Raw genomic sequence first — 576,716 nt, 5'->3', positions numbered from 1 at the left:
CTCATAAGTGTAATGCATTCCCGCCCTTTCGAATTAGCGTATGGCAGTTCAGCAACGCAGCGCAGAGTGCTAGTTATTTTCACAAAGCTGTGCAAGGTGATACAAATCAGTTTTATGTGGTTTTGTAAATCTTGACTAGCATTTTGCATCATGGCTGTTCCAAAAAAATGACACAACTAGCAACAACAGCGCAGCATGTTAGTAAATGTGGGCTTATGCTTTTTTCCTGAGTGTTCTGTTTTACTTAATTGTCTAATCTTCTGAGTGGTAAAAGTTTTTGGTCGACTTATCCAGAAGTCAGACAAGTGCCAATTTAAGTGGCAGCTGTTTAATATGCATCTCACTCCATTTAACGACATGCAGAAATCTATATAATACCTCTGATGTCGAAAATGTAAATTGCTGTAATTACAGTGACTCTAGTGACAACTGCTTAAGCTGAATAATGGCATCAAATAATATGTAAGTGTGAAAAAGCACAACAAAACAGAAATTCATTTATCGACTTCAGAATCATGAACGTCTAAGATTGTGCTTCAATGTAAAGCTGTGACCTACTGCTCAGTTGGGAGTGCTCAGCCCACTAATGCTTTTGTCTTGTTGAGTTAGATAAGAAATGCAATTATTAGTTATTACTAAAACATGCTGAGAGTGATGAATAGTTTGTTCTGTAGACTATTAAATAATCAGATCAATCAAATGATTGGTATATTGACCAACCATGCCAGCTTGATGTGCAGCGGTTTCACCAGCAGTACCTGGCTGATGCTTATGCCAGATGTACCTCCATTTGTTTTGCAACTCACAATTTGTGATTTCTTTGCAATCACAAATTGTGAGTCACAAAGCAAAATATACAACAGTGTCTGAGACGCTGTTAGCGAATCCCAGATGGGTCGCACAAGACCTGTGGCATTAATCTTCATGAGGCAAGTCGCCATTTGCGACCCATTTGGGAATGGATGCACTCACAGGGATGGTGGCCTGCTGAATCAGCTTTTGAAATAAAGCATTTTTTTTTTTTTAAATGCAGCCTGTTGTCCTTAAAGAAATACGGGCTACATTTCAAAAATAAAAATGAAACGTTTCAGTTTGAATTTTTCAGGGTAGGCAGTGGCCCGTGAGACCACTGTGTGCTCTGAAATAATGTTTGTGCCCCCATTCACAAAAGGGGAGGAGGTCCATAACCCCTTCCCATTTGTGAATGGGTTAACGCCATTTTGAAATTGGCGTTAACTGTGATTTCTTTGGTGACCGTATTCACGGTTACAAAACAATCATACATCACCTTGCGAGTCGCAATTAGGAAGGGACGCCCCTTTCTAATTGTGATTCGCAAACCCTGTTTTGCGAGTCAGAAACTGCACAGCAAAATAATGATTTGTACATAGGGAAATGCTAGCAAGGGGGATGATTCGCAACCTACAAAAAGCTACGAACCACATGTGGCCACTGTGTCTACAGTCCAACACCCTACCTTCTCCCTCCCTCTGAGATCTGAGGTGACATCACTTGCAGCGCAGTGAGAATCTTCAAAGTGTGCAGAACATAAGCTACAGAAGACTGGATTCCATCAGGGATCAATAACCTTCCCAGCAATTCAAGTCATTTGTCTAATCCCAGTCCTCCCCAAAGGTTCACAATCTGATGCCATCACATTCACGTTAAAGAAGTTCTCTAAGAAAAGGTGTTCTTTTTTTTTTTAAAGAGAAAAAATGTTACAACATTGCCATCTTGTGGCATAATGGATAACTACTTTGGCAAAATACTCATCCACGATAGATACCGGACAGTTACTCGGACGAGTTAACAGAAAACTGCAAAAAAGAAACCCTAGGTACGAAGGAATTTATTTTGTTTGACGTTCGCGGGCTCAGGCAATGAATTTATATAACATAGATGTGGGCCCTGTTAAATTAGAAGAGAGGCTCTGTTGTGTAACAATGAGTGGGAGTCGCCTGTTTTTGTGAGAAGCCCAGATGCGTGCACAAATGGCTTGAATGTGCACTCATTGAAAAGAGAACATGGTCCTCAACAAAAATTGAGAATTGCTGACACCCATTAACATAGAAGTGTTGGGGCACACAAATCTACAGTCAACATCAGTATTTTAAGCAGTGCTTATTTTGAGCCGGTGGTTGCCGGTGGGATGGGGGGTTTAAGGGGGAGAGCACCAGCACTTATTTTTGTGGGCCTGCACTTATTTTTCTGCATCAGGCAATTACTGCGAGCAAAAGACACATGGCAAAGACAGAGGAAGAGAAAGACGGAAAAGTGTCACAAAGTGAGAAAGCAGGAAGCTGAAAGCAAGAGCTGAAGGGGCAGGGAGTGGCCATAAAATGTAAATGGATTAAAGAGGTCCTAGATTGTTTTAGGATTTCGTTGCCTTAGTATTCTTTGCTCGTACATTTAAATGCAGCAGCTATGTGTTTCAAAGGAGAGCTTTTGACACTGGCACGTTTTTATTTACCAATTAACAACTGATTTAAAGGGCACAAAGTCAGCACTTTCTCAAGTTACCCAATTCCACGTGTAGTAGCTAATCGAGTCCAGGTTTTTTTTCCACAGGGGCGTAGCACCAGGGGGGGTGTTTTGGATGTTACACCCCCCTAAAAAATGTATTCCGTACTAAATAGTTGGGTACAAGTGCTTTCAGTTAGGTAATGTAAAGTGTTTGTAGAATTTTATCTGTGATTTTTTATTTGCCCTCTCTGACAAAAAAACACATACACTCTCTCCTCTGTGTTTTGAAGGCCTTAAAAATGTTGATTAGTTTAAAAAATATTGGGCCTCATTTACTACAAACTGGTGCATCGCCCACAACAGTTTACTTGCGCCTCCCTGTGCCCCCCCTAATGACACCATGGTAGCGCTGTATTTACAATACAGCGCACCATGGCACTCGTTAGCACAGCTGCGTCAGAATTTCTGATGCAGTTGTGGCACTTTGCTGGACTAGTGTCAAAAAGTTTGATGCTAGTCCAGTAAAGCATAGGGAGGCCCTTTGAACAAAGCACAGCTTCACTGTTTGCCTGCCCTGAGCAGGCGTTAAAAAATGACGCTAGAATGACACAGCGAAATCTTGTAGATTTCACTGCGTTTTTCCTACAGGCCTCCTTGCAGGGAATGCCTCCCTTGCATACATTATATCTGGCGCAGGTATATTGTGCCACAGTGCTTTACAAACTGGCACAATGATACCATTGCGCCAGTTTGTAAATACGCCACAGGGTGAGGGACTGTTCTGCACTGCCGTAGCGTCAGAAAAATCCTCTGATGCAGAAAGCAGTTGGGATACTAAGTGGCATTAATTTACGATATTCAGGGGAATATTTAGGAGCTGTAAGACAGATGTTTGCTTCCTGGTCAGAGGCTATTCAAAAGCAAAAGATCTTATCAGGACCACTTATATAGTTGGGAGCACAGAGACCCACATACGGTTTCATACTTTCCTCTAGGGCAGTGTGGAATTCCTGTAAACTGTTTTTATGAAATTTCAGAAAATGTATGCAAAATGCAAAATAAGCACAGTGACCTATAACTATGAGGGATTATGTCAGCGTAATAGGAATTTTATCTAGCTTTCTCATGCTGTGAAAGTGTTGTCTGCAAATGCTGAAATAAAACTTAAGACCAACAACTGTCTAAACGAAGAATCATCAAAAAGTGATACAGGGCCCAGGAGCTCTATGGCGCGTCATGCTCAGCCTCCATTAAATGATAAACGTTGCTATTTGTAAGCAAAGACGACTTTCACCAAATATGCTCCACTCCAGAACAGAAAAGAAGTTCCTCAGGCCATTACTGCCACCTGCATTAGCGATATGAGGGGCATAAAGTGCCTGATTCTGAACACATTAGGTCTGTGTGCATTTTTTTTTCACGTCTCAAATCTTGATGAATCCCCAGTTATGAGAGTATGGGGGTCATTACGACCTTGGCGGGCGGCATCAGCCGCCCGCCAAGATCTGACCGCCATGCGGCCGCACCCCCGGCACGGCCATTTGGAGATCCCTGCTGGGCCGGCGGGCGGAAACCTGGTTTCCGCCCGCTGGCCCAGTGGGGATCACGGCTGCAACATAGGAGCCGGCTCCAAATGGAGCCGGTGGTGTTGCGGCCGTGCGACGGGTGCAGTTGCACCCGTCGCGCTTTTCACTGTCTGCATAGTGGACAGTGAAAAGCCGCATGGGGCCCCCAGGGGCCCCACGACTCCCCCTACCGCCAGCCTTTTCCTGGCGGTTCAGACCGCCAGAAAAAGGCTGGCGGTCGGGGACTCGTAATCCCCTGGGAAGCGCTGCAAGCAGCGCTGCCCTGGCGGATTACATCCGCCGGGGCCATTGTGCCGGTAAACCGCCGGCCCCGGCGGTGCGACCGCAGCACTACCGCTGCGGTCAAAATACACCGGGAGGCACCGCCAGCCTGTTGGCGATGCTCCCGTTGTTTTGGCCCTGCGGTTATAATACCGCCAGGGTCATAATGACCACCTATGTGTATCCAATATTTATTACCTGCGCAGCCGATTACGCCAATTGCATAACACAAGGTTTGGTTCAAGGGAACTGTGAAACCCGGTGCGTGACAACACAAATGTACATTTACCATGTGATTTACAGAAACTGCGATTTAAGTGTACGTTTTGTGATTTCACTGTGTCTGCATCGTTTGGGGAAAGCGTCTTTTGACTGGGTTCAACAGACAGCATCTATGTGAGAAACTTTAGGTGGGGCCAGATCAGTACCACTGCCAGTAGCAGGGAGGAGAGGTGGGCTGCCTGTGCATTTGTTTAAAGTGTGCATGTCTTTTTGGCCGGCTATCTTGAGTACTGGACAGCTAGGTTGAGAACAAGCACAGGTCTCCAGTGCCCTTGGGAGCACCAAGAGAGACCGCTACCTCTAATCCTGGTGCTTCTGCCATGCTGGTTAACAGCATGATATACATAAAAAACATTGCTTTGTGTCCAACAATAATTGTATGTTCAATGAAGTGACAATAGATACCTAATAATCATGACCTTTAGGATGACAGACGAAAGATCAATCACACTCAGAAAAAGACAACCTGGAGTAATTATATGAAAATGATTTATATTTATGTTCAATCATATTAAAAACACCTAAGTGTAATAATCTTAAAATATTCAAAATGTTGTCTCAAAACCAGAAACCCAAGACTTACACCATATTATAAAACAATTTTGTTAACTACAATCACATTAAAAGGTTTCCAAAATCCTATACATAAGTGACCTAAAACCGTCAATTGTCCATTTCTTATATATAACTCAATTCGTATCAAAGGGTTATTTTGTTAGGTTCACCAGTAAAAGTCAACAATGTTTCAACCCTCTTAAAGATAAGGGGTCTCATCAGGATCAACAATAATACGGTGGAAACCAGCACCCAGGTGAAAATACTACAAACGTGGTCCTCACAGGGGTCTTACCACCCCAATTAAGGTTGTTTGAAAGTAAGGAGTTGTATTGTTACAAGTATACACATGAAGCCCTGTAACATCTCACAATACTATTGTAAGGTGTGGGGGTGTATTGGGTTGCTGAGGTCACAGAACAGTGCCAGAGAATAATTAAAACTAACACCTGGCTTGATGGTCATATCATGTCAGGTTAGTCCTGGATTGGTACCAGAAGTTTCCAATACATTAAGGAATGGCTATGCAGGAGAGGAATCCACCTGAGTGAGCACCCTGATGTGCAGAATGGGACAATACATGCCTCCTACTCCATCGAGGATGCTCTCAGCATGAGAGCAGTGCCAGGATTGGTTAAGGGAGTTGAAGTCTGGAGAGAAGAGGGAAACTGGAGGGAGGATGAAGTGTCAGTCACCTTACAAACAAGGTGAGTTATTTTTTTTGTTTCATTTATCCCCTCCCTAAATGTAGCATGCACATGAGTGGATGCACCCACCCCCACTCATTTACCCATCCTACCACTCTTGGTAGTTGTCAGCTGCCCCTGCGCTGTAGTATTGTCCTGTACACAAAATGAATTGCACAGGAATCTTCACAGCTTTGAGAGCTACTACCACCACAAGGACCTGCACATCAACATCCAAAAAACAAAAATAATGTCAATGAGGACATCCTAATCCCTAAAAAAATCCCCAAGGATCATGGCGAGGTAGTCAAAACTGTTAAGAATGATAACTTTTGGATTTGCGTCAAGAGTAAACTGACTTGGCAAGACCATGTTGATAAGGCAGCCAGTATTTTTGCAGCAGTGACTCAATGCTATTCTGAGTGTCAATTATAAAACAGATGTCAGTCACTGAATATCATCCTTCAAGTTTGTATGTCAAGGGCAGTGGCAGCAGCAGTTTATATCACAGAGCTATGGGTATATAGTGACTGTAAATATCTTCAAAAGAGAGAAAATTATTTTCGGAGATAGCTATTGAACCTGGGCCGACATTGCTGCCCCGCCTCTGGTCCTGTACTTGTTACATTTAAACCGAAATCGCCACAGTGTGTCCTATATGCGAGTAATACCGAGGTAATATCAGTCCTAGGAATAATTCATTACAATCCCTGGCCTGACCATTGGCTGAATTGTTAGCATAATGTGTCAAATTAGGTTGAAATTATTGATCCTTTAGGCTGACTTACGTGATGTATCAAAATGAGCCTAAAGGTTCACTTTGATTTGCATTTGATAGTGAAATAATCTCGTGTTGACCCAAAAAAGTTTCTGTTTCCTACAAAGTAATTTTTTATTAGCATATGTAAGGAAAATTAAAATTATTTGGCAAAGAGGGAGCTGAAGAGAGTGAAAATGAGAAGATGATGGCATATGTGCCTATGTCTGTCTTGGAAATTATTACGGTTACATTTTATTTCAATAGCTATGATTCGTCTAGAAAAAGGCAAATAATGTGTTGGCTCTTCCCTGCTTCAGCACTTTGTAGCACTTCAAAGAAATACTAGAGCATATTTATAAAAACTGATGCATCACTGTAGGAAGGCAGTGATGCATAAGAAAAAGTTGTGCTGTGTTACTAACTCCATGGATGCACCTTGAGTTCCCAAGATGCATACCAAAACATTATGCATCCACGGGACGGACGCCTCAGCGAAAACTGGCACATGTGCTGGAAAAGTGACATAAAGCTGATTTGCGGGTTGTAAACCAATGCTTATGTGCCACAAATTACCTTTGTCTCTGTTGTAAAGTGTCACTTTTTGGATGGTCACCCTCCACTTTTTGCTGTCAGATGCTGTTGTTTTTGACCTGTCAGCGTACTGAGGCCTGATAACCAGGCCCGGTACCAATGCTCTTTCTCTTAAATTGTATGTCAAATTGCATAGGCCAATTAGCAAGGAACTTACACCCCCCATGGGACCCTAGTAATCGGTACCCAGGATACCCAGGACAAGGGTGGTAAAGGATATCCCCAAGGCTGAAGCACTAAAAGAGAGTCTGCAGAGCTGCCATGTAAGCCTGCACAAGCAGCCTACTACTACTCGAGTGAGACTCTGCCCACCCCAGGTGCAGGCAGAGTCCCTGTTACTGCCCATGGACAGGCCGCTCACTCCCTAAGGCAGGCCCCCTCTAGCACAAGAGACAGGGTGCACTGTTGAATGAGTGGGGGTATATATGCAGGAGTACATATGCCCCTGTGCTGGCATCTAAAACACAAAGCCGGCCCAAGTAACCAGCGGTCCCTTGGATAACATGGGCTGGCATCTGACCACTGCTCAGATGCCCAGCTCTGCAATGTCCCAGCTGAATTCTGTTGTGTTTGGTATCAAACACTGTGCTTTTTAACCCTCAACATGATGCCCATGTTTAGGATTGAAAAGCAGATGCCCAAGTGGCACCCTTATAGGGTGCCCACCAAGTTACTGAGTCCTGAGCCTCTGCCACCACAGACAAGAGTCTGACCTCCTGCTGATGGTGCTAGCACCTTGGCAGGATGTTAGAAAAAGGACCTGAGCAGGAAGAAGGTCACACCTCCTCCCACCCTGGCTAGCTAGTGAGAAAATCATCAGGGCGGTGAGCCTGAAAGGCTTCACCTGCCTTTGATGTGTAAGTAGCGGCCCCCCAGTGGAGGACACAGCCCTTCCCTGCCCTGCCTGGCGAGGCAGGTGGGAAATTAGTTATGCAAGAGGTGTGCACCCCCAAAGGACTAGCCATGCACTGAGGGTGGGCTAGGAGTCCTGCACGGCCAAGCGAGGGTTCTGCCATCTTGGCAGACCCCAAGAATAGTGCATTATGGGTAGAAAGTGATTTAGTCCCCCAGGAAGTTGGCACTCCAGGGATGGATTAGCCACAGGAACTATTAGCCCATTGGCCACTGTCCCTCACACCTTTAAATGTCCCTAAGCCAGGTTTTAAGGGGCTCCCCTGGCACCAGAACTGGAAAAGAAGGAAGAAGTACAAAGAACCACAAAGAGATGTGTGCACCAACAACAGGACCTGGACTCCAGCGCCATCACAAAGAAGAGGACTCAGAGTGACCTAAGAAGACCCATGATGATCGATGTGTGCCCGAGGTGAAGACTCGTTGGTCCCAGCAAGAGGGGTCCTAGTGGACACCAAAACTCCAAGGAAGACTTCCCTGACTGGTGGTACCAGTACCCTGTAAAATACAGGAGTAAAGGTGGGCTGAGATCGAAGAACTGTGACACGACAGGCTCTGCATATCTGAGCCTAAGGAAACTTGATGCCCAGCATCCTAGGAGTGGGAGTGAGGCCTGTGCCAAGTTTCAAGCCTCTACTCCCCACCAAACGACCTCCAGCTGCCAGAGCCCGTGGACCACCCTTGGAGCTACCAAAGCTTGTCTGTCGCCTGACCGGAAACTGACAGCCACACAATGTTCACCAAATCCATGGCACCACTGCCCCCCCCCCCCCAGCATAGAGACCGACATCGCCAGCGGCCCCTCCCCTGTGGGACTGCAGCCTGAAGGACATGACTGACTAGAGCAGTAAAGCATCATGGGCAGGACCAGCCTGGTGATTGACAGCTACCTCTGCACCTGGAGCCACCAGACAAGATAGTGATGATCCAAGTGTTGATTCTTAGCCCCCAAAGACCTCTACATCCGAAGGGTAGAGTGTGAGTCCACCCCTAAGTCTAGTTTTGCTACAGAGTGCACAATGCACCAGCCACTGCAGACCGTTCAGCACCAAGGACAGCCACATCACCTCTGCAACCTGACTCCCTGGGTAAGGTAACAAAAGTCTGCCTGTTGAATCTTGGTCTAGGTCCCTGCAGGGAACATTAAGTTCCTGTGAGTTCATTGGAACCCACCCTACAAGTGCCCAAGTGTACACTGCTATTTTCCACATTGACTTCAATTGATGCCCTTTAAATCTACAATCTACAAAGTACTGTATTTTCTAAATTCACAACTCTGGTTGTACAAAAGCTACAAAGTTTGTCTTGGTGTCTAAATTAATATTAAAATCTAATCTATTTTTCTAAATTGGTGTTGGATTTCCATAGAGTCATGTCATTTACTTATTGCCCATGTTAGTTATGTGAAATGCTTTGCACATGTTCCTCTAAGTAGCCTGACTGCTCTTTGTCACAATACCAGGACTGAGCTAGGGGTTCCTGAGAGTAAATGGTAGGTCTAGTACTTGGTTTTGTGTTGGTATTCCATGGTAAGGCTACCTAGCCATACCATATAATACCTTCACCTTTCTAAAGTCTCGTAATTGATTACAGTCTCAACAACCCCACCTCCAACCAGGATGTCCAAACAGAACGCCAGTAGAAGACGAAGATTAATTTCAGTGAGGAAGAAAACAAAATGCTACACAAGCAAAGCGGCATAGAAAACAAAAAACACATTCAGACCTTTGGACACAGACTACACAAAATGGCCCCTGGTCACATGGCATGCAGAACAAAGTCAGATGGTGGCCTATCTTAAGCACACTCACACACAATGTCCAGACAAAGAAGGCATGGTAACACCGAAGAAAACCACTACTATTAATTCAGCAAAGCCAAACTTGAAAATTAACTGAGCTATAAAAAAATCATAATAACACACATCTTCCTATGGCACCAAATGTTACCCCACATATACACATTTTGCAGACAAAAATGAAATACAAAGAATAACCAACATTTCTTTTTAATCCAATGCCATCCCTGCCCTAAACCGTGTTTTAATTAAAACAACATATACCACAGAAACAGTTCTTTCATGCGCTGTTGACTAGTACTGGGCCTACTAGCTGGATGGTCCATTGGGAGACTAGGCCACATGGTAAAAACAATGAATATTGCAAATGTAACAAACATGGAGAAAAAGTACTGAACTGTGCAACATTTTTCCCTTTACAAAAGGTGAAAAATGAAATGCAAAAAAATAACTACCCCCACTGAAACGTTCAGTGATTTAAAAATCAATAAAAAATACAAAGTAAAGCTGGTGCAACCCCAAGCAAAAAACACCACCCCTATACAATAGCTTTTTAACTTACTTGTGTGATATCACAAAAACAAAGGGACAGATTTAAGTGCAGCACCACTTTCCTTGCATCCCTTAGCGCCCCCTACCGCCACCATGTGTACGCCGTATTTAAAATACGGCACACCATGGGGCAGGGTAGGGGGCAACAGCATCATTTTTTTCCCGCTATTGATGTACTCTGCAGGAGTACATGGGGGCCCATTATAAATAATGGTATGCCCCCTTTTAACACCAGCGCTGAGCAGGTGTTAAAAGTGCCAAAAACAATGGCGCCCCCCTTGCATACAATATGGCTTGCGCAGGCATAATGGGGCACAAGGGTTTACAAAGTGGCACAATGCATGCATTGCACTACTTTGTGAATATGTCGTGAGGAAAATGCCACTTTAACGCAACCTTAGCAAGAAAAAATAAATTATGCTATGGTGGAGCTAGGGTAGTTCTAGGGGCTCTTAAATATGCCCCAAATTCCTTAAATCCAAAGGTGTATCTTGAGCAGACAAAGAGAGTGATCCTTCCACCTCAAAATCCAAGTGCAAAGTTACCAGGAGATGGACAGAGCACTGCTAGACAGAAACAAAAAAAAATAAGTCTCTGGGGCACTTCCTGTTCCTGGGCTTTTCACAGTCAAAAAAAGTGAACTGTCTATTGGAGTAGAAATTCTACTCCAAAATATATTTTCAAGTAGATTTAGCTACTTCTCAAGTAAAGAATCTGCTTTAACTGCACCCACGTTTGCTCGTTGACTGCGCTACAAAGGTGCCATTGCGGCTGGAATCTCTTGTGCACTCACAAGCAGCCTGAGAATATCGTGGCGCGAGCACCAAAAACAACTCTCACACATGTTGACAGTAAAAAAAGTACACCAGGTGCCAAATGGCAGAACTTTGGGAACTCTGCGTTACTCAGTGTAGAGAGGAGTGCCTGAACTCTGTGCATGATCGGAGCAGATTTTAACACCCAGGCCTACTCACCTGAGGGTGGTTTCGGCTATGGTGTTTGTGAAGTTTCATCAAGTAGGCTCATGTGAATAGCTGTGAGTACTGTCACTAGCATGAAATTACATTGTATGCAACTGTCATGATCTGTAGGGTGAGAGCACACAGGTGCTGTCTGAAATGTTGAGACCACATTACCTCCTGTTATCCACAAATTTAGACTTGGGGTGGTGGTGAATGTAAGTGAGGCACACCTGAGAACCATGGGTGTTAAGTGAGAAAGTGAAAGAATAAATGATCTGTGAGTCTGGTGTGCCCCTGGTAGTGTACTGCAATGTAGGTGTCGCTGAGCACATTAATTTGGCACTATGTCTGAATGGGGAGACATTGCATTTCAAGGAGATGAGTTATTACATTGTGATGTGTGTACTGCAAGGTATCCTGAGACATACTCATACACTGCTGTGTCTAATTACTGTCACACGTGTTGTAGCAGCTGTGAAGGGATGCCATTGAAGAGGGCATGGGTGTCCTACATCCTACGTGGACTGTGGACCTGGGTTAATATTTATCATGTGTGGGAGCTAGACAAAGAAATGTCTGACTGATGACTGACACATATGTGAAAAACAGAAGGAAATTAAACATCTTATAGACTTGAATATAGTTACCTTTTTTGTTGTGTTGAAATGAGAGTCCATTTCTGACCCAGGTGGCTCCAGTGTGAGACAGTAAGTTGAGTCCCTGCGTCTAAATAAGGAGTGCCAGAGGACACATGCACAAGTACAAATGTGCGGGTCTTAGTTAAAAAAAGGGTAATACTCTGCAGATAAACAACTCTTGCAGATAAAACATGGGTTGAGTGTCAGTGTCTGAAAAATTCTTAGATAGATTGGGCATATCCCCTCAGAGGTTTGACACAGTGCCTGCTCTTATGAACTATGGTGACAACTGACAACTGTGTATAATGATTTTACGTGTTCACACATATACTTAAATCTTTTGTATATACATGTCCATACACATTCCTGCACTGCTGCCAGGTTGCTAGCTAGGTAGAGATATGTGGATGTGTGTCAAATATGAGCCCTTGGCCACATGAATTGACAATGTTAATGTAAAATAGGACAACATGGCACCCTGGCATGGTATACAATATGTAAGGCAAATGCAGGATCCAACCTATTGCAAGAACAAACCAGAGATGTGGGCTGAGTAGTGGCTAGAGGGGGTGCAAGCACCCTGCTGAACCTGTGCAATTTGCACAGTAGGTGTGTCAAGAAGTGAAACAATAATGATTATAGACCTTCATGTAAAAAAAAAAGATGAAAATCCCCAAGGCAGATGTGTACTTTACCTCACCTCACCCTCAGAGGCAAGGAATGCCAGAAGCCTGTGTAATTGTGTTGCCATGGATGTTATGACATGGAAAGTCACCCTTATCACACATTGGTTGTGTAAACAATGGAAATATATTGGCAGTGAAAAGGCAACTACAATGCAACTTTGCCTTATTTTCTATAAGTAACATGCCTTTCACTTCAATATTGAAATGAAAGTGAACGAGAATAAACTTTGGATCTCAGAAACATTACTCATGTCAACGTCTAGTGTAGATTACCAGTAGCACATTGCCATTACATTGGAGAGGGAGAAACAACAACTCCTGACCAGCGGCCTGTCCTGGTTGACCAACCTGTTCGGGAGGTCATCATGGCCCTCATTGACGATGACACCTTCTAGCAGCTCATGGACTCCTTTGGAACACTTTAACTGGTCATGGCAAAGGATGACAGTATTGCTGGGATGTTGTAGAGGATCCACCTACCCCAGGACCCATGTTACCTCTAAGCTGCGCACCTGGGCGGCCGAGCACATTATAATTTCTCTACACAAGGAGGCCTTAAAACCCACGCAAAACAAAGCAATCTCCCGCTGACAGGCGAAGAGCTCTTGATGACTTGTTAATGAACATAAAGGGTGATATTTTTTTCCTGACTCTGGATTGTTCAAGGTGCAACTCCCCCACCTCACTACCACCATTCTTAGAAGAAAACAAATCAAATCACTGTATTTGAAACTGCAAAAGAAGACACAATATTTACACACTTTGCAAGTGTGAAAATGAGGAAATGTTGTTTGTGCGAGTGCTGCAATTTTTACAATAAATGCATTCCAAACAACAAAAGCTGTTTTATTTCCATGCTTGTACTTAAAAGATGTTCCTACTGCAAAAGCCCCTCTGTTCCAAAACAATGTGTTATGATAAACCTGATTTAATTGGCGAGGTAGAGAAATGCCACGCTGAAAAAAATGAACCCAGTTGAAAATAACTGCCATACAATAATCTGCATCTCAGATATGCTGTTCTGCACAATGTGGAGGGACATTTCCCTACTTACATTCTTAAGCTAAATTGAATGGACCAACTTAGTCGAAAATGTTGAAATATTATATTGTTCTCCCTGCCCACATTTGAAAGCTGCTCTCCTGATCTTTTACACACCTATGTGGCAAGTTGCTCTTAATAATTATTGTTCCTGTCTGGAACTGTCAGGAGTGCCACAGTTGGTACTACAAGCCCTTCATGAAAACAAATCTTATAAAACAAATACTCAAAAGACAGTTATCAAGACCAGGATTGATGAATGGGAGCAAAAGTAAATCCAAGATGTAGTTAAAAATTAGACCTCTAATGAAAATGAATAACGTGACCAGAGTATGATAACCATTGAGTTAGGTAATAAGCATTTGTGATATGGTGCCAACAAACCATTGGATGAACGTTTTTTTCACAAATATATGTATGATTCCCTATCTGGTACACATTTTGTCCCAAACAGTGGCATACTTGTCTGATGTGCTTTGAATCAGCATTCTGCCAATTCCTTCTTCCCAGTGGTTTCCCTGCTTCCCCTGCTTCATGGAGGATACCATCACTCTCCTGAGTGGCAGAGTGACCTTGGTCTAGGAATAGGATTCTTCACTGGACTAAAGTGCCGGTGCTTAAGGAGTGGTGGGTCTTCTTTGCACAAGTCATGAGGCAAAGAGGTTATTATTCAATTATATTAGTAGTCAGGAAATGAGAAGAGGGAGGACTAGCTTCAGGTTGGCAAATTCAGTGTCACCAGAAAGGAGAAGAAGTCCTAAATTGCTTTATACCAAAACAAATGCTAGCTGTGTGTGAAACACTACTCTGAGAAGCCATATTAGTAATTCAAGCACCTATTTCTCTACAGTACAATGTAGAAAAATATACATTTTTAAAATATGAGGAACACCAGTGTTGATCACGAGCGGACAATCAAGTTAATTGACATATGTTTTACCTTCGTATATGTTTCAGTGACAGGGGGGTGGGGTGCTAATACCACAGGGAGGATCTGAGGCTTACTGCCTAGCCTGCTCTCTCTGACTTCATTCACGCGATCTTCCAAGCAGTGCTTGAACTGTAATCACATAGGCATTACAATTTCATGCTATCTCTCTTTTCCTCTCAATGAGATCAGGCAGTTTTCAAGCTGAAGGGTCACATGAATAACCCCCAAACAACCCTCAGCATTCGGTGCAGCTCAGGGTGAACGTGTCTGCCATTGCCTGGGCACAAGCCTAACAATATGCTGGAGCAGCTAGGAATTCATCAGAACCTGAAAAAACACCTTTAGCCTTCTCTGAAAAGATGCTTCAAAGTTATCATAAGGTAACAGTTGGTACTTTACAGAACACACAAACAAATAAAAACACAAATAGGCACCTGCTCCACATATTTACTCAATATTGTTCCATGCTAATTGTTGTGGGGTAAATTGTGGGATACATTCTTAAATTTCTGATGTGGCACAGCAGTCTCTCTTAATAAATACTGTCTTAAACCAGTTATTTTGCTGTCAACTGCTGTCTTTCATAGTCACCTACTCTGAGCAGTATTTTCTTCTTTGCACAGCTGTGTTCCATAGTTACAGCTATCTCAGCTTTTGTTCCCTCTCTCTCACTGTTACTTCCCTGGCACTGTTCCTTTCCCTGCTGTCTCATTGTCTTTGTGCAATAGTCTCTAACAATTATCGCTCTCTTATAGTCTGTTCCCTCATCACTGCAATCTTCTGTGACAGTTATATATCCTGGGCAGTCTCTTTTCTTCTCTGCACTGCTTTCTCAGCCCCAATTCCCTCTGTTAGCAGTGTCCCACCAGGACATCCTCCTACCTGCACAGTCTCTTTTTTTGTAATGTTATCTTTTTTTTAAGGTTTGCTTCAAATTAGCTGCTTGACTCACTGATGTTGTCCTTTGGCCTACAATATCAAAGATGCTCTATACTTTCATTTACTTACAAAGGATTTCATTATATCTCCTAATCTCTAATCTCCTGCATTCGTCTAAGTCTAACAAGGATGGTGAAAGGGTTGGGTTCTGCAGGACCTGATATGTGCCTGTCCTGTGTCTAGTCCTCCCCAATGTCTCTGACTGGGTGCAATGTATGTTGTGTGCCTCTGTTAATACAAGGGTATGGGTATGTCTGGATTAGTGTATTTTGAGCTCAGGTTGAACAGTGTGTATTGTGAGTGAAGTGTTGGAGGGTACCCTCGTGACTATGCAATGAGTGGCTTGGCTGAATGAGTGCAATGTGAGTAATGTGGGTGCAGTATGTGGCTGCTGGGTGAGTGCTGTAAGTAGGGAGTTCAGGGTGACAGGATTGCTTGCAGGTGTAGAATGAGTGGTGTGCCTGTGTGAGTGTATAATGAGTCCTGTATCTGTGCGAGTGTAGAAAATGTGGTGTGTCTGAGTGTGTCACAGTGAATATGGTACCTGAATGTAGAATTCCTGTGTGTTTATGAGTGCATCTGAATGAGAGGTAAGGTAGGTGAGAAATGTGACTGTGAGTGTAGGGTAAGCAGTGAGTTTTTGTAAGTCTAGGGTAAATAGTATGCTTTGTGGGTATGTGCCTGAGTGTAAATTCTCAGCGTGTATTGTGAATGCAGGATGGGGAGTATGCCTGTGTAAGTGTAGGGTGCAGCACAATAAAGCCAGACCTATTGGCTTTGCCAATACTCATTAGACAATTTAGCAGGGAAATGTACTTTCCAGTAACCCTCTAACATTTAAATGTTTGGGGAGGTATCCTTTCTAATCTCACTAGAAAGTAGAATATTTTTGCTAGTATTTCTCAGTTGAGCACAAAAAAAAGAAATGTGTGGACAAAACAGGTCACTGCCGCACAGAGACAAAAATATTTAGAGGGAAAACTGCTCAGGACATGCCTCAAACTGCCAGCTCAAACTCATTTTTGGACTCTGAAGATCCCCAAGTTGTCTTCCAATGGTAAGCAGTAGGAGTGAAGTGGCAGGGGAAGGAGACCATTGTGGGAATCCGTAGGCACCTCAGACACAAAAAGGACACCTCTGAGGCTATTAAAGGCACCTACCTTTTACTCCATAGAATGGAACTGTCCCAGGCTGACATTGCTAGTGTCATGATGCAGAGCAAACAACAACAGCTTTGCCAATAGGACACCAGTGAGGTTGCCACACAGCTGGGGTCCATTTTCAAAATCCTCCAATCTATGTAGTGCAAGTAGAACTCTGATATTGCAACTATGGGTGCCTTCCACAGTGACCTTGTTGGCATGCCATGAGGCCCTTGTCAGTGCTGTGCTGCCTTCCCTGCACAGACAAATGCAGCCAGAGACAGGAGAACCACAGGAGAACCACATCTTTTGCCCCTGATGTGTGTGCATCTCAGTAGTAGTAGTAAGTCTTTATTTGCATGATTAAATAAAATCGTGGCAAAAGAGGGAGGGAAGACGGGGGGAAGCAACCAGAATACATAATGCATAGTCTCATTGAAAATACACACTTAAAACACATATACTTTACACTTTACATAAAACTGTTAAAACTATTGTAAACTATTGTAAACATCAAGACCTTTTAAAAGTGCTATAAGTTTTTAGTTCATTAGGATATTAGGTTCAAATAGAGGGGGGACAGGACTGCATAAACTCTCCTCATAGTACTTTACGTAAATCCATTAACACTATTATAAATATATAATCATTTTAACGTGCCACAAGATTTAGGCCCATCGAAAAATGAGGTGCCAGTAAAGGAAGAGCAGAAATAAGTGCATAATTCTGATGGGAACCTCTGGCCCTGCATACAGTACCAATGCTTATTGCATGACTCACATCTATTGACACTGTAAAGCTGTACAGCTGGAATTCATTTAGGCATAAAATTCTCATAGCTTCTTTAAAATGGTGAAATTTATGCAGAGGAGATCATTAAGTCTTCATAATGTACTAAAATACTTTAAAATTTAACGTTGTTGAGTTCATACCGAGCTTCCGTGACAGACATTAACAGCATTGTAAAGCCCTATGGAATCTAAAAGAAGCGGCTAGAAAAATCATGTGCAGCCAGTTAGATATTTCGCATGCAGGCTTAAAAATGTCACCAGTCTACAAATTATCTGTGGTTCAGACGGATTAAACACTTTCATAACTGCCAGACGACAGAAGCAGATCCCACTCATAACAAAAACAGGTTTTAACAAGTGGAGATGTGCTTCTCTTAAAGCGGGACCTATGCAAATCAGATGTAACATATCCTCTGTTGTGGTGTCGCACAGCCTGCATAACGTCCCACCCCCATTCTTCTATGTTGGTTGGTCAGCTAGAGACAGCAAGGAGCCCAATTGCATGGTAAGCAACTGGCATTTCAAGTGCACTGGAAACACTGAGAATAAATACTGTCACTAGATTGGTATAATTATGCATAACGATCCAAGCATGCGATCAGCCCACAAACTTATGCATCATCAACCAAGGATTGCAGCCTCACTTCTCTATTTAATACACAGCAGAATGGGGGGGTGCGATATATTTAGAGTCTCATAATTGTGTTGTTTGAATCTCTTGCAGGGAGTGTTGCAGATACCCATTGTATACTGACTTTGGGCCTTTAGCTACAGAGCGGCATATTTATACTTTTTGGTGCAAAACTGCACAAACGCAGTTTTGCACCAAAAGGTTTAGCACCGGCTTGTGCCATTTCTGAGCACCTGCTGGACGCCTTATTTATAGGATGGCGCAAGCCAGGGTAAAGGGTGGGCTTGTGTAAAAAAAAAAATGATAGTAGCCGGGTGGGGCTGACGGTATGGGAGAAGGATGTTTTGCACCAAAAAATTATGTTAGGCTGGTTAGAGGAAAAAGAAAATGCCCCTAACCACCCTAGCACCTTTCTCTGATGCAAAACCATTCACACCACAGGACTCCTGTCTTACAAAAGACAGGAGTCATGCCCACCACCCCCAATGGCCATCACAGGGGACCATTGTCTCCTGGGCATGGCCATTGACCCTGTGCCATGCAGGGGGCACCAAGTTGGGCCCGATGGCACTTTAATTGAAAAATAAAATTACTTACCTATACTTTCCCTAATTACCTGGGATGGGGTCCCCCTTCCTCCAGTGTCCCTCTGGTGTGGGTGGGGTGTCCCTGGGGCTTGAGGAGGGCACCTGTGGACCCATTCCATGGTGTTTACCATGGAAATGGTTCCTGAGGTCCCCTAATGCTTGGTCTGATCCAGGCATTAAATAATGGTGCAAAGCCCCTCCTCCCACCCGTGCGTCGTTTTAGCACGGGTGATAAATATGGGGCTAGCACCATTTTTTAGACGGGAACGCCTACCTTGCATCTCATTGACGCAAGGTATGTTTATGCATCTGGAAAATGGTGCAAACTCCAATATTTTGACGTGAGACGGGTCTAACGTCAAAATATACATATGGAATTAGTTTTGCGCCAAATTTGCATAAAATAAAATGATACAAATTCAGCACAAATAAATATGCCACAGAGTTCCATAAGGCTGCAACTAGTGGGCTTGTTTTATTTCCCCTGATTTTGTGCCGGATCTCAATCATATGGACTTTTCTGTCTAGCTGCTGCTGTTTGAGACCAAATTCTAGCCTAACTTGTGAAGGAGAAGTGGGGAGACAAAAAACTTGTTTATACACTTTTATTTGTTAGCAGTCAAGAATTAAAGCGTCTTTTCCATATAATGTCGCACTTCCATAAGTTATGGCTGGTAAAGGTTTCGAAGACATGACAGACAATACAGGTTTGTACGTAGGCCCATTCAGCTTCCTAGCCAGAGCACAAAAGGCAAATGTCAATGCTTTGCATCTCTGTGTGAAATGTTGTTTTTGCACTGCAAAGTTCAGTTTGTTGTCTATGTTAATGCCTAGATATTTGTAATGACTGATCTCTTCCAATACTGTGTTGTCTAGTTTAAGATTGAGTGCAGTGCTGAAGGTGCACCCCATGGACAAAGTTCTCGACTTACTGTTATTGATTTCCTATTTGTTTGTTGTTGTAAAATTGGCCCAGATGTTAACTAAACATTGTGACCCAATTTTGTGTGGCTCAATAAGACTATGTCATCTGCGTATGAAAGATGTGATTTAGACAAAATTCCCAACTTCAGGGATTGCGAGTTAATCACATCCAGCTTAGGGGAAAGGTCAGCCATGAAGAGATTAAACCGGTAAAGGGCAAAACACACCCTTGTTTCAAACCAATATGAGTTGGAATCCTCCTCTAAAGTTTTGTACAGTCGGCTAATCATCAGTCTGGCCATTAGCATCTGAATGTTGTCAGTGCATACATTATATTAGTACATATGAGATTTCTTCAGTGTAAGCTCTGAGGGAGACATATGTGTGTGTGATCAATTTGTGTTGATCAATGAGCAAGATATCTGCTGTTGTGTGTAACTGTGGTAGTGGCTCACATGCCTCACACAACCCATTGTGTGCATGTAGGCATGTCGTTCAATAGTTAAAAGGGACTTTCAACATAATGCCCTGTCAGTGGATGTACATAATGCTTGGCCATGTCCACCCAGAGCATATGATAGGGACTGTGGAAGTTACCTTGAGAAGGAAAGAAGTGGCTTTTATAGTGAAACATCCACCGTGATCTAGTTATTCCTATCTGTCACAGACAAACAACACACTGGTTTATGATAGTGCATTTATTTACAGGTGTGTACAATGTCAATTCAAAAGTAGGAGTTCTTGGGACAACAACACCAGCTTGATTGAAGTCCAAAGAATGTCGAGACAGGGACCACAGGGGCTATATGCCATGTGACATATTGAGTAGAAGAGTATTCCAATGAGGAGGAGGTCCAAATTGAAGTTATGGAGGGTAGGCCACATCAATAGTTCACAAATGGATCCTATTAACAAGTGGGAACACAAAAAGGGTACAGAGCCAGGTGACAAGGGAGGAGGAATGATCATACATGCAGGTACAATCGGAAACTGGCCAAGCACAGGCACATGTTAAAGGGAAGTTTCACCCTGGAAAGTGGTGGAGCCCACATCTTCATCCTCTGATGTATGTTGAGCCTCCCCAGAGGGTGGTGGTGTTTGTGCAGGAGTCATCTGAGACTCACACACAAACAAGATATTCCCATCCAACTTGGGATAGTCTAGTGACGGGTGACTTCAACACGCATTTAATCCATACACCAGAGCACAACGAGCAGCTGGCCGCAGAAAATGCTTTATGGTCAGACCTGCCCCAAGCTTCTCAGCCACAGAAGAAATCAGACGTCATGGGGAGGAAACTGGCTGGTACATTGGAGCATCAGGGCATGAGGGTCCTTAATGAGTGAACCATAGATAATACACCACCAGGTTTCACCCATTATAGCTCAATGGTAGGCTCAACAATAGACTACACAGCTGTGAACCTTGCTTTGTGGCCTCGACTGAAGAAATACAAAATAGAAACCACCCTCCAAAGTGATCACTCATTTCAACATGTAGAGCTGAACCTGGATGCCCCAAGATACATGCCAGTCTTGGTAGCTCCTGGTAGTCTTGGATCCATCAACCTAAAGCCTCTGTCCTGGTCGCCAAACTCACTACCCAGGATAAGTACCACGATACAAGCCCTGTACCTTAGTAACCTAGTAGTTGCACAAAGACACATGCATGAAGTACCCCACTCAGCAAGTACTCAATGCCAATGATGCTTGACATTTCCAGGCAAATGTTGGACACATTCATGGCAAAAAAACAGCTAACAAGTTACTTTGTAGTATAATGGTTCAAGGGTGAGTGTGTAAGTGGCAGGCACCAGTGTGTGTCCCAGCAGAGCCAGGAATGGAGACTTTGGAGTCACAGAACCATCCCTACTATGCCTGCAGCATCTTCAAAACACAATACTACAGCAGGTAGCAATCCATGTTGGTCTGTGTGTCAAGTCACATGAAGAGGAGCACTGACAGTGGTTAAAGACTTGTGAAGCCTCCTCAAGCTACTCAATTGTGAGTATTGCCCATATGCCTCTCACTAAGTAACACATCTACTAACACTGCAGGCAAGTCCTGCCTCATGTGCTCAACTCATATTATGCCAGGGTAGCAAATCCAAATTAAAAATTGATGATGAAGTAGTGAAATTTGCAAATATATTTATGTATGTAACAATCCCATCTAACTATAACTATCTAGCCTATGTTAAATTACCTAAGTTTTAAACTACACTACCTAACATAGCCTAAACTATCTTAACTGTTAAACACGTCCTTTAATACACATACATCAGTACAACACAGAAGACAACAACATCAAAAACATACTTTTTTCCACTACTAACACACACTACACATCAACCGCCACCCACTTAAAAACATACAAATATCTAAACACAACTAAAAACTACTACTTAATTAAACTCAAATGCAACACTAATGGCAGGGGGTGCTGTAACTCCTGTGTGTCCGGCACCTGTAACTCAGCTGATGGGCCTGGAATGGCCTGACCCAGATATACTTGTGGCATTCGATAGTCCTTGCTGTCCATGCCTACCTGCATTCAATGTCCGAGCTTCCTTTTTTTCCTAATAACGGACCTGCATCTTCCTGTAGACCTTGGCAACCTTACGTATGTGGTGGTAGTGCCTCAGACGGATTTGGACATTTCTGGCCTCTTCATCTGTCATCTTGACTAGGGAGGTAAAGGAATAATGCACCAGCTACATTTTGAAACAAACAGGAACGAAGATTGTGAAAGAGATAAGAACAATGTACCACCTGTACAAGGACATTTCCTAATCACACAAGGCCAAATGACTCAAGTGTGGCAGTGTAGCCATATATTTTGGTACTGGATTGATACATTCACCCATAAGCACATAAATCCTAACATTGATTTGCAAGCATGATGATGTTTCCATATCAAACAGGACACACGGTTAACATGCAGATACTTTGTTTGCTGTGTAGCCTCATGCAACAGGTGTTGTCATTTGCTTTGCCACATAGATGAAATGTTAAGAAACGTTAGTCCAATCAGTGTGCCTCTGCATTGCATTACTCATATGTAAAAACAGAAGCAAACATGAAAACATGCATTACATGCTTAACTGACTCAGTGTCAGGTAGTCCAATCATAGATGGAGTCTGGATAGCTAAGTTCATGAAGACCTAAATGTTAAACACTTCACCAATCAGCCCAAATCCTTGGAAATGAACAAAAAGTGTCAAGTATACAACTGCAGCACAACCATGTTCTCTTACACATATATAAATGTGTGTACACATATATAGCCAAGGCTGCTTTCGTCCCTGCACAAAATAAATTAGGCAATGCAGGTGAGAAGTGTAGGCATGCGTGCTGGTAGGTTCATCTGTACAAGTAATTTGTTATGTATGATGCAGGGAACTTTGCACCATGAGTCAGGGGTAACGGCATTGGTGCTGGGCTGTATAAATCATACACCAGTAAGGGATCAGAATAATTGCAAGAATGCTGCTGACACCAAACTTCTCTGCATGTAGCATCCATGCAATTTTTTCCCTCCCTCTCCATTTCACATATGGATGACAAGGACTACTCTGTGGGTTGCCCAAGTATGCTTGAGGCCAGTATATAGCAGCCATAACTCATGGTTAAGTCATGCACATGATGAATCCAAAAGACTACAGATAAGGTTAAAACACCCTTACAGCTCCAGATTGTGACATACCATATGGCCTCATGCATGAGCCAAACCAACGTTCACCAATATGTTTGCACACTCACAACAGCCTTATTAGCATCCATCATAGGAAGAATGGTTTGCCAGGGATTGCTACCCTGCTGATCCAGTCACACAAGTGTTGACATTTTTGCACTTTAACATCCAGCATTGCAACATGTAATTGTAAGGGCAAATAATCATCCTAAGTTTTGATCACTAGTAATGCCTGACCCTGCCTAATTTCTTAAACATTAATCTTCAGTTGCAGGAGCGGCTGACTGTATGTAACATGTATCTGCACTGGCTGGTGCTAAATGAAGACATATCTGTGGCATTTGTACACACACTTACTTTATATCCAAATACATGAGACTGTTGTGTCTTCATTCATTACTGCTGTCTGGACAGTATGTAACACCTCCTCTGCACCAGGGTCCAAGTCAGATATGGACATAGCTAAACATGCCCTGTCCAGACAAGTTAAACCAGGTTATTCCACTTGGCTTAAACATTTGGTAAACCTATGTTTATTAAGTCTGTGTGATGTATTAGATGTCACAATTTTCTTTGTGGGACAATCAGCAGATTTAGTGCCAGATGATGGAACGTATGCAATAGGCAACGAAACTGGTGCAGCGCCATCATCAGCACTGCAGGGAAAGAGCATTTAACCTAGTGTCCTTGAATACTTTGTCATTACATAGACATTGACAGGAATCCTGGCCATCTGACTCCATTCTGTGTACAAATTCTGACAAACATGTACACTGAGGGTGAAATGGTTTCATGTGAGTGAAACATCCACATCAACAACATAATGATACTGCTATCATGGACTACACACAAATCCTAAAAATATCCAAACGTATTCAGAACACTTACTGGTAGCATTGGGATTCTGGAAGGTTTCTATTTTACCCCTGGTGTATGGTGCAGGTCCACCTACAAGACAACAAGTAGAACATTGCATTGTAAATATTGCAAATACACCCTGTACATATATCATGAACAGTACTATGGCATCCAGATGATTTTGCGTTCTCTAAACATTGGACACACACACATATAAACTGTCTGTAGTTATGAGTTGCAAATAGTCACCTTACATGACAGAGGTGGCTGTATGTTAATGCTCAGACATATATCCCAAAACATGGCTGCAGCATGCCTTAGGCATGTGACTGTTTTGTGTACTGCTGTGTACCTCCATCTCAGAGCCACTTGCACTGTGTCACAGAGTGGCAAAACCATTGGCCCGAGGCAGGGAAAAGTACTGCTGGGATGGAAATGGACAGGTATACCGCTTATACAACATCATAAGTACCTGATAAGACTATTCATGTCAGAGCTACACAGAGTGCTGTCTAGCTGCAAAGCATGCAACATGGTGCAAGGGTGCTTGTGTTGGCACAATGCAGCCCCTTGTGTGGCATCACTGGTGGAAAGGACATGAATGCAGTTTTGCATAAATACAGTGCATTCCTGCCCTTTCACATTGGAGTAGTGCAGCACAGCAGCAATACGTGGTTCTGCCCTCTGACAATTCCCCATAGATAAGGCCCCATAGATATTAAAAAGAAATAAAACCATGAGTGTTACACAACTACCTGAAGCTGGTACAGACATACATCCTAATGGGTCCGCCAATCTCTAGTCCTAGGTGGTGTACCAAATCTGCATCTCATGACATCATATCCACCCATCAACGCTTCAGTTGATGTACGCTGCATTCCACGCCAAACAGCCTGGCCATGTTCCAACGCACCCCCTTCCAGTGCTGCTTAAGTTCTTGGTGGGGGGATGGGTTGACCCTTGATCACTCTACCCACAGATGCCATCATCTGCGGTACATAATGGGCCAGCAGCCATAGCGGGTTTCCTAACTCTCCCTTTGACATGTGCTGTTCCGTTCTGTTTCCTGAAATGCCCTCACCTAAAAAACAAAAAGACAAAAACAAATACTCTTTAACAAAACCCCTAACCTGAAAATCTAAAATACCTAAATGGACAAACACCCGACAATACATTGACAAAGCCCAGACAATTTACTACAATTCGACATAATAAACAAAAAGGGACTGAGCAGACACACAATACAATATTTCAACATGTGTGAGAAGTTTGCCTCGTTTGTAGTGGGTACTAGAGGTACTTACACCTTATACCAGGTCGAGTGATCCAACCTAGTGAAATCTAGGCAGTGTCTAGCAGCTTAGGCTGTCTAGGGGTAGCTGCAGCAGACCAGCCAAGGCTGAACTAGGAGACATGCCAAGCTCCTACAATACCACTATAGTCACACAGTACTGATGCACAAGAAAGACAATACTCAGTGTTACCAAAAATAAAGGTACTTTATTTTAGTGACACAAGACCAAAAATATCTTAGAGGCAATACTCCTACTGGAGGTAAGTATTATACACATTTTATACACTAGTAACCAAAATCAGGTAAGTACACAGCCAGAAAATAGTGCAAACAGTGAAAAATACAATAGATTGCAGGGGCCTAGGGGCAACACAAACCATATACTAAAATAGTGGAATGAAAATGTTGGATTCCCTCCTAGGCAAGTGTAGTGTGTAGAGGGGCTCTGGGAGTGTAAGAAAACACCAAAGGTAAGTAAAATACCCCATACCAGAGCCCAGGAAAACAGGAGTAAAGTACAGCAAGTTTCTTCAGAACACACTAGAAGTTATGGTAAAGGATTATGCAAAAACCAAGCAAGACTGCAAGAAACCAACAATGGATTCCTGGACCTGAAGACCTGTGGAGAGACGAGACCAAGTCCAGAAGTCGATGAAGACTCCAGAAAGAACAGGAGCCCCTGCCAACCTGGATGATAATTCTCCGGTTAGAGGAAAGTACAGAAATGCACCAAAGAAGACAGTTGCAGGTTCCTGCTAGGAGCAAGAGAAGTCGCATGTTGAGTCATTGGTTGCAGTCTGTTTTCGTCACTGAATTCCGCCAACAAGCCTTGGTTCATGCAAGGGAGCATGTTGCATCAAAGAGGCGCTGCTCAGGCCCAGGAGGGACCTGGGGGTCTAGACTCAGACTTAGGAGACAGAGGGAGCTCTCAGCACTTCAGAGAGTCCTCGGAAGACCAGGTAGCACCCACACGAGTCCCAGGACACGGGGACAAAGGAGTTGCAAAGTGCAGTTATCGCAGCACTACACAAAGTGATTCCACAATGCCGGAGAACAACTCAGGGAGCTGAGCATTGCAGGATAGAGTTCTGGGGACCTGAGCTACACTGTGCATGAAGAACTTTTGGAAGAAGTGCACAGAAGCCCAAGGAGGTACAGAAGATGTGTTGCACAGGGATACTGTCTGGCACGGTGAGGCAAGCTCTTACCTCCACCAAATTTGGACAGCTAGACCTTTGGACAGTCAGGATCACTTCGGTCCACCACCTGTGTTCCAGGGATCATGCTTGTCGACAGGAGAGGACTCCCAGAATACCAGTCGTCATTGCAGAGTGGTGCCTGCTGAAGCAGGGAAGTGACTCCATCTCTCCATGGGAGATTCCTTCTGTTCTTCTGGTGCAGAATGAAGACAGGAAGTCCTCAGAGTATGCACAACCTGGAAACTGTCGCAGTTGCTGGTTGGACCTGAAGTTGCATGATCACAGTAACCTTCCTGGATACTTTGTTGCACTTATAGCGATCCTGGGGCAGTCTCCAGTTGATCCGATGGTCAGAAGCTGAAGCAGAGGATGCAGAGGAGTCCTGATGGAGTCTTGCAAACCGAATCTGAGGAAACACCCGGAGGAGACACCCTAAATAGCCCTAAGAGGGGTATTGACTTCCCACCCAGGTATGCACCTATCAGGAGGGGTCTCTGACATCACCTGCTGGAATTGGACACTCAAACACTCCCAGAGGGTCCCCACACCTTGGAATCCAAGATAACACCAGGATTACTTTGGAGGAGCTCTGGGAACCACCCTTGGGTTGGTGACGGACAGGGGAGTGGTCACTCCCCTTTCTTTTGTCCAGTCTCATGCCAGAGCAGGGACTGGTGGTCCCTGAACCATTTTAGACTGGATTATGCAAGGAGGGCACAGGGTGTGTGCCCTTTACAGCATTTCCAGAGGCTGCGGGAGGCTACCCCCCCATGTCTGTAACACCTATTTCCAATGGGAGAGGGTGTAACACCCCGCTCCTAAAGGCAATGCATTGTTCTGCCTTACTGGGATTGAGCTGCTGAATCCCCGGGAGGGCAGAAACCTGCCTGTGAGATGGCAGTAGCTGGGGCTGCAGTGGAAACCTCAGAGAGCTGGTCTGGCAGTACTTGGGGTCCATGGTGGAGCCCCCAGGGTGCATGGAATTGGCCCCCCAATACCAGAATTAGATTGGGGGTACAATTTCACAATCTGGGACACCTCACACAGCCATTTTCGGGGTTACCATTGTAAAGCTACATATATGTATTGACATATATGTAGTGCACACTTATGATGGTGTCCCCGCACTCACAAAGTGTGGGAAATTGGTCCTGGACAATGTGGAGGCACCTTTGCTAGTGCAATGGTGCCCTCACACACAGTAACTTTGCACTTAGCCTTCAGGAACTGAAGGTTAGACATATAGGTGACTTATAAGTTACCTGGTGCAGTGAAAATGGCTATGAAATAGTGCTTACACTATTTCACTCAGGCTGTAATGGCAGCCCTGAAGAAAGGTTTGTATCAGCTCCTTATGGGTGGCAAAAGAAATGCTGCAGCCCAGAAATCCTGGAATCCCAATGCCCTGGGTACCTTGGTGCCATATACTAGGAACTTATATGGGGTATCCAGTATGCAAATCTGGAGTAGAATATGAAGTCAATTAATTAATCAATCAGGAATTTGTAAAGAACACTACTCACCCGTGTGGGTCTCAAGGCCCTGAGGAGCGGGGGGAAATGAGGGGGAGGTGCTGCTACTGCTCGAACACACAGGTCTTGAAAAGTTTCCTGAAAGAAGGGAGGTCTTTGGTCTGGCACAGGTGGGTGGGAAGAGTCTTCCACGTTTTGGCGGCAAGTTGCGAGAATGATCTACCGGCGGTTGTAGCTCTGCGGACACCTGGGACGGTTTCGAGGGTGAGGACAGAGCTGAGCGGATATGCCAGGGGGGATGTAGAAGGAGAGCCGTCTGTTGAGGTATTCTGGTCCGGTGTTGTGCAGTGCTTTCTGAGTGTGGGTGAGGAGTTTGAAGGTGATTCTCTTGTTGACTGGGAGCCAGTGCAGGTTTCTCAGGTGGTCTGTGATGGGGCAGTGGCGGGGATGTCCAGGATGAGGTTTGCGGAGGTGTTCTGGATGCGTTGCAGCCTCTTCTGGAGTTTGGCCCTGGTTCCTGCGTAGAGGGCATTGCCGTAGCCGTTTGCTGCTTACATGGGCTTTGGTGACTGTTCTTCTGGTTTCGGTGGGTATCCATTTGTAGATCTTTCAGAGCATGTGGAGGGTGTTGAAACAGGAGGAGGAGATGGCGTTCACTTGCTGGGTCATGGATAATGAGGAGTCCAAGATGAATCCTAGGTTGCGGGCATAGTCGGTGGGAGTCGGAGCAGCTCAGAGAGTGGCAGGCCACCAGGAGTCCTCCAATGGGGAGGGAGTGGAGCCGAAGATGAGGACTTCTGTCTTGTCGGAACTGAGTTTGAGGTAGCTGCTCTTCATCAATTCGGCGATGGCCTTCATTTCTTTGTGGAGGTTGGTCTTGGCAGAGTCCTTGGTGACGGAAAGGATCAGCTGGGTGTCGTCAGCGTATGAGATGATGTTGAGGTTGTGGGATCGGGTGATGTTAACGGGGGGCCATGTAGACATTGAAGAGGTTCGGGCTGTGGGACGTACCCTGGGGTATGCCGCAGATGATCTAGGTGGCCTCCGAGCGGAATGGTGGGAGGCGGACTCTCTGGGTTCTGTCGGTGAGATAGGTGGTGACCCAGGCCGGGGCTCTGTCACAGATTCCTGCATTACTGAGGCGTGAGCGTAGGGTGTGGTGGCAGACTGTGTCGAACACAGCCGAGAGGTCCAGGAGGATGAGGGACGCGGTTTCACCATTGTCCAGTATGGTTCTGATGTCATCGGTGGCGGCGATGAGGGCGGTTTCGGTACTGTGGTTGCTGCGGAATTCAGATTGGGAAGGGTCCAGGGTGGCGTTCTCCTTGAGGAGGCAGGTTAGTTGTCTGTTGACAGCCTTCTCGATTACTTTTGCTGGGAAGAGGAGAAGGGAGATAGGCCAGGAGTTCTTGAGGTCCTTTGAGTCCGCCTTGGGTTTTTTGAGGAGCGCGTTGATCTCAGCGCATTTCAAGCTCTCCGGGAAGGTGGCGGACTCGAAGGAGCTGTTGATGATCCTCCTTAGTTGGGGTCCGATGACGGAGCTTGCTTAGTTGAGGATGTGTGAGGACAGGGGTCAGATGGAGAGCCGGAGTGGATAGTGTTCATGATTTTGATGTGTCTTTGTCATTGACGGGGGTCCAGGAGAGCAGGAGGTTGGTCGGAGGTGAAGTGGTGGCGTTGGTGGTTGCCAGGGGGGTTCTGGGTGCTGAAGCTGTCATGGATGTCTGCAATCTTGCGGTGGAAGTAGGAGGCTAGGGAGTCGCATAGGTCTTGGAATGGCTGGGACTAGACTATAGTGACAAATTTAACAACAGAAAGAGCATAAGCACTGGAGTTCTGGTTAGCAGAACTCCAGTGACACAGTAAAGCATACTGACAACACAATAATACATACTGACATATAGGCCACAACTCTAAGCACTGGGGTCCTGACTAGCAGGATCCCAGTGAGACAGTAAAAACGCACTGACAAATAGGCCAACAATGGGGGTACCCATGTTAGAAGAAAGCCACCTTCCTACAACATGAAACACCAGCTGATCTCTAATACGCCTCCAACAACCAGCACAATCCACCAGACTGTAAGAAAAAGGGAAAGTAACACTTACCAGTTTGCAGGCTGACTCACCCACTGTGTCACTTCCTGGGTCGAGTATGCACACTTCTGACTTTTGTGTCATTTAGATGCATTGCAAGTAAAATGAGCAATGTGTGGGGCGTGAACAATACATTTGCACTTCTACAGCCACATTTACACATTGGGCACGTTGCGTGGCTTTCAACCGACACAAGTGGTGCCATGCGATGTGCAACAGGTATGAAGCATGGGTTCTGGCCCGCACAACTGTCCTAATATGTGGGACCTACTGTGGAGGACTGTGCAATGCATGAGTTATCAACTGGCCCACACTTCCATTTGTCCAGGAGTCATAGCTGCCAAGTATTGATGTGACTCATGGCCGACATTTCTGTCATGGTGTGCTAATGTATGGCATTTCAATATTGTACTTGGTGTGACTCTTTGAGTGCCTTTTTATTTGGAGAGTGACAAAGTAATAATTGTCAAGATATGTTACTTATTTCAAGATTTACAAATGTTTGTGATTTTAAGTAGTCTTGGGTGTACTTAGGTAGAAGTGGTGATGCAGGTACATTTACTTTTATTTGCTAGTAAAGCCAGTGTTGCATGCAACTCTTAAGATCTGGGGAAAAGGGTGACACCACTTGGCATGAGGCCAGTTTCTAGGTGGTGACTCAGGTGGACTGACATCTTTTCATGTCCCAGACATTTGATAATAGGTGGCCCAGAGCATGGCCTGTGGAGTCAGTCTGGGTTCAAGTTATACATATGCATTCCTCCTCAGGACGCCAGGGGAACAACAGGCAACATGGCAGTACAGCAATGCAGTAATAATGAGCTTTGTACACACACATCTGTTGTGACAGCCGTTGCCAGGTTACACACTTGAAAGGCCCCCACAGTTATAAATGCATGGGAAGATTGTTCCTGGGGCATGTGGTCATCAACATATATGTGCAAATTCTATACTCATCCTATATGTCAAGTATCCTTCCATATGATGGGTTACCTATGTAGCACACACTGCTTGGGGATTAGTGAGAGGCTGAATCTAAAAAAAAAAAACATTTGGAGTGCCACCCTGCTTGACACAGTTGTGCATTTGTTTGTGAAAATATAGCGTCATTGTAATGTAGAACATGTGATCATCAGCCAGCCATGTCTTTGCACCATGCAGCTAGGCAAGGTCTAGGCAAGGTAATGTGGTGGCAAAGACACTTCTGCATTCAGGGCGGTATATCTGATCAAATATGTGTGGTGATTGCACAACACACCATGGTAACTGTGCTATGCAAGTCTAAAAGTATGGGTTTTGTGCCACACAAGGCCAGCCTCTGCAGCCCTGAGTAGTGTCATTGATTGCATGTGACACAAAATATTGCAAACTACTGCATTGCCTTACTCCAGACCCACACTACCAGATAAACGGGGAGATGCACCAGGAAGTATCACATTTCCAGGGGGTCCATTACAATGAGGATAAGCTTGGAACCTCCTTGTTACTGAATTGTGAAATGTGTGCTGCATTCAACAGCACACAAAGATGGTGGGCTATGCTTCACAGGATATTGTTGTTTACAGATAGACAAACATTCATGGACAAATTCATTCCTATATGCAATACTAGAATCCTTGCTCCAGAGTGCATGTGGCCCAGCCTTGGACATAGACAGCCAAGATAGCTCCACTGCTGGCAAAATGGCATGTATGATCTGTATCATATTCTGTCCAGCATGTTACTTGCCTTCCGCTTTAACAACTAGCTGTGCTGTGGTGACACTATCTGTGCTGCACTGTGTCCATGCTCAATATATCCCTCCGTTCACAATCACAGGACAGTAAAATAACTATTCTGTGTTCCACAAGTCTCAGCCAGAAACAAATCTCATGTTGTACAATACTCACACTCAGTCACTGCACAGTGTTTAGATAGACACCCCATTTGTATTGTGGTAGAATGTCTGACAATCAGTACACTCTAGTAGCACACATACTCTCAACATGTTCACACTGTTCCACATTGTTATCTTTGTTTGGTGAATGTCTTGCCCAAGCACAGGTTTTTTGCACATGGTATTGATCTGTTTAAAAAAAAAAAAAATTCTACCTGTATTGCTTCTGACATTTTGAACAACATATAAGTATACTGACATGTGACATGCGTACTCATTTCCACAATTCCTGTTCTCACTCCCCACGAAATGTTAAGCCTTAATCAATAACGAGAATAGGTACGCCACTGAGGGTAAACTTATCTCACACCTCTCTCTTGTGTTGCCTTTGAATCATATTGGTGTTTATTTCATACCACATGGTTTAACAGTGATTTTGTTACCCAGTGCAGATGATGTGGTTCCATTCATTTACACATAGTGAAATGACACATTGCTACTCACTGCTGTTCTGTAGCTACTGTCATTGACAGAATAGTGAGTGCATGTCATTTTGGGACATCATTGTGTGTACATTGCAGTGTGTTGGGCCCACTATGTGCAGATGACACAATAGGCCAAACGTATTGTAATCTACCACTTTACAGTGCAACAAGTCATCTATCAGCACTGCACAGCGCCACTGGGAAGGTGCAGAGGTGGACAGTATTGCCATATAGCACATTCCTGACTTTTAAACCTGAAGTGGCACACAATGAGCTGCCTAGCACAGAGGCAGACACACGTGCAACATGGTGCTTGTGTGCCTGTATTTAATGCGGGATTGACTTTGTGCAGGAGGAGCCACCTACTTAAACAGGATGTACCCTCATAGGCCTAATAGTCTATGTATATGTGCATTGGATTGCAAAACACATTGGGGGTCATTCCGACCCTGGCGGTCATGGACCTCCAGGGCCGGGGACCGCGGATGCACCGCCAACAGGCTGGCGTTGCATCCAGGCCAATTCTGACCGCGGCGGTAAAGCCGCGGTCAGAAAAGGGAAACCAGCGGTTTCCCGCCGGTTTTTCCCTGGCCTGAGGAATCCTCCATGGCGGCGCTGGGTTCTGGCGGTTTTGACCGCCAGAACCTGGCTGGCGGTAACGGGTGTCGTGGGGCCCCCTAACAGGGCCCCACCAAGATTTTCAGTGTCTGCATAGCAGACACTGAAAATCGCGAAGGGTGCAACTGCACCCGTCGCACCCTTTCCACTCCGCCGGCTCCATTCGGAGCCGGCATCCTCGTGGAAGGGGGTTTCCCGCTGGGCAGGCGGGCGGCCTTCTGGCGGTCGCCCGCCCGCCCAGCTGGAAACTCAGAATTACCGCAGCGGTCTTTTGACCGTGCAGCGGTATTCTGACGGCGGGATGACCCCCATAGTTTGCCAGAGTGTCATGTGTGGCCTAACTTATTACATGACCTGGGAGGATACATTGATTTGACCCATTTCACATTTTACCTGGTGTGGGTTACATGACCCACATTATGAACCATGGGAGTTGCATGTAGACACAGAAAACAGCCATGTATCACCTCCTTTGCGCGCAGTGATGAAACACTGGATTTTGCATAGTGCTGCATTGCTCTTGATACTTACACCATCCAAAGGCACACACTGTAGCTTTTCCTATCTTAACGTGTGTGACTTGGGGATTAGCATTGCACGTGTACCATGATGTATGTGGCAAGTATGAGGCACAACCCTTGTACATATGGCACTATCTCGGTCAATAGACACATATATGGCTATATTGTTATACTTTATTTATTGTTAATAGGTCTGTTATGTCCTTCAGATGTACTTACTTACAAGTTGACCATTCCCATATCTCCCATTCTGGAAGCACTCATTGATGATAGAGTGCCTGAAGATGTAGGCATCATGGCACTCCCAGGGTACTTGTACATTTCTGAACATCCCTAGACAGTCCACAATTACATGGAAGTGGATGGGGTATGTGTGCTTTCTATTGCACAACAGATGTGATGTTGCTGCAGGTGGGACCAGTTGCACATGTGTGCAGTCCATAGTCCCCAAGACATGTGGAAACTCAACAATGACATAGAAGCCTTGCTCAGTGTGCAGCTGCTGTTGTTGCGTCATGGGGGAAAGGAGTTAATGGGTTGTGACTCTGATGATGGCATTCAAGACAGAGGGTAGGAAGGCAGAAAAAGATGCCTGTGAAATTCCTGACAGTCTGGATGTTGTGCTCTAGAATGAACCAGATGCCAGGAAGTTTAGAACTGCCATCAGCGTGAGCTGCAGAGAGATGTTCATTGGCCTGTCAGTTGGTGGCTGCAGCATTGGCACAATCTGGTTGAGCAGTTGAATGATGGGCTCCCTCTTGTGTCTACAATATGTGATGACCTCTTCCTCCCTGAGGTCCATGAGGGAAATCCATTGGAAAAACAAAACACAATCCTTCTCCTGCACTGCCTATGTGGTGGTGGAGATGGTGAAGGCAGTGGTCTCCTCGCAACTCCCAGGTGAAGAACGAGCACCTCTATGAAGTATTTGACGATGGAAAACTGCTTTGTGTGTGTTCTCTTTATGTCCATTTATCATGCCTGGGTTGCTGATGTGCAGGAATTTTTCATTTCAAGCAGATGATGTGTCACATATTCCAAAACTCGTAAATATCACTGTGTCAGTTTTATGTTCATATTTTACGAGGGAACGGCTACCTTGCATATTTTAAGTTCTGCGAAGCGCAGCCTATTCGGGCGCAGATATTTTCTGATGCAGGCATACAAAAACTGACACATTGGCCCAAGTACGTTGCCTTGTAAATATGGAGTTCTGACTGCGTCACCGTCACATCAAAAATATTGAAGCAACAACAGTGCAAGGCTCTCATAATTCTTCCTCCCCGTTTTTATTTAGAAACGAAACCTGCTGCATAGATTATAAAGCTTCTCTGTCCCGCAGCATAGGATGCAGTGATGGCTGCTTGTGATAGGAAGGTTAGTCCTGTAGTTCTTTATTAGAATTCTTTGATTCAAGTTTTGAGTTCAAACCAGGTCAATCAAGAAATGCACTTATATCATTCAGCTGCTTGAAACAGTTTTAAATCTGACACACCTTTTAAAGCTGATGTTCCAAGTGATCAAACTACCATTATATAGATAAGGATTATTAGACCTGGCGGCTCTTGGCATGTTTTCCCCTGTGTTTTGCTTCTGACCTCCTGTATTTGATCCTGTGCTGAATTTCTTTTTTGCTGGTTTTAGGACTCTGGGCACTCTATCACTTCTGACTGGTGCTAAAGTTTAAATGCTCCCTGTCTAAAGTGTATTGGTGATTGGTTTATACATGATTGGTATATTTGATTTTCAAGTAAGTCCAAAGTAAAGTGCACTATGTGTGCCCAGGGCCTGCAGATCAAATGCTACTAGTGGGCCTGCAGCACTGATTGTGCCACCTACATGAGTAGCCCTGCAAACATGTCCCAGGCCTGCCATTGTAATGTCTGTGTTCAGTTTTAAAATGCCTTGTCGACCTGGCAAGCGCACCCACTTGCCAAGCCCAAACCTTTCCTTTTATTACCTGTACGTCACCCCTAAGGTAGGCTCCAGGCATCCCCAGGGGCAGGGTGTAGAGTATTTAAAAGATAGGACATGTAATGATGTGTTTTACATGTCCTGATAGTGAAATACTGCTAATTTCAGTTTTCACTATCTCAAGACCTATCTCTCTCATAGGGTAACATGGGGATTGCCTTGAAATATTTTTTAAGTGTAATTTCCCATTGGGACCAGGTAGTGATACTGGGTTTGGGATCTGTGAACTCACAATTTTAAAAAACTACATCTTTTGGTAAAGTTGGTTTTGGAATTGTAAATTTGAAAATGCCACTTTTAGAAAGTTGGCATTTTCTTGCTTAACCATTCTGTGCCTCTGCCTGTCTGCTAAATACATGTCTGGCTCAGGAAGACAGTTGGGCAGTTTGTGCATTCACTCTAGACAGTCTCACACAAAGGGAGCTGTGGTGTACCCTTCATATCATGATGGCTCATCACTGGGCTGATGGGTCTTCCTGAGCTAGAGTGGTGAGAGGAGCTGACACTTGCACCTGAATAGGGCTGTGCCTGTCCCCACACAAAGCAGTCTCCAACCCCCTTGAGTGTGTCTGAGATCATGGGAGGGAATAGAAGGGTCTTGTGCACTACAAAGACCTATCTTTGAAGTTTGCCTACTACTAAATGGGTATAAGTACTGGACCTCTGACACCACATAGTTGGAACACTTCTGGACTGAAGACATTTGGCCAGGAAGAAGGGGTGGATGCTGTAGAAGGGACTGCCACTCTGCCTGTTGATTTGTTGTGCTGGCCTGCTGCTCACTGCTTCTATCCTGGGAGTGAAAGGACTGGACTTTGCTTTTTACATCATGCTTTCCAATGATCTCTAAGGGTTTGAACTGAGCTTGCCGCCTGTTAAGAAGTTTTAGGGCCATTAAAGATGTCATCTGCCAGCACCTGGGCTCTTTTGCTGAGAATCCTGACTTGCGCAGTGGTGCCAAATCAAGTTCCTGGCCCTTTGGGAGTGAGTTCTGATGCAACCAGGAAGAATCTGGTACATATACTTCGAAAGGGACTTCGGAATCAGCACCGCTCCCTGACCCAGCGCCGCTACCTGCACTGGAGCCATGGTCCCCGCTGAGTGCAACAACCATGTCACTGACATCCATGACACAAGACTTCAACTCTTCCTCAGCTCCTGTGGCCCCAGGTGTAATTATGACACCATGAAGTCGACTCCTGACCTACTGGATTTATCAATCCTGCCTTGTCGTAAGAGACTTACATCTTGCTGCCAATGCCGCATCACCTACTCTGCAACTATGAGGAACCGACGACTCAACTCCCCTACCTAGTAGTAAGGAACCAACATTGCACCTCCCCGATGGCAATAAGGAACCAATGCCACACAGGCTCCAGCGGTATCTCACCTCCCCGACTCTGTGTAATGTCTTTGTTTACTCATAATTTCCCAAGGTACTGTAACCGGGGACTATACAACTCGGTAGCTGGCCTGCGCTCCCTCGCTGTTGGTACTGCACTATTAGAAGCAACTCTGTCAAGCCCCAACTGGAGCTATTGTGTTTGTAGGAGCTATACTACATTTAATCTTTGAAAAATCGTATCTTTACTTGTGTATGTTGGATTTTTTGTCGTTTTGGTCTTGTTTTACTCAGATAAATATTGGCTATTTTTCTAAATTGGTGTGAAGTCCTTTTGTAGTGTTTTCACAGTGTTGCTGTGTGTGTGTGCAAACACTTCACACATTGGCCCAGATGTAAGAAGCATTTTGCACGTCGCAAACAGCAAAAATGCACAAAACCCGTTTTGCGATTCGGTAACCTGGTTACCGAATCGCAAAACAGGTTTGCGACTCGCAATTAGGAAGCAGAGTCCCCTTCCTAATTGCAAGTCGCAGTGCAATGCAGGATTGCTTTGTGACCGCGAATGCAGTCGCAAAGCAATGGCAGTTTGCACCCATTTGAAATGGGTAGTTACCCATTCGCAAAAGCGAGGGGGTGCCCATGGAACTGCAAACATTTTTCCCCATTGTGAATGGAACCCCATTGTGAATGGAACTGCAAACATTTTTTCAGAGCAGGCAGTGGTCCTATGGATCACTGCCTGCTCTGAAAAAATGAAACAAAAACGTTTCATTTTTCGTTTTTGTAATGCATCTTGTTTTCCTTTAAGGAAAACGAGTTGCCTTACAAAACAAAAACTGCTTTATTAAAAAGCAGTCACAGACATGGGGGGCTGCTGTCCACAGCAGGCCACCATCCCTGTGAACTCTGCCACTCGCAAGCGGGTCGCAAATTGCGACCCATCTCATGAATATTAATCAGGTGGGCCTTTGCGACCCCCTTGCGAGTCGCAGATGGTGTCAGGGACACCATCCAACATTCCGAATTGCGACTCGCAAATTGCGAGTCGCTCTGACTTACAATTTGCGGGTTACAATTCAGAAGTTTACTACATCTGGCCCATTGTCTCTGAGATAAGCTGGACTGCTTGTGCCAAGCTTACAAGGGGGTGAGCAGGGATTATCTTAGCTGCGTGACTCCCTTACCCTGACCCTGAGCAAGGGTCCCTGCTTGGACAGGGTGCAAACCACTGCCAACTAGAGACTCCATTTCTAACAAGGATGAATCATATTCAAGCCTCTGCTTCTGCCTAATGTCAATGATTATGCTTTCATGCAACAAAAAGCATGAAAAATTGTTCAATAGGTGACAAACATTGAGTACCATCAGCATTAAAATGCAGTCAGGGGTGCAATAACACCAAAACACATTCATACTTGTTCCAATCTCACTCTCACCGAGTAGAAATCAATCTCAGGACTAAACATACGTTGGAACCTAGTTCAACATTTGAAAAGAGGAACTGTACCACGTGGACATGCAATCACACATTGCTCATATTTTCATTAGAGTTTGAAAAAAGAGTGGGAGGGAATACTCACAGGGTCAGACTCACTTATAACAACACTCTATGAAGTAAACTATGAAGAAATATAGGCCATCATTACAACCCTGGTGGTCGGTGATAAAGCGGCGGTAGCACCGGCAACAAGCCGGCGGTAAAAAAAATGGAACTATAACCATGGCAGAAACTGCTCACACAGACAGACACTTTAACACACCGACTGCCACGTCGGTAGCAACAAGCACAGGCGGAAGACAATGTACTGCCCACCATATTACAACAGGCCTATCCGCCACCTTTTCCGGGGCGGTACCAATGACATCAAAAGCATGGCGGAAACAGAACACAAAAGGGAAACAACTCACCTCTGGACACTCAGGGAAGAACCACGCCGCCATGGAGCCCGAACTGCAGGTGTTCCCCATGCTGGTCTACCTCCTCCTACACCATGAATACCAACGCCGACGAAGACGACCACGGCGAGTACTGCCGCCTAGCACACAAGGGAGGGGGGAGGAAAAAGAGAGTGACACACACATGCAACACTCCCTCCCCCAACACCATAACCAGATGCAACAACATTACATATCTACCCAGTACTCCTCAGGAAAAATGCAGTGACAAAAGGAAGTGATTAAAGTGAGTGTAATAAGATAAAATATTAGAAATACGTCCTCAAAAATCAAAACAGTATATACATATATACAAACGGAGGGACACTGCCGAATCCACAATGTCCGTGGGCCACAGGGCCATATCACATAGGCCAAGGCTCCACTTGACTCCGGCATCAACACGGAGAGAACACTGCAGGGGCATCAGGTCGAAAATACACAGGCACCTCAGGGGGACGGGGAATGGGGGCACCTCAGCTGGAAGATGGTACAACACCACTGGTCCTGGAGGGGGCAACATGCCCTGTGCAATGTCCTGGGGGGGTGCAAAGCCACAGTCTCTCAAGTGGGTGGTTTGCCCAGTGCTTGGTCCTGGGGAGTGCAAAGCCACAGTATCTCACATGGGTGGTTTGCCCACTGCTTGGTCCTGGGGAGTGCAAAGCCACAGTCTCTCATATGGATGGTCTGCCCACTGCTTAGTCCTGTTGAGTGCAAAGCCACAGTCTCTGAAGTGGGTGGTCAGCCCACTGCTTGGTCCTGGGGAGTGCAAGGTCACAGTCTCTGAAGTGGGTGGTCTGCCCACTGCTTGGTCCTGGGGAGTGCAAGGCCACAGTCTCTCAAGTGGGTGGTCTACCCACTGCTGTGTCCTGGGGAGTGCAAGGCCACAGTCTCTCAAGTGGGAGGTTTGCCCACTGCTTGGTCGTGGGGAGTGCAAAGCCACAGTCTCTCAAGTGGATGGTTCTCACTGGTTCTGGAGGGGGCTTTGTGCCCAGTATGCTTCATCCTGGAAAGGAGGGGGTGAGTAGATGGCTTCTTCCACTGGTTCTGGATGGGGCTTTGTCCCCAGTGTGCTTCATCCTGGCAAGGAAGGGGTGAGTGGATGCCTTCTTCCACTGGTTCTGGAGGGGGCTTTGTGCCTTGTGATGCAGATCTTGGGGAGTTCAAGGTCACAGTCTCTCACCTGGGTGTCAGACCCACACGATTTGCAGGGGTCAGGTTGCGTTACAGTCCATGGAGGCAGGACTACACACTGCCCGCCGGCGGCGATGGCTGCTCAGTAGTGGCAGTGGCGGTGCTGGTGTCGGGGCTGACAGTGGTGGGGGGAGGCATACGACTTTGTCGTAAATGGAGTACAACATTTGGGGCTAGATGCTGGGGGACAGTCACCCATACAGTCCTACATGTACATTACAATACAGGGATGCACTATTTTGTGTGGAAAACTGATGCATCACTGTCTAGTGTAAATTAGGATATGACTTGCTGTCAATACTTTGAAACTGGACCACCTCCAAATCAAATGTGGGCCTACATGTGGCCACCAATCACCTTGTTCACCTGATGCTGCCTATTGCACAGCACAAGACTCCCAAGATATGACTCTCTGCCAGTGAATGTCTAACCCTCGCATGGATCACTATGTCAACCTCCAGTCAAGTCATATATCAGATCATGTGCCAGCTCGTCATATTTTGCAATGAGTCTAACACACAAGAGTCAATCACAAAACAGCTGCCATCACCGCACAGGACAGACATTTTCACACTTACTGGATACATCTGGGTCCTCGAATCGAGCCACTTTCCCGATGGTATAGGGGGCCGGTCCACCTGTAAGACATGGAAAGGAGATATATGCTCAATGTCTGATTACTGTACAAACATGGGAACAACATATCACAGTGTGTGACATTTTATATGATTGAGCTGCAGATCAGGCATGTAGACACTCAAACAGACATACCACTGCAAACTTGCATTGACACTGACACTCCAGTGAGTGATAGACACACATATGCACACATGCACTGGCCCTAACAATCATGTGGTGCTAAACCTGACTACAAAGTTTTGTGGCAAATCCATTTCAGATGGTACTCCATTTCATGATTTGTAATTGGGTGACAATTGCAATGGCACTTCCCTGGTGCACTGCAATACAAGTGACTCAGGTATTGTGGCTTGTGCATCAAGGGACAATGAGTAACTGTGTGATGGACATGTGGGTCAATTTCAATTCAGCAAATATCGTGCTTTCAGTGGTCCATAACGGATGTGGCGCAGTTGTATGTAGGTAAAAAATGCCCTATTGGCAGTGTCCCCTAAGCCGTATATTCCCCCATGACAGCATGATGGCAGGGATTGTGTGTGTGTAGTGATGACAATGTAGCGCTAAACATAGATTGCCCACTGCTGTCCCAAAACTGTGAAATATGGTATACTGACAGTGTCTTAGCTGATCACCATTGACAGAATGCATTGGCACATGTGTAGTCATTGCAGGGCCATATGTACCTATATAAGGTATTGTGATTCACACATTGCGAGACTTAGCAACTAGCAATTACCATTTGGAGGATCAGATGTAGAACACTCAAAATGACACTGTTTGCAATTCAAAAATGGGTTAGCAAATGACCTACCTCTTGAATAATGATGAGGTAGGTCTCATTTTGCAAACCCCATGGGAATGTTGGCCCTCACGGGGATGCTGGTCTGCTAGGTTCAGCAGACCACCATGTCTGTGACTGTTTTCATATTGGGATGTAAATATTTGTTCAAATGTAGCCTTATTTCAGCAGGGGTGAACAGAAAGTATTTTTAAAAACTATTTTATTACTGAAAGACATTTTTGGAAGTGGTCAGTGGCAAAACGTCATGCTCAGAAAAAGTTTTTGCCCATGCATTCACAAAGAGGAAGGGATCCCATGGGGACCCCTCCCATTTTGAAAATGGGTTAGCACCAAGTTGAAACGGATTGTAACTGGAATTGCTTAGTGCCAGCATTTGAGCCCAAGAATATAACAAATAGCCGCCTGTGACTCAATGTTAGGATTGGAACGCCTATTCTTAAATGCCACTAGAAAACCCTGTTTTGTGATTGTGCAATATAATAGCAGAATAACAAATTTAGGTTTGTGCATTTTAATTACTATTGGTCCTGACATAAACTCAAAAAATTCAGTAAACTATGCAGTTTGTGAAAGTTATACATAGCTTGGTACATATGGCCCTGACTAATAGTCTGACATGGCTCAACAAAACACTGGACTTTATTGTTAACATGCATAAACATGTGTAATACATCTCATTACTGGTACACTAACAGTTTGTTCAACTTGCATTCCGCATGGCCACAAACATTGCATGTAAAGACTTCTGCTACTGTCACTCAAGTGCATTCTACTGAACACATTTGTCAATGTGATACTCACCAACAGTGCCACCGATCACCACACACAGGTGGTCCAGCAGGTCCTGCTCTTGGGCCACCAGGTCATACCAGCGATGCTTCAACTGGTGCTCGTTCCATGAGGTGTTGAATACTCATTTAAGGTGGAAGAGCACCTTCGCCCAACGCAGCCGTCTTGCCTCCGCATGATACCCCTGTATCACACGGCCCCCTGCCTCCAGCATCATTGGAAGGAAGTGGCACACCAGCCAAACAAATGCCCCAAACTCTTCCTCACCCATGCGCCCCAGCCTCGCCCTTCCCGACATAGTACAGTACAGTATTTTAAGAAAAAAATGAAAAATAAAGGACAAGAAAGTAGAGAAAATTAAACTTATAAACCCCAATGACCGACCCAAACTACCCCAACTAATCTAACCCCCAAACAGACACCCGACAGTACAAATACAATTCAGACAACAATAAAATACACAAAAACACTTACACAGGTACAAAATACAATAAGGATACACCAAAAGACAAAAGATAGCTCACACAAGAGACAATATACACAATCGACAAGAGAGCAACACCAACACACAGCCACACAGTCAAGAAAAATCAGACTGCAAAGTGAAAGTGAAAGTACACCCACTGTACTGTGTATATAAATAGGATTTCCTATTACATCACTTGCTGTCCCCTTTGTGCCCCGTTTTCTGTCTTGTGTGTATTTTTTTATGCATATGTAGTTTGCGTGAATATTTTTGACGCATCATCTACATATGTGGCAAAATTCCACGCATTACCAGGAAACTACTATTTTTATGGATATCCGCATGCGTGGGGTGCACTGGTGGAATTAATGCAAGGGACCCATTGATGTTTAGTATGCGTTTGTGTGTTTTTTCAATGTATTTGCATAAAAATGTCTGACTCAAACTGTGTTTGCATGATTTTTCATTATTTAACATGCATGCAGCCTTTATCTAGACGAAGATAGGATGGTATGGCCTGCAGTGTGTGTTCTAGTGCTTGGCCACATGTGGTAGACCATGCAACTGCAGCCCACATATTTACTATCTTTACGCAGGATTTTCCTTTATGTTACTGACGCAAAAGCAGCTCAAACTTAGGAAATTCAAATGGAATTTGTAAGTTTGCACAGATTTTGCATCAATATATGATGGCAAGGCTGCGCTACAAAAATATAAATCATGGCCTGTGTGTTTTGTGTGTGAATTGACTGTTACAAATTATATGTGTGCATCTGATGGAACGGCATGAATACATTTGGCGTGATGTTCATGTATGAAGGAGTTACAAATGGGTATCAACATCAGATGGCAATCAATGAATTACAACAGTCATGATATGTGTTTGTAATATGTGTAGACTCATTTGCTGTGTGTAGTTGTTTGACTTTGGGGACATTACATTTCCCACCACAAACAATGCACAGGGAAGATCGAGGATGGCTGATGAGGGCTATGTCGGATATGTTACCCCTAAAATGTAATTAATTGTTGGCTATGACTTCATGGTGACTTGTGTGTAAACTACCCATAAGTCAGGCATTTTAACATGTTTGGTAGGTACAGTGTTTGCGACACAGAGCCTCATTTCCTATCATAAGATTGTTATGTACACGTCAGTTTGACTAATGTAAATACCTATGTTCCTCCTGTGGCTGTGGTGGACCAGCATCCCTGGCCGCATGTGTTCACGTATTTTCAGAGGTGCATTGCACAAAAGTGTCCAGTACAAGTGTGTGGGCATGTGTACCCTGTGTCATTATTGGGCTCCATGGTGTTATGGTTTTGTGCAGGTCTAGTTAGGAGTCTGTTGGGGCAAACCTTGAGTTCAGAGATCTTTCAAAGCAGATTTGTCCTAAAGCCGAAGATCAGCTAAAGGGATACAAGGGGATGGGGCAGCTATGGTACAGCAGATAATACAGAAGAGTGAAGACAGAGCAACCTTAGTGTGGACAAATATATAACGGATCAGTAATGGACAAACACGCAGGGCTCATCACTCCATTTGTACTCAGGGTAGGACTCAGAACTTCCCACAGCAACAGGGAACGTCAGTGCCTCTGTGCAGATTAATCTCACAGCTAGTCACCACGCAAGCCCCATCGAAAGGTGGTGGCAGAAGTGAATCTGTGCCTACACCCTTAGGTAACAAACATGGATTGTCCTTACATACACAAGACTAGCCTTTGTTTGTTGGGCTGGAGACACAGTAACAAATCCAGGAATACAGCCATAACACACTGTCACTGTTAGGCACTAATGAATACATGCAAAACTAAACAAAGGATGGGGGCTGTATTAGCCTTCTAGAAACCATGTGTCAGTACAAATACAAAATTAAACAATTCTATACAGTTGAAGACTGATAGTACACTTACCAGACACAATACCCCAAGAGGAAACGGATGGCAAGGGAACCAACTAGGAGGCAAATGCAGGCACAGGGAACAGGCTCTGGTTGATGCAAAGACTGGAACAGGCCTGGCTAACAGAAAGCAGGCTCTGTCAGGAACAAACATTACCAAGGCTGAAAAACAGGGAGCAGAGCCCGACTGGAACAAGCAGGAACAATACTGTGGAAACAGAGAGCAGTTTCAGGTGTAATCAGGACTATAACACAAACCAACAAGGGCTCTGGTACACAAATGAATTGTATTCCAATGCACGACGAGGAGCTTCAGGGGATGGCAGATTCTAAGCAGTTCCAGGCAGCAGCAAGGCCAGGGCAGAGTCACATGTGTGTGCAGCTTGAGTCTCTCACAAGTCCTGGAGGAGAGAATCCAGTATAAGGGGACTACCAGACTTTTCCCATGGAAAGCTATGGACAGAAGATTACAGGTCTTACCGACTACCAAGCAGTGCATTATGGGACCTGACGTCCATGCAGGCTGATGTAGTTGTTCTATGGCATGCCATATAGAAAAGGAAAGCAAACAGGAGTCAGAATGGGAGTCTTGGTGAATGTTAATGATGATTCCCAGCGTACAGATAGTCAATTTACAGCGCCCCCTAGAGAAGGGAGGGCAGATATTTAACACATGGCAGGACTTATTACCAGGGATGGATTGTGCAGGGCAAATGTTGTGACCATTGCTTGTCATACCTGGGACACTCATGCTATCCATTTTCAGGATTGATGCACCACTTGTCACCCATGCTACTCTCAGGTGTGTGCAACTTCAGACTCTCTCAAGTCCTGGAGGAGATAATCCAGTGTAAGGGAACAACTAGAATTTTCCCATGGGAAGTTATGGACAAGAGATTACAGGTCTTACCTACTACCAGGCAGTGCATTATGGGCTAATCTAGTTGTTCTATAGCAGGCCATATAGAAAAGGGAAGCATACAGGAGTCAGAATGGGAGTCTGGGTGAGTGTTAATGATGATTCCCAGGGTACAGATAGTCCATTTACAGCGCCCCCTAGAGAAGGGAGGGCAGAGACTTAGCACATAGCAGTGGCAGGACTTATTACCAGGGATGGATTGTGCAGGGCATGTGTTGTGGCCATTGCTTGTCATACCTGGGACACTCATGCTATCCATTTTCAGGATTGATGGACCTCTTGTCACACAAGTTCCTTGCAGAGATAGCAAATGTCATACTTACTAATGTCAGGGGTCTGTTCATACATTCCTGTTACCAATGATATTTCACATCCCCTGCCTCATGTATGATGCACTTATTTACCTTATGACTGAAGATGTCATAGTTGTGTGTCATGTGCTACAGTAGACCATGTTGACAACGTGGATGTCTGTCACATGCTGTGGTCCTATAATTTTGCCCTTCATATGTGAAATAGAAAAGATGCGTTTTTTACAAACTGTGTGGGATGTTTACTGTACAATCAGATGCATCACATGTGATGTGACATAAGAAGTAGTCAGATTTGACTGCATGGCTGTCTGTTATCTGTGGCTCAATTTGGTGAAAAAGCTGCTGTATGGCTTGCCAGTTGAGTTTGTACCTCGAGATGAGATCCTGTTCCCTGAGGCCCAGGAGGGTTGTCCTGGTCCTGAAGAGCCTCTCCTGCCTTCTGCATTGCCTTTTGGGTCCACATTTGTGTGGTGGTAGCTGCTGCTATTGGTCCTGTGCTCTGCGTCATCAGGCATGCTGCATGAGTAGCCCCTCCATGTTGTCCTTCTGGAGAAATGATGTTGCTTGTGTGTGTTTTCCTTAAGTAGTGGTGTGTTTGCCCTATTGTAATGCCTGCCCTGACCCAGGTGTTAAAATTGGATGGAAATCGGGCTTTGCGTCATTTTTTGGGTCCGCCTCACAGCCATGCGTCATTTTTGCCCTGTTGGATAAAGATGGCGCACGGGTGTTTGAGTCATTTTTGGGACGGGAACACCTATTATGCATCCCATTGACGCAAGGCGGTTTCACACATCCAGAAAATTATGCAAACTCGGATATTTTGATGCTAGACGGTCTAGCATCAAAATATAAATATGGTGTTAAGTTTGCGCCGGATTAGTGTAAAACAAATTACGCAAATCTGGCGCAAACAGAGTATAAATATGGGCCATACTGGTTGGATTTGGCATGAGAGTGAGTGATGGTTCACAAAAATGAAATGCACTATTAATAACTGAAAGGCCAAAAAACTGAACCAATGACTCACAGCTCGTTAGCTGTAAAGCCGTGTCAAAGCACGAGCCGCTTTACAGTCCATTCATACACCTTTCATACATGACACGCACAAGACCATCCACACCGCAAGCCGCGGGCCATGCACATTACAACACTTGCATCAATAGACCGCGCCATTCAAGGGCCCATCACTTTCAAACACCCACATGCCTGATATAGCAATCACACCAGCTGATGGGAGTGTGTGGACTGGTGTTTGGCTGGCAGTGTGTTGCAGTGGTCAACAGCAAGTCACTATTTACACTCCCAGCCAATCGGCACTCCACGCACGCCGCCAGCCAAGTGTCACTCCACGCACACCTCCAGCCAAGCGCCACATCACACACACCCCCAGCCAAGCTGTACTCCACGCACACCGTCAGCCAAGCACCACTCCACGCACACCGCCATCACTTTTTTTTAAACACCAAAGAAACCACTAACTAATTATGCGTAAGTACAAAACTACAAAAACAAAAGCTGTAACTAAATACATAACATTAATGCCAACCGTGAAACTGAACATATGAAACAGGCAGTTTACGCTCACGGTATTTCCCAAAATTTATTTTTTGTGTGGTAACCTCTGAAACCGCTTGCCACACACAGCCCAGGCTTTGAAGGGCAATCAGGACAGTACATCCAAGTCTCTCTCTGGATACCTCTTCGGGCACAGACTCTACATTTCTTAGCAAGAAAGTCTTTTTTGGGAGTTAGAGGAATCTGATTAGGAAAGTGGCGATCTTTCAATCTAGCCACATCCTCCACCACTGCTACTCTAGGAACTCTTGCATGATACACCAAAACAAGGCTCTCTATCACTGATTCCTGAAATCTAATAAATTTCATCCTTGACTCAGGGGATCAATCCTTGAACACAATAAAAGCATTAAAAGTTGCTAGATTAAACGAATGAATCACCAACTTTTTATACCAAACGTAAGTCTTAGGAACAGCAGTGTAAGGCTTCAGCCTCTGATCTACTCTATCAACACCACTCATGCTTATTGAAGTCTAAAATGCACACAGGTTTGCCCACTTAAGCAACTTATCATCATGGATGGTAGTTAGCATGTACACATCCCTCCTGTCTGCACATTTCAGAGCTAGCAGCTCATCATTCCGCAAGGCACTGCACTGTCCCCTCTCAAGTGTTTTACAGACAAGCTCCCTTAGATAGCCTTTGCGGTTAAAGCGGATAGTGCCACAAGCAACAGTGTCTATTCCTTGAACAACTGCACTCCAGTGTAGACGTTATCTACATACAAATGATGACCTTTGTTAAACAGTTGTCTACTGAGTTCCCACACAATTTTCTCACTAACTCCTAAATTGGGCAGACAACCAGGGGGGTCAATACTGGAATCCCTACCAGTGTAGACCCAGAAATTATAAACATATCCTGCACTACTTTCAGACAGCATTTACAATTTATTTCCATACTGTGCCCTCTTGCTAGGAATGTACTGCATAAAAACAAAACAACCGTTGAACAGGACCAAAGACTCATCCACACTTAGGGGGTGATTCTAATTCTGGCGGGCGGCGGAGGCCGCCCGCAAGAATTCCGCCCCCATAATACCGCTCCGCGGTCCGAAGACCGCGGAGGGTATTATGAGTTTTTCCCTGGGCTGGCGGGCGGTCTCCAAAAGACCGCCCGCCAGCCCAGGGAAAAACTCCCTTCCCACGAGGATGCTGGCTCGTAATCGAGCCGGCGAAGTGGGAAGGTGCGACGGGTGCAGTAGCACCCGTCGCGTATTTCAGTGTCTGCAAGGCAGACACTGAAATACCTTGCGGGGCCCTCTTACGGGGGCCCCTGCCGTGCCCCTGCCGTGCCCATGCCGTGCCCAGGGGCCCCGCGGCACCCCCTACCGCCTACCGCCATCCTGTTCCTGGCGGGCGAACCGCTAGGAACAGGATGGCGGTAGGGGGTGTCAGAATCCCCCATGGCGGCGCAGCAAGCTGCGCCGCCATGGGGGATTCTAAGGGCAGCGGTAAACCGGCGGGAGACCGCCGGTTTACCCTTTCTGACCGCGGCCAAAGCGCCGCGGTCAGAATGCCCTGCGGGGCACCGCCGGCCGGTCGGCGGTGCTCCCGCCGACCCTCGCCCCGGCGGTCAAAGACCGCCGGGGTTAGAATCAGGGCCTTATTTCCTTGCCTGGAACATACACCTCTGAAAACCGATCTACAAATTCATCAAGGATAAGCCTAATCTTAAAAAGACAGTCATAATCAGGGTGAACTTGTGGCAAGGCTAAAGCATTGTCAACAAAATGCAGAATCCAAAGAACAAGCAAATACCAATTACAAATCATGGTTGCAGGAAATATAGCCATTGCCATCAAGGGGCTAGTAGACCAATAAGAAGCCAGTGACGGCTTTCTTATCAAGCCCATCAAAATAGTCAAAATCAAGAACTTTTTCATCTCTTTCAGATTTGTGGGAATCCACTGGGTAGCTCTAGGCTGAGGCATAGGTCTGGCAGCGTTGTCCCTCAAATACTGCTCTGCATCCAAATTAGTCTGCTCAACAATCTCTTCCAAAAATATATTGTCTATTAACAACTCAAAGAAATTGACAGCCAAAAAGTTTTCCTTATTTACTCTACACCCTGGGAGACCAGTAAAGACAGGCAACTGTGGCTACTCGATGTTTGGAGCAACCCAGGTGTCAGGTCTTCCGGTCTGAAACATTTCAGCCCCAGGCTGCTGCACTATTGGCACATCAGTGTCCTCCTCTAAAACAGGCTTTCATCTGCACTAAGAGTGGCATCCTCATCAGAAGATTCCTTTTGGACAGAAAACTCACTGCCAGAATCTCTCACTTCCTCTTCTGTCTCAGATGCAGTCAGTCTCATAATCATGGTCAGAAGACGACTCAAAAAGCATGCCAAAAACCTGCTGAGCGGTCACTTTGCGGCTAGCCATGATCCCTTCTAAGAAGTGTAACTTCACAAATGTGCATATGGGCCAAAACAAAATAGGCCAATCTTGCCCCAAGGGGAGCAGAAATGGCATAAAATACATTGCCTCTTTTGGGGGTGACCCTTGCCCAAGGGGCACCCCCCACACAAAACACACACACACACGCAAGATCCCTGGCGCTAAGTGGATTCTGCTTCCCTTAGGGGCAGATAGGCCTAAAATAAATAGGGCGATCTGCCCCCAAGAGGGGCAGAACTGCCCAACAGTGCGCTGCCCCCTTTTGGGGGGCGAGTCTTGTCCAAGGGGTCGCCCCCACACAAAAAAACAAAGAGCAAAACATCCCTTGCATCGCTGTGGCTCATGCCCTCCTTGGGGGCAGATCGGCCCCAAAAATAATCGGACGATCTGCCCCAAGAGGAGGCAGAAGCGGCGAAAAACATTATGCCCCCTTAGGGGAGCGACCCTTGACCAAGGGGCAGCTCCCCGACACATAAAACATTACATAAAACAACATAAACAATAATTCCTGGTGTCTAGTGGGCATAGGAAGACTAAAAGAGGCATCAAGGGAAAGTAAAACCCTTTCCTTTGCCTTGATGCCTCTTTTAGAGGAATTACCCTCCCTGCCCCCTGGCCGGAGAAGAAATGTACCTTCTTCTCCCTCAACATGCTGGAAGCAAATGGCTTCCACCGTGTCGGGCAGCCTCTAATGATGTCAGCGCGCGATCATGCGATTCCCCTTCTGCCCTGGGGGTGTGGGAGGGAGGCCTTCGAGGGGTGCTCTAGCGCTTCCCCCGAGGGCCTGGTGCAGGATGTAACAGTTATGTCCTGGGCACCCAAGCTATGCTGTCCAGGACGTAACCGTTATGTCCAAGGCACCCAACGGGTTAACTGTTGTCAATGGATAAAAGAAAAGCTAGTGATAGTTGTGTTTGCAGTGTATCTGAAACTCTACAAAAATGTTTCCTTTACTCCTAGATGGCACCAGAGAGCTAAGATTTGAAGTTAAGTTTAAGGCATCTGCTAATCTACCAGGATGCAATGGGGTGAACTGTGCTGGGGTGAGAGGAAGTGTGCTCCCTCCCCCCTTGTGCTAATCTTCGGTTGAGAACACTTTGAGGTACATGCACAAAAGCATCCAAGGGAATGGGAAGTAGTACTATCAAACACTCCTTTACCTACCTTACATGTCCTTGTGAATCAGCACAAAGACCGTCAACTCTCAACTGGTAAATGTGCAAAGATGGAACATTCCTTTCTATTTGTACTGATTGTATGTGGAATAGTGCTTGAATATTCCATTATTATTTTCATTTTTAGATGTTTTGGGGTAAATTCACAAAGACAGGTAAGTAAAAGAGTACCACTGGAGTACTACATTACAAACTCCAAAGTGCCTTTGTGGATGGGCCCCCTAACTTACCAAACCTTGCAACCTGGAAGCTAGACACTCTTCGGATAACTACCAGTAGATCTAAATCAGTCTGAACTTTCGTTCAACCATCTATAAGAGAACATGCGGCGAAACACTGTCCATGAATCCAAGCCAAACAGAAAGCATGACTCGCCATCTTTTAAGAAAGAAGAAGGTGAAGTCAGATCTTGGTTTTGGATGAACCCATTGCAGATAAAAGACTTAAGAAAATTCTTAGAGAATGAGGGAAGTTCGCAGAGAGTCTGGGTGGGATTTCCAGGATATGTTGGAGGTGAAATCTGTTCCATAGTGGGTCACACTCCACAAAAGATGGTGAGTTGAAAGTATGAATGACTAACTGGACAGTGTATTTAGAACACAAGACACAATGCAGCGAAGGATTTCAGTGCCCGTGCGATATTGCAGCTAAATCAATTGCAGCACAACTACGGTTCACCACAAGATGGCGCCAGACAGCAAAAAATGGAATTACTGCTAAATGAAGGGGGATGCCCAAAAACCAAGTCCCATATTTATACTTTTTTTTGTGCAGCCATTTTAGACACAAAAGCGGCGCAAACTTACAAAATATAATTGTATTGCCTTGGGTGCTGCTTCCTCATTTTTTGGAAGCACAGTGGCACAGTGGCACTACAGGTTATATATTCATGGCTCCAAGAGCTGTGGCTGTAGCTTGTTATCATTGGAGAAACAGAAAAAAGTCTGGCATCTCGCGTTTACAAAAGAGGCATTGAAGACAACAAGCATGCCACAAAACTTGCAGGAACTATGAAGAGACTTCCCTGTTTCTGGCCCCTAACTTAATACATAAATAACAGGTGGGGATTAGTGGGGGTTATTGTAGCTTATCCTAGTATAGAAAATATGAATTGGAAACATCATGGTTATAATGCAAACAGTAGCAAAGGAAAGCAAAATCAGAGAAAAATAAATAAAAGCAGCAAAGCGGGGCCATTGGATTATTAATGGGAAATATCCTTGCAGTGGACAAGGCTTCCAGGCACGTAAATTCTCCCTTCCCTTCTTATTGAACAGATAGGATTATATTGCTTTGGCATGGATATGGTGACTGCCTATGTAAGAATGGTATGGTAAACCATCGCTAAATGCATAGTAACTAGTTGTTGGATTTGGGAACCCATTACTAGGCTCTATGGATAAGATGCCTGCTGCTAAGAAAGCTGGCAGCACATCAACAAATCATAGGAAGCTCTGACATAAACTCAATGCAGGAGCCATTGGTGACTTTCATGTTAGTAGCTAAGAATATTATGGTTGTGAAATATCTGAATAGGTACATCTCTGCGAGACAGCATTACAGTAGTTGCATCATTCAGTTACAACAATATACATACAAAGATTGTTAGACCATATAGGTTTGTACTTAAAAATGTGATTGTTGAGGAAATTCATGAGAGGCTATACTCTATAATGTATATAACAATGTGTAAGTATGTTACATGTATTTGCAAAGTGATTATTACCTGTGAGGGTATCTGTTCACTGTGCAGGTGTGCCATGATAGCCCTGGCATTAGGAGAGGAGTTACTCGAAGAGCAGGGTCTTCAGCTTCTTGTAGAATTCAAGAACGGAGGGGAAAGCTTTGATGTGTAGTGTGAGATCATTCCACTTCGCTATGCATGAGAAGGCTTGACCTCATGTTCTGCTTCTGTGTGTGCATGGTACCTGTGCGAGTAGGAGTCCAGCTGAGTGGAGGTGCCTGGGTGTTGGTGAAAGTGTACCTGGCTGTTGAGGAAGGCTGGGACTGTGCTGTGTACTACTTTATATGTGTGGATGAGGAACTTGAACTCCACACACTTTTATATCAGTTGCTAGTAGAGCTCCTTCTGGTTTTATGAGGTCTGTGTCTTGGTCGAGGGAAAGTCTGGCTGCTGGGATCTGGATGGTTTGTAGTCATCCAGTGAGATGTTTGTTGTTTGCTGGTTAGCTCTCCATCTTCATTCCAGTTGCTTGAATGAATGGATGATACCATAAGTATTTCCCCAGAACATGTAACTCCACCATCCTGGTCTTGTTAATGCACCATAACATGTCTTATATTCCATGTGACTCACCTGAAGAAGAAATCATCTGGAATCATCTCACCATAAAGAACAACTAGGTGATCTGTGATGACAATTGCCCACTGCTGTACATCTAGTCATTCATCAATAGAATGTATGGGGCATACTAGTTTAGTAACACATCCGGTACTCCTAAGCCCCTTGTATAAACCCCCTTTCGGCCCCCTCTTTAACCACTGTAAGAAATGTGGGTATTATTTGAGAAGGGTATAAAGCCTTCTCAAGCAACAACCACAATCCTTGGTAGGGTGAAACACAAAAGTCACTAATTTTTGTTTAACCCTTTGTTTAACCCTTGGCACAAAACCAGTCATTTAACTTAGAGGCAATGTGTTAAGTATTTACCCAGCACAGAAACAGAGAAAACACAAGAAAAAGTCCATCCCAATCTAGGAACAATAGAGTAAAATGTAATAAAATGAGACCAAAATGCCAAAAACCCAAGCAGTAGTACTGAAGATATGCAATTTCAAAGATTTAGGTAAGTATAGACCATAAAACATGAAGGCCCAGATTTGCAAAAAAGTAGTGTGGCGCTGCGACAAAATTTGCAGTGCCAGGCTGTGCCACTTTTGAAATGCAGGGATGTGCCGTATTTACAAAAATACGGCGCACCTCTGTGTTTCCTCCTGCACCGGCACTAAATTTAGCTGCCAACGCAGGCGTCCTTGCACCATAGTCCAAGGATGTCTGCATTGAGGGGTGTGATTGTTTATGTGCAGGAAGATGTTCCTTCCTGCACATAAACGAACTACAATGGCGATTTGGCACTTATATGTGTGCTGCAGGATGCAGCAGACATAGTAGTACCACATAATCATTTTTAGGTTTCGCTGCGCAGCGCTTGTGTTGTGCGTGTGAAATCTATTGTATTAAATATAAATCCTAAAAGGGACTTACATCCCGTCCCAATTGCTTTCCTTGGTTCAAGTGCCTGCCACTTACTTTACTCAGTTTCTATTGGCTGTGCACTATTCCCTGCATTTACCAATGCTTGTTCCTCATGTGTTTGCTCTTATTAGTTTCCCATAGCCCAAGTGCTGTGTTAATCCGTTTTGGTTTCCTCTACCTACCTGTACACTGTCCCTGCTGGGACTCTACCTGCCTGCCTTTCATTATCTTGCCCTGGCTACACACATTTAAAGCGTGCTTTCTAAATGCATTTGTATGGTTTTGTCAGATGACTGCACGCATTTAAAGCGTGCTCTGCAAACATATTTTTCTGGCTTTGTCCGACGACTGCACGCATTTAATGCGTGCTTTCTAACAGCATTTTCTGAACGACTGCACGCATTTAAAGCATACTTTCTGACAGCTTTTTTTTTTTTTGCTTTCTCCCACAACTTTTTTTTAATTCATTTCCTAGTTTTGTTTGACTAACACATTTTTAAATGTAATGTTGTTCTATCAGCATGCAGCAAATTAGATTTCACTGGAATTAGATGTGAAAACAGCCTGGAAATCTTATAGATGTTTACATCTTTTTATATCTGAATAAAAAGGAGCTTCTCAGGTCAGTAAATGTATTAATAATAACGTTATCAGCCACAGTGAGAACATACTGTCCGAAGAAGCAACTAAAGAATATTACCAGAAGATGGCGGCATAGACTTATCTATATTTTCTCTACAAATATTTAGTTATTTACTGCTTTGCGTGTGCCACGCTTTAAAGTAATATGCTGTGTCATTGGCATGATACACCTCACTGGGCGAAATAATATTTGACTATGATATTTTTATTCCAACTTTTTTAACCTGCTGCTTTGCAGCAAGCTACAATTACACGCTGGAAGAGTCTTTGTGCAAGGTTTCTTATTTAAAAAACTACTGTAGTGATATGAAATGTATGAGCCTGATTGTATTGGACAATCTTCTCGTGGCACCACTTTGGGCCCTCTTCTTCAAAAATCTTCACTGCCACAGGCTTGCAACACTCTAAAAAATCAGGCTGGTTTTTATATTCTGATGCATTTCAAGGGATAATAGGTGATGACAGCAGGACACATATAACCTAGCTCAGGAAATAAAAGCTTCTATAAAAATAGACGAGTAATTAGTGTTCTAACAAGGATAGAAGCGTGATGTGCTCACAGAGCACCACTCAGGTTCTCTTTTCATGCACTAACATGAAATAATTGCCCCCTTTATGGGGCAAGCAACATCTTATTTGTGATGTTTTTTCCTGATTGTTTGATCCAGAAGCTTCAATTAAAACATAAGCAATATCTGCCTTTCTTGCTCCTTGTTTACCTGTGCCTCTTTATGCATCCTTAGAGAATATTTCCAGCTCACATGCAAAAAAGCTCTTTGATGTGAGAAAGGCCAAAGTTCAGTCGCTAAGATAACAGAATGCTGAATGGAATCTGACAGGAAATGGGACATATGAACCCTGTGATGCGAGATAAGGAACCCATGGAGGGTGTTCGCCTTTACTTCCTGCAGTGTGGCACTGGGTAGCAATGAAGAGGTAAGAGTAGTATTCGGCGCAAAAGGAAACTTCTCTCCGTTACTTGGTCACCATCTGTATGTAAATATTATCAGCAAGTTCAATATGCGCATTTATGTTGCCTAGCACTCTAATATTGCATTTTCCATGTACCCTGCTTATTTTTGTACTTTTCAGTGAAATAACCATGGTTCCTAACCTGTACAGATGTTGTAATTATTTTAATGTATTTATTGCAAGTTACTTAATTGCGATGGACAGCCTGATATTGTGATTTCTATGCCCAACTTGAAAATGGCAGGGTTTACATTTGTAAAAATGTCAAGTTACAAAAAAAATCTTTACTTAGGTTCTACTATGTATTGTTGTTAATGACAGCTTGAAGGGTTGTCAGAGCCTTTGAAGTCAATACATCAGATGTTATAATTCAGCTCTCTTAACTCATTACTTCATCCAGCTATACACCTTCTGATTAAGCCGACATTTATCGTTTGTAAACTTCGGAAATACATGTCAGCCTTGTTCAGTTGTTGCTTTACTGGCAGTACCTCTGGCATGTTTGGATCAACTCATACATCAGTCAATGGGGACTTGGGAGGGCAGCGGACCATAAGGGTGTGTTTGATTTAATAGGCTATAAAGTTGCTCTATCTATACCAATCTGGCCCACATACAGGGTTCTAATGACAACTGTCTGTCTTGTCCCTTAGTTCACTAATGGCACTGTCACCAGAGTGGAGCAGGAATGGTTCTAACTTCATGTTTACACTATCACTTTTAGTACATTCTTTATGGTACCACCAGTAACAGCACAATATATTGCCTTTCTCAATAAAGAAGTCATAACACTTTAACAGAGTTTCAGCAACTTATATTGCACAACTGCTCACCAAGTTACAACTTACAACAAAAAACAGCTGATTATTAGTCTCATAAGCGAAACCTAATGCATTTACAAATGCCTGTTGAATGATTTTTTAATATGCAGTAAGGGGCAACTTCCCGTTCACATAAACAATCATTCATGGCCTTTGCGGATCTTAGATATATTTGGACATTGTTCAAAAGCTCTATGTTCCTCACCGCCATACAGTACTATAAAAAAAGAAAATGAGAGCCAGATATACTAACATTTCCACTCAAAGCAGTGTGGCAAGGAAACTTGGGGGCATATTTATAGGCCCCTAGCGCCAACTTGCACCACATTAACGTCATTTATTCTGATGTTAATGTGGCCCAACGAGACCAAAATCCCCACGCCTTATTTACAGGGTTGCGCAATGCATGCATTGCGTCACCCTGTAACTCTTTCCGCTACATTATGCCTGTGCCAGGCGTTAGGGGAGCCAGAAAAATGGTGTAAGGAAATCTATAAGATTTCCTTACGCCATTTTTACGGCACTTTTAATGCCTGCTCAAAAGCAGGCGTTAAAAGGGGCCTTCCATTCTTTAGAATGAGGCCCTATGAACTCTGCAGGAGTAGCGCCAATATTTTGGCACTACTTCTGCAGAGTACATCAATGGCGTCATAAAAGATGACGCTATTGTCCCCTACCCAGCGCCATGGTGCACCATATTTTAAATATGGTGCAGTGCCACTTTCCATAAATATGCCCCTTGATGTGCTGCTTTGCATGAAAGGAGAGATGAGAATAGTGTCACTATGGCGTGCTTCTGCTCTATCATAGTGCTGCCGCTCTCCAAAGCAGCCTAGCGCCAATGCAGGCACAACCTGCTTGCTTTACAAGGAGAATTGTTTTTGTGCAGAAAGGGATAACTTCCTTCACAAAACAATCCCCTGAGACATTTCTTCTTTCTTTGTGTGTTGCAGAAAGCAATCCAAGAATTAACAACCTTTGTAATTCTCGGATTGCATGAAATCAATGGATGGCTACAAGCAAACACCCATGCTTCACCCATGCAACGCAAATGTGATGCAAGCCTCTGTGTTGTGTTAGATATCTTTATAAAGCCCCTCAAGGTGGCACAAATCGTCCAATGTGTGGCTTTGTAAACATCTACTAGCACTTTGCCTCTTGGTTGCTCCCCAAAAGTGACACAACCACATAACAAATTGTTCATAAATATGGCCCTCAGTGTTTTATTTTATTAACTTGTGCGCTTTATGCTGGTCAATGAGACATTCAGTGCAGGAAAATAGAGGCAGGCCTGAACTTCTCACTCTCTTCAGCAATGGCTCCAGCAGGAAGGAGAAACAGGCCAAGGCATTTTCTATGTTGCTGCCAGAACTGTGGCTCTGCGAGGCCACAAGAGCAAGTAAAGCAGAGGTTGCTTTGCAGAACTTAGAAGGTAAGAGAAAAGGGGGCTGTCAGCACTATGCTAAAGGGGAGCTGCATGGGCATGTCCCCAAGAAACTACAGCAACAACACAATATACTGGTTCTCAGGCAGGTCGCTCCCCTCACCGCCTCACAGCCTCCAGCGTGACCGCTCTCGCTCCTGTGCCCTGTGCTCCTGTGCCCTGACTGCCTTCCCGCCTCCAGTGACCTAGCACCAGCGCCCTCTTCGTTGTGCCCGAGTGCCTGTGTCCGCTCTTTCTTCTGTACCCCGAGTGCCTGTGCCCCTGGTATTGTTCCACTGTATTGTATTGTTTTTACCTTGTTTGCCCTTACCGTGTTCTTCTCTCTTCCAGCCTCGTCGCGTCACCCCATCGCCGCCCGTTCGTTTCCCGCCGCTACACTCCGGTAGGTCCGCCCCCTTGCTCCCCATTGGCCGCCCCGCTCCCACCTCCCAGCTGCTCCTCCCTCCCTCTTCCCCTCATATGGAGGCCGCGCAGCGATAGAGAGAGCGACCTCTGACCCTGGTTCTCAGGCAGGTCGCTCCCCTCACCGCCTCACAGCCTCCAGCGTGACCGCTCTCGCTCCTGTGCCCTGTGCTCCTGTGCCCTGACTGCCTTCCCGCCTCCAGTGACCTAGCACCAGCACCCTCTTCGTTGTGCCCGGGTGCCTGTGTCCGCTCTTTCTTCTGTACCCCGAGTGCCTGTGCCCCTGGTATTGTTCCACTGTATTGTATTGTTTTTACCTTGTTTGCCCTTACCGTGTTCTTCTCTCTTCCAGCCTCGTCGCGTCACCCCATCGCCGCCCGTTCGTTTCCCGCCGCTACACTCCGGTAGCTCCGCCCCCTTGCTCCCCATTGGCCGCCCCGCTCCCACCTCCCAGCTGCTCCTCCCTCCCTCTTCCCCTCATATGGAGGCCGCGCAGCGATAGAGAGAGCGACCTCTGACCCTGGTTCTCAGGCAGGTCGCTCCCCTCACCGCCTCACAGCCTCCAGCGTGACCGCTCTCGCTCCTGTGCCCTGTGCTCCTGTGCCCTGACTGCCTTCCCGCCTCCAGTGACCTAGCACCAGCGCCCTCTTCGTTGTGCCCGAGTGCCTGTGTCCGCTCTTTCTTCTGTACCCCGAGTGCCTGTGCCCCTGGTATTGTTCCACTGTATTGTATTGTTTTTACCTTGTTTGCCCTTACCGTGTTCTTCTCTCTTCCAGCCTCGTCGCGTCACCCCATCGCCGCCCGTTCGTTTCCCGCCGCTACACTCCGGTAGCTCCGCCCCCTTGCTCCCCATTGGCCGCCCCGCTCCCACCTCCCAGCTGCTCCTCCCTCCCTCTTCCCCTCATATGGAGGCCGCGCAGCGGGCGCGCCGCTGGCGCGCCGAAGTCGCACCAAAGGCAAGCCCGTCTGCGACCGTCCGCGCCTGGACCGCGCCCAGCGCCAGACCCCCTGGCCCCCAACGCTGCGAGCCTACACGCCGGACCTACGAAGCCGCCACCCTCATCGCACTCAACACCGGCCGGATCCCCGGGTGCTGCCGTGCCGCCCCAAGACGCACCCACGGACCCTTCACCTGCCAATCCTGCAAGTTCTCCTGCATCCAGACCCGCACCGCGCCCGCCAAACCAAGCACCAACAGCAACCACCTGAAGTGCATCCTGCTTAACACCCGCTCCATCCACAGACACGCCGTGGAACTCTGGAACCTGCTCGACACCACATCTCCAGACGTCGCCTTCCTCACAGAAACCTGGATGAACGCCTCCTCAGCGCCCGACATCGCCATCGCCATCCCGGACGGATACAAGATCACCCGGAGGGACCGCATCAACCAGACAGGAGGAGGCATCGCCATTGTCCACAAGAACACCATCCGCATCACGACCAACTCCGACGACACCCTCACAGCTGCCGAACATCTCCACTTCCAGATTCACACCGACCCCAAGACCACACTCAGAGGCACCCTCATCTATAGACCCCCAGGACCCCGCACACAATTCAGCGAAGACAAAGCAGACTTCATCAGCCCTCACGCCCTCTCCTCCGCCGACTACATCCTCCTAGGGGACCTCAACTTCCACCTGGAGAACAACAACGACAACAACACCACCACCCTGCTGGACAACCTCGCCAACCTCGGACTCAAGCAACTGGTGAACACCCCCACCCACTACGCCGGACACACGCTTGACCAAGTCTTCTCCTCCAGCAAGTACATCTCCTTCAGCCACTCCACCGGACTCCACTGGACAGACCACAGCTGCGTCCACTTCAGCTTCAGAAAAACCACGACTCACCACCACCCACAACAGGCTCCACGCAGGAGCTGGAACAAGATCACCGCCGACCAGCTCTCCACATCACTGAGCCAGAACCCTCCCGCCAGCTCAGCGGACCCCAACCAAGCAGCCAACAACCTTACACAGTGGATCACCAACTGCGCTGACAACCTCGCACCTCTGAAAACCCATCCCATCAGGCCCAACAGCAAGAAAGCCTCCTGGTTCAACAACGACCTCAAGAACTCCAAGAAGAACTGCCGCACCCTCGAGAGAGCCTGCCGAAAAAACCCGACTACAGACAACATGACCGCCCTCAAGTACGCGTCCCATAAACACCACCAGCTGATCCACACCACCAAGAAGACAGCATTCAAAGAACGACTAGACAACAACGCACACAACAGCAAGGATCCGCGCAGCGATAGAGAGAGCGACCTCTGACCCTGGTTCTCAGGCAGGTCGCTCCCCTCACCGCCTCACAGCCTCCAGCGTGACCGCTCTCGCTCCTGTGCCCTGTGCTCCTGTGCCCTGACTGCCTTCCCGCCTCCAGTGACCTAGCACCAGCGCCCTCTTCGTTGTGCCCGAGTGCCTGTGTCCGCTCTTTCTTCTGTACCCCGAGTGCCTGTGCCCCTGGTATTGTTCCACTGTATTGTATTGTTTTTACCTTGTTTGCCCTTACCGTGTTCTTCTCTCTTCCAGCCTCGTCGCGTCACCCCATCGCCGCCCGTTCGTTTCCCGCCGCTACACTCCGGTAGCTCCGCCCCCTTGCTCCCCATTGGCCGCCCCGCTCCCACCTCCCAGCTGCTCCTCCCTCCCTCTTCCCCTCATATGGAGGCCGCGCAGCGGGCGCGCCGCTGGCGCGCCGAAGTCACGCCAAAGGCAAGCCCGTCTGCGACCGTCCGCGCCTGGACCGCGCCCAGCGCCAGACCCCCTGGCCCCCACCGCTGCGAGCCTACACGCCGGACCTACGAAGCCGCCACCCTCATCGCACTCAACACCGGCCGGATCCCCGGGTGCTGCCGTGCCGCCCCAAGACGCACCCACGGACCCTTCACCTGCCAATCCTGCAAGTTCTCCTGCATCCAGACCCGCACCGCGCCCGCCAAACCAAGCACCAACAGCAACCACCTGAAGTGCATCCTGCTTAACACCCGCTCCATCCACAGACACGCCGTGGAACTCTGGAACCTGCTCGACACCACATCTCCAGACGTCGCCTTCCTCACAGAAACCTGGATGAACGCCTCCTCAGCGCCCGACATCGCCATCGCCATCCCGGACGGATACAAGATCACCCGGAGGGACCGCATCAACCAGACAGGAGGAGGCATCGCCATTGTCCACAAGAACACCATCCGCATCACGACCAACTCCGACGACACCCTCACAGCTGCCGAACATCTCCACTTCCAGATTCACACCGACCCCAAGACCACACTCAGAGGCACCCTCATCTATAGACCCCCAGGACCCCGCACACAATTCAGCGAAGACAAAGCAGACTTCATCAGCCCTCACGCCCTCTCCTCCGCCGACTACATCCTCCTAGGGGACCTCAACTTCCACCTGGAGAACAACAACGACAACAACACCACCACCCTGCTGGACAACCTCGCCAACCTCGGACTCAAGCAACTGGTGAACACCCCCACCCACTACGCCGGACACACGCTTGACCCAGTCTTCTCCTCCAGCAAGTACATCTCCTTCAGCCACTCCACCGGACTCCACTGGACAGACCACAGCTGCGTCCACTTCAGCTTCAGAAAAACCACGACTCACCACCACCCACAACAGGCTCCACGCAGGAGCTGGAACAAGATCACCGCCGACCAGCTCTCCACATCACTGAGCCAGAACCCTCCCGCCAGCTCAGCGGACCCCAACCAAGCAGCCAACAACCTTACACAGTGGATCACCAACTGCGCTGACAACCTCGCACCTCTGAAAACCCATCCCATCAGGCCCAACAGCAAGAAAGCCTCCTGGTTCAACAACGACCTCAAGAACTCCAAGAAGAACTGCCGCACCCTCGAGAGAGCCTGGCGAAAAAACCCGACTACAGACAACATGACCGCCCTCAAGTACGCGTCCCATAAACACCACCAGCTGATCCACACCACCAAGAAGACAGCATTCAAAGAACGACTAGACAACAACGCACACAACAGCAAGGAACTCTTCAGCATCGTCAAAGAGCTCTCCAACCCCAGCGCCGGAAACAACGACATCACCCCCTCACAAGACCTCTGCGACTCACTCGCCTCGTTCTTTCACCGCAAGATCGCCGACATACACAACAGCTTCGGCGCACAGACCACGCAACCAACCACCAAACAGACGCCCCCCAACACCACCCTCCGCGCCTGGACCCCGGTCAGCACCGAAGACACCATCCATACGATGAAAACTATCCATTCCGGATCACCAACCGACCCATGCCCCCACCACGTCTTCAACAAGGCCGACTCCGTCATCGCACCCCATCTCCGGGACATCATCAATTGCTCCTTCAACACCGCCACCTACCCGGAGAGCTGGAAGCATGCCGAACTCAGCGCCCTCCTGAAGAAACCATCAGCAGACCCCACCGACCTCAAGAACTACCGCCCCATCTCGCTCCTCCCGTTTCCTGCCAAAGTCATCGAGAAGACCGTCAACAGACAGCTGGCCGCCTTCCTCGAGACTAATGGATCCCTCGACCACTCACAGTCCGGCTTCCGAGCCAACCACAGCACCGAGACCGCCCTTATCGCAGCCACTGACGACATCCGAGCCCTGCTCGACAATGGGGAAACAGCGGCCCTCATCCTCCTGGACCTCTCCGCAGCGTTCGACACGGTCTGCCACCGCACCCTAGTGCAGCGCCTCAGCAACATCGGAATTCAAGAGAAGGCTCTAGAGTGGATCATCTCGTTCCTCACCGGAAGAACCCAGAGAGTCCGCCTCCCCCGTTCAGATCCGAGGCCACCGAAGTCATCTGCGGCGTACCACAAGGATCTTCACTCAGCCCCACCCTCTTCAACGTCTACATGAGCCCCCTCGCAGCCATCGCACGCCATCACAACCTCAACATCATCTCCTACGCCGACGACACTCAGCTGATCCTCTCTCTCACCAACGACCCAGCCACCGCCAGAACCAACCTGCACGAAGGGATGAAAGACGTAGCCGAGTGGATGATGAACAGCCGCCTGAAACTAAACTCAGACAAGACGGAAGTCCTCATCCTTGGATCATCACCATCTGCCTGGGACGACTCCTGGTGGCCCCCTGCCCTGGGCAGCGCACCCAAACCAACGGACCACGCATGCAACCTGGGCTTCATCCTGGACTCCTCCCTCTCGATGACCAGACAAGTCAACGCCGTCTCTTCATCATGCTTCAACATCTTACGCATGCTCCGAAAGATCTTCCGATGGATCCCCACCGAAACCAGGAAGACGGTCACCCAGGCACTCGTCACCAGCCAACTGGACTACGGTAACACCCTCTACACCGGAACCACGGTCAAACTACAGAAAAGACTCGAACGCATCCAGAACGCCTCCGCACGCCTCATCCTTGACATCCCCCGACACAGCCACATCTCCGGACACCTGAGAGACTTGCACTGGCTCCCCATCAGCAAGAGAATCACGTTCCGCCTCTTCACCCACGCACACAAGGCCCTCCACGACCTGGGCCCCAGGTACCTCAACAACCGCCTGACCTTCTACACTCCCACCCGCCAGCTACGATCGACCAGCCACGCCCTCGCCGCCGTGCCACGCATTAGAAAAGCCACCATGGGAGGAAGATCCTTCTCCTACCTGGCAGCCAAGACTTGGAACTCCCTCCCCATCCACCTCCGTCTGACCCACGACCACCTCTCCTTCAGGAAGCAACTCAAGATCTGGCTGTTTGAGCAGTAGCGGTCCCCCCTCCCCCCCAGCGCCTTGAGACCCTCCGGGTGAGTAGCGCGCTATACAAATTTTTTTTGATTGATTGATTGATTGATAGGGAAACTCAAGATGGAAGAATGCTTTTTTCTATGTACCAAAGGAAAATATGACTCGGTAACTTGTTTACCGAATCGTATTTTGCGATTCGGTATTAGCTAGGGTTGTATTTAGATCGTCCGTTCCTAATACCCAATCACACTGGCATGTAGCAATGTTTTGTGACCATGAACGCGGTTGGAAAACATTCACAGTTGCCGCCAAGTTCAAGTTGGTGTTAACCCATTCATGAATGGAATCGTAAATATTTTTATCAGAGCAGGTAGTGGTCCCAGAGACCTTTTCATTTTTTTATTTGAAATGCATCCTGTTTTCCTTTAAGGAAAATGGGTGGCATTTAAAAAAATAACTGCTTTATTTAAAAGTAGTCACGGGCATGGTGCTCTGCTGTCCCCAGCAGGCCACCATCCCTGTGAGTGCGGCCATTCCCAATGGGGGTCACAAACTGAGACCTACCTCATGAAAAATGATGCGGTAGGTCTTTGCGCTGCCATTGGAAAATGCAAAGGCCCATATTTATACTTTTTTAGCGATGCATTTGTGTCATTTTTTGCTGCAAAAGCGACGCAAACGTTAAAAATACAATTGTATTTTGTAAGTTTGCACCACTTTTGCGTCAAAAAATGCCGCAAATGCAGCGCTAGAAATGTATAAATATGGACCTAAATGTGTCTGAGACATGTGTGCATTTTATTTTGCGAGTGTCTAATTGCGAATCGCAAAAAATCGCAGAGACTCGCAAAATGAATGGACATACATCTGTCCTCAAGTGACTCTTGTCAAATAAGCAAACAATAAGCAGCCAAAAGTGGTTACTCAAAAATAACAGTATAAATCCTAAGACCAGAAGTGTTCATTGTCAACTAAGCACCCAAAGCCATAAAGCTAACATTCAAATTCATTTGTGGATATAACTCCTCCGATAAAACCTTGGAGGTGAGGAGATGCCACCATATCGTTGATCACAATTACAACAAGGTTCTGATAGTTTCGGCATGTTGAAAGGTTAACAGATATATTCACAGCAAACCACAAGTAAAAAATATTCATTTTTTTTTCCTCCTTCGGGGGATCCCTTTTGCGTGTCCAAGAAACTACATGTATGTTCTGTATATGCCCGTAACATCAAGAATAAACTTAAAATACATAACAATCGATTTCTCTCACTCACAATGCACAAATTAACCACATTTACTTTTCATCTGTCCATTAGATGGCACCAGAGCGTCACTTTACTGTTTATCAAGTCATTAATGCTGCACTAATGTCCCTTTTCAATTTAAAATGTGGTTTTCAGGTGTATTCGTATCCGGTTACCTCTATTTATTGTTGCAGAGAAAAACAAAAAGATAAAGCAGAACACAGTCAGCAGTCACTTCGTGCCAAATTCCCTATAATTCTGGAGATTGCTCGCCACACACCGACATACAGTTAACAGTATTGTTCACTGACGTCCTGTAAAACTGTCAAAACGGCAGCAAATCCTTTCAAATTGTGCAGCAAAAGCAAGAATAGCATATTTCAAAACGTAAACCTACTTCTTGGAGAAGTAATCTGTAATAATTCTTGAGAAGGCTTCAGTTTTGTTTCACATTAATGTGAACGAGAAATTATACACATGTCTTCCCATATGTAAGAACCACTTGTGATTTCAGATTAGCATATAACGTCACAGCAGTGCCAAAACAAAGTTTAAATGTGAAAAGTAAATAAACTCAATAATGCAAACCACGAATTCCCAACTACTTCCTAAATTCCCCTTTTTCGGTAAACAATACCTAAAAAATATTCATACAACTTAACACTATGAGGTTATTTATACTCTGTTTGTGCAGGATTTGCGTCAGTTTTTTTACGCAAATCCGACGCAAACTTAACTTCATATTTATATTTTGATGCTAGACACGTCTAGCGTCAAAATATTGCAGTTAACGTCATTTTTTTTTACAGTGAAAACCTACTTTGCGTCAATTAGATGAAAGGTAGGCATTCTCGGGCAAAAAATGACTCTGAGGCCTTAGCGCCTTATTTATCCTCCCGTGCAAAAATAACTCACAGGAGGAGGAGGGCCTTAAATAATGCCACTAAGCTTGCTTAGCGCCATTGTTGGACCTGCCTCCCTCCACTTTTTAGATATTGTTTTTGCTGGTTTTAGGACACTGCACACTTTACCACTGCTAACCAGTTCTAAAGTGCATATGCTCTCTCCCTTTAAAGATGATGACATTAGATTATACCCAATTGGATTATTTAATTTACTTATAAGTCCCTAGTAAAGTGGAATATACGTGTCCAGGGCCTGTAGATTAAATGATACAAGTGGGCCTGCGGCACTGATTGTGCCCCCCACTTAAGTAGCCCCTTAACCATGTCTCAGGCCTGCCTTTGCAAGGCCTGTGTGTGCTGTTTCACTGCCAAGTCGACTTGGCATTTAAAAGTACTTGCCAAGCCTAAAACTCCCCTTTTTGCTACATATAAGTCACTCCTAAGGTAGGCCATAGGCAGGGCAGGGTGCTGTGTAGATAAAAGGCAGGACATGTACCTGGGTAGTTTACATGTCCTGGTAGTGTAAAAATCCTTAATTCGTTATTGAACTGCTGTGTGGCCTGCTCCTTCATAGGCTAACATTAGGGCTACCCTCATATACTGTTTCAGTGGTAGCTGCTGATCTGATAGGAGTAGGAAGGTCATATTTAGTATGGCCAGAATCGCAATACAAAATCCTGCTAACTGGTGAAGTTGGATTTAATATTACTATCTTAGCAATGCCACTTTTAGAAAGTGAGCATTTATCTGCAATTAAATTGTTCTGTGCTTTACAATCCACATCTGGCTAGGTTCAGTTGACAGCTCTGTTGTGCATTTACTCAGACAAACCCCAAACACAGGATGCTCAGCATCACTTGCACACATCTGCATTTTGAATTGGGCTACCTCGCCTGGGAGGGTGGAGGGCCTGACACTTACATGTCAAAGGACAGTAGTTTGCCTTCACACAAAGGATTGCCACACCCCCTACTGGGTCCCTAGCATACAGGATTGAACTGAAAGGGGACCTTGTGCAGTTCTAAGCCACTCTTTGAAGTCTCCCCCACTTCAAAGGCACATTTGGGTATTTAAACAGGGCCTCTGCCCCCACAAACTCAGACACTTCCTGGAGAAGAACCTGAACCAGAACCTGCAACCTGCCAAGAAGAACTGTCTGGCTGCCCAAAGGACTCACCTGACTGCTTTCTGAGAAGGACTGCTGCCTTGCCGTTGCCCTGCTGCCTTGCTGCTCTCTGGCTGTGCTGAAGAAGTGCTCTACAAGGGCTTGGATAGAGCTTGTCTCCTGTTCCCTGAAGTCTTAGGACCAAAAATAGTTCATTTCTACAAGAAGAACTCCCTCTGCGGCGGAAATCGACGCACAGCCGGCAGAAAATGATGCACAGCCTGCAAATGGGTGAAAAATTCACCGCACGCTGAACCGGAACGATGCAGCCCGACTTCACAAGGAGAAGATTGACGCAGCACCAGCATAGCGACCAGAAAATTGACACATGGCCCACTGGATTGACACACAGCCGAGCCAGAACAATTCAGCCTGACTTCCTGAGAGGAATCGACGCAGCATCTGCCGTGCTGTAGAAATGTCCACGCAATGCCCACTGGATCGACGCAGCCCCCGTGACTTCCTCCTGCCAGCTCTGGATTTCAACGCATCGTCCCCGGGGCATCCGAAAGCCCCGCAGCCCAAAAAGGATCCAAGATCGAGCGCCGGAAATCGATGCAAAGCCTTCTCTGCGTGGAAAATAAACAACACATCGCTGTGTGCAGCCCAAAAAATCAACGCACACAACCCTGTTTTCCCCGCATCTCCTCCTCTGCGGTTCCTTGCAGAGATTTTGAACGCAAACCAGGTACTTTGTGCTTGTTTTTGAGAGACTAAAGACACTTTATATCATTTTTACAGTGATATTCCCAAAATATACTTATTGCATTTTAATCGTTTTGACATGCATTTATCCAGATATATATCATATATTTTTCTAACCACTGTGTGGTGTATGTTTGTGGTGTTCTACTGTCTTATTGCATGACTTATTGCCAAATACTTTACACATTGCCTTCTAAGTTAAGCCTGACTGCTCAGTGCCAAGCTACCAGAGGGAGGGCAGAGGATAATTTAGATTGTGTGTGACTTACCCTGACTAGAGTGAGGGTCCTTGCTTGGACAGGGGGTAACCTGACTGCCAACCAAAGACCCCATTTCTAAAAGCCATTATTGAACTCCTGGGTCAGGGCAGGCGTTAGGGGACATGTGGGCTCATTTTCATGGTCAGAGACCATCGAAACAGCCCACAGGTGCCCTTCCCTGCCCCCAGGGACACCCCGACTCACCCCCACCCACACCTGGAGGACACCCAAGGATAGGGGGACCCATCCCAGGTATGTCCAGGTAAGTTTTTATTTTATTTTTTTAAAGTGCCATAGGGGGGTCTAACTTGGGCCCCCCTACATAGCACTGTCCCAATGGCCATGCCCAGGGGACATAAGCCCCCTGGGCATGGCCATTGAGCAGGGGGGCATGACTCCTGTCATTATTAAGACAGGAGTCATGTCCATGGGGGTTGTGTGTCAAAAAATGACTCTAGTCAGTTTAGAGTTATTTTTCTGACTCTAATCTGACTAGCGCAATTCTTTGACGCACAACCTCCTGTTTCCCCTACGCCTCCCCCACCCAGGTAGCATTATTTATTTTGACTCTAATCGGGCCTTACCGTCGGCTAGCGGCATTCTTTAAATATGACACCCGGCTGGCGTACAGGAATGGCACTAGCCAGCGGTAAACTTTTTGACGCAAACCTGTGCTAACGCAGGTTTGCGTCAAAAAGTATAAATCAGGGCCTAAGTGAGAGGTGAATTCGGCTCCACTGGCAGAGTTGGCAGAATTTTGGTCACTCTGCATTACACTTGTAATGTGGAGTCCAGGCCAAATTCCGCCAACCATAGTGTGGCAGAGTCTTTTCTCGCATGGGGCTTGCCAATGGTATGTTGCGAGTATGAGCGTCCCTGCTGTGATTTTTTGGTGCTAGCAGGGCACCTAGCAAGATTTTCCCAGCGTGGTGAGAAAGCTGCAGCTTGAGCAGATAGTCTACTTGAGCGGCAGCCTAACCATCTTGAGACGAAGCACCCTCTAGAGCGTTGCATGGTGCCATTCACACTGATTTTTCAGAGAGGAATGATGTCCTGGTGTTAAAAATGAGGAGGAGGACCATGACGTGCCAATTTCCACCCGTTCAAAAAACTCTGAGGAATCTCATGCATTTTTCATGTCACTCCGTGGAATTCCACAGAGGGAAAATCCACAAGTTCTGCCCACCCCTACCAAACACAAGAGGTTCCAGAAACTCGTACCACCAGTAAATGGCAATTCTAAATCATCCAGTAATGTGCCCTAGTGAATTCCTTCCTGCATCTAGGTTATTCATTCATGCTAAATGGCGATTGAGTCTTAAATAATATTCATGAATAGCAATCACAATAAATGCAACCATTTCTCTACACTCCAAATGATTAAAAGTACATGACACACACAGAGATTTGCCCAGGATCACACAATTCAGACAAATGAAGGGGCAGATTTATCATTACTTCATGCAAGCAAGCCAACTTGCTGCTCTGTACTGTGAGAAACGGAAAGGGCAGGAATGCACCGTGTTTATCATGATATGGAGCATTCCTGTTCTTTCCTTGGACTGGTGCACAGTGCGCTGCCTTGCACCAATGCAGGCAGGAGGATTGTTTTTATACAGGAAGGAGCACCTACCCACACAAATAATCCTCAGAGGCTTTCTTCTCTTTGTAAGTGTGCTGCAGAATGCTGCATTCTTAGAAAGAGGAAACAACAATGAGAAATAAGGATATTTCTCCTTGTTGCGCCTCCTTTGGAAGGCGTAGCATTTTGATGCATTCCAAGGTTTACCATTGTTGGTAAATCAGGAAATGCCCCAAAATTCAATAGTGGATGTGTGGGAGCACCCACGCTCCACCCATGGAATATCACCCTGGGACAGAGTAACTCAAGGTAGTGATTTGCACTGCCTTGCGATAAATCTTATTTAGGTCTTGCGCCATCCTTGCACTCCCTTGTGTGGGACAAGGGCAACACAAAACCATGATAAATAGACCCTGAAGATGCTGGGATTCAAAGTACATCTACTTTGCTAAAGTTTGCAACTCACCGCTAGGCAGCTTCTCTTCTCACATTCCTTTCCCTGTTGTGTTTTAATTCAAAGAATGTTCGGTTAAAAATGTAAGCAGAGAGAAATTCCAGGGACAGACAGTTGATGCTCTCTCCTCGGGGTGGATAGACGCCAGGTCGTGTTCCTGAAATAAACTTAGTGTGATTAACACTACAACGGTGTTGATAATGCCTACAACAATTTGGTGACAAGTTCCAGTTCACACACGACCTGGGTCATCCTTGTGACCACTGAATTTTCCGGCCTGCGGATGTTCTGTACTCGGTGTAGTAGGAGAGATTCGGCATTGCTGTCTGGGTGATTGTTTCCGATCCTCTGCAGAGACCTGTCGGAGCATTGGGGGACAGAGTATGGATCGTTTGTGCTGCAAGGGGTCATTTGGGGGCACTGGATTTTACAGCCTGCATGGACGTCCTGAATTCAGTTTGGAGGAGAGATTTGGCGTTGCTGTCTGGGTGTATTTCCACGTCCCTGTCGAGACCTATCAGACTGTAGGGGAACAGAGTGCAGATCGCGTTTGGAGGCGCATGCAACTTCATAGAGGAGGAGAAGCTACGTGTCACTGACAAGCAGCGCATTAGGGAGGTCAGCTGCATGTCAGCTGCATGTCTGTACTCACATCACACTGTGAGCATCAAATAAACACGCAGCATGTGAAACAACACGGCAAAGTGCAGGCAGTGTGGTGATCTGCACACCAACAAAGGAACAGAGTGAAAATTAAACAAAGTGCTGGCAGTTTGGTGATCTGCGCACCAACAAGGAATGTGGTAGAAATTGAAAATACAATGAGATCTGTTTTTTGGGTGAACATTTAAAAAGAAAAAACATATTTTATTTATCAAATTTTATTTTACCTTGTGGCTGTCATTAGCTGTGTTAGTGTGTTCCATTCATGCTCATGGCGGCTCCACGTAATATTTTGCCACCACCCTTGTGTTTATCTCAACCTTAGAAACGTTAGAAAAGTATATATTAGCTGTTGATGGCCAAAAAATGTCTTCATTACACAAACAACTATTTTATTGAATGAATTGGGCTGTGAGGGTCAACGTGTTTTCAAATATTTACCCACTGTTTTAGGTCCCAATGGTCAACCAATGGATGATGTATTCAAAGCGGCCATCAAAAGGTTGGAGAATAGATTTGCTAAATAAACTAATTTAGTAATGGCCAGATGTAGGTTTTACACCATGAAACTATTGATGAATTTGTAGCGAGATTAAGAGAGTTATCTGTCAAATGTCAGTTTGGGACTATGACGGAGGAGTGATACATGATCAACTTATGGTACAGTGTCTGCATTGAAAAATTCAGGAGAGGTTATGGGCAGCCAAAGATAGTACACTAAGAGAGGCTATAGAAATGATGAAAGTTATTAAGGAATCACAGCGTTGTATTAAGGAACTTGAAAGGAAAGATAAGTTAAGTGATGTGATGGCAATGATTGATAACAATCCCTTTGTTGAACAAGAAGTTAATGTATTATCCAAAAGGCAGTCTTATCCAAGTCTAAAGGAAGAGAATCTACCCAGTGTGGAAGTATGTATCATTTGGCTGATTCAAAGAAGTGTTTTGAAACAAATAAAGAGTGTCGGAAATGTGGCCGCAGGGGTCATTATGCGCGAACATGTAAGGAAAACAGCAAAATTAGCAAAGATGTTAGATCCAGTGTCAACATGGTTGAGGAGGTTAACAACAATTCTAGTGATAATGTGATATTAGTTGTTAATCAAGAGGAATTAGCAGCTGCAGCAGGAGAGGAGGAGAAAACTAGTAGGCCTACAGCTGTCTTCAAAATAAATGATCACGAAGTCAAGCTTATGGTTGATTCTGGTTCGTTGTACACAATAATCCCTGAAACATTATTAAAAAATCATTGGAAAGATGTATCTTTGTTTCCAAAATATTTCACTCCAGGTGGATACCAAGGAGAAAAGATTCACTTACTAGGGTATATGCTATGACATATACAATTTTGGAACAGGTGTATTGAAGGGAAAGTTTATGTGGCGTCAGAATGGCCACCTATTTTGGGGTGGATACATCAATTTGATCTAAACATTGTAATCCATCCCAGGGCAACTAATCAAATATTAATATTGGAAGATCCACAACTACAAGATATTATAAGGGGTGCCCAAAATGTGTTTAAGGAGACATTGGGATGCTTGAAGGGATATGTGCACATAATTGTACTTAAAGAGGATGCTTTGCCAAAGACATAAATTGCGAAAGGTTCCCTTTGTGGTGAGAGATGAAGTTAAAAAAATAATTCAGAATATGTTGTCTGAAGGTATCATTGAACTGGTGGAGGTGTCTTCATGGATATCTCCAGTGGTGATTACTCAGAAATCCAATGGTCGTGTTGATTTGAGATCATTAAACCAGAACATAGTGGTTAACACCTATCCTCTTCCTAACATCAATGAATTACTTTGTTCTGTTAAACGGAGAAGGTATTTCTAAAAACTTGACTTGAGAAGTGCCTACCATCAGGTTAAGTTACATGTAGATTCTAAACATTTGACGGCATTTGTGACCTCTGAGGGCACTTTTCAGTTCACTCACATGCCGTTTGGACTAGCGTCAGCTGCGAGTGTATTTCAACAAATGATGACAAATATTTTCGGCAATATGAAGAATGTAATATTTTTTCAGGATGTCATTTTGATCATGGTAAAACTGTACAGAAGCATAATGTTATCTTAAAAGATGTACTAAAAGTTCTAGGAGAAGCTGGTTTGTTCTTAAATCAGGAAAAACTTACATTTTTAACAGAGGAAATTGAGCACTTGGGGTATACTGTATCCAAAGGAAATTATAAACCAAAGAGACGTTTGTTGGAGGCGATTAGATTGGCTCCTTCACCTACTGATAAGGATCAGTTAAGATCATTCCTTGGCTTAATAGGATATTACTCTAAATTTGTTAACAGATTTGCTGACAAAACTGAGAATTTAAGAAAACTATTGCAGCGGGGGAGTAAATTTATATGGGAAAAGGAACAACTGGATTGTTTTGTTAATATCAAGGAAGAAATTTGTAACTCAGACAGTCTTACTGCTTTTGACATTAAGTTACAATCTGTATTAACAGTTGACACTGGTTTGACTGGATTGGGAGCCTTTCTGTCTCAAATGCATGAAAGCACAGAAAGTACGGTAGAGTTTGCATCTCGCACTTTGACTCAAGCCGAGCAAAACTATTCAGTAATAGAGAGTGAAGCTTTAGTTGCGGTTTGGGGTGCTGAGTATTTCAGGGTATATTTGTGGGGGTTGAAATTTGTTTAACACAGTGATCACAAACCTTTGTCCAGGATTTTATCATCGGGGGCAGGCAAGGGGTTGGCCAGATTTGCTATGTTGGCAGCAAGATAACAAGAGTATCTTTACAGAGTTGAGTTTGTTCAAGGTTGAAAGAATGTACAAGTGGACTGTTTGTCCAGGCTATCTCTTGATTGGGAATCCATTGATTCACAATCTGTTAAAAATTGTGACACAGAAGGAGCCGTAGCTTCGGTCATAGATGTTGTTGAAGGAGGTTTGGGTGCCTTTACAAGGGATGAGTGGGAAGAAGAGATGAATACTGATAATTGTCTTAAGGAAGTTATTAAATTAATTTATAGGAGAACTAGGAGAGAGAGCGCATTACCTGTGTCAATGAGGCCTTATTTGAATGTTTTGGATGAGTTGTCGGTTTGTGGTGAGAATGTAATAATGAGGGGTGACCAGTATGTTCCACCTGTTGAATTAAGGTTTAGATTGTTCAAATATTGCAATGAGGGTCATTGAGGTCAAGGTCTAACTAGTAGGAGGTTAAAGGAGGTGTTTTGGTGGCCGTGTTTGGATGGACATGTCAAAGATTTGGCAGAGAGATGCAGTTTATGCAAGGAGAGTGAAAAGAGATTAAAGGTAGGTGACAAGAGAAGTTGTGGTCATCTAGAGGATCCCGGAAAACCATGGCATACTATTTGTCTTGATTTTATTGGACCTATTTCTAAAGTACCATTTGAACTGAGGTTTGCTGCAGCAATTGTTGATGTACGTTCAAGGTGGCTCATATTAAAGTGAATGCGAGATATCACTACTAATATAGCAATAAAGGCGTTCGAGGAAGTCTTTGAGGAAGAGAGTCTACCTTTGGTACTGATTACAGATAATGGGACTCAGTTGACCTCAAATGAAATGGTTTCTTTTTTGAGGCAGTGTGGTATGAGACATTCTCATACTTCTTTATACAACCCACAAGGAAATGGTATTGTGGAGAGGGCCAACAGATTGGTCAAGGGGACTATTCAATAGACTTTGAGCAATCATTGTAATGTAAAAAAAACAATCTCTGAAATGATTTGGGCCTATCGTAATAATATACATAGTACCTCTAATAAATGTCCCTTTCAGTTGATGAGAGGGCGTTCTCCAGGCTCCAAGTTAGTCCATTCTTGGCTTAGAGAGTGGATTGTGTCTGGTGGAGAGAAGGTAGTGGAACCAACAGAAGTGTCTAGAATAAGACTGGGTGACTGGGTTAAAATAAAATAGGGAAGAATAAGAGGAGGTATTTCTAAATTTAGAGGTCGTGTTTTGAAAGTTAGTAAGTACTATGTGGTGGTGGAAGGTGGTGAGAGGTGGAGTGTTAGAAACGTGGCTCTGTATCAGAGGGTTGATGAATGTGAAAAGAAAGATGATGAGGGATGTTCTTGAGCAATGTTGGTTGCGAATGAGAGAGACAAGGCGGTGACACCTGCTACAAGTTTAGGTGAACATGAGAGACATTTGGAGGGTGCTCAGAACATTCCGGGAAAGGGTATAGGTGTGGATGTTTTCAGGTTTAACAGAAGTTCAAGAATACATAGACCACCGGCGTATTTAAATGATTATGTTAGGTCTTGAAGTTTTATTTTCTGCTTATTAAGTTTTTGTATTTCTCTTTTCATTCCTCTCTTACAGAGTTCTTCAATGTAGTTTTGTTCTTATGCTTTTATTAGGTTTTGGAAAACATCTGCGTTTTATTTCACATGAGGAAGGGGAAAGGATGCGTTGTGTTTTAATTAAAAGAGTTTTTGGTTAAGAATGTGAGCGGAGAGAAATTCCAGGGAGAGACAGTTGCTGTTCTCCTCGGAGTGGATCGACGCCAGGTCATGTTCCTGAAATAAAATTAGTGTGATTAACACTACAATGGTGTTGATTATGCTTACAACAGCACCAAAGGAGGTAAAAGATGAACAACCTGTATGGAGTGTATGGTGGAATGAAAGTTGCTAATCGACCTGTGGACATCCCTTTCAAATGTTTTACTAAGTACTTCCTGGGGTAGACATACGCAGGGCCCTTATAAAATTGTATTTAAAGTGCATACAGTTCTTACTAGCATCTTGAGTCTATTGTGCGCCAGTGTTTTCAAACCTTGATTGAGAGGAACAGCAAATAGTAACTTTGCAACCTGCTGAGGGTGTTTGCAATGCTGCTTTATTATAACTCTTATGTTTTACAGCTTGGTTGACAGCTGTGCATTGAACTCAAATGACTACCAGGATATTTTTTAAATCTCAACCTCCATGAGTCACACTGATTTAGTTACCTTAATAGAATTCATATTCTCCAGTACCCCCAACTTCCTTTTTCTGTCTCGCCTACCAGCAGCTCTTGCTGTTTGTTAGCCAGACCAATTATTTCCTGTATGCACAGCATGGGCCTGTGTCAGCCCCTTGGTCGTTATTGGATGGCCTTGTCTTCTGTCTCACTTGACTGCTCCTGATTTGATGGCTTTCCTCCCTATTCATTTGTTTGCCCCACCTAGGACAGTCTGGTTGACTTGTAGCTTTTCTATACTAAAGTTGCTTCCACTGAGGGGACTAAAAGCCAGAAGTACAAAGCCCTTTTGCAGTCACAAATGGTCTGAATCACTTTTTTGCATCTATCAAAAGCACATTGAAATTTGGTAACACATTACCAAATTACAATTTGGGTTTGCGACCAAATACTGATTCGATATTCGGAAGCAGCGTGTTTAGGGTGTCCCTTTAAATTCTATAGTGGGCGGAATAGGTGGAGTTTCATACCATCCAATTCTGTGGAACTACATTAAAATTCTGCAAGATTCCATAGTATTCTGCACAGGGACAGAGTATGCACCACTATGTGCAGTGCGTACCCTAGGTGTCCTTACCTAACTATGTAAGGGCTCTGAGAGGTATCCACTCCAGCGCAAACCACTCAGATCGCTTACACTACACATACTTATGTAAGATGCACCAACGGGTATGTACTGCAGTGCAGTGTGGTGCATACTCCTTGGTGCCCTTAAATAACTTTGTAAGGGCACGGAGGGGTATCCACTCCAGTGCAGTGCATATCCCTCAGTGCCCTTATATACTTATTTAATGGCAACGAGGGGTATGCGTTGTACTGCAAGCAGTGCATTACCCTCAGCACCATCACATAAGAATGTAAGGGCACTGAGGGGTATGCACTGCACTGCAGTGGGTTAAACAGGGCTGTAAGAGGAAGGAGTCCCCCTCTGTTTATATCACTGCATTTGTAGTGTTTTTTAAACATAGAGGGACGCCTGCCCCTTTCAGCTCCGTTCAAAAACCAATTAAAATGCTGATTAATTCCACTGGTGGAGCAGTAAAATGTATTAGCAATTCCACCATATATGAGTAAAGTGAATTGACTAAATTCCTCTAAATCTGCCAGCGGAATTGAAACTTCAGCTCACCCCAACCAAATACTGAATTGGAATAGTATGTATTGATGCTTTGAGACTGAATTCTGATTGACGATTATACTGGGAACCCCCTTCTGAAACTTGCTGTAATCGAGCCCAGCTTTGCATCTGCCCTGCGAACAACTTACCAATGACCACATTTTCTCCATAAAAAATTCTAAGTCAGAAGGCAGTCTTTCCACCAGGTCAAACCTGGCCCCTGTATGCAACCTGTGCTCCATTGCAGTGGGCCTTACCTTTTAAATTTGTCCTGGTATGGCATGGCCAGATAACTGCAATTGGTGCTTTTTTTAACTCAAACTTTAAAAATTCATGTCTCTGGTTCTACTTATTGGATTTTTAGTGTAATTTGATTTATGAAAATATTCTCAAATTGTCTAAATTGGTTTGAGATTTTCTTGTGTTGTGCTTTTTTTGTTGAAAAAACATTAGCATTGGAACCATAGATCAGTTCACATCCAGGGATACCTAATTCCAAAGTGTGATAAAGCAGGAGAGACCAAACATAAATGGAAAAAAAACTGCAGTACAATAGTGGGAGAAAATACCCCTGCCTCATAAAGAAAAAACTGTTACATAAGGAAAGCCGTCTCTGCTGGAGGAGAGGTTAAATAATAGCACCATAGATTAGAAACAGTCAGTAATGTCCATTTGTATGCCTTCTGCACAGTAGACCTTGTCTATGGCATTTCTACTGTTAGTCGGCCTGTCACAATCCATGCATGAAAAAAGAGAAAAAAAGTGACGGGGGACTAAGAGAGGGAGGGTAAGATGGGGTGATGGAGGCAGCATATTCTTGTTGGCTGAGGTGAGACCCTAGCAAGGTAGAACCTTCCATTGCCGTCAGGGGTGGATGATTACACTCACTGTATAGCCTGTGCTCACCCATGGGTAGCTTGGCATTGAGCAGTCAGGCTTATCACAGGAGCAATGTATAAAGCATTGGCACAGCACACACAATAAATACACTGAGCATCACCAAAGAGACTTCACACATTGTGTGTGTAAAGAAGATTTGTATTTAACATATACCTTAATTAAAACACAAAGAACATCATGTAAATCTGTGCATAAATCACATTAAAAAATATCACTAGCAGTACTAGGCCCAACAGTGTCAAAAACAATATAAGCAATATGTACACTTGGGAAAAATCCTACATTCCCTCCCAGCGCCCTCATGCATAAAAACCGTTGTCAGCACTAGACCCACCCCAGCAATGGTCCCAACTCAGTATCACACAGCTATAGGGTGCACCCTGGTTCACAATGTTAGCAGCAATGTGTACACACAGATAATTTCAGCACTTTTTAATAGCTCCGCGGCCTAGGCAGCACGGGTAAAAAACAATGTTCACTGTGTTAGTCTTTTGGCAAGGAAGTAACATGTGGTGTAGTCAATCACAGGCAGTCATTTCTACATACTCACTACACACTGCTATACAATGCCACGGGTATCAGGCAGACTTGAATAGCACACACTTGCACACACTCGCCCCAGCACCCTAATGCAGTGCACTGATATCAGACAGGTCAGTTGTAACTGCGCTTGTAGCCCTCCTGGGCCCAAACCTTCCTCAGCCGTTCAACCCAATCCCTACTACCCTGTCCCCATGGGTTGGTGATGAAAGCAACTTTCCCCTGGATATTAGGCCAATCGTGGCTGGAGTCACACTTACTCAGGGTCCCGGGGGGGGGGAAGGTCGGGCTATGAAAGTAGATAACAGGATGATCAGGCAACAATCAACAAATGGAAGTTGAGCCGCCACTCAGGAAGTTCACTCACAGGACCCCGCACCATGCCTTCCAATGCGGGCCCCAGTCTGCAAAGCATGGAGAGGGTCACCCTAGGGCACTCACTGTTCACAATAGTACCCAACCAGGCCAGGTACTCCAGTACATAAATAGTTACCAATTCTGCACCTCCTGGAATGAGACACAATGTCTAGTGCGTGTTGACTTGAGTCACACCAGATGATTCCGATCACCCACAAAAAGTTACCAATTTCTGTCCCTCCTTGGAATGAGACACAGAGGCCCTCATTATGAGTATGGCGGTTTTCGGGCAAGACAGCCATGCAAAATGGCGCCACCATACCGGCAGTGGTGGCGTTAAAGCGACCGCCGTATTACTAAACACAAAACACAAACAGCCCAAATACAGACACAAAACTAACACCGTCAGGTAAACCCACGGTGAAAGAGTGAGTGATCAACCACCAGCCCCCCCATGCCAACACCATACCGACCGTCATATTATGAGGCAACCTCCAGCACAGCAGAACATGCACAGCAGAAAACGTTGGCGTTTTGCACCGCGGCGGAACAAAAAGGCACTGCGGTTAGTAGCCAACACCACATTGGCCAGTTCAAATATCCCACAACTGATAACCATACACACCTGACCATGCTCCCATATAACACCCCCCACCAACAATCCCTTGCGCCAGATCTGAGCAGCCACAGCCACACTCAAGACAAAGCAAACCCCAAAACACAGCAAACGAACATCACACAACATACATTGCACAAATCAACACCCCAGCCCACCAGCACACACAGCCAAACATCCCCACATCACCACACACCTCACACTGCACCCGACATGCACAACACATACCCACAACATGTCACAGCAGAAGCTCCCACGGTTCACAGTGAGTTGCAATTCATGATGGGTGAGATTATCAGACTAGAGCCACAGCTCATAGGAGTCCAGGTACAGCAAACACCCATAGCCAAAAAGACTGAGTTGTGGCAGAGGATCGTCGACAGGGTTAATGCAGTAAGCACATATCCACACACAATGAAGGACATCAGAAAGCGGTGGAACGACCTCAGGGGGAAGGCCCGATCTATTGCTTCCAGGCAGACGATAGCCAGCAACAAGACCGGCGTGGGCCCCCTCCTCCCCTTCAGTTGACAACCTGGGAGGAGAAGGTCCCAGACATCATGCACCCCAAGGGCCTCACTGGCATCAGCAGAGGGCCTGATTCTGGTAAGTCAGCAATACCCACAAGCACCAACCACCCATGCCCAGCATGCCTCCCCACCACTCTCCAACCCACAGCAACCCACCCCACTGCCCCCGTCCCAAACACCCATCACCCCATCTCCTCATATCACCCCACCCCACTCCCACCATCCCTACACACACACACCTAATGCATGGATGTCAACCACACTGTGAAGAACTACAGCACCCACAATCCTAACCAGATCAATGTTCTGCAGTGCAGCAGCTGTCTTTGCCAGCACTGGGAAGCCAGTCAAGCCAATGCATGCATCACAACAGGGAACATAACAACTACAGTCACACAACTTACATCTACCGTATCCATCCACAGGTACCCCTGCCATTGACACCCTGCAGAGAATGCCAGGCTTAGAGAGCCCTCCCCAGGATGAAGGCCCCACTGGATTTCTGGATGAGGACAACTAGCCTGGGCCATCTGAGGCCACTGGACAGTCCACCAATGGCACACCCTGGCCACACCGGATGCCCCTACCCATGTGGCAACCACACCACACCACACCACAGCCAGACTCTGAACCCATACCTCTGCCCCAGGGACCCATCAATCAGATGTGTGCTCCATAGTACAGAGGCCAGAGTCAAGGGCACCCAATGGCGGCCCTGCTACTACTTGGCGTGGGCACACTGTGCCAAGGGTACAGGGGGCCAGGGGTAGTAGGAGGGGAACCATGAGCCAAGAGTCAAGACAGCCACACCAACTGACTGCCCAGGAGGGCTTCAACCAAGTCCCGGAGGTATACCAGCACACCCAGGACACAGTGGCCCAAATCCTCGCTACTGTGCAGGAGACCCAGCGGCTGCAGGGGCAATACCAACAGACGGCCATGCAGCAGTGGCAGGACCACAACACCACCATAACCTCCATAGCAGGGGTGCTCAGGGACCTGGCCACTGTCATTCGTGCGTCCACCACCCACCCACGGGCCCCTACCACTGACCACATCCCATCACAGCCCTCCACGTCAGCGGCAGCCAGCGGCATGGAAGCTCTGCCGCAGGACTCGCAGGCCACCAGTACCCCGACCCCTGTAGCTGAGGAACCCCGACTCAAGCGACGACGTCCAACTAGACATACAGCCGGATATGATGGCCAGACCAAAACCACCGCCAGGAAGTGATCCTCTCCTGAATATTCTATCTTGTGTGTGACTGTGACACCTTGTCAACTGTCCACTCTCATATCACCATCTACCCATAGCCAGCACACTGGACCCGGACTAACTACAGCTGAATTCACCTCTCTGATGAACTCCACCGCCATGACCCCACTCATCACCCCTTACACTTGTACATATGAAATAAACAACTATTGAGCACAGTTCATGTCTGCCTATTTATTTGTCATGAATACACATGGAACTGGCAATATGTGTACACCTGCATAGACATGGGAGGGTGTCAGAGATGGGAACAAAATCCTGGGAGGATGGACGTATAGAAGGCAGTGGCTGGACATAATGTGTCAATAGAGGCAACAGGCCAAGCAGGAATCACAGAACACCACAACATTGTCCTGAAAGTAGAGCAAGACAGGGACAACAACCACTGTAGGTGTCACAGATGCCAACTCCACACAAATGTACTGTAGAAACAGGAATACCTTGCAGATATGTCAGCCAGGTTCACAACCACATGGCCAGTACTCACACACAATAACAACACTTCCCAACCCATTGGTCCAACCCGAGCCACACCCACACAAGACCTGACCCCATACCCACTGCCACCAACACCAATGTAGCACTGCCACCCAATGTCAAATCCCAGGATAGATGCTGCACACATGCAACAACCCTGTGTGGCAAACACATGGCACCTGCACTGGCAGCTCAGCGAACATATTACATACACATTGATGGCACCAGTGCACCAGCACAACAGCAGCCTAACTATGAGCTTGATCTGTACAGTGTGACTACCTAAGTCATGGGTACATGTGACACCTCCCCAACCCACTCGCGCCTGAGCTGCAACCAATAGCGTCAGTGGTCACAGACAACAGGTGTCATCAGGCAGACAGTTGTAGAGGACACATACTACACAGTTTACACATACCTGCATCTCAGCCAAAGTAATGTTGAATCAGCTCCACCCTGGAGTCAGCTGCATCCTCATCATCCTCCTCTTCATAACTCCCTATGTCTTCTTCATCAGCCACTGGCACAGCTACCCCCTCCTCTGCATCCAGCAATGTGATGCCTCAGGGCCAGATTGTGCAACATGCAGCAGGCCACAATGATCTGGCAAACCTTCTGTGGGTTGTAGAGCAGGGAACCCCCGGAGATATGCAAACACCGGAACCTGTCCTTCAGCAGCCCGAAGGATCTCTCAATGACCCGTCAGGTATGACCGTGGGCCTCATTGTACAGGTCCTCTGCAGCTGAGGTTGGATGCCTCGCAGGTGTCAGGAGCCAGGGCAGGTTGGGATAGCCAGAGTCACCTGTGTGTATAGAGAAAAAAGGCATGTCAAGACTGGGGTGGGGGGGAATGGGGCAGGGACACAAGAGTCCAGAGAGCTAAGGGCCACACTTATGCTGGGGTACATACCAACGGGCCATGCCCGGTCCCTCAGGAGTGGTGCCATCATGTGTGGGACGCTGCTGTTCCACAGCATGTTGGAATCATGCACAGAGCCTGGGTACCTGCCCGTCTCCTGGCAGATGTATTGGTCCGACAGACACACCACCTGCACACTGACCGAATTAAAGTTTTTGTGGTTTCTGTACACCTGTTCATTCCTCCTGGGTGGCACCAGGGCAATGTGGGTGCCATCAACGGCCTCAATCACATTTGGGATGTGTGCCACAAGGTAGAAGCAGTTTCGACAGTGGGCAATTCTGAACAATAGGAGAAACGGATATAGCTGGACATATGTTTCATCAGGGCAGACAGTACATCCCTCAGGATGTTGCTGAACATGGGCTGTGATACCCCAGCTGCGAAGCCCACTGTGACCTGGAAGGAACCTGAGGCAAGGTAGTGGAGGAATGACAACACCTGCACTGTGGGAGGGACGGCATTGGGATGACCAAAGAAATATATCTGCTCCAACTGGGCCACCAGTTCCATGATGGTTACACGGTTCAGGCGATAGGTCTGGATAATGTGAAGCTCCTCCAGGATGGCAAGGTTGACTAGGGGCCTGTACACCGGTGCATTCCTCATCCTCAACCATGCATAGTACCAAGGAACAGGAGAGAGGAGGTAAAATGTTGTGCAGCACAGATGTATGATGCAGTAGATTTCACACACATCACACATTGTAGATGTTAAACGGTTGCCGCTGTCTGCATGCATGGGACAGGTGGAAGTGAGATCATCCCACAGGCGTAACATGTCATGGCAGTAGGAGGTCACTACCTCCGTGCAACTCACCATCGGCTCACACTGTTGCCAGTGGGAGGCAGGAGCCATTGGTGATTGCCGCCAGCGGTGACAGTGATCTCCACGGTGGGCGTGACCCCCATTTAATGTACCCATGCTCACTTGACTCCTGAACCTGGTGCACTGAAGACCTACACTACGTGTGCTGCTGTGTTCTGACTCTGGTAGCCAAGATGTCGTGTCCTGCACGGGACAGGGCGCCAGCCTTCACCCAGGAAGAGTTGGAGCGGCTTGTGGACGGGGTCCTGTCCCTGTATGGACAGCTGTACGGGGCATCAGAGCAGCAGGTGAGTTCATTGTCATTGTCCTGTATGTGAGTTTTGCGCATGGGAATGGGGACCTTGGTAGGTGGCAGTATGAATGGAGCAAGGGTGCGTGAGGGCAGCACAGCAGCCACATGGGAGTAAGTACTCACTCTCACTTGTGACATATGTTGGCATGGTAGCTCTGGGTTGACACCAATGGTTAGCTGTGGATGTGCACTATGGGTTGTGTCCATCTGGGCAGGATTGACATCACGATGTAAGTAATGCCATGCAATCAGTGGTAGCGGGGCAGAGTCCTCTAATGAATAACTGTGTGGCCTCTTACTTGCTAGATCTGGTTGGCAGCACATGCCAACAGGATCTCCAGAGCTGGGGTGTCAGGGCATTGTGTTTGGTCCTGGCCTAGGGTGTATCCATGACCTCAATAAGGTGTCAGACACTGCATGTATGGTGGGGTGGCTGCACCAAGTGGTGACAGTGCTTCTTGACAATGGCCAAGGGGGGCTGCCAACCAGTGCTTCTTGACAATAGCCAAGGGGGCCTGCCAACTAGGAGTGCAGGATCCTGTTGGGTGTGCAGTCCTTTTTATGCTTGTCTCAACGGCCATAGGTAGTGGTGGGTATGACAATCCTTATGTACACTTTTGCATCTGTCATACCATCAGCTGCTGACATGTGCATTGTTGCGGTTTCCCCCATGGTGTTCCCAAGTTGTAGGATGTTCAGAGGTGGGCGTACGGTATCATGGCATTGCATCAAATGCAGATGTTCTACCCTGTGTGACTGTTATGCTGGCATTGACCGATTGCACCCTGTCGCTCTCTCTCTCTCTCTGGCTCTCTGTCCTCCTCTGTCTTTGTGTACATCAACATCATCTGGCAAAGGGGAAGGGGCACCGGTGAGTGGGGAAGCTGCAGTCCATGGGACCCAGGAGGCTGACATCAGCGGAGCCAAGGGGACCAGTGGGACGGAGGGTGGGGGGAGTGCCACGGGGTAGACAGGATCGACCACTACATCTTCAAATTCCTCCTCCGATGGAGGCTCCCTGGCGGTGGCAAACCCATCTGGGTCCACCCCAGCACCATCCTTGTCTGCCACCCTCCTTACCAGCACCACCCTCCCTTTAGCTCCCCACCCAGTTGCCCATGCCCGCTCACGCAAGAGGGTGGGCATCTCCTTCATCGCAGGCACCTTTGCCCCTGCCCTAGTCAGCCCTGCTGCCTTCAATGAGGAGGCTATTGACCTCCTGAGGTCCATCTCTGTGGGGCAGACAACTATTGTGAATTCCATCCAGGCATGGTATGCAAGGACAGACATAAGCACCACAGAAACCACCAACGCCATGCACACACTCAACACACACATGCAGACATGCCAACATACACAGCCTGCACCGACTCCCCAACCACCTACCCTCTTACAGTTGACACACCACTCACACCTGCAGTCAGCATCACATCAGTCACTGTTCCTGCCACATGTGCCCTCACTGCTCCTGTCACCACATCTCCTAGCCCCCATTCATGCACCCCATACACCACTGGCACAGACACCACGACTGTCAACACACCCACATGCAGCACATCCACCATACCTGCAGGCACAACCCCAACATACACTCACACTTCCCCCATGCCACCTCCCTACATCTCCTCCACACCTCCTCTCAGTATGTATAAAGGCACACACTCACCCACCCAACAGTCTCCAAGCACATACATTTCATACATCCATGCACCTGCACCCATGGCACATCCACGTACCCACCTCACAACCATACCCACTGACCTCCCATGTGTCCCCAAGAAACGTTTCCTCAGAGTGTTTTCCCTATTCCCCACCACTGACCCAATCACTGTTCACCCCAAGCACCCTTCTACCCTTCCTAAGCCCCTGCCTTCAGCATCACAGTCTGCCATTGCCCCTGCCCATGCACCTCCACCACCTGCCACTTTCCCCCCTGTCACGTCCATTGCGCCTGCTGCCAAACCCAAACCCACTCTCTCCTCTTCCCAGGCCAAGCCAACTCCCTCCTCTTCTCAGGCCAAGCGGACTCCCTCCGCAACCAAGGCCAAGTCCACTCCTTCTACTTCCAAGGCAAAGCACAACCCCCCTTGCTAAGTCCCCCATTCAAGGGCAAGCCCAGGGACCCCCCATCTAAAGGCACACCTAAGGGCCCCCCATCCAGGCCCAGATGGAAGGACCACTCTCCAAGCACAAGAACCCCCCACCCCGTCACCCCTCACCCCCAGAGGTGCCTGCATTCCCCATTGATGCCCCTGTCCTGTGGAGGCCTGCACTTTGCAGTCAGGAGTCAACTTGGGACGTCATCTTGTGCCCAGTGTGCTCGGGCACTATGGATTTTGGACTGCCCCTTGGACCTGTATGTACATTGGTTATTGCACATTTTTGCTATATATTGTACTTATGCGGCACTACACCGTTGGTGTCATTGTTACCTAGTCCTGGCTTTCATTCACCATGATTGTGTGGTATTTACGTGTATGCATGTGTTTATGTGTGTGTGTTGATATAGATGTTTGCGTGTGTGTGTGCGGGCATGGCTTCCCGCTACATGTGTGTGTTGTGTGTGTGTGTGTGTACTAACGTCGCTCCCTCCAGTGTATGCTAGGCTGGTGTACTTATGGTTGGTGTCGTGGTTGCCATCGCTGGTCCGGGAATTGCAGGGTCAGGTAGAGGATTGGAAGAAGTTGCAATTTGCGTGGCATGCCGCCTACAGAGGTGCCTGTGTTCCTGAAGGTAGGTGTTCCCTTTTATATTGTTCGTTTCCACCAGGCTTTTGGTGGCGGTGGCTCTGCCCCGGAAATCCTGGCAGTGTGCAACCTCGTAATATGGTTGTGGGATGCTGACTGACCGCCAGGCTGGAGATGGTTGCTGCCTGGTGCGCAAGCCCTTCTGCTGTGGCGGGCCGAACGGTGACTTGGCTGTGTTCTGCAGGTACCTTTCAAGGACTTGTGATATGGTGGTCTTCACCGCCGGGCCCATGGCGGTGCTGCCGCCAACTCCACTGCGGCGGTACGCTGACTGCCAGACCTGTAATAAGGGCCAGTATCTGGTGAGTGGTGACGTGAGTCACATCAGACAATTCCAATTGCACAGGGACAGTTACCAATGCTGTACCTCCCTGAATTGAGGCACAATGTTGGGTGTGAGATGACTTGAGTCACCCCAGACCAATCAGATTACACACGAAGAGTTACCAATTCCTGAAATGAGGCACACCGTCTGGTGCGCGATTACTTGAGTAGCACCAGATAAATCTGATTACTCATGAAGAATTACCATATCAGTACCTCCCTGGAATGAGGAACAATGTGTTCTGTGCGATGACGTGAGTCACACCGTGCAACTCTGTTCACACACACAGTGACGCAAGTTCAGCGGTACCACATGATGTAGAATGCAGCACTGCTATGTGTACACCTCCACCTACGAGGGTCGTAACCTGTGAATCGGACACTCCAAACAATGAATGTGCAGTCGGGATGTTGCATGAGAGAAATGCAACATGTTCAACTAAGCTGGCCATGCGGGGTCCCGCAACCAGTAAATCTGCTCACCACCAGCAAGACGCATATGCGTGACAAGGCTCCACGATGAAGGGCCAAACTCCTTGAATGCAGGCAATACTTTGCAGGCACTGCTCCAGGCAATCTGGTTTCTAGGCACAATACTTGGTTCCACACTCACACTACTGCTACCAAATGGGAACCAGCAGACAATGGGGCACTTATGCGGGGAATACTCTCCAGATGTCATGGGTGGAAGGTGCAGGCCGCCCGAGGGAGGTCTTTGATATCCCTGAGACCTCTACCAAAGAACAGGGGGAAAGCCAACAAGCACACTCCGGGGTGCCACACAGCCACAGACAATCCATCCAGGCCAGCCATGATTTAGGAAGAATGTATGGTCCCTTGCCAGGGCAGTAGTTTTTCCTGGTGCAACACAAAATCCTCTTGTGGGCCGGTAACTCCGGTCCTGCATCTCCTCAAGCATATCTTTGAATTGCTTCAGTGTGGCAAAAGTAGTTATACTGTAGTGTGCCTTTGAAGTTGGGGGAGGTTCACAGGGTTCCCCTTTGAACCACAGATGTCTCCCCTAAATGTCAGCTCTGACTGCTCTGGGGCTCTGGAATGCAGATCTTATTCTTTAGGAGGGCCATGATCCAGCCCCGAGAGGCCAAGTGTCAAAACCTCTACCGCCAATCTATCCTGCCCGCCCCTCAAATGTCAGAGGTCTGTCATTCCAGTTGTGTGCCCAAGGTTTATAGCTGTCTCTGCGAAATGCACAGATGAGTTCCCACACTTGCAAAGTGGACTGAAGTCAAATTTAAAAAGGCACACAAAGCGTTTTTAGAGCATAGAAATGCCCACTTTCTAAAAGTCACATTTTCTAAGATATTCCTGACACAACCACCTTTGCCATTGAAAGAGGTTTGTCAGGACGAATTTAATAATAGCAAACATTGTGAGGCTGCTCCACTGCAACCCACTATTACAGCTAAGAGTAATTGTACTTTCCTCTTGTTAATCTATGAGCAGAGAAACTCCCATGTGTAGTGAAAACACACATGGGTATTGTTCACTCTGTGGGCATACGTGTCCTTGCACATATATAAGCCAAAGAAGCCCGCATTGGGGGGCTGGGCACATGTTTAAGAGCACCATAGGTGCCAATGCGCACACACATGCCTGCGATGGCAGGCTGGATACATGTTTAAGAATGCCAAAGGTGCAAGTGCACACACACAAGCCTGCTATAGCAGGCTGGATACACATTTATGCACACTAAGGGGGAACACCAGTGGACACGTGTGCACACACTGGCGAGCACCACACAGGTAGCAGAGGCGCACACACTTTCACACTGCACTCACAGTGGGAAAGGGCCAAGGTCCCTAATGCCACTGGGTAGGGAATTGGGAAAACCTATGGGAAGAGCCGATCCCCTAGGTAGGGAAAACTCACGTGGGTGTTCTTCACTACCAGTGCATGGGAAACCCATGTGTTCCTGCCCAGTCTTCTGTCTACCACCTGCTTCCTCCTTCGGGGTGGGCTAGAGGTAACAGAGTGCTCACTCAGGATTGGCTATGGAGTTAGACGTCCCAACCAGAGCCCTGGCACAACTGCACCTCCACAGACCTGCACGGTCAGGCCAGATACATGCTTGACAAGCTATTTTAGGGGTTGGCACAGTCAGGGCAACATCCCACTAGTAGCCAGGGCCGTACCTGCCCCTGGTATGTGATGTACCTTTTTACAGGGAACTCCTGAGTACAGCACCTGATCTAATCAAATAAGCACCCCTTCCTGGCAAGTGCAGGGAGGGTGCATGCACTTTTCCACTGCTGTACAGTGGGAAAGTGCTCAGAGTCCTAAGGTCACGCAACAAGAGTGAAAAAAACAAGGGAGGAAAAAGCTAAAAGTTTCAGGAAAATCCCCTAAGAAGGGCCATCTCCAACATGGGGGAAGGGGAGAGTTGTCCTCACTTGATTCAGTGTTAGACAGCTTGTTAGACCTGGCATCCTTGGCATGGCTTCTCCTAACTTTTTGCCTTCAGACCTGTTTTTACTGACTTTATTTTTGCTGGCCTTAGGATTCTGCACACTACCACTGCTAACCAGTTCTAAAGTGCTTGTGCTCTTTCCCTAAAATATAATTATATCAGCATAGACCAAATGGGCATATTTAATCTACCTATGAGTAGTGGTGGGCAGGGCTCACAGAGTTTCACTCTGCAGAATTCCGCGGAGTAACCAAAAACCTCCACAAGATTCCAGGACTTCCATGAGTGGGCGGAGTATTATATTAGTATAGTATTGACAACACTGTAATAACATAAGATATTTGTATCAGGGTTTTCACCATCCTTACAAAGATTTCTAGTAAATGCAATGTATATTATAAGATCACACAGCTGGCACTTTCCCGTGTTTAGCAGATCTAATGCTAGTTATCCGGGGCCACCAATGCACTCTAGAGAACAGTCCTGTGACCGAGGCCTTATGCTTGAGGCAGGAGCATTCAGCCACTAACATGCGGATAAACAGGGTCCTACTACTTTGCAGTTCAGCACAGACTTTCCCCATGCAGCATTGCAACATCTTCTCAGATGGAAACCCCTGAACCCGATGCCCTCACCCCATCGCGGCTTGTAGCGCTACTGTTCTGATGACAGGCGTGGCGCTATGCACTTGCTAATCACCAACAACAATGACTACATTTAAAGGCGCTGTTGGAATGCTGTCATAGTCTTAGTCGTCAGACTTTCCCAGGACCTTTTTGTTACATTTTTGATTCACTTTTACACTTTCAAAAGGCTACGGCACAACTTGGATTTACAGGCAGCAGGACTTGATTGGCAGAGCGGATATGTTAACATTCAAGAGCCACTCTTCAGAACAGTCTACTTAAACAAAATGTTCATTTTAGCTTAAATCCTGTATTTTAAGAGCCGCGATTTAGCCTTGCTGAAATCTTCAAGAGTGAACCAATGGAACGCAATGGCGTATCGCCTGCCCCGCCCAAAACAACTTACCTATAGAGATCATACATATTAAGGTCACATGACGATGACAGTAAACAGTCCTGAACTCACTTGTGGGCAATAAATAAGTATACTGCAAGTGAAATAAACATAAAACAACAGACAAGTTCCATTCAAACTGGAATTGCACGCGTGATCATGCCAAGCGGAACAACATGGATAAGCACTATGAAATATCCCCAACACAAAAATACACATGCAGTTCATCGTGGTAAATGCCTTCAGATTTTTGTGTGCATCGGCCATTTTCACAGGCACTGTAAGTGTGTGGGGTTGGGGAGTCGGAATTTAAATTTTGACAGTGTCCTGACTCTGGTCGGGTGCAGAGGGTGCACTGTTGGGCCCTGTCAAGTTTGCGCATTCATTTAGAATAACTTGTCAGGACAGAGACGCCTGCTTTTACCTGAGGCCCAAGAATCCAGGCAGTCTGTCCAAACGAGCAGCCACTTCCTTCCCAGCTGTCGCAAAGGCCCATTACACATACCATGTGCAGTAGAGGCGCTCAGCCACCTCTGAAGTTGCTGTATGCCAAATCCCCTGGGGCCAAAGATGAACACAGAAGTTGAAGCACGCCAGAAATCCCTTCATCCAGCGCTTCCGGACAGGCGCTCTGCACCCCGGAGCGTGACCCCACCTTCATCTGAATGGAGCACATGCTCAAGCCGACTCTGTGTGCAGCAGGATGAAGAGCATTTCTGGGTGGGATGGGCGGTAACTCCTCCACGTGGTGGATGACTGAGTTTTTGCCAAACTCCGTGTTCCAGGCAGAGTGGCAAAGCTTTGAAAACTCCGCTGGAGGAGCAGAGTTTTCGTCCCACCCCTACCTATAAGTCCCTGGAAAAGTGCACTACCCGTGCCCAGGGCCTGTAGATTAAATGCTACCATGGGCCTGCAGCACTAATTGTGCAACTGAAGTAGCCCTTTAAACATTATTCAGGCCTGCCATGGCAAAGCCTGTCTGTGCAGTTTTGAACTGCCATGTCCACCAGGCAAAATAATCCTTTTGCCAGGCCAAAAACATCCTTTTTAATACAGACAAGTTACCCCTATGGTAGGCGCTAGCCAGCCGTAAGGGCAGGGTATAGCATATTTAAAAAGTTTAGCATGTAATTTTAACCCCATCCGTGCGTGCGTCGGCCACTCTCTCCGCGCTCTCGAGAAGGCCTGGCGCAAGGACCACACCGCTGACAACATGACCGCCCTCAAGAACGCTACCCGCGAACACCACCACCTGATCCGCGCTGCTAAAAGGAACTTTTTCACCGACAGACTGGACAAAAACAGCCACAACAGCAGAGAACTCTTCAGCATCGTCAAGGAGTTCTCCAACCCCAACGCCAACGCCAACGCCGTCACGCCCTCACAGGATTTGTGCGAATCCCTCGCCACCTTCTTCCACCGCAAGATCAGCGACCTCCACGACAGCTTCGGACACCAGACCCAACCAAACACCACCGAACCCGCACCCCCGACCATCACCCTCAACAACTGGACCCACATCAACACTGAAGAAACCAAATCCACCATGAACGCTATCCACTCCGGCGCCCCTTCGGACCCCTGCCCTCACTTCATCTTTAACAAAGCCGACGACATCATCGCCCCGCACCTCCAGGCCGTCATCAACTCTTCTTTCTCTTCTGCTACCTTCCCCGAATGCTGGAAACACGCTGAAGTCAACGCCCTACTAAAGAAACCTACGGCTGACCCGAGCGACCTGAAAAACTTCCGCCCCATCTCTCTCCTGCCTTTCCCAGCCAAGGTAATAGAGAAGACCGTCAACAAACAGCTGAATACCTTCCTGGAAAACAACAACCTGCTCGACCCTTCACAAACCGGATTCCGAACCAACCACAGCACGGAAACCGCCCTCATCTCAGTCACAGACGACATCAGAACCCTGATGGACAACGGTGAAACAGTCTCCCTCATTCTCCTCGACCTTTCGGCTGCCTTCGACACCGTCTGTCACCGCACCCTAATCACCCGCCTCCGCTCCACCGGGATCCAAGGCCAGGCCCTGGACTGGATCGCCTCCTTCCTCTCAAACCGTTCCCAAAGAGTTTACCTCCCACCGTTTCGCTCAGTACCCACCGAGATCATCTGCGGCGTACCTCAAGGCTCATCACTCAGCCCGACACTCTTCAATGTCTACATGAGCCCCCTCGCCAACATCGTACGCAAGCACGACATCATCATCACCTCCTACGCCGACGGCACCCAACTTATACTCTCCCTCACTAAGGACCCCGCCAGCGCCAAGACCAACCTACAAGAGGGTATGAAGGACGTCGCAGATTGGATGAGGCTCAGCCGCCTAAAGCTGAACTCTGAAAAAACAGAAGTCCTCATCCTCGGCAACACCCCGTCCGCCTGGGACGACTCCTGGTGGCCCACGGCCCTCGGCACCGCACCGTCCCCCACAGACCACGCCCGCAACCTCGGCTTCATCTTGGACCCTCTTCTCACCATGACCAAGCAAGTCAACGCCGTGTCCTCCGCCTGCTTCCTCACCCTCCGCATGCTCCGCAAGATCTTCCACTGGATCCCCGCCAACACTAGAAAAACCGTGACCCACGCCCTCGTCACGAGCCGCCTGGACTACGGCAACACCCTCTACGCTGGGACCACAGCCAAACTCCAAAATCGCCTGCAACGCATTCAAAACGCCTCAGCCCGCCTCATCCTCGACGTACCCTGCAACAGCCACATCTCCACACACCTGAGACACCTGCATTGGCTCCCAGTCAGCAAAAGGATCACCTTTCGACTTCTCACCCACGCACACAAAGCCCTCCACGACAAGGGACCGGAATACCTCAACCGACGCCTCAGCTTCTACGTCCCCACCCGCCTCCTCCATTCCTCTGGACTCGCACTCGCTTCCGTCCCTCGCATCCGCCGCTCCACGACGGGTGGGAGATCTTTCTCCTTCCTGGCGGCCAGGACCTGGAACTCCCTCCCCACCAGCCTCAGGACCACCCAGGACCACTCCGCTTTCCGGAGACTCCTAAATACCTGGCTTTTCGAGCAGCAGTAACCCCCTCTTTCCCCTAGCGCCTTGAGACCCGCACGGGTGAGTAGCGCGCTTTATAAATGTTAATGATTTGATTTGATTTGATTTGGCTAACGCTAGCGAATGGTTTTAAAAATCCTCTGGTGCATCACACTGGAGGATTTTTTTACATTTGAAAATCCCTCTGGAGTTACGGAAGAGCTTCGGTGTCTTCCTCTCGCCCCCCTACCCACCCCACTGTGATATCAGCGCGCTGTGATGCGCTCTGACGTTGCCGTTTGTTTTCCCCAACGGAGCAGGAAGCAAAGGTAAGGACGCTTTCTGCTCCGGTGGGGGAAAATGGACCCGAAAGGGCCTCCCCAGCCCCAGGCCTCGTTTGACTGGGGAGATTCTTCCCTTTCAAACAAGGGTTTCCTGAAAGTGTTTCCTGCTCATGCATCGCAGCTGTGCTCCGATCCATGCTCGGGAAACCCCACTAAACACCAGGGATGTCATCTGGGAGGGTCGGCCCCCTTGAAAATGGGCCAACCCCCTGAGGGCCATATTTTTTTTAAAAAGAAACTGTTTACCGCTGGGGGGGGGGGCGCATTCGCCTCCCCAAGTTGTTAAATATATATTTTTTTTAAAGAGGATATTGACTGGGGGGTCGGCTCTTTAGAAAATGGCCCAACCCCCCCCCCCCCCCCCCCCCTCCCCCAAATCTGGGATTTTTTTTTTTTTTTTTTAGTGTGTGTTTACCAATCACGCCACCCCCAGGGGCTAAAAAATAAAATAAAAATCACATTTAAAAAAACTTAGATGAAATTGACAGGAGGTGGCCCATAACCAGGGTTGATCCCCTTGGGGGGGGGGGGCATTTTTGTTTTTTATAGATGTGTGGTTTCCCTGGGGGCCATGATCGTCCCCAAAGAAACCACACAGCTATTAAATAATATATATTGATCGTCCCCAAAGAAACCACACAGCTATTAAATTATATATATATATATGTATATGAATTTATATATATAGAGATCACTTTTGTCATTGCATGTGTGGTTTCCCTTGGGGCTGTGATCGGCCCTCAGGGAAACCGCACACACAAAGTGATCTCTTTATATATACATATAGAGAGAGACATTCTCTCCCTACATATGTGTGTGTGTGTGTATATATATATAAATATATAATATAGCTTTTAGGTAGCAATAAAAGTAACTCTTGTGATTATGTTCCTGCTAGATAAAGAGATTGGACTTTTGTCTAGTGGAGGTTTTGACTCCATAAAGTAGCGCAGAAGGTTTATATACCTCCTGCAAAGAACAGATCTGCATTTTATTTATGTGAGTTGCTGTGTGGATTAGTAAAGCCAGCCGTTACCTGCACTTTAAAACAAATTAAATATATGTGCAAGGTGTCTATGGATAGATGAAGGACAATTCTGTTGGGTGGTAGTGAGGGAATCCAAGGAGTAAGTCATAGGAGGGGGAGGGGGAGCGGCAAAAAAGCTTGTTGCACTGGGCACCACCAGCTCTAAAGGCTGTGATTATGGGTATGTCTCAAGGTGAAGCAATAGTGTGTCTTTTTTGTTTTTTTCAGTGTCTTCAGAGAACCTGCTCATGGAGGGAACAAACAAAGGTAAGGTGACTGACATTTACTGTTGCACACATCACACACACACACACACACACCCACTAGCAATTTTGTCACCATATCTGCCACCTAGTTAAGCTAGTCTTTTAGAGGAACAGTTTAGCCAGTAGCAGAGATGGAATCTTGTTAGATGACTGCTGCTGAAGCTGGGTTATGGCAGTCAGCCTTGAGGCAGGATCAGAGACTGAGACAGCAGACACCGAGACAGCATCTAAGGAAGAGGACAATGGAGAAGAATCTGGGAGTGATTTTTTAGTCGGCGGAGTCCCATTCGACGACACGTCTTCCGCTTATTCTGAGAGAGACTATTAGGACAGTTGTGCTGTCCCTTCGCAAGCACAGTCTGTGCAGCGGGACAATAGCATGTTAGCCCAAACCAGAGAGCAGGTGCATGCGGAGGCAAGCACAGAGAGTGCTCTCTTGGCGGCCCCCAACTTAGTTCAGCCCAAAATTCCACCTTTTACTGGTGATGCTGGATGTAAAGTAGATACAGCAAACTTTTTGCCAATTGACTCCGTCCATCTCTTTTTGGATATTGACTTCCTTCAGCAAATTGTGCAGTAAACCAATTTGCATTCTGAACAACTTCTGAGGGAGCATGGAGGCACTCCAGGGCCCCGTTGTAGGGCAAGCCAGTGGACTCCCAGTTCGCTGGTGGGGTTGAAGATAATTTTTGGCCTTCCGCTCAAAATGAGGTTAGTGCAGAAACTCACCTTGCAGTCCTACTGGATGACTATCATGGTTTGGGTAACCCCTATCGTTGCACAGGGCCGCAACACAGAAGACCCTAATCGTGTTGTGGAGTCATCAAAATTATCTTTCACAAACAATCTGGTTTTGTACGGCGGGCGCTTGCGTTTTGGGTCCTGGAATCGGGGGACATATGGGGATGCCTATCAAACCCAGACATTTCTAAAAAGTAGACACCCGGGGGAGTCCACAGAGGTGTGGCCAAAGTTTTCTTACCCAGAACACCCTGCGAAGGAGAAACATTGAATAAAAACTCTAATTTTCCTTGCACTTCTGTCACACAAACTAAGGAATTTGCAGGGATCCACAAAATTCCTACTAGCTGGAGTTTCCCCACTTGTCCTGATATAAATGCCTTTACAACTTGTGTGCCTGTGCCTAGTGCCTGTGTCAGGAGTGGATCACCCCAGGGTCAACAGTAGCCCTCATGAAGGACTACCATTGACTATTGTGTGATCCATTCCTGTCACGGGCAGTAAGCCCAGGCCCACCAGAGGGGTAGCCTTTTGTATTGGGACAAGTTGGGGAATGGTTGGTGGTAAGCAGTTTGTGGATCCCTGCATATTCTGTAGTTTATGTCACAGAAATGCAGGGGAAATAGTGTTTGTATTCAATGGTTTACCTCTACAGGGCATTCTGAGGGAAAAACAACTTTGGGAAATCCTCACAAGTGATACCTCCCTGTACTCCCCTTGATGTCTACTTTATAGAAATGTCTGGGTTTGATAGGTTTCCTTAAATGGTTCCGGATCCCAGGACTGATTAGTACACTCACCTTAGTTATCATTATCACCGCAATACATTTTGGGACCTTTCCTATTGCGCGTACTTGGGCTAACCATGCAAGTGAGGTAACATTTTAAATGGGGGACCTGGGGGAATGCTGGGTGGAAGGAAGTTTGTGGAACCCCTTAGATTCCAGAACTTTCTGTCACTGAAATGCGCAGAAAAGTGTTTTTTACCCACAGTTTGAGGTTTGCAAAGGATTCTGGGTGACAGAACCCAGTGAGAGCCTCACAAGCCAACCTAATCTGTATTCCACCAGGCATCTTGTTGTAAAACATATATAGGTTTGCTAGGTTTCCCTGTGTACCAGCTGAGCAAGAGCCCAAAATCCACAGGTAGGCACTTTGCAAAAAAAATGTCCATTTTCATTGGAAAAATGTGATGTGTCCATGTAGTGTTTTGGGGCATTTGCTGTCATGTGCACTGGGCCTACCCAAACAAGTGAGGTACCATATTTATTGTATTTATGCAGTAATACTTTACACTTTTCCTCTAGGTTACGCCTTACTGCCAAGCTACCAGTGGGTTAAGCATGGGTTTAGTTAGAGGCTTTAGTGGTTTATCATCACAAGGATTGTGATTTTTATTTGAGGTGGGTTCACACCTGTAAGAAATTAAGTTACTGGTCGAGAGGGGTGAAACCCTACTCAAATAGCAGTCATAGACCTTGTCAGGGTGATGTCACAAGCAAACCCCAAACTAACCCGTTGTCACCCTCTGGTAGCATGCCACTGAGCAGTCAGGCCCCACTTACAGGCAATGTGTAATGTATTTATGAAGCACTTCAAACAGTAATAAAATAAAAACATTACCCAAAAAGGATCCCACACCAAATAAAAAATAGAATATATTTTTGTAAAGAAATCAAGACTAAAAAGACAAAAATCTAAACAGTAAAACTAGAAATATGCCGTTTTAAGGATTTAAGTGAAAATAGCACCCAAAATACCAAAGCACCAGCTGTGGTTATCTGGTTGTGCGAGACCAGGAGAAAGTCACAATGTCAAGCCGACTGCATTGGAGTGCAGGTAGTGAACAGGGACCAGGTTAGTCCTGCTGAAAAGTTACCTTCTTAGTCCAGTGAAAAGAGCCCCTATAGCGGTGGAAGGTCCATGAGGAGCAGGGAAGGGACTTGGAGGGTCGTTGATGTAGTGCACAGTGCAGACCTGATGTCACAGATGGCCGCCACTGTAACACAAAGATCCTGAGCAAGTAGGTGGGCCAGAGCTTCGCGGCGGTGCTCCGCACAAGCGGTTGATGCTATAGCGCAAAGAGTTGGGCCGACTGAACTTCTCATTGGTGGGCTGTGCGGGAGGCAAGTTTTTTGGCACAAACAGACCCATTTGCAGTTGTTAAGGGCCTAAAAACTTACATTCAGCTTCTCTGAGGCCACACCAAGGGATCAGAGCCAAAGGGTCACAACTTTGGGGTCAAGGGGTTGCTCCTGCTTGTTATGACATTGGTGCAGGTGGTCGGGAGCCTGTTATGCCCACGTGGTTCTGAACAGGAGGCAACCAGACTAGCCCTTGGAGTCACTCTGAGAGTCCTGAGTTCAAGTGCAGGTCCAAATCCCTCTGATGAGGGCAACAGGGCAGCAACCCAGCAAGGCAGAAGTCCAGCAGGGCAGCAGTCCAGAAGAGTGGCTATAGTTTCAGAAGTACAGCAGTACTTTTTCATGGGAGAGTCTCCACAGGTCCTAGAGTGTATTCAAAAGTTAGTGTCTGAGTTCAACATTTATATGTGGCTCTTACTTTGAAGAAGGAGACCCTTCTAGAGGTTTCCCTTTGAAGTATACCAGCCTCCTGCCTTCCCTGGCCCAAGACTAACTACAAGGGGTATGCATCCCTTTGTGTGGAGATAGGACACAGTCTATTCAAATCTAAGTATGGCTATGCTCAGCTTCGTGTCCCCCCCCCCCCATCCTGCCAGTGATGGACCATCAAGGCACACTGAAACACTCTATTGTGTGTGGCTGTCTAGGAAGAATTCATAAAGCCCAACTGTCAGCTACACCCAGTCATGTGATCCAGAGACAGGTTGCAGTCATTACATGGCTAAGGTAGGAAACTGCCAAAGTGGCAATTTTAAAACTGAAATTCAAAATCTGACCTTATTATAAGATAGAATGTCTCCTTACAATTCTAGCCGGAAGTTCTTACCCGTTCCTATTTGGGATTTACAGTTTATTAAATGTAATAGAATAAGCCCAGTGCTATCCTGTGGGAGAGGCAAGCCTTACTTAAAAGTACATATTAAACTTTTTAAATACACTGCATCTGCCCTCCGTTCAGGGCCTACCTATGATGTGACCTATATATATGAAAAAGGAAGGTTTGGGACTGCAAAGTGGGTGCACTTGCCAGGGCGAAACAGCAGTTTAAAACTGCACACACAGGCTACTGTGGCAGGCCTGAGACATGGTTCGAGGGCTACTTAAGTGGGGGGCATAATCAGTGCTACAGGCCCACTAGTAGCATTGACTTTACAGGGCCTGGGTACGCATAGTAACAAATTACAAGGGACTTAAAAGTAAATCAAATGTGCCACCATGTTTGAGGACATGTACTTTGGCACTAGTTAGCCGTGCTAAAGTGTGCAAAGTTCTAAGGTCAGCGAAAACAATGTCAGCAAAGATGGAAGAGGAAGGCAAAACGTTTGGGGGAAGCCCACCCTAAGGTTAACAGGTCTAAAAGCATCCCCCATCAACTAATACTTCAGTTTCTTTCAGTACCTGATTGGAAGGCTGTAGTCACTCCAATTTGTAGCTGCATAGGTGTTAACCAGGGCAATGAAAATCCAATTGCAGAGAGCTGCTCAGAATGACCTTGGTTGCTGGTGAAACACAAAGGGAGATAAATTGGCTTGTGCCACCGGTGCATCATTTTTAGGGTTGAGCGCGCAAAGCGCTCTGTCCCTGGTGTTATCTTTCTGTGGGCTTTTAACCATGCCCATGTCGCACCCATAAGTTTGGTTGGTTCATGGTCTTTCCTTTTAAAATTCACTTGAATTCATCAGTGAAAGTCATGCATGTGTCATGCCTGTTCTTGTGTTTAGCCCTCCTCGAGCGCACTGGCTAGCTACTGAAAACATAGAGGGCTCCATGTTTTCCATATGGTTTCTGGACTACTTTTTCTCTTTATTTCGTAGGCAGCGTGATCTCGCTGGGCAGTAGTCGAGCACTTTGCATGACATCGACCCTGTTACAAAGATAGTTGCACTTTTGTCAGTTATATGGATAATTGCACTTTTGCAGGTTACATGGATAATTACACTTTTGCCGATATGTTTCACTGCAAGCGAACTTCTGTTTCCCTTTGTGTGTCTGCTTCGCGCTCATGGCATCCGTCAGCTCGCTTATGTCAAACTGTTTTACTTTTCATTTTTATTTTTTTGCAGTGCCTCCCAGTGGGCAGTGAGGGCTTTTGTCTGCCTGCTAATCATGAGCAGGTATTTGCCATTAGGAGGCTCCAGGTGTGCTTTTCTACAGCCCCCCTTTCTCCAGGGTAGGGTTGAAAGCCTAGAAGGGTGCATGCAAAGACGATGGTATTTTATTGTATTTTGTTGTGTATTTTTTGTTGACTAGCAGCCAGCTTAGCCGGTTAAAAGTTCTGTTATAGAACCACCTGCAAGCCCTACCTTGTCCCCAGCATCAATTTCAGTGCACTTTAGTCAATCTAGAAGAATTCACACTTTATGCCTATATTGTTTAGAATGGCATGCACTCCTCACTTTCTAGGATAACACACTTTCCTCTTTCTAGAGCATATCACGTGTAGCCAAGGGTTCTCGATGTAGAAAAGCGCACACCAGTCAGGATAGGGTTGATTCTCTTTCTAGAACAGCGTAAACTTCTGTCTAGCGTAGCTCACGTTTCCATCTTTTTAGATTAGTGTTAGACGTGACAGCCTTAGGGTGGTCACCCCTAACTTTCTGCCTGCCTCCCTCCCTCCACTTTTTGGACACTGTTTTTGCTGGCTTTTAGACTCTGCACACTTTATCACTTCTAACCAGTGCTAAAGTGCATATGCTCTCTCCCTTTAAACATGGTAACCTTGGATCCTACCTGATTGGACTATTTAATTTAGTTATAAGTCCCTAGTAATGTGCACTATATGTGCCCAGGGCCTGTAGATTAAATGCTACTAGTGGGCCTGCAGCACTGGTTGTGCCACCCACTTAAGTAGCCCCTTTACCTTGTCTCAGACTTGCCATTGCAAGGCCTGTGTGTGCAGTTTCACTGTCACCTCGACTTGGCATTTAAAAGTACTTGCCAAGCCTAAACCTCCCCTTTCTCCACATATGAGTCACCTCTAATGTGTGCCCTAGGTAACCTCTAGAGCAGGGTGCTGTGTGGGTGAAAGGCAGGACATGTACCTGTGTAGTTTACATGTCCTGGTAGTGTAAAACTCCTAAATTCGTTTTTACACTACTGTGTGGCCTGCTCCCTTCATAGGCTAACATTGGGGCTGCCCTCATACAGTATTTAAGTGGTAGCTGCTGATCTGAAGGGAGTAGGAAGGTCATATTTAGTATGGCCAGAATGGTAATACCAAATCCTGCTGACTGGTGAAGTTGGATTTAATATTACTATTCTAGAAATGCCACTTTTAGAAAGTGAGCATTTCTTTGCACTTAAATCTATCTATGCCTTACAATCCACGTCTGGCTGGGCTTAGTTGACAGCTCCTTGTTCATTCACTCAGACACACCCCAAACACAGGGTACTCAGCCTCACTTGCATACATCTGCATTTTGAATGAGTCTTCCTGTGCTGGGAGAGTGGAGAGCCTGCTCTCACACAAAGGACTGCCACACCCCCTACTGGAACCCTGGCAGACAGGATTGAACTGGAAGGGGACCTGGTGCACTTCTTAGCCACTCTTTGAAGTCTCCCCCACTTCAAAGGTACATTTGGGTATAAAACAGTGCCTCTGTCCTACCTCATCGGACACTTGCTGGAGAAGAAACCTGAACCAGAACCTGCATCCTGCCAAGAAGAACTGCTTGGCAGCCTAAAGGACTTACCCTACTGCTTTCTACAAAGGACTGCTGCTTGCTGTTGCCCTGCTGCCCTGCTGAACTCTTGCCTTGCTGCTGAAGTGCTCTCCAAGGGCTTGGATAGAGCTTGCCTCCTGTTCCCTGAAGTCTCAGGACCAAAAAGAGTTCTCTTTTTCATTTGGACGCCTTGTGCGCCGAAAAATTCGACGCACAGCTTGCTCCGCGGTGAAAATGTCACCGCACGCCGATCCGGAACGATGCTGCTCGACGCGACGCCTGCGGTGCGACCGGAACTTTGACGCACGGCCTCGCCTGGGCAACGCCGCCTGACTCCAGAAAGGAAATCGACGCGACGCCTGCTGTGAGGGAGAAGATTCCACGCACAGCCCACCGGAATGACGCGCAGCCGGAAAACAAGCCTAGGATTCCACGCACAGACCCCGGGACATCTGGTAATCCCGCGAACCACAGAAAGAGACTGTCCGCGCGCCGGAAAATGACGCCCGACTTCCCCACGTGAAAAATAACGACGCAAGTCCGTGTGTGCAGGGGAGAAATCGACGCACATACCATTTTTCCACGTATCTCTTCTTCTGTGGCCCCTTTGCAGAGATTTTCCACTTTAAACCAGGTACTTTGTGCTTGAAAGAGACTTTGGGGGTCATTCTAACTTCGGCGGGCGGCGGAGGCCGCCCGCCAAAGTTCCCCCGCCAGAACACCGCAGCGCGGTCAAATGACCGCCGCGGTGATTCTGACTTTCCCGCTGGGCGGGCGGGCGACTGCCAAAAGGCCGCCCGCCCGCCCAGCGGGAAAGCACCAGCAACGAGGAAGCCGGCTCCGAATGGAGCCGGCGGAGTTGCTGGTGTGCGATGGGTGCAGTTGCACCCGTCGCGATTTTCAGTGTCTGCCACGCAGACACTGAAAATCAATGTGGGGCCCTGTTAGGGGGCCCCTGCAGTGCCCATGCCAGTGGCATGGGCACTGCAGGGGCGCCCAGGGGCCCCACGACAACCGTTCCCGCCAGCCAGGTTCTGGCGGTGAAAACCGCCAGAACCAGGCTGGCGGGAAGGGGGTCGGAATCCCCATGGCGGCGCTGCTTGCAGCGCCTCCATGGGGGATTCCCTGGGGCAGCGGGAAGCCGGCGGGAAACCGCCGGCTTCCCTTTTCTGACCGCGGCTTTACCGCCGCGGTCAGAATAGCCCCAGAAGCACCGCCAGCCTGTTGGCGGTGCTTCCGCGGCACTCTGCCCTGGCGGTTTTAAACCGCCAGGGTCAGAATGACCGCATTTGTTTGCTTTTTAAAGACTTAAGACACTTTATATCACTTTTCAGTGATATCTCTACAATTTCACATTGCATCTTTATTCTTTTTGACCTGCAATTATCCAGATAAATATTATATATTTTTCTAAACACTGTGTGGTGTATTTTTGTGGTGCTATATTGTGTTATTGTATGATTTATTGCACAAATACTTTACACATTGCCTTCTAAGTTAAGCCTGACTGCTCGTGCCAAGCTACCAGAGGGTGGGCACAGGATAATTTTGGACTGTGTGTGACTTACCCTGACTAGAGTGAGGGTTCTTGCTTGGACAGGGGGTAACCTGACTGCCAACCAAAAACCCAATTTCTAACAATTAGAATATCACAAACTATTTAGTCGAGAATAGCAGTTACTTCTTTCTACTGAAGCACACATTTCTCTGTTTATAGCGTCACACACTTATGTTTAGAATAGGATAGTGGCATTGTCTTTATGGCTATATATAATAGTGTGCAAATCAGAGGTGTAAAAAAGAGCAAAGCACACACTCCTGTATGGAACTGCGCACATTTCTCACAGTATACACTTCAGTCTTTGTAGAATAGCCACCAGTAAATCCTTCCGAGCCCATGCTGGACCGACAGAAGCCCAAACCCTGGAGGCATTGTAAGGTCATTAGTAAACAGTGCATGGGTCCAGCTGGGAGAGAAACAAACATCTCAACAGTAGATCTGCAGGTAACTTAGTTGCCATTAAGGTGCAACCAAGGAGTATTAAAATATTCAAGACTTAAGCACTTTAAAGGCCGACGCACCATCTCGCAGCCAAACATCTTACATCTAATCATCAGTGAAGGCCATCTTTAGTTGATGTCTCTTTCTCAAATTTCCAATCTAACACCCGCGATCCTGATTCCTTAATCATCTCACCTGTGCACTCACATGTTGTCATCTCACGTGCACTTCCATCTCGCATCTCTTTCTGGCAACTCCCTGATCACATACAACCAAGTGACCTGCACCACATCCTTTTACAAGTTCATCGGCATTGCTTGACAATGCCCCATCATACAGGTTTGTTTAAGAAAAACCGGACTTGAATAGAATTTGTCTGGTGACAAGGAGTTGCTATAGGTCTTACTTTTTTTTTATTTCTAAAACGGCAAATGCTAATTAAAAGAAAGTGAAAGGTCCTGTGTGCTCGTGGTATGTATTGTTCCTGGGAGTGCAGCTACTGCCTTTCCAACACGCAAAGTGTGCACATTGTGGAAAGGTGCATCCTTTCTTTGTCATCGGCTCAAGTATTTACATCCTGTCTTTGGCACCGAGCAGCTGAAAGAACTCTGTTCACGCTGAAATCAAACAATATCAAACGTTATGTATGAATAGATGCACGTAGGCCCATTCCTGCCACATCAGTGCTTGCCCAAACTTAATGTGAGTCCATGGAAATATTTAAGTGATTATTACATTTGTTTAGAAATAGGTATTCAATGTTTTAATCATCATCATCCAATTTTTTATAATATATGTTTGTCGTTTGAGAAAGGATACTTATTTTCTGAAATACATTTCAGAGGTATTGCAAATTACTTTTTTTCTGAAAGGGTATAACTCACCCAGAAAAGTCGTACGAACTACCAGTTTCACTAGAAATTGTCTCTTTGCATGACATTGTCTACCTAAAACAATCTCCTTCAGGTTAAGAAGCAAGTGAAAATTCAGAATATGCAAAATGATGAAAATATTATTAAATTAACTAGACTTGCATTTGGACAGAGCTCTAAATTACCTATTGAGGTCCAGGTGAAAAGTAGACTGTAAAGATAAATAATCCATAGTCGTCCTATGTTGATCATATGTTTCTGTTTTTTTAATATCCTACTGCAAGGACATACAGACTCACAGATTTAATTTAAGCAGCCTAAATGTGAACCATACTTGTACATCACCCTTATAAAATAACATCTTGTTTTAGATTTCTCAAGCCAGCCAAGCACTCTTGACACCTAATGTTGGACAGTGAGTAGTTGCCATGCAGACATCAGACCTATCATATTTGGGGGCAAATGCTTTGTTAGTGGTGTTTATTTGCATGGTAGCATTTTTCAGAAGGAGATTTATATGCAGGGTACCTATTATGGGAGTCCTTTTTAGGGTCGAGCGTGCAAGCGCTCTGGCCTGTTGTAATCTCTCTGTGTGCTTTTAACCACGCTCACTCTTGCTATTCATTCTTTATTGTGCTTGTTGTAAATGCTTAATTTTTACTGGTGTATTTTGTAAAATGTCCCTTATTTGTGTGCTCAATTCCCTCCCAGGCGATTTCACAAAGTGAACATTTTTGTTGGCCATCACACTACATCACGCTTCCTCCTGTCACAGCCTGTGATGGCCACTCCTCCAGTTTCGGTTTGCCTTTCATCCCAGCCACGATCCGCCGTGGCGCTTTGAATTGCCTTGCTTATGTCAAATGTTTCACTTTTCATTTTCAATTTATGTGGCAAGAAAAATCCAGTTAGGAAATTACAACGCTAATAGCTCTAACTCGAGCAAACGCGAGGCCCATTGCATTGCAAATGCTTGTCTTTGATGCACCGGCTGCAGGCTCTTATCTACAAGGCCACGCAAAGCCACTTTGTGTGGCTTTTCATGGCCTTGTAGATATGGAATAAGGCAACGCAGCACAAGTCGCTATGTTACCTTAGTCTGTGTGAAAGAGGCATTCCATGGGCAATGTGGTGGGTTTTCCCACTCAACACCCTTGGATTTTGATGCATTCCCAGATTTACAAGGACTTGTAAACCTGGGAATGCAACAATAGCCTATGCCTCCCCAAGGAAGGCGTAACAAGGAAAAATAGCTTGATTTTTCCTAGTTTTTCCTCTTTCTATGTGTCCTGAAGCATACATAGAAGGAGGAAAACAACTCCATTGATTGTTTTTGTGGTGGAAGATGTCCCTTCCTGCACAAAAACAATAATTCCTGCATCACAGACATTCTTGCACAATGATGCAAGGGTGTCTGCACTGGCACATGACAGACAATTTTGAGCCTCAGAGAAGGGTCCTGCCAGGGGCCTGGTACCATGAGCTATCAACCCGAATGAACTAGACAGATCGATGCAGCTGAAAAGATGATTTATGCTCAGTAGTGATTGGTATTAATTCTCCAGACCTGTGTGTGCTGTGATTTGTTGAGCTCTGTTAGGCTTTGGCAAACAAAATCTTTTAAAATGTTTGATACATAAGCATCTCTCAAGATGTCCAGAAATGACTGTCTTTACATTCCACGAAAATATGTTATGTTAATCAGATGTTGGATCGTAGCCTTATCGCCTGATTTTAAATGCTCTTTAGTGTGTTCTCGAGGAAACGTCGTATGTCTTGAAAAAATAGATATTTTCTTGTCTGAATAGAGGGGTGATGGTTCGAGATCCTGATCATTTAATCATTTTATTTTATGTTTTTTTTGTACAGCCACTACTACCAATTTGCAGTAATTTCGAAGTGCTATTTTTCGAGGCAAGAGGGACTTCCGAAACTATGGGTGGGAAAAAAAAATGAATAGATACTTTTAACCAGAATTTGGTGATACAATCTACTTAGTGAGGTAGGCTTGAATATTTTTTTTTGAATTTCAAGACACCTAGTTAAAGTCTGAGGTGAATGATCCGGTTGTTCCATGAGGTGTATATCCTTGACACCTGGGATATCTCCTGCCAAACTGCTTGTAGCTGGTGGAATGGCTGGGTGATTTGTTTACATGTGATAATTGAAATGATTAGTAAAATATGGAACTCTTAAGAAAAAAATAGGGAGCATCAGCATTAAAAACGGTGTTAATAAAAAGATTTTGAGGACCCTAGGCAGAACGTATTTTGGGGTAACCTGTACAAAATAAATTTGATTTTTAATACACATTTTAAGCTCATGTGACGCTCAAAAATCCTGCCTTATTTATTAAACTTGGACAAGGTCATAAATAGTTCAAATCTGTCTTGTCTGAGACCCCACATATCTAGTTTTTAGCGACAGAGTTGGAGATAGCAATAGGCAATGAGGTTTAACTGGATAAGTGGAATAGTCAAATAGGGAGAAATATCATTTTCCAGAGGAGCCCTTTGGAAAGTGGGGGCCCCGGGCAATTGCCCATCTGCCCATTCCTTAAAACGCCCCCAACTAAAAAGTTGTAAACATTATAAGGCTTTATAGACTGTTATACCACCTCTATAGCATATGCGTTAAGCTGTACAAAACACTCTTTATGTATACATGGATCAATATAAAAAAGAACATTAGCAAAGCTCCGGTCCTGAAACCTATTGGTCTAGGCAAAGATTTTTTCCCTAATATTAAGTCACAAAAATGTCGTGAAAAACGGGGTGATTTGGGTCGCTTTCATATTCTGAAGCAGTTAATTTTATCCTAGCAGCCAGGACATAAGTAGTTGAGATCGCTTAAAGTAATGCCTTTGCAACAATCCTGGATTTCAGATCATTCATGTGGGAACTTCTAGAAAGGCTGCTGCAGCTGGGATCCCTGTTATGTCCATATTTCTAATTGCTACCTGTTAAGATATAATTTTTGTGAACTGAATATCATTGGCAAAATGGAAACATCCTTATATATTTCTCCAAGAAGAGTTCAGAAATTGACAACCAAGTGTCCACCCAACAGGAATTCTTTTTTATTGTTGGATTGGTAAAAGCTTCCACAGCGGTTGACTATGCATACCATACACTACAGCTGTGTGAAAGATTACAGGGGCCAGGGTCAGACTGACCTATATGGAAATCAGGCAATGACCAAAGGACTGGTCTGACAGGTCAGTGCGTTGGCCGTTTTGATTTGCTGATTGTGGGCTTGTCTTATTCGATAATGGACTGGTCGTTTCTGTTGTTTTTCCGAAAGATTGTTATGTGTGTACTAAAATTCCTTCATCTGTGCAGGAGGGAGTTACCTATCATAGCCTCCCTCTTACTTATGGAATTAGCTGCAGCTTGCTATTAACAAGATTCTATGATCAAGAGCATGTGCAATACTTTTATTCAAATTTGGATGTTGTGTTTTCTTTTGTGCCTGTGATTGAATTCTTAAATAAGTTAGCTAAAGAGCATGATATTAAAATAGTTAGAGGATTCTTTGAGCCAACACTTACATTTGGAACTGCTTATGCACATCGCAATAATTTGACTTGCTTACTGTCTCCTGTAGAGAAAAGCTTTTTAGATCACACAGATGATAGACGCAAAGCACTGAAAGAAAGGTTAGAAAAAGGCTTAGAAAAACGTACTTATGCAAATGATTATGCTTACACGGCAATTAAAACACAAGGCAAATTAGCTATAGATGCATTACACGTAGGCAGACTGTGTATATATAGGCCGAAATCTGATCAAGACAATTTGTTTGTAGGTACGAGTGAATGTAGACATGTGTTTCTGTTTCAGAGTAAATGGACCTTTATGTTAAATGGCCAAGACCCAGCGATTCCTGGAATCTATTACATCTGTGGGTTAAATGCATATTACCGTCTCCCTAAGGGATGGTATGGGACATGTTATTTGGGAATAGTATTCCCAAAGATATACCAGATTGATGACTTAAAACAAATACCTAAAATGTCTGAATTACAACATACTAGACAAAAGTGAGAATCAGTGGCGGCTGTCATTGGTGACATATTTGGAGCTATAATCCCATCAGTAGGGGTTATCTTAAATTCTATGAAAATTCAAAAGTTGTCTACTATTGTGGATAACATGCTGACAAATTTTACAGGAGCTATACTTCTGATGGATACTGAACTTGCTGCAGAAAGAGCAATGACTCTTCAAAATCGGCTTGCTTTAGACATTCTTTTAGCAAAGAGTGGAGGTGTGTGCAAAATGCTTAATGAACGACATTGTTGTTCATTTATTCCAGATAACAGTAAGAAAATTAGAAGCATGCTTACTAACCTTACTAGAGATAGTACAGATTTGAAGGATCTAAAAGAACCTGGTGTTTGGGAAAAATTTGGGAAAGGAATTGCCCGAGTGGGAAGCTGGTTTACCAACATTTGGAATGGGGTACTTGCAAAAATTATGATGGGTCTATTAATTGTTTTGATTTGCCTATTAGGATTATGGGGGGCATGCAAAATTAATGACAAAGTAAAAAGAAATTGGTCTAAAAGAGCCCGACAAAATGAAGAAAGTGAAAGAGAGAAAATGTTCAATGAAATATGGGAAAGCTCACATAAAGGGCAAGATGTTGAAATGCGTATCATGCGCAAGGTGAAAAATTAAGATCAAAAGATTGTGTGATGACGAGCGTCATCAGAGGAGGGACTGAGAGAGCGTAGTTTAAATATTACATATTATAGACATGAAATGCTTATGTTAAACAATGCTGCATTAATAATATTATTCATTGAAACGTATTCATAAACGTGGAGAATTGTTCACATGTGCAAACTAATGTCAACTACAGGGAGTGCAGAATTATTAGGCAAATGAGTATTTTGACCACATCATCCTCTTTATGCATGTTGTCTTACTCCAAGCTGTATAGGCTCGAAAGCCTACTACCAATTAAGCATATTAGGTGATGTGCATCTCTGTAATGAGAAGGGGTGTGGTCTAATGACATCAACTCCCTATATCAGGTGTGCATAATTATTAGGCAACTTCCTTTCCTTTGGCAAAATGGGTCAAAAGAAGGACTTGACAGGCTCAGAAAAGTCAAAAATAGTGAGATATCTTGCAGAGGGATGCAGCACTCTTAAAATTGCAAAGCTTCTGAAGCGTGATCATCGAACAATCAAGCGTTTCATTCAAAATAGTCAACAGGGTCGCAAGAAGCGTGTGGAAAAACCAAGGCGCAAAATAACTGCCCATGAACTGAGAAAAGTCAAGCGTGCAGCTGCCACGATGCCACTTGCCACCAGTTTGGCCATATTTCAGAGCTGCAACATCACTGGAGTGCCCAAAAGCACAAGGTGTGCAATACTCAGAGACATGGCCAAGGTAAGAAAGGCTGAAAGACGACCACCACTGAACAAGACACACAAGCTGAAACGTCAAGACTGGGCCAAGAAATATCTCAAGACTGATTTTTCTAAGGTTTTATGGACTGATGAAATGAGAGTGAGTCTTGATGGGCCAGATGGATGGGCCCGTGGCTGGATTGGTAAAGGGCAGAGAGCTCCAGTCCGACTCAGACGCCAGCAAGGTGGAGGTGGAGTACTAGTTTGGGCTGGTATCATCAAAGATGAGCTTGTGGGGCCTTTTCGGGTTGAGGATGGAGTCAAGCTCAACTCCCAGTCCTACTGCCAGTTCCTGGAAGACACCTTCTTCAAGCAGTGGTACAGGAAGAAGTCTGCATCCTTCAAGAAAAACATGATTTTCATGCAGGACAATGCTCCATCACACGCGTCCAAGTACTCCACAGCGTGGCTGGCAAGAAAGGGTATAAAAGAAGGAAATCTAATGACATGGCCTCCTTGTTCACCTGATCTGAACCCCATTGAGAACCTGTGGTCCATCATCAAATGTGAGATTTACAAGGAGGGAAAACAGTACACCTCTCTGAACAGTGTCTGGGAGGCTGTGGTTGCTGCTGCACGCAATGTTGATGGTGAACAGATCAAAACACTGACAGAATCCATGGATGGCAGGCTTTTGAGTGTCCTTGCAAAGAAAGGTGGCTATATTGGTCACTGATTTGTTTTTGTTTTGTTTTTGAATGTCAGAAATGTATATTTGTGAATGTTGAGATGTTATATTGGTTTCACTGGTAATAATAAATAATTGAAATGGGTATATATTTTTTTTTGTTAATTTGCCTAATAATTATGCACAGTGATAGTCACCTGCACACACAGATATCCCCCTAACATAGCTAAAACTAAAAACAAACTAAAAACTACTTCCAAAAATATTCAGCTTTGATATTAATGAGTTTTTTGGGTTCATTGAGAACATGGTTGTTGTTCAATAATAAAATTAATCCTCAAAAATACAACTTGCCTAATAATTCTGCACTCCCTGTATAAGAAATAATCATTTATATTATGCCTAACTGAGCACATTAACACGTATAAAACTGCATTCATTAGAACTCGTATATCTTAAGTTAGCGTGAGTCGAGAACTAGCTGTGTAACTCTCATATTAAAGTGTATTTTTCTGTTTCTCCAGTGTGCTGATTTGCAAAAGACCATGACCCAGCGATTGTTCTTTTCCTTACTTGTTTGCAACAATGCTAGATTTTCTCATCCGCATGCTAGCAGCTTTTAGTATAAATTATGAACTTCGAAACAATTATGGACACTTCCAAGGACGATAAAGCGTGGAGAAGAGAACTTTTGACCTGATGTGTGCCAAGGAAATGAAGTAACCCCGGATGTGCCACCTACGAAAAACGTCAATTATGAAGACCAATTAGGAATTAGAGAAATATCGTGAAATGACAAATGCATTACTTAATGTATAATTTGATAGGTTACCTATAGTGGGGTGTAGTGACTGACCAATAAAATTTTGGGGGAATGTATTTTGGGAAAAGGGATAAAAACCCATGACACAAGAGACAAAGTGCATTAGGTAGGGAATGATATCAATTGCATCCAGAAACTCTGTCACTCTATTTGGTGACTTGAGACTTAGACAAAACCATCCTTGCCCATAGACTGCCCATTACACTTTCCTCCTTATGGGGAGAGTGTCCCTTGCCTTTAACTTAGATAGACTGACGGTGATCTAACTGATGTCCTGAAGACGAAGACTGATCCTGTATGCTGACCTATCTCGAGGAGGGTAATTATTGCTAATGAAATCTATTTTGTCTTTTCTTTCTAGGTACCAACTGCTGTATGTTTTGATTAGAGATCTTAGTTAGATGTTTTCCAAATTAATGTTCTAAATTGTTTTGCATGAAGCCCAACATGCTAATGCTAATTTGAGGATAGATGAGGTATTCATTATGACTGACGAAACTGACGTGACTGACGTAGTGCTATGCTGAACTAAGACCTTTAGGAGGTATTATGTATCGCGATCTGTTCTTATTCGCATGATTATCTTATGTTCCTGATCTTTGCATTATTGAAAGCTCATCATAGTTGTCGCCTTGTGATTATGTTTATTTGCTTCTTGGTTTCGAGATTAATGCATTTGCTATTAGATTGTAATCAATAGGGAATAAAATTCACTAAAACTCCATTAAGGTGTGGTTATTCGTGACTGAAAGGTCATGATTGCGCCGAAGGTTTATTAATGACTAAAGTGAAATATATTTTGGTGTTAACTGTTGACAATGTTATTGACATATTGATTGACATATTGATCAGTTATCTCGTCTTACGGTGTCTCACCACTGGGTCCAATGATTCATCGGCCTAAAACGAGTCCTGATGTGTATAAATTAACATAGACGGACGCGTTAACAGTTCTGGTAGCAGAGCGACGGTTTGGCCCTTGGGGGCCCTAGGACAGAGTTTCATTGTTTAATTTGTTTTTCTGTGATAATGCAATTTGGAGAGATGATGAGTTGCTAGGTTCGCCAAGGCTTTCCCGGGATCTCGGAGCCTGCCTAAATGAGTTGGGAATGTTCTCGGCGCCATAGTATGTGTGGTTAGGGTCTTTGCGCTTACTAAATCTTATGCATCTTGCAGGTGGTTGTGAAAATGTGCGTGTGTTTAGGCCAAATTAAGTGTTTTTTTAGAAGGAGTGGGTGTACTCCACAGTATGAGAGTAGGGAAGTCGGCGTACTTCATGTGAATGCAGCGCTTATTGCTAAAAATTATCCACGTGGTTGGTTGTTGTATACGGACATATTGAGGTCTAAGACTCCGGAGTATGATGATAAATGTGGTTTATGTTGTAATCTGTGCGGTTTAATAGGTCAATCGGGCGTGGTTGATAAGTCAAGTTTCGAGTTATAATGCATGTGGGAAACCTTCGATGGAGATTTGACAAGTTCTAAAGGGCACTAGAAGGAGTCATTGACAAGTCGAGAGTAGGATTTGCAGGTCGAATTCTGCTTGCGTATGTGGGAACTGAGAAGGAGAAAGTAGCGGCCGAGGCTTCAAGTGAAATCTCTGTAAAGTTCTGAAGCGAGTGTGTTACCCTTCCTGTAGTAAACCGGCAGATTTGTGTTGTCATTTAAGTGCTTGCAATAATTCGCATTAGTTTGTATGAGTTGTAAGGAGTTAGTGAGGTGTGGACAAGCCGCAAGACTTTGTCGGCTGCAGTGTGTGTGACTGTGACGTCAGTGGTGCCGCGCTGAGATAGGTCGGATGCCGAGAGGGGTCGCGCACGGATTGGCTGCCGTCCGTGAGAGGCAATAGGTTGAGAAAAGGGTAGGTGAAGAGTGTCCTGGGAACTAAGCCGTTTTCTGATTAAATACGAAATAAAGAATTGCAAAAATGAATTTTGTTAAGGCATTCAAAAGCGCTTTGAAAGGAGATGTATATATTGTTGCAACCGATGGGGAACCTACACCACCTGAGGGTACTCCAGCTTATACAGTTATGGACGAAAAGGGTGTTGCACCTTGTTTATGGATAAAACAATGGCGCAAATTAACAGAGAAAGAGGGGTGTCTAGCGTATCCAGAACATGGGACATTCAATCCAAAGGTATTAGAAAATTTGAGGTGGATGTTAAGTACGCAGAAACCACCTCCGAGACCGGCACAATACGAGGCTTTGGCGATTTGGGACCTGATGGCTCTTAAACATAGGCAAGAAAGGTTTCACAGAAGATTGACGAGCAGAAAAATCCTATGCAGAGGCTAGATGGGACAGAGAATAAAATGTGGAGACGAGGAATAGTAGATGGGTTAAAGCTGTTTCCGGCAATAACACAGGGAGAAGAGACACAGGGAAAGAAAGCTTCTTGCAAAACCGACAAAGATTCAGGCAAAATTAAAGAGAACAAAAGGTCCTGGGAAGAAGAGGATGATTCAGATGATGAGGCGTTTATGGATAGATTGTTACATGATCGTCCGCCACCGTATGCGGTGAGCGACAGTGCTCCAAGTACTAGCTTGAATCCTGGGAACCAGACGTAGGAAAAGGGAGTTACTGATACGGTACAGACTAGTGATACAGCCTTGATACAGAATGGTGTCAGTGTACCCACTGCACCAGACTCACCGATACAGTTGCAGCCTCCACCGCAGATAAAAAGAATTTATCCTGATGTCCCAGTGCTTGAGACTACTATGAACTTGGTGGTGCCGCCAGACCCGATATATACAAAGCCAAGGCTGATACAGATCGAGTCAACTCCAAAGCTAGTGTCTCAACCGCCACAGCTGATACCTGGGTATAACCCTGTAGCAGGACCACCGTTAGTACCTGTACCGGCTACACTAGAGCAGACTTATGGTGTTGAAGCTCCAAGAAGCTTGGGACCAGGTCAGACACCTGCCGCTATATTGCTACCTATTACTGTCGGTCCCCTGGTGCCGTTATATGCACAGGAGAAAACAAGGACATGTGAACAGGGAGTTATGACTCATGAAGCGATAAGAGGAGGGCTTATTAGAACTCCACAAATAATGGCCCAGGGAGGACAGGTATGCGAACAACCGAGACCCTTAATGGACCTTAGTCCAATAGGGGCACCTCTTGAAGCAATGCGGCAAGCAGGGTTGGGAGTCTTGGCTCCCCAAACTATGAGTACGAATACCTCCCACACTCCAATGATACATGCAGGGAACATTTCACTGCAAGGTTTTACAGTACAACAGTTAAATGAGTGGTTAGAGAAAACTTGTACTTCACAAAAGACTACAGTGACTACAATTGAACCTGAAAGGAAAAACAAGATGAATATCTGAATCTTGTACGACTAGGAGCAGAAGCTGCTGAGTTGATGGAAGGAACAATGGGAGTGAATAGGTTGGAATCATACACTGAGGCAGAATTGAGGTACTTATGCCCTAAGATTACCAAAGAGGTAGGCAAAGTACACCAGAGATTAACGAATTTGGCAGACAAATACAATGTCGATATTGGAAGCACGAAACATTTGAAAAGGAGCTACAGATTAGATTTTGACACTAAAGATTTTGAACACATGAGATCTGCAGGCATGAAGGCACATTTGAAAGAGTTGTTGCAAAGTGCACAAATTTGGGGAGCAATAGAGAAATGGGAAGGCCAGTGGGCAAAGAAAAGAGATAAGGGAAAAAGAGATAGCCCAGGGTCTAATGAAGTAACAACCACACCCAATTTAGACACAGTGAAAATCCTACCTATGAGAGAAACAGCTGCTGGTGTCTTGGTGCATGTGCCTTGGTCTAGGGGAGACATTTTGGGGGTCATTCTGACCCTGGCGGTAAATACTGCCATGGCGGAGGTTGGCGGTAGCACCGCCAACAGGCTGGCGGTGCTCCGCCGGGCATTCTGACCGCGGAGGTACAGCCACGGCCAGAAGCGGAAAGCCGGCGGTGTACCGCCGACTTTCCGCTGCATGGGGATTCTGACACCCCATACCGCCATCCTGTTCCTGGCGGTTCGCCCGCCAGGAACAGGATGGCGGTATGGGGTGTCGTGGGGCCCCTGGGGGCCCCTGCAGTGCCCATGCCAATGGCATGGGCACTGCAGGGGCCCCCGTAAGAGGGCCCCACAAAGAATTTCAGTGTCTGCTTTGCAGACACTGAAATTCGCGACGGGTGCAACTGCACCCGTCGCACCTTCCCACTCCGCCGGCTCCATTCTGAGCCGGCTTCCTCGTGGGAAGGGTGTTTCCCGCTGGGCTGGCGGGCGGACTTTCGGCGGTCGCCCGCCAGCCCAGTGGGAAACCCAGAATGACTGCTGCGGTCTTTTGACCGCGGTACGGTCTTCTGGCGGTTCCCGCTTGGCGGGCGGCGGTAGAATCAGGGCCTTTGTCCTTTACGAATGATTATCCTAGGTTAAGAGAAAAACCGATCGAGTGGTATCAACAGACAGATAGATTCGTGAAGCTTGCGAAGTGTCTTTGGGAAGACTTGAATACTTTATTTGAGATCATTGTTCCGCCAGATTTGTGGCTCGAGTGCAAGAGAGGGGTAGATTGGCCCACGAAGGAGCCGGCAAGGGATAAGGTGACTGGAGCACCTTCTGAAGAGGTGATGAAATATTATCATAAAGTAATTGAGTTTTTGAAACAAAAGGTGTCGCCGAAGGTGACCGATTGGCAGAAAATCAAACGGACTTCTCAAGAGGTTAAAGAGTTAATACATGCGTATTATGAGAGATTGTTGAAAGCATTCAAACATTACAGTGGTACTGAGACAATCGAACCGAAGGACATGAATCATCTTGTGTTTAGGTTCGTCGAAGGGCTGAGACCGGAGGTCAGCCAGATGATTAAAAATCATTTGATTTGTTGGCAAGCTAAACCCATTGATGAAGTGTTACAGTATGCAAAATACTGTAGTGATGAAATTGAGTTGAAGCAGAAAAAGTTGAAGGAGAAAGTGATGGTGATGCAGATAAGAGATGCACAAGCTGGAATACAGGGAAATGGTGTTCAGCAAATGATACAGCAACAACCGCAAATGAATGGTGTGTTTCAGGCACAGCCGAGAGGCATAGGTCGAGGTTTTGTGAACCGTAATTCTGATATGAATAATGTTGTTATTCAAAATGACGGTCAGGCAATGAAAAAGATGTCACCATGTCATGCGTGCGGGGGCATGGGGCATTGGAAACGGGATTGTCCGAATATGGTGCAGGATGGTACAGTTCAGCAGAGCATTAATGCTGGTACACTACAAAATTTACGAGGTCCAAGAATGAGACACCAGAACCCGAATTTTCAGAATAATTTGATGCAAATGCCAGGGGTACAACCCATGCAGCAAATGCAAATGCCGCGTTTCTAAACAGTGACAGTACAACCAATACAACAGCAGATCCCTATGGTGCCTAGACAGCAAATGCAGTTACCCCTAGCTCCGATGGGACAGCAACAGGAGACGCTTCCTCAGCAGGTCACAGGCCAGGTAACAAACCAAAACAACACTGTACAACAATTCCCATTACGAGGTGAAAGTGACATGAATGGAGATTGGTCAGACGATAGCTCAGACAGTGAAGAGTGCAGGCTTGCAGCGTCTTTAGAGGTAGATCAGAGAGGCCCATATGTAGAGGTAAAAGTAATGGGCTATAAGGTTTCATTTTTAGTTGACACAGGAGCTACACGCTCTACAGTTCGAAGTGCAGAAGTACCGAGATTACCTCTTTCAGGGCGCACCATACGAGTGGTCGGAGTGGCTAACCAGTACCTGAAAAATCCAATTACTGACCCAGTGCAGGTTGAAATTGGAAATTTCCAAGGCCTGCATAGATTTGTTGTATGCGATTCAAGCCCAGTGTCCTTACTAGGGAGAGACTTATTATGTAAGACCCAATGTTCGATTACCTGTTCCAACGATGGAATAGAAGTACAGACAAACAGTGATGATGAAGGAGATGAGGGTCAATTCATAGAAGAAGGAGGAGAGACGAATGAAGATTACCCTCTAATTACTCTATTCCCAGTGTTTACCTTGATCGATCTACCTGCTGATCTACAAGGGTCTGTAACAGAGAAAGTGTGGGATTTGACTGGAAAAGAGGTTGGATTAATCAAGGGAGTAGGACCAGTCAAGGTGCAGATAAAGCCAAATGCAGTGTTCCCACAAGTGCCACAATACCATATGACTCAGGATGTCCTCATTGAAGTGACACAGATAATTGCAGATTTTCTCAGACAGGGAGTTTTGAAAGAAGTTCTGAGCAGTCCGTGTAACTCACCTATTATGGGTTTAAAGAAGCCCTGTGGAAAGGTTCGAATTGTGCAGGATTTGAGAAAAATAAACGAAATTGTGATAAAATGCTGCCCTGTGGTACCTAACCCAGCGGTAATAATGTTCCAGGTTCCTTGTGATGCTGAATGGTTTACTGTAGTAGACCTATCACAAGCATTTTTCTCAATACCTCTTCACGAAGATAGCCAATTTTTGTTCAGTTTCAAATTCCTGGATAAGGTGTACAGTTGGTGCAGAATTCCTCAGAGGTTTTCTGAGTCACCATCCATCTTCAATCAGATATTGAAGAAGGATTTGGAACCTCTTGTGCTGCCTTTCAATTCAACTCTTATGCAGTACATTGATGATTTGATGATTGCATCTAAAACCAGAGACAGCTGTAAATATGACACCATTGCATTGTTGAATCATTTGGGAAAGAATGGACACAAGGTGTCACCTAAGAAGTTGCAATACTGTCAAAAAGAAGTGAAATATTTAGGGCATCTGATTGAGAAAGGGTCCCGAAGAATATCAAAAGAGAGAATAACAGCTGTTTTACAAATGAATCCCCCAACAACAAAGAGAAATGTCAGGATGTTTCTGGGAATGGTGGGTTACTGTCGCCAGTGGATACCCAATTTCTCGATCATTTCAAAACCCTTAATAAAACTGACAGGAAAAGAGGTCAACGATGAACCATACACAATCACTTTGACAAAAGAAGTGCTTGAGTCATTTTTAGAGCTGAAGGAGTGCATGTGCAGGGCTCCAGCACTAGGAATGCCTAATTATGAGAAACCTTTTCTGTTGTTCTGTCATGAACGTGATGCTTGTTCTTTGTCTGTTTTAACACAGGTCCACGGAGATGCAAATCGCCCTGTAGCATATTTTTCAGCTACTTTGGACCCTGTCGCAGCAGCCTTACCGGGTTGTTTGCGAGCAGTCGCAGCAGTTGGTCAAAGCCTTTCACAATGTGAGGGCATAGTCGTGGGATACCCTTTGACAGTATAGGTTCCACATTCTGTCTAAATTCTGTTGACACGAACTAAGACGCAACACATGACAAATGCACGACTTACCAAATATGAGACGATTATTCTGGGGTCACCAAATGTTACATTAAAAAGATGCACTGTGCTGAACCCGGCAACTTTACTTCCCAATGAGAATACAGAAATCAAAGATGGGGAAGAATTTGAGCATGATTGTCTTGAGGTGACTGAGCTCTGTACCAAACCTCGCCCAGACATACAGGATACCCAGTTAAAAGAAAACGATTGCATTATGTTCGTTGATGGGTTCTGTTTAAGAGATTCAACAGGAACATTGAGAGCTGGTTACGCAGTATGTACCATATCTGGCATAGTCGAGGCCTCCTGGCTCGAGAAAGTGTTTTCTGCACAGGTGGCAGAATTAATAGCTCTTACAAAAGCCTGCCATGCTGCTGTGAATTTGAAAGTCACAATCTATACTGACAGCAGATATGGATTTGGAATTATGCATGATTTTGGCCAACTCTGGTCACAGAGGGGTTTCATGACATCCTCTGGTTCACCAGTGAAAAATGGAGAACAAATAAGAGATTTGTTACATGCGATTCAGTTGCCTCTTGAAATTGCCGTGGTGAAGTGCAGTGCTCACACCAGATCACAAGACTTTGTGTCAATGGGGAATGGTTATGCAGACCAAGTTGCAAGATTTTGCGCATTAAACTGTATATCATTTAAAGAGCAGTGGGAATTGTTACCACAACCTGAGAACGACACGACCTTAAGCCTAGCATTACGAGTGGTTGATACCTTAGACGAATTAAAGACATTACAAAGCCGTGCTAGCAAAGAAGAAAAACGTTCCTGGCAGAAAATGCAGTGTGTACAAAGAGCAGATAATATGTGGGTTTCAGAGGAAGGAAAATTGGTTCTGCCAAATAGTCTTCTGTCACAATTTGCCCGATTATATCATGGGCAGGCACATTTAGGAAGAGATGCCATGATCAGATCTTTTAAAATTGATTGGTTCAATCCAAAATTCAGACATGCCGCAGAAATTACTTGTCACAGTTGCATCATCTGTCAACAGATGAACGCTGGAAAAGGAACAGTGGTAACTTTGAGCCACATTGGAAGAGCTGGAGGTCCATTTAACAAAATGCAAATGGATTTCATTGAAATGCCTGTTTGTGGAGGATTGAAGTACGTGTTGGTGATTGTGTGTGTTTTCAGTCATTGGATTGAGGCATATCCCACACGTAGGAATGACAGTATTACAGTTGCAAAACTACTACTCAGAGAGTTAATACCAAGGTTCGGGTTTCCGGTTTCTATAGAATCAGATAGGGGAAGACACTTCGACAATGAGGTGATTAAACTTCTGTGTGCCGCACTCAACATTGAGCAGAAGTTGCATTGTAGCTATCGCCCTGAAGCATCAGGACTAGTTGAACAGATGAATGGTACCTTAAAATCAAGAATAGCAAAAATGTGTGCAGCAACAAACATGAAGTGGCCAGATGCATTACCTCTAGTACTGATGTCTATGAGAAACACGCCAGATAAGAAAACGGGACTGTCCCCCCATGAAATCCTCATGGGTAGAGCAATGAGGTTACCAGCGGTACCTGCAAATGCACTAGTGAATATTACAGATGATATGGTGTTGGATTACTGCAAAAGTTTGGCTGACGTGATTCGCTCTTTCTCTCACCAGGTGGAAGCTAACACGTTGCCACCAATCGGCGAACCAGGACACTCTTTGCAAGCTGGAGATTGGGTGGTTGTCAAGAAGCACGTGAGGAAATTGTGTCTTGAGCCACGTTGGAAGGGGCCATATCAAGTAATATTGGCAACCACTACTGCTGTGAAGTGTGCCGGGGTTCCCAACTGGATACATGCCAGTCACACAAAGAGAGTAACGTGTCCTGTTGAAGAGGAACTTGAAGATTCCGGTACAGCAACTTCAGGAGGAGAAGTCTCAGAGTCAGAGATTAGTCAAGAAAGATCTGAGACTACAGGAGAGCCCACTGAGAACAGCCTTGTCCCTCAAGCTGACAGTGAGTTCGAGAGAGGTGACTGAGTGCCTATCTCAGTTGAGGCAGCAGGAGAACTAAGACAAGGAGAGGTTCTCCCAGAAGTAGACGAATACAATTCAGAGCCCGAATACAGTGTAGAACCGGAAGACAACAGAGAAGGAGAAGTTGTAAATTCAAATCGAAACGGATCAGAGTCTTCTGAACCAGTTGCAAGTCCGTCAAGAGAAAACACCATATCACAAGAGGAGGGTGCTGTCCAACGTCCTGAAGGAAAACACAGAAACAAGACACACAGAGGTGATAATTGGCCAGACAAGTCACATCTTAGAATAAGAGAAATAGCAAACGAGACAATAATAGAAGAAAGCGATACTTCACAGGCAGATGATCTGAGTGAAGGAGAACAACAAGGTGAACGAAAATTTAAAAGAAAGAGAATAGCAAACCGAAGATATACAGGTCCTGAATGGGCATATGCTACAACCTCTGAATGGCAACAAGAATTCTTAGCAGTGCCAGGCCAGTACTAGGCATCATTCTTTTGTGTTGTTAATGTCGCCCTAAGTGGGAAGGGTATGCCCAGACGTGGGTCCCGTGCTTCCCATGCCACTGGATTCAAGCTAGACTGGCTGATGAGGGGTGAAACCCCGAAACCGGTCCCAGGATGCTTGTTTCCATTCCAGGGAAGACCTGGCCTGGCAGTTCGGGCTGGACTGTTCCCATGGGGAACAGGGTCAAGACTGATTTGCATATGGCTGGGTCCAAACTGGAATGGCATGGGCAGCAAAAAAACGATGGATTAAACCCAGATCTGTGACTGGGGGTGAGTGTTTGCATTGTCAGCACTCCGTCCATCATTCTTTTGTGTTGTAAATGTCGCCCTAAGTGGGAAGGGTATGCCCAGACGTGGGTCCCGTGCTTCCCATTCCACTGGATTCAAACTAGCCTGGCTGATGAGGGGTGAAACCCCGAAACCGGTCCCAGGATGCTTGTCTCTACTCCAGGGAAGACCTGGCCTGGCAGTTCAGGCTGGACTGTTCCCATGGGGAACAGGGTCAAGACTGATTTGCATATGGCTGGGTCCAAACTGGAATGGCATGGGCAGCAAAAAAACGATGGATTAAACCCAGATCTGTGACTGGGGGTGAGTGTTTGCATTGTCAGCACTCCGTCCATCATTCTTTTGTGTTGTTAATGTCGCCCTAAGTGGGAAGGGTATGCCCAGACGTGGGTCCCGTGCTTCCCATGCCACTGGATTCAAGCTAGCCTGGCTGATGAGGGGTGAAACCCCGAAACCGGTCCCAGGATGCTTGTTTCCACTCCAGGGAAGACCTGGCCTGGCAGTTCGGGCTGGACTGTTCCCATGGGGAACAGGGTCAAGACTGATTTGCATATGGCTGGGTCCAAACTGGAATGGCATGGGCAGCAAACAAAACGATGGATTAAACCCAGATCTGTGACTGGGGGTGAGTGTTTGCATTGTCAGCACTCCATCCATCATTCTTTTGTGTTGTTAATGTCGCCCTAAGTGGGAAGGGTATGCCCAGACGTGGGTCCCGTGCTTCCCATGCCACTGGATTCAAGCTAGCCTGGCTGATGAGGGGTGAAACCCCGAAACCGGTCCCAGGATGCTTGTTTCCACTCCAGGGAAGACCTGGCCTGGCAGTTCGGGCTGGACTGTTCCCATGGGGAACAGGGTCAAGACTGATTTGCATATGGCTGGGTCCAAACTGGAATGGCATGGGCAGCAAAAAAACGATGGATTAAACCCAGATCTGTGACTGGGGGTGAGTGTTTGCATTGTCAGCACTCCGTCCATCATTCTTTTGTGTTGTTAATATACTCCCTGGTTTCCTCCAGGACCAGGGGCTACTACGGCAAAGTGTGATTTGTGAGGGCAAAACATATTTTTGATTTTAGTCACTGATTGTTTTTTTATTGGCCAGAATCTGGCAGCTCCTCAAAAATAACATTTAAAAAAGAAACATGAGACAAGCATTTACAAAGTCAAATGGCTGGCAGCCAATGCCAGACCTATTGGCTTTGCCAATGCCTGTTTAATTCATCTCTTCAGGTGTGAAAAGGCTACTGTTCCTGCAGTGCTCCTGAGGTCCACAACACACCACGGGGATGTTTGAAGCTGAAAGGATGTTCCATTTGCAGATGTGTAACAATAACTTTAGCCTGAAACAGCAGCATTCTGATTGGCTGGCCAACTCCCTATATTCCATCTAGGGTACCAATACCTTGTTGCTGACCAGTTAGATATGAGCCTTATCTGTTACTGCTCAAGCATTAATTGGAATGATCTGTTAATGAGTATGCAAAGTTGCTTTATCTTTGACTGGCCAGGAGAAAATTTGTGTTCTGTCTGTTAGGGCCCAAGTTGAAACTAGATGATGAGATATGATTTGCTCCAGCAGACTGTTGGAGTTTATCCGCTTCCAGAATGTTAAGGAAACAAGTGCTCAAAATTGTTTTGCGTTCAAGGGAAGGGGTTTCTACACACAGAACACGGAAAAATAATTTCCCCGTGGTGAATAAAGTACAACTGCAAAGGCACCTTTCCAATGAGGAAATGTACTGTTTGTTCAATTTGCAGTTTGGAAACAGTAAACTCCAAAAATGTCACATCAACAAAATGTCACATAACATTGCCAGTAATATGCCTGGAAACCTGAACCTGGCCTGGCTTTCCAAGCCTACTACTTCGCTTGTTTGTGAATTCTAAAACGTAGTATATTTGTAAAGCTCAAGAAGACCTTCTGTGGGCGCAGATTTACTACTTTGTTTTGTAAACAGGGCACGATATATCTTTAAAGGTCTGATAAAAAAACAACAAGTTAACATCTTCTCTTAGTCAAATTAGGATGAAGAGAAAAACGAACACAAACATACTAGACCTGATTTAGAGCTCTTAGACTCAACTACCAAGTGAACAATGTATGTTTTTTGGAGGTGTTACACCCTAGACGCCCCCTGCGCAGCTGTGCCCCTGGATATGAACTGAATACTACTATACTTAAAATTGTTCAGATCAAACATTCATTTTTTGATTTGTTCACCTTAGATTTGATAATAGAAGATTGAAACATCAAGCAAAAATTACAAAAATAACACATTTCTTTTTAAATTTAACAATCGCCCTCTCGGTGCAACTTATTATTGAACTAGATGCATTAGCAGTGCCTACGTAGACACGTGAAAATATGTCCATTCATCTAAACGTGAAGCTGACATGTTGTCTGTTAATTTCCTAATCAAACATAAAGTTCCCCAGCCAACAGGGTATAATGATTTTTAGCTGCCTGAATGATTGTTAAAAAGGTACAAAACACTAGTTGTATGGTCCGAAAGCACAAAAGTCTACTTAGTAAACTTTTAGATGTGCAGAATGAGAAACAATATGCAGCTGGTTGCCCTTGTTATTTAAGTTCACAAAACAGGTCAAGGGCCCTTCTTATCAAAGTTAAGTGCTGCTTGAGGTCTTCATTCATTCTGAAAAAAGTGTAGAGGTGCACTGAAAGTATGTGTTTCTGTCTGGCTTTGAATGCTCACCTGCTCTCATCTTTCAGCTGCACTTGAGAAGACACAGATGAGAACCTGGCCCAGAGTGTGCTCCTATCTGCATGTCTGTGAACACAAGGCTAAGCATTACTGGTGAGAGATGCAGGGATCAAAATGTTACTAAACTTGTAATTTGGTTTAAAGAGGAGCAATGCTAATATCCCCACCTTCCTGAAATGACTGGTGACCATGCATATGATTAGTATGTCAGACAGTGGTAGATCGTGGGAAAGAGAAATAGGACGAAACAAAGAGAAACAGACACACTTCCAATCTTCCTGCCAGTCTCAACCTGCGTTATATAGGTGTGGCTATCTGAAAGAGCATACTCATTTATAATAGAGGCAGCAAGATTACAATTCAATGATTCTACAATGTCACATGATATACCTCATAATAATCTCTGCATTACCCAGTCTCTGTGATTGCTGCCAACTCTATGATGTCATATAGCTGAAAATAATTAATAACCGTTGGAAAAACTACATCAAATAACGTGCTCAAAACATAAGAGAAAATCAGTAATACTATACTAATTAATCCCAGCCCCCTAGTATACCTCTACAAAAACAATTGTCATTTTTTATTTGCGTTTTTGGATCATTAGGGAAGTAATTTAGCTTGGGTGGAAATTGCTGATCCGAGCTGAATTTTTCTGGATGACATTTTTTAAAATGATGGATGTATTGCGGTGATGATGTAATATTTTAGGAACCATGAGCACTATGTACATCATTTTGGTGTCAAAACATAGGTTTTGGCAATCAAGTGTCTTATAGAGACAGAAAATAACTTCTAAGAGAAACCCTTCTGCCATTTTCCAAAATGGCGGCTACAATAGAGGAAGAAGAGACATATATAGAAATGAAACAAATTATAATGGTTTTTAATCCTTTTATGTATACACCAAACAACGTGTATGATCTGAATAAATAAAAAATAATGTTTATCACTCCTGTTTGAGACACATTTTAATAGCTCACTTTATTTATTTGTTTTGTCAATCGCTCTTGGCTCTTTAAGGTGTCCATGCACAGAATATGACGTCAGTGGATGGTCACTTAGTGGGACTGACCTCTTGAACTCACTGTACTGAACATCATCAAATGTGTGACAGTCAGAACTTGTTTTCCACACACGCACAAGGAATTTTTCTATGTCTTTATAGTCACATTTTTCTTCTGTCTCACCAAATCCTCTTAGAAACTTCACAGGTTCAGCAGTTAAAGCTCCAAGCTTTGTTCCAATTTTGCTTATAGTGCCATCACCGTAAGAATATGTGCCTTGATAATAATACTTGTCATCTCTTGGTCAGGTTTCTTGTGCAGAATATGAAGTGGGATTAGGTGTCTTTTCTCGCCTGTTCCATAACGTATCCATAACTCTGAAAATACTTGACTTATGAACATTGCAACAAATCTAAGTGGCACAATAATAACATCTATGGGGGTCATTCTGACCTTGGCGGTCCATGACCGCCATGGCGGAGGGCGGCGGAAGCACCGCCAACAGGCTGGCGGTGCTTCCTGGGCGATTCTGACCGCAGTGGTAAAGCCGTGGTCAGAAAAGGGGAGCCGGCGGATTCCCGCCGGTTTCCCGCTGGCCCAGGGAATCCGCCATCGCGGCACTGCTTGCAGCACCGCCATGGGGATTCCGACCGCCTTCCCTCCAGCCTGTTTCTGGCGGTGTCCACCGCCAGAACCAGGATGGCGGGAACGGGTGCCGTGGGGCCCCTGCACTGCCCATGCCACTGGGCAGTGCAGGGGCCCCCTAACAGGGCCCCACAAAGATTTTCACTGTCTGCTTAGCAGACAGTGAAAATCGCGACGGGTGCCACTGCACCCGTCGCACCCCTTCAACTCCGCCGGCTCCATTCCGAGCCGGCTTCATTGTTGAAGGGGCTGTCCCGCTGGGCCGGCCGGCGGTCTTCTGGCGGTCGCCCGCCGGCCCAGTGGGAAAGCCGGAATGGCCGCCGCGGTCTTTTGACCGCGGAGCGGTCTTTCGGCGGGAACCGCTTGGCGGGCGGTGACCGCCGACCGCCGCGGTCAGAATGACCGCCTATGTCTTTTGTCAGTACAATGACTCGATTGGAACCATTTCGAACAGCCTACTTAACATGTGGCACAACACGAAGGTCAGCTTCCTCCTATTTTCTGTAAAGTTCTTGAATAATATGTCCGGTTCCTTTTGAATATATCTCTGCAGGCATCAACTCCTCATTGACAATCATTACCCTTGCAACAACTGGAAATTCATTATTCACTGAAGCAGCAGCAATGTTTTGGCGAGTTAACCTATCCAAGTTCATCTTAGTAAGATGTTGATGACCAGAATTTTTCGAGTTGCACATATGTAGGTGTTTAATTTTTGGTGCAGGCAAGGCCAATTGTTCCACTTGTCGACATTCGTCTGATTCTCTCATATTTTTTGACAGACAGTTCAAGGTAACAGTTGAAGACAATGTGCACTTCTTTCAAGGTGCACACTGATTTTGATATCTGTAGAACAGTCTGAATGACCTCTCTGAAGTTTACATGGATGAAATCTTGACCATTCACAATTTTGACACATAGTCCACAACAGCGGTTTTCAATGAGGACACTTTTTAAATTGAAATTCTTCAGGTGAAAGTTTTTTTTCAAGCTCTTGTATGAGTTTGCGCTTCACTGGTTTAGTTGGAGCATCTCTATCAAATAATGTGTTTGTTTGAAGAAGATCATGCAACAGAATGTCCTTTATAAATTCCCCCTTTTCTTGTGCTACATCCATCTCTCTATGTGCTTGCAAAAGTTGTTTTTTTGTAACCCGTTTTATGTTAGTTTTTGGACTAAATTCTTACTATGACAATTAAAGTTTGGAAATTTAGCTTTGGTGATTGTGTCAAACAGCTTTTTCTCTTTCAATACAAACCTCTCCCGCTTCTATTCTGCATATAGTTTTGATCCATGTTCCAGGACCTCTAGTAGACGTGTCTTTATATCGTTACCCACATATTGTTTGGTTACAAAGTTTTGTAGTCTCAAAGGCTCAGTCATTTCAAAGGGGTTTTGTTGCTGCTGCATGAAATGAAGAAGGCTGTCAACCTGTTTATTAAAACGATCTCCTATCTTTCCCACAGCTTTGTGATGAGGAACAGTTTCACGATGGTCCATTCATTTTGAATTTATCATCTCTCTTGAAAGTTTGCAAATAGAAAGGGCATTATGTTAAACTAGCTGCCTTTGAGCAACATATTCACTTTTACGTGTCTGACCAACAATTCCCTTGGAGCTTTTCTGTGATCTCTTGATTGTCTGTTCTAGTTTCATATCTGGAGCCACATCATTGAACCTTCCCTCTCTGTCTTTCACCACAAAATGCCTTTGGATGAATTTTCTGTAGATGTATTATATTTCCATTTCTAGTTTCTTCACTCTTTGCAAATACCAGGACCCATACCTCAGGTAGTTTATGCAATTGAATTGGTAAAACACAGTAATCTGTGACTCCACAGTCTTCACGTGCAGCTCCCAATCCCTTCCTGATCAGCATGTACCAAGTTTTTCACTAGGGCTATCATGTGCAAAGCCTTTTCCCAGTACTTGCAAAGTGCTGATTTTAATTCACCTTCTTTGACAAACTCTACAAACTTGATTTTCAGGTTTTCTGAGCTGAGTATTGAACAATGCCTAGCTTTCCATTATGTCTTTTGAACGCAGTGCATCCTGTGCCTTGTTCACTTCTGCGAAAAGATATGCAAAACCTAATTTGTCATTCTTGTTCCAGAAAGCATTCGAATGCAATGTTTCTATAGTCTCAGATATGATAATCGTACCTTGTAATAAACAAACATACTGATTTCCACTCAATACTGACTGGACAGTTTAGCTTCCAAAGATTTCAGCCTCAAAAAGTGCATTGTCTATGCCATATCCACTGAGATAACATCCTGCACACCGCAGCACAACTTTTGTCATGTTGAAAAAGCCCATCATTGGATAAAGATCATCAAATTCTACTGTATTGTTCATACATCTGTCAGCTACAATACTGAAAACACCCTTATTGCAGAAAATTGACAGGTTAGGCTGGTCTTCAAGTTGAGCATGCACATTTTGGAAATGTTTTAGAGCTGTGTATACTGTTGCGTAGTTTGTGACTGGAGATGGTATTATTGGTAAAAACTCAGCCTTCTTCAGTTAGAGATCAGTGCATGAATTCCAGCCCATGGATGAAATGGCTTTTCTTCATCCTTCAGTCCGCACCGAATAAGTGATGTGATAAATTCAGTTAAATCAGCATTGCAGAACGCAGCATCAGGTAGAAGCAGATCCATGCTCTCAGCCACTTTGAAACTTTCTGGTAGACTGAGACATGTTGATAGCTTTTAGTGATTTTGCACATGTTGGCAAGTCAGGTGGTTTATAAGTTTACAGCTTAATTTGTTTATGCCTACAGCTGACACAACTTGTTTTCAAGCAGCCACTTCATTGGTACAGTCTTCAAAAAGCAACATGGCAGTATCATGTGTGCTGGATGTTCCAGACAAGAAAGAGCTGCCTTCAAAATTATCAAGAGCAACAATTGTGAATTCTTTCCTAGTAAAGTGACTTGGAAGTGGTGTGCTATCAGAGTCACAAGACTTTACAACATGACCTGCTAACAAGTTCCTGCTCTGAAGTATGTCTTTATAACATGTTGATACACCAATCCTATTCATTGAAGTGATTAGCTCTCTACTTAGCTTTCCCATGATTTGTGGAGTTTTGGGACATCACAAAATTTGTCATTAAGTCCAAAATCTAAATCTTTTAGAATGTTTCTCAAAATAGTTGCTGCTAATTTTACTGCATGCCGTGATCTTATTTTGGCAGTAAGAACTACAGGAGACAAATCAGTGGAGAACACCATAAATGGCTCATTCTTTTTGTTAGACTGACAAAAACAAATTCCGTCATTGTACATTCTCACCAGAAAAATCTTAACCTCATCATTATGGTTCATTACAGTTTCATCAAGGTTGACCATTATTTCTCTGATATCACAGAGTGTGAACCAGTAGCCAGGACTCAAGAGTGGCTTTTAAACTTCATTTGCTTTTTCAAAGAGTGCAAACTTAACTGAAGACTGGCAGTTGTGTTGCTGCTGGGAGCTCATTGTACATTCATATTTTTAAAAACATGCAGACATGCAGTTCAGGTGGGCATTCAAATCTGCTGCAAATACATTCACCTCGCTATTTAGATCAGCTACTTAGCTGAAAACGTCAACTTGAAAGAAACTAGCTGCATATAAAAACATGTTTGCCCTTCGAGACTCACATAATCTGTACTTTTTTCTTTTGTCATTCCCTTTGGCCCCTGTTCTGGCTAATCCACATATAACACATTGAAGATGCTCTGCTTTCTGATTAGTTGTTTGAGGTGGACTAGGGGTAGCCGTCGATCTTCAAAGTGAATGGGCATTGGGTTTGGTTATTGTCACTTCCTCAGAAAATTCAGATTCTTGTTGTGATTCAATACTTTCTGCTATTTTTTGTCAATATTTTCCATTGTATATGACTTGTAGCACTTGTTGTTACAGTGATAAAATATTTGATCCTCTTCTCCCATCAGTTTCAATCTTTCATGAACTTCGTCTTGCCGTATTTCTACAGCATCTCAAACTCTCATTTTTCCAGCTGCAGTAGATGTTACTTTTTCTTTTGGATTGGTTTGACATATGACAGTTTGTTGGAGTCCTTAGATGTTGTATTTAGCAACACTCTGTCAGTTGGTAAACATCCTCTGCTACCACCTGCTTTGCTCATGTTTACAAATTTGAATCAACAGAAAACCTGAAGCAAAACAAATATTGAAATAAATACCAATATGATGACTAAAACACATCATTATAGAGTCGCCATTTTGGAAAATGAGGAGTCTCTATAAACCTATGCTTTGACACCAAAATGAAGTATATAGGTCTCAGGGTTCCTGAAATATTGCATCATTATTGCAACATATCTGCCATTTTTAAAAATGTCGTCTAGAAAACAATCGGCCCGGGTTAGCAATGTCTAGCCGAGCTAAATTACTTCTCTAATGATACAAAAACACAAATCAAAAATGAAAATCCTCTGGACAACAGTTTTCTTACGGTGGTATATCAAGGGGCCAAGACTAAATTGGATGTTCAAAGCTCCTGTAAGAAATGTAAGGGCCAAAGAATGTTTCATATCCCCTAAAGGAGGAGACTGGGCACTCCAGAACACAAATGTTTGTGTTACATAATTTTCTTAAGGATCATGTAATTCACAAAAAGTCGGCACCATTTTCAAGTTATTTATCGTACTTCCAACGTATTATTTCCCACAGCACAAGACATACACAACATACTCGGTATTACAAGTAATCCTCTCATTGATTAGGACCTCATGGCCCTCAAGGTGCAAAACATCTTTTGATTAACACCATATCCGCTTTATATGAATTGCACTTAACAAACCCTCTAGTAGTTTGTTGTAGTTTGTTGTAGCTGTTAGCGCGCCCGGTCCTTAGTAAGTAAACTTACAAGGGGACGCGTATAGGTCGATGAACCCATTGAATCGCATGGAGTATCCTAATCATGCAGTGATTACTGAACCAATAATCCACATCAATAGATCTATATCAAACACTTAAGGAACTTAAGGAACCAAAAAGAAAAAACAGTTTAATCAGAAATAACCATCACTTATGGAAAATGTTAATAATTTGTATTCCCTATTGATTACAATTCTAATCAAATGTTAATTTTGTCTTTATTAATCAACCTTTATTAATTCATCAAAGAAAACATTTTTCTCCAAATAAATCATAAACAACAATGCAAATCATAAGTCAGTGATTATCAGCATTAATGGAGTAATTCAGCAATTCAATTTGTCAGTCAGTTGTCACCATCAACGTCTCCCCTGTCAGCCTACCTAACCAAGATTAGCATCAGCATGTGGGTCTTCATGCGAAAATAAAACATTAATTTGGAAAAATCTATCTAAAGAGAGAAATTCCTTTCAGAAACAGCGCATTTGGCACCTAGAAGAAAAGGCACAATTTTGTCAGTCACATTTTTATAGCTGTCTACCCAGGATGGATCAGCAACGAGTCAGTCTTCGTCCCCAGGTCATCAGTGGTCAGCTACATATTAGGCTTACAGAGTATAAGCCCAATTATAAGCACTTTGGACAGCGTCTCCTGATGTCATCAACTTTCTCCTCGCAGTTCTGATTTCGCTCCCCTTGTTGTGACTTTTTATTAGGGTCTCCCAGTCTGTCCCACTAATTGCTAATTGGCCAGTCTCGACGGAAGTTTTGACTCTAACCTATAGTTTTTATTTACCAAATCTCAATTTCTACATAGGCTTCAGGTTCCATAAATTTGATTAGTCCTTCTTGCGATGAGAACATCATCCGGCTCTTCAGGTAACAAAATTGTTGCATACGTAGGCCCTCATTACAACCCGGTTACCGCCATGCCAAACCGCCACTTTTACACTTCGACCGCCAGGGTTGTAACGACCGCTGGGCTGGAGACTTCGGTCTCCGGCCCGGCGGTCGTCACTAGACCACCGGCGGTATCAGGACCCCGCATACCACCATGGATTTCGTGGGGTTTTGTACCGCCACAAAATCCATGGCGGTAGGCACTATCAGTGCCAGGGAATTTGTTCCCTGGCACTGATTGGGGTCTCCCCCTCCTCCCTCCCCTTCCCTGAATCCTCCCCAACACCCACGACCCCCCTATAGAAACACCCACACACACACCACACACACCCCTACACGCACGCTCACACCACTCATACACATACACGCACACATACACGCACACATACATGCACACATACATATACGTCACATTTCTCATACACACAATACACCCCCGCATGCATACACGCACTCACACAACCCCTCTACACACTCACACGCACACCCCCATGCATGCACACAACACACCCCCCTCCCCTAAGGGACGATCACCTTACCTGTTCCGGTGATCCTCTGGGAGGGAACAGATCCATGGGAGCTGCTCCGCCACCAGCACCCTGTCACCAGAACACTGCTAGCCGAATACTGGGATGTAATTTGGTGGGTGGTGTTCTGATGACGTGGTGGTGGAGGTGGAGCAGCCTCCACTTCACCGCCGATCGCCAGTATGGCTGCTGGCGGCTCTCCATCTGAAAAAGGGCGGAAGGCTGCCAGCAGTCATGATACGGTTGGCGGAAGACCGCCTACGATGGCGGGCTTCAGCCCGGGGTAACCTCGGCGGTCTTGCCAAAAGACCACTGAGGTCGAAATGAGGGCCATAGTCTTTATTCAGTGCCTCTATTGTTCAAGTCCTGGGAAAGTACATTTAGCCTACACTACACTTAATTGTATCAAATTGACTTCATCATCTCCTGTCCGCTGGTACAATGCAGAATGTTCTAGCAGAGCCGTCTGAATTCTGCACAGTTCAAGGTCCTTCACTCCAGTTACCAGTCCTCGCAGGCCTTGTCGAGTCTTCAGGCCTTTAGTTTGGCTAAGTTAAGAATAGGAATTAACACAAAACATAGGTTATACATCCAGTTATGGTATATTAATACTTTCTATATAGATTCTTCTAATTATTGTGTCATGGATGGGTGGCAGGGTAAGAGCCTGCACCTGCTGAGAGAAAGATCGAACCACATCATCCAGACCCTTGCAGTAGCCCAACACCATATCATCTGTAAAATTGAGAAGAGCATTTGCTGGAATTGCTGGCAGTCTCATTGCTCTGCCCACGAGAATCTTACGGGGTGACAGTCCTGTCTTTCTGTCAGGTATATTTTGCATTGACATCAACACCAAAGGTAATGCATCTGGCCATTTCAGGTTTGTTGCAGCACACATTTTGGCAATTCTTGATTTCAACGTACCATTAATTTGCTCTACAAGTTCTGATGCCTCTGGATGGTAGCTGCAATGCAGTTTCTGCTCAATGTTTAATGCTGCACATAAGTGTTTGATCACTTCGTTATTGAAGTGAGTTCCCCTATCTGATTCTAAAGAGATCGGGAATACGAACCGTAGTATTAACTCTCTAAGCAACAGCTTTGCAACTGTGAGACTATCATTCCTACTTGTGGGGTATGCTTCAATCCACTGTCTGAACACACACACAATCACCAGCACATACTTCAGTCCACCACACGCAGGCATTTCAATTAAATCCATCTGCATTCTGCTGAATGGTCCTCCTGCTCTTCCAGTGTGGCTCAAATTCACCACTGTCCCTTTCCCCACATTTAGTTGCTGACATATTACACATCTATGACATACTGCCTCTACTGCTTGTCTGAATTTCGGATTAAGCTAATTAACTTTGAACAATCTAAATATGGCATCTCCTCCAATGTGTGCTTGGCCATGGTAATACCTGGCCATCTGAGTCAATAAACTGTTTGGCAGTACAATCTGGCCGTCCTCAGAAACCCAAATCTCATCTGGTCTTTGAACACACTTGAACTTTAACCAAAGCCTTTTCTCTTCCTTGTCCGCATTTTCTGGCAACGTTTTTAATTCTTCTAAGGTGTCAATTATTTTTAAAGCAAAACTTGCACAATTTGTTTCTTCCTCAGGCATTAGTTCCCACTTATCCTTGAACGATATACAGTTCAATGCGCAAATGTAATCCTATGTCTTTTGATGTGCACTGCATTTCACCACCGCAATTTCTTCAGGTAACTGAATTGTATACAACAACTCTTTTATCCGGTCGCCATTTCTCACTGGAGTTCCAGTTGAGGTCATAAAACCTGGCTGCGACCACAATTGGCCAAAATCATGAACAATTCCAAATCCATAATGACTATCAGTATAAATTGTGACTCTTAACCTTGCAGAGACATAGCAAGCCCTAGTAAGAGCTACTGGTTCTGCTACTTGCACAGAATACACACCTGGAAGCGATGAAGCTTCTAATGTGCCTGTAATTGTGCACACAACATATCCTGTTCTCAGTGTGCCTGTTCCATCTCTGAGACACAAACCATCAACAAAAACAATTTGGTAATTTTCCTCTAAACGTGTGTCTCAAATATCAGGCCTCGGTTTTGTACACAGTTCAGTTACTTCAAAACAATCGTGTTCAATATCTTCCTCTTTTTCAATTTCAACAATATCTCTTGGAGGTAATGTTGCTGGATTCAGTACTGTACATCTTTTCAATGTTACATTTGGAGCACCCAGTATGCTCTTCTCATACCTTGTCAGTCTTGCTCCCGTTAAATATTGTGTTTTCGTTCTTGTCAGTAAAATCTCAACAGAGTGTGGTACCATTACCGTCAAAGGGTATCCCATGACTACCCCCTCACACTGGGAAAGACTTTGACCAACTGCGGCTTCTGCACACAGACAACCTGGTAAATCTGCTGCAACTGGGTCCAAGGTAGCTGAAAAATAAGCCACTGGGCGATAAGCACATCCATGGGCCTGTGTCAAGACAGACAAAAAACAAGCATCACGTTCATGACAAAACAATGTGAAAGGCTTTGTGTAATCAGGCATTTCCAATGCTGGAGCTCTGCAAAAGCTCTCTCAATTCAGTGAAAGCTTTCATCTGGTCTTCATCTAGTGTAATAGGATCTGTAACTTCCTTATGTGTTAACTGCTGCAAGGGTTTGGCTATTTCAGCAAAATTTGGAATCCACTGTCTACAGTACCCTACCATTCCCAGAAACATTCTGACATCTCTCTGAGAAGTAGGGGGACTTCTCTGCAGAATCATAGTGATCCTTTCTCTGGAATTTCTTCTCAATCCCTTCTCAATCTGATTTCCAAAATATTTCACGGACTTCTGACAATACTGTAATTTCACAGGCGAGACTTTATGTCCAAATTCTCCCAAATGATTCAACAGGGCAATCGAGTCATGCTTAAACTCGTCCCTTGTTCTGGATGCAATCAGCAAATCATCAATATCCTGTACAAGAGTCGATTGGCAGGGCCATTCCAATGACTCCAGATTATTTTTCAGGATCTGATTAAACAGGGATGGTGGCTCCGTATACACTGGTGGAAGCCCGCACCAGCTGTAGACTCTGTCTAGGAATCTGAAACTAAAAAGAAACTGACTATCTTCATGAAGAGGCGCAGAAAAGAAAGCTTGTGACAGATCTATGACTGTGAACCACTCTGCATCGCAAGGAATCTAAAACAGCATCACTGCTGGATTGGGTACAATCGGACAGCATTTAACCACCATGTCATTCACTTTTCACAAGTCCTGTACAACTCGTACTTTCACACATGGCTTTTTCAAACCCATTATCGGTGAATTACATGGGGTGCTCAGCACTTCTTTCAAAACTCATTGTTTTAAAAAGTCTCCGATTATTTGTGCCACTTTCATCAAAACATCCTGTGCCATGTTATACTGTGGAAGCTGTGGGAATACTGCATTCGGCTTCAAGGTGATTTTAATCTGCTCCACTCCCTTAATCAAACCCACTTCCTTTCCTGTCAAGTCCCAGACTTCCTCCTTCACAGTTCCCTGTAAATCTGCATGCAACTCTTTCACAGTAAATATTGGGAAAAACTAAATCAATGGGTATTCTTCATAGGCATTGCTGACTATCATCGCGGATGCCTGCTCTTCTTTATTATCACTATTTGTCTGGACTTCTATCCCGGTATCTGAACAGTTGATGGAACATTTGTAATTGTACTGTATTGTAATAGTATTTTTATAGCGCTTACTCCCCCTGACGAGGCGTCGAAACGTTTTTCCGCGAGTAGCACGCTACTCCGGAACCCATTGGTATAGGGAAATAGGAGTACAGTTTTAGTATTTGGTCTTGCACAATAAGTCTCTACCCAGTAAGGATAAGGGACTCGAATCACACACCACAAACCTATGCATTCCCAGATAATTTCCAATTTCAACCTGCACTGGCTCTGTGATTGGATTTGTCAACTGTCTGTTTTCCACTCCCACAACTTGAACTGTCCTGCCTGAAAGAGGGAAATTTGCGACTTCTATGCTTCTTACTGTAGAGCGCATAGCTCCTGTGTCAACCAAGAAGGAGACCTTGTAACCCATCACTTTTCCCTTCACAAAAGGACCTCTCTGATCTACTTACAGGGATGCGGCAAGCATACCATACAGGCTCCTTCATCCGAACTATCACTCATCCATTCTTCGTTTATTTCATCCTCACTATAAAATGGAAACTGGTGCACTTTGTTATTACTATTATCTTGTCTTTGACCCGTGACCTGTTGAGTAAGCATCACCTATTGCTGTTCCATCGGGGCTTGAGGTATTTGCATTTGCTGTCTAGGTACCATGGGAACCTGCTGCTGTACTGGTGATAACGGAGCAAATTGTACATGTAGCACCTGCATTTGCTGCACTGGTAGGAAATGCTATCCTCGATTCTGACCATTAGGAACAAATCCCTTCATTCTCAGGACTTTATGGTTTATAATGTACTGACGTCACCTTGCTGAACCACACCATCCTGCACCATCCATGGACACTCCCGCTTCCAATGTCCCACGTTTCTGCACAAATGACAGAGTAACATCCTTTTCATACCTTGCATGTCATTCTGAACAACCACAGTTCCTAAATCTGGACTGCGCATCATGTCCATTCCATGCCCTCTACCCTTCATTGGAGGATGGAACATAACAACTCTCTGTTGCGCCGGCATAGACGGTACTAAAGCTCCCTGCACTCCTGTTTGAGCTGCCTTGATTTGCATCACTATCGCCTTTTCTTTCAATTTCTTTTGTTTCAACTCAATCTCGTCACGACAGTATTTTGCATATTGCAACACCTCGCCGATTGGTTTTGATTGCCCGCAAATCACATGATTCTGAATCATCTGTCCCACCTCTGGTCTTAGACCTTCGACAAATCTGAACACGAAATGCAACATGTCTTTCAGCTCGATTGCTTCCTTACCACTGTACTCTTTAAATGCTTTCAACAATCTCTCATAGTAGGTATTCATAGTAGGTATGTATTGATTCTTTAAACTCTTGGACCGTTCTATCAATTCGCTGCCAATCAATGTTTTGGGAGAAATCCTTATTTTCAGGAAGTCAATCACCTCATAATAATTGTTCATTACCTTGGGTGAAGGCGCCCCTGTTACCTTGTCCCTTTCTGGTTCACTTGTTGGCCAGTCTACTCCTCTCCTACACTCAACCCACAAGTCTGCTGGAACCACTATTTCCAATAACGTGTTCAAGTCTTCCCACAAACATTTGGAAAGCTTCACAAATCTCTCTGTCTGTTGATACCATTCAACTGGCTTTTCTTTCAATTTTGGATAATCGTTTGTAAATGACAATATGTCACTCTTGTGCCACGAAACATGAACAAACTGCCCCCCTAGAATCTCCCTCATTCGAAGCATCTTAACTGATTCCCCTTTATCAACACCTTCCACACCTTCTTGTGAATCTTGTTTCTGCTTATCTTTTTTCTTTGACCATCTACCTTCCCACTTTTGTAATGCTCCCCAAATCTGCGCACTCTGCAACAATTCCCTCAGGTGCTTTCATTCCCGCTGACCTCATGTGTTCGAAATCCTTCGCTTCAAAATCTAATCTGTGGCTGCGTTTCAAATGCTTCGTCGTCTCAATGTCAATGTCATGTTTTTCTGCTAATTCTGCTAGCTTCTGGTGTATTTTACTCACTTCCCTTGTAATCTTTGGGCATAAGTACCTCAGCTCTACTTCTGGGTAAGACTCTAATCTGTTCACACCTATTGTTCCCTCTACTAATTCATTGGCTTCTATATTTAGTCCAACATGATTTATCTGATCCTCACCCCTAGATGCATTCTGAAGAGTGTTTAGACTATCTAACCATTCACTTAATTGCTGAGCTGACAATCCCTGCAATGAAATGTTATTTGTATTTGACATTGGTAGCTGTTGTACCACTGCACCTGAAGTTTGCGGTGTCAAAAGTCTCAAACTCTGACTTGTATTCGGGCCATTGATTTCATCTGGAAGCGCCACAAGTGGGCTCAGATCCAGTAGCGATCTAGAGCCATTGAAAGTTTGTCCCGCAGTCGACATTTGCTGTGCAGGATCAATCTCCCCCCTCCTAATGAGGCTCTGTGACACTTAATTCTCCTCTCCTGCTTCTGACTTTTTCTGTGCAAATAAGGGTACCACTGGACCAACAGTAATTGGTAGCAATATTGGATCTGGAGCTGCTCTAGTACCTGCATTTTGTGTGAATGTTAATCCCATTGCCTGATTCATAACTGGTGTGAGATCTGATTGTGTTCCTGTCAGTGGTGTAAACTTCGATAGACCCTGTGCTTGAGCTGAAGGCAACAACATTGGTGTTGGATCTGTCTGAACCAGCACTGGCTCCGGAAGCACCTGCTCTCTTGGCACCATAATGTTCAAGGCTGTCTCAAGAACTGGCACATCTGGAAAAATTCTCTGCACTGAAGGTGGATGTATCTGTGCCTGAACTACAGTACTATTCCTGCATTAGGTGTACTCTGTACTACCCCTGGTAGTTGTCCGCCTTCTACCTGTACTTCTCCCTCGGCTCCCTGTGCTTGTGCCACAGCAGCTATAGGAGCAGTAGCATTAGTGCCTGGACCCCCCGCATAGGTTGTTGAAGGTGAGGTCTATCTCTCAACAACTGCGTAATAAGATCCTCAACATCAGAATCATCATCATCTACATATGACCTTCTCTTTTTCTTTCTTCCTCCACTCTCATCCTCCTTGGCACTATCTTCCTTTTCGTCCTCATCTCCTTCTGTAATTGCAATTTGATATCCTGTAACGTCACCACTCTCCATTTCTTTTGCTCCAAATCCCATCTTGCTTCATCCTCCTTTTGAAGTTCATCTCTTGTTGCTGTCTAGCCACTAACTCCCAAACCGCTAAAGCATCAAACTGTGCTGGTCTCGGTAATGGCTTCATGTCACACAATGACATTCGCAATTGATCCAAAATTCTCAAATTAAAAGTTCCATGTTCGGAAATGCTAAAGACCCTTGATTTTTAGTGAACTTGCACCATTGCTTCAGCCAGTAACACGGTACTACACCTTCCTCCTTCATCACAATGTAAGTCGGAGTATTTTCCTGTGGGGTCGGCTCCCCTACTGACGCTTTAATGTAAGTATCACCTTTCATCGCACTCCTGAATGCCTTGAAAAACTTCATTTTGTCTATTCAGTTTACTTTAAATTCAACAATGAAATGAATTTTACTCCCAAGATTCCCTTCATCTGCTTGCTCAACCAATTGCCTCTTACGGACGCCTGCCAATCCGGTCGTGGCTCTCTTCACTAACCAACCTATCCCAGCGTGGCACACTCTGATGTCACACTCACACACAGCGGCTGACAAAGTCTTGTGGCTTGTCTTCCTTAACTCGATTCACACAACAAATGCAATTTATTGCGAGCACTCAAAAACCCAGTAACTAAAACAAACCTGCTGGTTTACTACAGAAATGGACACAATCGCTCCAGAGACCTTACAGATTTTCACTAATGGCTCTCTTGGCTCATATAGCTATTCCTCTTTCTCAGTCCCCCACATTCGCAAGCAAAATTCGACCTGCAAATTTTACTCTCAACTGATCAATGGGTCTGTTCTGGTGCACATAGAATTCGCCAAATCTCAGTCGAATTTTCTCTTCCGCCCAATTGTCACACTCACTGACTTGTTGACCAAGCCCGATCAACCTACTAAACCAGACAGATTACAACATATAACCAAGTGTCTCCTACACTTGTCAATATACTCCGGAGTCTTAGAGCACGCAGGGTCTGTACATCACCAACAACCACGTGGATAATTTGTTAGCACAAAGCGCCACACACATGTGAAGTTTGACGACTCCCCTACTCTCATACTACGGAGTATGCACACTCCTACTAACTTCAATTGGAGCACTCAGACTCCCTACTATACCTCACATACCTCACAATTCCCCTGCGATTTGCTTACGTCTGTGCAAGCAAACCTATCACTTTTACCCTATCCAAAAACATGCCGATAACATCCCCAACTTTACTAGCAGGATCCAGGATCTGGGAAAGTCATTTCTGGACTTAAGGGGACATCATCTTTGCTACCATTGCCATTTCAGAAAAATACAATTTAAATCTCATAAAATACAAACAACTAATCCTAACTCAAACTAATACCATAACCAATAATCACCACATAACTAGTTCTCCAATTAAACAAACCATCAAGCTGCTACCAAAAACTGTTAACACGCCCGGTCCTTAGTAAGTAAACAAGGGGACGCGTATAGGTCGATGAACCTTTTGAATCCCATGAACCAATAATCCACATCAATAGATCAATATCAAACACTTAAGGAACCAAAAAGAAAAACTATTTTAATCAGAAATAACCATCACTTATGGAAAAGGTTAATAATTTGTATTCCCTATTGATTACAATTCTAATCAAATGTTAATCTTGCCTTTATTAATCAACCTTTACTAATTCATCAAAGAAAACTTTTTTCTCCAAATAAATCACAGAGTATAAGCCCAATTATCAGCACTTTGGCCAGCGCCTCCTGACATCATCAACTTTCTCCTCGCAGTTCTGATTTCGCTCCTCTTGTCATGACTTTTTATTAGGGTCTCCCAGTCCGTCCCACTAATTGCTAATTGGTCAGTATCATCGGTAGTTATGACTCTAACCTATATTTTTTATTTACCAAATCTCCATTTTTATAGACCCATCTAATGCCAAAGTTATAGAGTTAAAGTCATTCTTTGGATGTGGAAACCTACCTTGCATCAATGAGAAGCAAGGTAGGCGTTCCCATGCAAAAAATGACTCTATGGCCTTAGCGCCATATTTATCCCCATGCTAAATTCATGCACGGGGAGGAGGGGTCAAATAATGGAGCAAAGCTTGCTTTGCACCATTATTTAACACCTGGGTCAGGACAAGCGTTATGGGACCTGTTGGCCTATTTCCATGGCGGAACACCATGGAATAAGCCCACAGGTGCCCTCCCCAGGCCCTGGGGACACCCCCACCCACACGAGAGGGAAAGCGAAGGATGGGGGACCCCATCCCAGGTTAGTATAGGTAAGTATAGGCAAGTATTTTATTTATGTTTTTAAAGTGCATTTGGGAGGGCTGAAATGGGCATCCTACATGGCACTGAGTGCAATGGCCATGCCCAGGGGACCCTGGTCCCCTGTGCTGGCCATTGAGGTGGTGGGCATGACTCCTGTCTTTTCTAAGACAGGAGTCATATGGTATGGATGGTTTTGCATCAGAAAGTGACGCTAGGCTGGTTAGAGTCATTTGTTTTTACTCTAACCTGCCTAACGTCATTTGTTGGTGCAAAACCCCATCTCCCATACCGCCACCCCCATCTGGCTAAAGTCATTTTATTTACACTTACCTACCCTTTGCGCCGGCTTGCACGATTCTCTATATATAGTGCCCGGCTAGCGCTCAAGAATGGTGCATGACGGTGCAATACTTTTTGATGCAAAACTGTATTAGTGCAGTTTTGCACCAAAAAGTATAAATATGCCCCTTAGTGGGTAACCAATGGCCAGAAATCTGCTCATCCTTTTATCACTCTCTCCTCCAAACTCATCATCCATAGAGAAATTTCATCTTGCCCTCAACATCTGGCTATATGGAATATTCCACTTTAACACTTCGGCGTTCCTAATATTAGCATGCCATATTGAGTTAGCCGCAGTAGGTTTCCTATGGATTCTAGAGCCCAATTTTCAGCCAACACATTAACTTCAACACCAGAAAACTGCAATATGATCTACTCCATGCAGTAGTAAACCGAATACTATAGTTGCTACATGAAGGAGGCTGGCCTGGTTTGTAGTGGGTATCAGAGGTACTTACACCTTATAACTGGTCCAGTTTACCTTAGTAGTGAAATGTGGTCAGTGTCTAGAAGCCAGGCTGTCTAGAGGTAGCTGTAGCAGAGCAGCCAAGGCTGAACTTGGAGACATGCAAAGCTCTTACAATACCACTGAAGTCACACATGAAACAAAATACTCAGTGTTACAAAAATAAGGGTGCTTTATTTTGGTGACACAAATGCCAAAAACACCTTAAAGACTATACTCCCTTAGGAGGTAAGTAATATACACAATATATACACCAGTATCCAAAAACAGGTAAGTACACAGTCAGGAAAGAGTGCAAATAGTGAAATTCACAATAAGTTGCTAAGGACCTAGGGAGAACACAAACCATATACCAAAATAGTGGAATGCAAAAGTCGGTTTCCCACCGAGGCAAGTGTAGTGTGTAGAGGGGCGCTGGGAGTGTAAGAAAACACCAAAGGTAAGTAATAGAACCCACCCCAGAGCCCAGGAAAACAGCAGTAAATCACAGTAAGTTTCCTGAAACACACAAGAAGTCATGATAGAAGATTATGCAAGAACCAGAAGAGACTGCAAGACACCAACAATGGATTCCTGGACCTCAGGACCTTTGGAAGAAGGGGACCAAATCCAAGAAGCACTGAAGAGTCCAGGGAGAACAGGTGCCCCTGCTAACCTGGATGAAGGTGCAAAAGAAGAACCACCGGTGAGAAGATAAAGTCAGTTATGCACCCAAGAAGACAGATGTGGGTTCCTGGTTGGTGCAGAAGATATCCCACACCGGATGGATGATTGCATTCTAGTTTCCGTTGCTGGATTCTGCCAACGAGCCTTGGCACACGCAAAACTTGCGGTTATCGGAAGATGGCGCTGCCCAGGACCAGCAGGGACCTGGTGGCCTCTACCCAGGAGGGAGAGACAGAGAGGGGCTCTCAACAACTCAGAGAGCCCTCAGAAGACCAGGCAGCACGCACAGAAGTCACACAGCATGGGGACAAAGAAAGTGCAAATGGAAGCCCACACATCACGACACAACGGGATCCCATGCCGCCGGAGAACCACTCAGGAAGCTGTGCGTCACAGGATTGAGTGCTGGGGGCCTAAGCTGTGTTGTGCACAGAGAACTTCTTGGAAGGTCGCACACAAGCCTTGGCAACTGCAACTCATGTGGTGCACAGGGGTACTGTCTTGCATGAGGAGGCAAGCTCTTACCTCCACCAAAGTTAAACAGCTGGACATTGGGACTTTCGGGGTCACTTTAGTCCACCACCCGTGTTGCTGGATCTACGCTCATCATCTGGAGAGGAGACCCACGCCACCAGTTGTCGCTGCAGAGAGGTGTCTGCTGAAGCAGGGACATGACTCCGTCACCCCATGGGAGATTCCTTCGGTTCCTCTGGTGCAGGCTGAAGGCAGGCAGTCCTCAGAGGATGCACGACCTGGAAACTGTTGCAGTTGCTGGCAGAAGCTGAAGTTACAATGTTGCAGAAGTCGTCTTTGCTTCTTTGTTGTACTTTGTAGAGTTCCTGGAGGGTTCAGCTGCTGTTCTGTTGGTAGAAGATGAAGTAAATATGCAGAGAATTCCTGCTGGAGTCTTGCAATCCAAATCTGAATAAACACCCAGATGAGAGATCCTAAAGAGCCCTGAAGGGGGGGATTGGTCACCTAACCAGGAAAGCACCTATCAGGGGAGGGCTCTGATGTCACCTGCTGGCACTGGCAACTCAGATGCTTCCAGAGTGCCCGACCACCTTGGAATCCAAGATGGCAAAACCCAGGGACATTCTGCAGGTGCTCTCGGCACCACCCCTGGGGTGGTGATGGACAGGGGAGTGGTCACTCCCCTTTCCTTTGTCCAGTTTCATGCCAGAGAAGGGACTGGGGTCCCTGAACAGGTGTAGACTGGATTATGCAAGGAGGGCACCATCTGTGCTCTTCAAAGCATTTCCAGAGGCTGTGGGAGGCTACCCCTCCCGTACCTGTAACATCTATTTCCAAAGGGAAAGAGTGCAACACCCTTCTCCCAAAGGAAATCCTTTGTTCTGCCTTCCTAGGCTTGAGCTGCTCAAGCAACAGGAGGACATAAACCTGTTTGTGAGGTGACAGCAGCTGGGGCTGCCTGGAAAACCTCAGAAGACTGGTATGGCAGTACTGGGGGTCCACTGTGGAGCCACCAGACTGCATGTAATTGTACAACCAATACTAGAATCAGTATTCAGTACAATTCCCAGGTGTTGGACACCTTACATGGCCATATTCGGGGTTACCATTGTGAAGCTGGACATAGGTATTGTCCTATGTCCAGTGTATGTGTAAAATGGCATCCCTGCCCTCACAAAGTCTGGGGAAATGGTCCTGGATGACCTGGGGGCACCTCTGCTAGTGCAGGGGAGCCCCCACACACAGGTACTCTGCACCCAGCCTTCAGGGTTGGAAGGCTTGACATCTAGGTGACTTATAAGTGACCTGCATGCACCATTTCACACAGGTTGCAATGGCAGTCCTGTAGAAGCATTTGTATGGGCTCCCTATGGGTGGCAAAAGTAATGCTGCAGCCCATAGGGATCCCCTAGAATCCCAATTCCCTGGGTACCTAGGTACCATCTACTAGGAACGTATAAGGGGGAACCAATATGCCAATTTGGGGTGAAATACTGGGTTACCAGTATGTAGTGACACATTGGGGAACAGAGAGTGCATAAGCACGGGGGTCCTAGTTAGTAGGACTCCAGTGACACAGTCAAACATACTGACAAAAACAGTGAAACATACTGACAAGTAGGCCACAAACCATAAGCAATGGGGTCCTGACTAGCAGGATCCCAGTGACACAGTCAAACACACTGACAAACAGGCCAAAAATGGGGGTAACCATGTTAGAAAGAGGCTACTTTCTCATATTACAGTTCAGTCTCTCAATAAAGTCAATGAACTCTACCTCAGTCCCCACCCACAACACAAATAGGTCATCTATAAACTCTTTCCACAGTGCCACCTGTTTCATGTACTGATCATTTTCCTCACCCCAGGCCACCTCCTTTTCCCAACACCAGATGAACAAATTAGCATAGGTGAGGGCCAAGAAGGTGCCCAATCCTGTGTCCTGATGTTAGAGATAATACTTATTGTCAAAAATAAACACATTATGGCCCTCATTCCGACCCTGGCGTTTTTAAACCGCCAGGGTGGAGGGCATAGGAAGCACCACCAACAGGCTGGCGGTGCTTCCCGGGCCATTCTGACCGCGGCGGTAAAGCCGCGGTCAGAAAAGGGGAACCAGCGGTTTCCCGCCAGTTTACCCCTGGCCCAGGGAATCCTCCATGGCGGCGCTGCTTGCAGCGCCGCCATGGGGATTCCGACCCCCTTCCCTCCAGCCTGTTTCTGGTGGTTTACACCGCCAGAACCAGGCTGGCGGGAACGGGTGTCATGGGGCCCCCGGGGGCCCCTGCACTGCCCATGCCACTGGCATGGGCAGTGCAGGGCCCCCTAACAGGGCCCCACAAAGAATTTCAGTGTCTGCTTTGCAGACACTGAAAATCTCGACGGGTGCCACTGCACACGTCGCACCCCTGCAAATCCGCCAGCTCCATTCGGAGCCGGCTTCCTCTTTGCAGGGGCTTTCCCGCTGGGCCGGCGGGCGATCTTTTGGAGATCGCCCGCCGGCCCAGCGGGAAAGTTAGAATGACCGCCACGGTCATTTGACCGCGGTGCGGTCTTTTGGCGGTTTCTGCCCGGCGGGCGGCGCCCGCCGCCCACCGGGGTCGGAATGACCCCCTATGTGTCAAGCAATAGACAAGCATATCAATGATCATCTGTGTATGCTGTGTATTACCTAGTGGCGGTCGCCACTAGGTAGCATTTAGCAGAAGCATTTTGTTAAAGTGCTTCTTGCCTATATCTTGAGCATCATTTCACAAATCTTCATGAAATTTTCCCCAAAAAAGTGCTCCAGTGATTTTTATTGCACACAGAAAGTTTCAGGGTGATCCGTCAAAAAGGGGCCGAGAAAAAGGGGGGTGGGGTCAAAAAAGTTGTGCTTCCCATGTTAATTCCCATAGGAACTTTAGACACAACTACAGACAGAACCACTGGACAGAATTACACCAAAGTTAGCTTTTGTTACGTAGATTGCGCTTTCGCCTATTTGGTGTAAATCCATTCAGTAGTTTTGGAGATATTAAAGGGAAAATAAATGTAGATATCTCTGGCCGTGATCACTTTGCAAATACTGACGAGCTCATGAAGGGAAATGCACTGCTCTGATTGGCTGCCAACACTTCAAACCAGGACGTGTTGGCATCCAGCTTGGTGCTCAGTTTGAGCCGAGTCCCACAACAAAAGTGTAAAAAAAAAAGAGACAAGGGGCCTGCATGGACGTCATTTAGGGGCCACCAGGTGTTGCAGCTGCGACCCCTGCCTTGCTCCTGGCGGCCCCTGGCACTTCCTTTGCAACCCCTGTCCTCAAAGTTGGCAAAATCAGTACCAGGAGAACAGGGACAGTTTGTTTTGGCAGACTTCAGTTGGAGCTCCATTTAGATCTCAATTTTCCTTGTTTTCTATCAGTGCTGTATTACACTGATAGTGAATAATAAATTATTCACTATCAGTGTAATAAAGAATCAAAAACGGTTAGCTGGAAAATTACCCTCACTGGCATCTGAGGTGAATAAAAATACTTTTAAATGTATGGTCTGTGCGTGCCTGCAGGTGAGAGTCTGTGTTTGTCAGTATGTGTGTATGTGTGAATGCGTAATAGCGTCAGTGTGTAAGAATGTGTGTGAGTAAAAGTAAAGCTCAAATGGCGTGCAATGTCATTCCTGCTACCTCTGGCATTTTGGCGAATTGACGTACATGGGGGCCAGTGTAGTGCCACCCTGACCCCTTAATTCTAATGGTGGGGTCCCACAGGGACCCCCCCCCCCCCCCCCCCAGGGCTAAAATGCATTTTTTTTTAATTTACAGCGAAAATAGCAGCACATCTGCCCTAAATTAACAAAAAAAGAAAATGAAGCACGGGCTCCAGCACTTTTAAGCCCCCTTGTGGGCCAAGTCCTGGGGTCATTGTTTATTTGTAACAGGAAGGCTGTCTGCCCCACTGTACCCCCGGGGACCACCACCTCCCCAGGGCTATTTAAATGTGTGATGGAGGCCCATCAGCCTCCCCCACAGCCCCGGGAAACACTGCCTCAGGTTATCTCAGAATTGAGTGGCTGGGGGCACGTGCTCCCCCCACCCTGCAGCCTAAGGGACCACCACCTCCCGGGGCTACATTTATATTGTGTGGGGTAGGCCCATCAGCCCCCCCCAAAGCCCCAGAGACCACCACCTCCCTGGGGCTATCTTTACATTATGTGTGGGGGCGCGCAACACCCGCAGCCCCAGGGATGACCACGTCCCCGGATCTAATAGTATGAAATGTAAAGGTGGCCCATTTCGGACCCCCAAGCCCCAGGCACCACTACCTCCCTGGGGCTACTTCCACACTGGAGGGGGGCCACGCAACTCTAACTTGCACCCTCACCATGCACTGCTAATTATCTCACAAATTACGGTACTCATGACATCTTTGATAACATAATTGAAAACCAATGTAATATTTCAGTAACCTTTCTGTCCAAAAAAAAGGGCATGTTGGGGAACAAGTTATAGTTACTTGAGATAACACTGTAACTGGTGAATTTCTATTGCTTTGTACATTTAATATGTGAGCCTAGCTATAACGTCCCTGTAACCTTTGTTTTTTTCAGTGAATTTCTATGTTTTTTTTTATTGTATTTCCTAACTATAATGTCCCTGTAACCTTTGTTTTATTTATATATATATATATATATATATATATATATATATATATATATATATGTATATATATATATATATATATTTGGTCCAGCATTTAAAATTCATTATTCTTGTACATGCAAAATATGGACTTATAGCAGATTCCCAGGACACATCTGTCCTGCCTGGGCTAGGCCTGATGCAAACATCTGTCTCTGGTGTTATAGGTGTGGTGCAGCAGATGAAGATAGATGTAGCCTGCAATTACTGTGATTGAAAACAGCCTTGGGTGTAGCCTGAATATCTGTAAGCTGGGAAATAAAGACAGCTCAAAGATCAAATACCTTGCATTATTATTGCCAAGGTACCTTATATGTAAGTCCTCAGCTAATTTATATGGAACCAGCACGCTTCACTTGCCCCTTGCAGATTTTTTCAGATCTTTTTTCCTTTATACGAACTCATCTGCTATTGTGATGAGTCAGAGAAATGGAGTTGGATATCGTTAGTTAAGTTTGCCGGTGAGGCTTGTGTCTCATAACTAGCCCTTACAAACTGTATAAATTGGCAGAACTAGAAAGGGACATGTTTACCTTTTGATTTAATGCAGTGTTAACATCATTCATAGCTAAGCAGGTATTTTTCAATGAAAATGATTGTCATTGGTCAGTACCAAACAGTTCTTCTGATTGGTGGGAGTGGATGGTGTGTAGAGAAACGAGAAATAAGGAGGGTAAAAATAATAAACTCAATAATTATATATTGCATCTAGGCGTATTCCCTTTGAAACACTCCCACACTGAATAGAAGTTGTTTTGATTCACATTTTCTTTTCATAAAATCAATTAATCTTATTTGTCCCAAAACCAGCTCTATTTTCTTAACATATGCATTAATTAAAAGCAAGGATGTTCATTTTTTTCTGCCATCCCACCAGTACATAAAGCCCTGCTTCATCCAAAAGAATTGTTGACTTTATTAATGCAAAATTGCCATTTTCCGAGCACTGTGAAGAGGTAATAAGGTTCCAAGATTTATTATCTTTCACACAATGGAGTGCAGCGTAAAGAAATGACTGTCCTGCACTGTGCAAAGGATAGAAACCAGACCAGGGCTATAGTTAACAATCATATTACCAGAGGCGCTACTGTTAAATATGTTTGCTTTCCTTGAAGCACGGCCTTACACAAAGGCCAGCTGCAGTGTCTAGCATAGGATTTGTACTTGGGGTGCATCATCCAGTACACATTTATCTGTGTAGGCAACGGCACAAGAGCCAGACATTTAAGATGTGTGATTTTTGGTAAAGCTCATATATTAGCCGTATGTTCAACAATCAATGTACTTCTTGAGTCTTGACCATTTGCTTCCATTAGCTTTTACATTTAGAGCAAAACCAGATCATGCCGCATTCATAGAGCTATGTTTCCTTTGCTTAATTAAAAACAGGGTGGTGCATACCAGTTTTGGCACCGTGGAAACAAAAAATAGCTGTGCATGCAACACCAGATCACGGGTTCTGTTTGTGACACTTTGCCTTGCTTTATGTCGCTTTAACATCTCCACAAACCACTAGTAAATCTAGGCCCAAATGTCATTAAAGATGAGGAGGAGGGTGCTACACCCCTCCCTCCCTTGTTAAAAACCTCAGCAGCAAGTTGCAGTCACATCACAGAAAATGTATACATCTTCTGGAAGACGGACGATTGTCATGTGCATATTAGGGAGGTTAAGTCATGCTTTCGTGATAGCTTTACCGATTTTGGAAACTTAGCATGATTTCATGTTCTCTTAGATTTTTCTTTAAGTCCTTAAGGTAATTTATATATTATTTTTTATAACTAGATTTGGGTATTTTTAAGTATAGAATAAACTTAGCCCTAGGTAGCACTAGGAATCAGGGCAGCACTTTCCAAACAAAATATTTATATGGAGCAGGAACATCTTAAACCTGTATAAGGAACAGAGTATGTGAGGTCCGGTTGGGGCCAGATTACCTAAACACAAGTTAATTTAAGTCAAGCCCAGGTTTGAAAAGTGAATTGGACAGTGCAAATATAGTCTTCACCACACATATATCACCCCAAATATATGTATACAGTTTGACGCCATGAAAGATAAAGTGATTTGCCAAAGATCATCTGAATTCTAGACGCAGAGTTAAGGCCGGGGTTAGACGTCTGGTCTCCAGAATAGTAAACCCTAGAACAAACCAAGTCCACGCACACATATCCAGTTGTTTTACGCTGTATTCTGGTGTTTTGCACTGCTTTATCATGCTCTGGAAGGGTATGGCCTTATAGCTCTGTCGCTTGTATGGAATGTCTCAGCAGTGTGTAATTTGTGTTAGTCATATTAGGGCAATGAGGACACTGGCATTATATCTGTATTTAGTTATTCATGGATGTGTTTTGCAGATAATGGACCAAACCCAAAATTATGAGAGGGCTGCAGATACAGACCCAGTCCAGAGAGGTTGGGAAGATCTGCTGCCTGAGGATCATGGACTCTAAGTAGATTTCTGCAGTGAAGAGTCCTCTGACACAGTAAACAGCCTTGTACCTCAAGTGATGTCTATCATAATCAATATCCAAATGACAATGCTTTTTCATATTATTCAGCACAAAATGGTCCCTGTAGCAGGACTGTAACAGACAAGACTTTCAAATTAGGTGTGCCTGGGTGATATGTAGGTAGAACATTGTCTGACCTCTGCATGCTTTTTGTTGATATCTGCCTGGTTGCTAAGGAGGATTCATAACATGACCAGGTGCATGGCAGTTGAGACATTGGTAGATGTGAGCTTCAAGGCAGGCATGCACACTGAGCTAGAGGAAAGTTACTTTGCAACTAACTGGGGAATTACTGTATCTTATGCTTTTGAAAGGAAAGAGATGGAGGTGGTTCAACATGGTTCCTTTCTGAATGCAATGTAGGACGTATGGTGGCAACTTCACAAATATGTCATGCAGATAGAGTGTAGAGTTACTGCAATGGCAGGACACTTGCCCACAAAGCCAACAATCAGGTAAGATGATGAAGAATGTGGAAGGCAAGTGGAATCTGACTACACTGTGTGATTCATTAAGCAAATTCATCTACTGTATACTTTTTATAGACTACAAATACACAGGGAAAGTGGCAAATTAGGTAGAAGCCCAAATGGTTACTGAAAAGGGAAAATCCCTGTCAAATTATTTCACGTATTTTATTTGATCAAGGTCGGAGTGTAGAATAGTGTTGGTTCCTGTCCCTTCTGGTTAGAGCCGGCATGGTAGCTGGTGCATGGTCTCTCTCCCTCGTCATTGGATGACAACAATATATCAGGGCATGGCGCCGCTCATACTGCAAGTGGCAGCCCATCACTTGGTGCATCTGCAGATGGATACAGGGCCCACGTCTTTTGTTCGAAGGCCACGAGCTAGTAGGCTACTCTCTGTGCAACAAGGGATCTCTTGACTCGGTCATTGAAACCCCCACGGTCCCAGTCTAGTGGTGGCCTCTTGCATTATGCAGTTGGTATTACCATACATGCCCAATGTAATTTTGATTGCCAGTCCGGCCCTGAAATCACTTCCAGCAGAAGGCCTAGCTGGCATTTCTGTGCATGGCCTTGGCAACACTATAAAAAAAACCTGGGGGTGCCTTCATTACCCCAGCACAAAATGGGGCATTATATCACGGCACAAGGAAAATAAACCGCAGTCAGAGCTGTGTGTTGCAAACCCCAGACTACTAAAACATAAAAACTGTTGGAAATAAAAAATCAAGCATGTTAAAACTGAGTGGCCTCTTGGGTGCGTTTTTTAAAGAAAGTGAACAGAGAACTGTTCTTTTCGTTACAAAAGTATCATTTTCCTCACAGTCTAGTTGGGTTACGGAATGTAACGAGCCGGCGGTCCCTGGACCGCCGTTATTTTGCAGGCGGTGTTATCACTGGCTCCCGGTGCTAAAGGGTAATCCGAGCCGGGCGAGGGTGGGGGCGCAGCAGCTGCTAAGGGCTTTGACAGCAAACACAAAAGGCTCGTGTGCTCCGCAGTAACCCAGCTCTCTTCGGCTTCGGAGAGAGTAGTCCCCTGAGCCCTCTAGATGCGATAAATTGGCCCCGAGTGTCAGCAATGACTTTATCAGTGTGGGATGTTGCTGTCCCGAGCCAGGGGTTTAGCTGCTGTCGCCAATCAAGCCTTGCCGTGCAACCGATCCTGAATGATGTTCCCGAGTCAAGACAGACACCCTGTCCTGTCTGAGTTGTCAGCAGGCATGATGTTCCCACAAAGGCTCATGGTATCTGAGCCAACTGCAATGATTTCTTGCGGTCCAATGTATTTTATGCAGAACATCTCAGTAAAAAAAAAATGATTTCTTCTGCCAGGAGAGCAGGATGTTAAAATAACATGATCACATCAGATACATTTTATTTTCTTTCAAATTAGACGGAATCCAGGGAGCGTGTATTGACGCGTCTGTTCTGAGATGAGGACAATTGTTTGTGACAAAGATGTTTTGGAGGCATTGGCATATTGGGCATTTGCCCTTGCCCCATCTATCAAAGGAAAGTGAAGTTTCTCTGCCTCACTTCTGACTAGTTCCTTATTTCAACTTTTTGCCTACGTCTAATTCTGTCCCTGTTTGCACGAGGCCGTTCTAATAATCTCTGTGGCCCGGGCTAAATCATATCTTTTATTGGCTTTAACGTCTTTAACGTAATACAAACAGTATGCATTGCCATCCTTAATTGCCAAGGCATATTGAAACTTTTTTTTTTTTACCTGACCCCATTTCTGAACCTGTATTTGGCATCATGTGGGCTTGAATTGTCAGAAAATGGGTATAAAATTCAAGGATGTTCAGAACAAGCCCCCTCCCGCAATTAAGTAATGCCTGAGCCCCAAAAAATCCTTATAACAACTTTTGTTTGTGCTTGAGCATCTAACACAGCAATAACCGAGCCTAGGATTAATGTAAAAGAGGTGTCAGACTGCTTGCTCTTTGAAAAAAAGGGCGACTTACTCCGGTTAGGGTGCACGTCTCACTTCACTAATCTTATATGAAAAGTGATTGGCAAGCCCAGTAAATCTGGCTATGGAAATAAGGTCCAATGGTTATTTTTTATTGCAAGCATATGCTACAAAAAGAAAAAGAAAACATGCATTTGCTTAAGTGTGGAATAAATAAAAAATAACAAAAAATAACCATGACCTATAAGTTTAGTAAAAATAAATACTTTGTTTCAGCTATGAAGTCATAAAAGTGCATATCATAATAAATAAATAAAATTCATTAAAATCTTGTTCATACTAAGATCTATTAAAATGTGTACAATTTGTCTTGTCAATTATTTGCAACAGTCAACCCACAAACAAATTCAACAATCACTTGGAATACTATATCAAAGTTTTTCATAGATTGTGTCTATTTGGGCCTGCATAATTAATGGGTCACTAGTTCACAGCCTCAATTTCGAATACCAGTGCAAATAACGAGAAACTGCAGATCATGTACATACTAAAATAATTTAAAAGTCATACACTTTACCATGTTGAATATTTACATCAGGCAACCCACAATAAGTTCAACAATCACATAAAATGCTATTCTAGAGTCATAATTAGATTGTATCTGTTTGGGTCCACATGGTTACTGGGTCTTTTAAGTCGTAATTCTCAGTCTAATTCTCCAAGCCAGTGCAAATAGCAAGAAACTGCAAACACAATTGTTTCTTGGATTTCACTTTTTAGGATTCATAATTTTATCTTGTATTGTCTCACACCCATTAATTTGCATAGTTGAATTATCAATTTTTTCCACGCCTGGGTGTAATGTGGACAAAAAATGAACCTCGGATGAATTGAGCACTAAGCAGTGTGGGCAGGAAAATTGGTCGCTGAATTTTTTTCCCCAACTTGCAGTGAAGGATTTAAGGGGAAGAACCCCACATCTGAACAAAACATATTGTCGTTTTGCTTGGAGGGGAGTGATTCTGTCAACATATGGTTCGAATTTGGGAATACACTTATGTAACAAAAATTGCACAGTCATACGTCCGTTTTTTCTGATCAACCCATGCTCTTAACACAATGTGATCCCAACATTCTTTTTTCAATTTCTGCAGTGTCTTTCCCCATTGACCAAGGCCTGCTCCACAATTCCTCCATTTTTAACATATCCGTTATTTGTTTTACATGTCTTAGCCAAGGTATGCGCACTTGTAAGTCTAAGGATACCAATTCGACCAGCAATTTCCTACATGGATAGGATTCCGCAGATGACCACAATTTTACCCAATACACAAGGGGTCTCAAAGCAGTCAAATGGTGAATCCTATCTAGGGACAGGTCATAAATTAGTACTAGAAGGGGTACACTCGTTGGGAGATCAAACAAAGCCCTGACAAACATTTTCTGTCTGACAATAGTATTACAGTTGCATAGACCCAAATCTCAGCCCCATATGTGGAGGAGACTGAGCCCCACCCCAGTAGCTTTATATCTTCTCTGTATAGCAATTGCCCTCTGAAATAGGATAGAGTTACTTTTGTCTAGGTGAGGTACCCAGTGCATGTTATCTGTCAGCCTTCCCCCAGGTAGTCAAAATTTTGAACTTGTTCTAGTGGAGCTCCACAAATTATCGGCTTCTTTCTGGAGGGCTGAAGAGGGTTGATCGTCATAAACTCGGAATTTGACTGATTTTATTCTAAACTTCTTTTAAAGCAGAAAGCATCAAAGGTATCCAGCTCACATTGTAGTTCCATAGGGGATGTTGATATTAAAAGCTTATCATCTGCAAACATAAGGAGTGATACAGATACCCCAGCACTTTTAGGCACATCGTGCCTACATTGTAACAGCCTTTTCACTGAGCCATTTATGTACAAGCTAAACAATGTTGGCACAAGCATGCACCCTTGTCTAACACCTTGCTTAATGGGGATTTTAGATGTAAGGTCCCCTCCTCTGTTCCATCTGACTTTTGCATATGTATCTTGGTGCAATACTCTCAGGATCTACAGGAGATCACCAGAAATTCCATATGCTTCCAAAACCTCCCATAAGATGTCTCTCGGTACCAGAAGAAATGCTGCTCGTAAGTCTATAAATGCAACCAAAGGGGGGTCCTGCCTCAAAGATGCATATTTCTAGCATATAGTTATGAATCGAAAAACCTGGTCAAGGCACTAGTTTTGGTCCTATAGCCTGCCTGTTCCTCTGCAAGGATTGAGTTGTTATCAAGCCAATATTGGAGTCTGGCCGGGACCTGCCTACAGAAGATCTTCTGGCTTCAGTCAATTAGGCTTATGGGCCTATAAATGGCCGGCTCATCTCTATTTCCCTTTTTATACAATGGGATTATGACTTCCCCTTGCCACAAGGAAGGAATACCCTCACCCCTTAAGATAGCATTACTGAGGGAGATGAGATAAGGGATTCATACGTCAGGTTGGGAAAGATACATATCACACAGGATACCATCAAGGCCAGGGGCCTTTTCCCTTTTCATTTGTCTTTGGGCAATAGCTGTTTCATTTAGGGTAAACGCCATCGCCTTCCTCTCTCTGCCGGCCAGTAGGTAAGCTTTACATGTAGGAACACTATGCTCGCTTGCTAAACCCCAGTCATGTTTCTGTTTCCTACTCTTTATATTGCACCACTCAGCATAAAGGCCCTCAAAGTGTGTCATCCATTTCTCAGGAGGAATTACTAGCTCTAGATGGGTATCTGCCATGTGCGTTCCATCCGAGATGCCTTTCCAGAAGGTTTTTATATCAGCTTGTGTAAGGGCTGCTGCTAGATCATCCCACTGAGCAATTTCCCATTGTTTCTTTGTCTCTTTCAGGGTAGCCTTGCAAGCCTTCTTGGCTATTACAATCTGGGCCTGGCAGTCTGATTTAACAGCTTCCAAGAGACTATTCTTGGCAATCCAACACTTTTTGGTAAACCACCTCTGGGGCAATTTGGGACAAATACCTCTCTTCACTGTCTTTCTAAATAGTTTTCTTATAAATCTCATCAGTTGAGTATGTAGGTACTGGAGATTTATGCTGCCTTTGTTTCCATACATTAGTAAGGAAAGCTTTACGTGAAAGGGCTATAAATTTGGTTCAGGATCATACTATTATTCATAACTGCTGGCCATTTTACATTCCTCCTATTCATAGTAACCTGGACTATATCAACATTTCTAGTTGGTTTCAAATTTGCACATTTGAAACCACAAAAATCCACATGACGCTTAATGCATGATGGTCACTATCTACTCTAGCAATAATCTCCATATTCATTAAAAAGGGCCACAAGTTATTATCCAAGAAGATATAATCTATATGAGTTGTTATTGCTCCTCTTTTGAAGGTTGGGTGCAGGGGCAGTTAGATCTTGTATTTCCATTTACTATTTTCATACCACATGCCATACCTAGGTCCATTAATTGTATAGCAACATTGGATGACTTTTTCCCAGTAACATCTAGGAGCCCTAGTCTAGAAAATGATTCTGCTATAATTTTTATCACTCCCTTGTGTAGTTTACCAAGCACGTCAGAAAGTTGGTCAACCGTGGTAGAAAAGCAGCTTGATGAAACAGATCTTTCATATATGTTCATTATGCCCACATATTTAAAGCCTTGATTGGTGGATATACATATTTCTAAGAGATCACTACTCTCTGAGCGAACAACCTTTACTGAAGGGAAAAAGTCTGGCTGTAACCAGGTCAAGAGGCACCCTAAGGCCCTTCCTGCGGGCAAGGGGATGGCATTTTGGGTAAATGTCATAAAGCCAGGCCTATGGACTTGATTGGTAGCCCATGTCTCCTGTAGGAGTATTATATTATATGAATCTATAAAGTTTCCCCATTCAGGATCTGTGAGCTTAGCCTTTATGCCAATAACATTCCCGGATATTAGTCTTATGCAATCGGCTTCTACCATGGGCATACTCTTATCATCAGTAGCTTTATCTTTGATCTGGTTCTCCAAGTTCAATTTACTAGGCCGCTCTGTTTGAAGATTTGGGATAAACTCTGGGGGAATTTCACCATTGCTAATGGTCTTCAAGCTTACCATACTTCCCGCTCTCTTCCCAAGATTTCCCTATGTGGAGGCCCTTCATTACTTGTAATCACCTCTTGTCAATTAACTTCCTGTTGTCCATCAATCCAGCCTTGTGCAAGATTGGTGGCATCTAGGGGCCTAATTTCATTTGAGTCACTAAGTTTTAGTATTATTTGTGATATTTTTGGTGTCTGGAATCTAAGTTTGAGCGCTATTAGTCCCTCCACCAAATACTGGGACTTTAGTTTTATCCCTATTGTATCATGGGAACTATTTGATTTCTTAAGGTGCCTTGCATACAGAATGTCTTTTCTGATAACAGACCTGAAGTTTCTAGAATGTCTTATCCAGTGGATCACTTTGTTGGTAAGCAATTCTTGTGATTCCCTCTCTTCCGGTGGCAATTTGGGAACAGTAATCAAATGAATATCATATTGATCTTTAAGACCATTATTCTTCCCTAATCCTCTGTTGTCTATGTGGATAAATATTGAGTAAGTTTTCCTCTGGTCATGCTGTGGGCTGCTTTTTGTCTATTCCCTACAGGAATTGACTTGACCCATGGATATATTGCCCCTAAATTCCTAGTTTCAGTCAAATCTTCTTTGGCTGTGCTACTGTGGTCAACGTGAGGAGCCAAGTTCTCATGTGTTGGTAGCTTCTAGTGTGTGGGGGTTGTTTTACAAATATTGGTCCCATCCCATCCCACAGATCTTCCCTGGGCTTATTCGTTTCCCTTACCAGTGTTGTTAATTTATTCAATTTGCTATTTAAATTGCCAGCCAATCGACTTATGCAATCCCGTAACTGGTAATTGAGTTCTTTAGGGATTGCAACTGATCGATGAGAGGGATACTATCTCTATTGGGGGGATGCCTAAACGCTGTAGTTTCTACCTCAATGGGTTCTGCGGTATCCAATACCTGCTATCTATTGGAGCATTCCACTGTGTTAATTTTGGATGATAAGGTTGGGATTTGCTCAGACACTGTTGAGACTGGGCCACTCACCTGAAAAGCAGGATGTCTGCAGGGGCGATGGTATGCCCCCGACCTCCTGGAACACCTCTCAGCACTTCCTGGTGGACACAGAAACCCCGGCAGGTGTCTCAAAAGGAAAGGGGGAGTGGAAGAGAAAGAGACAAACAACACTGCCACGTCTTGCCGGTCCAGCCAGGCACACTGTATCTTCGGGGGGGCAGGTCATTGTTGACAGAGCGATAGTAGAGTTAGTGCACTCAACTTCCTTGAAACTGAATCTCTCTTTTTGATGTGAGCACAGGAGCGGTAGAAGAACACCAGGATGCTCCAGCACTTTTCTTAGATAATAATAACTGTTGGCACAATTACTAGCACTGCATTACCAAAAACCCAAACTGAGTACCATAACAATAAGTACTGCAACACTAGGGCTGGCTTCACAGAGATTTACTGTTGCACACTATTATTAGAACTGTGGTTGCACTTATCATGTACAAGAAAGACAAACATGGTCATTAATTATATCACGTATAACTTTCCTGCATGTATAGGGTTAAACTAAAAGGAACAAAAACAATCCAAGAAATACAAATGTCCACTTGGGTTTAAACAGTTAGGGTGGCACAGTTTAGTTTAGTTTCACTGTGTGTGTGAAAAACCCTTCAAAAGCAAATTCCTCAAACCTGAAACACAAGCATGAATGACACAATTTAAATCCAAGAGTTATGCTATTAGAGAAAGAAAAGTCAAGTAAATGCTCTTTTAAAATTACACTGTAATTTTTTGTAGTACTTGAGCTCAAGCAGATTTCCTGAAGCACATTTAGTCAAGTAACTTCAAATATAATGTAGAATGTTCAGAAATGCATTTGTTTCTTCAAGATAAGCACTCTGCCAAAGTACTAGGTCTGAAATACACCAGCTGTTCTAGGAAAGCGCGGCGCTCAAAGAACAAACTCCCTGGAGAATACTAGTCACTTAGTTGCAGTCTTTTCCGGAGTGCTGGAGGAATGCCTGGTGTCAGCTGGTACAGGAACGAAGAAAATAATTGCCTCAAAAGTCCTGAATAAGAGGATGACAGCAGGGGCTGGACTGCCAAAACAGATGCTGAGATCAGGAAGCAAAACAAAGCCAAGCAGGGAGGCATGCTTCATTCTGCTATTTATAGCCAATCAGGAAAGCAGTTGAGTTTCCACATGTGGATGTGTCACCACACCCAATTAGAAGCACATGTCTACACCACACCCAATTAGAAGCACATGTTTACACCTGTTCACATTAGCAAACAAGCATTGGTAAAACAAGCATTGATAAAACCAATTGTGTAACACAGCACATTATGTTTACTTACAAACATGAAGGTTTAACCAAGAACAGAGATATGATTTAATCATAATCCCTGGGGATGCTGACAGATAATGCAGGAGGTACCTTAAGGATTCCTGACAGACATGCAGTCCGAGTCTATCATTTCAGGGAATGTCGAGTTGGGTAGAGGGGGGATATATTCCTACTTGATTTATCCTTACTGTTAGGGTTTGGGGGACCGCACCTTTTTAGCTTGTTGGAGAAAGGACCTTATTCCCCTGTGGAGTAGCCCTTTGAATTTAACCTTAGGAGCAGACCCATTACCTAACTTGCCATGGAGTTTGTCCTTATGAACAAGTGACCCCTCCACCTCCTCAATTAACTCATCAATCCCTGCCAAAGTACAATTCTCTGCCGTGTGTCTAGGGATTTTCTTCATGCTCCCTCGACCCAAGGGCCATCCAACGCTTTCCGTTTTACCATGGTAAGACCTTTCTCTTTTGCCCCTGCACTCTAGTTATCGGTATGGCATATAAAATTTAATACAGATAAAGTTTTCATTTGACTATATACATTTGTGCAATAGAGTTCTAGGTACCAGTACAAGATGTAAAGAGTATGCCAAGTTATTGAATTATCTTGTTTTAATTGCACTAGACACTCCAGACCAGTGGTAAGAACTTTAAATTATATGTTGGGCTGGGCATGTAATTCTAGTGTGATAAGGACAAAGAGATTGACTAGCGTGAAAAATAGGTGCCTGAGGTCGCGAAGCCCCCAAATCTCAGGAAGGGCCTCCTGGGGGACCAAACAATCAATGGGGGTGGCCCTGCCCTGGCTTTTCTTGGCACTGTTGGGGACAGGAAAGGACTGCCTTTGGCCAAGGCTATGCCCGGGTGCGTCCCGCACTGCAGGAGTCAAGAGCTTGCTATAAAGCACGAGTAACCCAGCACAGGTGAGGTGGAGCCTTGGGCCACCTCCAGGGATCCAAGAAGACTGTTGGGCCCTGTAGTCCTCCTGCCTCCCGATGTCTCACTGCCCCACGCTGCAGGAGTGAAGAGCTTGCTATAAAACATCAGTAACCCAGCACAGGTGAGGTCGAGCCTTAGGCCACCTCCAGGGACCCAAGAAGAATGCTGGGACCTGTAGTCCTCCTGCCTCCCGATGTCTCACTGTCTCACTGTATCAGTTTAGTAGAACAATAAAGATGCTTCAGAGCAAGCTGGTTCATGTTGGACAGGTATAGAAACCCTTATTTGTTTTAATACACATTAAAGGACAATATGGTTCTTATTCACACAAGAAAAAGATACTAATGTTTTTGAACCCACTGTGACATGAAAATATAGTTTATACACAAGTGACTAAAAAAGGGTGCAGACAATGTCAAGAAAGGTATTAGTAAGGTAAATCATTGTCCCACCAGTCCTGACACTGAGAACCACTTCTTTATATAGAGCTGTGTGCATGTGATCATGCCATTCATCACACTGCAAGTGAACCAATGTCTGATCAATTTTCCTCTCCTGTACTAGGCATAAGCAAAATGTGAATGACAGTGAAGAACAAAAGAATGAGGAGGGCTGACCCAGAGTCCCTCTATGTATGTATATTTGTATGTGTTTTTTATCTACATTTTATTAGTTACTTGAGGGTTGAGATACCGCTATGGTTATCTCTAGACCAGACAAACATGGGATGAATAGAGACAGAAGAACATAGTAAACCACTGATACAATGTAACACTGTTTTAATTAAATGGTACACCACAGGTCCCTGCTTTTCTTTTAGTTCAAATAATGCCACCCTTACATTTTAATACCACCAACTGAAATTCATGTGCCTCCCACTTGTGTGTATTTGCATGCAGGTCTTTTTATTGCCTTTTCACCTCTTTTAAAGTTTTAACATGCATACATCTCCTTTTCACTAAAAGTGAATGCTGGAATAAAGTTCAACAAGCAAAATACTAGAAGAAGATAAAACGAGGGCACGTGATCACAGGAGAAAGCAGTAGTCCAAAGGTGGTAGAATGAGAAGAAGAGGGGAGGGATTAGAGGGTGGAAGCCAGACATGAATAAAGAGTCAAGGAGTAGGGCTCAGGAGGTTAGCAGCTACTAGGAAATATGGCAGGTTGACCAATAATAAAACAGATAAAAGAATGAGTAGGATTGGAGATAAATTATTACACCAGACTCATTGAAGTGTGGCTCTAACTATAAATAGAGAAAGCATGTGACAGGTAAATAGTGTTTTGATCTTGAATATCTATCCCCTAAATTACGAATAAAAAGAAATCTGAAAAGTGGAATGTATTAAAGATGTAGCGCACAAAACTCCTGAAAGCTAATAAGGAGCAAACATTAATTCATTTGGAACTCGAGCACTCCACCATTATTATACAGAATGCCACTCAAACGTTTGGAATTTGGAACAATGACGAGGACAAAAATAACAAAAGTTGGTGCAGAGACGAATGTCCTTACTAGGCTGAGTCACCACTCTCTACCTTGCACCTGTAGTGGTCAGTTTCTCGGGCAAGCCTGCCACTTAGTGATAGTGAAGGGTTTTAGGAGCTCTAGAAATTTTTCATTATACCCAGTCATTAAGCCTGAACTTAAAGAAGCCTTCTTCTGTGGTACACTGGGCAGAAGAACTCGTTAGGCTCTTGTATTGCTTGGGTTACCTGCGGACCTTCACATTGTTTCAGGTTAGAAGGAAACCTGACCACTAGTACAAGGGCTTAGTCCTAGCTTTGCAGCCCTTGGCTGTTCATCAGCAATAAAGGCTAACATGGGACAAAGTTCACAAAATGATCATTGGGGTGTTGGGCAGCTCGATACTTTATTATTCAGAAAGTTGGAGGGTTGTCTGAAACCACACTTCAAATCAATGGCTGGTGCATGTAGAAACTCAAAGGTCCTGCCAATAAGAGTTGGTCATCAAGCCTTCCCAAATTACAAATGGATCTGGGACTGCAGGGTGGCAGCCTACATGCCAGGGCTCAGGTGAACCCTTTAGGGGCTCCTTTGGTGGGAGACTACGGGCCTGATTATGACTTTGGTGGTCGAAAAACCCGCCCATCAAACCCATGGTGAGGAGACCGCCGTGGACCTGGTTGTGCCCCCACCTCTCCTATTAGGAGTTTTCCACTGGGTTGACTGGCAGAAACCAAGGTTTCCGCTGGTCAGCCCAGTGGAAAATGTGCGTCGGCATGGGGCTCGGCTCCACATGCAGAAAAGTCCAATTCCGTCGCACAAGGGAGCAGACCAGCACCCTCAGAATGTGCTCTGTCTGCTGAGCAGACAGTGTGCATTTTCAACAGTGCTGGGAGTGGGGGCCCTGCACTGCCCACAGCATTTGTTCTTCGCGAGCTTTTTCATAGTGGTTAAGCCGCCATGAAAAGGCTGGCGGAGAACATAGTTGTAATCAGCAGGGCCGCACTGTCTTCAGTGCCACCCTGGCTAATCACAACATAAACCACCATCAGCCTGTCAGGATCAGAGGCCACAAATCTGCCCTTTATGGTTCAGGGGTCCCGTTGACCATTTCCAAAAAAAAAAAAATATCATAGCAATGTCTTGGGGAATGAAGAAAGAATGGCAAGGAAACCAGCTGCACAAGCTTCCTTTTATCATTTTCAGCCCAGAATTATGACAAGGCAGCATCGTTAACATTATACTTCTGCTTTATTTGCCATTTCCGCAACAATGTGCTATTATAAAGAACTCCAACATTTAGAGAAACACTACCAGTACAGTCTTTATTAACCTGCCACACTTGCGGTGGAGGACTGGACCGCCGCCAATGGGGCTGTCCGTCTGCCACATTACAACCCTGGTGGGTGGACTGCCGGGGAACTGATTGCTACTCCAGGATCTCTGATTCCAGTGGTCTGGAGGATGGTGGCGGTCCTTATCCACCAGTGCAGCGCTGCAAACAGTACTGCCCTGGGGATTATGACCTCCTTCTCTATCAGTGATTTCATGGCGGCAGCCCCGCCATGAAAAGGCTGGTGGAGAATGAGTGAAGGGGGCACAGGAGGTGGGTTCTGAACTGCCCATGCACTTGGGCAGTGCAGGCCCCCCCCCCTGGTCAGCACCCATGCAATGTTCAGTGTCTGCTTTGCAGACAGTGAACATTGCGAGGGTGCTGGTGCACCCTGCAGGCTACAGCATTGCTGCCGTTTTGATTATGAGCCAGAGACAATGCTGTAGCCTGTTTCCCGCTATGCCAGCTGGTGAAAACTCAAGTTTCTGACCTAGCAGGAAACTCTTAATAACTCTGACGGGGAGGTCACAGCGTATGTGGCAGCCACCCTGCCAGGAGTTTGGCGGACCGGCTTTCCCGTCTGGCAAACTCGAAATAGGGCCCTTAATGTCTAATCATTGCTTCACTAATCATACCTCATCCATTTGTCCATTGGCTCTACTCCTGGCACCTACTCTGTGCCACAGTGTTCTTTATTAACAGCCTTATTTTTCTTGAGCCTCTTTTCCCTTTAGCACTCAGAAGTGTTTTCTCTCTTATTTTCCTTCCCCTGCATGTACCTGTGCTAGCCTTCCTCCATCTTTTCTTGCAGTGAAATTTGAGCTCATGCCAGGTACTGCTTTCATGCTAATATGCTCTGACCATTTCCTCACACTACACCCAGCGCCTTCCCCCCACTTTGAGCACTGGTGGCACACAGTGGGGTGAGGCTATGTGCCTTAAGCTTGATCTCGATTTGGTCCACTCACTCACCACGCTCTTTGAGCTTCAACAGCCTTCTTGTAACAACTCATGAGCCAGTTATAAGACAGTGACTCACAAATACCATGCAAGAATTTTAAAGGGAACAAAGTATTGGGGTGCCAGAGAACTAAATCATTGTTTTAGAAGAAAAGGATTCAAAGATAGTAATCCCACATAAAAAAGCATCCTTGATATTTATAAGTTCTAGAAATAAACTTTTGATTGCTTCTTTCTCTCCTCTGCTCTCAATATGTCTGGTTTTCATTACTTTGCTGAGTCACCCCATCCTCAACTCCCTGCCCCGGGCACATCTAGGAGTTTGTGTTGTCAGAAATATTGTCTGACATAAATCTCCTGTTCTAAATATAAGTTGCAAAAATATTATCCCACTGGGTGTAGGTTTTCAATTACCAGTTCCATTGGAGTGGTATTGTGGTAAATGATATTCAGGATCCAAAATGTATATGTCTGATGATATTCTGACTATGAGATTCTAGTAACATACTGTTAGACCTGACAGCCTTAGGGTAGTCACCCCTAACTTTTTGCCTGCCTCCCTCCTCGTTTTGGATACTGTTTTGCTGGTTTTTAGACTCTGCGCACTTTACCACTGCTAACCAGTGATAAAGTGTATATGCTCTCTCTCTGTAAACATGGTAACTTTGGATCATACCTGATTGAACTATTTAATCTACTTATAAGTCCCCAGTCATGTGCACTCCAGGTGCCTAGGGCATATAGATTAAATGCTACTAGTGGACCTGCAGCACGGATTGTGCCACCCACTTAAGTAGCCCCTTTTCCTTGTCTCAGGCCTACCATTGCTAGGCCTGGGTGTGCAGTTTCACTGCCACCTCGACTTGGCATTTAAAAGTACTTGCCAATCCTAGAACTCCCCTTTTTCTGCATATAAGTCACCCTTAATGTGTGCCCTGGGTATCCCCTAGAGCAGGGTGCTATGGAGGTGAAAGGCAGGACATGTACCTGTGTAGTTATATGTCCTGGTAGTGTAAAACTCCTAAATTCGTTTTTGCACTACTGGAAGACCTGCTCCCTTCATAGGCTAACATTGGGGCTGCCCTCATACACTGTTGAAGTGGCAGCTGCTGATCTGAAAGGAGCAGGGAGGTCATATTTAGTATGGCCAGAATGGTAGTACAAAATCCTACTGACTGGTGAAGTCGGATTTAATATTACTATTCTAGAAATGCCACTTTTAGAAAGTGAGCATTTCTTTGCACTTAAATCCTTCTGTGCCTTACAATCCACGTCTGGCTAGGTTTAGTTGACAGCTCCTTGTGCATTCACTCAGACACACCCCAAACACAGGGTACTCAGCCTCACTTGCATACATCTGCATTTTGAATGGGTCTTCCTGGGCTGGGAGGGTGGAGGGCCTGCCCTCACACAAAGGACTGCCACACCCCCTACTGGGACCCTGGCAGACAGGATTGAACTGAAAGGGGACCTGGTGCACTTCTTAGCCTCTCTTTGAAGTCTCCCCCACTTCAAAGGCACATTTGGGTATAAAACAGGGCCTCTGCCCTACCTCATCAGACACTTGCTGGAGAAGAAACCGGAACCAGAAACTACATCCTGCCAAGAAGAACTGCCTGGCTGCTCAAAGGACTCACCTGTCTGCTTTCTACAAAGGACTGCTGTCTTGCTGTTGCCCTGCTGCTTGCTGAACTCTTGTCTGGCTGTGAAAGTGCTCTCCAAGGGCTTGGATAGAGCTTGCCTCCTGTTCCTTGAAGTCTCAGGACCAAAAAGACTTCTTCCTTTCACTTGGACGCTCCGTGCGCCGAAAATTTCGACGCACAGCTTGTTTCGCGGCGAGAAAAACGCCGCACACCGACGCTGATCGACGCGACGCCCTCGGGACGATCGAGACTTCGACGCACAACCTCGCAAGGACAAAGCCGCTCGACTTTCCAGGAGAAATCGACGCGACGCCCACCGTGAGTGCGAAACTTTGACGCACGGCCTCGCAAGGACAACGCCGCCCGACTTCCAAGGAGAAATCGACGCGACGCCTGCCGTGAGACCAAACTTTCGACGCACGGCCTCGCAAGGACAACGCCGCCCGACTTCCAAGGAGAAATCGACGCGACGCCTACCGTGAGATCGAAACTTCGACGCGCAGCCCCGCAGAACGACGCGCAGCCGGAAAACAAGCGGGAGAATCCACGCACAGACCCGGGACATCTGGTAATCCCCGCGATCCACAAAAAGAGACTGTCTGCGCGCCGGAAAACGACGCCCGACTTCCCCGCGTGGAAAAGACCGACGCAAGTCTGTGTGTGCTGAGGAGAAATCGACGCACACACCCCTTTTTCCACGCATCTCTTCTCCTGTGGCCCTCTGAGGAGATTTTCCACCAGAAACCAGGTACTTTGTGCTTGAAAGACACTGTATTGCATTCTAAAGACTTAAGACACTCTATATCACTTCCCTGTGATATTTCTACAATTTTCCATTGCAACTTTATTCTTTTTGACCTACAATTATCCTGATAAATATTATATATTTTTCTAAACACTGTGTGGTGTAGTTTTGTGGTGCTATATGGTGGTATTGTATGATTTATTGCACAAATACTTTACACATTGCCTTCTAAGTTAAGCCTGACTGCTCGTGCCAAGCTACCAGAGGGTGGGCACAGGATAATCTTGGATAGTGTGTGACTTACCCTGACTAGAGTGAGGGCTTTTGCTTGGACAGGAGGTAACCTGACTGCCAACCAAAAACCCCATTTCTAACATTGGTGATCAGCGGTGAGGATAGGACTTGTATTTGTGCAGTGACATACAGTAGCTAAGTATCTCACTACCTACCCACAGTTGAAGGTCAACTTGGTTTTGATCTCTTTTTGAAAATCCGTTTTTTCCTGACAATTTTCAAAAACTAAATCCTCACTCAACATGTCTCTGACTGGGTCTCAGACAGGGGACTTTGACCTAGTCCAGTTGGATACATACACGGTCAAACAACTAAGAGGATTCTGCAGGGCATTGAGGGTACCCACCCAAGGGGCCTCCAGAAAGGAGGACTTTCAAGTGGCGCTGAGGGCCTGGGCAGAAGCCCATTTAGAGGATGATGAGGAAGGGGAGCCAGAAAATGGCCCCTCAGAAGGATTTTCACTATCTATGGATGGTGTTACCACTGCAATTGTGCACCCTTCCAGACCAGGGAGCAGTGTCTCCATGCAAAGCCTGACCGCAGAGGAAAGGAGAGAGGAAAGGGAGTTCCAATTGCAAATGGCAAAAATGAAAATTGAGGCGCAACAGGAGGAGAGGAGGGCAGAAAGAGAAGCCAAACAAGCTGAGGCTGAAAGAGCAGCCAAACAGATTGAAGCTGAAAGGACAGCCAAACAGATTCAAGCAGAAGCTGAAAGGGCAGCCAAACAAGCAGAAGCTGAAAGAGCAGCCAAACAAGTGGAAGCTGAAAGAGCTTTGGCTGAAAAGAAACTATTGTTGGCTCATGAACTGAGTCTCAGGGAGCTGGAGATCAAGGCAAGACAGTCTGAATCCAGCAATAATGGTGGCAGCATACAGACAGGACCTGCTGGAGAAAAGAAGGTTTGTATACCCAAAAATGTGGTGCCCAGTTTTGTGGTGGGAGATGACATAGATAAATGGTTAGCTGCTTATGAAGTTGCACTAAGGGCTCATGAGGTTCCTGAAGGGCAATGGGGGGTAGCTATGTGGGGCTATGTGCCGCCATTGGGGAGGGACACACTTCTCACATTGGATCCACCGGATCAAAACACATACCCACTCCAGAAAGCCACTTTACTTGCCAAGTTTGGGCTGACCCCTGAGGGATACCGTCAGAGGTTCAGGGACAGCACCAAACAAACCACACAAACATGGGTAGATTTCTTTGATTTCTCTAGTAAGGCACTGAATGGATGGGTGCGGGGCAACAAAGTAGCAGATTATAAAAGTTTATATGATTTGATCCTGAGAGAGCATATGCTTAATGTTACTTATACAGATTTGCGCCAGCACCTAGTGGATAGTAAGCTGACTGATCCCAGGAAGCTTGCTGAGGAGGCGGACCTCTGGGTTAGCACCAGAGTGTCCAAAAAGGTACCTGGGGGGGACTCCCACAAAGGTGGTCAGGGTTCCCAACAGAAGAAAGAGGGGGGAGATAAACTTACAGATAAGGAACTCTCTAAAGGCCCCCAAAAGAATTCCCAGGGAGGGGGTGGCAACCCTTCCTTTTCCAAATTTGGGAGAAAGCCAGGGACATTTGACAGGTCAGGAAAATCTAGCCCCAAATGCATGGAATGTTACCAATATGGTCACTACAAAGGCGATCCTCAGTGCCCCAAGAGGGCACCGTCCACTACTGGACAGGCACCTGGGTTGACTAGTGTAGCACTCGGGGGGGAGATGGACCCAACTAGCTTTGGGGAACAGGTAGAGATTTCCCTAGTGTCCCTGGGAGAAGGAGAAATGGTGCCCAAGGCCCACATGCCTAGAAATACTTCCAAGTACCGGCAGTGGGTCACCATTGATGGGCAGAGGGTGGAGGCTCTACGTGACACAGGAGCCAGTATGACTACTATCAAGAGTCAGCTGGTGTCAGCAGAGCAGATAATGCCTAATACATTCCACCAGGTCAGAGTAGCTGACAATCGCGAGAGTCACCTACCGGTGGCTCTGGTTCCCTTTGAGTGGGGGGGGGTCTCTGGTACTCTGAAAGTAGCTGTGAGTCCTGCCATGCCTGTAGATTGTCTGTTAGGCAATGACCTTGAGCACACTGCTTGGAAAGAAGTAGAGCTCAGGTCTCACCTGGAGATGTTAGGGTTACCTGAGTGGGTCTGCATGACCACACGGTCCATGGCTGACCGAGAGGGAAGTCAAGGGCATCTGGAGCCTGGAACGATGGCCCAGAGAGCTGCCAGGAGGGGGGACCAGGGGTGCGGGAAACCGGCCCCCGCTGTTCCCACAGTGGCTGACGGGGCTCCTGAGGAGGAGGCTTCCGAGCCAACTGGGGAAGACATCGCCGCCCTAGGTGACTTACCTGAGCTTGCTGGTTGGCAAGTTGAGGGTGGACCCACCAGGGAGGACTTCTGCAAGGCGCAGAAAGAATGTCCCACTCTAGAAGGTTTGAGGAAACAAGCCTCAAACCAGGCAGCCGGCGACGCCTCTGGCAATCACCACCTATATTGGGAGAATGATCTCCTTTACAGTGAGCCTAAGGTTCCGGGCTTTGGGGCAGCACGTGTGCTGGTGGTCCCCCAATGTTACCGAACCTTCCTACTGGGTCTGGCTCACGACATTCCCCTGGCAGGACATTTGGGGCAGGGCAAGACCTTTAACAGGCTTGACACCCACTTTTATTGGCCCAAAATGAGGACACACTCAGACAAGTTCTGCAGATCCTGTCCTACCTGCCAGGCCAGTGGTAAAGCAGGAAAAAGGGTTAAAACCCCCCTGATTCCACTTCCTGTCGTTGGCACCCCCTTTGAAAGGGTGGGCATCGACATTGTTGGCCCCTTGGACCCCAAAACTGCCTTAGGCAACAGGTTCATCCTGGTTTTGGTGGACCATGCCACCCGTTACCCAGAGGCAATCCCTCTAAGGACAGTAACTGCACCGGTGGTGGCCAGAACCCTGATGGGGATATTTACCCGTGTGGGGTTCCCCAAGGAAATAGTGTCTGACAGAGGCACTAACTTCATGTCCGCATACATGAAGTCGCTGTGGGATGCGTGTGGTGTAACTTACAAGTTCACCACACCCTATCACCCCCAGACGAACGGTCTTGTGGAGAGATTCAACAAGACCCTGAAAGGCATGATTGGTGGCCTTCCTGAGGCCATGAGGCGTAAGTGGGACGTCCTCTTACCATGCCTTCTCTTTGCTTACAGAGAGGTCCCCCAGAGAGGGGTAGGGTTCAGTCCCTTTGAACTTCTCTATGGGTACCCTGTCAGGGGACCCTTAAGCATTGTCCAGGAGGGATTGGAGAAAGCTCCAAAGGCACCCCCTCAGGATGTGGTCAGCTATATGTTGGCCCTCCGCAACCAGATGACCCGCTTCTGGAAAGAAGCCCAAGATAACCTTGAGGCCAGTCAAGAGGTGATGAAACAATGGTATGACCAGAAGGCCACCCTGGTAGAGTTTCAACCTGGAGACAAAGTGTGGGTAATGGAGCCAGTAGAGCCCAGAGCTCTCCAGGACCGCTGGTCTGGCCCATTTGAAATAAAGGAGCGGAAAGGGGAGGCCACTTACCTAGTGGACCTCAAAACCCCTAGGAATCCCCTAAGGGTGCTCCATGTGAACCGACTAAAAGCTCATTGTGAGAGGTCGGAGATCAACATGCTTCTGGTCACAGATGAAGGAACGGAAGAGGAGAGTGAACCTCTCCCCGACCTCCTCTCTGCCCAAGAAGGTGATGGGTCAGTAAGCGGGGTCATTCTGTCTGGCACCCTGACTCTAAATCAGAAAGGAGACTGTTATGAGCTGTTGGAGCAGTTCTCCCCCCTGTTCTCCCTTACTCCTGGGCTGACCCACCTCTGTGTTCATGATATTGACACCGGTGACAGTCTCCCTGTGAAAAACAAAATTTACAGGTTGTCGGATAAGGTGAAGGCCAGCATCAAGGAGGAGGTCTCCAAGATGTTGACTCTAGGGGTCATTGAGAAATCCAGTAGTCCCTGGGCCAGCCCAGTGGTATTGGTCCCTAAGGCTACTGCCCCAGGTGCGAAGCCAGAACTCCGGTTCTGTGTGGACTACCGGGGTCTCAACTCAGTCACCCGGACTGATGCTCACCCCATCCCCCGAGCTGATGAGCTCGTGGACAGGCTAGGCGCTGCCAAGTTCCTGAGTACGTTTGATCTTACTTCAGGGTACTGGCAGATCGCCCTGACTGAGGGGGCTAAGGAAAGGTCCGCCTTTTCCACCCCTGACGGCCATTACCAGTTCCGAGTGATGCCGTTTGGATTAAAAAATGCCCCCGCTACCTTCCAACGGTTGGTTAACGGGGTCCTGGCTGGCAAGGATGCCTTCTGTGCAGCCTACCTGGATGACATAGCTGTCTACAGTTCCAGCTGGGAGGAACACCTGCTCCACCTCAAGGAGGTGCTTCAGGCCCTGCAACAGGCAGGCCTGACCATCAAGGCTAGTAAGTGCCAGATTGGGCAGGGTTCCGTGGTGTACTTGGGACACCTAGTAGGTGGTGGCAAGGTGCAGCCACTCCAGGCCAAGATCGAAACTATCAAGGCCTGGCAACCACCTCGAACCCAGACTGAGGTGAGAGCCTTTTTAGGCCTCACCGGATACTACCGCAGGTTTGTCAAGGGCTATGGTACCATTGTGTCCCCCTTGACCGAACTCACGTCCAAGAAGCAACCTAGGTTGGTGAATTGGACAGAGGCTTGTCAGAAAGCCTTTGACGCCCTAAAGGAAGCCATGTGCACGGCCCCCGTGCTCAAGGCCCCTGACTACTCCCAGGAATTTATCGTGCAGACAGACGCTTCAGAGCATGGCATAGGGGCAGTCCTAGCACAGCTAAATGAGGAGGGCCAAGATCAACCGGTAGTCTTTATTAGCAGAAGGCTATTACCACGGGAACAGAGGTGGAGTGCTATTGAAAGAGAAGCTTTTGCTGTGGTCTGGGCCCTGAAGAAGCTGAGGCCCTACCTGTTTGGGACTCACTTCCTAGTTCAGACAGACCACAGGCCCCTCAGATGGCTCATGCAGATGAGGGGTGAGAATCCAAAACTTCTGAGGTGGTCCATTTCCCTACAGGGGATGGACTTTACGGTGGAACATCGCCCAGGGGTTGACCACGCCAATGCTGATGGTCTCTCCAGGTACTTCCGCCTTAGCGATGAGAGCTCCCAGGAGGTCGGGTAGCTCTCCCCACTTTCAGCTGGGGGGGACACATGTTAGACCTGACAGCCTTAGGGTAGTCACCCCTAACTTTTTGCCTGCCTCCCTCCTCGTTTTGGATACTGTTTTGCTGGTTTTTAGACTCTGCGCACTTTACCACTGCTAACCAGTGATAAAGTGTATATGCTCTCTCTCTGTAAACATGGTAACTTTGGATCATACCTGATTGAACTATTTAATCTACTTATAAGTCCCCAGTCATGTGCACTCCAGGTGCCTAGGGCATATAGATTAAATGCTACTAGTGGACCTGCAGCACGGATTGTGCCACCCACTTAAGTAGCCCCTTTTCCTTGTCTCAGGCCTACCATTGCTAGGCCTGGGTGTGCAGTTTCACTGCCACCTCGACTTGGCATTTAAAAGTACTTGCCAAGCCTAGAACTCCCCTTTTTCTGCATATAAGTCACCCTTAATGTGTGCCCTGGGTATCCCCTAGAGCAGGGTGCTATGGAGGTGAAAGGCAGGACATGTACCTGTGTAGTTATATGTCCTGGTAGTGTAAAACTCCTAAATTCGTTTTTGCACTACTGGAAGACCTGCTCCCTTCATAGGCTAACATTGGGGCTGCCCTCATACACTGTTGAAGTGGCAGCTGCTGATCTGAAAGGAGCAGGGAGGTCATATTTAGTATGGCCAGAATGGTAGTACAAAATCCTACTGACTGGTGAAGTCGGATTTAATATTACTATTCTAGAAATGCCACTTTTAGAAAGTGAGCATTTCTTTGCACTTAAATCCTTCTGTGCCTTACAATCCACGTCTGGCTAGGTTTAGTTGACAGCTCCTTGTGCATTCACTCAGACACACCCCAAACACAGGGTACTCAGCCTCACTTGCATACATCTGCATTTTGAATGGGTCTTCCTGGGCTGGGAGGGTGGAGGGCCTGCCCTCACACAAAGGACTGCCACACCCCCTACTGGGACCCTGGCAGACAGGATTGAACTGAAAGGGGACCTGGTGCACTTCTTAGCCTCTCTTTGAAGTCTCCCCCACTTCAAAGGCACATTTGGGTATAAAACAGGGCCTCTGCCCTACCTCATCAGACACTTGCTGGAGAAGAAACCGGAACCAGAAACTACATCCTGCCAAGAAGAACTGCCTGGCTGCTCAAAGGACTCACCTGTCTGCTTTCTACAAAGGACTGCTGTCTTGCTGTTGCCCTGCTGCTTGCTGAACTCTTGTCTGGCTGTGAAAGTGCTCTCCAAGGGCTTGGATAGAGCTTGCCTCCTGTTCCTTGAAGTCTCAGGACCAAAAAGACTTCTTCCTTTCACTTGGACGCTCCGTGCGCCGAAAATTTCGACGCACAGCTTGTTTCGCGGCGAGAAAAACGCCGCACACCGACGCTGATCGACGCGACGCCCTCGGGACGATCGAGACTTCGACGCACAACCTCGCAAGGACAAAGCCGCTCGACTTTCCAGGAGAAATCGACGCGACGCCCACCGTGAGTGCGAAACTTTGACGCACGGCCTCGCAAGGACAACGCCGCCCGACTTCCAAGGAGAAATCGACGCGACGCCTGCCGTGAGACCAAACTTTCGACGCACGGCCTCGCAAGGACAACGCCGCCCGACTTCCAAGGAGAAATCGACGCGACGCCTACCGTGAGATCGAAACTTCGACGCGCAGCCCCGCAGAACGACGCGCAGCCGGAAAACAAGCGGGAGAATCCACGCACAGACCCGGGACATCTGGTAATCCCCGCGATCCACAAAAAGAGACTGTCTGCGCGCCGGAAAACGACGCCCGACTTCCCCGCGTGGAAAAGACCGACGCAAGTCTGTGTGTGCTGAGGAGAAATCGACGCACACACCCCTTTTTCCACGCATCTCTTCTCCTGTGGCCCTCTGAGGAGATTTTCCACCAGAAACCAGGTACTTTGTGCTTGAAAGACACTGTATTGCATTCTAAAGACTTAAGACACTCTATATCACTTCCCTGTGATATTTCTACAATTTTCCATTGCAACTTTATTCTTTTTGACCTACAATTATCCTGATAAATATTATATATTTTTCTAAACACTGTGTGGTGTAGTTTTGTGGTGCTATATGGTGGTATTGTATGATTTATTGCACAAATACTTTACACATTGCCTTCTAAGTTAAGCCTGACTGCTCGTGCCAAGCTACCAGAGGGTGGGCACAGGATAATCTTGGATAGTGTGTGACTTACCCTGACTAGAGTGAGGGCTTTTGCTTGGACAGGAGGTAACCTGACTGCCAACCAAAAACCCCATTTCTAACACATACCCTATGAGGGTCTGCTGCTTTTGCCAGACTGTAAAAGGAAGCTTGAGACTTACCTTTACTTGACTCTAGAGCACATGTCTTCTCTTTGGTAGTCCTTCTTCATTAAAGAACTTGCCAAGCCTGACATTAAGACAAAGAGACTAGAGAAATGCCACAAGACGTATTTCAGAGTTATCAGGTGTGGAGAGAGTTGGACATCTGCGCAAGCTCCTTCTGGCACACACTGGCGATGTTAGGGCCCATATTTATGAAAAATGAAGCACAACTGTGCTAGCACAGTTGTGCGTCATTTTCTTAACGCAAGCTGACGCTATTCCCTAACGCCATCAGTATGTCATATTTATAAAATGATGCAGCTAAAGAATGGCTAGCGTGTCAAAAAAAGATGCTAGCTGGTGATGGATGGCATTAGGGGAAATGGTGCTAGTCAGTCAAACATGATGTTAGACTGATTAGCTGCAAAATATCTACCACTAGTCAGCCTAGTGTCATTATTTGACGCACAAGCAGCCAAAAAATGACTCATGTCTAAAAATAGACAGGAGTCATTACCACTACGCCAATGCCCACCACAGAGGACCAGTGGTCCCAGGGCAGGCACAACATACCCAGTGCCAGCCAGGGACCCCCAGTGGCAGACCACACATATACCCTTACCTGCAACTTACCTTATCTTCTTCCTCCTCCTGTAGTGTCCCTGTGGTGTGGGTGGTGATGATGCTGGGGGTTGGGATGGGCATCTTTGTGGTGTTCCCCCATGGGAATGGGCATACCTGCACATTAACGCCTGGTCTGACCAGGTGTTAAATAATGGTGCTAAGTGGGCTTAGTGTCATTATTTAGGTTCCCCTCCCACTTGCACATCATTTCGGCATCGGGTGTTAAATATGGAGCTGGGGGGCTATCGTTATTTTTAGGAAAAGAACGCCTACCTTGCATCTCATTGACACAAGGTGGGTTGGCGCATCCTAAAAATGTCGCTAACTCCAATATTTTGACGCTAGATGGATCTAGCCTCAAAAAATAAATATGGAGTTAAGTTAGCTCTGATTTAGCGTCAAAATTAATGACGCTAAGGCGATGCTAACCTTCCATAAATATGGGCCTAAATCTTCTCATCCTCCTCTTGGTCTGACATACGTGGGTCATTGTTTTAGTTGGTTACTGTCAAATTTCAGTGTTTTTTCAGTTTAAACCATTCCATTTCTTCAAGGGAAGTTTTTAGGGACATTACATATGGATTGATATGAATAACTTATATAACACAATCCGAGTTACAAATAAAAAAAGATTTCTGAACCTGGTAAGGGTTTTACAGTGGGTAGTGCAGAAGAAGAAGGAGGATGGAATGGGGTACAGCAGCATTAAAAGAGGGAGGATGATGATATGAGGAAAGGGAAGTAGCAGAGCTGCAAGTGGGAGAAGTTTGGCATTGTGATGAAAGACGTGAACCATAGCATTTTAGTTAAAATAAATATTGATTTTCTTTCCATCAACAAATCGTGTGTTTCTTTCGAGAAGAAGATAAACTAACATAATAAAATAATCCATGAACACAAATACATTTATTTTTTATTTATACCAGTAATCCTACATTGGCCCTAAAATATCTTCTCACCTGATCGTGTGATTCTGTGAGCTGTTACATTTAATTTATTTTCTAATATCTGAACACAGCTCACAGCTCCACTCACTAGGAGTCAGTGATTGTACTTTCTTCCAAAGGCACATAAAGTGCATTCTGGTTTTCACTGTGTCTATAATATCACGGGAAGGTTACTGCCTGTGTGCCTTGGATTAATGCCAAACGCAGCAAAGCTTGGTTTTGGATTAATCATTTCACTTTAGTTTCGATGTGGTGAAACCTGTCCCCTAGGACAAACCTAACACTTGGCAGCTTCCAGTAATTTGAAACAATGTTCCTATTTCTTACTAAGGAAAACAGTTATTGGGCTCATTTTTAGCTCCAGGTTATACTGTATCTGTCCAGGACCTTAACAATTCTAACTTGCAAAGAGTTGCTGAATTAACATCTGCATTTAAAGATAATGAGTCGGGTGTATATGTGTATGTTCCATATCAATATCACCTGATCAGGTCTGCTTTATTGATGTTTTTATCCTTCAACCCCACCTTCCTAAGAGTGCCAGAATGCAACCATCCTGTGGATGTGAATTTCAAACTACTTCCTACATTTTAGAGAAATATCCTGACAATTTAAATGGAGGCTTTGGGTGGACTGCAATGGACTGTATTGGATAGAACAAAGCTATTGGCAGCAATGGAAACTTAGCCACTGTGCAGGCTTTGTTTGCCATTGTCATCTCTTTACAGTGCGATATACATATACCCGTCTGTCTATCAAGTAACAATATGCTGACAAGTATGGTTAGACATGGTTTCTGAGTACCTACCATTGAGGGGCCCTAGACCAGACCTCTCACCTTACATAGGTACTAAAGCACGGGATTGATGTGTGCATTACTTCCTGTGCTTAATTTGTAAATAAAGAGGTGCCGGTGCTCAAAGCCCTCCTCTTAAACACGAGGCTGCTGTAATTAAATCTGCCAGCACTGAATACTGAGGCGGCGTAATTCTGAAGCCATCTCGGGCCTCTTCAATACATTTACGGCCATCCCGGCCCCTTCAGCTCATTCTGGAACTTTCTACGTTCTCCCTTTAAGACGCTTTTTTGTTTTTCCTTCTTCCGTCTTTCTTATATGTGTCTTTTGCTCGCAGCGAATGCTTGAGGCAGAAGAATAAGCCCCGGCCCTCACAAATAAGTGCCGGTGCTCAGCACCGGAAACAACAAGCACAAATTAAGCACTGAACTTCAATCCCATGTACACAATTATTAGGTTATGACAGTTATTAAGATATGCTGAATAGGTGACCGAAAGAACGAGTGTCATCCCAAGTTTGATAGACAGACCACTATATGACTTACTGTAGTTATCGGATAGCACATCTCCATGTGCTTACGAAGGTTCACGGAGAGGATGAGCATAATGTAGATGAAGTTTGTAAAGCTAAAAGAGAGGATGAGAAAATGATGTAAATTACTAAGGGCCCGATTTAGAATTTAGTGGATGGGATACTCCATCATTAAAATGGCAAAGTATCTCTTCGCCGTATTACAAATACATTATATACTATGACACTTGTAATGCAGATGATGGGATATCCTTCACATTTGTGACAGGGTATCCCATCTGTCAAACTCTAAATTGGGCCTTAAAGCATTTGCAGTTTTTGTGATGTGCTGGAGGTAATTACATAACATAAACGGCATTGCAGCAGAAGGTAAGAAAGCTTATCTTTCAGAGCTGGCACAAGTAGATTCCCAAAACCTTGAAGCTCCCAGGAAAGTTCAAATATGACCCATTAATTAATGCAGACACCGAAAATTGTCCTTTGTGTACACAGCAAGAGGTAAAGATGGTAGGTTCTGTGCAAAAATATGATAATATATTTAGGTTCAGATTATATTCCATCTCACTTATTTTTATGTGGTGTTCTAACATCCAGTGCTATTAAAAGTAATTACTGCTGCGCTTATATCTAGAGATATTCCAGAATTCTATAATCATGAGGTTTTAATCCCATTACTTATGAATGATAGCACAGCTGATCTAGCAAATTAGACACCTTTCAGGCTCCTTAAAATTGTATTTGAAGCTCTTAAGCAGATTGTTGCTAAATGAATGATTTGTCTGATGTAGTGCTTTACTGATTGATTATTAAAATCATTTTAAAATACAAAATACAATGGTATATAAAATCATTAAGACGTATAAAACTTATTGGCAGTGTGATGACAATGCAATGTAATGGCAGTGCAATAACGTTAAAATTAATTAAGACATTAAAACTTCTAGACGATATAGAGAGAAAAGTGTCCTGTTGCTCGAGGTCCTATACCCTGGGCTTTATGCTAACATGAACTTCTGCAAATGCTAGCTACATTGCAAAGAGTGAGCTGGGGATTAGAGAAACATTGCTCCAGGCCCTTTCCAAGGGATCAGTGCAGGCTGGCACATTGCTGTCTGTGTGGCCTGTTCGATGTCTGTAGATATTTTACTATTCCGGCGATTACTTGTGGGTCCCCAGAATTTGGCATGCTATTATCACTTGTCTACAGGAGTGTATCCCCTCCTGTATCCAAAAAGTACTGAGCCAGCGACCTTGCAGATATAGGGTGGATTTACAAAGGCAGTAGGTGTGAATCGGATCTTCTTTAAGGTGGCTGCACAACATGCATGGGAGTTTCTCCTGCTGTCCTTACCGGAGTACTGCATGTGGATTGATGGGCAGAACGCCAACACAATATTCTTTTTAAAAAAATACCCCTGCTTCTGCTACTCAAGACTTGTCCCAAGTATGACTGCGGTTTTAGATGCACAATACTGTTCAGAGCCATGCATGCACGGGTGCAGTTCTTGAGAGAGATCTTGTCCTCTAGTGATGAGATTAATCTCAACATTTTGCAGGTTGTGTTTTTAAATGACTCAAAGGTGGAAATTGAGGACCATAGTTGAGCTAAACCAAGGTGTTCAATGGAGTCTCTGAAGAATTTCCCAGCAGCTGAGGGAGGTTTGTTAATTTTCTGCCAGATGTCATGATTTAGGGTGTTCTTATCTGCAGAGTAAAACTTGTAGCACGTGATATTAAAATGCCACATTTCTGACTATAGTTTGCTTTATGAGACCAAATACTAGCCTAATCTGGGCTGCTGAGGTGATCTAGGTAGATGGAAAATGTCGATGTAGATTTTGGTTGGGATGTTGTCTAAAGAGGCTGAGGTCCTTCTTAGAAGGACTTTGCTTCCATATGCCGAGATTGGGACTATCTTTGCCCTTGTTATTTCCAAGATGGGGTTGTAAAATGTCCCATTCATATTCCTAAAAAGCGCACTGAGACCACTGGGCAGGGCAAGCCTTTTTCTCTTAATTTCCTCCCTTGTTTAAAATTACATTTATTATCAAATATAAGGCCAATATATGTGTATGCAATGGATTCTTCAACCCTTGTGAAGTCGAGGAACCAGCTGCTTTTGCCACTGTTCTTCTGCAGCAGTTCTTAATTTCAGTTTTTTTGGCATTGATTGTCAGGCCATTCTTTAGTGAGTGATCATAGGTAGCATTCAGAAGGCGCTGCATCTCCACATTGGTGTGGCTGATTAGCACCAAGTTGTCGGCATATACCAAATTTGAGATTGGAATGCAGCCAAGTTTCTGGGCGTGGAAGATTACAGAGACCAGCAATGAACATATGTCCACCACTAACAAAATAAACCCTTGCTTGAGCCCTTGTAGTATTGGAATGGCCCTGGATAGGCTAGCACTGTTGCCCAGCTTTATTCTAATGCAGGTGTCTGTATGTGGGTTTTCAATTGCTCTTAACAGCATAGTTGGGGCGCCCCGGTTCTTCAGCTTGATCCAGGGTAGGTTTTGTGGATTGCAGTCAAAGGCTGTTTTATAATCTATGAAACACAGATACAGTCTCTGTTTAGTTTTTTTTTTTTAGTTTCCCTGCAGCAGCAACAATGCCATAATGTTGTTTGAAGTCCCTATTTTTTTTTTTTCTTGAACCCCCGTCTCATTAATCGGGATGATTGATGTGGCGTCAGCCCAGTTGAGGAGCCTTTCCAGTAGGACACCTGCAAGGTACTTTGCCTCATTATCAATGTTAGAAATGGGGTTTTTGGTTGGCAGTTATGTTGCCCTCTGTCCAAGCAAGAACCCTCACTCTAGTCAGGGTAAGTCACACACAATCCAAAATCAGCCTGTGCTCACCCTCCAGTAGCTTGGCACGAGCAGTCAGGCTTAACTTAGAAGGCAATGTGTAAAGCATTTGTGCAATAAATCATACGACACCATAGCATAACACCACAAAAATACACCACACAGTATTTAGAAAAATATATAATATTTATCTGGGTATCTTCAGGTCAAAACGATCAAAGTTGCAATATGAATTTGTAAAGATATCACTGAAAAGTGATATAAAGTGTCTTAAGTCTTTAGAAAGTAAACAGAGTCTCTTTCAAACACAAAGTACCTGGTTTCTGGTGGAAAATCTCCTCAGAGGGCCACAAAGGAAGAGGTGCGTGGAAAAAGGGTGTGTGCGTCGATTTCTCCCCAGCACACACGGACTTGCGTCGTTATTTTCCACGCGGGGAAGTCGGGCGTCGTTTTCCGGCGCACGGACAGTCTCTTTCTGTGGGTCGCGGGGATTACCAGATGTCCCGGGTCTGAGCGTGGATTTTCCTGCTTGTTTTCCGGCTGCGCGTCGTTCTGCGGGGCTGCGCGTCGAAGTTTCGATCTCACAGCAGGCGTCGTGTCGATTTCTCCTGCGGAGTCGGGCGGCGTTGTCCTTGCGAGGCCGTGCGTCAAAGTTTTGATCTCACGGCAGGCGTCGCGTCGATTTCTCCTGCGGAGTCGGGCGGCGTTGTCCTTGCGAGGCCGTGCGTCAAAGTTTTGATCTCACGGCAGGAGTCGCGTCGATTTCTCCTGCGGAGTCGGGCGGCGTTGTCCTTGTGAGGCCGTGCGTCAAAGTTTTGATCTCACGGCAGGCGTCGCGTCGATTTCTCCCGGGAAGTCGGGCGGCGTTGTCCTTGCGAGGCCGTGCGTCAAAGTTTTGGTCGTCCCGAAGGCGTCGCGTTGATCAGCGTCGGTGTGCGGCGTTTTTCTTGCCGCGGAACAAGCTGTGCGTCGAAAAGTTCGGCGCACGGAGCGTCCAAGAGGAAGAGTGAAGTCTTTTTGGTCCTGAGACTTCAGGGAACAGGAGGCAAGCTCTATCCAAGCCCTTGGAGAGCACTTTTACAGCCAGGCAAGAGTTCAGCAAGGCAGCAGGCCAACAGCAAGGCAGCAGTCATTTGTAGAAAAGCAGACAGGTGAGTCCTTTGAGCAGCCAGGCAGTTCTTCTTGGCAGGATGTAGTTTCTGGTTCAGGTTTCTTCTCCAGCAAGTGTCTGATGAGGTAGGGCAGAGGCCCTGTTTTATACTAAGTTGTGCCTTTGAAGTGGGGGTGACTTCAAAGAGTCTCTAAGAAATGCACCAAGTTCCCTTTCAGCTCAATCCTGTCTGCCAGAGTCCCAGTAGGGGGTGTGGCAGTCCTTTGTGTGAGGGCAGGCCCTCCACCCTCCCAGCCCAGGAAGACCCATTCAAAATGCAGATGTATGCAAGTGAGGCTGAGTACCCTGTATTTGGGGTGTGTCTGAGTGAATGCACAAGGAGCTGTCAACTAAACCTAGCCAGACGTGGATTGAAGGGCACAACAAGATTTTAGTCCAAAGAAATGCTCACTTTCTAAAAGTGGCATTTCAAGAATAGTAGTATTAAATCCGACTTCACCAGTCAGCAGGATTTTGTATTACCATTCTGGCCATACTAAATATGACCTTCCTGCTCCTTTCAGATCAGCAGCTGCCACTTCAACAGTGTATGAGGGCAGCCCCAATGTTAGCCTATGAAAGGAGCAGGCCTCACAGTAGTGCAAAAGCGAATTTAGGAGTTTCACACTACCAGGACATATAACTACACAGGTACATGTCCTGCCTTTTACCTACACCGCACCCTGCTCTAGGAGTTACCTAGGGCACACATTAGGGATGACTTATATGTAGTAAAAGGGGAGTTCTAGGCTTGGCAAGTACTTTTAGATGCCAAGTCGAAGTGGCAGTGAAACTGCACACACAGGCCTTGCAATGGCAGGCCTGAGACAGGGTTAAGGGGCTACTGAGGTGGGTGGCACAACCAGTGCTGCAGGCCCACTAGTAGCATTTAATCTACCTGCCCTAGGCACATGTAGTGCACTCTACCAGGGACTTACAAGTAAATTAAATAGTCAATCATGGATAAACCAATCAGTAGTACAATTTACCCAGAGAGCATATGCACTTTAGCACTGGTTAGCAGTGGTAAAGTGCCCAGAGGTCAAAAGCCAACAACAACAGGTCAGAAAAAAATAGGAGGAAGGAGGCAAAAAGTTTGGGGATGTCCCTGTCAAAAAGCCAGGTCCAACAATCAATAAGGCTAATTAGTCTGTAATTTTCTGGTTTTGATTTATTACCTCCCTCAAAGACTGGTGAGATGATAGACCCTTTCCAGGATGCTGAAATTAGAGTGCCTAATAGAGGATGGGTAAAAACAGGGACCATATGCCCAGCCCATTTTTCTGGGTTGGCCTTATAAATAGCCTGGGGGATTTCATTCCGTCCAGGAGCACCAGTGAGTCTACCTTTTGTGATCTGAAGTTTTATTGTATCCTTGTGCAGAATTTGTTCCTCCTCTAAGGTGATGGAGTATGGGTGACATTGCTCGTCTGCTGGGGCTTCCCCGGGGCTGCCCATTGTGCCTGCTGCAGTTGTTGGAATGTGACATGCACGAGCGGTTATATAACAAACACATTTTTGCAACTCACAAGCTAGATTCAGATTAGGGCAGAATGTAATTGCCATAATTCTCTCTAGCATAATTACTCATAATTACAGCAAAAATACTCGTAATTATGTGAAATTGTGTGAGAAGCGTTTAGCGACATTTTCTTAGTGCAAAATGCCCCCTTGCATCTAAAATGGACCAGAGGATCCATTTTGCCCTAAGAAAATTGAATTACATGGTACAGGACACAAATAGCATTAGCCAGAAGCCCCCGCTCACTTAGTTCATTGATCCACTGCTCTTGCTGTAGGATCTTTGCTCCAAATTACTAGTAATCAAGCTGGTGCAATCACATAATTTGTTTAATTTCTCATCACAAAAGTAATGTGTAATTACTGAAATTACTCTAATTACTCTGACATAATTACAATTTCTCCCAGGCATAACTCATATGCATTAAAGACAGCAACAAGCTGTGTTAACTTTGTTATTAATCTGCAAATTATGTGTAGTGAAGAGAGGTAACTTTGATCCTTACTTCAATTTGCCTAAAGTCTATACACAGTCTAACTGACAACTATGTTTATGGGCTGATCTCAAGAAGGATGGAAGGTAGTGGCCTTGTTAAGTATCTAAGTGTATGCAATAAAAATAGACAAGCTTGTGTCCAGCTGACAACTTGTGGAGGAAAACACATGATTTAATCTACCTTTAGATCAGATATTGAAATGGAACTATAGATGTATCAATCCTTACTGCCTGAGAGTACTGTTTGCTACTAATAAAGTTGGTGTTCAAGTATTGCACCTCTGCTTTCAAGTGCTGGAACTCTCCCTAAGGAATTTAAGAAGTGAAAAGACTTAAAGTGTTTATCCATTTGAAGTGGTGCGTCTGAGGGGTAGCATGCTTGCAAGCTTCTCATACTGCTTTACTCTTGCTGTTAATGATATTTAAGGGTACCAAAATCCATCCAATTTAGACATTATAAGAATCAAAAGCAAGACATGCTACTTTCTTTCTCAATTTTTTCAGAGGAATTTAAAGAAACACAGCTTTATGAAGGTGCCCTGGTGTTCTTGTCTGAAGGGACTGCTTTATAATGTTGTGTGTTGCAGCATCTAGGAAGACCAGATTTTCCTGTCCATGGCCAATTTGAATGAGATTAAGGGGAAACACTGAGAATGGAGCATAAGTGAGATGCTTTGTAGAGCTTTGTCGCACACTTTAATTGGTAAATGTCTCACAAATAAGGAGGATACCTTGATTAAAGGTAACATGTCAATTGAAAAACAACCCAACTTTACACTCACTATGTGAAGAGCAGGCTACAGTCTCAGTACGAGAGCTCTGTTAAATTGTTTGCTCATACTGAGCACTTTTTGTACGGGCATCTTAGTAATGAGTGGGTTGGAGTTTTCTGAGAACTCAGTTTTGTGCACACAAATTTCTGCAGATTCATTGCGTTTACTACTCAGGAGTCCTTCACTGCAACCAGTTGCTATTAGAGATACTCCCAAAGCAATAGTGATGATTTATCTTTTCCATTCACATAATGTCTCAAAAAGTCATATCTCTCTTTCAAAGTACCACTATGCTTTTAAGATTCATTGCTGCAAAGAAAATTCTATCTGCCTTCATAACACACATTTATACTGAAAGGCAACTTTAACAACAAAGTATCACTTCGTAACCTCCCATCTTTTCACATATAATCACCCCACTCCTCAACACTTCTTTGGACACTGGAATGATGGCTCAATACATGTGCTGCATTCTGCAGCACACATAGAAATACCAAAAGGCCATTGTAGATTGTTTATGTGCAGGAAGAGACACCTTCCTGCACACAAACAATGATTCCCTTCAGCATAGACACCCTAGCACAATAGTTCAAGGGTGCCTGCTTCGGCGCTGGCAGCTAAGTTTAGCACCAGCACTAGGGGAAACACAGGGGTGCGCTGTATATTTGTAAATATGGTGCATCCCTGCATTTCAGAACTGATACAGTGCAGCGCTGCCAATTTAGGCGCAGCTCCACGCTGTGCCATTCCATGTAAATATGCCCCTCAGAATCATAGTACAAGACACATAGGGGGTTATTACAACGTTGGAGGAGGTGTTAATCCGTTCCAAAAGTGACGGAAAAGTGACGGATATACCACCAGCCGTATTACGAGTCCATTATATCCTATGGAACTCGTAATACGGCTGGTGGTATATCCGTCACATTTGGGACGGATTAACACCTCCTCCAAAGTTGTAATAACCCCCATAATGCTTCCATGTCTGTTAGATCTTATTCTAACACTGCAACCCAGCCTTACACTGGCTCCTCAGCAAAAGTTCTGCATATTGGGGATTATTCACAAACTGCATGCCACTCATGTACTGTAAAATGTTATTCACTAACCTACCTGCAGAACTTTCTACCTCAGTCTCTCCCTTCATTTGTGTGCTGAGATCGCCGGCCAACTGTGGATATCTTTGCAACATACACCTGCATTTTAGTAGTAAATGTGGGAGGGATAGAAGGGAGTGGGTGGAGTACTTACTACCAAATGGGAGAGGCTTAGGGAGTAGTAAAGACTGGTTTAAGGAGATTAAGGAGGGGTTTAGAGACGGACATGCAATTTCCCACAAAGGAGAAACCCCATTCTTGTCCACAAACTGTTCCTCTAAGGGTATTACAGTCACATAGGGTCTAAAACAGTAGTAGATGTACTTCAGCTCAAACTTTGGGTAACTCCATCACCACATGTGGCCAACCACTAGTACTACAACATCTTCCCATAGAAAATAGTACAGACAAGGACTTAAATAGGGGTAGGCATTACCGGTGCAATGCTCCCCGGGGTTGTTACTGCAAAATTACATGTAATTATGCAAAACCACGAAAGAAATGTAATTTAGTCTATAGTGCTATTTTCTTTTGCATCCAAAACAGACCTGAGAATGCATTTTACGCTATAGAAGTACCAGTAAATGTTGCAGGACACGAACAGCAGTAGCCAGCAGCCACGTATTTTTGCCCAAAATTGATCTTAATTAGTGAAGCTTGATTAATCGATTAATTTCTGCAATTTTGCATTACAAAAGTAATGCATAATTAATTAAATTACTCTGAATAATCTGAAGCAAGTAACATTTCTCCAAGGCCTACTTAAAATAGAACCCTGTAAGTAATTATGTTAAATATATTTTTTAACTTTAAAAAAAAATATGTACATTTGATTTAACATAAAGAAAACTATAAATAAGTATAATATAATTATATTATTTAAAAAGTGCTACTAAAAATGTAACCGAAACATAAATGAATTACATTCATTTAAATATTTGTAATTTCAATGTATTTTCTGCATAACAATTAGTAAATATAAATGATTTACTTATGTGTTTTTTTTATAAATTTGAAAACAACTATTTTAATAGTGTTGAATTCATTCAAATAATTAAATACTTAAATCGAACTTAAGTTAATGGTGCTATAGCACTTTATTCTGGTCTATAGTTTAACATTAATATTTATCAAAATATATGTTTTCGCATTTAATTTTAATAAACATTCAATATTTCCCTAACTATATCAATAGCTCCGCTCTAGTGGCATGGACCTATGCATACATGGGGAAAGTTACTAGAAGCTGCTTTACACTTGTTAATTTGGCTCCACCCTCCAATTCAGGTCAGTGGAATTGCAAGGGACTTTAGGCTACAGGGACAGATTGGTTTCTGCCTGTCTATGGGAAGCATTTTCTGCATCCCCTTGCTGCTGTAGGAATTGAGTGGGATCGGGACCAGCTCCAGTACACAGGCCATGTCCCTGCACTACGTAACAGGGCCCAGAATCTCTGAGCCTGGAATTGTCATCTCTGAAGTTTATGGACCTGATAGTTCTGGGCCCAGAGAAACTCAGCCGATCATTACAACCCTGGCGGTCGGACCGCAGGCAATGTGGCGGTCTGGCAGCCACATTACTACTGTGGTGTTTGCTCCATGGTTGGTCCGCAAGCACAACCAGATCACGACTTGTCATCAGTCTGGCAGTGCTGCCGGTCCTGATCAGTCCGGGCAGCACTGCAAGCAGCGCTGTCCTGGGGATTATGAGTCCCTTCTCAGCCGGCATTTTCATGGTGGTAGCCCCTTCATGTAAAAGCTGGTGGAGGCGGAGTGCAGAGGGCCCCATGGGGGCCCCTGCACTGCTCATGCACTGGGCATGAGTGTGCAGGGGCCCCCATGACCAGCCCTAGCGTTCTTCTCACTGTCTGCTTTGCATCAGTCTTGCCTTTTGGCTTTTCCGTTACATACTTAGTGACCTCACCACTGTTTTTGCCGATTGCTGTTAAACGTTGTCAAAAGAGAATTTTTTTTTATTGCCAATGCTAAACATCATCAAAAATCAGCACAAAAAGGTGCCATGATGTGTTTGCACATATACATCATATCACAATGAGATAGACAATAAACATACCAATCAAGTGGTGGACCAAAGCCCCACTATATGCATATTTTTTTAGTGTTGGGAATTTTATACTTGGAAGAACATATCTCCACTCCTTACCTTTTCATTGCCCTTCAAGCCTGTGAATACCTCTATCTGAAAACGTCCCCTAGTCCTTCAGTACATCATCAGGTGCCGCTCATGAGAGCTCTAATGATGTCACTCTTAGTAATTATAATAAGAATACTGAGAGGACTCCCAGAGGAAGTAGATATCACCTTCAAAATCCTCAGCTTTCTACATCAGATGGGTAGGATCGAAGGACTGGGATAGTCATAGAAATCAGGACCCTGCTACATGCGATCAACCGGCAAACCTCCATGGGTTGACACATTGAGGCAGATGCTGGGTGCCCAGGGCCCCAGGATGCCAATCACCCTGAATGCGAGCCACAGGGTGCATTCTAATTGGACCTGCTTCAGGTTACACCTAAAACCCAAAGCATAGAGGTTTGCCTTCAATCAAATTCATTGAAGAAGAGCAATTGCTACCGACGACCATTATGTAGCGGTTCCCATTCTGCAGCTTGCTGAATTATAACTTCCCATATGTAAGACGGATCACAAACTTGGTTAAACGTAACACCACACTATAAAGAGCCTGAAATATGGCGTACTTCATGTCATCTGTCTGGGAGCAGGAGATGTTAAAGCCTGCGTCACAGGTGTGCTTGACAAAAGAGGAATTGGGTTCAGTTACCCAACTTATTCTGTTATGTTTGACAAAACATTTGTGGAGCTGGCGCAGCATGCCAGGCTGCATGATAAGTCAAAGGCTCACACTAGACAAAACCAAATATTTTAACCTTAAGCAGTGGGTCTGGGTGTTGGGTATAAGATAAGGGCCTGACCTGTGCTAGAGTACATCTGGCTGCAGAGTGGAGAGCAAGGTCTCTTCTCAGCAGAGGTTGGTACCTGGGCAGTAATCAGGGGCGTAACTTTCACAGGTGCAGCAGCTGCAGTGACACCGGGACCCAGAGGCCCAAAGATCCCTGATTATAGCTATATTTCAAGGTTCAAACAGCAGTCAGAGGGCCCCTTTCCTCAATAAGTAGTAGTAGGTCAATGGGGATGAGCGACATGTGCATTTTGAAATTCAGAGACGGGAGGCAAGTGCCTCTCCTGAATGGTCTGAACCAGTAGGAAGGAGGTTGTATCTCCTCCCATCCTGTCTTTTTTTAGAAGGCGGGAGGCTGCCGCGACCTGTCGCTTGTTCCAATCACATCAGACAGGAACAAGTTGATGTGCGGTATTTATTGGTATACTTTCCACCCCCTCGTTAATGTCTCGTGTGACGTCCTGGGCTTCTGTCCAAGGTAGTATCCCGTTTTTCGGCTTTTTGGTTTTTTTTAATGACCTGCAACGGCAAAGTACCACGAAACGTGTCTCTTTATTTTATTGCACCGTGTATTATATAACATACAATTAAAATGTTACAAACCAAGATAGTAAGAGGAAAAGTGAATATGAGTCGAGGAACATACACATAGGAAAGGAAGGAAGAAGAAAGAAAGAAAGAAAGAAAGAAAGAAAGAAAGAAAGAAAGAAAGAAAGAAAGAAAGAAAGAAAGAAAGAAAGAAAGAAAGAAAGTTGTGAGGAAGTGTAGTGGGTGCGGGGCGTCGTATCCATAAAAGCCCAGGAGGAGAGTGGACAGCAGAGAGGGTGAGCACAGCACTCATGTGCCACCGTTCTCACTTCTCTCCTTGCACAGGGTGAGCTCATACCTCTCTAGGAGTGGTTGTTCTCTCCCGGAAAGAGCCGCGCCAAACCTCACACACCTCCCTGCCCGATAAGCTGCAAGGGTGCGTGCCAGCTGCCCGGGATTGGCTGGCAGCCGCGCGGAGGGAGTTGCGCGCCCTCTGTTAAAGCTGCATGAATCCGCGCTGGCCGCAGCCTCCCGCACTGGTGCGCCCTCCGCAGTCAGCGAGCGCCCCTCACTCCTCACTGACGCCGTCAGGAACCGGTGCAGCGCTATCCCAGCTCCGTCTCTCCACTCGTCCCGTCAGCGCAGACCCAGAGGAGCTGTGACCATCAAACAAACAACGCGGGGATGGACGTGAGTGCGGGTGTTCAGAAGGTAGGTTTCTGTGCCGCGGGCTTCCCACTCCCTTAGCACTTAACGCGCTCTCAACGGAGTCCTCCCGGCCAGAGTCCTAGCCAGGAGCTCATATCTGCACTCACAAAACATGAAAATGTAGAGTTGGAAAAGTACGCGTGTAGCAGCAGTGTGTCAACTTCTGCTAAGATGTGGGAGCCCGCGCGTAGCCTTCACGTCACCCTCATTTCAGCAGTAAGAGGACCTTTGTCCCACTATAAACCCATTAAAATATCCAAGAGGTTCAATATATTCGAATTAGCTGTAGAGAGTGGCTTGGCACTTTCCAAGTCAGAGGACGCCCAGTAACACTTGGACAGGCTCAGAGTTGTGCTGTGGAAAGGGCTTAAAGCTCTGCAGGTGCGAACTGGCAGCTACGGGACCCGAGAAGTTGTTTCAAAAGCTGCCCGGGTGGCCAGGCGGATCTTAGCATGGTTTGACTTGAATTTATTTAGTGTTTTAAACGAACTCATATTGCTGGTTTATGTCGAGGGCCACTGTAATTATGTGATTTGGGGGTCACGGCGTCTTCCACATAATTGTGCATTTGCCGCATATGCCACATAATTCATCTGCTGTCTAATCTACATATTTTTCCGTAAAAATGTTTGCAGATCAAACGACCAAACAGATGAAACGTTACCAAACACGTAGCAACATATGTTGCTGTGCAATGGAAGGCTTCTCACCCATTTTAAGTGGCCACCTGTTTGTTGCTTATCGGTGTATTATTTTAGATAAACCGGTACTAATGGAGCTAAACCTTTGTCCAGGCAGTGTTATCGGGTAAAAATGTCGAAATAATGAAGTAATGCTATCAAAAGTGTTCCACTTTACACTGCAAAATTTGCCTTTTGTTGCTTACTAATTTAGTTCACCTTGCTGCATAATTTGGTCCTCTCCTATTGCATAATTCCAGTGGCCCTGATTGTATCTCTTAAAATCGTGTATTGCTCTATAAGGACCCCTCGAGCTATATGAGGCAGAATTATCTAGTGGAGAATAATAATAATAATAATAATGATAATAATAATAATAATAACAATAATACTAAGCAGTAGTAGTATTTATTTAGTCATAGTGCTAAATTAACTGTATGCACTCCCAAAAATTTAGAGCTGAATGGTGCCCATTCCATCAACACTGGAAGGATGAAATGCAGAGTCCACCTCCTTGGTATTCAAAGCGAAGCTCACCGAGCTATAGAACCTGTCTAAGAGGCAAAAGCTGGAACAGAAAGTAAGCACTACTAGGTGATCTTGGCTTAGATTTTGTATAGTTTTTAGGTGTGGCTACAGACAGGTTTAATACATCTTGAACCCATGTCAATCAATTCTCCAAAACGTGCAATAAGAATGAGTAAAGAGAGTGTGTGAACTTTGGGTCAGCTCTCGTCAGCCAATGGCTTTCCGGTGTTCTTCATGGTTTCCCATGTCTTGGGTGGGCAGTCCACCACAGTCATTGTTTGATGGGTACATTGTCCAATTTATGTTCTCGTTAGATTTTTGTGAGTTGGTTCAGTTAGTCCTTTTGCTAGAATGCAGTATGAAGGGTAGCTTGTAATGAAATCCAGCATGCGTGCTTTGATGTGTTTACTTAGCTGACATTACGACATTTTAATTACTGAATGTAAGGCTATTTTTTGTTCAGAAAGTGCTGCCGATTGGTTGCATTAGCCTATCATAAAGGGCATTGTTATTCCCCATCCCACTTTGCATGTTTATTTGTTGTTCTCTGCTGTCATGGCATGTTTGGTTTAGAGCTTTTTGTTTTGCTCACAAAGAAAAGGTAAAGATGTTCACAGGGAGTCTTCTTAAAGATTCAACAAAAGTACTGAATCTAAATCAAAAGTATCGATGGTGTAATTGTTTTCTGTGTATGTCTTTTAATTTCAAAACACAGCAGACTTGATCTTCTGGCTTCTTTTTTTTAACACTTTTCACTGAGGGCGCAGCTTAACTATACCAATGAAGTCCCTTCAGCAAAAGGTCCATACTCTTATCTTGTATATTATTGTAGGCTAATATTTTGCTTCAATATGGGAATTTCATTTCAGGAAATGTGTGTGCAACAGCTAAAATCATGAAGCTATTACTCAACACTTCCCCTAACGAACTCCTATGCCTATTGCTTGTGCCAATGCTTGTTGTTCCTTGTCTTTGCTATCGCCAACCACCATCTGAAACTAGGCTGGTGAGAGGCTAAAATGAAATGAAGTGGTAACCATATGATGTCATTGGGTACCTAAATGTGCATGATGTCATTTCCGCTACCCCGAGCCTTATAGTGAACTTATATCTGAAGCACAGTACTATGTAGTGTTGTACAGGCAATTACAAAGTACCAGTCATGGCTGACAGCGGGGCAAAGTGGCAAGGCAGGGGGAGCATGAACAAAACAAATAAATAATAATAAATAAAAAAAAACTTACCTCGTCTTCCCTGCATCGCCGCTCTTCAGGTCTCTGCTGGACTGCCGGCTCCCAGGGACAGCCTCAAAGCCTGCCCTGCGGCCAATCCTAATGCTGCTCTCATACTGCTGGCAGCATGAAAAAAGCATCAGGATTGGTGCTTCCAGGCAGACTGGGAGCCTGGGCCTTCTGTCTCCAACCCTGCAACACAGTGCTGACTTGGAGTGAGCTCAGTGTGCATATGTGTTTGGCCGCCCTGAGATGGTCGGCCAAACACACATGAGTACTGAGGGAAGTGAACACCACTCCACCTCTGTCCTTGTCATCCCCCATGGCCCCGCCCCTTTACAAATAAAACTATAAAAAACATAGTTCATTATCGTTTTACTTTTAAAGGTTTTGCAGCTGCTGCTGTTGGCAGTGGGCGGCGCTCCTCCGCCATACCAGAGGAGCCGCCGCTGCAAAGTACCTTTTCATACAAGTTACTTATGCTTTATAGTAAAGCAAAGCATGTTCCTGGACATCCCTGGGGAGGATTCTATGCTTGTGAACTGAGAGGAGGTTCACAAAGACACAACAATAGAGGGAGATAGACATTTTGGAGCGGTCACATTCATTGATAGATGAGAAAAGTGCAGAGTGTAGAATAATAATATTCAGTCTTCCCTGCAATAGTGAAACATAACATTTAAAAACTAGGGCTATATGTATTTGTAAGCATTGCTTACCAGGCCTATCTCTTATGTGATGCGAAAAATAGTGATGTAAGATTTTTTTTTTCACCTGCAATTTTTTTAAAAGTTTCAAATGTTTTCACCCCTAAGTTTTCCAAGCTTCCCAGTATTCTTCCACCATTGCATTTTTTTATTTTCTCTGCATAGAGAAACAAATAATTATGTGACAGAGCCCATCCAACCTAAACAGCACCTCCAACATCGCTCCATGCTGGAAAACGCAGGAAGAATCTTATTTGTAACGTAGTATTTCGGGAGGGTGGGGGGAGAAATAGTGCTTCCAGCAAAGTATGTTTTTACAGAACCATTTTTAGCGTTATAGGAGAAGATAAATAACATAAATGATTCCAAAAGTTAAGTTTTTCACATGGGTGTCTGAAGTAAAAATCTTTGCAAAATAGTCTTCCTAAGATTGAAAATAACTCTTTATAAGTCACACAACGCTTTCTAGAATATTGGACCCACTGGCTCTGAGAGAGGTGTCAGGACAATAAGAAGGCAAGGGGGCGCTATTCTTTTCTGTTTCGAATCAATTAAAATACAACTATTTCACAATTTTAAATTTTAGATCGACCCAAAGGAATTTTTCTGCTTTTAAAACTGAATTTTTGCAGATTCCTGATTGATCACGGTTCGTAACCCCTTTTGTAAAGCATTTTGAACCAACCGGCGTTGGCCACAGGTGAAGCCTGGGGATACTGCTTGGTTTATGGTGGTGGTGAGTGTCCGGATCAGCTTATATTGGGCTGTATTGTATTGCAACATTTATGTAGCGCTTGATAGCCCTATGAGAGGCGCTAAAGCACTTGCCTATGTAGGCAGTATATTGCCTACTACAAAGTACCAAATGTTGTGCCTGACTCTGTATGAAATACCTGCATTTACCCACTTATGAAGTCTGACAACGTTTTAAGCCGACATCTAAATGTATGACCTGAAGCACTTCATTTTGCAAAAACTCCAAAACAGACCAGTAGTACAAACCTTACATTGCTTTTCTAAGGTCAGTAAGGGGCGTTCTGTGCTGTTGACGAACTATACAGTACGACTGGTGTTTAACAAGGGATCTGTGTAAAGCTCCAGACACAGAGGCCTGCCCTTGGTAAGACTAACACTGACCCTTATTTGTGGTGTCCACACAAATGGGTCTTTTTAGGAGAGGGAGGTTGTTAATCACATTATAAAAGGCCTACTTAGACGACAGCTCCTGGGCACATCGGTGTATTTTGAAAACATCTTGCCCTGTAACATTTTATGTATGTTTTTTTTTTTGCTGAGTACAGTTCAGACGTCATTCGGAAATGATTGAATGAGATAAGCACAGACGTTTCCAAAAAAAATCAGTCCTCTGCAGGAGGTGAAATAAAGCAACCCACTGTTCAGGCTGCGGAATATACAGTTTCGCAACAGAATCAGCCATTCTGCGTGGCCCCGCCCACTAGCTCCATTGCCAGCTTCCCCGGCCACCTTGTTTGCTGTCACTCTTGGCTGAGGTCTGTTCAGACTCAAGGTACCTGCTGTCCAGGCCTCTTGAACTTTGCAATTACACTCTTGAGGAGCTGGCTCGGTGCCCGGCCTGTGCAAATATTTGCAGATTACAGTCACATAACTCGGTGGATGAACTGCACTGGTGGTTGCTTTCACGTTCCAGTGTTAGAGGCCAGCAGCACAGTGAGGTGCTGTGAGGTTGGCTCCTGGCCTTGCCAATCACCTGAGGGAGTATTGCCTTGCAATACAGCATTGTCCGCTGCAAACAAAAATGGAATAAAATAACAAAATTTGGGTTGGATAATATACATTTTGGGCCAGATGTATCACACGTTTTTGCATTTGCAAATGGTGCGAATGCAAAAATGCCTTTCAGTATGTATGAAAGGCATTTGCTATGCAATTTTAAGGAATCGCTAAAATATCGATTCCTTAAAATTGCGAGCCCGTTTAGAGAATCGCAAATTGCGATTCTCGAAATAAGAAATCGCAAATAAGGAATCCTTATTTGCGATTTCTTATGCATATGTATCAAGCTTTTCCTTAATGTGAATTGGGCATTAAGGAATCGCAATTACCACCAAGTAAGACTTGGTGGTAACCATGTGCAAATTTAAAAAATGCATTAAAAATGCATTTTTAAAATTGACATGTAACGCACACATGGCCCTTTGGCATGTGTGCGCCTTACATGTCCTGAAATATTTTTTTGGGGTGCAGCAGAGAGGGCCTTAGGCCCCCAGCACCCTGGGGTTTTCCATTTCCTAAATTGCGAATTCCAGTTAGGAATTCGCAATTTGGGAAATGCAAACAAAATTGCAAATATGGGCCTAGAGGCCCATAGAGGCGAATGGGCTCAGAATTGCTATTTGTGATTCGGTAATAGCATTTGCAATTTTTAAGAAATCGTTATTATCGAATCGCAAATATGATACATACCATTTTGCGAATCAGAAATAGCGATTTCTTAAAAATTGCTATTAGAGAATGGCAAAGTGGATTCTTCATACATCTGGCCCTTTGTTTGGTGCGTGAAAATGACAGCATTTGTCTTTGTATCGGTATAGAAAAATCAGCAAAAATAATGAAAAACTACACAGAATGAGAAAACATTATTTATTGATTAACGTAAATGCAAAATGCAACCTCACACAAAAAAGCGGGCGAAATACAACAGCTGCTCGCATTCTGGTCATTTGCAAATCAAATCATTAATCAAATCATTAACATTTATAAAGCGCGCTACTCACCCGTGCGGGTCTCAAGGCGCTAGGGGGGAAAGGGGGGGTTATCGCTGCTCGAACAGCCAAGTCTTTAGGAGTCTCCGGAAAGCGGAGTGGTCCTGGGTGGTCCTGAGGCTGGTGGGGAGGGAGTTCCAGGTCTTGGCCGCCAGGAAGGAGAAAGATCTCCCACCCGTCGTGGAGCGGCGGGTGCGAGGGACGGCAGCAAGTGCGAGGCCAGCGGAGCGGAGGGGGCGGGTGGGGACGTAGAAGCTGAGGCGTCTGTTGAGGTATTCCGGTCCCTTGTTGTGGAGGGCTTTGTGTGCGTGGGTGAGAAGACGGAAGGTGATCCTTTTGCTGACTGGGAGCCAATGCAGGTGTCTCAGGTGTGCGGAGATGTGGCTGTTGCGGGGTACGTCGAGGTGTTTGCAGTGTTCCTGTGCTACTGCGCTAAAAAGCTAAATATTTGGCACCTCGTGTAAGAAGATAATTTGATAATTTTGCCTGCAACCATAGCGTAAAATTCATACAATGAGTTGAGGTTACGCAGGCGTAACGGAAATTGCGTCTGAGCCTAAAATGTTGCCATGTGGCTCAATCTACGTTTCTGTGTACAACGTGGGCCGGGGCTTAAAATTGCACCTCGGCAGTTTAAATAGTTAAATTATTAACTGCTTGGACTGATTTTATTTCAACATTCTATCTTCTCTTCTACATGGCCTTCCTTCACCCACCTCCCCAAATTCTGCACAACCTGTTATAAGCCACAAAACTGTGCAAAACGCGTTTGCACAGGGATCGCAGATAGGGCCAAATGTCGCAAACGCATGTTTGCTATGCAGAAATGCATTTTGCGAGTCGGAACCGACTCGCAAAATGCATTTCCGAGTCGCAAATAGGAAGGGGTGTTCCCTTCCTATTTGCGAGTCGCAGTGTACGCGGTCGCAAATGGAGTCGCAGTTACCATCCACTTGAAGTGGATGGTAACCCACTCGCAAACGGGAAGGGGTCCGCATGGGACCCCTTCCCCTTTGTGACTGGACCCAAAATTATTTTTTCAGGGCAGGCAGTGGTCCAAGGGCCACTACCTGCCCTGAAAAAATCCGAAACTAAAGGTTTCGTTTTTTTTTCCTAAGTGCAGCTCGTTTTCCTTTAAGGAAAACGGGCTACACTTGAAAAAAAAAAACTGCTTTATTTAAAAGCAGTCACGGACATGGAGGTCTGCTGTTCCCAGCAGGCCTCCATCCCCGTGAGTGCCCAGAGTAGCTATGGGGGCGCAAATTGCGACCCACCTCATTAATATTAATGAGGTGGGTCTTTGCGACCCCATAGAGACTCGCAGAAGGTGTCTGAGACACCTTTCTGCATATGGTTTTGCGACTCGGAAATTGCGAGTCGCTCGGAGTCGCTATTTCCGAGTCGCAAAACCTAGTTTTGCTACATCTGGCCCATAGTTCGGAGTTTAGCCCTTAACTGGAAAGAGGTTCATACAAATATATTCTCGTCTTATGTAATGCTCCAAAAGATCAATGAACAAATACATAATTATATTCTAAAACTGTTTTATGTATGCTCTCTGGCTCTGTGCAGAGATCGAGGCAGTCACTCACTTTCAGGGCGCAGTTCACAACCCATGTCGTTTTGTTGGACACTGTACCATCTGGCATTAAAATGTTGAGGAAAAGCTGCATCTAAAGGAGGCATCTCGTGACAACATCTGCAGAATTGTTTATTATGGCTGCGTTGTTACAGAAGAGACCAACTCCATGAAAATCAGCACATCTCTGCCACCAAAGGTGAGCCTGGCCTGAAACTCACTGTACAGTCAGTACACAGTGCCACAGGCAGCACTGATACGTTCATCCAAGAAAGAGAGGTTTAAAAAGGTGCAGTCCTATAATTAAACACACCACTCGCTCATTCTTCTTGAAAAGGTCGAGGTCATCAATCATAGGGTCGAACTTTTAACTCTAAGGGCTAGATGGACAAAGTTTTTTTCTTGTTGCAAAAGGCCTGATTCTCAGAACAAAAGAGCATTTCCCAATGTACAAACCCAATTTTGCGATTAGGTAATCTATTTACCGAATGCAAAAAGGGTTTCCGAGTCGCAATTAGGCAGAGGTGTTCCAAGGGCGTCCCTTCCTAACAGCAAGTCGCAGTGGTATGTATGATTGTTTTGTGACCATGAATGCGGTCACAAAACAATCAAGTTAACATCAGTTTCAAATTGGTGTTAACCCATTCACCAAGGGGAAGGGGTCCCCAAGGGGCCCCCTTACCTTTTGTGAATGGAAGTGAAAATATTTTTTCAGAGCAGGTAGTGATCCTAGGGACCACTGTTTGCTCTAAAAAATGAAAAGAAAAGTTTAAATTTTTCTGTTTGAAATGCATCCCGTTTTCCTTTAAGGAAAATGTACTGCGTTAAAAAAAACTGCTTTATTTATAAAACAGTCACAGACATGGTGGTCTGCTGTCCCCAACAGGCCACCATCCCTGTGAGTGGGGCCATTCTCAATGGGGTCGCTAATTGCGACCTACCTCATGAATATTGATGAGGTAGGTCATTTGCAGCCCCATTGGGAATCACAGTGTACTTAACACTGTTGTACATTTAATTTTGCGACTCACAATTTGTGATTCCTAAACGGATCCTAAATTGCGAGTCGCAAAACAAAAGGTCTCACATCTGGTCCTAAGTATGTTACTTTCTTTGACCACTCTAAGCAATGTGTCTGTGTGGGCTTTGGTGCCAGATGACTTAATAGAGATCACACAGAAGAAAAGCCTTAACCAGCTATATTGAATGGCACAGACCATAAGGAACCAAGCACTGGTAAAGACAGCGGGTCTGGCCTTGTCAAGTGTGCCCTTTTATTTTATTTTTTTGCAACATATGTAATATGCAAAATCATTTGTCAAATATGAAAAATATACAAATAAAGAGGTGGCTCGGCAGCCCAGATCAACCTGCCTTGGCACTGAAGTGCAGTCCTTTCGAAGTAGCAATGAACATGTGAGCTAGAAAAATGATGACACTTACAGTGCAAGTCATCCAATGGATAATTTGGGCTTGCTCAAGCTGTATACTGTCGTAGGGAGAAGAAAAAATGTGAATGACACTTGAACAGACCAAGAGGGCCGATCGAAAGCTTTTTTTGGAAACATGAACCAGTTATAGCTGTCCCTAGGCCGCACCTAAAAATCAGATTGTTACATATTTTTTGCTGCGAGGCAAGAGAAACATATTTCTCATCAAGGTTCACATTGTATTAAAATGTTGCAGTAGTACCCTTTCCCATTGACATTAAATGACAAGCCCATATGTGCCAAAAAGTGTTTTTCACACAGATAAAGAGGCATCAATATAGAGTGTTTTACGTGCTAGGCAGAAGCATTTGGTCATATTCTCTACTTTCAGCCAGAAAAGTTTAGCTTTAACAAATGAGACATGATCCCATCTCACCAGTTTCATAATTCGTCAAACTCAGGTACTCTTAACACTCTATAGCCTGTAAAACTACATTTATAGTATTGATTTTCGATCAAGATGTGATTTGGGGGCTTGTGTTTGGTGCTAAAATGAGATCAGTAGGGACCTGACTCGGGTTCCTGCGAGATTCAACCAAAGGCATGGCAAATATCCAATCCTGGCCTATAGGAAGCAATATGTGGCCAAAGTTGTAAAGACTCACTTGAGGTCCCAGACTAAATGAGAATTCTGGGCCTGTGTAGCTCATCATCATACAAAGTGGTGAAAACAGATTTGTCTCTTAAGTCTGCTTGCAGTAGTGCACTATGTAGATTTTTGAATTGACAATGTTGCTGGCTCAGGCAGTATCAGATTCTCCATTACAACTCATTACATTAGCACAAGACATTTCTAGTGTTGTCTTGGGATATAGAAAATTGAAGATCTTGATTTCAACTTTGAAATGTTGGGCTTTCTGGGAGTGATCTCTTGTTTAGCTATGTGTTGATAGATACTCAATCTAAGCCGATCTGATCTTCCTACATTGTAAGCAGTGTCTCTCTAAAACTGCCTGCTGTTTCAGATTGATAGAGTATATTGGTTTATATTTTAGTCTAGCTGCAAATATCAGACATATCTTTATGATGTCTAGACTAGGTATATTATTATTTCTGGGCATTTCATGAGGAATCACCTGAGCAATTAGGCATTGTCAATTGTCCATGGCTTGACAGCTGTGCAACAAATTATTATGCTGAGCTCAGATTTGCATAACTGTAGGTTATATCCTATTACATGGATGCTGGATGACTTTGAGTTCTGAATGAGGGATACTTTGCAAGTTGTTTTTGAGACAATGACAACTGTTGAGGATCACCCATAAAACCTGAACACGGCCAGATTTGTGTCAGGTGAGTTGCTGAGTTTTAAAGATGCTTATATCAGGATTATTTTTTATAGAAAGTCTCCTTCTTGGAGGGAGTATTTAATAATGGTGTTGACATGGAATTCAGTAATTTCATGCATGTTGTTGTGACATTCCATGATGATGTAAAATGTGAATTGTTGCTTGTGTTTTTTTGATGTAATACATGTTTGATAAGTATGAAACATAAAGATAAGGTCTGTGCCCCTGGTCTAGACGATAATTAATTTCTGATCCTACTGCAATTGATATTATTCTGAGGCATGAGGTGTACTATTATACCCAGCGTAAAAAAATTTAATGACTCGACCAACCCGGTAATCCATCTGGCAACTGAAAATCCAGCAGGATACCCAGGAGCTTTACGTTTTGTGCAAGTTCAGTTTCATTGCCACAAAAAGCCCTTATCATTCCATTCTCGGTATCAAAGATGACTTTTGTTGCTTAGGAAATTACTTGTGTCCAACTCTGATGCATAAGTTCTCCTATTTCCACAACATCATGTTGGCAAATTTTGAAATTGGTTGGGGGAATAAACAACTCTAATCAGAAATTAGTGTAATCTGTGAAGGATAAGGGCTGGACAGGCCATTCTAACACTTTGACACTTTCTATGTGGGCTGCTGGCTAGGAGACTGCTATCAGAGCTGGGTGACCTTCAGTGACCCTATCATGAAAGCTCTGTGGCACTATTATATTAGTGGCACTCTGCAATGTTTGGTTTTTTTCAATATTTTTCTCGAGGATAATTTTGTCTCAGTCTAATCCTGTGTTGCGTTTTTGTGAACCCTTATTTCTGTATGAGAGTTAACAGAGTATGAAAGTAGATAATGACCAAGGCAGGTGAAAGAATCCTGGAGTCATCACATACTCCGACCTACAGGGGGAGTGATGCACTCTTTAATGAAGTTCAGTAACTCACCCCCCAGGAAGCCGTCATGACTGGACAGGTCAAAGCCTGTTTTACTGGACACTCAATAAAGACTCTTAAGCATCAGATCATGATCTCCAGTATCAAACGCCCCAGAGAGATATAATACTACCAACATTATTGGAGACCTCTATGAGTGATTATTTTTATACTTTACACTATATAAAACAATGTTAAGCCTTTGTTAAAAAAAAAAAGCCCAGCCTGGACATTAAGATGGAGACTAATTACAGATTTATACTTATAGCTTTGGCTAAGGTAGTCGAAAAACAGTTGGAAAGTTTGCTGACATGTCAACTTGAAGAAAAAACTTGTTGGACTCCACTTAGAAGTGGTTCTGACATGGAGAAGGAAACTGTTATGTTACTTGAAGACTTACGAGTGGGCTTGGATGGAGGCCACAAAGTGGGTATCCTAATTTTAGGTTTTCCCAACTTACAAGCCAGCAGTCTAGAAGTGATTAGAGTGCAAAGAGCAGGCTTTATGTGATTCTCATCCTTCCTAACTGGGATGAGTCAAACCATGACGATTTTAGGTCCAAGCAACTGATAGTTTCTCATGCAGCCCTTGAGCGCTTCTCCTTGTTTCTCATCCTCTTTAACAAATATTTGTCTCCTCCACCAAGGGTCGAACAGGGTTATATGGCCACATGACAGTGTTAGAGACAGTCAGGGAGACCAGTGTTTGGGCTGCTTTTTGGTTGCCTGTGGGTTTTTTATGGTCTGGGATCTGTTTTCTTACTGGTGATTTCCTTGATATTACCACATATGTTGACTGCAGCAAGCACAAATGCAAGCTGTTTTCCTTACCTTGTAAAACAACTATCCAGCTTGTCTTTACAAGTTCAAAACTGACCCAATTTGCAAATTTGGGCCACTTTTTGAGCTATTTGATTCACAAGTGTGGGCCACTTTTATTTTGGTACCCATGCCTATTTTCTGTCCTAGGACGATCCTGTCTCTCACCAAGGTTATCAGGTATACTGGTGCGAATACCAGTATCTTACCTTAATGAGATCCAACCTTGAATGAGCAGTAATCTACTGAAGCTCATTGTCAACAAAAGGAAACTACTGATCTTAGAACAAAGAGACTAGTTTAGCGAACAGGCCAAAACTGCAATGCTTGCTTCTATGGGTTGCTAGCTTGTACTATTCTGAAAATGTAATCTGCTTAATCCATAGCAGTCAGACTAGTTCACAGCCTTAGAAAGTTTATCTGCACTCCGATGCTCGCTCTGAGATCCATTGGCTTTTGCTTGCTCAGAGATGTACTTTAAGGCCATTTGTTTGGGTTAAAAGCCTTTTATGGCTAGTACCCAGGGGCGGCTCCTCACTAAAGTGGAGGAGCATCGCCCGCTAGATTTTCCAAAAATAAAAAATAAAATGATAATAACGTACACATTATATTATTATCATTTTATTTTTCCTTGTAGAAAGGGGCAGGGCCGGGCTGGAGGGAAGGGTCCGGAGGAGGGCAATGCAACACAATAAGTGCGCAGGTCTGCTTGGCCGGCTCTGTTGGGCCAGCCAAACAGAAGTGCGTACTTTGCATATCTTCTACCCAGTCGTACTGCACAGTCGAGTGGAGATTATAGCCCAGGCTCCCACTTCCAGACTGACAGGCTAAGCAGGACACTCAGACCAATTATGACGCTGCTGTCATGCTTGTGACAGCAGCGTCATGATTGGCTGGGAGCCTGTGCAGCCGAGAAGAGGAAGAAGACGGAGGGAAAACGAACGCATCTCCAATCGAAGGTAAGTGTTTTGGTTTTTTTTATTCATTTTTTTTAAACTCCCCTACCCCACCTGTCCCATTGCATCCTGTCCCGCCCCGCCACTCCCGTTCAGTGGCATCCGCCAGTGCCAGTATCCCAGGAGCATTCAAGCACAACTTCACTATCAGTTATATCCATGACTACTCCCTTTGGGTGCTCTTCTACTTTCAAATCAGTGCATCTATCAGTCCCATTTTGATAGACGATCCTTTTCAGGTCAAGTCACCAGTTATGGAATCAGCTGTCCACTGCTGATTGCTTGATTTAAATATAGAACTCTCTCCATAGTTCCCTCAGATAACAACTGCTTTAAGTGACATTGGGCTGACAGTCCTAGCTCCAAGACCCTGTTCATGAATGTGCACTGACAAACACAATGGTCCTCACTCAAGCAGTGCTGTTTCCACCCCTCAACAGGGAGAGACTCTTGATTGATTTGTGAAATAAGTCACTTGATGTAACTAATTGTTTCCACTATTTTTATTAGCACTCTGCAGACTATTGAATGGCCTGCTACAAACCTCAGGACTGAAACTATGCATTTGCAGGAGCAGAATTGTGATATATTGTTGAATGAGCTTCTGGAGGTATGAAAATTGGTTAATGGTAGCTCGGAAGCATGGAGTTAAACAGACCAGCAAAAGAGCGATCACCAAACACTAAGACGAACCTGAAGAAAACCGATGTGTTTGATGTGCCTGGGAAGAAATGCAGATAACAATGCACGGGACCTGACCCTTATGCCCAATAACAGAACCTCGGTAAAGAGCAAGGAACGAACAACAATGGTTCTTTGTGACTCTTGTTAACCAATCAATGTAACTCTCTCTCTCTTTACATTTGTATTTAATGTATTCTCCAAAATAGGCATACTATATCAAATATAGACAAAATAATTGTAGAGAGTACAGTGCTGAAAGATGCAGTGATGTGCAGTATTTACAATGATACATATATACAATTAGAAAGAAAGGGGCTCTGTCCATATCATATGTATCATAGTTTGATACGTTTTACAATTATAAAAATAGGACATGCGCGGTCTAGATTCTTTGCAAAATGCCTTTGGCATGGGTGCTCTAGTTGTTGTCATTTGCTTAGGGTGCACTGCTGCAGGATCTATCTTGGGACTTGTTGGTTCATATCATACCAATTTCTCTTGGTGGTGTAGTTCATCGTTTTGACGGTTCACGACATGTGCATGACCTCATTGGTGTAGGTTGTGCAATTTGTCACAAAGTAAAGAATATGTCTTTGGTATTGTATTAAAGAGCGCAATTTTGTCCTTAGTGGTGCAGAACGCGTCTTTGCCTGAAAGTTCAGAGCATATCTCTTTATTTCTGTGAAGCACCAGTTACCCAGGTAACACCAGGTATTTTGACTCAAAAGGCAGAGCATGCTTTTTTCCTTTGTGGTGCAAGATATACATTTCATGTTAGTGGTGATAGAGCGGTCCGTACTAATAATTTACCTGTATTCGGACGCTCTTTAGGCCGATGAATCTTTTGACTAAGTGGAACTCTCCGTACTCTATATCGATCAATTGCATCAAATCAATAATCAATAACGAACATAAGCAATACCCTGATCAACATAACACTTAACAATTAATCCAGAATACATTTCGGCGAATCCTGACCTTTCAGTCAGGAATAACCACACCAGTTTATTGCAAAGTTAGTAAATTTATTTCCCTATATTAACAAAGCTAGCACGATATAGATGTGTCTCAACACCAAATGATAAACATAAATGAACATTAATAGCTGTCCATAGCGGCGAAACAAGTGCAATCTATGCAGCATTTGAATAACAAGGCATTCGATAATAGCAATGCAAATCACTAATACTATGATCTGTAACGAGCTAATTGCATACATTTAGTCAGCATAACAAGGTCTCAAATTGCATCGTGCAACAAAAGGAATCCTCATCTAACCTCAAATTAGCATCGGCATGTGGGACTTCATGCAAAAACAATTTAGCAACATTAATTTATAAAAACTCCTAACTAGGGATCTTGTCAAAAATCAGCAGTTGGTTACCTAAAAGAAACACAATGCAATTTTACAATTTTCCTTTCATATTTACCAATTCCGATCAGCATACAAGGAAGTCTTCGTCTCACAGGTACCGTTTCTCGATCAGCATGGGTACCGTTTCGATCAGCATGGGACGGGGCAAAGGGGTAGGGGTGGACGGGGCAATTGCCTCACGGCGGCAAGGTAAAACTACTACTTCATGCAAAAGGGATCAAAGTTAAAGTCTCTAGGGCAAGAATCATTTAAGGTCTCTTTCTCTCGATTAGAGAAAGCATCAAAGTCTCTTTCAAAATGGCGTCGCAGCAAAGTGGGCCATAATAGCTGCAAAATGGCGTAATGGGTGTAACGTCCGGGTGATGGCCTAATTTCTTCTCGTGCACCTGGTTTTTATAGACAACAGTTCGAATCCAGTAGGGTCTTCCATTGGAGGGTTCATAGGTTAGCTTCAAATTGTCCAATCAAAAACAACAGTTCTCAAGCTTTTACTTAAGCATACATTATCCTTGGAGATGGGTACGCAAGTTGCAACATTTTATACCAATTAGCTCACTTTCAGAGCCTCCATTGTCCGCACCTGCAGATCGACCTTGGAGTAAAGAGAAAAATGCCAAGCTGGCACGAAACTTTAAGATAAGCATGTGAACGATCTCAGTGGAAAAGTACAGCTTCAAGCAAAAATACACGTTTATTAGCACATTGGAAAAATACGAGCATCTAAACCGTGAGACCGGGCAACTAGGCCAAAGCCTCTACTAAAGTAATGCTAAGCTAAAGCATTTCAAACAAGCAAATCGTAGCATACGTTTATGATTATGTCGGATTAGTGCAATTCTAATACACCACGTTATATAAAGCACGCTTATAAATGTTGGCAAACTACTCTAAGGGCACATTTTGTCCCCGTACAATCTTTATTAGTTCGGTTAAAGTCACACATGATTATTTCAGTACTACGTTTAAGCGCTAATAAATGTAAAACCTTCATTTCTGCTTCATCAATCCCTCCTCTGATGACTACTTGTCATCACACCAAACCATGCCCACAAATTTTATTCCATTAAAATTCTGTCAGTTCTCTTTTCCTTTTAATTCCCCTAGTTTTCGCTTTGTATTCTTCTGCCATTCTTTTCATTATTTTCTCTTCCTTCCGTCTTTTAATTTTTTCCATAATCATTATTATTCCCCTTTTTATTCCCCAAATTCCAAATATGCAAATCAGTACTATTAAAATTCCCTGTATTATTTTTAGTAATATTCCATTCCAAATTCCCCCAATCCAATTTCCCACTGAAGCAAGTCCTTTTCCAACCTTCTCCCACACTCCTGGTTCTTTCAATTCCTTCAAATCTGCACTCTCTTTTGTTAGATTAGCAAGCATAGTTTTAATCTTCACACTATTGTCGGGAATATACGTACAACAGTGGCGCGCACCAAGCATTTTGCAAACGCCGCCATCCTCTGCTAAAAGAATGTCTAAAGCAAGCCTATTTTGAAGAGTCATAGCTCTTTCCGCTGCAAGTTCAGCATCTATCAGGATTATAGCACCTGAAAACTTTGTCAACATGTTATCCACTATAGTAGACAACTTTCTTATTTTGATGGAATTCAGCACAACTCCCAATGAAGGAATCATGGCTCCAAATATATCTCCTACCACAGCAGCTGCGGTCTCTCTTTTCTGGATACGATGGGATCCAGATGTCTTTTGAATCATCGATAGGTCATCCAGTTGATAAACCTTTGGGAACACTATACCCAAATAACATCTCCCCCACCATCCCTTTGGAAGACGATAATAGGCATTATACCCACAAATGTAATATACACCTGGAATGACAGGGTCCAGTCCGTTCATCATGAATGTCCATTTGGCCTTAAAGATAAACGTATGTTTACACTCACTCGCTCCTACGAAAATGTTATCATAATAAGATTCACCTCGATATATACAAAATTTCCCTACATGCCAAGCGTCTAAAGCTATTCTCCCTTGTGTCTTTATTGCGGCAAAATCATAATTATCTACTGAAGTCCTCTCATGTAGCTCTTTTTCTAATTTCGCATTCATTTGTGCTCTTCTATCATCTGTGCGATCTAAAAAGCTTATTTCTACTGCAGAGAGCGAGCAGGTAAGGTTTTCCCTATGAGCGTGAGCCGTTTCAAAAGGTAGCATTGGCTCGAAAAATTCCCTCATTATTTTAGCATCCCAATCCTTAGCAATCTGGCTTAGCTGCGCTATTATAGGAACATATGCAAAGGTAACATCATAATTTGAGTAAAAATACTGTATGTTAGTTTGACCATAAAATCTAGACATTACTATACTACATGTAATCCCGTATGTAAGAGGCATGTGGTGATAAGTCACCCCTTCCTTTACTGATGTCGGTATCTGTGTACACACATAACAATCTTTCGCATCCATAGTCTCAACATATTCTGTTAGCAAGCGATAGAAAACATTATACGAAAGCTCCTTCTTATCATGCAAGAGTCTCTCATCTATTTCTAGTCTTTTCAGTGCGGTTAGTTCAGTGACAGTAACAGGAGCAAAAGTAGAAGCGTCAATTTTCTCATTCTTACCCTTTCCATGCATTGCAAGCACTATTGCCATTACTATTAGTACGCATGCAATTATCAAGCCTATACACACATATTTACAATATTTCTTTCTACTGTTTTGCGTCATGATCTGTATAGAATCAGAGAGCTAGAAGCACCTATAAATGAAACAATTTTAGCAATTCAGTTACAAAGCTGAACGAGCGCAATGTTCACACAGTTTTCTTCAAGAGGCCAGTCACTTATCGGTTAGCAGCATTTGTCTCAATTCGGCAATAACTCAGTCTTTATCGGTTTAGCAAATGTCTCATCCGGTTTAGCAATGTCTCAGCTGGTTTTATCACTTTAGATTGTAGCAGGCAATGTCATTTATCACCCTTTCAATCAACACTGTCCATCAAACTTTTCTTTTCTATTGGTATCTCTTCTTCTTCGTTCTCGATGCTTAGAGATACAAACTCGTCAGTCCAATCGTCATTGACTGCATATGCCCATTCTGGACCGGAATATCTCCTGTTGGGTATCCTTTTCCTTTTCAATTTTGCTTCTCTTTTCGATTCTGCCTCGCTGGTACTTTCCTCTTTTGTCAAGTCTTTTTCTTCACTCGAGGTTGGTACCACGACAGACACTTCCTTTCTTTTCTCTTTCACTTTTGGCCTTTCTCCGTCGTTCAAACCTTCTCCAGTCCTTGTTTTACTGGTGATATACTTAGTCTCCTCTTTGCACCGTGTCCATTTGACGGACCTGCGACCCTTTCTGTAGAAACTTGAACCTTTTCGTCCTGTTCTGCCTTGTCCCCTCCTCCTGGGGAATCAATCACGTTCTCTTTTTCTTTTTCTGTATCGTCTGCTTCTGGGAAAGCCCTCCTCTGATCAGGCTCTCCTGCTTTTTCACCTTTTTCGAGCCCTTCGTCACCGTTACTTTCTTCAGGCTCTTTATCGCTTTCAGCTGCTTCAGGTTCTTTGTCACCTTCGGCTACTTCAGGCTCTTTGCTACCCTCAGCTGCCTCAGGCTCTTTGTCACCTTCAGCTGCTTCGTCGCTGTCTGAACTTTCTCCTTGGTCTTCCCCAAGTGAGTTTGTCTCTTCGTCCTCCAATAATATCTCTCTATCTCCTGCTTCTGCCTGTCCGCTTTCAGTTCGGTTTTGTTCTGTCTCAGCACTCAGCACTGTTTTATCAGGCACTGGCAGTTTCAGCGCTTCAACTTCCTCATCGGTGGGACACAACACCTTCTTTGTGTGACTGGCGTGAATCCAGTTGGGAACCCCCGCACACTTCACAGCGGTAGTTGTCGTCAGGATCACTTGGAAAGGGCCTTTCCAACGGGGTTCCAGACACGACTTCCTCACGTGCTTCTTTACCACGACCCAGTCACCTGCTTTCAGTGCGTGTCCTGGACCTTGGATCGGTGGTAAGGTGGTTGCTTCCACCTGGTGAGAGAAAGAGCGAACCACATCAGCCAGACCCTTGCAGTAGTCTAACACCATATCATCTGTAATATTCAAAAGCGCGTTTACGGGAACTGCAGGAAGTCTCATAGCCCTGCCCATGAGAATTTCGTGCGGAGACAATCCAGTCTTTCTATCAGGGTTGTTTCTCATTGACATTAGCGCCAAGGGCAATGCGTCAGGCCATTTCAAATTTGTCGATGCACATATTTTCGCCATTCTTGATTTCAGTGTACCATTCATCTGCTCCACCAGTCCTGATGCTTCAGGGCGATAGCTACAATGCAGCTTTTGCTCAATGTTCAGCGCTTCGCAAAGTAACTTTATCACCTCGTTATTGAAGTGACTTCCCCTATCTGATTCTAAAGAGATCGGGAATCCGAAACGTGGTATCAACTCTCTCAACAGTAGCTTTGCAACTGTAAGGCTGTCATTTCTACGTGTGGGGTATGCCTCAATCCAGTGACTAAAAATGCACACAATCACCAACACATACTTCAGACCTCCATGCACAGGCATCTCAATGAAATCTATCTGCATTCGACTAAATGGGCCACTGGCTCTGCCAATGTGGCTCGCGTTCACAACCGTTCCCTTCCCTGGGTTCATCTGCTGGCAAGTGACACATCGATGGCAAACTGCTTCTGCAGCTTGACGAAATCTGGGGTTAAACCAATCAGTTTTGAACAATCTTATCATGGCATCTCTCCCTAGGTGAGCTTGCCCATGATAGAACCGCGCAAGCTGTGATAAGAGACTGTTTGGCAAAACAAATTTTCCCTCATTTGAAACCCATAACTCATCTGGTCTCTTTATACATTGTGATTTAATCCAGGAATCTCTCTCATCCTCCCTGACGTTATTCTGCAATGCTTTTAGTTCATCCATTGTATCTACGACCTTTAAGGCAAATGCTTCAGCTGGTTCGAGTTCTGGCTCACTTATCGAATTCCATTCATCCCTGAGTAATATACAGTTCAAGGCACAAAATCTTGCGACTTGATCCGCATATGCATTTCCCAGAGAAACATAGTCCTGTCCTTTCGTATGAGCACTACACTTTACCACTGCAACTTCGGCTGGCATTTGAATGGCGTGTAACAATTCCCTTATTCTCTCCCCGTTTTTCACTGGGGATCCTGAAGAAGTCAGGAAACCTCTCTGTGACCATAGTTGTCCAAAGTCGTGCACAATTCCAAACCCGTACTGACTATCAGTGTAAATGGTGACTTTCATCAATGCAGACAGTTGACATGCTCTTGTAAGGGCTACAAGTTCTGCTACTTGTGCAGAATAGACTCCTTGGAGCCAGGCCGCCTCCAAGACACCTGTTACAGTACATACAGCATATCCTGCTTTCAAAATTCCCATCCCATCTCTTAGACATGAACCATCAACAAAAACAATTTGGTCATTTTCATCAAGCTTAGTGTCCTTAATGTCAGGTCGAGGTTTTGTGCAAAATTCAGTCACCTGAAGGCAGTCATGCTCGACGTCTTCAGCGTTCTCAATTTCAGCATTTTCACCAGGAAGCAAGGTTGCTAGATTCAACGTAGTGCACCTTTTCAGCTGCACATTCGGTGAGCCCCGAATTATCGTTTCATACCTTGTGAGTCTTGCTCCGGTCATGTGTTGCGTTCGGGAGCGGGTCAAAAGTATCTCAACTGAGTGAGGGACCATGACTGTTACTGGGTGTCCCATCACTATTCCTTCACTCTGAGTGAGGCTGATACCAACTGCTGCTACGGCGCGCAAACACCCTGGAAGTGCTGCTGCGACCGGATCCAAAGTAGCTGAAAAATACGCTACTGGTCTGTTTACGCCACCATGGGCTTGAGTCAAGACAGACAAAGAACATGCATCACGTTCATGACAAAACAATGTGAAAGGCTTTGTGTAATCAGGCATACCTAAAGCTGGAGCCCTGCACATGCACTCTTTCAATTCAACAAAAGCATCCATCTCATCTCCTTTCAGTTCAATTTGATCCAAGGCATCCTTCTGGGTCAGTTTCAGTAAAGGCTTTGCTAGAGTTGAGAAGTTGTGAATCCACTGGCGACAGTAGCCCACCATTCCCAAAAACTTCCTCACCTCCCTCCTTGTCTTTGGTGGACTCATTTGAAGTACACTTGTTATTCTTTCCTTCATTATTCTCCGTGACCCTTTCTCTATCTGGTGACCCAAGTATTTCACTTTCTTCTGACAAAACTGCAATTTGGAAGGAGACACCTTGTGTCCATTCCTTCCCAAATGGTTCAACAGAGCAATGGTATCGGCTGTGCAGCCACTTTCTGTCTTTGATGCAACCAGTAAGTCATCAATGTACTGTACTAGGGTTGACTCGAATGGCAATTCTAATGCTTCCAAATCTTTCTTTAGAATCTGATTGAAGATTGACGGTGACTCAGAAAACCCTTGAGGAATTCGACACCAACTGTATACTCTGTCTAGGAATTTGAAACAAAAGAGGAATTGGCTGTCCTCATGAAGAGGCACAGAAAAGAATGCTTGTGACAAGTCGATGACTGAGAACCATTCGGCATCGCAAGGGACTTGAAACATTATCACAGCTGGATTTGGTACGACAGGGCAACACTTGACTATGATGTCATTTATTTTCCTCAAGTCCTGCACAAGTCGGACCTTTCCACTTGGCTTTATTAATCCCATTATTGGTGAATTACATGGACTGCTTAACACTTCTTTCAGTACCCCCTGTTTTACAAATTCGTCAATAAGTTGGGCAACTTTCATGAGGGTATCTTGTGCCATGTGGTATTGTGGGGTCTGGGGAAAGATTGCATTGGGCTTTACAGTCACTTTCACTGGTTCCACTCCTTTCATCAATCCCACCTCTTTGCCTGTCATATCCCACACTTCCTTTCCGACTGTTTCCCGTAATTCGGCTGGAATATCTTCTTCAGTTATCATCGGGAAAAGACAAATCAGAGGATATTCTTCATCGACAGTTTCCATCTCATCCCCCTCTACACTGTCCTCTTCTTCCCCATCACTGCTCGTCTGGATTGTTATTCCCTCGTTCGAACACATGATCGAACAACCCAATTTGCACAATAGGTCTCTCCCTAACAGTGCTATCGGGCTTGAGTCACATACCACAAACTGATGCACCCCTTGATAGTTACCGATGCTGACTGGTACCGGATCTGTTATTGGGTTCGTCAGGTGCCTGTTTGCTACTCCCACCACTTGAACTGTCCTCCCTGAGAGTGGCAAATTTGGTACTTCACTGCTCTTAACAGTCGAACGTGTGGCTCCTGTGTCAACCAAGAATGAAACACGATGACCCATTACTCTTCCCTCTACGTACGGACCCTTTTGATCAACTTCCAAGGATGCTGCAAGCACACAATCTCCTTCTTCTTCTGAACTTTCACTCTCCCATACATTGTTTATTCCACTCTCACTGTGTAGTGGGAACTGTTGTACTGTGCCATTTGTACTCATTACCTGACCCGAGACCTGTGGAGGAACCATCACTTGCTGCTGACTCATTGGTGCCAAAGGTATTTGCATTTGCTGATTAGGTACCATGGGTAACTGCTGTTGCATTGGCTGCATTTGCGTCATCTGCATACGAGGCATCTGCATCTGCTGCGGCTGCATAGGTTGTAATCCCTGCAACTGATTTACGGTCTGAAAATTTGGGTTTGGACCTCTCATTTTCGGTCCCCTCATTGTCTGAAATGCATTGACATCGTTGTTTTGCTGACCAATACCTGCACCTGTACCTGCACCTTCCTGCACCACCATCGGGCACTCGCGTTTCCAATGACCGACAATTCCGCACACGTGACACGGCATCACCTTCTTCATTGCCTGCACACCAGTCACAACAGTGTTCAAATCCGGACCATTATTCACAAAACCTCCTCTGCCTCTGCCTCTGGCCTGTGGCTGAAACATCATATTTCCCTGCAACTGCGGCTGCGGTTGCGGTACCTGCTGTTGGAACCCTTGCATCCCTTGCAAACCTTGCAGACCTGTCTGAGCTGCTTTAAGTTGCATCATCATCACCTTCTCTTTCAACCTTTTCTGTTTCACTTCAATTTCGTCGCTACAGTATTTCGCATAATTTAACACCTCATCAATAGGTTTTGACTGCCAACAAATCAAATGCGACTTTATCATCTGACTTATTTCTGGTCTCAGCCCTTCCATCCGTTTTTGTCAGCTACTTCTTGCAAGCTTTTGTGTACCTTGTTCACTTCTTTTGTTATCCTGGGACATAGATACCTCAGCTCTTCTTCCGAGTAGGACTCTAACCTATTCACACCCATAGTCCCTTCCACCAATTCTTGTGCTTCCATGTTCAACCTGACCCTATTCAGATAATCTTCTCCCTTCCCACTGGCTGAACTTTGTGTGGAATTTAGACTATTGAACCACTGTGTCAGCTGTTGCGCATTCAACCCCATCAGTGTAGCGTTCACATCGACTGCCATTGATGGTTGCGGCAACTTTTCAGTATTCGATGACAGCGGTATCATCAGTGGGGGACTTGACCTCACCAGTGTTGACTGAGCACATATGGGACTAAACTCCATCAAGGACCCAGATCCAGTTGGCTGAGCCGCTATCGGAGTTATCCCTGGAGTGTTTTCTATGCACCTCCTTTCGGTCCCACTCTGCAGCATTGATCCCTGACCGCTCATACCTAAGTTAGGCTGACTGTACAAAGGTACCGGTGGACCTACAGTAATGGGTAGCGATATCGCATCTGGGTTTTGTCCATTTCCCATGTTCTGAGGCATGTTCATTCCCACACTACGGGTCATCATTGCCGGCATGCCCATCTGACTCCCCGCCATCTGAGCATGTGCATTTCCCCCCTGCATCTGCTTTTGAGGCATCAGAAACTGAGTTGATTCAACTTGTGCCAATGTCGGGTTGTGACCATTCTGTACTCCCCTTACGGTTGGATCTAGAATCATTCCTGCACCGTTGTCACTGCTATAGTATCCTGGAATCTGCGGCTGATAATTTTCTGCTGGTTTCAACATGGGCACATCTGGATATATTCTCCTAACCTGCGGTATCTGCGGGGTGAACAGTAGACTCGGGTCCTTAGATCCCGATGATGCTCCTGAACTCTGAGTTTCACCGTTCTGTACCGATGCCGGAGGGACAGAACTGGTACTTGGACCTTGTCCACTCTCTGCATAAGGTGGTGGACGGTCGTTCAGCAATTGCATGATTAACTCCTCATCCTCTAACTCCTCTTCTCTTCTCAACTTTTCCTCTATCCTTGGAACGCCTCCTGTTTGTCTTACAGGTAGCTTTCTTACCTGTCTCCTCTTCTTCCTTAGTAATTGCGGGAAACAATTTTATCCCCTGCAGTACATCTGACCTCCACACTTTCTGTACATTATCCCACCTAGCGTCCGCTAGTGTCTTTTCTACCTTCCTTATCCTGGTCTCGAACTTATTTTGCTGTTGCTGTCTAGCCATCAGTTCCCAAATCGCTAGAGCCTCAAACTGGGCTGGCCTTGGAGGTACTTTCATGTCGTACATCGTGAATCTCAAATTCTCTAGGATCCTTATATTGAATGTCCCATGAATCGGGAATGCTACGCTCCCATGTTTCTCTGTCAGCTTGTGCCATTGCTTTAGCCAAAGGCACGGAGCTACCCCTTTTTCCTCCATTACAATGTAAGCTGGTGTACCTTCGGGCGGCGTCTCCTCTCCTACGCTCGCTTTAATGTAAGACTCCCCCTTCATCGCACTCCTTAATGCTTTAAAAAATTTCATTTTCTCGTCTTTTATTTCACAAAATTTGTAATCAATAGGTGACTTTAATTCCCGGAATACTCTTCGCTTGCCTTTCCCCTTCCAATCGAGCCCCACGGACTGCGTCCAATCCGTGCGCGACCCTTCTCTCCAACCAACCTATCCCAGCGCGGCTCCTAGTGACGTCACACTCACACACACTGCGGCTGACAAAGCCTCGCGGCTAGTCCTCCTTCATTCAGCTCCTCTCGTAACAACTTCTTGCATGTATCGCGAGCTACCAAAAAATAAAACAGATCTGTCGGTTTACTACAGGAAGGGTAACACAATCGCTTCAGGACCTTAGGGATTTTTCAGTAGCCTCAGCAGTTATTCCATCTTTCTCGGTCCCCACGTTCGCAAGCAAATCCGACCCGCAGACCTACTCTCAACTTGTCAATGATCTATTCTAGTGCACTTAGAATCTTGTCAAAGCCCGAAGTCGAAGTTCCTTTCACTCCCTCGACACACGTACCGACTCGTTGACCACGCCCGATCAACCTACTAAACCGCCCAGACCACAACATAGATCAACATACTCCGGAGTCTCTTGACCTCGCAGGGCCCGTCTCAACAACAACAACCACGTGGACCTTTTTATGCACAAAGCGCCACACGCACATGAAGTTCGACGACTTCCCTACTCTCACACTCGGAGTCGCACCTCCGCTATTTCTATGAAGTTCGACGACTTCTCTACTTCTACACTCGGAGTCGCACCTCCGCTATCCTCTATAAAAAAAAAATCCTCGCAACCTTTTCACACACCCTGCGGCAATAAGCTGTGCAAGCGCAAAACCCTAACTTCACTCATACCATCACTAGTACCGCCAACGCTGATTCCATACCTCCATTCTCTTCATTCGCAAGCTCCGAGATCCCGGGAAAGTCGCGGTGGACCTAGCCCATCATCATTCTGTCAATCAGTTTTATCCAAGAAAAATCTAATTCAACTTCTCGAATGGGGTCTCAAAAGTCGAAACCGTTAATTCAACACCATGTACTTTAAGAGTACGGGGTCCCAAAAGACGTAACCGTCCTCTGCTACCATCTACTGATAGAGCGGTCCGTACTAATAATTTACCTGTATTCGGACGCTCTTTAGGCCGATGAATCTTTTGACTAAGTGGAACTCTCCGTACTCTATATCGATCAATTGCATCAAATCAATAATCAATAACGAACATAAGCAATACCCTGATCAACATAACACTTAACAATTAATCCAAAATACATTTCGGCGAATCCTGACCTTTCAGTCAGGAATAACCACACCAGTTTATTGCAAAGTTAGTAAATTTATTTCCCTATATTAACAAAGCTAGCACGATATAGATGTGTCTCAACACCAAATGATAAACATAAATGAACATTAATAGCTGTCCATAGCGGCGAAACAAGTGCAATCTATGCAGCATTTGAATAACAAGGCATTCGATAATAGCAATGCAAATCACTAATACTATGATCTGTAACGAGCTAATTGCATACATTTAGTCAGCATAACAAGGTCTCAAATTGCATCGTGCAACAAAAGGAATCCTCATCTAACCTCAAATTAGCATCGGCATGTGGGACTTCATGCAAAAACAATTTAGCAACATTAATTTATAAAAACTCCTAACTAGGGATCTTGTCAAAAATCAGCAGTTGGTTACCTAAAAGAAACACAATGCAATTTAACAATTTTCCTTTCATATTTACCAATTACGATCAGCATACAAGGAAGTCTTCGTCTCACAGGTACTGTTTCTCGATCAGCATGGGTACCGTTTCGATCAGCATGGGACGGGGCAAAGGGGCAGGGGTGGACGGGGCAATTGCCTCACGGCGGCAAGGTAAAACTACTACTTCATGCAAAAGGGATCAAAGTTAAAGTCTCTAGGGCAAGAATCATTTAAGGTCTCTTTCTCTCGATTAGAGAAAGCATCAAAGTCTCTTTCAAAATGGCGTCGCAGCAAAGTGGGCCATAATAGCTGCAAAATGGCGTAATGGGTGTAACATCCGGGTGATGGCCTAATTTCTTCTTGTGCACCTGGTTTTTATAGACAACAGTTCGAATCCAGTAGGGTCTTCCATTGGAGGGTTCATAGGTTAGCTTCAAATTGTCCAATCAAAAACAACAGTTCTCAAGCTTTTACTTAAGCATACATTATCCTTGGAGATGGGTACGCAAGTTGCAACATTTTATACCAATTAGCTCACTTTCAGAGCCTCCATTGTCCGCACCTGCAGATCGAACTTGGAGTAAAGAGAAAAATGCCAAGCTGGCACGAAACTTTAAGATAAGCATGTGAACGATCTCAGTGGAAAAGTACAGCTTCAAGCAAAAATACACGTTTATTAGCACATTGGAAAAATACGAGCATCTAAACCGTGAGACCGGGCAACTAGGCCAAAGCCTCTACTAAAGTAATGCTAAGCTAAAGCATTTCAAACAAGCAAATCGTAGCATACGTTTATGATTATGTCGGATTAGTGCAATTCTAATACACCACGTTATATAAAGCACGCTTATAAATGTTGGCAAACTACTCTAAGGGCACATTTTGTCCCCGTACAATCTTTATTAGTTCGGTTAAAGTCACACATGATTATTTCAGTACTACGTTTAAGCGCTAATAAATGTAAAACCTTCATTTCTGCTTCATCAGTGGTTGAGGGTGGTGTCAGTGGTTGCTTTGGTGGTGCTGGTCACGCCTTTAGTTTTACTGGTTTAGTGTGTATATCTTCTCTCATTCTAAAGGGTATTCCATAGTATAAAATGTCGGAGGGTATGCTTTTGTTCTTAGTGGGAAGCTCACGACACAGGTTTTATATCAGTGATGTATTTGGTGAATTTTGAGTCTAAGTGCATGTCACTATGTAGAGCAGCTCTTTGTTTTCAGCAATGAAAAGGTTTCCTTGGTCTTGCTGTTGCAGTTCATGCTTTTGATGCCACTTGTGTTTAAAGTTTCTTTGGCACAGGTGGTGCAGGACAGTCACACAGGCACTCTATTGGTTTAAGTGTGACACACCCCTTACACGTTCCAATCAATCATGCCCAAACTAAGCTTCAATCCTGGAACTGACATCATTAGCACTCAAGATGGCCTGCTTCGAATTCTTACTCAAATCACGTTCTAAGTCGAGATACAGAAGGGTGATTTGACAATGATGTACATTGTACATATTACTCAATCAGATTAGAAATCAGAAAGGACTAGAGGTAGGAACAATTATGAAAAGAGGGGTGACGTTAAATCAGCTTCAAGGCCCACATTTGATGCAAAATAGAGAAAACCTGGCAATAGCTGACTGTGCTTCACAACCAGGAGATGACTTGAGATCTGCCTTCTAGCCACTGGCTTTATGCTATGTTGGTGTCAGTGATGCTCCGCTGGTCGCTTTCCCAGAGACCCAGTTGTCTGCTAGACTGTTCTAAATGCAGCCCCTCCTATAAAAGGTCTTTTACATCATAGCAGAGGTACTCTAGCTTCCCGAGAACAACAGTGGCTTTCATTGCTGGCGTGCATGTCATTGAAGACCACCTGCGTCATCTACAATTCATTTAAAACCACAGCTTCACCCCCATTCCTGAGGACTAGGATCAAGGCATGCAGTAGAGAATGCACAGCGTGGAACAGTGGCATCACAGCCTGGAAATGACACTATAGTAAGCCTTCTCCTCTTAGAGGGTTTTTGCATATGCTATGCTCAATCTTAGCAGGCCATATTCCTTCTACACTCTGGAAAGAACTAACGCATCATCTATTCAAGCAGCATCTTGTTTACTAGGTAAACCTCTCCACCGAGCATCTCTTCCAGGAGCACTCTTTTAATCTATCACCCTAAGAACTCTTACAAGCTGTTCAGTCTTGCCACTCTCTACCAGACACTGCCTAAACCCTTCACCTCTCACATGGTACAACAGGACCCTCCTACCTCCATTATCCTTCTATCCCTTCCATGTCTTTCTCTATACCCAGGGCATCCCATGCCCATTTGCCTGCCTTTGCTCTGTACCTCTCTCCTATCTAGTGCTTTGTTGGTTTGTGCCTAAGTTCACGGCATAAGTCACATCCAAACATAAATAACAGGAAAAAAAAGGGATTGGATGAAAGTGATTATAATACTCAAAAATATACAACTAAACATCGGTGTCAGTTTGCCCATTTTGAAGACGCATTACCTGAAACTTCAGTACCGTGCACACAGAGATGGTCGTGGACAAACACCCACTTCTAAAATGCATATAATTAGGTTAGAATTTCCTTTCATGGGGTGACTTTGTGTCATTTTCAAAAGCACTGATGGAGAGAGGATTTCAAGGACCACAATTTTCCTCAATGCCTTGTTTGCCCAGAGACGTTTAAAAAAAGCAACAATTAATCCTTTTAGGATTCATTCATCAGAAGAGATCAATAACATTGCTTGAGTTTTAGTTAATCCAGTCACAAACAAATAAATGCAAATATAAATGTTATGAGACCTAGTATGTGTACACTAACACTTTATGTTCAACAAAAGCATTAAAAACTCAAAATCAAACAGTGCACTGTGAAGATGATCAAGCAGTGCAAACTGGGTGCAGTGAAAAGCAACCATAGTGAAGTGATTGTAAAAAGGCAGTAACACGAGATAGATTAATACAACAAACGACTACATGCAATAAGAAATAACTCCATCATTATTCTTAGTGGCTCCTGACTGACCAATTTCTAGGTTAATTGTCCGCGTGCCCGCTATGTAAATGGCATTTCGACTCTTAGGGGAATTTGTGGCTCATCATCAGAAAGGAGAACGTCATTCAGAGCTACGGTAAATCCCAATTCACTTGTGGAATATTTGTTGCTTTTGTTTATTACGTACTCCACCCTTCTTAGGTTTACAGGTAGCTCCTGAGATTGTTGTAAAAAAGAAGAATTAAGGCATGGGGAATGTGCAAAGTGGTCATTTGCCCAAGGACCCCACCTTCCACAGGGAAAGTGAACTTATTATCTTACCTCTGTATATTTCTATATGTTAACCACTCTCATCTCTGCCTACCTCCACCTCTGTTTCTCTGTGTCCAATTTCGTTTTAGGATTTTTTGGAGCCATCGCCTTGGTATATTTCAACAGTTTGTGATTGGCATTCCATTTCTGAAAGGTTATTTGGCATTATGTAAGCTTGAATTAGAAGAAAATTGGTAATACAATTAAAAATTAATCTGAGCAGGGGCCACAAAACATGGTTTGTCCAGAACTCTAAGCATCCTGAAGATGATACTGTGTTTATCTGTTAATAGTAGACCTCAATGTTAGCTGCTGACGTCAATAGAAGTAGTTCCCTGCGTTATAAACAGGCCTCACAACAAATTAACTTTAAAGTTATCCAGGAGGCATCTTTGGTACAGGAATAATCTACAAAGGCCATCTTTGGTGGAGGAATAAGCCCACCAAGTGCTGCCTTAGCATCCTTAAGATGTCTGTTCAGCAGGTTTGTCAAACTATTTTGAGGGGCCTGGGTTACCAACTAACTGCGGGCCCCTCTCTGGTTTCCCTGCTGCACAACCATCTCATTCGGACCAAAAGCAATGTGCATTTGGGGAAACTCTTAACACATGGCACCAGCTGGTAGTGAAGTCCACTGCCTTTCTCAAAGTGAATATACCGCAAATGTAAGCAAGGTCTGCTTTTGTGATTGCTCTGCTGTTTAGTAGCGCTCATTTTATATGTTTCTAAGGCCATCTAGTGCAGTCTGAGATAACGTTAAGCCTAGAATGTCCTTTTTTAACTTTCTAATACGTAATGCTTGTGATTCCCATCAAACACAAGGAGGTCCAAGGCCATCCCTCCAGTCTACAACAAACCTCAAAACCTGGTTTATTTGATGAGCTGTGATGGGGGAGCCAATACGCTCGATACAGCAGGGAAGCTCAGTTGCAGAGCACGTACAGCATACGACACCGGAAAGCAATCTTTGGCTAGGATCTTTTTTCAACACATTTTCTTTAAAATGGTTTTATATTGACTGTGACATATTTCTAGAGCATAGACAGTCAGTTATGTCTGAAAATGAAAAAGCACAGTGCAGAAGTGCACACACGCTGCATATATTTTGCCTGATGAGTGGAAATCTCATTGCCATCTGTGTGAAGGCTGCTGATGCTGAGATCGAATATTGCAGAAAAAGTAAAATACTGTTTTCTTTTTCGCAGTATTTTTTTTTTTTGTCTAAAGGACAACCTCCTTGACAGCCACATGGATTTCCACACATTCCCCGTTGGTGAACGAAAAGTAAACCTTCCAAGAAAACATATAGGGCCATATTTACACGCAAATGTCACATCGGTGCTAATGCACTACTTTTCTTACATCGCCCTGCCCCACCTAATAACACTGTGGTTGCACTGTATTTGCAATACGGTGCGCCATGGCAGTCCTTCGGACAATAACGTCAACATTTTTTAGACTATTGTTGCGCTTTGCTGTACTAGCATCCACATTTTTGACGCTAGTGCAGCAAAGCACTGGGAGGCCCTTTGATAAAAATGGGTGCGTCATTTTAACATCTGCTCTGAGCAGGCGTTAAAAATGACAGAAAAATATGGCACAGTGAAATGTTGTAAATTTCACTATGCCATCTTTTCTGGCTGTGTGGGGCATATTAACAAGCCCCCAGTGCCACCTTGCGGTGCCCTAGCATTATTTTGTTTTTATGCTAAGGCTGCGTTAAGGAGGCCTTTATCCCATGCCATATTTACAAAGTAGTGCAATGCATGCATTGTGCCAATTTGTGAACCCTTGCACCACATTATGCTTGCACCAGGCATAATGTATGCAAAGGGGGTGTTCCCCCGATTGGGGAGGAGGCGAAAAAATGTAACCATTTTTTTTCAGCATTTTTAACGCCTACTTAGAGCAGGAGTTAAAAGGGGGCACACCATTGGTTACAATGGCCCCCATGTACTGTTTAGGTCAGAGCCAAAATTTTGGCTCTAACCTTGAACAGTACTTCAATAGCGTAAAAAAAAAGTCTGACGCTATTGCCCTCTACCCTGCGCCATGTTGCGCCATATTTTAAATACTGCACACACTTGGTGGCAGTAGGGGGGCGCTGAGGGGTGCAAGAAAAGTGGTGCTGCACTGGGTGCAGCACTACTTTTCTTAAATCTGCCCCTTAGTTTTCATAGACTAGGTGGAACATGATACTCGCACCTTGACGTTTGTGCCAGTACTTTGGTGCCTAAAATCCATAATTTTCAATTGTTCAGATCCCTGGTTCACATTTGGGTTGTTGCATTTGGATGTTTGTTACATGTTTGTCACATTCTTTAAATGACAGGTGTATCTTTTCCTATAAGTTCTTAACCTGGAGTCTGTGTTCTCCTGGGGGGGCCTAGACGCCTACTCTGGGAGCCTGGACTGTTTAGAAATTTTAGGTGGTCATTATGACATCGGCTGTAAAAACTACCTACCGCCGCAGTGACGGCCACCAAAATACCACCACCACAGCTACCATCCATCCACCATATTATGAGCACTACCTGACACGCCACAAGAAGGGTGGAAATCTTGTTTTTTGGCAGGGGCATCAAACTGACCTTACAGGCAGGTGTCAGGGGATGCAGCAGCACAATGCACCACACAGAGCAAGCGGGACGGCAGATAGAAGTAAGGGCAGCAAGTTGACCATACTGAACAGACAGGAGCGACAGTTGTAGCATAATGAACCACGAAGGGCAGAAGGGAGGGGGCAGTGACAGAGGCATGACAATGGACCTAACAAGGCAGGAGGAAGAGAATAGGGGCTTGCACATGGAAAATGGAGGGCATTTGGAAAGGGGGCATAGCTGGAGCAGCAAGCTGACCATGGAGGGCAGGTGGGATGGGCACCGGAAGCGCAACACACCATGGAAGGCTACAGTGAGACTATAATGGCATACACACAGACAACAGAGGAAAGGTAGGGGGGTCAATGGCAGCAAGCTGACCATACAGGGAGGGTGGGAGGGGTTGTAGTAGCACAGAAGGCCATGCAAGGCAAGTGGGAGGGTTAGAGGCAGCACAACTGTCATGGTGCTCATGAGGGAGGGGCAGGGGCATTTACAAAGGGCAGAAAGGATGGGTAGGGGCTGGACACAGACAAGTGAGGGCAGGGAAAGGGGCTTCACAACAGACCACAAGGGGTTGACAGACAGAGCAATTGCAACACAACAGAGCATGGAGGGCAGAATAGAGTGGCAGCAAAATTGATCATGGAGGACAGGAGAGAGGGGATGGGGCATGGAACTCGCACAGGCAGGGTGGAGAAGGCAGGGACAGGTCCAAGCATGTGACCATGCTAGACAGGTGAGAGAGGCAGTGACAGCTCAACGGAACACTCAGAGTAGTTAGGAGGAGAAGTGCCAGGTCCATGGAACATGGTAGGCAAAAAGGAGGAAGCAGGGGCAAGCACACAGACATTGGAGGGCAGGGGGTGGAGGGTAGGGGCAGCAAGCTAAGTACAGAGGCTAAGCAGGAGGGCAATGATGGGCCAAAGAATTGGTCAATGGAGAGGAGGAGAAGTGGGTAGGGACATCAAGCTAAATGGATGGCAGTGGAAGCACACCGGACCATACAGGGCAGGATGGAGGGGGCAGAGTCATGGACTTAGACAACAGAGGGTAGGCAGGAGGTGGATGGGGCAGCAAGCTAACTGTTCAGGGCAGGTGGGAAGGGCAGGAGCAGAACAATGGTCACAAAGGGCTGTAATGAGGAAGCAGGGACCTGGACTTGGACAATGAATGGCAAGGGGCGGGGGGCAAGAGCAGCAAGTTCGGGTGCGGAAAGCACAATGCCAGGTCAGGCCCTGTGTCCAAATCCACCCCCCCACACCATGCATTGCGATGGACATTTTAATTAACATTAGAAAAACCTAGAAATTCACTGAACACAACAAAGGTTACATGGTGTTATAGTTAAGTTCAGATTTTACACGCACAAAACCATAGAAATACATAAATAACTGTAACTATAACAGCTGAATTGCTATGATTTTGTGCATGTAAAATCTGAACCTAACTATAACGTTGTTGTAACCTTTGGTTTAAAAAAAAGAAAATAAATGAATACATCAAAAATATATATATATATATATATATATATTGCACACTTCTCTTCCGTGGATATAGGAAAAAGGCAGCACTCCACAGCCATAACGAATTCAATCTTGTTTATTCACCTACAGGGACGCGTTTCGGCGTTGCCGCCTTCATCGACCTGTCGATGAAGGCGGCAACGCCGAAACGCGTCCCTGTAGGTGAATAAACAAGATTGAATTCGTTATGGCTGTGGAGTGCTGCCTTTTTCCTATATCCACGGAAGAGAAGTGTGCAATATAATACGCGATGGCGTGCGTATGAGGAATAGCACCGTTGACGTTCAGGTGCCGAAAGGGAACGCCACAAGTGGAGTGTTTTATATATATATATATATATATATATATATATATATATATATATATACACACACATATATATACACGCACACACAAACACACACACATATATATATATGTATACATGTATGTATACATATATATATATATATATATGTCCACACACACATTGAGAAGGCTACGCAAAAATTGGGACAGGCCAGACATAAAAGTAGGATTAAAGCCTTTAGTAATGACTGGCCTGTCCCAATTTTTGTGTGTCATGGTTTTTGCTTCTCAATATCTGGTCACCCTATCGATGTGGGACTACAGTGTGGTAAGTGTGAGCAACACTAAATGTTCATCATGATCTGTGAAAATGAGACAATGAGGCACAGCTTTGTGACTAGGGAACTTAACACCTCCTAACCACCATGTTTATGCAATTCCACAGGCCAAGAGTTCAAAAGGAATATGAACAATTACCAAGGAGAAGAGGATTTGAATTCATTGCCTTGCCACATGGCAATGAATAGACCTTTACCTGACCTAGCACCTCTCACAAGGACGCCTACTTTAACCTCTATGTCTCTTGTGCTCTGTGGGACATCCTTGGATAATGCCAGCAGGCAACACAGATCTGCCTGTTCACAACAACTGAACAACATTCTCAAAAAGAAAACACAGTCGTTATGGCAATCTATGGCATTTCTATATGTAGGAAATTGTTAAACCTGACATCCTTAGTGTTGTATTCCCAGTCTTTTTGCCTTCACTCCCCTGTTTTTGCTGAACGCATTGTTGTTGGCTTTAGGATTCTGTGCACTTTAACCCTGACAACCAGGAGTAAAGTGCTTGGGCTCTCTCCCCTAACCATGGCAAAATTGACCTACACCTGATTGGTACTTTTACTTTACTTAAATATCTCTAGTATATAACACTGCATGTGCCCAGGACCTGTAAATTAAATGCTACTTCTGGGCTTCAGCACTCACTGTACCATTCACTAAAGTAGCATTGTAATATATGTCTCATCTCAAGATTGCAACTCCAGCCAATAGTGTAGTATTAAACTAAAAATTTGACCTGGCACAAGACATCTTTTGCAAAGCCTAAACCTTCCTTTTTAAAACTTACAACTCACCTCTAGTGTAGGGCCTAAATGCTTATGGGATAGGTTGCATGGTATTTGAAAAGCAGGACATGTGTACATATTTTTCAGAGTGCAAAACTCCTGAAGTTATTTTCACTGCAGGAGGGAATCTTGGAGACTAACACTTAGTTACCTCATACACTTAATAAGTGATAACATTGCTTGGGAACAGAGCCAGCTTTGGGCAGTGCGAGTGGTGTGGCCGTATAGGTACTGACCTGGATTGGGGTGCGCTGACCTCAAGGGGGTGCTGTGTTTAGCAATAACTTATGAAACTCATGATTTAAAAGCACATGCTGAAAAGTTCCTTGTACGTCCAACCTTCAGGAAACAATTAAAGTGTTAAGATACCCCTTGTGATTAAAGTTTCTGCTAGGGAAAGAGATTGGAATTTTGTCTAGCGGCATCTTTGACTCACCATAAAGTAGCATAGAGAGTTAGTATGCTGCTGCAAATTACAGAACTATATTTTATGTGGCTAGCTGGGTGGATTAGTAAAGCCAGTCTTAACAAGCGCTTTAAAACAAAATTAATGTATGTGAAAGGGGAGCTATGGAGAGATGAGGGGCACATTTGCTAGGTGATAATGAGTGAATCTGAGGAGGTGGTCATAGGGTGGGGGGCGCAAAAAAAAGACTGTCACACAGGGTGCCACCAGCGCTACAGCCGGCCCTGCTTTGAAACAGATACACAAATACTTCTTCCACTCATTTGAATTGTAATTTAAAATCCTCTTTTATGATAAAGTCGGGATTTAAGTTACTATTTTTGAAAATGGTACTTTTAGAAAAATTGCATTTTCTGCCTAAACTAAATGTGCCTATCTGCCAGTGTCCAGGGTCACAATACTATAATACTTCTTCTGTTTTGTGATATGTATTCCTTCCAGACATGGGGACAATAGGTTCTTGGGTGTTGGGCAGGGTGTTTTTCTCCTGAGCAGGATGGCTTGAGGGTTTTACTCAGCTTCAAAGGGTAGTCTGAGGGTTGTGTCCACCGCATTCCTGGCTTCTGAGCCTGGCTGTTCTGCCACCAACAATTGCAGCTGACAAATAGACCTGCCTGCCTTTGTTCCCCTGGAGGCCAATCTAATAAAGGGAGAAGGTTAGACTATGGACTATCACCCACCCACAGGCTGGCACTGGGTATAAGAATGGCACCCTCAGAACCTCCCATCAGAACACTCCTTGCCCAATAGAAAATTAAGAAGGACTACCCTGCTGTCCTAAGAAGGAAGACTGGACTGCTTGTCTTGAACCCAGGATCCCCAGAAGTGACACCAATGTTCAGTTAGCTGGCCTGTTTGAGCCACATGGACACCAACTGGACCTTCCAGAGCCCTACTGCTGGCCTCTGCTGGAGTTAGTCCTCACCCCTAAGAGGTGCACCCCAGGTCCTGGACCCTTGGCTGGTATATGAGTGTGCTCCTTCTGCTTCAAACCTAAGCTACAGATAAAAATCTAGAAGCCTGAGGTTCTTTGCCACCATAAACTGGCTCCTTGTGACAGCAACGATCACTGCTCCTCTTGCAAATGAGAAATTCTGATGGCAGCCTGTTCTTTGGCCCAAACAGAGACTGCCCGTGCCTCCCATCAATGCTAAGCTCCAGATAGGCTTCTCGCATGGATTTGGACTTTTATAAGATAAACTCTTCACCAGGAAAAACCTAATCCCTTTAACCGACCCGCACTCCATTCCGGTAGGCCTGAACCTGTGGCTTTGACCCTGTCCAGTGCGACCAGACCAATGCTTTGCACGTGTAGGCACTATTGTTACCTAAACCTGTAAAAATACATAACTCCGGCTCTACTTATAGGATTTTTCTTGTTTTGGTGTCATTTTATGGATTGAAATTTAATATAGTTTTAAATCTTTTTTTGTTGTATTTTCACTTTACTACTGGTTGAGTGCTGCATACATGCTTTACTCATTGCCTCTAAATCAAGCCTGGCTTCTTTTGTGCCAAGTTACAAGAGGGTTAAGCACTTGTTTATTTTGTGACTTTTGTGGTTCACCCTGATAAGGAATGTTATACTACTTGAGTGAGACCCATCTCAACTAATAACCCAATTTATTACAGCCATTCAGGACACAAGACTGTATCCATTGATAAATGCAATAGTAAGTACCGGTATGAAAGTATATATGTACCATTGAACTTGTATAAGGATCTTAGCATGAGAGCATTCCTGTGTAATAGGGTCCCTTTATGGAAATGTAGTTATATGAAAACGCACACATGAATGACAGAGTACATTTACAACTGTCTATCTCCATGAGGGCTTTAATGCATGGAAGTGTGTGTGTAAAGGAGTGTAATCTACCTGGTTAAGACACAACTTATATTAAAATGTTTGTTTTAGAGTTCACCTGGATTTGGACTTATTAGAACTAGGCCCCATCTACATAAAAGTGTATATATTTGAGACTGTATCTGTCAATGTATAGGTGCATGAGACTGTATGTTTATACCTATACTGTACAAGGAAAACCCTGTATGAATTGTTCCTGCTACTAGCATCAGGGTATGCAATTTTATTGTCGGTAAAAAAAGTGAAGAAATCAGAGATTTAAAAAAAAGTGACCATGAAAAAGTTCTAATCAAAGTTCTAACCAAAAACAAATTCATCAACACATGGATTATAAGCAATGCTAAGTTTTTTGGTTATGTAGAGAGAAACTGTTTAGTCTGTTGTACTATGGTCCTGGTTACAAGGTGACCAGAAATAAAACTGTCGACCATTGTCCTTACACCTAAATCTGGCTGTTATGAGTATTTTTCCCCAGGAGATAAAATGTAGGTCTGGATTTACCTGGTCTAAATACTCATGTGGTGCTCCTTTCCGGGGATAAATATACTTCGGTTTGTAATCTGCTGTGATTAGGTGGTAAATAGAAGCAGAGCGACCAGTGCAGGGTGAGTGGCAGATGGAAGGTGGCGAAGCAAGCAGGGAAGTTGGTCAGGCGGAGGCCAGAGTCAGAGACTGTGCTGCACAGGAGCCTCATTTGATTTTTCAGGCTGGATTTCCCACAGAGAAAATAGGGCCTTGGAAATCAGCTGTGGAAACACTGGGCTGCTTTTAATTGGGTGCAGCGTTATCCTATCTGTGAATATTGAGCCACCCAACTCAAAGTTGTAGTCTTGTCAGTGATGGGTGAGTGGAGAGACAGTGAAGAGATAGCCAAGGAGCAGGCAGGCAGACCTAAATATGTCATTTTGATATAATATGTCATCTCTGCTGCAACAGCTTTTATAGTAGATATTGATGAGATTTCCATATGTTAGAGAATCTTTTCATGACGTGTGTTCAGTGCACCGGAACTGAGTGGTCTTTTATTTGCAATGAGCTCTGAAGAACAGGCGTCCTTAAGCAAAAGATGAAAAGTATCAAATGCAATGGAGAAACAAATCTAACCCAAGAAACGTTAAATCAACTATATAAAAGCATCAATGTATTTATTTAAAAAAATAAACATAAGGGTAATACCTTTACAAGGCCGTAATTATATAGGTACATAACATATACCGGCAAATAAAGTGACAAACCCATAAAAACCATAGTCCCAATTTCATTTTAAGAACATAGCATGGCTACACCCATTGTTAGATAACATATATTCAAAGAAGGGGGTCAGAGTGTTAAAGTCGAGATGTTTCAATCCGCATCCGGTGCATTGCTTTTTCCTGAAAAGAAGGGAACCTGCGGCGACTCTGGCAATGAGGAGATCTGATAGTACACTGACAGTGAGGGCACTTAAGGTGTTACTGGAAATAAGGCCACCGGAGAAGACCATGACAGTAAGGCCACCGGAAGGGACCCTGAAAAACCTCTGGAGACTCTGTCAATAAGGCCTCATTTTGCACACTGTCAGTGAGGCCAGCTGAAGGGACTGTGACAATCTGGCAAGCTTAGAGGACAATGAGGCTGCCTGTGTGGACCACGAAACTGAGGGCATCTGAGAGAATCCTAACAAGGAGGCCACCTGAGGGGACTCTGATAATGAAGTTACCTCAAAGGCCTTGACAATGCGTCACCTTGTTGGACCCTCACAATGAGGCTATCTGATGGGACACTAACAATGAAGCCATCTGATACGACCCTGTGGGACCTTGAAAATGAGACCATATAATAGGGCCGTAACAATGAGTTTCCTTGAATGACTGTAACAATGAGACCACTTAATAATGAAGTCAAACAATTATATCCATACATAACAGTTTACAATGCCAAACAAATTTTTTTTTTTGGGGGGGGGTCCAGTATTACCTGTTCAAAGGAGAAAAGTATAGATTGGGTCCCACCAAAAATATGATGTAATTGTAGGTTTCTATGTTTTATTGAGACCAGAGTGACTTCTGTTATTTTTCATGGTAGTATTTTCAGTGATGGTCAATGTCTCATTCGAAAGTATCTTGGGTGAGGGGTGGTGGATCACTGTTTCTGCAGCTGTCCTGTATCATACACGAATATCGACTTAGAGAACTTTGAACAATTTCCTATCACTGTATTTGATTTTATTGATGAAGAGGCATCATCTAGGCCTAGTGTCTCCAACCAGTTAAACGTGACCTACTTGTATCAAACTGACATCTTCAGAGTTGTACCAGCCTTGATTTCATTTTTAAATGTGCCTCAGGTCACGTTTTCTCTTTATAGTTGCCGGAAGGCTGTGTTTATTTCACATTATTATCAACAGGCTGCAGTTGGCAGGGCCTAATAATGAGCAGTACTCCAGTCAGATTTATTGGTCAGGGTGGGGCGCTGTGGTGAGGAACTGAAACACTGAGATATTAAACTCTTAAATAAAAGCCCTTGTCAACTCAAAATTGGAACATGCGAAAACAATGATATTTCTGACTGCTTTTAAGTGGGAGAAGTTTAAAATGATGAGCTAGATAATGATCAAGTTAACTCTTCATTTACATTTTCTCCCATTTCAAAGTGTTGCATTCACAAACAGCAGGCCTCCTGCTTCCAGTGGCCAGTAGACTAGGTGCCACATTTATAACTTAAAAATACAGTCATTTTTTTAAATGGGAGAATTTTAAAGTGAAGAACATTATTTATATGATACATTAAGACTTTATGTTTGTTTTTCTCCACTTTCAAATAAGCCAATTATGTCTTAATGTGTTTCTTCACTTTAAATACCTCCCATTTGAACAAATGGCTGAAATTTTCTGTTATAAATATGGCACTGTGCCTACAGGCCACTTGGAGCAAGATGCCTGCTGTCTGTAAATTAGATACTTTGAAATGGAAGAACATGTAAATAATGAGTTTTATGGAATCTACCTGAACCTAAATTTAGCTTTTCAGTTTAATATTCTCTAATTTCAAAGTGTCACATTTACACACAGCAAGCACCTTTATCCCAGTAGCTGGTAGACATGGTGCCCTATTTATAACTGAAAAAAAACATTCTTTTAAAAGGGAAAATGTAAAATGCAAAAAATGGTTCCATATTATGAACATGTTTGAAGACGATTTTACACTTTAAATTTCTCCCATTTACAAATATGGTTGTATGTTTGTGTTTTACATGTACTATTGCCATATATGGTGAAAGGTATGTCCTGTGCCACAAATACATGTGACACAGGCTCTCAATCAGCCATACACATATATCCCATTCATATGCCGATCAGGCAGACATGGTCAGATCACATGCTGATTGCATTTAGACTGTGGTTTAAGTCTATGAATTGCACTCTCAAGGCATCAGAACAAGGCCCCAAGATGGTCCATCAATGGGGAAAACTTTTATCTAATCCTAATTTTGCAACAGATCTATTCTCCTCTACCCCTAGCCTTATAGGGGTTGTGATGGCAACATAGATCTCTACCTCTATTAATAAATTGGCTACTTTAATTTCTGTCAAAAATAACTTGAAATCTCAGTCATCAGCGCCATGGTACATACAGTACATCCAGTCCTTAGCAGAGCTCTATCGTAATTGTAAGCAATTGGAATGTAAATGGCAGAAAGCCTACAATGCTGAAGACTTGAGTAACTTCAGAAAAGCCATAAAATCCTACCATGACCAGATCAAGACTGCAAAAGAGAATTACTTTTTATCTCAGGTTGTCAAAGCTCAATCTAATCCAAAAGTCATTTTCAATATTGCCAAATCATCCCTACAGCCAAAAGCAATCATTAGAATCCAGAAAATTACTCTAGCTCAATCTCATCAAGCCATTTTAGCAAGTAAATCAGGATCCCCTTACAATCTGTGCCACGATGTATGCTCGACAAAGTTGTAGATTGCATAAATCCAGTAATTAATGCAATTTTGAACACCTCTTTGTCCTCTGAGGTGGTCCTAAAAGACTGGAAATTAGCAGTGGTTAAAGCAAAAACAACCAGTTGATCGCATCACTCTAGCTAATCTCCAGCCTATTTCATTACTCCCAGCCTTAAGCAAACTAATGGGGTTCTTAGAAGAGGCAAATATTTTAGATCCTAAACATTCAGGTTTTCACCAAAAACTTTCTGCAGAGACAGCACTGTTGGAGGTAGCAGAGACACTGAAAATGACGTTGAGAGTAGGAAATAATGCAAGGGTTGATTTTACTGGAGTTATTTGCTGCATTTGATACCACCTCACACGACAGACTGCTGCAACGCATCAAGGACTGTGGTATGTCCCACTTACCTAGGGCTTAGGTTAAATCTTTCCTCTCTGACCGCAGATAAACAGTGATGTTAGGTTCTTTCTTCTCTCCTTAGAGGTCTTTCAATTCAGGTGTGCCCCAGGGTTCAACATTTAGCCCGACATTATTCAATAACTATATGGCCCTCCTAATTACATAGATCTCCTCGTTTGAGATTACCTCTTATGCTGATGACACACAAATTATGCTGTCATTAGGCAAAACTCTCTTGGCTCTGAGCTCAACTTTAAAAACTACCTGACTTAGGTTATTCGGTGAATGCAAGTTAATCATCTCAAGTGCAACACCGATAAGACAGAGGTTATTCTTCTCAGGCAAATCCAAACCTTTGACCCTACGCTATGGTGGCCTAACTCCATTTCAACACCTGAGTCTACGGTCAAGGTTGCCAGAAACCTTGGAGTAAAAGTTGATATGGCCCTTTTCTTCCATCCACAAGCGACCAGAGTAGCAGGAACGTGTTTTAGTCTCATTAAATCTCTGAAAAGGTTTTTCGGCTATCTTCCACTGGCAGACAGAAAATCAGTGGCCTTTTCCTTAATACCTTTGAGATTGTATTACTGCAACAGTCTGTATGCCGGCTTCTTCAAGCTATCCATCCAGAAGTTACAGATGATTCAACATTCTGTTGCCAGACTGGTACTGAATTTGCCTCGTCACTCTTCTGTATCTTGAGAATGCTGCACTGGTTACTAGTGCATAAAATGGTCCTGTTCAAAATTATTTTATTGTTGTTCAGATTTTACAGAGCACTGGGACCAAAATATTTACCTGGCAGAATTACTCATCATACAACACTCCAATTGCTAAAGTCCTCAATTGCCAATCTACTCAAGATCCCCGCTTTCAGATTAAAAATGGGAGGAGAAAATCATTTGCAGTTCTGGGCACACTGGCATGGAACCACCTTCCCAGACACCTGCAAGTTTTTTAATCCAAAGACATGTTTAAAAGGCAGCTTAAAACATGGATCTTCGGTATTCCTGATGCTCTGTTTTCCGCTTGTGCTCTAATCTGTAGGATTTTGCTATATTGTATCATGTCATCATATAAGTCTCCACCCAGTGCCAGGATCCTCCTTTGGGAGTGATAGTGTGTTCTATAAATCATTTCAATCATTTATTCATTCATGCACACATGGTCATACATTCCTACAAACCACACTTCTACTGACACACATCGCCGCCCTGTCATAGTGCACCTATTCAAAGTATTTTGTTCAAACTATAGCATCTTCGCTCTATGGACGTAATATCAATGAAGTTAAGAGTAGAAGTGTCTGGTAACCATGTGCAAGTTGCTTGATCTTCAATAGCCCACAATGATTTTCACTGATCAGAAGTAGCTCTCACTAAAAAAAGGTTGGAGCCCTCTGATCTAGGCTCACAAATGAACCAACATGGGATTGACATTTTTAGATATACAGTATTTCCTTTGTATTAATTTTCATTATTTAGATGCTGCTGTTCCATCTTGTTGGCGAAACTGGAACAATGTATTAGTTACACTTACCTTGTTCGAAGGGCACTAGTATACCATACAGTAGTAAGCCTCCTATCCCAGCATTTCATCCACCCTATAAGAGTACCAAATTGACCTATGGCTGCCACCAACCATCATTCTTCTTGCACAAGAAGCCCATTTGAGGTAGCATAAAGTGCAAAGCCAACCACTCTTCAGGTCCTGTAGTCAAACAGTGTGGGAAAGGAGGGAGGGCAGGTGGGCAGCCACACTGCTGTTACCCCAATGACCCCCAGTCAAAACCCACAGTTTTGTTTAGATTGAAAATGCTTTATTGAATAAAGAAAAATATAACATGAATAACAGCAGTTGATAGAAGCAGTACAAAAAAGTAGTCTAAACATGGTGCTTTAAAAAAATTCTTGGAAACAAATTAGCATTTTATGAAAAGATTTTTGTTTTTGGAGAGAGGGGAAAAACAAATTGAGGAAGAAAAGAGAAAGAGAAAGAAAGCAAAGAAAAAGAGAGTGGAAGGGATCCTCACTAAGGCACATCCAGATAAATATGAACGATATATTCAAACTACATAATGCAAAATATAAAATGTAGCATAATAGTACCATTATGATACATGAAGGTTCAACATTAATGATTGTAACTGAAGAGGTAACAGATTGTCTAGATATGGAGGGCTTAAATGACTGCCACAGCAGATCCTGTTGGATCATCAGGTGCATGGAAGTAGCATTTGCTCTATCAAGTCCATGATTATTGCATATCATTTTCCTCCATCCGACAAATGAGATTTTAGTAGTGGCCTTCCAATTAGACATAATAATCTGTAATGCAAGGGCAATGAATAAGTCAATGAGTTTTCCAACCAACTCTTTAGAATGCATTTATGTGATGAACCTCCAAGGAAAATATGTATGATGTTCAACGGTATGCTTATAGAACAAATATCAGATATCTTGCTTCAAACACGTAACCAAAATGCATGTAATTGTGGACATTTGAAGAACATATGAAGAATATCTCTTTCCTCATTCTAACAAGACCAACAACATTTATTAGTTGAGAGTTTGAACCTGTTGAGAGATGTAGTAGTTGATAGTAATCTATTGTAAAAAAAAGAATAATGTTTGTGTTCTGCTGGCTGAACATGAAGTAGAATGGATTTTGGAACAAATGTTGTTCCAGATTTGAAGGGAAAAGATTTGTTAGAGATTGTGCTCTGAATATAATTTGACTTTAGTCTTTGACCTGACATCTTGGGGGTTGTCCAAAGTTGTATATATGTAGGAGTCACATACTACAGAGGAAAAATTAAAAACAGAAGACGTTGTGTGACATTCAGATGATATGAGTGAAGATGAAAAGGAAATGTGTAAGGTAATCACATTGAGGCTTTCATATCAAGTGACTTGATTGGAGAGAAGTCCATATTTGAAATGTAGGACTTGGAAGCTAGGAGGGGCCTGTCACAGAAATGCTGACCTACGGTTACAATATTTTTTTTAACCCAGTCTTTCCAAATGAGCACTCTGTTTTGTAATTGTATATGTTTATTATTCCAAATAAGAGAAGATTTGAAATTAACTAAATTGGAGGAAAGGTTGAGAAGTATGGGTTTGATCAGCTTAATAGAATGGGTGAGTATTGGTGTGCAAATAGCCGGGGTTGTGAAGTGAAAACCAAATCACTGGTGGTGGTGTGGTTAGATAGTGGTAAGACATTGGTTAGACAGTGTTCCAATTGATGCCAAATGGTCGGATTGGGATGTGACTCTTTTGCAAAGGAGACCCAGATTTGTTTAACTGTAAAAGCAGACTGGTATTTCTTAAAGTTTGGAAAGTTGACCTCACCAGTATCTTTAGACTATTGCAACTTGACTAATGATATACATGCTTTATGTTTATTCCATAAAAAAATGTGTTAATAAAGTATTAAGAGAGTTTGAAAAATACCTGCAGATGGGCAATATGGAACATGGATAAATAAAATCTAACAGTTGATAATATCATCATTTTGATGGTGGCTAGTCTTCCCCACCAGGATAGAAATAATGGAGACCATTGTTCAGATAAAATTGTTATTTTTGTTCTGACTATGTCAAGGTTTGCATGGATAGTATCCTTTATAGAACTAAAATATATAATACCTAAGCATTTGATATTTTTGGAGTTCCATGAAAAACCTGAATCTGAGAACATTTCTGGAAAACAATATTTGTTAAAAGGCATAACTTCTGAGATATTTATATTTGGTTTATAGCCTGATACTTCAGAATATTTGTGTAATAGATGAAAAATTCAGGGATAGCATGTTAGGAGAGTGACACACAATGCAGAATGTCTTCTGCATAGGTGGTGAATTTAACTTCTACAACTTTATGTTTGTAACCAGAAAAAGTGGTGGATCTATGGATCTTTTGCAAAAATGGTCACACAGATAAAATAAAAAAGAAGAGGGGATAATGGGAATCCCTGTTGATTGCTGCCACTGTGCAATTTGAAATAATTTGATTGCTTACCATTGACATAAACAGTATAAGGTGCAGAGTATAATAAGTTAGTATATTTAAATATATGAGGGTTAAAGCTATGTCATCTTAATGCTGCTAACACAAACTCCAAATCAGCACAATCAAATGTTTTTTCTACATTCATGTTATTACAGCCGTAGCAGAGGTAGACTTGGATGTGAGGTGGATAATATTGAGAAAGTTGCTAGAATTATCTAGAGCAAACCCTGATTGCTCTATTCTGATAAGATCTGGAATGACTTGGTTAATACGACAGGCCAATACTTTTGCAAATATGTTACAGTCAGTTTTTATTAAAGAAATAGGTCTTTAATGCCCACAAAAAGACAAATCTTTGCCTTTTTTGGGAAGCAAGCATAGCATAGCCTCGAGGAATGTGCCACTAGCCCTATTTTGGGAGATAAAGTATTGGATCAGATCCAGTAACTTTGGTATTAAAACATGGGAAAATGAGACTAAAACTCAACAGAAAATCTATCCGGATCAGGAGCCTTTTTTGGGGAGTTTGGTAATAGCTGCCATAAGCTCTGCTGTGGTGACTCCTGCATCTAGGGAAGAGAGGTCAACCTGTCGGTTTGATTTTTTGGGGACTGATGAAAAGAAAGCATCCCAAAATTGACCTGTGGTAGAAAACGCTGGCGTATATAGTTCAATAAAGTATTCTATGAAGCACTCCAGAATCTTCAAATCAGTACTGTGTCTCTTGCCTTGTTTATCAGTAATAACTATTTTCCTGGATTTTTGCTTACGAATTTTAAGCCAATTAGCAAGTAGGCTTCCAGTTTTATTGCAGTCACCATAGTATTTGGCATTTATGTTTAGTAAATATACGCAGGCATTATGAATAGGTATTTTGTTATACTGTAATTTGGCCTTAGTCAGTTGAGTTACAATATTTTCTTTGTTGGAGGACTAATATTTGCGTTCCAGGGTTTGAATTTATTTTAATAAGATTGCAGAGTCATGAAAAGTCTTCCTTTTTTGGATGATATAGTCTATAATGAAGCCACTAGCAGTCACTTTGGAAGCCCCCCACACAAAATGCACCTGAGTGTCTGTATTGAAATTACGTAAAAAAAATTAGTTTGAAAATAATTGGAAATGGTCCACAAAATTTGTATCATGTAATAAGGCATTAATAAATCTCTCTCTATTTGATTGTGGAGCATCAGTTAATTTGTCTAGATCAACTAAAACAGCGGCATGATCTGAAGTGAGGATAGAGGTGATTTCTGCATGTATCATATGTTGAAACACATTTTGGTTTAAGAAAATGTAGTCTAATCTAGATTTGGAGTGGTGTACAGGGAATAGAAAGTGGAATCTAAAACATCTGGGTGGGAGGCTCTCCAAACATCAATTAGACCTCTGTATACAATAGAATTTTTAAAGGTTTTTTGCATGTAGGTGGGGTTGTCTCTAACCTGAGAACTTCTGTCAATGAAAGAGTCCATGAACTGATTGTAGTCCCCCAACAATAAGAGTGCCTGATGGGCAAGATTTTTTCCAAAATTATGGATCTACCCTCATAAACTCTAACCTCCTGCTCAAGCTAAAAATGTAAATGATTTTGAATGAGAATTACAGCACCATTTTAATTGTTGGTCGCATGAGAATCAAATGTATGACCAACCCAGTTTCAGATGCAGAGCTACAATATCCTGTTCCTTTAGGTGAGTTTCTTGTAGTAGGGCGATTTGGCATTTTAATTTTGATCGATGAGTATGTATAAATAAAATAGCAACATTAAGAGACTGCAGAAATAAAAATATGTGACTTTGAGGAATATGAAAAGTAGTACAAGAGAGGAAAGAAAACAGGAAACTGGAAAAACTAAGAAAAAAAGGTCAAGAGAAAGGGAAGAGAGGGGAGGTACAGATACTCCTTAATGGTAAGAGAAGGAAGATAACAAAAAGCCATTCGACTTTATCCATGGATATTAATAGCAAGACAAAAAGTACAACAGGCGTAGGATGGGTGAAGTGTGAATTAAGAGACCAAACCAAAGCAACCCAAAGAAAATTAGAAACATATGAGAAACACAGTGGAGGAAGAGAAACTAAAAAAAAGAAATGGATAAAAGAAAATATGAGGAGTAATGTGAATCATAAAACTTGAAATATGGAAGAGAATTACCAATGTGGATAGAACAGCACTTTGGGAGAGAAGGGGATACGGAGACAAGGAGACACAGGAGCGTTGAACATTTTGAACTAGAGGGTCTGGATAATCAGTAAAGCTGTGAAGAAAATATGAAGATGAGTAACCAACCAACATGTTGTGTAACTTACACTATATATAGAGAAGATAAGATTCAAGTTTTGTAAAGGTCCATCGCCTCTCCCTTGTGTGTCTGGATAAAATGTCTTAACTCTGTAGGATTGTCAAAAGTAGATGTTTTGCCCTTTTATGTGACCTTGAAGAGGCAAGGATGGAAAAGATTATAGCAAACAATCATGGATCTCAAAGTCAGGTGTAAATCCAAGAATTCTTCCTATCAAGTGGCTGTTGCCCTGGCAACATCCTGACTAAAGAAGATGCTGTGACCAGACCATAGTATTTGTTTGCATTGTTTAACAGCTGAGAGGACTTGTATTAGTTCCTCTTGGTTTGGCATAATTTGAAGATGATGGATGTGGAGAACCTATGTGATGGCTCTTCGTATGTTGAGGGCAGAGGATTCCTTCATACCGGCTATTTTGGAAATGTTATACTTCAGGAAGAAGATGATATAAGACTCTTTTGAAACCTCATGAATACCACATTCTCAGGTTGGGGTGCTTATTGTGATTTTCAAAGAATTCTGTCTGTTTCTTTAGTATAATAATTTCCTTGAAAAAGAATGCCACAGTAACCATAATGTCCTTTGTGTCCCTAACTAGCTGTTCAACCTCTGTGAGCCTGGAGTCCAAATAAGAACATTTGTCTTCTGTTCTCTGAATAGGTGCATTCATTTCTACTACAAATGGCTTGATGTTTTTCAGCTCATCTGTAATGTCTTTCAATTTTAAAGGTAGTGGCAAATTCATTAGGAGAAGTTGGGTCATTTTTAGCTCATTTGTTGATATTGCAAGGGGGTCGGGAGAGACAGAAGGTCTTGAAGAGTGAGAACTGGGGCATCCATTGTAGAAATAACTGTAAATTGACTGTGTTGTATCTGATCAATAGTGAGGACTCCAGGAGAAAGGAGGAAATTAAGTGGTTACCATAGTCCAAGAGATAAATGTGAAGAGAATAACTCAGAGGAAGACATTATAAATATCAACGTATCTGGTATTATTTGCAGCTGACTGAGGTAAAGTAAATGGCAGATCTGTGTATGCTTCAAAAGACAGCCTAAATGAATGCAGAGAGTTTATAACCCTTATAAAGGGATATAAGTAAAAGAACAGCCCTCATAACTTGTTCATCCCCATGCACGTAGGATGGTGCTATGTGGTGAGGCATTCCTGGAATCTAACATACATGCTTGAAAAGAAAAGATAATGAAGGCCGCAGGACGCATGAAGAAATGAGTGATAGTCAGCCAAGGGGTGTATAAGATTTGAAAAAGGTCTATAGACTCACCTTGCAATTCTACATCACTCCTGCAGCCTGTTCCAATTGCTGAAAAGTGTGTCATGAAACTGGTATGCTCTCTCTCTGCTGGCGAAATCCAAGGAAGTCCAGAGGTCACTGGTCAGGTGGCCATGTTGCACCACTCCCATATGCGTTCCCAAAACCCATAATTGAAGAGGGTTTAGATATGTCAAAGATGCATTGCTTGGTCTTGTTGGGGGCCCAATCAGGCTGAGCCAGGAGAATACTTCATCCACCGAGCAGCCAGGTGAGTAAGAACATCATACACCCATAATGCATACGCCACGGCAGGAGACAGACGTCACTGTCGGCTGGGGCTGGAGTCCCACGCTCAGTCTCCTAGAAGAGAACCCCTAGTGGAGTGGAGTAAAGGGGCTCCTTCTTTCAAAAAGCTGAATGTACTGCACGTGTAACTTCCTGATTCACAGACCTCCACTTGCCCTAGGGCCAGTGATCTTCCTGATGCTTCTACAGCTCCTAGTAGCCCTTGGGACCATTCAAATGTCAGCACCAGTATTGTCATCTGGCATATAGAAATACCATTGTGTGAACATTATTCAGAAGAGTGGCTTATTGCACCTATGCCTGAGGACCTAGAATGAGATGTGCCATTAAGCCAAGGAACCTTTAATAGCAGGCAACGTCTGTGACATGTCCAGGCTCCAGTAACTATTAGTCCTTACATCTTTCTTTACGTAAACAACTGTCCTTGTCTGAGAAGAAGCTGCATTTTTGCTGCACTCCTGGTGTTTATTGTTAAGGTACATTTGTGGGTTCTACAAATACTTGTGGATCAGCTTGTGCCGAGATAAAAGAATTGCTACTTACAGAGAATATTATGGCTAATTCTGAAATTCTGTAATGGCCATAGAGGCTTGAGAGAGTGAACACAGCTCCTAGCAACTCAAAGAGGTGAAAAGAACTGTTTTCTCACAGGAACTCCTGAATGCCTCCTAATAACACATAAGGTGAAAAGAATTATTTTCTAACAGGAATACTCAGCATCAGGCCTGAGGGCTCAATGAACCAATGCATCTAGTGTAGGAATTTGTGTATGACCTCATGGTTACAGGTTTGAATCTCAGTGGATCTAACCTTTTACCCTTTTGAGTTTGAACCAAGAATATCGTAGTGGGTACAAATAAACATCTCTTATTTCAACGCCAACATGTTCTTCAGGGTGAACATGTATTTTACAAATGCACATTATTAGATTCCACACTACACATTCACTCTGAGCTCCTACCATGGAGCAGATGGGTAACATGTAAAACCATGAAACGAAAATGAAGGCCACTTTGTATTAAGCACATTCTATAATAGTGATTGAATTCATATCAAACAAGCGGATTGATGAGTAAGCAATGTTTATGAGTGTGCCAGTGATTTTTGAGCTCAGGACTGAATTTCGAGTTGTACCGAGTTTCCCACACCCACTAATTACCAGGTGCAATAACGTCCGCATCCTTCATTAAATTTCACAGGTCCAACCTACTAGAATTTAACTGGGGAAAGACTAGGGTGGTTACCATGATAGGCGAATCTGGGATCAGTAAGCACCAAAGCCACGCATTTCACCCAAAAACTAAGAATAGATGCAATTCATCACATCCAATATATTCTAAATACCGTGTAACCGGTTTTTATCGGATGAAATGAATTGCACTCATGATCAAGGCCACAGCTGTTAATGATTTGCCTACCTCGCCTTCCCAAGCTGCCCTTGGGATTGATTAATATTCAGAGTGTGATCTCAAGCTATAAGCTAAGAAGTGAAAATGTCCATTTCACATACATGCGATATTTACTTGTGGACATTTTTTCACCTCTGGAAATTCCTATTGTTTTATTTGCTTCCCATCATTACTTAACTCTTCTGTTCCATTACAGAAGGGGGCAACAATAAGTAAATGGATTTTTGATTTGCCCCTTAAGCTACATGTAGTTGTTGCAGCGTGTTGATTCTCGTACGTATTTTAATTCATTTTTGGGTTGTCAAGAAGCAAAATTCTGAATGTAAGCGACGTTACTTTCTATCCTTTCTTTCTGTATAGACCTTTTCATTTGTCCATGTGGAATCTAGCTTGCTTCTACGAAAAGTAGTAAATACACGTACCGCCCAGTTCACAGAGCATTTGCTATGAGCAGATGTGGAGTTTTCCTGGATTACTCCTGAATTCCCGGAACAGGCAAAAAGTAATCCAAGAGTAACTCACAGGAAAATCGTTGTGAATCTGGCCCATTTCATGTCCTGGGAATCACGAAACATGAAATCGATGTAAATGCAGACAACAAACAACTGTGGGATTAACTGTTTCAGGAAGAGACGATGCATTTGTAGTGTTCAATGTATGTTACATCAGTGGCCACTGCCAGCTTGTGTCAGTGGAATGACGAGGAACTCTCATGCCCTTTCGATGAACAATCACATGAAGTTTGTATGAATTATGCAGTGATATATAGGTTAGTAAAACGTTTCTTACACTACTCAGCACGTCAAACCTTTTCTGAAATATCCAGGTTTAATTGCATCTTAAATTACGAGCAGGTGCACGGATTGTTTAACAGTGTACGGAAAAGAAAGCTGTAAAGGGAAAACATGGTGGAAAGCAAAAATAATATGTTCAGATATAAACTAGATTGGTCTAATTTAGACAATACATTGATTACACATTCCTGGAGCTGAGTTGTTTCATGATTACCATTTGCATGTACTTTTTTCTTCTGATATATTGGAGTTATGCACCTATAAATGTTGGACAACAGGTAGGCCTTTATCATGTCGTATTCTTTTCTCTCTCTCACTCTGTCTCTCTCTCTCTACCTGTCTATCTCTCTCTCACACACACACACACACAATCAAAATAATTTTAACAACTATGCCCTCATTTTCCGGTGCCCTTGAAGTGTGTAGTCATTGATGCCAGGTAAGAAGAAGCTCCCACAATGCATTGGTGTCAGAAAACCTAGGCCTGGAACCATAGTCTGCTAGCGTAATTGACCGATTTTATCACAATTTAACTAACCAGCATTTAGATTGGCGCTCAAAGTAATGATTTTGCATCCAGGTTTCTAAAAATAAATGTTTCACCAATGCTTGTGTTGTTTCAGTGGTCCGGATTCATGAAACGCTGCCCTTTCCAAGACTTAGCCGGCCGTGTTATCGCTCTTTCACACATTGCATGAGGAAGGAAGCGGGCCAAGCTATGTGCTGGTGGCAGACGGGGAGACTTGCCGAGGCCCTGGTTTCTTTTATACGCGTTGGCACTTGGAGCAGGCCGAGTCTGTGCCCCCTGGCTCATCCAATCCCTGCCTTCACGTCATAATTCCAGCACACCTCCTGTCGACTGTGTGCGTGACACGGGCGATGAGAGTGGTACAGCAATGACGGCTATTCCCCTTCAAAGTGCTGTTCCAGAAGACAAACATTTCCTCTCTTTATCATTACAATTTCAATTAGCCGTCAGAGCGCGGCTTCCTTTTCAGCAGATGGAGACCGCTGAGCCTTTACTTGTGTGAACAAGAGGCTATTATTCCTTCTAGGACATCTTCCAACCCCCACTAAGCAGCGAGAAAGGGGGCAGTGGGCAGAAGTGCCAAGTTCAGGAAAGGAGCACATAAATGCATCTTTATCCGGAGCTCAAACCTGCATATCGCAGCAGTTCTGCGAAAAAGCTGCGGCCGGGGTGAGGCCACCGGTGCTGTTGGGATCTTGGCTACAGGAAATTTGACTGACAGCCCTTGGGGACTTAAGTACAAATATGCTGGTCACAAAAAGATGTCACAAATTCATACTTGCCAACATTTTAATAGACAGGAAAGTGGAGATTAAAAAAAAATAATAATCAGGGGAATGCATTTCTCCCATTGACTTCTAGCAACTTCAGATGGAAGATAGTTGAACTACAACCCTTTATGGCTTAACAATCGTGAGTCTCCCGCCCGAGTAGGGTCTGTTAGCATGTATGCTAATTGTGCACTTGCTTTCGGCAGCTAGTGTTTAGTTTTCTAACGCAAGCAGGCAGTGGTCAGCTGGATCACTGCCTGCTCCCATCAAGGCCTCTCAGCTGGATTCCCAAAGGGCAAACTGATAAATAGGGACAGGTTCCCTTACGAATCTGTTACAACCTGATTTGAGGCGTCAGTAACATTTCAGTGGTTCACCACTTTAATAACGGTTGCAATCCATTGATACATCTCATTGAGAATAACACATCGGAGGGATGACCCTTTCACAATGCCTCCCATTTGCGATTCGGAAAAGTTGTCAAATCAATCGAACTACGCTAAACACCATTTCACAGTTGCAAACCCTTTGATTTTGCAAATTGAATGGTTTGTGACTACGAAAATGTTTTCTGCACTTCTGGCCTTTCATCTTTTACCAGGGGAAACTGCTGCCCCTCCTGCCATACATTTTTAACTGCACCAGCAACATAAGTGATATCTGTCAAATGTCAATGCAAGATATGCCCTCTAAACTTAGACTTCAACTCAATGAAGTTCACCATCTATACTTTAATATTAAGGCAGAAATCGGGGCGGCTCCTCCATGAGGGCGGAGGAGAGTCGTCCCCCCACCAGCAGCGACAGCTGCAAAACTTTTACCAAACAACGATAAACTGTGTTTATTATCGTTGTTTGGTAAAAGGGGCGGGGCTACGGGGTGATGAGTGTGAGGGGGAGTGCTCAGCACTCTCTCTCAGAGCGCATGTGTGTTTGGCCGGCCATCTCGGGCTGGCCAAACACACATGCACACAGGGCTGGGCTGGAGAGAACCTGCACAGGCTCGCAGTCTGCCTCGGAGCGCCCAGCCAGGGCGCTCCAAGACAATCCTAACACAGCTCTAAGCAGCACCAGGATCGGCGCAGGGCAGGCTGGGTGTCTGTGCCTGCCTCGCCAGTGAGAGGGAGGAGCAGAGGAGCGGTGCTGCGCATGAGCGGAGGTAAGTGTTTTTTTTTTATTTTAAATTTTTTATTATTTAACTATCCCCCCCACACATGCGCATGCCGCCCCACCCCTTTCCATCAACGAGAGTAGCGACTGGAAGGGGTAAGTCGATAGCTGGATGAAAATCATGACACTTTTGCCTTTCGGAGCATAGGAAGGATGGAGAAGGAACTTCATGGTTCAAAGGAAATTGGCATTGATTGCTGTTCTTGGGTGGAAGGAAGAAACCACAAGCATTGACAAAGCCAATAGGTTTCACCTATGCAAAATCTATTTTTTTGGTTTTATTGGACATGTTGCACACAACTGACAGCTGGAGGAGGGTGGGGGGATTGGAGCAAGAGCACGGATGGTGGGAGGAATGAGGGGTATGGACTGCAGACATATGAACTCTTATAGAGAGCATGAAAAAAAGTGCAAAAAAAAAAATACCTGCATCAGTATGCGGCCAGTGGCAGGACACTGGTCACAGACAGGAAGCTGTACTTGGTCCATTCTCTATGGCAGGGACAAAAACGGGAAGCACCTGGGGGAAGCAGGAGGCACTAACAAATAAGAAGATGGAGATGAAAGTGACATCGAAAGCAACCAATGTTAAGTTATGGTAAGTATTGGGCAGCCTCTAAGCTAGTTTTAAGTATTTTATTTAGCTTACAAAAGATTTTGCCAACAGTGCATGTACTGTCTCAGCAAAACCTAAAACAACAACAATACATTATTTCACACAAGTTATCCTCCTAACATAGGTGATGTATACAGACACACATATCCTACATACCACAAATAGTCGATGTGCCAGACCGATTCACACAAAGTTGACATCATTTTTGTTCCCAGAAAATTGTTGCTAAGGAAGCAGAGATGTGTGTCCATAGCACCAGGATAAGAAACCATTAGCATGGGGAAGATACTGATTGGATGAGAGGGCCAGGGAAACCATAAAATAGGAATATATTAATGAAGTCATAATTTACAAATATCATCAAAAGCAGCACAGCATCTGAAATTGCCTCCGAACCAGTCTGGCCAGAGAAGGTGGCAGCTGGTGTTACGGACCGTATTTGCTGTATTTTTGTATGTGTTACTTCATCCACTGTGAATCTAGTCCATAAAATAATAATATGCAGTAGATGTGTGAGGTGAGAGCCATGAGGCTTCAGGTTTGTGGGGTGGGCAAAGCTCCCCATAGGAGGGAGACTGGCCTATCTGAGACATTAATACCACAATCAATATATTTCGAATCATTTCATAAAACAGAGAAGGAGCAGCTTTTCTACACACACTGCCTCTTAAGAACAAAACACCACCTAAGTTAAGGGCACAAGGCCCATCTGCTCTACAATGTTGTGTGAATCTGTACGAAGCTGGAGACACAGACCCTTCATGTCTCCAGCTTCATACAGAGTCACTCAATAAGACCATCCCCTCTTCTAGGCTTTGCAAATTCAAAGACACCAAGCTTGATGGCTCTCACTGCTCAGTGGACCTCTTCCATGCCCATCACCACTATTGAACTGTTCTCCAGTTGACTACCATTTAACATTCCCTTTGGCCTTACATGAGTTATTAATGAGTTGAAAATGAAGCTGGTGTAACAATGGACGGTGACTGGAGGGGAATGCTTAGATCATACAGTGACACGGAAATGCTGTGATCTAATGCACATAAACAACCATCCCATGGCTTTAGATCAGACATCCACTCCGAGGAATGCACCTACAGCATCACTGAAGGAACCACTGAACAACCTCCTTTTAACTTCAGAGAGTTGCAAGACCAGTTTCTGCATAAAGTTAAATTTCACTACGGCCCGGTGACTATTTACTCCCAAATGCAGCTTTTATGGCCAGACATCACGGACTCCACCCCTGCAAACTCACTACACACAAGTGCCTGGACATAAATGGGGCTGAACCTTTAGAAATGTACATTACAACTGATGTAGCATGTGAAAGGGTCCAAAATAACAAAAATTAAGCATTGAGAAAACATCTGCATTTCCTTTGCAAAAACAGCGATACAGAACTAAAACCCAGCAAATACCAACTACAGGGTGCTGTTGGGAATAAAAGAAGAGAAAATAAGGAATCTAGGTTGGAAGCCCCTGTCCCTGGGAGACTCCAGCTACAGGAACCTCTGCCAAAATCAAACATTGGGGTGCTTCACCTCCGCCACTGATTGGGTCAACATCCCAAGGCATTGTCCCGTGTACAAAAGTATCAGAAGGAAGGGCCTTGAGATGCGGCTTCCTTAAACTACACTTGGATGGAGTTGAAAGGGCGAATTATAGTAGTTTACACAACTGCTGCACAAACGACTTAAGGGTTTCACTTCTACTCAGTGACTTATCACTGCAGCATTTCTCAACACCAAGGACCACCGCAGTCAGAGCTCTGAGCTTACAGAGTTGCAGTAGAGTGCCACCCCTCCGTTAACATATCCATATTAGAGATTACATTTCAAGAACAACCAGCAGCCAACATGATAATGAATTGCTGCTGGATGTGGTCTGCAGGTCACAGGCTTGAATCTCCTACCCTCCAGCGATCGTCCAATTGTGCACCGCCTGTGTAAGTACTAACTACAGTATGAAATGCTATATAAAACAGCACCAACTAGCCGATATTACTGGACGGTGCTAGAGCAGGTGGCATAGGTATTTTTAAGAAAAAGAAGGGAAGAATGCACACATCCGAGATCTCAGCCTTCAGAGGAAATTGTTAGGTTCCCTTGTTCGGCATGTATCTGTCCCCCGGTTACAATGATTTTACATTCTCCTCGAAAAAGGTATGTTTAGGCATCACAAGGTACCTGCTGTGCACCGGCTCTAGCCAGAATGCAGGAGCACTCCAGAAGTCCTTCTACATAGTCACCACACCCTCTACAGGTGAATGCAGCAGGTGTGCCTTTTTCACCTAGTACCATTCGGGAAATTTCTCCTAATGCTGCTAGGGATAGCAATTTTGTGAATCAGATTTGCCAACAGCTGCTGAGAAACTGATTACTTACATATAAACATGCACACATAGAAATCTATTTTTGAACTGCATACTGTGCATTGCCATCTAGCGTTTGGGGCCGGAACTGCATCATTACAGATAAGTAATTTGACTCTTTGGAAAAATAAATTGTAGTAGGGTACTTCTATTCCAAAAGGAAAGGAGTCCAAAATACATCGTTTGAAAGTAGTATTGAGTTTATTCCAGTTTCAAATCGGGAAAAAGAAACTCCATCCACAACCGCAGTGTCCAATCTCCAACCACCCACTCTGGAACATCCAGTGCATTCCGAGCTACCGAAACAGTAGAAGAATGGGGGGAGAAGGAACATACCAATATATACACTATAAATGTAGAAACAGGAAATACATTAAGAAAACAACTATGAGTAAAATAACACACAATGTCACACTATCCCCCTTATGAAACAAAACAGGAAGAAAGAAAAAATGAAACAAACAGAGGTAAAAGGATACAATAAAGTTAACCAGAAAACACTAATCAGTCTTCAGATTAACAACTCTGTTCAAATTCCAAATACGTCCATCCTCAACATTGATGTCTCCTATGAACACTTTAATAACCTTGAAGATCCTACTGTAATGTGATTGACTACTGCTTACTCTACCAGGCAATTTTATTTGAACGGAATCACCCACTGCCACTATTACGTCTTTCACAGGTTTGCGAACATCATATGTGTGTTTCCTTTTTTCTTGCACAAGTTTCTCTTTTGCTATAGCAATATTTTTAAGATCTTCACAATTCTCCACATTTTTAACATACTCCTTTACCCACGGCGGACTAAATTTCGTTTGTGGAACTCTTTTTCTAAACAATACAAACGGTAATTGACTAGTACTGGAATGTGGTGTATACCTATAATTCTCTACCTTTGCTCTGATGGCATCCATCCAATTCACTTCCATCTGCCTAGTCAATTGAATGGTTTCGTTTAATGTCCTGTTACAATGCTCAACCATACCATTTGATTCGGGATGGTACAATGCCCTTTTTTTTTATTCACAATATCTCTTGATACCAAAAACTCACACATCAACTTGGACGTAAATTGAACACCATTGTCCGTTAGAATACACCTGGGATTGCCCTCTCTGGCAAACACATCCGTAGGAAACTTTATGATCGACATTGATGTAACATCTGTAGTAATCAAAACCTCAGGCCAACAGGATAAGACATTCATCAAAACTACAACATACTTGGAAATTTAACCACAATGCACAGGACTTATAATGTCTAACACAACCTCTTCCCACACTTCTTTAGGAATCTCCCTCAGTTCCATGGGATGTGTCCTCCTCTTCAAAGTTTCATCAGCAATTTTGCACTCCACACAGTCTCTGACCTTCCTCCCCAGAGCTAAATCTATACCTGGCCACCAATATGCACTCCTCAACCTCTCTTTGGTCTTGCTTATGCCATGATGACCTGAATGTGCAAGTACATCAAGCGTTCGCACAGACTGGAGGGAGGTATTAATTTACCAGCTCTAAACACTAAACCATTCTCTACAGAGAGCTCATTCCAGACTTTCATGTATAGTACAACACTATTCTCATGACCTTCAAAGGTATTGCCAGATAACAACAAATATCTAATATTCACCAACTCTTCATCCTTGTGTAATTCCTCCAACCATTCTTTCTCCGAAATGCAACTATCAGTCACACTACAAACTTTGACATCATCATCCACCCACCAAGAACTCAGTTCATCATCCTTATCCCAACTCACCGACCTCAATCTAGACAAGCAATCAGCAGTTTTATTCTTACATCCAGGAACATACTTAACACCAAATTGAAAATCCTGGAGACAAAATATCCACTTGAAAATGCGAGAAGATATACAAATCAACCCCTTTTTATCAAAGATAACCTGTAATGGCTTACGATCAGACTGCACAACAAAATGTGATCCCCCAAAGAAATTGCTTAAACTTCTTAACTGCTCAATAAATGACTAACGCCTCTTTTTCAATGGTAGAATATTTGGATTCAGCCCCCCTCAGAGCTCTGAAAGCAAATGCAATAGTAACTCCCGTACCCTAATTTATCTGTTTAAGCACACAACCCAATCATTTATCTGAGGCATCAGTGATAATACAGCACGGTACCCCTGGCTGAAAACTGCTGAGGCACTGAGCCGAAGATAAAGCATCCTTAAGATCAATAAATTATTTTCTACATTCGTCAGACCAAACAAACTCTGCCCCCTTCTTGAGAAAACCTCTGATGCAGCAGGACTTACTAGCAAAATTGGGAACATATCTTGCATAAAACTCAGCCATGCCTAAGAAGGCTTGAACATCTTCCTTTTTCTCTGGATCGGTTAAATTAACTATCGATTTGACCAAATCATCCTTCGGCTTCACACCATCACCAGAAATGACGTGCCCAAGATAAGAAATCTCAGGACAAGGGAATTTGCATTTCTCCCCTTTTAATGTGATTCCCTTTGATCGAAATATTTGTAGGACCTCTCTGATTTTCAAAATGTGTTGTAAAAGAGTGTCTGTGAAGATAAGCACATCATCCCGAAAGAACTTGACACCATCTAATTTACCAAGAATCTCGTTCATAAGTCTCTGAAAAACAGAAGCTGCAGAACATAGTCCAAAAGGCATCCTATTAAACTTATAAACACCAAAAGGTGTCATAAAGGACATTAACAATTTTGATTGCTCACACAATTGAACCTGGTGATATGCAGAGCTCAGGTCTAGAGTAGTAAAATATTTGGAATTACCCAACGAGCTAACCATTTCGTTTATATTTGGCAACAGAAATTGATCTTCAATGACGGCTTTGTTGAGGTGCCCGAGGTGAACACACAACCTGATGTCCCCAGACTTCTTCGTAGCAACCACGATCGGGGCAATCCATTGTGCTGCTTCTACGTCCTCAATAATGCCTTCAGATTGTAACCTTTGAAGTTCTAGCTTTACTTTTCCCTGCAAGCTAAAAGGAATGCTTCTAACTTTGCGGGCTACTGGTTGGGAACCTTCCTTCAAACAAATATGGTATTTGTAACCAGTTATACACCCTACTTTAGAGTCAAATACATAAGCAAATTCATTCATGAGTTCTGTACCAAAATTATTAATCTTCTGTACTTGCACTTGTGGTACTGAATTAGGATTCAAAATAATACCAAGCATTTTCTGATGAGGCCAACTTAAAATGGTATCACCAACAACAGGGACACATAATTTGCCAAACATTTTGTTTCCTTTGATCGAAATAGTCGCATCAAAGTACCCCCTCAGTTCTATAGGTTTGCCTCCATAACTATAGGGTGTAACATCAGGATCTTGAAGCGAAACTTTCCCTTGAAAGTATTTTGCATAATCAATTTCGGATACAAGAAATAGTTTAGCTCCAGAATCCATCATCATAGAAATGGTGATACCATTCACATCGACTGAATCAAATGGATATTCACAATGCATACTGGAAACACAGTTAACATCATTTACAATTTGAAGAATAAAATCATGAGCTTCATCGCATTCAACTTCATGAATTTTGAACCTACATTTTGCTAATGATTTGCAAAACTTAGCAAAGTGTCCCTTTTTCCCACACTTATTCCAAACAACATTAACTGCAGAACATTCTTTGCTATTGGCAAGGTGAGTAGAAGATCCTCATCTAAAACATAATAATTTTGTTTTAGTGCTTACTTGAGTTTTATTTTTAGACTTGGTATCCAGGGTTTGAACATTAATGAGGGTATTTTTGGACTTCTTCAAGTCTTCAATGCATGACATAGAATGTTCATCTTGTTTGGCTACAGTTAATACTTCATCTAAAGTAGGGTCACTTTTTGACCATAGAGCTTCTCTAACTTTATCACTCTTACATTCAAGCATAAACTGATCACGTATACGCTCATCAACATTCTCACCAAAATTGCACAAAGAGGCCTGTTTACGTAAAGCTGTGACAACATCTTCAATAGACTCATCATCATTTTGTTTACGTTTACCAAAATAATACCTTTGAAGAATGATGGACATTTTAGGCAAATAATGTCTGTCCAATCTAAGTAAAGTTATCTAAAATGCATTTAACAAAGTATCTCCTTTAGCACCATCAGAAGAAGATATTGTAGGTAACGTTTCCAAAATTTCTTGACCTTCAGCTCCAAGACAGTGTTGCAGAATTGAAGTTTTCCTTTCAGCAGATAGGTTGCTGCCACAAACACGAATATATGTTAAAAATACTTTCTTCCATTTAGGCAATGGCATGGGAGGGTCTCCAGGGATGGATAAAAAAATGAAGGTGGAGTAATATTCTGCATATCCTTAAATAAGAGATGAAATCGAAGGCAAATAAAGAAATATCTTAGATACAGTCCTTTAATTTGCAAAGTGGAAGGATCCCCTGGACACCAATATGTGTATGAGCTTCTGAATCACAATAAATAATAGCTGGGCGCATCAGTGAAATATTCTTAAACTGCGTTTCGGGGACAAACAGAAGCTGTGCGCAGAACAAAAAAAATTACAAATCCCGCACGTACTAACTTAAATAACTTTTTGCAGAGCGTTATCCAGAAGCAGAGTTTCAGGAAATACGTTCCAGAGTAAAGATAATCATAACGTTCGGGTAATACTTTTAATAAAGCGTTTTACAGAGAGTTGAGGAAACCGCTCAAAGCCGATAAGAAATAAAAGCTGCACGTGTAAAATTGTTAAACATCTCGGAAGTGTGGTATAAGTAAACACAGTTTTGTAATATACTTGCAAAGGCAAAGTAAAACGGGAAACATCCTGAACAACTAGATCTAAACCACTACTTGCCTAAACCACTACTGCTAAACAACTAAAAAGTCTCTACAACTAAGTACTGAACAACTACTGTCTGAACAACTACTGTGTCTGAATAACAATTGCCTGAACAACTAATTTTAAGGTAAGGTTTTCCTTTTGGTTTTTATGGTTTATTAGTTGTTTAGAATATATATATATATTAGTTGTTCAGGCAATTGTTATTCAGACACAGTAGTTGTTCAGACAGTAGTTGTTCAGTACTTAGTTGTAGAGACTTTTTAGTTGTTTAGCAGTAGTGGTTTAGGCTATAGTTGTTTAGGACCTAGTTGTTCTGTCACATATTCAAGTAAAACTGCTCGCAAGCCAAACTGGCAGACGGTGGCACCTGTTGCCTGGAGACGCAGATGCTAGCTGAGGAGTCCACTCGGCTTGTTTACGTTGCCTGGAGACGCGGCACCAGCTGAGAAGTACGCTTGGCTTGTTTACGTTGCCTGGAGACGCGGACGCCAGCAGGAGAAATCCGCACGGCTTGTTTACCATTGAAGAACGCACGGCGTGCGCAACAAAGAACATCCAACACGGTTCAAAATGAAGAGGAATGACACAGGGGAAAAAATCCCAATAAAGTTAAAAACACAGTACCTTAATATGTAAAACACAGTACCTTAATATGTACAGTGTTCAGCTCCACATATGAAATCGTAATTAAAACAAAGCTTCCTTTTTTTGTGTTGAAGTTTCCTTGAAACGGAAATCCGAGTGCAGGTTCGAAGCACTAATCGTCACCAAAATGTAGTAGTGTACTTCTAATCCAAAAGGAAAGGAGTCCAAAATATATGGATTGAAAACAGTATTGAGTTTATTCCAGTTTCAAATCGGGAAAAAGAAACTCCATCCACAACAGCAGTGTCCAATCTCCAACCACCCACTCAGGTAGTCTGGAAGATCCAGTACATTCCGAGCTACCGAAACAGTAGAAGAATGGGGGGAGAAATAACATACCAATATATACACTATAAATGAAGAAACAGTGTTGGACTTTTTTTCTTTATGCAGGGTCATCCCCAGTCTTTTTGCCTAAATACTACTAGTGGGCCTGCAGCGCTGCTTGTGCCACCCACTGAAGTAGACTTGAGGCAGGGCCTGTGTGCGCAGTTTTCTGCCACAGGGACCTGGCATCTAAAATTACTTGCCAGGCCCAGAACTCCCCTTTTACTACATGTAAGTCACCCCTAAGGTACGCCCTAGCTAGCCCTATGGACAGGGTGCCATGTATGTAGAAGGCAGGACATGTGCCAGGTTGCGTGGCCTGTCCTGGTAGTGACAAACAGCCCACCTTGGTGTCTCACTGCTGTGAGTGCTGCCTTCTCATAGGAGTAAATTAGAAATGCCCTGCCTTATGTGTAAAGGGTATTGTCTGATTTATGAGGGGTAGCGTAGGCATGTTTGGTATGGTTGTGATGGTGATAATAAATGCTGCTTACTGGTGTAGGTGTATTTTTTATTACTATTACAGAAATGCCACTACTAGAAAGTGCGCATTTCTCTGTGCTTAGGACTCTGGTGTTTTGCAGCTTGACTCTAATCCACGTCTGGGCAGAGTGACAGTTGGGGCTTTGTGCATACTTTTCAGACAGCCTGTAACAAAGGGAGGGTGGAGGTGTCACAGAGGGGCATCGGCATACTGAATAGTCTTCCTAGGAGAGAAGGGAGAGGCGGGGAACACCTACATTTGTAAAGGCTGTGCCCTGGCCTCACACAATAGTGTTGTTTACCCCCCACTGATGTTTGGAGCCTGTGCTGAAGGAGAGAGGGGGCACTCCCAGAACCAATTGTAACTGATTGGATCATCCTCTTCCCACCATTGTAAAACACTGCAAAGACTGAGTATAAGTAAAGGGGAATTTTACCCACAATTTGGAGACTCTTGGAATCATCTGGGAACTGGACGCAAAGGACTGGAAGGACTCACCAGGAACCGCTAAGGACTGCTGCTGCTGTGCTGACCTGTGACCTGCTTGGTCACTGTAAGGGAATTGCCACCTACTTGCATCCTCTGTGCTGGCCTGTTGCTGGGCCCCTCCCCTTGTGGGCCTTTTTCTATGACTCTTGTACCCCAGGGGCAGGGTGCTGTGACCTCTGTGATGATCTTCAGGCACAAAGAGTGCCTTCCCAGGTGTCTGACTAGCGTTGTGGAAAGCGGTACCTCTGGAGCATTGGGGGACAATTCTTTGTGCAGCGTCTTTCTGAATGTGTCAAAACAGTTACACCCACTGGTCATAGGGAGGAGAGACCACTGGAGCCAACACCTTCTCTCTTCCTGTAGCTACTTTTCATTTAAACCTGCAATGTGGTTTTAGTACTGGGGAAAGGGGGTGTAGAGGAGAGGATGGCCCTTCCCTAGTGCCGCCTTTCCTTAGTAAATGCGGTCAAGTGTTTTGATGCGCTGGTGACTGTGCGGTGTAATTATGTTTCACTTTTGACATCGCATTTGTTGCAAATGTTTTTCAGCTTTAGAGTTTTAATGTCCTAAACAGTAGGTGTATTTAGTGTTATGTAAAACCGGTAGTACTCATTATATTGACTTTGGAAGGCTGACAGGCCGAGTCGACTCGGCTGGGACCCGACTTTGTTGAACCTGTGGTTGCACTGCAGGTACAGTAGCCCTTGAGTCTTGAGATGTCTGACCCGATCGCCCACCTCCACCCCCCCCATTTAGGTCAGACTGGCACTGCCTCGTTGCTGTCACCCCTGAACTTCCAGGATCCTAGCACATCTTTTTACAAAAACAGAAACTGGGATCTAAGCTGCCCTGCAGACCCAATACAACCTCAATGGCTGCTGTCTTTAGAAATGCATGTTTGTTGCACTTAATTGGAGGTGCAAATTGATTCCTCGAGAGAGAGGGCTTTGAAGCACCATTTTAATTCTCAAATGAGTAAAAAGCCACCCTGAAAGACATTTTAAGATCAGCAACAGCAACAAGCAACGAACGAAGAGGCATGCAGCGACAAGAGTGAGGTGGTGGAATGGACAAGCAAGCCATGAACTGGAATGCAACCCTGGAACGAAAAAAACAAGACATACTTAAAATACCAAGAGAAGGAGCAGGACAGGGGATGTGGCATAATGGCTGGAAATGACAACCTTGGAGCTGGTAAAGCAAGGTTCGAGTCTCAAAATCAACTCAACATCCTTTGATTCTGCTCCTACAAAAAATGAACGTGTCCTTGTGTAATGTAACTGGCGGTCATGTAAAGCGCTCTTGTGCTATATAAAAAGAAGCACAAATCAAATGCAGCCATCAAACACTCTTGCTTACAAAGGAAACAGGCAGGGGCGCTGAAAGAAGTTCCATCAAAGCAGATGAAAACAGTGCTTGGGCCTTAGGACACTGATAAGAGCAAACACATTAGGAGCAAGGAACAAGCATTGCTAAATGCAGGAAATAGCATGCTACAGCAAATAGAAATGGAGGAAAAGTAAGTGGCAAGCACAGGGACCAATTAAAAGCAAGGGTGGGATGTAAGACCCTTTTAAGATTTATATTGAATACAATAGATTTCACAAGCACTGTGCAGGCGCAACCTAAACAAATAACTAATTGGTTAAATGAGAACCATCATCCTGCTTGGGTCAGAGAAAGGAAGAAGAAGGAACAAACTTAATGACTAGATGGAAACCACTGCTCACAGTCATGTTTGGTGGAGAATGAAGGAAGTAGGAGCTAACTGAATTGCTGATATAAACCATGACTTGTTGTAATTTCCCGGTGGGAAAGGAAGGAAGAAAGTTCTCAATTACAAGTTTAATTAAATTTATATAGCACTTACTACCCTTGCCGAGTCGTTGAAGCATTTTTTGGCGAGTACAAGCTACTCCAGAACCCAATGTTGATTAGTGGTGGATTAGTATGGGGAAATCTAAAGTGTTAATTCAATCAGTTGACATCTGAGCCTGTTAGTTGGATAGAATAAGACAGTGGTACCCAGACTTTTGACATCTGTGGACACCCACTTTATCATTACCGGAATCCGGGGACACCCACTGAATAATTATTGGTATCTGGGGCCCCCCTTTTATGACACAAAAAGAGAGTATTGGAAGTAATACAACCCCACACAGGCTCCTGTTTCATCAAGCAACTACAGACACAAAAAGTGTGTGGGGAATATAGGGAATAGGCCTCTTGTAGCGTATTCAGGGCTCGCCGGGTAGGCGGTTGCCTTCATGAACATAGAGGGCAGTTGGGTGTTTGAGGGAGTTCCCTTTACGGACTAGGTGGTTTCACACACATTATAGAGTCATGCTTCATCATATGATCACCTAGTCCCACCCAGGTAAGATGATACTACCTGGGCTGACTCAACCTCGTTGTTAAAAGAACTCTGAGGGAGTGCTGACATTTTATCTTGCTGGATAAGTCAAGGGATCCAGCTGAAAGGAGGGATAGATAATAAAATTACCTTACAAATCACCTGTTCTATATAAGGATTTAATATAGGTGTTTGTAGGTAAGGTTAAAAGAACAGTGGAGACACCTTTGAGTTTAATGACTCAAAGTGTCTTAAAAAGTGGGGATCTACATGTTTCTGCCCGCGCTAAGAGCCTAAACGGTCTGGAGCATTTTTCAGGGTCAAGGATCCCTAATACGTGGGGGGCTAGATCGATATGCTAACAGTGAGCAAGTAAATATTCAAATGCATACGGGGACCCCCCACTGTCTCATTACTGAAAGCTGGAGACTTAGGCCCTCATTAAGACATTGGTGGTAAAAACCACCTACCACCGCGGCGACGGCCGCCAAAAGACCGTCACCGCCGCTACCAGCCGTCCGCCGTATTATTACCGCAGCTGGATTTCCACCACAAGAATGGTGGAAATCTGGCTGTGGCCATGCAGGTGGATGGTGGTAAGGTGGCGCTGCTGCCTCCAGCAGCGCCACACCAGTAGACTGCTGTTGGGCGTGTTCTGCTGGCGGGCGCTGCTGGTGGCAGCAGCGCACTGTCCCGTACCCTGCCGGATCTTAACTCCAGAGTGCCACAGCTTGAGGTTGCACACCCACTGCCTGCAACTCTCCAACATGCGCATAGGAAGTAGTGATTAAGATGTAGCAAACCTGCGTTAAATTGATGGAAGGTACCAAGTGAAATATGAGAAATTAATAATTAGAGCTGTGGTTATCAGGAGTTGATAAACGTGTATCACTGTGAACAGGTCTTCAAGAATCAATGGCATTTCACAGGCAATTGTAGCGTAAGAAGGAATAAGGCAAATCAGTCAATGGGTTAGGTCTCTACAGAAGTATTCTGCAAGCCTTGTGAATGCTTCACCTGAAACCACTGCTTGAGCGACTATTGTTAGAAAGGCAAATCTATAGTTACTGTGATATCATTAAAATAACGTTTAAGTAGTAATGCTATGTTCTGTCATCTAAGTTAGAACTGTGGACTAACTTATGCTTCCCAAATACCCAAAGGCTGTAAGTATTAAGTGAGGTGCCTTTGGAGTAAGCCACACTGAGATCTTTTCTTCCGATTAGAAATGTGTAACTGAGAACAAAAAGTTAAATCTTAACACTTCTGTAGCAAACTCGCCTTTTAAGCACGGTCACCCTAGATTTTTCACTATCCTATATATATTATTCTCGCTAGTAATAGGACATTGTGTAGAGTGACACTGATATTCAAAGGCCATGTGCACTGAACCTAAAATGCTATTGGTAAAATGGGTTTACCCAGTTCCGGGCCTCAAATGATGTTTGTGAAATGAGTTTCCTCTGCATGGTCTACTGAACGTTACTGTAAGGGCATAGCAGCTGGCGCAACTATGGACTGATAGAATTAGACTTAAATGCCACATGTGGGGTGCAGTGTGTACTTACACCAGCCAATTATATGACAAAAGCAAATGGCTTCCAGGTGCACCACTGTGCCCTGGATGGGCTGTAGTTTAGGGCAGTGCATTAACACATGACAAGGAAAGGTGTTGTTGGAGTGCATGAAAACATATTTTTATATATTAAGAAGTCACCCCTATAGTGTCCCTTGTAAGCCCACAAGACAGGGTGCCTGATATATATAAATGTAGCACAATATATAATTAAAACGTGTGCCATTAAAGTAATCAAAAGCCTATAAATATTTCAGTGTGTACATTCAGCTAAAGTTTCCATGGGACGGTGCCAGGTGTGATTAAATTATTTAAATCTGTACACCTGTCAAAATGCTGGCAAATTAATTAAACATTATTTCCTACTAAACATTCAAAGTCTGATTTAATGGTAAAATCAGATTTTCGATTACTTGAATTATAAAGGTAACTTTACAAAAATATAACTTAAAACTGTCTGAGCCTGAACTGGCTTTTGCAACTCATAACACCCCAGGACTGGAAAATATGCTTGCCTGGTCGAGTCATCAGTTCTCACTTAGATGACAATGACCTTCCACTGCGCTCAGAGAGGACAGGGAGGTTTTCAATGCTGAACAGATAACTGGTATTAGCTATCTGGGAGTTGACAGGAGGAGGTGGTGAAAGAAAGCATATAATTCACAGTATCTGTTTGACTTGGAGATGATCAGGAGTGCTTCTCCTGTTCATTCTGATGACCCTCCTAGTGAGCCAAGCTCTAGTCGTAGTAGGGGAGAGAACCAGTTTGAACTCAGTATGGCATGAGTAGTGCTAATCTAAATAGGGGGAGTTGGTATGAAGCTTAAGATAGTCCTAACTGGTGGCAGAAGGGCTCAGCCATATTGAAACACAGACTCTGAGGTGATTCTATAGTAGAGCAAAAAGGAAGCATGGAAAAGGAATTGAGGAAATGTGAATAAATATTTGGATTGGGTGGAAAATGTCTTCACTTACTGGCTTATGTACAGGATAAATCTGGCACTTCAACCTCTACCACCTCAGAAGATTCCTGGACCTGGTTAGACACTACCTGAAGAAGAAGCCCTGCTGGAAGGAAGAAGACTTCTGACACTTGCTAGATGAAGAGGACTCACTCAAAATAGAAGGCCTCAAAGACTCCTGACTCCTGCTGGCACACTTGGAATGTTACCGCTCTCCAAGGGGCAGGTGGGTGGCATCTTATTTACCTGCTTCAGAGAATACAAAAAGTAGAAGGACTCCTGAGTCCAAGAAGGCCCAGTTGATTAAAGGGGACTACACCCTACAGGAGACCTGGTGACATGAGGAGTTGGGTGATGAAGGACTCACCAGAAGGAACTTTCGCAGCAAGTGGACAAAAGTAAAACTGAGTGTCCGATTATGAGTCTGGTGGTCCATTGACCACCAGACTCGCGGTGGAGGCCGGACCGCCGTGGTTGTGGCTGTCCGACTGCCATATTACAAGATTGGCAGTCAGTGCCTCCAAAAGACCGCTGACTCTGCCAGGATCTCTGATCCTGATGGAATGATGGCAGTCGTGGTTGTAATCACCGACAGTGGTACTGAAGTCAGCGCCACCGTGTTGCTTACAACCATGTTCTCTGCCAGCCTTTTCATGGCAGTTCAACCGGCATGAAGAGGCTGGCGGAGAACAACTACAGGGGACCCCTCTCCCCAGCACCATTGGAATCCGCAGCTTTTGCTGTGAAGACAGCTCACATTCTGAGGGTGCTAGGAGGGCCCCCTTTGCAACAGCTTTGGACTCAGCTCCATGTGGAGACGAGTCCAATGTTGCCACACATTTTCCACTGGGCTGACCGGTGAAAAACTCATAATGGGGCCATTGGGGAGGACGCCAGTTCAGCATAGGTCTCCTCACCACAGGTCTGGCCGTTGGGTTTTCCAACCACCGAACTCGTAATCAGGACCTTAGTCATTTTTTCCAACTCTGAAGGTAATGTTTTTGAAAAGGGGTGACATTTTTATTCTATCCAACCTCGAGATTATGGCAATCAGCCTGAAACTGCGTCTAGGTCCCAGTCAACTGCAAACTGTTGTTTTACTTGTTCTTCATGCTTTTTCCTTTACACCTTAAAAAATCATATCTCTTGTGTAATAAAAGATGGTTAAGTAGACTGTGTTTATCCCTAAGGTAACTTGGCACAGAGCAGTCAGGCCTAACTCAGAGGCAATGTGGAAAGTATTTATGCAGCATTTCAAACAATAATAAAGTGAACGCACAACACAGGAAGAATCTGACACCTAAGTAGAAATATAGAGTGATTTTTCATAAGTAAAACAAGACCAAAACAACAAAAATCCAATCAGTAGAACTGGAGTTATGCAAGTTTAAAGATTTTGGGTTAAAATAGCTCCAAAAAGCACAAAGGGACAACTGTGGATATGTGTTCACTCCAGACTGGGACAATGTCAGGAGGTCAGGCTAACCATGATGGAGCACAGGCCTACTGCAGTGGCCCAGTCAGACCCGCTAAACAAGAGTACCATAATTCCTTCTTGTGGAACATTGCAAGGACCCCACTGGGGATGCGTCACAAATGTATCAGTTCCTAGGAGCTTTTGAGTTAAGTTATGAATGAATAATAATTTATTGTACAGATAATAAAATCCAATACAAAAGAAGAAACAAAAAAGCAATCGAGAATAAATACCCTCAAAGACTGCATTCATGCTAAAAACACACCATAAATTAAACACACATGACATATTAAAAAAAAAGTCATTCCTGCCTAAATGCGTAAGACATCCTGGGATAAAAAAATAAAACAAACCACCCAACCCAGAGCCCCACATAGTACACAAAGATAGAATTAATAGGCACAGCCCTAAAGTGCATGGTGCAATAAATAGTAATTGCACTAAACTTCAACATATGCCGTTAAAACTCCTCGACCTAACCAATAACAGGCAAAGAGGCAAGAGCGTGAAAAGATTCTGATTGTACCTGTTCATTGCTTGCAGTGCCATTGAATTTAAATTGTGTAATTTTAATAAATGTAGTCAATAACACATTTAACATTGGGTTGCCTGGGTCCTAGGACTGGATGATAGCCTGTCGACAGGAGCGGATTCCCTGTTCATTCCATTTGCTCCCAAGCTAAAATCTACGCTCCTTTAATAAAGCTGGGCGCAGGCAAACCACATGATCAATGGTTTCATCCGAGTTACTACAGCCTCTTCATGTCACACCATCCCCGGGAGGTAGCTCCCATTGGGGCAGATGTTTTAGAAAAAGCAATCTCCCATCCTTAAGGCCATGAAGGCCTTTTTCAGCCAAAACCCATAAGGGCAAGAGAAAAAACTAGAAGACATACCTGGCTTAAAGGATTCGATTACTGCCCAGGCATGCTTCCATTGAACAAGGAGGGAACAGTCTGAATGATAGGAGTAGAATTGAATAAGCTGTTTAATTACTAGTTTACATAGAGAGTAGGGGGGTTACTTGCCCAAAGATCACCTGCATCTAGTCGCTGTTTACATTCACCCAAGAAATGAGAATAAGTACACTTCGATTTCGACTCACTAATTTCTTGCCACAAAACTGCCTCCAAGTGACCGTCTGTGGCCTGACACAATTTATAGTAAAGCTTCAAAAACCAGCACCAACTGCCACCAAATCCGGAAGCCCAAATTCCAACCGTACCTGCGCGGGTGAAGCCAGGCACGGGACATGAAAGACTCTCTTGTAGATTTTATTAACCAGCCTATTTAATAGGCAGGAGCCTTTACCCAACAGAATTTCTTGGCCGTAAGCCAGCGAAGGGATAATCTTTACTCTCATAACTCTTTTAAAGGGGTCGGCCCCTTTAAAATTTTAGATAGTTTAGAGAAGGTCACCTGCAATGCCACAGCTTTAAGTTCAATTTCCTTCTTATGTTTAACAAAACTGCCCCTGGAATCGAAACATACCCCTAAATATTTATAGGACTGGTCAAAGACAAGTTTACAGCTTCTATAATACCAACTAAAGCCTGAGTGTTTTTTCCTCCCAAAGGAGACCAATTTTGTTTTAAGCAAATTGACTTCCAATTGATTAGCGGAAGTATAAGATGCAAGTTGGTTAAGCAACAATTAGAGGCCAATCTTAGTGCAATTAAATAGTGCAAGATAATCGGCATAAAGTAGATGACTAAGCCTAAGGCCACCAAGCTTGGGGAGATGGGAGTTAACAGCATCAAGAGATGTTGACATATCTGCAATAAACAGATTAAAACGAAGGAGAGCAAGTACACAACCTTGTTTCACACCACAGGTGTTGGGAATTTTCCTAGAGAGAGAGTGTTCCTAGGAGCTTTGAGGCTGCAATGCGAGGTCCTGCATCAACGTTGAGGATCCCATTGATGAGGGATTGTAATGCAAAGTCTGGCATTGAGCATGTGTCACACACTCAAAGCAATGCATTGGTTCCAAGAAGCTGCTAGACCTCACTGTGAAGTCCTGGCCCTGGCAAAGTCCACACAGCAGAGGCGATGCATTGGTTTTGCTCGAGTTCGTGCCATTCTGAAGGATCCACAGATGGACTTACAGAGCACTTTCTGCCCCACTTCCAAGGGTCTAGGACTGGAGTGGCACCATTTGGCACAGTAAAACTCACAGTTGCGGAGTCCAGGTGCTGATCACAAGAGACTAGCCCTTGGAGTCATCCTGCAGTCCTGGGTACAGGTTGCAGGTCCAACCCTTCTCACCCAGGCAGAGAAGAGCAGGCAGGAGGCCAACATAGCAGGCAGCAGTACTTCAGGGTAGCTATTCAGCACAGTGGCAGTCCTTTCAGTAGCACAGCAACACTTCTTCCTGGGAGCATCTTCCACAGGTCCAGAAGTGTACTGTACCTGGTGCCTCCTTTGAAATTGGAGAAGCTTCTAGAGGTTTCCCTTTGAAGTGCACAAGTTTCCTGCCACCCCTCACCTTGGCTTCAGACTAACTACAGGGGTATGCAGTCCTTTACTTGGAGGCAAGATACAGCCTATTCAGCAGTAAGCAGGGCTGTGCCTAACTCAGCCCTCCCATCCTGCTACTGATAGCCCATTCAGGTACACCTAGGCTCCCTATTGTGTGTGGCTGTCTACAAGGAATACCCAGAGTCTAATGGCCTGCCAACTACACCCAATCTTGTGGCCCAGATATAGCCTGCAGCCATGAAATGGCTAAGGCAGGAAAATGTCAAATTCCTTAAAGTATTGTAATAGAAAAAGGAGTATGGGCTATAAAACAGCGAGGCTAGGCCAATCAAACTACACAAAAGAAACAAGAGCCAACACTGTGATTGACTTGGATTTTTTTTTTATTTACAATGAGAAGGCAAAACCAATTACCTCTCCCTAACATTAATACATGACATTTATCCAGAAAAATTTTAATTGAATAACGTTAATGGCACACAGATGAACAAATACAAAAGTGAGCAATTACCTCATATAAAAAAAGTTTTTTGCCACGGCACACACATTACTTACATCAAAAACTACTTGCCAAGCCTTCAATTCCCCTTTCTTACATATAAGGGACCCCTAAGGTAGTCCCTAGGTAACCCATAGGGCCAGGTGCTGTGTAGGTATAAAGCAGGACATGTACTTATATGTTTTACATACTCTGCTTGTGAAAAACTTCGAAAGTAGTTTTTCACTTCTGTGAAGCCTGCTCCTCTTGTGGGCCAGCACTGGAAATTCTCTTATATACTTTTAAGTGGTAAATTCTGATGTGAGTGGAGTAGACTTGTCATATTTGGTGTGGTTGGAATGGCAGTAAGAAATCATACTCAATTGTGAATTTGGATTTTACATTACTATTTTAGCAATGTCGCTGCTAGACAGTACTCATTTCCCTGCATTTACTGCCATATGTGCCTTACAGCATGTCTCCAATCCATGTCTGGTGTGTGCTGGTTGACAGCTCCCCTTGTGCATTCCACCAAGACAGCCACAAACACAGGACACTCAGCTGCATCTGCATTCATCTGCATACAGATGGGTTTCCCTTGGAAGGAAGGATGGAAGGGCTCTCACTTGCACTACAAAGGCCAGTGGCCTGCCCTCACACAAATGACTGATATCCCCCCACATGGCTCCTGGCAGACAGATCTGGGTTCAAAGGGGAACTTGAGCATTTCAGAACCACTCTTTGAAGTTTCCCCACTGCAAAGGCCTTTCTAGGTATATATACTGGGGCTTGGACCCCACCAAATCAGACAATTCTAGACCTACAAATTGAACTCTGTCAGAAACACTGCCTGACTGCCCAAAGGACTCATCTGGACTGCTTTGCTTGAAGGACCGCTAGCCTGCTTGTTGCCCTGCTACCTGCTGGCCCTTGACTTTTAAGCCTTCCTCCACAAGTGCTGTCCAAGGGCTTGTATTGAGCTTGCCTCCTGTTCCCAAGTCTCAGGGACATCAAAGACTTGACCCATCCGCACTTGAACTCTACAAGCTGTGAGTTTGCCCTGCCCTGGAAGTGGGCCTAAGGTGCTTTACCTTCTGTGGTGTTCATCAGCCTCACCAGGCAGCTGGCAGCCTCACCAAACTCAACGCCGGGCAGCGTGATGGCCCACAAAGCCTTCCAGCACAGTTGCCAGCCCATCGGAATCGATGTAAAGCAACACTAAGCCCCGCAAAGCCTTGCCGCACAGCTCCCTGGGATCAACGCAAAGTGACACCAATTCCCGCAAGCTTCACTGCACGGCTTCTTGGAACTGACGCTGGACGACACGAAGCCTCGCAAAGAAACGCCGAGTAGACCGCGCACCAGGACTTAAAGTACTGTGTTCAGCAGGCCTATGTCCCTGTAGCTGGCCTGTGCACCATCAAGATCCACATGAACTTATGACTTTGTCCCGGTTTAGCGCGATCAGATAACAGTTGGCGCTTTGCACATCTATGCGCTATTTTCACTTAAATCTTTAAAATTGCATAACTCAGGATCTACTTAATGGAGTTTTGTCATTTTGGTCTTATTTTAGTCAGATGAATATTATCTATTTTCCTAACCGGTGTGGGGGTACTTTTATGGTGTTTTCACTGTGTTACTGTATGTGTTATTGCACAAATACTTTACACATTTCCTTTTAAGTTAAGCCTGCCTGCTTTGTGCCAAGCCACCGGAGAAAAAGCACAGGATAATTTAGGTTGTGTTGTGACTTACCCTAACTAGGATTGTGGTCCCAACTTGGATAGGGTTCACACCTTTGTGAACTTGAGACCCAATTTCTAACAGTTGGCAATATTTTATAGGTGAGTGTGTATGTATAATATTAGTATTGTATCATACTGACAAAGTGGTTCACTCGTCTGACAATCCAATCCAATCGTATAGGACCACTTTGTAGAATACAGTAATAACATTAGTGTTGGACCTGGCTTTTTGACAGGGACATCCCCAAACTTTTTGCCTCCTTCCTCCTATTTTTTCTGACCTGCTGTTGTTGGCTTTTGACCTCTGAGCACTTTACCACTGCTAACCAGTGCTAAAGTGCATATGCTCTCTGTGTAAATTGTACTATTGATTGGTTTATCCATGATTGACTATGTAATCTACCTGTAAGTCCCTATTAGAGTGCACTACATGTGCCTAGGGCCTGTAGATTAAATGCTACTAGTGGGCCTGCAGCACTGGTTGTGCCACCCACCTCAGTAGCCCCTTAACCTTGTCTCAGGCCTGCCATTGCAAGGCCTGTGTGTGCAGTTTCACTGACACTTCGACTTGGCATTTAAAAGTACTTGCCAAGCCTAGAACTCCCCTTTTTCTACATATAAGTCATCCCTAATGTGTGCCCTAGGTATCCCCTAGAGCAGGGTGCTGTGTAGGTAAAAGGCAGGACATGTACCTGTGTAGTTATATGTCCTGGTAGTGTAAAACTCCTAAATTCGTTTTTACACTACTGTGAGGCCTGCTCCCTTCATAGGCTAACATTGGGGCTGCCCTCATACACTGTTGAAGTGGCAGCTGCTGATCTGAAAGGAGCAGGGAGGTCATATTTAGTATGGCCAGAATGGTAATACAAAATCCTGCTGACTGGTGAAGTCGGATTTAATATTACTATTCTAGAAATGCCACTTTTAGAAAGTGAGCATTTCTTTGCACTAAAATCTTGTTGTGCCCTTCAATCCACGTCTGGCTAGGTTTAGTTGACAGCTCCTTGTGCATTCACTCAGACACACCCCAAACACAGGGTACTCAGCCTCACTTGCATACATCTGCATTTTGAATGGGTCTTCCTGGGCTGGGAGGGTGGAGGGCCTGCCCTCACACAAAGGACTGCCACACCCCCTACTGGGACTCTGGCAGACAGGATTGAACTGAAAGGGAACTTGGTGCATTTCTTAGAGACTCTTTGAAGTCACCCCCACTTCAAAGGCACAACTTAGTATAAAACAGGGCCTCTGCCCTACCTCATCAGACACTTGCTGGAGAAGAAACCGGAACCAGAAACTACATCCTGCCAAGAAGAACTGCCTGGCTGCTCAAAGGACTCACCTGTCTGCTTTCTCCAAAGGACTGCTGTCTTGCTGTTGCCCTGCTGCCTTGCTGAACTCTTGTCTGGCTGTGAAAGTGCTCTCCAAGGGCTTGGATAGAGCTTGCCTCCTGTTCCTTGAAGTCTCAGGACCAAAAAGACTTCTGCCTTTCACGTGGACGCTCCGTGCGCCGAAAATTTCGACGCACAGCTTGTTTCGCGGCGAGAAAAACGCCGCACACCGACGCTGATCAACGCGACGCCCTCGGGACGATCGAGACTTCGACGCACAACCTCGCAAGGACAAAGCCGCCCGACTTCCAAGGAGAAATCGACGCGACGCCTACCGTGAGTGCGAAACTTTGACGCACGGCCTCGCAAGGACAACGCCGCCCGACTTCCAAGGAGAAATCGACGCGACGCCTGCCGTGGGACCAAAATTTCGACGCACGGCCTCGCAAGGACAACGCCGCCCGACTTCCAAGGAGAAATCGACGCGACGCCTACCGTGAGATCGAAACTTCGACGCGCAGCCCCGCAGAACGACGCGCAGCCGGAAAATAAGCAGGAGAATCCACGCACAGACCCGGGACATCTGGTAATCCCCGCGATCCACAAAAAGAGACTGTCTGCGCGCCGGAAAACGACGCCCGACTTCCCCGCGTGGAAAAGAACGACGCAAGTCTGTGTGTGCTGAGGAGAAATCGACGCACACACCCCTTTTTCCACGCATCTCTTCTCCTGTGGCCCTCTGAGGAGATTTCCCACCAGAAACCAGGTACTCTGTGCTTGAAAGACACTTTATTGCTTTTTAAAGACTTAAAGACTCTTAATATCACTTTTCAGTGATATCTTTACAAATTCGTATTGCAACTTTGATCGTTTTGACCTACAATTATCCAGATAAATATTCTATATTTTTCTAAACACTGTGTGGTGTATTTTTGTGGTGTTATACTATGGTGTTGTATGATTTATTGCACAAATGCTTTACACATTGCCTTCTAAGTTAAGCCTGACTGCTCGTGCCAAGCTACCGGAGGGTGAGCACAGGCTGATTTTGGATTGTGTGTGACTTACCCTGACTAGAGTGAGGGTTCTTGCTTGGACAGAGGGCAACCTATCTGCCGACCAAAAACCCCATTTCTAACAATTAGGTTTTACAATTTCAACTTCAGAAAGTTTGGAACATACTGCAGTACTCGAATATTTCTTCTAATAGCTATAGGGGAATAAAAGATGAACCAATACTTCAATGTTAGCCTTACAATAGTGACACAGCTACATAGTAAGTTCATGTGAGAAAAAGGCCCTACTCGTTAAATAAACGTAGAGGAAATACGTGAACAATTCCGATGCACACAAACCTAGAGATTTTTCTGCAATTAAACAAGTCCTCGTATACACCCACTACAGAATGAGATGAATAAGTTGTCTAATAAAGCATTAATAATGATAAACCTCTCAGTTCAGTCCTTTTGTTTAGTAAAGCCAGTGTAGGTAAGCCACGGAGCATCTTTTGCAGGTAACACACAGCAGAACAGTTAAAGAGAGAAGGAGGTGTTTCGATGTGCTCTGGGAAAACTTATTTTACCAATGAAGTGGATGGGTTTCCTTTCCACTTCTATCAGGCAATGTTAATATGATGGAGGGGAACCGCAAACGAAAGAGACACACATGCTATGCTTTCCTCCATGATCAAAGGGCAGCTTGTGGAAAAAAACCTCCATCTTGAGAATCGTAAATTATGTAAATTGTGTGCAATTAACTGTGGGATATCTCTAGTGAAATGTGAATGTGGCAGCAAAAGTGCATTCTAAAGCAATTCACTATGCAAACAAGGAAACTGTTGTGCTTGGAAGATGTCTTTCAATACACATTCCCACTTGAACTTGGCGCCGCAATATATTTTCTGCTCGAAAAAGTTATTTGCAGCAAAACGTTGTGTGAACTTTAGAACTAATTTATCTTTCAAAATTTCACATTATTTGCATTAACTGTAGGAACTATCCAAATAACTCGAATATAATGGAAAATGTCACCAGGGCCTACTTTACAGAAAATAAAGACAATAATGAGTCATTTGGGACTCCAAACATTTAAAAGATATATGTTTGCCAAGGTTCAAGAAGATAGGCAATCAAAGTTAAATGTATGGACATTTAAAATTGTCACATGAACTGCATAAAATGGCATGCACTTTCATTATACAACATTCCATACTTTGTTTGAAATTGTTCTGGAGTATGGCATGCAAGGTGTAAAGGAACAAATGTGGAACATGTTGATTTTATGCTCCAATACATCATTTTTGTACAGCGTATTATAAGAGAAAAAATTCTTCTTTGTGAACTAATTCACATATTTCTGAACAATAGGGGAGAGGATATTAACAAGATAGCTCATCCCCAATGGAGAGATGACTCGAATTTATCTCAGTTTTGCACGTCGTAAATCAAATCTCTGTTATGGATTCCGGCCAGGCAGACCAGCAGTAAGAATATATTGCACGTTCATTCTGACTTGTGTTGCTTGGCACCGGCAGGCTTCAGGGCGTGCCGTTCATTTTCACATCTCTCTGAGCTCAATATAAGGTCACCTAACACAGGGAAGGTACCTCGGTGAATTAGAAAAATGAGGACATCTGCACACGGAATGGTTTTGAAAGAGTGCAGATGTGGTCTCAAAGGTATGGCAGCCTCTTCCACAACTCCCATACTCCACCCTGTGCAGTGAAGTGTTGAATGTTTTGGATTTGGGCAGCCTGACCCACTGGACTCTATGGACGAAAGTCACTGACTCTCTATGCCGATGTACCACTGCTGCCATTTTGCCTTTATACGTGAAGTTGAGGGTGGGCGTATTTTTGTTCTTGTTAACTTGAGACACTCCGTCCTTCCAAGGCAATAGCCCTGCTCCCTCACACTTTGCCCCCCCAGCCCCACCTGGCATGTGCCTTAGCTAGTGAGAGTTTCTGCTATCCTTTGTTTTATGGTCTATGTATAAGGAGTGCTCAAATCTGCCAACAAGAGCAGCCCTAGGAAGGTATACATTGTCATCTGCATATAGTTGTTGAGCAAAGCCATGCATTGTTGGGGGAGAACCAGCCAAGCCTCCTCTCAGAGATGGGCGAGAATGACAAAGTCTGATTGACCAACCATATGAAACTGAATATCCGTGTATTAGCCCAACTGCCCTGTTTGCAGGTATGTCCTGGAGCTGACCTAGTACTGCCTGATCCATACTTGGACTCAGATCTGCATGGATTGTTTTCCTGTTCAGTTTATCATATAGTGGAGCTTCTCACTGAGACTAAGCATCAACGCTCTGCTGAATCCTTATACAGTGTTACATTTGGGATATCAGGAGGATTAGCAGTGACTGATTGCGTATATTTGTAAAGTTTTACAGTCAATGTGCATTTTTCCGTGTGGGCATGACATGTTTATGACGCCTGCTTATGGACACCAGGAGAGCGGCTCTACCCCAGGACCGGGGGTTGACTTATTTGAATCTCAGCTGAGGTGGCAAATAATTATGGCTCCAAGAAACTAGATTCTTGGCGGATAAGTTACTCCTTCCTTATGCATCCAAATTTTCTATCGACACATCAATGAAAACGTTATTTTCTGTAATGTTATTTTATGTCATGTTATGTCTCCGACACTATATGCAGGTGTACCAGCTCTTTTTCGTTTGTACCAGAAGTTGAGGGAGGAGGGTATTTTTGTTTTTGCTAACTTGTAACTGAAGACCATTAACTGGGCTCTTAACTTTGTAGTTCCGAAGCGTCCCCATCCCACTTTGTCATGTTCTGTTCTGAAAAGGCCTTATATGATACAAACTACATACCTAATTGTCTCAAAAATATTGTTGGTTCTTTAGACTCATATGTGATGCTTCTCAAAGCTACAAAGATAGTTAGTGGAATGTGGGACATTTTATGACAGTCCAAAAAAAGAGAATATTGGAAAAATAATGACTTTTTAGTGGAAGTTGTTACATTGTTTTATCAAATGTTGCAAAAAGGGATCAGTCTCATGAATCTAATTGCTTGTATGCTAGGAGTCTCCTTAATTTGAGGTCTGCTGGAGTCGGGCTTTTGTTACGCCTGCATGTGTAGAGAGAAGAAATCCTAGGTAGAGTTTTTTTTAGCTGAGAAATGTATGTTGTTGATTGCTAAGTCTTCTTCTTCCTACTGTTGCATTTTCCATGTTCACTTTGTTTTTACATCTTGTTAGCCTGACAGCCTTAGGGTGGTCCCCCCTAACTTTTTGCCTGCCTCCCTCCACTTTTTGGACACTGTTTTTGCTGGCTTTTAGACTCTGCGGACTTTATCACTGCTAACCAGTGCTAAAGTGCATATGCTCTTTCCCTTTAAACATGATAACCTTGGATCATACCTGATTGGACTATTTCATTTACTTATAAGTCCCTAGTAATGTGCACTATATGTGCCTAGGGCACCAGGAGAGCGGCTCTACCCCAGGATCTGGGGTTGACTTATTTGAATCTCAGCTGAGGTGGCAAATAATTATGGCTCCAAGAAACTAGATTCTTGGCGGATAAGTTACTCCTTCCTTATGCATCCAAATTTTCTATCGACACATCAATGAAAACGTTATTTTCTGTAATGTTATTTTATGTCATGTTATGTCTCCGACACTATACGCAGGTGTACCAGCTCTTTTTCGTTTGTACCAGAAGCTGAGGGAGGAGGGTATTTTTGTTTTTGCTAACTTGTAACTGAAGACCATTAACTGGGCTCTTAACTTTGTAGTTCCGAAGCGTCCCCATCCCACTTTGTCATGTTCTGTTCTGAAAAGGCCTTATATGATACAAACTACATACCTAATTGTCTCAAAAATATTGTTGGTTCTTTAGACTCATATGTGATGCTTCTCAAAGGTACAAAGATAGTTAGTGGAATGTGGGACATTTTATGACAGTCCAAAAAAAGAGAATATTGGAAAAATAATGACTTTTTAGTGGAAGTTGTTACATTGTTTTATCAAATGTTGCAAAAAGGGATCAGTCTCATGAATCTAATTGCTTGTATGCTAGGAGTCTCCTTAATTTGAGGTCTGCTGGAGTCGGGCTTTTGTTACGCCTGCATGTGTAGAGAGAAGAAATCCTAGGTAGAGTTTTTTTTAGCTGAGAAATGTATGTTGTTGATTGCTAAGTCTTCTTCTTCCTACTGTTGCATTTTCCATGTTCACTTTGTTTTTACATCTTGTTAGCCTGACAGCCTTAGGGTGGTCCCCCCTAACTTTTTGCCTGCCTCCCTCCACTTTTTGGACACTGTTTTTGCTGGCTTTTAGACTCTGCGGACTTTATCACTGCTAACCAGTGCTAAAGTGCATATGCTCTTTCCCTTTAAACATGATAACCTTGGATCATACCTGATTGGACTATTTCATTTACTTATAAGTCCCTAGTAATGTGCACTATATGTGCCTAGGGCCTGTAGATTAAATGCTACTAGTGTGCCTGCAGCACTGGTCGTGCCACCCACTTAAGTAGGCCCTTTACCTTGTCTCAGGCCTGCCATTGCAAGGCCTGTGTGTGCAGTTTCACTGTCACCTCGACTTGGCATTTAAAAGTACTTGCCAAGCCTAAACCTCCCCTTTCTCCACATGTAAGTCACTCCTAATGTGTGCCCTAGGTAACCCCCAGAGCATTGTGCTGTGTGGGTAAAAGGCAGGACATGTACCTGTGTAGTTTACATGTCCTGGTAGTGTAAAAGTCCTAAATTTGTTTTGCACTACTGTGAGGCCTGCTCCATAGGCTTACATTGGGGCTGCCCTCATACAGTATTGAAGTGGTAGCTGCTGATCTGAAAGGAGTAGGAAGGTCATATTTAGCATGGCCAGAATGGTAATACCAAATCCTGCTTACTGGTGAAGTTGGATTTAATATTACTATTCTAGAAATGCCACTTTTAGAAAGTGAGCATTCCTTTGCACTTTAATCTTTCTGTGCCTTACAATCCACGTCTGGCTGGGCTTAGTTGACAGCTCCTTGTGCATTCACTCAGACACACCCCAAACACAGGGTACTCAGCCTCCCTTGCATACATCTGCATTTTGAATGGGCCTGCCTGGGCTGGGAGGGCGGAGGGCCTGCTCTCACACAAAGGACTGCCACACCCCCTACTGGGACCCTGGCAGACAGGATTGAACTGAAAGGGGACCTGGTGCACTTCTTAACCACTCTTTGAAGTCTCCCCCACTTCAAAGGCACATTTGGGTATAAAACAGGGCCTCTGCCCTACCTCATCAGACACTTGCTGGAGAAGAAACCTGAACCAGAACCTGCATCCTGCCAAGAAGAACTGCCTGGCTGCCTAAAGGACTCACCTGACTGCTTTCTACAAAGGACTGCTGCCTTGCTGTTGCCCTGCAGCCTTGCTGAACTCTTGTCTGGCTGTAAAAGTACTCTCCAAGGTCTTGGATAGAGCTTGCCTCCTGTTTCCTGAAGTCTCAGGACCAAAAAGACTTCTCTTTTTCATTTGGACTTTTCGTGCGCCGAAAAATGTCAATGCACAGCTTGCTCCGCGGCGAGAAAAACGCTGCGCACCGACGCTGATCGACGCGACGCCCTCTGGGCAACTGGAACTTCGACGCACGGCCTCGCAAGGACAACGCCGCCCGCATTCCAGAGGAGAAATCGATGCAACGCCTGCCGTGAGAGCGAAACTTTGACACACAGCCCCGCGGAACGACACGCAGCAGGAAAACAAGCACAAGAATCCACGCACCGACCCTGGGACATCTGGTAATCCCGCGACCCACAGAAAGAGACTGTCCGCGTGGCGGAAAACGACGCGCGACTTCCCCTCGTGAAAAATAACGACGCAAGTCCGTGTGTGCACTGGAGAAATCGACGCACACACCATTTTTCCACGTATCTCTTCTTCTGCGGCCCTTTGCGGAGATTTTCCACTTTAAACCAGGTACTTTGTGCTTGAAAGAGACTTTGTTTGCTTTATAATGACTTAAGACACTTTATATCACTTTCCAGTGATACCTCTACAATTTCACATTGCATCTTTATTTGTTTTGACCTACAATTATCCAGGTAAATATTATATATTTTTCTAAACACTGTGTGGTGTATTTTTGTGGTGCTATATGGTGTTATTGTATGATTTATTGCACAATTACTTTACACATTGCCTTCTAAGTTAAGCCTGACTGCTCGTGCCAAGCTACCAGAGGGTGGGCACAGGATAATTTTGGATTGTGTGTGACTTACCCTGACTAGAGTGAGGGTTCTTGCTTGGACAGAGGGTAACCTGACTGCCAACCAAAAACCCCATTTCTAAAATTTCTCTTTTTATCCTTCCCCTTGTCCAGCAGCGACTCCAACGCTAAGGAAGAGGAGCGTCGCCCCCACTACTTTTTTCAGCGAGTGAAAGGGAAAAATAAAATGATAATAACGTAACATTATTATCATTTTATTTTTGCTCGGGAGGCAGGATAGGGTGGGGTAGGGATGGAGGCAGTGTGGTGAGTGCACAAAAGTGTGCATGACCCTTTGGCCGGCCATGTTCGGCTGGCCAAACAGTCATGCACACTTTGCATTTCTCCACCCGGCTGCATTGAACAGCCGGGAGGAGAAAGTGCACAAGGCCCTACTCCCTGTGTGAGCCCCGAAGCCAGGTGCTCAGAACAATCACGATGCTGCTGTAATGCTGCTGACAGCAGCATTGTGATTGGAGGGGAGTCTGGAAGCCGTGTGCTTCCAGGAGTCCGAGGAGGATGGAGGGAGAGACAGAACCATCTCTCCCAACATAGAGGTAAGTTTTTAAATTTTTTTGTTTACTCACCCCCTCGCCCCACCATCCCCATTGACAAGTGGCCACCACTGCCATTGTCCTACAGTTCTCTCCCCATCTTTGTTGTGTGTAAGTGATCAACCCTGACTTCACCGTGGTAGTTTAGGGTAACCCGCAGGCAAGCAAAGGTATATATACCGTATTTTCCGGCGTATAAGACGACTTTTTAACCCATGAAAATCTTCTCAAAAGTCTGGGGTCGTCTTATACGCCGGGGGTCGTTTTATAAGCTGGTATACGGCCCAAACCCTATATTTTAACAGGGAAAGTAGAGGGTCGTCTTATACGCCGGAAAATACGGTATTTAAAAGCGTGAGTGGGAAATGGTCAGATTATGCCCAATCAGTCTTTATCAAAACCACCCAGGAAGATTTTGTGTTTGAACATAACAAAAATGCAAAGGTACCTGTCAGAGTCACAGGTTTGCAAATGGGTTCCATTTTCCTTTTCCCCTTTAGAGCTTACGCAAAAAATATGAAGCTTTATTTGATTAGCACTGGATTGCTTGCCATGGTGGTGAGTACACACTGAGGGCAGAAAATCCGGGCTGACTTCAAACACAGTTAGTTTTCCTGAGAAGCCATGGTTTTCTGGAAGACAACACGTTCTTTTTGATTCGTGTGAATTCAATGTTGAGTGGCTCATCTGCCTCTGATCTTCTTGTAAAGATCAATGTTGCCCATGCAGGCCCATTGTTCACCCCCTGAGGTAGAGATCCCTATCGCCAGCAGTCTTTCATCTACCCCATAACACTGGAGTGGATACCTTGTGGTGGGCATGAGCACTGAAAGTAAACATGCTGTTAGCTGTCTGGTCTGTGGTCGTGCCATCTTTTTTTATCATGACCATCCACTTACCTTGAATATTAGTTAGTTATGTGATGGAGCTGTGGAGATCAGTTGAATTCCTTTTCCAGACTCAGTTCAAACAAAGAATAGCTGATAACCAAGCCTTCAGTGGCATGTGCACCACAGAGGCTTATTTACAGCCTTGCTGTGAAGTAGCATCAAAAACATCAAGCAATGGCAAAGTCAACAGACCTCGGTTTAAGGACCTGTTGACTTTGTTAATCCTAACAACATAAGTGCCTACAAAATGATGCAGTCTCAGCAGGCCATGTCATCATATCTACATTTTTATATACTGATCCAACAAAGAAAAAGTTGTTAAATAACAGTTTAACCAGAAAGTGAGTCAGGGAAGCCATTGAAGAGTGATGGAGAGCATGGAAGCACATGGGCGAGAGAAATCAATATAGGAGTAGGTTAGAGGACAGAATCACATGGGTGAGAGAGTAATGTGGAGCACAGGGGTAGTAAAGGCAGTGCACAGAAGCACACGGTGCTTAAGAGCAACATGGATTACGGAGTGGAAAGAAGTATACAGGGGAGAGAGCTGGAAATGCACTTTGATGGAGTGCTTCATGAAAAATAAAATAAGAGTTCCCAAAATGTGATCACTTGTGGGAGTATGTAAGGAGCCAACCAGAGATGTTGTAAATAGGCTATGCTTCACAGGAGGGACAAAGAAATGTTGGACGGGTTAAAAGAAAAACAGAGAATAGAAAGCAAACAAATGTGAGTTAAAACACAAAGCCAATGGTAAGCAACGGTTGAAATGCATTCCTAAGTAACCTTTCAGCATGTCCCCAATATATCTTTGCAACAAGGCAGCTTTGCTGTTTAGTAGGCTTCAACCTAAAAAGGGGTTATTCCTGCCCTCATTATGCCAAAATAATTGCTTTGTCCAACTCATGAGAACTATCACTCTATAAGTCAAATATAAGACATTGAAATGTCGCAAATAAACACACTGTAAGCAAAGAAATGTCACAAGTGAAAGAACTGGTTAATGTTTGGTTAATTTAAACATCATAGTCCTTACTTAACAAGTAACTTGTCATGCTTGCCAAGTTTAAAATTTGCTTATGTATGGCATTTCCATGTATTCAGGTAGCTATGCATGACACACCAATGGATTACAGATGAAGCTTTGATTGGCACTTTGAGTGACAGGGTCAGAGAAAGATATAAATATCAGAAATAACACATTTTACCTATATGCACTATTTCCCATGGACTTTCAGTGGCTCAGAGCGTCTGTGTTGTGAGTACTTTAAACTCCACAGGCTTCCAAAGACAAGACAAGGAAGTAAAGAGGGCTTGTTTTGCTGCTAGATGTCGGCGGGCCTAGGGCTTCATTTGGTGCTGAAAAATACTGGCACTCCTGAATCAAGATCCAAACCCAGAGGAGAATGTACTATTGGCACCCATGCTCACTATAATATTTTTAAGGTGAAGCATCCCTTTCATCCCGAGCACGTCCGCTAAGAACTGGGGAATTCCTCCCAATGCCTAGATTTAAACGAGGCCCCAGACTGCTGGCCTGTAACAGCAATTGGACAGTGCTCTGAAGTGCCCAAGGTGACGTCCCAAGGCTAGGTACATCTCTGAAAAACAAATTGACAAAATTGTGTTTAAGATTCCATCCTTCTTTTTCCAATTATTAAAGACCATGAGACTCCTGACACTATCTTTCAAGTATTCCTCCATCCTCTATAAACTCCTCTCCACGTTCGCCTCCCACCTTACACCCTTTACACTCTCTTTCACTTTCTTGTTAATTCTCACTTTGTGTTTCCACTCATCACAATATTTTCAATCTAAAATTGCAAATTTAGCCAATGATACAGATGTTGTTAGTGGGACTAGTCGCTGTAATAAACATACTAAATATGTGGAGAAGATACTGGAACTAGGCCTTATTGTGGCAAAGAAGTGTATAGTAATAAGATGGATGTCCAACAGCCCACAGAAAAACAATGGTTATAGGAATCTGTGAAGTTGGTGCGAGCTGAATGTGGGTTATACCACATGGTGGTACACCACGGAATGGAACATGGAGGTAAGAGGAAATGGAACTTAGTAGAAGTCTGGGTACAACAAGAAATGGGAGATCCTGAACCGGGACAAGATGGGGAAGGGACAGTTGATTAATACCCTTTCGATATGTCTGTGATGCAGATCTGCTGTAATTTGATGCAATAGTACCAATTATGCTGTTTAAGTGATCCAATGTTGTTGTACCTGGCTTTTTGACAGGGACATCCCCAAACGTTTTGCCTCCTTCCTCCTATTTTTTCTGACCTGTTGTTGTTGGCTTTTGACCTCTGGGCACTTTACCACTGCTAACCAGTGCTAAAGTGCAAATGCTCTCTGTGTAAATTGTACTATTGATTGGTTTATCAATGATTGGCTATTTAATTTACTTATAAGCCCCTAGTAGAGTGCACTAAATGTGCCTAGGGCCTGTAGATTAAATGCTGCTAGTGTGCCTGCAGCACTGGTTGTGCCACCCACTTCAGTAGCCCCTTAACCTTGTCTCAGGCCTGCCATTGCAAGGCCTGTGTGTTCAGTTTCACTGCCACTTCGACTTGGCATTTAAAAGTACTTGCCAAGCCTAGAACTCCCCTTTTTCTACATATAAGTCATCCCTAATGTGTGCCCTTGGTAACCCCTAGAGCAGGGTGCAGTGTGGGTAAAAGGCAGGACATAGTGTGACTCAAGTCTCTCTCCTTGTTTAGTGGGTGGGGAGGGGAATGAGACAGGTTAATGAATTGTAATGTTATTTTGTTTTTAAAAGTAATCAATTAAAAACATATTTTCAATCTAGTCCTTTCATCAATCTCCTTTATTTTTTCTTCATTTCTCCATTTTTTCTGCTTCTTGTAATTGCTTCTCCTTCCTCTTTTTTCTTTTTTCCTCTTCCCCCTCTGTCCTATCTTTGGGCTTTTCTCCTTTTTTATCTCACTTATCCCAGTGCGCCATTCTCTATCCAGCTGTTGCTTTTCTTTCTCTCCTCCCCTCTTCGATCCCCATCCCTCCTTTTGTCTTTTTCTCTGTCCTCTCATTTTCTCTCTTTATACTTCCAAGTCACCCTGCTGTCCTCCCTTGGTTTCTCCAGTTCTGTTCTCCTTCGGTTTCTCCCTCTCTACTTGAATGTCACTCTTATCCTTTTATTCCCCATTCTCATTTTGCCTTCCTGCAATTTCATATCCACACAGCTGTCTCTTGTCTTTGTGTGCCTCCATCTCTGTCCTTATCCATCTAAATTTCCCCATTGTCTCTTTCTCCCATGGAATTCCACACTTTTGTCATCACCCTTCCTCAATAGTTTCTCCATTTCACTTTCTCCTCTTCCTTCTTTGTGGCTGGTAACGTTAAATGCAATAGTAAACTAATTTTGTACAGGTTTTTCTTCATTTTGAACTATTTATTTAGGCTAATTTAGACTAAAAATATAACTTGTGTGGCACAATAATACAATTCGTTTAAAAAAGGAATGCCTATGAAATTGAAACAGTTGGTACTCTTTCCTCATACTAGTCCTGACAACAAAACAGCATTGCGCTGAGCATGAACATTGTGTTGGCCAAACTTTACTTTTTATTTTGGAGGAGTATTTTGGTAACGGCTGCTGCTCAAGTCACTATAGCTCTACAGACAAAGCAGTGATATATTGTTGCACAGAATGTCCAATAATGTAATGTAATGTAATAAATGTAATTTTTTGCGCTGTGAGGTAGAAGGTCTCTTGTAGGCAGTCTCAGATGAAGACCTCCTGGTGACAGAGCCTCTGATTTCCATAGTGTCCAGGCAAAGTCTGGCAGCACATATCTTCCCTTTCCACGCATTCCTTGGTGGTGGGATGGTGCAATGAGGTTCCATCGATTACAGTACATGCTGACATTCAGCCTGCTTGGAACTGGATTACTTCATCAGCGCGCATGAAAGAGGTGAAGGAGCCACCGGAGCCACATGAGTTCATCAAGTGATTGGTGTATCTATGGGAACAGCGGCACATATTTATATTTTTTTAGCGCCGCATTTGCGCCATTTTTTGACGCAAAAACGACGCATACTTGCAAAATACAATTGTATTTTGTAAGTTTGCGCCATTTTGGGGTCAAAAAGCGGCGCAAATGCGGCGCAAAAAAGTATAAATATGGGCCTGCATCTCTCCTCAAACTTGGCTCTGCTTGTTCCAAAAAAATATACACCATTCTGAGCACAGAATGTGTACAGAAGGTTTAATTGCATGACTAATGCATTTCAGTGTTTAGATGTGTTACACTTGGTAGGGCTGCCTTATGGTTGTTTTTCCGTCTCATCTCTCGCAAGGACTCATAAGGCAAAGCTACTTTTCACGGTGGTCTGATAAAATGCTTAGTCACTACCTCTTCAATATGACCATGGAGTTCACAGCCTTGCTCCCTGAGCCGGCTGGAATTCCTGGTGGAATTCATACGAGAGAAGAGCGCTGGCACTGATCAGTCAACATGAGAGCAGGTTTGTTCCCGCATGCAGAGTGCACACCAGTCCCTGAGACAGAGCTCGCAGCTAGGATTCGAACCGCTGCAGCACCAATTTAATGGAGCAAAACACAGAACCAAAATATCCTTATCGCTGATAAGCCCAGTCGACCGCTTGCCACACACGTTGACAAAGATGCAAAGACCCGATGCCAGGAAAGTCTTTGAGGGCCATGCTTTGTGGCATTTACAGCTCCTGCTTCATTGTCGGACAATGCAGTGGGCAGCATAAGTGCAATGACATGAAGCATTGGTTTCCTGCTCCAAACCTCTGCGGGTGGAGAGAAAGACAGCTGCAGTCAGAGGGCCTCCCAAAACCAGCCTCCATTCCTCTGACACACCAGAGGATTGTGTGGTGCCTGGAATGGACTGTCTGGATGTGATTGCTGGTTTTTGCATTAAAATCGAGGCTTCTAGTGTCCAGACTGTCGGGCAACCTGCCAGTACGGAGCTTGCTCTGTAGGAACGTGGCCTCAACAGTTGTTTCTATGATTGCCTTGCAAGAGTTCCTTACAGATTGTCTGAGAAGCAAGATGACAGCCAAGAAGCTCCACTCTGTCATATGACTACACCAGAAGTTAATTTTAATGGAAGTTAAAAAAATCCCAATAGTGAATAGAAAAGAGAAATTTGGATATCGTGGCAAACAGTGCTAGCTTTGCATTTCCAATCATAATGAAAGGCCAACATTTCGTCCAAATAATTTAGATACTAAGGGGTGATTCCTATCTTGGCGGGTGGCGGGAGCCGCCCGCCAAGCTGGAACCGCCAGAAGACCGTACCGCGGTCGAAAGACCGTGGCGGTCATTCTGAGTTTCCCGCTGGGCGGGCGGGCGACCGCCAGAAGGCCGCCCGCCCGCCCAGCGGGAAACCCCCTTCCACGAGGATGCCGGCTCCGAATGGAGCCGGCGGAGTGGAAAGGGTGCGACGGGTGCAGTTGCACCCGTCGCGATTTTCAGTGTCTGCATAGCAGACACTTAAAATCTTAGTGGGGCCCTGTTAGGGGGCCCCTGCAGTGCCCATGCCATTGGCATGGGCACTGCAGGGGCCCCCAGGGGCCCCAAGACACCCGTTACCGCCAGCCAGGTTCTGGCGGTCAAAACCGCCAGAACCAGGCTGGCGGTAAGGGGGTCGGAATCCCCATGGCGGCGCTGCCTGCAGCGCCGCCATGGAGGATTCCATAGGGCAGCGGAAAACCGGCGGGACACCGCCGGTTTTCCGTTTCTGACCGCGGCTGTACCGCCGCGGTCAGAATGCCCTTGGATGCACCGCCAGCCTGTTGGCGGTGCATCCGCGGACCCCTACCCTGGTGGTCTCGGACCGCCAGGGTAGGAATGACCCCCTAAATCTGTAACTCTGATATTCGGAACTGATATGAATTTATTTTCCATGTTGCATGAGCACTAATGGGTAGTGGTGGGCAATACGTTTTTCCATGTATAATACTAATTATTGCCAAGAAATCAGGCATTTGTGATTTTTACGCATAGACTGTGTGAAAAATGTACCTGAGGTCTGCAAAAGGCACACAAAATATCAGCTAAATGAGTTGTCCATTCAGTCTCTACAGTCAAACATGAATGTTGCTGGCACAACACATGTGGCAACAACAGACATCATTCTGCCATTCTCGTAGAATGTTTTCTTCTCAAGCAGCTCTCGCAAAAGCAACAAGCATCTGCAATGTAAAGGGTCTTGCATTTGCTCGAGTTAGAGCTATTAGCGTTGTAAACTCCTAACCAGACTTTTCTTGCCACATAACTTGAAAATCAAAAATAAAACAGTTTCACATAAGCAAGCCAGTTCTCAGCTCCATGGCCGCCATGAGCATCAGCGATAAGGAGAAACTCAAAAGGAAAAGAACTACACTCGCAGTCAAACTTATCGACAAAAGTGCAATTAACCATGTAACAGGGGCGATAGCCAAGGCGGTAACAAAACCTCCCCCAGGAGGGACAAACATAAACCATTTACCAATGTCATCAAAGGATTTTTGAAGGGCAAGCCCACAAACTAGTGATATTGATGGGCGTGAGGGTGGTGTTGTTAAAGGCCAAGATACATACCAACACGTCGGAAAAGCAGCGCATGCGCGCTACTATGCTCGACCTAAAAATTAGGCACTTAGGGCCAGATGTAGCAAAGGTTTTTACCCATTCTGGGGGTCATTCTGACCCTGGCGGTCATTGACCGCCAGGGTCAACGACCGCGGAGCACCGCCAACAGGCTGGCGGTGCTCCCAAGGGCATTCTGACCGCGGCGGTATGGCCGCGGTCAGAAACGGAAAACCGGCGGTTTCCCGCCGGTTTTCCGCTGCCCTGAGGAATCCTCCATGGCGGCGCAGCTTGCTGCACCGCCATGGGGATTCCGACCCCCTCACCGCCATCCTGTTCCTGGCGGTTTTGACCGCCAGGAACAGGATGGCGGTGAGGGGTGTCGTGGGGCCCCTGGGGGTCCCTGCAGTGCCCATGCCAATGGCATGGGCACTGCAGGGCCCCCCGTAAGAGGGCCCCTAAAAGATTTTCAGTGTCTGCCATGCAGACACTGAAAATCGCGACGGGTGCTACTGCACCCGTCGCACCCTTCCCACTCCGCCGGCTCCATTCGGAGCCGGCTTCCTCGTGGGAAAGGGATTCCCGCTGGGCTGGCGGGCGGCCTTCTGGCGGTCGCCCGCCAGCCCAGCGGGAAACACAGAATAACCGCGGTGGTCTTTTGACCGCGCAGCGGTATTCTGGCGGCTCCCGCCGCCCGTCAAGCTCAGAATCACCCCCTCTGTGTCTATGGGAAAAAGTGTTCGTACATATGGCCCTTAGTGTGAGTAAAACATAAATTAGGTGTGATACACGCACCACAATAATTTAAAATTAGGGGAAATTGCACTCTTTTGAAAAAATCTGACACTCCTGCTAATTTGTAGCACATTCAGTTGTATTAGAAAGCACGATTGACTGCAATAAAGGGGATCATAGTACCTTGAATTGATGGTGTCTTTGTCCAGGACAGTCGTTTGCTATGAAAATGGGCTATATGCCCATTATTTGTTAATTACCAGTTTTACTCGTGTACATAGAAATAATTGCTCTTATAATCGTTGAAATGTATAGGATGGCTAACATCTTTCTGCTTCAGAATGGTAGACTAAAAATTATGTTAAGGGAACTTTTGTAAAACATTAACTTGTTTTTACTTCCCAAGTTGTTTGTTCTTAACATTGGCATTCATTAGAAAATGGATGAGCTCCACAGGACTCTTATAAGAGGTGGGTTTTCACTTCTGTTAGAAAACCTTAACATGGAAAAAACTCAACTGGTTGAAATCTCTGCTCCACTTTGGTAGTTACTGCTTTAGTTGTAGAAAAGGAATTAACAGTTTTAGCTTTCTAGGGATTCCATAGGGACAGTAATATGCCTTGTTAGGTCTTGTCTAAGACAACACATGTATATCTCTTTCAATATATTTTGCTATCTTAGAGGACGTTTGGAGATTGCCCATTGCTTACCATTAGTTGGTCTATGATCATTATCATTAGCTTGCTTCTTATTGGTCAATTTACATAGGTTTCCGTCTTTTTTGTCTGTTTGGCCCTCCTCTGTAGCATGGACACATTTCCTGTATCCTTGTACCGTATATTTTTTGAGGCAATACCTTTTTATTTTTATTTGAGTGCTTGTTTTTCAGTCGTCTCCCTCGTGTACTTCTCCCCACTCTGTGTTCTTCCCCTAATCTCTCCTGGCTGATGGCCCTTCTTTGTCTGTTTGCTTGCCCCAACCACTCCCTCCCATCCTCTTTTGTCTGTCTACTTACCCTCAGCCCATCCCAACCACCCTCTGTTTTCTGCTTGTACACAACCTGTCCCTTCCACCCTTCATTGATGTGTGCCTGCTCCCAGACCCTCCTTACCACCCTTAGTCTTCTTACCCATAGTCCCTCCAGCATGCCCAATATTGTCTGTGTGCTCCTCCACAGGCGTCCTCTCCTCCTGTTGTCTGTGTTACAGCCCTCCTCCCTCTGTGTTACCTCCCACCCTCCTTTTTTTATTACCTTCTGCCCTTCCTCTGTGCTGCTTAGGATGAGTTGTAAAAAGAAAAGGTCTACGGCGCGGCCAGTGCTGGCCATTTCATAGTGCTTTTTAAATTACTTTTAGCCAAGCTGCCCCCCGGTGTACAAAATGGCTACAAAGACATTGACAAAGCCAATCCATCTAGGAAGCCAGAACCTACAGGCTTTGACAATGTTTCTTTAGATGACACTATTTTCCCCAAAGCAGAGTGTAACTCCATATTGCAGGAAGGGAACACTGCTGTGCAATATTGCACATTTTCTTTTCTTTTCCTCAATGGCGAAACATGTTTAAGTTCGAAAAAAATGGTCTTTCAAGTTTGCAATGAAATCTGGGGTCTATTCACTTTACAACCCTTGGAAGGGATTTACTCCAGCTCTTTACAGGAGAATTTTTGTGACCACTGCCAAGGTGATAAAGTTTCAGAGAGAAGTTTGTAAATGGGCACAAAGTGGCATCTGTATGGGCATTTACCTGCGAGGTAAAACATGCCTTGTAATCCACAACCTTCATTATTTCTGTGGCGATTGCTCCTGGATATTTGTATGCAGTTGTGTTGTGCAAGTAGGCAGAAGTAAATGGATATACACCTGCTCATTTTGTAAATACCCGATAGGCGTAAATCCAGACATTTTCTCTAGTAAACAAACATGTGCCCGAAAAGACCATTGTGAATCGAGCACTGTCTATTTTTACTCCACGTCTAACAGTTTCTCGTGTAGGTTGTTGCCTCCACATTTTGCAGGCAGGGCATCGTCTTCTGGTCACTCTACCCTGTGTCCTCCAACACGTTGCAAACGCTGAAAGGAAGGACTGAAGTAACTGGATTTAGACAGGTGCCTCTGATCCCTGCACAGTGCACGCCGTGCATTGCTTCAAAGGACAGTGAACTTTACATACTGAAATTCAATCCCGGCTTCTGTGGGCGCTTTCATTCCAGGCTAGATCAACTCCAGGTTTGTGTCTGTGCCCAGATTACAGAAGAATGCCCTGCACCCAGGTTTGAAGAGTATTATTACAAATGCATGTTAGCCAGTTGTTTCTATTATTTGGTAGTCTTCATGAATCACTGTCCTACGTTTTCAACTTCTCCATGGAAAACATTATTGCAGTGTATTTTAGTGAGGCCTAAAAGAATGCGTCTCTAAGGTGATCCCACATCTATGGGTGTTCTGCTGTGCACAAGTTCTAACGTCTATGGTAATGACCTGAATAAAGGTCTCCTGTTCTTCATTTGAGCCTCCCCACTAGACAGCACTTATGTTTCATCATCAGACTTTGGCCCGGAGCAAAAAAAAGAGAGAAAAACATAAAAGGGGAAAGGAGGAAAAAACGCAAACTCGATGACAAAGAAATAAAGCAGGAATGATCATTCATGTTTTAATAAAAACATCTAAATTGCTATATAATTTATTTTTCAATTCTGTTAATTTCCTTGATAGGAAAGGCACAATCCTCGTGAATTTGGAACGGACTGCCAAGAATTTAATAATTTTCTGAAAACAACTTTTCTGCTGAAATTGCTGGTTTTCAGTCTCAAGAAAACAGGTCAAATCTTCCAAATCGAATGCTGCTGCTACTGTTTAAAGCCCAATTGTGGGATTACTTTACACAGTACACAGAACAAGTCTCTGTGAAAATGTGCTGATCCCATTGAAAGCAGTCACTCTGTTCCCACAGAATCAGGCATTCTCTGTTACGTGGGACGTTTGCCCGGTCATGCCACCCTTTGCAATCCTCATCGCGCCCATTCATGTTTCCTGCACCGCCTCTTAAATCCTAAAACACGTCACTCGATAATCTCCTCTCGCTTTGTTTTACAGACCTTTGTTTGAAACACACCCAGTAAACCTGCTATACAAATCCGAGTTTGATAGTTTCCTGCACCTGAACCGTTCAAGTGCCTCTGGCAGCTGCATAAAAGGCACTTACAGCGTGTGTTTGTCTCTCTGCCAGCTGGTGGCGTTGACATTCTCAGGTCGAGGCATCTCAACGTAGTCGGCCAAGGAACTGGGTGTTTCTCCCACTGACTGCAGGCTGTCACGTGAAGTAAGTGAGTGCCTGGTACCTCAGTTAAGTATTGCATCCTCCTTAGGGCTTGATGTTTGACATAGAGGTGAGAGAGGCACTGAAAGGTCTGAAACTTGAGTTAGACTCGAGCCTGAAGCCTGGCTCTGGCTCAGCTTGAGGTTCTGTTGGAACATCGAGCCCACAACGAGCCGAGCTTTCATGTGCCTTCAACCTGTCCCGTCCCCCCCACACTGTACTCAGGATGTGGCGATAGGAGCTGCTATGTAACTGAGTGAAGCAGGTTCTAGTCTCAGTGACTGCTTAACATTTGTGATTCCAAGCAAACCACTTAAACTCCCCATGTGTGTAAACATTGAATGTGAGCTTGTGTAATACAGCTGGTGCTCATGTAAAGCTTCCAATACTTTCGAAAAATGCACAGAGGTGAAAACGAAGCGATAACATAAAAAGTACAAGCACAGAGATTCTACCAGAAAACCTGGAAAAATCGTGGCTTCCCCGTTTATTCTGCGATCTTAGACAAATATTTTATTTCACCAAACTAATTTTCCTTCATTATTGTGTATGAAAACACTTTCAAATGTGTGAGTTCGGATTACACCTTGTATCTAGTGTGTCTGCAGTGGTAAACTCATCATTAAGTCGTAGTTTGCAAATAGCTAAAAAGTAGTAAACTTACAGAAAAGTGTATGTTTACCTTAGTGAATCAGTCGCAATGTTCTTTATCCTTCTGGAATTGATAAAGGGAGTGATTATGATTTGAGCAAGAATAAATCTCTTTTAGCTGTCTACAGTTCAAAGTCACCCCCTTTGATTTAGCAATGCACATCACAAATATGCTTGTTTAGCAAATTTTTTTTCATTTACAATGTTAAGGGGTTTTAACTGAGGGGTGGGTCAGAACGGCACACACATTAGCTGATTATTACAATTATTTATTTTATTATCTCGTGCTACAATCAACAGAGTAAGCATTGTAAATAATTGGTTCTCCTATTATCCATCGAAGTGATACCCAGGCTAATTACTTCAGAGGTTTAAAGGGCTGAGATGGCCACCTTGTAAATTTGGTCCCTTAACACGCAGCGTGGGAAGGGCAGGCAATGGGTGTTCCTGAGGGCGTTCCACAGTAACACCCTTTGCATTTTGACGCTTCCCCAGATTTATGAGATTGAGTAAAGCTGAGGCAGCGCCAAAAACTAACACCACCCAAGGGGTGGCATTAGCATGGGGCAACAAGGAGAAATGTTTTCATTTCTCCTCATTTTTTGCTCTATGTGTGCTACATTCTGCAGCACACATAGAAAGAACAAATCGCCACTGAAGATTGTTTTTGTGCCAAAGGTGTCCTTTCCTGCACAAAAGCAATCTCCCCCGCAACACAGCCATCCTTGCACCACCGCATAAGGGTGGCTGCATTGACGCTTGGCAGCAAATTTAGCTCCAGCGCAGGGGGAAACACAGGGTGTGCCATATTCTTGTTAATACGGCGAATCCCAGCATTTCTAAAGTGACACAGCGTGGTGCTGCCAATTTTGTTAAAGCGCATCGGTGTGCCACTTTATTGTAAATGTACCCCATAGAGTTGTAACAGCTTGAGTATTTTTGTGACCAGGCAGGGCCTAAAATGTCCTTTATCCATCCTGCAGCAGCCTAGCTGCTGTTTCAGTCAGGACTTCTTCTAAAGTTATGTTCGATCACACTTGAAACAGACCTACTGTTTGTGCAAGTAAAATCTTTCTCCTTGGGTCGCTGCCAGGCTCGCCATAGGATGATACAATTAGTGTGTTTGTTGCTAGACCATCTACAGATTAGTGCAGAATGCAGTTCTTGCCATCTTTGGCCAACGGAATGAATCCATCTTTTGTTCCTTCCTAAAAACAAACCTGCAGCTTCTGTTTACATGGCTTGCTCTTCCAGCAGACGCGTAATTCTTTCAACTCAGTGCCAAGTGTACATGACGGCCCCCGGGGAAGCCTCGCGCCAGGAATGCCGGTACATAGATGGGTGTGTCCCGCAGAGCGACGAGCACCCGCCTTACATGATCATGGAACACGTAAACACGTATGCCCTATGTATAAATTGAAAACTTCTCTTTGGGCGTGCCAGGGCTCCTCTGTCATCCCAGCGCACACGGAGCAACTGCCACATCAGAGCGAAGATTCCTGTGGTTACCAATGCTTAGCTTTGTGCTTTAACTGTGACGTTACTGTAGTATATTTTTCTTTGCTTTATTTACACTGTGGCTTGGTCTTAGTGTGTTTTGAATTTTCTACGCTTCATTTTCTGTAAAACTCAGTGATTTCATTCCTTTCAATATTAAAACACTTGTATTCACTCAGGAGTGCACATAGAGAGAATGAGGAAGTGCAAAATGTTATGGAGATTTTGCAAAATTACACTTTTAGTGCCAAATGTGGTTTGCCGGTATATAGTTTGACTTATTTCAGGCGAAGGCATACTTTCCAAAACATTTAAGCCACACACACAAGTAGGGAACAGGTGTTTACCAGGAAATGTCTCATAGCAAGAATTTTCTGCACAAAGCAGCCTCCAGTGGGTGTAAATTTCTTGAAACTGCAAAGCTTATAATTTCGAAAATTGTTGAAAATTGCATATAAGGTGAACTTTAGGAATTGTGCAGATTTCAGAACGATAATTTAAATTTGCTTAGATCTAAATACGACACTCTGCTCACCAGTTCTCTGCTCAGAATTTAGAGCCTGATTTACTAAGGCTTTGTGCTGATACTAATGCATGCAAGCAACACAAAGACAATCAATCAATCATAATACTTGTAAAGCGCAACTAGTGACCTGCTAGGGTCTCAAGGCACTGGGGAGGGGGGGCAGTAAGTGAGAGGTCATCGATGAACGGAGGGGATCAGGTGAAGAGCCAAGTTTTGAGGTCCTTTCTGAATTGTGATAGAGTGGGAGATCTTCTGAGTTGCATCGGGAGGGAGTTCCAGGTCTTGGTGGCGTGGTGGGAGATGGACCTTCTTCCGGCTGTGGCCTTCCGGACACGTGGGACGGTGTCGAGTGGGAGGTCGGCAGAGCGGAGCTGTCTGGTGGGCTTGTAGAAGTGGAGTCTTTGGTTGAGGTATTCTGGTCCGGTGTTGTTGAGGGCTTTGTAGGCATGAGTGAGAAGCTTGAATGTGATTCTCTTGTCTCGGGAGCCAGTGCAGATCAGTGCAGCTCAGTAGAGCGAAGGTGTGGCTGTGTTTGGGGGTGTTCATGATGAGAAGGGCAGAGGCATCCTGGATGCGTTGCAGTCTTTTCCGTACCTTGGTGGTGGTTCCAGCGTAGAGTGCGTTGCTGTAGTCTATGCGGCTGCTGATGTGGGCCTGGGTGACTGATCTTTTGGATTCGGTTGGGATCCATTTGAAGATCTTCTGGAGCATGCACATGGTGTTGAAGCAGGCGGAGGAGACTGCACTGACTTGACGGTTTATTGAGTGCTGAGTCCAGGATGAAGCCGAGGTTGCGGGCGTGGGCGGTGGGGGCTGGGGCACTTCCAAGGGCAGTGGGCCACCAGGAGATGTCCCAGGCTGAGGGGTTGTTGCCAATGATGAGGACTTGTGTTTTTTCGGTATTCAGCTTGAGGCAGCTCTCCTTCATCCAGGAGGCATCTGCCCTCATTCCGTTGTGGAAGTTGGTTTTGGCTGTGTGCGGGTCGTTGGTGAGGGTGCTTGCTATCCATTATCCAGTGCAAAATGGTGTCTTGCAAGTGAAAGGTGAACTTTCAACAGCACCAAAACTGCTTTGCATCTCTCTGGGTCACATTGCAAGATTGGGTCTGCATGCACACACCCAGTCTCCTAGTATAGAGGCTCAAAGACTGCACTTACAGGACAAATTTTACACTGGACAGCACACTCTTGTCTCTGTACCTTGGTGTGAAGTTGAACATGACGCATGACCTCCTATTTTTGGGCTGATCAGGGCTACTGGAATTATGCAATTCTGTGGCCATTTTGTTTTATGTCGCCTAATGATGGATTTGCTGCATTTGCCATTTAATCCATCATCTGCTGCAAATCTGCAGATTTGAACAAAAAATAGTTTCTAGCTCAAATTGATCAAACATGACTAAAAACATGGCAATGCGTTTGTGTATAGTAGACATTCCTCCTCAAAGGTTAACTGGTCATGTTTCAGGTCATGTTTCAGGTACTTATTTCTGTATTTGGTTGCTAAACTGGTACTAATGAGGTGAAGTATTTGCCCAGACCATAGTGCCATGTGTAATAATGACAAATTAATGAATTAACACTATCAAAAATGTTCCACATTATGCAGCATAAGTTGCCTTTTCTTGCTGCATAATTTATTCAACCATGCCACATAATTTGGTGCTCCCGCCGCATACTGGCCCTGGTGTTAATGTAGGGAATGACAGCAGCAGTGTTAGAGTGTGTCAATTTTTATAGTAGAAAGGAGCACTGCATTCCACCCATTTCCATTGACATAACAATATGCTTTGACATTCAGGGCAAAACTTGGAGCTTCAGAAACGAAAACACAAATGTATCAAAACTGTGCCCAGGCAAAATTTAAACTATACCAGCATAATTTGTGAAATGTCAGAAGTTTCATATTACCCTCATAAAAAAATCCAGAAATAATGCCTTTACATCATGTTACATATTTATGCTGCTATTTACAGCAAAATAATCGGGCGAGTGCAAGAATAACGTGAACAAGCAGGGAACAACTGTAGGAAAGTGCCCCTCTTGGACATGGGCACCCCCACTTCTTGCTCACTGGCACTGAGGTTTTTTGACTGAGGTGCACAGAGTCCCTGCTAAACAAGTGCCCAGTGCGCTTTCCCTGAAACAGGAAGCAATGTGTACAATTGGTGCACTCTCCACTACACTTGTAAGTGCCTAGTAGAAGGTTCCCCTGGTTCCAAGGGTGTGGGTAGTGGACAGGGCTTCAGCATGTATTGTTACGCTATCCCACAGCGTTTGTGTTTTGCTTTGCTTTTGCCGCCCTAAGTGCGCCGGGTATGCCTAGACGTGGGTCCCGGGCTCACTGTGCCACTGGATTCAAGCTAGCATGGCTGATGAGGGGTGAAACCCCGAGACCGGTCCCAGGATGCTTGTTTCCGGTCCAGGGAGAACCTGGCCTGGCAGTTCGGGCTGGACTGTTCCCATGAGGAACAGGGTCAAGACTGATTTGCATATGGCTGGGTTCAAACTGGGGTGGCATGGTGAGCAAAATAATGGATGGATTAAACCCAGATCTGTGACTGGGGGTGAATGTTTGATTGGTTCCACATTCCATCCATCCAGTTACTCTATCCCACAGCGTTTGTGTTTTGCTTTGCTTTTGCCGCCCTAAGTGCGCCGGGTATGCCTAGACGTGGGTCCCGGGCTCACTGTGCCACTGGATTCAAGCTAGCCAGGCTGATGAGGGGTGAAACCCCGAAACCGGTCCCAGGATGCTTGTTTCCGGTCCAGGGAGAACCTGGCCTGGCAGTTCGGGCTGGACTGGTCCCATGAGGAACAGGGACAAGACTGATTTGCATATGGCTGGGTACAAACTGGGGTGGCATGTTGAGCAAAATAATGGATGGATTAAACCCAGATCTGTGACTGGGGGTGAATGTTTGATTGGTTCCGCATTCCAGCCATCCAGTTACGCTATCCCACAGCGTTTGTGTTTTGCTTTGCTTTTGCCGCCCTAAGTGCCCCGGGTATGCCTAGACATGGGTCCCGGGCTCACTGTGCCACTGGATTCAAGCTAGCCTGGCTGATGAGGGGTGAAACCCCGAAACCGGTCCCAGGATGCTTGTTTCCGGTCCAGGGAGAACCTGGCCTGGCAGTTCGAGGTGGACTGTTCCCATGAGGAACAGGGTCAAGACTGATTTGCATATGGCTGGGTTCAAACTGGGGTGGCATGGTGAGCAAAATAATGGATGGATTAAACCCAGATCTGTGACTGGGGGTGAATGTTTGATTGGTTCCGCATTCCGTCCATTCAGTTACGCTATCCCACAGCGTTTGTGTTTTGCTTTGCTTTTGCCGCCCTAAGTGCGCCGGGTATGCCTAGACGTGGGTCCCGGGCTCACTGTGCCACTGGATTCAAGCTAGCCAGGCTGATGAGGGGTGAAACCCCGAAACCGGTTCCAGGATGCTTGTTTCCGGTCCAGGGAGAACCTGGCCTGGCAGTTCGGGCTGGACTGGTCCCATGAGGAACAGGGACAAGACTGATTTGCATATGGCTGGGTACAAACTGGGGTGGCATGTTGAGCAAAATAATGGATGGATTAAACCCAGATCTGTGACTGGGGGTGAATGTTTGATTGGTTCCGCATTCCAGCCATCCAGTTACGCTATCCCACAGCGTTTGTGTTTTGCTTTGCTTTTGCCGCCCTAAGTGCGCCGGGTATGCCTAGACATGGGTCCCGGGCTCACTGTGCCACTGGATTCAAGCTAGCCTGGCTGATGAGGGGTGAAACCCCGAAACCGGTCTCAGGATGCTTGTTTCCGGTCCAGGGAGAACCTGGCCTGGCAGTTCGGGGTGGACTGTTCCCATGAGGAACAGGGTCAAGACTGATTTGCATATGGCTGGGTTCAAACTGGGGGTGGCATGGTGAGCAAAATAATGGATGGATTAAACCCAGATCTGTGACTGGGGGTGAATGTTTGATTGGTTCCGCATTCCGTCCATCCAGTTACGCTATCCCACAGCGTTTGTGTTTTGCTTTGCTTTTGCAGCATGTATTGTGCCACCTTCAGGGACCGCCCAAAACAAGACGCACACAGCTGCCATTGCAGTCAGCATGTCCTGGTGCAAGCCAGGCAAAAACACAACATGGCGCACCCATTGTGTGCCATGCCCCTGTCACTGCATCTAAATATATGTAAGTCACCCCTACAGCAGGCCTTGTATATAATATAAGGCAGGGTGCATTATATTTGATGTGCCGTCATGTCTGCATGAGCAGATATGAACCTGTGATGCATAGCTACATTGCCGAGCAGTGCAAGTAAGCAGGGATCTTAAGGTATGGTTTGGACACTCGTCATCACGATTTTGCCAGCTACATAATGGCTTCACTGAAACCTATGGTGTTTGGTATCAAATACCTCATCTTAATAAATCCAGCCTGACGCCAGCTTCAGATTCATTATGACATGCACCCTAAGGGCACCTTAGCTATGTCCCCTGAATCCCACTGGTCTTTGAGTGTGTTGGCTGACTGGTCTCGACCAGCCTGCCACCACAGACAGGTTCCTGACCTCCTTGAGGTGAGAGCAGGTGCTCCTAGAGGTCTGAAACAAAGCTTACCCTGGAGAGAGGTGTTGTCACCTACTCCAGCAGGATGACTAGCAAATATGCATACCAGTGCCAGAGACTTCAAAGGCCCTGCCTCCATTGGTATGCAACCTCCGGCTTCCCCAGACCTGGGTGTAGCCACCCCACACCCTGAGGCCTACATGGCACCAGGACAGGCATGAAAATGAGTTAGTCAGTAGGCGTATAGCACCCTGGGACTCACCACACCCCTTTTGTGGGCTACCCGAAGTGGACACTGGAATAAGTGTTCCACCATCTTGTTTTTGGTGCGACTATGCCTTCTGAGATAGGGGTATGCCCACTCCCCGCAGGAAGTTTGTCATACAGGGTGTGTAGTCACCTCAGGGGTAAGTAGCCCACAGGCTACTACTTTACATTCTCTGAAGTAGAGTGTCTAGGTGGCCCCCCATCGCCAGAAGAACAGATTCATCCAACACAAAGAAGAAGAGGACACAGAAGAGCTGGAAGAGTGAGAACTGTGGATGACTGGTAAGCTTTTAGTGCGAAACCCTGCCTGCCTATCTGCTCCTGTCCCGACAATCACAACATCACGAATCGTCCTAAAGCTGTGGGGACTCCAAAGCCTTGGAGGTTCTCCAGCACTTTGCTACCCATTAGCATCTCCCTTGGAGTTGAGAAACCTATTCCCAGCTTCATGCAACCACCCACCGCAACGTCAGGTCCACTGTTCTGCTGACCACTGAGTCCAACAACCAAGCAGCCATCCAGGAGGGGGCCAGCATGCTACAAGAGAGCCATACCATCTCCACTCCAAGTGAGAAGACATCAGGGACCAACCAGAGCTGAGCAGCACAAATACCTGGAGTACTGGACCCATGCACCAACCAAGGCTTGTTGAAGCCCATTCTGGACTCTAACAGGCCACCCTAAGACATGCTGGCTAGGAACGTCAGCATCACAAAGGACATTCTTCTCAGTCATCCAGTTGCCTTGTTTTGTCTCTCCCCCTGCAGGTCACCCAAAGAACAGTGTGTGTCTTAATGCAGGAACACTGCCGCTAAAGATCCTCTGCACCCGAGCTCCCTGGCTCAGATCCACGGCTACCAGTGGTGTCCCTCTACTGCCAGGATGCCCACAGACCCAGCCCCATGTTGGGAGCTCCTGGACTTGTCCCCAAGCCACCCCCTTGCACTCTCTAGGTCACCTCCCATCATCCACAAGTGAGTAGTGCACAGGAACCCGACTCGACTTGTACTACGGCACTCAGATGCCCCAGGGCAAATAAAACTGAACTGCTGGTCTTGTTTGTGGCTTTACACCTCTTGCACTCTACTACCTACAGAGGGCCCCATGAACTGATTCAAGGACCCCTATGCAGTAATAGTGCCTTGAAACCTTTACAGTGCAAAAGTGCATTTGAGAAAAAGTGTTACTTACTTGCAAACCTTCATAAAACCGCAACAGTACTTATTTTCTTGAACATTTTCTGCTTTTGAAACATAATATAAACAATTGGCCCTGAGTTCCATCTTGAATGTGTGTCTCATTTATTGACTCTGTGCATTCAACAAATGCTTAGCACTACCCTGAAATAAGCCTAATTGCATGCCTGCACTACCACAAAAAAGAGCTTTTTCGGATTGTCACTTTTATCCCTGTACACCAATAGGGGTCGCTTTTACTAGACAGGATTGTTTTTGTGCAAAAAAGGAAACCTTCCTGCACAAAAACCATCCTCTGAGGCTTGTTTCTCATTCAACTGTACTGAAGAATGAAGCACATGTAAAACAGTAAGAGAAATAAATATATCTCTCCTTTTTATGACTCCCCTGGGAAGGTGTAGCATTTTGATGCATTTCCAAGTTTACCAGTTTTGAAACACCTGGGACTGGGCCTAGTTCCTTGGGTGGATTTATGAGAACACCCACGCTCTACCCCTGGACTGTCTCCCTGGGGTAGAGTAACCCAAGGCAGTGTTTTGGACTGTCTTATGTTACTCTGAATTATCAGGCAATGCAGGTTGATGTCTGAATGCAGCTAATTTAGAAACAGGAAACAAAAAGGAGAAACATATTTCTCCTTGTGCCTCTGGTGGAAAGTCATACATTTCTGATGCATTCCCAGGTCAACTAGTGTTGGAAAATCTGGAAATCCATCAGAATATTGGGTTGGATGCGTGAGAACACCCACACTCCACCCATGTAATGCCCCCACTATGCAGTGTAACACAAGGCAGTGACTTGCGTTGCCTTCCGTTACACCAAATTTACCAAGCCACGCAGGGTAGACCTGTGTGGCTAGGTGCATCTGAATTTAGGTTTCCGTCACCCTGGGTAGTCTTGCATGGCATTGAGCAACAAAAAATGTTTATAAAATTGGCTTTAATTGTTATGATGATACTATCTCAAAGCTCAAGTGTTCTGACGTTGTTATCGTTCCCTTTTAACATTTCTGTTCCAGCTAGAGCTCAAGAGGAAATAATTAATTTTCCTGAAACTGAACTTACATTATTTGGCCCCAAATCACCAGACTTTGTAGTCATTGATATACTTGCTCCCAAAAATGTTGTGTTATAGAACTGACAAAGTTAATGGGCTCATCATTAATGATATTCTCATTATTAAAATTAACAAATTAATATGAAATCCAGCTATTTATAAATAGAAAACATCAATTTTTCAAAGAAAATGCAAATAAATCGTGGTAGGCACCATAGGAAACACCTGCTCAGGCTATTGCATCTTCATGCATGTGAACTGCCTCTTAGGGGCCAGCAATATTATAAAAGGTGCAGGATCCTTTAGTAAGATAAGATATAAATTACTTCCTGAGGATCACATTTCCACAGCCCTACTCACTTCAAAACATGAAAATCATTGCAAAATGTCTCTTGCAAATGCAACCACATGTCTCATAGGTCAACAAACCTGAACTTCACAAATACTGCTTCTTCCCCTTAATTGTTACCACACTCTCTGTCACAACCCCCCAGTGACATGATATCTATTTGAATTAATTTAGCATTAATTACAAATACCTCACTTTCCCCTCTCTATTGGTCTTTGAGCCAAAGTAAGGCTCTTAGGGCCCTTCAACAAGGTCCCTGTTATCTTGGCAGGAAGAAAATGTGATAGGAATTTACTATATCAGGCAAAATCTTCCTGTGAGATAAAGGGGATTACAACTTGTTCTCCCCAGAGTGGTGAATAACATTGGGAATTCAGAATGCAGGGTACAATTCCCAAACCCATGAAAATGTATCATCTGCTTGGATCAGGTGGCAATATCTCCAGGGGCTTTTTCTGTTGCAGTTGGTGAGCAGAAGGCTGGGGAATGGTGGGGGTGTTTTCTTTAGCTGGGGGAATCTTCTTCTGATTCCCCAATGCTAAAACATTCAGAAGGGGGAGGGAGGGGGGCGGGCACAGCAGCAACCTGCAGTCCCTGCAGCAGCCTGCAGTCCCTGCAGCACCCAATAATTAAGGGCCTGGGCCCTGTGTCTCCGGGCCCTTAATTATTGGGTTCAGAGTTTAATGACCTGATCATTTCAGGCCTAGAGGCACAGCAAAGCTTATTATTGGCTGGAGCAGTATCACCCCTTAGTATATTTCTCTGGGAAGCTTTTAATAAGTCTCTGAATCTCTGCCATTTGCTTCTGTATAAACAACGACCACAGAATTTCATCACTCTTCAAAGACCAAGTGTTAGACCTGCCAACTCTTGGCATCTTGGCTCTTGTATTTTTGCTTCTGACCTCCTGTTTTTGATCCTGTGCTGAATTTAGTTTTTGCTGGCGTTGGGACTCTGGGTACTTTACCACTGCTGACAAGCGCTAAAGTGCAAGTGTTCTCTGTCTAAATGGTATTGGTGATTGGTTTATCCATGATTGGCATATTTGATTCACTAATAAGTCACTAGCATAGTGCACCAGGTATTCCCACGGCCTGTAAATCAACTGCTACTTCTGGGCCAGCAGCACGGATTGTGACACCCACATGAGTAGCCTTGTAAACATGACTCAGCCCTGCCACTGCAGTGTCTGTGTGCAGTTTTAAACTGCCAATTCGACCTGGCAAGTGCACCCACTTGTCAGGCCTAAGCCTTCCATTTTACTGCATGGAAGTCACTTCTAAGGTAGTCTCAAGGCAGCCCTATGGGCAGGGTGCAGTGTATTTAAAAGGTAGGACATGTGCTGCTGTGTTTTATATGATAGTGAAATACTGCTAAATAAATTCTTCACTACTGCAAGGCATAGCTCTTCCTTAGGTAACATTGGCAGTGTCTTGAAATATCTGTTAAGTGTAATTTCTACTTGGTAGCAGATAGGAATGTGGAGTTTGGGGTCTCTGAACTCACAATTTAAAAATACATCTTTTGATAAAGTTAGTTTTTAAATTGTAAGTTTGAAAATGCCACTTTTAGAAAATGGGCATTTTTTTGCTTAACCATTCTGTGCCTCTGCCTGTCTGCTGAATACACGTTTGGGTCAGGATGAGTGTTGGGCTATGTTAGGAATGGGGTCTTTGGTTAACAGCCAGGTTACCCCCTGTTCAAGCAAGGACCCTCACTCTAGTCAGGGTAAAAGAGAATCACCCTCAGCTAACCCCTGCTTAACCCCTTGGTAGCTTGGCAGAGCAGTAGGCTTAACTTCAGATTGCTAGGTGTAAAGTATTTGTACCAGCACACACAGTAACTTAATGAAAACACTACAAAATGACACAAAACAGGTTTAGGAAAATAGGAAATATTAATCTAAACAAAACAAGACCAAAACAACAAAATTCCGACATACACAAGTCAATTTATGAACTTTTAAAGATTAAACTGCTCTTAGAAACACAAAATGCTTCGATGAAGTGTTAACAAGGCGTTGTGACGGAGTCGTTCCCAACAAGCCGACACCAGCGGCGCCGGACACCGAGTCGCTTAGACCCCCAAGTACAGTACCTTTGGTGAATAGTGAAAACAAGTCGATGCGCGAAGTCGGGGCTGCAGCGGCCTCGGGCCTGTAAAGATCGTCGCGTTCCAGTGAAGGTCACGCGTCGGGTGCAGGCGGCATCACCGGATTCAGCAGTGGCGTCGGTCCAAAGTCATCCGAAGTCGATTTCCTTGGATTTCCACCAGCTTTCCTTTCAAGGGCCCAGGGACTAGATAGGGCACTACTTGTCAGAGCAGGAGTCTCTCCAGAGACTCCAGGTGCTGGCAGAGAGGAGTCTTTGCTGTCCCTGAGACTTCAAACAACAGGAGGCAAGCTCTAAATCAAGCCCTTCGAGATTTCTTCACAAGATGGAAGGCACACAAAGTCCAGTCTTTGCCATCTTACTCTGGTAGAAGCAGCAACTGCAAGATAGCTCCACAAAGCACAGTCACAGGCAGGGCAGCACTTCTCCTCAGTTCTTCAGCTCTTCTCCAGGCAGAGGTTCCTCTTGATGTCCAGAAGTGATCCAAAGTCTGTGGTTTTAGGTGCCCTTCTTATACCCAATTTCTCCTTTGAAGTAGGCCTACTTCAAAGTAAAGTCTCTTTTGAATGTGAAATCCTGCCCTTCCCAGGCAAGGCCCCAGACACTCACCATGGGGTCAGAGACAGCATTGTGTGAAGACAGGCACAGCCCTTTCAGGTGTAACTGACCACTCCTCCCCTCCCTCCTAGCACAGATGGCTCATCAGGAAATGCAGACTACACCCCAGCTCCTTTTGTGTCACTGTCTAGTGTGAGGTGCAACCAGCCCAACTGTCAAACTGACCCAGACAGGGAATCCACAAACAGGCAGAGTCATAGAAATGGTATAGGCAAGAAAATGCTCACTTTCTAAAAGTGGCATTTTCAAACGCACAATCTTAAAATCAACTTTACTAAAAGGTGTATTTTTAAATTGTGAGCTCAGAGACCCCAAACTCCGTGTGTCCATCCGCTCCCAAAGGGAATCTACACTTTAATCAGATTTAAAGGTAGCCCCCATGTTAACCTATGAGAGGGACAGGCCTTGCAACAGTGAAAAACGAATTTAGCAATATTCCACTGTCAGGAAATATAAAACACATTACTATATGTCCTACCTTAACCATTCACTGCACCCTGCCCTTCGGGCTACCTAAGGGCCTACCGTAGGGGTGCCTTACATGTAAGAAAAGGGACGGTTTAGGCCTGGCAAGTGGGTACACTTGCCAAGTCAAATCTGCACACACAGACACTGCAATGGCAGGTCTGAGACATGATTACAGAGCTACTTATGTGGGTGGCACAACTAGTGCTGCAGGCCCATTTAGTAGCATTTGATTTACAGGCCCTGGCAGCTCTAGTGAACTTTACTAGGGACTTACTAGTAAATCAAGTATGCCATTCATGGATAACCCAATTACATATACATTTTGTAAAGGATTACTTGCACTTTAGAACTGGTTAGCAGTGGTAAAGTGCCCAGAGTAACAAAAACAGCAAAATCAGAGTCCAGCACACAGCAACAACCTGGGAACAGAGGCAAAAAGTTAAGGGTAACCACGCCATGGATGAAAAGTCTAACAGGCTATTTGTGAATTTATTCTAGACAGTCACACAAAGGGAGCTGGGGTGTGCCCTCCATATTCTGATGGGTCTTCCTGAGCTAGAGTGATGGTAGGGGTGGACATGTGCACCTGAATAGGGCTGTGCCTGTTCCAACACAAAGCAGTCTGTATGTGCACTACAAATACTTTTCTTTGAAGTTTGGCTACTTCAAAGGCAGGCATGGATATAAGTACTGGACCTCTGACCCCACAAAGGTAGAATCCTTCTGGACTGAGGACGTTTTGTCAGGAAGAAGAGATGGATGCTGTAGGAAGGACTGCCACTCTGCCTGTTGTTTTGCTGTGCTGGCCTGCTGCTTGCTGCTTCTGTCCTGGAAGTGAAAGGACTACATCCTGTTTCCAAAGGTTCTCCAAGGGCTTGGACTGGGCTTGCCTCCTGTTAAGAAGTGGCATTAACCAGCACCTGGGCTCTGTTGCTGAGACTCCTGACTTGCCAAGTGGTGCCATATCCAGTTCCTGGGCCTTCAGGAGTAGGTTCTGGTGCATCCAAGAAGAAACCAAGCACATCAACTCCAGAGCAACTTCCGAACCGGCACCACTGTCTGACTCCTTGCCACTGCCTGCACCGGAGCCATGGTCCCCACTGAATGCAATGACCACGACCTGCAACACAGGACCAACACAGTTTCAGTGTCTCTGAAGTCCTGCCACAGTGTGAGTCCAGGCTCTGCTGCAGCATCTGTGATTCCATGGTTTTGTCGGGACACCGCAAAGTTGACACTTTGCATCTTCACCTGCTGGATTCACCGACCCGCCTTTTCATAAGGAACCAATGCCTCACCATTGATGCTGCTTCACCTCCCCTGCAACCATAAGGAACCGACGCCTCACCTCCCCAGTAGGAGTAAGGATCTAACACCGCACTGGCTCCAGTGACGCCTCACCTCCCCGACTCCATGCAATGTCTGTGTTTCCTCATCGTTTTCCAATGTATTGTACCCGGGATCCATGATCGGCCAGCACTCCCTCATGAGTGGCGTTGAACTGTTGGAAACGATTCCGTCAAGAAGCTGTGATATCCCCAGCTGGAGCTATTATGTTTCTAAGAGTTTTACTACGATTTAACCTTTGAAATTCATATCTTTACTTGTGTATGTTGAATTTTTGTTGTTTTGGTCTTGTTTTTCTCAGATAAATATTGGCTATTTTCTAAACTGGTGTGGAGTACTTTTGTGGTGTTTTCACTATGTTTGTGTACTCTACAGCAGTGGTTCCCAACCGGGGGTCCGGGGACCCCTGGGGGTCCGTGAAGCCTTCTCAGGGGGCCCGCGAGAGCTTACAAAATTAAAAAATATTAACAAATATTGACAAATTAGGTCCCCAGCTTCCAGTAATGACTCAGGTGGGGTGCCCGGATTCCAATGATGATTCAGTGGGGGTCCCTGGGTTCCATTAATGTTAAAGTGGGGGTCCACAGAAATCAAAAGGTTGGGAACCACTGCTCTACAGATTGCCTCTGAGATAAGCCTGACTGCTCGTGCAAAGCTACCAAGGGGGTTAGCAGGGGTTATCTTAGCTGTGTGGCTCTCTTATCTGGACTGGAGTAAGGGTCCCTACTTGTACAAGGTGCAAACCACTGCCAACTAGAGACCCCATTTCTAACACCAATAAATTGACCTCCCATCAATCACTGCTCTCCATTTCCCTCCAGCTTCCTTCTCAAGTCCTTTAAACTCCATTCTCCACTGCCTGCTCCCAAAACATCTGGGTTCACTCTGAGAACATGACATTTTCAAACAGCTCAGTAGACTTATCGGGCAACTGCGACCAAGTAAACAACAGCAAAGTCTTGTCCAGTTAACCTTCAGCTTCACTAAAACCCTAGTGAAGGAACAGACATCCATAAAACTGGACTGCCACAAAAGATTACCTCTCTGCTACCCTCACTACTTCTTCCAGATTCCCGTAAGATGTGCTAGCTTTCCCACAAATATTCTTCTTAACATTTCACACTCCAGTCCCACACTCCTTTTCCCCTTTGAGACGCCAGGTGAAGTGGCTCCCTCTGTATCAGAGACCCTTCCCTGAAATTCTTCAAACACAGATTCACACCTATACATGTTGCTGGCCCTCTCCACCTGGGATAGCACATATTTTACCCTCCTCCCGACTAAGCTGTGCTGTTTCTGAACATCCGTCTTCTTTCCTGCAATAAACCCTCTTGTGGCACTTCATAGTTCTGATACTCCTCCCTCCTGCCACTTGGCGTACGTCATTACCTCATCATCAACACTTCAGACTGCAAATACCCGCTCCACAGACACCCTAACCAGAAGTGTGCACTAGAGGAAGCACCATTTCCCAAGAGATATGGAACGTACTATTTACAAAGTCTCTCTCTCTCGAGCAGAATAATCAGACAGAAACAGGAAAGTCATCACCCTTGTGATATTCATTCCGACTTCGTGTTTCCAAGAGATTCACAATCTTGAAAATTCTGTGGATGCAAGATATCTTTTAAAAAGTCGTGTTAGTTTTATAGATATTTGTATAGCTATTGGTAAACTTTCACATAATACACACTTTTCTCTAGCAATACACATTAATCAAATTCATATTTACACACTTTTGATTCCAGCATCGTTTCGAAGCTTAGCCATCGTGTTTACAGTCACTTACACTCTGAGAACAAAGATATAATCTCTGTGCTTCTATCTGTATTTGATTTAACTTTCTGACTTTTTTGGAATTCACAGAAGTATTCACGGGTACTCCCGGAAGACTGACAAATGCAATGTCCAAGGGTTAGTTCTATTTTTCTTTTCTTGAATTCCAAGTTTCTCATGCATGGTGGATGCAATTTTGCATGCGCACATTTAACAAATATACATTTACGCTGGTGAATACTGGGCAAAATTACCCTTGCATTGCAAAGCTTTTTTCTTTTTTTTACTCAAAGGGGAAAATGATATTTTTTTTTTTTGCTACATGGTGAGATGCTTTGCACTAAATCCACAAATTCTGGTGATTTTCCAATGCCATTCCAACCTTGGAAAATGATCTACTTCTGCCCTTGACAGGAGCGAATATCTGTACCCAAAAACTCAAACGATTGTCAATCTGTATCTACTGTTCATAGTATCCTTACCCTTCAATGCTCCTGCTCTTTCTTTCCCCAGTAAGAACCTATTCTAACATTTAAAAGGGGTCATATCTGCGTTATTTTACATGTGAATAAATCAGTTTGCAAGTGTAAATTCACGTTTTGTAAATACAAAATGTGAGTTTACACACATCAAGTAATCCATCTGCACAAATACATTCTATTTATGCGTCTAATGACTGGTCCAAAGTTGTAAAAATGACAACTACACCTGCAAGTTTATGCATTGGAGTTACAGGAGTACTAAAACTTAAAGTTACTGCTGCACTGGCCACCTATTTCTCTTTCTACAGCCTCAAGTTTCCATAGTTAAAAAACTTAAGTACCTGAATTTTCCTTATGTCATCATTCCTATACTCCTTACCAGAAAAGCAGCAATATTTCCCACATGCTACTCCTCATTACATGATTATAAAACAGTAATAGTGCGTTCCACTGGACATGAGCTGGTCCCATCCCAGAATTCATTCACCAACCCCCCCCCCTAAAAAAAGACAAAACGAAAGCAAGAAATGGGACCCCAAATCCATATGCAATTGAAGATGTACACAAATCACACCTAACAGCCCACCATGTAGCTACACAGTATTCTTCATACAAGTAGTCTGAGCTTGTAAATCAAGGTGAATATGCCCAGCAGGGTCAAGGCTCATCCCTCATAGAGGTAAACAGTTTATTATTTGCTTCTCTTCCTACTGCCCTTACACAAGAGGGTGCGGTGATCTGAGAGCTGTGAATGATTAAGGCCCAGCTTTAAATAGAAGTCACACAACTCAGGGCAGCAAGTAAAGTTGCTGAGCTGCTTTGCGCGAAACAGAGAGAACAGAATAGCACAATGTCTATTAAGATGTAGTGCTGTTGTATTCTCTCCCTGCGCTGGTGCACATTAGGCAGTTATACGTCAACGCAGACCCCCTTGTGCCATAGTCCAAGGGCATCTACGTTTTATGAAATCTTGTTTTTGTACTGGAAGGAATCCCTTCCAGTACAAAAACTATGATTTAAGCCTTTTCCCACATGTGTTACACAATGCAACTCACATGCATAGTGGGTAAAATTAAAACATGTCTCCTCTTTATGCCTATCATAAGTATGTACAGGATTTTGGTGCAAATCTTCACCTACAATTCTTTGTGTATAGGGATTTTCATCAAAACCCATGAGTATTTGCATGGAAAAGCCCATGCACCACCCACAGAATGCCCCCTTGATTAAAAGTAACACGAAGCAGCACAACTGCTTTGGATTGTAAATCCCACCTGAACACTTTGAATAGGGTTTATAAATCTAGCATTTATAAACCTGGCCCTAGGTTTCCTGTGAATGTGAGTGATGTGTATATTGATGGTGATATAGTACTTCAAATGAGGACTGTGTGAGGCTTTCTATTGGGGCATGTGAAAGAGAGAATGCAATCTACAGTCAGAATACCTAATTTGGTTCAATGTTTACCCCCATTAAGTTTTATTTGTATTTATTTAATCTCCTATGACAACCAGGTCTATTCTTAAAGGCTCCATCTGTATCAAGGATACAAACAAAAACACTGAGCATGGCACATAACCACATCTATCTATCTATCTATCTAGACACAGACACACCCACACTTGCACACATACACATTTGAAAGGTTAATCAAACATCGAGATAGGCCAGTCATAAAACTAAGACTAAAAGCTTTAGTCCTTCTTTTATGTCTGGCCTATCCCTGTTTTTGCTTCTCAAAATCAGGTCACCCCATCAATGTGGGTTTACAGTTTGGCAACAAATGATTGTGCTTTTCAACACTTAATCAATGCCTTGACTTTCTCCTATCCTCTTTCACTGACACTAGCATTTCTTAATGTATAGAAGCAAGCTCCTCTAGTGCTTACATCATCAAAATGCTTTCAAGGCGGAACCAGACATAAGTCTTCAGAGAGCTGTTGCACCGTTTTTGAGAATAAAACTAACCTCTCTCCCTTCCTCCTCAACACAGTTGCTACTAATTTGGGATGTGTGCCGTATAAATTAGAAGCCCAAAAGTGACGACCTTTATATGATCACAGGCATATTGTATGCTTCAAAGTGAGCATCTTATTTTATCCCATACTCCCTCTTCGCCTCAGTACTTCGGTGTCTTTAAACTGTACTGTGGAATGTAAAGAAAACAATGGGTTTGGCCAGCAAATGTTTTAATTAACGATGGGAAAAGTTTTTTTTTTTTTTTTTAATGCAGATGCATTTGAGCAGAGTAGGGATAACATTTCTGTTTGTGAAACTGTGCCAGGTATCCAGACTTCCTGTGACCCTAGTTAAAACATGAGGCTAGCCGTGGTGGACAGGGGAGCAAAGGGACCAAGCTGAGGCTGATGTTGGGTGCAGCTCAGACCTGGTGCAATCTGATGGGTTGTGAAGCCTTGGAGGGGAAGGGGTAGCTTGGGGAAATGCCTCAGAGCAGTGAACGGGTGCTGGTTGAGACAAGTGACTGGCAGCGGAAATATATCTCATTGCTGTGGAGAACCAATGAAGCAGCTTCTTTTTTTCCCCACTAATCAAAGTGCTTCATTTGCAAATAATAAGTGCTGGGGTCCAAAGTTTTGCTTAGAAGCTGGCGGCTGGTGCCATCAAATGTCAGGAGAGCCGAAAAGTAAGGCTGTGTAGTCTTGATTCCACCATATGCCTCGTTCGTCCACCACCAGGCAACCCTGTCCCTTTATCTCACTCCTTCAGGTTCTTTTTCATCACTGTTTTCTGTCATTCTCATCCTCCTTGTGTGCTTTTCTCTCTCTTACTCTGGTTTAAAACTTAATGAGAAAGTGTGCCCCGCCCCAAAAAATGAGTGTTGTGAGACCCACCTCCAACCACTCGCTCAAATTAAGCACTGACTACACGTTGTGAGTTTCTCACTTTGCGAACGTTGCAAGTGCAAGGAAAAGTTTGAGAAGTTGTTTCAGGCAACTTTGGGCAGCCCTAATAATGGCTGTGACCTGTCACAGAAATAAGTCTGCATAAAACATTTTTAAAGTGTAATCTTTTAGATAGGGTATAAAAGTCCGATTTCCAAAAACATACCCATCTTCCCCACTGGCGCTTATTTTTGCTAATAAAAAAAATCAAAATGGTGGACTTTACTCAGTAAACAAAAAAGTGCAAGAACATCAAGGATCGCAGTAATACGAAAAATTGCAAGTTGTGGAACTGATCACTAGGTCAATGTGAGATTTGAGTGATGTTCATGAACAATCTATTTCCCTGTAGCCAATCCGCTAAGAGTGAGAGGGATATTTAAGTCACTGAGGACCCCAATACGAAATGGCTGATTTGGACCATAGAGATTCTGGACCCAGAAATAATAACACCAACCAGTACTCTCTGCACCTAAATCCGAATCTCACATGTTTCTGTCTCTGGAATGGGGAATAACTGCTCCGTCCTGGGAATACCAGGTCCTGATCTGCATGGTTAGCTCTGATTCCATGAACAAATCTGGCAAGAGGGATGCAGGAGTGAGATGCAAGTCAGCGAAGGGAGGCCTTTTGGAGGGCAGTAGAAGACCTCGTGCATCAGGGACAGCATATTCTCATGCTGTTGTAGGGGGTTGAGTGTTGGCCTGGCTGTGCCTTAGCCCCCAGTCCCTGCACCCTTTAGCAATGGTTTTACCAGGTGCGAGTTTGCTCTCTGTGAAACCGGGCATAGGTTTCTCGTACCCAGTAATTTCAGCTGTGGCAACATTGGGAGCAGGAGCATAGTTTGGTCATTAAGACTGGAGGGGTAAGAGCTTCAGATTTTCCGACAATCAGGCTGGCATAGAATGTTTAAATACATTATGGGACTAACAAGGTGCATAAGAGGGCCTAAGAGTCAGTGGAAAGGAGAGGAATGTGGATTAGTATGAGGACTAAGAGAGAAAACACAATGCTTTGTAAAATAACCAATATTTTGAGGACTTTTAAAACAGAGAGCGAGGGAGTATCTCTTTTTGTCTATGTGAATGTAAACATCCCTGGTGAAATTCAACTGACATCTCACAATACCCGGCTGAAAGCACCTGTACCCAATTAGTTATCAGAAAATACATTTATTGGGGGATGTAACACCCCAAACAACCCCCTGGAGCTACGCCCCTGATTGGGAGACGTGCAGTCTAGCAGAGCGGTCCCCCCACACCTCTCCCCGTCGCAAGGTATGATGTTCTGCCATTGGAGCCTGGAAGATAATTTCCTATCAGGGAGAAATATGCAGAGTGCAATTCAATTAAGTTGTACTTTAACCTGTACTTGATTTCCAGCCTCGCTAATCAAACACTGTTGTTTGATAAAGCAGAACGTGCTTTGTTTTTTATTATCAACAGGTGATATGAAATATTGGTACTTACATAGTACGTCAATATTAACACGATGAGAGAATGGCTTATTGATGTCTGAATCGAATTATCAGTGCTCTGCTCAGCAGTGAATGCTCGTCTCTGCTTGGTAGTTGCTAGGTACCCTGCTCTGGCCCTGGTTACCATCTGTTGACAATCAGTAGACATCCTGGTGTACAACTTTGATAGCGCTGCTGCTGCTGCTTGGACCACGCCATTCATATCCGGTTTGTTCTGATCATTGAAATCCAGTGTGGTTGGTAAATGTCCTTATTCTATAGTACTCTTGGCAGGTGCAACTGTTGCCATATGCTGCCAAACGCATCGACAGAGTTGTATTTACTAAAGGCAACCTCTTTTGGGGAAAATGTGTTTTTGTATGGAGATTAACAATACATAGATATTGCCATCAAATAGACAATGACTAGTAAGGAAAGGCCAATAGCATTTTTAATTACATTTTCCCCCTATAATTTCTGTGTTTGTGTTCCTTCGGCCCATGTTATCGTTTTTAAGCAGATGCCAGAAGGCATTTATGGTCCTCATATTTTTTGTCAGGAAGTTTTTTCCAGTTGTTTGTCTACTCATCAGAACGCACAGACTGAGGATCATACTTAGGGGCATATTTATGAGAAAGTTACGCAGCAGTTTACCCTGGTGTGTGACAGGGAAAGGACAGGAATGCACCATTTATAAAGGAATACAGCACATTCCTGCCTTTTCCCTGCGCTGGCGCCATTTTGTCTGCCTAGCCCAATGCAGGCACCATTGCACCATGCTGCAAGGGTGACTGCGTTGTAAGGAGGATTGATTTTGTGCAGGAATGGGCACCTTCCTGCACAGAGACTATCCCCTAAAGCATTTTCCGCCTTCTTTGTGTGCCTCAGAATGCATGAACACATAGAAGTAAGATACAACAAGATATTTATTTTTGTTATGCCTCACCTGGGAAGGGGCAGCAGTTATGGCACATTCCCAGGTCTACCACTTTTGGTAAATCTGGGAATATGCCAAAATCCATGGGTCTTACATGGGAACATCCATACAAAACCCATGAAATACCTCCCTGGGGCAGAGTAATGCAACACACCGGTTTTCAGTAATGGTAACGGATATACCACCATTAGATGTGGTATACTCCATTGCATTGTATGCAGATGACATGTTGATCTTTTTCAAAGTTGGTCATGCAAATCTAACCACAACAGTACATGTCCTAGAAAAAAATGGAAGGCTCTAAGACCTATGCACAAACTGGAGGAAGACTTGTGCCTTTCACATTAATGCTGAGTCGATGATAGGTTTGCATGATTTGCATACAGCGTGGAATAACCATGGTCTTAGGTATTTGGGACTAAGAGGGTATCATTCTGATATTGATTTGATTGATGTCAACTTATGGCAGCAACGAGACCTTTGAAAGGTAGCCTGCAGTTTCGAAAAATTCTATTATTCTCAATAATGGGTGGGGTAGCATTAGTAACATTTATAGCTTTGGGTAGATTTTTGCACTGGTTCATAAATTTGCCAGTGTGGATCAGGCCTCAATGGTTTCAAGAGTGATTTCAAATGGGTCACTGGACGACACAGGGTAAATATGGCTACACTGGGTAAATATGGTTACACTGAAAATTACATGACTGGGAGAGTTCTAGGGGCCCCTGATTAGGGGCCCTGTTATCTGGCTGCTCAAATTTAGTGACTATCCAGGTGGTTAGAGGAATGTAACCTGCAAGAAACAACCTTATTATTGAGAGCTACACATGAAGGAGCCCGCTTGGAGGTAATATTAATATGGAAAGTAAATCCAGTTACTTGCAGGCGAGTTGGTACAGTCATGAGGCCCCCCTTAAATGGATCAGATGAGTAGTTGGAGAGAAGAAGATATATTGACAGTAGGAGATTACTAGAGAGAGGGCATTTAAATGGAGTTTCCTGCCACGTAGTTCCTCTCATATGTAAAATTGTTAGGCATTTTGAGGGAGATATGGGAACAGAGTAGAGTGAACCTTAAACACATGGCCTATTACTGCAGCTCTTTACGATGGGGGCTGGGAGACTGTTGCCATTGTTCTATAAATCCTTCATTCCCATGACTAAGTCCAAAATGTGTTTCTACTGGTGTGCAAGAACCACACATCAACAGCAGGCTCACTGGTAAAGAGTCAACATGGTGTTAGAACACACTCAAGAGGTCTCCACAAGCGCAAGATTAAAATACCTTCAATTTTCTTATCTACACACTACTTACTCGACACCAAAATAACTGAACAGAATGCTGTGAGTAGGCATGCTAAAATACCCAGGAATCGACTTCCAGGATGCATATTTCTTCCAAAGGGTGTGAAGCAATGGCCTTCGTTTGGATGCCAGTAGCACATACATTGACGAGGGCAATAAAAAGAGCTAATGCACCATGCAGGGCTGCCTCCTGGGTCTCTTCCCTAGGACCAAAGAGAAAAGAGCTTGTAGGAAATGTATTGGTATTGGGCTAGCTCTAATACTTGCCAAAAGGTGTATAGCCATGCACTGGGAGGCAGGAGAGGATCCATTGGTAGTATTTTGGAAAAGGATTGTTAATAAATGGGTGAAAAATGAAAGCATCATGTTGAAAAGGAGGAGAGTAGGTGATGCAGAAAATACTCAATAGTGCATACTTGGAATAAATTGCTGATGGCATTTGAGAACCCAGGTTAAACTATGAAAATTGGACTATTAGAGCGGCAAGCAGCAAAGCAAGTCATACTTACCTATAAATGCGCGTTTCCCAGGGGTGAGACATGTGGGGGAATGGTATCCAAAATGGAATTACAAGCATGAATGATACAGTCAGAACCGAGAACAAGTTCAAAGTTCATTGTTTTAATATTGTTTTATAAAAAGTGGAATCTGTACCGGCTCACCATCCCCAAGTGGAATTATATGACACATTGAATCGGGGTGGACAAACTGTGTTCCTTAGACAGAATAGTGTATCCTGTAATTCTGGGTTATGAGTAGTTGTACAGAAATTACATCCGAAGACTAACACGCTATTAACTGTCGAGAACGTTGAAATAAAGTAACTGTTCAATGTCATAACTTTAATAAAAGACAGACGATCTGAGATATTGCGCATGAAATTGGAAATTTTGAGGCACAAATAGGAACATTAGCTGCGAACTGTCAGTTTTTGCAACATTTTTATGCCACATTATTTTATAGACATTCTTTGCCTTTTGCATACTTTTGCCCATAGTTAAGCCAGTTATAATAAAGTACACTTCAACCCCCTTTCCCTGCCCATACTCCATGTGTTTCTGTGATGTAAAACAAATGAGTTCACAGATGACCCTTTTTCCTGGAGCAAGCAACCTCACCACAGAAGAAAAGTGCAGCTGTGAGCTTGCAAAATCACAAAATAATGTTCACTAATATGTTACCGTTTTATCAGCCCTTCTATTTTATCATGCGTGATGTAAGGTGTCACTCATAAAAAGCAATGACGATGAGCCAAAAGCCAAGGAATACAAAGCAGCATTCAACCTGGCGACCCACCGGCGGGGTGTAAGCTCTGAGTGAGCAGATAATTCCCTGTCAATAGGAGTAGAATGCGATATCATCAAGCATTATGGTGCATTCTGGGAGTTGTGGTTTGCATCCCCACCAAACTAATCAAAACAGACAAAACTACAAAAGTAGAAAGTCACTTATAAAGGAGATTCCAGAAGTGGTGCTTTGTACTTGAATTAAAATCTTGGCATCTGCTAACCTTACCTTCAAAATCACAAAAAAAGCCTAGTGAGTTAACAATATTTTAATAAAAAATTAGATATAATGTCCAGCAGAGAATATGCACTTCTTCAAACAAGAGAGAAACCTCACGGTTAAAGACAGCAAGCCATGACTCATCCCACACGTGCAGATTAGCAATGGTATCTTGGGGTGAACTTTCTTTGGTGAAAATCGATAGAACAGGTAAAACCAGTGAATTATAAAAAAAAGCAACAGCAGTTTGGAAAGAATGCCTTTATCCTCAAATTACAACCAAGACAAAACTTCTAAAACTATTCAAAAGTTGTTGCCCTGGCCTAGAGATCGATGGAAAAAAATGCAGGCAGGTAAGTACCTCTCACAACGTTGGCGGTGCTTGGGCAGAATGACGCTTATTTTGTGAAACATGATCCCTCTCGCCTACAGTTTGTTGATTTTCAGAAACTCCATAGTTACCAACAGTCCAGTTCACCTCACAACCACATTGGCGCATTATAATAATGCATATGCACCAATGTTTATATAGCCACTGTACCACTGTAGGACGGTATGGACAAGAAGCAAGGACACATCCACTCAATCCCACCGAACAGCATAATCTTTCATTGTCTAAACGCAACCAGCAGCGTCATGCCGCTTCACTCTCCCATGAAGAAGAAACCCGCCCCGTGCATCGCTGCTGTCCGTCCAAGCCTTGCCTACGACGAAGTAAACGGAGCAGTGAGGCGAGAATGAAGACGGACTACAATTGCAAGGAGCATACCTCCGTTTCGGTCTTTTGGCCACTGAGGCGGGCGGGCTGCTAAAAGAGCACATGTAAAAGAGAAACAGAGAGACCTATTCCACCTGAATGCACCCAGGCTTCCCCGACCGGAGGCACGCAGGGGCAGGTCATTAGGTACTGCGTGCACAGAAATGGCAAGGTGGCCTTTCCTCTAAGCACGGAAGCAACAACAACAAATGCAATGGGGAGAACGTGAGTGAAATAAGCGAACATCACAGGAGTTCACTATTATTGCTGGAAGTTTGCAAATCGTGAAATCACAAAATGCTGGAGGGTCTGAAAAGAGAACTCAAAAAGAAGCCCACAATGGCTTTAACGACTTACATTTTTTTGTCCTTGAAATACCCCTCCCTCTCCTACCAAACAGATCCCACCCATCAAAGTCACTGTTCTGATTAAACAGTATACAATGATAATTCAAGAACTAATAATGATTAGTTCTATTTACATTCTTAGAAACACGTAAGTTGTTGTCTGTGAATGTATATGGAGTGATAGTTAGTGGAAACCTTGCTTGGTAACAAAGACATGAAATCTAACATACATTAGAACATTGGAATGTTGGGCGCTCCATTGCAGAAAATGGAGTGCTCCGGGCTTTTACTCCCTGGTAAAAGCCCGAAGCTTCAACATTCCCATGTTCTTTGTCCACAACACCCGCTATGAACAAAGCCTCATGGAGCCTGAGGGGATTTTAATCCCCTCGGGCTTCGTGAGGAATTTGCTTTATTTAATAGAACATTCTGCCCTCTAGTGGTAGAATGTTCTAATAGCCTTAGAACCCGTTGTAACGGGCTCTACCGGCCATTAAAGGCCCAATCCCTTGTTAAAGGCGAGGGAGTGGGCCTTTAATGGCCGGTAGAGCCCGCTACGGCGGGTTATAAGGCTATAATTCATGATCATTTGTAATAGAATGTAGACTCTCCTCAGAGGAGAGGAGTGTTCTTCAAACAGATGTGACTTCATTCCTTCTGAATTTCAAGAGGATAGGAACAGGCTGATGTTGATTCCCATAAGTGTAGATGGAGAAGACCAATCTTCTGGTCTTTTCTTTCTTGCATTTGTTCATCTACAGTTTAGTGATATCCTGGTGTGGTTCTATGTGCTTGAAGTGGTTAATTGTACAGACATCTACACCGGGATGCCAATTCTGATGGCCCTGCAGGTGATGCGGCTGGTCTTGAAGATTATGTACACCTGGCAAGGGAGTCAAGTAGTTATTTCAGTACTGGGATGGCGAAATCAATCTCAAAGAAGGTAAGATATATAATGCCCTTGAGGAGTGTCCATGTGGTGTTGGAAAGGCCTTTGATCGAGATATTTTCTCCATCAAGATGTGAGAAGACCAAGGTTTGCACAGTTTTTCTGGCATCACTTGTAAGTAGGAAGGCGTCATGCTTTAACCTCTGTATCATTTGTTTCAAGGATTCAAAGTGTTTAAATGAAACTTGTTGGACATAAATATTTTTTTTAAATATTTCGTTTCTTGGTTGCTTGCACCTGGCATAGAATATATTAGTAATCATATGGTTATTGCTTGGCAGCATGTTTGGTACTACATTTAAGTGCCTAAACATTTTGGAGCATTATTTATACTCAGTATGTGGTTGTGTAATGACTCTCTTAAAACGTCACTAAAAGCAAAACAACAATTCAAAGTCTGGGTAATTCATCGCTATTTAATCACTGAATTTTGACTGTCTCTTCAAAAATGAGTTTATACAAAGTTCTGGGATTGCTGCCACTTGGTGGTTTGGCTGCTCATGGAGGAGCGCCTCTCTCCTACTTGGTGAAAACACGGTGGAGATAATTAGTGTCTTTTGAACTTGGACTCCACCAGAAAAGCAAAGCATAGGGAAACATAACTAACAGACCACAGCTAAAATGGTTTTCGATGCCTGCGGTGTACAGCTCCTTTATGTTTCTCAAATCCACGGGGCTAACAATCCATTTGGCTACACTGAATATTAACTGTCAACTCTGACAAGACATTGTTTATAATAAAAACTCTGGGACCGATTCACAAAGCCATTTAGGCCTGTAAAGCGGTGTGGACGGCCAAAAATGGTTCACGCTATGCCTAACAGGTATCCAAAAAAAGGATATCTAGTATGTTTTCCTGGTTTTTAATTTAATGCCACAAGAACATGCAATTAGTAATAAAACCCATGCAGTGTTTGGAAAGTTGGCCAATCATGGCATGGCTTACTTTCTTGCTGTGAGCACCCGAAAGGAAAACATTTTAAAGTCACGACCCCATCCCAAAATACAGCGGGGGTGGGAGGGGCAGCGCTGAGCACAGAGGGTGGGGCTTATGAGATCATTTCAGAGATATTTTTTCTGCAACTCATAATCCACAATAAATGTGAGATTTATACAACAGCATATTCATCAAACAGAAACTGGCAACAAATCTCTGCTCTCCGTTATTGGGATGTTGTAAGCACCTCTTGGGCTGCAGTGCACCCGCACTTTAGATTGTCATGTGGCTTGAACTCGACCCAAGAGCATGGGAGCACTTTACACAAGGGCAGATCCATTTTTTTTTTTGTAGCCAAAGAGAAATAAGTGATTTAAGTGATTTTCCCCAATTCACAAAATGACTAGCCTATGCTAGAAATTAAACATGGTTCCCCGGTTCCAAAGTCAGTAGCTTTCATGGTTAGGCTACATCTCCTCACTTTAAGGAAAAAATAAGCTGCATGTGTTGCACCCCTTTTTGCAGCAAAGATGCACTTGGACTCAATGCTAACAAGGAAAATGGGCCTCCATACCCTTTTTTTTAAAACAAAGACAGACACAATTGTGGTTAAATGGCCCCTTCAGACCCCTGCTTCTGCACTTTCTTCACGAACGATAGCTACACTCTTTGCAAAGTGGACTGTTTCCTCTGCCCTCTGTTACAAACATAGGCTCCCATCTTGCCCCATCCAGCTCCCTCCCATCTCTTTGACACTCAAACTAAGGTTCCTACTCTGCTACAATGTTCCCCTCCTCTAAGCCATACTCAAAGCAGTCCAAATCATCAGTGGCCCAGCACAGATGAACTGGCCTTAATGAAAGCAACAACAACTTAAATGGGTTTTAGTTGGCATACCATATCGCCAGACCCTGGTGCTCCTGCACATGCAGTAGCAATGATACCTACAGTTCTGTGAAGCAGGCAGTCTAATCTACCCACTTCACTGGGCCACTACCCTGAGGTTTCCGACACTAAGCAGGCTATCAGCCTGTGTGTAAAAAATCAAATCTTTGCATTTCGACCCAATCACACCCCATCCCATGTTTTATGGGCCCTGTTTTGTGTACAGCAAGCGTTGATGTAAATCATAATACTAGAAAATAGGCCTCTGCTATCTTTTTCCTACTAAGAAGGCGGGCATAGTCGGGGTGCAGCCGCTACTCACACCCATGTCACAGTGCCACATTATCTGCTGCACTAATGGAAGTAATGGATATTAAAAAATAAAGACGCCCATATATTGCCTGCGTCCCTGAGGGTCATACATCAGAGAAAGCTGTAGCTATCCATTTCTGAACAAAATTATGTGCCCCCACATCGACAACTCTTTGTCACTATCCATTAATCTGTCTCCTTCTCTCTTTCTCGGGCCCGTCCTGCCACCTCCTGGACTCACCCCTTCACAAAAATAAGCAAGCATTTTCAATGCAACGGGTCTCGCGTTTGCTCGTGTTAGAGCTAATAGCGTTGTAAACTCCTAACCGGACTTTTCACTCGTAATGAAACCTATCGGCAAAAGTGCTATTATGTAGGTAACCGGAAAAAGTGCAATTAACTGTGTAACAGGGTCGATATTATGTAAAGCGCTCGGCTTCTGCCAAGCAAGATCGCGCTGCAAAAATAGAGAAAAAGTAGTCCACTAACTGGATGGAAAACAGCGAGCCTTGTATGTTTTCTGTACTTGGTCGATGCGCTCGGGGAGGACTAACCACCGGAAAAGGCATGACGTATGCGTGCCTTCCACTAATGAAATCAGACAGATTCTAACAGGCAAGCCCACGAACGAATAAAAGACACTGACGTGACGTGGACAGGACTCTGAGCCCTTTTTAATTCCTAAAGTGTCTCGCTAGCTAACAACCGTACCTTAAAAGGTTAAGGCTAACCTTAAGACGTCTCTGCCTGAAAGTGAAAGTCAGGGGCGTGTGGTGTGAAGCTTATGTAAAGAAGAAGCACGCCTTCTCTCCAGGGTGCCTGGAAGAAATATAAATGTGTGCTAAAATATATTGTTTTACTTATAGAGTCACTTGAGCCGCATAGTGACAAAGATTTCATGCAGCATGAAAGCAGCTGTAGGTTTGGACTCCGGGCAGGCTGGGAGCCTGTGTCTGCAATGCAGGACTGGAGCAGAGCAGAGTGGATTGGAGATGTTTGGCGCTGGAAAAAGGTACTTAAAAAAAAAATCTTATTGCCAGCCCCCCCACCATGCGCTGCGCCATCCCGCCCCTTTTCCAACCTGCGAGCCACGCCTGATCTACTGTCACACCCTCTTCCATGTTGGGAGTGGTAAGGGTGTGGCACCAGAATATCATTCTCAGACTATGGTCTGACTGAATATTTGAATATTGTTTGCTGAATATCATGTAAAAAACGATCATCTCATTGGAGTTAATAATGGAAAATCTGCACTAAATGGATTGATATTTTTGTAAATGGCATTTAGGATGCAATATGCATGTCAGACTATATACCTGTATAAGATATTCAGACAAACATCCATGGTTAATAATTAGTTTACTGAATGACTGATGTAAATCCCATCATAGTGTTGGAAAGGCAACAGAATCCCCCCAAACGTTTGGGTGACACAGGAAAAGGGATATCTTTGTATTAAAATAAGTTTTCTCCGTGGACCAAAAAAGAAAACAATGTGCAATTGCACAGCAATGCAACCTGGATCATATACAGTGCTGCGCTACCTTTTGGCTAGATTCGCGCTATCGAAATACTGCATGCATACATAGTTACATACGGCAGAAGAGACATTCCTCAATGCATAATTGTACTCTGCATGCAGCCATGCACTCTGGAAATAACAGCTTGTAAAAAATGTACACCTGGAAACCTAAGAATGGCTTTACTTTATGTGTGTACTTCTGCCAATGTTTGTGAATTCCAAACAGTACAGTTTGTTTGAATTGGGTCCCCATTGTTTAAACTCTACTGTAGATCTTAGAATTGTCTACAGAACAAGCACACCTTCACTTCCAGCCCTCAAACATGGTGATGATAGATGTATTGAAATAAATCTATAAGCAAATTGGTATCGCAAAACCCCGTGCATTCTATAGAGTGCACTCCATACTATACACAGGTTTTTACAGTTGTAAAATAAACACTAAATTAATTCTTGGATTCCATTATTAAGTAGAACATTTTTATAATCTCTGCAATGAGCATCTTCATATATGACACAAAGTACATCAAGTTCAGTGAATCCCTTCTGCACCTCATAAGGAACGTTTTCATGAAGTCAATAAATGTTTTAACAGAAATCATATCACAAATACAATATAAACATACACAAGGACGATTCCTAAACACAATAAACATATAAATTGTCAATGGCAATTTCATGTTTGACTAAATGAAACTTACATATGCCTACCAACACAGTAAAAATCCCAAAACGTGCTCAAAGGAAAACATCATCAAAACTGACCAGCTTGTAACATCAATGTGTCCGTGCCTTTTGAGTTCCCAGTGAACTTTAGTATTATAAAAGGTGTCCCAGATTCTTGTGGGGGCCCTTTTGTATTACTGATCACACCAGCATATATGTACCGCCAGAACAATCCTGAGCAGGGTTCCATCATTTGTACTGGGGCATGGCTTCATGCAAATGAGAAAACACGGCCTCTGCCCGCACACTGTCTTATAGACACAGGCGTAGAGGCAGATGTGGCAGAAGGAGCAATGACTGGTCACTATACAGGGGTAGCGTAGTCAGTGGACCCCTAGGGTGCACTTTGGAGGAGGTTAAGGGAATCCCATGCAGGGGTGTAGATCCTCACTGTTCTCATCTGCATGGGGATCTCTGCCCCCTCTTTCAAAGCAGGATGCATTGCTGTCTGCACAATGAAAGGTGGACCAGCATTTTCAAACAGCCAGCTCACCTTTCACTAAAGCATTGCCCTGAGGACAGGCGTGAGCTCACAGCTGCACTGGAGAGAACATATTCACTGTAGTAGGATGCACTCAACACGTCTGAGTCCTGTGTGCCCATATCAAGGTGTGCCACAGTGCAGATCAGAAAGGCCCTAATTCACCACCAATTTATAACCATTAAAAAAAAAAAAAGATTTGCAGACCTTTTTCTTCATGCCTTATCTTTTTACTTTTAGTGATTTTTTTCTTCATGTTTATCCGTTATTCAGGCATTGTATTATTGGTTATGACAGATGCCCCACCCACATTCCCTGAACTGAGCCCAGCCCTATTTCGTAGGTACTGTGCCGATCAGAGAAGCGCACCCTGTCTATAATTTGGGTTCAGTGGCCAAATCACACTATATAACACAAACATGAGATAATATACTCATAAATAGAAACCCAGGACTAATTTACTGGTAACCTTTGCAACTCTACAACTTTATGCGTGTGATGAAGTGCACCCTGATGTAGACATTAATTTGTCTTTGTTTTAAACCTTCCTGCCTTTGCATTGATTTGTGACCACCATTGGGTGGCACCTTGTATGTTTATGGATGCTCCACCCTGTTTTGCCCAAAGGTCAGTTTTCCATTCTTACTCGTATTTACACATACGTTTAGTGGGAAACAAACAGCTCACTGTCCCCACTTTGAAAAACAAAAAAATTGCCTGTCAGATTTTCTTTTGAGTTTTGCTCCATGCTGTTATTCGTGAATGTCAGACCAGTCACTGTGCATATTAGCAGCACAGGTTTGTGAAAAAAACGGAAATTATTTTATAGCTGCAGATGTGCACCGGAGCGGAACTGATAATGCAATGTGAATATTTTCCGGACATTGTATTGTTTTACTGTGTATAACCATGTGAGTGAAAATGTTGCCGTTACATACGCGTGGGCTGTACTAGCCACAACTTTATTTTTTCACTAACATAAATAAATGTTTCCAATAAGATGAGCATACTACCCAGCTCACAACACAGGATCCAGGTTAGTTTCTTCTACCATCTCTCTACATGGAACAAAGTTTTGTCTGAAATACAAGTCAATTAAACGAATTATTGTTGCATGCTCTAATTTCCATGCAGTCGAGTATCCTGTACTTCCGTGGCTTCATGATATTCATCATCAGTCTTTTCATTCAATGTACAAATTTATGATCTGAGGTGCACTGGTTCATGCTTGATAGCAGGTCTCCTCCTCCCACGTTCATGTACGTAATATAGTTTGAATGCATCAGATTTAAAGTAGTCCTTCGTTTCTTTTCACAACTTCACCGAATAATCTTAGTCACCTTCTATCCAGATACTCAAATATTCTCGTATTTTGTTGCTCCCATAGAACTATATAGTCCACAACCAAATACGCCATAAAGGATTCTGGTTGGCTTTGATGAGAACTAGGCAGATTACAGCAAAATCCACTAAAACATTCTTCTACGCATGCGTATGACCACAGTAAGAAGCTTCTGCAAGAAAAAAAGCGAAATTACGGAAAATAGCAAAAATAGGGCCGCCGCAGTGAAATAAATGCAAAGAGGAATTACTAAAACCAGTATAGGGCTGATTGTTTCCATTTTACTTTTTAAAAAAATTTGTTTTATCATATTTGCTCTAATTCTTTGTTTTTATTGTTATAAATGGCTTCAGTGGGGGATAGTGTTCTTGAGACTCCTTACACATTACAAATAATCTTCCATTTTTTAAACCTCAATGTTGTTTACAGACTAAATATTGCGCAGCACTTTCTGTTCTCAGACCACACATCACCTTACAGATCCCTTGCACACTAGACAGCACCAGGTGTCACAGATCCTTACTGGCAGATTGCACGTTACAGGGCACTTTTTGTTCTCAGGTCACACAGCACCTTCCTGCTTGCACAATACATTACACCTTCTATTTTCATGGCTCAGTGCACCTTATTGGCTGATTGCATATTTAAAAAAATCCAATCTCAAACAACCCTACAGACTGCCTGCACAGTACTCATCACTTCTAACCTGAGCTTTCACAGCCCTTACTGACTAATTGCATTATACATCATTTACCACCCTGACGCCTCACACTGCCTTCCATCCCTATGTGTATTGCACATCCTGATCTAAGACACTGCATTACCTTCGAGACGGACTTCCCATTACACGGCATCTTCTATCCCTAGTCCATTTAGAACGATTGCATGGGGCACAGTACATTCAATTCTGTGGTTTAACAGTGCCACACTGGCTGACTGTGCATTAGAGTCACATTCCTAAGACTAGACAGAGGAATTCTCCATTACACGACACCTTCTATTGCAAGTCTCTAAGGATATATTACATATGACACTATGGGCCTGATTACGATTTCGGCGTAGAGGGTTAATCCGTCCCAAATGTGATGGATATCCCACCCGCTCTATTACGAGCTCCATAGGATATAATGGACTCGTAATTTGGCAGGCGGGATATCCGTCACCTTTGGGACGGATTAACCCTCTCCGTTGAAGTCCTAATCAGGCCCTATATGTGGCACATTACCTTGCACCTCAGATTTCATAGAGCCGCTGTGATTGGCTGCACATGATTCCTCACTTTCTTGCCTAAATCTATCCAGATTAATTTTACATTGAATAACACATTCTATTCCAAGGTCCTTGTCATTACAGACACATTGCATAGACAAACTGATGGCACATTGCACAGCACATTCAACCCCACGTCCTTACGTACGTACCGTAGAGGGTACAATAAATGACAGTGTAATTCTATCTGAGGTTTCACAATTCGATACTAAATGACTGCACATTACTCAACATTTATCATGCTAGGATACACACATTCCACGGAGCCTTTTATCCCCAGGCAGCACAAAGCCTTATGGACAGGTCTCATAGCATAGAACATACCATCATAACACCTCACAATACTTGCTAGTTATTACACAGACTGCACTGCATAACTTTCTTTCAACCTCCTTGATGCTTTTGAGATTACAGAGCTCACGTAATTCTCTATTTTCAAAGGAGGTTTAGAGAACAGTGACAAATTATGAGCACTTTCTACGCTTAGACATTGCAGCGTTTTGATGTTTTTTTTTTTTTTTTAATCCTCGTTAATTCATGGACGCACGTTCCGCAGGATAAACAGAATATTGAGAGCTCAAGGTGGTCCCTTCTTACCTGCACCTACCTAAACATATGATTTAGCTTTTTGCTATTAACCTCCATTTACGCCATTTACGCCATTTACAAATAATTTTGCACTGCCGAGTTTAATTTAACTGCCAAAAGGTCCACACGAATGAAATCAAAGAACGTTGACGTTTTACATTTCCATCGTACACATATGGATGCAGAAACTCGGCCAGTGTGGTGGAATCTCTGAAATCTTATGTTCAAGACAATGGCGTAGCAAAGGCCCCCGCAGCCCCGTGATGCCGGAGGCGCCTCAGCACACTGTGCACGGGCGGTAGGTCCTTGACGGGGTCCAGGGGACGGGGCCCCTCCAGGCACTTTGCATGGGGACCCACGTCAAATTTCGTTAGGTCACTGGCCCACTGTTGGTTGGGGAGCCATGAAAAGCAAGTGGACATCCTCAAACTGGGTAACTGGCTGGGTTAGGGGTAGCCAGAGGTCGAAGCTACTATCCGTAGAATCCCTTTGGCTCCACTGACATTGCCCTTGCTTCCTATGATGTCACACAGACATTGTCAGGTTAAAACAGTAGCACGGCTGCGTGAGCTACCTTTGCTATTCGTGGTCCCAGTTCTTATCATTTCCGTAGACATTTTTCTTCCATATGGATAGCCATGTTTTTGTGTTATTAACATGTAGGGTATAGGCAGAAACCAGGGATGCAAGAGCTCATACCAGGAGCAAATATAAACCTGATTACAGGTCATGCAGAACGAGATTTACACATGCTTGCATGTGTTAATTTCACTCAACCTGATTATTAGTGGTCCATTTTTTCCACATCCCGGATTAACCGGTGTGGAAGATTCTGGTCTGATTTGTTTTGGCTGTAGCAGGAAAAAAGTCTTATGCTGCTTTTTTCTGGAGGAAAAAAATCTTCCTCTTCCCTCCTCTATTACCCCACCCTCATAGCCCCACCACCATCTACCCCATGCACCAGCCTGCCTACGTTTACCACCTACTCATTGCAGGTGGTAAATGTATACAGTAAAACTGCATTTCGTTAGGGATTCCATGTTGTTTCATGGTTAGAAAGGTCAGCGTAATTTCTAGAGGTGGTTGGGCAGCTCCAGCACTCAGTGCTCTGCTTGGAGCGCGGAGTTCGCCAGAAGAGCGTAGTTCACCCAGTGCATACTGCCGCCCAGTTATGGGCTACACAAACCAAGCGCAGATAGTCTGTGCTTGCGCTGTGTAGCCCATAACTGGGCTGCGGTGCACACTGGAGCCTGGGAAAAGGGGGCAGAGGGAAGCAGAGAGCCAGGCTGCTGCGAACGACGTGGAGGAGAACCCCTTGGAAGATCCAGGTAAGAACTCGTCTCTTTTTCTTTTTCCTTGTTAGTGCACACTGGTGCACAAACAAGGACTCTCTGAAACTGCAGCTTTCGCTGCCGAAGACCCTGGCCTGAATTCAGGCCGGGGCCATAGGCAGCAAAAGAAAGTTGCCACTTCATGCCTCTTGTGCACCGGCCTGCTGCGTGTGCAGTGCACACGGGACAGGCCATTGCACAAGAGGCCTGAAATGGCCGCTTTCACTGCCTTCGGCCCTCTCCTGAATGTGCCCGATCTCGGAACTGCTAAGCAGGGCTGGGCCTGGCTAACCAGGCCCGACCCTGCTAGCGCTTCCAAGAACCCTGCCTCCATGGAATTCCACAGAGTTTTTAATGACCTCTGTGTTATTCCGCGGAGTCAGGCTCCGTGAACTCCTCCCAGGCCTAGTAATTCCCCTTAGCATTTGGTTTTTACATATAATGACATTACACTAGGGTGATTTTACCTCACGAAAAAGGTAACGTTAAATGTGATTTTCCTACGCCTTAAATTCGCCCCAGTATATTTCAACTCACAATTAGGGCCAGCGATTTATGTGTTCTACTTTTCTCCTGTGTGTCCCATATTCCTTTTGCAGGGGATCATTTGATCTGTGACAAGTGAGAAAACGTATAACAGTAAAAAAATAAACTTATAGTAAAAAAATAAATAAAGACATGCACTTGAACAATGGAGAGTGCTGATTCCGTGAAAACAGTGAAAAGTGAATACAGTTCACATTACATTTGAAACAGATTGAACTCGAGTGTTAATTAGAAATTATTCAAAAAAACAGCAAATAGGGAAAGTCTTTCTTTTTTAAACACTTCGGCCAGTTTTCTAATCCTGAATGGCCAAAACGACCCGACATGAGAACATGCCATTACACTATGGCTGAAGGACCACTGCAAAGCTGCAGCCTGGGTACCCTTTTTTCCCATTGTCGGTGGATACGAATCTGGTGAGAATTGCAGAGTTGCACAATAATTTGGATCCAAGATTACACTAAGTCTTAGTGATAATATCATGCCACCAATTGCCATGACACCATCAGCCGCACATGCCTTTTTAAGCAAATTCACTGTGGGTTTTGAGACTTGTATGTGCAGTGATCCTACTAAAGGCCTGGGAATGCCAGGATGCAAATTGATATTGACTAACAAAGATAGCGCTTGATGAGTGCCACACTTGCCGAGTACATCTCCAGCAGTGGTGTTATTCTTTGTGTTCTAAAGATTTGCTTTTCACTGCACATTGCAAACATAGGACTGCACGCCCCATAATGTAAATGCAAGTTGAACTATTCGAGTTTAGGATTGCAGTTTGATATTCTTGTAAACTCAATCACAGCACAGCGAGTAAACTGTACAGCATAAAACAGTAAATTTTACAATGTAACCTGCTAAAAACAAAAAGTACAGCAGAGAGCATAGGGTGTAAGACTTATGAGTTGCATCGCCTTGCCTTTAAAAAAATAAACTACTGCTATTTGTATCTTGTGCCCATTCCACAGTCCAAATGTCTGCTGCAGATCCCAGTCAAAACGCAGAGCAACTTCTTACTTTCCTCCCAAAAGAAACATCACCATATTTTCCTCATAATTACTTATACGCAGACAGGCTCCATGAACATTTCGGCGGCATGTTTTGGGGACTGGCAGTGAGCCCGTACAACACAGAAAATGAATCTGGGCTTGTGTAATGCAACTGATGCTCACGTTAAGCGCTCCAATACGCCTCTGGGTTGAGTTCGTCCTATATAAAAAACTACACAAAATAATAAAAGAAGACCATTACCTGGGAAGCCTTAACCCGTTTATCAAAATTAAGGCACTTCAAATAATGTATGAAAACTATAATCTCGAACCCCAGGTGCCGTTTTCTGAATTTAATATCATCCCAAAAGGTGATTTGAGTTCGTGAGTATTCGATTAGCTAATATCATTGATTTTTAAATTCCCTGGCAGGCCAGCCTGGTCTATGTTATTAGTAAGTCATCTACACCAGCTTGCATTCAGTGTTTTTTTTTGTCCTGCAGAAGTGTTCTTTCTGGGTGTCTGTTCGGCAGTTCGAACTCAAAGAGGGAGACAAAAATTAAAGTAATTACAATTGACTTACTTTCCTTTGTCCTAGGGAAATACCGCCTGCCTCTAATTTGACATCCCTTATGAAGAAAATGCATGCGAATTACCTGCCCTATTTTAGGCATGTCCTTGGCATCTGCACACTCTGATTTCTTCTACTTTAAGAACTGAAGTGAAAAACACCAAATCATACATTATTTTTTTTAAAGTGCTTTTTAAGTGCTTTGCGTTTTTAGCATTCTGTGCAATGAAAGGAACAATCTCGGCCATATCTTGCACACAAATGAACGTTCCTAGCTTCCGGTCCATTTTCTAAGCATCCGCATTTCATTGAGTTCCACTACACCCGGCATTCTTTAGTTCCAAAAAGATGTTTAAAAAAATATCTTGACATTGTTTTAATTTATGTATTGTTTTAATTTATGTTTCAAACTATGATGAAACAAGTGGTCTATTCGTCCAGCCTTCCCCCATCAGATATATTTGCATCTGAAAGTATTTAAAAACAAATCACATGATCAGTTTGGTTACCGTCCAGATCTAAAAGTGTGTTTATTCTGAGTGGTTTGTTCATCCCAGTTCGTCGAATAACAGCGGTTACTGACTGAATGAGATTACATTTTCAGCGGGAAAAACACACTTTGAAAATTTCACTGCAGACTTTCACTAGCACAATCTTACTCAAATGCATTAGCGAGAACACCATTTCCAAACTGCATCATGAATAGACCAATTCCTGCAGTAACTCCTCCTTTCTCGTGGGACAAATAGAGTTCCAGTAGGAACACCAGGAAGTCCCCAGAGTTCAGAATTACAGATATACAAGGTATCTGTAATACTGGGTGCAGGAATACTGCCTCTGTATTCTTTAGTCCAGTGGTTCCCAACCTGTGGGCCGGGGACCCCTGGGGGTCCGCGAAGCCTCCTCAGGGGGTCCGCGACTGCTTAAAATATTTAAAAATATTAGGTCCCAGCTATCAGTAATGACTTAGTGGGGGTCCCTGGGTTCCAATAATGATTCAGTGGGGGTCCCTAGGCTCCAGGATTGATAAAATGGGGGTCCACAGAAGTCAAAAGGTTGGGAACCACTGTTTTAGTCACAAGAAGGACCAGAGGTGCTGAACTTTTTAGCAGGTGCAAACACTGTGATTTGCAAGAGCAGAGCGATCACAACCTCTTAAAAATGATTTGCATTGTTTTAGGAGTTAGTAAAGTCTTACTGAATCCTAAAATGGTTTTAGAAATGAATACCAAATTACAATCTGGAAGGGGTGTTTTTTGGGTGTCCTTCCGAATTGCATTTCGATCCCCTGTATATCAATGGTTTGTGACTAGAATTTCAGTCATCAACTGTTGATACATTGGGCTGATAACTCATTCGCAAAATAAAAGGAGAATTTTCTCCTTTGGAAATTGATGGAACAGGAGAAGTAGGCAGAAGTCCAGGGACCTTATCAACTCTCACTAAGGAACAGCCGTGGGCTATTATGTATGGTTCTAGTGGCCAGGTTTAATGTGTTTACCAAAACTCCCCGCCTTGCAGGCTTTTGAAATGTATGCATATCTCTTCATCACATCCGTATCATTTTGCTAAGGGGACATGGAGTTACCTTCAGCAGCCAATGATCCAATACTCGCTGATCTTGCTTGGGCATATTAATGTCAGAGGCAGATCTGATGGATGTTACTTGTAAAGACATTCAAGTCATAACAGCGGCCATTCAAGAAGGGATGGATGGCTTAGAATTATTTTCAGATATGGAGTTGTGAGCCAGATTCCTGTCAGCAGTCAGAAGGCTTCTTCCTTCTTCACAATATCCAATATTGCGATTCAACACCATATTTTCCTTAGCTAGTGGAAGGCTGAGGGGGCCCAAAAGGCTTGTTTTCTCCTTATGCCGGTCCCAAGAAATAGGTTGTTTGGGGACAATACTTGAACATTTTCTTTGCAGAGTCTTTACAGGTCAGAAGCATACTCAGCTGTTCAAGTCTGAAATCAAGTCAGGTTCTCCATGTAGACCAGAATTAATATCCAAGCTGAAGAAGTAAATGTAATCCACTCTTACTGCTTAATGGTCAAAATACTAACCCCTCCTCGGCTGCCAAAGCCCAAGAAGCATTCCGGGCTATGCCAGAAACCCGGTAGGCACCACATGTCATATGTTCCTCAAATATGCTTTGGGTCCTGCAGATATTAAAACAAGATTTCTCCTTGGAGTTCAAAGAGACTCCTCCAGATTTGGGTCCAGTACATTTCACCTACGTCCAGGATCCCATAAAACACCTGACTTAAACTCAAGAGATTTCAGATCTTCTAGCAAAACATGTGATTTGTCCTGTACCAAAGTCACAGGAGGGACAATGCCTTTATTCCAGTCTCCTTTTGGTACAGGTAAAGAAATCATTTGGAAGTGTCAAACTGACAATCAATCAAAGGAAGCTGAACAAATTACTAAGGAAGACTTGATTCAAGATGGAAACGTTGCAATGCATAATTCCACTGGTACCTGCAGGAGAGTGGATAACAATGTTAGACTTCAAGGATACTTACTTTGAAATTCCATATTTCCACCTTATCAAAAATACTTGAAGTTCTGTGTGCACTGTCACCATTGGTAGTGTCGAGCCCTTCCCCTTGGCTTAACATCCCCTCAATGGGTACTTACAAAAGTATTGGCATTGATTCTAGTTTTCATTTACAGTAGAAGGATTTTGATACATATCTATATGGACGAGTGGGTAGTTTTCTATCGAGGAATATCGATCAGGAATATAGGAATGTGGTTTGCAAGGGTCTTATAAGTCATGGAGTTCTAATCAACCACAACTGATCTCAACTAGTTCTAGCACAGGACCTGGAATTTATATAAGCTTGTTTCCTGTCAGAACTGAAGGTCGAGAGTTTACCACAGTAGGGAGCAGTCAAGATTGAGAATTTAGTGCACAGCCTGCGGAAACTGAAACCAATATTTGAAAGGGAGTGGGTCAGTAACTAATGGTAAGTCTTGCATACAAAGGGATTTTTTGGGGACAAGGAACATCTTTCAAAGTTATTTGTACCTTCATGGTTACTGGTGCTCCTCTTCTCTTGGGTCCACCAGCACATCATCTTTTGAATCATTTTGATCTAACACTGCAGCATCTAAGGCATCAAGTGCCAGTAACAAATGAGATTTAGGAAATAGTACAGTTGTAGGTAGCTGGATTACACAAATGTACCAAGAGGAATTTCCTTGTGTGTGCCCCTTCCATTAATTCAGACTACAGATGCAAGCATGGTGGGCTGGGTTTCACATTACAACAGTGCAGGGGAAATGGTTAACACCTCAGTTCTGTCCTAAGGTCATGTCTTCTATCTATCAGGGACAATAAAAACACTTCTTTCTTTCTTTCTTCCCAGTTACCTTTATCCTAAGGAAGAGTCCCAAAATACCCTAGATGTCTGAAGCGTATTGAAAATATGACAAAGACACAGGATTCTGTTAATGAATTTTGACATTTCTCGACATGGACAAAGGGCTTCAAGTGTTACTTTTAGTAACTAGAGTAAGAGTTTGATTTCTGAGGGTCAAGCTTCATAAAACAGCTTTACTAGGTGTGGTAGAAGGAAGATGTATAGGTGGGATTGTTGCATCCAAGGCAGAAGCATGTGGAGCTTCAAATACAAACATATGAAAAGCAGCTTCCTGGCCCCCTTCATGTACATTTGTCTATAGTTACAGATTGGATGTAGAGAACTCTGAGACATTGAAGGTTTGCTCCAGAGTATTAGCAGCCACTGTGACCTAGATGATGGATTACTGTTTGTAGTTTGTAAAAAGTTAATTGAATTTGATTTCTGTACCAATTTTGGAAGTTGGGTAATTTTGAGAATTGGGTTGCTATGCTTTCCTCTGAAATACCCTCATATAGTAAGCAGCGGCATGAGAAAAGGGCGGAGGAGGTGAATCAGTTACTTACTGGTAAGCTTCATTATTCAGGGTGCCACTTTATCATTCTAATACCCATGGCCTTCCTTTCCAGTCCCAATCTCAGCCTCAATTCCTTTTAAGAGTATTTGGAGAGAAGTCTTAAAAGTAATTAATTCATTATACCACACATGGTCTGATTCTGGGAAGCAGCCTGTAGCACGGCGGCCGGACCACGTGCTGCGGTGAGTATGTGGCGGTTCCATCAAACGCATTCCTTTAACACGCATGTTGATGCAAGCACATGCCTTAGGGAAAGTGGCGTTGGACTTTTAAGTGCAATGCTTTCTCTTCTGTTGCACAGACTGGAGTTGGAATAGTAAATTAAGTCGCTCCAAAGTCCAACGCTTTCCCTAAGGCATGTCGTTGTCATGAGATGCGTGGTAAAAGAATGCGTGGTAAAGACGCATTCATTGTTAAAACTGCGGCGTAACAGCACACGTGTTAAAAACATGAGTTGTTCTTCCATACAACCTCTGATTCTGAGCCCTGCACATTTACTGTTATAGGGTGATTTCGGTATTTTGAGTTTTGCTCCAGTGGCACATGCCCATGAATTTTCTCTAGTCACATTTCGTGAGCTAATGCCTGGAGAAATTCGCACCGGGAAAACAGAGTGGAACGGGAGGTAGTGTGTAGAAATGAGGAGTAGTTGCTGTCTGTTCCAAACTGTAGAACTCGTAATGGGGACAGGGAAAAACACAAGGCTTGGCATATGTGTTTCTCAGTGCTGTTTTACCCCCTTGAAATGCTGGGCCTCTCAGAAAGAGGACCTGTGTTTATAGATGCAGTTCACAGTGGTGTAAACTGCTGTTCACAGACTTCAAAAATTTATAGATACGTAAAAATATATATAGATGTTTAATTTTCTACCTCACTACTGTTATCAGACAAGTTATATCTGCTGTGTATAGATAAATTATATCTTGTTGACACTATATTTGCTGCATAGGGTAAACACTCATTTGTCAAAAACAATCTAATTGTGTTAAATTCCTGCCATTTCTGCTGGACTAGTCTTCAAACCCTTTCCTGTCATTGAATGTTTTATAAAACATGTTTTTGTGAAATGTGTATATTGGCCATCAGAAAGTAGTTGGAGCCAAGAACACTCCCAATCCTTGTCAACTTGTTTGGTATTGTCACTACTTAGGTCATAGAAAAACTCTAACAAATCCCAAGGAATCTATAACCACTCCAGGACCCCTCCCGGCTGTCCAGCAGAGCCATGGACCACAGAGACTATCTGGGCCCAGCTGCTGAAAAAATACACAGGGCTCTTGTCCAAAGATGCCAAGATTCCTCCAGGACAGACAGTGCAAGCACTCGAGTTTAAGACGTTTGCGATCTTGAAACAAGTCTAAATGTTTGTCTTTCTTTTCCAGATGTCCCTGGGCCATCATCCATCAGGAAAAGGAGTGCCATGTCTGAAGTGCCGAGGGATCTGCACAGGGTTTGAGCCACATGCTTGGCGGTAAGCCATTTACTGTATGCAGCCTGCTGCCCTTTCCTATGGTTTTACACTTAATATGTCTCACTAAGAAATTCTACAGATCATTTTAGGTCTGGTTAGAAACAGCGTTAATTATTGCTAGAGCTCATGAGATAGCAAAGACAAGATAATACACACATTCATTGTCGATTAGAGCATGAATACATGTTTTCCTTGTTCCTTTGCATTGGTGAGAGGGGTATAAATTATCTCCCCGATAGTATTAGCAATGCTTCCACTCACTACTCCTCCCAACCTCCTATAAAGACAGATCCCTGCTTTTATTATGAATTCTGCTGCTCGCCAAACACAGAACTGATGGCAGAGAGTGACCATTGAAGACAGGCCTCTTCAGTTGCCTTTAATGGGATGATGGGTCGCCATTTCTATACCAAACGCACTTCGCTCAGGCTGATGGTGGCCTTTTGCTTCACATCCGTTGCAATGCTTGTACACCGTTCATCCTTCACAGTTGTCCTGCAGTAGGTGGGGCGGACTGAGACACAAAATAGGCCTAGGCACCAAAATCAAAGTGGCCCACATTAGCGGAGCACATCGCTAAGAAAAAAAGTGATAATGTCAGAGAAATCAGCAGTAAAAACCAGCCCATCTGGCAATAAAATCGTCCCACAACGGCTAAAACAAGCATTTGCAATGCAATGGGTCCCGCGTTTGCTCGAGATAGAGCTGTTAGCGTTGTAAATTCCTGACTGGACTTTTCTTGCCACATAAATTGAAAATGAAAAGTAAAAAGAGTTGACATAAGTGAGCCGATTCAAAGTGCCACGGCTGTCATGTGCAAGAGTGAGAAGGAGAGACAAAAAGTCTCAGTCACAGTCAAACTTATTGGCAAAAGTGCAATTATCTAAGTAACAGGATCGGTGTCCAAAGCGATAACAAAGCATTTAGCAATGATGACAAAGGATTTTTGAAAGGCAAGCCCATGAACAAGTGATAGTGATTGGCATGCAGTGGGTGTGGCTAACAGCCCACAGAGAGACTAGAACAGATCAAAGAACTTGTGTGCTCAACCTAAAAATGGCACACTGACTGGCCAGTCAGACAAGCCCATCGGGCAATGCCTGATTGCCCTAAAGACCAGATTGATGCTGTTAGAGGGTGCTGGATTTTGAGAAGAGAACTGTTGGAGTTTTTAGCTTATGCCGGGTCATCCCCCATCTTTTTGCCACCTGCCTCCTATTTTTTCTGACCCGTTGCTGTTGGCCTTTGAACTCTGAGCACTTTACCACTGCTAACCAGTGCTAAAGTGCATATGCTCTCTGTGTAAATTGTATTGTTGATTTGTTTATCCATGATTGGCATATTTGATTTACTAGTAAGTCCCTTGTAAAGTGCACTAGAGGTGCCAGGGCCTATAAATCAAATGCTACTAGTGGGCCTGCAGCACTGGTTGTGCCACCCACATTAGTAGCTCTGTAATCGTGTCTCAGACCTGCCATTGCAGTGTCTGAGACATGCAGTTTTAACTGTAAATTAGACTTGGCAAGTGTACCCACTTGCCAGGCCTAAACCTTCCCTTTTCTTACATGTAAGGCACCCCTAAGGTAGGCCCTAGGTAGCCCCAAGGGCAGGGTGCAGAGTATGGTTAAGGGTAGGACATATAGTAATATGTTTTATATGTCCTGACAGTGAAATATTGCTAAATTTGTTTTTCACTGTTGCAAGGCCTGTCCCTCTCATAGGTTAACCTGGGGGCTACCTTTAAATCTGATTAAAGTGTAGATTCCCTTTGGGAGCGGATGGACATGTGGAGTTTGGGGTGTCTGAGCTCACAATTTAAAAATACATCTTTTAGTAAAGTTGATATTAAGATTGTGTGTTTGAAAATGCCACTTTTAGAAAGTGAGCATTTTTTTGCTTATACCATTTCTGTGACTCTGCCTGTTTGTGGATTCCCTGTCTGGGTCAGTTTGGCATTTGGGCTGGTTGCACCTCACAGTAGACAGTGACACAAAGGGGGCTGAGGTGTAGTCTGCATTTCCTGATGAGCCATCTGTGCTAGGAGGAAGGAGAGGAGTGGTCACTCATACCTGAAAGGGCTGGCCCTGCCCTCAAACAATGCATTCTCCAACCCACTGGTGAGTGTCTGGGGCCTGGCCTGGGCAAGGCAGGATTTCACATTCAAAAGAGACTTTGCTTTGAAGTAGGCCTACTTCAAAGGAGAAAATGGGTATAAGAAGGGCACCCAAAAGCACAGACTTTAGAACACTTCTGGAAACCAAGAGGAACCTCTGCCTGGAGAAGAGCTGAAGAGCTGAGGAAGAAGAGCTGCCTGTGACTGTGCTTTGTGGAGCTATTCTGCAGTTGCTGCTTCTGCCAGAGTAAGAGGGCAAAGACTGGACTTTGTGTTGAATTCCTTTTTGTGAAGATCTCCAAGGGCTTGATTTAGAGCTTGCCTCCTGTTGTTTGAAGTCTGAGGGACAGCAAAGACTTCTCTCTGCCAGCACCTGGAGTCTCTGGAGAGACTCCTACTCTGCCCTGTGGTGCCCATCCAGTTCCTTGGACCCTGAAAGGAGAAGCTGGCAGCCTAAGAGGAAGAAAAACATGCACAGAACGCCGTGCGGGGAAAAGATCGACGAGACTCCGATCTGCAGCTGAAAAATCGACGCACCGCTGGCTTCGTGGCTTAAAATCGACACTCGCCTGCAACGTGACCGAAGAATCGACTCATGAAGCTGGAGAAACGAAGCGCAGCATCACTGACAAAGGCTGGTGAGATCACAACCCGCGTTGCATGGTTTTCGGATCATCGTGCGGCTGGATTTCCAATGCAAGTACCGCTGGGCATGTAAAAACAACGCAAGACCTGCCTGGACCCGAGAGTGCTGACCGGATTGACACATCGCTCTGCTGCAGAGAGAAGAAATGGCGCGCTCTGACCCGAAGGAAGGAGAAACAACGCAAGGTCTCGCTCATGAGTGAAATCGACGCATCGCAAGCCCTTTTTGACGCGCACTCACCGTGCAGGGTTATTTTTGACGGACCCAAGGTACATTTTCACGCTAACAGTGTTAGTGAATGTTTAAAACTACATGAAGACTCTTTTGCTTTTTAATTGATAACTTGACTTGTGTATTGTGGATTTTTGTCGTTTTGGTCTTGTTTTGTTTAGATAAATATTTTCTATTTTTCTAAACCTGTGTTGTGTCATTTTGTAGTGTTTTCATTAAGTTACTGTGTGTGTTGGTACAAATACTTTTCACCTAGCACTCTGAAGTTAAGCCTACTGCTCGTGCCAAGCTACTAAGGGGGTACGCAGGGGTTAGCTGAGGGTGATTCTCTTTTACCCTGACTAGAGTGAGGGTCTTTGCCTGGACAGGGGGTAACCTGACTGCCAACCGAATACCCCATTTCTAACAAGAACCCACTATAAAGGCTATGTTCTTGCACATTTAGATAATAAGCATTGGCAATGCCAACAGGTGTGTATTAAAGGGATAATGTATGCAACCAGAGGCATTTACAAATGCACACAGATATTTTATGCTGTTTCTGCAGCTTTGAGCACCTAAAAGCACAGGGCACACCTATCTGGGGTCCAGAAAGAAGCAGTTTGCACATTTATAATTGACAGTCTGTGTGCCTTTGTACACGCCTTTGTCTTCATACATATCTATATTGTTTTCTACAGACATAGGGCCTTGGATCGCAATATACCCATCCACTTGAAATGTGACCCTAAACAGTGGGTGAACACACTTGCATAATTTTTCCCTAGTGAAGTATGTGTAATTTTCCCAAAAACTATGAAACCAGACAAAGTACCAATAGTTCACTGAAAGGCTCGCTTACACACGAAATAAAGACTTTTGCAAGAATATTGTTTTTTAGTAACTTTCGAGGAAAAGTTAATCAAAATACTTGCAAGTTACCAGAACAAAAAAAATCAGACTACTCACAAGAAAGATTTAAGCTATGTGTACAGTTATGTACAGGTTGCTCGAAAGGTCGCCCTTTTAGATTGTTCATCAGAGCAAGCTTGGCAACCAATCCACACGAGCACAACATTTTCCCAAATTACCAGTGCCTGTCAACCTTTAAGTGCAGGACCCTTTGTGAGTGGGTAGGCGTAGTAAAAACAGCAAACTGGGTAGGCCAGTAACCAGAAACGTTCTAAAACCATGCTTGCATTATAAATACTTCAGACAGCCGTAACATATACACACAAATAAACATAAATTTACATGTGCAGCTCTGTTATTAACCCCTTCGTTGCCAGGCCTTTTCCCCCTCCTGTGCCAGGCCTTTTTTTGCCTATTTGGGGCAGTTCGCGCTTAGGCCCTCATAACTTTTTGTCCACATAAGCTAACCAAGCCAAATTTGCGTCCTTTTTTTCCAACATCCTAGGGATTCTAGAGGTACCCAGACTTTGTGGGTTCCCCTGAAGGAGGCCAAGAAATTGGCCAAAATACAGTGAAAATTTCGTTTTTTTCAAAAAAATTGGAAAAAGTGGCTGCAGAAGAAGGCTTGTGGTTTTTCCCCTGAAAATGGCATCAACAAAGGGTTTGCGGTGCTAAACTCAGCAGCTTCCCAGCTTTCAGGAACAGGCAGACTTGAATCAGAAAACCCAATTTTTCAACACAATTTTGGCATTTTACTGGGGCATACCCCATTTGTGCAATTTTTTGTGCTTTCAGCCTCCTTCCAGTCAGTGACAGGAATGGTCATGAAACCAATGCTGGATCCCAGAAACCTAACATTTCTGAAAAGTAGACAAAATTCTGAATTCAGCAAGGGGTCATTTGTGTAGATCCTACAAGGGTTTCCTACAGAAAATAACAGCTGAAAAAGAAAAATATTGAAATTGAGGTGAAAAAACCATCAATTTTTCTCTACGTTTTACTCTGTAACTTTTCCCTGCAATGTCAGATTATCAAAAGCAATATACCGTTACGTCTGCTGGACTCCTCTGGTTGCGGGGATATATAGGGTTTGTAGGTTCATCAAGAACCCGAGGAACCCAGAGCCAATAAATGAGCTGCACCCTGCAGTGCGTTTTCATTCTATACCGGGTATACAGCAATTCATTTGCTGAAATATAAGGAGTAAAAAATTGCTATCAAGAAAACCTTTGCATTTCCAAAAAGGGCACAAGATAAGGTGTTGAGGAGCAGTGGTTATTTGCACATCTCTGAATTCCGGGGTGACCATAGTAGCACGTGAATTACAGGGAATTTCTCAAATAGATGTCTTTTTTACACACACTCCTATATTTGGAAGGAAAAAATGTAGAGAAAGACAAGGGGCAATAGTACTTGTTTTGCTAATCTATGTTCCCCCAAGTCTCCCGATAAAAATGGTACCTCACTTGTGTGGGTAGGCCTAGCACCCGCGACAGGATATGCCCCAAAACACAACGTGGACACATCACAGAAAACAGAGCTGTTTTTAGCAAAGTGACTACCTGTAGATTTTGGCCTCTAGCTCAGCCGCCACCTAGGGAAACCTACCAAACCTGTGCATTTCTGAAAACTAGAGACCTAGGGGAATCCAAGGAGGGGTGACTTGTGTGGCTCGGACCAGGTTCTGTTACCCAGAATCCTTTGCAAACCTCAAAATTTGGCTAAAAAAACACATGTTCCTCACATTTCTGTGGCAGAAAGTTCTGGAATCTGAGAGGAGCCACAAATTTCCTTCCACCCAGCGTTCCCCCACGTCTCCCGATAAAAATTATACCTCACTTGTGTGGGTAGGCCTAGCACCCGCTACAGGATATGCCCCAAAACACAACGTGGACACATCACAGAAAACAGAGCTGTTTTTAGCAAAGTGACTACCTGTAGATTTTGGCCTCTAGCTCAGCCGCCACCTAGGGAAACCTACCAAACCTGTGCATTTCTGAAAACTAGAGACCTAGGGGAATCCAAGGAGGGGTGACTTGTGTGGCTCGGACCAGGTTCTGTTACCCAGAATCCTTTGCAAACCTCAAAACTTGGCTAAAAAAACACATGTTCCTCACATTTCTGTGGCAGAAAGTTCTGGAATCTGAGAGGAGCCTCAAATTTCCTTCCACCCAGCGTTCCCCCACGTCTCCCGATAAAAATGATACCTCACTTGTGTGGGTAGGCCTAGCGCCCGCGACAGGATATGCCCCAAAACACAACGTGGACATATCACAGAAAACAGAGCTGTTTTTAGCAAAGTGACTACCTGTAGATTTTGGCCTCTAGCTCAGCCGCCATCTAGGGAAACCTACCAAACCTGTGCATTTTTGAAAACTAGAGACCTAGGGGAATCCAAGATGGGGTGACTTGTGGGGCTCTGACCAGGTTCTGTTACCCAGAATCCTTTGCAAACCTCAAAATTTGGCTAAAAAAACACATTTTCCTCACATTTCGGTGACAGAAAGTTCTGGAATCTGAGAGGAGCCACAAATTTCCTTCCACCCAGCGTTCCCCCACGTCTCCCGATAAAAATGATACCTCACTTGTGTGGGTAGGCCTAGCGCCCGCGACAGGATATGCCCCAAAACACAACGTGGACATATCACAGAAAACAGAGCTGTTTTTAGCAAAGTGACTACCTGTAGATTTTGGCCTCTAGCTCAGCCGCCACCTAGGGAAACCTACCAAACCTGTGCATTTCTGAAAACTAGAGACCTAGGGGAATCCAAGGAGGGGTGACTTGCGGGGCTCGGACCAGGTTCTGTTACCCAGAATCCTTTGCAAACCTCAAAATTTAGCTAAAAAAACACATGTCCCTCACATTTCTGTGGCAGAAAGTTCTGGAATCTGAGAGGAGCCACAAATTTCCTTCCACCCAGCGTTCCCCCACGTCTCCCGATAAAAATGATACCTCACTTGTGTGGGTAGGCCTAGCGCCCGCGACAGGATATGCCCCAAAACACAACGTGGACACATCACAGAAAACAGAGCTGTTTTTAGCAAAGTGACTACCTGGAGATTTTGGCCTCTAGCTCAGCCGCCACCTAGGGAAACCTACCAAACCTGTGCATTTCTGAAAACTAGAGACCTAGGGGAATCCAAGGAGGAGTGACTTGCGGGGCTTGGACCAGGTTCTGTTACCCAGAATCCTTTGCAAAACTCAAAATTTGGCTAAAAATACACATGTTACTCACATTTCTGTGGCAGAAAGTTCTGGAATCTGAGAGGAGCCACAAATTTCCTTCTACCCAGCGTTCCCCCAAGTCTCCCGATAAAAATGATACCTCACTTGCGTGGGTAGGCCTAGCGCCGGCGACAGGAAACACCCCAAAGCGCAACGTGGACACATCCTAAATTTTGGAAAAAAACAGAGGTGTTTTTTGCGAAGTGCCTACCTGTAGATTTTGGCCTCTAGCTCAGCCGGCACCTAGGGAAACCTACCAAACCTGTGCATTTCTGAAAACTAGAGACCTAGGGGAATCCAAGGAGGGGTGACTTGCGGGGCTCGGACCAGGTTCTGTTACCCAGAATCCTTTACAAACCTCAAAATTTGGCTAAAAAAACACATGTCCCTCACATTTCTGTGGCAGAAAGTTCTGGAATCTGAGAGGAGCTACAAATTTCCTTCCACCCAGCGTTCCCCCAAGTCTCCCGATAAAAATGATACCTCACTTGCGTGGGTAGGCCTAGCGCCGGCGACAGGAAACACCCCAAAGCGCAACGTGGACACATCCTAAATTTTGGAAAAAAACAGAGGTGTTTTTTGCGAAGTGCCTACCTGTAGATTTTGGCCTCTAGCTCAGCCGGCACCTAGGGAAACCTACCAAACCTGTGCATTTCTGAAAACTAGAGACCTAGGGGAATCCAAGGAGGGGTGACTTGCGGGGCTCGGACCAGGTTCTGTTACCCAGAATCCTTTGCAAACCTCAAAATTTGGCTAAAAATACACATGTTACTCACATTTCTGTGGCAGAAAGTTCTGGAATCTGAGAGGAGCCACAAATTTCCTTCTACCCAGCATTCCCCCAAGTCTCCCGATAAAAATGATACCTCACTTGTGTGGGTAGGACTAGCGCCCACGAAAGGAAAGGGCCCAAAACACAACGTGGACACATCACATTTTTTTATAAAAAGCAGTGCCTACCTGTGGATTTTGGCCTGTAGCTCAGCCGACACCTGAGGAAACCTAGCAAACCAGTACATTTTTGAAAACTAGAAACCCAGGGGAATCCAAGATGGGGTGACTTGCGGGGCTCTGACCAGGTTATGTTACCCAGAATCCTTTGCAAACCTCAAAATTTGGCTAAAAATACACATGTTACTCACATTTCTGTGGCAGAAAGTTCTGGAATCTGAGAGGAGCCACAAATTTCCTTCAACGTGGACACATCCTAAATTTTGGAAAAAAACAGAGGTGTTTTTTGCGAAGTGCCTACCTGTAGATTTTGGCCTCTAGCTCAGCCGGCACCTAGGGAAACCTACCAAAATTTGGCCCAAAAAACACTTTTTCCTCTCATTTCGGTGACAGAAAGTTCTGGAATCTGAGAGGAGCCACAAATTTCCTTCCACCCAGCGTTCCCCTAAGTCTCTCGATAAAAATGGTACATCACTTCTGTAGGTAGGCCTAGCGCCCACAAAAGGAAATGGCCCAAAACACAACGTGGACACAACATATTTTTTCACAGAAAACAGAGGTGTTTTTTGCAAGGTGCCTACCTGTGGTGTTTGGCCTGTAGCTCAGCCGGCCCCGGGGGGGGGGCAGAAATGGCCTAAAATAAATTTGCCCCCCCAACACCCACCCCCCCCCGGGAGCGACCCTTGCCTACGGGGTCGCTCCCCCTGCGTGACATTGGCGCCAAAAAACAAATCCCCGGTGCCTAGTGGTTTCTGCCCCCTTGGGGACAGATTGACCTAAAATTGGCCAATCTGCCCCCAGGGGGGCAGAAATGGTCTAAATACAATTTGCCCCCCCAGGGGAGCGACCCTTGCCTGATGGGTCGCTCCCCATATCTAAAAAAAGAAACAACAAAAAAAAAAAAACACAAAAAAAAATTGCCCTGGTGCCTAGAGTGTTCTGCCCCCCCCCCGGGGGCAGTTCGGCCTAATAATAGGCCTATCTGTCCCCCGGGGGGGCAGAAATGGCCTAAAATAAATTTGCCCCCCCCAACCCCCACCCCCCCACGGGAGCGACCCTTGCCTACGGGGTCGCTCCCCCTGCGTGACATTGGCGCCAAAAAACAAATCCCCGGTGCCTAGTGGTTTCTGCCCCCTTGGGGGCAGATTGACCTAAAATTGGCCAATCTGCCCCCAGGGGGGCAGAAATGGTCTAAATACAATTTGCCCCCCCAGGGGAGCGACCCTTGCCTGATGGGTCGCTCCCCATCTCTAAAAAAAAAAAAAGAACAAAAAAAAAAAACACAAAAAATAAATTTGCCCTGGCGCCTAGAGGTTTCTTCCCCCCCTGGGGGCAGATCGGCCTAATAATAGGCCGATCTGTCCCCCGGGGGGGCAGAAATGGCCTAAAATAAATTTGCCCCCCCAACCCCCCCCCCCCCCCCGGGAGCGACCCTTGCCTACGGGGTCGCTCCCCCTGCGTGACATTGGCGCCAAAAAACAAATCACCGGTGCCTAGTGGTTTCTGCCCCCTTGGGGGCAGATTGACCTAAAATTGGCCAATCTGCCCCCAGGGGGGCAGAAATGGTCTAAATACAATTTGCCCCCCCAGGGGAGCAACCCTTGCCTGATGGGTCGCTCCCCATCTCTAAAAAAAGAAACAAAAAAAAAAAACACACAAAAAAAAAATTGCCCTGGCGCCTAGAGTGTTCTGCCCCCCCCCGGGGGGCAGTTCGGCCTAATAATAGGCCGGTCTGTCCACCGGGGGGGCAGAAATGGCCTAAAATAAATTTGCCCCCCCAACCCCCCCCCCCCCCCCCCCGGGAGCGACCCTTGCCTACGGGGTCGCTCCCCCTGCGTGACATTGGTGCCAAAAAACAAATCCCCGGTGCCTAGTGGTTTCTGCCCCCTTGGGGGCAGATTGACCTAAAATTGGCCAATCTGCCCCCAGGGGGGCAGAAATGGTCTAAATACAATTTGCCCCCCCAGGGGAGCGACCCTTGCCTGATGGGTCGCTCCCCATCTCTAAAAAAAGAAACAACAAAAAAAAAAAACACAAAAAAAAAATTGCCCTGGCGCCTAGAGTGTTCTGCCCCCCCCCCCCCCGGGGGCAGTTCGGCCTAATAATAGGCCGATCTGTCCCCCGGGGGGGCAGAAATGGCCTAAAATAAATTTGCCCCCCCAACCCCCACCCCCCCCGGGAGCGACCCTTGCCTACGGGGTCGCTCCCCCTGTGTGACATTGGCGCCAAAAAACAAATCCCCGGTACCTAAAATTGGCCAATCTGCCCCCAGGGGGAGCAGAAAAGGCCTTCCCAAAAAATTGCCCCCCCTGGGAGCGACCCTTGCCAAAGGGGTCGCTTTGTTGCGTGACATTCGCGCGCAAAAACAAGCTCCCTGGTGTCTAATGGTTTCTGCCCCCCTTGGGGGCAGATTGGCCTTATCAAAATAGGCCAATCTGCCCCCAAGGGGGGCAGAAATGGCCTAAATATATATTGCCCCATAGGGGAGCGACCCTTGCCTAAGGGATCGCTCCCCACCTAAAAAAAAAGAATTCATCTAAAAAAAAAAAGAAAAAAAAAAAAAAAGGTCCCTGGTGCCTAGAGGTTTCTGCCCCCCCTGGGGGCAGATCGGCCTAATAATAGGCCAATCTGCCCCCAGGGGGGGCAGAAAAGGCCTTCCTAAAAAAATGCCCCCCTGGGAGCGACCCTTGCCCAAGGGGTCGCTCCCTTTTGCCAATTTCAAGAAAAAAAAAAATCCCTGGTGTCTAGTGGGGTTTCAAAAGCCGGATTGCAAGCAATCCGGCTTTTGAAACCTGTGAGAGACTTCAAAGGGAAGGAAATACATTTCCTTCCCTTTGAAGCCTCTCGGGGCCTCCCCCATGGGATTGAAAAAGAAATGCAAAAGCATTTCTTTTTCAATCGCGCTGGAAGCTCTGCTTCCAGCGCGATGGGGGAGACCCTGTGACTAATCAGCGCGCGCTCGCGCGCTGACGTCACAGGGGGGGTTGGGGGGGTCGGGGGTGGGAGGGGAAGGGCTTCCCCTTCCATCCCTGACTTGGGGGGGTGGGGGGGAACCCCACAGAGGGAGCGAGAGCGCTCCCTCTGGGCTCTGTGCACAGGACGTAATGGTTACGTCCTGGGCACAGCAGCACTGTGCCTCAGGACGTAACCATTACGTCCTGGGCACAGAAGGGGTTAACAAGCGATGGCTGTGCTATCCAACATGAAAGGTTAAAAAATGTAAACAACATAATCCTAATTTACTTTACACACAACACTCTGTGTTACAAAACTGATTCAATACACCTACTTGTTTGTCTCTTTAAAATTACGGAGGATGGATCTCACGGAAATTCCAGTTTCACCTGGATATGTATATTGAAAATCGGAATCTGAAAATTTTGTAAACCTTATTTGAGCAGAAAGTATTAGGTCTGATGTTAACCAAGAGTATATATTTTTTCACTGAAAAAACAAAGGTTAAGTAACGTTATAGATAGGTGAATATGTCAGTGATAACATCAAAGTTTTTGTTATACCTGCCAGCTCTTGGCATGGTTTCCTATGGCTTTTTGACTTCTGACCTGCAGTTTTTTGATCCTGTGCTGACTTTTGTATTTGCTAGCTTTAGGACTCGGGCACTTTACCACTGCTGACCAGTGCTAAAGTGGAAGTGCTATCTGTATAAGTTGGGTTGGTGATTCTTTTCTCCATGATTGGCATATTTGATTTACTAGTAAGTCCCTGGTAAAGTGCACCAGAGTTGTCCAGGGCCTGTAAATCAAATTTTACTAGTGGGCCTGCAGCACTGTTTGTGCCACCCACATGAGTAGCCTTATAAACATGTCTCAGACCTGCCATTGCAGTGTCTGTGTGCACAGTTTTAAACTGACAGTTTGACCTGGCAAGAAAAACCTTCCCTTTTACTACATGTACCTCACCCCTAAGGTAACCCAAGGCAACCCCATGGGTAGGGTGCAGTGCATTTAAAAGGTAGGACATGTACTAGTGGTTTTACATGTCCTGATAGTGAAATGCTACTAAATTCACGCTTCACTATCGCAAGGCTTATTTCTTCCATAAGATAACATGGGGATTGCCTTGAAATATCTTTTATGTGCAGTTTCTCATTAGAAGCAGCTTGAGATATGGAGTTTGGGATCTCTGAACTCACAATTTAAAAATACATCTTTTTGTGAAGTTGGCTTTTAGATTTTAAGTTTGAAAATGCCACTTTTAGAAAGTGGGCATTTTATTACTTAACTGTTCTGAGCCTCTGACTGGTAGTGAAAATCATGTCTAGGTCAGCCTGACAATTGGGCTGTTTGTGAATTCACTCTATACAGTCACAGAAAGGGAGTCGAGGTGTGTCCTCTGTAGGAGGCTGGCCTGGCTTGTAGTGGGTACCAGGGGTACTTACACCTTGTGCCAGGTCTAGTGATCCCTTATTAGTTTAGAAGAGGTGTTTCTAGCAGCTTAGGCTGCTAGAAGGTAGCTATGGCAAAGCAGCTTAGGCTGAACTAGGAGACATGTAAAGCTCCTACTATACCACTGGTGTCATATGCACAATATCATAAGAAAACACAATACACAGAATTACTAAAAATAAAGGTACTTTATTTTTATGACAATATGCCAATATGCCAAAAGTATATCAGTGAGTACCCTAAGTATGAGGATAAGTTATATACACAAAATATATGTACACAAACCAAAATTAGGTAAGTAATAGCAAGAAAAGTAATGCAAACAGTGTAGAATTACAGTAGATTGCAATAGGAGCACATAGGTATAGCGGGCGACACAAACCATATACTCCAAAATTTGAATGCGAACCACGAATGGACCCCAGACCTATGTGAGCTTGTAGAGGGTCGCTGGGACTGTAAGAAAACAGTGAGGGTTAGAAAAATAGCCCACCCCAAGACCCTGAAAAGTAGGTGTAAAGTGCACCTACTACCCCCAGAGAGCACAGAAACCGTAATAGGGGGATTCTTCAGGAAGAACAAACACCAGCAATGCAACAACAGTGGATTTCTGGACCTGAGTACCTGTAAGACAAGGGGACCAAGTCCAATAGTCGCGAAAGTGTCGAGAGTGGGCAGGAGCCCAGGAAATGCCAGCTGAGGGTGCAAGGAAGCTGCCACTGGATGGAAGAAGCTTGGAGTTCTGCAAGAAAAAAGAGAGCTAGGGACTTCTCCTTTGGAAGATGGATGTCCCACATCGCGATGAAGCTTTCTTTGGTTTTTCTTCCTTTTTTCTTTGGTTTTTCTTTCGTTCTCTCTGATCTGAGTCCTTTTGGTCTTGAATGCTGTCTGATCTGAGTCTTCTGGTTGCCGGATTAGGGTTGAGAGCTAGGGTTGGGGTGTTTATTAGGGTTGAGAGCTAGGGTTGGGGTGTTTATTAGGGCTGGGGCCTACGCAGAAAGACCGCAAGCAAGCCTTACTAGCTGCAAAGGTCGCGGTAGAGGTTTTTGGGTGCTGCTGTAGCCCAGGAGGGACCATGATGTCACCACTTGGAAGAGGAGACAGAGGGGTTGCCCAGCAACTCAGGGAGCCCTCACAGAAGCAGGCAGCACATGTAAAAGTACCTGAACAGGCACTTGGAAGGAAAGTGAACTGGAGTCCATGCGAAGTCACAAAAGGGAGTCCCATGACGCCGGAGGACAACTCAGAAGGTTGTGCACTGCAGGAAGGAGTGTTGGGGACCCAGGCCTGGCTGTGCATGAAGGAAATGCTGGAAGAGTGCACAGGAGCCAGAGCAGCTGCAAATCATGCGGTACCCAGCAATGCAGTCTAGCGTGGGGAGGCAAGGACTTACCTCCACCAAACTTGGACTGAAGAGTCACTGGACTGTGGGAGTCACTTGGACAGAGTTGCTGAGTTCCAGGGACCACGCTCATCAGAATGAGAGGGGACCCAGAGGACCAGTGTTGCAGTCTTTTGGTGCCTGCGTTAGCAGGGGGAAGATTCCATCAACCCACGTGAGATTTCTTCTGAGATTCTGGTGTAGGGTGAAAGCAGGCTACCCCCAGAGCATGCACCACCTGGAAACAGTCAAGAAAGCCGGCAGGATGAGGCGATACAAGGTTGCTAGTAGTCATCTTGCTACTTTGTTACAGTTTTGCAGACATCATGAGCTGTCAGCAGTCGATCCTTTGGTAGAAGGTGAAGAGGGAGATGCAGAGGAACTCTGATGAGCTCTTGCATTCGTTATCTGGTGAATTCCCCAAAGCAGAGACCCTAAATAGCCAGAAAAGGAGGTTTGTCTACCTAGGAAGGAGGATTGGCTACCAAGAGAGGTAAGAGCCTATCAGAAGGAGCCTCTGACGTCACCTGCTGGCACTGACCACTCAGTCCAGTGTGCCCCCAGCACCTCTGTTTCCAAGATGGCAGAGGCCTGGGACACACTGGAGGAGCTCTGGGCACCTCCCCTGAGAGGTGCAGGGGAGTGGTCACTCCCCTTTCCCATGTCCAGTTTCGCGCCAGAGCAGAGCTGGGGGATCCCTGTACCGGTGTAGACTGGCTTATGCATAGATGGGCTCCATCTGTGCCCATCAAAGCATTTCCAGAGGCTGGGGGAGGCTACTCCTCCCCAGCCCTCACACCTATTTCCAAAGGGAGAGAGTGTTACACCCTCTCTCAGAGAAAGTCCTTTGTTCTGCCTTCCTGGGTCAGGGCTGCCTGGACCCCAGGAGGGCAGAAACCTGTCTGAGGGGTTGGCAGCAGCAGCAGCTGCAGTGGAGACCCCGGAAAGGGAGTTTGGCAGTACCTGGGTACTGTTCTAGAGACCCGGAGGATCATGGAATTGTCCCCCCAATACCACAATGGTATTGGGGGGACAATTCCATGATCTTAGACATGTTACATGGCCATGTTCGGAGTTACCATTGTGACGCTATACATAGGTAGTGACCTATGTATAGTGCACACGTGTAATGGTGTCCCCGCACTCACAAAGTCCGGGGAATTTCCCGTGAACGATGTGGGGGCACCTTGGCTAGTGCCAGGGTGCCCACACACTCAGTGACTTTGCACCCAACCTTCACCAGGTGAAGGTTAGACATATAGGTGACTTATAAGTTACTTAAGTGCAGTGGTAAATGGCTGTGAAATAACATGGACGTTATTTCACACAGGCTGCACTGGCAGGCCTGTGTAAGAATTGTCAGAGCTCCATATGGGTGGCAAAAGAAATGCTGCAGCCATAGGGATCTCCTGGAACCCCAATACCCTGGGTACCTCAGTACCATATACTAGGGAATTATATGGGTGTACCAGTATGCCAATGTGAATTGGTAAATTTAGTCACTAGCCTGTTAGTGACAAATTTGGAAAGCAGAGAGAGCATAACCACTGAGGTTCTGGTTAGCAGAGCCTCAGTGAGACAGTTAGGCATCACACAGGGAACACATACAGGGCACATACTTATGAGCACTGGGGCCCTGCCTGGCAGGGTCCCAGTGACACATAGACTAAAACAACATATATACAGTGAAATATGGGGGTAACATGCCAGGCAAGATGGTACTTTCCTACACAACCCTCCCCCAAACGAAGGACAATAAGACTAGCCATGACCTGATGAGTCTTCATTGTCTAAGTGGAAATATCTGGAGAGTCCATCTGCATTGGAGTCGGTACTCCCAGGTCTATGTTCCACTGTATAGGCCATTCCCTGTAGAGATATGGACCACCTCAACAATTTAGGGTTTTCACCTATCATTTGTTTTAGCCAAAGTAGAGGTTTGTGGTCTGTCCGAACAATAAAGTGAGTGCCAAACAGGTATGGCCTCAACTTTTTCAGTGCCCAGACCACAGCAAAGGCCTCCCTCTCTATGGCAGACCAACGCTTTTCTCTAGGGGTCAACCTTCTGCTGATAAAAGCAACTGGTTGATCCTGGCCTTCAGAATTCAGTTGTGATAAGACTGCCCCTACCCCTAATTCAGATGCATCAGTTTGAACAATTAATTTCTTGGAGTAACATGGGCTTTTTAGGACAGGTGCCGAGCACATGGCCTGTTTGAGCTCCTCAATAGCTTTCTCACAGCTAGCTGTCCACAATACCTTCTTAGGCATCTTTTTACTAGTGAGATCATTAAGAGGGGCTGCTATGCAGCCATAGTTTTTAATGAATCTCCTGTAATACCCTGTGAGGCCTAAGAAGGCTCTCACCTGGGTCTGAGTTGTAGGGGGAACCCAATCCATGATTGTCTGGATTTTCCCCTGAAGTGGTGCAATCTGTTCTCCACCTACCAGGTGACCCAGATAAACCACCTTTCCCTTGCCCTATCTGGCACGTTGAGGCCTTGATATTGAGGCCTGCCTTTTGCAGGGCCTCCAAAACTTTCCAAAGGTGGACCAGGTGCTCATCCCAGGTGGAGCTAAAGACAGTAATATCATCTAGATATGCTGCACTAAAAGCCTCCAACTCTTGCAGGACTGTGTTCACCAACCTCTGAAAAGTGGCAGGTGCATTTTGCAACCCAAAGGGCTTCACTGTAAATTGGTAGTGCCCTCCTATAGTTGAAAATGCAGTTTTAGGTTTAGCATCCTCTGCCAATTTGATCTGCCAATACCCTGCAGTCAAATCAAAGGTGCTTAGATACCTGGGAGATGCCAGTGTATCTCTGAGCTCATCTGCCCTGGGTATAGGGTGAGCATCATTTTTTGTTACCTGATTGAGACCTCTGTAGTCTACACAAAACCTCATCTCCCTTTTTCCATCTTTTGAGAGAGGCTTTGGTACAAGCACCACAGGACTCGCCCATGGGCTTTCAGAAGGTTCAACCACTCCTAGATCAAGCATTTTCTGCACCTCTTGTTTTATGCAGTCCCTGACATGGTCAGGCTGCCTATAGATTTTACTTTTGACAGGCAAGCTGTCTCCAGTATCAATTGTGTGTTCACACCAGGATGTGGTACCTGGCACAATTGAAAAGAGTTCAGAAAATTGTCCAAGGAGATTTATGCAGTTGTCTTTCTGTTCTGCAGTCAGACAATCTGCCAAAACTACTCCCTCCACTAAAGCATCATTTTCAGTGGTGGAAAAGAGATCAGGGAGATGGTCACTCTCTTCTTCCTGTCCCTAATCTGTTGCCATGAGCAGGGTGAGATCAGCCCTGTCATAGTAGGGTTTTAGGCGGTTGACATGAATCACCCTAAGGGGACTCCTGGCAGTGCCCAGGTCTACCAGATAGGTAACCTCACCCTTCTTTTCAACAATGAGATGGGGTCCACTCCATTTGTCCTGGAGTGCTCTTGGGGCCACAGGCTCCAATACCCACACCTTCTGTCCAGGTTGGTACTGAATCAGAACAGCCTTCTGGTCATGCCATTGCTTCTGGAGCTCTTGGCTGGCCTGAAGGTTTTTACTGGCCTTTTTCATGTACTCGGCCGTTCTGGATCTTAGGCCAAGTACAGAGTCCACTATGTCCTGTTTGGGAGCTTTTAAAGGTTGTTCCCAACCCTCCTTCACAAGTGTTAGTGGAACTCTTACAGGGTGTCCAAAGAGGAGTTCAAAGGGGCTGAAGCCCACTCCTTTCTGGGGTACCTCCCTGTAAGCAAAAAGGAGGTAAGCTAATAGGACATCCCATCTCCTCCTGAGTTTTTCAGGGAGTCCCATTATTATATCTTTGAGAGTTTTATTAAACCTCTCTACCAGTCCATTAGTCTGTGGATGATAAGGAGTGGTGAATTTGTAGGTTACACCACATTCCTTCCACATTGCTTTCAAGTATGCAGACATGAAGTTGCTATCCCTGTCTGATACAACCTCTTTAGGGAAACCCACCCTGGAAAATATTCCCAGGAGGGCCTTTGCCACTGCAGGTGCTGTAGTGGTCCTTAGAGGAATTGGTTCAGGATATCTTGTGGCATGGTCCACAACCACCAAGATAAACCCATTGCCTGAAGCAGTAGGAGGGTCAAGGGGGCCAACTATGTCAACCCCTACCCTTTCAAAGGGCACCCCAACCACAGGTAGTGGAATAAGGGGAGCCTTTGGAGTGCCACCAGTCTTGCCACTGGCTTGGCAGGTCACACAAGACTTGCAAAATTCTTTAGTGTCCTCTGACATCTTAGGCCAGTGAAACAGGGGGACAAGCCTTTTCCATGTTTTGATCTGGCCCAAATGCCCAGCTAAAGGAATGTCATGTGCAAGAGTTAGGAGGAACTCTCTGTACTGCAGGGGAATGACCAATCTCCTGGCTGCTCCAGGTTTTGGGTCCCTTGACTCGGTGTACAAGATGTTGTCCTCCCAATAAACTCTATGTGAGTCACTGACATCCCCATTTTGCTGTTTGACAGCTTGCTGTCTGAGACCCTCTAATGTGGGACAGGTTTGCTGTGCCACACTCAGCTCTTCCCTGGCAGGCCCCCCTCCACCCAAAAGCTCACTAGTGTCTGCTGCCAGCTCATCTGGTGAAGGTTCTGCACAGGGAGGAAATTCTTCTTCGTCAGAAGGAGAATCATCTGTAGACGGGGGGATAGTGGGTAGGGATTTACCCTTGCTACCCCTAGCTTTAGGGAGCACTTGGTCCATTGTTCCAGGATCCAAGTTACCCTGTCCTTTTTGCTTTTTGGCCTGAGCCCTTGTCAAAGCAAATATATGCCCAGGAATGCCCAGCATTGCTGCATGAGCCTCCAACTCCACTTCTGCCCAAGCTGATGTCTCTAAATAATTTCCTAGTAGGCAGTCTACAGGTAAATCTGAAGCAACCACAACTTTCTTTGGACCAGTAACCCCCCCCCAGTTGAGATTCACAACAGCCATGGGGTGGCTAAGAGTGTTGTTAGGAGCGTCTGTCACTTGGTACTGCTGACCAAGTAGGTGTTGTTCAGGGTGCACCAGTTTCTCTATCACCATGGTAACACTGGCACCTGTGTCCCTGTAGGCCTGAACCTCAACACCATTTATCAGGGGAAGTTGCTTGTACTTATCCATATTAAGGGGACAAGCAACCAAGGTGGCCAAACCAATGACACCTTCAGAGACTAACACATCCTCTGTGGTCTCCCTAACAAGACCAACCCCAACTACATTACCACCAGTGAGCCCAGCTACTCCCTTGGATTGGCTATTTGTAGGTTTGCTCCCACCACCACTGCTATTACTAGGGGCACTAGAATTTGTAGCAGGGGTTGTGGTAGTGGGAGGTTTGGTGTTTTTCTTTGGACAACTGGCATCAGTTGTCCAATGGCCTTTGACATTACACAAATACCACCAAGGCTTTTTAGGTTGATTATTGGAAGGGGATTTGGACCCACCACCCCCACCAGAGGATTTTTGTGGGCCTGATGAAGACTCAGTTTTACTTTTGTCCCCACCCTTGTCAGAAGACTTACCATCCTTCTTCTTGCCATCCTTGTCACCCCCTGTATGAACTTTTCTGTTCACTCTTGTTATGACCCATTTGTCTGCCTTCTTTCCCAATTCTTGGGGAGAGGTCAGATCTGAGTCCACTAGATATTGATGTAACAAGTCAGACACTCAGTTATTCAGAATATGCTCTCTCAGAATAAGATTTTACAGGCTTTCATTGCCAGATACTTTACTGCCATGTAACCACCCCTCCAAAGCCTTCACTGAACAGTCTACAAAGTCTGTCCAGTCTTGTGAGGACTCTTTTCTGGTGTCTCTGAACTTAATCCTGTATTGTTCAGTGGTTAAGCCAAATCCATCCAAGAGTGCATCCCTCAAACTGCAAAATTGTTAGCATCACTTTCTCTAACAGTAAGGAGCCTATCCCTACCCTTTCCAGTGAAAGATTGCCACAATATAGCAGCCCACTGCCTTTGAGGGACCCCCTGTACCATATAGGCCCTCTCAAGTGTAGCAATCCACTTGTTGATGTCATCCCCCTCCTTATAAGGGGAGACTATCTTGTGCAGATTCCTGGAATCATGCTCTCTAACAGGATTACTATCAGGAATACTGCTGCTGCCACCATGGGGTCCAAACCCCAATCTCTGTCTTTCCTTCTCCAGGTCTAGGGATTCCCTATCTAAGGCCAGCTGTTGCTGTTTAAGCTTCAGTCTGGTCTCTTCAACCCTCAACTTTTTGAGTTCCCTTTCTAACAAGTTATCCTCTGGGTGGGTGTGTTGGGAATGCTTGGACACAGAGGACAAACTGGAAATAACAGAGGGGAATCTGTCCCTAACTGACTGGACCCTAGCAACTTGGCCTCTAAGAATAAAGACTTCCCTACTGTGATGGGAAGCTCCATTACTACCAACATTACTGGGTGTCCTGCTAGGGGGCAGATCCGGTTCAGAACCCTCCCCACCTCCCTCAAGAAGATCCCCTGAGTCAGAATGGGAACCTTCTATTAACCTCTCATTTGATGTGCCTGCTTGGGACTCATCATTCACAATAAGCATGTTAAATAAAAACTCTTTTGTAGGGTTCTTTCCTATCACTAAATCTCTATCTAAGCAGAGACTCCTTCGGCTCTTGGAATTTAAATTGTCATAAGTTGTATTGGCCATTTTAAGAGTAGAATCTACTACAGACATGATAGCAAAAGGTTTAGAGACAGTGAGAAGGAAGAAAAAGTTTCAGAACTTTTTAAAGAACAGAGAAAAACCTTTTTCTAACTTTTAGAAAACTTTTAGAAGTTTAGAGAAACTTTTCAAAACTTTGTAAAAAGTTTAAGAGGAGAAAAGCAAAACTTTTTGGTTAGGTGTACATACACTGAACTGTTTTGTATATTATTCTCTTATGAAAAGTACACAATGACAAAGTGGTAAGTAGTTACAAGTACTTATCCCACCGCTGCACAACCAATGTAGGAGGCTGGCCTGGCTTGTAGTGCGTACCAGAGGTACTTACACCTTGTGCCAGGGTCCAGTTATCCCTTATTAGTGCAGAAGAGGTGTTTCTAGCAGCTTAGGCTGATAGAAGGTAGTTATGGCAAAGCAGCTTAGGCTGAACTAGGAGATATGTAAAGCTCCTACTATACCACTGGTATCATATGCACAATATCACAAGAAAACACAATACACGGAATTACTAAAAATAAAGGTACTTTATTTTTATAACAATATGCCAAAAGTATATCAGTGAGTACCCTCAGTATGAGGATAAGTTATATACACAAAATATATGTACAGAAACCAAAATTAGGTAAGTAATAGCAAGAAAAGTAATGCAAACAGTGTAGAATTACAGTAGATTGCAATAGGAGCACATAGGTATAGGGGCAACACAAACCATATACTCCAAAAGTGGAATGCGAACCACAAATGGACCCCAGACCTATGTGAGCTTGTAGAGGGTCGCTGGGACTGTAAGAAAACAGTGAGGGTTTTCTGAAAACCCTGAAAAGACCCTGAAAAGTAAGTGAAAGTGCACCTACTACCCCCAGAGAGCACAGAAGTCGTGATAGGGGGATTCTGCAGGAAGAACAAACACCAGTAATGCAACAACAGTGAATTTCCGGACCTGAGTAACTGTAAGACAAGGGGACCAAGTCCAATAGTCGCGACAGTGTCGAGAGTGGGCAGGAGCCGAGGAAATGCCAGCTGAGGGTGCAAGGAAGCTGCCACTGGATGGCAGAAGCTTGGAGTTCTGCAAGAAAGAAGAGAGCTAGATACTTCTGCTTTGCAAGATGGATGCCCCACCTCATGATGAAGCTTGCAAAGGTATTCCCACACAGAAAGACTGCAAACAAGCCTTGCTAGCTGCAAGGGTCATGGTAGAGGTTTTTGGGTGCTGCTGTAGCCCAGGAGGAACCAGAATGTTGCTACTTGGAGGAGGAGACAGAGGGGGCACCCAGCAACTCAGGGAGCCCTCACAGAAGCAGGCAGCACACGCAAAAGTACCTGAACAGGCACTTGGAAGGAAAGTGAACTGGAGTCCACGCGAAGTCACAAAAGGGAGTCCCACAACGCCAGAGGGCAACTCAGAAGGTTGTTCACTGCAGGAAGGAGTGTTGGGGACCCAGGCTTGGCTGTGCATGAAGGAAATCCTGGAAGAGGGCACAGGAGCCGGAGCAGCTGCAAATCACACGGTACCCAGAAATGCAGTCTAGCGTGGGGAGGCAAGGACTTACCTCCACCAAACTTGGACTGAAGAGTCACTGGACTGTGGGAGTCACTTGGACAGAGTTGCTGAGTTCCAGGGACCACGCTCATCAGGAGGAGAGGGGACCCAGAGGACCAGTGTTGCAGTTTTTTGGTGCCTGCGTTAGCAGGGGGAAGATTCCGTCGACCCACAGGAAATTTCTTCGGAGCTTCTGGTGCGGGGTGAAGGCAGGCTACCCCCAGAGCATGCTCCACCTGGAAACAGTTGAGAAAGCCGGCAGGATGAGGCGATACAAGGTTGCTTGTAGTCGTCTTGCTACTTTGTTGCGGTTTTGCAGGCGTCCTGAGCAGTCAGCGGTCGATCCTTCGGTAGAAGGTGAAGAGGGAGATGCAGAGGAACTCTGATGAGCTCTTGCATTCGTTATCTGGTGAATTCCCCAAAGCAGGGACCCTAAATAGCCAGAAAAGGAGGTTTGGCTACCTAGGAAGGAGGATTGGCTACCAAAAGAGGTAAGAGCCTATCAGAAGGAGCCTCTGACGTCACCTGATGGCACTGGCCACTCAGAGCCGTCCAGTGTGCCCCCAACACCTCTGTTTCCAAGATGGCAGAGGCCTGGGACACACTGGAGGAGCTCTGGGCACCTCCCCTGGGAGGTGCAGGTCAGGGGAGTGGTCACTCCCCTTTCCTTTGTCCAGTTTCACGCCAGAGCAGGGCTGGGGGATCCCTGAACCGGTGTAGACTGGCTTATGCAGAGATGGGCACCATCTGTGCCCATCAAAGCATTTCCAGAGGCGGGGGAGGCTACTCCTCCCCAGCCCTCACACCTATTTCCAAAGGGAGAGGCTGTTACACCCTCCCTAAGAGGAAGTCCTTTGTTCTGCCTTCCAGGGCCAGGGCTGCCTGGACCCCAGGAGGGCAGAAACCTGTCTGAGGGGTTGGCAGCAGCTGCAGTGGACACCCCGGAAAGGCAGTTTGGCAGTACCCAGTTACTGTGCTAAAGACCCGGGGGATCATGGAATTGTCACCCCAATACCAGAATGGTATTGGGGTGACAATTCCATGATCTTAGACATGTTACATGGCCATGTTCGGAGTTACCATTGTAAAGCTATACATAGGTAGTGACCTATGTATAGTGCACGCGTGTAATGGTGTCCCCGCACTCACAAAGTCCGGGGAATTTGCCCTGAACGATGTGGGGGCACCTTGGCTAGTGCCAGGGTGCCCACACACTAAGTAACCTTGCACCCAACATTCACCAGGTGAAGGTTAGACATATAGGTGACTTATAAGTTACTTAAGTTCAGTGGTGAATGGCTGTGAAATAACGTTTACGTTATTTCACGCAGGCTGCACTGGCAGGCCTGTGTAAGAATTGTCAGAGCTCCCTATGGGTGGCGAAAGAAATACTGGAGCCCATAGGGATCTCCTGGAACCCCAATACCCTGGGTACCTCAGTACCATATTCTAGGGAATTATATGGTTGTACCTTTATGCCCATGTGAATTGGTAAATTTAGTCACTAGCCTGTTAGTGACAAATGTGGAAAGCATAGAGAGCATAACCACTGAGGTTCTGGTTAGCGGAGCCTCAGTGAGACAGTTAGGCATCACACAGGGAACACATACAGGGCACATACTTATGAGCACTGAGGCCCTGCCTGGCAGGGTCCCAGTGACACATAGACTAAAACAACATATATACAGTGAAATATGGGGGTAACACACCAGGCAAGATGGTACTTTCCTACATCCTCCATATCCTGATGGGTCTTCCTGGGCTAGAGTGGAGGGAGGAGCTGACACTTTCACCCGAATAGGGCTGTACCTGCCCTGACACAAAGCAGTCTTCAACCCCCAGGGTGGTCTGGGGCCAGGACAGGGAGAGGCAAGGTCTTGTGCACTACAAAGACTTTTCTTTGAAGTTTGCCTACTTCAAAGGCAGAAATGAGTATAAGTATTGGACTGCTGACCCCCACAACTTCAGAACACTTCTGGATTGAGGATATTCTCCCAGGAAGGAGAGCTGGATGCTGTAGGAGGAACTATCACTCTGCCTGTTGCTTTTCTGTGCTGGCCTGATGCTTGCTGCTTCTATCCTGGGAGTGAAAGGACTGCACTTGGCTTTCTACATCCTGCTTTCCATGCTTTTCTTTGTGCTTGCCTATTGTTGTGAAGCCTCAAGGACATCAAAGACTTCTTCTGCCAATGCATGGGGTCATCTGCTGAGAATCCTGACTTCCTGAGTGGTGCCAAATCCAGTCCCTGAGCCCTTAGAAGTGGAAGTTGGTAACCTGAGTGAAAATCCACACACCAAGGCCCTTGCGGCAGAAAAATCGATGCAGTGCCTGCACCGCAGCTGTAAAAATTGACGCACCACCTGCGGCTGCAACATAGACGCATCGGCTGTTTGAACTTGAATCCGTCATTGCCGTGCCTCTGGGTTTCCCACGCATCATACCTGAACATAATTTTCTTCATCAATGTTGCTTTGGAACCAGGAATCGATGCATCATTAGTATAGCGGGAAAATAATCCACGCATCACCAGACGGGCAGGAAAAGAATCAACGCGTCACCAGCTGGACGTGAAAAGAATCCATTCATCACCTGCCTAGCATGAAAACAATCGACGCATCACCTCCTTTGCGGACCCTTATCATCTTTGTTTTGACGCATCCAAGGCACTGTTTGTTATAAAGATACAACCATTGATTTTTTCAGGATTAAGACTCTTTTAAATCTATAAATGTTGGATTTTTGTCATTTTGGCCTTGTTTACTCAGATAAATATTGGCTATTTTTCTAAACTGGTGTTGAGTACCTGTATGGAATGGTATGGTATGTAAATACTTTAGACATTGCTGCTGAGATAAGCCTGAGTAGGAGTTATCTGAGCTGTGTATCTACCTTACCCTAACTAGAGTGAGGGTCCCTACTTGGACAGGGTGTAAAATGACTGTCAACTATTGACCCCATTTCTAACATTTTTTAACATAAAAAACCACAGAAATCCACCAGTTGTAGTTAGCAGAGTTAACTATATCTTGTGCCCCCTCTATGCACTGCTTATGACCTCACATGGTACATCACTCATGGCATGTTCTATGACATCACTGATGACATCTCAAATGCCATCACTGCTGACATTACTGATGACATCATCAAATTAGTTTGTTAGTTTGTTTTATAGTTTATACAATGGCAGGTAACTACCATATTGCTTTTCTACCTTATTTTGTACAGCCTGTGTTCAGCTAATGAGTACAAGTGTTTACAAAACCTATGTGCTTCTAATGCATCGCAAGTGTCTAGAGGTATCAAACACTTTATAAATCTTTGAATTGAAGAGTAATTTTGCCTGCAGATGACAGTTGATAACGTGTGACCAACATGTTCCACAAGCTTTTTGGTCTGCTGAAAAATTGTATACACAGTAGATACTGAGGGCCAGATTTAAAAGAAACTGTTGCAGCGTGGTGCTGCACCACAATCAACAGCGCCACACTGCACCAGTTTTGAAATGCAAGGCTGCATCGTATTCACAAGAGTACGACACAGCCCTGCGTTTCCCCCTGCGCCAGCGTGAAATTAAGCTGCCTGCGTCAATAGTGCAAGGGTGTTTACGTTGAGGGGAGTTACTGTTTATGTGCAGGAAGTTATCCCTTCTTGCACGTAAACAATCTCCAGTGGTGATTTGGCACTTCTGTGTGTGCTGCATAGAAGTACCAAAGTGTCATTTTTGAGTGATACCTTCCTGTACATAAACAATCATGCATGGCATTTTGCTTCTTCTATGTGTGCTGTAGAATGCAGCACACATAGAAAAAGCAAAACACGAGGAGGAATAAAAGCATTCCTCCTCGTTTTGCCATGCTAAAACCACCCCTGGGGTGGCATTAGATTTTGGTGCTGGCACAGATTTGCGATTTCTTGTAAATCTGGGGCAGGGTAAAAAACAATGGGTGTTGCGATGGAACACCTACTGCAACACTCATTGCACGCCCCTCTGACTCAGAAAACTTTGCCTATATTTACAAGGAGGTGTAACACCAGAAAAAGTGGTGTTACACCTCCTTGTAAATATAGAGCAGTGAAAAGCCCTCTGGAGCATCACTGAAAGTGACTTTACGGTGGAGCTAGGGCCTCTTAAATCTGCCCCTCAGTACTGTAAGTATTGAGTTGGTTTTCTTTGAATAGTTGTATTCAGACTGAATGCCATGTGCAGCAGAGGTTTTCTATCTATCTATCTATCTATCTATCTATCTATCTATCTATCTATCTATCTATCTATCTATCTATCTATCTATCTATCTATCTATCTATCTATGGTTGATTGTCAATGTAAACTCAGCTACCCATGAAGTTTATGTTATAGGGTCAATGTTGTACATTTCATACTCTTGCCACACCTAAAGGAGTTATATCTGGCATTAATGATGCATCAAATTATTCTGAGCTTTTTTGTACTTAATTTCAGACCTCTAATGACATACTAGTTTATAGAGTAATGTGTACAAAAGAAGCTGGGATGATATCATCAGTGTTGGGATCAATTATGTCATTTGAGATGTCATAAATGATGTCATAGAAAATGTTTTGAGTGATGTAATATGTGAGGTTATAAGCAGTGCATGGCGGTGGCGCAAGTTATAGTTAGATTTGCTAACTATAACTGGTCAATTTCCGTGGTGTTTTGAGTTAACAACATTAATGTTGTCAATGACACATTTACCTAACTATAAAGTTACTTTAACCTTTGTTTCTTTCAGTGGATTACTACGTTTTTTTCTAAATAAAAACAGATCATTTTATCACACATAACTATAATGTTACTTTAACCTTTGTTTTTTTCAGTGAATTTCCAGGGTTTAATAGTGTGAAGTGCCATTTTTATAACAATACATAAAGCCAACCCCGCACATGACCTTTGACAGTGCATGGCAGGGGGTTGGCCACTGTGCCTGGCCACAGGTCCCTCTCTCCAAGCCTTATTAGGTCCCTGAGACACCAGCCCCTCAGGCCATATTTTATCAAAAATTGGAGAGGCCTGTGCAGCCCTCTGTCCGAGCCTTATAAGGTCCCAGAGATCCCATCCCCAGGGGACAAGTAATCAATAAAGGAAAAGAGGTGCCTTCTTGGGACATGGGGACCTCATCCCCAGGGCCATGCTTTTTGTTAAAAGGGGAGGAGGACAATGCAGCCCCACTCCAGAGCCTATTTTGGCCCTGGCGGCCCCACCCCCTGGAGTCTGCATCATTTAAAGTTGAGTGCCTGCTGCCCACCTGGGGCACCCACCAAGCACATGTTTGGGGCTGTGGGGATAGAGCACCCAGCCTCCCTCAATGAGCCTTCTAAGGCCTCGGGGACCCCATCCCCTGGGGCTGTGCTTTTTTGTTTTTTTTTTAAAAGGGGAAGGGGCTGCATGGCCCTCCTCCCTTAGTCTCTTTTGGCCCTAGTGACCTCATCCTCCAGAACCCACATCATTTAAAGGTGTATGCCCCAATGTCCACCCGGTGCACCCACCAAGCACATGTTGGGAGCTGCAGGGGGAGCCCCTGGACCACGCAATCCCAGCCAGCATCCTGCATGCTGTGCAACTGTAATTGCAGGCAGGGAAACTGAATATAAGACCGCTCCCACCTGGCAATAGCATTTCTAAAGACCCTACTTGCTGGAAGCAGACTTTGGGGGTCATTCTAAGTTTGGCGGGCGGCGGTCGCCGCCCGCCAAACTTACGCCGCCAAATGACCGCTCCGCGGTCAAAAGACCGCAAGGGCCATTCAAACGTTCCCGCTGGGCAGGTGGCCCCCCGCCAAGAGAGCCCCCGCCGGCCCAGCGGGAAAGGCCCTGCAACACAGAAGCCGGCTCCGAATGGAGCCGGCGGTGTTGCAGGGGTGCGACGGGTGCAGTTGCACCCGTCGCGATTTTCACTGTCTGCTTTGCAGACAGTGAAAAGCATGCTGGGGCCCTGTTAGGGGGCCCCTGCACTGCCCATGCCAGTGGCATGGGCAGTGCAGGGGCCCCCAGGGGCCCCAGGACACCCGTTCCTGCCATCCTGTTTCTGGCGGTGAAAACCGCCAGAAACAGGCTGGCGGGAAGGGGGTCGGAATCCCCATGGCGGCGCTGCTTGCAGCGCCGCCATGGAGGATTCTCCCAGCCGGGGCTAATCCGGCAGGAAACCGCCGTACCCGGCTGGGCAACCGCGGCTTTACAGCCGCGGTCGGAATACCACATGAAGCACCGCCAGCCTGTTGCCGGTGCTTCCGTGGACAGCCACCCTGGTGGTCTATGACCGCCAGGGTTGGAATGAGGGCCTTTGTGTTTCCTCCCGTCAGTGGGAGATTTAAAAATGTTGCCATCAGAAGGGAGCAAGTTCGTTTCCCTGCCTGCACAACTGCGGGCAAGAAAACCAATGTGTCCCAGGAGTGGGCTCCCCTGGGACACAGTTAGTGAGCTGGCACAGGGGGTTGGAGTCCTCAGGCCATTAAGGGCTCAGGGAAGGTGGCCTTGTGCCCCCCCTGTTATAATTAGATTGGGACTCAGGGGATGGGGTCCCCAGGGCTGAAAATGGCTGAGGGAGGGGGACCACATGCCCCCAATAATTAATAAATTGGGCCCCGGACATGGTGTCCTGAGGCTGAAAACAGCTTGTGGAGGGGGGCACATGGTCTTTCAATTAAAGAATGCAGCCCGGGCCACAGTTCTGTTTTTAATTTTGCAGCAATCCCAGATAAGTCCAGACGAATTGTAGCTAAATTTACAGATTTGTTTTCAATTGTGACCCTAGGAGGTACCCTCCGGGTCCACCCATGGGGCCTAGAGGGGGAGGATATCACTTCACTGCCCACTTATATCACTTTTGTTTTAAACTCAGGGCAGGGGAATAAGGGCTCAAGGCCTGTATGGGCTGCTAGCAACACATTTGGATGGTTGGATTAAATTATAGTAATTACAATTACTTCAAGTTAATAAACATAGAAATTCACTGAAAAAAAAAACAAAGGTAAATGGGACATTATATTTAGGAAATAGAATTAAAAAACATAGAAATTCACTTAAAAAATCAAAGGTTACAGTGACATTATAGTTAGGCTCACATTTTAAATGTACAAAATCATAGAAATTCACCTGTCATAGTTAGAGTTTTTTCAAGTAACTACAACTCGTACCCTAAGGTAACTATGACTTGCGACCTTGCCATGCACTGTTAATTACCCCAGATATTACAGTACTCATGACATGTTTTACTGCAATATTTGCAGTGCAATTATTAATAAGAAAACTGTGCATGGCAGGGTGGCAAGTTATAGTTACCTTAGGGCATGAGTGTAGGAGTTTCGGTGTAAATGTTTTACACTTTTTCTGGATCTAGATCAAGCTTTCTGCCAAATTTGGTGTAAATTCGTCCAGCGGTTTAGGCTGTAGCTGTGTCTGAAGTTCCTATTGGAAAACAAATGGGGGAAAAACGATTTGCCCTCCTTTTTTCTCAGTCCCCGCTTAATGGATCACTCCAAAACTAGACAAAAAAAAACATATTTTTGGAAAGTTTTGTGCAGAATCGTGAAACAGCGCCAAACTTATAAGCAACACAAAAAATGCATTTCCTATGGAAACACGACCGTAACTATAACTACCACAAGGTATATATATATATATCTTACCTACTGGTGGTCTTTAGTAGGTAGTTATGTCAGGATCTAGTTTCCATAGATAAATAATTTTTTGTTTTGCCAGTAACTTCGGCACCGCTTGATGAATCTTTATGAAAAGTTCCAAACCAATATGATAGATTAGTTCAGCTGCTGACTTGAAAGTTTCAGGGTGATCTGTCAAGCGGAGGCCGAGAAAAATGGGGGGGAGGTGCAAAATGCATTTTCCCCATGTATTGTCCCATACAGAACACGACTCCAACCCGAACCGCTGGCCGGAATTACACCAAATTTGGCAGAAAGCTCGCTCATGGTCGAGAAAGTGTGCTTTTTGTGATGTAGAGTAAATCCGTTCAGTAGCTTTTGAGATATTAACATTTAAAACATAGAGATATCAAGGGACACAGATTCTGTGGATCCAACTGTCCCTGGGCTAATATCTGATTGGCTGCTAACACTTTGACAAGGAAATGTTGGCAGCCATTTTGGGACTCGGCCACTCTCACAAAAAAAAAAGAAAGAGGACAGGGTAGGGACACCCTGAGCCCCCAGCCTTGGTGCGGGACTCCCCAAGGGACCCCACCAGGCCTTAAAAGCATAAAAAAAAAAATCTCCAAATAATCTGCATCTGGATCCGCAGATGTTTTTTTTTTAAAGTGTGGTCTCCCACACTCTTCCTTTCGTTTGCCCTTTATGGGCCAGGTTCCAAGGGCATTAGGGGCTAAAGAAAATGGAAAGGGTACCTGGGGCCCCCTCCTAGGGCTTATTGTCGCCCCGGAGACCGTCACTTCCATGGGGCAAATCTCAATAAATGGCTGCGGGGGCCTGTGTGCATCCCTCCCCCACAGCCTGGGGACATCCACCTCCCTGGGGCACTCAATATAAAAATTCGGGTGGGGCAAATTATAGTAAATTTATGCAGGGGGCCAACTTGGCCCCCCAGAGTTCTGGGGACCGCCACCTCCTGATGGCAATTCATTCAAAATAAGGGGGGGCGCAAGTCCCCCCTGCAGCCCTAGGGACTGCCACATCCCCAGGGCTGAAACAAGATAAGATAGGGGGCCCGTAACGGAACACCTCCCTAAGGACTAAATAGATACAATGGAGGGGGGCTGTGCAGCCCCCATTGTGGACCCAATAATGGCCCTTGGGATCAAAACCACCAGGGCCATCTCCTGCTATGTCCACCCTCGGGATATAGCTGTTTGCTCTGACTTGGCGGGAGCTTTCACAGCTTTCACAGCTCCCGCCAAGTCAGAACAAACGCTCCGCTTCTAGTGGGCGAGAGCTGTCAAAGTGCTTCCGCCCACTGCAAGCAGAGTTTTCCTTGCCCACAGAGATGCAGGTAGGGAAAGAGATTAAAGCATTGCTCCTGCACACAGGCAGCTGCATTTTTAGCAGCTCCCTGTGTGCAATAGCAATGCCAGCTCTCACAGGAGGCAGGGAACCGGCTGGGACCACGGGGGCCTTGGGATCCCCCTGTGGTCCGATTTCTCACTGGATGGCCTAGGGAGGGGGACCGCATGGCCCCCCTCCTCTGTTAAGCGTGTTTACTCAGCAATTCTATATTGAAAAACGATCTGAAATCCTTCATGGATGGGAAAGCATCACTGATCCATTGGAGCACAATCTGTATTTGACTGTGACGAGTGTGTTCTTTCTTGTCTTCCCCTGGTGAGAGCAGAGTCCATGGTTCTCCCTTTAACTTGCTATGAGTATTCAAATGTGCAAATCACCTGGAAGCTGTGTCAACTTGGCCCCGCACCTTCCTCATTAGTAGTATGCATATGTCTTCCCACCTTTTGCCAGGATGATGGACATCTTACTAAAGGGCCACCTGTGCGTTTCTCACTAGTCTTGGTGGCGCATTCTTGAGGATGAATAATATGAGGACATGTCCACAAAACAAAGAAGCACTTATGTTATGTAAATAGGAGGAAGGACCTGGTTTGGTAGAGATCTATGTCTTTGTAGTCTCGTTGGCATCTCTTTAGGAATATTCATGTTATCACAGAATTCTGCTGAAAGACGCAACAGGAACATTTATGTTGCCAAAATGCACACAAGGTAGGTCTCTGATGACATTTCCTTTTGCTCCATTACACAGCTGTAGTGTAGAATACATACTGGACATTTACCCAAGGAGGCAGAAAGAACTCCACTTGGGTAGATATTTTGTGCAAAGCTGTGGACAAAAGGGTAGGTGAGGTTATTTTTTGCCCAGTCACTCACACAGCTACTCACGTACCCACACAGGCACTTACACACCCACCCACAGATACGCTCAGACTCTCATGCACCCACTGACAGACCCACTCGGAGACTCATGTACTCACTCACAGACCCACTCAGAGACCCATGCACCCACTGACCGACCCACTGAGGTACTCATGCACACACTCAAAGACCCACTCAGAGACTTATGCATGGGGGGTTGGGTAGTTAAAGCAAGTTGGCTGCAAGTCCTGCCTGTGGGCCAGGCCCTGTGGCCAACCCCCACCGCACATGACCTTTGGTGGTTGGATTAATATATAGTAATTAAAATTACTTTACGTTAAAAAAAACATAGAAATTCACTGAAAAAACAAAGGTTACAGCGACATTCTAGTTAGGTAATAGAATGAAAAAAAACATAGAAATTTACTTGAAAAATCTAAGGTTACACGGATGTTATAATTAGGATCTGAATTTACTCACATAAAATCATGGAAATTCAGCAGTTATAGTTAGCTCAAGTAACTATAACTCGTGCCCTAAGTTAACTATACCTCGCACTCTCACCATACACTGCTAATTACCCCACATATGACATCACTCAGAATTATTCATGAACTTAGATTTATTGTGCTGGCAGTTTACAGTGACTTTCCACTACTCAGTTGGTGGTGGGGATGTTACCATTCAACATTGAAAATAGCTTAATTTCCACTGGATATTTGCCAGTTGCACCCCAAAGTGGCCACTGTCAAGACAGAGGCAGCCACTGTGATTTAGAAAAGTCCTTTGCCAGGATGGAGACCTCTAAATGCATCAGTTTCTGCACACCATTGTGGTGTATGAGCAACATCCACCATGAGGGTATAAGGTAAATTAACCTATGAACCTTTACACCAACCCTTAATCTTTGTTCAGCTCGATATGAAAAGTATATGGCATATAGTAAAGCTTGAACACATATAGTATATGTTTCTGGTGCCACCTGAGCTGCTCCCATTTCTATCTTATTACCCAGAGAACACATGGAAAGTCAAAACCATTTACATGACTAACACTGAGAGGAACAGACACTGAGAGGAACAGACACTGGCTTGGCCAACATAAGAGAGAACATGTTCACTACACTTGATGAAGATGACCAAGTCACACTGATGCTTCTTGATGTTCCAGCAGCCTGTGACATGAACAAAAACTTGCTATGTCCAAGTTTTTCCAAAACAAACATTCTGTCAGTGGATGGCATGCAGGATGGAACTCACCCCTATTTATGGCTCCATACTTTAAGTATCATCTTTGACACAGCTCTTTCCTTTGAACAACAAATTAATGAAATGATCTAGAACACCAACATACAACGTTTATCACTGAGTAGAGTCCAACCTCTCATGAAAATTAATCAATGGCTATATCTGGGCAGAACCCTACTGATGACTCAATAGGGCTATTGCACCATCTTGTGGGCAATCATAAAAAAACTAAGCTTCTAACTAGACTTCAACAAACACAACATCAGATGGAGTGATTGAGCCTAAATCTCAGAAGCTGAGAATACATCAAACCAGTCCTAAACCCTTTATTGGCTCACAAGCATAAGGCCTTTTAGAAAAAAGTTTTTTTGCAATCTCCACCCTACCGGTTTACTTTTGTAATGCAAACCCAAAGCAAAGTGTTAGGTGGGATTTACTATCGGTGCGCTGCCTTGCATTACTTTGCTTCATGGTGGTATTCTATAGGTGGTGTCTGTGCTTAATTTGAGCCAGTGTTTGTTGGTGGAGCCCACTGTCACTCATTTTTCCTCTTCAGATGTTGATCACGATAAAGAGAGGCAAAAATACACATAGGGGTAAAATGTAGGAAGAGAAAGACGGGTACATTTTCACAGAGGGTTAAAGCAGGAACCTGCTGTAGTGTTATAAAGAGGCAGGGAGTTTCTGGTAGTGGATGGAAGAGACAGGGAATTGATTCAGGACTAAGCAGCCTTGGTACTCGGTGCACCAATGTTTTAAAGCACCCACCACAGGTTTCCTAGCAGAGCACTGGGCACTTGCACTTATTCTATTAAAGATTAAACATTAGGTGGTGCCTGGATAGCCACGATTTGTAGTTTCCCTTGGAAGGAACAGAGAAAATAGCCATAATAAGGCTCAATTTAGTTTTTTTGTGTTGAAAATGGGAAACAGTGCTTTTTTTCAAAAAGTGACCTCAAAGAACTGTTAAAACAAGCAAATAATGAAAATAAGTAGGAAAAAACCAGCCATTTATGAAAAAAAAATTATTCGTAACATCTAGTCACAATGGCTGACTTGCAAAAGCTATATACTGTACGTCCAACAGATCATTCTCTTCGTGGTGATATATAACATTTGTAGGTACTCCAAAAACATGCAATACCCAGAGCCAACTACTGAGTGACACCTTAGAATGAATTTTCATTGTGTACATACTAGATGCAATTCACACACAGAAATATAAAGAATGAAAAATGTGTATGAAAGAAATCTATGTATTTCTGAAATGTACACAAGATACTGAGTTTAGGAAGAGTGGTTACTTGTACACCTCTGAATGTGTGGTTAACTATATTATCATGTGATTAGAGGACATTTTGCAAAACATCTTTTTACTTGCACACCTGCTTACGTTTTGAAGCTACAAATGCAGAGAAATCCAATTGCTTGTAACAAATATTCTACTATTCTGTGCTACCACAGATCTCTCGATAAAAATGGTAACTCACTTGTGCGGGTGGGCCTGCAACACAAAATGATCCAAAGCTCGACCTGGAGACATTACATTTCACCCAACAAAATCAATGCTTCTATTTTAACAATGTGAGTAGTTTTGGATTTTGGGCCCTAGGCCAGCCACAGCCCATCCAAAGAAACCTGTATGTACAGACATAGCTCGAAACTAGACACCTGGAGGAGTCCAGGTGGTGTGAATTGTGTGGTTCTCCAAAAGGTTTGTTACCAAGAAACCATTCTAAACGTTGGCTAAAGGTACACATTTCCTTCACATTTCTGTGAGGGAAAGTTCCCAAATCTGTGGGGATTTACAAATGTCCTACCACCCAGCATTTCTACATGTCTCCTGTGTAAAAAATGGTACCCCACTTGTGGGGGTGGGCCTACACCCATGACAGGAAAGGATCCAAAATTACATGGACAGATGAAGTTGTTCTACTCAAAACCATCCCTATTTTTCAAAGGGAGTGCTAAGGAATTTTGGCCCTAGCTCATCAGCACTCAGGGAAACCTAAACAAAACTGACATTTTCTGAAAACTAGACATTTGGGGGAGTCCAAGATGATGTGACTTGCAAGGCGCTAACAAGGTCTTCTTACCCAGAAGCCCTACAAACACTTTGGCTAAAAAAACACCATTTCTTCACATTTCTGTGAAGAAAAGTTTCAGAAAATGTGGGGATCGACACATTTTGTACCACCCAGCATTCCTATATGTTTGGGCCCTCCCCTATTGCGGGTTCTATGTCTACTTGTGTGTGTGGACACCGTGCCAGGGATGGAGAAAGGCCCAAAATGCACCATGGACACATCTCTTTTTTCCACTGAAAACCTACCTTTTTGCAATTTGGGTAGCTGCAGATTTTGGACCTAGGGAAACTTACCAAACTCAGACATTTCTGAATATTAGACATGTGGGAATGTCCAGGGTGATGTGACTTGTGAGGATATATACCCAGAAGCTCTTGTGAACCTGAAACTTTGGCTAAACTACATATTTTCCTCAAATATCTGTGATGGAAAGCTTTAGACTCTGTGGGGATCTACAAATATCCCTCAACCCCGTGCTCCTACACATCTTTCATAACAATGATACCCCCACTTGTGTGGGTGGGACTAGCACCTGTGATAGGAAAAGACTGAAAACCTAACATGAACACATCAAGTTTTTCCACTCAAAACTAATGTATTTTTGTAATGTGGGCAGCTGTGGATTTTGGATCCTAGCTCATTCAGCACCCAGAAAAACCAACCAAACCTGGAGATGACTGAAAACTAGACACCCTGGGAGTTCATGGTGGTGTTACTTGTGTGAACCCGAGAATGTTTTTGTCCCCAGAAGTCCTGGTAACTCCCCAAACTTTAGCTATGATCACACATTTCCTTTGCAGTTCCATGAGGAAACATTCCAGATTCTGCAAGGATTCACATATTTCCTACCACCCACCATTCTAAATGTCTCTTGATAAAAATGGTACCCCAATACAAAAGACTCAAGTATGAAAAGTTGAGATATTGACATTAGTAAATGTGGTAATTGGGCCAGGGCTTGGTCACCACCTAGGGAAACCAACCAAACAGAGACATTGCTTGAAACTAGCTACCCATATCCCCCTCTACACCTCAAATATTTCCAAAAATCACAAATATTCTTTGCATTTCTGCATTTCCGAATCTGTAGGGATCTTCAAATTACCACCCTGTGTTTGACACTTGTCCCAATAAAAATGCACCCAAATTGTGTTGTTGGGACCAGTGTCAGCAACAGGAATGAATCAATTCAGGGTTAATGGGAGCAGAATGGCCAGGATGTGCCAGACCCTCAAATGATTTTCTAAAAAATATTCCTGCCATTCACTGTGATCACCATCAGACCCTGTGACAACTCCCATACACACACTTTTTCCCCAGAGGCAGGAAGCCTGGTTTACCATTTTTGGGGAGAGAATATGGCCCAATGCCAGTGTGGCATGGCCACACCCGATTTTGTTTTCCCCAGTGCAAAATCCCTGGTGTTTAGTGGGCTTTCTTCATCCATGAGGCTGAATAGGAGCAACATCTGGAATTGGGACAGCCCTTCTCTCCACCCCAAGGGTTGCAGTCCATTATACCATTACTGGGGTGGGGCAGTGGCCATACGCATGTTCAGCCCACCATCAGCATAACAGTTTTTCCCCCAATTTTTTTTCTCATTCCTGGTGTCTAGTGGCCTTTCTGGCTCTGATTCAGATTGGGGCAAATCCTTCAATCTTCCCCTGTTGGGACAGAAAGACTGCTGCATTCTTTTTGGGGTGTACACATAGGCCTGCTTATGGTGGTCACCCTCACCCCTCTATTTTTAGTCTACCGCTGTGGGGGTTAAAAAGACTTCTGCACTTTTTGGAGGCAGAAAGAATGTTCTAATTTTTTTGGAGTGAGGGTGTACCCCACACGCCGTGTCTGCTCCTACCCCTTTGTTTTCTTTTCAATGTAACCCTTGTGTTTAATGGGATTTTGGGGCAAACCCCAACTATACCCCCACAGGGCAGAAATATATTTGCACCTTTTTTGTGGTGAGGACATGGTCCTTCCCATGGTGACCACACCCCTTCTTTTTTTATATGAAGCCCTGGTGTCTAGTGGTCTTTCTGTCCCCCCCCCCAACCAGGGGAAGCAGATGGGGTAAAGTCCTCTTATTTGCACCTGGGGTGCAGAAGACGAGTGTGCAGAGAAAGGAGTTTCAGACCACTGCCAGGTGGGGCGCTCCCTTCCTCAAAAGCTAATACCTGGAGTCTAGTGAATGGGTGCCTTCATGGTGATCACCCTCTTGCGATGATCCCCAAGCAAGGATCTACTAGGCAGAGATACCATTGGAAATGGAATATTCTCCCCTTTCAAACCATACCTCCCCAACTGAATCGGTGTTCAGGGTGGCTGAGATGTCTGCTTATTTTAATTTCACTTTTTGTAGTAATGACATCAGCAGGTCATGCTCACTGAACATCATTAACCAAAATAAAACTTCCTCAGCCTAATTGAGAATATTTTCCCTAGCAGCCTGACCCAGAAATAAATAAAAGGGAAATCAACAGAGGAATTCCCTTCTCTTATCCCTTGAACATGACCTCCAGACCTACAGAACCTTGTTGAGAGCACTATGGATGTGGTGTTCATGTCCAGAGCATTTAAGAGGTTAAAGCATAGTTTTTTACGGGAAGGCACCCCAAACCAATTATGTTTTATAGATACAAGTCACACTAGCACAATGATGCAAGGATGTCCGCATTAGCGCATGGCTACAAAAAGTGTGCTAACACAGGGAAAGAGGAGAACAGCACCACCTTTTAATAGATATCACACTATTCTGCTCTCTGCCTTTCACATAAGGCAGCACACCACTGTAGTTGATGCACTGTGTTGGATGACTTCTTGGTAAATCTGGCCATTAGTCTTTAACAGCTGAGAATGATTCTTCTGCTTAATCCTGCAGCTGTAGCTCCTTAGGGCAGATGTCTTGGCATCAAACCTCTCTCCAGCCAGGTCTCTTGCAGTGTCTATACCTCTTTAGTAAGTTGTGCTCATTTGATGTCAGGGGACATTCAGATTTCTTTGCCCCTGAAGTAGACTGAGAGGAGGCCAACCACATGACCCTTGGAGAGCAGTTCCAGTCCCTGAGTGCTAGCAAGATTCAGGAGTCCTTCACTCCTTTTGTGAGCCCTCTTCTTCCAGCCGAAGTCAGCAATCCAGAGTCAGGAGTCTTCTTCCAACAGAAACCTCTTCTTTACATGGAGTCTTCCCACACCCAGGAATGCTGAGAAGAGTTGGTGGTTGACGATCCTGTGCATTAACCAATGTCAGGTGAAATTCTACCACCTAATCCTAACTATTTTCTTGCAGTCCATCCACCTCCTTTTGTGATATCCTTTCCCTCTCTGTAAAACTACCTAGGAGCACACGTTTCTAAAGTGTAAAAATCATCATCAGCAGCTAGGCCTATCATCAGCTCCTTAGCCACTCCTCGATTTAGATGAACCTTCTGCCTCCCTCTTATTTTCAAAACTGGTTTTCCCTCCTACTGTGACTGGAGCCTCACTGTCTGGAAGTGTCCAGGGTCTGACTAAGAGAAGGACTCCCTGGACACTCCAAATCAAAAGGGCAGTGCTAATCCTGACCCTTTTTTATGCCAAATGTTCATGTCTGTTCCCAGATATCTAATTGTTGCTAAGTGTTCAGTAATTAACAATGTATTTGCCCTTTCTGGGTTCAGAGGCAGGGTAGTGTTACTTTTGTGCTTAAATTATCAATAATCTGATTTCATTTCACCATTAAATCAAATTTAAAAATCAAGCAGGAAAAAACTTTGGAGCATTTATTTTTGCCTTTTCTAATGTTGAGATAGGAAATTAAGATTTTAATCCCATTTAAGATCCCATGGAAAAGTCAAGCAAGGCGTAAACAGCAATACATAATGGATTTCATTTTACTGCAAGGGCATACTAACCCCATTATTAGGAATGTCCTGTTTTTTTTTATATATAAGAACTCTATCCTGTGGACATGCAGGGCTCAATTTACTGTTGAATTAGAAATATAGAAAAATAGACTTTTTTCCCAGCCATGTGTCACTGCAGTGCAGGTAAGCTTCAGCCCAGCCAGACCGCAGTTATACTCATGCCAGGCATATCTTGCTGTCTTATGTAAAGGTGGTGTAAGTACACAATGCAGCCCAGATTCTATCCTAAACTTTCCATGCCACAGATGCACTTTAAGCACCATTTATATTGGATTCAGATTACATTTGAAATAGGCAAATATGGGCCTTCAACCTACAGCACACGTTTTAGAGGGGAACGGCATGGCCTTTACAACTGTTTAGCAGGAGTAAAGAGCACAATGTCATAAAGCCAGCAAAATAGGATCAGGAAAAGGGTGAAAAGTCTGTGTTCACAGTGCATAAAAGGCAGATTTCCATTCTAAAGAGGTACTAATATCTCAATGATTCTTATTAAGTAATGCACCAACCCTCTTGTAAGGGTTACAACTCAGTAAAAAAAGTTAAACAACATAAAAAAACTAACTTCTCATGTAAGAAATTTGAATATTATTTAGGGAAGGTAACTGTTTACACTGTTACAGTTAGGCCACAGTGATAAGCCTGAAGATTCAGTCCACTAGTGGCATTTAACGTTCAGGCCCTGCAAACATTTTGTACTAAATGCTATGACTATAGATGTAGGCAAATTAAATGTACCAGTTAGGAATGTGTCAAATCTACCACATTAATTGGGAGGCACAGGCGCTTTACCGCTGGTTAACAGGGGTAACATGGAAAACAAAAATATAGGGTTCAGTTAAAGGTGAGAAATTCAGGCTGACCATGCAGAAAATGTAGTTTTTCTACATCACACTACTTATGTCAGTTTTACCTTTGATTTCACAACTCTGTTCCCAGAACTGGAACATTCTTTCCAAGCATATGCTCGCATAACAATGTGAAAGATTATACATGTTTAAAACTACGGGGGACTATCATTCACAATGTATTTATCGAACCCTAATGCTTCTTCAAACTGAACATCCACTTATATTTTGTTCCAGACACTACTTGACAAACATGGTCAAAACAATCCCTCTGTTCCACCACCAAACTCCCACTGGCCTCCCCTCACTCGGTTGCCCCCTTTCTGGCATTGACTGTGTCTTATTAAAAATAATAAGAGACTAACTCCAGGATTTCAGCACTTTGGGCACCATCGCCTGTAATGAAGGAACCAAAAGGTTACAAACCAAGGCAGTGCAATACTCGTAAAATCAATTAATAGATAGACAAAATGGCATATCGGTGTAAACGAGGCTTAGCGTGGATGTGTGGTTCTTGCAGCGCGATCAAAATGTAGAACCACTCGTTACTTTGTTCTTAAAACATGTATACAGTATTGGGACAAAACACCTATTTCATTGTTGTAAACATTTTTCATATATACCAAGAACAATATGTAGATGAATGTGGGTCGAGACTGTTGATCGAAGTCTTCTAGGTGAATAAAAGCAAAATGTTTTTTAGACCAAAAGCATTCATTTCAAAAGTGTATATTCATGAATTGTAAGATGAATATGTTAAATGCAAGTCATGTCTACAATGAAACGGTCTAACGACTATTCAAACCAGGTCCTTTAGCAAAAACAAGAATGTGCAATGTGAACACAGACCGATTTGCAAATTGGAATGCAATTAGCGATGCAACGTATGTACTAATAGGTCACATGCAAATTGTACATTCTCTGGGAGGAGCAAAACAACGTTCCTAATTAATTGTAATATGAATGTCGCAACTTGAGACCTCCTACGATTGCAAGGATTGAGACAGCAAAAACAAAGCTCTGCATTTGCATTCCTCAATAGGAAACATTTTTAGGTATGAACTAAAGACAGCATCAGATATCTCACCACCAGATTCTTATTTGGCAAAAATCATCTACAAAATACACACAAATGCACAGAAGGGCTTTTGGTCAGCCCTCTTCATCCATTGGTCTGTTAATGTGTTAATCACATTTTGCTTCTGCCTACCACGGACTACAGCAGAAGGCCTGGGTGCACCCACTTTGGCAACTGGCTCTCTTCACAGTGAGTGATGACATTTGTTCCTTCCACATGTGCACAGTCACCTAAAAAGTAGCCCACTTGAGTAGGTAATCCTCTGTCTTTATTTCATTTTTTATATATACTTATACAATGAATCATATTTGTGATGGGTTATTCTTGATTTTTTTTTTTTCCCACCTTTTGAGATTTTCACATTTTTGTTTATTACTTTTTTATCATGTTTACTCTATTAATGTCTGTATCATACGTTTACAAAAATATATATATTTTTTTAAATAAAACTCACAGACTTGCTTTGGCCCAACCTATCAGCTTTTTCAATGTTTGTTTTTTAAAAGCAATAATAAAACGTGAAATTGTTCTGTGTTAAACCTGGTATCCTTATTGTGGTTTCCCTTAACTTTTTAGCATTTAGACCTCCTGTTTTACTGTCCTCATTTTTGCTGGCTTTACGACTCTGGGCACTTTACCACTGCTAACCAGTGCTAAAGTGCATGTGTTCTCTGCTGAAAACTTGGTAACATTTCCACAATTGGCATAGTTAATTTACATATGTAGTTCCTAGTAAAGTGCACTACATGTGCCTAGGGCCTTTAAATTAAGTGCTACTGGTGGGCTTTCAGCATTGACTCTGTCACCCACTTTAGTAGCCCTTCAAACATGTCTTAGGCCTCCCACTGCCTGTGTGTGCAGTTTTAAACTCCCATGTCAACCTGGCAAGTTCACACTCTTTCCAAGTCCAAACAATCCTTTTTAATATATATGTCACCCCTAAGGTAGGCCCCACACAGTCCAAGGGTAGGGTGCAGTGTATTTAAAAAGTAGGACATGTATTCCTAGGTTTTACATGACGTAGCAGTGAAAGACCCTTAAATTTGTTTTGCACTACTTCAAGGCCTATCTCTTCCATAGGATAACATTGTTATAAGTGTCATTTCCTATTGGGAAGAGATGGGACCCCCAAGTTTGGTGTCTCTGGAATCACAATTTTAAATCACAACTTATGGTGAAGTCGGATGTTAAATTGTAATTCTGAAAAAGCTACTTTTAGAAAGTTGGCATTGTCTTACTTTAGCTGTTTGGTGCCTGCTTCCAATATCCAATACACCTTTGCGGTAAGCTTGTGCATTTCCTTTAGACAGCCAAGCAAAGGGACCTTAGGTGTGACTGATGGCCCATCCTCAACCTGATGGGCCATCCTAAGAAGAATGGCCGGGAGGTACTAAACACCTGAATAAGCAGTGTCCTGTCTCCAAACAAAAGGCTGCATACCCCCCTGTAGTGAGTCTGGAGACAGGGCTGGAAGGGTAGGGACTGTGTGCACTTCAAAGGCCTCTCTTTGAAGTATACCCCACTTCAAAGGCACAACTGGATATCAATCAATCAAAAAAACATATAGAGTGTGATACTCACCCAAGAGGGTCTCAAGGCGCTGGGGGGGGTGTATCAAGGGGAGGGGGAGGGTGGGTCACTGTTTGAACAACCATGTCTTGAGGTTCTTTCTGAAGAGTAGGAGGTCTTTGGTTTTGTGAAGGTTGGTGTGGAGGGAGTTCCAGGTTTTGGGGGCGAGGTATGAGAAGGACCTGCCTCCTGTGGTGGTGCGTTGGATGCGGGGGACTGTGGCTAGGGCGAGGTCGGCTGATCGGAGGTTGCCTGTGGGAGTGTAGAAGTACACACTTTTGTTGAGGTAGGTTGGGCTGGTGTTGTGGAGGGATTTGTGAGTGTGGATGAGGATCTTGAATGTGATTCTCTTGTCTATTGGGAGCCAGTGCAGGGATTTGAGGTGTGGTGAGATTTGTTTGTGGCAGGGGTGTCCAAGGACGAGGCGTTCGGCTGTGTTCTGGATTCTCTGGAGTTTGCATTTGAGTTTGAGTGTGGTGCCGGCATAGAGGGCGTTGTCGTAGTCTAGTCTGCTGCTGATGAGTGCATGGGTGACTGTCTTCCTGGTTTCTGGGGGAATCCATATGAAGGGTTTTTTTAGAGTGCGGAGTGTGTGGAAGCAGGAGGAGGATATTAGCACTGGACTTTAGATACCCCTTACTCAGTACACATTTGGGCCTGTGGATACTCTGCAAGGAAGAAGGACTGCTGTGCTGCTAAAAGGACTGCCACTCTACTGGACTCTGATGGACTCCTGTTCACCTATTGTGACCTGCTGCCCTCCTTGCCTGGTAGTGAGATGGACTCTCCAATGCAGAACCAGAGTGACTCCAAGAGCTTGCTGGCTTGCTTCCTGTTTTCTAAAGTCTCAGGGACTAAAAGACTTCCAACTAACCTGCTACAGGATCCTGGACTCTGCCATCTTTGGGTCTGGGTATAAAGTGCTGCTCCAGCCAGAATGAGGTATTGCCACTGTTGGGAAGTACAGAACTGGTGCATCACCCCAATTGCATGGATCAGAACTGGTGTATCACCTCTACTGCGGGGATCAACTCCAATGCATGATCGCTGCTGCAAGGCCAGAACCTGCGCATCCCCTTTGGAACCGTCACACCTTGGAGTCCCTGCATTGCTGCTGCTGCATGGAGAAAATCAATGCATCGCCTCTGCTGTATCTGTCGACTTTGATGCAATTCCTTTACAACCCCTACACCCTGGTATCGCCCCATCTCTGCTAATGCATTGTGAAAATTGATGCATCTCCTCCACTGCGAGATTGACACCAGTGCATTGCCCCCTGCTCCTCCATCTACATAGGCGCCGCCTCTGCTCCAGCATCTCCATCCACGCAACCAGGATTAAGATACTGTTGTTCAGTGAGCCTCACTGGCTCCCTGTAGCCGGTCCGTGCTCCATCACGGTCAGCCTGAACTCTTGACTTTGCCCCGGTCCCAAGCAACCATACATCCCAAGTAAGAAATTATTGCTTCTATGCGCAAATCTACTGCTTAATCTTTAAAAATCCATAACTCAAGTTATACTTATTGGATTTATTTTCATTTTTATCTTGCTTTATTAATGGAATTGAGTACTATTTTTCTAACTAGGTCTAGGTGCAGTATCTTTTTGTATTGTTAAGTGACTATTCTGTGCCAATCTACCAGAGGGTGAGCACAGCTTAACCTAGGATGTGTTTGTGACTTACCCTCACTGCTTGGACAGGGTGCATACCTCTGCAAACTAGAAACCCAATTTATAACATTTCCTTTTTTCACAATACTTCGATGGAACCAGGCAGTGGTCCTCTGGACTACTGCCTGCTCCCTCAGAGAATATCAACACAATTCTCAAAGAGGTATCTGCCCAGGAGAGACAGTTTTCCTTTGTCAATCGGTTACTTCTTCAATTCAGGTGTAAGTAACTGATCAACATTTTCCAGACATAATTGCGATCCCAATCCATTGCTGTATTTTTTGCAAAATCCAAATAGGAAGGCGGTGCCTCTTTTTCACTCCCTTATTTGAGATGCCTAATTTATGTCAAACACGTTTTTACAAGCCTGAACGCGATTTCTTGCTCCTAAATGGGCTTTGATACAAGTTGAAAATGTGTTTTGAGGACGCAAACTCATTTTTTTCGTGAATCACAGCCTTAAAACACATTTGTAAAGAAGATCTTTAAAAACGTAATTGCAAAGCATCCATGTTGAGATTTTGCAAAGCAAGCGCAAACGTTTAGTGACTTTATGATATAATGCTGTAGTATATAATGCTTTGTAATATAATGTGATTTTTCATGTTTGGAAAATGTTCAAGAAACGTGTGCTAGTTCCTGTTCTCTTTGGACAAAGCATCTGTAAGACATACATACTTCGAAAAAGGAGCACAAACTGCATTTCCACCAGTTTTAGCACTGGATGAACATAAGTAGGACTCACTCGTATGTTTACAATGGCACTTTGGTTACTGCATGTGCTCACGATTTGTACAAATAAGTCAAACACCATTTGCACACATTATTCGCTATTAAGGAGCGCACGGGTGTTAATCGGTTGCAAAACCTTACCAGAAAATCACTGGACGAATAACACTAACAATGCATCAAATGTTTTTGCACCGGATAATGTCTGGGTAGTCTAAAAGTAAAAATATGTCCACGACCGAAATGAGTTTCAATAGCTCAACCCTTTGTCATTTTACAAGGCTCGACTTCTAAGTTCAAAGCACATTGCCTTTAGCTGGAGCAGGTGCATGTGCAACAACAGGTGTGTCATCATTTTAAAGATAGACATTACTTCAGCTGCCAGGATGCCCTGCTGAAGAAGTTCCTCTACAGGAAGGGATTTCTTTGGGCTGAGACTCAGTACGAACACTTGGTGGTGCAACCTACTCCTATAGCAGGGAAGAGTGAAACTGCATTTCTAAGTGTTACGTTTCAATTTATTTCACGTGCCTCCAAGGCCTTTTCCCAAATATGGCCGCCCTCCCAGAGTCCTATTGTCTGACGCTCAGCGGATGACCTTTTCAGTGGCTATAGTTAACCAGTGGGGCTTTGGGAGCATGCATGCCTTCTCGAGTGTAATGCATATCAAAGGGGATGATCTCATTTGTGTCGCCCATAGGAAAATATGCCGGTCGTGCAAGTGTATCCCGGAAGAACATGGCCTAAGTTCAGACGCTGAAGATGACCGCAAAATCGGACTCCTGCTATCGGACTCTGAGTATTCATACCTGACGGCGCGTCTGAAAGGTGGAGATGGAGGTCGTATCTATAAGAGGAATCGCATGATTATCACCAACCCAATCGTCTCAAGGAAAGACCCAACCTTTAATACCATCACCTATGAGTGGGCTCCTCCTGGACTGAATCAAAAACTGGTAACGTTTTAATTACTGAGAGGTTGACCCTTTCCATAAAGTGCTAATTAATTCTGGCTCAAGGCATAACTAGCTAACAGGGTGACTGATCCAAAATCATTGCTATTGACAGGGCCGAGTCCAAAGTTCTAAGACCCAAAAAATAGGGAAAAGTTGGCCCTGTCAATACCATTCTCCACTGTTTGCAGAGTTCTGCACAGGTCTGCAACTGCCTCTGCATAAATAAGTGTATTACAATGTATTTGGTAACTGATTCTTCATCAGTATGTAGAGCCCACTGTTTTCGGCAAGACTATTCACTGATATATTTTGTCGCATTACAGTTGTGATAAAGCCTGTTTAGGTCGGCTGTTCATTGTTCTTGGCTGCTCATCTTTTTCAAGTATAACATCGTATCAAGACCTCTACCATCGTCACATCTAGTAAAAAATAATAAATGCGATTTATGTATTCAATCACAGGTCACGACAGATTCTTTACTAACTTGTGTATCTGACAGAGACTTCTAGTTGCAGGTTCCTTACCTTAGAATTTCCCAGATAAGTAACTTGTTCTACTACCCTTGGATTTATTTTGGGATGTGTTCCGACCTCACTTGTATACTTCGCTCTAGAGGATTCCCAACTCTTGTTGAGCCCATATACAAGGTGTTTGGTATCAGCACATCCTTAGAATTGTAAAAAAAAACACATTACTGTTCATCAAAATATATTATTTTTATTATATCTACTGTTCTCTCATACTGCCACATCCTTTTTGAGGATGTGCAACTATATATGCTCACTGCTACTATAACTAGTAAATTAAACAAAAATTACACTAGTAGAAGAGAAGGAATACCTTTTCCCTGAGTTTTAAATGTAAAAGAAACAAGTGGCTGCTATTTTGGCTATATGAGATTTAAAAGAAAGGTGATCATAAAGCAGCACTCCTAGGTTTTCTGCAGCTCAGCAAGAAACTACGTAATCTCTCAAGGCCTCGGGGCAAGAGGCAGATAACCACCCATAACTGCTAACTCTATGTTATCTGCATTTCACTTTAGCCATTTGTTGCACATCCACAAAGTTACAGTAGACAGGCAGGTATGAAAATAGAGTGGTAGACTCAAAGTTAAAATTAAATGTGTGTCATCTGCATAACTTATGGAGGATAGCCCAAAAGGGCAGCCCCGGACCATCAATATGGGTAGAGAGGCCACGCTCCCACCTTTTCCCAACAAGGAAAGTATCCATCAGGCTGAATAAAGGTCAGCTTGACAGACACTCTTCTTGTTTAGGTCGGTCAGCCAGGAGCCAGACATGTGCTAATTGCACAGGCTCCTGGCTGCCTGAGCTGAACTTTGCCATGCTGGGGATTTCACGACTCTGTGGATGTGTCCTCCTCAGTCTGAAAAAAGTGCCTCAAGGCCCTCCCCTTCATGATGTGTAGGAGCGTCACCGATTGCCTCGGACCTGGCCACTTCAGTTTTCAGCCATGAAGTGCCAAGGGCTGAGTGTGACACTTTGTCACAGAGTGGGATGAGGTCAGCAGTCTCACTGATCACATTCCACTCTATGATGAGTGATGGATTGCTGCCTTCCTTCATTGGCTGATCTCAGTCATTGAAAGAAGACTGCAGTCCCAACTCTCCTGGGACTTCCAAGGCTTCCCTCCCAAAGAGCTGCAGTGAAATAAAGTTGTTGGGAGGTTTGATGCATGTGTCTATGTATGAACTTATGTGTATTTGAGTGAGTATTGTGAATGTGTGTGTGTGTGTGTGGCCCCTTCTTCCCCATCGCTTCTAAAATTATCAGCCACCACTGCTAAAGGGACCAAATAGAGATTAAAACGTGTGGGGTTCAAAGTTGAACAAAGGAGACCAACGCAAACAAGAGCAACTGTGGACAAACTGTAGGGTGTTACCAGGACTTCTTGACAGGAGTCTGAAAGAAAAGAAACAATCCAGTACAGAGTTAAACTTTAAATGACTGCTGATCATAATGTGGTGATCAATATCTTGTAAAAAAACAGCACTGAAGGCAGCAGGCAGGTACAATAGAGCCTGGATACCCTATTGGGTGAGTAGCCGTGCTTTATAAATCCTGATTGATTGATTTATAGGACCAAATACTGCCACCCCTCCCTGATGGAGAATGTTTCAAAGCTCACCTTGAATTGTTATTAGAGACACTCCATATTGTGGGCAGGGCGAAAACCTGGTTGTGAAGTTTCCAAAAGAGCGTTAGAGGCAGTAGATTTCATAAATTGGGCATTTACCTCCTTCTCCGCAATCTTGGCAATTCAGTTCAATTCATGGCACTTGGAGAACATGTAGCTGCCTCCAAGGAGACGTCCCGGCACTAGCGGTAAGCTCTTGGAAAAGAAGAAAGCCTATAAAAGGGTTAAACTTATTAACCTACTAAGCAGAAGTCAAAAAGCAATGTTTGAGACTATGTATGAAACAGGATTCAGAGGGGCTACACTGCAGACTTAGTGGCAGTGCATTCCCAAGTTTGTAAGCCAGGTGAGTGAAAGAACTCCCACCTCTTCTTACTTTGTGAATGCAAGGAACTTGAAATAGTTTCAGATTATTAGATCATAAAGCTCTGGTTTGAGAAAGGGCTTCATCTTTTCCTGAGGTACAGAGAACCTTTGTGAATAAAGGCCCTCTAGGCAAAGGCGAGAGCCTTAAACTGGTTTCTCTTGAAGAGAGGGAGCCAATGAAACTCCCAGAGATGGTGGGTAACTGGCTCACGTAGCAGAATCTTCAAGATTAGGCATGCAGCGTAGTTCTGAATAGTTTGAAGCCATTGAATTAGGAAAGCAGGCAAACCTATATAAAGTTTATTGGCATAGTCGAGTCAGGAAATGACCAAGGGATGGCCAATTATTTTCTGACAATTCTATGGAATCAGGTGGAGCATCCTCTGGTGAACCTGCAGGTTGGCAAAGCATCAAACTAGAACTTCATCAGGAAACAAATAATGCAGGTATTTTTTCAGTCATTAGGGACTACAGCTGCAGGAAATGAAGAATTTATCAATTTCTGAATCTAAGGTTCTAGGACTTCAGTGATGATAAACTTTAGCATGGACAAAGGTTATCTTGAGAACCAGGGACAATATCTTTAGGATAATAGCAGCTGTGACGTGTATACGACAGTACAGAAAAGGCTACCTTACTCAAGATACTCAATTTCTGCTCTAAGATCAATTCCCTATTTCAGACAGCTTTTATCTGTATAACACCCTTCACAGTCACCAAACCTACATTGAGAAATGAAGTTGATGTGAGTAGAAAAGTGGATGCTGTAAACAGTGGTTACTCTGTACCCCATTGTTTGCAGCCAGTGAAACTCTCATGACAAATACATCAAAGAGTATTACAAAATGTCTTCCAAGAATAGTGTTCATTCCATGCAACACATAAAAAAGATACTATTCACTTAAAATACCCAAGGTCTGAAGATGCTAGAGCATACTGTGGCAGGAACTTTACAGATAGCCCATCTTCTGAAGTAAAAGAAGTACAACTACTTAGATACTTGGTGCACACAGTCTTTCATGTTATGTAGAAAATGTTCTGCTGAGACATTTCTGCCTAATAACGCAAGGCCGCTTACAATACTTAGGGGCTGATTTAAGAGCCCCTAGCACCTCCATGCACCTCCTTATTAGCATCATTTTTTTATGCTAATGTGGCTCAATGAGGCCAAAATCACTGCGCCAAATTTGCAAAGTGGCACAATGCATGCACTGCACCACTTTATATCCCTTTGCGCTATATTATGCATGCACCAGGCATAATGTATGCTAAGGTGGCATTCCCCCTTAAAAGGGGGGAGAAATGGAGCAAAGAAATCTAAGCAATTTCTTTGCATCATTTTTTTGGCACTTTTAATGCCTGCTCAGAGAAGGCATTAAAAGGTGGCACACCATTGTTTACAATGGGCCACATGGGCTTTGCAGGATTAGCGTCAGCATTTTTGGCGCTAATCCTGCAAAGCTGTGAACTAGTGTGAAAATTTTTGATGCTAGTTCCCTAACTGCTGCCATGGTACACCACATCTTAGATACGGCGCATACATCGTGGCATTAGGGTGGCGCTAAGGGGCGCAAGGAAAGTGGCACTGCACTGAGTGCAGTGCCACTTTCCTTAAGTCATGCCCTTAGTATCTGCTATGTATCATCTTTGCCCTGTTGAAAACTTCTCCTGCAGAACCAAAAAACCCGTGTAGAACACGCTGAACACAAGACATCAACTGTCACCTGCACACAGAGTTACTCTTCTGTACTCTTCTGTACAAAGATTTATAACATGTTCATTACCTCTACACACATATGATGCATTAGTTGCACATGTGTTTTGAAAACACTTACACCGATCAGCTGGACACGTGCTGTACAAAATTAGGTAGAAAAGTAATATGGCAGCTACCCGCCACTATTTAAACTATAAAACAAACTAACGCACTGATTGGAAGATGTCATCAGGGATGTCATCAATTATGTAATTTGAGATATCAGCAGTGATGATCTAAATAATGTCATAGAACATGTCATGAGTGATGTAATATTTGAGGTCATAAGCAGTGCATGGTGGGACGTAAGCTATATTTACCTCTGCTAACAATAACTGTTGAATGTCTGTGTTTTTTTTTTTTTAGTTCAAAACCTAATGTTACTGAAATAATCACGTAACTATAACGTTACATTAACCTTTGGTTTACTCAATGAAAAAAAAAATAATAATAATAATAATTATATATATATATATATATATATATATATATATATACACACACACACATATATTACCGACTGGGGGTCACCAGTAAGTAGTTATAGTTAGGACCTAGTTTCTATAGAAAAAACAGTTTTTTCCTTGCCTATATTTTTGGTGCTGCTTGACGAACCTTCAAGAAATTTTCCAAAAAAAAATGTGAAAATCACGTGAGCTGCTGTCTAGAAAATTCGGGATGATCCATCAAGTGGGGGCTCAGAAAAGTGGGGGTGAAAGGTAGTGCGTTTCCAATGTTAATTCACATAGGAAAAATTTAACTGCGATAGCGGAAAAACCACTGGACGGAATTACACCAAATTGGCAGAAAGGTTGCTCTTGGTACAGAAAGAGCCCTTTTTGTTATTTGTTGTAAATCTGTTCAGTAGTTTTTGATAAATTTAAGAAAATTCAATTTTGTATATATAGGGATGCAAAGGATTTGCGACCCCTCCCGATCTCTTGCAGATATCTGATTGGCTAATAACACTTCAACAACAGAAGTGCTGAAGCTGAGTCCCGGAAAAAAATATAAAAAAATACAAAAAGGTCCAGGGTACGAACACCCTGACCCCTTAGTTCTGGTGGTGGGGTTCCAAAGTGTACCCCCTCCTCCCCCCCTGCTAAAAAGAATTTTTTTTATTTTACGGTTGGAAAAAAAAAAAATTAAGCTCGGTCTACCCCTCTTCGTTATTATAAAGCCCCAGGGTGGGCTAGGTTCTGGGGGCCTTTTTTTTTTTAGAAATGCAGGTGGGGGCTCTCCTGGCTCCCGCGTGCAGCCCTCGGGACTGCCACTTCCCCGGGGCTTATACTGTTAATGCAGGGGGGTGTCCCCCCGCTGTCCTGGGGACCGTCACCTCCTCAGGGCTATTATAATATGTAACAGCACTCAGCATCACTGCTGAAACATAAGACCCACCATCTGACATTCCAAAAACTCTCTCCTTCTAAATGCCATGGGTTGTAGCTGCGACCCCTGGGTTGCTCATTGGTACCCCTGGCACTCCCCTTTCTATCCATTCTCGTAGGGGCCATGGAGACCCAACTCTGGAGCCAGGTTTACATTTTGCAATTACTACTTTATCCCCTTCCGTTAGCCCCAGAGTGGTGCACAGAAGACTATTGGAGAGATATGGGTAGGAAAGCGAGTCAACCCTGCCAAGTTAGAGAACCAAAGGATGGGTGACGTCACTTTCACTACCGGGGATAATTTTGTGACTTGACATACACGGATGATAACGTGTTATATGTATGTTCCACAGTAGCAGAGAGACTCCTCAGAAGTCGTGAGGTACATTGCTCGAGCTATGTGTGAGGCAAGTTCCTCATATATTGCTACAGACTTCAGTCCGCACTAATCACCCCTCACGAGCACGTCAAACTTACTAAGTTGACTTAATTTTAAAAAGGCTGAAGGAAAACACATTGATTCAAAACACATGGCTGCTACATGAATGAACAGTGACATCTGGACTTCTCTGCAGATGCGGAAAGCCACAGAAATGTAGACAAAAAATGTACAGACGGCAACCGAAAATGGAGAAGAGCCCACTCTCTCCCCCGACCTTGGGTTACATTCTCACATTAACATTTACCTAATGCCTTGAAACAGTGCTCGCTCTGTGCACTTGGACAATAGCTTTCTTGAGGATTAATCGCAGCAGTGTTTACATTTTCTGATACTGTGGGTTGGCCAAGTGGGTTGATTGGAGCAATGCGCACTGCCAGGAACGCCAAATTCAATTTTCTAGTGCGATTGTGAGGGGAATTTTAAGGGAGCCACTTGCTTTGAACAGCAGTTTGGACGACAATAAACACAGTTGAGGGAATGCCAATGTTCAAAGCGGGCTGTGCTGTAAACAGCATACACATTCCGAGGTTGTCGAAATGTAAGTGTTGCAACGTAAGGCTTCTGAAGGGGACAAACGTTGTACTCCGTAAAAATTCATGACGTTTGTCAGGTTTGCTAAACTGTGCCAGTTGTGGCGAGATAATTCTCTGGTAAAAAAGCAGTTTTAACTCGGATTTTTACTTACAAAGGTGTACCTTTGATCTTTACTCTCTATTTAGTTAGCAGTTAAGAACTTTTCAGAAGGTTGTAAAGGTTTAAAAATAAATTCACAAAAGATGTGGAGGGAAATCTAAGGATGACTTGTATACACCTGCCACATTATTTAGATCTCACATGGCTCACAGGAGGAATAAAAGATGTAGAGGGAAATCTAAAAATGCCTTGTATACACCTGCCACGTGCTTTAGATCTCACACGGCTCACAGGAGGAATAAAAGATGTGGAGACAAATCCGTGAATGACTCATATACACCTGCCACATTCTTTAGATCTCACACGGCCCACAGGAGGAATCGCTCCATTCCTCACCTTGTTCTGATACACCACATCACTCAACCCCCATAACTCGTGGAAGAGGAAATCAAATACCGCATATAATAGCAGTTCTCTGAACTCACTTGGCTTCCACTTTGTTCAGAGAAGTCTGTCTCTTAAAATTTTACCAGTTTAAGGCACCTCCCAGAAGAGTTCATCTCATCATATTTTGAGGAACAAAGTCGCATTAATTCTTATGTGAAAGATGGCGACATATCAACTTTGATGGATCTGGATTTGTTTAGGCCTTTGGTCTTATAGCACTCAAATAAAGCTTGGGAAGAATATCTTAGGTGGTGAATCCCAAATGACTTAAAAAAATTAACACAGCTATAAGGAGTTTCCTCAAATGCAATCAATTTAAAATCACAGCAGAATTAGAACACAATATTTACTTGGAGCTGTTTGTGATTACTGTTATCATCCTCCCTAGATTGCTGATATATATTTGGCTAGTCAATATCCTCAGAATATGGCATTACCTACTGTTGTTTGCCTGCATTCAAATATTTACTGATTTCAGATAACTTGCGAAGAAGGAACATAAAACATGCAGGGACGATATGTGCGTTGGCTGCATTTTATGTTGAGCATTGGGGAAAGGTGGAAATGAACCATTATTGGTTGATCTCCCCTCCGCTATAACCCTTCCTTTGACCAGGGTCCATTAACGTGGTCATGGCGTTAGCAGCAGTTAACACAGCGTAAGGCAGCAATTCTTAGTAAGATAACTAGAATTAAATGACATCTGCTAAACAATAGCAAGGTCTACCAAATGGTGTAAGCCTACATCTCTGCCTCCCTTTGTTTTCCTCTTGTGGAGCTGTTCTGCACCTTTCTGTACCATCCTCAGCTGTTTAAAAAGTTGTTCAGATGAGAAAGAGAGAGAGAGACAGAGAGAGAGAGATAGGATTTCAAGTTCTTCACAAAGGAGACACAAATTCCCTTACCTGCCTTCCACCACCCACTTCTGCCTGAGTGACAGACTAAGGAAAAGTCGTATGTCCTGACATTAAAGTTGGTAATGTCATTAGGGTAACAGGAAGTTTTATTTATTAGAAACTTCAGTACTCTTTTGGATGGACTATTCAAACAGCAGTATAGCTCACTCCAGATAGCCATACTAGCCACTGTAAGCACCTACCTCCACATAAGTACTCACCTTTCACTGCACCTTTATATTAATAACAGCAATATATTGGCTCAGGCAGTTTGTGGCAGTAGACTGAATTAAATATTTGTGAATTGTAGAACAGTAACATCACTTTACAATACTAATCTGAAAATAATCGAAGAGTCCACAAAATACAGCAAATCTAAGTTCATATTCCTTTCTTCCCCTAAAACCTTATTAACCATGTAATTTAGATTCTCACATTAGAAAATGTGATGCTACGATAACAACATGCACTAATATAAAAGTCCTTACAGCTAAGCAGTTTTCAAAGAGGTGAACCATTGCTCTCGTTTGGAAACTTGTCCTGTGTAACAAGTCAAATATGAAAGAAATTCTGTGTAGGTGGCCTATACAAAGAACATACATTACAACAATGTAATAACAAATAAATAACGTTCAGCGTGGTCTACTCTTCACTAATTTAATAACAACAATAAGTACAATTAAGGTGAAACTGCCACAGGCTTCAAAATGGTATGACAAAAAGAAGAAAACACCAATGAGCATTCCTTAGTGAAAAGCTGTCACATTTAAAACTGATGAAAAATAAAAACAAATTAAAAATACTACCATCAAAAATAATGTTTAAAAAAATCGAGTAAAGTTCAAAAGAATATCAATAGTAATGGAAATTGTGATTGATGCTGATTTAGGGGCATATTTTCAAGCCCCATGCGCTGCCAGTGCATCACCTTTTTGATGCGCCTGCAGCAAAGTGCAGACCCATATCTACAAGGACACGCAAAGCCACTTTGCATGGCTCCTCATGGCCTCGTAGATATAGAGTAATGCAAGCTAGTGCATGTCGCTGCGTTGCCTTAATCTGCGTCAGGGGGGGCGTTCTATTGGCGATGCAGTGGGTTTTCCCATGCAACATCCATGGGTTTTGATGCATTCTCAGATTTACAAGGCTATGTGAACATGGGAATGTGTCAAAACCATTTGCCTCCCCAGGGGAGGCATAATGAGGAGAAATAAGTTTATTTGTCCTCGTTTTTCCTCTTTCCATGTGTGCTGCTTTCTGCGGCACACATAGAAAGAGAAAAAAAAATCTCCATCCATTGTTTTGGTGCAGGAAGGTGACCCTTCCTGCACCAAAACAATCCTTCATGCATCACAGGCACTCTTCAACCTTGTTAGGGTGCCTGCACTGGCACTATGGAGCCAAAAGGGCGCAAGCGCAGGGGAAGAGGACGACAATGCACGGTATTTTGAAAATACTGTGCATTTCTGCCCTTTCCCCTTGGTGCAGGACAGCGTAGCAAGGTCACTTGCTACGTTGCCATGCTCCACTTTCTTGTAAATATGCCTCTCAATGTTAAAAGTAGCATTTTAAGAACAGTGAAAACACAGTAATTAAAAATATCCCAATACGAATATATTTTGAGTTATGAAGTATCCAATAGGAAAATCAAAATAATTAAAATAATGACAAATAAAAATTTACTTCCATGAAGTTGACAAAGATTTGCCTCAAGAATATGCTTGATTTGGGCTCTAGAACACTCGGCACAGTTACTGTGTCAAACATAAAGAAAATATCACTCATATCCTCCACCACAACAGGGTTTCAGAGATGTCCAAATCATTTGATGTAACCCAGGGACAACAACTGGCATTTGGTGACACCATCACTTCATAATGAAGTTTAAGATTCAGATCATAGCATGGAAAATATAGTCTTATTTATCAGTTTCAGAAATCTTCATTACAAATTTTGAGCCACCCTGTTCACTGAACAGAGCCATTTCTGAGTGGCTGCAACACAGGAATCTAGACAACCTAAGTGTAGTGTATCCTTCCCAGTGCTTAACAGTCAAAGGCGGGTTTGAACACCCCAATTTGTCTGGCCCTACAACACAGTCCTGTGTACTCTCTGGGCACATAGATCATTAACCAAGCTACACCTGCCGTAAACCAAAAAGTCCTCCAGCGGGCATTCTGTCAGAAAGCACTAACCTTATGCTCAGATACAAAGGGAGCAAATCACTTTTCCTTTTCTTACCACATCCACTAGTTACAACACACACAACAATATGAGTCCCAGTGGTGGAATTGGGGCATTGGGAATGAGATAATAGAGAGAACAGAGACACAGGAGTCCCCCATTCTGACTCATCGTTTCTGGTGGGAGCAGAGTTCTGTGAAACATAGTATGTGTCTAAAAGCAATAAGAGATATCTTTAGTAACTTGTTATGACAGTCTTGCATGTAATATTACATTGAATGCATATACCTGTGTGATATCTGTTAGTAATCAATTCACTGTATTTTGATGTAGTGTTTGAAATGGGGTCTTTGGTTGGCAGTCAGGTTACCCCAGTCCAAGCAAGGATCCTCACTCTAGTCAGGGTAAAAGAGAATCACCCTCAGCTAACCCCTGCTTACCCACTTGGTAGCTTGGCACGAGCAGTAGGCTTAACTTCAGAGTGCTAGGTGCATAGTATTTGTACCAACACACACAGTAAATTAATGAAAACACTACAAAATGACACAACACAAGGTTAGAAAAATAGAAAATATTTATCTAAACAAAACAAGACCAAAACAACAAAAATCCTCACTACACAAGTCAAGTTATCAATTAAAAAACAAAATGTAATTTTAAACACAACGCTAACGCTGTTAGCATGAAAATGTACCTTGTGTGCGTCAAAAATAACCCCGCATGGGCGAGTATGCATCAAAATGGGCTTGCGATGCATTAATATCACTCACGAGGGAGACCTTGCATTGTTTCTCCTTCAGTCGGGTCGGCGTGCATTGTTTTTTCTCTCCGTAGGAGAGCGATGCATCGATCCGGTCAGCACTCTTGGGTCCAGGCAGGCCTTGCGTCGTCTTTACACGCCCAGCGGTGTTTGCGTCAGAAATCCAGCCGCATGATGATCCGAAAACGCAGCGCGGGTTACGATCTCACCAGTCTCTGTCAGCGATGCTGTGTGTCGTTTCTCCAGCTGCGGACGTCGATCTTCCGGTCGCGTTGCAGGCGAGCATTGATTTTCAGACGCGAAGCCGGAGGCGCATTGATTTTTCAGCCGCAGATCAGAGTTGCGTCGATCTTTTCCCAGCACGGTGGTTGGTGCGTAGATTTCTCACTCTTGGGCTGCCAACTTCTCTTCTCAGGGCCCCAGGAATTGGATGGGCACCACTTGGCACAGTAGGAGTCTCAGCAGAGGCTCCAGGTGCTGGCATAGAGAAGTCTTTGCTGTCCCTGAGACTTCAAATAACTGGAGGGAAGCTCTAAATCAAGCCCTTGGAGAGTTCTTCAAAAGAAGGAAGGCAACACAAAGTCCAGTCTTTGTCCTCTAGCACAGGCAGAAGCAGCAACTGCAGGATAGCTCCACAAAGCACAGTCTCAGCTCTTCAGCTCTTCTCCAGGCAGAGGTTCTTCTTGGTTTCCAGAAGTGTTCTAAAGTCTGTGGTTTTGGGTGCCCTCCTTATACCCATTTTTCCCTTTGAAGTAGGCCTACTTCAAAGCAAAGTCTCTCTTGTTTGTGAAATCCTGCCTTGCCTAGGCCAGGCCCCAGACACACCAGTGGGTTGGAGCCTTCATTGTGTGAGGGCAGGCACAGCACTTTGAGGTGTGAGTGATCACTCCTCCCCCCCCTCCTAGCACAGATGGCACATCAGGAAATGCAGACTACACCCCAGCTGCCTTAAGGTCAGTCTAGTGAGAGGTGCAACCAGCCCAAATGTCAAACTGACAGAGACAGGGAATCCACAAACAGACAGAGTCACAGAAATGGTTTAAGCGAGAAAATGCTTACTTTCTAAAAGTGGCATTTTCAAACACACAATCTTAAAATCAACTTTACTAAAAGATGTATTTTTAAATTGTGAGCTCATAGACCCCAAACTCCAGATGTCTATCCGCTACCAAATGTAATCTACACTTTAATCATATTTAAAGGTAGCCCTCATGTTAACTTATGAGAGGGACAGACCTTGTAAAAGTGAAAAACGAATTTAGCAATATGTCACTGGCAGGACATATAAACCGCAGTACCATGTGTCCTACCTTAACCATACACTGCACCCTGCCCTTGGGGCTACCTAGGGCCTACATTAGGGGTGTCTTACATGTAAGAAAAGGGAAGGTGTAGGCCTGGCAAGTGGGTACACTTGCCAAGTCGAATTTACAGTTTAAAACTTCACACACATACACTGCAGTGGCAGGTCTGAGACATGATTACAGAGCTAGATAGGTGGGTGGCACAATTAGTGCTGCAGGCCAACTAGTGGCATTTGGTTTACAGGCCCTGGGCACCTCTAGTGCACTTTACTAGGAACTTACTAGTAAATCAAATGTGCCAATCATGGATAAACCAATTACGTACACATTTTGTATAGGAACACTTGCACTTTAGCACTGGTTAGCAGTGGTAAAATGCCCAGAGAAACAAAAACAGCAAAAACAGAGTCCAGCACACATCAACAACCTGGGAAACAGAGGCAAAATGTTAGGGGAAACCACGCCAAGGATGAAAAGTCTAACATGTAGAATCTGTTATTCCTGCACAAAAGATGAGTATGTTAAATATATGTCCATCAACCATTCTCTCTTTGATAAGGATAACTGCCTCAAGCTTCATCACAATGAACTCTCTGTGGGCATTTGACTATTGTTCCTCTACAAGGTAATGAACAGATATTAATATCATGTGAATCTTAACTTAACAACACCTACAAGAATGATTAAAATGCGAAATATATATATCAGAGATAACAAGATTTACATAGCATATGCACCATGGTTCTGTCATAATAATTCTTCCTGTTTCATTGCAGGATAAATACCAATTGCAATGTGATAATACTACAGTCTTTAGAAAAGTTCAAGATATATGTTTAGAAGAGTTCAGAGCATATTTTCCCAACTCAACTTAGCTTTCAGAATACTTTTCTTAATTGTCAATGTCCTTCAAACAACTCAAAAGGGAGCAAGTGTTCCTTCTAAAGGAAATCATAGATATATGTAGCATGGTCCAGACTTCAGCAACATTGCATCATGATTGCCTAGCAAAGACGCATGGATCACAAGGGAAGTTATACTCAGACATCCAAGATGGCCTGTGCATCACCAAACCATGTGAGAGATAATGGCATGCTGGGAAATACAGTTTGTCATCAAAGCACCATCACAAAGTGAATTCTCCACATAACACAGAGCCTCATTTCAGACTGCCCTGAATTGTCAATATGCAAGTCGAATCTAAGCTCCTCAAGCAACCACGAGCCTTAATCTAAACAAAGGAAGAAGAAGGCATGCGGTCAGCAGTGAGCACGAGTTAAGTGCCAGTGAGCACTCAATAACCGCACCTGTGGGTCACAAGGCAGGAGCATGTGAGAAACAAGATCAAATATCAATCTGGTAATCCTGGTAATGTGTTGTGCACTTTAATCATACTGCTCACTCAGTTGCCCAAAGTAACCTTTGTGGTTGAAGAGAATGGAGCGTTCCCTATGAGTGTCTTGCCTCCGGCACTGCATCCTGTTTATCGAAAGAGGGCAAAACACAGGAAACTAAAAGAGGACAACTACTGATAACTGAAACAGGAGACAGGACTGCCCTCATCCTCATACTGCTCTTTTGTCATTAAAGGAAACTAAAAAGGGATTGCTACTTCTCATACAGAACTTATAACAGAGGAACGAAGAAAGAACTGTCAGCTTCAGTATTATTGTCAGTGGCGTTACAAAGGCCCCTGCACCCCCTGCGGTGCAGGGGTTCCCCATGCTCCAGGGGGACCCCTCAGCACAGTACCCAGGCCAGAGAGCTCCTGAGTAAGTCTGGAGGGGGGCCCTTCCATGTACTTTGCAGGAGGCCCCCACAAGCTTCATGAAGCCACTGATTTTTAGTTATTTTAAACTATTATGTTAGCTAATTATATAAATTTACTATAGTAGCTGCCTATTTTAGAAATTTATTTTTATTTATTATTTTAGTGTTCTTGCAGGATGGCTGAACAAAGTATGAAGACTCCACCTACCAACTCCAGGTGAACCAGCAATTCCTTGGAAAAGGGGGAAAATATGTTTTTCACATAGTTGTTAGCAACTGGTGGTGACAAATATGTACCAAAAAGAAAACAGAAGATTTTGTTACATCACTTGCGGACAGAAGGAACAAGGGTGTATGATGAACTTCCAGAAGTAGCACTGGATGTCAGTAATGGTCAGGCAACAGATCTGTATGATGTGTCAGTAATAATGTTGGCTAAACGTTTCACTCCCAAAATTAATACTGTTTTCTAATGGCACAAATTCTTCTCTCATACTCAAAGGGATGATTTGGATATAATGAGTTTTGTGGCTGCACTGAGAGGTTTAACCATTTCATGTCAGTTCCAAGATTTAGCAGACTCCTTAATTCACAACCAAATTATACAGTGTACAAATATTAAATGGGTCAAAGATAAATTGCTAGCAAAAGACCTAAGCTTGAAACAGACAATTCAAATTGCAAGAAGCGTGGAGGGTGCTGCATCATGGTTAAAAGGGACTGATGTAAGCAATGGAACTGTGAAAAATGTAAAGGAGGAGGGAGTAGTCAAGGTGAAGATAGTCAGACAAAAGAAACAAAATAAGAGCTACGGGGCAAGTAATAGTCCTGGGGGGTGCATGAAGAGCTATTACTTTTTATAGATGTGAAGTCCAGGACACAATAGTTCAAGCACAATGTGCAGAGCTAAGAGTGTGATTTGTAGACGCTGTGGCAAGAGTATGTAAAATAAAGGGTAAGTCACAGAGTGTAAAACTTGGGGAGTGTGTGTGAAAACATTAGAGAAGTGGTACTAACAATAGAGCAAACAGTGGAGGCAGTTCAGGAAATTGGTTGTGCTACTGGAAAAGTAAAGAATAATGGGGGAATAAAGATGGAGAGCACAGGCAATTTAGAGACGCTGCATTGCAACGTGACTTTGAATGGTGTAATAGTACGGGTCCAAGTTGACTCAGGGAGATTATTCACCCTCATTGGAAAGAAGACTTACGAACCACAGCTTAGTGGCAGAATGGAAGATTTACAATTATCAAACATGAGAGTGGTTGGTTATGGTGGAAGAGGATAGAGATTATAGGTATGAGGTGAATGGAAGTAGCATTCAAGAACAATAAAGTATGAGGAAGGTGATACATAACCAAGGAAAGGTCAGACGTTTTAGGGTGACATCACCAGAAAGACCGGAATATTATTTAAGATACCACTGCAGAGGAACCTGTATGTTAATAGAGGCAGTTAATGAAGGCCAGGGGGAAAATAACATTGGACACAATGGGGCGTGTGAGATTATAATACAAAGGTTTCCTCATGTATTTTCTAATAATTTAGGACTGTTGAAGGGCTTTACCCACAGAATAATCTTGAAAGAACAGGCTATACCATAGGTGCATAAATCGAGGCCTGTACCATATTTGATGAGGGAGCTACCGCAGAGGGAACTGGATAAATTGCTTGTGGAAGGGATTATATGACCTATTGAGTCCTCTGAGTGGTTATCTCCTGTACTGGTGGCCCCAAAAGAAGGTGGAAAAATCCATTTATGCATTGATTATGGGATATAAATAAGAACATATGGGTGGATAGACAACCATTGCCAAATATCACAGAGGTGTTGAGCATTTCTGCTGCTCGAGTAGGTTTTCTACTCGAGCGGAAGCTTCCTCAATGCAAACGGAAGGTTTGTCAACGCAAGGGTTAGTGACCATCTGTGACTCCCGCTTTGAGAAATCTCACCAGGAGGTGGTCTGGAGGAAGATTTTCCTCGCTTGCAGTCACCAACTAAGTGGAGCGTGGAATGGGAAAAACTCTGCAAACTTCAAGAGCACAGCAGAGTTTACCACCCATCCCTAGAGATTTCTGCAATGGGAATCAAGCCAAGCAAGGATATTATAAAAGCTGTGGCAGATGCACCTAAACCACAGAATAAGGAGCAATTGAAATCTGTCCTCAGATTGGCGGAATATTGTTCTAAATTTATATCTGATTTCACAGTAAAAGTAGATCTAATGCTAGCTCTATTAAAGAGTAGGTGTGGATTTAAATGGGGAAAGGAATATTAAAATGCATTCTTGGATGTCAAGCAATCTATTATAAAGTCACCATCAATGGGTCATTTTGGTGTGAATAAGAAAACAATGATTACAAGTGATGCCTGCAATACGGGACTGGGAGATGTAATATCTCATAAGTGGAAGGACAGAAGAGAAGAATAGTTTTTGCTTCCCGAAGACTGCAAGGTGCGGAACAGTCTTCTTATGCTATAGAAAAAGAGGCATTGGCATGCTGTTGGGGGGTAAACCATTTAAGTATTATCTCTGGGGTTTACAATTTACTGTCTGTACTGAACATAAGTCATTACTGCACATATTCAAGTGCCGTAGGGAATTGGAAGGCGACGTAACACCAAGAATACCTAGATGGTTATTGACAGTCATGGAATTTAATTTTGTAATGCAATATGTGAGAGGAAAAAAAGTGTTGCGGCTGACTGTTTAACATGATTGCTACTTGATGATATTTCATGTACTGAAGAAGAAGCAGAGAATGTGGATATTTGTGCCGTAAGTGAGTTTCCTTTGACGGAGAGATGCAGTGGGAAATGCTGAGATGTTGGAGAATTAAAGCAACTTATAAGAGATGGTTGGAGTCGGATGAGTGAAATGTGAAGAAGTAAGACCTTATAGAATGTTGAAGGATGAATTGACCATTTGACGGTCTAACATTTTAAGACGTGATAATGCTATACCACCAGGAAATTTGAGGGCAAGATTGATTAACATTGAACATGAGGGACACTTAGGTAGAGCCATGACAAAAAGGTTAAGACAGTTTTTTCAGCGTACATAGAAAGGGAGGATAAGGTGAAGGATTGTTGTGCATTTAGGAATAGTGACAGAAGTAAAGTGAGTATAGAACCACCTTTGAGATGCAGAGAATTGCCAGAAAAGCCTTGGGAATGGCAGGGAATGGATGTTTGTGGTCCAGTTGAAAAGTTTAGTAGAAGGAATCGATTTTTGGCTGTTATTGTAGACTACCAACATAAATGGTTTATAGTACAAAGGGATGGAGAAAAAGAATGTGGCATGAAATTACTAAAGTAATTCCACTTTCAATAGCTGATGGATTGCCATGGAGAGATGAATTGGATAAGATGATTTGGGCTTGTAGAATCCCACCCCATTCAATGACAGGAATATCTCCATTCATTGCTTAAAGGGGAGAGAACCGGCTACCACAGAGTCACCTTTGTGGTTATAAAGTAAGAAACAAGTGTGGGTGGATCGGGAGGCAATGAAGAGAAGGGTGAGTGAACTGCAGAGAGAGAGCAAACATGCTTATTACAACAGGAAAATTGTGAAACAGGTGGTTTTGCTTTGTGGAGATTGGGAGGTAGTAAAGAAAGAGGAATTTGTGAGAAAAGGAGAAAGTAAATATTCTGAGCCCTGGAAAATCATCAGAGTGAAAGGAAATGTGGCTGTGTTGGATGATGGAAAGGAATGGAGTTTTGAAAGTTTGTGTAGCAGTGCTGAACCAAGTGATTGATGAGTGAGTAAGAAATTGGTGCTTCTGTGGAAAAATAAATGTTCTGTTACTGGGACAATATGGTTAATGAAATAGGTATTTAATGAGTCGGTATATAATACTATGTAAATATTTCTTCTGTTTGTTAACCATAGTGTGTGCTGTAATATTTCAAGAATTCCATGCTCTTTGTTGATGTTTGTATGGGGGAGATCTGTAGGAATGCTTATTTTAATGATGTAATAGGTGTGGGTAGAATGTTATGGATTGAGATATTCTGGTGGGTGGCAGTTGGAAGAGGAGCTGTGAGCTGGCTGGAGAGCTAAGAAGAAATAAACTAGATTGAATTCACTACATGCATGAGGATTATCACAGGCTCATTAATTTAAGAAATATGTACGACACACTTCCTCCTAAAATTAATTTTATATAAATTTCAAAATAATTTAAATAAATGTATTTTTAAATAATTTTGAATAATACTTTAACATTTTATTTTCATTTAGCTTTTAACAACATTTTCAAGTTAAGTTTTCAATTCATTTTAATATTTGTTGAGTTTTTAAACTAAGTCAGACAGTTAGCTTAATGTATTTCAAATTTGTGTTAATACATTTGAAAAAGAATAACATTTAGCATTAACCTTACTTATGTTTTTTTAACTTAGAAGTATAATTGAATTTATTTTACATGATTTCTTAGGGGTTTAGAATTATAGCCTGCCTCCATTGCATTCTCTGGGAATCTGTATAGTAAAAGTGGTTGGCCACGTGTGGTGTTTTACTTACTCCATTGCTGGGCTTTAGTACATTTGTTAGCACGTCAGAGCCTTAATAAGTAAACTTACAAGGAGATGCGTTTAGGTCGACGAACCTTTGGGCCACGTTCGGGGAGTTCCCAGTACGAGATGCCTTTTTGACATCACAAATCAATAGATCAATAAATCAATCAATAATTACAATAACTAATCAGCAAACTAACCAATAACATTTAGTAAGAATCACTAAGTGAACACACCATAACCTTTCAGTCATGAATAACCATACCAATTTAGTTAAGTGTTAGGATACTTATTTCCCTATTGGTTACAATCTAATGACATCTCTGTAAATCTCATTAACAATAAATCTCATTTGAAACTCTTCCGATTTGCAATTAGAATGCAATTAATCAATTCATAGAGAATATTCATTCGGTATTAGGCACGTCATTAATATGAAGCAACTTAGCAAAGTCTCAGTAATACATGATTCAACAAAGCAAGAATTCAGTCATTTAACTATTTTCACAAGATGTTATGAACACCTTAACTAAACTCAAATTAGCATTAGCATGTTGGGCTTCATGCAAAACATTTTAGCAAACACGAATTTAGAAAACATCTAAACTATGGCCTCTATCAAAATAGCAGTTGGTACCTAGAAAGAAAAGGCAAACAGACAATTCCAATTTTGCATCAGATAGTTACCAATCCAACAGATCAGCAAACAGCGTTAGTCTTCATCCTCAGGACATCAGTCGATTCGCCATCAACAGAGATAGGACAGGGCAAAGTCTCAATATAGCATAGCTAAGGAATAGGAACTTCCCTCATATGGAGGAGAAGTAAGTATCAGGCAAGAATGGGTGGAGGATGGTTCAGAATAATAGGACAAAGCAAGACAGAGTGAAAAATCTCTGTGAGCGAGTTTAAGTTCCCCTATTCCTCTTGGTTCACTCCGTTAAAACAAAACTGTCTAATTAGCCCATAACTCCTCATTGGATAATAATTGGTGCATCGTTATCTCTGTCCAATAATTGTTCATGCATCTTGCCAGAATTTTCCACAAACCACAGTTCTCATGTCGCAGATTGGTCCATATTATTGATGTCTTCAACGGTTAGAATGTCAGGTAGGAAAGTTACACTTTGTGCTCCAGTCAGGGTCTCCATTGCTTTCTCCTACTACAGTTAACCTTGCACCTGTTACGAATTACACTGTTGCATTCAGCAAGAACGTCTCCTTGAGCAAGTCGGTTCTCATGAGAAAGAATTTACTACGGCTACACACACACATAACTTCTGGAAAAGTACAGCTTCGTGTCCTTCAGAAAAAATAGCACATTTCACGTTAGAAAATATAGTTTAATACGAGGCCACGCAGTTAGGCCCAGACCCTCGCTAAGCTAAGGCCTTCCAATTAATAAGCAAACTCTTAACACATAGCTCTAATTATTATACGCTAATACAAATTCAAAACATTATTGTATAATAATTCAGAATTAACAAGCTTTTCATTAGTCTTAGTATACATTGGTACCCATTCCCCGTGGGCACATTTCAAAGTGTGCATTATTTTCTATGTTAACACGTTTTCTATGCAGCTTCCTCACACAATATATTGCAAGCTTTTCATGTTAATATTGCTTTTAAAAGACATACTCCAACATATTCAAGCCTGATTTGTTATTTTTAGGGCTGTAGAAAAATTAGACTAATATTTTGTAAAAAACAATTGTTTTGCTCTTAAGTGGGAATGTGTTTTCTATTAGCACATCCTTCCCTAAACCCCTATTTAAATTTTCCTTAACTGCATCCATCTTGTCGTAATTATTCCCCAGTATCCCAGCACTACACTTTGTCCCACATACATTTAGCAGTAAATCCTATATTTACATATTACAACCAGATTAACATAACATAGATTACAACCAAGATCTCCTTTCACTGAAAATAGCAGAGCGAAAGTGAAGATCTCCAGACATAGCTTATAAATTGCTTTCTGTAGTACATGAAGGAGTACTACTGGAGTACTGCTTTTCATCCTCCAAAATGCCTTTTGTGACTTGGCTCCCACATGTTTTTGTGGTACATTTAAAATGACTAATAAATTAATAAAAATTACCTTTGCTTACATTTCATATTGTGAATGTTCTCAAGCCACACTACAGTTTTTAACGATGTGCAGGAATGAGGCAAAGTTAAAAAAGTTATAGAACTTCTCCTTTTTCAAAGCTTTGTCAATTCTTTTTATATTTTCATTAAGTTTCTTACTTTACAAAAATGATGAAGTTCACAATAAAATTGAAAAACAGTAAGGCTGTTTTTCTGCAAGAGGAAAACTCAGCAGAACCTTCTTTCACTGGGGAAAGTTTCAGACTGAATTTTTTTGTGGGATCATTTTCCTACAATAAATACAAGAAGATTCCACCACCTGGTAAAGTGGGACGAGAAACACCAACGTCACAATTTCTTGAGGTACAAAAGGTTTATGCTTTTCTTACTTCACTGTTGAAATTAAAAATTTCCACAACCCTAAAAAATATGTTTTTTGTATTTTCCTATTTTACCCCTATTTCTTCCATATTCATTTATATGTGACTTTAACACATACAAATTCCCTCCTTTGAAATGTATACAGGAGACTGGAGAGAATGTCCATCTACATCCTGGTCAAGGTTCGTAGATGTATTCATTTCAAAATCATGATTTTCTGACTCTTCTGCATCATCTATATACTTTCAAAATAAAGGGCAAGATTTTCAAGAAACTGGTGCAGCACAGTGCTGTGCCAAAATCAGCAGCGCAGCACCAGTTTTGAAATGCAGGGATGCACCGCATTTACAAGAATACGGCACTGCCCTGCATTTCCCCGGCCAAACTAAATTAAGCTGCCTGTACCATAGTGCAAGGGTGTCTGCGTTGAGGGGAGTGATTGTCTATGTGCAGAGAGGTACCCCTTCTAGCACATAAACAATCTACAATGATGATTTGGCACTTCTATGTGTGCTGCAGAATGCAGCACACATAGAAGTACCAATGCTTCATATCTGAATTATTGTTTAGGTGCAGGAAGGGACACCTTTCTGCACATAAACAATAATCCATGTCATTTTGCTTCTTCTATGTGTGCTGCACAATGCACCACACATGGAAAAAGCAAAAAACAAGGGGGAACAAAAGCATTCCTCCTCATTGTGCCATGCTAACGCCACCCCTGGGGTGGTATTAGTTTTTGGCGCTGCCTCAGTAAGATTTCTCGTAAATGTGGGGCATCATCAAAAGCAATAGGTGTGTCAATGAAATGCCCAGAGGAACACCCATTGCATGCCCCTATGCCACAGAATACTGTGTCGGAAGGGCCCATATTTACAAGGGGGCGTTAACCCACCAGAGCATCGCAAAAAGTGACACTGTGGTGGCAATAGGGCCTTTTAAATCTGGCCCAAAGTATAGAAACTATTGTTAATTAAATATATAATTGGAAAAGTGGACAGTGGCAAAACAATAAGTATTCCACTACAAGTGAAGAGTGCTGCTGGGGCGAGGTGTGTGAGTGAAATTCAGCTAACTATGTGAAATATAAGAAAAATGGTGTAAGATTACCCATAATTATGTGAAAATCAACACTAGTATTTGTCATTATATTTTAGCATAAAATATATTGTCACTTCCATTTTGCACAGCAGGCCAAATTTGTATTTAAACAATAGTGCAAAAAAACAAAGGTGCTGCAAATAGCACCTGCTCATATTCTGGTCGTTCACATTGTTCTGTGGCCTTGCACTACATTTCTGTTGCCAATGGCACATAATTACATGGCGTGGTGTAGTATCGTAATTTGGTGCATTTTGCATAACAAGTGTAACACAAAATAACAGAAATTATGCAAGATTATGCAGCAAAAACAGAAATATTGCCTGAGCCTAGTAAAAAGTTTGAGCGTCAGAAAATATATATCCTCAAATATATATATATATTTTTTTTCAAATTAAGAACCTGAATTATTTGGCTATGACGCACACTTTCAAAAGACTGAAAGAACATGATTTTTTTATTTTTTTATTTAAAAAACAATAATGTGAATAATTATAATTAAAGGTGTGTGAATCAACAGACTAACAGGGAAGGCTGAACAAGAGCCTAGAGTTATGGCTCTATGAGCCCATACAGGATGTGTGCCTTGAGAATGATTAGAATGTAAATCATGAAACAAACCTCATGTTAGAAGGTGATAAGGTGTCTTCAAAATTCAAAAAAGTGTATTTCTTTCACACACTGAAGCATTTCACCTTAATTCAATAGATTGTATCACTGTTTTGGGAGGCATGTATTAAAATTGTGGGCGTAATTTAGGTCTTGGTAGGGGGGAATTATCTGTCACAAATGTAACTGATCTACCATCTGCCTTATTATGATCCCACCATATCCTGCGGAGATCGTAATAAGGTGAACGGGCCATCCGTCATGTTGCTGAGAGAGTATACCCTCTGCCAAGATTTAAATCAGACCCAGAGTTTTAAACGTGCTGAGAAGTATTCCTTCCCCCATCATGATGATGATGATTCGCCATTAGCGAACTAAGAAGCAAGTCAGTTGTCCAGTGTACCCGATATGTGACATCTTTAATTATTATACATGAAGCAACATTAAAGGCTCTTAAATAAATTACAAGAGAGATTTTTGTACAGCTCTCATCCTGAACTCCTGTATTTGAAGGTGTTTTCATATGTGATGATTCCAAAAAAGGAGACTTGGTGATAGAGGGGCATGCTTGGTTTTGCATTGCCATGGTGCCACACAAGGAGGCGCAAGGCTGACGCAAAACCTAAGTCCGATTTATCAAGCCACGCAAGGCCATCTTGTGTGGCTCTGAATGGCTTCATAAATTTGGAGTAATGCAAGGCAGCACTACCTTGTGTTACTCTGCCCCATGAAGGTGTCCCGTTGGAGTGTGGGTGATTCCACACATCCATCCATGGATTTTGGTTCATTCACAGATGTACGAACACTGGTACACCTGGTATGCATCAAAATTCTGCCACTTCCCAGGGGAGGCACAATGAGGAGAAATATCTGTATTTCTTCTCGCTGTTTCCTCTTTCTAATCAATCAGTCAATCAATCATTCAATTTATAAAGCGCTCTACGTACCCGTGAGGGTTTCAAGGCGCTGGGGGGGTTGGGGGGGAGTTGGGGGGGTACTGTTACTGATCGAAGAGCCAGGTCTTGAGGAGTCTTCTGAAGGTGAGTAGGTCTTGGGTCTGACGTAGGTTGGTGGGGGGGGTGTTCCAAGTTTTGGCAGCGAGGTATGAGAAGGATCTGCTGCCGGAGGTCTTTCTTCGAATGCGGGGAACGACGGAGAGAGCGAGGTTGGTGGAGCGGAGTTGACGGGTGGGGGTGTAGAAGCTGAGTCTGTTGTTCAGGTAGGCTGGCCCGGTGTTGTGGAGCGCTTTGTGAGCGTGGGTAAGAAGCTTGAAAGTGATCCTCTTGTCCACGGGGAGCCAGTGAAGGTTTCTCAGGTGGTGGGAGTTGTGGCTGTGGCGGGGTACGTCGAGGATCAGCCTGGCGGAGGCGTTTTGGATGCGTTGGAGGCGTAGTAGGTCTTTTGCTGGGATGCCTGTGTAGAGTGCGTTGCCGTAGTCCAGTCTGCTGCTGACGAGGGCCTGTGTCACAGTTCTTCTGGTTTCTGGAGGGATCCACTTGTAGATTCTACGGATCATGCGGAGTGTGTTGTAAGTGTGCTGCATTCTGCATTGCACTTGAAAAGAGGAAAATGCCTCCAAGGATTGTTTTTGTGCAGGAAGGTTCTCCTTCCTGCACAAAAACAATCCTGCATGCAAAGCAGGCACCCTTGCCTCATGGTGCACGGGTGCCTGCATTGCTCCAAGACAGTACATTGTGAGCCGGTGTAAGGAAAGGACAGGATTGTGCCGTATCATGGTAAACATGATACATACCTATCCTTTTATGCAGTACAGCAAAGTGGCTTGTTGCACTGCTTGAAATACTGATAAATCTGCCTCATGAAATATTTGCCTAGGATCACATAATTTGGTCATGCAGGAAAACTAGGAGAGATCCTAGATTTTCGAGTTTCATATCAAGTAATTCAGGTTAATGCTTTGTCCTTAATTTTTGGAGGATGAAATTAGAGCATTGGTGACAAGCAGGATCCATATTTTATTTTGGCAGCTTTACATAGTGTGAACCTTGAACAAAGACATAATAGCTATGTTACACCCTTTCTTTCAACAAAAGGAGATTTCCTGGTATTTACAGGATGCTGAGCGGAGTCTGTGATTCAAATATGGCTCCTCATGATACGTGGGCAGCTGCTCTAGCCACTAGACCACATCGCCTGCCATGAAATCTCTGCTCATTTTAGGCTCGAGGTTCTAAGAAGGTCTCAAGCTGAGCCAGAGCCAGACATCTGGCTCAACCCAGGCTTAAGTCTATAAGTGGCTTGCCTGCCTCTTGTTGTATTGTTGTCTTCTTATGTGTTCATATTTCTTCATTGTTTAGTTGTTTCCATAGGACAAGGAGAGCACCAAGGAAATGTTGTCACTCTTGTTTTCAAAGCATGCACAAATGTACTCATTATGAGCCTGGTCAGTTGCGTATTTGGATATAATTATGAATTTGGCTCGACAGAGTATTTCACATCATACCAAATGACGTCTGACATCAAACAACCACACATAGCATGGAGTCCTCATTGATATTCATGTGGGCGTTTAGGTAGAAGATGATGTTCCCAGGAACCTGCCAGAGAATTTTGTACTCCTATGTTGATCACAGACAAGGTCAGCATTTTAATTGATCTGATGAAGAACATCAAAGAAAAAATTACAAATTCAAACTGCACGTTCTGTGCAAAGGTCTCAGAACCTTGGATTTCTGTGTTGAGACATTATTTTATCCAAACCCTTGACAGCTGGATCAACCTATTCCAAAGCCCTGAGAAAGCACTTGGAACAAATGGACCTGCACCCACCGCTCAGATCTATTAAGCATGCTTCCGTTTACCAGTGCAGTAGAAACAACACTATAGCATAAAGGAAAACAGAAACTTGTCACATGGACAAGACAAGAAAGCTACAAACGTACTAGGTAGTTATTTGAGAGTAGGTAAAGGGCCAATCCTAATCTAAGATGATGTCCTTTCCTGCAATTTATTGCACCGTAGACTCTGTGGAATATTACCATTCCACTAACCTGTGAACATACAACCACTTGTTCCTTTCTATTCAGGAATATGTGTCCTGGTCCTTTAAAGTTTCATACTTGCATTCTTGGTAACCCTTCTCCTTCACCCAGGCAAATGATTTCTTTTAAAAAAGCCCCCTATAGAACATTGTGCATTGCTTTAGGCCTTTGATTATATTGGTGCTTCCTGTATGCTTGGTTAAATCCAGTCTCTTCCTTTCTTTCACTAAAGAAATCTCACTTTCGGATATCACTATTTTATCAGTTGCCATAACAAATCTTCATGGGTTGCATGGGTTACTTTTCTAGCATACTAAAATGTGCAGATTTTGTTTTAACTTATCTTTGTGTAAAGTGACAAATAACTTGTTGAGGTGAGTCCTGTTGGTTGAGTGTTTAGCATCACAGCTGGCATACTTGGACAAAGGATATTGTACTGGTTTCTTAGTGAGAATCTTCATTACACTTAGTTGTATGTTTCCTCATCACATTCTTTATCAATGAAGTTAGCTGTTGTTGCTTGACAGGCACATTGCTGTAGCCTAGAACCATTGTTTTTAAACTCCAGACTCATTAAAAGAGACTTGCCCCCGGAGCCTAGCAAGGATGCCATGGGTCCTGGTACAAGCCATGAAAGTGCCCCTTTGCGCTGCTGTTGGGGTAGTAAAATGTAGTAATTATCAGCGTTCAATGGACCTCTAAGGGCTCTGTACTCTGGTGCCACTGCACCCACTACACCAATGGTAGCTTTGCAACTGACCTGCCAATGGCTCTTTGTATTCCATATGGCAGATGTAACTAAATTGATGAAATCAGTTTACAGTTCATTACAGTGACAAAAGAGGGAGAGGATGCAGGTCTGTGATGAAGAAAAGTAGGGCTAATTTAGTAAAGATTGCTTGGGTTATTACTAATGCAGTCATCTTCTTCATCACAGAGTCTAACAACAAGACTCTTGGAGCAGTAGAAGAGTGGATTTATTAAAAACACAGAGCCTATCATGATTTAATATTGATGCCCATTGTTGAGCATACTTCTCAACAACTGAAACACTCTAGAACTTAGCAGAGCTGAAAACACCATGACCAAAGTAGTCTGTGTAAGCTTTCCGTTTCAATTAAGAATGAGAAATGCATATTGGAGATTCTCATATGTTTCCCTGGCAACCTGCTTACAGTCTGCCTATGATGGAGGGATGACCCAGGTATATCCCAGGCCCAACTCTCCCCGTGCTTCTCCATTCATCTTACTCCTGCCCTTGTTTTTTCCACAGTTTTGTGACTGCCTTCTCCTTGCTTATCCCTCACTTTCATCAGTTTCTCCTTGCTTTTTCCTTGTTTTTTGTGTGCCCGCTCCTTGCTTTTCCCTTGTTTTCACTGCTTTCTTCTTGCTTTTTTCCCCTGTTTTTTGTACACAGTTACCTTGCTTTTCCCACATTTTTACTGCTTTCTCCTTGCTTTTCCCCACATTTTGTGTGCCTTCTCCTTGCTTTTCCCTCATTTTTCCCTTGTTTTCCCTGTTTTCTCCTTGCTTTTCCCCTGTTTTTTTATGTGCCTTTTTGATTTTCCTTTGTCCTCACTGCTTTCTCCTTGCTTTTCCCCGATTTTTTGTGTGCCTTCTCCTTGCTGTTCCCTCATTTTCACTGCTTTCTTCTTGCTTTTTGCTTCACTGCCACTCCGGCCTGCTGGCAGTTATTTCCTGCCTCACACCTAGCCCTGCCCACCACCTCCCAGCACCCCTCTCTTCCTCTAAGGACCTACTTAATGGAGCCTGCAGCACTATCCCATTGAGCAGGTCCCTGGTCGAGCTAAACCAGTACTGCTGCATTACTCTTGCTCCTGTCTTCTCCTTGCTTTTTACCACTTTTTTCAGTGCCTTCTCCTTGCTTTTTCCTAATTTTCCCTGCTTTCTCCTTGCTTTTTCCGCAGTTGTTTTTATGTGCCTTTTCCTTGCTTTTCCCTCATTTTTCACTACTACCTCCATGTTTTTTCCCCTATTTTTTGAGTGCCTTGTTGCTTTTCCCTCGTTTTTACTGCTTTCTTCTTGCTTTTTCTCCCATTTTTATTGTGCCCTCTCTTTGCTTTTTCCTCGTTTTCACTGCTTTCTCCTTGCTTTTTCCTCATTTTTTGTGTGGCTTCTCCTTGCTTTTTCCTCATTCTCACTGCTTTCTCCTTGCCTTCCCCCCCATTTTTTTGTGTGCCTTCTCCTTGCTTTTCCCTCAATTTCACTACTGTCTCCTTGCATTTTCCACCATTCTCTGTGTGCCTTCTCCTTGCATTTCCCTCATTTTCACTGCCTTCTCTGGGACCTGCAAACGGCTGGACACCATGTTGGGTGATCAGCTGCGCTTTAGAAATCCTGATTGATTGATTGATTTATTTATTGATTGATCAACAGCAAGCAACCTGGTGTATCCACCTAAAAACTAATGCATTCAATGCGAGATAGGTAACTAGATGTAGAGAGAACGGTATATCAACACACTATGCTGCCGCAAAGCCATGCAAAGTGATGCAAAGCCACACAAAGGACTGATAAACTATTGATTTTTCAGTGTAAACCTTTTTTTTGCACTGGAAAGCAGCCCATAAAGAAGGCCAAATAACCCTTTGTGTTGCTTTGGTGCTACTTCAAGCCAAGGGGTGGGAATCTATGGGTGACACTTGTATGTTCCCAGGTTACTATCCATGGTTTTTGATGGAAAGCCATATCTACGAAGATTTTCAGATCTGGATTTGCATAAAAAATACTTGAAACCGTGATTTATTTTTTTAATTTCTCCAAAATCTTCAATCATTGGATGTGTGCTGCATTGTACTCTAATGTATGAAATCTCAAAAATGATCTATGCATAAGATTCAGTACTGATAAGTTCCCTTCCAGTACAAAACCAATGCTAGACACCACACACACCTTTGCACTATAGGCAGCCTGAGTATGTTCCAGTGCTTAGTCGATATGGCTCTGTGATGCTGTCTTCACTAGTGTAACACACCAGACAAACACTACATTGCACTGTTTTTAATAAATGTGCCCCAGAGTATCCCACATGGAGAGAAAGAGTGAAGAGGTGAAAACAATGGCTTGGTTAATGTGGAACTCTGAAAAAGGGAAAATTGTTCACTATCAGCCCCTTAGGAAGATTGAGGAAGTGTATGTGTATACAGAGCATTGTTACATTATTTTTCAACTTAAAGAAATGGATACAAGGGCCTATTCCTTGGCCAAAATATTTGTAGGCCCAAAGGGAGGAGATTGCACGGACCTCAGGTCCAGAGGAATATTCCATGGTGGAATTAGTGAGTGAGCTCTTGATTAGGATAATTGAAGCAGTCAATTAGATGTGAGGCATAGCCTTCCACATCCCTGATTGCCATTTGGGGTTACCAAAAGGTGCTGAATGGTGCCAGGCAGTGCTTAGTTTGTCCACAAATCAGCTGAGAAGCCAGCGGTCAGCACTAATAAATGCCTGCACAATCTTCAATCCACTTCATGCTTCTTCAATCATGTTCGAGACACTCCCTGCATGTTTATCTCACTCTTCCTGGTTCCTGCATTCTCCTTTTGTCACAGTGTTCCATCTTTCTCTTCCTTTGTCTTTCCATTTTCTGTGTTTCTCTCTCTCATTTGTTTGTGAAATGTGTGTTGAGAAAAAATAAGTGCCTGTCCCCAAATTTAAGTGCAGGCGGCCCCCACCGGCTACCACCGACTAAAATTAAGCACTGATGTCGGATGACTTCAAAACTTGGAGAGGTCCAGAACAAACCCTTCTCATAGGACATAACTGAATCTAAGGGGATCACGATATGAAAGGAGATGGTGAAGAAACAACCTCCACAGCATGGAATAGGATTTCTGGATCACTGATCACATCAATGGTGCCAGGGGTACCTCTTCCATCACTCTCTCCCTTTAAAGATCAAGGGGGTCATTTTGACCCCGGCGGTCAAGGACCGCCGGGGCCGGGGATGCGGGAGCACCGCCAACAGGCTGGCGGTGCCCCGCAGGGCATTCTGACCGCAGCGGTTTGGCCGCGGTCAGAACAGGAAAACCGGCGGTCTCCCGCCGGTTTTCCGATGCCCTCAGGATTCCGACACCCCATACCGCCATCCTGTTCCTGGCGGTTCGCCCGCCAGGAACAGGATGGCGGTATGGGGTGTCGTGGGGCCCCTGGGGGCCCCTGCAGTGCCCATGCCAATGGCATGGGCACTGCAGGGGCCCCCATAAGAGGGCCCCACAAAGAATTTCAGTGTCTGCTCAGCAGACACTGAAATTCGCGACGGGTGCAACTGCACCCGTCGCACCTTCCCACTCCGCCGGCTCCATTCGGAGCCGGCTTCCTCGTGGGAAGGGGTTTCCCGCTGGGCTGGCGGGCGGCCTTCTGGCGGTCGCCCGCCAGCCCAGCGGGAAAGCCAGAATGGCCGCGGAGCGGCCATATGGCGGTTCCCTCCAGGTGGGGGGCTCCCGCCGCCCGCCGGGGTCTGAATGATCCCCCAAGTTTTTCAGATGCCACAATTTCAAGTCCTCTCTCCCAATACACTGAAGTAAGTAAGTCTGTTATTGAGTAGATGTAATTAAAGGCAGAATCAGGTTTATGGAGATTGATAGATGAAGAAGCAGGAGCAACAATATCTTCTTGTCCACTTAATAGGTGCAGTGAGGAGAATGCCTACTTTTTCCATGTTTATTTTTATAAGGACCCACACCATAAGTGTACAGGGCAATAAAGCACATACCAGACATTCTGGTCAGCTGAAGAAAAAATCAATCTTTCAAGGCCCTGTTTTTTTATTTCAAAAATCATATTCCAGGGGAAGATCCTCTTTAGTTTCTGACTTACCAGGTCAACTTACTAGTAGATCAATACAAAGATGTTCTGATGAAGGGAAAGAAACAAGAGAAAGTCGGAGCAGCTTGCTCAATAGAGCTGATGTATTTTGCCCTTGCAAAAACTACTTTGCCACTGCTATTAAAGTTGATGTAGGTCATTGCCTGAAAGTTGGTTGTCCCACTAGTCGAGGACAATATACCCAAGTATTTGTCTTGCAAAGCAGTGGTTGTTTGTCAGGGTAACTGGTATCTTCCTCTAGCTAGAAGACCTGGCCACTTCCTTAGGAAATGTCTGGTCATGAGCATAAACATCTCCAAGAGTCAAATGGATGATTAAATGAACAAATAAAGCCTTAAAAGCAAAATACCGATAAATTGCATAAAACATGCACATAATCAAAACAGGAACATAAAAACAGATAAAAATTACAGCACTACAGAGGACCAATACTGCTTCCTTATGTGAAGTGCAGTCTTGATCAAATTTGAAACAGCATAGCGTATATCAGGTGATTTCTGTAGATATACCAAAGCAGCATGGTGATGTCTAATATTTGCGGCACGCATATGAGGAACCAAATAATGCCTGCACGAAACTCTATAGATTGTGCAAAATGATATGAAGTGGCTTGTGCTTTGAGGTTGGGGTCAATTGCAGCAAAGTATTGGGAGTGACTCAAGCCACCTACCCTGGAATGGAAAAGCAATTAAAAAGTACACAGTACCAAGTCTGGAATGAGTGAGCTAAAATCTGTATTGAAAATCTTAGATAAAAATCAGATATGCTTCTAACTAGGAGTGGGCGAAGAATTCCACTCCACAGACGGAGTTTGTGGAGTTTTCCCCACTACGTACTCTGTTCGGAATTTCCGAAAAACTCTGCGAAGTGACGCAGAGTGGAGTTTTTTCTCTCGCTCTCCAATATTTAGTTGGTGATCGCGAGTGAGAGAAATTACTAAGTTCGAGAGCCCTATCGAAATTTCTGAACGCAAGCAGTCGTGGTAGGCCACAACCGCTCGTAATGAGAAACCTGCTGCTCGACTAGAAAATCTACTCGAGTGGCAAAAATAAGTCAACTCCCTCTGGTGCTCCACGTGATGCCGTTCACACTGATTTTACAGCACGGGAGACACTCCCATGCTGAAAATCAGTGCAAACAGTGTGCGTTACCCAAACTCCGTCGCTCGCGGAACTCCCTGTGGTGCTGCAGAGTTATTTCAGCACTTCACAGAGTTCCACATAGCACAACTCCACGAACTCCACACAGGCCTACTTCTAGCCCTGCTGACATACACTGGGCCAAATGAACAAATGCTGTTCTCATAGATTATACTTACAGGTTATGTATCTTAGCCTTACACGTTAAATATGTGTTCCTTATGATAACTTTAGATACCATACCTAAGATCCCAGGGTTATCATAATACTGGGGAACAGCCATGTCAGTGAAAATATGTTTCAAATATGAGATCCAAGGAATTCAAAGTACATTATCAAGGCCCCAGCAATCATCCAAAATGGCATTTGACAATCCTGACTCTGACTGATGCCAGGTTTTGTCCCACAATAAAATAGGGACCAAACCAATCAAATCCTCCAGGTAGTTCAACCCTACTTCAGCATGACAGATTATGTTTGCTGTGTACCTCAGTACTGACAACAGCTTACACAGAAAGCTATCTTCCAATTCTCTAAAGTAAAAGATAGTTAATATAACCACAGACATCTGTTCCATATGAGGCAACTGGAGAAAATGTTGCCTTATAAATACTAATAAGTTCCTTCACAGGTCTATGCAGAAGTCTTGATACAAATCTGAAGACTGCATCAAGAGCTTTCTGGAACTGAAAAATCTGGTATTAAATAGTTAGGACCACTTCAGCTCCTCCTTGAAGGGGATACCCAGCTAGTTAGAATTTTCAACTCTCTTTATCAATGAGAACCGTGTCACTTGTGTTTTAACCTTAGTTTGTCTAGGACTTGAAACCAAGAGGTAAGACTTAGACATATTTACCTTTAGGTCAAACAAGTTCATAAAGAAGGCAAACCCATACAACAAAATATGTAACCCATTTGCTGTTCTTGCACTGAGTACGGCATCATTCGCATTTAAGAAGACTGGGATGGCACGCTCCCCAAGCCTTGGTATATCCCTCCAACAAGTGATTAAATAATCATCCAGCCCATCTATATATAGTAAAAAAGAGTAAAGAGTCCAAAATACATCCTCGCCTGACCCCCTCGGAAAGATTTCATGCATGAGGTACAATCTCCATCTTGGGAATAACGCACCTTCACAAAGGTGCCCCAGTACTATCAACAAAGCAGATCAACCAGCGCTTGGTCAACCCCTATAGATCTAAGCGATTTAAGGTGTCAAAGACACGGGAGAGGTCCATAAAGGTGGTGTGAATGGCACCTTCCCTAGCCTTCACATACGTCCCTAAAATCAGGGATAGATTTAGGCACCGCTCTATTGAACCCATACCCTGACGAAAACCATTTTTAACATCTGAAATGATGGTAATATCCTATGACCATTTCTTCTGCTATACAATAAAACTTGACCCAATATTTTAGAGGAAGTATTGAATAAATATGTTGGGCGATAACAAGAAGAATTATTTCTGCCCTGTTTTTTAAATATGGGGACAATGATTGCCTCTTTCCACGTATAGGGAGTGAACCAAAATTACTGCACGGAGCCCATTTGTCAATAAAGGCCCCAGTTAATCCACATTGGCCTTAAAAATATCAGCTGGAATCCCATCAGATCCAGGAGCTTTCCTGGGGGAGGGCTTCTTAATGGCATCTAATACCTCACTAAGACTGAGCAACTGACTAAAAATGCGAGTGGATACCATATCCGCAACACCTTCTTCAAAGCATGCGTTTCTCTTGACAGCATGAAACACTGAAGTGTTGTTTACCACACAAATTCTATGACTTTCAGGACTCCCACTGAAATGGACGGTCAATATTTACTCATTTGAATTGATCATGTTGACATCGGGATACATGGCATAATAAGACAGACACGTGTTATGTGGTAAATTAAAAGAAGTTGAAGACTGAGAGGCACACTTTCTTCTGAGTGATCCAAGATCATTTCGATCAAGAGAGGGAACACTTAATCAACCGATCCTGGTATGAGTTGGATGACCTTGCATGCGTCAGGATACACATTTTGTACATTAATTAAATCAGAAGGACTTTAAACAAAGGTCAAGGTAATTAGCTGTTCACTGCTCAGGTACGCATTTAGTTTAATTCCGTTCTGAGAGGAACATCCAGCACATCTGGTGACTTCGTGTAAACACTGTTTGCCTCCCTGCGGCCCTTTGAAGGAAAGATGAACAGCTAAGAAGTCCAATGAATCATGACAGCTGTTCTCCAAATGTCTGCAATTGATTAGTATGAGGACACTATAACGCAGAATATCTGATTACTATCAGGATGGATGAGTCGGTGCAAGTCTTCTATGTAAACCTGCTTTTGAGTTAAGATTTTTAAGAGAAGTAGGAAAAGGGAAATGTGACAGAATGAGGAAGGTGGAGTTAAAAGGGAAAAACACAAAGAATGAGGTTTGGAGTTTCAAAAAGCGAGGAGACGAAATTGTGGCAGGGAAAAGCGAGAAAAAAGGACAAGGGAAATGTGGGAGATAATTAAAGTAAAATCCAGCAAAACAAAAAACAAGGCGAGGCAATGCCAATAGTTTTTTTTTTTTTAAAGGTTTTGACCAAGCATTACTAAGACACACAGCACGGAGGCATAGGCAGCCACTGTTCAAGCTTGCCACATCTACAGTAAAGATACTGCACATGTAACTGCAGCAGCAATACGGAATCACTCATTCAGAACAAGTACAGAAAGGATAACAGAAATGTATGTTTCCTTACACGCCCAGGACAGGTACAGCAGTGAAGAAGCCGCCCAACCTTTCCTCACTAATACAGAAAATTATGTTACCGGTTGCATCCTAGGTGAATAAGTGAGGGACATATTAGATGGTTCAGTAAATATAAGGATGGAGTCTGATTCATGGATTACTGGCTTATGTGAAATTTCTTGTTATTTAAAGTGTGTGTGTGTTGACTGTATGTGTGTATGTGTGCGCATATGTGTTTGGACTATGATCTACTAGTTTATAGTTAAATCAAATAATTATTTCATATCCGTACACCTATCTGGAATTTAGGATAACAATTATTTCAATTCCTCATTCAAGACTCTATAAAAATTACCAGCCTTTTTTCTTTAGGTGAATTATGCTCCAATGCCAATGTTTGAAATTGTGAAATGTATTGTAAAATTCTCTCTTCTCTTATGTTAGAAATGGGGTCTTTGGTTGGAAGTCAGGTTACCCCCTGTCCAAGCAAGGACCCTCACTCTAGTCAGGGTAAGTCACACACAATCCAAAGTATCCTGTGCCCAACCTCTGGTAGCTTGGCACTGAGCAGTCAGGCTTAACTTAGAAGGCAATGTGTAAAGTATTTGTGCAATAAATCATACAATAACGCCATATAGCACCACAAAAATACACCACACAGTGCTTAGAAAAATATATAATATGTATCTGGATAAATGCAGGTCCAAATGATTAAAATGCAATACGTATATGTTGAGATATCACTGAAAAATGATATAGAGGGCCTGATTCTAACTTTGGAGGACGGTGTTAAACCGTCCCAAAAGTGGCGGATATACCACCTACCGTATTACGAGTCCATTATATCCTATGGAACTCGTAATACGGTAGGTGGTATATCCGCCACTTTTGGGACGGTTTAACACCGTCCTCCAAAGTTAGAATCAGGCCCAAAGTGTCTTAAGTTTTTTAAAAGCAAACAAAGTCTCTTTCAAGCACAAAGTACCTGGTTTGCGTGAAAAATCTCCGCAAAGAACCGCAGAGGAGGAGAAGCGTGGAAACAAAGGGGTGTGCGTCAATTTCTTGGGGCGCACACGGCGATGCGTCGTTTAGTTTTCACGCAGGGACGGCTGTGCGTCGATTTCCGGCGCTCAGTCGTGAATCCTCTTCGGGTTGCAGGGTTTTCAGACGCACGGGGAGCGATGTGTAGATTTCCTGTGCTGGCAGGACAAAGTCACAGGAGCTGTGTCGAGCCGGTGGGCATTGAGTCTAATTTTCTACTGCACGGCAGGCGCTGTGTCGATTCCTCTCTGGAAGTCGGGCTGAGCCGTTCCGGGTCGGCTGTGCGTCGATCCAGTGGGCCACGCGTTGAATTTCTGGTCACTATGCTGGCACTGCGTTGATCTTCTCGTTGCGAAGTTGGGCTGCATCATTACGGTTCGGCATGCAGTGAAATTTTCACCGCTGTGCATCATTTCTAGCAGGCTGTGCGTCGAATTTCACCACAAAAGGAGTCCTTCTTGTAGAGTTGAAGTCTTTTTGATCCTGATACTTCAGGGAACAGGAGGCAAGCTCTATCCAAGCCCTTGGAGAGCACTTCTTCACCACAGCCAGAGAGCAGCAAGGCAGCAGGGCAACAGCAAGGCAGCAGTCCTTCACAGAAATCAGACAGATGAGTCATTTGGGAAACCAGGCAGTTCTTCTTGGCAGGATGCAGGTTCTGGTTTAAGTTTCTTCTCCAGGAAGTGTCTGAGTTGGTAGGGTCAGAGGCCCTGCTTATATACCCAAATGTGCCTTTAAAGTGGGGGAGACTTCAAAGAGTGGCATAGAAGTGCACCAGTCCCCTTTTAGTTCAATCCTGTCTGCCAGGGTCCCAGTAGGGGGTGTGGCAGTCTTTTGTGTGAGTGCAGACCCTCCACCCACCCAGCCCAGGAAGACCCATTGAAAATGCAGATGTATGCAAGTGAAGCTGAGTATCCTGTGTTTGGGGTGTGTCTGAGTGAATGCACAAGGAGCTGTCAACTAAACCCAGCCAGACGTGGAGTATAAGGCACAGAAAGATTTAAGAGCAGAGAAATGCTCACTTTCTAAAAGTGGCATTTCTAAAATAGTAACATTAAATCAAACCTCACCAGTCAGCAGGATTTTATATCACCATTCTAGCCATACTTAATATTACCTTCCTACTCCTTTCAGATCAGCAGCTACCAATCAAACAATGTATGAGGGCAGCCCCAATGTTAGCCTATGAAGGGAGCAGGCCTCACAGCAGTATAAAAAGGAATTTAGGAGTTTTGCACTACCAGGACATGTAAACTACATAGGTACATGTCCTGCCGTTTGCCTACACAGCACCCTGCCCTATGGGTTACCTAGGGCATACCTTAAGGGTTTCTTATATGTAGAAAAGGGGGAATTTTAGGCTTGGCAAGTACTTTTAAATGCCAAGTCGAATTGGCAGTGAAACTGCACACACAGGCTTTGCAATGGCAGGCCTGAGACAAGATTAAGGAGCTACTGGAGTGGGTGGCACAATCAGTGCTGTAGGCCCACTAGTAGCATTTAATCTACAGGCCCTGGGCACATATAGTGCACTGTACTAGGGACTTATAAGTAAATTAAATATTCTAATGGGGTATGATCCAATGTTACCATGTTTAAAGGGAGAGAGAATATGCACTTTATCACTGATTAGCAGTGGTAAAGTGCATAGAGTCTGAAACCCAGCAAAAACAGTATCTAAAAAGTGGAGGGAGAGAGGCAAAAAGTTAGAGGTGACAACCCTAAGGCTGTCAGGTCTAACGCCTTATCTTAAATTTAACCGCTCTTTTCCGATGCTTTGTGTTAAAGTGTGTCTATCAAAAATTCTTATTCTACAAAGTACAATAGTGCTCTATTTTCTTCCACCAAAACCATGGACCAAAAGGCTGCTTCTTCTAGTAGGACTCAGGGGTTGAAAAGCATTGGATTTACACAGAACATGCTGGCTCATTGGTCAGTAAATATCCCCAATTTATGTGGGTCTCCTCCATATCTTTCGGAGGCAACCAAATGTGTCTGCACAGCATCACTATCTGTGGAGTTTCTCTTTCAACTGTAATCCGAGCCTGGTCTCCCCCAGAATCAGTAGTTGTGAAGAGAGCTGTGGAGGCATTCATTCTATCAACTAAAATTCCCTTTATTTATTGGCACAATCATTGATTTTTATTCGTGGCATCCTCCCTATCTTTTAACAGGAATCCAATGGCCTTTTCTTTATCATTCAAAGATAAAGCAGTGGGATTCATTTTACTTGGTAGACTTTTATAGTTATGAGCTTCCCAATCTGACACAAAACTCTGAGGACTTAACAGAAGTCTTTGTCTTCCAAAAGCACCATTAATACACATGGTCTTGCTCCACCTCTCTCAACAATCACTGTAGACCCACAACAATATCAATGTAAATCACAAAAGGGGAATGGGACAAGAGAAAAGAATGAAGCAGATGCAAGGCCACCTTCACATCAGACATATTTTCATAAACCCAACTTCAACTTTGATCTACAAAAGAAAATGTAACATCTGTTTTTTGCATACTACAGTTCACAACCTTTCAATATCAATGTGTGTAAAGTGGACTAATGACTGGTTTACCAACCCCTCTTTGTCAGCTGCACTCCTTAAATTTCTTATAACACAAGAGTGTATCTATTAACAAAATATCACAGTGAGTACTTATGATGTTCACGCCCTCTATGGAAAAAAATCAGTGAAAGCATGTTAGAAAAAACATGCTACTTCAAACACTCTAAATAAATAAATAAATGAAATGTCACTGTATCATAGGAGATGAGTTACAGCACTTTTAACCTAGTAAAGGTCACAAATTAAACGTACAGAAAGGTCAGTCTTTGATAAACTTGGCACGTATATAAAGTGACTCCCCGTTCAGCAAATGCACATTCCACAGCGTGCATAGAGTCCACAACCAAATCTTTGCAAAAAGTCATTAAAGTCCAGAAAAGAGTCATGGGTGAATTTACATCCTCCTACTAAACTTCCAAGACCAGTAGTGGTGACCAGAAAAACAGGCATCCAAGACAACATGAAGAAAAAGAGTGACTCCAAATTCTCAAGGGATTTCAAGAATCTAGCTTTAAAATATAATTCTATACTCTTTATAGATTCAAGATAGCCGCCACCGCAAATCTTATGATATGAGATTCTAAGTCTCACAATATTCAATTTTACTTTCATTTTGTGGATTTAATTTTACCTGTCACAACACTAGTTTGCCTTACTACAGGCAGCTGACATAGCATATGAGGGTGCTTTACTGAGAGGACAGACTTATCAAGGGTGGTAAGACAAACCCAGAGTTCAGGTGCTTCTCCAGAAATAGGTTTTGCCAGCTGAATCCCGATGAACTTCACTTTCACCCACATCTTCTCATTGTGCCATTTCTACTTAATGTCACCCACTGTGTGTCCCTGATTTTACAAACAAACAAACACAACCTGTGTCACCCTACCACTAGCCTTCCTTCTGTGCTTCACTGAGGGCGAATGGAGGCAAGATGTGTAGTTACTTGTAGTGAATTTCACAAATGTGCCTACAATGACTGTGCCCCCCCTATTCCTTCTGAGCATTGTCTGCATCCTGGAGATTGAATGTGATTCCTGGTGGCTACAGGATCATGTAGTCCTATGTGGAAAAGACAGAACATATACTTTGGGCTGTATTTATGTGGTATGAAGTTAAAGGGTGTCAGGTGTGTGTGATTTGGGTCATGTATATAGTATTTCTTATTCCATTCCTTTCAGAGGTCTTAATCGTAGTGGTGGAGATCACCATCTTCGTGGCGGAGTTCACATTCCACATGTGGCAATTCAAGTAGGGAGACTATAAGATAAAGTCACAAAGTTATTTATAATAAGTTCATAGTCGTAAGTGTCATGGTATGAGGCTCCACCCTCTGATTGTAAGTCTGCACCTAGGTGTAAATTGACAGCAGAAAACGGTGAATAATAAACAAATGGTAGAGGTATGCCTAGGCTTTTAAATAAATGGACTGATGAGGAAATATACATAGATATATATACCTTTGTGATATCACCCCCTAATATTAAAAATGCATAATAGGTAACAAATGTAATATGGTCCTATATAGCTATCTCAAGGCAATGGTGATATTGGCTCTGTCTTTGGGGTTTATAATGTCACCAGATTCCCAAAGACAATAAAGGGCTTGGCATTTGATGTTATTTTTTTTTTTGTATCATTTATTTAATTGCTTTTTAGAGTGAAGGCTTTTTATAGAAACCACATTTTTTAATGTTGAATTTTGAAAGTTTAATTAAGGTTTGTAAAATCAGGCAAAGTAAATTGAGCCCATAATGCGCATATGCATATGGTGTGACGAATTGATATAGACATATGTAATTATGTGCTACGACAGATGCATGAATGTTTAAAGTTCAATTTATATGTATTAGACTTTTAACATGAGAAACAGCAACCCATTAGTACATTTTTTGAAGGATGTTATGAAAATGAGTAAAATGTCAGCGTGCGAGGCCATGTTTTTTAGAACAAGAATGCATGCGATGCATTGCGGAGCAGCGCTCATAAAAAAAATGAGTTGTGACTTAAAGGCTTTATAGGACCACGATGTTTTAACAATTAGTGGGAATGTGTGAAACATGAATCCATTGTCTGCGTAGGGTTAAAAAATATAGAATAGTCAATGCATAAATTGAAATGATAAGCTGTAGATTCACCCCGAAATAACAAAGGCACGCGAACAGGCAGCCACTCTCTCCATACTGCAAACGGATTGATCTCTATGCCTTGTTTCCTTTCCTTACAGGCAACCCGGTACATGGAACTAATACCTAAAGACATGCAGCCTGTGGCAGGAACAAAAGGTGCCTACTTCCGCCGTAGGCAACTCGCCAGACAGCTCCCAATTTATGACCAGGATCCTTCCTACTGCCACAACTTGTCAGAGAGCGAACTCAAGTCAATGGAAGAGTTTGTAAAAACATTTAAAAGTGAAGCCTTGGGAGTTGGAGAGGTAGCACATCCGGGCCAATCTCCTAATCCGAAGGAAGCTGGGAAGGAGCAGGAGAAAGATTCTTCAGCCAGCAGTAAAATAGCAGATTCCACTAATGGTACTGGGACCGACACACATGAAAAGGAAGAATATGTGAGTACAGCACTGTCTTTGTAATACCAGAATATTATTATTTAATTTTATGACATCTATGATGCAGATGAACATGAGGGCCTGATACTTTCAAGGTCCTTTCAAATATCCTTCAACGGACTTGACCATTCTCACCACAGTGACATAAGTGTGAATTATTTATTTGCATATTGGAATGAGATGTGTGAGGGTGTTTTTAAGACGGAGGTGTGGGTGGCATAATACCAGGTACTAGTTAGAATAAAATAATGAGTTGGGGTCCGGGAGGTTGTTTTGTGGAACATTGGAGGATGCCATGGCATCAGGTATATTTTCTGTATATGGAGAGCTAACAGGTGAGTGACATGACATCTGGTCAATGTTTTTTTGTTGTTGTTTTTTTTAACTGCAGTTGGTCACAAGAGGCTGAAAGAGCTACAGCCATGATGTGTATGAATTCTCCATGACTTCTCTTCCTCTGCAGAGCTCATTCATTGTGTCAGTTGCAAAATGAAAGCAGATTTGGAAGCCATAAATGACATTAAGCAAGGTATTTCTTATTAACAAGGAACCTTACAACTAAGTGTTCCAAAAACTTCATAGACAACTCGATGGTCACTCCTGTTATCTATCTGATGTCCTTGGAACTTTGACAATGACCAAGGTATAATCAGATATACAGTTAATCACAATGTCGGTCTCCTTTCCAGGATTCTGTAGAACAGTGGCATACTCAGGGTTGGAGAGTGATCAAATGCATTTATATATTTATTAGTTCAGCTCACGCAACGCACATGAAAGGTGAACCACCCAGAAGCAAATTTGGGTGAAAATGAATTAAGGATCAACACAAAACTCCAAAAATAGGAGAAAGTTTTTTTTGGGCTTTGAAATTGCCTAACCAGCTGCAATTCAGTCCAAATGAAAAGGATAGAAAAGTGTATCATCTAAAATAATGTACGACAAAAAGTTTTATTTAGAAGCCTTCAGTCCATGCAAAAGCACTCACACTGGTCCCTAGGACAATGGATAAGGTTTCATCAGTACAAAAATTCTTCCTACTTGTGGGCTTCAAACGTTCACTTCATTAATCAGTCGAGGACAAGCCCACAAAATAAGTTGAGAATGTGTTTCTTAGAATTGTTATGGGAATGCTAAATAGTTCCTGTATGCTCAAAGAATTGAGATTGAAAGTAGTATTCGGTACTGCTTTCCAGTGTCTCCTAATGAATACATGCTGTATAAAATGTTTCAAGTGAAAACAGAAAATGGCATCATGACAGAAAATCCCCACAACTATGCTGTGGGTTGTTTTTTTCATATAATAATTCCTGTACTTGAAAGTTGATACATCATGTGCACTGAGGAATTTAGAGTGTCCAATAAACATTTCATAGAGAAGGAGGAGGAGGAAGAGCCAGTCAAAATTTATTTCCCAAGAAGTATTGATAAAACTTGCTATCCATGGCTACCTTTGTCACTCTAGGTGGGAAGGGTATGTCCAGACGTGAGTCCTTTGCTCACTGCTCCACAGCAGGGTCAAGACTTATTTGCACATGGCTGTGTCCAAATTGGGGTGGGGGCACGGAAATGATGGATTAAACCCAGATCTTCGTGACTGGGGGTTTGTGTTTGCATTTTTTAGCTTTCCGTCCATCATCTGTTCATTTTGACTTTGTCACCGTAAGTGGTAAAGTAATGCCCAGAAGTTGAACCCGTACTGTCTGCACCACCAGATTCTAGCTAACCTGGGTGATGAGGGGGTGATGCCCCAAAACCGGTGCCTGGATGCTTGTGTCCAGTCCAAGGAGCACCTGGCCTGGCTGTTTGGGCTAGACCGTTCCCATGATGAGCAGGGTCAAGACTGATTTGCATGTGGCTGGGTCCAAATTGGGGTGGTATGCTGGGCAACAAAACTATGGATTAAAATTAAACCCAGATATTTGTGAGGGTGGGTGAACATTTGCATAGTTAAGCATTCCGTCCATCATTTGTTCTTTTTGCCTTTGTCACCCTAAGTGGGAAGTGTATGTTCAGACATGGGTCCCTGTGCTCATGGCGGAACATGATTCAATCGAGCCTGGTTGATGAGGGACGATACTCTGAAAATGGTTCCACAATACTTGTTTTCGTGCCGGGGGGGACCTGGCCTTGTAGTTCGGGCTGGACTGTTCCCATGGTGAGCAGGGTCAAGACTGATTTGCATAAGGCTGGGTGGGTCCAAACTGGGTTAGCATAGTGGGCAAAAAAACAATGGATTAAACCCAGATCTTTGTGCCTGGTGATGATTGTTTGCATTATTCACCGTTCCATCAATTGTTTGTTCTTTATGCCTTTACCTTTCATTTTCTAACATTGACATGTTTACGATTCCAAACATTCCAATGTTGTTCACTTTTCCCTTAGGGAAGCATATTTTGTCAAGTCCATTCTCATATTGCTATTGGTTTACAGATATACAGGGAGTGCAGAATTATTAGGCAAATGAGTATTTTGACCACATCATCCTCTTTATGCATGTTGTCTTACTCCAAGCTGTATAGGTTCGAAAGCCTACTACCAATTAAGCATATTAGGTGATGTGCATCTCTGTAATGAGAAGGGATGTGGTCTAATGACATCAACACCCTATATCAGGTGTGCATAATTATTAGGCAACTTCCTTTCCGTGGGCAAAATGGGTCAAAAGAAGGACTTGACAGGCTCAGAAAAGTCAAAAATAGTGAGATATCTTGCAGAGGGATGCAGCACTCTTAAAATTGCAAAGCTTCTGAAGCGTGATCATCGAACAATCAAGCGTTTCATTCAAAATAGTCAACAGGGTCGCAAGAAGCGTGTGGAAAAACCAAGGCGCAAAATAACTGCCCATGAACTGAGAAAAGTCAAGCGTGCAGCTGCCACGATGCCACTTGCCACCAGTTTGGCCATATTTCAGAGCTGCAACATCACTGGAGTGCCCAAAAGCACAAGGTGTGCAATACTCAGAGACATGGCCAAGGTAAGAAAGGCTGAAAGACGACCACCACTGAACAAGACACACAAGCTGAAACGTCAAGACTGGGCCAATAAATATCTCAAGACTGATTTTTCTAAGGTTTTATGGACTGATGAAATGAGAGTGAGTCTTGATGGGCCAGATGGATGGGCCCGTGGCTGGATTGGTAAAGGGCAGAGAGCTCCAGTCCGACTCAGACGCCAGCAAGGTGGAGGTGGAGTACTGGTTTGGGCTGGTATCATCAAAGATGAGCTTGTGGGGCCTTTTCGGGTTGAGGATGGAGTCAAGCTCAACTCCCAGTCCTACTGCCAGTTCCTGGAAGACACCTTCTTCAAGCAGTGGTACAGGAAGAAGTCTGCATCCTTCAAGAAAAACATGATTTTCATGCAGGACAATGCTCCATCACACGCGTCCAAGTACTCCACAGCGTGGCTGGCAAGAAAGGGTATAAAAGAAGGAAATCTAATGACATGGCCTCCTTGTTCACCTGATCTGAACCCCATTGAGAACCTGTGGTCCATCATCAAATGTGAGATTTACAAGGAGGGAAAACAGTACACCTCTCTGAACAGTGTCTGGGAGGCTGTGGTTGCTGCTGCACGCAATGTTGATGGTGAACAGATCAAAACACTGACAGAATCCATGGATGGCAGGCTTTTGAGTGTCCTTGCAAAGAAAGGTGGCTATATTGGTCACTGATTTGTTTTTGTTTTGTTTTTGAATGTCAGAAATGTATATTTGTGAATGTTGAGATGTTATATTGGTTTCACTGGTAATAATAAATAATTGAAATGGGTATATATATTTTTTTTGTTAAGTTGCCTAATAATTATGCACAGTAATAGTCACCTGCACACACAGATATCCCCCTAACATAGCTAAAACTAAAAACAAACTAAAAACTACTTCCAAAAATATTCAGCTTTGATATTAATGAGTTTTTTGGGTTCATTGAGAACATGGTTGTTGTTCAATAATAAAATTAATCCTCAAAAATACAACTTGCCTAATAATTCTGCACTCCCTGTACTTTTGCCTTGCCTCAGCCTGGCACCATCCACATCCCCTTGAGATACCCTTTGCACCTCCAGAATCTTACCAAACATTGTGAAAGCTACTCTGCTATGGGTTTGTTATACTTTAAATATGCAGTCTTGCACTTAACTTTCAAAAGGAGCACTAAGAAATGCTTTTAGTGGGTCCTCTTTGATAAGGTCAAGTTGCCACAATGGGTGAAGACTCGACTTTATCTGGGCTCCTGGGTTACTTGAGATCAGTTTGCTGATAGGCACATGAAGGCCAGGGAGCTGGCACCATAAGCCAATCAAGGTCTTGAAACAGATGTGTTTCTATCAGCCCATTTTTCTTCATCAATGCAAATGTTTTCCTTAATGTATCCTGCACTTGCCTTTACAACAAAGTGATCACACAAATCGATGTACTAGTTCGGTTCAGGCCACCTAAGCTTCACAGGCTTCTTTTAATTTCCAAATGTTAAAAGTCTGTGGTTAATGAAAATACTATCTGCATCCTATACTCTAATTCTCAAGGCTCTTTAAAAAGGAAACCTCTTGTTGAGCTGGGGTTTGAAATAGGCAAGGCTGTTTTCGTCAAAGCAAGTATACAAAAATCGTCATCTCCCTGGTAGCTCATCCTAGATAGGGACCCTTTGGTCCAAATCTATTGGATCAATCTTAAGAAAGGCTATTAGAATGTTCAAGAAAGCCAAGGGAGTCACAAATAGTTGTAACCGATTTGGTGACTCTTCTAGGTAATATATTTTAAATCTTAAAATACATACTTAAAGACATCATCTTGCCTTGTCAAATGGAGTATTCTCTGCAGAGGTTACATATATCTTTAAAATTTCACAAAGGCATTTACGACTGCTTGGGAAAAACCTTTATGTTTTGATTAAAGATAGAATGGTATAACACTATTTTGTAGCAACAAACCAGGTATTCACAAAATTATAGGCATTTTGCTATTTGCTAAACTCATTTAATAATTTTGTAACTTTACGAATCACAAAACGGGTTTACTAAACCATTCTAAATCCTAGTTAAGAAAGGGAATAGAATGGGCGTTCTCTCCCAGTTTGAAATTATTAATGGTGTGTTACTGCAGTTGTGATAACAAACGATTGAACAGTTAGCAATTCCTCCAAGGAAGTGGTAACACATTCGAAAACTGTCTTCACCTGACACCTTTTCCTTTGGCAGTTGTGTCAAGAGACCTCTTTGGCGGTACATGATCCACTGCCTGCTCTCTATAATATAAAATTTTGTTAAGGCAGGAACATTTCCTTCAAAGGTCAAGGAATGCTTTAAAATATGGCAGTTTGGGAATGCAAATGCATCAATGGTAATTTGTTGTTCCTTCCAAGACCATCTTCCCTTTGTTTGTACTAAATAGAGAATTGTCTAATTAATATTCATTAGAAAGGTTGTTTTGCATCTCTCCGCAACTGGTTATTTAATGACATGACCTATTAGTCCATAGTTTGGGTCAGAAAATCCTAGACAGGTAACAAGCAGTCAGTGCACTATTTGTCATCGCTATTTGTGGCTATCTCATGAGCTATTTTTGAAACTTTTGCTTGCATTCTGCGTGTATATTCTTATTAGGCCTGATCCATGTTTAAAAAGAAATGCATACATACACCCACCAGACAAACTAACTGACTCAAGTTGGCTATTTGGTGGGATCTCAAAGCTATGGGGTCTTTCCTTGATAACCCACCACTATGTGAGACCTGTCTTTGTGTTCATTGGGCCCAAGGTTTATTGCACTCAAGAGTGTAGGCCTTCTGCATTGACCAATAATGGATTGCACTACAGAACATCAAGCTTTGGAATATTGGGGTATTAGAATACTGCAGGCAGAATATCAAAGAACAAAATATCAAAAGGTTAATGTGTATGGGGAAAGCATGGATTTACTATTCTTAATCTCACACCTATGCATTTGAAGACATATATATATATATATATATATATATATATATATATATATATATATATATATATATATATATGTGTGTATATATATATATATATATATATATATATATATATATATATATATATATGTTGCGTTAGTTATAAAAAAAAAATCATTCGAGATTCCCATCTTCATATTCTGGGGGCACACCTCCAAATTGGCAAAACAAAGTGCTATGATAGAAGACGTAGCAGCTGCTCATAGAAATTTTTATGTTAGACACTGAAGAGAAGCCCTGCACTCCAGTGAACTAGAAACATCAAATAGGCATACTTTTAAAAATATAAAGTAAGGATGTACATAACAATAAGACTTTAAGTTGGGCCTCACTTATTTCTATCACAATGATTTGTCACATGAAAGAAGGGTTGGTTAATTTAAGAGATCCACATACAAAATGGGGCAAACCTAGACCCCAGAGCTAAGTAAAGTTTTGTACAGTGTACATGAAAATCGAAATGGGTTTCCCTTAGTCAATAGATAGAAATCACTGCAGATTCCCCCGCCACAGGCAGTTACTGGAGGAAAATTCAACCCAAAACATGGAAGAATTTCACCCCGTTGGTACACATATGGTGAAATCCTAGAAATCTAATCAGCCTGTCATCTGGGTCACATATGAGCAATAGAATCGTCACTACACCTACCAACTTTCAATATTATTTCCTAAACAGGAAATCTTCTGTCTGTGAAGAGAGTAACCCTGATCCATGTGTAGGTGCATCCTTAAGAACAAATGTCATAACTAGCGCCTCGGGTGCGCAGCGGACAATTTCTCTTCTCGACTTCCTTGACAGCCCCATTTACTAATGGTTCAGGAGCACACACATTCGGGCAGCTGCTCATAGCACCACCAATGCCATTTTTTATACACACATTGTGCACTTGGAGCATTGCTGATGCACTTCATAAGTCTGCATCTTATATTAAAGCACAAGGTTGGGATACCCATTGTTTATAAATGCCCGACCCCGAGTGTCACCTTCTTGGATTTGTATTTTTCAGACCATCATTTCTATCCTCACCTCAAGACATTAACTGGTCATTTCCAATTTCAAAATTATGCATGTATAATTTAAGCACAAGTGCTCATCCTACACACATGTGGCATTCGCACTCATATATACACATGCACACATTTATGTGTGATTCACCGGTTGGCATTGACAAGCAGACAATCTAACTGACTCATATTGGCCATTTAATGAGATCCCAAAGCTCTGGGGTCCTTTCTTCATCATGACTATACCTGCATGAATTATTTTGTTCCGGCTTTATTCTGATTTACATCTTGAAATAGACATGGCATGTATTTAACCTTCTCTGCTGTCTCTGGTAGTTTCTAAGGCTGATGCAGTTTTTCTTTTGATGTATCCACAAAATTGTGTTTTTCTTTCATAAAGTGGAATATTATGTGTCCCAAATGTTAGCAAGTGTTGGAAAGGGTAGAGGGAGGAAAGTGCCAGCTTCTGCTTCTCCCATCTAATGTTGTTGACAGAGTCCGCCTTCTCTGGTTGCTTGTTTGATCTTTGTCAAGCAAACTCTATTTTTGGAACGAAGTCATTCATTCTGTATTGCATGTATTCTTGGCTATGCTTTGTGTTGTAGACCACATTGAGAGCAATTAAGTGTGAAGTTACTTCCTGGTGATATATGACATTCTAACACTGGCCAACATACAGTGTGATGCTCCATTAGCAACTGTCAGCGTCCTTGAACAATCCTCCATCCTCCTTTCCATGGATTTCTATGATAGGATTACCAGATGAACCTGGTGTTTGATTGTAGGGATGTAGTAGCAAACCCGAGGGCCTTTAGTAGAATAGCTATTTACAAAACTCTTTGACATGTACCTAAATTGTATGTTATACATAAATATGTGAGTAAATTACAATTTTGTTACTAATTTAGGGTAATTCTCAGTGTCAACTAATCAAAGTAGGATAGTCTGGAGCTATCCTTACATGCCTGTATTTACTTTCTGTTATCACCATCAACATGTGCCTTACTTCTTTTCACACCACCCTACAAATGCGTAACTTCATTACTTTGTAAGTTACAAGTGATCAGGTTTAGGAAATGAGAATGAATGCAGGGACTGCTTTAGAGTTCGGCAGATGGGTTACTCTGCCATAAATGAGATAGTACATCTGCTGTATTACAAGTGCATTAAATCCTATGGCACTTGTAATACTGCAGACAGGGTATCTGTAACCTGTCCGTCGAACTCCAAATAAGACTTACTGGAGTCTTTACGAGGCCTTAGCGGCACACTGCACCATCAGAGCATAATTATTTTGACGCTCTGGTGACACAGTGTGCCAGCCCATATTTACAAGGCCACACAAAGCCACCTTGTGTGGCTTTTTCATGGCCTTGTAAATATGGACCCCCTTCACACATAGCACTGTGTGAAAGAGACATTCCATGGGTGTTGCTTGGGGTGTTCCCACACAATACCCAGGGAACACAAAGGAATCTGATGCATTCCCAGAATTACAAGTCTGGGAATGCGTCAGATTCCTATGCCACCGCAGTGGTGGCATAAGAGTGACGCAAAGGGAGAAAAATCTTTCTTTCTCCCCATTTTTCCTCTTTCTATGGGTGATACATTTCGGAGCACACATAGAAAGACGAAAACACCTCTTGTGATTGTTTTTGTGCAGGAAGGTTTTCCTTCCTGCACAAAAAAAACATTCCCACAACGCAGGCAACCTTGCACCATGGTACAATGATGCCCACATTGGCGCATGGCAGCAATTTGTGCACCAGTGCAGGGGAGAGGACAGAAATGCACTTTATCATGTAAATATGTTGCATTTTTTCCCTTTTCGGGTGGCGTAGGCCAGTGCAGCAAGATACTTGTTGAGCCGCCCTGCGCAATGGCCCTTGTAAATAAGGCCCATAGTTTCTTCCATTTCAGATTTCAGGTCCCCAGTGCAAGCAACTGATTGGTGCCCTACATATCACCCGACTTAGGGCAAGATCATTTACTTGAAAGTTAGCTTTCACCAACACTGCAGCAAGTGCCTTGCATAACATTGGTGAATGGCACTGGAGTACTGCAGTCTGCTCATATTTGGCCCTTTAAAGATTTTTTATTGTATGTCACTGACCACTCTAGTCCACTCCCTTTTTTAGTTCTCTTACTAGAGGGAGCCTTTGCTCTCTGTAAGACCTATTGTTACTAATACTTTGAACAGATTATTGGGCTTTGGAAATGCACTTTTCTCAATATTTGAACTCCCTGCTCCTGATTTGATCACTTTCTCCCTCATTTTCTTGTTTGTCCCACCTCAAGAGTTTTGTGATCTCACTCCATGGTGGTGCATGACCTTCCTTATGTCCCTTATGTGTGAGCTTTATTAGCTACTGGTCCTTCCTCTTTCCCATGCCTTTCCTTCTGCTGCTGCAGAAGCCACCCCTCCCTTATCTTTCTTTTGTGCTTTCCCTGCCAGTAGTAGGCTGACCCTCTCATAAACACAGAGAAGTTGAACTAACAGCCTCCCTAGGTACTTTCTCCACTATTACCAAGCATTGCGATATTTATTTAGGCCACAACAACAAGCAATGCTCATTAGATTTACTAAGCTGAGGATGCAAATATGCATACTGCAGCCATGCCCTCTCTATGATCTGCTGGCATAAAATAAAATCCAAGTCGATTTGTTTTGCCATTGTTCTTTTCCACTTTCTATAGTAAGAGACATTCAAGGATGTTGACCTGTTCATAATTTATTGGTATCCTAAGATTAATGGGGTAGTGGTGGAGGCCTACGGGGGCTAGTGTCGGTCATAAGGGATCTCTAAAGCTTAAGGTCCTGCAGCCTGGTGCAGCAGGCATTTGTGTCTGACTCAAGCGCTCCTAGTAACAACTTAATATACCGCAGACTTCTACGGTAAGCATGTGTATATGACTTGAGGGGCATCTAGTTACATCCTAAGGTACCAACACCTGCTTCAGAAGGGGCTTCTGTGATTCAAATTCAAATAACCCACAGTAACAGCTTAAAGTACTGGGCCTTCATGTGACGTGATGATGGCAGCTTTTCTTGGGCACGCAGATGTGTTCTCAAAAATATGAACACCTATTAGCTTTGGCAGTGCTTGTGCACTGTTAAAACTCACACACTTTCACACTCCCCCCTAACTCCCCGATTTATTGGTAGGGTATGGAATACTTGCGCAAATGATCCATGTCCAATTAAGACATTTTTCAAGATCTACAACTCAGACTTTTCTGCCTCTGTGATTTACATGTGAATGGCTCTGCCATGGGTTACAATTTTGCAAAGAATATAGCACACTTATATCTGTAAAATGATTTGTGTAAATTTGTCCCACCATGTGGTTATTTGAGGTTTTAGCAGCGAGTACCAAAACACATTTCGAAGTGGCATCAACATCCAGAAACATTCTTCCTGACATTGAGAAACATTGTCATTATCCCCAAGTCTCCTGTGAATATGAAGCCCGAAGAACGCCTTTTTCCTGATAAATTATTATTCGCAGAACATTGAATGCATCTATTATGTGGAAGGTTTGTCATACTCTACAAAAATAAAAGCCAGATGTTACTTCTCGCTCATAGAGAAGCATTGGCGAAATATGCTGTAAAAGGGATTGCATGTGTTTATTAGAGGATTAAAGTATACTAATTGTTTTTAATGCTACAGTTGCACAGATGGCTTTCAATTGTAATATTTTGATAGCCAGCTTCTCTTTACTAATTCATTTATTCTTGGACTTGAGTAAGTGCAGTCTGTAGAGTGTTCAACATCTGTGCAATTAAGAGTTTACATTTTTTTCATTGATGTTGCTTCCACAGTCAGAAACACTACAAGACACAGCAGTTGTTGACAGCTGTTATAAACAGCGACATCAAGCAATTTTACTGCTAAATTGATTGCATCTTGGCGTAATGTCAGCGGGCTTGATATATCCAATGTAAGTCCAGGACACCACAAATATGCCCATGCCTGATTTTCAGGAAAACAACATACGAGAAATGTACATGCATTGGGCACAATTCACGAAGATGTTGTTAAGAATAGGTGTGACTTACTCTTATAGAGCTACAAGCGTTCCCCTAAACTTAAGGAGTACGTCTCGTTTATCCAAACTAGGGGCCAGATGTAGCAAAACTCCAAATTGCGAGTTGCAATTTGCGAGTCCCAGCGACTCGCAAATTGCAACTCGCAATTTGGAATGCAGAAAGGTGTCTCAGACACCTTCTGCGAGTCGCTATGGGGTCGCAAAGACCCACCTCATTAATATTAATGAGGTGGGTCACAATTTGCGACCCCATAGCGAGTCAGGGCACTCACGGGGATGGTGGCCTGCTGGAGACAGCAGACCACCATGTCCGTGACTGCTCTTACAGGAAAACGAGCTGCACTTTGAAAAACAACCGAAACCTTTAGTTTCAGTATTTTTCAGGGCAGGTAGTGGTCCCTTGGACCACTGCCTGCTCTGAAAAATAATTTTTTTTACCAGACACAAAGGGGAAGGGGTCCCATGGGGACCCCTTCCCGTTTGTGCCTGGGTTACCATCCGCTTCAAGTGGATGGTAACTGCGCAAACGAAAATGCATAGCATTGCGAGTCGCAAATAGGAAAGGGAACACCCCTTCCTAGTTGCGAGTCGGAAATGCATTTTGCGAGTCGGATCCGACTTGCAAAATGCATTTTTACATAGCACAGAGGCTTTTGCGACTCGCAAACAGCGATTTTTGCCGTTTGCGACTCGCAAAACCCTTGCTACATCTGGCCCTAACTTCTAGGCACAGGAGATAAATCTGTGTGATTTTTGAAATCTTTTAAAATCGATCCGAAATTTATATATCTGTAGTTTTCTTTGTATGTTACCCTGTCATGTTCATATTTTTATAATATGACTTGTACAGGCGGCTACATTTTCTACGTGTCTATAATGAGTTTGGCATTTTTTTTATATTAGTGGACATATTTACTAACATTTCAAGCAAAGCAGCGCAGCACGGAAAGGGAGTTGCTGTGCGTCTTTGTGTGAAAGGAAGAGAGCAAAACTGTGCCAAATTTACAAAAATATGGGGCAGTTCTGCTCCCTTCTGGTGCCCTTGTAGCTGCCGAGCGCCAATGCAGGCAGTTTTGCATCATGTTTCAAGGGTGCCTGCGGTGTGGTCTGAATAGTTTTTGTTCAGGAAGGAAAACAATCCCTTGAGGCTATTTCTTCTTTGTATGTGCACATCATTTTGGTACAAACCCGTATTTACAAGTCTTCGTAAATATGGTTTTGCCTCAAAAGACAGAGTTTAAATAATTATTTAAACGTAGAACACAAAAATATATAGCAACAAATAATTTTATTATTTAATTGAATAGTCAATTTATTTAATAAATTAAATTAAACATATTTTTCTTAAGATCTCCATAAAAAAAACTAATATAAAACATTTCTATTTGTTGATTTAGTAAACATTATTAAAAGTTAAGTATAGAATTAAGTTAAACACATTTAAACACATTTATATATTTTTAGATAAAAGTTACAGTAATGTCTAATTTTTAAAAAGATGATCAACATATTTTGTGATAAAGTAATATTTAGGTTTATTCCTATATAATGTTTTAACATTAAATTAAAATATTTATAATAATAAAAAAAAAAAATAATTTAATTTAATATTAGTTCCTATGTTTTTTTTTAAAATCCATTCATCCATTATTGCGAGGTTGCTGCAGTACTAATGGTTGGTCATGTGTGGTGCTGGGCTTACTTCAGTTGAGCTTGAGTAAATGTGCTTGAGTCTTTTTCTGATTCTGGTGACTGGAGAAGTGCAGTCTGTGAATAGCAATGGAATGACTCTCCTTGGGTGACTGCATGTTCCTGCATAAACCCCTCCTTAGCTCTCCCATATACCTCATTATTCTTCCCGAAACCCCTCCCATTTGTTCGTAAATATTCCCAATTTTCCGGTCACTCCCCTTGTCCCTCACACATATACCACTAACGAATACCTATGCATGCAGAGATCTTCACACAGAAAAGATAGGAGAGGTGGAGACATAGACCTCTGCATGTAGGTTTGTGAATAGCATTTTGTAGAACTTTTAGTAGTACCATTATAATATTTCTAAATATGCAGTACAATTTGTGAATAAACCCTAAATCTTTGTGAAATGAGCACTTTGTGTGTCAGGCTCAAGATAAATGACAGGCATCTTATTAAATTGGACTTATTAGTAGAGAAAGTATTACTACTTGAGCATTACTTCACATACGTTTGTGAATTGACCCCAGTAAATTAAAATGGTGCCTATATACAGAGTCATTGGTTATCCAGAAAATGTTGCTTGGAATAGCCCCTCTAGGGCCTTCATTGAGCCCTCCTATCCTACAAACCTACTTATTCTGTAGAAGAACATGGGAATTAGGAGGGACAATGCAGAATCTATCTATTCAGACCTTGGGGGATTGGAAAAGTTTCAAGTTGAAATGCCTCTTCCTATCACTTGATTTCAGACATGTCAATGTAATGTCTGAGAAGTGAGTTTTTTTTAATAGATTCTGAATGTGATAGTGCTGTAAACAGGAAATTCCAGGCAGAAGTTTGAGAGGATAGATCTTAGGTTGAAGTTCAGTTGCTGACATGATCAGTTGAAGCTGAAAGGCTGTGAATCTTTCTGAGCTGGGTCGGAAGAAATGCTAGAGGGTTAAACCTTTTTTAAACTGGAGACATGCTGCCAGCCCTCAGCAATATGAACTTGTGGAACCTCAGGCTCAAAACATCAAAGTAAGGTTCATGAAACCTGACTTAATTTTGAGACCTTTAAGTAATGATACCTCAGGTAAGCTCCACAAACCCATTGCACTTTGTTAAACATTCAGATGGAAAACCTCAGTCTTAACAGAGTACCATGATTAAAGTAAATTTATTGTGTGATTTTTTAAAAATCTTTATAATCAAGTGGTATTAATCTCTACGGAAGGCGCATACATTTCCTTAACTAGGCCCATATCAAACAACAATGGGCCTATAAGACTACAAACTAAAATCATAAAACAAATATTTGAAAAGAGCTCAGCAAAACACTCCTTTATAAGCAGGCAGAGTAATAACTCCAAAAGGATAAAAAAGCATATGTACAATATTTCATGACTGTTAATGATCTAAGGCCTAAAATCCAAAAAGAGGTAATCAGCAGTGCAAGTCATCATGATAAAATATTATTATTTCCAGCTAAAATGTGCAAAGTACCACACCCAGAATGGCCAGACACTGTCAATAAAACCTTAGAAAAGCAGTAAGTTGTTGATTAGTCGTTCAGGGCTGTGTGAGAATTACAAAAAAGATTACCACTCCCTTCTGTTTTAAGGGGTAGAAGTTGTTGGAGCAGATATGCTGATATGAGACTATGTTAATGATTTGCGTATACATACTAATGAAAGAACGATATTAATAAATGAAATAACGTGTAATGTGCAAAATGTGCCCAAGGGGAGTGGTAACCATCTGTGCTAAAAGTACTAAATACTGTGAAATATTTTAAAGTTTGTATTAATATATCATAATTAACTATAAAATCTATGTTTTGTAATGCCATATGTTCTTAGCTTAGCCTGAGGCCTACTCAGCTCTATGCCTTGCCTGCTTAAACATGGAGACACGATGAGCTGCCACAGACTGGAACTGGAGCAACAATTTTGTTACCTGAAGAACCAGAAGATGTTCTCATCGACAGGAGCAACCAATCATGTTAATGGAACTTGACTCTCAAAATAACATAGACAAGTGGTAAACAAAAATTATAGGTTAGAGTCATAACCCCTGATAAGGTCGACCAATGGGCAATTTGTGGGCCGGCTGAGAGACCCTAATAAAAAATCATGATATGAAGGGAAAAATCAGAACGGAGAGGCGAAAGTTGATGACGTCTGGAGACACTGTCCATAGAGCTGAAAACTTGGGCTTGCTTCTGTGAGGCTGAGCCTTGCTGATGACCAATGACCCGGAGACGAAGTCTGACTTGTTGCTGATCTATCTTGGATAGGTAGCTATAACCTGACTGACTAATGAATGCTTTTCTTTCTAGGTACCATCTGCGCTGTTTAAAATGTTTTTCTCTTTTAGATAAATGTTTTCCAAATTAATGATTTTTGACTAAATTGTTTTAGAATGAAGACCCACATGCTGATGCTAATTCGGAGATAGGTAAACTAACAAAGGTGACTTAGGGTGACTTAGACTGACTGACTTATATTGCTGAATAATTTGATATATTATGAATTGCTATTTGCTTGTTTAACGTTGATTGCATATTAACAAGTGATGAGAATTTATGGCTTATGTTGGTAATAAAGTAATTTGGTAATCATGATATGGTTGAAAGTTTATAAATAGAGTTGTAACTAATTGGGAATAAACAGAACTAACTCTTAAATGAGTCATGGTGGTTTTTCTGACTAGATTAGTTCATGGATATTTGAATTGTTGAAGTTTTCTTTTACTCGCTATACTTGACTCGTATACCCTATGCGATCCAAAAGATTCATCGACCTATACGCGTCCCCTTGTAAGTTTACTTACTAAGGACAAGGCGCGTCAGCAAAGTCTTGTTGTATTATAGTTGGGAATAGTCTAATAGTTCTAATAAGTGCCTAGAAACTGAGGTGGAATGTTGATGTAGATTGTGAGGTGGACTGAGTCGCCCATGAGATCTGCCAGAGTTGGATGCATTCATCTGGTCTCTGATTAAAGAAGATGAAGAAGCACATTATTGTGTACGCAGCTCTTTTAGTGGCGACGAGGGTGGGATGCTGACAATGAGGACCAACCCTGGCAGTGTGTGTGGTATTGACAAGTGTTTTTTTTTTTTGCGGACGTGGATGATAAATCTTTTAGTGTTACCCGGACTAAGATTTTTTTTTTTCTCTCTGGTGTGCGAGCACGAGAATTGTGGCCTGTATTTGCCTGAAGTTTTGTGTCGTTTGTGAAACATTTTGGAATCGGATCTTGGAGGAAAGAAAAAGAAAAAGAAGTATATTTGGAATTTTGTGGTGTTGCATTTCATGGCGGGGTGCCGCATTGCATTACGGCATGTTTTACAGTGAGTTTGGACAAGCTCACAGACATTAATTGGGTGTCTGTTATCGCAGCGCGGTGTAGCCGTTTAACGGCAGCTCTCGCGCGTTCACCTCGCGCTCCGAGCTGGCCGTGTGGCTTACCTCGCAGTATTCTTCGAAGGACTCATGCCCACATCTCTGCACAGTGCTCGTGCGGATTTTCCAGTAGAATGCAGTGTGAGCGGCATCATGACGGTGGAGTAAGGGGAACCGCCCGCAGAAAAAGGCCAACGCGGGTTCGAATTCCTAAAAGGACGTGAATTGAGTTGCGGATGCGCAGGTACCGCGCTGTAAGCACAGCGTGTCAAGAGGAACTGCCTAGAGGATGAAATCAGAGCGGGTTTCTGTGTTTTTTTGTTTCTCTTCACAAAGATATGGATAGGATGCTGTGGTGCTGATAGCGTACTTGAATTTTAGGACTTGTGAGTCATATGATTACAAGTTGAAGCTATTGGTGTACTTACAGACAACGAGCAGAATTTTCCTGAAGTTGGATTTTTTGCAGGTCGGTTCGGTGACTACTTTTTTTTATGTCAGTTTGCTGTTTTAAGTTTGGTATCATCTTAGTTGGTAGTTTTTATGAGAAGATTATAATTTAGGTGGGAAAAGGAAGATGCAATCCATGGCACCACCACCTACTTTCTTGAGTGTACCGGGTGAACTGAGCATGTCTTGGGAAGACTGGAGTGAGATGTTCGAGACTTATTTTGAAACTTTAGGGGAGGGCATTTTCACAGCTAAGAGGAAGCTTGCCTTATTAAAGCACAATTTGGGTGTGGAGGGTAGGAAGATTTTGAAAGCATTGCCCTCTGCAAATCTGTTAGCCAATGAGGAGAGAGGTTCAGATGAGGATGAGAATGGTGACGAGGACGATGTTTATACAAGGGCTTTGGGAGCGTTGGAGGAACATTTTAGTTGAAAGTTGAACATTGTCGTAGAGCGTCATAGATTTTTTTCTAGAGCCCAACCTGCTCATGAATCTGTGGATCAATTTGGAGTGCATTACGCACACTAGCGAATACATGCAAGTTTAGAGATTTGAATGAAGAGATTATTAGGGATCAGTTAATAAATTGTACGAAATGTTTAAAGATCCAGGAAAAGTTGTTGAACTTGAAGAATCCATCTTTGGAAGAAGCAATAACGGTTGCTAAACGTGTGGAGAGTACGTCAAAATATGTTAAAGAATTAAGTAGGAATGATGCTGATGATACGCTGATACAGGCTGTGAGCTCTGTTAAACTTAGTAAGAATATGGGCAAGGTGGATGACAAGAGAAAATGCTATAAGTGTGGAAGTATAAAGCATTTAGCATCTTCAACAAATTGTCCTGCAAAAGATGCTGGATGTTTCAAGTGTGACGAGAATGGGCATTTCTCGAAAGTGTGTAATCAGAGGAAAGCGACATATAAAAGAAAAAGTGTAAATTATTTATGTGATGGTGCCCAGATCGTTGTGGAACAGAGTAGTTCCAGTGGTGAAGAGGTAAAGGATGACCATATTGAGATATTAATGCTTAACGTTATGTCTATGAATGAGCAAGTGGATGTTTCTCTGATGGAACAGAGCAAGTACAAACCTCCAAAGTGTGACGTTAGCATAAACGGTGTGGTGATACCCATGTGGGCTGACTCATGCTCGTCTTATACTCTCATTGACAATGCAACATGGATGAGAGTGGGACGTGGTGAGTTGGCTAATACAGAAGTAGATTTGGTGGGTTATGGAGGCAATAAGATTCCTGTAATGGGATATTTCCAAGGGAACTTGGTGTTTAACCATAGACAGACGGATTGTAACGTTTATGTGGTGGAAAGTGGACAATGTTTATTGGGTTAGAACAAGCAAAAAATTTGAAGGTGGTGTTGGACCCGAATAGTAAAGAGCAAGTTCAATCAGTTGTACAAGAGGGTACGGAGAAATGGAGGATGACATTTCCAAATCTTTTTAGTAGTAGGTTAGGTTGTTTGAAAAAATTCCAACATTGTATTGTGTTGAAAGATGGGGCAGTTCCAAGTGTACATAAGGTGAGAAATGTGCTGGTTGTATTAAGAGATGCACTGAAAAGTGAGTTATCAATATTGTTGGAGTTAGATGTGATTGAAAGGATTGAGGCATCAGAGTGGTTGAGCCCAGTTGTCTTGGCCCATAACCCAAATGGCAAAATAAGAATGTGTGTAGACTTTAGGGACCTTGTGACGGACTGGACTCGGCTCGCCCGCACTCCACTCCTGCTTGTGCTGACTCAGCCCCTGGTGCTCTGAGGCTCCCTGATCGTGATTGGTGGAAGAACCGGCAGTGGCGATGCGCTGACACTTCAAAACTACTGCGGCAGACTTTCATGGGGTTCAAAGCCTTGGAGGAACTCCCAGGAGAGGAGGGGAGCGCTGTGAACCCTTTCGAGGAAGAAGAAACACCCAGCAACCGAGACGTGAAGGTGAAGGACCAGGATCGGTAGTCGCCAAAGAGTAGGAGACGGCGGTCTCCTACAAGTCCTGAGGCTGCAGACGAAAGACGAGCGTCCGGAGAACCTGATCCAGGCAACCGGGGAGACGAGTGGCTGCATCCCGCCACGCTTCAGGAGAAGCGTGGCCATTCAGGTGTGTGGGACTACGTCCCTGAACGAGTGTGCGAGAGAGAGACAGAGGACATAAGGAGGGAGGTCGGAAAGTGTGGAACAGCGGGAGGGGAAGGAAAACAAAACGAGGACTCATAACCAATACAAAAACAGAGGAAAGGAGGGGGGGGCTGGAACAGAGTAAACGGACAAATATAAGAGGGAAGGTGAGGAAGGAAACGATTATAATACGTACCCGAGTCCTTGTAGAAAATCCAAAACAAAGGCCAGCAAATCCATGTGTAGGTCCACATACTAGGACAATAGAAAGGATAGAAAAAAACACTGAAGAAAGACAACACCTGTTAGTTATTACTAAACGATTGTAATAAGACGAACAGAGACTCAGGGGGAAAAGAAAAGGATATAAAGACTAAACCGAGTTCAGTGGCATGTACACTTACTGCTGTCTCCTCTTCTCTCCACATGCACTTCCCGGGAATGACCTGTGAACCAAGGAGACAGAAACGAAGAGTGAAGATAGAATCTCAAGACGATCCCCACCCTCAAGTCATACAACCAAATACTCACCTGGTTTCTCCTACATCTTCAACTTTCAATAAACATAAACCTTTCTTCAGCTTACTGCGGTCTAGAGTGCTTTATATCCGACTACCCGCTCACAAGTGGTGTCAGAAGAGGGATTTCCAAACATAGAAATGAATCCACAACTATGGAAGAGAAGGCAACTATGGCAGATGTCATAGCCCAGTTGGCTGAGCGGCAAAGACATCTTCAGTTGATATGGGAACAGCAAATGAAAGAAGCCAAAGAGGAACGGGAGGCATTGCAAACAGCGCTAAAAAGCCAGGCGACGATTATGGCTAATAACCAACTGGTTCATGAAACAGCATTGGGTAAACTTACCGACACCATCGCCCATACAAGAGTACACCCCACAGTTCCAAGTAGTGTGTTACAACGATACCAGGACTCCGAAGACCCCGACTCTTTCTTCACGAACTTTGAAAGAGTGGCCAGTACTGCTAATTGGCCTGAGGATAAATGGGGTCAATATATCGCTCCCCTCCTCACCGGCCACTTGCAAACAACGTATCAAGCTATAAATCCGAGTGGGAACTTGCCATATAAAGACATAAAGAAAACTATCCTAGAAAGAGTGGGTTTGGACAGTGAGAGTTATCGCACAAAGTTTAGGCAACTAAAATGGCAACACCAGGAAAATCCCCGTACCTTGTACTATAGAGTCCAACATTCAGCCGGGACATGGTTGCAACCTACAGAGAGGACCAGAGAAGAAATGTTTGATATAATAGTATTCGAACAGTATTTGGATGCTTTACCTCCTACCACTCAGAACTGGGTACGCCAGCATCCTGGACTTACAAATGAAACAGCGGTAGATCTTGCCTGTGCTTACCATAGAGGTTCTGATTTTTGGGCTACAGTTAGCCGGGCTCTTTCTCCTACGATCCGAACAATCCTTCCTAGGCTACAACAATCTCGGCCAGCCGGAGCCCAGGGACCGGAAATAACACAATCAGGGGGCCCGGGACCCTCTGGATACACAGGCTCTGGTCCTCAATGCTACAATTGCTCAGAATGGGGCCATATAGCCCGATATTGCCCACATAAAAAAGATGTTGAGGAACCCATGGAGATAGGGCTGACAAAGGGGAGAGTATTCTGGACTGGAGGAGAAAAACCAAAGTATACCCTCCCTATCTTTGTCAATAACATAGAAAGATGGCCCTAATCGACTCCGGATGTAGTCAGAGCGTGATCCGTAAGGATTTAGTGTTGCCAGGGCAGGAAGAACCCGGGTCCCAGGTTCTCATCACCTGTGTACATGGGGACCAACGATACTATCCCCTTGCCACGGTAAAAGTAAAGTGGAGAGAACAAATCGAGAATCTTCGGGTCGGGGTACTCTCCACCCTAGACGACGACATAATCCTTGGGACTGATTATGAGGACTTCCCTTCATTATTAGAGAAAGCCAGGCAAGAACACCTTCTGAGGGGTTGGTGGGCGGAGGCGCCTAGTGATATCAGCACTGAAGAACCCACACGGGAAAAGAGTATCCTCAGCAGGAGACAAAAAAGAGAGCAATGACGGGCATATATACAGCACTATACATCATTAGGCGACCCTGCTACAAGGGGAAAGATTTACACGATCAGTGGGGATTTTCGACAGAATCAGAATGAGGACCCCACTTTAAAACATGCATGGCAACAGGCTGAGGCTGGGGCAGCAACAGGGGTAGGTCCCAGGTTCTTGATTCGTAATAACCTGTTATATAGAAATCCTACACCCACTAGAGGGAACGCCCTGCAGTTAGTAGTGCCTAAAAGTCACCGCCAACAAGTGTTACAATTAGCCCATGGGGATAACGGAGAAGGGCATTTTAGGGAGAGAGAAAACTGAGGAAGCAATCCTTAGACGATTTTATTGGCCAGGGGTTTATGGTGAAATAAGGAAGCATTGTTCAGTGTCCCAAATGCCAGTTGTATAACCCCTCTCCACAAAAAACCGCACCCCTACAACCTCTTCCGATTATTGACATTCCCTTTACCAGGGTTGGAATGGACCTTATCGGGCCCCTCACCCCTTCCACTCGAGGTAGACAATATGTTCTAGTCCTAGTGGACTATGCCACACGCTATCCCGAGGCCATACCCCTTTCCAGTATACACACTAAAGCTATCTCCCAGGCAATGATAGAGTTCTTTTCACAGGTGGGTTTTCCAAAAGAAATATTGACGGATCAAGGGACTCCTTTTATGTCTCAGTTAATAGCTGAAGTATGTCGTTTGCTTGGAGTAAAGCAAATCCGTACATCGGTGTATCATCCTCAGACAAATGGGTTAGTGGAACGATACAACAAAACCATTAAATCCTTGCTACGAAAGAGTATATCTGAGGCTGGTAAGGATTGGGAGAAAAAACTACCTCTGGTTCTGTATGCTATCTGTACCCATGTACAAGCCTCTTTAAGTCATAGCCCTTTTGAAATGCTGTTCGGTCGCCAACCACGCACACTGTTAGATATGTTAGCCGAACAGTGGGAGGACACGGAGGAAGAGGTAAAAGACCTCTTGACCTATACACGGGAATTAAGAGAGAACCTTCATACAGTATGGGAGGAGGCTCATGCTACCTTACAGGAAGCTCAAAATAAACAGAAGCAAAGCTATGACACCCGAAGCGCAGTGCGCACCTTAGCCATAGGAGACAAAGCTCTAGTCCTACTCCCTAGCACTGAGAATAAATTACTGGCCAAATGGCAAGGACCATTTGAAGTAATAGCACAGATCAATCCCACCACCTATAAGTTGGCCATTCCCCAAGGAAATGGATGGGAACAGATCTATCACATTAACCTACTAAAAAAATGGTTAGAACCCACAGGAGGCAATTCCATTCACTTTATTAACGCGCAGGTTACTGAGGACATCCCCTACCCCATGTTACCTCACTTGTCAGGCACAAACATGGATCAATTCCACTCTTGAAAGAGAGTATCACAAACAACTAACCCGCATAGTACAGCACAATCAAGATGTCTTCTCTAAATATCCTGGCAGAACAACCCTAGTCCAACATCCCATTCGACTGAAAATGAACTCTGTCTCACGACAGCATCCACTACCGTATTCCGGAAGCCAAACAAGAGGTCATTGAAGAGGAAGTCCAAGCCATGCTGGCAGCCGGTATAATAGAACCATCAGTCAGCCCATGGTGCTCGGCAGTCGTATTGGTACCCAAGCCAGACGGTAGCACCCGATTTTGTGTAGATTACAGGGCAGTTAACAACTTAACCTATTTCGATGCATATCCTATGCCTAGGATAGACGAGCTTATTGAGAGATTAGGCCAGGCTAAATTCCTCTCCACTCTGGATCTCACCAAGGGGTATTGGCAAATACCCTTGAGGAAGGGAGATAAAGAAAAGACAGCATTTGCCACCCCCTCGGGTTTATATCAGTTTACTGTTCTCCCTTTTGGACTACATGGGGCCCCTGCCACCTTCCAAAGACTCATGGACGAAATCCTACGGCCCTTTAAGCAGTATGCTGCTGCCTATCTCGATGACATTGTTATTTACAGCAACACTTGGGAGGAACACTTGACACACCTACATACTATATTACAAGCACTTCGTAAGGCCCAGTTAACAGCCAATCCTGAGAAATGTAGACTTGGACTGACTAGTATCAAATACCTGGGGTATATTATAGGGAATGGTCTAATTAGACCTCAAGTGGAAAATATTGAAGCCATCTCACGAATGTCCTTCCCCAAGAGAAAGAAAGATATCAGAGCATTCCTGGGTTTGATTGGGTATTATAGACGTTTTATTCCCCATTTCTCCACAGTAGCGGAACCCCTTACTGAGCTGCTCAAAAACTCATATCCCAATACCGTTGGTCCTCCCTTGGTACCTGCCTTGCAGAGCTTTGATAAGTTAAAAACAGCCCTCATGTCCGAACCTGTCCTTTGCTGTCCTGATTTCTGTAAACCCTTTGTTTTAATGACTGATGCCTCTGACGTAGGTTTGGGAGCGGTGTTGACCCAACCACAGGATGATGATACCCTCCACCCCATTTTGTTTATCAGCAGGAAACTTCTACCACGGGAAGTACATTATCCGACTATAGAGAAGGAATGTTTGGCGATTAAGTGGGCCATTGAATCCCTCCGGTATTATCTGTCGGGCAGGACATTTACTTTGATTACTGATCACGCTCCTCTGACTTGGCTTGCCCATCATAAGGACTCTAATTCTCGTGTTCTCCGCTGGTTCCTTTCCCTACAGCCTTTTTCCTTTTGGATACAGCATCTCCTGGGGAAACAATTGGTGGCCGCTGATTTTCTTTCCCGCTATCCGGTCTCTGAGTGTCTCGACAGGCCGCTCTCTAGGTGGAGTGTATGTGACGGGCTGGACTCGGCTCACCCGCACTCCGCTCCTGCTTGTGCTGACTCTGCCCCTGGTGCTCTAAGGCTCCCTGATCGTGATTGGTGGAAGAACCGGCAGTGGCGATGCGCTGACACTTCAAAACTACCGCGGCAGACTTTCATGGGGTTCAAAGCCTTGGAGGAACTCCCAGGAGAGGAGGGGAGCGCTGTGAACCCTTTTGAGGAAGAAGAAACACCCAGCAACCGAGACGTGAAGGTGAAAGACCAGGATCGGAAGTCGCCAAAGAGTAGGAGACGGCGGTCTCCTAAAAGTCCTGAGGCTGCAGACGAAAGACGAGCGTCCGGAGAACCTGATCCAGGCAACCAGGGAGACGAGTGGCTGCATCCTGCCACGCTGCAGGAGAAGCGTGGCCATTCAGGTGCATGGGACTACGTCCCTGAACGAGTGTGCGAGAGAGAGACAGAGGGCATAAGGAGGGAGGTCGGAAAGTGTGGAACAGCGGGAGGGGAAGGAAAACAAAACGAGGACTCATAACCAATACGAAAACGGAGGAAAGGAGGGGGGGGGGCTGGAACAGAGTAAACGGACAAATATAAGAGGGAAGGTGAGGAAGGAAACGATTATAATACGTACCCGAGTCCTTGTAGAAAATCCAAAACAAAGGCCAGCAAATCCATGTGTAGGTCCACATACTAGGACAATAGAAAGGATAGAAAAAAACACTGAAGAAAGACAACACCTGTTAGTTATTACTAAACGATTGTAATAAGACGAACAGAGAGTCAGGGGGAAAAGAAAAGGATATAAAGACTAAACCGAGTTGGGTGGCATGTACACTTACCGCTGTCTCCTCTTCTCTCCATATGCACTTCCCGGGAATGACCTGTGAAACAAGGAGACAGAAACGAAGAGTGAAGATAGAATCTCAAGACGATCCCCACCCTCAAGTCATACAACCAAATACTCACCTGGTTTCTCCTACATCTTCAACTTTCAATAAACATAAACCTTTCTTCAGCTTACTGCGGTCTAGAGTGCTTTATATCCGACTACCCGCTCACAGACCTAAATGATAACATTTGGGTAGACAGTCACCTGATTCCAAATATTAACGATTTATTGAGTGGAATTCAAGGGGGAGAGGTGTATTCAACCTTGACTTTATCTAATGCGTGTCATCGGATCATCTTGCATCCTGAATCCTGGTATCTCACATCATTCATTACACCTGAAGGAGCTTTTAGGTTCATACGCATGCCATTCGGGCTTGTGTCCGCTTTGGCAGTTTTTCAGAGAGTTATGCAGGATTTTCTGTGTGGTGTGAAATGAGTCAGATTTTTTCAGGATGACGTATTGGTTTGGGCAGAGAATATGCATGAGCATGATCGTGTGTTAGGAATAGTGTGTCTTATTTTGGAGGTTGCAGGTTTGACAGTTGAGCCTGACAAATGCACATTTGCGTGTCAGAGTGTTGAGTACCTGGGCCATACTATTTTTGGGAAGGGTATTAAACCTAAGGTCAGTCGGATGGAAGCGATTGAACGAGCACCCTGTCCTGTGCGTAAAGGACAATTGATGTCATTTCTTGGGCTGGCAGAATATTATATTAAATTTGTGAGAAATTTCACTGATATAGCACAACCAATGCGGGTATTGATGACAAAAAATCAAGAGTATTTTTGGTCTGAGGAGTGCCAACAGGCATTTGATAAATTGAAGAAAAATATTATTGATGCAGTTGAGTTAAATCCTTTTGTGACACATTACCACACAATAGTAGCAACTGATGCAAGTATGTATGGATTAGGAGCAGTGTTAATGCAAGTGCACAACAGAAGAGAACGAGTGATAGCTTTTGCTTCACGTACGTTAAGGGGTGCTGAAACAACTTAGGGGGTCATTCTAACCCTGGCGGTCAAAGACCGCCAGGGCTAAAATGACGGGAGCACCGCCAACAGGCTGGCGGTGCTCCCATGGGCATTCTGACCGCGGCGGTACAGCCGCAGTCAGAAACGGGAAACCAGCGGTGTCCCGCCGGTTTCCCGCTGCCCTAGGGAATCCTCCACGGCGGCGCTGCTTGCAGCGCCGCCATGGGGATTCCGACCCCCTTACCGCCATCCTGTTCCTAGCGAACAGGATGGTGGTAACGGGTGTCATGTCAATGGCATGGGCACTGCAGGGGCCCCCTAACAGGGCCCCACTAAGATTTTCAGTGTCTGCATAGCAGACACTGAAAATCGCGACGGGTGCAACTGCACCCGTCGCACCCTTTCCACTCCACCGGCTCCATTCGGAGCCGCCATCCTCGTGGAAGGGCGTTTCCCGCTGGGCGGGCGGGCAGACTTCTGGCAGTCGCCCGCCCGCCCAGCGGGAAACTCAGAATTACCGCGGCGGTCTTTTGACCGCGCAGCGGTATTCTGGCGGTTCCCGCTTGGCGGGCTGCTCCCACCGCCCGCCAAGTTCAGAATGACCCCCTTAGTCTGCTGTGGAAAAGGAGGCTCTAGCTTGTTGGTTGGGTATTCCGTATTTTAAAAATTATGTGTGGGTAAGAAAATTTGAATTGTTTACGGATTATAAGCCGTTAGTGGACATCTTTACTACTTCGGGGGCGAGTCGTGCATCCTCAAGGATTGCGAAGTGGTTGTATAGGTTACAGGAATATTCATTTACAGTGAAGTATGTACCTGGGGTGGTGAATGTTAACGCTGATTGTCTTTCTAGGCTGCCGTTAGACGGGATGTGTGTGGAAGAAGAGGAAGATTGGGTTGTGGCTGATATACAGGACATGAAGGCGAAAGCTATCCGTGAAGAAGTTTGGAAAACGGCTGTGTTGGAGGATGTTGAATTACAGGCAGTCAAAAGGAATTTGCATAGACGTTGGCCTGATATAGGTGATGAAGCTGATTTGATAATGAATTTTGAGAATGTGTGGTCAGAGTTGTTGGTGCAAAATGAATTGATCATAAGAGGTGACAAATTGATTGTACCACATGGGTTGAGGCAGGGTGTGTTGAAAATTTTGCACGATGGACATGGAGGCATGTCAGGCATGAAAAGGAAGGCCAGGGAGGATTTCTGGTGGCCAGGTATGGACAAGGATGTTGAGAGGTTTGTCAGAAATTGCGTAAGTTGTGCCTTTAGCGACAAAATGCATATATGTGAAAAAACACCTGTCGTTCCAGTACCATTTCCTGTCAAACCATGGCAAAAAGTGGGAATGGATGTGTGTGGGCCGTTTGTGTTTGGAGATGGTGGAAAACATTTTGCATTGGTTATGATAGATTATCACTCTAAGTGGCCAGAGGTCAGTATGGTGAGGGACACAAAAACTGAAATTTTGTGAAGAAATTTGAAAAAGGGAGGGTTATCCTGAAGAGGTTGTAACTGACAATGGCACGCAATTTACATCACATGATTTCGAGAACCATTTAAAACAGTGTGGTTGTTAAGCATGTTAAGGCTGATATGGCACATCCAAGGGAAAATGGGTTAGTTGAGAGATTCAACAGGGTTTTGTGCGACAATATTTAATTGTCACATCGGAATGGCTTAAACTGGAGGACTGAGATAAAAAACATGTTGTGGAATTATCGGACTACTCCACATTCAATGACTTTAGAAACCCTGTTTATGTTGTTAAAAGGCAGGAAGCCTTGTACTAAAGCTGTTCCTGGTTGGATGGGTAGAGCGGGTAAGAAGCGGTTTTATGTAAGAAATCTAGAGAAGTATAATGAGAGGAATTTGTGGAAGCTAAGAGTGTATGATTTTGTTGTTGGTTGCGAACTAGGTTATGGCAGGGCACAAGGAAGGGTTTGTCTAAGTGGTCAGAACCTAAACGAGTAGTCAAGGTGAAGAGTTATAGTGTGGTGTTAGGTGATGGTAAAAGGTGAACCATGGCTGATGTGGTTAAGTGTTGTGATAAGGAAGTGGAGGTATGGAGGAAGCATGTGCAGGGGTGCGGAGGTGATGAGGATGAGCGTCTGAGGAGATCGCAAAGAGTGGCTAGGAAGCATGAGTATTTAAAGGATTACTATACAAAGTAGTTTTGGGGGGAGTTGATGTGTTAAACATGGTAATGTTTAGCAAATGGTTAGAAATCATTGTTTTAGGTTTGTTATGAAATATATAATTATTCGGGTTATTAATGTCTGTACAAATTTTTGTGATTGTAAGGGGGGAACATATGTTGTATTATAGTTGGGAATAGTCTAATAGTTCTAATAAGTGCCTAGCAACTGGGGTGGAATGTTGATGTAGATTGTGAGGTGGACTGAGTCGCCCCTGAGATCTGCCATGGTTGGATGCGTTCATCTGGTCTCTGATTAAAGAAGATGAAGAAGCACATTATTGTGTACGCGGCTCTTTTAACTCTGGATGGTCATGGTACTTTCGTTCAGTAGCTTTTGTAACTGATAAACTTATCAAATTTAGCTAGATCAGATGACTCCTTCAACACAAGTGATCTGGCCTCATTGCAAGTTCTTACGCCATGATGTAAAAATAGAGGCCTTAACAGAGTACGTGACCAAGTAGCAGGTTGTACGAAAGCTGACAATAATGGCGTGTTTTCAGAAAAAATCCACAAAGAAGTCCGAATAACATCAGGCGTTTGGAATGGAAATGGCAGGTATGACTGAAAGAAGCATGTTTCTCACTACTTTGTGGTTGGGTCGTTATTGCCCTAGAAGGACATCAAGATTCCTCAATGGGGTGAATTAAAATGTGAGAAGTAAATATTCAAAAGAGCTATTTTCTGACAGGCAATAAGAGAGTGTCTGCGGATGGTGATTAAATTATATACGTTTATAAAATTGTTGACAGGTCGAATCATCTAAAGGAGTAAATACTAATTAAGGCACAGTTAAACAGCTCACCTGGGAAGAGGAAAGAGAGAGTTTTACAATACAATACAGCATTTCAAACATTGGTATTAGAGCATAATTGTCCTAAGAAAAAAAGCTGTTAATTGCTATAGAGGCTTGAATGAGTAATTGAACTATTCATTATCCATTACCATTTGCAGATAGGTATAAGAATATGAAATTATTATTTGCTTTATCTATAAACTATTAGATCATGGTCCACACACATACACACACACATATGTACACACACATTTATTTATAAGAAATTACACATAAGCCTATCATATGAGAAACATAATTCATCCTTATATTTACTGCCACATCTAGGATTTCCCTCACTTATTCACCTGGGATGCACCCTCCACCATACCTTTTCTGTATTAGTGAGGAAAGTTTACACTGCTACTATACTTGTATACCCATCCTTCGTGTGTAAGGAAACATTCATTGCTGCTATTCATTCTGTACCTGTCATGGGTGTATAAGGAAGCATGCATTTCTACTAAATCATTCTGTACCTCTCCTAGGGATGTAGGAATGCATACATTTCTGCTATCCATTCAGTACTTTTTCAGAATGTGCAAGTCTGTATTGCTGGTGCAGCTACATTTTCAGTATCTTTATTGTAGATGTGGCAAGCTTTGACAGTTGCTGCCTATGCCTTCGAACTGGGTGTCATTTGTCTTTTTTAAAAACTTTATTTCTGTTCTACAGCCATAAAAGAACATAAAACAAATACAATGCATAAGACTGTGACAGTGAGACAATGCACTTCGATAAAAACAATTCTGAGATAAAATTCATTCTAGATCCTAAAATAATTTTCAAATATTTACAATTTTAAAATGACAGCAATCAATTTAACACAAGACATTCCTAGCAATTCATAATTGGAATCCCCACCTTCAGTACAATGTACACCCTATCCCCAGATCAATCCTATAAAACTCTACTATTTAATAATAGGGAACAACTCTTAATAAAGTTACAGTGCTTCCCTTTAGAGCCTAGCATTGAGGATACACTGAGGAAACCTTCAACCATCTAACTCCAATTTATAACATCTTCAGCAAATAATTGGAGCAGGATTTAGTCTAGATTCCTCTTTCCATCTCTACTTACAATATCACATTCAGGATTAAATACTAAGATATTTAAAAAATGTTCATAACTCGACCTACCAATTCATGTGATGCTACATCATATCATCCTCTAAAACCCCTTGTATTTCAATTAGAAATCGGCCTAAAGCACAAGTCACATTTAAAAATTTCATATCTACCAAAAAGTTAAGAGCTTGAACCCGATTATTGATATTATATTCCAGTAAAATTGGCTTTAGAAACTCATTGTGGGCATCTAAAAACCATAGGCAGTCCAATAAATTGTGTTGGGCACTACATGTACATAAGCCCAATTAATCTCTAATTACCATTTTAATTTTGTGATCCATATAGCAAGGGTTTAGCCCAACTCTAAATTTTAACAGTGCATCCCTTAATTTTGGGTTCGGTAGAGACTCTACATAGGGTAATTGTTCCTCATTTCTCCAGCTATGCAACATAAACAGGGTGGATATTTTCCCCTCCAGATACCTTAGATCTGTTTCCCTAACTGTGTTATTAACCACAGCACGCAATTTCTGTTTTGGAATCTGTTCTCTTTGCCACTGTGTAGGCAGTAAGCCTAGAGAGGCACAGATCTTTTCCAGCTGTCCTCCCACTTGGGCTGCCCAGTTCAGCTTACTTGCCTGTATTTCACTTTTACATAATCTTGCAATTTTGGGAATCTCCACATCAGACAGACTCAGCCAATATTTCAGTCCTGCTTGCATTCCCTGATAGTTCCACCCCGTCATTTGGCATTCCACCCTTATTGACTGAATCATACTTGTGGGGGGAGCGAGCAATCGATTTACACATCTGCTTTCTTCTGCATCCCAATTCAGCTTCCCAGCCAGGGACTGAATTTCCACCCCATATTGAAATTGAGGGCACATCATAGCATTAAAGGCAGAAAGAACTGGGTGTCTACGTAATGCTTGGTCAAAGCTTTTCAATATAAAAAACCCAAAACTATTCACATTGCCAATCTTGTTTTTTGCTTTCCTGGCTTTTACTTCTATTATCTCCCACTTTACTCTTGTCCATCTCGCTCGCCTTTTCCTTCCACAATTTCTTCTTCTCACTCTTTGGATCGCCATAAATCATTCCTTGTGTTTTTCCCTTTTTAACTCCACCTTCCTCTTTCTGTCACCTTTTCCCTTTCCCTACTTCTCCAAACTATTTTCACTCAAAAGTAGGTTTGCAATAAGACTTGCAACGATTCACCCATCATAATATTAGTCAGATTTTCTGTGTATTAGTGTCCTTATAGCCAATCAATTGCAGACATTTGGGGAACAGCCGCTATGGTTCCTTAGACCTCTCAGATGTTCATCCTTCCTTCAAAGGCCCTCAGGAAGGCAAACAATGCTTACCCAAAGTCACCAGATGTGCTGGATGTTCCTCTCAGAATGGAACTTTCACTAACTGCGTGCCTGCGCAGTGAACAGCTTGACATTTATTTAATTTCCTTCTGATGTAATTAATGTACAAAATGTGTATCCTGACATATGCAAGCTCATCTAACTCATACAAGGATTGGTTGATTGATTGTTCCCTCTATTGATCAAAATGATCTTGGATCACTCAGCAGAAGTGTGCCTCTCTGTCTTTAAGTATCAGAAAGGATAGCAATATTTACTATTTTTTCTTTGCCGCATGAAATATTTTGCCCTCCCTTTGTATGTTATGTATGCCACTGCATGAATCCTAATAGGTAAACGCTAACTTGTTCTCTTACCATTGACAGTTGTGCCCATGTACTTTGACTCTCCTATATTTGTAAGTTTATAATTATATGCATGATAGCAGCCAGTTTATGTGCACTTGGAAACGCCGGAATTGGTTAAAGTGTAAAGACAGTGTTAAAGAGTAAAGGCTTCTATGGTTCATTGGGAAAAGTGATACTGGATTTCTTAGGGTCTATCTGTTTATTATGAAACATTATGACAAAGCCAGTAGCCTTGGCCTGCTTACTGTGAAAAGCTTGTGTTAATGACAATAGGATGTTAAGGATGGATTACTGTGCTAAATCCTAACAGTAGGTATTTTATTACATGCAATTCCATATATTACCATAGTAAGCAAGGGTTTGGTGCTGGGGATCCACCTGAATAAATGGAAGGGATGGAAGATATGAACTACAATAATCCTTGTATAGGCATTCTTAGGAAAGACACTGTTTTGCTTGGCTAACTGTAATTTTATATACATTTGTACTTTCATGACTGTATGCCATATGTTTCCCTTGGGGACAGTTAACAGTAAGTACAATGGGCTTGATTTGATTATTGGGGTGTCAACCAAATTATAAACTTTATACATTAGATTATTTATTAGAAAAAGGTATGATAAAGGCTGTAGGCATAACTTATTGACTGTGAAAAGCATATGTTAAAGTCAATGGACATTTAGGGGGTGATTGTTGATCCTCTGAATTAAAGCCTACAAATGTTTTTAATAAATGGAATTTCATACTTTACCTTGGTAGGCAAGGGTTTTGGTCTTAGTTACTCCCTGTGAAAGACCATGAATATAAAAGATTTGCACTTTGAGATCCCTGTGAAACCCTATTACTAATGAGAGTATTTGTTCTTGCCAACTGCAAATTTGTACACTGTGTAATTGTATGAGGGTATTCCTGATGGTTGCTTTTGGGAAAGCTTATGCTCAGGACAATAGGGCTCAGAAGGTTATGACGATAAGACAATAATAACAGTTACAGACCTGAATGGTTCACTAGAAAAAATATGTTTCTTGCTTTAGGTCTATTTAAGTATATGTTAAAATCATTAAGCATAAAAGGGTGATTTTCTGTTTCCCTCGATTGAAGCCTACAGATAGATATTTTGTTAAATGAAATGTCAAAGAATATATTACGGTTTTAGGGAATGATTTTGATGCTGGTTACTGCTTCTGACAAACTCTATTGGGAAGAAGATTTGCACTGTAATAGTTCTTGCTAGAATCTCTTCTCAGCTGTCCTCTTGAAACTTCATCTACTCTGTCATTGCTTAACCTGTCATTTACACTCTGCTTTCATCCATGACAGCAAACTGCATGTGGTAATAGTTCCGTCTACATCAGTCACTAGCTCTCTTGCCCTGTGTTTGAGGGCATTTTCTCATGTGTACGTCCACCTGAAAATGAATATGCTTCAGTATCAGGGCTGGTGGCCAACCCTTTAGCTATGAATTTCTCCTTTTGTATTTCCCCTTTTAATTATTTGCTTCTTCTCCTTTTGTTTTATTGTTTCTTAAAAGGTTACAAAAACAACAAGATGATGGATGAATCTTTGAATTAATCTCAGCCACTGGCACTCACTCGGCACACATCCAAATCCATTGTTTTTCACCCACCATGCCACCTCAGTTTGGACCCAGTCATATGCAAATCAGTCTTGACCTTGCTCTTCACGGGACATGGGCCCCGTGCACACTTTATCACTGAAACCAAGAGGTATGTGGCTGATGAGCCCATAACTAGGGTGAAACCAGTACTTGGGTCTTTGTGTTCCAGTTCCTGGAGGACTTGGCTTGGCAGTTCAGACTGGACTGGTCAAGACAAATTTGCATTAAACTGGGTCCAAATTGAGTGACATGGTGTGTAAAATGACAATGGATTGAGATGCGGCCCGACTAATTACCAGTATTGAGATTAACTTAAGCATTCATTCCATCAATTATTTATATCTTATAAGAATACTATATCTATCCAGGCAGTGGTTACAGGTCAATGTTTTGCTGCTAATTTTATCTGCAATGCACCACAAACAACACAACCATTTCATCTAAACAAGGAGACCAATATGGAATGTGGTTGTCCACATTGTACCATTGTTTTACCCTTCTTAGATGGACAATACATTGGTTCTAAATGCAGTGGCCATGCTTGAAAGTTAAAATAATGATTACATACAATATCTTCTCAAGATGAACACTACTGCTATGTTTTGCACAATTATTGGAAGCATGTTTCTTCAGTGTTTAAACTGTGGCATGTTTTTTGTTTTCTACTTGTATTTTTGTAATTTGTCTTGCATATTGAGTTTGCTGAGTTTTTGTGTGTTGTATTGTGGTTGTGTCAGAGAGTGAATGGAAGAATGAGTCAGTAGAATGATGAATGAGTGCATGGGTGAAATGATAAGTGACAGAGTGCATGTATGGTAACTTACTGAGTGCCTAAACTCATCAATGAACACAGGACACTTTCATTCATAAGTCATACCTTTTGGTATTGGCAATGCTTGTTTTTTCCAATTAATGCTGCTCTGTGACTCCCTTCCTCACCCCCTTTCTTTGCTTGCTATGAGCGCTAGTGGGGTTGGAGGTGAGGATTAACTGTGTGGAGGCGATATACATTCTAAAATTGTACGTGGTGAATGCACCAACAAATAGCTGTTTCCACCTTAGGGTGTGAATGCCATAGATTGACAGGTCGACTTCTATCCAATTATCTATGATTGTACTTGCAGTCCGTTGTTTTGAAATACTCCTATTGTTGATGCACAACCAATATCAGTCATGGAATAAGAATAACAATAATAAGAATAGGAATAAATATAAGAATAAGAGTAAGAATAAAAGTAATAAGAATACTAGTCTTTGATTTTTTTTTTGTAAGACCATAATATTGATCTTTTGGTGGGGTTCTTTCAATTCTTTCAACAGTTATTGAATGTGCGAAGATACGCGTTGGGGGATGCTTATGAAGGTAGGTCATTTTTGTACAGAGGTGTTAATAATTACACTTGGAGCGTGGGATTCCTATAGTGATTAAAAACATTGAAATAAATGTTATACATCATGGCTGTGGTGTCCCACCTGAAGCCAGTCAGGCGCCTGCCGGCCATGCACATTTTACTGTGCTAAGGCTGCCCCCTGGAGCTAGGGCTCCCCCACCCCCGCACGACACTGCAAGGAGTAACAAACAAGGTACTTTTTGCACTTCCTGGAATTCAGCATTAAGCCAAGAACACTTCTTACTGCAGAGCAAATTCTTTGTGGCTCAGGCCCAAAGATTTCTCAGATAATAATGCTTACATTAGGAAAACAGAAGTCTTTTGCATTATTCATAAAGGTGAAATACAACTGGCTATGTTTGGTGTATGTCTGCATATTTTATGCAGCTCATTTGTACTTTAAACGTATGTGAACTACAAGTAAGTGGGTGTGTGTAGACATCTATGGCAGTGCAGTGACAGAGAGGTATCTAAGAATTGGCCAGGGAAATGCAATATAAATGTGATCACAGTAATGAAAATGAATAACTCTTTGAGCATTCACATATATATATCTAACATTGCACTTTCTATATATTTAAGTGGTGCAGAAAGTGCACCAGTGAGTCGGTGAGTTTTGCTGTTTGTAAGAGTGAGATGGAAGAGCTCTTGTTTAAGATAACAGAGAAAAAATGTACTAACAAAAATGTGAATATCTACAATTTTTTTCAATCCAACTTGCGCTTTTCATTACACAGCAAAATGTTTGTGAAAACTTAAGAGTCTGAAAGAAAAATAGTAACATGGCTTTAAAATGTTTTTCTGGGTAGAAAGGTTAATCAAGTGTATACCAAAAACGAGTAAATCAGTATGGGCCAGATGTATCATCACGGCCCTTTGCGATTCGGGAACAAGGATTTTTAAGAAATCGCTATTACCGACTCGCAAAGGGCCATGTATCACATTTGCGATTCGGTAATAGCGATTTCTTAAAAATCGCAAATGCTATTAACGAATCGCAAATTGCGATACCGGCCCCATTCGCAGCTATGGGCCTGTTGGCCCATAGCTGCAAATTTTTTGCATTTCCAAAATTGCGATTTCTGAACCAGAAATCACAATTTTGGAAATGCAAATCCCCAGGTGCTAGGGGCCTATGGCCCCCTCTGCTGCACCCCAAAAATGTTTTGGGGGACATGTAAGGTGCACACATGCCAAAAGGGCATGTGTGCTTTACATGTTCAATTTAAAAATGCATTTTAAATGCATTTTTAAATTTTGCACCAGGTTACCACCTGGTTGCAGTCCATGGTATTTTGCATGTGCAAAATGCCATTCTGCGAAAAATCCAATTTGCGATTTTTTGCAGCATCGCCTTGCGATGTGGATTTTGCGAATCGCAAATTGCGATCCACAAAACCCAGGTCGCAATGCAAGAAATTGCTATTTTAGCGATTTCTGCTTTGTGGTCTGCGAATGCATTTCATGCATTGCAGACCACTGTTTTGCACTCGCAAACTGCCGAATTTTGCGATTCGCACCATTTGCGAGTGCAAAACATTTTCATACATCTGGCCCTATATTTTTTTAATCTTGCACATACTATTTCAATAGTTTACAAAAAAGTTCTTCTTAATTTCCTCCTCTTTTTCTAATGCACACGGTCTGGCTGATCTGGGATGAGTTTTTAGTGGATAGAGACCTGATTGTTTAGGTTTGGGGAAGATTAAATCATAGATAACACACACTCTTCCATATGATAGCTTCTGACTGTCATATTAGACTGTGAAAAACTTGTGAAGTAGGACAGAGAAAAGGTTATTATCTTAGAGAAATGCTCAGCAAGTCACACTTTTAGACAATATTTCATGCCATTGGTATTTCTGGGAGCATACATCAGTCTCAGGCACCCTGCAGAGCTGAGGAGGTAAACACATTTGCAAAGCATGAGCTATTGCTTCCTGCAAATCTTGGCAGAAACCTTACATCATAAATCCAAGGGTGGTCAAAGGATGTGAGGCAGAGGAAGCATTTCAGATCCTCTGTCTTCATCACGATGAACCACAGAACGGCTGCAAGCATTTTTGGCGCTCAAGAGTGATGGTATTTGACCACCTCCTTTCCCTGGCAATGGAGACACTTTTTAAATGTTTAGTTTCTAGCAACTAACTATCTTGCTGATAATGGCCTGGCAACTACCTAGTTTTTCTATAATGGAGCACCAGCCTAGTTTTTCTTCAATGTTGTGCCAGCCCAAATTGCACAGTGTATTATTGCATTAGCTGGCACCCACAAAAGGATTCTCACCCATTATACAAAATATTGTCTTTCTCAATACAAATTTAACCACCTCCATGAAGACGCCCATGTCTCATTAAACTAACCCTATAATTTCTTTTATTCAACAGATGAAATTGTGAGGACTTCTGTACTTTGTAAACACAGGGCTACCTTGATTTCTATTGCACATCTTTTCTTTCAAGTAACAATAATTAATTACTTTGAGACTGATTCACTAAGGGAAACTTATAATGTGGAGTCGCCACATTAAAAAGAAAGGACAGTCCTATCTTTTTATGTACAGAGACCCCATTGTCATCAAGATACTACTAGTAAAATACCTTTGTGAAAAGCAAACAATCATAAACTTACACAAGAGTGTAAGTTTATCTTTGAGAATCAGGCTCTGAAATTTCACAACTTTGGATCCACTGACTAACACATGTCTTAAATATGTGTTGCCTGCGTCATTGCTATATGTATTTAAGTAATGCTTATAAAACCATTACTGGTTCCTAAAATCTCTTACCAATAAGACTCGTTAGTGTATGTGTCCCTTCGCAGAGACACTTTACATACTATTAATCAACATGTTATGATTTCAATGCATATATTCCTCTTATCAAATTGGAGACTGCAATTTGGCATTTCTCTGCATGCTATCTTTGAGACTCTTCTATATCTGTGTTATTCTTTACTGATACTAGGCAACATCTGTAAAGGTGACAGTGTTTTTGAAGTCCTGTATCTATTCGTAAATCTGTTTTGTGAGGAGATTTTTTTTGTCAAACAGTAAAACAATACCCCACTACACAGGCTGTGAAAAGACTGAAAATTAACTAAGAGGATGTATGGGTTAAGGTACAACCCTGTTACACACTACAAGGATATTGCAAGCCACTGAGGAGTTCTATGAACATATGGAGGAAAGAGGCCAAAGGCTGAGTTCCTATAAAAGGTCATGGAACTCACTACACATGGTCACAACATAACCCTTCCTTCACACCACTTGTATCCTTGGTGTTGGGCTCTTTCATATTATAGAGATAGGATGTTTGTTAATAAGAATAAAAATAGAATCTGTAGTGAAAAAATCAGACTTACAAAAAAGCAGTTAGATTTTTGTTGCAAAAAAGTTAGTAGAATCAGTTTAGTACAAGTCATTAAAAAACATGTAGCTTAAAATGCATAGAAACATGCAGAGTCTATCTTTCCTATAACTACCAAAGGCATGCAAAAAAGCTGCCATAAATAGCTCCTTTCTGCTGATCACTGTTCATGCACAAAACAGAGCAGAAGAAGGAAAAATCATGTTTTGTTTCATTTCTTTAAACCTCAGCTTTATTATGCTCTGTGACCTGCCTTTCCCCTCAGCTGCTGGCTCTGGCAGCAGGCGTTATGATGTCAGAACTTAACTGTAAAAGTTGCTTACAAGTGGGTGGCTACTACATTTCTTTATTACAGGCAACTAGGTGTGTAACAAGTCACATGTAATATAGAAACTAGAGATGGACTTTGCAGGCATTGCAGGATTCTATGTATCTGAGCAAGATAAAGGACAACATCAAGACATATGTTGAAACCCACTGAGATGATGTCAGTTTGGAATCACTCGAGAGTGTAGTTAAACGGGCCACTGGGCCTTCTAAATCATATGAGGCTTCAGGTATTCAGTCTGCCACAGAAATGAGAAGATAACTCAAGTTTCCTTGACCCTTTGGGTACAAGCATTAACTCAGCAGATGGTGCTTGGGGTGAATCTATGTACAGTGCCACAGACTCATTACATGCATTGCAATGGCAGCACCTTCAGCAATGGTTGGGTATGCATGACATTTTCAGGAATATCTCATAGGCAGCAGGGCAAACAAGCTGAAGAGGAGATGCAGGCTTATTTCTACTCATAAGCAATGGGACAGCAACTGGCATAACACTGCATAAAGCAAATGTAGCAACAGGGTCCACACAAGTGCTTAGTCCAAAATAAATGTAATAAGGTGCTGGGTAGCTCCAGTTAATATTCCCATACCTGGCCAGTTGGGCAATTGACACCTGCCAATGATAGTTCAGTACACACAATACAAATGTAAATGCCCAGCCAATTAATCAGGGTCAATATTTCAATCCTTAGAAAGGAGTCTTAAACAGCAAGAACCATAAATCACAGAAACTAATAATCTAAAGCAGTGGTTCCCAACCTGTGGTTCGGGCCCCCCTTCGGGTCTGCGAAGCCTCCTGAAGCGACTGCTTAGAAAACTAAATAATTTCAACAGATTAGGCCCCTAGCTTTCAGATATAACTCAGTAAGGGGTCCCTGGATTCCAATAAATATTCAGTGGGGGTCCCCAGAGTCCAGTAATGGTAAAGTGAGGGTCCACAGACGTCAAAATGTTGGCAACCACTGTTCTAAAGGGTTACACCAGTGCTAAAGGTGAAAACTATATGTCCCCATTACATTCAATAAAAAAAAATCACACAAAGAAGCCTCATTGACTCTGAGCCCTTGGACTTGCATGAACACGGGGAGGCTAGAAGGCAACTCCCCTGAGTCCATTGAGACTCCACAAAGGTAATAGAACAGCTCACACTTGCAAACGCTTGGTCTGAGAATGTAAATGGGGACTATCTCTTTAGGTCTAGGAATACGGAAACTGATTGGAATGAGGCCCAAGAGATGACCTGGAAACTACCATTCATCTGTTTGGGGTACCTAGGCCCATCATTAACTTTGGGGACAAAAGAAAACATTATGGTGATGGAAGCGGTGTGGTTTGCCAGGGGCATTTGCCTTAGAGTTGTTTTAGTGGATTCAGCAGATGGGTCATAAGTGGAATTCCTGTGAATCAGCAGTATGTCATAGCTCACGTAATACTCTTGAAAATTTAATTAGGCTAGTCAGTATTCCACCATAATATTAACTTCAGAATAGCATGCCACCAGAATATCATGGTAGAATATTGAGTACCAAAGTATTATGAAGGTGAGTATATGTAGGCAACTAAAGGTTTACTTTACATAAATCTACATATATACTGATATATAGGTACCTTCAAGGTACGTAGATGTGGAGTTAAGAAGAGTAAAGCTATACTTGCCCCTACGCAGGGGCAGATTTGGGGAAAGTGGTGCTGCATCCAGTGCAGCGCCACTTTCCTTGTGCCCCTTAGTGCACCCCTACCGCCACCATGTGTGCACCGTATCTAAGATACGGCACACCATGGCGCAGAGTAAGGGGCAATACCGTCAACATTTTTGACGCTATTGCTTTACTGTCAGGGTTAGTGCCAAAATGTTGGTGCTACCCCTGAACAGTACATAGGGGCACTTTGTAAACAATGGTGTGCCCCCTTTTAATGCCTGCTCTAAGCAAGCGTTAAAAGTGCCGAACAAAATAACACAAAGAAATCTCTTAGATTTGTTTGCACCATTTTCTCGCCCCCCCCTAATGAGGGAACGTTCCCTTCACATACATTATGCATGGCGCATGTATAACGTAGCACAAAGGGTTACAAGTGGCACAATGCACGCATTGCGCCACTTTGTAAACATAGCGTGGGGAAAAGGCCCCCTTAGCGCCACCTTAGCGTCAACAAACTGGCGCTAAGGCTGCACTAAAGTGGTGCTTGCGCCCTCTGAAATCTGGGCCTTAGCTTCTTGATATTTTAGTCCTCAATATTTTTAGAGAACGCTGTTTCTTGGTTGATAATTTGACAACCGCCTAGTCAGGCTCCTTGGCTTTACAGCCAGCACAGACCATCTAGCATATATAAAAACTTTAAGAATATGATAAGTTGATTAAAACAATTATTGATCAGCTATGGTTCAAGGCCCTTTTCCACCCAGGTTATTCTCAAGAAAATGATTACTACACACAGCCCCACTCATTTAATGCTCTCACGGCGACTGCAATGTTTCTGAGGCCCTCTTGGTGGTATTTGTAGAAAACAACACAAACCACTGCAATAAATAGAAATGTTTCTTATGAATGAATGAATAAATGAAAAAGTTTATATAGTGCAAACAAATACCCAAACTGTAGAAGGTTGAATTACAGGTTCAAACTCTTCTACATCTCTTAGTGACTTTAGTGATGATTTAACTGCAAGTTGAATCATCACTGAAGTCACTCATAAATTCTGGGGCATATTTATACTCCATTTGCTTCGAATTTACGTCATTCATTTTTGGCACAAATTCAGCGCAAAACAAACTCCATATTTATATTTTGACGTTAGACGCGCCTAACGTCCAAATATTGGAGTTTGCACCATTTTTAGATGTGCGAACCTACCTTACGTCAATGAGATGCAAAGTAAGCGTTCCCATCTAAAAAATTGTGCTAACCCCATATTTATCCACCTGTGCTAAAATAAAGCATGGGTGCAAGGAGGGGGTAAATAATGGTGCTAAGCTTGCTTTGCACCATTATTCAACACCTGGGTCAGACCAGGCATTAGGGGACCTGTGGACCCATTTCCATGGTTAAACACCATGGAAATGGGTCCACAACTGCCCTCTTCTAGCCCCAGGAACACCCACACCAAGTAGGGTAAGTAGAGGTAAGTCATATTATTTTTTTAATTAAAGTGCCAGCGGGGGCCCATTTGGGGCCTCCTGCATGGCACAGGGTGCAGAAGCCATGCCCAGGGGACACTGGTCCCCTGTGCTGGCCATTGGGGCGGTGTGCATGTCTCCTGTCTTTTGTAAGACAGGAGTCATGTGGTATGGATGGTTTTGCATCAGAAAATGATGCTAGGCTGAATAGAGGCATTTTTTTGCCTCTAACCAGCCTAGCGTCATTTTTTTGGTGCAAAACCCCCTTCTCCCGTACCCCCACACCCACCTAGCTAACATCAGGTTTTGTTTACGCTAGTCTACCCTTTGTAGCGGCTGGTGCTCAAGAATGGCGCAAGCTGGTTCTAACCTTTTTGATGCAGAACTGCGTTAGTGCAGTTTTGCATCAAAAAGTATAAATAAGCCCCTCTGTGTTTTAGTTCAGACCACTGTGGTCTGCACACTTTAAATTCTCATGTGTTTATCAGAGTCACACATCAGTGCTTTTAAATGAGACGCACCTGGCTGCTCAAGATTGACTGGAGAACAGCGCTGACATTCCCCCATGGTTAATCATAAACGTTATGGGGCTGATACTAGGAACACCAAACTGACACCCCAACTAACTCCATCATTTCCACTTCTCAATATACATGACACCAGATGCACACGGTGATAAAGGTGTCTTGTTCACCCATTCAAAAGCACATCTAATGTGAAATGTGGAGATAAGATTAGGGGGTAAGGAAATTGATTGGACTCTCGGGAAAGTATGCAAGATCGGTTTCATCAAAAAGATGTTGAAGCCCGGTTCCCTGAAAACGTTTGGAGGCATACAAAAGAATTCTGGCCTTCCTCCAATGCAAAATAGAAATACCTCCAGCCCTCACATTCACTGTCTGCACAGCTGGGGAGGCCTCCCACTACACTTGAATATAGCTCAATATTTACAGATTTGGAAAGATTATAGGGGGACAGTATTGGAGATATGTGCCATGCTAATAGGTCACAGTCTAGCTCAACATCACTGCTCGGCTGGCGAGGGACACGTTTAGACTCCCACTTTATAGAGGTGGCGGGGGAGGAGCAGGGGTGAATGGAAGGCAATGCTTGCTGATTATAATCGAGGCCTGTGGGAGTCTCTACTGAAATATGGCTTCTTTCAGATCATGAACCGACCAGTGACACTATTCCCCCGCTAAGCTGTACAGCGTGAAATTGAGTAGGGATCCCAACTGTTGGGGATGTGGTATAGGACATCTTTTGTGGGAGTGTAAGCTATTAGCTAGATACCTGAAGCAGACGTGGCATTGTCTGCAGAGGGGACTTCATATGTCAGTGCCCTGAAGTGACTGGCTGGCTTTGATACACGACACCTCAGGTTTGCATACCCTTACGTCTCATGTAAACAGATGGATGTCAACAGGACTGGGAGCCTCCAAGGTTGGGATGTTTCATAATTTGATGACCAATGTCACCCCTACCTTCGAGTCAAGCTGGAAAATATGTATGAGATGGCGGAATTTGAAAGAATGATACATTTTATGATGAACTGCAGGTCGGTTGCTGGTCGCACATTTCCTGGAATGTTTGTCCCCTCGTTTGGAGGGGACACAAAGCTCCCATTTGCCTGTTTCTTCTGGGAACCCACATAATTATGGTAGCTTTAGTGATGCTCACACTGTGGGAGGAGGATGGAAGCTGCACTTGCAGGATTTAAGGGAGGTACCTCATCAACTATGGACAGGTGCTTCTGATACTCCTCTGTTATTCGATGTTCTTGGACGTTGTTGTCCTACTGCTCTACAGTCCCCTCCTTAGGGTTTGCATAATGATCTGCTACTGGGAGTTCTTATGGGGGTACGGAGGCAGGTGAGACCCTCTACATTCCTGTTCTCAGAGACGTTCTAAGGCATGGGCAATGTGGGCTCTAGCCCACGGCCCCGGCCAGTCATGGGGGAGGGCTGATTGTGCCAGCTCTGTCCTGCAGAGGCTTGCTCTAATGAACTTAAATAATTCTTATTTTTTTAATGCGTTAATTTTATTTTATTTTCGTTTTCGGTGGTGTGTGAGAGTCTATTACACACATTTTGCAGAGAAATTTGTTTATTCAATGCAACATCCATAAAAAATGTTTAGGTCAAAACATGACCTCACACATGAAAAATGGGAGGGTGGCACGGAGATTATTTGCAGCAATATATATGTGAGGTGTTGCTGTGTTACAATATTGAAAACACAAGCCACTATCTCTGAAGATGAGCACACATTTAGAACATGTAGGAGTGTGCCTGTATCTATCAGTGACCTGGCCAAAGAGGGCAAGAAGTATTTGAAACTGAATCATAAATTCAAAGTTGTTCCAAACAGTGGCCCCAAAAATGCATTTGGCCCGGGAACCCCAAAATCCTCAAGATGTCCCTGCCTGTTCTGGCCCATATACTTCTTAGATATGTCCTTCTCTAAATTGTACTGAATCCTCTGTTGAAGGGGTGAAATATTAATGGCAAGATAGAGATTCGGGGGGCTGAGGCATGTTGATACTCTGAAGTGTTGACAGTTGTGCTAACCATGTCTACCACTGTATTGTTCGACACCTTAAAATACAATCAAGACGTGATTAGAAAGGTTAGAAGGATACACTGAAACAGGTAACAAGATAAGCATAAGTATTTTGTAGGTCGACTGCACATAGATCGTGCCCTGGTCATGACTGGAATAAGGTATGGCATAGAGAAGAAGAAAACCTGCCTCCTCCACTTGAAATGTTAGTGAATTAGACCTTAGTGTAACAATGCAGAGAGCAGGGCTGCAACCAATCTCTTCCAAAACGCAACCTGAACTTACACCTGAAAGCACCCAGATTGCTCAGTTAGTGCTGGTTGTGGTTAGAGTAGTTTATTTTTAGGTTCTGAATTATTTTTCTAAAATAGAGCCTATATCTGTAGATTATTGATATTTCTTCCACCTTCAATATTAAAACAGGAATACGAATTACCACTTTTTTTGTGTGCCACTGGATGTAATTGGATTTTAACGAGTTATCTGGGATTACCACGTAATTACTTCATGCACACTCTTAAGTACAACACTTTTCCTCTCTGTGGATAATGACGTGTATAGGGAAGAGGGAGAAACCTCCATGGTCGACATTCTTACTTTGAGTACTTGATGTAATTTTCTGCTGGCTGTCCTCTTAGCATCAGTGCCTCAGGTAGACTTAATGTCTCTAGCTGCTCAGCATAGGACTGTCAGTGTCCCCTGCCAAGGTAATGAGAAGTGATTGTAACCATGTAAAACTGTGAATGACTTATTAATGTATGCAAGGACCCTGCTCCAACCATCTTAGTCGTTAGGACAATAACTTCAAAATTTTTTTATGCTGTTGTGTCACTTTGTTGCGTTAGTGTAAAAAATGTTGATGCTAGTGCAGCAAGCACAGGGAGGCCCATTGATTAAAATGGGTGCATCATTTTAATTCCTGCACTGAGCAGGCATTAAAAATGACAGAAAAAATGGCGCAGTGACATGTAAATTTCACTGAGTTATTTTCTTGGGCCTCTCTGTGTCGGAATGCCCCCTTATAGACATTATGCCTGCCTAATGTGGTGCAAGGGGTTGCAAAGTGGTGCCACTTGTAAATACGGTGTGGGGGAAAAGTCACCTTAGCATAAAAAAATGATGGTTGGTATGGCAGCGCAAGATGACACTAGGGGCTTGTAAATATGCCCCCAAATGTTTCCTGCGAATTGGTGTTGTAACTGCCTACTATGTGTTTCGAAGTACAATTAAGTCATTGTTATACCTGGGCCACTTTAAAGGCTGAGTGGTTCCATTTACTCCATTTGCAGTTCATCTGGAATGGCCTACAACTCCAGTCCTAACAAATGACAATGTTGATGCAAAAAGCATCTGTCACACAAGAAGACCAATGGAGTACAGCGACATGTCAGTCTTGTAAGGTTCTTCTCTGGATCAGCAGAAGAAGATCTGATAATGATGGCTCTAAGCTACAAATATGCACCTCAGTATGGAAATTCACCATGGGTGGCACTGCTTGTCATGGGCAGTGCTGTCCAAAGGGAGGGCAGCCATGGCTCGTTCTCAGACCCATGACTTTTGGGTGCCCTGATCTCCTATTACCACATATATATATATACATCATAAAAAGAAGGTTGACTTGTTCCTTTGTGAGCCAGCTGACAAGCCAACGCCATTACATCACGCCAAATAGTATGTTTTCTCCTTCCCCGCTGTGTATTCCTTAATTACAAGCTGCTTCTAGGATCGGAAACCAGAGAGGGGCCCTGAAAATCATATGACCACCAGCCCCATAAAAGCTTTTGACATGCCTGGTCATGCAGTAGCACCTTGTCAATGGTATTTAAAAGCATTGTGAAGAAAGTGAAGTCACCATAGTAAAGGAAACATGAATTTACTCTTGAGAGGGCAAATTTCATGCTTGAATTTCATTCCACTAATACAGAAAATCGACGAACAAGCCAAGGAATTTAGGAACTTATTTATAAGTCCCTAGCGCCACCAGAGTGTCACTTTCAGCAATGCTCCAGTGGCACTGTGCCCTTTTCCATATTTACAAGGCGATGCTAAGCCACTTTGCGTGGCTTAACACCGCCTTGTAAGTATGGGCCCCCAAAGCAGTTGTCTGTAGCAGAGGGGTGTGCAATGGGTATTGCTGTGGGTGTTTCCACACAAAACCCATTGCTTTTGACACTGATTTCTCATAAATCTGGGGCAGTGCCAAAAACGAATGCCACCCCCCGGGTAACGCTAGGGTGGGTCAACGAGGATAAATACTTTTATTTCTCCTCAGTTTTGCTTTTTCTATGTGTGCTGCATTCTTCAGCACACTTACAAACAGCAAAACACCATTAAAGGTGTCCCTTCCTGCACATAAACAATCATTAAATAATGGTGATTTGCTACTTCTGTGGGTGCAATGCAGCACACATAGACGTAACAAATCACCATTATTGATTGTTTATGTGCAGGAAGGAACGCCTTCCTGCACATAAACATTAATTTCCTACAATGCAGGGACCCTTGCTGTATGGTGCAAGAGTATCTGCATTGGCGCTAGGCAGTTAATTTGAGCACCAGCGCTATGGAACACACAAGGGTGCACCCTATTATAAATATGGTGCATCCCTGCATTTTTGACATGTCAGAGCACGGCACTGCCAAATTTGGCGCAGCTACATGCTCTGACACTTCCTTGTAAATGAGGCCCTATGTTTGAGATTGTTCCTCCACTACAAACATTTCTGTAGATGGGGAAAGAGTGCTATTTAACTAAGGAAATTTGAATGTTTGGGGAACAGTCTGATGTGTTCCAAATTTTCTGCAGTTACGAAAATTAAGCAGGACTCTTACCTTTTCTACAGCATTTGAAATGATAGTTACAGTCCTTTACCCCGCTGTATTTGATTGAATAACTCTGTCTCAACTATACGAATAAATGATGCTGTCTAGAGTGGTAGTGTCAATTTACATGAAATAACATTTCTTTATCTCATTAATCGAGTATTATGAGCCTAAATGTAACTATTGATACCCCTATTGTCTTACTTCTTGTATATCCAGAAGTGGGACCAAAGTGTAGCTCTGACAATGTACCTCAGATTTTACTTACAGCGATCTGAGGCAGTATGAAACAAAGTGCCCTGGGGGTGCTTTGTCCAGAGCACTATGGTATTACAGAAAGAGCTGAAGATTCTTTTGCTGTGCGGCTCCTTCTGTAATACTGATCGCCAGTGCTATAGTCAGAGGGCGTTCCCTCATTTTCATGGGGGTGTGGCCCATACACATGAGCGAATCACTTTGCCACTGCGCTACTGGGCCGTATTTTGGACACAGGCGCAGAGGCAACCAGGCTGTAAGGAGGCTCCCTGACAGTGTGCCACAAAAAATGTGGCACACTGTCAGTACACTTCCTTGAGCCAGTCCTGTGGAGGGGGGTGAATGGATTCCCCATAAGCCCACCAGACACCCTCCTGCAGGCATGTGCAGTCACTCACTTCAGCTGCCTGCAGGGGAATAGCTGACCCCCTCTTTAAAGTGTAGGTAGGTTGCCACCTTCACTGTGAAGTGCAAAGTAGCTTATAAAGCACAAAAAGTATGCATGTGTAACTACTTACAAATTTAAGTGCTTTTGCAAAGCTATGACTATAACAATTTCCAAGAAGTACTCTTGGATTATTTTGAGAATTCTGAAAAATCTCATATTTATTAAAAATGTATTTGTAAATCAATACGAGAAAATATACCACTATTTTTGTTAATCAAATCCACATATGATGGGTTATACATTTTCTGGATACACTGATTTGCAAATAATTACTGGCAGGTAGCATCCTGAGATATTCCAACAATGGTAGATTATAGTATGGTTGTACTGAAGAACTCACTGCCCACATGTTTCCTGTCGCTCAAGAAGCTTAGCCCTAGTAGTTTCTTTCTGAGACATCTGCTGGTGCCAAAGGTTTTACATCATCAAATGTGTAGGCTGAAATGATGTGCCTGTGTAATGGACTAAAAGTACATGAGGCAGTCAAGCACTTTGTGAGTGAAACCACCCAAGCTCTAGCGTGAACCCATGCGTTTTGAGCTATTCCTGGACAACCGAGTGGTTGGATTGTTTATCAGTCTCTGGATATAATTTTATGACATAGTGGGGTTGAGTGTGTGTACGAGTTGGATCATGTTTATTTTAGAGCAACAGTCTTCACTTCCCTCCTTTACGTGTTACAGGCAACTGGACTGGAAACCAGATGTCATGCTCTAGATTATCGTCTGATCCGCTCTTCTTGTTATTGTGAATGAGCCCAGCGAATCTATTTTAGATTTTTTTTAAGTTGGGCACTTAGCGGCATATTTACAAGCCCCTAGCACCACCTTGCACCACCATAGCATAATTTTTTTATGCTAAGGTGGAGTTAGGGAGGCCTTTCTCCCATGCCATATTTACAAAGTGGTGCAATGCTTGCACTGAGCCACTTTACGACCCCTTGCGCCACATTATGCCTGCGTCAGGTATAATGAGTGCAAGGGGGGCATTTCAATGCAGGGTGGTCCGACAAAATGGCACAGTGAAATGTACAATATTTCACTGCACGATTTTTTCCATCAATGACGCAATCATTTTGATCAGTGGGCCACCCTGTGCTTTGCTGCACGAGTGTCAAATAATTTTTTACCCTAGTGCAGCAAAGTGCCACAATAGCGTCAAAAATGTTGATGCTATTGTCCTAACGACTGCCATGGCGTGCCATATTGTAAATATGGTGGAACTATGGTGTCTTTAGGTGGGGCTGGGGCGATGCATGAAAAGTAGCATATCGGGACCGATGGCCATTTTCTTGTAGATATGCCCCTAAGGGGCTTATTTACAAGCCCCTAGTGCCACCGGAGCGTCACTTTCAGAGACGCTCCGGTGGTGCTGTGCCCATTTCCACATGTACAAGGCAGTGCTCTAAGCCACTTTGCGTGGTTTATTGACACCTTGTAAATATGGGCCCCTCCGATGCAGTTTTCTGCAGCAGAGGGGTGTTCAATGGGTGTTGCTGTGGGCGTTTCCACTGTAACACAAATTGCTTTTGACACTGCCCCAGATTTACAAGAAATTGTAAATCTGAGGCAGCGCCAAAAACTAACGCCACCCCAGGGTTGGCGTTAGCATGGCGCAATGAGGATAAATACTTTTATTTCTCCTCGTTTTTGCTTTTTCTATGTGTGCTGCACCATGCATCACACAAAGAAAGAACAAAACACCATTAATGATTGGTTACGTGCAGGAAGGGACATCTCCCTGCACATAATCAATCATTCCCTGCAACGCAGGCACCCTTGCACTACTGGGCTTGTAAATAAGTCACTCAGTATCTTTGATGCATTTTGACTCAAGATGTAAAGCATATTGAGCATTATTGTAAGACTGTGAGAGGATTATTGTGAGTCTTTATTGAAAGCGGACATTTGAGATTGTCATGTTCTTTGTTGGGACACCAACAGCAAACAAAATCACATTTTACTTTGCAGAGCTTTACGGACAACACCGGGATGATTAGTTTGTGATGTCATTCTTCCCTTTGATAGGAGCCTTTGTACAGAAATCTGATCGACATGCAATTTGGGGCTCTGGTTCTAAGGCTGAATCAAAAATACAATATAGTATGGTTCTTTGGCAACACTACAGGAGACAGTAAAGCACGTTACGTGTAACATAGTACTCCAGAGAAGGCAGGGTGAACTCCACTTTAATCCGCTAATGACCAGATATCCACTTCTTCCTCATTACATGCCTATGACATTGTTTCTTATCTAGTGGTAAACCTCCCTAAAGTCACATTTTTGTTCTCGTTTCAGAACTGTGAGCTCTGCAAGGTGGCTGTGCCCAAAGATGACCTGGTGGTGTACGCTGACCGCGCAGGGTACGAGCGGCATTGGCACCCAGCATGCTTCATTTGCTGTAAATGTAGGGAACCTCTTGTGGACCTCATCTATTTCTGGAAAAACAACAATGTTTGGTGTGGGCGACACTATTCTGAGATGGTGAGGTCTCGCTGTGTAGCCTGTGATGAGGTAAACATTTATGCACCAAATACATTTTTTTATTTATTTACATTTGAAGTGCGCAGTGACCGGAGGGTACCATGCTGTTAAGAACACTGAAAGTAGCTCACAGGGGGGAAGTTAAAAAACTGAGGGTCATATCACTAAGTCATTTTGTGTTGACGCCCTCATAGGTATTTGAGTGAGCATGAGTATTTTTGCGCATCTGTGTGTGTGTGTTTGTGGCTGTGTTTCTGGAGGAAGCTTGTGACAAATGAATGAAATCCAATGAATACACAAAGTGTTATTAGAATGGAGGTTAGTAAATGCTAGAGCCATCATCAGGTTGTCTGGGAGTCCAGATGTCAGAGAAGGTTAGCCTCTGCACCAGGGTAGGAGAAGGTTAACTGCTTAGATTGAAAATCTCATATGCTCTCTGCACCATCATTTTAGTGGTGGCAGTGACTGCCACTACTTAATATTTCTAAGTGTGCATTTGTGGTTATTTACTCTTCTGTTTTTGGACTAATGGGAAAAACTGCATTTTACCACAAGTGAGTATTTCTTTACTTTCACTGAGGCTTGATGGGACGGCTCTCTGTGGTCTCTAGTAGGCCTTACTTTCAAGAGGCTGCATCACAGTCTTTTCCATTTGAAGAGGGTCAGTCAGTTGCAGGTCTTCTGCTATGGTGGAGGAACATTGCACCCCACCAGAAGCAGCAGCTGCAAAACTTTTACAATAAAACATTAATAAACTATGGCCCATATTTATACTTTTTTAGTGTCGGTTTGTGTTGCTTTTTGACGCAAAAGCAGTGCAAACTTACAAAATACAATGGTATTTTGTAAGTTTGCGCCACTTTTGCATCAAAAAGTGATGCAAATGCGATGCTAAAAAAGTATAAATATGGGCCTATGTTTATTATTGTTTTGTTGAAAAAGGGCCGGGACCATGGGCTATGACGAGCATGGAAGTGGAGTGCACAGCACTTCCCTGATTGCGCATGTATGTTTGGCTGGCCGTATAAGGTTGGCCAAACACACATGCGCACTGTGCTCTCTCCAACCTGGCACTGTGTTGCCGGGTTAGAGACAACAGGCAGAGACTCCCACTCTGCCTCGGTGCATCCTGGCTTGGTGCTCTGGCCAATCCAAATGCTGCTGTCATGCTGCTAGCAGCATGACAGCAGCATTTGAATTGGCCACAGGGCAGGCTAGGTGCCTGTGCCTGCCGCTTCAGTGGAGGCTGAGGAGCTGTGTGGCGCTGGCGGCGGCGGGTAATCAGGTAAGTCATTTTTTTAATTAATCCCTGTTAGAAATTGGGTTTCTGGTTGGCTAGGGTATGCACCTCAGCCAGGCAGAACTTACCCACTCTAGTCAGGGCAAGGGAATTACACGTCCAAGATAACCCCTGCTCACCCCCCTGGTAGCTTGGCACGAGCAGTCAGGCTTAACCCGGAGGCAATGTGTAAAGCGTTTGCACAACACACACATACATGTGACGCAATATCCCCACCACAAAGGAAACACAACACCAGATTATATGAAAATATACTGTATTGTACACAACGTAATTATCAGACCAACATCACATAACAGTACTATCCTGCTACCTTAGCAGTTGTCAGAACGTTACACATTAGTTACTCTGCAAACTAGCAGTAGTCACACATAACACACAGGTTACTCAGTATTCTGCAACATAAGCAGTAGTCAGGAAACACGTTATCACATTAGAACACTTGTCATAAGAATATCATAAAACGCCCATAGTAGGAACATTAGAAAACCTATGGCAAGTTAGGGAAACATATTAGCAAGTCATGCCCATAAAAGGAACATGTGCACACATATGTAAAAGCATCATAGTACAGGTAGGCAATATATCATAATTAACAAAGTCTGTAGCAAGAACTTAAATTATGATTCTATTGGTCCGTTTAACAGTACCTGGTAGATGGAAGAGGCACCTCCAGTGCCTAAAACAACCAATGGGGCCCCCGCAAAACGGGGGCCTCCTGTGAACATTTGGGACTAAGAGGGGCGGCACGCACCCTCTCAGCATTCCTGACGGGCCCCTCCTGGGACCCGTGATCACTGGGGGCCCCCCCGGGCCTTTACCGGCCCTCCTGTGGGGGGCCAAGGTCACCCAAGACTTGAGAGAGAAGAGGGGGGCGGCACGCACCCCCTCCAATTTGCGACGGGCCCCTCCTGGGGCCCGTGATCTCTAGGAGTTCCAACCTGGGCCTGCGCTGGCCCTCCAATACGGGGGGGAACCAAATACAAAAAGCCCCGAAGGGAGGACAAGGCAGCCCGGCGGCGCGGGGAACCTCTGATGAGGTTTCCACCCCGCCTAGCGTTGGGCTACCTCAAAGGAGGAGAGCGGGGGCCCAACGAACCTCGGTCCCTCGCTGCACTCCTCCTGGAGTGGACATTGAGCCCGCCGGAGGCTCGCAATCGGCCCAGCCGCACCCGGGGAATCCTGCCCGACCGGCAGGTGACTTCCTCCTCTTTCCCGGGGCTGCGGCAGTGCAGGCCCTAAAGTCAGGGCCTTCTGGTGCCCCGGGGGCGCTCCTCGGAGCGATCCTAGCCCCGGGGGCACCGCTAGGAGCAGGCTTGCTCCGGATTCCTTCAAGGTGGTTTTTCTCGTGCCCCGGGGGCACAGAGTTGAGCGCGATCCTCGCGCTTGGAAATAAACAATTAACCCGGCTGCAGCGGTGATCCGGGGACTCAAAACACAGCGCTTTTCACAGCGCTAAAGTAAAATCTGCAGCCTGGGCTGCGGCGGTGATTCTTCCTTTGGCAAAAGAAAAGCGCTTTTCAAAGCACTAGGAACCATCTAAAGCCCGGGCTGCGGCGGTGATTTCTTTGGGCAAAAGAAAAGATAGTTGCAGGGGTCAGGGGCCACAGCACCCTGCCCCTGGGAACAATAATCAAGGAGACGGTACAGGGCTGGTGGGTCCAGCTACAGGCCAGCACAAGGGGTGCAGTTGGTGGCAGTTCCTCCTAGTGACCAGGCAGGTCACAGGTCAGCACAGCAGCAGCAGTCCAAGGCGGTTTCCTGGTGAGTCCATTCATCAGCGTTCTGTGTCCAGTTTCAAGTTCCAAGAATGTTCAAATTGTGGGGAAAATTCCCCTGTACTTATAGTCCTTTTTTTACAGTGTTTTACAATGATAGGGAGAGGAGGTTCCAGCCAGTTACAACTGGTTCTGGGAGTGCCCCCTCTCTCCTTTCAGCACAGGCTCCAAACATCAGTGGGGGGTTAACGACCCTATTGTGTGAGGCCAGGGCACAGCCTTTACAAATGTAGGTGTGCCCCGCCTCTTCCTTCTCTCAGCCCAGGAAGACTATTCAGTATGCAGATGCACCTTGGTGACACCTCCACCCTCCCTGTGTACAGGCTGTCTGAAAAGTATGCACAAAGCCCCAACTGTCACTCTGCCCAGACGTGGATTGGAGTCAAGCTGCAAAACACCAGAATCATAAGCACAGATAAATGCGCACTTTCTAGAAGTGGCATTTCTGTGATAGTAATAAAAAATACACCCACACCAGTAAGCAGTATTTATTATCCCCATCACAACCATACCAAACACGCCTACGCTACCCCTCATAAATCAGACAATACCCTTTACACATAAGGCAGGGCATTTCTAATGCAATCCTATGAGAAGGCAGCACTCACAGCAGTGAGACACCAAGTTAGGCTGTTTGTCACTACCAGGACAGGCCATGGAATATGGCACATGTCCTGCCTTTCTACATACATGGCACCCTGCCCATAGGGCTAGCTAGGGCGTACTTTAGGGGTGACTTACATGTAGTAAAAGGGGAGTTCTGGGCCTGGCAAGTAAATTTAGATGCCAGGTCCCTGTGGCAGAAAACTGCGCACACAGGCCCTGCGCTAGCAGGCCTGTGACAGGTTTGAAAGTCTACTTCAGTGGGTGGCGCAAGCAGCGCTGCAGGCCCACTAGTAGTATTTAATTTACAGGCCCTGGGTATAGAGATACCATTGTACAAGGGACTTATAGGTAAATTAAATATGCCAATTAGGTATAAGCCAATCATACCAACTTTAGATGGGAGAGCACCTGCACTTTAGCACTGGTCAGCAGTGATAAAGTGCTCAGAGTCCTAGAGCCAACAGCGAAAGGTCAGAAAAAACAGGAGGAAGGAGGCAAAAAGACTAGGGATGACCATGCGTATGGCCAAAAGCCCAACAATCCCCTTCCCCACCACATGCCGACCGCCTCTTCAATGCGCCATGAGCTGCTCCAGGGTTCAGTGTTATTTTGCATACACGTAACACATTCAGGTTCTTGCATGTATATATAACAGGATTCAGGACAATGAAAGGAGAGCATGAGGTAATTTTAGAATATTGTTTTCTGCATCTATGGGAAAATGTCGTGTGTCAGCTGGTGAAAACGACAGAAGGACGAGGATTTATGGTCTTTGCTGGGTGTAACAATTTTCATTTCACATAAATTAAGTGAATTTAGACTGCAATGTATTCCCTGTTCCACCTTCTTACTTATAGAATGAGGTAACTTTGAAATAATGCCTACTAGGTAGCTTCGTAGGAAGCGTACCATTAAGCTATTAGAGCAATTCAAGACCCTATTCTACAACAGGAGTAAACAGACCAAACACCATGGGGCCGATTTACAAAGGTAAATTACCCTTTTGTGTAAGTTAGCTTTTTTCTGAATTCACAAAAAAACAATTTAATATTGACTTAACAACTTTAGGACAGGCCTATCTTTTTAAGTGTGGAGTCTCCACCATGTGAGGAGTCTTCGCAGTCCTAAAGTTACTAATAAATCCTTTGTGAATACTGAAAAAAGTGTACGGTTTACCTTTGTGTATCAGGCTCTACATGGTTATCAGGGAATAACGATGTTGAAATCCATATCCGTTTGCCCTTTAGGAAGTGAACACTTGGCAAGAAGCTAGAAAGAGCTATCTAACAGCTAGAGGTCTTTAGAAATTCAACATTGAACTACATACAGCTGAGCATTAATGGACAGACGAATTGCAGGGTGCGAAAATACTGACCACTGCACAAACCAAATTAGGAGGATATTCCCTTGTAGAAATAGAAGTGAAGAGAGCTGCTAGAAAATGTTCTGAAAACAAACCCATACAAATGTACAGAGGGCATTCAACTGAGATATGACCAGATGACCCAATTCTGAAATAACTTAATTGGCTTTTGACTTTAAAATGGCCTACATCGGCCATAAAGATGTACATCTCCGCTTCACTAGCTAACTGAAGGTCCAACTACGCACCTCATAAGGTGAGAGACATTAGAAGCAAATCTAACATCCAACTGGTGAGCCCAAAGACTAAGATGATGGAGAAGGTATTCTTCTGTCAAGCAACAAGAATATGGAACAAACTATGAGAACACCCAGTACTTCATCCTAATCCATAAACACTTTGAAATAACCTAAAAATCTATTTTATATTATATTATTGTTCCTAGCAATCTAAAGAGTCTATTGTTCGCTTACTCATTGGTGAAATAGTTCCTGTACTGTTTTCTCTGTTACTTACCATACTTTTCTTTCTCATTCTTGTGCAGGTCTCCATTGCCAATGTGGCTAGGCCTGTGCTATGGAAATATTTGTCATAAATAACTCACTAAAGATGATAGTACAATAAGGAAATGGACAGCGCTATAATAGTGATGTGCAGATGTTGCAACTGCAAGGTTACTCCAATTGACTGATGCAGAATTACAACTCCTTTGTCCAATGACCATTCCAGTATGTTAGAAAAAACTTTCTGGCAGGGCTTTAAAAACAAGTGCCACAGAGACAATCAGGATTTTTTTTTAAACGCTGAATTGAAGGAAGTTCATACAAAGGCCCAGATTTAAGAGTCCCAGCGCCATCCAACGACACATTAGAGTTATTATTTTACGCAAATCTGGTGTTAGATGGCCAGGAACGCCACACCAGATTTACAGAGTGGCGCAATGCTTAAGGTATGCAGGCATGATGTTTGCAAGGGGGGCATTCCGGCATTAGGAGGGGTCGAAAAAATGGTGCAAAGAAATTTAAGAGATTTCTTTGCGTCATTTTTTCCAGCATTTTTAACGTCTTCTCAGAGCAGGCATTAAAAGGAGGCTCCCATTGGTTTCAATGGGCCTCTGGGTGATTTGCGAGATTAGCGTTAAAATTGTTTACGCTAATCCTGCAAAGCGCCAAACTAACGTCAAAAATTCTGATGCTAGTTCCCTAACTACCACCATGGTCTGCCATATATAAAATACGGCACACACATAGTGGCATTAGGCGGCACTAAGGGGGCAGGAAAAGTGGCGCTGCACTAGCTGCAGTGCCACTTTTCATAAATCTGCCCCCAAATGTGAGAAATAGAGTTCTTACAATGTGATATCCTTCATGTAAAGTGTTAGAAATGGGGTCTCTCGTTGGCAGAGGTATACACCCTTGTCCAAATAGGGAACACAATCCTTGTCAGGGCAAGTCACACACAAACCAAATTATCTTGTGCCCACCCTCTGGTAGCTTTGCACTGAGCAGTCAGGCTTAACTTAGAAGGCAATGTGTAAAGCATTTGTGCAATAAATCATACAGTAACACAGTGAAGACACCACACAGGTTTAGAAAAATAGATAATATTTATCTGAATAAGATACGGTCAAAATGATGAAAATCCAACATACACAAGCAAAGTTATGAAATTTTAAATATAAAATCCAACTAAAGTGCCTAGAAAACACAATAGCTCCAACTGGGGCTATCACGGCGTTGTTGACGGAGTCATTCCCAACACTCCGACACCACCAGTGCTGGTTATGGAGTCGCACGGACCCCTAGGTACAGTAACTTTGGTAAACGAAGAACAAGGACGTCGCATTGAGTCAGAAAGAGGTGTCGTGGAGTCGGTGTGGCATCAGTCCCTTCCGGTGTCAGAGGAGAGAGGTGTCCGTTCTGCGCTGCGGAGCAGCTGTAGGTGCGGCATCGGTTTCGTCCAGATGCAGAGGGAGATGATGCGTCGTCATCCGTGATGCATTGATTCCTTGTGACCGGTCCGTCAGGAGGTGATGTGCTGACTTCTCAGCTTTGCGATGACCAAGGGTGACGTCAGCAGAGTCGCGGACACGTCACACTTACATTGCAAGCCGGAGTCGTGTAGCGAGGTCCATGGAGCGGGAGCAGGCTGCGGCATTGCTGGTGTCACTGAAGTCATTCCAAAGTTGCTGATGTCGGTGTACTAGCAAAAAGCTAGCAGAAGAGGTCTTTGCAGTCACTGAGACCGCAGAATAAGAGGCAAGCTCAATCCAAGCCCTTGTCCAAATAGGGAACACAATCCTTGTCAGGGCAAGTCACACACAAACCAAATTATCTTGTGCCCACCCTCTGGTAGCTTTGCACTGAGCAGTCAGGCTTAACTTAGAAGGCAATGTGTAAAGCATTTGTGCAATAAATCATACAGTAACACAGTGAAGACACCACACAGGTTTAGAAAAATAGATAATATTTATCTGAATAAGATACGGTCAAAATGATGAAAATCCAACATACACAAGCAAAGTTATGAAATTTTAAATATAAAATCCAACTAAAGCGCCTAGAAAACACAATAGCTCCAACTGGGGCTATCACGGCGTCGTTGACGGAGTCATTCCCAACACTCCGACACCACCAGTGCTGGTTATGGAGTCGCACGGACCCCTAGGTACAGTAACTTTGGTAAACGAAGAACAAGGACGTCGCATTGAGTCAGAAAGAGGTGTTGTGGAGTCGGTGTGGCATCAGTCCCTTCCGGTGTCAGAGGAGAGAGGTGTCCGTTCTGCGCTGCGGAGCAGCTGTAGGTGCGGCATCGGTTTCGTCCAGATGCAGAGGGAGATGATGCGTCGTCATCCGTGATGCATTGATTCCTTGTGACCGGTCCGTCAGGACGTGATGTGCTGACTTCTCAGCTTTGCGATGACCAAGGGTGACGTCAGCAGAGTCGCGGACACGTCACACTTACATTGCAAGCCGGAGTCGTGTAGCGAGGTCCATGGAGCGGGAGCAGGCTGCAGGCATTGCTGGTGTCACTGAAGTCATTCCAAAGTTGCTGATGTCGGTGTACTAGCAAAAAGCTAGCAGAAGAGGTCTTTGCAGTCACTGAGACTGCAGAATAAGAGGCAAGCTCAATCCAAGCCCTTGGAGAGCACTTTTTGGGAAGGCAGAGTCCTTCTCAGCAGAGTCAGAGGCCGGCAGGGCAGCAGGGCAACAGCAGGGCAGCAGTCCTTCTCAGTAAAGCAGTCCAGATGAGTCCTTTGGGCAGCCAGGCAGCTCCTCTGACAGGGTGCCTGTGTAGGTCCAGAAGTATCTGAATTGGTGGGGTCAGAGTCCCAATTTATATACCTAAAAATGCCTTTGAAGTAGGAAGTGCACAAGTTCCCCTTTCAGTGCAATCCTGTCTGCAGGGTCACAATAGGGAGTTTGGCAGTTCATTGTGTGAGTTCAGGCCACTGGCCTTTGTAATGTAAGTGTCAGGCCCTCCACCCTTCCAGTCCAGGAAGACCCATTCAATATATGTAGATGGGTGCAGGTGTGACTGAGTGTCCTGTGTTTGTGGTTGTTTGGGTGAAATGCAGAAGGGAGCTATCAACCTTCCCAGCCCTGACGTTGAATGGAGACAGGCTGTAAGGCACCAATGGTTTTTAAGTGCAGAGAAAAACTCACTTTCTAAAAGTGGCATTTCTAAAATAGTAATATAAAACCCAACTTCACCAATGAGCAGGATTTTCTATTACTATTCTGGCCATACTAAATATAACCGGGTTACCCCTTTCAGATCAGAATCAGAATCTACCACTCAAAAAGTAGATTAGGGCAGTCCTAATGCTAGTCTATTAAAGGGGCAGGCTTCACAGTAGTGGAAAACAAATTTAGGGGGTTTTCACTACCAGGACATATAAAACTCATAGGTACATGTCCTGCCTTTTACCTTTATTGCACCCTGCCCTATAGGTTACCTAGGGTCCACCTTAGGGGTGGCTTTTATGCAGAAAAAGGGGAGTTTAAGGCTTGGCAAGTACTTTTAAATGCCAAGCAGGAGTGGCAGTGAAACTGTACACACAGGCCTTGCAATGGTAGGCCTGAGGCATGGTTAAGGGGCTACTTAGGTGGGTGGCGCAATCAGTGCTGCAGGCCCACTAGTAGCATTTAATGTACATGCCCAGAGCATGTATAGTGCACTTTGCCCATTGGGGATGAACCAATGTTACCATGTTTAAGGGAAAGAGCATAGGCACTTTAGCACTGGTTAGCAGTGGTAAAGTGCGCAGAGTCCTAAAACCAGCAAAAACTGTGTCAGAAAAGTGGAGGGAGGCAGGCAAAAAGTTGAGGGAATGACCACCCTAAGGCTGGCAGGTCTATCATAAAGCAAATGGGTACTTGTGTTGTGGAAATGAGTCTGTGTCATCAGTATTTTCATTTTAACGGGTATTGATGCCGAAAATGCCTTTTTGAATTGACCGGTCATTTGATATTCCTCAGATTGTCCAATTTTCTACATTTTTGCAATTTAGTTGCCAGCCACACTTTGAAACTGAATAAATACCAGTTACTTATACAATAAAAAAAATAAAAAAAATAATTGTTGGTTTTTGTGACAGTGGTACATGCAAGCCAGGGCCTTTCCATCCTAAGAAGTAGATGGAATATTTTACATGGAAAGAAGAAATAGTGCCTGTAACCACTGGGTAAAGAGGACTTCCCAACATAAAATGGAGGAAGGTTTCTGCCTGTACTACAAGTAACTAGCCGCCACAGGTCACGTATGACACCAACAAACAATCTAGTAATAAGAATCTTTCAGATCACAGTTGTGTTATCCAGCCTGCGCCAGTAATTTTTGATTATGGCACACAGATAGAGGAGGCATGCTTATCACTTTGTAACAGTTTTTCTATCAAGATGTACTACTTGCCCTAATTATTGGCTTCAGAAATTCAATGAATCCCATGTTTTTCCAGCCAGCTATGTGCCCTCGGGGAACAAAAGTACGACGAACAAATCAGATTATGCGCCAGATACGAAAGGTCCCTTACAACTCAATCGTTTTCTGCTTCTATGAATTGCATCACCCTTTGTATAGGAAATGATTCTCCACTCCTTCACAGTGCAAAGGTATTATAATTATTATTATTGATGGATGGAAACTGGGGGGGTCATCTACAAAACCCTTGCACCACCATAGCATCATTTTCTTTACGCCACGGTGGCGAAAACAGTCCCCCACATAGCAGCACGTTTACAAACTGGTGCAATGGGACACCATTGCTCCAGTTTATAAATCCTTGAGCCACATTATACCTGCACCAGGTATAATGTATGCAAGGGAGGCGTTACCCCGCTAGGAGGCCCGCAGGAATGGCACAGCGAAAGCTACAAGATTTCACTGCATCATTCTAGCGTTATTTTTTAACACCTGCTAGGCTGTTTTAAATGTGCCTCCCCGAGCTTTGCTGAACTGGCATCAACATTTTTGATGCTAGTCCAGCAAAGTGCCACGACTGTGTCAGAAATTCTGACGCAGCTGTGCTAATGAGTGCCATGGTGCTCTGTATTGTAAATACAGCGTTGCCATGGCGTCGTTAGGGGTTGAAGGGTGACGTAAGCAAACTGGTGCATCGTGATCGATGTGTCAGGTTGTTGTAAATGAGGCCCTAGGTTTGTGGTTTATAACAAATAGTTACAAATGTTGGGACAGTGTGAGCAGATCTTCATCCCTTCATTCACAATTATAAATGTTCCAGCATTGTGGTCCCGGTCAAGGGCTGCAAATCTACAGATTCTTCAAAAACGTTGCTCACTGAGATTTAGAAATCCATCACTAAAACGTGCAGTAGTTTGTGGGACTCTAGGCTGCTCTTCCTGATGTGCACAGAATGTGGATGCAGAACGAAAGCTTCCTGATATTGACAGCTTCCAATTTTTCATGTTGACCTTCTGCCTTGGACAGTCGGTAAACTCTCCAAGCCATTTGACCATAGGGGCATCCGAAAAGCATTTGTTTTTTCCATTTGTGGTTGCATGGCGGAAGGAAAACGCTATTGCTTCCCCCTTTTACCTGAGACTTCCAATGTGTGCATAACCTGTTGCTGCCCCCTTTCACTTGAGGGTTTGCAATGTGTGCACTTCAGATTGTAACTGCCATTAGGAATCACACTTTTGTGCGTTGCAAATTGAGATCTTGAATTTTCAGTCATATGAACATGAGGCGCCATATATGTTCTCTCTGAACATGTACCCAATCATGAGTCTTGACCTCCTCATCACCACTGTAACATTCTGGGGCTGTGAACACCCGGTGCTGCTAAGCATCAGGGTCTTCTCTTCATCCCCTTGTTTTGGCAGAATGTTGTAGGTGTTTCATTTGGGTCATAATTTGTTCTTCTATAATATGTCTTCATAAGGCACTTCTACAATATGCATCAGTTTAACTGCTTTGTGGTGGGTGCAGACAAAATGAAAACCTGTTACAATGAGGCAGAGAATAAACTACTATCACGAAATGGAAGAATGTGGCTCCTCTCAATCCCCCCAACACTACTCTGTTCTGTCTGTGATCTACTGTATGGTAGGTGATTGATGGTCCCATATTTTGTGGACCTTCTTGAAACGTATTTATGGACAGACACATCAGTGTACAATAGTGGCGGACAGGAAGTTAAATCAAATGTCTAAAAAACGGGTTAGTGCACTTCTTAAAAGCGAGTCCTACACTGGCTGCTCTGCCAGCAGTTTTCTCAAGGCATCTTTGCCAAAGTTGTGCAATTGATGTTTTCATTGCCAAAGACGTGCTGTGCTTATTACCGCTCTTTCTGTGATTTTAAAGGCCACCATTAAGTAAAATAAAAAGAACAGAAATAAAGAAAATGCTGGTCAGAATTGATTGCCTTTTGTTTTTAACTACCATGTGCTTGAAATTAACTCCAATCTGTGTTACTTCAATATAGGAATTTAGTGCCTAAGGGTATCCACTCAGACAGACTCCTTTGCACAAGAAGAACCATATTTTTGAATCTGTAAACATATCATGCGTTGAATTCTTGAAATCTAGACCTTGGCAGGGTTCCTGGCGTTTTTAATGAATTTGCCTTGTTAACTGCAACTTCTTATTTAAGTGGGATTTTGTGCACACGGATGTGTTTGTGTGTGCTAGTATTTTTGGGTGCACAAACATGGAAACGGCACACATTTAGATTTGGCACGTGTTTATTCTATGCACAGCACATTTACACATTGCTGTTTTAGACACATCGATTAATCCAGTGCTTGCTTGATGTGAATCAACAGCTAGAAGGTGATTCATCGGGTTACAAATCTGCAGTATTTCATGCCCTAGAACATGGACGTCACTGACGTGGACTGCACACCTATCACACCTTAGCATAAACCCAGTTTTGATGTTGTTTTGACTACAATACTTAACTCCCCATTGTTGGAAATGGCCTTTCTGCAGGGTCACCCCCAAACATTTTGCCTTCCTCCTCTTTTACTGGCATCATTTTTGCTGGCTTTAGTACTCTTCACACTTTACCACTGCTAATCAGCCCTAAAGTGCATATGCTCTCTCCTTAAAACACGGTGACATTGTCTCATAATGATTGGCTTATTTATTTACTTGTAAGTCACTAGTCAAGTGCACTACATGTGCCCACCCAGGGCCTGTAAATTAAATGCTACTAGTGGGCTGCAGCACTGGTTGTGCCACCCACATAAGTAGCCCCCTAACCATATCTCAGGCCTGCCATTGCAGTGCCTGTGTGTGCACTTCGACTTGGCATTTAAAAGTACTTGCCAAGCCTTAAACTCTGCTTTTTCTAAATATAAGTCACCACTAAGGTAGGTCCTAGGTAGCCCATAGGGCAGGGTGCTATGTAGGTAAGAGGCAGGACATCAACATGTGTGTTCCATATGTCCTGGTACTGTAAAACACCTAAATTTGCTTTCACACTGCTGTGAGGCCTACTCCTTTCATAGGATAGCATTAGGGCTACCCTTATATACTGTTTGAGTTGTAGATCCTGATCTGAAAGGAGTAGCCAGGTCATATTTAGTATGGCCAGAATGGTGATACAAAATTCTGCTTAATGGTGAAGTTGGATTTTATGTTACCATTTTAGAAATTCTACTTTTAGAAAGTGAGCATTTCTCTACACTTAAATCCTTCTGTGCCTTCCAATCCACATCTGGCTAGGTTCAGCTGACAGCTCCCTTGAGCATTCACTCAGGCAACCCAAAATACTGGATGCTCAGTCACACTTGCATACATCTGCATATTAAATGGGTCTTCCTGGGCTGGGAGAGTGGAGGGCTTGACATTTACATGTCAAAGGACAGTAGCCTGCCCTCACACAAAGGACTGCTACACCCCCTACTGGGACCCTGGCAGACAGGATGGAACTGAAAGCCCTTTTAAGCACTTCTAAGCCACTCTTTGAAGACTTCCCCACTTCAAAGGAGCATTTGGGTATTTTAGCTGGGTCTCTGACCCTACCAACTTAGACACTTTTTGACAAGACACTCTTGTCACAAACACTTCCTGGAGAAGAGAACCTGAACCAGAACCTGCAACCTGCCAAAAAGAACTGCCTGTCTGCCCTAAGGGCTCACCTGACTGTTTTCTGTGAAGGACTGCTGCCTTGCTGTTGCCCTGCTGCCTTGCTGCTCTCTGGCTGTGCTGAGAAGTGCTCTCCAAGAGCTTGGATAGAGCTTGCCTCCTGTTCCCTGAAGTCTCAGAACCAAGAAGACTTCATTCCTGCAAGAAGAACTCCCTCTGCGGTGGAAATTGACCCACAGCCAACAGAAAACGATTCACAGCCTGCATCGCTGTGAAAAATTCATCGCACGCTGAACTGGAACGACGCAGCCTGACTTCACAAGGAGAAGATTGATGCAGCGCCAGCGTAGAGACCGGAAATTCAATGCACAGCCCACTGGATCGACGCCAGCCGAGCCGGAACGAGGCAGCCCGACTTCCTAAGAGGTATCGATGCAGCTCCTGCCGTGCGGTAGAATTTTCCACGCAACGCCCCCTGGATCGACGCAGCCCTTGTGACTTCGTCCTGCCAGTGCCAGATTTCAACGCATCATCCCCGGGCCATCCGAAAACCCTGAAACAGAGGATCCAAGACTGAGCGCCGGAAATCAACGCCAAGCCTTTCCTGTGTGAAAAATAAACTACGCATTGCTGTGTGCAGCCTGAGAAATCAATGCACACCTCCCTGTTTTCCACGCATCTCCTCCTCTGCGGTTCTTTGTGGAGATTTTGAAAGCAAACCAGGTACTTTGTGCTTGCAAGAGACATTTCTTGCTTTTAAGAGACTAAAGACACTTTATATCATTTTTACAGTGATATGTCAACATATACTTATTGCCTCTTAATCGTTTTGACCTGCATTTATCCAGATAAGTATTATATATTTTTTTAAACACTGTGTGGTGTAGTTTTGTGGTGTTCTACTGTGTTATTGCCTGATTTATTGCACAAATACTTTACAGATTGCCTTTTAGGTTAAGCCTGACTGATCAGTGCCAAGCTACCAGAGTGTGGCACAGGATAATTTGGATTGTGTCTGACTTACCCTGACTAGAGTGAGGGTCCTTGCTTGGGCAGTGGGTAACCTGACTGCCAACCAAAGACCCCATTTTCTAACACCCGTGACTGTCGGAACATCACAAAATTATAAACCCAACACATATTGGTCATGAAAGCAATAGTCCTGTCCCAAATAGAGGGAGGCAATACCTTACTTGTTGCTGTTCCCATACACTGTTTTACTCCCCAAAGGCAAGGGTACAAGAAATTCAGAGAGCTACACCGCTTTTGATCTTAGTCAAGAGGATTTCCATCAGGATGTTGTCATTGCGTACCGGGCCTTGTTTTTTTCCAGTCTTCCAGTATTCGCAATAAGGTTTCCATCTCAGGAGGGTCCCGCTCATGCAGAAGCCAACCCTGCTTGTGACTGAACATCCCACTGACAGATAAAAAATAGAGACTGATTTAGACTTAGGTGGCAATAGAAGATTCTCTTGGTGGGATTTCCTCCTCTGTAATATTTCTGAGATGGGTGGCATTCTACTGGTTGACTCTGCAGCAGTAGCACACATTTATCTACAGCTCTTGGGTGTCTCCACAGACCCGAGTGCTCAAAAACAATAAATCTAACATGAAAGAACTATGACCTCATTGTAAGAGACTTAGGAATACTCCTAAGTCAACCATATTCCTACTCCCAAAATTACTGATACTGTGGGCAATGGTAATTTTTGGGTGTGAGAACATCTCTGTATTTACTCATTCTCTGAGGGTCCATTTAGAAATGGGGATTGCCTATAGGAAACATAATTCCTATTATGCAACAATCCATCTCTTCCTTACTTCCTCAAGTATTTAAATGCTGATTTGTCCTGTGGAAAATAACTGTAATGTGGTATTCAAACAGGAGTTGTAATTCAGCCCAAAAATCTGATACACTGTTAGGGTCTCATTACGACTTTGGTGGTCAGACCGCTAGATTGCCATGTTGGCGGTCCTGAAAAGACCACCATGTTGGTGGTCTTTCAGACCACCCCATTATGAGTTTTACAGGCTGGACCCCCAGCGAAAAAAGCCAGACTGCCAGCGGTGCAGCGGCATGGAAATAAGTGGTCTGTCTCCTGAGACGCCAGCCCGGCGACTAACCACCTACTGTGTTAGAGGCACACAGTTGCAGTGGCAATCACCCATGGCGGTTCTCGGTCTGAAAACCAATAAACAACTGCACATTGGATGAATTTGAAAACAACACAGCTGACAACATTGCCACACTGGACACACCCGCAAAACACATTATAAAATACACCCCTTCACAGACCACAATCCTTTGCATTTCCACTGCAAAACAAAGAAGCCTGAGCACCTATTTGTTGGAGGGTACATAGATTAGACACTCCTTTTTTTTAACCATTCCATTGAACACCCTGGACACACCTTTGTCCAGTCACACTCTTTTGCACTCCACCTGTTTAGTAAGTTACTGTCACCTGTGTTTTTTAAATTTTTTATTGTGTTCCACCATGTCACATTCCGAAAATCCCCATTTTTCAGAAGACGAGTTAAGAGTCATGGTGGATGAGATCATGAATGAAGCCACAATTGTTTGGATCACAGGACAGCATACTCCTTTCAGTAAGAAAATGGAAATGTGGGACAGGATTGTTGACAGAGTGAATGCTGTAGGCACCACCCTCCGCACAAGGGAGGACGTCAGGAAAAGGTGGAATTAACTCAGGTTCAAGGTTCATTCCCTGGTCTCCAGGCACCAGCTGCACTTCAAGAAGACTGGTGGTGGCCCTCCCATTTCCCCATTACATCTCTTTTACTGGGAGGAGAAGGTCTTGCCCATCCTGCATCCTGAGGGCTTGACTGGAATATCTGAGGGAGTGGAGTCTGCTAAGTCACAACACAAAAATATGTAACCAAAATGGCATGTCATGCAGGAGCATAGGTCACCTATTTACTGTCACTCCATTCACCAGCCCATTGTGCACCTGTCCAAAGGCCACTATTTGGTAACTCCCAATTGAAGTGTACTCACCTGAGGAGATGGCATTTTCATAGTGTGTGTAGTACAGAGACTGACATGTCTCTAACTCCTAGCAGGTAAGGTTCCTGTAACTGGAAACACTAGCACATTGGCCACATGCTACAATACATCAGTATCACATTTAGCAATGAATAACATTCGAATAGTATGTGTAGCAGAGAGAGAGAGTGATATGTCTGCAAATCCCAGCTGGCTTTGGGTCTGGAACGCCTAACACCAGCACAGGATTCACTTACCCAAATACATGTGTTTGTCAACTCTTAAGTGAAGTTGGCTCACCTAGGAGGATACCATTTGTTTAATGGTGGTGAGTAGAGAGAGTGACCAGACTGCAACTCCCAGCAAGCACTGTTCCTCTAACTCCAAACACCAGCACAGGGTTCACATGCCCAAATACCCCTGTTTGTCAACTCTCAAGTGAAGTTCACTCACTTTGGAGGATACCATTGTTATAGTGGTGGGAAGAAGAGAGAGTGACCAGACTGCAATTCCCTGAAGGCACTGTTACTGTCACTCCAAATAACAGTCTTGTGTCCTCTTCCCCAAATGCACTTGTTTGGTAACTCACAAATGACGTTTACTCACCTGGGAGGACAACATTTGTTAAGTGTGTGAAGTATAGAGAGTGACATGACTGTGAAGGCCAAGATGCACAGTTTCTGAAATTCCAAGCACCAGCACAGGGGCTTCTTGACAACATACCCCTGTTTGTCAACCCAGAAATGCAGTTTACTCACCTGAGAGGATAACATTTGTCGAGTGTTGGGAAGTAGAGTAAGTGACCAGCCTCCAGAGTCCAATAAGCCCTGTTTCTCTAACCCCAAACACAAGCCCAGTGTTCACATCCCCAAATCCATCTATTAGCGAACTCTCAAATCAAGTTTACTTACCTGGAAGAATAACATTAGTGTATAGTGGTGGGAAGTAGAGGGATTGACCTGACTGCAATGCCCTAGAGTCACTGTAACTGTCTCTCCAACCAACAGTCCTGTGTCCTCTTCTCCAAAAGCCCTTGTTTGGTAGCTCACAAATGAAGTTTACTCACCTGGGAGGACAACATTTGTCAAGTGTTTGTAGTATAGAGAGTGACATGACTTCAAAGGCCAAGAGGCACTGTTTCTGTAACTCCAAGCACCAAGACAGGGTCCACCTGCCCATATACTTCCGTTTGTCAACTCACAAATGAAGTTTACTCACCTGGGAGGATAGCATTGTCCAAATGTGTGTAGTAGAGAGCGGGACATGACTGCAACTCCCCGGAGACACTGTTCCTCCTAACACCAGCTAGTGGTCACTTGTCAAAATACTCTTGCTTGCTAACTCTCAATTGAACTTCACTCACCTGGGAGTGACCAAGATACAGATCATGCTCAACTCAGAGATGTGTCTCACTGCATAACTCCATCGTGATTTGCTAATCCAAGATAAAAGTATTCAGGACAGGAAAGACACCTCACCCAGTGTGCAAAACAGTTATCTCTAAAGCCTCAAGATGCATAACCAGAATGGTATTGGCAGCAGACACATACACACTGCACTGGCCACATGATGACTCCAGTCACATACACCAAAAACACATGGGTCTGCCTGCTTCACAATCAACTAGGCCATAAAATGGGCCTGCAACTCAATTTTGTACTAGGTCTCTGTTTCCTGTAACACTAAACTGTTGGAGGTAGATGTCGCAATACAACCCATAACATTGTACGTTCACATCTATAAGTCAAGCTGCCACTGGGCACACAGAGGCCACAGACAAGGTGCTACTACCCCCCTGGATGAAGCCCTCATTGAAGAAGACACTCCTGGACCTCTGGGCAGGGAGGACAGTCTTGGCCCATCTGGCCAACCCAGTCAGACAACAACAGTGAGTCTCACTGTGCCCACATCAACACCTCCCAGACCAGTTGCCTCTACATCACAGGCAACCATTTGACCCCCAACCTGTGTACCTACTACATTATCTACCATCTCGTGCCCCCCAATCCTGGATCCTGAGTTGCAGCGCAACACTTCTGACAATGATTTTCCAGGACCCATTTGAAGTGGGCACCCTGTGGCAAGGGCACAGGCCACTCAGGATAGGGTGTTTCGGAGGGACAGTGTGGGCCAGCAGGGAGAGGCCACTTGGGAGACCACTGCCCAGGACACCATCAGCCATGTCTTGAGGGTCTATCAGGAGTCCCAAGGTGTGATGGGCCAGATCTTGATCGAACTTTGGGAAATCAAGCAGCTATAGAGGGACATCCATAGGGATATGCAGGAACAAATGGAAGCCCTCAATACCAACATGGCCTCCCTAACAGGGGTGCTGTGGGACATTCACACAACCCTGAACAGGGCTCCTCAAAAGCAATCTTCCCCTTCTTTGGATCATCAACTTAAGGCCCATCAAAATCAATGCCAGCCACTAGAAGGGAGGCCCTGCCAGAGGAACAACTAGCCCCAGACACCCCTGCCTCTGTAGTAGAGGATCCCCAACACGCAAGCAGGGACGCCAAACAAAGAATCCAGGAGGTGAAGATGGCAAGACACCTGCCACTGCCAGCATGTGACCTCTTTCTAAAGGGACCTTGTGTATGTGCCACACATTCACTCTTTTGACTGATCCTCAAACACCTACCATTTCCAATGGGAGGAGTATGGACTCCAATGTTGTAGCATCTACTCCAATGATTTCATTCACCATGTCTGACACCTTCACTTTATTTTTTGTTCCTTTCTGTCTAATATTTATTTTCTGCATTAGCAATGTAATAAATTCACCCAACACAAACTCATTGTCCTCTTGCTTAGTTCCAATATTTTTCTCTGTAGAAATGTAAGTCCATGTGGACCATATGATAAGGACACACGCTACTTGTGCAAGGAGGGATATGTCATAGGTACACAGTGCCCTGATCAAGATTACAACCATTACACACCAAAACATCAGTACAAATATTTTATTCCAGTTTACAGCACATAGGATGTCAACATGTCTGGACTTTTAGGAACAAGAGTGTGTGACTCATACTGAGTCAAAGTAAAAATTCCAAGGTACATCCCCCAGACCACAAAGCAAAAGATTTGTCAGACATTGTCCTGTGGAATAGGGAAACATTGAAGTGAATCTTGCACCAGCTTGAGCCTTATCACATACCACACCAAAGTAATCCAACCTCACATAATCCAAGATACAGACAGGTGACAGTACAATGTTCCCTGGTCACAGGGCCATCCATCCTAGTCCAGGTACCATCCATCTGGTGGTATGATACAAGCAAATGTCAGTGTTCTGACACAGGCACTGTGGCCTGCAATGATGAAACACATCTACGGCTACATGCCGGTCATACAAAAATTGTTTAGCCAATGTGAAGGTAAAATAGACTTGGTTACAATCCCTGAATACATCTTTCATGCCCACACAATGACACACATGATACAGTCGGCCCACCACAACACACAAAACAAGTCCAATGGGCACTTCTGACCTTCCACCCAAAAACAGCAAGCTGTCTTGGAAACAGGTCTCATACACCCAAACTCTGTGAACCGCATAAACTGGGACAATCCATGTCCACTTCGATTGTCAGAACAGCATCACATACCTGCCAATATCACAACTCTGAAATGCCCACATGAGCCTGTCATGGTGAAGGTACCTGTACATAGATAAAACAAGGAGTATAGGCTTGAAAGCATACCTATTACACAAATAACTTGGAAGCATCTTGTCCATAAAAAGGATAAGAGTAAGATTTAAAACAGGTGATGTTCAGCATTGGTAACACCAAATGACTTGGATCAGGACGGCATTAGAGATCTTTGGAAGATTTCGATTGCTTTTCCAAAAATAGAGGCCTTTTCCTGTGGAGGAATAGATGGAGAGCTCCCATTGGAATTCCGTTCTGTGCTCCCAATATTGTGGCACTAGTTGAACCACAATCACAACTAAATTTGTTGATTACTTGAAAGTTGTAGATAATCTAATTAACAATAAGTTCTTGTGAAAGCCATGGATCCTGAGTGGCCGTGTTAGGCTGAAACATGTCGACCTTAATTTTAGTTGTATAGGATTCATTGCTAATCCTCACAATGTCACCTGTTTTGAATCTTACCCATGTCCTTTTTATGGACACTAATAAATAAGAATTTAGGATATGAGGTAATTTTAACTCACATTCTTTCACTTATTTTCTCACTGAGATATCCTTCAGTTCATTTGGATAACAGGATACTGAAGTGAATGGGTACCCCGTGATGATGCTACCCACGAAATCACACCACAGTGGTAACATTCACCGTTGAGGGTAGAATACATGCTGGAGGGTCTGTTGAGAAAAATCTCAGAGGGCCTGGAATGATATGGTATCAGGGTTTATTTCTTTTAGTTATTAGTGTTTGGACAAAGGAAGCTGAGTGAACCTTACAGACAGCTTCTTTCTCCATTCTTCACTGATTTATGTGTTTATTGCAGAGTGTCAGCTCCCTAACTGTTTCTAACACAGCAAGCTCCATACATTCTCACAACTACAGTTCATTGTACAGTCACATTCATATCATCACAGGACACACTTTCATATCTTCCTGCAACTCAGCTCCTTTCATTTCACCCCTATCACCCTCACTAGCATTTCAGGATTCTCACCCAGTGACACCTCAGACTCCCCCCTCCTCTGGGATGTATGGGATGTTCCTCTGCAGGGTGATTTTGTGGAGCATGCAGCATGCCACATTGATCTGATACACTTTCCCAGATGAGTAGTGGATGGCTCCCCTAGTCCTATCAAGAAGACACCTAAATCTGGCCTTTAGAAGCCCAATAGCCCACTACACTACCTGCTTGTTCTTACATGTGCGTCATTGAAGGGGACTTACTTAGTGGCGTCAACAGCCAATGATGGTTGGCATATGCAGAGTCTCCTGTTAAGGAATGGGATGTATGTGCAACAATGAGTCCCACACTTCATGATTGTAGCACCTGACATCGCCTCACATAATCAGGACAGATATGACTTAACAACCAGCACGTCCCTCTCTGGTCGCAGTTGTGACATCAGCTGGGGATGGTGCTATTCTACATAATGAAGGGATCATATACTGAACCCGGATAATGAGCACAGACATGTGAAATGTAGAGATCCACAAAACAGACAACTTGCACATTGACCGAATGGAAGATCTTTCTGTTCCGTTACACTTGTTCATTTGCCTGAGGTGGCACCAAGCCAACATGTGCACCATCAATGGCCCCTACCACATGTGGGATGCAGGCAAAACCATAAAAGTCAGCGTTAACATTGGCTAAATCCTCATGTCAGAGAAACAGGCTATTAGGTGTCTAGCTGTTTCAACATTGCTGAGAGGATATCCCTCAACACCAGACTGAACATAGGCTGAGACATACCAGCAGATAGGGCCACTGTATGTTGGAAGGACCCTGTGGCTAGGAAGTGCAATACTGACATGACTTGTACAATGAGTGGTATGCTGCGTGAGTAACTAATAGCTGGCATCAGATCTGATTCGAACTGATGACATAAGTCCACAATTGTTTGCCTATCCAGGCTGTAGTACATGATGATGTTGCATTGCTCCATGGTCTGAAGGTCTGGCAGTGGATGGTAGACAGGAGGTTGTCGCCTCCTCCCTCTCCCTGGGTGCCTATGTATGGCAAGACATGATTTGTAACATTAGTCAGTGTGTCCACAGCAACATACATGTTGCATACCAAGATTATCATGTGACATAGCATTTCTTACTATATAGACATGACATCAAGTACCCACCCCAGCTGGCAAGTACACAAGGGTCACATGTGACCCACCTGGGCCCAGATTTATGGTGGCCTAGTCCCATTCCAACACCACATTAGCATCATGATTTTTTTACACTAATGTGGCATTGGAAGGGCAAAAACAACACACCATATTTACAAGGTAGTGCAATCTTGTAACCCCTTGCGCCACATTATGCCTGTGCCAGGCATAATGTATGCATGGGGGAGGGCGTTCTGGCACTAGGGGAGGGGTGTAAAAATGGCACAAAGGAATCTTTGAGATTTTATCTGCATTTTTTAGAGTCTGCAGCTTTCAAAAGAGGTTCCCATTGTGTTCAATGTGCCTCTGGGTGCTTTGCAGGATTAGTATCAACATTTTTGATGGTAGTCATGCAAAGCTCCGGGCTAGCATAAAAAATTGTGAAGCTAGTCCCCCTGACTAACACCATGTTGCCCCGTAATTTAAATACAGCACACACATTGGCATTAGGGGGTCATAAGGGGTGAAAGAAAAGTGGTGCTGCACTTGGTGCAGCATCACTTTTCATAAATCTGGCCATGTTTTCCAACATTACAACATGAATTTGGACCAAATTCAAATATGTGCAACACAATTGCTCCTCAAAATGTGACTGCATATACCAACCCCCAAAATGACCGTTGATGGTGGTGGACTATGCACTGCTGTTAAATGCCATCTGTGCCCTGCAACATACTACAATGTTGCTTGAGCAGGAGGACCTACTTGGCAATACAGGATAAGGATAATTGCAAAGTAACATCAAATGTTTTTTAGGTGTGATGCAGTTCATAAAGTCCAATACAGCATTTCAGGCTGCCAAAATGGCAGATGCCTGGCCTACTCCTCTAGACATTAGGAACCACCCACGATCACTTACAGACGTCGTCATGGCAGTAGGAGGTTGCAACCTCGGTGGACACAGCCATAGGCTAACGTTGTTGCCAATGGCCGTCGCGGTCCAGTGGCTGTGTACACCAGCGGTGATGACCGTGTACATGGTGGACGTGGCTGCCATGTTCCGCAGTTTCACTCACTTGACTCCTGACACTGCTGCCAGCAATTCCTCCATGGCCTTAGCTGCTGTGTGCCGCCTCTGGGAGCAACTATGCCACATCCAGCAGGTGAAAGGACCCATGCCTTCTCTCCAGAGGTTGGAGAGGATTGTTAATAGGTCCTACTCTTGTATGGACAGCTCTTTGGCTCACCAGAGGAGCAGGTAAGAATCCCATAGGCACAATCAGTGCTGTTTGACTCCATCCTTTCCATCCTCACAGGCTACAATGTGCCTTTGTGTGCCAGTTAGTCGTCTTGTGGGCCTGTTGTTGCTGTCTATGTGGCATCAATGGGATGTACATAGTGCAGGTATTGGTGGGTATTACCATTTGTTAAGTTCAGTCACATTGTGTAGTGTGAGGTATTCTGGGGTCCTAGATCCTCGTGTTGGATGCATATAAAAAGCTAGGGAGATTTTACTGCCATCCACTGATATCTTTTTTCACGATGTTTGTAAATGTTAGGCAACAAGTATGTGCATAACAGCATGAGCTGTATATGCATCTGGCAGGAGTCATTTGAGAATCATGTGAGCAACATGTATGTTGCCACAGATCTTTCAAACCACATCTGGCCTTGCAACATTTTGTGGAAAGCATTTCATCACTAACTCTGCCCTTCAGCTATGCACACAAACCACATGCCAAATTGCTGATGGGCACATGATGTGCAGTCATGCATGGAAGTGATGGAAATGGAATGTCACGTAGGTTATGCCTGCTCAGCCTGCACAGACCATGGCATGTCATTTGTATCTCCCATTATAGCACCTAGTCAAGACTGTGGAAAGGTACTTACTTCCTGTATACCAGCAGATCCTGGCATGTGGACAAATGATAATCTAGTGACAAAACCTACCCAGAATGCCTCAGTCCATTGAATAGATTAGCAATGGTTACAAAGGTAAATAATTGAACTAGTCCATATGTGCATTTTGCCTCATTTTCAATGTGTGACTCATGACAAGTCTCTTACTCCTACAGCTCTTTTGTCTTATTTGTCCTGTAAAGACTTATTACACAAATGACAGTCCCACAGTGCAGACAGTGTGTTGATTCCTGGGAGGTCATGATATGTGAGTCAATTGCTTGGTCATATAGCAGAAATTGTACAATGCATGCCTTTGGATATTTTGTGCCATCCCTGTCGGAAAGGCACATATGTCCAAATGACTGGGTTGTGGTACATGTACATAGCACAGAACTCACCCCCTGAAGTGACATGAGTCTGCATTTAGTAGACCACTTGTCCACACATTCACTAGAAAGATACTTTATGTTCCCACCATGCCAGCCCCTTCATTGTCACTCAAGTGTAAGGGAGAAGTTTGTACTGTGGCAGTGGCCTGTAGGGACTGTGTGCAGGGAGTCACCCTCCCAGAATGTGAATGTGTTTGTCCATTCAGGCCTAAGGAATTTACCCTTCAAAAGCCATATAGATGTGTAGTGTTTCATTGTAGCTCACATCACAGTACATGTTGCAGGAGCAAGGGCTCCCTGATGTCCGCAAGCTTGCTTAGGCATAGACCCTGAGCAGGTTAGTGGGTTAGTCTGCAAAAGAAAATACATATGTCTGAAGTCATATCCCTGTATCATACCCCTGGGCTTGTGTGCTTCACACCTGTGGAGTATTAGCAAATTGAAAAGTTGTAGCTTGGTGTTTCTGACATGTATATGACTAAAATTGTGATTGTTATTTCTTGATTTGTCATTTTCAATGCCCATGAGAAAAAGGAGATATGTAGAGCCATCGCTAAGAAGGTGTGGACCCTGGGGGTCCACAGCCAGCGGATTGCCCACTGTTGCAAGAGGTGGGAGTGCCTGGGACGCTGGGTGCAGAAGATCGGAGAGGTTCAGCTGGTGATGTCCTCCCAAGGTGGGTGGGGTGCCCGTCGGACCATGACACCCTAATGGCCTGCATTCTGGCAGTGGCCCACCCAGACCTTGATGGACATTTGAGGACAGCACAGCAGAAACAACGGGGTGAGTACAGGGCATATTCCTGCCTGTCACATTGCCAAGTGACTGTGTTAGGTTCTGACAGGTCCCCTTGACGACTAGGGATGAGCCACGTGTAGCACAGTAGATGGGTGATTGTTTGTGTAGACATGTCATGTAGTGTGTACTGATGTGTCTTGCCTATTGGCCCAGGGACCTAGGGCACAACTGTGTACAATCCACAAACAATTTCCTCTCCAGGGACAACATATGACTGTGTACAGTGATCAATCAAGTATTGCGTTTTGTTGTAATGGGTGTAATATCTATGCAACTGACCTCCTCAGTGTTACTTGCCAAAGGAAAGATAATAATGGATCACTGTCCTCAGCCATGTGTATGGTGAAATGAGTATATTTGCCTCTGCCACCCAGAGGCTACATGTCTTCAGCATATGACGGGTGGTGGTGCCTCACTACTGTCTGTAATGTGAAGATGGCACACATACAGGTGACAGTGCATAATTTTTTTGTGGTGCAGCTATATATCACTACTTTCCCTTGGTCAGTGGGGATTGTCCTTTGACATGATTTCTGTGCAATGACTATTGCCAACATTCCTTGTGCCTACATGTCAGCATGAGTCCCTTTCTCTTAAGAAACACATTTGTAAGCTGCTACTTCTTGCATGGTCTACCTGTGTTGCGGGGATCATTTCTGTATTCCCTCACATATATGTGCATGCCAACCTGTGTGTGGAATAGGATATGCAATGGGGGTACATTTTACGTTGTGCCACAGACCGCAGTGTGCTACCATTGATTTTTGGCTGACACATACCCTCACCCCTCACCCATCAGAGCATGTCATTTGGCATGTACAACTTCAGTAGCAATAACAGGCATGATGGGTAGGTCTAGAGATTTTTAGCCACAATGTGAATTTCCATGCCATTGATGTAGTATCACTTTTTAAAGTGCTTTGCAGATGTGAACTGGGAAGGTTTGTGACCTGACTGTTGGTATTCATCATCGAGTGACTTGCAGTTATGTTGGAAATATATGTATTTGGGTACAACCTTTCATTCACAGACATCTGAGTTTGCATGAACAAAATTGAGACAATGATGTAGCTTCCAATTGGCCAACATGTTGAGGGCCTACTACAAGTACTTGCAAATCTCTGGCCCTCTCCAAAATCATGGGGACTTATGACATCAACTGATGCAGTCAGGCTATGTCATTGTAAGGGGTGCCAGACATTAGTGGCGATTTACCTGGGACTTACTGATTCATTGTGTTGTGGATTTTAGAGACATATCTCCCTGACATTTTCACGTTTTGTCTACAGTGTACATTTCCATGCCAAATGTGTCACCTACCTGGGCAACATTAGTACTCCCTGCAGGACTCCATTGGGGCAAATATCACTTGATGAAGTGTGCATTGTTGATATATTTCCAGTGTGACATGAATGTTTTCATGTCACCTCCTCTAGTCTATTGTACTGTTGTTAGTATCATCATATGTTCTGTGAGCATTGTTTCTTAATGTTGTGTCATTGTGTATGTGACAAATAGAAGAGCGCATGACCTTGTGTGCGATCTGTGGGGATGGAGTTGGTATTGGCCTACTATTGTATGATGACAGGTAAGTGATGTATACCCGATGAGGCAAAGCATTCAAGGCGGTGAGGTCTCCTACTTGCTCCATGGTTACTGTCATTGCACAACTTCAGCAATGTAATTGTAGTTGAGTGACATCCTGATTTTCCTGTGGGCAATTGTTGACAATTCATATGGTATACATGCACATGGTATGGTAAATGTGTGGCCACTTTGGTGGAGTTTGTTGCTGGTGCCTACTTGACATCATGGTAATGTTTGCTAATCAGAGCAGTTGTTTAAGTATGATCATGGAAATATGATGACCCTATTTCTCTTTGTCTTTGCAGCTGCAGCCCAGTGAAGCAAAGGAGACAGGGCACAGCTGAGTGGGGAACCATCTGGCCACGAGACCTCGGGTCAAGGCACCACTGACACAGAGGGACCCAGTGGCCTGGAGGGTGAGGGGAGTGCCACGGGGGAGACCCGATCTTCATCATCTACATCATCGGATTCTTCCTCCATTAGCCACTCCCTAGTGGTGGTGTCTGCCACCCCAGGTCTAGCACCACCGTCCCTGTTGCTCCCCACCCAGTTGGCTGTGCCCGCTCAATCTAGAGGGTGGGCGTCCCCTTTGCCGCAGGCACCTCTAGCCCAGCCCCTGTTATCCCTGCTACCCTCAGTGAGGAGGCTATTGCCCTCCTGTGGAGTATCTCTGTGGGTCAGACAGCATTGCAAATGTCATCCAGGGGTAGGCCACCCAACTCCAGCAGACAAATGCATTCCTGCAGATATCTTTTCAGGCTTAGGCCTCTACACTGATGGCAGCCCCACCTTCCACCCCCCCCACCTCCCTCTTCCCAGTCACCCATCCCCAATTCCCAACCTATCCCAAGCACCACCACTACAACCACAAACACCCATACTAACACACGCAACAGACACCACCCACACATAAGCATACCTCACCCATGCACACACCCAAGACACCCACTCTGACACAAGAAATAACCACTCCCTTGACCTCCAAATCCCCACCCCTTCTGCTGACCATTCCTGTGGTCCTAAGAAACATTTTGTGTTTGATCTTGCCATTTCCCCTGTTCCCTCCACCCCGTCCCAAAACCAAGAGTCCCCCACTAACCTCCCAACCCATCCCTTCAAGCTCCAAATCCACCCCGTCACACCTGCCCCCCTGCAAGCATTCATACCCCTCACCCCCAATAAGCCCACCCCTCCTAAGAAGCAGTCCACCCTGCTCAAACCCAAACCCACCCTTCCCAAATCCGACTACCCCCAAGGATGATCCCTGAGATGCCTGCCTGCCCATTTGATGCCCCTTTCTGTGGAGGCAAACTGGCACTTAGGAGTCAAGTGACGGCACAATTATGTGCCTGTAGAGACTCTATGAACTGGCCAATGGCCTTGGACTTTTCAAGTTTGTTTTTCAAATGAACCCACGTTGTTGTTGTTTTGGATACACATTTATCCTGCAATTCCTTTTTTACCTAACTTGTGCTGTCTGCCCACCCTTGTGTATGTTTGACCTTTATTGCTGATCCATTTGCTGTTGTTTCCAGTATCTGACTTTGTGGGCAGTGCTGGTGTCCCCCAAGACAAAGGTATTTGTTGAATGTATGGTTATGTGTTTGTTAATGCAATTATGGTGTCATAGCATTGTGTTCTATTTGGTATGGTAAGTGTGTCATCTTGTGTTGTCCAATATGAGCATGTATGGGGTTGAACTTGTCCCCCAGATATAGATTATGGATTTATGTGATGTGTGACAGCTTTAGTTTTGTTTGTGCAGACGTGAAGTGTGTTGAATTGAGCTACCTTTGTTTGCATTTGCCTGTGCATGTGTCCATTTAGCTGTGTGTACCTTGCAGCTACTTCATGTAGATGTATGTCCCATGCAGTTGGTGTTGTATTTGCCCTGTTGACTTGCACTTACACATTGTGCAGATTGGCATGTCAGTTGAGGCTAGTATTGTTTGTCCTTGGGGTGCCTGACAGGCCAGTTCCCTTGCAAATGTTGTTTAAGGGGAATGTGCAAAGTGATATGTGTCCCAGTGCAGCTTCCTTCCCTGAATGCTCCTGCTGCACCATCCCTATTGTGCAGGTATTGTTTGCATACTGAGCTTGAGATATTTGTCTTTCTGACTACTGTGCATCCCATTGGCCTTCCATTGTGTTACAATGTGGGTGATGTGTGTGTCCATACCAAGGCTGGTTCATGGGAGTGGTGTTAGTGTTCCATGCCACATCCATACATGTGTGTTGAATACGATGACAGTCCATGGCATGGGTGCAATTTGAGCGTGTGAGTTGTGTTTGTAGATGTGATGTTGCTGTGTTGTTGGTGTTGTGTGACACAATGTTGTGTACACTTAACTGTCCCTGTGTCTGATAGTCAGATGTGTGTTTTTGTATAGTGTTGCATTGTAGTGTGAGTGACCTGCCCAAAGCGGGTGTTTGGTGACTGTGAATGTGTCCTTCTTTGTGTATGATTTTGACCCTGGACTTAATGAGACATGCACTTGGTGGTCACACTGTGACCCCCATGTCATGCAGATGAGGGCGTGACGATCTGTTGTTGAGCTTCATGACACAGGTAGGTTTGTGTACTTACGGTTGGTTGCGTCCACGGTGGCGTTGATTTTGTGCACCTTCAATGATCATCAGCAGTGGCAGGACATGTGTGATGGTCTCCATGTTTCCGCCGGATGTGTAAGGCTTCCTTCCGGTGAGTGTCTCCCTTTATACTCCCTGGATTCACCTGCTGATGCGTGGTGGTTGGACCGTCACAGTCACATTGGCGGTGTGCAACCGCATAATGTGTCCGGCAGAAACACTGTCTCCTCCATCCTGTTTGTGCTGCCTCATGAACGCGGCTATCTGTGCTGCCTGGAGGTGCTGACGGGGCTATGGTGGTCTTTGCTTTATAGGCTCACATGAGTCGTTTTACAGTGTTCTAAATGCCAACCCGATCTTTATTCCTGGGAAATGTGCCTGTGTTGAAGGGACTTATATAGACCTGCAGGGAATCGTTCATCTAAACTAATGAATTAATATGATCCCTGTTAGAAGTCTTTCAGTAAGCAAATGGTGTTGTACACACTCCTAGGTTCTATGCCAATTAAACAGGGCCTTATTAAGGGAACTTGTCCCCGTGCCGCTTTGGTTGTCTTCAAATTCAGAACTGTTATGTTAAATTGCACTTACGTCTGTGTCTTTTATGTTAGTCTTCATGTAGTCATGTTTATTGTATGTGGAATTTTCCAAGATATGCATTTATGAGTGTTTGTTATGTGTGTCTCAATGGTGATGTTTTCCAAAATATGCATTTGTGATATAAAGATGGTGTTTCCCCGACAGCTACTTTGCAGAACAGTTCAATAGTGTGTTTTTTTACCATGAAATATTTAAAAAAACAGGGGATCACAATAATTAAGTTGTGTGATTGTATTTGAAATGTTGTTTTTGGTTAAATAGTGGTAGCTTTGGCATTTGTTTGGTTTTGTTTAGACTTTTACAGAGTTGGCATTTTCCTGCTATTAGCCCTGTGTGTCTGCAGCCTGTCTCTGATCACTTGTCAGGGTGGGTGACAGCTGGGCTTTGTGTGTAATCCCTCTAGGTAGCCACACAAAATGGGATCTTAAGTGTGATGATGGGCCACCGTGACGGGATGGGAAAGAGGAGCTGGTCACAGTCTCATGCTCACTCCTGAACAGGTTGTTTCATGTTCCCACAAAATTAGCTGCATATCACCACAAAATGGCTGCATACCCCCTATAGTGCCAGGGCAGGAAGAAAAGAACTATGTGTACTTCAAATAATCCTTTGAAAGTATTCACCACTTCAAAGGCACCACTGAGTATATGAATTGGACCTCAGACCCTACCACTTCAGTACATGTATGTACCTGTTGATACCCTGCCAGGAAGAAGGACTGCTGTGCTGCTAAAAGGACTGCCACTCTGATGGACTGCTGTTCTGGAACAACTGCTGCCTAGCTGTGCTGACCTGATGCCCTCCTGATCTAGTTGAAAAGGACTGGACCTGCAACTCTCTAACCCAAAACCCAGAGTGACTCCTAGGGCTAGTCGTCCAGTCTCCTGATCGGATGTCTCAGAGACATAAAGGACTTCAAACCACTCTGTAATTGGACTGCCAGCTGTGAGCCTGCCCTTCCAAGTGGTGCTACCCCAGTGCTGGACCCTTGGAGGTAGATCTTCAGGTGTTGCTCCTGCAGAACCACCACATCTCCACCATTGTGTGGACAGAACCGGTGCATCTCAGCTATTGCACAATAAAACAGGTGCATTGCTTTCAGAAGCAGCAATGGGGTGTTTCCTCTAGTGCAAGGTTTCTGCATCCCCATTGACAACAGCCTCAGCGATAATGCAGAACTCTGCATCTCAGCCACTGTGCTTATTGGAATCAACACATCGTCTAGGCGCTACCGGTACCTGCACCCTAACTCCACTGCCCCTCAGCTCTGAAGCAACTTCACCATTGCATGGGGAACTTTGATGCATCTCCTCGACTACATGGGGAAAACCGCTGCATCTCTTCAACAGCATGGTTCGGAACCAGTGAAATGCTCCCACACTAGAATTCAAGGTACTTTGGTTCAACCGGCCGAATGAGGTCCATGTAGCCAGCCCGTGCTACGTCGCGGTCAGCCTGAATTTTTGGCTTTGTCCCAGACCGGCATAAACAGATGGCCCCAGTTAGCACTTTTTGCATCTAAGCACTTTTCAACAGTTTATAATTAAAAAATGTATAACTCAAGTTCTACTTATCAGATGTTTGTTGTTTTGGTCTCCTTTTATTTATTAGATTGAGTTCATTTTTCTAACCAGGTGTGGCACCTTTTTGTGTGTTGGTTCTACTGTTTTACTGTTTGAGGTGTTGCACAAATACTTTACACATTGCCTCTTGAGTTAAACCTGAGTGCTCTGTCCAAGCTACCAAGTGGAGATCATAGGTTAATTTCGAGTATGTTTGTGGCTTACCCTGACTAAATATTGTGGTTCCTGCTTGATCTGGGTGCATACCTCGTCACCCAGAAACCCAATTTCTAACATTAACTTTTTTATTTCATTCATTTGTTTTTTTGCTTGCAGTTTTTTTATACCGTGAAATAGATCCCAAATGGCATGAGTGCTTTCCATAAAAGAACAGATCATTTTAAATAAGCATCAAATGTTACAGGAAAAAAGTTACATCACTGGTTAAATATACATTAAACAAGACATATAATTGTTATGACAACATTGAAACAAATGAGGGAAGTGACACACTTTTTTAAGTACTGAGTCATATGATGGGAAGTCTACACTGAAGGTGGCTGTCCCTGTTTCTCAGGGTATCGAGCAGCAGTGGCGTTCATGTGAGAACATTTGCTACCCCAATGAGTACTTCATCAGGGGTAATGACCTCGAAAGTCTCCTACTGTTTCTCTCTGATAAATGCCTGAGCGCAAAGTATGTTGATCCTGAAAATAAGGTTGGGTTGAAGTCAGGGCTGGGCTGTTCAGATCTATAGGTTGCCCCAAGTTATGTGTCCATTATAAATCACCTGGAATGTTTACTGATCTTAGTCTGAATCTACCAATTTGCCATCATGTTGAGCATGGGGTGAGCCCAGCAGAAGGTCTGCATAATTGCATCCCCAGCTCCCTCCTCTTGCATCACCTTAGTCCATTTGACGCACCTGTTAGCTAAGACGTTGGGGTGGATGGTCAGAGAGGTAACTGCCAGAGCAAGCATCCTGTACTGTAGAACATTGTTGGTGTAAATATGATATTGAATCTGGGGGCTATCAAACTAGTTTTTCACAACATAGTTGATGTTGATATCACAGGAGCCATTGGATTGTTGTTACTGTAAGGGACAGCTAAGGGTGTCAGTGGAGACAAGGGTATCGAGGAGCCCTGTGGGTGAGCTCCTGCCCTAATGGCAATTTGCCTGAGCAAAAAAAGAAAATGATTAGTATGGATGCAAGGCTGAAGCCCAGGAAGAAACACAAAGTGTGGTATCAATCAAACTTGGATATAGCCAATTATCCTTGCAGTCAGATGTTGATATGTATGCTGTAACATTTATTGCATGATAGCTACCAGATACATCAATCATTTGATAGTAGTGGTTTTGAATATGGTAAGAAAGAGAAGATTTCATTAAGCAAGGACGATGTGCATCTAATATGATAATTTTTTGTTCTACAGATCATTTTCTCACAAGACTATGAGCAGGCAGAAGGACTGACTTGGCACAAGAAACACTTTTCCTGCTTCGATTGTGAGGAGCTTCTGATCGGCCGACCTTACGTGCTGGATAAGGATGTTCCTCTGTGTGGAGCCTGCAGTCAAGCCAGGCAGTCTTAGAAGATGATTTTCATGATGCGGGGTTGCCTGATAACTCAACACACTGTGCTCACCAGTTGAAATGTTGCAGAAATTGCAAACATCCAAAGCCCAAGCTGTCTACTCTATCAATTGTGCTGGCAGACACATTTTTTGAGCTCCGACCAGTCAATATTTATCAAAGTGAGGCACATGGAGAAAAAAACACATCAATGAGATCTCATAATGTGCCAATTTCAGATGGGTCTTGATCTTGGGACTATGCTTTAACCCCAATGAAAGAACATGTTTCTGAAGGTTACATGCACAGTCCCTAATTAATTTATTGTATCTATATAGATGTAAATTTACTGGGGACTGTACATGTAACCTTCAGTAAAAAGACCTTCTCAATAGGTAAAGGCATTAGGCTCCAAATTATTGGCTCTCAGAACCAAGATTACCTCTGACACTGGCACCCCCGGAAGCACAAGTGGCCTGTTTTCATGTGCTTCATTTGGACAAACTTTGACCCAAATGTGATATACATGACATTTCAATGACCAAGTACAGATGATATCAATTCGCATATTTAAGAAAAAGTTGCACATCAGAGCTGATGTGCCACTTTTTCTGCCCCCCCACGGCACCTAATGGCACCATGGGTGTGCCAAATTCATAATACGGCGAGCCATGGCAGCCACTAGCACAATAGTGTCAAATTTTATGATGCTATTGTGGCGCTTTGCTACACTAGCGTCAAACATTTTGATGCTAGTGTAGCAAAGTGCAAGGAGGCCCATAAGTTTCTATGAGAGCATTATTTGTAAAAATTATGCCAAAAATGGCGCAGTGAAATCTGTTTAATTTCAATGTGCCATTTTTGTTGGCTTCCTAGCACTGGAACGGCCCTCTTGTATACTTTATGTGGCGCAAGGGTTTGCAAAGTGAAGCAATGCATGCACTGCACCACTTTGTAAATATGGCACGTCGAAAAAGCCACTTTATTGTCACCTGAGAATTTTTTTTAATGACACTATGGCGGCGCTAAGGTGGTGCTAGGGGCTCTTAAATATGCCCCACAAGCACCTACAAACATACACATACATACTGCATTTTTCTGCGTTACATGAATATTTCTGTTAAAGATTGTTAAATTTCATGTTGCTCAAGGTATCTGCCATTTTGAAATACGATTAAGAGGTTTTGAGGGACAGTAATTTAACAGTACTTAGGTCCTCGTCATTGTTTCTGTAAATCATCAGTGAGTACTCTGACAACATAACAGCCATCATGGGTTGGGGTCATGGTAACTTGGTGACAAAGTTCATATATGGTGTATATGCAGATGCTCTGAGTGTATTACTCTATGTATTACAATTGCTGCGGTGAAGAAAGTTAATTAAAAAGTAAGTTAAGGTGACCCTCTCTGCCAAATTCATGGTGATAAATAGCATTTTATTGTTTGTGGATCTGCATATGTAGTTTAAGCCATGCTATATTTTAATATGTAGATGTTATAAAGAAAGGTATTTATGTAGAAAAGAGGCACAGGGGGTTAAATGTGTGCTGACAGAACATCTTGCAAAGTAGTCCTTGTGTTCCTAGGACCTGTTCTTTTTCTCTTTAAAGTGGTTATAAAATGAAATCTGTGATGCGGTAATCAATGATTTCCCCAAATAATTAGGCTTTACAATGGTGATAATGTTCAATTTGACCTATGCACTCTACTAATTACATTTTAGTTGTATGTTTATTGCAAAGACTGTTTCAAACATAGTGTTATTTGGCCACATGTATTTTAACTGCCCTGCCATGTTCAATCTATGTATATATTATTGAAAAAACAACTGGATAGTTGAAACCTGTCTGATAAAGCCCTTTACCAGCATATCATCAAAATATACTGTAAACTGTCAATATAAATTTTCAGTATTGATCATTTATGTGGCACTACACACCACAAACTGGAATGTCTTTCGACACTTTAGCAACAGGTGTCATTACTGTCCATGTCAGTAGGACTAATTTTAATGACACCAGATGATTATAGGCTTATTTAGGTTTCCCAGTAATAGAACCTGCGCCTTGTACATGCAAGTTTCATGTAGATCCCTACTGCAACTATTCAACCAGTAGAGCTATGTTAATAAATGTAAACCAGTGGCAAAACAGGATTTATGGAGAAGTTGTCCAACAACTATTGATTCGTGAGTATGCTGAGGGCTTGGGTTCGAAGAGTTGTCATTTACTGGTAATGGGTTCAGGAGATTTAAATCTCTGTACTGGAGAACTGGTGCGAGAACTCAGGCTTTGGCCCGCAGGTTATGTCCCATTACTGCCATACACAGGCACGTCCAAACTCCTTGTATCAGCTAATTTATGCTCAACAGGGGCATGCATATATATTTTGAGTCAAGACACAGTGTAGATAGTGGGGACTTGTATCGACACTAAGGAGGAAAAGGCAGACATATCTGGTGTATAAGCAGTATATTGATGCAAACGATGCTCTTTTTTAGAGCTGGCAGCAATCACTTACACCCCAATTCGATGACTCTTTTTGCTGTGAATCTAAATACACAATGTTTGACTCACTAATAAGCATTTCGCAGCACACTATTAAATGCCAGAATGTATTTTCCCTCATTAAGTATCTTTAGATTTATTTTGATTCATAATATATCAGGTTTGTTTAAGGGAACAATGTGACGAGAAGTCTGAATTCTTTCAACTTCAAGACTCAAAGGTCCACATTGAGGCACATAATCGCCCCTAGTCTGACGTTAAATATTCTGCTTCAGTCTGGGTTTCATCTCATTTTTGCAACAATTTTAAGCAGCCCAGAGGAGTTCTCTGAAGTAATGGTTCCTTGACAAGATGTGAGGGAGTTTTGCACTAACCCTTCATAGATTCTGATTATTTTTCAGTATTGTGTTCTTGCTTTAATGTTCAGAAACTTCAGGCCTGCAAAGCATAAATGATATAGGGGAGGAGATATGGCCTAGCTGCTCAAGCTGCCACAATTGTAACCTCGATTCCTAGGTTCGAATCCTCGGTGATAGCTTCAAAATCATGTGATTCTGAGCAAATCACTTAATCTCCCTGTGCCGGAATGTGTGAAACATGTAACGGTGTAATCCCAATTTAATGCCCCCGATTTTGTTAATCTCCAAGCCCCCTATGTAATGTACAGCTCTCTGTTGCTTTACAGCTAGGTTTGTGATATATAAATACCTATAAATACATGCATATTATTGTCTCGAGGCATAACTAAGGGATACTCCTGGGTTCCACTATTCATACTGGAAAGAACCATGAAGCTCACACACCGGGTGCATAATGGAAGGCTATTGTGCTAAGTGTTTGTCATGAGGTTATCGGTGGAGCACAATGCAAAAGGTACAACAACGTCTAAAGTCCAGCTGTCAAGCCTCATACCTTCTGGTGCCCACTGGGAATGGTATGTCTCTGATATCCAACCTTGCATCATCTAATGTTTCATGGATATCCCTGGCATTTGTTTGATCTAGGGTGGTGGATACATTATGTTTTCCCAGCTTCTTTCCTTGTTTTACCTGTAGTGTTGTAGCAACAATATCAATACATGTACTATTAGGTGCTTATGTTCTTGAGTTGTAGTTTATCAGCATGCCATTGAATATTCCTTAATTTTAATAAATTGAACTAATAATTGTCAAATACTTCAGTCTTGTGTCTTTTATTTAAGCGCAGTCAGCTAAAACATGTAGTCCTCTTAGAGCAAAGTGGTTGTCAGTTTGTCTGAAGCACTAACCAATATGTGAAATGCTTCCCTGTATCATGTCACTCGTGACGCACTGCAGTCTCCTCCAGGTAGTGCGTACAGTCAAGCAGGATGGCGGTCAAGCCTTTAGGCAAGTGACATACTACTTATATCCTGACCTGTCGGTACACTGCCTTTCTCACTACCCACCCTAGTAGCCTTTATAGTGCACTCAGCTCTCTTTTTAGGTAAGGCCTCAGCCAAGACAATTTGCTTTTCATTTAACGTATACAGCTAACAATAATTTTGGTTAGCAAGATCTTTTGATTTTGTTAAAAATTCACAGAAATAATATACTTAGATGGGCTTTCAATGATCTCTGATCATTCTTTGGCATACCCAAGCGTCATTCGCATTTTACTTCGACACACCTCTGCATACAGTAAAGGCCAGTTGGTCTACCCACTTGAGCCATAGGCTCTCACCACAGTGGGCATTCTGCTTGAGCACAAACGCCCCTATTTATGACCTGGTTAGCATCGCTCTTGCACCATGCATTGTGGTGCAAAAGTGATGGAAACCTTAAGTGAGGTTTATGAAGCCGTGCAAGGCCACCTTGTGAAGCCCTGTATGGCTTCATAAACCTCAAGGAATGTAACACCGTGTAAACCACAGCATTAAATTACTCTGTGCCAGGGAGGCGTTTCCATGGGTGTTGAGTGGGTGTTCCCAGGCAACATATCCATGGATTTTGATGCTGTTAGAAATGGGGTCTCTGGTTGGCACTCAGTTGCACTCTGTCCAAACAGGGACCCTCACTCTAGTCAGGCAATGGAGATACACACTTAGATAACCCCTGCTCACCCCCTTGGTAGCTTAGCACAAGTAGTGAGGCTTATTTCAGAAGCAATTTGTAAAGTATTTGTATCAACACACACAGTAATACAGTGAAAACACTACAAAACTGATACCACACCAGTTTTAGAAAAATAGGTAATATTTGTTTACATCAAACAAGAACAAAACAACAAAAATCCAACATACACAAGTCAAGATATACATTTTCAAAAGAATAAGTCTTACTCCACGAAAACAATGGAAACGTTGATTTTACACAAAGTACCTGGTTTGCGTAAAAAATAAAGCTGCATAAGTAAACGTGCATTGGAGAAGTCAGCGATGAGACGATTTCTTACTCGCAAGTGAGTCCGCATGTAGTTTCTTCTCCGGTTTGGTCAAGGACGCATCATTTTTCGTTCCCGCAAGAGAGCGATGCATCGATTTCTGGACAGGGCACCTCGGATCCGCGTAGGTTCATCATGACTTTTTACACCCAGGGACTATGCGTGAGAAATCTGGTCACACAGTGTTAGAAAACCACCCTGCATGGGGTTTGTCTCATTATCAGCAGCTACAAGCAGGTGTTGCATTTTTTCTCCTGCCACAATGCGTCGATCTCCCAGCCGTGATGGAGATAGGGCGTTGATTTTAGCCGCGTGTCATTTATCAGCCTCGTTGCAGATGCTGCTTCAAAAATTTCCCTGCACTGCATTCTGTGCGTGGGTTTCAGCTCTTGTTCTGCCAACTTCACATTTCAAGGGCCCAGGGACTGGATAGAACACTACTTGGCAGGGCAGAAGTCTCAGCAGAGAGTCCAGGTGCTGGCAGAGCAAGCTCAGTTCAAACCCTTGGAGAGTCTTCTTCAAGCAGGAATGCACAACAAAGTCAAGTCTTTGTCCACTTTCACAGGCAGAAGCAGCAACTGCAGGATAGCCCAACAAAGCACAGTTACAGGCAGGGGCAGCACTACTCCCCAGTTCCTCAGTTCTTCAGCTCTTCTCCTTGGCAGAGGTTCCTCTTGGGTCCAGAAGTGATCTGAAGTCTGCAGTTTTGGGTCCACTGCTTATACCACTTTCTGCCTTTGAAGTAGGAAACTTCAAAGGAAAGTCTCTGTTGTTCACAAGATCATGCCTTGCCCAGGCCAGGCCCCAGACACAGATCTGGGAGTTGGAGACTGCATTGTGTGAGGGGAGGCACAACCCATTCAGGTGTAAGTGACCACTCCTCCCTCCACTCTAGCTCAGATAGCTCATCAGATTATCCAGGCAACACCCCAGCTTCCTTTGTGTCACTGTCTAAAGGAGAATCACAAACAGCCCAACTGTCAATCTGGCCCAGACAGGGAATCTACAAACAGGCAGAGTCACAGAATGGTTTAAGCAAGAACATGCCTATGTTCTAAAAGTGGCATTTTCAAACTAACAATCTAAAAACCAACTTCACTAAAAGATGTATGTTTAAATTATGAGTTCAAAGACACCAAACTCCAGATTTCTATCTGCTCTCAAAGGGAATCAGCACTTTAAGGATATAGTTAACATATGAGAGAGATAGACCTTGAACAGTGAAAAACAAACTTAGCAGTATTTCACTGTTAGGACATGTAAAACACATCAGTACATATCCCACCTTTAACATACACTGCCCATGCCCATGGGGCTACCTAGGGCCTAAGGTAGAGGTGCCTTACATGTACCACAAGGGAATGTTTGGGCCTGGCAAGTGGGTGCACCTGCCAGGTCGAACTGGCAGTTTAAACTGCACACACAGACACTGCAGAGGCAGGTCAGAGCCATGATTACAGGGTGACTAATGTGGGTAGCACAACAAGTGCTCCAGGCCCACTAGTACCATGTGATTTACAGGCCCTGGGCACCTCTAGTGCACTTTACTAGGAACTTACTAGTAAATCAAATGGAATACACAAAATTCCTACAATCCCAGCATTGTCACATTTATAATTATACAAATTCTGCCCCACTTGTCAGTCTAAAAATGTTTTTTTTTTTTTTATTGCGCTTTTGGACCTGCTTTGGTTCCCCCTCATTTTTTATGTTGTTGGCTCTTCCCTGTCGCAGGCAGAAGGCCCACCTACACAAGTGATGTATCCTTTTTATTGAGAGACTGTGGGGAATGTTGAGTGGTAGGAAATTTGTGCCGGTGCAGTGATCCCACAATGAAATGTGGGAAAATTGGATTTTGTAACTAAATTTGAGGTTTGCTGAGGATTCTGGGTAAGAGAACACTGGGGGATCCACGAAAGTCACACCTCCCTGGACTCCCTCGGCTGTCTAGTTTTCAGAAATGTTTGGATTTGGAAGGCTTCCCTAGATTCCTGCTGAGCCAAGGTAGTTTTGTATTTGATAATTTTGATGTGTCCACGTAGTGTTTTGGGGCATTTCCTGTCGCGGGCACTAGGCCTACCCACACAAGTGAGGTTTTATTTTTATCGGGAGACTTGGGGGAACACAGAATAGGAGAGAAGGTGTTTTTGCCCCTTGTCTTTCTTCCAAATGTAAGACTGTGTACAAAACACAACTAAGGGCCTGATTACAACTTTGGAGGACGGTGTTAAACCGTCCCAAAAGTGGCGGATATACCACCTACCGTATTACGAGTCCATTATTTCCTATGGAACTCGTAATACGGTAGGTGGTATATCCGTCACTTTTGGGACGGTTTAACACCGTCCTCCAAAGTTGTAATCAGGCCCTAAATGCCTTGTAATGCACAAGCCCAGAATTGAGAGAAGTGCAAATAACCACTGCTTCTCAACACATTATCTAGTCCCCTTTTTGAAAATACAAAGGTTCCCTTGATACCTCTTTTTCAATTTTTTAATATTTCACCAAATGATTTGCTGTATACCCGGTATACAATGAAAACCCGTTGCAAGGTGCAGCTCCTTTATTGGCTCTGGGTACCTAGAGTTCTTGATAAACGTACAAACCCTATATATACCCACATCAAGAGTCCAGCAGAAGTAACGGTATATTGCTTTAAAAAATCTGACATTGCAGGAAAAAGTTACAGAGTAAAACGTGGAGAAAAATTGCTGTTTTTTCACCTCAATGTAATTTTTTGTTTTTGTTTTTGTTTCAGCTGTTACTTTCTATAGGAAAACCTTGTAGGATCTATACAAAGGACCCCTTGCTGAATTTATAATTGTACCTACTTTTTAGAAATGTTTAGCTGTCTGGGATCCAGCATGGGTTGCACACCCATTTCTCTCACTAACTGGAAGGAGGCTAGAAGTACAAAAATTGTACAAATGGGGGATGTCCTAGTAAAATGCCAAAATTGTGTTGAAAAATTGGGTTTTCTGATCCAAGTATGCCTGTTCCTGAAAGCTGTGAAGATAGTGATTTTGGCACTGCAAAACCTTTGTGGATGCCATTTTCAGGGTACAAAGACCACAAGCCTTCTTCTGCAGCCCTTTTCTCTGATTTGTTTTAAAAAAACAAGATTTTCGCTTTATTGTTACTAATTTCTCAGTTTCCTCCAGGGAAACCCATACACTCTGGGTACCCTTAGAATCCCTAGGATGTTGGGAAAAAAGGATGCAAATTTGGCATGGGTAGCTTATGTGGACAAAATGTTATGAGCAACTTGGACACATCACATTTTTACCTTAAAATCTGACTTGTTTTTGTAAAGTGTCAAGCTGTAGATATTGGCCACTAACACAGCCGGCACCTAGGGAAGCCTACCATACCTGCACATTTTCTAAAAACTAGACACCAAGGGGAATCCGAGATGGGGTGGCTTGTGGGGCTCTCACCAGGTTCTGTAACCCAGAATCCTTTGCAAACCTCAAAATTTGGCCCAAAAACACTTTTTCCTCACATTTCGGTGACAGAAAGTTTTGGAATCTAAGAGGAGCCACAAATTTCCTTCCACTTAGCATTCCCCCAAGTCTCCCGATAAAAATGGTACCTCACTTGTGTGGGTAGGCTTAGCGCCCGCAACAGGAAATGCCCCAAAACACAACATAGACACATCACATTTTCCCAAAGAAAACAGAGCTGTTTTTTGCAAAGTGCCTAGCTATGGATTTTGGCCTCTGGCTCAGCCGGCACCTAGGGAAACCTATCAAGCCTGCGTATTTTCGAAAACTAGACACCTAGGGGAATCCAAGATGGGGTGACTTGTGGGGCTCGCACCAGGTTCTGTTACCCAGAATCCTTTGCAAACCTCAAAGATTGCCCAAAAAAACACTTTTTCCTCACAGTTCGGTGACATAAAGTTCTGGAATCTGAGAGGAGACACAAATTTCCTTCCACCCAGCGTTCCCCTAAGTCTCCCAATACAAATGGTACCTCACTTGTTTGGGTTGAGCTATCACCCGCGACAGGAAATGCCCCAAAACACAACATGGACACATCACATTTTCCCAAAGAAAACAGAGCTGTTTTTTTAAAAGTGCCTAGCTGTTGATTTTGTCCTCTAGCTCAGCCGGCACCTAGGGAAACCTAGCAAACCTGTTCGTTTTTAAAAACTTGACACCTAGGGGAATCCAATATGGGGTGACTTGTGGGGCTCTCACCAGGTTCTGTTACCCAGAATCCTTTGCAAACCTCAAAATTTGGCCAAAAAAAAACTTTTTCCTCACATTTCATTTCGGTTACAGAAAGTTCTGGAATCTGAGAGGAGCCCCAAATTTCCTTCTACCCAGTGTTCCGCCAAGTCTCTCGATAAAAATGGTACCTCACTTGTGTGGGTAGGCCTAGTGCTCACAACAGGAAATGCCCCAAAACATTATTTGGACACATCAAAAATATCAAATACAAAACTACCTGTTTTTGCGGGGGCACCTGGGTATTTGGTCCTGGGCTCGGCAGACATCTAGGGAAACCTACCAAACCCAGACATTTCTGAAAACTAGACACCCGAGGGAGTCCAGGGAGGTGTGACTTGCGTGGATCCCTGCAATGTTTTCTTACCCAGAATCCTCAGCAAAACACAAATTTAGCTACAAAATCAAATTTTTCCAACATTTCTGTGAGGGATCACCACACCGGGACAAATTGCCTACCACCCAACATTCTCCTCAGTCTCCCGGTAAAAATGATAGCTTACTTGTGTAGGTGGGCCAAGTGCCTGTGATAGGGAAGAGCCAAAAACATGTTGAAATTGAGGGGGATCCAAAAAGGGTTCAAAAGGGCAGTTTGTAAAAAAAACATTTTTAGGCTGACAAGTGCAGCAGAAGTTTTATCGGTATAGATGAGACAATGTTGGGTGGTAGGAATTTTGTGGATTCCAGCAGATTCCGAAAGTTTCCATCATAAGAATGTGGGAAAAAATGTGTGATTTCCAGCAAAGTTGGAGGTTTGCAGGGCATTGTGGGTAAGAAAATGGTGTGGGGTGCATGTGAAGCACACCACCCTGGAATCGACCAGATGTTTAGTTTTCAGATGTGTCTAGACCTTGTGGATTTTTCTACATGGCAGCATCCCAAAGTCAAAAAAGTGCAGCCCTCACAAATTCCAAGTGGGACGATTTTGAGAGTTACCAAGCTCTCATGGCCCAAATGTAAAACCAAAACCCAAAATAATTAAAAGTCCTCTTGCTTGCCATAGGATAAGATGTTTTACTGTGCAGGGGGAGAGCTGAAAGACTGTTACCCCCTTCAGTTGGGGTGGGGGCATAACCAGGCCCATACTGGATGGTAGCCACCACACACCTATTTTTTGTTTTTTAATAATTCCCTGGCATCTAGTAGACTTTCTGCCACCCCTCCCCCAGGGGCTCAATGGTGGGCAGAACAAATTTGTCCCCATTTATTTGGGGTGGGGGTATGCCCATACCCCCACTCTTTTATTTTGAAAACAAAATCTTCCCTGTTCTCTGGTGAGCTTTCTGCCCCCCTTGGGGGCAGATGGGTCTTCCAAAAATAGGCTGATCTGCCCCCAAGAGGGGCAGATATGGCCAACAGTAATGTGCCCCCATGGGGAGCGACCCCTGCCCAAGGGGCTGCCCCCCAAACAAAACACATACATACACACTCACCAATCCCTGGGGTCTAGTGTTTTCTGTCCCCTTTTGGGGCAGATTGGCCTAACAAAAATAGGCCAATCTGCCCCCAAAGGGGGCAGAAATGGCCTAAATACAATTTGCTCCCCAGGGGAGTGATCCTTGCTAAGGGGTCGCTCCCATGCATAAAAACATAAAGTATATACATATATCCCTGGTGTCTAGAGGTTTCTGCCCGCCTGGGGGCAGATCTGCCTAATTATATTAGGCCTATCTGCCTCCAGTGTGGGCAGAAAAGGCCTAAAAATATTTTGCCTCATCGGGGAACAGCCCTTGCCCAAGGGGGAGCTCCCCTTATTCGTAGGTATAAAAAATAAAATCCTTGTGCCTAGTGGTTTCTGCCCCCCTCAGGGGCAGATTGGCCTAATTATAGTAGGCCGATCTGCCTCTGGGGGGGCAGAAATGGCCTAAAAATATCCCCCCCTGGGGAGCGGCCCTTGCCCAAGGGGCCTCTCCCCTTATCACTAAGTATAAAAAAAAGAAATCCCAGGTGTCTAGTGGTTTCTGACCCCAGGTGCAGAAATGGCCTAAAAACATTTTGCCCCCCCACCCCGGCGAGCGTCCCAAGAGGCTGCTCCATTTATGTGTAAGTATAAAAAAAAAAAATCCTTGGTATCTAGTGGTTTCTGCCCCTGGGGGGAGCAGAAATGGCCTAATAATAATTTGGCCCCCCGGGGAGTGACCCTTGCCTAAGGGGCCACTCCCCACATATAAAAAGAATAAAATAAACAAAACAAAATTAGCCCTGGTGTCTAGGGGTTTTCTGTCCCCCCTGGCAGGCAGTTTGGCCTAATTATATTAGGCCGATCTGCCCCCGGGGGGGGGAGAAATGACCTAAAAATATGTTGCCCCCCTGGGAAGCGGCCCTTGCCCAAGGGGCTGCTTCCCTGATGGGTAAGTATAAAAAAAAAATCCCTGGTGTCTAGTGGTTTCTGCCCCCCTCCCCTGGGGGCAGAAATGGCTTCAAAATAATTTGGTCCCCCGTGAGTGACCCTTGCCTAAGGGGTCGCTCCCCACATATTAAAAAAAAAAAAAAATTATCCCTGGTGTCTAGGGGTTTTCTGCCCCCTCACCCGGGGGCTGATCGGCCTAATTATCGGGGAGGCAGAAATGGCCTTAAAATAATTTGGCCCCCTGGGGAGCGGCTCTTGCCCAAGGGGCAGCTCCCCTTATGCGTAAATATACAACAAAAAAAATTCCCTGGTGTCTAGTGGTTTCTGCCCTCCCCTCCCCCCAGGGACAGATCGGCCGACCGATCTGCCCCCGGAGGGGTAGAAATGACCTAAAAATAATTTGTCCCCCTGGGGAGCGACCCTTGTGTAAGGGGTCGCTCCCCACACATAAAAATATTAAAGAAACAAACAAAAAAATATTTAAATGGCCTAAAAATGATTTAACCCCCTGGGGAGTGGCCCTTGCCCAAGGGGTTGCACCCCTTACTGAAATATAATTTAAAAAAATAATAATTCATGGTGTCTAGTGGGCATTTCTGCTGCCCGATCGCATTGCGATCAGGCCACAGAAATGCTGAGAGAGACATGAAAGGAAAGGTCTTTCCTTTCATGCCTCCCCCGCCCTACCTCCCGGTCAGAAGAGAAATGCTTTTGCATTTCTCTTCCGGGATGCAATCAGAGGTGACCTCTGATGCGGTCAGCGTGCGATTTGCGTGCTGACGTCATCAGACGTCACTTGGGGGGGTTAGGGGGCGGGGGGGAAGGGGAAGCAATTCTGGGGGGAGTGGGAGGGATGCCCACAGGGGAGCGCAGTCCCAGGCACACGGGAATCGTGTGCCAGGATGAGACCAGCTCGCACGAGGCACCCTGGGGGGTAAATAATTTTGTAAAATTTTATTACAAAAACAGCAAATAAAGTCCACCTCAAAGTCCCATCGATTTGTTGCATGGATTTAATTTTCCTCTTGTTCTGCATGGCAAGAAATGGACTGTTGAAGGTAACCGGGAAAGACATTGATAACCTGATTTGACTTTTTGAAACCTAATGTGACAATCTGCTAAGGAATTTTGACAAGGAAAAAGGGTTCCTAGAAGTGAAACTGAACTGTTGAAAGAAGAATTGTCTATTTTGCTGCACGTTTTCAAAGTTACTTCTGCTTTCTGATTCTTTACAGATCATGGCTGATTTTGATAAGCAGGTTAGGGATTCTAGGCGCTGTAAATATATGACCATTGGTTTGCCAATTATGTGTGGGATTTCGTTCATAGTGTTGATTGTGGGAATGTCTGTTCTTGATGCGAAAGGAGCCAACAATACTTCTGCTTTTGAGACTACCACACTAATGTCTTTAGAGAGGTTTAAGTTAGATGAGAAATATTTACAGGATTAACTAATGCACAAGGAGAACTTTCTTCTAATGTTTTCTATCGCTTATTGAGTGAATATGCTGAAACAATGGATGTAAAGGATTGTCTTGTGTGTACGCAGATTCCTTCATCATTAGAGGAAGGAGTCACTTATCATAGTCTTAGTGGAGAAGTGTGGCACAATGGTTAGAGCAGCAGACCCTGATGCAGAAATCTGGCCTGAGACCAGGGTTCAATTCCCACCTCAGTGATTCTTGGGCTCAATTTCCTTGGAGCAGATAATTCTCGTCTCAGTGCCTAATCTAGTAAATGGGTCCCACTCTGGGCAGTAGCTTGCTTAATCTCCACAATGGCCCTGACAGTGCTTGGATACCTGTGGGTGTCTCAAAGGAAAAAGCCAGGTGGGGTTCCACAACAGTATGCGTACAGCGCCTTGAGACCCTAATGGGTGAGTAGTGCCCTATACAAGGGATAAGTTTACAGTTTTCCGTTAACATATGGAATAAGTTGTAGTCTATTACTAACAAGGTTTTATAACCAGGAGTATATTCAATATTTTTACTCTAATCATGACCTTGTGTTTTCATTTGTTTCTATTATTAGGTATTTGAGTAGAGTAGTTAAGGATAATGACATAGTATTAGTTTGAGGATTCTTTGAGCCTACACTAACGTTAGGCACAGCTTATGCTCACAAAAATAATCCTACATGCTTGATTACACCTTTAGAGAAGAACTTCTTAGATCATACTGACGACAGGAAAAAGGCGCTGAAGGTGAAATTAGAAAAAGGTTTAGAGAAAAGGACTTACAAAAATGATTATGCTTATAGTGCAATTAAAACACAAGGGAAATTAGCTTTAGAAGCATTTCATGTAGGGAAGCTTATATATAGGCCAAAGTCGCGCACTGACACTTTATTTGTGGGTACGGAGGAATGTGGGCATGTGTTTTTGTTTCAGAGTAAATGGACATTTATGTTGAATGGGCAGGACCCTGCGATTCCCGGGATATATTATATTTTTGGACTTAATGCTTATTACAGTCTTCCAAGAGGATTGTATGGGACATTTTATTTGGGGATAGGATTCCCAAAGATTTACCAGATGGAGGATTTGAAAAAGTTTCTGACAGAGGAGGGAGTCCTCTTCTGCGATAGTGGGAGATATCTTTGGTGCGGTGATTCCTTCAGTAGGAGTCATCCTGAATTAAATCAAGATTCTAAAGTTGTCTACTGTTGTGGATAACATGCTGACAAATTTTTCAGGGGCTATACTCCTGATAGATACTGAATTGGCGGCGGATAGAGCTATGACTCTACAAAATCATCTTGCTTTAGACATTCTTTTAGCAAAGGATGGCAGAGTCAGTAAAATTATTAACTGTAGGCACTGCTGCTCTTACACACCTAACAACAGTAAAGAGATGAGAGATTTAGTGTGATTAGAAGGATTTGAAAGAGCCAGGTGTTTGGGAAAAGGTTGGTAAGGAGTTTGCTTCGGTGGGAAATTGGCTTAGTAGCATTTGGAAAGGGGCACTATTGAAAATCGTACAGGGAATATTAATTATTATAGATTGTCTATTAGGAATATGGGGGTATTGCAAATTATGCAAAGGAATTAAATTAAAAAAGGTCTCAAAATAATCAAAGGAGGAAAGAGAAAAAAAGGGAAATAATCTATAGGGAAAATTCAAGGAGAAGACCAAGGCCCTCATTACAACTTCAGCAGTCTTTTCAAAAGACCACCGAAGCTGCGGGTGCCAGTATACCGCCAGTGCTGGTGTTATTTCTGGCTCCCTATTATGAGTTTCCGATAGGCAAATGCATAGGCAGTGCTAGGGCCCCCAGGGGCACCCCGAGTCCCCCTTACTGCCAGCCTCTCCATGGCGGTGTTTACCACTGTGGACAGGCTGGCGGTTGGGCACTCATTAACTATAGGGCAGCGGTGCTTGCACTGCTGCCCTGGGGATTATCTGGCGGTATGTTGGAGGGGCCGGCGGTATGGCTGTGACCAATGCGCCACGGTCATAATAGCTGGTGGGACACCGCCAGCCTGTTGGCGATGTTACCACCAGTTTACCGCCGTCCACCAGGGTCGTAATGAGGTCCATATAGAATTGCAAAATTGTGGGAGGTAAATTTGGTGTGATTTAGGCCCTCATTATAACCCTTGCGGTCTGTGATAATGCAGTGGTAATACCGCCAACAGACTGGCGGTAAATACCGCCAAATTATGACCATGGCGGAAAGAGCTCAGACAGACAGCCACTTTACAACACCGACCGCCAGGGTGGAATCAACAGACACTGCGGCAGTAGCTGCCAACAGCCAGGCAGAAACCAATATCCCGCCCACTGTATTATGACTCCTCCTTTTCTGGGGCGGTACCAATGACATCAAAAGCTTGGCAGAAACACTGCACAGAAGGGAAACGACTCACCATTGGAGACTCAGGGAAGAACCACGCTGCCATGGAGCCTGAACTGCAGATCTTCCCAATAATTTTCTACGTCCTGCTCCACCACGAACACCAACTGCGGCAAAGATGACCATGGTGAGTACAGCCGCCTAGCACACAGGGGAGGGGGGGAGGAAAAAGAGAGTGACACACACACATGCAACACCCCCAACACCATACACACAAGCAGATGCAGTAACATAACATATTTACTCTGTACCCCTCAGTAATGATGCAAGGACCACAGGAATAGATGAAAGTGAGTGTAATAATATAAATAAAGTAGAAATACATACAACCAATCTAAAAGTATATACATATGTACAAATCAAGGGACGCTGACCAGTTCTCAATCTGCGTGGGCCACAGGGCCACATTACAAAGTCCAAGGCCCCACTTGACTCCTGCAACAACACAGAGAGAACACTGTAGGGGCACCAGTTTGAAAATAGGCAGGCTCCTCAGGGGGATGGGGATCGGGGGGGGGCACCTCAGACGGCAGATGGAACAACACCACTGGTCCTGTAGGGGGCAACATGCCCTGTGCGCTGTCCTGGGGAGTGCAAGGCCACAGTCTCTTAAGTGGGTGATTTGTCCACTGCTTTGTCCTGGGGAGTGCAAGGCCACAGTCTCTCAAGTGGGTGAATTGCCCACTGCTTTGTCCTGGGAGTGCAAGGCCACAGTCTCTCAAGTGGGTGATTTGCCAACTGCTTTGTCCTGGGGAGTGCAAGGCCACAGTCTCTCAAGTGGGTGTCTTTACCACTGGTAGGAGGCATCATGACCAGTGATCTTCATCCTGGAGAGGATGGGGTGAGTGGGTGCCATACCCACTGGTTCTGGAGGGGACATTGTGCCCTGTGATCTACTTCCTGGAGAGGATGGGTTGAGTGGGTGCCATACCCATTGGTTCTGGAGGGGGCATCGTGCCCTGTGATCTACATCCTGGAGAGGATGGGGTGAGTGGGTGCCATACCCACTGGTTCAGGAGGGGGCATCGAGCCCTGTGAAGTAGATCTTGGGGAGTGCAAGGTCACAGTCTCTCAGGTGGGTGTCATACCCACAGGATTTGCAGGGGGCAGGCCGCACAACAGCCCATGGACGTAGGACTACAGACTGTCCGTCGGCAGCGACGCCTGCTTAGTGGAGGTGCTTCTGCTGCTGGTGGTGGTGGGGGAGGCTCCAGCCCATCACCTGCAGCCTCAGATAAATGCCCACTGCTGGTGGTGGTGCTGCTGCTGCTGGTGGTGGTGGGGGGAGGCTCCAGCCCATCCCCTGCAGCCTCGGACAGCTGCCCACTGGTGCTGCTGCTGGTGGTGGTGGGGGGAGGCTCCTGCCCATCCCTGCAGCCTCGGATGGCTGCCCACTGCTGGTGGTGGTGGTGCTGCTGGTGGTGGTGGTGGAGGGGAGGCTCCTGCCAATCCCCTGCAGCCTCGGACAGCTGCATCACCATGGTTGGTGGGGGGGGTTCCACTGAGTCCCAGCACCTGGCCCCTTGTCCTTTCTGCCTGTGGTGCTGGCCCCTTGCCCTTCCTGGCAGCACCTGGGGATTGCTCCTTGCCCTTCCTGGCAGCAGCTGGGGATTGCTCCTTGCCCTTCCTGACAGCAGCTGAGGGTGGCACATTGACCTTCCTGGCAGCACTTTGGGCAGGCACCCTTTCCGTGTGGCTGCCTGGTACCCGGGATCCTTTCCCACCACGAGTTGCTGTGGACACTACTGGGCCCGTGGACTGGATGGGTGAGGTGCTTGCCTGGGTTTTAGCCACCCTGGTCAGACGTGAAGGACAGGGGAGGGGTAGGGAAGAGGTTAATGGTGGAGAGAAAAAGCTTCTTAGGGATATTGGGGCGGGAAGAGGGAGAAGGTATGGGAGTGGAGGAAGAGGAAGTGGTTGTAGGAGGTGTCTGTGTTTGCACGGGCTGGATGCTGTTGTGAGGTGGATGGCTGTTGGGTGTCTGAGTGCTTGCATTTGTGTTCTTTGGGAGGAGGGGGCACAGACACAGTGGGAGAGGACACAAGGGACATGTGCATGGCTGTTGGGGTAGTGCCCGCCAGTGAGGTGTGTGTTCTGATAGGTGTGCTGGTGATGGAGGTAGTGGATGAGGATGTAGTGCATGCAGGTGTGAGTGTGGATGCAACTGGGAGGGAGATGGAGGAGGAGGAGTAGGGGGCCACAGTGGAGGCAGTGAATGTTGGTATGTCTGCATCTGGATGGTGTTTGTGTGAGTGCCTCTGGGATGAAGTGTGGTGCCTGTGTTTGCCTGTGCCACTCTTGTGTGTTGTCCTGTGTGCATGCTCGTCTGCCTGTGTGCTTGGGATAGGTTGGAGTTGAGGGGAATGGGACTGGGAAGAGGAAGCTGGAGGGGGGAGGGTGTAAACAGGGACAATGGCTGCCATCAGAGAGGAGGCCAGAGCCTGGATTGATCTCTGTTGGGCCACCAAGCCAGTGTGAATGCCCTCCAGAAATGCATTGGTCTGTTGCATTTGGGCTGACAGCCCCTGGATAGCATTCACAATGGTTGACTGCCCAACAGAGATGGATCTCAGGAGGTCAATAGCCTCCTCAATCAGGGCAGCAGAGCTCACTGGAGCAGGGCCTGAGGTGCCTTGGGAAAAGCATATGCCCACCCTCCTGGGTGAGTGGGCACTGGCAACTCAGTGAGGGGCTGCTGGGAGTGCGGTGCTGGTACAGGGTGGCGGCTGTACCTGTACCTAGGGTGGGCACAGAGGTGTCTGCCACCACCAGGGAGCTTCCATCAGAGGAGGTATCCGTGTCTGAACTGTACCCTCCAGTTTCCACCATGATGCGCCCCTCGCCCTCCATCCCATTGCTGCCCTCAGCGTCGGTGGACTCGGCTTCCTGGGCCCTGTGAGACGCAGCTCCCTCCATCGCCGGTGACTCTGTTCCTCTGCCAGATGATGCTAATGCACATAAGGACAGGGTGACAAAACAAAAAGGTGGGGGAGAAACAAAGGATACACTGGGTCAGTGGCTGCACAAACACCACCTATGGCGTACATACCACCCTCACACACAGGAAACAGCCCTACACACTATGCAATGCACTACCAGTACCCATGCTAGTCACCAAGGCATGGGGAGGGACACATACCGCCAACTTCAGCATACCTGGGACCCACACAGCCCTTCCCAGTAGTGGATGGCTACTAGCTAAGTTGGAAGAATTTCACATCAGATCCCTGCCCAACATGGGAACTACTCTGCAATGTCAGGCCTGGCCTAGGGACACCCACAGACACACATCCCCCACCTGGATACCAACCCACCAGGTGTAAGTTGTAATGATGGGCAATGTACTCACCCCGTGTGGCTGCTGTGATGCCCTCAAGTGCCAATCCAGCTCTGGATAGGCCACCGCCAGTATGAGGGCCATCAGGGGGTCGGGGTTCAACAGGCACCCTTTCCTTGGTGGGAGGCCATCCCCAGCTGGGCCTCCGTCATCTTCCGTGCCCAGAGTCTCAGGTCCTCCCACGTTTCCCACAGTGGGGGCTCTGCCTGCCGTAGACCCCCAGGGTCTGCACGTCCTTGGCGATGGCACACCATATACCCTTCTTTTGATGGGCGCTGACCTGCAGAGGAAATATACACAGGAATAGGTATTAGTTAGACCGTCCTGCCTGTTACACTCATGGTCGCCATAGCCCTTCCCATCCCCTTTCACATAGACATGGCCCAGCATACATGCTGCACGCTGCCCAGGGCCCATCCACCAACCCCCCATACGAGGTCTTCACACACAGCACTCCTTGCATTTATGCCCCATGCATTGTGCTCACAGTGTACTTACCTGTTGGTCTGGAGGCCCATACAACAGTCCGTACTGGGGTAGGACTCCATCCACTAGTCTCTCCAACTCAGCTGAGGTGAAGGCAGGGGCCCTTTCCCCAGTCACCCAGGCCATGGTAGATTCCAGACACAGGTCACAGCAGCACATGTAGTGTAGATCCTCTCCTGTTGACGGTCAGGTAGCAAGTGACTGAACAGATAGAAAATGTCCGTGACGTACACGGCGGTGTATACCGTCACCATCTGCATACATCACCATTTGCCACTGTACCCCATAGGGCCAAATATTATCCAATGAGGCGTTGCACAGCGGATCCCAACCCCCGCCAGAAACGGCGCACAACGTCAGTGGAATTACCTCACTTCCACCTGTCCCTCCATACAGGACAGGCGGACGCCATTTCATGGGGGGCAGTGCATGGAACATAACTGCTTCACAGTTCACAATTGTACATACAGAACATATGCCACTAATACATTCAAAATTCACATCATGCATTGAACTGTAGTGGCTACAATGTACAGTTTATGACCGTCTCTTCACTCTTTTGCCCCATAGATTGTAACCGCTGCGGATGAATAGGAGATAGAGACATCCCCCATGTACAGACCTCTGATGGACCTGGCAACAATGGAGGATAGGCACATTATCCTCACCTACAGACATGACAGGGCCACAATCACAGAGCTGTGTGCCCAATTGGAGCCTGACCTGAAATCTGTTATCTGTCACCCCACTGGGATCCCCCCTCTTGTGCAAGTCCTATCTGTGCTTCATTTCTTGGCAACTGGTTCTTTCTAAGTGACAGTGGGCTTGGCATCAGGAATGTCACAGCTAATGTTCTCAATTGTGCTGACAAGAGTGTTGGCTGCCCTGATTAAACACATAGGCAGCTACATTGTTTTCCCCCAGGTGGAGGATTTTCCCATGGTGAAGGCTGACTTCTATGCAATGGGACATATCCCCAACATAATTGGGGAGATTGATGGAACACATATTGCATTTGTCCCCTCCGCAAAACAAACAGGTCTTCAGAAATCGAAAACATTTTCACTCGATGAATGTGCAGATAGTGTGTTTGGCGGACCAGTACATCTCCCATGTCAATGCTAAGTATCCGGGGTCGGTGCATGATGCCTTTATCCAGAGGGATAGCAGCATCCCAAATGTGATGGGCCAACTACAGAGGTACCGTGTGTGGCTAATAGGTGAGCACAGGTTCCCACCCAAAGGATGTTGGTGTATGGGTATGGTGTGAGCCATAAGGGATAGTGTGTGGTTAACAGTTGTCCAACAATATTTGGAGGTGACTCAGGTTACCCCAACCTATCATGGCTACTGACCCCTGTGAGGAATTCCAGGAGAAGGGCTGAGGAACGTTACAATGAGGCATATGAGAGAACAAGAAGGATCATTGAACATACATTTGGCCTCCTGAAGGCCAGGTTTCGGTGCCTCCATCTGACTGGTAGATCCCTGTGCTACTCACCCAAGAAGATCTGCCAGATAATCGTGGCATGCTGCATGTTGCAGTACCTTGACTTGAGATGCCGTGTGCCTTTTCTGCAGGAGGAGGAGGCTGGAGATGGCTGCGTGGCAGCAGTGGACCCTGTGGACAGTGAAGATAAGGAGGCAGAGGATGAGGATGAGGACAACAGAACTGCAGTGATTAGACAATACTTCTAATGACACACAGGTAGGTAAGACAGTGTTACTTAACAAGTCATTGTCAGTTTTTTGTTTCACATTGTCACTGGCAGGCTGTGATTTCCCACATCTATGGCCACTCACTGTACCCTTTGGCAACTCTTTTTGCAGATGTTGATGCCCCAATATCGCTCCTGGTGTGTTCACTGCAGTCGACTACAGGTCTTTTCTATGTAAATATTACTGTACAGTTGAATCGCAATGTTTAAACCTTGTTAGACAAATACATACTTCAATCTTTTGACATACTCCATACTTGTATTTTTTCAAAGTGTGTTTATTGCATTGCTATGAATAAAAGGGAGAAGTGCAATGGGCTGGGGTGATGATGGAGGAAAGTCCAGGGTATAGTTCCAGTCTATTTGTAGCACAGGTGCATTGTCCAAGGGGGCATTGGAAGGGGAGCAATGGCAGTTCAAGGTGGACAGGGTGACAGAGTGGGACACAAGGGTGACAATCAGGAGAGTCTTATTTCCTGACGGGGGTCTTTGCAATAGTCTCTGGCTTCTGCCTGGATCGCAGGGAATGTTTGTGGGGTGGTTTGCCTTCTGCAGGGGGAGGGGTGCTAGTGGCCGGTTGGTCCTAAGGCGGGGCCTCCTGTCCACTAGCAGCAGCGGAGGTGGACGGCTGTTCAGTAGTCTGGCTAGTGGCAGGGGACAGCTGGTGTGACACTGCCTCCTCATAATGTTGGCCATGTCTGCCAGCACCCCTGCAATGGAGACCAGGTGGTGCAATGGCCTTTAAGTCCTCCCTGATCCCCTGGTGCTGTCCCTCCTGCAGCTGCCTGTTCTCCTGCACATTGTCAAGGATCTGGCCCAGCGTATCCTGGGAATGTTGGTATGCTCCCAGGATCTCGGTTAGTGCCTCCTGGAGAGTCGGTTCCCTGGGCCTGTTCTCCCCCTGGCGCACAGCACTCCTCCCAGTTTCCCTGTTGTCCTGTGCCTCTGTCCCCTGAACGGTGTGCCCACTGCCACTGACCCCAGGTCCCTGATTGTCTTGGGTTTGTGGTGTGCCCTGGGGTCCCTGTAGTGGTGGACACACTGCTGACTGACGTGTCCTGGGGACAGAGGTATGGGCACGCTAGGTGGGTGCTGTGGTGGTGTTTCCTGAGGGGGGAGGCTCTGTGGTGGTGTGTGACTGTGGCTGGGTAACCGACTGTCCGGAGGTCCCAGATGGACCATGTTGGACATCCAGATCCAGGCGAGCAGAGTCGCTGTCATCACTGTGGGCCTCTTCTGTGGGGGGACTGGATGTTGCTGCCACCTCTTCTCCGGTGACATTGGCTGGGATACCTGTGGGGATGTAAATGCAGTGTTATTCTTTCTGTGTGTGACATATTGTGCATGGGTGGGTTGTCCTCTATGGTTGTTATTGCCCTGGCAGCTTTACCTTGTGTGAGTTGCTATGTGGTGGGCTAGCTGATTCTCTCTAGTGTGCATGCTTTACTGATAGGTGTCCATGCAGGTCTGTGAGTGGTGTCCATGCATTGGTATGGCATGTAGGGCTTGGCATTGGGATGAGTGGGGTGTAATGGTGGGGTGTGTGGGAGGTGGTGGAGTGATGGGATATGATGGCAAACAGGTAGGGGAGTGAAAGTAGTTGACTTACCAGAGTCCAGTCCTCCTGCTACTCCGCCCAGGCCCTCAGGATGCATGATTCCCAAGACTTGCTCCTCCCATGTTGTTAGTTGTGGGGGAGGAGGTGAGGGTCCACCACCAGTTCTCTGTACTGCGAGCTGATGTCTTGCTGCAATGGAACGTACCTTCCCCCATAGGTCGTTCTACCTCTTCCTGATGTCATCCATTGTTCTTGGGTACTCTCCCATAGCATTGACCCTGTCCACGATCCTCCGCCATAGCTCCATCTTCCTTGCAATGGATATCTGCTGCACCTGTGTTCCAAATAGCTGTGGCTTTACCCAGATGATTTCCTCCACTATTACCCTTAGCTCCTCCTCAGAGAATCGGGGGTGTCGTTGTGGTGCCATGGGCGTTGTGTGAGTAGTGTGGGTGAGGGTGTGTAGGGTGATGTGTTCGGGTGCGTGTTGTGAGGTACGTGGGTGGTGTATAGGTGATGGTGGTATGTGGCTCTGGTTGTGTGAGTGGTCTTGCTGTCTCTTTCTGTTGGCAATGGTTTGTAGTTGTAAAGGGTTGTGGGTAGTGTGGGTGTGTGTTTTATAGTGGTGTGGGTGTGGTGTGTATATGGGTGTCAGGTGTGTGTAGTTTGAATTGTCCAATGTAGTGTTGTTTTGTTTGAGTGTGTGTATTTTGAGCGCAGCTGTATGTACCGCCAATGGTTTACTGCCATTGAATGTCCGCTGTGATGATTCATGGGTCTTAATTTTGTGAGCGTAGTTCTGTTGGAGGAACTGTGTGGGTTTTGATACTGCCAGTTTATCACTGACCTTTGGTGTGGCGCACTTGTGTATGTGGCTGTATTCTGTCGGATTGGTGTGTGTGTGTCATAATATGGTGAATGGATATCCGCTGCAGCGGTATTTGACAGCAGTCAGCATGGCGGTAAGTGGGATTTTCTGCCAATGTCATAATGAGGGCTTTACTCATTAGAGGAGGGATTGCTGAAGCAGTTGTCTTAATTAAAAATTATTAATGAGTGTTTATGTATTTTGAATATTAAAATTTGTAGAAAATTAATAACGTAAAGAAAAATAATGTGCACGTTTGAAATTGTGACCTCGAAGGATGGCCACCAATGCTCATGTAATGTACTAATTGATGATTAATATGCATGAAATATTGAAAATGTATTAGATTACTGTAGTAATATGTGATATTGAGTTATGAATTATGTTCTTGCTTATTAATTGTAGGCCTTAACTTAGCGAGTGTCTTGACCTAGTTTGCCAGGCCTCATGCAAAAGCTGTATTTCTTAGCGTTTAATAGAAAATGCTGAGAGAGTGAACTAACTGTGAAATGCTCATTGTTTTAATAAACTGCTTAACTGAAGCTTTCTATGGGAACGGATGGACAGGAGATGAGGTCTCTAGTAATGTTTCCACATGTATGTACTGTGCATGAGATGTACTTTCCCAGGACACAAACAATGAAGACACTGACTGGAGACGAAGATGCAACAAATTCGATACCCGACGAGCCGGATGATGAGAACATCGTAAAGCAGACCAATCAACTACGTGTGAAGTGTGAAATATTATAATTCATCAATTTGGTACATGATATAACAACGTGACAGAGGAAAAAGACTGCAGACCTTATTCTGATTTGTGATGGGATATTTGGGAGAAGAAGAGACTTGAGATTCTGTCATTGGGCTCATACTCTCTGACTGAGAGCCTGATGTGCTGCTGACTGATGACGAAGACTGATTCTGTTTGCTGACCCATACCGTGGATATGTAGATATAACAATATGTCTGCATTGTAGTTTTGTGCCTTTTCTTTCTAGGTACCAATTGGACTGTCTTATTAGTTTTCCTTAGGTATCTGTTTTCTAAATTGGTGTTCTAAATTGTTTTGCATGAAGCCCTACATGTTGATGCTAATCTGAGTTAGATGAGGTTTTCTACTTAACGACTGACAAATTGCAGAGGCAAATGTTCGACTGACTATTTTTCTGTACTTTATGGACCGGGTTAAAATATTGAAACTGACTTTATCATTGATATTTACTAATGCTCTAGAATGTATTGTAATACAAGTCTTGATTAGATTGTGTTTCTGGCATCTTTCAGCTAATTAATACTGCCCTCACATGCATTATGAACTGATTTTGAATTTAATCCACATGACTTAGTATTGTTAATATAAGGAAAATAAAATTACTAAACTTTTACTAAAGGTGTGGTTATTCATGGCTGAAAGGTCATGGTGTGTGGTTATTACTGACTCCATTGATTATTGATTATTGATCTGACTAATGATTATTGATTACTGTGTATTGATTATTGTTCCTATACTTGAGCTATGGTAAGATCATCTTAAACAAGTCAAAAGGTTCATCGACCTATACGCGTCCCCTTGTAAGTTTACTTGTTAAGGATCGGCGCGCTAACAGGTATAAAAGATGATTAAGCATGTGTACAAAAAAGGTACACTCTTGGAATGCAACTTCTGGTTCATTTTGTAGCTTGGTAATTGCTTGAGCCACTGCCTGAAGTAGATTAACATCCGAAACCATGCCAAAATGGTGGGCCAGGTAAACTGTCAGGACTGTTCCTATCCCACAGTACGGGGTGCTGGGTTCTAATCCACCAATCTCCCTATGTGGACATCTCAAGAGGCAAGATGTCAAAACTGCCTCAGGAAGACTGTCAGGAAGAGGAAAGGAAGGGTTTAGGGGAGAGGTATGTGAGAAAACAGAGCAGACATGCTAGAAGTACACGAATGGAGGGCCCTGAAAAATGAAGCAGAGGATGATGGGGAAATGTGGCCTCACGCTCAGGATGGGCAAAATGCTTTGATAACAGACAGCACACATAAATTAGCATATCAGGCACATATGAGCAAAGATCTTGAGAAGGCTCACAGGATAGTCTGAAATGACTGGTATAAATTAATTAAATAGGCGCCACAAACCAACAGCTAAAATGGGAGTAAGCCATATGAACTTCCTATACAATTAGTAGAAATATTCAATTAGTAGAAAAAGCAAGGGCCGTGCTCTCAGGGTGTTGTATATTTTGGAGCTGATTCACCACCACGTATCAGAGTACATAAGTGGGTACTTCTACAGTACTACTGTCATCACTCATAAATGTTTATTAATCAACCCTTTAATTTAAATATAATCCTTGCAACTAACGTTTTGCTGATTCGTGATACTCTGAGTGACAAGGATTTCAATTCAACAATGCACCAAAGACAGGTAACCAGAGGGTGATGCGTGCCCTAGCCACATTTGATTGATCTGAATGTACAGTGAGAATGACTCTATGTTTGTATATGCACTCAGGACATCCATGGGGCTCCTGATTCAGTGGGTACAAAAGGTCTTCTCCACTCCACTGAAGAACAATCAGGTCCAATGACAAACATTTTACACTTTAACCACCCTTTGTATTATATTATCTTTTAATGACCAATGGAAAGAATATTGTAGAATGATTACATCTCATTCTGGCAAGATGAACCATGCCAATAGACATTGAAATTAACTACCTTAGTGGGTCAGTCAGGATGCTCTAGCATCAAAGAACATATTGGAGTCTCATTAAGTCAAAGTGCTTATATTCTTCATAACTTTCATGACCTAATCAAACAATCACTTATTGACAACTACTTACTGGGAAACTAGTCATATAATGCTGAACTCCACATGCTCTGTTATCCTTCAGAAAACAAATACTCTTTCTGAATTGACGGAAATTTCTTTTTCACCTCATTGCTAATCTCAAACTTTGTGTTCTGTCATTGATATGTGATAAGATTGTGTTAGGTTCTTTGATTTTCACTGCATGTGACTAATGGTTAGTTGTTCTATGCAAGGCACGCTAATGATCCATGGTGTAAAGGAACACTACACAAACACATAAATAAAATAAAGTAACAAACACCAAAAATGAAAGACCTCTAGGAAATTCAAGGCAGAGTGTAGTAAGAAACTGTGTAGTAGCATTCTTTATTCAGTTGCAAACCTTTTCTATTTTGGCTTAAATGGAAACTGAGGTATGTTAGAAATTAACCATTTTTGTGTGCTGCCAACCTAGGTATTCACCTTGACTATTTCTGGTATCTTTAGAACTCTCTGCCCTTCGCCCCTGCTAACAAGACACAAAGTACCTGTTTTCCCCCTTTCAACACAAAGAAACTGGCATACACATGATTGACAGATTTAACTTACCTATAGGTCGCTACAGTATGGTACAAATTTGTACCTAGGGCCTGTAAGTTAAATGCCATAAGTGGACTGCAGCACCCATTGTCATCCACTACAGTGATAGTTTAAACATGACTGCCTGGCTGTGCAGGTTTAAACTGAAAATTTGACATGCCAAAACAACCACATTTTTACAGGCCTAAAGTTCCCTTTAAAATATGGATGTCACCTCATGTCACCTCTAATTAAGTACTCAAAAGGTAGGGTGCATGCTATTTAAAAGTAGGGCATGTAGATCTTTAATGTCACACATTTTCTTACAGTGAAAAAAACAAAAGATATTTTAACTGCAGCAATCCTGGTTTTTCCATAGGAAATCACTGTGTTACAGTATTACATTATGGCCCTCATTTCAACATTGGCGGTATTGACCACCTACCGCCACGGCGACAGCCGCCAACATACCGCCTCCATGGCTTCCAGCCAGTAACGCGTATTATGACTGCCCACGTTATTCTGCCAGGAATCTGGCGTTACACCGCCGACGGTCATGGTGGCAGACGGCAGTAAGGCGGCGCTGCTGACAGCAGCACCGCCACGCCAGCAAAACACCACCGACCGTATCATAAGTAATGATACGGCATGGCGGTGTTTTGCTGGTGGACGCTGCTGCTAATAGCAGCGCCGCAGACCGTCTCCAGCCGGAGGACCCCCTGCAAGCAGGTAAGTCGGGTTCTCCGACCGGAGAGGGGGATGGGGGTGTTGTGTGTATGTGGGTGTGTGTGTATGTTTTGGGATGCGGGTGTGATTCGCGTTGGATGCATACGCGAATGAGTGATTGTGAGTGATGTGTGTTGTGGATGCATGTGTGGGAAAAGGTATGTTGTTGTGTGTTGTGGTGTGTGGGTATGTATGTGTGCATGCGTGGGTGGAGGTGGGTATGCGTCTGTGCATGTGTGTATATGGGTGAACATGTGGGTGTATATATGTGCAGGGGGCAGGAGGGGGAGGACTCTGGGGAGGGGATGGGGGCGGGGGAGACCCCTATCAATGCCAGGGAAACTATTCCCTGGCACTGAAAGTGCCTACCAAAAGTAAGCAGTATATCACTCTCCTAGCCATTCAGAGAGACAGCTCAATCCAACAAGACAGAGCCTGAAATATTGGATGTCAAAAAAATATTTGTTCCTTTTTTTAATAACAATCCAAATTAATTATAAATATACATATATATTCAAAATGATATATGATATTTTAATCAACTTTAAATGAAACAGCCCCCCTACACCAAATTTTCAAAAAACAAAAAGGACAGACAACACCAGGGACAACTCACCATACACAACAACACATACAAAATACAAATACACAACATTACATCAAAACACTTAAATCACACATATCTATTCATATGTATATCCGGCTAATAACCGAATGAAGTATGGGTAATCTCGAAATAGTTTTCAATAGTCCGCTCAATTAAAAAAAAGTCTCTTGAACACATGTCAGGGTGTCATACAAATCGATGCTGATAGTATCAATTCGAATATTTACTGACAGGACTCTATCCAGTGAATCTGTAAGATATAGTTGTTTTTAATAGATTTAGCTCCATTCATAAGTATGTCATCATACTTGCCGACATGCATTTCAGTGGACTTACACGTCAGAGTCAATACATCTTACTCACAGCCACTTTCATCAGGGCATTAAGGGGGTCATTACAACCCTGGCGGATGGCGGAGAACCGGCGGTAAGACCGCCAACAGGCTGGCAGTCTTACCTTGGGGAATTATGACCGCCATGGTCATCCGCTGGTTCTCCGTTCCGCCCGCCGTCAGTATACCCCTGGCAGTATTTGGACCCGGCTTACCGCCGTGGCTTTCCAGCGGTTTCAACCACCATGAAATCCATGGCGGTAAGCACTATCAGAGCCAGGGAATTCCTTCCCTGGCACTGATAGGGGTCTCCCCCACCCCGACTCCCTCCCCTACACCCCCACCACCCCTGCAACCCCCCAAAGGTGGCAGGGCCCCCCTCCCCACCTCAACACCCCACATAACATTACTCACACACACCCGACACGCATGCAGGCACCACCAACACAAACACGCACACACCCCGAAATACATGCCTACATCCACACACACAGTCAGACACGTACACCCACATTCAAACATACACGCACACATCCATACAGCCATACCCACAGACATACATGCACTCATTCCCATACACACAACACCCCCGCAAGCATACACTCACTCACACACCCCCTCTACATACACACACGCACACCCCCATGCACACACACAACACCCCCCTCCCCTAATGGACGATTGACTTACCTGGTCCGTCGATCCTTCAGGAGTGGACGGGAGCCATGAGGGCAGCTCTGCCGACACCACACCGCCAACAGAACATCGCCACAGCGAATCACAGGATGTGATTCGCTGGGCGGTGTTCTGTTGGCGTGGCGGTGGAAGTGGAGCAACCTCCACTTCCCCGCCGCCAGCAAGTATGGCTGTTGGTGGCTCTCCGTCGGAATAACTATGGAGAGCAGCCAACAGTCATAATACGCCGAGCGGCAAACCACCTGCACAGGCGGTCTTCCACACAGCGGTCCCTCGGCGGTCTTGCAAAAAGACCGCCGAGGTCATAATGACCCCCTAAGTCCTTAATGATGTACAACATTGTCTCTTTGATTCTTTGTGTAATTAAAAACATAAACATTTACCCATTTTAACATCTTTCATATAACAAGGGGGCACACATTGCATCTGTTCACAGGTACACCTAAACGGGATCAGTGAGAATGAAGGCCTTCAAATCCGTTGGTGCAAATCACCAAACACCAGAGAAATCTCAAGTGTAAAAAGTCCAAAGATCAATGCAAAAGAGGAGCCCGAGGCGGAAAAGCCAACACAAAATTATAACGCTTACCTAGTTGGAAAAAACAAGAAAACTTGCCTCCTGTTCATCAAGAAGGGGCTGCAGATGCTAAACGTGACAGGAAAACAAGCTTGGTAACCAACGCGGACCCATATCAATCAATCAATCAATCAATCACAATATTTATAGAGCGCACTACGTACCCGTTAGGGTTTCAAGGCGCTGGGGGGGGTGCTGCTACTGGTCGAGGAGCCAGGTCATGAGGAGTCTCCTGAAGGTGAGAAGGTCCTGGGTCTGCCGCAGGGGGGTCGGGAGGGTGTTCCAGGTCTTGGCGGCAAGGTAGGAGAAGGATCTGCCACCGGAGGTCTTGCGTTGGAAGCAGGGAACGATGGCGAGGGCGAGGTTGGTGGAGCGGAGTTGGCGGGAGGGGACGTAGAAGTTGAGTCTGTTGTTCAGGTAGGCTGGTCCGGCGTTGTGGAGTGCCTTGTGAGCATGGGTGAGGAGCTTGAAGGTGATCCTCTTGTCCACGGGGAGCCATTGGAGGTCTTTCAGGTGGTGGGAGATGTGGCATCGGCGGGGTAAGTCGAGGACCAGTCGGGCGGAGGTGTTTTGGATGCGTCAGAGGAGTCGGATGTCTTTTGCTGGGATGCCTGTGTAGAGTGCGTTGCCGTAGTCTAGTCTACTGCTGATGAGGGCCTGGGTCACCGTTCTTCTGGTTTCCGTCGGGATCCATTTGTAGATTCTACGGAGCATGCGGAGGGTGTTGTAGCAGGAGGAGGAAACTGCGTTGACCTGCTTGGACATGGTGAGGGCGGAGTCGAGGACGAAACACAGGTTGCTTGCGTGGTTGGCTGGCGTCGGAGGGGGTCCCAGCGCGGTGGGCCACCAGGAGTCGTCCCAGGCCGAGGGGGTGTGTCCGAGGATGAGGACCTCCATCTTGTCGGAGTTTAACTTCAGGCGGCTATTTCTCATCCACTCGGCGATGGACTTCATTCCCTTGTGGAGGTTGGCTTTGGCGGTGTGTGGGTCTTTCGTGAGGGAGAGGATGAGCTGGGTGTCGTCGGCGTAGGAGAGAATGTTAAGGTTGTGCTGACGGGCCGGTTGTGCGAGGGGGGCCATGTAGACGTCGAACAGCGTCGGGCTTAGAGAGGAGCCTTGGGATACGCCGTAGATGATGTTGGTGGCTTCGGAGTGGAAGGGTGGGAGTCGGACTCTCTGGGTTCTGCCGGAGAGAAAAGAGGAGATCCAGTTAAGGGCCTTTTCTTGTATTCCGGCTTCGTGGAGGCGTGTTAGTAGGGTGCGGTGGCAAACCGTGTTGAAGGCTGCGGAAAGGTCCAGAAGGATGAGGGCTGATGTTTCGCCGTTGTCCATTTGCTGTCTGATGTCATCTGTGGCGGCGAGGAGAGCAGTCTCAGTGCTGTGGTTACATCTGAAACCGGACTGGGAGGGGTCCAGGATGGAGTTGTCCTCGAGGTGGTGGGTAAACTGAGCGTTGACGATCTTCTCGGTGACCTTCGCCGGGAAGGGGAGGAGGGAGATCGGATGGAAGTTTTTGAGGTCGTTGGGGTCTGCCTTGGGTTTCTTGAGGAGGGCGTGGATTTCTGCATGCTTCCAGCTTTCCGGGAAAGTCGCGGTTTCGAAGGATAAGTTGATGACCTTACGAAGTTGGGGGGGCGATGGTAGAGTCGGCTTTGTTGTAGACGTGGTGGGGGCATGGGTCTGAAGGGGATCCTGAGTGGATGGAGTTCATGATCTTGCAAGTTTCAGCGTCGTCTACATGGGTCCAGGCGGTTAGGCGGTTGGTGCAGGTGGAGTTGTCGAGGTGGGGTCTGACGAAGGCGTGGTGTTGAGGCTGTCGTGGATGTCGGCGATCTTCTGATAGAAGAAGGTGGACAGGGCGTCACAGAGTTCTTGGGATGGTGGGATGTCGTTGACGTTGGCGCTGGGGTTGGAGAGCTGTTTCACGATGCAGAAGAGTTCTTTGCTGTCGTGTGCGTTGTCGTTCAGGCGTTCTGTGAAGTGGGAACATTTGGCGAGTCTGATTAGCTGGTGGTGCTTGCGGGTGGCCTCCTTGTGGGCTGGAAGGCTGTCGGGTGTGTGTTCGAGGAGCCATTTCTTCTTTAGTTTCTGGCAGGTGCGTTTGGAGGTGAGGAGTTCGTCATTGAACCAGGCGGCTTTTTTCTTTCCTTGGTTGTCGGTGGACCTCTTGAGTGGTGCGAGGGTGTTGGAGCAGTCGTTGATCCACTGTCGTAGGTTGAGTGCGGCGGTGTCCGGGTTGGTGGAGTCGGTGGGCGGGTTCTGGGTGAGGGTGCTGGTCAGCTGGTCTTTGGTGACTTTGCTCCAGCGGCGGTGTGGTGGTAGCTGGGTGCGGTGGTGTTCGATGTGCTTCTTGAATGTGAAGTGGATGCAGTGGTGGTCGGTCCAGTAGAGTTCGGTGGTGTGGCTAAAGGTGACGTGGTTGCTTGCGGAGAAGATCAGATCAAGTGTGTGGCCGGCGATGTGGGTGGGTGTGTTGATCAGTTGTCTGAGGCCGAGGTTGGAGAGGTTGTCGATCAGAGATGTGGTGTTGGTGTGGTTGTTGTTCTCCAGGTGGAAATTGAGGTCTCCAAGGAGGATCTAGTCCATGGAGGTGAGTGCGTGGGTGCTCTTGAGGTCGGCGATGGAGTCGCAGAAGGGTGCTCGTGGTCCTGGGGGTCGGTAGATGAGCGTTCCTCTGAGAGTGGTGTTGGGGTCTACGGCGCATAAAGATGTCACAGCACCAATCGCGGCATGAAAATACACAAAGCCTCTTACCTTAACCGATGAAAAACAGACCAACCGACTGGGAAAACAGACTCATCTATAGTAATACTGCCGCACTGCGTTCACCAGCAAATTAAAAAAAACGGGAAAGAGAGGCAGCTGGGGGAGGGATAAACATAGAAAAAGGGTGCATGTCCCGAGTCAAATAATGCCAAAAAGTGGCGGCCATCATAGCATGGAGCATATGTATAGAACAGAATACTATACACATGATATTGACGCAAAGATAATTCTACTCAAAGTGAAAAATGAATACAGACAGAAAATAAAAAATTACACATGGGATAGATATAAAACCTTATAGACAAATCTAAAAAAAAAGGACTTAAGCCACTATTTAATGCTCTATATCCGGAATGTTTACGGGCGGGTAAGAAAGCCGAGAATGGAAGATAACAGGTGGAAAGGATAAACATAGGGAAGGGATACTCATCCCAGATCACGTCACCCACTAACAGATGGTGGCCATTTTTGCATCAAGTATGTGTATTGGAAAGGCACCTAAGATGTAATCCTACTAAATACTCGGAAAATGAACAGAGTCAGAACTGGAAGGCTAGAGAATGTCTAAAAAATGACCGAACAGGAATAAACACAAACTAGTATCAGGAGGATCTCACAGGGCATTACACCAGGGAATGTCCTCGTTGAGACCACTTTTATAGGTCTCTAGAAGAAATATCCAGAAAACCTCTTTCTTTTTCCTCAGTTGTTCAGAACCTATGTCATCACTTGAGGATAATTTTTCTACGATGGCCCATCTAATATCATCAACATTATGATTGAGGGAAACCCAATGAGAGACTTAAGGAGCATTAGGTTTCCGGGTTTTAATCGAGGACTTATGTTCAGACAGTCGAATCCTGAACTCCCTGGATGTCTCACCGACATATCCAAGGTTGCACAGGCATAGAATGAGGTAGATCACATTCTTAGATCTGCAATTCGTCATCACAGTGAAAGGGATTTTCTTCCCATTATGTGTGATATCCTGGGTTACTAAAGCTGTTTCACAGGCATGACAATTGCCGCATTTAAAATTGCCCTTGACTGGGTCCAATCGAGTAATAGATCTTTGAACTAGATCGGATGCATGATTCACTGCATATTTGACCAAAATATTTAGCAGATTTTTGATCTTTTGAATGCGAATAGTGGTTTCTCTAGATGTACAGAGTCCACACTGGTGTTCAAGATGTGCCACTCGGAACTGATGATCTTTCTAATCCGGTCATTTAGAGCCGAGTGATATATTACGCACGCTAACCTGTCACTACTGATGTGTTTCTTACCCTGAAAGAGGGAAGCACAATTATAATACTTCCCTCTTTTGAGGGAGTCCCTAATCACATTGGTCGGATAGCCTCTCTGTTTTAACTTATCAGAGAGGACTTCAGCATGCATGACAAAATCTTTCATTTCTGTACAATTCCTTCTCAACCGTAAGAACTGTGAAAAAGGAATAGCCTGTCTCTGACTCCTCGGATGGAAACTGTTGAAGTGCAGAAGAGTGTTCCTGGCTGTAGGTTTGGTGAACAAAGACATCACAAGACGTTCATCAAGATGTTTAATATAAACATCTAAAAACTCTACTTGATCGTGATTATGTTTGATGGTAAACTTCAAGTTGTTGTCACAGAGATTGAGACATAGAAAGAACTCATTAAGTTCATGTTCCTCTCCTCTCCAAATAAAGAAAGACGTCATCTATGTATCTGCACCATAGATGAACATTTTCTAAAAAAGGGGCAATCTCATTATAGATATGCTTCTCCTCAAAAGCTCCAAAATACAAGTTAGCTACGCTGGGAGCACAGGCAGCTCCCATGCTCCCAGGCCTTGGTTACAGAGATTGTTTTCCTGTCACCTTTAACATCTGCGGCCCCTTCTTGCTAAATCGGAAGCAAGTTTTCTTGGTTTTTCCTACTAGGTAAGCGTTATAATTTTGTTTGGGCTTTTCCGCATCGGGCTCCTCTTTTGCATGGATCTTTGGACTTTTTACACTTGAGATTTCTCTGGTGTTCGGTGTTTTGCACCAATGGATTCGAAGGCCTTCATTCTCACTGATACTGTTTAGGTTTACTGTGAACAGACGCAATGTGTGCCCCCTTGTTATATGAAAGATGTTGAAATTGTGTAAATGTTTATGTTTCTTTTTACACAAAGAATCAAAGAGACGATGTTGTACATCATTAAGGACTTAGGGGGTCATTACGACCTCGGCGGTCTTTTTGCAAGACCGCCGAGGGACCGCTGTGCGGAAGACCGCCTGTGCAGGCGGTTTGCCGCTCGGCGTATTATGACTGTTGGCTGCTCTTTGTCGTAATTCCGATGCAGAGCCGCCAACAGCCATACTTGCAGATGGCTGGGAAGTGGAGGTTGCTCCACCTCCACCACCACACCAACAGAACACTGCCCAGCAAATCACATCCTGTGATTCGCCGTGGCGGTGTTCTGTTGGCAGTGTGGTGTCGGGTGAGCTGCCCCCATGGCTCCCGTCCCCTCCCGGAGGATCGACGGACCAGGTAAGTCGATCGTCCGTTAGGGGAGGGGGGGTGGGGGGGTGTTGTGTGTTGTGTGGGTGCATGGGGGTGTGCGTGTGTGTATGTAGAGGGGGTGTGTGAGTGCGTGTATGCTTGCGGGGTGTTGTGTGTATGGGAATGAGTGCGTGTACGTCTGTGGGTATGGCTGTATGGATGTGTGCGTGTATGTTTGAATGTGGGTGTACGTGTCTGACTGTGTGTATGGATGTAGGCATGTATGTCGGGGTGTGTGCGTGTGTGTGTTGGTGGTGCCTGCATGCGTGTCGGGTGTGTGTGAGTAATGTTATGTGGGGTGTCGGGGGGAGGGGGGCCCTGCCACCTTTGGGGGTGGCAGGGGTGGTGGAGGGTGTAGGGGAGGGGGTCGGGGTGGGGTTGGGGGTGGGGGAGAACCCTATCAGTGCCAGGGAAGGCATTCCCTGGCACTGATAGTGCTTACCGCCATGGATTTCATGGCGGTTGAAACCGCTGGAAATCCACGGCGGTAAGCCGGGTCCAAATACTGACCCGCCGGGTCCAAATACTGACGGCCGCCGGGCTGGAGACCCAGGTCTCCAGCCCGGCGGTCATCTCCGCCCTGGCGGGCGGAACGGAGAACCGGCGAATGACCATGGCGGTAACCGCCATGGTCATAATTCCCCAAGGTAAGACCTCCAGCCTGTTGGCGGTTTTACCGCCGGTTCTCCGCCATCCGCCAGGGTTGTAATGACCCCCTTAATGCCCTGATGAAAGTGGCTGTGAGTAAGATGTATTGACTCTGACGTGTAAGTCCACTGAAACGCGCATTGGCAAGTATGATGACATACTTATGAATGGAGCTACATCTATTAAAAAGAACTATATCTTACAGATTCACTGGATGGAGTCCCGTCAGTGAATATTCGAATTGATACTATCAGCATCGATTTGTATGACACCCATTCTGACATGTTTCAAGAGACTTTTTTGGAGCGGACTATTGAAAACTATTTGGAGATTACCCATTCTTCATTCGGTTATTAGCCGGATATACATATGTATAAACATTTGTGATTTAAGTATTTTGATGCAATGTTGTGTATTTGTATTTTGTATGTGTTGTTGTGTATGGTGAGTCGTCTCTGGTCTTGTCTGTCCTTATCGTTTTTAGATAATTTGGTGTAGGGGGGCTGTTTCATTTAAAGCTTGATAAAAATATCATATATCATTTTGAATACACATGTATATTTATGATTAATTTGGATTGTTATTAAAAAAAGGAACAAACATTTTTTTGACATCCAATATTTCAGACTCTTTGGATTGAGCTGTCTCTCTGAATGACTAGGAGAGTAATATACTGCTTACTTTTAGCACTTTTCCCTAAATCTCTCTCCTCATTTGGTCATGGACCCTGTGCATTACTTGGATTGATAGTGCCTACCGCTATGGTTTTCGTGACGGTACAAAAACCACAAAAACCATGGCGGTAGGCCGGGTCGTAATCCTGAGGGTGGGAATGTGACGACTGCCAGGCTGGAGACCAAAGTCTCCAGCCCAGCGGCCGTTACCACCCACCCGCCAGGGTCCAAATCCCATTTTTTTTACCGCCGGCCAATTGGTTGTATTACCGCCGCTTTAACACCAACCGCCAGGGTTGTAATGAGGGCCTATGTCTAATAATGCTACTTTCAGTTTGGAAGCAGCTGGAAACATAATCCAAGGACTCTTTTTAATAGTTATTTAAAATGTAATTTATTGGCAGAATCAAAGGGCCGATGTCCAAAGCATTTTTCAAGTCGCAAACGGCGAATTGGGACGTTTGCGACTTGAAAAATGCTATTTGGGATGTACAGACCCATTTTTGCAATTCGGTAATCTATTTACCGAATCGCAAAAAGGGTTTGCGAATCGCAATTAGGAAGGGGTATTCCCTTCCTGATTGCGAGGCGCAGTCTCATGTATGATTGTTTTGTGACCACGAATGCGGTTGCAAAACAATTGCAGCTAGCACCAGTTTCAAACTGGTGCTAACTCATTCGCAAACAGGAAGGGGTCCCCATGGTACCCCTTCCCCTTTGTGAATGGCAGCGAAAATATTTTTTCAGAGCAGGCAGTGGTCCTACAGATCACTGCCTGTTCAAAAAAAATAAAGGAAAACTTTTCATTTGTTGTATTTGAAATGCATCCCGTTTTCCTTTAAGGAAAACGGTCCGCATTTCAAACAAAAAAACTGCTTTATTTAAAAGCAGTCACAGACATGGTGGTCTGCTGTCTCCAGCATGCCACCATCCCTGTGAGGGTGGCCATTCCCAATGGGGTCGCAAATTGTGTCCTACCTCATGAATATTCATGAGGTAGGTCATTTGCGACCCCATTGGGAATCACAAACAGTGTCATTGACACTGTTGTTCATCAGGTTTTGCGGCTCGCAAGTTGCGAGTCGCAAAACCTGAGTTTTGTACATGTGGCCCCAAATTTGTAATAACCATTTAGGAAGGCACTCTTGGAAAGTTACCTTTTCCCTGCGTAAAGAACCCTGGAGCTCCCTTTGCATTTTTTCTCCTACTTCTACCAGCCAGTAATGAGCACTTGCATAGTGTGAATTTGTGTGAAATGTCTCCCAAAAGCAAACAACAGGCTGACCTAAATGCCCAGCATTAACCCCTCTAAATCTGATGGAACATGCACATTAAAGTGTCAAATCCTGATTATATGTCACATCCCGCTTGACAGGTGATGAAGCAGAAAATGAAGGTTTTGATTTATTAACGCATAAACGTAGTGTGGAATAATCACGTGTGACTTTAACCGAACTAATAAAGAATGTACGGGGACAAAATGTGCCCTCAGAGTAGTTTGCCAACATTTATAAGCGTGCTTTATATAACGTGGTGTATTAGAATTGCACTAATCCGACATAATCATAAACGTGTGCTACGATTTGCTTGTTTGAAATGCTTTAGCTTAGCATTACTTTAGCGGAGGCTTTGGCCTAGTGGCCTGGTCTCACGGTTTAGATGCTCGTATTTTTCCAATGTGCTATTAAACGTGTATTTCTGCTTGAAGCTGTACTTTTCCACTGAGACCGTTCACATGCTTATCTTAAAGTTTCGTGCCAGCCTGGCATATTTTCCCTTTACTTCAAGGTCGACTTGCAGGTGCGGACAATGGAGGCTCTGAAAGTGAGCTAATTGGTAGACAATGTTGCAACTTGCGTACCCATCTCCAAGGATAATGTATGCTTGAGTGAAAGCTTGAGAACTGTGGTTTTTGATTGGACAATTTGAAGCTAACCTATGAACCCTCCAATGGAGACCCTACTGGATTCGAACTGTTGTCTATAAAAACCAGGTGAACGAGAGATCATTACGGCCATTACCCGGACACTACGCCATTTTGCAGACTTCGTAGCTATTATGGCCCACTTTGCTGCGACGCCATTTTGAGAGACTTTGATGCTTTCTCTAATCGAGAGAAAGAGACTTTAAATGATTCTTGCCCTAGAGACATTAACTTTGAAATGCCCTTTGCATGAAGTAGTAGTCTTACCTTGCCGCCGTGAGGCAATTGCCCCGTTCACCCCTACCCCTTAGCCCCGTCCCATGCTTATCGAGAAACGGTACCTGTGAGACGAAGACTTCCTTGATTGCTGATCGTAATTGGTAAATATGAAAGGAAATTGTAAAATTGCATTGTGTTTCTTTTAGGTAACAAACTGCTGATTTTGATAAGAGCCCTAGCTAGGAGTTTTTCTAAATTAATGTTGTTAAATTGTTTTTGCATGAAGTCCCACATGCCAATGCTAATTTGAGGTTAGATGAGGATTCCATATGTCGCACGATGCAATTTGAGATCTTGTTATGCTGACTAAATGTATGCAATTAGTTCATTACAGATTATCGTATTAGTGCTTTGCATTGCCATTATCGAATGTCTTGTGATTCAAATGCTACATAGATTACACTTGTTTCGCCGTTATGGACAGCTATTAATGTTCATTTATGTTTATCATTTGGTGTTGAGACACATATATATTGTGCTAGCTTTGTTAATATAGGGAAATAAATTCACTAACTATGCAATAAACAGGTGTGGTTATTCCTGACTGAAAGGTCAGGGTTCGCCGAAATGTATTCTGGACTGATTGTTAAATGTTATGTTGATCAAGGTATTGCTTATGTTCGTTATTGATTATTGAAAGAGGAAATTGATTGATTAAGAGTACAGAGAGTTCCCACTTAGTCAAAAGATTCATCGGCCTAAAGAGCGTCCGAACACAGGTAAATTATTACTACGGACCGCTCTATCAGTAGATGGTAGCAGAGGACGGTTTCGTCTTTTGGGACCCTGTACTCTTAAAGTACATGGTGTTGAATTAACGGTTACGCATTTTGAGACTCCACTCGAGAAGTTGAATTAGATTTTTTTGGGTAAAATAGATTGACAGAATGATGATGGGCTAAGTCCACCGCGACTTTCCCGGGATCTCGGAGCTTGCGAATGGAGAGAACGGAGGTGTGGAAACAGCGTTGGCGGTACTAGTGATGGTATGAGTGAAGTTAGGGTTTTGCGCTTGCACAGCTTATTGCCGCAGGGTGTGTGAAAAGGGTGCGAGGGATTTTTTTTTTCTTTAAAGGATAGCGGAGGTGCGACTCCGAGTGTAGAAGTAGAGAAGTCGTCGAACTTCATAGAAATAGCGGAGGTGCGGCTCCGGGAGTGAGAGTAGGGAAGTCGTCGAACTTCATGTGCGTGTGGCGCTTTGTGCATAAAAAGGTCCACGTGGTTGTTGTTGTTGAGACGGGCCCTGCGAGGTCAAGAGACTCCGGAGTATGTTGATCCATGTTGTGGTCTGGGCGGTTTAGTAGGTTGATCGGGCGTGGTCAACGAGTCGGTACGTGTGTTAGGGAGTGAAAGAAACTTCGACTTCGGGCTTTGACAAGATTCTAAGTGCACTAGAACAGATCATTGTCAAGTTGAGAGTAGGTCTGCGGGTCAGATTTGCTTGCGAACGTGGGGACTGAGAAAGACGGAATAGCGGCTGAGGCTAGTGAAAGGTCCCTAAGGTCCTGAAGCGACTGTGTTACCCTTCCTGTAGTAAACCGACAGATCTGTTTTATTTTTTGGTAGCTCGCGATACACGCAAAAAGTTGTTACGAAAAGAGGTGAGTGAAGGAGGACTAGCCGCGAGGCTTTGTCAGCCGCAGTGTGTGTGAGTGTGACGTCACTAGGAGCCGCGCTGGGATAGGTTGGTTGGAGAGAAGGGTCACGCACGAATTGGACGCAGTCCGTGGGGCTCGATTGCAAGGGGAAAGGCAGGCGAAGAGTATTCCGGGAATAAAAGTCACCTATTGATTACAAATTTTGTGGAATAAAAGTGACCTATTGATTATAAACTTTGTGAAATAAAAGGACGAAGAAAATGAAATTCCTTAAAGCATTTAGGAGTGCGATGAAGGGGGAGTCTTACATCAAAGCGAGAGTAGGAGAGGAGACGCCGCCCGAGGGCACACCAGCTTACATTGTAATGGAGGAAAAAGGGGTAGCTCCGTGTCTTTGGCTAAAGCAATGGCACAAACTGACAGAGAAACATGGGAGCGTAGCGTTCCCGATACATGGGACATTCAATATAAGGATCCTAGAGAATTTGAGATTCACGATGTATGACATGAAGGTGCCTCCAAGGCCAGCCCAGTTTGAGGCTCTAGCGATCTGGGAATTAATGGCTAGACAGCAACAGAAAAATAAGTTTGAAACAAGGATGAGGAAGGTAGAAAAGACACTAGCGGATGCTAGGTGGGATAATGCGCAGAAGGTGTGGAGGTCAGATGTATTGCAGGGGATAAAGTTGTTTCCCGCAATTACTAAGGAAGAAGAGGAGACAGGTAAGAAAGCTACCTGTAAGACAGACAGGAAGTGTTCCAAGGATAGAGAGGACGAGGAAAAATTGAGAAGAGAAGAGGAGTTAGAGGATGAGGAGTTAATAATGCAATTGCTGAACGACCGTCCACCTCCTTATGCGGAGAATGGACAAGGTCCAAGTACCAGTTCTGCCCCTCCGGCATCGGTACGGAACAGTGAAACCCAGAGTTCAGGAGCATCATCGGGATCTAAAGACCCGAGTTTACTGTTTACCCCGCAGATACCGCAGGTTAGGAGAATATATCCAGATGTGCCCATGTTGAAATCAGCAGAAAATTATCAACTGCAGATGCCAGGGTACTACAGCAGTGACAATAGTGGAGGAATGGTTCTAGAACAAACCGTAAGGGGAGTACAGAATGGTCACAATCCAACAATGACACAGGCTGAATCAACTCAGTTTATGATGCCTCAAAAGCAGATGCAGGGAGGAAACGCACATGCTCTGATGACGGGGAGTCAGATGGGCATGCCGGCAATGATGACCCATAGTATGGGAATGAACATGCCTCAAAACATGGGAAATGGACAGAACCCAGATGCGATATCACTACCCATTACTGTAGGTCCACCGGTACCTCTGTACAGTCAGCCTAACTTAGGTATGAGCGGTCAGGGATCGATACTGCAGAATGGGACAGAAAGGAGGTGCATAGAGAACACTCCAGGGATAACTCCTATAGCGGCTCAGCCAAATGGATCTGGATCATTGATGGAGTTTAGTCCCATATGTGCTCAGTCTACACTGGTGAGGTCGAGTCCCCCACTGATAATACCTCTAACATCGAATACTGAAAAGTTGCCGCAACCATCAATGGCAGTCGATGTGAATGCTACACTGATGGGGGTAAATGCGCAACAGCTGACACAGTGGTTCAACAGTTTAAATTCCACACAAAGTTCAGCCAGTGGGAAAGAAGAAGACTATATGAATAGGGTCAGGTTGAACATGGAAGCACAAGAATTGGTGGAAGGGACTATGGGTGTAAATAGGTTAGAGTCCTACACGGAAGAAGAGCTGAGGTATCTATGTCCCAGGATTACGAAGGAAGAGAACAAGGTACATAAGAGCTTGCAGGAAGCAGCTGACAGAAACGGGGTTGACATAGACAAGATGAAACACTTGAGCAGAAGCTACAGGTTGGATTTTGGGACCACAGATTTTGAACACATGAGGTCAGCAGGCATGAAGACACACCTCAGAGAATTGCTACAGAGTGCACAAGTGTGGAGGTGCTTAGACAAGTGGGAAAGCAGATGGGTAAAGAGGAAGGAAAAGAGGAGGGACAGTGCTACAGAGCATAATGAGAAAAGACCACAAAGCAGCGAGACAGTAACCATGTTACCAATGAGGGAGACAGCAGGGGGAAAATTAATACATGTACCATGGCACAGAAGCGACATTCAGTCATTTACGGATGATTTTCCCAAACTGAGAGAGAAGCCGATTGAATGGTATCAACAGACTGATAGGTTTGTGAAGCTTGCAAAATGCCTCTGGGAAGACCTGAATACTCTCTTTGAGATTGTGGTTCCAGCAGATTTGTGGGAGGATTGCAAAAGAGCTGTAGGTTGGCCGACAAGTGAACCAGAGAGAGACAGGGAGACGGGTGCACCATCACCTATGGTGATGAGCTTGTACTATAAGGTGATTGAGCATTTGAAGACGAAGGTTGCCGCGAAAAATGTGGATTGGCAGAAGATTTATCGAACTGCCCAAGAGGCTAAAGAATCGATTCATAGTTACTATGAGAGGTTGTTGAAGGCGTTCAAGAATTACAGTGGCACGGAAACAATCGAGGCGAAGGATATGCTTCATTTTGTGTTCAGATTTGTGGAAGGGTTGAGACCAGAGATAAGTCAGATGATAAAGTCGCATTTGATTTGCTGGCAGTCGAAACCGATTGATGAGGTCTTGAATTATGCGAAATACTGTAGCGACGAGATTGAGGTGAAACAGAAAAAGCTGAAAGAGAAGGTGATGATGATGCAACTTAAAGCAGCTCAGACAGGTCTGCAAGGTTTGCAAGGGATGCAAGGGTTCCAACAGCAGGTACCGCAACCGCAGCCGCAGTTGCAGGGAAACATGCCGTTTCAGCCACAGGCCAGAGGCAGAGGCAGATGAGGTTTTGTGAATAACGGTCCGGATTTAAACACTGTTGTGACGGGTGTGCAGGCAATGAAGAAGGTGATGCCGTGTCACGTGTGCGGAATTGTCGGTCATTGGAAACGCGAGTGCCCGATGGTGGTGCAGGAAGGTGCAGGTGCAGGTGTAGGTGTTGGTCAGCAAAACAATGATGTCAATGCCTTTCAGACAATGAGGGGACCGAAAATGAGAGGTCCAAACCAAAATTTTCAGACCATAAATCAATTGCAGGGATTACAACCTATGCAGCCGCAGCAGATACCTCGTATGCAGATGACGCAAATGCAGCCGATGCAACAGCAGTTACCCATGGTACCTAATCAGCAAATGCAAATACCTTTGGCACCAATGAGTCAGCAGCAAGTGATGGTTCCTCCACAGGTCTCGGGTCAGGTAATGAGTACAAATGTCACCGTACAACAGTTCCCATTACACAGTGAGAGTGGAATAAACAATGTATGGGAGAGTGAAAGTTCAGAAGAAGAAGGAGATTGTGTGCTTGCAGCATCCTTGGAAGTTGATCAAAAGGGTCCGTACGTAGAGGGAAGAGTAATGGGTCATCGTGTTTCATTCTTGGTGGACACGGGAGCCACACGTTCAACTGTTAAGAGCAGTGAAGTACCAAATTTGCCACTCTCAGGGAGGACAGTTCAAGTGGTGGGAGTAGCAAACAGGCACCTGACGAACCCAATAACGGATCCGGTACCAGTCAGCATCGGTAACTATCAAGGGGTACATCAGTTTGTGATATGTGACTCAAGCCCGATAGCACTGTTAGGGAGAGACCTATTGTGCAAATTGGGTTGTTCGATTATGTGTTCGAACGAAGGAATAACGATACAGACGAGCAGTGATGGGGAAGAAGAGGATAGTGTAGAGGGGGATGAGATGGAAACGGTAGATGAAGAATATCCTCTGATTTGTCTTTTCCCGATGATAACTGAAGAAGATATTCCAGCTGAATTACGGGAAACAGTCGGAAAGGAGGTGTGGGACATGACAGGGAAAGAGGTGGGATTGATGAAAGGAGTGGAACCAGTGAAAGTGACTGTAAAGCCCAATGCAATCTTTCCCCAGACCCCACAGTACCACATGGCACAAGATACCCTCATGAAAGTTGCCCAACTCATTGACGAATTTGTAAAACAAGGAGTACTGAAAGAGGTGTTAAGCAGTCCATGTAATTCACCAATAATGGGACTAATAAAGCCAAGTGGAAAGGTCCGACTAGTGCAGGACTTGAGGCAAATAAATGACATCATAGTCAAGTGCTGCCCAGTAGTACCGAATCCAGCTGTGATAATGTTTCAAATCCCTTGCGATGCCGAATGGTTCTCAGTCATCGATTTGTCACAAGCGTTCTTCTCGGTGCCTCTTCATGAGGACAGCCAATTTCTCTTTTGTTTCAAATTCCTAGACAGAGTGTACAGTTGGTGTCGAATTCCTCAAGGGTTTTCTGAGTCACCGTCAATCTTCAATCAGATTCTAAAGAAAGACTTGGAAGAATTAGAATTGCCATTCGAGTCAACCCTAGTACAGTACATTGATGACTTACTGATTGCATCAAAGACAGAAAGTGGCTGCACGGCCGATACCATTGCTCTGTTGAACCATTTGGGAAGGAATGGACACAAGGTGTCTCCTTCCAAATTGCAGTTCTGTCAGAAGAAAGTGAAATACTTGGGTCACCAAATAGAGAAAGGGTCACGGAGAATAATGAAGGAAAGAATAACAAGCGTACTTCAAATGAGTCCACCAAAGACAAGGAGGGAGGTGAGGAAGTTTTTGGGAATGGTGGGCTACTGTCGCCAGTGGATTCCCAACTTCTCGACTCTAGCGAAGCCTTTACTGAAACTGACCCAGAAGGATGCTTTGGATCAAATTGAACTGAAAGGAGATGAGATGGATGCTTTTGTTGAATTGAAAGAGTGCATGTGCAGGGCTCCAGCTTTAGGTATGCCTGATTACACAAAGCCTTTCACATTGTTTTGTCATGAACGTGATGCATGTTCTTTGTCTGTCTTGACTCAAGCCCATGGTGGCGTAAACAGACCAGTAGCGTATTTTTCAGCTACTTTGGATCCGGTCGCAGCAGCACTCCCAGGGTGTTTGCGCGCCGTAGCAGCAGTTGGTATCAGCCTCACTCAGAGTGAAGGAATAGTGATGGGACACCCAGTAACAGTCATGGTCCCTCACTCAGTTGAGATACTTTTGACCCGCTCCCGAACGCAACACATGACTGGAGCAAGACACACAAGGTATGAAACGATTATTCTGGGCTCACCGAATGTGCAGCTGAAAAGGTGCACTACGTTGAATCCAGCAACCTTGCTTCCTGGAGAAAATGCTGAAATTGAGAACGCTGAAGACGTCGAGCATGACTGCCTTCAGGTGACTGAATTTTGCACAAAACCTCGACCGGACATTAAGGATACTAAGCTTGATGAAAATGACCAAATTATTTTTGTTGATGGTTCATGTCTAAGAGACGGGATGGGGATTTTGAAAGCAGGATACGCTGTATGCACTGTAACAGGGGTCTTGGAAGCGGGATGGCTTCAAGGAGTCTATTCTGCACAAGTAGCAGAACTTGTAGCCCTTACCAGAGCATGTCAACTGTCTGCATTGATGAAAGTCACCATTTACACTGATAGTCAATATGGGTTTGGGATTGTGCATGACTTTGGACAACTATGGTCACAGAGAGGTTTCTTGACTTCTTCAGGATCCCCAGTGAAGAACGGGGAGAGGATAAGGGAATTGTTACACGCCATTCAAGTGCCAGCCGAAGTTGCAGTGGTAAAGTGTAGTGCTCACACGAAAGGACAGGACTATGTTTCTCTGGGAAATGCATATGCGGATCAGGTCGCAATATTTTGTGCCCTGAACTGTATATTACTCAGAGATGAATGGAATTCAATAAGTGAGCCAGAACTCGAACCAGCTGAAGCATTTGCCTTGAAGGTCGTAGATACAATAGATGAATTAAAAGCATTACAAAATAATGTCAGGGAGGATGAAAGAGATTCCTGGATTAAATCACAATGTATAAAGAGACAAGACGAGTTATGGGTTTCACATGAGGGAAAATTTGTTTTGCCAAACAGTCTCTTATCACAGCTTGCGCGGTTCTATCATGGGCAAGCTCACCGAGGGAGAGATGCCATGATAAGATTGTTCAAAATTGATTGGTTTAACCCCAGATTTCGTCAAGCTGCGGAAGCAGTTTGCCATCGATGTGTCACTTGCCAGCAGATGAACCCAGGAAAGGGAACGGTTGTGAACGCGAGTCACATTGGTAGGGCAAGCGGGCCTTTTAGTCGAATGCAGATGGACTTCATTGAGATGCCTATGCATGGAGGTCTGAAATATGTGTTGGTGATTGTGTGCATTTTTAGTCACTGGATTGAGGCATACCCCACACGTAGAAATGACAGCCTTACAGTTGCAAAGTTATTGTTGAGAGAGTTAATACCACGTTTCGGATTCCCGATCTCTTTAGAATCAGATAGGGGAAGTCACTTCAATAACTAGGTGATAAAGTTACTCTGCGAAGCGCTGAACATTGAGCAAAAACTGCATTGTAGCTATCGCCCTGAAGCATCAGGATTGGTGGAGCAGATGAATGGTACACTGAAATCAAGAATGGCGAAAATATGTGCATCGACAAATTTGAAATGGCCTGACGCATTACCCTTAGTGCTAATGTCAATGAGAAACACCCCTGATAGAAAGACTGGATTGTCTCCGCACGAAATTCTCATGGGCAGGGCTATGAGACTTCCTGCAGTTCCCGCAAACGCGCTTTTGAATATTACAGATGATATGGTGTTAGACTACTGCAAAGGACTGGCTGACGTGGTTCGCTCTTTCTCTCACCAGGTGGAAGCGACCACCTTGCCACCGATCCAAGGTCCAGGACACGCACTGAAAGCAGGTGACTGGGTCGTGGTGAAGAAGCACGTGAGGAAGTCGTGCCTGGAACCCCGTTGGAAAGGCCCTTTCCAAGTGATCCTGACGACAACTACCGCTGTGAAGTGTGCGGGGGTTCCCAACTAGATTCACGCCAGTCACACAAAGAAGGTGTTGTGTCCCACAGATGAGGAAGTTGAAGCGCTGAAACTGCCAGTGCCTGATAAAACAGTGCTGAGTGCTGAGACAGAACAAAACCGAACTGAAAGCGAACAGGCAGAAGCAGGAGAGAGAGAGATATTATTGGAGGGCGAAGAGTCCGACTCACTTGGAGAAGACCAAGGAGAAAGTTCAGACAGCGACGAAGAAGCTACAGGTGACAAAGAACCTGAAGCAGCTGAGGGTAGCAAAAAGCCTGAAGCAGCTGAAGGTGACAAAGAACCTGAAGCAGCTGAAAGTGATACAGAGCCTGACGAAAGTAACGGTGACGAAGGGCTCGAAAAAGGTGAAAAAGCAGGAGAGCCTGATCAGAGGAGGGCTTTACTAGAAACAGACGATACAGAAAAAGAAAAAGAGAACGTGATCGATTCCCCTGAAGGAGGGGACAAGGCAGAGCAGAACGAAAAAGTTCAAACCTCTACAGAAAAGGTCGCAGGTCCATCAAATGGACATGGTGCAAAGAGGAGACTAAGTATATCACCAGTAAAACAAAGGACTGGAGAGGGTTTGAACGACGGAGAAAGGCCAAAAGTGAAAGAGAAAAGAAAGGAAGTGTCTGTCGTGGTACCAACCTCGAGTGAAGAAAAAGACTTGACAAAAGAGGAAAGTACCAGCGAGGCAGAGTCGAAAAGAGAAGCAAAATTGAAAAGGAAAAGGATACCGAACAGAAGGTATTCCGGTCCAGAATGGGCATATGCAGTCAATGACGATTGGACTGACGAGTTTGTATCTGTAAGCATCGAGAACCAAGAAGAGGAAGAGATACCAATAGAAAAGAAAAGTTTTATGGACAGTGTTAATTGAAGGGGTGATAAATGATATTGCTTGCTACAATCTAACGTGAAATAGACAACCAGCTGAGACATTGCTAAACCGGATGAGACATTTGCTAAACCGATAAAGACTGAGTTATTGCCGAATTGAGACAAGTGCTGCTAACCGATAAGTGACTGGCCTCTTGAAGAAGACGGTGTGAACATTGCGCTCGCTCAGCTTTGTAACTGAATTGCTAAATAAGTTTCATTTATAAGTGCTTCTAGCTCTCTGATTCTATACAGATCATGACGCAAAACAATAGAAAGAAATATTGTAAATATGTGTGTATAGGCTTGGTAATTACATGTGTACTAATAGTAATGGCAATTGTGCTTGGAATGCATGGAAAGGGTGAGAATGAGAATATTGAGGCTTCTACTTTTGCTCCTGTTACTGTCACTGAACTAACCGCATTGAAAAGGCTAGCGCTGGATGAAAGACTCTTGCATGATAGGAAAGAGCTTTCGTATAATGTTTTCTATCGCTTACTAACGGAATATGTTGAGACAATGGATGCGAAAGATTGTTATGTGTGTACCCAGATACCGACATCAGTGAAGGAAGGGGTGACATATCACCACATGCCTCTTACATACGGGATTACATGTAGTATAGTAATGTCTAGATTTTATGGTCAAACTAACATACAGTATTTTTACTCAAATTATGATGTTACCTTTGCTTATGTTCCTATAATAGCGCAGCTAAGCCAGATTGCTAAAGATTGGGATGCTAAAATTATGAGGGAATTTTTCGAGCCAATGCAACCTTTTGAAACGGCTCACGCTCATAGGGAAAATCTTACCTGCTCGCTCTCTGCAGTAGAAATAAGCTTTTTAGATCGCACAGATGATAGAAGGGCTCAAATGAAGGCGAAATTAGAAAAGGAGTTACATAAGAGGACTTCAGTAGATAATTATGATTTTGCTGCAATAAAGACACAAGGGAAAATTGCTTTAGATGCTTGGCATGTAGGGAAGTTTTGTATATATCGAGGTGAATCTTATTATGACAACATTTTTGTAGGAGCGAGTGAGTGTAAACACACGTTTATCTTTAAGGCCAAATGGACATTCATGATGGACGGACTTGACCCGGTCATTCCAGGTGTATATTACATTTGTGGGTATAATGCCTATTATCGTCTTCCAAAGGGATGGTGGGGGAGATGTTATTTGGGTACAGTGTTCCCAAAGGTTTATCAACTGGATGACTTATCGATGATTCAAAAGACATCTGGATCCCATCGTATCCAGAAAAGAGAGACCGCAGCTGCTGTGGTAGGTGATATATTTGGAGCCATGATTCCTTCATTGGGAGTTGTGCTGAATTCCATCAAAATAAGAAAGTTGTCTACTATAGTGGATAACATGCTGACAAAGTTTTCAGGCGCTATAATCCTGATAGATGCTGAACTTGCAGCGGAAAGAGCTATGACTCTTCAAAATAGGCTTGCTTTAGATATTCTTTTAGCAAAGGATGGCGGTGTTTGCAAAATGCTTGGTGCACGACACTGTTGTACCTATATACCTGACAATAGTGTGAAAATTAAAACTATGCTTGCTAATCTAACAAAAGAAAGTGCAGATTTGAAGGAGCTGAAAGAACGAGGAGTGTTGGAGAAGGTTGGAAAAGGACTTGCTTCAGTGGGACATTGGATTGGGGGAATTTGGAATGGAATATTGTTAAAAATAATAGAGGGAATTTTAATAGTGATAATTTGTGTATTTGGAATTTGGGGAATAAAAAGGGGAATAATAATGATTATGGAAAGAATAAAAAGAAGAAAGGAGGAGAAAATTATGAAAAGAATGGCAGAAGAATACAAAGCGCAAACTAGGGGAACTAAAAGGAAAAGAGAACTGACAGAATTTTAATGGAATAAAATTTGTGGGGTTAATTTGTGTGATGACAAGTAGTCATCAGAGGAGGGATTGATGAAGCAGAAAATGAAGGTTTTGATTTATTAACGCATAAACGTAGTGTGGAATAATCACGTGTGACTTTAACCGAACTAATAAAGAATGTACGGGGACAAAATGTGCCCTCAGAGTAGTTTGCCAACATTTATAAGCGTGCTTTATATAACGTGGTGTATTAGAATTGCACTAATCCGACATAATCATAAACGTGTGCTACGATTTGCTTGTTTGAAATGCTTTAGCTTAGCATTACTTTAGCGGAGGCTTTGGCCTAGTGGCCTGGTCTCACGGTTTAGATGCTCGTATTTTTCCAATGTGCTATTAAACGTGTATTTCTGCTTAAAGCTGTACTTTTCCACTGAGACCGTTCACATGCTTATCTTAAAGTTTCGTGCCAGCCTGGCATATTTTCCCTTTACTTCAAGGTCGACTTGCAGGTGCGGACAATGGAGGCTCTGAAAGTGAGCTAATTGGTAGACAATGTTGCAACTTGCGTACCCATCTCCAAGGATAATGTATGCTTAAGTGAAAGCTTGAGAACTGTGGTTTTTGATTGGACAATTTGAAGCTAACCTATGAACCCTCCAATGGAGACCCTACTGGATTCGAACTGTTGTCTATAAAAACCAGGTGAACGAGAGATCATTACGGCCATTACCCGGACACTACGCCATTTTGCAGACTTCGTAGCTATTATGGCCCACTTTGCTGCGACGCCATTTTGAGAGACTTTGATGCTTTCTCTAATCGAGAGAAAGAGACTTTAAATGATTCTTGCCCTAGAGACATTAACTTTGAAATGCCCTTTGCATGAAGTAGTAGTCTTACCTTGCCGCCGTGAGGCAATTGCCCCGTTCACCCCTACCCCTTTGCCCCGTCCCATGCTTATCGAGAAACGGTACCTGTGAGACGAAGACTCCCTTGATTGCTGATCGTAATTGGTAAATATGAAAGGAAATTGTAAAATTGCATTGTGTTTCTTTTAGGTAACCAACTGCTGATTTTGATAAGAGCCCTAGCTAGGAGTTTTTCTAAATTAATGTTGCTAAATTGTTTTTGCATGAAGTCCCACATGCCGATGCTAATTTGAGGTTAGATGAGGATTCCATATGTCGCACAATGCAATTTGAGATCTTGTTATGCTGACTAAATGTATGCAATTAGTTCATTACAGATTATCGTATTAGTGCTTTGCATTGCCATTATCGAATGTCTTGTGATTCAAATGCTAAATCAAATCAAATCATTAGCATTTGTAAAGCGCGCTACTCACCCGTGCGGGTCTCAAGGCGCTAGGGGGGAAAGGGGGGGTTATCGCTGCTCGAACAGCCAAGTCTTTAGGAGTCTCCGGAAAGCGGAGTGGTCCTGGGTGGTCCTGAGGCTGGTGGGGAGGGAGTTCCAGGTCTTGGCCGCCAGGAAGGAGAAAGATCTCCCACCCGCCGTGGAGCGGCGGGTGCGAGGGACGGCAGCAAGTGCGAGGCCAGCGGAGCGGAGGGGGCGGGTGGGGACGTAGAAGCTGAGGCGTCTGTTGAGGTATTCCGGTCCCTTGTTGTGGAGGGCTTTGTGTGCGTGGGTGAGAAGACGGAAGGTGATCCTTTTGCTGACTGGGAGCCAATGCAGGTGTCTCAGGTGTGCGGAGATGTGGCTGTTGCGGGGTACGTCGAGGATGAGGCGGGCCGAGGCGTTTTGGATGCGTTGCAGGCGGTTTTGGAGTTTGGCGGTGGTCCCAGCGTAGAGGGTGTTGCCGTAGTCCAGGCGACTCGTGACAAGGGCGTGGGTCACGGTTTTTCTGGTGTCGGTGGGGATCCAGCGGAAGATCTTGCGGAGCATGCGGAGAGTGAGGAAGCAGGCGGAGGACACGGCGTTGACTTGCTTGGTCATGGTGAGAAGAGGGTCCAAGATGAAGCCGAGGTTGCGGGCGTGGTCTGCGGGGGTCGGTGCGGTGCCGAGGGCCGTGGGCCACCAGGAGTCGTCCCAGGCGGACGGGGTGTTGCCGAGGATGAGGACTTCCGTTTTTTCAGAGTTCAGCTTTAGGCGGCTGAGCCTCATCCAATCTGCGACGTCCTTCATACCCTCTTGTAGGTTGGTCTTGGCGCTGGCGGGGTCCTTGGTGAGGGAGAGTACAAGTTGGGTGTCGTCGGCGTAGGAGGTGATGATGATGTCGTGCTTGCGTACGATGTCGGCGAGGGGGCTCATGTAGACATTGAAGAGTGTCGGGCTGAGCGATGAGCCTTGAGGTACGCCGCAGATGATCTTGGTGGGTTCTGAGCGAAACGGAGGGAGGTAAACTCTTTGGGAGCGGTTAGCGAGGAAGGAGGCGATCCAGTCCAGGGCCTGGCCTTGGATCCCGGTGGAGCGTAGGCGGGTGATTAGGGTGCGGTGACAGACGGTGTCAAAGGCAGCCGAGAGGTCGAGGAGAATGAGGGCGACTGTTTCACCGTTGTCCATCAGGGTTCTGATGTCGTCTGTGACTGAGATGAGGGCGGTTTCCGTGCTGTGGTTGGTTCGGAATCCGGTTTGTGAAGGGTCGAGCAGGTTGTTGTCTTCCAGGAAGGTGGTCAGCTGTTTGTTGACGGTCTTTTCTATTACCTTGGCTGGGAAAGGTAGAAGAGAGATGGGGCGGAAGTTTTTCAGGTCGCTTGGGTCAGCCGTAGGTTTCTTTAGTAGGGCGTTGACTTCAGCGTGCTTCCAGCATTCGGGGAAGGTAGCAGAAGAAAAAGAAGAGTTGATGACGGTCTGGAGGTGCGGGGCGATGATGTCGTCGGCTTTGTTAAAGATGAAGTGCGGGCAGGGGTCCGAAGGGGCGCCGGAGTGGATAGAGTTCATGATGGATTTGGTTTCTTCCGTGTTGATGTGGGTCCAGTTGTTGAGGGTGATGTCCGGGGAAGCGGGTTCAGTGGTGTATGGTTGGGTCTGGTGTCCGAAGCTGTCGTGGAGGTCGCTGATCTTGCGATGGAAGAAAGTGGCGAGGGATTCGCACAAATCCTGTGAGGGCGTGACGGCGTTGGCGCTGGCGCTGGGGTTGGAGAACTCTTTGACGATGCTGAAGAGTTCTCTGCTGTTGTGGCTGTTTTTGTCTAGTCTGTCGGTGAAAAAGTTCCTTTTGGCAGTGCGGATCAGGTGGTGGTGTTCGCGTGTAGCGTTCTTGAGGGCGGTCATGTTGTCAGCGGTGTGGTCCTTGCGCCAGGCCTTCTCAAGGGCACGACAAGTTTTCTTTGATTCTTTGCTACATAGATTACACTTGTTTCGCCGTTATGGACAGCTATTAATGTTCATTTATGTTTATCATTTGGTGTTGAGACACATATATATTGTGCTAGCTTTGTTAATATAGGGAAATAAATTCACTAACTATGCAATAAACAGGTGTGGTTATTCCTGACTGAAAGGTCAGGGTTCGCCGAAATGTATTCTGGACTAATTGTTAAATGTTATGTTGATCAAGGTATTGCTTATGTTCGTTATTGATTATTGAAAGAGGAAATTGATTGATTAAGAGTACAGAGAGTTCCCACTTAGTCAAAAGATTCATCGGCCTAAAGAGCGTCCGAACACAGGTAAATTATTACTACGGACCGCTCTATCACAGGTGTACTCAGGTTTTTCATATGACACAGTGGACACTTGGCACTCACTTCAAAGAGGCTTTCCCTGTCTCAGGCAAATGATAGTTGACACTTGGGCTGGCCAGGCAGGCCCTTATCACAGTGGGCTTCATTTTGACATAACAGTGTCAAAGCTTGTTTGGCAGGTCATCTTGGAGACTCACTAATGTTTAAAAGGGAGGCTTTTACCTATGGTAAAGGGTTATTTTAACAGACTACATTGCAGGTTTTACACTGCAGATGTCAGACTACAAGGGTAGAGTTGATGCCGTGTGTTCTTCTGTCACACTGCTTGTCAGCACAATATGTCCTAGAGTCCACAGGTGAAATTTAAGTTTAGTTTTCATGCCATGGGTATTATATTACCATATATGACCTTAAAACCTAAATAAACCAATCAAGGATTAGCCAGTTTCTACATGTTTTAGGGATCAGTATGCACCAGTGTGTAGTGTCTAAACCTAGCAATAAAATTAAGCAAAACATTGGGGTAACCAATTCACTCATTGAACCTGAACCAAGAACAAAGAACTCAGGTTTATAAATAACTGATCAATATAATTGATTCTCACTAGTCGTAACCGGGATTGGATTTTAACTACGTGTAATTAAATGATTTTGCCTAGCTGCTTAACACAGATGTGCACATTTTATTTCTTTTTACCTAACTCCTCCTCTCTAACTTACATATTTTTTAAAAAAATAAAAGGAATGCAACTTTTTATCTTATTTTTTGCCTGTAGCTGGAGCAGAAAGGAAAACAGCTGAACAATTTATCACTCACCTTAACGGAGTAACAGCTCACAAATTCAGAATAAGCAAGGTTAGTACCAGGATATGACGATCAGGCAGCTGGGATACTTTCTGCATCTTTGATATCATCTAGTTCCAGGGGAAACGAAAATTAAACTTGTGAAAGAAGAGATAAGCTAGTAAGTGAAAAAGGAGCGAAGCCGAGGACTCAGTTCATATTTATTTAAATAGGAAACAAACTGATTACATAGAAGATACCTAGACTTCTAGGAAACAAGGTCAGGGTATGACGTGACCGAGGATTGGAAAGATGCCTCACATATGGTCTATATGTAGATTACAAAACGCTATCTTTTTCTCACTCAGAGGTAGGCCATTTAACAATGGTCTGTAAATTTTGAACTCAGTAATTTTCAGGCACATGTTCTACTTAGCACGTTTTGTCCCATGTATAGGCATGCATTACCCAATGAAAAACAACAGCGATGGACTGTCACCATTAAATCTCAGCCTCCAGGGGTGCCCAGAAACTGCTTATCAAATTAAGCACTGGAAGTTACTGAAAAGAAGCAGTGGCATAGCCAATAAATCTTGGCAATCTGAGAGCTATGGGTGTTGTCAATGTCAGCTTCTTTTAGCTATGTGTTATGGAGTAGAGTGGATCTATGTGGTGTGGATTCGAATTATGTGGGCTGGACTGGAATTTTATGTTGTGGTATTGTATGGCATGGAGTGGTGTGGTGATGAATGGATTTATGTGTAGTGGAATTATGTGACATGGTGTGCAGTGGAATTATGTTGATAGTAAATTTGTGGTATTAAGTGTACTGAAATTATGTGGAGTGGGATTGTGTGCCATGGAGTGTAATTATGCGCAGTTGTATTGTGTGTCAGGGAATGGAATGTAGGGGAGTGTAATTATGTGGTGTGGTGTTGAATTTTGTGACATGATGTGGAATTCTGTGTTGTGGCTTGGATATATGTAGTGTGTAGTGGAATTGTGTGTAGAGTTGAATTATGTGATTTGGTGTGGAATTATGTGGTGTGGAATGTAATTGTGCGGGGTGGTATTGTGTGGCATGGAACTGTGCAGCACTGAGTGAAATGATATTGAGTGGAATGATGTGGCATTGTGTGGAGTGTATTTATGTGGATTGTTGTTATGTGGGATAGAGTGGATAATTTTGGGTTTATTTATGTGATACTGGTGATAGGTGATTACACCTTGTAATTAGGTGGAGTGTAAATATGTGGTGCTGAGTGGTATTTTGTGGAGTGTAAATATGTTGCATGTTGTGGAATTGTGTGGCGCTGAATTGTGTGGTGTGGAATTGTGTGACCTTGTGTGGAATTATGTGGAGTTGAATGCTTGTTATCTGTCTATTGCAGTGCTGAGGAACAGCCTTCGTGGGAGGTGGAACAATGTTGTTTCTCTTTTCTGTCCTCTCACCCAATCCCCCAAAACTAGCTAAAGCAGTGTGAATGGCATCCAGCAGCTGTTTCTGCTTCCCCTGCAAGAGTCTCGAGATGATTCCAGTTTCAGGCGGTTGGATTTATGTCTGCTTTGAAGTTTTAATGTGTAAATCATTATTTTAAATGTGCATTACACACAGTATAAGACAGACTGCTACACAATATGCAAAAAGAAAAAATGTTGCTTCCAAACTGCGCCAGCCTGTAGCGTGGGTGAGCTGTGCCTGTGCCCAGGGCGCTGATGGTCAGGTGGGCGCACTCCCCTGTCTGTGTACAGGCCACACAGCAGTCGCTTTCTGATCTGATTTTTGTAAACTGCCCTTTAATCATTTTTTCCAGTTACTCACGCCCTGTTTGTAAAACAATCACCTCACTCCCCTCCCTTCTCCCCTTCTCTTATCATGCTCCCCCACCAGGATACGCACCTTCCATTCTTGCTGGTGTCATAGAGGTTCATGGAAGGTGAGCAAGAGACGGAGAGATGTGTGCTCAGAGCAGGCCCGTCACTGCGTGAAACAACCAATGATTGACCTGTGACTACAAAAGAGTCACCTACGAAGCCCACCAGCAACAGGGGGCAGGCAGGAGAGAGCAGCATAGCGCCAGGGTGGTAGGGAAGGTATTGGGTAGCAGGGAACTCTCCATCCCTCCCAGGTCAGGTCATAGCTCAAAAATTACTCTGTGGTCATTGTCGCATGTATTAAATTCTGTGTTTTCTTTTTGCAGTGTAGTACTTGCAGTTTTGTTTCCACTGTTGAGTACAGGGTACTAAGCTGTGGGATGCAAATTAAAATATGTAGTTACTAAGCTAACAGGAGCTAGGGAAATATTTTATTCAAAAGGTATAGGGGGTGCTAAAGTTGGTGTCGCCCAGGTCGCTAACTGTGCAAAGGCCGCCTCTGCTTCCAAAATTTAGTTTTTAGTAACACACAGACTGCACATGATGCTTTTCTTTCATATAGCAATCCCTTAAAAGCAAGCATTTCACAGCTTAGCTGGTAAAAATCTTGCTCTCTTCCGTTCCTGGCAAAATCCACATAAAAAAGATTATGGCTTCCTAAAACCTTTTTACCACACATACTTGTTGGCAGTCTAAGCTCATCACTACATGCTTCTGCATTTGAGGACCTGCAGCTTCCCCAATGTGACCTCCTGTTACACTAACTCGGAAAACCTGCCACTGTTTTTAGAATTAAAATGCAAACCACATATGCAAAGTAAGTTGGATATCCCTACAGTACATTACAACAATTATTTTCTTGAGTTGGTGTGGGTGGTACTTTGCCTCTAATGAAGGAAGGGGCCGTGATTTACAAACACTATGCTCTTTGTCAAATGTAACCAGTGTACCACAGCACAGAATCTTACTGCATGATGGAGACGTTAGAGTCATTGTTACACTTCCCATGCCTGGAAGGCCTCGTTGTATCGGTATAATGGTAACATGAAAACTCACTAGGTGATCTGGGGCTATCTGTCTCCTCTGCACAAGCTACTGTCTGTGGCTAGGTAGCTTATGTAGACAAGCACCTGAAGATGATGCACTGTTACTCCTTTATGAAGAGGAGTGGCTGCTGTCTGCCCAAAGCACAATACTCCCTTCAAAGTCAAAGCGGTTTTGGCAACCCCAAAATATATGCCAATCTAAACATACACCCATTGCAGTACAAGCTCATTGTTTGGTATACACACAGCAGCCAAGATCCTCTAAGAAGTGCTCACCTACTTCCAGCTGGAGACGAAATGGTCATTTTAACAGATGTTAATCTTCTAATCACTTTTCATGTAAGTGCTTCCAATGCCATCATCCACATATACACCGAAAAAGCATGCTTACATCAAGAGCTCTGAACCATCTGACTCGAACCGTTCTGAAAAATGGCAAGCACTTAAATGAAAAGTGATTAGAAGATTAACATCTGTCAACATGACCATTTCGTCTGCATTCAATAAAAGGCAAATTTGTTCTGACTGAGCTCCCACAGGCTGCTGTTTGCACTTCAAATTCCTTAGGTTACACAAGGCCTTTTACTCCGGTGTACAAGGGCAGGGGACAATACAGCACCAATGGGGTGTATGCATATGCAGGATGAATATAGAGGGGGAGGAGTTCAACAAGTGGCTCTTTCCAATAAAAGAGGGGTAGTAGCTGCAGCGTGAAAGTCTCCATTCTTCCGCTCCCATTGCTTAACCTCTTAGCTGCTGGGCCTTTTCCCCCCCAGTGCTGAGCCCTTTTTTGGCTATTTGGGGTAGTTCGCGCTTAGGGCTTCATAACTTTTTGTCCACATAAGCTAACCACGCCAAATTTGCGTCCTTTTTTTCCAACATCCTCGGGATTCTAATGGTACCCAGAGTTTGTGGTTTCCCTTGGAGGAGACCAAGAAAATAGCCAAAATACAGTGAAAATTTAGTTTTTTCCAAAAAAATGGGAAAAAAGGGCAGCCGAAGAAGGCTTGTGGTTTTTTCCCTGAAAATGCCATCAACAAAGGGTTTCTGGTGCTGAAATCACTATCTTCCCACCTTTCAGGAACGGGCAGACTTGAATCGGAAAACCACATTTTCCAACACAAATTTGGCATTTTACTGGGACATACCCCATTTTTACTATTTTTGGTGCTTTCAACCTCCTTCCAGTTAGTGACAGGAATGGGTGTGAAACCAATGCTGGATCCCGGAAAGCTAAACATTTCTGAAAACTAGACAATATTCTGAATTCAGCAAGGGGTCATTTGTGTAGATCCTACAAGGTTTTCCTACAGAAAATAACAGCTGAAATAAAAACATATTGAAATTGAGCTGAAAACAACAGCCATTTTTCTTTATGTTTTACTCTGTAACTTTTTCCTGCGATGTCAGATTTCTAAAAGCAATATACCGTTTTGTCTGCTGGACTCTTCTGGTTGCGGGGATATAAAGGGCTTATAGGGTCATCAAGAACCCTAGGTACCCAGAGCCAATAAATGAGGTGCACCCTGCAGTTGGTTTTCATTCTATACTGGGTATACAGCAATTCATTTGCTGAAATATCAAGAGTGAAAAAGAGGTATCAAGAAAACCTTTGCATTTCCAAAATGGGATCAAGATAAGGTTTTGAGGAGCAGTGGTTATTTGCACATCTCTGAATTCCGAGGTGCCCATACTAGCATGTGAATTGCAGGGCATTTCTCAAATAGACGTCTTTTTTACACACTCTCTTATATTTGGAAGGAAAAAATGTAGAGAAAGATAAGGGGCAATAACACTTGTTTTGCTATTCTATGTTCCCCCAAGTCTCCCGATAAAAATGATACCTCACTTGTGTGGGTAGGCCTAGCGCCCGCGACAGGAAATGCCCCAAAACACAACGTGAACACATCCCATTTTTTGACAAAATACAGAGCTGTTTTTTGCAAAGTGCCTACCTGTAGATTATGGCCTCTAGCTCAGCCGGTACATAGGGAAACCTACCAAACCTGTACATTTTTGAAAACTAGAGACCTAGGGGAATCCAAGATGGGGTGACTCGCAGGGCTCTGACCAGGTTCTGTTACCCAGAATCCTTTGCAAACCTTAAAAAGTGGCTAAAAAAACATGTTTTCCTCACATTTCGGTGACAGAAAGTTCTGGAATCTGAGAGGAGCCTCAAATTTCCTTCCACCCAGCGTCCCCCCAAGTCTCCCGATAAAAATGATACCTCACTTGTGTGGGTAGGCCTAGCGCCCGCGACAGGAAATGCCCCAAAACACAGCGTGGACACATCACAGAAAACAGAGCTGTTTTTTGCAAAGTGCCTACATGTAGATTTTGGCCTCTAGCTCAGCCGGCACCTAGGGAAACCTACCAAACCTGTACATTTTTGAAAACTAGAGACCTAGGGGAATCCAAGATGGGGTGACTCGCGGGGCTCTGACCAGGTTCTGTTACCCAGAATCCTTTGCAAACCTCAAAAAGTGGCTAAAAAAACAAGTTTTCCTCACATTTCGATGACAGAAAGTTCTGGAATCTGAGAGGAGCCTCAAATTTCCTTCCACCCAGCGTCCCCCCAAGTCTCCCGATAAAAATGATACCTCACTTGTGTGGGTAGGCCTAGCGCCCGCGACAGGAAATGCCCCAAAACACAACGTGGACACATCACAGAAAACAGAGCTGTTTTTTGCAAAGTGCCTACATGTAGATTTTGGCCTCTAGCTCAGCCGGCACCTAGGGAAACCTACCAAACCTGTACATTTTTGAAAACTAGAGACCTAGGGGAATCCAAGATGGGGTGACTCGCGGGGCTCTGACCAGGTTCTGTTACCCAGAATCCTTTGCAAACCTCAAAAAGTGGCTAAAAAAACAAGTTTTCCTCACATTTCGATGACAGAAAGTTCTGGAATCTGAGAGGAGCCTCAAATTTCCTTCCACCCAGCATCCCCCCAAGTCTCCCGATAAAAATGATACCTCACTTGTGTGGGTAGGCCTAGCGCCCGCAACAGGAAATGCCCCAAAACACAACGTGGACACATCGCAGAAAACAGAGCTGTTTTTTGCAAAGTGCCTACCTGTAGATTTTGGCCTCTAGCTCAGCCGGCACCTAGGGAAACCTACCAAACCTGTACATTTTTGAAAACTAGAGACCTAGGGAAATCCAAGATGGGGTGACTCGCGGGGCTCTGACCAGGTTCTGTTACCCAGAATCCTTTGCAAATCTCAAAAAGTGGCAAAAAAAACAAGTTTTCCTCACATTTCGGTGACAGAAAGTTCTGGAATCTGAGAGGAGCCTCAAATTTCCTTCCACCCAGCGTCCCCCCAAGTCTCCCGATAAAAATGATACCTCACTTGTGTGGGTAGGCCTAGCGCCGCGACAGGAAATGCCCCAAAACACAACGTGGACACATCACAGAAAACAGAGCTGTTTTTTTGCAAAGTGCCTACCTGTAGATTATGGCCTCTAGCTCAGCCGGCACCTAGGGAAACCTACCAAACCTGTACATTTTTGAAAACTAGAGACCTAGGGGAATCCAAGATGGGGTGACTCGCGGGGCTCTGACCAGGTTCTGTTACCCAGAATCCTTTGCAAACCTCAAAAAGTGGCTAAAAAAACAAGTTTTCCTCACATTTCGGTGACAGAAAGTTCTGGAATCTGAGAGGAGCCTCAAATTTCCTTCCACCCAGCGTCCCCCCAAGTCTCCCGATAAAAATGATACCTCACTTGTGTGGGTAGGCCTAGCGCCCGCGACAGGAAATGCCCCAAAACACAACGTGGACACATCACAGAAAACAGAGCTGTTTTTTGCAAAGTGCCTACCTGTAGATTTTGGCCTCTAGCTCAGCCGGCACCTAGGGAAACCTACCAAACCTGTACATTTTTGAAAACTAGAGACCTAGGGGAATCCAAGATGGGGTGACTCGCGGGGCTCTGACCAGGTTCTGTTACCCAGAATCCTTTCCAAACCTCAAAAAGTGGCTAAAAAAACAAGTTTTCCTCACATTTCGATGACAGAAAGTTCTGGAATCTGAGAGGAGCCTCAAATGTCGTTCCACCCAGCGTCCCCCCAAGTCTCCCGATAAAAATTATACCTCACTTGTGTGGGTAGGCCTAGCGCCCGCGACAGGAAAAGCCCCAAAACACAACGTGGACACATCACAGAAAACAGAGCTGTTTTTTGCAAAGTGACTACCTGTAGATTTTGGCCTCTAGCTCAGCCGGCACATAGGGAAACCTACCAAACCTGTACATTTTTGAAAACTAGAGACCTAGGGGAATCCAAGATGGGGTGACTCGCGGGGCTCTGACCAGGTTCTATTACCCAGAATCCTTTGCAAACCTCAAAAAGTGGCAAAAAAAACAAGTTTTCCTCACATTTCGGTGACAGAAAGTTCTGGAATCTGAGAGGAGCCTCAAATTTCCTTCCACCCAGCGTCCCCCCAAGTCTCCCGATAAAAATGATACCTCACTTGTGTGGGTAGGCCTAGCGCCCGCAACAGGAAATGCCCCAAAACACAACGTGGACACATCACAGAAAACAGAGCTGTTTTTTGCAAAGTGCCTACCTGTAGATTTTGGCCTCTAGCTCAGCCGGCACCTAGGGAAACCTACCAAACCTGTACATTTTTGAAAACTAGAGACCTAGGGGAATCCAATATGGGGTGACTCGCGGGGCTCTGACCAGGTTCTGTTACCCAGAATCCTTTGCAAACCTCAAAAAGTGGCTAAAAAAACAAGTTATCCTCACATTTCGGTGACAGAAAGTTCTGGAATCTGAGAGGAGCCTCAAATTTCCTTCCACCCAGCGTCCCCCCAAGTCTCCCGATAAAAATGATACCTCACTTGTGTGGGTAGGCCTAGCGCCTGCGACAGGAAATGCCCCAAAACACAACGTGGACACATCACAGAAAACAGAGCTGTTTTTTGCAAAGTGCCTACCTGTAGATTTTGGCCTCTAGCTCAGCCGGCACCTAGGGAAACCTACCAAACCTGTACATTTTTGAAAACTAGAGACCTAGGGGAATCCAAGATGGGGTGACTCGCGGGGCTCTGACCAGGTTCTGTTACCCAGAATCCTTTGCAAACCTCAAAAAGTGGCTAAAAAAACAAGTTATCCTCACATTTCGGTGACAGAAAGTTCTGGAATCTGAGAGGAGCCTCAAATTTCCTTCCACCCAGCGTCCCCCCAAGTCTCCCGATAAAAATGATACCTCACTTGTGTGGGTAGGCCTAGCGCCCGCGACAGGAAATGCCCCAAAACACAACGTGGACACATCACAGAAAACAGAGGTGTTTTTTGCAAAGTGCCTACCTGTAGATTTTGGCCTCTAGCTCAGCCGGCACCTAGGGAAACCTACCAAACCTGTACATTTTTGAAAACTAGAGACCTAGGGGAATCCAAGATGGGGTGACTCGCGGGGCTCTGACCAGGTTCTGTTACCCAGAATCCTTTGCAAACCTCAAAAAGTGGCTAAAAAAACAAGTTTTCCTCACATTTCGATGACAGAAAGTTCTGGAATCTGAGAGGAGCCTCAAATTTCCTTCCACCCAGCGTCCCCCCAAGTCTCCCGATAAAAATGATACCTCACTTGTGTGGGTAGGCCTAGCGCCCGCGACAGGAATGGATCACACAATGGTCAATGGTAGTCCTTGCTTGAGGTCTACTGTTAACCCTGGAGTGATTCATTCCTGAAGCAGGCACTAGGCGCAGGCACACAAGCGGGGTTGTGTTTTTATCAGGACAAGTGGGGAAACACTGGGTGGTAGGAATTTTGAGGATCCCTGCAGATCCCTGGACTTCTGCTCATTGGAATGCAAGGAAAATGTGTTTTTTAAGCACATAATGTAATTTCAAGGGGATTCTGGGTGAAGGAAAACTGGTGAGAGCCATGCAAGTCCTGCACCCTTGGTCTCCCCTGGTACTAGTTTGTTAAAGTTAACCCACCACTCACACTGGTTGGTTTTAGCACCTCCAGAAATTATGGTTTTAAAGCATGATTACTTATCAAAGTATCTGAATGTTGAAACCAAGCCTTCTGAAGGTGGGCCATAAAGCCGCGTCCAGGCACCAACCTCTTTATGGTCCATTCACACGCCATTCACGCACAACAAACAACCCTTTCATATCGCCAGCCACGGGCCCAATCCAATCAATCACTCCACTCACATTAACTTACCGCTGCCAGACAAGGGCCCATCACATTCACACGCCACAGAACGGAATAAGTTTGACTACATTTTACCACCTGTCAAGTAACTGCCTCCTTCTTCCTTAACATTACCAAATGCATGCGTAACAAACCTTTACTAATGACTCCTGTGACAGCCACCTGAGGCTCAGGAAGACATGTTTTTCATGCGCCTTTAGCGCACTCTCTGTGCTAAATCCAACTCCTTCCAGTTTGTGGATGCAAGTTGGGGGTGTCCGAGTATGCCGTACAAAGCGATTCCTCGAGCTGAGTGAGCATATCTACCTTTGAAACTAAGGGAGACATGCTGGGGATTTCTCATGCTGTTACCTAAAGAGAAGGTCATAGGCTACCTGCCTCCTTCTTCCTTAACATTACCAAATGCATGCGTAACAAACCTTTACTAATGACTCCTGTGACAGCCACCTGAGGCTCAGGAAGACATGTTTTTCATGCGCCTTTGGCGCAATCTCTGTGCTAAATTCAACTCCTTCCAGTTTGTGGATGCAAGTTGGGGGTGTCCGAGTATGCCGTACAAAGCGATTCCTCGAACTGAGTGAGCATATCTACCTTTGAAACTAAGGGAGACATGCTGGGGATTTCTCATGATGTTCCCTAAAGAGAAGGTCATAGGCTATGGAAAAGGGTAGTGTTTGGTACATAGGGGAGTCCATGAGAACGTAGCATATGTCCCAGACAACATTATGTGCAGTGATGTGACTATAATGCACTTATACAGCAAACTGAACATCTACTAAGTTCTGATGGAGGATGAACATGAAAAGCAGGTCAAACACTGACCTATACAAGTCATTCTCCTTTAGTGCTGGGATGGCACCAATGGGTTTGAATCCATAGGTGTAGATGATGTACATCTGTACTACCTTTACTATCTGCCTTCTACCTGTGCAATAACCCTGTGAAGGCACTCCTACCATAAGCTTTCCTTACCCATCCATGTCTCTGTTCTCATCAGAGTCCTGGCTAATCCTGTATAATAGCCAAGTGAACCTATACTAGTTTGTGGAAGCAAGTTGGGGGCTTCCAAGTATGCCCTACAAAGTGATTTCTCGAACTGAGCGAGCATATCTACCGTTGAAAGTAAGGAAGACATGCAGGTGAAGAAAGGGTACTCCGTGGCAATGTGGCATATGTTCTGTCTACTAGTATATGCAGTAGGGGGAAGAAAATGCATGTTAATTGAACAGAACACCGACCACGCCAAAAGGAAGTCCATGATGAAGTAAAATTCTGTGGCTCCTTGCCTAACGAAGCAGTGGCCCATGGACGTTCGGTATCCATGCACTGCCACTGAAAGGATTACCCAACAGCAGCTCAACCTCAGTCGATTTCCCAGAACTTTGCTTTAGTATGATACAACGTAAAGCAAGTAGGGATACAGAGGCCTGGTTGTGATGGACACTGGGGACAGTAATACCGACTCTCCTGCCGCTTTCCATGCTTTGAGCACACTTTACAGCGACGACATGGCGATCCTTTTTGGGTGTTTTAGGTATGCGATCAGCAAAGTGTCGCTCCTGCAGCCTTGCCACATCCTCCAGAACATATGAGGTGGAGGCTGCTGCTTCTTCAGTAACAGCAGTGAGGCTTTCAATTACAGACAACTGGAAGTCAAGGAAAGTCATGAGTCTTCCTGTTGTTGTCTGATGGTAAACAACATACGCATTATATGTTGCCATCTGAATCAGGTGGGTAAACAGTTTCTTGTACCAAATGCGAGTTTTACGACACGCATTGTATGGTTGAAGAACCTGGTCGTTCTTGTCCACTCCACCCATGTACTTATTGTAATCGAGTATACAGATGGGCTTGTGGACTTCGGCCATCTGACCCCAAACCGTGATGGGAGAAGTGCTCTCATCATGAATTGTAGTGAGCACGTATACATCACGTCTATCTAGGAACTTGACTGCGAGCAGTTCGTTAGAACGCAATGCAGTACTCTGTGATTTCTGGAGCTTCTTGCAAACAAGCTCCCGCGGGAATCCTTTGCGGTTACAACGAACTGTACCGCAGGCCACAGTGCCAGCTTTGTAGAGCTCACTGAACAGCTCTACTCCTGTATAGAAATTGTCCACATAAAGGTTATAACCTTTGTGAAGAAGTGGCTGGACAAGTTCCCATACAATCTTACCTGTGACCCCTAACGCGGGAGGGCAACCTACAGGGTTTAGGGTAGAATCCTTCCCTGTATACACTCTCAGGCTGTACACATAGCCAGTAGAGCTCTCACACAGCATGTACAGCTTTATGCCATAGCGAGCTCTTTTGCTCGCAATGTACTGTCTGAAAAGCAGCCGTCCTTTGTACAGGATCAAGGACTCATCGACTGCTATATTCTTTCCAGGAGTATAGATCTCTGGAAACCTGGCAGACAAATGTTCCACGACAGGCCGAATTTTGAACAACCTGTCATGATCTGGATGGTCCCGGGGCAATGCAGCAGAATTGTCATTGAAATGCAGCATGCGCTGCAGTAGCAAAAAACGATCTCTGCTCATGTATGGTGCGAAGATGGGAGTTACCCAAACCGTGCGAGTCGTCCAGTAGGACTGCAAGGTGGGTTTCTGTACTAACCCCATTTTGAGGGTAAGGCCCAAAAATATCTTCAACTCCGCCAGCGAAGTGGGAGTCCACTGGCGTGCCCTAGAACGGGGCCCTAGAGTGCCTCCTCGCTCCCTCAGAAATTGGTCTGCACGCAAATTTGTTTGCTGCACAACTTTCTGAAGAAAGTCAACATCCAAAAACAGATAGATGTAGTCGACTGGCAAAAAGTTAGCTGTATCGACTTTACATCCAGCGTCACCAGTAAAAGGTGGAATTTGGGGCTGAACCAAACAGGGGGGCTGCCAAGAGAGCACTCGTTCTGTGCTTGCGGCAGCAAGCACGTGCTCTCTGGGTTCGGCTAACCCAATGTGGTCCCGCTGCCCAGAATGTGCTTGCGAAGGGACAGCACGGATGTCGTCATTGTCTCCTTCAGACTCACTGGAAGAGGTGTCGTCAGATGGGACTCCGCCGACTGAAAAATCACTCCCAGAATCTGCCCCATTGTCCTCTCCCTCAGATGCTGTCTCAGTGTCTGCTGTCTCAGTCTCTGAGCCTACATCAGAACTGTCCTCCATAACCCGAGCTAGGGCTTGATCAGCAGTCATCCAACGAGACGCCATCTCTGCAACTGGCTAAACTGTCCCTCTAAATTACTATCCTACGTAGAAGGCAGATAGTCACAAAATTGCTTGTTGGTATGTTTGTTGTGTACAGCAGGAAATGTCGTCACCTTACCTTCGCTTCTTCTCCAATTCTGCAGATTCTCTGAAAACACTGAAAAAAACAAAAAAAGAATGTATTACTTCACCTTACCACACACCCTGTGCAACAGTCATTTTTGGTGCTCTGCCTCCCATTACCTCCTCTTCTAATTCCCTCAGTACTATCCAGCAAAACTGCCACTACAGAAAAGACATGCATGCATGCATATTGTGTATATATATATATATATATATATATATATATATATATATAATAATATATATATATTTATATGTTTAGAAACAAAGTGGTTGAAGGGTTGCTGGGCGGCACACTCCACTGCCGGTGCCCAGTGACAGGGAAGACCAATCTAGAAATTATCTAATGCCGAAAAATGTCACCGCACTCCATGAAGTACAAATAAACGTGTATTTTATTGCAGTCAATAACCACCAACGTGTTTCAACTCACCAAGGAGTCTTGATCACGGTCCTCGTGGAGTGCGGTGAAATTGTTCACCATTATAAAACAGCACACACAAGAATAACAAGCATTTACAATGCAATGGGTCTCGCATCTGCTCGAGTTAGAGCTATTAGCGTTATAAACTCCTAGCCCAACTTTTCTTAACACATAAATTGATAATTTAAAGTTAAACTCTTTCACATAAGAGAGCCGATTCACAGCGCCATGGCCACCATGAGCATCATGTGAAGAGTTACACAAAAGGAAAAGAAGTTCGCTTGCAGTTAAACGTAACAGCAAAAGTGCAATTAGCCATGTACCAGGGGCGATGGCCAAGGCGGTAGCAAAACCTCCCCAAGGAGGGACAAAGGTAAATCATTTTCCAATGCCATCAAAGGAGTGATAGTGATGGGCGTGAGGTGGGCGTTGTTAGAAGCCCAGATACACACCAACAAGTCAGAAAAGCAGCACATGGACGCTGCAATGCTTGTCCTGAAAAAAATATATCTATCTATCTATATATATATATATATATATATCTATATAGATATATATATCTATATAGATATATATATATATATATATCTATATAGATATATATATCTATATAGATATATATATGTGTATACATATATACACATATATATGAGACTCATGTCACAAATCTTTTTCTTTTTATACATGTGTGCTTGCCCTCGGCAAAGCACACATGTATAAAAAAAAAAATGGCCCCATTGATGGTCACCCTAAGGGCTGACCACCAACAATTTTTTTTTTTTTTTTTTTTTTTACCCTGGGGGGGCGATCGGCCTCCCCAGGCAAAACTACGTTTTTTTTTTTTCCCCTGGGGTCGGGCCGTGTTCCAAGGGCCGACCCCGCCATTTTTTTTTGTTTTTTTTTTTTTTTTTTTTTGGGGGGGGCGCGATCGCCCCAAAACAGTGTAAATAATTTAAATATTGCTGGGGGGGGGGGTGGCCCTTTTACGAGGGGGCCGACCCCCCCAAAGAAGATCCCTGGTGCCTAGGGGCGTTTCCTGGCCGTGGATCGCAGCCGCGCTGCGATCCACGGCCAGGAAACGGTGCCAGGGAGGCATCGATGGAAAGGGGAGAGCCTCCCCTTTCCATCGATGCCTCCCTGGCATCTGGGGAGGCCGTTTTGGCCTTTTTTTCCCCACCGGAGAAGGAAAGAACGCTTACCTCCGTCTCTCCTTCTCCGGTGGGGAAAAAATGTGACGTCAGCCCGCCTCGTGGCGCGCTGACGTCATAAGGGGGCGGGAGGGGTGTGGGATGGAGACGCGGAAGCTCTTCCGCGTCTCCTACGGTGAAAAAAAAATAAATAAATCCTCCGGTGCATTGCACCGGAGGATTTTTAACCCCCTCCCTGGTGTCGGCCACTGGTCGTGACCCGCACCAGGGAGGGAGTGTGGGCGTCGGCCAGTGGCCGACGCCCGCATTCAACGGGTTAAAGAGCAAGTGAAAACACAAGCGTTGTTTACAGTGCTTGCAGCAAGGAAAAGCAGACCAACATCAAACAGGTTTCTGTGTGTCCTCAGTAGTACCGGTAGAGCGAAAGCCTCCATTCTTCTTTTTACCCTTGTTTAAAGAGTAATTGAAAACATGAGCACTCTTTACAGCGGCGCTAGAGCAAGTGAAAACACAGCACTCCTGAGGAGGGTTTATAAGCCCAAAAAAAGAAGTCCCTAAAATGGTGATAAAATGACAGTAGTGGAGGGATAGCGTACTTACTCCCTGCTCCCAGGAAGTGGTAACCACAGGGAGAGGCATGAAAAATGCATGCCATGGGCAAATGGGGGGAAAGAATAGCAGAGAGACGATGGAGCAAGCAAATGGGAAGCTTATGGGTGGGATGATGCCCATGAAGTGGATTCAGCATGTGCGCTGTCTAGAGCCGAGACCTAAAACAGGTCTTATCACCGGTACAAGCCACTGCATGTTCACAGGTCTGAAATGTACAATAAACAATAAAACAATGATTACGATCATAGTCTTCTTTTGTGGACTCCCAAGAAGGAACTCAACTTAACAATTCTTTCCAGGGTGGAAGTGGATATTTTCAGCATAAGACCACACCAAAAAAAGTTTGGGCAGATGTTCAAAGCCATTTTGCGATCAAAAACTTTGAACCGTTCACAATCACTGGGTTTGTGATCGACGAATTACACTTGCTATTTAGTAAACTAATTTTGCAAGTTACACAATTATTACAGACTCTGAGTTTAAAGTTCCTTTTAGAATTTCAGTTAGTGACAGGCATTAAAAGGGGTGTTCCCTCCTGCTCAATTCAAAATAATGTGCACATATGGATTACAACAGCCATTGTATAGCAAATTATTCCAAATCTATTGACTCTTTAAAGCAGGTGGAAATGCATTTGCAAAGGTCAAGCAGTCCCGGTGGAACAGCTTTGCCTTTGGAAATTGTGTCAATTAACATAGAAGTAGCTCCAGCTGAGACTCCCCATAAAGTCTACAACCATTTTTTTAAAGCAGCACTGGTTCTTTTAAAGAACATGGATTGCATATAGTGGGAGGTGGTCTGCTGTTCTTTCCAGGTCACTATCCATGTGTTTATATTCAATGGCAAAGGTTTACAAAGAGTGGCCTGCCAAGTAAATTTCAATAGGTAGGATGTTTTGCAACCCCCTATGAAAGACTATGGGCCTGATTCTAACTTTGGAGGATGGTGTTAAACCGTCCCAAAAGTGGCGGATATACCACCTACCGTATTACGAGTTCCATAGGATATAATGGACTCGTAATACGGTAGGTGGTATATCCGCCACTTTTGGGACGGTTTAACACCATCCTCCAAAGTTAGAATCAGGCCCTATGTGATCCAACTTATTAGGAAGGATGGCGAATTGCAAAACTGAAGATTGGTTGTACAAAGCTAGTGTGTAATTTGCTACCTCTTAATGTGGTAAGCATTTTTTTTTACATTGATCCCCATGTACCTTAATTCTTGCGCACATCTATCAAAGATTTATTGAATGCAAGACCTGGCCTTTAATATATTAAACCTTACTGAGGTTAGCATGAAGGTAATTACCTGTGCATTGTTTCCCATGTTTAGCACTTCGCAATATGACTAGGAGATCCGAATTACAAAATGACAGTTTCCAACCAACCTAGCATGGTTTATTAGAGCTTGAATATCTAACTACTAGATATCTACGTCTCCTGAATCGACAAGCACAGAAACCTAGCTTAAAGGATAATGACCATCTTACAAGGCAGCTACTTCCACCAATCTTTGTATGGCTGAAAAGAACAACAATGTCCATCTTATACGTTTGCTGTGTTCACCCACCCCAGAATGGCTCAGAAGTGAAAGAATGGCCTTCCTACCAGATGGCAGTTTTCACTCAACTTAGCATGGTTCAAAAGGGCAAGAGCACACAACTTACGAGATGGCTACAACATGAGAGGTTAAGGCACCTGGAAGTGACGAGGAAAGACAAATGGCTATACGAAGAAAAGCTTTATACAGGTAAGGGGATCTTTTAGCCCAAAGTTAAAACACAGTGGCAGTAAGGTTGGTGTTCTGAGATGGCAGTTGTGTATTTTGCAGAGTAGTTAGCAGCTTGATCTAATTCAATGAAGCCAAATAACCATACAGTTGTGATTGTCTGCCCTTGTTGTGTGCATACTACTAGCCTAGATGAATCTCACATCCACCATCCTCTTGGTTAAAGACAGAAACAATTCTATAGTTGTCACTAAACATTTAGATCTCTCTGATGTGAACAGATAGAAAGGTTGAAGAAAAACATAGCTATTAATAGGTTTATGTTTAGCCAACTTAAAACTGAGTAAACACATGAATAGTGTTTTATGCCCATGCGAATGAAGTCAATGTGTTCTATAACCTGGGACAGAATATTGAGACTCCCTGCCTAGCTGAAACTCTGTGTCAATAACCTAGATGAAAAATTGGTTTCAATAATGTATTGGTGGGTCCACCATACAGGGACATGCCCCCTAATGCAATTTACAGCATGGAGGATTCAGCAACATGAAGATTGCTGGATGACAAACCTTTTTAGATTTAGAGAAAATATACAAATATTGGACGTCCTACTTCAAATTAGTACTTAGGCTTTCCTAAGCAATAGAAGTTTTAAAATCTAACTCTAACTAGGAACTTTCCAGTGTTTCATGGTATAAAGGAAGGCTGGATGTAGAATATAGTACCAAGGCATGGTGTGTATCAGAATTGGCCTATTTGCTGTTTACTGTACTGTATAGAAGACGTCCAGCCTCGCCACAAGCTACTATAGCATAAGAGCCCACCATAGCGGCCATTAAAGGCCCACTCACCGACAGACTGGACAAAAACAGCCACAACAGCAAAGAACTCTTCAGCATCGTCAAGGAGTTCTCCAACGCCAATGCCAACGCCGTCACGCCCTCACAGGATTTGTGCGAATCCCTCGCCACTTTCTTCCAACGCAAGATCAGCAACCTCCACAACAGCTTCGGACACCAGACCCAACATAACACCACTGAACCCGCACCCCCGGCCATTACCCTCAACAACTGGACCCACATCAACACTGAAGAAACCAAATCCATCATGAACTCTATCCTCTCCGGCGCCCCTTCGGACCCCTACCCTCACTTCATCTTTAACAAAGCCGACAACATCATCGCCCCGCACCTCCAGACCGTCATCAACTCTTCTTTTTCTTCTGCTACCTTCCCCGAATGCTGGAAACACGCCGTAGTCAACACGCTACTAATGAAACCTACGGCTGACCCGACCGACCTGAAAAACTTCCGCCCCATCTCTCTTCTGCCTTTCCCAGCCAAGGTAATAGAGAAGACCGTCAACAAACAGCTGACCACCTTCCTGGAAAACAACAACCTGCTCGACTCTTCACAAACCGGATTCCGAACCAACCACAGCACGGAAACCGCCCTCATCTCAGTCACTGACGACATCAGAACCCTGATGGACAACAGTGAAACAGTCGCCCTCATTCTCCTCGACCTCTCGGCTGCCTTCGACACCGTCTGTCACCGCACCCTAATCACCCGCCTCCGCTCCACCGGGATCCAAGGCCAGGCCCTGGACTGGATCGCCTCCTTCCTCTCAAACCGTTCCCAAAGAGTTTACCTCCCTCCGTTTCGCTCAGAACCCACCAAGATCATCTGCGGCGTACCTCAAGGCTCATCGCTCAGCCCGACACTCTTCAATGTCTACATGAGCCCCCTCGCCAACATCGTTCGCAAGCACGACATCATCATCACCTCCTACCCCGACACCCAACTTATACTCTCCCTCACCAAGGACCCCGCCAGCGCCAAGACCAACCTACAAGAGGGTATGAAGGACGTCGCAGATTGGATGAGGCTCAGCCGCCTAAAGCTGAACTCTGAAAAAACGGAAGTCCTCATCCTCGGCAACACCCCGTCCGCCTGGGACGACTCCTGGTGGCCCACGGCCCTCGGCACTGCACCGACCCCCACAGACCACGCCCCAACCTCGGCTTCATCTTGGACCCTCTTCTCACCATGACCAAGCAAGTCAACGCCGTGTCCTCCGCCTGCTTCCTCACCCTCCGCATGCTCCGCAAGATCTTCCGCTGGATCCCCGCCGACACTAGAAAAACCGTGACCCACGCCCTCGTCACGAGCCGCCTCGACTACGGCAACACCCTCTACGCCGGGACCACAGCCAAACTCCAAAATCACCTGCAATGCATTCAAAACGCATCGGCACGCCTCATCCTCGACGTACCCCGCAACAGCCACATCTCCGCACACCTGAGACACCTGCATTGGCTCCCAGTCAGCAAAAGGATCACCTTTCGACTTCTCACCCACGCACACAAAGCCCTCCACAACAAGGGACCGGAATACCTCAACCGACGCCTCAGCTTCTACGTCCCCACCCGCCTCCTCCGTTCCTCTGGTCTCGCACTCGCTGCCGTCCCTCGCATCCGCCGCTCCACGGCGGGTGGGAGATCTTTTTCCTTCCTGGTGGCCAAGACCTGGAACTCCCTCCCCACCAGCCTCAGGACCACCCAGGACCACTCCGCTTTCCGGAGACTCCTAAAAACCTGGCTATTCGAGCAGCAGTAACCCCCCCTTTCCCCTAGCGCCTTGAGACCCGCACGGGTGAGTAGCGCGCTTTATAAATGTTAATGATTTGATTTGATTTAACAAGGGAGCAGGCTTTTAATTGCTTTTAGAGCCAGCTACGGCAGGCTCTAAGGCTATTAGAACAGTCTGCCACTAGAGGGCAGAATGTTCAAATAAATAAAACAAAGTCCTAATGGAGACCGAAGGGATTAAAATCCCCTCGGGCTCCGTGAGGCCTTTGTGCACAGCTGTTGCTGTGAACAAAGAGAACATTGGAATGTTGACGCTCGGGGTTTTACCGGCCAGTAAAAGCTCGGAGCACTCCAATGTCTGAAATGGAGCTCCCAACATTCCAATGTTCTAATAAAAGGTAGAATGAAGAAGTTCAACTTTATTGTTCTATAGAGCTGATAAATCCCAGAGTGATACATGCAACAATGACCTGCTGATCTCTGGAGGTCCAACCCTTATCCTGTTTTCTGGATTAACATAGTACTGAACTGGTTGCTCGTTTTGATGGTGTACAGTCAAATCCAAATTTACCCTTTAAGTATTATGCATAGGACATTCTTTCTTTTTCGCTTCTCACTTTTGCTTTAGCCTAATCTGCTGAAGTCAGGTGTCCCTGAAAAGCCGACACCTGTCTATAACTTTGACACATGTTCACTAGAGATTTCAGGAAAAGCCACACATCAATCGTCAACTCTAGCAGTTTTTGTGTCCTTCGGCTACCCCATTCAGACATTCACCATCAACAGAGGAAAACTAAGCTACTGCAGCCTTAAGTACAGACTTAAAACTGTAAGTCTCTAATGGCAATTTGGAAAACCAGTTGTTAGAAATGGGGTCTCTCATTGGCAGAGGTTTACACCCTTGTCCAAATATAGAGACCACAATCCTAGTCAGGGTAAATCACACGTAATCCAAATTGTCCTGTGCCCACCCTCTGGTAGCTTAGCACTGAGCAGTCAGGCTTAACTTAGAAGGCAATGTGTAAGGTATTTGTGCAATAAATCATACACTAACACAGTGATAACACCACAAAAATACACCACACAGGTTTAGAAAAATATGACATTTATCTGGTTGAATTAAGGTCAAAGTGATAAAGATTCAATAAGCACAAGTTGAGATATCACTTTTGCAAGGTTAAAAAAAGAGTCTTAAATCTTAGAAATCAACAGTTGTCTCTTGTTTACACAAAGTACCTGGTTTATCTAAAAAATAACACGCACGGAGACCGCAGAGGAGGAGATGCGTGGAAAAATAGTGTGTGCATCGGATTTTCCGATGCAGCACAGACAATGTATAATTTTTTTCCATGCTGCAATGGGCTTTACATCGATTTCTGACACGCAGTCTTGGCTCCTCACTGCGATGCAGTGATCTTTTTGACACCCAGGGACGATGCGAGTAAATCGCGTGCATGCGGGAAGACGTCACAGGCATTGCGTCGATCTGGTAGGCGATGTGTAAAATTTTCTGTCGCATGGCAGGCGCTGCATTGAATCTTCACTCGGGAAGACTGGCTGTGTCATTCCGGTTCGGCTGTGCAGCGATCTAGTAGGATGTGTGTCGAATTTCTAGCCACAAGGCAGGCGCTGCATCGATTCTGCACTCTGGAAGTTGTGCTGCGTCATTCCAGCTCAGCAGTGCTGCGATTTCTCGGTTGCAAAACGGCTGGGCATTGTTTCCGGCAGTCTGTATGTCGATTGTCAGCACACAGGGAGTTTCCTGAAGAGATGAAGTCTTTTTAGCCCTGAGACTTCAGAAAACAGGAGGCAAGCTCAATCCAAGCTTTCGGAGAGCACTTCTCAGCAAAGTCAGAGGGCAACAGCAGGGCAGCAGTCCTTCTCCGCAAAGCAGTCCAGATGAGTCCTTTGGGCAGCCAGGCAGTTCCTCTTTACAGGTTGCAAGTTCAGGTCCACAAGTGTCTGGTTTGGTGGGGTCAGGGACCTAGTTTCAATATTCAAAAATATATTGAAGTGGGGGAGACTTTAAGAGCGGTTTTGAAGTGCACAATGTCCCTTTTCAGTACAAGTCTGTCTGACAGGGTCCAGTAGGGGGTTTGACAGCCCACTGTGTGAGGGCAGGGCGCTAGCCTTTGAAATGTAAGTGTCAGGCCCTCCAACCTTCCAGCCCAGGAAGACCCTAACAGTATGCAGATGTGTGCAGGTGTGATTGAGTATCCTGTGTTTGTGGTTGTCTGGGTGAAATGCAAAAGGAAGATGTCATCCAGCCCAGGCCAGACTTTAATTAGAGACACGCTGTAAGGCACAGATGGATATTAAGTGCAGAGAAAGGCTCACTTTCTAAAAGAGGCATTTCTAAAATAGTAATATAAAATCTAACCTCACCAATAAGCAGGGTTTACTATTACCATTCTGCTCATACTAAATATAATCAGAATCTACCACTCAAACAGTTTATGAGGGTAGCCCTAATGCTAGCCTATGAAAGGAGCAGGCCTCCCAGTAGTGGAAAACAAATTTAGGAGTTTTCGACTACCAGGACATTTAAAACACACATGTACATTTCCTGCCTTTTACCTACAGAGCATCCTGCCCTATGGGTTACCTAGGGTCTTCCTTAGGGGTGACCTATTTGTAGAAAAAGGAGAGTTTAGTGCTTGGCAAGTACTTTTAAATGCCTAGTTGAAGTGGCAGTGGAACTGCACACACAGGCTGTGCAATGGCAGGCCTGAGACATGGTTAAGGGGCTATTTATGTGGGTGGTGCAACCAGTGCTGTAGCCCACTAGTAGCATTCAATTAACAGGCCCTGGTCACACGTAGTGCACTTTACTAGGGACATACCAGTAAATCAACTATGCCAACTGGAGGAGAACCAATGTTACCATGTTTAAGGGAGAGATCATATGCACTTTAGCACTGGCTAGCAGTGCTAAAGTGTGCAGAGTCCTAAAACCAGCAAAAACACTGCCAGGAAAGTGGAGGGAGGAAGGCAAAAAGTAGGGGCATGGCCACCCTAGGGCTGTCAGGTCTAAGACCAGTGTTGTATATCTATTTTTAGGGAAAGCACTGATGTGTTGAGGGTAAGCAATTCATAGATTAAAATATGCAGGAATTAAAATATGCAAAACCATTTTCAGAATGCATAACTGTGTGGTGGTACAAGAGTTAGAGTTGGACTTGAATGCGAAGCATGGACTAATATGCTACCTGAATTTTGTAACTAAAATATTAAGGACAAATAAATTGATAGGTAAGTATGTATAGATGTTCAATACTTAACTCCACAAATATGTAACTTAACTATGTCTTCACTGTACTTAAATGTAGAGTTAAGTATAGTAAATCTATAGTCCAGACTGTGCACTTACCTGTCAATACTTTAGTCCTTAATATTTTGGCTATTGTCACGTCCTCCCCAGCCCAGGAGCATGCACAAGGACACACCATACATGGAGATTGTAATTAACATCTTTATTTATCAGCGTACAGCATTCAAATGACTTCTCATTATCGCTAAATGACTTCTCATTATCGCGTAACCATTAGTGATCATACCTAAACTCCTCACAGAATGATTGCAAAATCCCTTCCTTTTAGTCAGCCCCGGGACGCAGGGTCCTAATGCTCACAGTCCTAAGAATCAACAGGTCATATTTAAGAAAACTGGGTCTGCACTGTGTGCAGTGCCACTTTTCTTGCGCCCTTTACCGCCCCCCTACCTCCACCATGTGTGCGACATATTTAAAATACGGTGCACCATGGCACAAGGTAGGGGGCAAAAGCGTCATTTTTCATGACACTATTGATGCTCTGGGCAGGCGTTAAAAGTGCCGTAAAAAATGAAGCAAGGAAATCTGTTAGCTTTCCTAGCACCATGTTTTCAGCACCTCTAATGGGGGAACGCCCCCTTTGCATATATGATGCCTGGCGCAGGCATTATGTAGCACAAAGGGTTACAAAGCGGAGCAATGCATGCATTGTGCCACTTTGTAAATGTGGCACAAGGATTTTGGCCTCGTTGGGCCACATTAGCATAAAAAATGATGCTAAAGTGGCACAAGCTGGTGCTAGGTGTTCATAAAAATGCCCCTACAGCTATAATATTAAGGTATCATGATATTGTATACTACAATCACATGTGTTTAGTTAGAGTGATGTGCAATCTCCTTCACAAGCTTTGAGCTCTTTATGTCCTCTGAGTGGACATAATGTATTTTACCCCTGATCTCTTTACACAAACACACTACTTTCGGAGGGAAACATAATATGCAACATGCAGGAGCAGCTTGCGGCAAGGTAAAAGGGTGGAGTGGCGCACGGGGTAGGGGGGCTGGGATTACAATAAAATTAGAAATTAAAAAAAAAAAAAAACACTTACCTCGCCT

General features: G+C 44.3%; 1 protein-coding gene across 2 annotated transcripts; it reads left to right on the top strand.

Annotated features, from left to right (window-relative positions):
• The first annotated feature begins 189,056 nt into the window (after window positions 1–189,056).
• On the top strand, window positions 189,057–502,921 carry LMCD1 (LIM and cysteine rich domains 1). 2 transcript variants are annotated; one of them, XM_069206342.1, is made up of 6 exons: window positions 189,057–189,460; window positions 329,381–329,469; window positions 375,230–375,485; window positions 415,845–416,183; window positions 465,674–465,889; window positions 499,101–502,921. In XM_069206342.1, exons 1-6 carry the CDS (start codon window positions 189,434–189,436, stop codon window positions 499,257–499,259), a joined length of 1,086 nt encoding a protein of 361 aa, XP_069062443.1. In that variant the 5' UTR covers window positions 189,057–189,433; the 3' UTR covers window positions 499,260–502,921. The 2 variants fall into 2 exon arrangements, with proteins under 2 accessions (XP_069062443.1, XP_069062444.1); XM_069206343.1 differs by lacking the exon at window positions 189,057–189,460 and adding an exon at window positions 302,017–302,046.
• The last annotated feature ends 73,795 nt before the right edge of the window (window positions 502,922–576,716 follow it).

Source organism: Pleurodeles waltl, chromosome 9 (assembly GCF_031143425.1).
Source record: "Pleurodeles waltl isolate 20211129_DDA chromosome 9, aPleWal1.hap1.20221129, whole genome shotgun sequence".
Lineage (NCBI taxonomy): Eukaryota > Metazoa > Chordata > Amphibia > Caudata > Salamandridae > Pleurodeles > Pleurodeles waltl.
This window is presented reverse-complemented; position numbering and strand designations above follow the sequence as displayed.

Bases quoted from the DNA above. Each gene is read 5' to 3' on its own strand.
- LMCD1 (XM_069206342.1), top strand. From the start codon at position 189,434: ATGGACGTGAGTGCGGGTGTTCAGAAG. The intron at 329,470-375,229 runs GTAAGCCATTTA...TGTCGCCCATAG, and splicing joins TTTGAGCCACATGCTTGGCG to GAAAATATGCCGGTCGTGCA. The intron at 465,890-499,100 runs GTAAACATTTAT...TTTGTTCTACAG, and splicing joins GCTGTGTAGCCTGTGATGAG to ATCATTTTCTCACAAGACTA.